We start from the raw sequence: 464,741 nt of genomic DNA on the forward strand, positions 1-464,741 counted from the left end.
GAACGTTTTAACCTTTTCGCCGCCACGTTAATGAAGTAATAGAGTGTCATCAACGCCATGTAAACAATTGCACGTAAACAAACCTGACCAAAACCACGACTCGATATGAAGTCCCGGCGTGTGGGGCACGAAATGTACCGACTTTATATCGAGTCAATGGCGGCGAAAAGGTTAAAGATTCGACGCGACCGACGCTACCGATTCACATTCGACCGGGCACGTCTATCAGATACATCGTCCGTCATTAAAAAGGTCACAGAATATATTTATAGGGCAGTCTCTGGAAGATCAGCCGTCGCGCGAACGGTGCGGGTGGTGCGGCTCGCCGAGCAGCCGCAGCGCCATCCACGCGGCCAGCGAGTGCGCGGCGGGCTGGACGGGGCAGCGCGGCGGGGTCGGCGGGCAGGCGGCGCGCGCGCGCAGGCGCTGCAGCAGCACGGCGGCCGCCAGCGCCGCGCCCGCCGCCGCGCCCGCCGCCGACGCGAACAGCGCGCCGAAGCTCACCGCGCCCATGCACACGCCGTACACCACCTAACACACAATGTGACCGATCAAATAACCGTCGGTCGCTAAACTAAATATATCTACACTTATCGTTGGTGTAGCTATATACAACGATGAGCTTTATCTACTCGCAATTTACTACTCAATTTTTACCTCTCATTTGACCTTAAATAATCATAAAATAATATAAATTAATTCTTTTAAAACATAATATTAAGTCATTTAAATAATCCAGAACAAATGTCAGTTCAGTCAGTTTAAGATTTTTGGTTATAAATAATGGTCTGAATGCGTATATTGTGGAATCGCTTACCTACCGGTACGGTAAACATGGAAATATATCGACGAGATTTGAACTCGCGACTCCATATTCCCACTTTAATTTCATCGTTGTTATATGTTAGATATTAGTATTGGAAAAAATCTACTGACATCTACCGTGAAATTATTATAGGTGGTTTTTAAAGACTATGGAAGTCCCAAGTCATGTTGAGCATTTACCGGTAACAATGCGCTAAATCATACTAATGTTCTAAATAAAGCAGACTGCTAACTAAATCAGAATGTATTATGTATGAAATAAATAAAATGCAGAAAAAAAACACAGGACAATATTAAAGTAGGTAGGCAAAGGATTCAAGATTTTCAAGAAGCATGCTATATCTATATTCCTATTTTTTTGTTAATGTCTCTACTTTTTTAACTTTTTAAGGCTGTCTTTAGTACACAATTACTTTTTCGTCAAGCATTGCCTTATCTTTTAACTTCTTTTATATCATAATCCACTTACTTCTTCTCTAATCCTGCCACTAAACACCGTGACTGATTCTCTTGTCGGACCAAACGCTAAGTCAGCCTCTGAAACCACTTCGTAGATGCCCGAAACGCCAACATCGGCGGAGCGTCCCTCCCGAACAGTCCTTCTCTTGCGGAGAGACCTGGGGCCGGCCACGGCGGGCCCTGGAGGCTTGGCGGGGACCACTGCGTCGGAGACTGGCTTGTCGGAGCCGAAGGTCCGCGGCCCGTGGGGGAAACGTTCGCGCTCGTCGAGATCGCTGGGACGATCCTGGAAAGTGAGGGATGTAGGTTTTATCGACTAAGTATTACTTTTTTAATGCAGTTACTCAAAAAGTGCTATTTCACGTGGCTGTTCAGCGTTCCTAAAGTTCGTTTTTGCGTTTTAATCTTGCTTTTTTTTCTTTTTTTTACCGTCATCACACAAAAGAGATTGGATGTTCAAAAACTTTAGATATACAAATTCACCTTTTCACCAAAATGTTTATTTGTCATTAAATAAATAAAATATTATAATGAATATTTAGCACAATATTTCACTAATAAGTTTTTACGAAAGCGACTGCCATCTGACCTTTCAACCCAAATGGTAAAATACACCTTATTGGGATTACTCCGGTTTCGTCACGATGTTTTCCTTCACGGAAAGCGGTTAGTAAATAAGTAAATATTTGCCTTTTGTATCCTTCAAAGCTTATTTTGTCCAAGCAGCATGCATGAGTACCACGCGCTTATCGACTATATCCGGCTACCAGTCAGTATCAAACATTTAAATTATAATTATGCTGTTAGTTAGTAATTACTAATTATGTTTAATTTCCTCGCATAATGCACACAACTAATTGTGTACAGGTAACTGAATACAGGTTAGTGAAAGTAATTCCCAGCTCGGTGCTACCTCTTCACCGAACGTCCACCGTGACAGCTACTTACAGTGAATGGTCTAGCCAGAGCTTCGACCAGCTCCTCGACGGCAGACATGTGGTCAGAGTCTTCGACCACGGGCGCGGGCGCGCGTTGCGGCAGCGGCGCCGGCGCTGGCACCGCGTCGCCCGATACCTCGTCCCCGAAAGCTTCTTCTAATGGTAAACGAGTTTCTTCTATCATGCTCGATTCTGCTACTTCTTCGGCTGATGAATCACTGAAAAGTGACAAGCTTTTGTTAGGTTACTTTGAATGGCCCTCGTACCGTGATGAAAATTGAGCTAGATCGATTTATGCTAAATTTTTAACGCTCGTCATGTACAGTCGCACTCAGATATATCTGAGCGGCCGAGGTGGTCGATAATCTGAACGCGCACTTTAACGCCTTGACAATAAAGGCGTGGTCAGATATTTGTGAGCGCTTGGCTGGTCCTAATATATACCTGATGACGGCTGTACCTATTCCTAATTTAAAAATCATAACTCTCCTGACACTATTTCAATAAGTTCCACGCATGTTCTAGAAAAAGGATGCTTATATTCTTACTTGATTTCATTGTGGTCCCGATGAGTCCGATCATCCTTCCTGTCCAGAGCCCCGTGTCTCTGAGGAGCCACACCGGCTAGCTGACAGTGGTCCAAGCAGCCGTGCCTGCAGATCTCCACTTTGCATCGAATATGCACGCTCAGGGCATCAGGGAACTTGAAGGCGTGGAAAAAGGCGTACGTGATCACCGTTGCTCGCTCATCTGCTGCCTTAGCTTTTAAAAATCTGAAATTACAATAATGTGAATTAGATAAAGCGGGGTAGGTACTCGTATAGGCATTCGATTTCAGCGCATTCAGCGCGTGAAGGACTTAACGGTATGAAATCAGCCGCAGGTACTCGCGTCGCACGTATGTACCTACCTACGGCACGCATGCCAGCAGTCACTAATAGGAGCAGAAGGGGCTCCTGGGTTCATTAACAGGGAACAGATAATTATTAATTAGTATCGTATACCAAGCATTATAATCGGGATCCCACCTGGATATCATCTTCGGGCGCAAAACGCAGCCGTATTCATCTGAAAGCTGTATAATGTGTCCGGAGCCATCAGACGCTGCACACGATTTCACTCGCATATCGAATTCACCTGTAAACAAAAGTTATCCACGTAAAGATACGGTCTTGAACGTTTATTTCTTAACACATCGTTTCCCGGTATGTAGTGCAAATGCTTCGTAGAGGCAAAACGTGTCGTGATTAGCGCTGAATGGGTTAATACTGTATAAACGGAACACAGCATAAAATCATTTATTTTAAGAGAAAGAGTAGGAATTTAATTGTGGGTACTAAAATGGCAGGATGTGTGATGTGTTTTTTGATGTGACTAAGAAATGTGATTAAGTTTCTGTCTATAATAAAATTGTGAAAGTCACATTCCTCCTATTTAGAAGTCGGGTTATTATTTTTTGCTGTTATCTTAATGAAATTTGTTGCCAAAATGGTTTTGAAATGGATCATTTACAGATAATTAATTTGAGAAATTGGTAGGTACTGTACAAGTGTGTTAATATTAGGTCATTACCTATGAAATTGGCGTTTTGTTCGGAGAATTTCAACGAAACACGAATTTCCATACAATTAATTTTGCGGATATTTTTTTGATGGCTAATTCAAACCAAACAAAATTTTTCCAGTAATTTTTGACACCTTTAAGGTATGTTTTCAATATCTCCATTTCTTGAAAATTGGTACCATTAGAAAAATATAAGTAATTTTAATACTCGAACCGACAGCACATGAAAAGACCTATTTTCAAGGCTTAATTCTGAACACTTAACAATAAAAAATAACAATTAATTGCTGTCAAGCAGTTTGGCGAAATCATATTGTAGTTTTATTGTAATTGTGTATGTACTTTTGTAAAAAAAAAAAAACTAGGATCAGACTTATATCTATGAACAAAAACGCCAATTTCATAGGTAAGGACCTAATACATAGGTACGAATTATTATTTTTATACAAATATTAAAATCTGGTCTTGCTTTTAGTAACTTACAAAATTGTTCTTCTTTTAGTAACTTACAAAATTGTTCTTATTATCATAGGTCTAAGGTATATATTAATGTTTCCAAAACGCACTAGCTACACTAATGCCACACTTAGCAGTTTCAACGAGAGTGCTTCTTAACTAACCCATCCATCCAAGTTAAGTGAAAAGTGATTAAACTGTTTACCGAAACCACAAAAGGCTAAAGTATGGCCAAACATGCAAAGGCGGAAACACGTAAACAAATATGCCATTAAACAAAGTAAACAAGAAGAAAGCTGTCGCAATACAAAGTTGACAACTTGACACGGCGGCGGCGACCGGCAAGTGGGCTTAAATGTAGTACGGTCAAGCCACAAATTTTATATTCATGCAATTTTGAATCTTATTTCAGGGACATCGCATATATACCTCCCGACGATCCTACGTACATTTTTTTTATTTCTATAGAGACAAGTGCTTCTTAAAAGTATCACATGGACATTATTATATAGGTAAGTTTTTTTCAGATTAGTCTAGAATAAGTATTTATTGTACTGTACATTGTAATACTCGTACATTATGTACAGTCACCTGCAATAATATGTTACTCTTCGAAGGCCGCAAAAATATGTGACACGCTCTTATGGCTCTAGAAATAAGATCGTGTCAGATATTTTTGCGGCCTTCGAAGAGTAACATATTATTGCAGGTGACTGTACCTACTCAATATGGCTTCATTTGTTAAAATTGTTTCTTTTTCCAACTTGATACTTGATGGCGGTTAAAAGTGGTGTGGATTTATTATGGGTATCTTTGACAAAAAATCACAACTTTATACATATTTTTGGACCATCTCGCTCCATGCCTGTCCTGGTAAAAAGGTCACTATCTACACGTCGGCGGCGTGACATGACTAAATTTTATAACAGCACTTTGAGAGTGATTCTCAAGAAAATGGCATCGACAGGTTAAAGTTAATAAAAACATTTTTTGAATTTTTTTTTTACTTTTAAGAATGAAAAATATGTTTTACTACTTCAAGTACCCCAAATTTTCAAAAGGGAACGGAAAATGAAGAAGTTATTTTCAAGACTTACAATAACCTATACATTGAACACAGGTTAAAGTTAAGTAGGTTACAGTGAAAAATACATTCATTTTTATTTTTTCCCTTGAACGGATAATAATACGAATGTCTCACTTTCAGCATAGATGAATATACCCTCATACAATATTAAAATGATATTATTACATAAGGCCCCATTCTTAAAATAATCCAGACAAGTTAAAGTTAACATTCCGTTACAAAACCCCAGATGTCTGCCTTTAACCACTTGTCTCTACGAAACTACGAAACTTGGGTCATGATGGTACCCTACGGTGGTTAGCTTGATACTTACCTAATATTTTGCCATAGTTATGAATCATAACTTATGATCTAAATAATTTTTTCTGTGTATGAGTCAGATGCAATACCGCGCATGTACAGGTTGGTACAGGTTAACAGTGAAAATATCCTTGGACAAACTTCGTGCGTGAATATTGTTGTAAAATATATATATATATATATATATAAGGCCTGTGCAAAGTACATTTTAAAAGGTATTGTTTATGTTATTATATAGCATGATACTTTATTTACATAAATTGATGCTTATAAAATCTAAAGAACTAAAACTGGAAGAGCGATGCTTTTGGACAAGACAGGTTCCAGTGAAAAGTGCGACTCTTTATTTTTTATAAATATAAGTATTACATTTAAATAAAAATAATGACTTGGCCTCAATAAACATTGTTTTAGTTTATCTAGATACATTTTTGTTTCATATGAAAAACAGCAAATAAAGATACAGTCAATTCAAAAACTCGATGACAGGTTAAGATGCCACTATTTTGAGAATCACTCTTGAACTAACGTCATAAAAATTTAAGCAAATAGGAGCATAATATTTACGTTAGTGACTTGACTTTTTTTGCGCATAGTTTTCTTCCATTATTAGATTTTGGAAATACCTACTCAGTTCACTTTAAAATATTTAGAGACGTACTAAGGGGCTGTCCATAAATTACGTCATCGATTTTTGACGATTTTTGACCCCCCCCCCCCCTATAATCATCCAAAAATCATGCTTCAAAAGCCCCCATTTCCTCCTACTTCATGCTACCGTCATCCGATGTCCAGACCCCCCCCCCCCCCCTAATTTGAAATGACGTAATTTATGAATAGCCCCTAAGAGGTATATCATTAAAATAAATAGATCAATGTATTGTAGGTATATAGTACCTAACCAATTAAACATGATCAACCAATTATTTAATCGACCCCAACACCAAACGATTCATATCTCAAAATGTTTTGCTATCTACTTTACTACAATGTTTAAATCTGCTCTAACTTTGCAATATCGGAGAACATCACATTAACAATCAGAGGGCTTAAAGATAATGAGGTGGTCGACGCACGATTGAACATGGTACTCGCCATCAATTAAATCAAACCATAATTTATCTTAATTAAGATAATAACTAATCTCCTTTATCTAACATCTTGTTCACATCTTTATATCTGATGCGAATGTTCTCACACCGATATTTTCACGTTTTACATGAATTAATTTCTTTTTTTTCTGTAGAACTAGGCGTGTATAAGCTTTTTTTTAATAAAGTTTCGCATCTAAATTTTGCAACATTTATCCGAAGTATTATATTTTATTATTTTTACGTTATGCTTATTGGTTTCATGTTTATTTAGGCATAAGCTTAAATAATATTACAATATTGATAACTTAGATGCTTAAGTTTTTTTTTATGACTGAGCCCATTATCGCAACCCACCACTGGTAACGAGACCATCATGCCGTTAAACAAACGTATTCGAGCGTATTTGTCTAGTATACTTTTTACCATACTATATACCGTTAACGGCGATATTTGCTCGTCATTATTGCCCTGTTAGACTCACATTATGCGATTACGAGCTGTCTTTGAAGCTTCTTTTGCTTGCTATTCACATGTTCATATGAATTGAAACAGTTTCCGTAAGGTTAGGGTGACTAATGTAACTACTATTGACTTATAAAATTGATATGTTTGATATTAACGCAAAATAAATATTTTTAAATTAAAAGAAAACAGGGAAAGTTCACATCGTTGAAAGAGATTTGAACTCGCTAGTTGTTTTGATCCTTCAGCATTTTCCCAGCACCCGTCCCGACATTTTGCGTAACTTTACAAAAACAACTACCATCTGAATTTCCAATCCAAAGGCTAGGCCTTATTGGGAATATTCCGGTGTCCTCGATTTATTGAAAAGCAAGGGGCAACATGTAAAATGTCATTTCGTATAAAATCCCGAGAAACTCTATTTATTATGTTTTTTTGTGACTTATAAGAATAGCATATGTTTTCTAAGAACTAGTGGTATGGTAATCTAGTTACTCGTACTACCAAAGCGCGCGTTGGTAGTGACTATTGTTTTTTTTTACTCAGTTTTTACCACTGGGAATCGTTTGTAGGTACATAAAAATAGAAGTAGGGATAAGACGTCGATGATTATTTCTTTTACGAGAACTTTCCTAATTTGGAAGCATATTTCCATGAAATGAGCTATCGAGTACTTTTTAAGGTGATTGGATTATTTTCAAATTCTGCGTCGAACAAATTAGTAAGTTGTGAACTAAGGCCAAGTACCAGTTTGTAACTTGTAAGATATAATGATAATTGTTTCGAACGCGCTCATAATGAGTGTTCGCGAGCAGCATCATTAACATCGGGCATCAAACAACATTACATTCATAACTGTTCGCTTATATCTCGAGTTGACATCACACCTCGGCTGTCAGCGAGACTCATATCAATGAATCTGTAACTGACATACGTGGGTGTTAATGCCTATTCCCTGCTTACGTTTTAAATACCGACTTGATTTACTTGTTACATAGACTATAAAATGAATAATTGGTTTTTCCTATAACATCAATGCTTTTCTTGTCTTTTGTTTTTTTTTTTCGTATGGCTTTTTGTGTTACTCTGACTACTACTACTTCAGAGATTTACAGTTTTTAAGTACTGTACCGCTTTTGTGGTTAACACGTTCGCGGACGCTCAGTCACACCAGTTGGACACCTAAATTTTGTATGGAAATATTGGGACTGTTATAGCATTCCTGTCACTACAAATATATCTTTTAGGTTTGTATATGACGCGTAATGCTATGCAAGGCGAATGCTATGCAATCCGCGTCAATATGAAGTATATTTTTTATACGCTATGTGACAACAAATGCTATACAATTCGGATGCATAAGCATGTCTGTCACATGACGTAGTCAAGATGGGATATTATAGGACATCGCATGTTATAGCATTCATACATCGTGCTCAATGGACTTGATGGCTGAGACTTCTGACTTCCTAAAGGCGCGATTTTTGCTCTAAAGACTCATTTGCTGACCTCTTCAAACAATTTTCTTCTTCTGTTTTGTTCCCTCTTTGCTTATCATTGTAATATTGAGTCCATCTCATACATGCCCCATCCCAAGCACGTTCGCTGTTCATTCGACTTCAAATTATGTGATACTACCTACAAATTATGCGTTGGAGACCGGCTCTAATCTAAAGGCCCAGTCATGGGTCTCATAGCATGTTGTAGAGAGCCGAGTGGCAATGTTAAGCTCTCTTAAAATGAGAGGTTTGTTCTTCTAGCTGTCCAAGGTATACGCAGCATTTTACGCCAACACTACTTCTCAAAAGTGTCAATATGTACCGCATTACACTTTTTGAGTTCCCTGTAACGCACCGCCGCGTTAAGTTCTGGACGTAAAGCGTCCATCACTTTTCCTGCCAAGCGATGATTCACCCAACTTTATATTCTGTTTCGGATGCATCTGCACCAAATACAAGGCGTGAAATATACACAGAATGATACCACAAATGCATGTCATAAGGTGCTTACCTTGTGGGAGGTGATCATCGAGCGCCAACAGGCTATAATTCACAATTATATGACCAAAACTATGACTAGTAACGTAATTATTTCAATAATAGGTATACACATTCATGCCTCACTTTTTCACATTAACCGTTACCAAAATTTTACTGTAGTGTAATTAACAGCAAGTAAACACGTTTGTTTATTAAAACACAATGAAAAACTTAAAGAAATTGTAAGAAAAACATTAATTACGATTTTATAAAAATACGCCAAAATCGCTATCGCGCACGAAATTCACCCGAATTACATGTGTCCACTCCCAGACGCACCTGCCGGGCTACTAAGGGAACTGCCATACAAAGACGAATGCTATAGCATCTGCGTCACAGAAAGGGGGGCCAATTTGGAGACGTCACAGGATATTGTTTAAGGGTACACTACATAATTCCGAAATATTTTATGCCGAATTTTAAAATATCGAATTTTATTATTCCGATTTTTAAATGCTCGACCCATCAAAATTCCGATTGTCGTAATTACCGAACGATGAAAATCACGAAGTTTTATATTTCCGAATAGTAAAACCGACGATTTTTTAAATTCCGAACCACATAATTCCGAATATAACAATTCCGATAGGGAGAAACACGGAATTTAACATTTACGATTTTTGATATCACGAATTCCGAATTGTCATAATTCCGAAATTTTGAATTCCGATTTGACGTGATTCCTATTTTTTTAATTCCGAATAACGATATTCCGAATTTGTTGTTATTAAATAAAGGTACCTACGTTTCTACGGGGGGTAGCAGTTCTAACGTAACCTAAACCTACTTTTTTAAAAACAGTTATTTACTGTAGGGGTCGCAGTTCTAACCTAACCTATACCTACTTTTCTGTAAGCAGTAAGTTTCTAGGGGAGGGAGGGTCGCAGTTCTAACCTAACCTAACCCACTTTTCTGGTAGCAGTTGGTTTCTGTGAAGGTCGCAGTTCTAACCTAACCTAACCCATTTTTCTAGTAGGAGTTGGTTTCTGTGAAGGTCGCAGTTCTAACCTAACTTAACTCACTTTTCTAGTAGCAGTTGGTTTCCGTAAAGGTCGCAGTTCTAACTTAAGCCACTTTTCTAGTAGCAGTTGGATTCTATGAAGGTCGCAGTTCTAACCTAACCTAACCCACTTTTCTAGTAGCAGTTGGTTTCTGTAAAGGTCGCAGTTCTAACCTAACCTAACGCACTTTTCTAGTAGCAGTTGGTTTCTGTGAAGGTCGCAGTTCTAACCTCACCTAACCTACTTTTCTAGTCGCAGTTGGCTTCTGTGAAGGTCGCAGTTCTAACCTAGCCTAACTCACTTTTCTAGTAGCAGTTGGTTTCTGTAAAGGACGCAGTTCTAACCTAACCTAACCCACTTTTCTGGTAGCAGTTGGTTTCTGTGAAGGTCGCAGTCCTAACCTAAGCTAACCCATTTTTCTAGTAGGAGTTGGTTTCTGTGAAGGTCGCAGTTCTAACCTAACTTAACCCACTTTTCTATAGTTCGTTTTTTTTAGCATTAGAAAGAACTTGAGAGAAGGTAAGCGATCTTGACATGTCTTTTATTTGAAAAACGCTTTTTAAAAATCAGTAACTATTACTTATGAAAGCAGAAGAATATAAATGATCGTATTAGATTCATAATTGTTACATATTTGCCGTAACTTATTTTTAAAATGTGTTTTTCAATTAAAAGACACATCAATATTGTTTACCTTATTTCTAATGCTAAAAAAAACGAACTATAGTAGCAGTTGGTTTCCGTAAAGGTCGCAGTTCTAACCTAAGCCACTTTTCTAGTAGCAGTTGGCTTCTGTGAAGGTTGCAGTTCTATCCTAACCCACTTTTCTAGTAGCAGTTGGTTTCTGTAAAGGTAGCAGTTCTAGCATGTCCAAATGATTTAAATGCATTTTTTTTGCAGATCAATTTAAAAAACGGCTGACCATTTAATTACTTCCCTTTTGAAAATCACGAATTTCATTATTCCGAGTTTACAAAAGATCGAATTTCTGAATTCCGAATTATTTTATTTCCGATCGGTCAATGATTATTCGGAATAGACAAATTCGGAAAAAAAAATTCGGATTTTTAAAAATCGGAACTTTAAGCTTTCGTTCATATGACAATTGGATTTTAAGTATTCGGAAATAGCGCAGTCGTGATTTTCTTCTTTCGTGGTTTTCAAAGTCGTGATTTCGATATTTCGGACGAATAAAAAATCGTGATTATGAAAATCGAGGTTATGAAAGTCGGAAAAACATATTTCGGAATATTTGGGTGTTCCCATTTTTTAACTTCGATAAAACTATGTAATATGGCAGTACGCATTATTTGACTCTGGTGACTGGTAGAGGAAAAGTTGGTGAATAATATTATACTGTGGTTAAGCGGATTGATAAGCATTTCAACGAAGAAATTTAAAAAGAATAACGGATGCAATAGCAGGCGCGTCACCAGGAGGAGTACAAAAACGGATGCTATGCAATCCGCGTCCGCGAACGTGTTAAGGTGGTAAAATCCTCCACTTGCCCATGGTATTTGTTTAGAGGACAGTCAAAAACCGTGTGGTGTACGGTCTGCTCGGCTGCTCCACACCGACATACTGATGATTCGCACCAGTTCCATTTGTTTCCATTTGTGCCACAAATAAGGACAGTTTCGAACTCCCGTCCTTATTCGATTCAGCATGCACCAAACGCGTCGGGGCTCCTCAAAGCCATATGGCTGGTATTAGGCTTGAAGACGTCACCGGGGAGAAATCTTGATTCCCATTCAGATTCCCAGGAGTCCCGTAGGTTACACATTGGTGCTGGATCATGGAATCTCAGCACTGGAGGATGGCGAGACTTAAGTCTTGTCTTTTTAAAATCATGAAGGTCTTCATGGACAGGTAAGTTTGGGGATGCCCGGATCTTTTGTATTTCGAGGCCAAGGCATTTTCTCTCCGCATATGAGGTGGCAGTATGTGGGATAGGACTGGTAGCAGTGGTAGCCAATAGATCGGTGTGGACTTGAGGCATCCAGAGATGAGACGCATCGTGTGATGGAGTTGGACGTCAACCAGGGAAGTGTGAGCGCTGTTAAGCCAGACGGCAGAGCTGTATTCGGCTGTCGAACATACCAGCGACAGTGCTGAGGTCCGGAGTGTAGCTGCATTAGCACCCCAGGTAGTTCCGGTTAGCTTTTGGATGATGCTGTTCCGGGTTTTCAGCTTTTCAGACAATTTCCCAAGATGCTGTTTGAAGTTCAGGCTTCTGTCAAGAGTGACTCCCAGGTATTTGGGGTAGAAATTATGTTTCAGAGTAGTGTCCCTAAACATCACTTTGAGCTCTTTTTTAGCCATTTTGTTGTTTAAGCGAAAGCAAGCTATTTCCGTTTTCGAAGGGTTAGGACACAGGCGCCAGTTCGTGAAGAAGTTGTCCATGGTAGAGAGATCCCTTGTTAGCGTTAGTTCGGCAGCCTGCATGTTTGAGTCTAGTGTGACCAAGGCCAGATTGTCCGCGTATCCAAACTTCCGACTGGTTGTTTCGGGCATGTCGTGGACGTATAAATTGAAGAGCAGTGGTGCGAGGACCGACCCTTGGGGAAGGCAATTATTTAGGACTCTTACTTGGCTAGCACACTCACCATGGTGTACGCGGTACGGCCTGTTACTAAACCTGTTGTCTTTTGTAAACTGCATGTATTGAAAGTTCGGTATAAACCACGTTACATCGGGCAATTCACCTTTTAAAATCTGCAACAAAATAGCTAACAAACTTCGAAAGCGGGACAAATATGTATAAAACCAGAAGTACTTCATACCTTAGCAACTACTGCAACTCCTACCAAGATAATATCTTGTTTACTGTTGCTACAGAAAGCACTTCTAGTTTAGTAGGTATGTATGTGCCATTTTCAAAATCATCCCGCTTTCGAAATTACTCCAACGCACCTTATATGAATCCATAAACCATACTCTTAGGAGTAGTTTATTATACCTACACATGGAGGGAGTCAATAAAATTGGCTGTTTGACCCAAAGGTTAACTGGTAAAGAATGCCTTCTGGCATTAACACGTTCGCGGACGCGGATTGCATAGCATCCGTTTTTGTACTCCTCCTGGTGACGCGCCTGCTATTGCATCCGTTATTCTTTTTAAATTTATTCGTTAAAATGCTTATCAATCCGCTTAACCACAGTATAATATTATTCACCAACTTTTCCTCTACCATTCACCAGAGTGAAATAATGCGTACGTACTGCCATATTACATAGTTTTATCGAAGTTAAAAATTATCCTGTGACGTCTCCAAATTGGCCCCCCTTTCTGTGACGCAGATGCTATAGCATTCGTCTTTGTATGGCAGCTCCCTTAGTAGCCCGGCAGGTGCGTCTGGGAGTGGACACATGTAATTTGGGTTAATTTCGTGCGCGATAGCGATTTTGACGTATTTTTATAAAATCGTAATTAATGTTTTTCTTACAATTTCTTTAAGTTTTTCCTTGTGTTTTAATAAACAAACGTGTTTACTTGCTGTTAATTACACTACAGTAAAATTTTGATAACGGTTAATGTGAAAAAGTGAGGCATGAATGTGTATACCTATTATTGAAATAATTACGTTACTAGTCATAGTTTTGGTCATATAATTGTGAATTATAGCCTGTTGGCGCTCGATGATCACCTCCCACAAGGTAAGCACCTTATGACACGCATTTGTGGTATCATTCTGTGTATATTTCACGCCTTGTATTTGGTGCAGATGCATCCGAAAAAGAATATAAAGTTGGGTGAATCATCGCTTGGCAGGAAAAGTGGTGGACGCTTTAGGTCCAGAACTTAACGCGGCGGTGCGTTACAGGGAACTCAAAAAGTGTAATGCGGTACATATTGACACTTTTGAGAAGTAGTGTTGGCGTAAAATGCTGCGTATACCTTGGATAGCTAGAAGAACAAACCTCTCATTTTAAGAGAGCTCAACATTGCCACTCGGCTCTCTACAACATGCTATGAGACCCATGTCTGGGCCTTTAGATTAGAGCCGGTCACCAACGCATAATTTGTAGGTAGTATCACATAATTTGAGGTCGAATGAACAGCGAACGTGCTTGGGATGGGGCATGTATGAGATGGACTCAATATTACAATGATTAGCAAAGAGGGAACAAAACAGAAGAAGAAAATTGTTTGAAGAGGTCAGCAAATGAGTCTTTAGAACAAAAATCGCGCCTTTAGGAAGTCAGAAGTCTCAGCCATCAAGTCCATCGAGCACGATTAGAGATGGGTCGCGGGTATTTACCCAATTTACCCACCCAGGTAAATACCCGGTAAATACCCATCTACCCGGTATTTACCCGTATCTACCCAAATGGACGGGTAGATTCAATTTTTGTTGCACATGTCGATTTGTGTTAAAGTGGAGATATAAACCGAGTTAATGGTTGTAATTATTGTGTGTCATTTAAAATGAAATGGTTTAGCAGCTAAACCTTAAACCTGCAGTTGTAACTAAGGAATTTTTAGTGCAATTTTGATAAATATAAAAAAAAGGCCGTCATAAGAGTATTTTTTTTAGATTTGAGTAAATTATCGTACTTATACGTTGATAATACACATTCCATCTTCGGTCGGCGGGGGGTGTGGTTGGGGGGAGGGGGGTAAAAGTGAACTTTTTCATATTTCTTGGATTCTGTCATTAATATCGAAAAGTGTTGTATGTACAAACTAAAGTAGACATAATTTTATACAAAAAAGGTTATATACATTTTTCTCCTAAAACTAACTGTATTTGACTTATGAGCTTCCCAAGTTGTGATACTGCACAATTTTTTTTATTATCATTTATAAGTAGTCTTTATTTTCATCTTTCTAATGTATATTAAAAGCGTTTTAAAACATTTCCGGAAGCCGGGGAATGATTTTACACGATTTTCATAATTGTACTGATATGTTAAAATCGAACTTCACCTCATAGCAACCTTTCCGTAATTAGTTTGAACATACATTTTATGTAACATTATAAAAAAATACTTAAATTAATCTTATTTATACTCACATACCATTAAACACATCAAATTTAGAAGAAAAACGAAAATACCCGCGTATTTACCCGCGGGTAGGTAAATATCGGGTATTTACCGGGTAAATACCCGCTCTCGGGTATTTACCCGGGTAGTTACCCATCTCTAAGCACGATGTATGAATACTATAACATGCGATGTCATATAAGATCCCATCTTGACTACGTCATGTGACAGACATGCTTATGCATCCGAATTGTATAGCATTTGTTGTCACATAGCGTATAAAAAATATACTTCATATTGACGCGGATTGCATAGCAATCGCCTTGCATAGCATTACGCGTCATATACAAACCTAAAACAAATATTTGTAGTGACAGGAATGCTATAACAGTCCCAATATTTCCATACAAAATTTAGGCGTCCAACTGGTGTGACTGAGCGTCGGCGAACGTGTTAAGTTACCAGTTAACCTGTGCAATAAAGTTTTAATAAATAAATAAAATTTACCAAATGCAAGTCGTATTCAAACCATGAGGATTCCATAGTGTCAAGTAGTTTTAACCCCCTTATTTTTTATTATTATTTGTTGTTATAGCAGCAATAGAAAATCACACTATGAGAAATATTCAATTTTAATTGTTGTAAATGATAACGTAAGAATGAAACAGTTCAAGTTTGTGTTTCTTATTAAGGCGGGATTTCACCAGTCTGCGACACTGTACGGCACGAGCATTTTTGTACTGAATATACTAGTGCCGCACAGTACCACACTGGTGGAATCCCTCCTTTAGGTTTCAATATTGTTCTAGAGCGTGCAAGGCTCACTATAACATACATAATTGCCAGTAAACACGGCCACCATCTGATGTGCGCTATGTGCATTAAGTCATAAAATAACACACTTTGTCTCTTTGATGGTTATCAACGGCAAATTTTATAGTTGAACTGTAACTTCATCGAGCACCGATGTATGTACAGCAGGTACCTACTTATGAAATAATAAACCTTAGGTCGTGCTTTTCAATCGAGCTTCAAGAATCGAACGGGTATCAAACGGCTCGATCGGCAGCGGTGCACGGTGATTCATCATTGCATTAAACAGGCCTGATTAACGATTATTTTCTTTTTGGCTGTCCGTAGCGCATTTTTACAAGGTAAAAAGTTAAAAACATTTTAAAATCATTAACATTGGTGAAGAATTGGCCCTTGGGGCTTTTAAGATACCGCTGTGTTAATTTTGGACCATTTAGATTACGAACCGACAAGGTATGCCGTATCCTGCAAAAGCAAAACGGACAATTTAAAGCCTATATTTTTATGCATATTTATCAACCACGTTAGCTGTTAATGGTTAGGTACTTTTAATGACAGTTGTTTTACCAAGCATTTGTGGCCTAGCGGTTCTTAATATAGGTACGAAATATCATTTGATATTTACCAATCGCTTTTCGGTGAAGGATAGGTAATATTATCGTGAGGAAACCAGACCAATCCCAATAAGGCCTAGTTTACCCTCTGGGTTGGAAAATTAGATGGCAGTTGTGTTTAAGATACAACTGGAAGAAAGTTAAGTTGAGGAGGAGGACTTTTACTTTGTACAATCACGAAGACTATAATTGAAATATTATGACGGACTAATAAATGATGCTTTTGTTTAGGTACATAAATAATTTAATTAGTGCGAATAATATATCCGTTAAGCTCAAATGTTACCTCATATCTCATTATCTACAATTCTACATCGATGTCATTCAACCACGTGGCCAGGGAGATAGAATGACAAAAACTCGATTAGGTATTAGCAGGTATTAGGTAGGGGTTTAAAATCGATGGGTATATTTACGCTGACAGGTGTCATTTCAACACAATTTCGCTAGATTTGGCATGTTTCGATTATAAATTATATGGAGATGACACCTGTCACTCTACCCATCATCGAGTTTGAAAAATACTTTGTTTCCGCTGATACCAATATGACTACTGATTTCATCAATCTCTCCCACAATTTGACCATAACTTTAAATTGCGAAAACAAAATATATTAATACAGGCACGCTAATAGAAATAACAAACTGCCCGATTCGAACTTTAAGGTACGTCAATTAATAGATCTAGAAACGATATGGATTAGATGTGTCAGTGTCAAAAGTGATGTTATTGTTTGAAGAAACGTCACATTTGAAACTGACATATCTAATCCATATCGATTCTAGATCTATTAACTGACGTATCTTAAAGTTCAAATCGGGCCGAGAATCACAATAATGACTATTTTTGTGCCAGACTTTTATATTTTGTTTATTGCCGCAATCCTAACGGGTCATGCAACAATACTTTATAATTCACATAACGACGGACACCAATCGGTGGAATCGATGAACATTTTTTAAACGTCTACGTTTATGAATGGGTTATAAAACTAAACGAACGTTTTATAGTGGAATCCGGTTTATAAAATAGTATTGTAAATCGACAAGCATTGAAATATATAATCGTAAGAACGGCGGAACAATGTTAATTGAGAATGACTGTATAATAATTACTCCCAGTCAATGTAACCATTGTTAATTGATTAAGGACTGATTGGATATTTTCGCATGACATTTGGGAAATTCAAAATATGTTTAATTCAATAAAATTAGCGAACCAAGAGAGGCAGTACAGTGATCCCCACACTAGGCTCAGCCTGTAACGTGGGGATCTTAGAGGAATACAGAATAGCGACAATGAATGTTAATATAAAATATAAAGCGGCCAAGTGCCAGTCGGACTCGCCCATGAAGGGTTCCGTAGCAGCTGGTAGCAGCAAGTAACATAATAAAATTGTGGTTTACGATTTATGACGTATTAAAAAAAAACTACTTACTAGATCTCGTTCAAACCAATTTTCGGTGGAAGTTTGCATGGTAATGTAGATCATATATTTTTTTAGGTTTATCATTCTCTTATTTAAGAAATTACAGGCGGGGGGGCCACACATTGGAAGTGTCTCTCGCGCAAACTATTCAGTTTAGAAAAAAAATATATTAGAAACCTCAATATCATTTTTGAAGACCTATCCATAGATACCCCATATAGGTTTGATGAAAAAGTATGGGGCACCCCCAAAATTTATTGTTTTTTTTTTCTATTTTTGTGTGAAAATCTTAATGCGGTTCACAGAATACATCTACTTACCAAGTTTCAACAGTATAGTTCTTATAGTTTCGGAAAAAAGTGGCTGTGACATACGGACGGACAGACAGACAGACAGACAGACATGACGAATCCATAAGGGTTCCGTTTTTTGCCATTTGGCTACGGAACCCTAAAAATAGCTGTAAAGTTGCTATAGGAACCGATGCACCAACCATACTTACTTACCAATCATATTTACTTGTAAGAAAAATATAACTGTCTACTACAAGGTAGGTACAGTCAGTGCCATTTTACGAAACAAAACGAATATTATAGAACGAATAATAGGAACTCATTATGCTTGTGTTAACCGCTGATAAGTATTGGTCAAGTTACAGAATAAATAACTTTTTGTAAGTTGCTTCCATCCCCTACTCCTCCTCCTACTATTCTGCTATTAATAACATTAAGTTAAAAAAGTTTTAAGTTGAACGGTTTTATTTTAATCAGAAAGTGTACCAAAAACTAGAAAATAACGGTTCAGGCGGAGTATGTCACTTTCTTAGGACGTCACATTCTGAGGACGTCACATTCTGAGTTCGTCACTTTCTGAGTACGTCACTTTATGAGAACGCCACTTTCTGAGGACGTCACTTTCTGAGTTCGTCACTTTCTGAGTATGTCACTTTCTGAGAACGCCACTTTCTGAGTACGTCACTTTCTGAGGACGTCACTTTCTGAGTTCGTCACTTTCTGAGAACGCCACTTTCTGAGTACGTCACTTTCTGAGTACGTCACTTTCTGAGGACGTCACTTTCTGAGTTCGTCACTTTCTGAGTACGTCACTTTCTGAGAACGCCACTTTCTGAGTACGTCACTTTCTGAGGACGTCACTTTCTGAGAAAGCCACTTTCTGAGAAAGCCACTTTCTGAGGACGTCACTTTCTGAGTACGTCACGTTTTTTAGCATAGGTACGATTTAACAGTATAATATACCTGCACGAAAAATGTATACTGCCAGCAACCAGATAAGCTGTTCGACAATACGGTCGCTTTTATATCCTACATACCAATACCAATCTCTGTTTGCCTTACGCCTGACTGGTAGAGAATTCCATTGGGCAGAGCAGAACGTCATATGTTTCGTGTAATAAAGTGAAAATAGAGAAATAAATAATAAAAAAACAATCTAATTATGTTTAAATCAGATTATTTAATTCAGAATACTTAGAAACTACAAGCACCAAAACATTTAGCCACAGATTGGAGGTTAGGCCGGCAACAGCTTTGATTCAATACACATAAATGTTTCTCACAGTAGGAACCATGATTTTATCATTCGCCGCTGTGATTAGCTGGTGAAGGTATCACGGCAAGCTCGCTGACACCAGTAGAAGGACATTCCCACATATTTACATTTAAACGGACTGCCGCTCCTTTCGTGACAACATATTCTTCAGCATACCGCGTCTTCTGTCATGTCTCCATAAACTCAAACGTCTTTTTTTCTGATGATAGTGTAAAATTTGGATATCTGCGTATAAAATCAGCTCTTGCAGTTTGTTTCAGACAATATTTCTTCTCGTGTCACCTGTGGAGAAATAGGCGTCAAAGGATTCTTTCTTTGCGTTGTCGAATTTCATAGTTCTCATGTTCTGCATATAATAATGTAATTTATTTGTTTGTTTTCTTCCTATATAGGTTAATATTTGGTTGATGACTATATTGCGATTTGACTTTTTGTCATAATCTACATAAAATAGAATCAGAATTTGAAAGCAGAACGTCACACCGTCATAAGTCATAACACCGTCATTTACAATGTCATTTACTACTTCTGGCTGAAATTATATAGAGTGGTAATAATAGACACATATTTTTTTTGTAGGTAAGTATATTATTGTATACAGGGTGTTTGGTACATCGCATCGTTTGCTAAATTAAAACGGCTTATTATTAACCGGGCAACTAAAATATTAAACAGGAACTTTCATTGGGCATATAATAATATAATTTTGACGACCGGTCTGGCCTAGTGGGTAGTGAGCCTGCCTATGAAGCCGATGGTCCCGGGTTCGAATCCTGGTAAGGGCATTTATTTGTATGATGATACAGATATTTGTTCCTGAGTCATGGTTGTTTTCTATGTATATAAGTATTTATATATTATGGATAGTAAAAATTTATTTTACGAATGCAAAATTGAACAACTAACCAAGACTCAAAAAATGATATCAAAATTTTTACTTTTATCATTTGGATTATTGGCGTCTTTGTCTTGAAGTTGAAAATCGTGTCTTTTCACCCCGTTTTACGGTACTTGAAAGTCACATATTTTAATATGAATTTAAATATTTACCTACTAGTTATGGTGGTATTAACTACTCTGTACAGGGTGGTACAAACCTCGATGTCCAAAATTTATTTTTAGTTCCTTCACTACTTGGGCTATCAGATTACTTATTTGGGAACTTTCCACCTCGATTCCTTTGACCGGCGACTCTGTCAAATTATGACTATTGTCACTTTTTTTTACCTTTAAAAAAACTTAGGGACTAGCAGTTTCTAAAATAACCAAAAGTCCTTGAACTCGCTTTTTTTTTATTAGGTAAAATCTAAACTTAACCTGCTTGAACGTAAAACTTTGACTTTTTAACCAACTTCAATTTCATAGAAGGAGGAGGTTCTGTATTCGGTTGTGGCTATGTTTTTTTTATGTCTTTCTTTTCAACTTGCAGCCAAGTGAGGATGCTGATTTTTTTTAGCAACTGCGTCGTTTGTAAAGGATTATGTTACAAAAAAAAACATTCAAAAAAGTTCAATAGTTTCTTTAAATAAATTAATCGGTTCACCCCGGAATTTCTTAACAAACGTTAAAAGTTAAAAAATTCATAACTCGAAAACTACGAAAAATCGGCTAACATACATAGGGTATATTCTAATAGCCAGCTAATAGCCCACGGATAGGGGAGCAGAATAGGGGATATTACTGCAATGTTCTGCCGCCAGAGTGCAGTACTCTAGTAAATTCATAGACTAACTTATACATACTCTGTGCCTTAAACTGTTTTTTGACAAGTTTTCACAGACAATAAAATATGACATTGATGCATCAAGGCGGTTTGTTAACAAGGGCCTACCGGTAAACACGAATATCGAAATGTAGTTATCTGCCTCTTTATCGTTCAAATATGCAAGAGTGATAGAGAGGCAGAAATCGAACTTTCGATTGTCGTGTTTCACGGTAGGTCATGTGATTGACGTAGTGACGCATGATGTGTCATTGATGTTTGTTTACTGTATGTGCTAGTTGTGCCACCTACTCAGAGCTTTGCCTAATATTGCCTATTGAGGAATCTAAAAAAATTTTTGGACATCGTGGTTTAGACCTCCCTGTTTAGTTTGAGTGTTGGATTGCAACTAAATCAGTACGACGCTGTCATTTTCTATTACGCGATTACGTCCGATTTTACCCGAAAAACGAAGTTCATTCTGAGTGTTAACGGACTGTAAGTATAGTTGGTCAAACCAATTTGTCATTAAATAAGAACAATAAAAACTACACTCATCCTTTTCTTTTGGGTGCTAGTACTAGTGTAAGACAAGGATAGTATATTTATCTCTGTCTATGTTTGAAATGAGACAGTCCTTTGACAAACTATAATAATATAACCTTTTTGTAGTTTCGCATTTGAAATAGAAAAAAAATCAGCGATGTCAAATCGGTGACGTGATAGATTTTTATTGTCAGGCTAAAAGTACAATGTAATATTAATTTAAAAATTCATCGTGTAACCTTTATAGGAAAAAAGAAAAAAATAAATTACATTAAATATACGCAGAACATGAGAACTATGAGAGTATGGATTACTCCATACGCAGAAGTGATTGATGGCTGAACATATTCTGAAATTCTCGGCAAGGCTATGAAGAAAAAATCCTTTGACGCCTATTCTCCACAGGTGACACGAGAAGAAATATTGTCTGAAACAAAACTGCAAGAGCTGATTTTATACGCAGATATCCAAAATTTACACTATCGTCAGAAAAAAAGACGTTTGAGTTTATGGAGACATGACAGAAGACGCGGTATGCCGAAGAATATGTTGTCACGAAAGGAGCGGCAGTCCGTTTAAATGTAAATATGTGGGAATGACCTTCTACTGGGGTCAGCGAGCTTGCCGTGATACCTTCACCAGCTAATCACAGCGGCGAATGATAAAATCATGGTTCCTACTGTGCGAAACATTTATGTGTATTGAATCGAAGCTGTTGCCGGCCGAACTCCAATCTGTGGCTAACATGTTTTGGTGCTTGTAGTTTCTAAGTATTCTGAATTAAATAATCTGATTGAAACATAATTAGATTGTTTTTTTATTATTTATTTCTTTATTTTCACTTTATTGCACGAAACATAGGACGTTTTGCCAAATGGAATTCTCTAGGCGTAAGGCAAACAGAGATTGGTATTGGTATGTAGGATATAAAAGCGACCGTAATTAGTATGTCGAACAGCTTATCTGGTTGCTGGCAGTATACATTTTTCGTGCAGGTATATTATACTGTTAAATCGTACCTATGCTAAAAAACGTGACGTACTCAGAAAGTGACGTCCTCAGAAAGTGGCTTTCTCAGAAAGTGACGTCCTCAGAAAGTGACGTACTCAGAAAGTGGCGTTCTCAGAAAGTGACGTACTCAGAAAGTGACGAACTCAGAAAGTGACGTCCTCAGAAAGTGACGTACTCAGAAAGTGGCGTTCTCAGAAAGTGACGTACTCAGAAAATGACGAACTCAGAAAGTGACGTCCTCAGAAAGTGGCGTTCTCATAAAGTTACGTACTCAGAAAGTGACGAACTCAGAATGTGACGTCCTCAGAATGTGACGTCCTAAGAAAGTGACATACTCCGCCTAAACCAAAATAACAATTATTATACTAATCGGAGTCCTACATACTTCCTATGCTCTTTTCTGGACAGTAATCATGCAAGACGGGTGTAGCAATGTAGTCTTCTCGAGTCTAATCTAAGTCGATTCTAAACGCCACTTTTCGACACTATGTCAGTAATTTAAGTATTAATCGAATTTATTTCTCAGACTAAAATAAAAAAGTTTTAAGTTTTTAGTAGCATTACGAGTTAATAAACATATTAGATTGCGCATCCGCTGCAAGATGACAATAGTTAATTTATCTTACTAGGGGGCAAATTCCGATTATTTACAGTTAGTATTTTCAGTGCTCAACACACAGAACAATGGTACAAGTGTCTTTATTGCGAAGGCCGAAGGCCGAGCTCCGCGTAGGGCCGAAGGCCCGAAGCGTCCGGGAGGTTATTACTCAAACACAGAACTAAAATATAAGTGTCTAAATGCGAAGGCCGAAGGCCGAGCTCCGCGTAGGGCCGAAAGCCCGAAGCGTCCGGGAGGTTAGTGCTCAAACAAAGAACAATAGTACAACTGTCTTAATTGCGAAAACCGAAGGCGACTTCCGCGTAGAGTCGAAGGCCCGAAGCGTCCGGAAGATTAGTGCTCAAAGAACAATGGTACAAGTATCTTAATTGTAAAAACCGAAGGCCGACCTCCGCGTAGGGCCGAAGGCCCGAAGCGTCCGGAAGGTAAGTGCTCAAAAAAACAATGGTACAAGTGTCTTTATTGCGAAGACCGAAGGCCGACCTCCGCGTAGGGCCGAAGCGTCCGGAGGGTTAGTGCTCAAACACAGAACAATGGCACAAGTGTCTTTATTGCGAAGGCCGAAGGCCGAACTCCGCGTAGGGCCTAAGGCCCGAAGCGTCCGGAAGGTTGGAGCTCAAACACAGAACAATAGTACTAGTGTCTTTATTGCGAAGGCCGAAGGCCGAGCTCCGCGTAGGGCCGAAGGCCCGAAGCGTCCAGGAGGTTATTACTCAAACACAGAACTAAAGTATAAGTGTCTAAATGCGAAGGCCGAAAGCCCGAAGCGTCCGGAAGGTTAGTGCTCAAAGAACAATGGTACAAGTGTCTTTATTGCGAAGACCGAAGGCCGACCTCCGCGTAGGGCCGAAGCGTCCGGAGGGTTAGTGCTCAAACACAGAACAATGGCACAAGTATCTTTATTGCGAAGGCCGAAGGCCGAACTCCGCGTAGGGCCTAAGGCCCGAAGCGTCCGGAAGGTTGGAGCTCAAACACAGAACAATAGTACAAGTGTCTTTATTGCGAAGGCCGAAGGCCGAGCTCCGCGTAGGGCCGAAGGCCCGAAGCGTCCAGGAGGTTATTATTCAAACACAGAACTAAAGTATAAGTGTCTAAATGCGAAGGCCGAAGGCCCGAAGCGTCCGGAAGGTTAGTGCTCAAACAAAGAACAATGGTACAAGTGTCTTAATTGCGGAGGCCGAAGGCCGAGCTCCGCGTAGGGCCGAAGGCCCGAAGCGTCCGGGAGGTTAGTGCTCAAACAAAGAACAATGGTTCAAGTGCCTTAATTGCGAAGGCCGAAGGCCGACCTCCGCGTAGGGCCGAAGGCCCGAAGAGTCCGGAAGGTTAGTGCTCAAAGAACAATGGTACAAGTGTCTTTATTGCGAAGGCCGAAGGCGTAGGGCCGCTACCGCGTAGGGGCGTTGGAGGTCATTAGGAAACGTAAATGCCTCTACCTAAAACTTACACAATCACCAACCGGTCAATTATGGTCGGCAGTTACCTTGCATCATCACGACTGAGGAGTTGAAAGTAAATATTAAATGCAAATGCCCCTGCTCAATACTTTAAATCCTATTTTGAAATCAGAACATTATCTATCCTGGGGTTTAAGGCAGGCAGTAACTCTGCAGCATCAGAACTGATAGTTGGGAGGTCAATATGAAACGTTAATGCCTCTACCTAAAATTAACGCACTACATACTTTAAAATTGACACATTCACCAACCTGTCGGTTATGGCAGGCAGTAATCTTGCATCATCACGACTGAGGAGCTGGAGGTCATTATTAAATGCAAATGCCCCTGTTCAATACTTTAAATCCTTTATCAATCGTGGCGGTTAAGGCAGGCAGTAAACTTGCAGCATCAGAACTGAAGAGTACGAGGTCAGTATTAAGTCACTAAGGATTTAGTGATTAAGAACAATAATATAGTTAAATTAGCAAGTCTGTACGACTCTCGGGTAATGTAGGCAGTGTCTCTGCAGCATCAGGATTTGAAGATCCAAGGTTGAAAATATTATAAAAAGTCATTGTCACAGGGACTTGATACGCATACCAAATTTCAACTAAATCGGTTCAGCGGTTATTGATTCCTCATACAAAGTTCTACCCCCCTTTTCACCCCCTTGGGGTTAAAAATTTCAAGTTTTTGAATTTTTTTGTTGTTTGTGTACTAAGACTATCTTACATACCAGATTTCAGCTTCCTAGTACTTCAGGAAGTAGCCTTAAGGTTTTGATGATCAACAGTGAGTGGGTGAGTGAGTGAGTCAGTGACGAAATCGGGGTTTTTTAGACATGAATAAAATCTAAAGTATAAGCTATGCAATTGAATTTTCTTGTGCTTAATAAGTCCACTATTGACATCATATCCCGAGAATTTTGTTTATCTGGTATAATCAAAACCTAAGTTATGAGGGTTCAAAAAAACGACGAAGCGCTTCGAGAAAAGGTAGGTAGTGCCCTTGCGCTTCGCTTTGCTCGTCTTGGCGGGGGCACTACCGTGCCCCCAGATTCTTTCACATCTGGACGTTCTTGGGCTCATTCTACTCAGAATCGACAGCATTCTCCATCCCACCATTAAAACAGATGTCCTAAAATGTCCATTTCATTACTTCACGTTTTAGTATGAAAAAAAAAATCACTTGTATGTGCGTGACGTAGTGGAATGTACAATTTTCATACACATTTTTGGGACATTTTTATTTATCATCAGAATTTAATATGCTAGTGATTCTGAGTTGAAAGAACCCAAAAACACCGGGATCTGTGAGAATCGGGTTTTCGATATTTATTTCTGAAAACGCCCAGGTATATGTAGGTATAATACTTATTTAATCAACAAACCGTTCAAAGTTGTAATAAAAAATATCACCTCGGTAGTCGTTGATGGCGACCACAAGCGTCAGTGTGGACCCCAAAGGTACGATGCCGGACACTGGCGGCGCCCACGGGCCCTTGCCTGCTTGGATCTCCATCCAGCAGTCCACATTATCTCCTGCAATATTATTTACAAGTTATTTAAGTCTGAAAAAAAATACCCAAAATATTTTTATTAGTCCGACAAAACGTTGGTGATTTCTGGCTACTTGTTTAGCGTCAATTTGGTAATTAGCTAAATGTTTTGGGAACTACAGGTATATACCTAGTATAAGAATAAAATATTAGACCAAGCGGTCTACCATAAGTTGCGTTCTCGTGCGCGAGTCCATTCTTGAAGTCGCGCTTGATGTATGGAGTCGCGCGCGAGAACACAACTCATGCTAGACCGCCAGGCGATTCGGCCAGATGAGGTTCAAGAACAACAAAAAAATATGTTTTCCTATTTGTTTTGATGCTGTTAAGATTTAAAAGACAACATTTGTCTGTGGCTGATGTTACAAGAGACCACAAGTAAAGTTACCTCTGAAGTCCAGTTGTACAACATCCAGATCGGCGATGACCATGGGCGGTTTGGAGGCGGTCTTCTCGTAATCGTTGAACCACTCGCAGCGCAGCCTCTTGGCTTCATCCCACACCTCCAGGAGATCCTTATCGTATTGGACTACAACTGTATTTTCGTAGAACTGACCGTGGAGATCTGAAATACGATTTTTATGTTTGTTACTGGAATCATAATTGACTGATATCGTTTTAGAAATTAATCATCTACTTATAGTTACGTGAAAATGTAGGTACGGAGATTTTAAATAAAGTCGTAATAGAAAAATTATAAATAAAACATTTAATTTTAAAGCCTTATTGCTAGGGCTGAACATGCGGATGAACTCGCGCAAAAAGTTGAAGTCGCCCGAAGAACGCGGATCGAACCAGTGGCCTCTTGATCGACAACGCGCAAGCAAAACTGAGCTTTGAAAGTTCCAGCTCAACTCCCTTTCAGAACCATCAGCTATTAGGATACTAATCTACCAACTTCAATCGAACTTATACGTTCAGTCTTTGTTTCATAAGCTTTAAAATCGAGTTTGCACTGTCCGATCAGCTTATAATATAATTCGTCTTGCTGGTTTTACACTTAAGGTCGCAAATAGTTTGATGCCGAGGGAAGGGAATACGCTAGTACGCAGAGCAAGTATTGCTTTGAGGGATGGCATCGTATCAAGGGAGAATGGTCCTTATGTGGCGCTATGTGGTCCGGTGGGTAGCGATTCTGAGAAACAATGCGCGCACAACATTCGCAGAAGGAGCGGGACGCATGCGTCGTCCGTTATACACCACAGTAGCCATAATGGATACAACTAGGAATCGGAACGAGAAAAACTCTCTTACTTTGTTGAAATGGGACCGACATGCCATAAAACTTGGCCTGCAACGATTTATTGCGAAATTGTTACGAATTACCGCAGTTACCAAGAAGTTTATACATACAGCGTTTAAACGGATATGCATTTAATCTAGATTCATAACTATCGCGCTTTTTAATATTGGAGCATTTTCTTTTACATTGCATTTTTAAACATAGTTTATGCTTATACATAAGTCAGCAAGTTCTTGGTTTGGCTCGAAACGTTCGGAGTAAGTAACATACATACTTATATCTACTTTTACTTGACGTCCTTCGGCGGTTGTCCTCAGGACGACGAACTAAGTACATAATAGAGGTGTACCTAACTCTTTACATTACTCTTTACAATAAAGAAGAGTATGTGTAATTGCTCGTATAACATTAAAAATATTTGATATAGGTACATTCTTAAAACATAATTATTAGGTTACTGTTATACTTAAGTGTAATAATATTACCCTTATTCAACATTATTCGGTAACATGTATCTAATTTTTTAGTGAATTACTAAGCTTTTTTAAGTTGATATTTTCACTTTAAATTTAATGTCGAATTGCAGTTTGGCAGTAATGTTGTAGTTAATAACGATAATATCGTCAATGTACAAAACGTTTTCGAATTTGCCGCAGTATAGCCGCATAGCGTACCTCTATGGACGAAAACGGTGCTCCTAAGAAAACGCCGCTTTACCTTGTTGCTATTTCTATTCATTTGTCACATAAATTATCCCGCGGAACGACTGAAAGACTCAGTCTTGGCGTCCGGACCTCAGGCGATTCTTCTTCTTAGTATATGTATACGTACATACATTTAGACTTATGGGTAGGTTGACATTGCAATCTTAGGCTGCGGTCTGCTTGAATAGACGCCGTCCGCGGTGGGCGGCCGCCAGCCGCCCGCGAGCAATGACGTGCGATTGTACTCCAGTAAAGATACGCTTACGTTAAACATTAATTAGTAATAGGCAATTTTTTTTTTATTCCTGTTCTTTAGATCATTTTAAGATACTTTATTTTCGAATCCAAAAAACTTTCTGTCCGGAAGTAGGTAAAAAAAAATAGTAAAAAAAAAGAGCCGTTCTTGTTTGTTAAAAATAGTAATAGTATTTTTAGTTCGTAAACGTGACGAAAATAATATTTATAATGAGTCGACAATGGAATCAGTCAAAATATTAACACGGAAAATAACTCATTCAATAAATGGCGGGGCCTCACGGATATACGTCGTGACTTGATATAAAAAAAAAATAATAATTAGGTCTTTGATTGAATTACCATAAAACTACCTCATTAAGCTATTTATCCGAGAATCCGACATCAATATTATTTGTATCACTTGTATATATATTTACGCCTTAAACATGCTAGAAAAAATGGTTATAGATATAATTTCTTGCAGACTTTGTTCTGATAACGTTCAAAGTGATATTCAATACATAATCACACAAAAATATGGTCAATGTAATAAATATGTGCATTTTATCAAATTCGCTAAATGAAACTACCAAATTTGAACTCTTTGCGCTAATGCTAAGGATTACATTTCCTTGCGGCGCGCGGGGACAGTTTCAATGCGGGCGGTGGCGGGAGTTCGTGCCAAGGACGCGTGGATAGTATGTAGGTAAGTATGTACTTACCTACAAGTTGCTACAAGTGACAGGCCAATTCGAACGTGCGCGGGCGGCTCGCTCGCACCAAATATTTGTGCGGCCAAGTCTGAGCAAAATGAACGCGCGCGTGAATGATAGCTGATTAAAAATAACTGATATCATATCCAATATTATTGGTTGATGTTCAAATTATATTCGTAATTATATACGTCAATTATGACCCACTACAAAAATAAAAATTGCGCATGACTATCTATCGTTCTTATTTAATTTCAGAATGGCATAGTGTGGAGTGGCATTATAAAAGGAATACTTATTATCGTAGTCATTTGACAGTTTTGGTGACACTTTCACATTCTGTCACAGCGAAGTGTGTAGGCCCACTCTTTAATTTGATATTAACGTCTATCCAACAACTTTGTCAGTAGAAAAAGGCGCGAAATTCAAATTTTCTATGAGACAATAACCCTTCGCGCCTAAGCGTCTGTAGACTTTTTTTTTCAACAAACGTATTATATTGACTATTTCGTGCTCTTTCAATTCATAGTTTACGTTCCATAATAAGTATAACATAGTAAGTTCCATAATAAGTATAACATAGTATAATAAGAGTCGACGTGAAATATATGTTTACACTTTTGCACCTTACTCCTTTGCAATAAGGCGAAAAGTACGGATATTCGGAACCTAAGAATAAATAATATTGAGAGTGGCAACACTGTCGTAGGGGGCTATTCATAAATTTAAGTCATTTCAAATTTGGGGGGGGGGGGGGTCTGGACATCGGATGATGGTAGCATGACGCAGGTGGAAACGGTGTCATTCGAAGCATGATTTTTTGATGATTTTATGGGGGGGGGGGGGGGGCGACAAAAATCGTCAAAAATAGATGACGTCATGTATGGACAGCCCCTAGGTCGTATTGTCTTTTTCTAGCATATACCTCCCTCTCTACCCCACACTCCTACCACACAGGCAGGTTGCTTTGTCAGTTATACAAGACAAATTTTCAAGTCATTGTCTCAATATTATACATATTTGCACCATGCAGGATTAAAAATTTAGGTTCCGAATAGAGATGCACCGGATATTCGGTTACTATCCGGTATCCTATCTCACCCTTATTTTAATATCCGGACGGATATCGGATACTAAAATAAGGGTACTAAATAACTATGCTTGATATCGGAATATAATCGTACTCGATTATTATTTTAAAACAATTTAAACGTTCCATTCACTAGCTCGCGCATTAATTTCGTACCTAGTGATAGACCTATATACCGCGCGAAAGTTCATTACGAAAAAGGCCAAAACTTCCACAATGCGCACCTGAAAAACCTGAATATTTCCGCCGGCCGAATATTCGGCGGCTGAATACTGAATATTCGGCCTATGGTCAGGCCGTACCTCCCGTATCCTGTATGCGGCCAAACAACTATCCGTTGCATCTGTAGTTCCGAATATGATAAGTTATTTAATTAGCGTTTTATTTTTGTGTAAATGCTGTCATTAAACAGCTGTACCGATATTCGGAACCTAAGAATAATATTGAAACATGTTTGTTATCGCCTGGTGGTGGGAAGACGCCAAACCAATGTGATTATACATATCCTATGATATACTTATTATGTGTATGTAATATAATTATATTATGAGTGTTTAATTAATAATGTAGTACGTCCACCCTTTATTGTAACACCTGTGAGGAGAGAGATATTTAGTAAAGTATACAATTTGATAGGTACATTTTGTAAAATTAACATTTATTGTATTTATTTATTAATTCAAATAACAAATTGCACCTTACAGCTAATGCCAAAGCAGCACAATTTGGAACACATTAACAACATAAAGCATTTTTAACATTATTTATAACAATACAATATACAGCTAAGACACTTGTATTCATTATGGTATGCTACTCTTAGGCATCTCTCTTTCTAATATCCTCTTGCACTTTCACATCACTATTCCGGATCGTTTTTATTTGCTAGATAATTTAACGGACAACTATAGTACATTGTAGGAGAGGACGGAAAACCGCTAAAAGATGGACGAGTGAGTTTGAGGGCCGACACGTTGGTGGAGGCCCTCGAATAATACGACTCCATCTTTAGCGTTTCCGGCCGAGGCATTACATAGTGCTTTTCACGACTACTGCGAGGAAATAAGGAAACATTTGGATAACTATAAGTACTAGCCCGCGATTTCTCTGGTAGCAAATTACTAGCCACTGCCTGTGCTGTCTCTTGAATTTCGGTAGGCGTCAGCATAAGAATATCATTTTCTTCACTAGAAGAACTCATTTTTATAGCGAGCGTAGATACGTGTTTCTTATATTTTATAGTACTATCCAATTCAGTGAGAATTTTCCGATCCCGCCTTTTTTCTTTTTTATCACATTTAAGAGGCGTTTTTATGTTGTTTGCTTCAAACGGACTCTAAACTTATAAGCGTTTTTGCTAAAAAAAACCACAAACAGCTACAAAAGTAAAAAACGCCTTAAGCGTGAATCGAATGAACTGACTGAATGAATGAATAGTTTGACATTTCGTTTTTTTTTAAACAAGAAATTGGTCCTATAAATAACCTAAATTTATTTTTGAAGGAAAAAGTTGCGCCAAAAAAGACCTTTTATTGATTTTTATGTTTTAAATTATACTCATTGCTGTAGCGAACTGTCACCAATGACAGATGATGATAATAATGAAACATTGTACACTCGCGTGCAAAAGTATTGCATCACTTTGCATTTTTTCGTCCGCATCCAATATATTTGTAAACTGGTTAATTTCTCTAAATTATTTTAATGTAATCATGTTCCTTGAAGTTTTAGCTTTACGAAAAGTAAAAAAACATGGAAATCGGCCCAGTATTTTTCAAATTATCGGCATTTTCCCGATTTGTGAGCGGTTTCACGTTATCACGCGCACGAGTTGCGTTACCCTTGACCCTTATAAAACGGGGGTAGAGAAGGGGTTGTTATCAGTCACTTATCAGAAGTCGATCGTTACATATCTCCGCGTATTTTCCCGTGAAAAAGACCTGGAAAAATGGAAACCACTGAAGCTGAAGTCCGCCAAATCATCCAGCCCCTGCAAGCGGGGCGTAGCCAACGTTCAGTAGCTGCCGAGCTGAATTTAAGCCAATCTGCAGTTTGCAGAGTTTACCAGAGGTTCCAGGGGACTGGATCCTTTACTTCAAGACCAAGAAGCGGCCGCAGAGAGTGTACATCAGAGAGGGACGACCGCTTCTTTGTCACAACATCTCTCCGAGATCGACACCAGACCAGCATTGCCATCCAGCAGCGTCTGCGTGAGGTACGAGGAGTGGCTGCCAGTGAGTAGACAATAAGAAGAAGACTTAAGAAAGCGAACTTGACACCCAGGAGGCCCGCAGCGGTGCCCAGATTGCTGGCGCGACACCGTACAGCCTAAAGAGAGTTTACTGAAAATCACAAGGACTGGACCATTGAGCAATGAACCCCAGTTCTCTTCTTGAAAGAGTGCAGAATGTGTTTGAATGGATGTGACCGAAAAGGAAGAGTCTACAGAAGGCCAGAAGAACAGTTCGCTCAATGTTTCTTCTCCGAAAGGGTCGCCTATGGCGGTGGATCCGTAATGTTCTTTTATTTCTATGTTCGAAATGAGTAGGTACCTACGCGTGCAAGTGAGTGGATGTTTAAATTGTTTTGAAATAATAAACGAGTAATGTACAATATGACCGTGACTGTTTCTTAAATCCAATTTGTTTACTCTGAAATCAAGCAAAGTTACTATCCGGTATCCGGCCGGGTATATTATTCTGAGGTTCCAAATATCGGTACAGTTGTTTAATTGTTGCTTAATTTGGAGATTGACCCCAATTTCATTTCTGATCAAATCGGTCGATTTGATCATCCCGTCTGGACTTCACTTAACAGCCGTAACACATTACCGCGCCGTTCAGGGTCACGGTGCGCCAAACCATAGCCTGATGTCATGTAGGTATGTATAATGTACTTAGTCCAAAATTATGTTATTTACTAATTATGTTATTTACTAATTATGTTATTTATATGCATTAACCGTTAAATCTGAACCAATTCGATTACTATTCTATAGTGAAACACATTCAGCTTGACTAGAAAAAGCGCGGCAAATTTAAAACATGTATAGCGTTAGGTTTCAATAGCGCTCAGAGACCTGACTTTTATCTCGATATCGTAATTTTCTAGCGACAAATCCATTATCTATACAAAACGCGCAATGTATTTTTATGTCATAAATAATGTATTTATTTAATGTTAATTTAGTATTAATTATAGTATGTATATTGTTTTATCCACAAATATGAATAATTGTAGTTAATTTACCAATAAAACATAATTTATACGGCCACAAATAAAATATTAAATGCTTCTAAAGTCTGTTTGGTTATTTCTACATGGAAACGAAGTCATTTCAAATTATAAAAACATTAACTGAACACCTTATTGCCGCCTGCAGTCACCGCTCGCCGCTCAGCTATCCGCTGTCGTTAATACCACGGCCTTACGTTTTATGACACTGAGTCGCGTCAGGGGAGCGACACGGTTCGGTGCGCTTGCGTTCAGTCGAGTTTTGGAATATTACTGCAAATTTTTGTTGTTTGTTAATTTGTTGGTTATTGTTGTTTGTTAATTTGTTGGTTGTGGTGTCGACTTTTATTGCCCTAGTCGCCAAATGATGTTACTAGTGAAATTTTAACCGACACCACACGGTAAAAATAAGTTTAACAATAATTACTTAATTAAAAATCGAATAAAAACGGTATTTCTAATGCATAACTTATATTTTTTGCTATTCAATTAAAGAGTACTAACAAAATCCTAACTCAATTAATTAGTGCAAATATTTTAAGGTTTGCGATTCCTGCTCGGCCTTGCGTCGCAAGGTGCCCGGTACCACTGTATTGCAGCATTAACTAGCGATGTTACGATTCGACTTCACAAATCGGTTCAAACCGATTTAGGTCTGAAGTCGACTAAATCGACTTGAGTGTTCTGTAAATCGACTTAAGATACGATCACCCGCTCTAAGCGCACCCTTTCCGATTTGTTGCTGCGTCACTTTCGTCGGACATATTGAGGCATAAAATGTACACGAATCGACTTCAAACCACGAAGAAAAATGTTGGCATGCACTTTGCCGTCATTATTGAGTCGAGTCAAGTCAAAACTTGGTATCTACAGATAAAGTAAAATGAAACTTATGGTTCAAGTAGTAAGGTTCAATTTCGCATAGGCTTAAAGAGATCAATTTGGCGGTTTACTTGGATCGGTTTGCCAGTTTTGCGCCGCGTCGATTTGCTAACTGAACGAATTCGCGGCAATGACTCACGGAATCGCACGAGACCGCACGCTCTTTCCAGCTTGCTCGTATAGTGCTTTCCCGTTTTATCTTTAGCAATTAATGACATTTTGATCTACCGCGCAACGGAAAGTAAAAAAATATTACAAAAGTTTTAAGTCAAAAGTTTTTGCTGTCGTGTTATTCTAAGAATTCTAAGGATCGAACAAACCGTAAAATATACAATTCGATTTCTTCAACTCAAAACCAAGCGACTACGGAGCGGTTTGAACTACTGATAATTAAAAAATAGAAGTTAAATCGACTTGGCCAAATCGGTTTGCAAACCGATTTGGGTTTAAATCGGAGTCGACTTATTCGGTTTGAAAATTTTTCGATTTGACCCATCACTAGCATTAACTAGAAATGCTTACTTTGGGGAACATTAGCAACTGTCGTTTTTGATAATTACATTTTAGTGGTGAGGGGTGGTACTTAAATGACCGCTATTGAAACCTAAAGTTTAAACTTATAGGCGCGAAGATTTGATTTCCCTAAGAAAATTTTATTTTCGCGTCTTTTTCTGCTATCAAATTGGGTGTGTGTCAGTATAATAGCCCTATATAATTGGCCTATTATTGTATTAAATTTAACGCGCACGCAAAGACGGAAAGCCTGCAATTACGTAAAATTTACTTTCTTATTTACAGCACTCTTGCCCAGATTAAAGCTGATAATTAGTTCGAATCTAGTCTCCCATATTTTTTACGTTCACTGGTACATATGTTTTGACCGAGTAAATAGTAAATATACTAAATACTTTTTTAAATATTCGCGCTCGGGGCGATGGAAGTTTCATCGTTCCGTCGCCCCGCTCCATGCAACGACCAATCGCGTTAGCTCGCTGGCTCGTGCGCGGCAACTTTAAAGCAACGATAACGTTTTTGATGGTTTTTTGTGTTACGAATCATATTTCAAGCCGATTTTTACAGTATTCGATGAAGGAGAACTCATAATAAAAATCCCATATGATATTGATCTATTACCATTTTTAACCAGGCAATTAATGCACAACCCCATAAAACCTCCCATACGGTATTATTTAGTGTACGATTAAATTGCAACGCTTGTACTTATTGTAATTTGGAAATAATGAGAGAAAAAATAGCCTATTACCATTTTTGAGGACGGAAATATACTGAATTTAATAATAACCGTAGGTTACTTACTTTAAATGTAGGATACAGAATTATTTTTTGTGTGATTCATGCTTAATGTCATAAAGCAAATATTTCTCTATGAGTATAAATTTAAAAAATGTTATTAATATTTTTTACAAACTTTCTGTGATTTTTTATATTTTTAAATTTTTTTTTAAATACCTAAATGTAATATATTTATTTGGATTATGTGTCGACGTAATCACTAGATTTATTATCTGTCCCATACACCGAAAATTTCAGCTATTACTAATTATTTCCATTCCGCCATACTAGCCGAGCGTACCTTTCTTGGCCTATTGTTACTTTTGTAATTGTATGTGCATGGTCTTGTTCACCCGTCACACTCGACGTCCACTTATGCCGCGAACGGCGGCCGTTAATACGGCGTCCACCTGCCGCGGCGTCTTTTATAAATAATAGAGATGATTTTCAAAGAAAAGCTATGCTACTGAGTTTAGTACTTACATTCTAAAAGCTACCCCTAGTTTTTGAGCGTTGGCGTCTAGTCAGCGCTATGGTAAATGACGTCGCTGCGCAGTTGCGCCACCGTTGCGGATAGCAGCAGCCATAGAGTTGACTAGACGCCGTCGCTCGCGAGACGCTAGTGTGGGGTGGCCCTATTACTGTTTTGTACTACGATACATAGCAGTCGTCCCCCGTGTGCGACGGCGTGTGGTCAAACAGACCAGTCAGTCACCTGTCGTAACGTCACGGCACGCTGTCCGGAGCGGGTGGCGTTTTAAGCAGACCATAGCCTTATCGCGCTGTCACATCATGTTGACGCGGGTAGGTTTACTCAATGGAAAAATCCATTTTAAATTTAAGAAAATACCTTCCCAGAATAAATATGGGTATATTAATACCCATATGAGGTATAAATGATAGAAATATAATTATTAAAAAATATATTTACTGTTTACAAAAAAATCCTCTAGTAGGTAACAACCCGTATTTAATGCACTTCCTATGTTTTTTTCATATAAGTATTCTAAAATTTAACGCCATTAGATGTGCAGGAAGAGAAGAGTCGCGGAATATAGGTAATATAAGGAAACCAATGCATTCTGTGACTCTACTCCTTCCGCACAAATTATTACATTAATTTAAACTTTAAAGCAAACATAACAGCTATTAAAAATTATAAGTCCCCACGACATCGACAATACACTGGGATTGTCTGGGATGCAATTATAACTGTTCTGTATCTATGTTGACAGTGTCCACTTACCACATTGGCGCACGAGTGAAAAAACCGACCATTCCGAGCAGGGTAGCGTGCCGGACCGTAACTAGTTCTAACGTAGAAACTAAAAGGATGTACGTCTTGGGACATGTTTATCGGAAAGAGACGTATCTTGCAAAACAGTTGCCCCCCTTATTCATAAAACTTTACGGGCCTGATTTAGTTAAATTATGTTTTATCCCTTTCTTACAAATACATAAGTCAAAATGACGGATACGGACAAACGATTATTAGCTAATTGAGGTTTATAGCGCGTTTATGAATAAGGCGGTTAGTTAGTACACACCTGTGTATTTGGAGTTATCAATAAAATAATAATTAATAATGAACGCAGGTATAAAAACCTTTCATATAAACGTTTCATAAATTCTGTCTGATTGCGAGTCTTCTAGGTTAAAATTAATTAATTTTAAATTACCTATAAATTATTTTATTACCATCTAGTGAAACCTACCAATGAGATGATGATTGTGTCCAGCGGTGGGATGCGCAAACTTTTTAAAATAGATATCTCAAGTGAATATTAGAAAGGTTGTAGATATGTAAGAGTATACAAGTAATTAAAAATATATTTATTATTTATCATTAGTTTAAGTCATAAAGAAAAGGCTGATAATTAACCACTATTTTATTCCAAACATTGCTCATATATGATCGTTAGGAAAAACATTAATCGTGAGCCATATGGCTACTCGTTAATATTTTTAAAACGTCGTTTAACAGAAAGTTACAATTTAAATTTAATAAAATTAATGAAAACCCGCAATATATTTGTGAAAACTACGAGCAATGTGTTAATGTTAACGGAAAAGTTTATAAACATAATAATAACGGTAATGTAGTGAGTAAAATTTGTCACATTAACCGAAATATTTGTGTCAAATGTACGTATACCGCAGCACAAGAACATTAAAGTTCTTATTGCACCGTAATGTTGCAGCACGCTAAGAAAATAAGTACCTACGTAACTAAAATTTAATGAAACCTATTAGGACCAAAACGTAAGCTTTATTTTTATTCATTTTGGGAGGTTTCTCCTAAGTATCGTTTATTAACTGGTATACATTATATGACTACACTATCCGGAGAGGAAAACGGGGACTACGTTTTTTTGGAAAAACGGCCGTCCCCTTTCCTCTTAAGATTGATTAATAATAATAATTACACCTAAAGGAGTAGGTATGGTTCGAACTTAGGAGGTTATGTCAATGCGGTACTCTTACGAAATTAATTTATTTAGGACTCACCTGGTTTTGTTCCGCACTTTGCGTATGCGATCCTAAAGGAAAAGTATGTTTGCCCTGTCGATGGCGGTACGTAGACACAGCGAGGGTCCCCGTGCTGACCTGTTGCCAAAACAAAAGGATGATTATCACTTATTATCACCATCAGCTTCAACACTAGGTATTCCACGTGACCCACTTCTGAATACATATAAGTACATCTAGGTACCTAAATACTAAATTCTAGAAATAAGTAAATATCAAATAATATCCCTGTTTCGTAGGCAGAGTCAATGCCAATCAGGTCTCGTAAGCCGTTAAATAATAAAAATACAGCTGAGGAGACCTAATTGGCTTTAGACCTCAGAATAAGTATATAATATATATAGGTAGAAGGTATTAGATACCTACTATTATTCACAAAATGTACAACAATCAAGTAAATTGCGAACGTATTGCTATTTAATGTGTAATTGTTTCAAAAACTGATGGGGTACCCACCCTACCAGGGTAGATTACGTTTGTATGGAAAAAATTCAAACTCTAGCCAGAAGATATGGCGCCCCCTTATTTCGTAACACTTTTTATGTTGATAAAAGACACCAAGTTTTGTAACTTTATCTCGACTAATTACAAAGAAGCGCTCCACTTTGAAGTTTTTTATGTCGTATGAAACACAAAAAAATAAATTCAATATTTTTAGATTATTATTTAATTTATTTAACTTAACATTGATTTCACACTATACCCGGTGTAACATGAGGAAACCGAATAATTTTAACAGCGTATTCCTGACCATATTTGAAGTTAAAAATGTCGTAAAATGTTTGCTGGGTTCGGTTTTGTTTTTGAGATTCGGTTTCCTCATGTACACCGTGTATATATGTTTAGGTTAAATATCACTACTTTTAGTAGATTTGATAAAATCGGTTAAATTGAAAAAGTCATATGAAAATTAAACCCAATGTATAAGTAATCATTCGTTTCCGAGAAATAAAAATAAATCTAACTGGTTCTGCTTTAACATTCTGTGATACCAATAGAAATTTCAAAGCACGTTCTTGCGTTTTCGATAAAATACTTTCATTCATTAATATTTATAGAGGAATGTTTCATTTCACTCAGCGGTTACGATTTCGACAGTCTTCGCACTCGCGTGACAAAACGGCTTCACGGGATTAACGCGGCGGCTGCCGTATACTATGCCAGACGTGAATTTACATCATACAAGAAAATATGGTGGCATAATCAACCATAAAGCCACTTTCAATTGATGGTTTTCTTTAAAGTTATGAAGCTAAGCTATGCATATCCACAAAAAAAAACAGTAGTGTACAAAATACAATTTAAAAATCATTAAAGATGCTTATTTTCGGCACTAATTATCAATGATCGTACACTTTCCAGCATTTTTGGTGCAGCGGAGTGGTGTTAACGGAATTGGTATAAATAATTTCAACCCCAACGATTAATTAGCGTTAATTACGTTAATATTAACCCTAATTTACCATTTCAGTTGAAATTATCTATACCAATTCCGTTAACGGGTCAAACAGATCACTGTGTTATGTCTTTCCTGTAGACATACACAAGAGTTAAGGGCTATAGAGGTTAATGTTCTTATTTAACCCTTATCCACGTGAAAAGGTCCTCCTTTTATTTAGAGAACTATGATAAAATCATTGCTTACACGCCCACAAGCTGTTAACTATAGCCCACAGGAGAGAAAAATGTGCTGTTCGCGATAACACACTAGTTTTCTCTCCTGTGGGCAATAGTTAACAGCTTGTGGGCATGTAAGCAATGATTTTATCATAGTTCTCTAAATAAAAGGAGGACCTTTTCACGTGGATAAGGGTTAAATAAGATAATTAACCTTTATAGCCCTTAACTCTTGTGTATGTCTACAGGAAAGACATAACACAGTGATCTGTTTGACCCTAACACCACTCTGCTGCACCAAAAATGCTGGAAAATGTACGATGTCTGCTAATTATACTCGCATTTTATATCTACTTTGGCAGCGTCAGCAGCTAGGTGTTCAATATGATTTAAACACACCTCTATTGTAGGGGTAAAAGCATGTAATAATTTTAAACACCTCACCCGCTTTGCAATATATATTATTAATTATACAAGAGTATAACTATTAGCGCTGTAAATATACATTTTAGCATGTAAATACTCAGCAGTAAAACACGTGTTATCTTCTTTCAACTATCATTTACAAGGGCTATATCCCGGTAACTGACACATTTGTTCACTAAAGCCTGAAACTGGGGCATGTATTAATAATTCAGCATGTATCCGTCATAATTGCAAGTGAAACTGGGCAATTACAAATAACAATTAGTGGCGGTCTACATACTGTGGGGTATGGTGAGACTTAACTACTATGTGTAGTTGAAAGGTGCTTCAACTTATATATGATGGGCAGAGAGTGGGATTTCTAGCCCAAATTAGATTCTATTACGTTAGTAAAAATTAAATAAATATGACTCTAGGGTAGATGGGCAATTAATTAGCTGATGAAATAGCTATGATAGTGGGTAGCAAAACTAGTAGTAACTTTATGTCTAAAAATAGTAAGAAACATAAATTGGTTCACCATGTACTTAATGTTATAATTAAAATGTTAAATTAATTCGACTTGTTAGAGTGTTAGCTGTTACGTGGCTTATATTACATTTGTGAATACCTATCCGTCGCCCTGTCATTTGAATAGGCCCTCAACCATTAAAACAGTTTTTTGAAATGTTTTACATGTTGTATAATAGCATACCTAAAAACCTATCTACCTGCAACTGCTTACATAATTATACTCGTATGTTCAACTTACCTTTTGACGAAACGATCCCTTCAAAAGGATGTGAGAACGTGAGGTGTACGTCCATATGATCCTTCCCGCACATAACTTCTAGTGACTGTATGACTGGCATGCCGTCTGGCCTGTCGACGGGCCATAGCTCGCCCGCCCGTACCCGTGTCTGTCAACAAACATAATACATCACATTAATACGGACACTGACACACAAATGTATGTTACTACACATCTAGAAGAAGGTCGTGAGAACAATTTAGGAACTGTCTAATTTTTAGCAATACTTTTGTACTACGTTAATACTAGTTATTCTGGCTCACGAAGTACAGATACAGTTTTAAGTACAGATGTAGTGCATACTTGTTTTCCATCATATTTTCTCGGAAACGTTCGTATTTGTCATGCAACTTCAGTCAATCTCAGTACTTATTGTACCGAGACTGACTGAAATAGCAAGACACGTTCGTAATAAGTTTCCGTGAAAATACGATGGAAAATGATTATGCACTACATATGTACTTAAATGAGGTCGTGATACAGTTTTCATAAAAAAAAACGGTTGGAGCAAATTTACCCAGTGGGGAGTAAAGCAGGGTTATGGTATTAATTTACCTACTGGCTAGTTTAATGGCAACATATAAATGGCGATTTACTTTACACGGTTATTTGCCGAAGTACATCACAACTGGTTTTCCGAAGAGTGTAAACTAAACAAGGACCGCATAATTTCTGAAATAACCTCTTTCATTAAAATTGGATGATTGGTTAAACGATGAGCGGTCTTGTACTGCAAAGAATATTTTGGCTGCAGAAGTGCTACAAAACAGTTGGCTTTAGTATAAAATGGTCAATTACATTTTTAGTGTAGAAACTTATACCTAACGAAATACACGAAGGTCATAAATTTACAAAAAATAAATCTGTGTATCGTATTCCGCTATCACAGGCCTGTGAGCCCCACTGCAGAGAAATCTTTTGAAACCGGCAGGTGTTTTGGCTTAAGTACCTATACATATAGTGGGCCATGCTAGCCCACAACGGTGCACACATTTGCTATGTTCTCTTTACAGAAGTATACAGGTTCCTCGCGATGTTGTATTTCACAAAAAACTGCAGGTAAATATAAATATCAAATGCTACCTAGGAACCTACATAAGTTTTGACAAACTCATCTGACGTGATCCTGGGTCCTCATTCCTCAAATAGCACGTCCACCGGTTCGGTAGCTTCATGCTTTACCATTCGGTTACCACAGTCCATCATTTAGCTATTAATCAGATTAAATAGGAACTTAACTTACAAGTAGGTACCTAAACTGCGATTCCTCGGGTTAACTTTAATGGGAATAGGTACCTACATAATTAATGCTTTTATTTTCAAATAATCATTTTATATAGTTATTTTAGCCAGGGCGGGTGCCCTGGCTTAGCACGGGTTAACAAATTAACACCTAAATCTTCCTCAAGAATCACTCTATTGATAGGTGAAAACCGCATGAAAATCCGTTCAGTAGTTTTTGAGTTTATCGCGAACAAACATACAAACACACAAACAGACAGACGCGGCGGGGGACTTTGTTTTATAAGGTGTTGATTTGATTAGGTTAAAAATCTTAAGAGCGTCATTTATCAAAATTGTGCTTCATGAAACACACATCTCTAAAGTACCAATAAGTGTATGAAACTACTAAATATTTCCGATTCGCTCCGCAGCATCTGCTTAAGTTTAGTGATCTTTGCGAGCGATTTGATGAAGGGCCGAGGCACGTTCCTGGAACGTCGCTCGCGCCGTTCCCACGAGGAATTTGCGACTCGGCGATGTGTGAGTGAGTAGGTACCGTGCATTTTTGTACAAGGATGCACCAAAAACTGCGCAACTGAACGGGTTTACCACTTCAAGTATGCGTGGTACCCGTATATATTATTAGTGCATAATATTATAATGTATAAATCTAGAGGAATTGATATCCTACTGGCGAAGGGACAAAAAGTGTTTTTACTAAATTTTGAAAAAATTGTAGTAGTAAAAGTCATATTAGCATTTTAAGTGCATGCAAAAGTTCAACCCATCCTGGTCATTCAATTCTTATCTGTACCGGTGTGGTGGATATCAGTGTTATTTTTAAAGAAAGGTAATAATAATAATAAATAATTGCCCGCAGGGCAGCTTGTGGCGAGCTGTTGGGGAGTAACGACCCCACGGACCCGAGTGCTCCCGAGAGTCGGTCAGGGTCTCCGTCTCCGGCGTGTCTTCGTCGGTCGGAGTGGACCCCAAGGGGACCCGCAGGACTCTCAGCTCTGGCTTGCCTTCATTGGCCGTCCAGAGAGGAGTCGCTTGAGCTATATGCCGTCCATCGAACCTATGGGGGCAGTCACCATCAGCCCCGATGACGTAAGTTGTGCCATTCGCACGGCCCAGAACTGGAAAAGTCCTGGGCCGGATGGATTGCACAACTTCTGGCTAAAATGGTTCCGATGCTCACACTCCTGCTTGGCAGCACAATTTCAACAAGCCCTCGAGCTTGGTTCTCCCCCACCTTCCTTAACAACTGGTGTCACCTTCCTGCTCTATAAGTCCGGTAGTACCACGGAAGCGAAGAACTACAGACCCATCACATGCTTGCCTACACTCTACAAGCTCCTTACATCCATTTTGAGAGCAAAAATCAACGCGCACATTGTCGCAAACAATATTTTGGCCTCTGCTCAAAATGGATGTAGGGTTGGGTCCCGTGGTACTAAAGAGCTCCTCCTCATAGACATGACCATCTGACAACAAATCCGGCGGAACAGGGGGGCCCTCTCAGCAGCCTGGATTGACTACAAGAAGGCCTATGATTCGGTGCCTCACTCATGGCTGGAGAGGGTCTTAGAGCTGTATAAAGTTGATACAGCTTTAAGAGCCTTTCTAAGCGCGTGTATGAGGCAATGGACCACAGTCCTTCGTCAACCAGGAGGCGGGGATGAGAGCCCTGGCCCGCAGGATTTTATAAGGATTGAGCGAGGAATATTTCAGGGTGATAGTCTGAGTCCTCTGTGGTTCTGCCTAGCTCTGAATCCTCTCAGTACCTTGCTGAAGGATTTAGAACTAGGTTGCCGGCTTCGGAGAGGGGGTGAAGTCATTTCTCACCTTCTGTACATGGATGATCTCAAATTATTTGCACCAAATAGCCAAGACTTGGTGGAGCTACTGAAAACTACCGAAGTCTTCAGTAATGCCATCAACATGGAGTTTGGTGTCGATAAATGTGCGGTTATGCATGTACAGCGGGGGAAAGTTGTAAATTCAACAAATCTACAACTTTCTGAGACAATGTCTTTCAGATCCATCTCTGAATCAGAAACCTATAAATACCTTGGTATGTCACAGTCGTTGGGTATTGAGGAAGAAGGTATTAGACGGTCGGTGAAGGAGCGCTTTTTCAGTCGGCTCACAAAAGTACTCAACAGTCTTTTGTCAGGAGGCAACAAAGTGCGCGCCTTCAACGCCTGGGTAATGCCTCTTCTCACATACTCCTTTGGCATACTAAGGTGGACTCAGACCGAGCTGGACGCCCTGGATCGGAGGGTCCGATCACTGCTCACCACACATCGCATGCTACACCCACGCTCGTCAGTTATGAGATTGTACATCCCACGGAAGTGTGGAGGCCGAGGCTTCCTAAACGCCAAGGATCTCCACAACCGCGAGGTGTACAATCTCAGGAATTATTTCCTTAACAACGAGTGTGGGATGCATCGTGATGTGGTGGCAGTAGACAGGAACCTCACGCCGCTCTCCTTGGCAAACGAGAACTGGCGCAAACCTGTGGTACTAAGTACTGCGGATCGCAAAGCGGCATGGGACAGTAAGGTGCTACACGGGCGGTTCTATAAGGCCCTCACGGGACCCGATGTGGACCTGCTCGCGTCGGTGAACTGGTTACGATTCGGGGACCTCTTCGGAGAGACCGAGGGTTTTGCCTGTGCAATTGCGGACGAAGTGATGATAACGAACAACTATCGGAAATATATCCTGAAGAACGGTACGGTCGACATTTGTCGGGCATGCCGCCGTCCCGGAGAGTCACTCAGGCATATCATTTCCGGTTGTTCTCATCTTGCTAACGGCGAGTACTTGCACAGACATAATCTCGAAGCCAGGATTATTCACCAGCAACTTGCTCTTCTATATGGCCTTGTGGACCGCGAAGTACCGTACTACAAGTACTTACCTGCGCCTGTTTTCGAGAATGGTCGTGCCACGCTCTATTGGGATCGATCTATCATCACTGACAAGACTATTGTAGCTAATAAGCCTGATATTGTGATAATAGATCGATCGCAACGCCGGGCCGTGCTCGTTGACATCACCATCCCCCATGATTAGAATCTCGTGAAGGCCGAGAAGGACAAGTCCAGTAAGTACCTAGACTTGGCTCACGAGATAACCGCCATGTGGGATGTTGATTCGACGATCATTGTCCCGATAGTCGTTTCAGTGAACGGTCTAATAGCGAAGAGTCTCGACCAACATCTTCAGAGACTCTCGCTAGGTGGTTGGATCAAGGGGCGGATGCAGAAGGCGGTGATTTTGGACACGGCGCGGATAGTACGTCGGTTCCTCTCTCTGCGGCCCTGACCACCGGTAGCTTGGGCCTTGCCCCGGTGCTGGCGGCACCCTAGGTTAGGTTTTTTATAATGTGTTTATATGTATTTTTTATTGTTTTGTAAGTGTTTTTATATTTTACTTTTATATTCATATTATAAAAACCCTAGCCTAAGAAGGATGATGAATAAAGAGAATAATAATAATAATTTCAACCTATAAACGTCCCACTGCTGGGCACAGGCCTCAAAGAAAGGTACCTACATATTTAAAACATTAATCACATGACACGGGTAGCTTATGAGTATGAATCAGAGTATTCTGTATGGCAGTGAAATATTACTGAACGCTTAATCATATTTGGGTTAACTGACTCGAACGAACACTGAAATGATTTGGGTAATAAATGATTTAAAAAAAAATCGGAGTTGTGATTGATGGTTTATGAGATTAAAATTTAGACAAATTGTTTAAAGACATTTTGTTGAACTATAGTATATCAATGTTTATTACATTTAAATATACATATTTTTATTTTTAGAGCAGACAAATTACCTGAAGTGCGTTGTCGGCCTTTGCGAGACCAAGTGTAAATGTTTTACGAAAGCTTAGAAGTGGGTAAGTATCTAAGTTTATTTTGTTATGTTAAAAACATTGTTCTTAAATGGAAATATAATATTCCTTAAGAAATAGATAATTACACATCGATTATAATCTGTTTTATCACCATGTGGGAAATTACAAAGAGTCAATTAACCAAGCATTTAACATTTTTTTTATGTAAATTTCAATGCGCCGTCAAAGGTAGATTTATTCACATTAATCCACTAAGTGAAGCATTCAGTAAATAATTGCTCTGCTTAACAAAAACCAGACGCTATCTCCCCTTTATGCCCAAGGATATAATCATAGTTATATTAAGTATGTAGCTAGATCCCTATTATTTCCTGTGTGAAGCAGTCCGTCCAGATTCCCGGAGCATACTTGAGGAGAAAGTTCGTTTTAAACATCCAGTATAAGCAGATACTCTCACTCAATAGTTACCGCCGTTTATTCTCAAATTGTCTCTTTAGTTTTCTATTCATTATTCTATAATGTATCCATATACGCTGCAACTAACTGATTGTATGTTACTTAGGTCCTTATATTATTTATATTCATAATTCCTTTGTCAGCGGCTAATGCAATTGCCGTAAGATTAGTAACAAAACAATATAATATCACGATAGACACAGTCGTTGAATATTTTAGTATCCACTTTGGTGTTATAACGCATAAAATACCACAGCATGTTGAATATGTCAATTAAAAAGATATAGTGCTGAAGTTTCCAGTGGTTTTGACGCCAACCTTCTAATGTTACGAAAAAACTTACATGAGAGAGATATTTTTTCAAGAAACATTATAATTATTTTTATGGTCAGATCGACGAAATTATTTAAATTGAAAACCCAAGGTAGCTTCGTTATCGTTAACAGGGAGATAATGATCAGTTTTGATTATCATAACAATCGGCAAAGTTCAATAGGCAATATCATTAATAAAACAATAGGAAATCGTTATTGAATGTATTTGATGATTATTGACAACTGATGTGACAGTCATGCTCATGCGGTTATGAGTGTTAGCACCATCAGAGTTGAGGTCACGCGTATAACATTTTATGAAACGACAGCGGGGTTTTGAAAATAACGTGCGTTGGGTTAAGATGGAATGGTTTTTTGATGAGATGAGCAATGTTGCATAATATGAAGGCACATTTGGTTTAAAGGGTAAATAAGTAACATACCTACTAGTAAATACTTTTTCATCAAAAAAGGACTGGGTTGGAATGCTGACCGAATAAGATCGATATAAATATGAAGTTCCTAAACCCGTGTATATGAATACTGTACGTTATTGATCATCGGAATATCGGAAACGTTAAAACACTCAACACTGACTCTTATGTGAACCTTCCACAAATAAAAAAGATTTGGCTAAATCCTTATATCTTTTACTCTAACCCCATCGGAGTATTCATAAAAAGATATGAAAAACCACATTCGTAGTAGGTATAGTGCACAAACAAAAGGTTACAATCAAATTACAACCAAAGTTTCCGCGTAGGTAATTAGTACGAGTTTGAACTAGATGTTCATCTTATCCCGTGAAAGTTTTCTGGGCAGACGTACCTAGACGTGTTGTAAATTTAGAAATAATTCGTTATTATTCGGTTTTAACACTGAACTCTCATGCCAACACCTATACATTATTTGAAGATTCACCATGTTCAAAATAATAGACTCACGTTTCAAGTACGTGATAAATATCGAGTACACAAGTTTTAATAATATCATTATGTTATTACGAAGTAACCGCAATGTGTTTCTGTGCAAGTGCTGGAATTATAGAGACCGATCGAACTAATCGCAAGTAATTTTGCTACTCTCTAAGAATATTAACGCACTTGATGTACTCGCAAGTTGCCGTAAGTACGGCTCGTAAGTACGGACAACAGTTTTCTCTAGCATCTTCCTTGAAAATGATGAGTACCTACTAAGATTTTTACAAATGTTTGTCTATTACATTTATTAATTGAATATTATTAATTGTATTTGGATTATTGGTAAGTATATAAAATTGGCATCCATATCAACGGCGAATACAACACTCACCTTCGGTTTGCCGACGATGTCATGGCAAAGTCGATGGAGGAACTCAGCATGATGCTCGATGACCTCAACCGAGTTTCACAACGGGTGGTCTTGAAAATGAACATGGACAAGACGAAACTTATGTCAAATGCCAATGTTGTGCCCATCCCAGTCTGTCCGTCCGTCCCGAAACGTGGTCTTTCACTATCGGCCTCATCTCAAAACTCAAAGTCGCTCAACGAGCTATGGAGAGGGCTATGCTCGGAGTTTCTCCGCGTGATCGAATCAGAAATGAGGAGATCCGTAGACGAACTAAAGTCACCGACATAGCCCACCGGATTAGCAAGCTGAAGTGGCAATGGGCGGGCCACATTGCACGCAGAGAAGATGGCCGATGGGGTCGAAAAGTGCTCGAGTGGAGACCACGGACTAGCAAGCGCAGCGTAGGATGTCCACCCACAAGATGGACAGACGACCTTGTTAAGGTCACCGGAGGACGCTGGATGCGGGTCGCTTCCAACCGGTACGAATGGAGGTCCAAGGGGGAGGCCTATGTTCAGCAGTGGACGTCTTATGGCTGAGATGATGATGATGATATAAAATTAGTCAAGAAAACGTTTAAGGAGAAGTCCCGAATATAATCTTCCCTACATAGCGATTGGTACCTGTTTAAATAACTAAGCTTCTGCCCGCGACTTCGTCTGCGTGGAATAATCATGATGATTGTCAAAAACTATCCTGTGTCCTTTCCCGAGCCTCAAGATATCTCCTTACCAAATTTCATCTAAATCGATTGTGCGGTTTAAGCGTGTAACAGGGACAGACAGCCAGACAGCCAGACAGCCAGACAGACAGACAGACAGACAGACAGACAGACAGACAGACAGACAGACAGACAGACAGACAGACAGACAGAGTTACTTGCGCATTTATAATATTAGTATCAAAACAAATTCCACGTCTCTAAGAACAGCTGTGTGGGAATATTAAGATATTTATTACCTATCGATGAAGTGGGCATGTAGAGAAATTATATTTGCTATGTAGCTTTGGTCTGCAATCCATGCCGCTGAGACTAGAGAAACTGACGCATTTTCTGCGGCAATTACATTACTGATGAATCAGTTATTTAGCAGTATTAGCACTAACGACTTGCTGCTTGCTGGAGCGTTTTTCGCATTAGCTTATCGAGCGCCGGTGAGCCTATAACACCCAAGCGAACCATATAAGTGTAGCTGCCATTACAAATAATGTTTGCCGATGTCCAGGTTACATATTACCGGTTTGCTGTGCCAATTGTTGGTTGCTCGGTGAGCAATGGGAACAAAAGTCTAGTGTACGTCATTACTGTCATGACTAGCTAATATAGAAAATACTACACCTTAGAAAGAGTAGCAACTTATGAACATAGAACCTATAGACTTATGTGACACTTTTCTAATAAAGTTGCGACGTCACATGCGACGTACAGTAATAGTGCGACATCTGCCTTTCTATGTCAGTTATAATGTCGTATAAAACCAGGTAGTTATTGACTTTGAAATTATATAGGAATTAACACATTTTACTCCAGCCAATACAATTTTAGGCAAAATTATGGATTATATTTGATAGATAAAAATGTAACAAATGTGTAATTTTATTAAAAAAGCGTATACTGTAAACAGGCTAGGTATGACCAAGCCAATTTCTAATTATATCGACCAGACATGTAAACTAGCGTCTACAGTTTCAGATAGATAAAATCTCGTGGTAGCTTTTGTACAAGTCCCATAACGCGGTTTTCTCGAGGGATTAAATAGAAGTATCGGCGATGTACATGTATAACCTCGAGTGTCGCTAAGTATTCATAGGTTATGGAGACTGCGTACAATCAGGCGGACAGTAAGTTTGTTTGCATACAAAACTGTTAACTTACGTATCTACTATATTAAAAATTCTTACGATAATAAATACTTACAAGTAATTCCAGTTATCTCAATCTGTTATATATATGTACCTACCACTTCAAATCCCTGAACAACTTTAAGGGAAATAATTGAGATAGCTTACAAGCTGATTATGAATTAAGTGGATGGAACTCGCGTTAGCGCTGCGCATGATTAATGATGAAACTGGAGCGGAGAAATTTATCGATGAGAATTATAACGTTTGCTTTCGATATTAGCACTGCTGCACTAAGCTTAAAGAAGAAGAGGAAGACCGAGAAATCCGAGAATAAATTATTTCAACCAAATAAAAGGAGAGGTTCAGGTCGTGTCATACCAGTAGGTTAAGGAGTTGACAAAGAAACGGACGATTTCGATATTGCTCCACCGACAAGAGCAAAGCTCTTAAATATAAAGAAGAAGAAGAAGCACTAAGCTTAGCTGCCGCATAGTCCGCATACCTATGCATCTAAAAACTCATTTCTTCCATAAATCTTTTTAATGTCACAAATCAGCACACTGATTGAGAATTTGCTACATAAATATTGTACCAAAGAAACTATTTTTTAAACTTGTATAGGTTTATAGGTCTTGTAATTACGCCGTATATTCTAACGTAGGTGACTAATCGCTGGACTGGTAAGAACAAACACTTTCACCATTACGTAGATTCATTCATAGCCCATGGGTATTACTCATACGCCAGCTTTGTACCTACAGACGGAAGTCCATTTGGAAATATGACGAGCCTTAAAATATTAAAACCCTACTATTTAGTAGCATTTATGCTATGGTTGTTAAAAACAGATAATAACTGAATTAAAGGAAATCGTACTGTTTGACATCCTATTTCTAATAAACATCCTTATATTCTTGAATGTGACTTAATTTGCTAGAAATTAAGAAAGTTTCGGATTATTTGAAAACTGTGAGAGAATATTACATAAAAATATCTCAGAACAGCATAAAGAGGAGCATAGCGTAGTATGAAAGGGTTGGACCTTGAAAGAAAGAGATACTATTGAAGGTGGACAGAAGCCCAATAAAGGTAATAAGAAAATTAAAACGAATATTGTTTTTAAACATCTTATGTGGACACGAGGGCAAGCGACGAATGGGTTGACCATTGATACGACTGATACGCAAGACAAATAAAAGATATACCTACCTAATAGGGTAGTACATCAAGGAAGCGGTTCTAGGCTCGTTCATGTAGAAAGTGTTGTAAGCTTCGTCACGTGCTGATCAAGAGGCAAGTCTCAAATTTACGACGGTTACGCACTATACAAGAATGTCAGAGGCGCGGAGACGAAAGTTCACCTAAACCAAGAATAATAATTTTAGTTCAAATATTAGATTTCTTCTATACCTGGTGTTCATTTCATAATTTTAGCGCTAACTAAATATATTTAGAAAAAAATTTTGAAAGAAAAATCTAACGAGCTATTTTAATTAACCGACAAATTTATGGCATAGTAATTAATATCATCTATTTCCTTTTTTTAACAACAGGTTTTTCACGTTATCTTCGAAGTTCAAACATAATAAGAAAAGATTAATGTTAAAGATAAGATAAAAAATGTATAACTACCTATTTGTATGATCGTTTATATTTTATAATATCTATTGTATAAATTTGCGTAGATATGTCCTGTCTATATGTCTGTACATCTATCTGACAATAATAAAAAGAGAGCCCTAACATAACAATTTATTGTTTTAGCTTATCAATATTTACTGATATACCGGGTGTGGCCTGTAACATGAGCAAAAAATTAAACTGTAGGCTGTACTCCTCATACTGACCAACATTTGTTCAGCTACTTTTAAAAATAACTTGGGGTTTGATTTTTAATACACTTTAAAGTTTATTCTAAGACGCAATGTATTGCGAATTTTGTTATGTTTAAGGCGTGACAAGCAACGTCAATCACAATGATATGGCGTGGCGATGGCGTCCATTGAAAATAATATTTATTTTGTATGAAAAATAGGGACTCTAAATACTTCATAATTTTTAAAAGTTGTAGAACAAAAGTGTCACCGTTTGAGGAGTACAATCTATGTTTTAATTATTTGCTCGTGTTACAGGCTACACCGTGTATAACCAAAATAATCAAAATATACATATTTTAGCATAATATGTACATTGAGAATCACGTATCAATTATAGGTGTGTGTTTTGACTTGAGTCACAATAAAAAATACTATATACTATATACCTTAAGAGCTAGACGTAACGTAATATAAAACAATCATTACAATATTTTTTTTCCGTTTCCTTAATTGAATTAGATTAGCACTGTTGTATAAAAGTACAACATTTAGTTGAATTTACCGCTAGTTTTGTGTCTCACTCGTTTATTTATTTAGTTACGTGGTACTTGGTGCTAATTTTATGTACATATCGCTGACCAATATTACAGGGTTCTATGTTACATTTACAAGTTAGTTGAAATTCGACTTAATGTCACTATGACAATGTTCAAATTTCAGTTCGATAAAACATAGAACCCTGTAATATTTGGGCCAGCGATATAGTATGTATGCTTATAAGCAAATTCTTATTTCTCATTTGTAATTGTTTGGGGAAACAGGCCGGCGTTTGAGGGAGAGAGGTGGTGATCCTCGCTCTGGGTCGTACTTGGTTCAACAGGTCTCCATAGCAGTTCAGCGGAGGAATGCTGCAGGCATTATGGGGACCTTTGAGCCAGGTACGATGCAGGGTGGGTTATTTTAAGCTTAGTGTAGGTTAAGTTTTATTTGAATTATTTTTAGGTTTTTCTATTTTTATGTATATTTTAAGGATTCAATGTTTTAGGTTATTCTTATTTTATATTTTTAAATGTTAATAAATATATTAAAAAAATAGGTAAATTAAATAGTATTATTTTACAACAAAAAAAATCAGAACAATGAATTCCATAAACAAAAATAAAATTAGCAAAAGTAAATTAAATAGTTTGCCTATAGACTTAAAGTCGAATTTTGGTGTCTAGGATTCTATTGATGGACGCTACGTTTAACGTTAAACGTTGTACCTAAATGTAAATACCTACTTATGTACAAATTTCATTATAACAATGACGCAATCCTGTAAGTCAGCCTCCCACCATTAGAAACCACGCCTCTTAGTCGGTAGCATTACATCGGTAGGTACTTATATGCTTCAAGTTTTTTGGCATAGTGTCGTCGTACTAACCGACTTAGTGGAAGGTCAATGCCACCTCGCCAGGTGGTGTGAATCGTGAAATTAGCAGATATGGAAGAGGCGTGACGTCAATGTAGGCAACTACGTTGATGGCTGGTGAGCGTAGTTTCTGTTCCAGCGCAGTATTATAACAACGTAAATTATTGGGATGTATTACATAATATAGTAATGTTGGAAGGTCAGATGGAAGTCGCTTTTGTAAAAACTAGTGCCTACGCCTATTCTGGGGATTAAGGACGACTCACGTTAGACCGGGCCGTGTCCGGGCCGGAGCTTCCGGCGCTTACTTTTCTATGAAATGACAGGCGATCACGTGATGCTTTCCATAGAAAACGTTGCGCCGGAAGCTCCGGTCCGGACACGGCCCGGTCTAACGTGAGTCATCCTTTAGTTGTTAAGCGGACCCCAGGCTCCCATGAGCCGTGGCAAAATGCCGGGACAACGCGAGGAGGATGAAGATGAAGATGTTTTTGTATCTTCATAATTTTCTTCGTGGTTTCTAAGTACAAAAACTATTTCTTATAGTTTTTGATTATGCTCATTTAGATTAATAAATATGTATGGTATAAATAGTTTGTAGTGATTAAATGTCTCCGTTTAGATAAAACTTACATAGAAGTAATTGCGGCGGTGGTTTTTGATATTCCTATTACATTTGTCTTCTTGTAGCATTTTGCTGCAATATTGTGTCTAGTAACTGAACATTTTACAAGTTTAATAGTTTCATCTAGAACATAAATATCCGCGCTCCGATCATAATGGTAATGATAGCTTAGAGCCGCCGACGGCCTCACCCGATAGACATGTCATTTTCTCACCGCGTTAATTGAATACAAGATAGATATTTTACTGTTAAACGAGAAATAATCATGCAGTAACATACTCGTAGTGTCAAACTCATGAAAAACTTAAATAGCAAATAATTATCATATTCCAAAGCAATCCGAATCTCAGTTTTACTTTGAAACCTGATAACAAGTTTTGATAGGTAACAACAGCAATACGCTTAACTGGCCATTTGCAAACGTAAAAAAGGTTTCACAATAGGAAACTAGGTTACTTTAGTAGCAGGCCACTGACGAGCCTTCCAAATGGATGCCGTTACAAACTTCGAGCAACACCGGCTTCCGACACATCGGAAGGGAGGGGCCCAAGCGATATCTCACCGTACAAATCTTTCTGCCATTTTTCGCGGGGGGAAAGGTGCACACAGTCGCACTTCTCACACACTTACATACAAAATCCAATCTGTAATGACGACACAAATACATAGAAAATGACACACGTAAAAGACAAATCTTGCAAACCTCGATCTCTTTTTGTGTACGGACGAGTGACAAGTGTCACAACACGCACACTAACACATTTTCGTTGAAGTATGTCATTGTATTCTGAGAGATGAGAAGTCGGATTTGTCGCTCGACCGATCCGCAGTTTGTACTGAGCGAGCAAAATCGATAAATCCAACAATTACATGAGACTAAAATATAATAATTGTGTTTGAATGTAATTAAACGAATGATATGTAAAAAAAAATATTACATGTGAAATGTGACACGTTCTTTTTGTAAATTTGATGTCCCTGACCTCTTTTTATAACAAAAAACCGAGCAAACAGGCATTTGTATGCAGCAGTGTTCACGCGCGCGTCTGGACTCGGTCTAGTGAAAAATCCAAGTGCAACTAGTTTTATTACCCGCGCTAGATTAGATTGACGCGCTAATCTTGTACCTCGGCAGAGGGGAAATAGTGCGAATGCCGCCTCCCTTCCGTGTTGCTCGAAGGTTACAAAGGATTCAGACGGCATCCTAATATTAAACATTGTACGTTTTTGACATTCACGGACCGATTTTGGATTGCAGCCACGCTATTTGGACTGTTGGAAGGCTCGTCAGTGGCCACCTGAGTAGTGACAGCTAGAACTTGGTCGAAATACTCAATATCCATTGAATGGGTTTATTCTCTATTCGTATGTATAATCTCGACCTACGAAAAATGTCCATAAGGCCTATATAACTGAACTAACGATATTAAGTAATTTGCTTGTTATTGAATGAGGATTAAGGATTTCATCGGCGCATTAAAACGCACTTGTTTGGACCTACCTTAACACGTTCAATTGTTTAACTCAGTATGAAAACTGGAAAGATGTACCTAAAACTATGGTTTTGTAAAATAAATTAATTGTATGTTTTACTAATTATATTATTTTCAGTTCCCTTATAAGTATTATGTGTAATTATTGGTAGGCATTCAAAGACAGCAAATGATAGCTGGCAAAGAGCGGTGCCTAACTATACATAAATATATGTAAGGCTAGTTTAATTAGGATGAGTTTACCAGATTTCTTTTGGCTTCTTTTATAGATATTTGGGAATGATAGTACCATATTTATGTTACTACATTACTCGTATAGATATTTTCCTGAAAAAACTCAGTCACATTGTAATTGTCTACGTAGGTTATGGTTAACCGAATACAATATTAGGTTATCTGTTAAAATAATAAATAGGTAGCTCAAAAATTTTACGAATGTTATTTTCGTGTCGCAGGTGTCTGTGGTTAGCCTTACCTTAACCATAACATTCTGCGGTCGTCATTCGACTTTTCTGTAGTGGTCGTGTGGCTGGTCAGTGTTCGTGCTGTAAATTCTGTATAGTTAGTGCTATAAATGCCATAGTTTAAACACTTTAAACCTACATAAATATTGCACGATGTACGTAAGTCAACATCAAAAGTAACCTATTTATGTGTCATAAGTATCTATCATTTTCTAATAGGTTAACAAAAATAGATATTGTGTCTGTATCTGTATGTAGAACAACTAAGACTGTGGCGGATACTTTTGAACGCGAATTCTAGATAATATCACTATTTGGAACAGTATTCGAGGGGTTTTTTTTTTCGATGTGGCGCGCGCACAGCTCTTGTGAGCAAGGACCCCGCTAAAAGGATACGGGCGAGCCTTGCTCATATGCATATCTGTCGCCAGTTTTCCCTTAGTCGCCTTATACGACACCCACGGGACGAGATGGGGTGGTGCTATTCTTTTCTGATGCCGGCACCACACGGCACAGTATTCGAGTGTTGCAGATACTTTTGGCGCGATGGCTCATCCGCTCTGGCTGTATAATAAACCTGATCCTGGATATTTATAAACTTGGATATATATACAGAAAACTGCGTCCAGAAAATGATTTTTTTTAGAATTTAAGTTTTTATTAGGGTTCCGTACCCAAAGGGTAAAACGGGACCCTATTACTAAGACTTCGCTGTCCGTCCGTCCGTCCGTCCGTCCGTCCGTCCGTCTGTCACCAGGCTGTATCTCACGAACCGTGATAGCTAGACAGTTGAAATTTTCACAGATGATGTATTTCTGTTGCCGCTATAACAACAAATACTAAAAACAGAATAAAATAAAGATTTAAATGGGGCTCCCATACAACAAACGTGATTTTTGACCAAAGTTAAGCAACGTCGGGAGTGGTCAGTACTTGGATGGGTGACCGTTTTTTTTTTGCTTTTTTTTCGTTTTTTTTTTGCATTATGATACGGAACCCTTCGTGCGCGAGTCCGACTCGCACTTGCCCGGTTTTTTATTGTATATATGTATGTTAGTTTTTAAGGTATGTATATATGGGCCCTAGTTGCCTGAAAATAAACGCTTTGATTTGATTTGAATTGATATATAAGTTTAGTAATAATGAGGCTAACCTTGATGGACTTACGTCTGAAATAAACTTTTTTTTTATATGTGTAGTTACATACCTACATAAATTTATAAGTTTTTCATATGAAAAACCGCACCGTAACTTGATTGACATTTGAGGTTAATTTTAAATTATCCATTGTTAAAATTTAATTGATGTCACTGACTCGTCAAACTCAAAAGCAGACAAAATGATTGGATCATTGTAAACCGTTACAATTATGAGGTACGATTCTATTCTGGGAGCAGCTATTTTCCACATCGTAAATATTATAATTGTATTAGTAACGTAACGTTGAAAGTGCTTACGATTTTTTGCAAAGGATTTGAATTTAATAAGAAGTTTTACAAAAGTAGGTATACCCAGGTGCGTACTTGATCATTTTGTCGTGCATTCACCATATTATAGGTATACCTACCAACTACTACCACCTACTAAGCTTTACCATACCATATGGAGCTTTTGAGCTGAGCTGTATTCTGACTTTACCCTTAAAAAATGTTGTAATGTTTTTATTCCCGTTTCAAGTGTACCAAGTTAGCCCTATTTTTACTTAGTAAATACCTACTCGTAAAAAGTCTTACGTTTGAATGAACTGTTCAAGAACGGAGTTCCGACATAACTAGTAAATAAAGTAGTATAACAACATTAACAACAAATAGCCTTCAATATACAAGCCACGAAATAAAGAAACCACATCAAAGCATACAAAATCGGTCAAACTCTTACGAATCTCTCTAACCTAATAATGCATTCTGTTTCTATTGATCTCTAAAGGCGTTTACTTCCACGCTTAAGAATCATACTGAATGTTCAATTTATGGGGATCGCGGCATCGACATGCCCTTAGCATGTAATTTGGTGATTATCATTCTATTTCTCGTATTTATGCGGCTGACACAGTATCGCGGGCAAATTACACGTTAGCGTGGTCTGAACAGCTGTTTATCGTTATATTGGTTGGATAATCACATAGGGCCCCCAAGTTAATGTTATGGAGTTTCGTTGCTATTTTTTGTACTGTTTCGTTATTTTCACGGCTACCACGTGAAAAAGATCTGCTTTTATTACTTTACTATTGATCATTATGCAATAAAGGTACATTACATACCTACGTTTTTAAACTCAATTTATATTTTTTAACTTACATACTGCCCGATTCGAACTTTAAGATACGTCAATTAATAAGATCTAGAAACGATATGGATTAGATGTGTCAGTGTCAAAAGTGACGTTAGTTCTTCATTCGGTGATCGGGCCGTTAGTTCTTTCCTTAAAAATGGAACATATCGATCTGTATTGGGGCCGAAGGTATGTATATATACGTACCTATACGTTTCTTTAGAGTCAATTTATTGAAGCCACGGCCTACTTCAGTCAAAGTACTTAATAATTAATCAAAATCTTCAATTAAAACGTTATTGCAGAGTATTGAGAGCGAACAAAAAACGTATAGTTCAAAAATAATAAGAACAGTAAGTACAGCCCACGCGATCCCATTAAAACTAATTAAACACGTTAAGATACCACATATAAATTACAGCCAGAAAATTAAATAAATAAATGTACTGTTCGCTTCTGGCACAGTATATTCATAGACAGTAGAGTAGGCGTGCGAGACACGCACTACGCTTTGCTCACAGCGAAAGTGCCTACGGCATTTTGCTGCCTCGTTATTACAAAGTTCTACATATATTGTAACTAATTAATAATTATCATAGGACGAAGAACCTCGTATAGGCGAGCCCGTAGTTTATTGGGTGTATTTATTGGTACCTGCCTGTGTAAGTATGATCGTGTAACGACTGTCAGTCTGTCAACGAACCCACTGCTGTCTACTTGAACTAGATAGCGTCTAGTTTAAATGTAAGAGATGTACTTGTACATACGGTATTTTAAATATATGCCCAGTATCGGACCAAGCTAACTCTGCATGCATTTGCAATAACAAAGTTGGCATCATTAATATACAAATTATATGATAATGTGACGTTCGTAACGACACTACCTCACTTTGGTTTGTTCAAGTCGGTGCAGGAGATTAGCTTAGACTTAGACGGACTAATAGTCTTGTTTGTCGTATGTACCTACATAAATATTTAAAACGTCATACATAAAAATAAAACCGGGCAAGTGCGAGTCGGACTCGCGCACGAAGGGTTCCGTACCATAATGCAAAAAAAAAAAAAAGCAAAAAAAAAACGGTCACCCATCCAAATACTGACCACTCCCGACGTTGCTTAACTTTGGTCAAAAATCACGTTTGTTGTATGGGAGCCCCATTTAAATCTTTATTTTATTCTGTTGTTAGTATTTGTTGTTATAGCGGCAACAGAAATACATAATCTGTGAAAATTTCAACTGTCTAGCTATCACGGTTCGTGAGATACAGCCTGGTGACAGACGGACGGACGGACGGACGGACGGACGGACGGACAGCGAAGTCTTAGTAATAGGGTCCCGTTTTACCCTTTGGGTACGGAACCCTAAAAATCATAAATGAGGCAGCTTAGATTTACCCATTGCAGTACTGCAGTCGAGTGTAATTTCCTTTTACCTACCTAAATATTAGTAATGACCTAATGACATGGGTACGCTATACAAATGCATTGAGGACAGGACCCCAAAATACTATAATGCCTCTTAATAAATCAGTATTTAATTTAAAAAGGATTTATTGAAGAATTTGTTGGTTCAGTTCTACGTAGGTACTCTATGGTAGTTTAAACTTAAAATACTACTACCAAAACTACGACCTAAAGAAAATTGATTAAGGTCACCCAGTTGCTTGGTAGTGGTCACTAATTGGTCAGGAGTTAGCCGCGTAAGCTGTAAGCTGATGAAGACGCCGGTTGGATTCCGGCCTCGACCACCGGAGGTTTGGTCACTTTTTCTTTAGTAAGTATATGAAAGGTTTTATTTCAGTTACAAGTACCTAGTTCATCTAATAAATATAACAACAGAATAAGGTGGTGGTACTGGTGCTCAACACGGTCCCAGTACATATGATCTTGAAACTTAAGTCATTATCACAATAGAGGTGACAGCAGGATATCATCTATTGGGCACTCGGAGTAATTAACAATGGAGCCGCCATTAACAGGCGTTCCCCTCTGTCGAAAATAGGCGGCCAATGGTCAACCATATGTCAACCATATGTATGGACTGACGTTTATCTGACATGACGTACCTATACATTTGATATGCCCCTCCTCCGCAAAAAACGGCGGACTATTTTGTACCGAAAATTTTAGACATGGCGTCTCCGTTGGTTATATCCTCTAAGATTGGGCATTAGCATGTCGAGCACAAGTAACACCACTTTATCTGTAATAAAAGCACCAAACTCAATTTGTAAGTTAATTGACCATTTTTATAAGTGAATACGGAAACAAACTACCATTAACAGTGTTATGCAACGTGAATAGTAATTAAAACGATTTTAAGTCGTGTGACCACAACATAAAATGCCATTTAATGAACTTTCTTTTAAGATACATGATAAGAGCTAGTCAAACAAAAATAGAATTTACTTGTATCATGCCAAGGTCCACGTTTTTTTATTAAGGCGAATATGTTTAGGCCGGTTTATGGTAGGTACCTATTTCAGATTAAATTGAACTTTATTTAATTGTGTAGGTAATGTTGCTAATCCGAAATTCAACCTAGGTAGTACCTAACATAATATATTTATATTAACTTTAATTTGTATGCGTTCAAATGAATCCAAGAAACTTGAAAACTTGTTTAATCCGAATAAGTTTAATTATTCCAAACTATCTTACCAAGTTGTTATCTATTAATGTAATTCAATATAGAAGTTGTATAAACTACCCATACAACCATTTCCAGTCGCCGTTACGACGCGGTGTTGACACATCTTGTGTCGACACCGTCTGTTTCGGTCACAATTCCAGTCGCAGAGTCGTCGCCGTGTCGACACAGTTACCAGAAATGGGGAAGGGTCGACACATGACACAAAGTGACATAAAGTGTGGTCGCCGTGTGCACACATTGTTTCGGGTTTGCGACTACTTTATGCCAAAATCATTCGTTCATTCGTTCATTTTGTTCCTGTCAAATGGAAACTGTCAGATGGAAAAATACTTAAATAAAAATAAGTGACATTAATACGCCATCTCTAAAACGGATTACAAGACGTAATTATATATTGTATGCATTTATATTACAATAGGACTTAAATTATTATGGGGAATTAAACTGCTCGAGTGATTTGATAAACTAAGTGTAATATAATCAACGCGCCACCACATTGTTTTAGTTTAGCCGGAAATGAAATTGTTTACTTCTCAGTGCCTGTGTTCATAACTATATTATTTGAAGCATTTTTAGTACTTCGATGCGTATACTATACTTAAATAACAGAAATAACGCTTTACATACTACGAAACTTGTTAATTATGATGTATAAATATGGTTTAAGGCTGAGAAATATTGCAGTCACAAAGTAGTTGCAATGTTTCGACTTTGTGTCGACTCTGTGTTGACACATGACACGCGCTGTCAAAAGTAATAACAAAGTTACTGGTATGTTACTGGATTTGCAAAATGGCTCCTTGTGTTGATTTGTTTTCAGATATTCTCAAAGTGTAAAAATGCCGTGGTCAGAGATGGGCATTAATCGATTAACTGTTTATTCGACTAATTAATGGAATAAAAAAAGTTAATACTCAAATTTTAATCGCGATTAGTTTAGTCGACCTAACATAGATTGAAATTGAATTAATCTGAATATTAATCGAATAAATTATCGATTAAATCTCGATTGAAAGTTGACAGGGGGCCATTTTTGTACGTAAAAATAATAGAAATGTCTTGCATGCAGATGGTAGCAAAACACTTTGTCATAAAAGTCGAGATGGGTGTCGATATATAGGTTTTAGGGAGTGCCGATTTCGAAAATAATGACCATTTTGGAATCCGAAATGGCGGCCATGCACTGTGTCATAAAAGTCGTCATGGATGTCGTTTTATACGTTTTAGGGGGCCCCAATTTTGAAAATGATGACCATTTTGGAATCCAAAATGGCGGCCATGCACTATGCCATAAAAGTCGTCATGGGTGTCGTTTTATAGGTTTTAGGGGGCGCAGATTTCGAAAATGATGACCATTTTGGATTCCAAGATGGCGGCCATGCACTATGTCATAAAAGTCGTCATGGATGTCGTTTTATAGGTTTTAGGGGGCCCCGATTTAGAAAATGATGACCATTTTGAAATCCAAAATGGCGGCCATGCACTATGTCATAAAAGTCGTCATGGGTGTCGTTTTATAGGTTTTGGGGGGCGCAGATTTAGAAAATGATAACCATTTTGGATTCCAAAATGGCGGCCATGCACTATGTCATAAAAGTCGTCATGGGTGTCGTTTTATAGGTTTTGGGGGGCGCACATTTCGAAAATGATAACATTTTCAATTTAAAAATGGCGGCAATGCACTATGTCATAAAAGTCGTCATGGATATCGTTTTATAGGTTTTAGGGGGCGCAGATTTCGAAAATGATGACTATTTTGGATTCCAAGATGGCGGCCATGCACTATGTCATAAAAGTCGTCATGGATGTCGTTTTATAGGTTTTAGGGGGCGCAGATTTCGAAAATGATAACATTTTCAATTTCAAAATGGCGGCAATGCACTATGTCATAAAAGTCGTCATGGATATCGTTTTATAGGTTTTAGGGGGCGCAGATTTCGAAAATTATGATTATTTTGGATTCCACTTTTATGACAAAATACGTAGCCGCCATCTTGGATTATAAAATGATCATCGTTTTCGAATTCTGCACTCCCTAAAACCTATAAATCGACATCCGTGACGACGCAAGTTATCTTTATTTTCAGATCTAACAAATTGCTACAGAATACAAAGGACAAAAAAGAAGCGAGGAGGTAATGAAACAAGCAAAAATACAGATGATTCCTCGACGCAATTGGGTGATTCTTAAATTGTGTCCAGATTTTTTTTGTCATAAAAGTTTTTATTTTTCACATATTACTCTCACAAGTTCCGTGACATTTCGACCTTGTAATTTTTTAAGTAAATGTTTTTGTTTATCTATGAGGATCTCACTAGAATAGTATAATCAAGGTATGTTTATATTTGATGAATGAAATAGTAACGCAAAAAAAAAAAAATTGTGTCTTATATTCCTGCCGAAGACTTTTATTTTACCTTTTCCTTCTACACAAGTTTGGCCAAGTAATAAGAATTTAGGGCTCTCAATTTTATTTTGTCTTCTACAACAGTAAAGCTACGAGGCCATGTTTGGTATCGTTTTCGTATAAATTCGCAGTACCAAATTTAGTTAAGGTATCACATTGACACCATTCCGAAGTAAAAACATATAAACTTATTAAAATACTTTCTTTTTAAATCCTCTTCACGCTTAAACTGCTGAACAGTTTTAATTTAAATTTGGTACACATATATTTTGAGTCCCGAGACAGGATATAATAAGTTATCTCAAAAATCATCCTTTAAAGGTGTGAAATGAGGTGTAGGGGGGAATTCAGAATTGACTTCTTGAAGTTAATACTGTTTAAGTTTAGGTTTGAAGTTATGTTTTTTCATAATTTTTAACTAAATCAAAGATGTAGACCATCCCAAATTTCATATAAATCGGTTCAGCGGTTATTGATTTCCCGTACAAATTTCCACGCCACTTTTCACACCTTCAAAAGATGATTTTGGTTATAAGATCTATCCTATGTCCTGTTCCGGGACGCAAACTATTTCTATACCAAATTTCAACGAAATCGGTTCAGCGGTTAAGCGTCAAGAAGAGTTTCAAAAAAACCGGCAAAGTGCGAGTCGGACTCGCGTATTAAGGGTTCCGTACATTAAGTCCGACTCGCGTTTGACTGCACATTTCTAATAGGTTTTCCTGTCATCTATAGGTAAAGAACTATTTTGTGTATTCAGACGGACATACATACAGACGCACGAGTGATCCTATAAGGGTTCCGTTTTTTCCTTTTGAGGTACGGAACCCTAAAAAGATTTATTTTTATTTTGTGGAATGGTGTCAATGTGATATCTTAAATGGATTCAGCACCCCAGATTTATACGAAAACGATACCAAACACGGCCTAGCACCTTCACTGATATAGATATATCAAGATAAAATTGAGAGCCCTAAATAAACTTTCAAGAGCGGATATCTCAAAAACTATTCAACATATCGAAAAAATTGATCGAATAAACTTGTAACAAATTAAATTAACTTTCATTTTGTATAAGTGGCCATGTCGCTGAGATGCATAGTTTCCGAGATATAATCGAAAAAAACGGGAAAATGGGACCTTCAAAGCCCCCTCTCTCCCCCCCGCTCAAGGGCTACGGCCGGTGACGTTTGATATGTTCACCTCCTAACTTGTCAAACCGAGTTACGGAGTCAAAAATTGTGTTCCGAGCATTTCCCTCTACAACTTTTGGAGCATTCGTTGCCTGACCTAAGTAGCTTATTGAATTTCTTTAAAAACTTTTCTGTAAAAGGTTGACGGGTGTTGGGTGTTTATATGGTTTCGGTCGATTATTATCATTTGCATTGCCCATGATGACTTACTAGAATTACGAGCACACGAGACACTATAGTAGTTTGACAAACCTTGGTTTTCAAGAGGTATTTTATATTGACATTTGCTGTCACAAATTTGCTGTCAGATTTAGTCGCAAACCGCACGCAAAGTGCACACAAATGTGTCGACACCTTGTTACGGAAAAGTGTAGACACGGCGACGACACTTTGTTTCGAAACAATTCTAGACACATTGTGTGGACTCTGTTACGACACATCTGACATTTAGTTACCACTTTGTGATTCTGCGACTGGAATGGTTATATGGGTAAGCAGAAGATGCAAGCGACGTTTGATAATATCGCCGACGAAGGGAAGCATAAACAAGTGAGAGAAACGAAATAAATTGCTACCTATAGTATCAATGTTAGCTATGATAACGAACAGCTTCTACTTATAAGATTTAATGTTTTGCTGTTAGTATGTGCATTAAAATATTGTAATTAACTAATAATACTAGTAATATATAAGCAACGCAAGATGGCTTAAAAACTGTAGAGCTATAGGTACATATATAGGTACCAATGAGAAGCTTACATCATAAAATGAGCCGTGTACCCTCGGAAACGATATATTCTATTATATTCTATTCAACCCGCATAATTACACGTTCAGTGAAGCTTCGTAAATTCGGACATTTTTTTTTATCTTAGATTGCGTATTTTTCTTTTGCTCGTAAAATGTTACAAATTCTATTATCGCCTACTAGATAAAGTCGACAAAGGTGTTTAAGCCAATGCGGTAGTTTTACGGCTAATTTAAGGGAATGGTACAGCCGTACAATGGTTTGATTAATATCACTATAACTAGGATTATACGTAGGGTTATGTACTATCTAACTCATCTTTCATTAAACTCTGTGTAATAAATAGTTCTATGTTTTTCGGACTTATATAGTTTTCAATTGTATTATTGTATACAATCGTGATATAATAGAGAGCTTTTCAGTCGAGTTCCTACCGTGTTTAAGCCACGAAGCTTTCTGAGTTTTTGTTTGGTTCATAGGTTTCAAGTCGCCTATACTGTGTTATATGGCAGAGTAACATTACTCGTCAAAATGTTTTCGCAACCCATACTTTGGAAACTATGAGTCCTAGCAACATACCAAAAAGTTAATATGTGATCTGATGCAAATAATTTGATACAAGCTGGATCGCTATCACTTTCATTAGCTGAAACCGAACCGATGTATCGAGAGATTTCATTGTAAATGTAACTACCGTTAACATTCCACGACGAGGCGTCATCCGAATGTGCATATTCAACAGTATCCGTGGATACGCGATTTGGCGACCGTTACTGATCCCTCATTCTCCTCACGTAAATAGGCACTAGATAGTGCTTGTTGAGATAGTGATTGTTGCTTAGAACAACTTCTTATACATTATTCATGGGAAATGCACCGCAAATTACCGAGTCCTGTTGCATTTGCAACCTATAAACTAGTGACCTCTGAGAGGAATGTACTAACAATCTTAGTAATTGTAAAGACGTAAAGAGCACTCAGAGAAAGCTAGATCGCGTGTCACATGCTAATCGGAATTTCAAAGGAATAACGCGAACTTCTCGAGGAGTTTAGCAGATGCAAATTATTAGTCGACACTATAGGTAGCATTCTGCAGACACATAATGTATATTTAGTAACAGATAACCGTACCTGGCGATTAAAATGGCCATTTGTGTAGGCATGTTGAATTGTTGACATTTCCTTAAGCCGGCACCAATTTAATGAGTGACTTCGTATCCATAGTTTACGCGTAGAATTTATGAATCGTTGGTTTGCATACTTTTGCTAAATCGGGACCAAGCTAGCGCAACATACTGAAATGTGACTGGATTTGTATAGATCAATACCAACAGAATGCAGGCCCAGTACCGCGCCAACGTAATTAACGCATTTGAAAAGCAAACCGTGGAAAAGATTTGAATACGTCATTTATATCACCAATTGAACTCCTCCAATAATTACTCTCAACACCTTTCGCTGGGAATAATCATAATTCCCATGACCACAATACAAACAGTGCATTAACTGAGCAAACCTCGTCAATTTGCCACAATTTGTTGAAGGAAACCACGAGTAGATCTAATGTAGGTTGGTGGGTAATTAGCCACAGGTAATTGAGTCGATCGTACGTGACAACCACAATGGCTCCCATGCATTCGGGTTCACACGGCTTTCACAGCCATTACATGTGGCAGGACGTGTATTGTCCGACAGCGGCGTGACAGTAGCCGCAGGGCTGACGAGTAAACATGCTTGGAATCTTTAGCGGTAACATCCTTGTGTTTTCCACAAACATCTTTAACTTAAATATAAAAAAGAAAAAAAAACAACGGGTTGCACTCCGGGAGTGCCGACAGAAGTGAAAACACAATGACTAGTCCAAAATGTCTGCAGCACTATGTATAATTGACCGATCCTCCTTTCTACTGAAAAACTTTAGTTCCGAAATTGCTGGCCAGTGAGCTTAAATTTGTAGCGTTAATTGTTTAAAATTCGAATAGAAATTGTAAAGTTACCTTGCAGACCTCGCGTCTAAATATATTCGGTCATGATATTTTGAGTTTTATTCACCGTACTAGAGTTCACTTTTATTAGCGATTTCATCAAGATGTAGCTTTATTGAATTATATTGGAGTGATATAAAGTTAGAATGAAACTGTAAGATCCTCGTATTTCAGCCCGTACAAGATTAGAACATTGAGCTTCTAGCTTAATATAAAAGTCCAGTTTTAAATAATTGACCTGATTATGATACGTTATGACCAAAGAATATAATACTCACTAGGAGGTTATGACTAAAGTTCTTTGGTGAATAACATTGTCCGTCACACATAACATAACGTTACGCAAGCGCCCTGCGCCGCCTACATAAAACAGCAGGCTCAGGCATACATTTTCGCCGTGCGGTAGAAAGAGAGGAGAGACGCCTTACGCGTTACGCCTTACGCTGTCTCGAGTTTAATAACTGACAGACCTTTTGTTTTAGAGATTACTGTATGCCTGACACAATGTTAACTAGGTATTCATTATATTATGGACGCCCAAACCTACCTATCACAGATCGTTGTGAAAGTCACCATGCTCATAAATAATAAACAGGCTCACAAAATAAGATACCCAGAATCGAGTAGTTTAGGGTACTCGTTAGTAGGAAAGCAGAGCTTCGGCAGAATCTGGTATAATAGAAAAATATACAGAGTGGCCAAAAAATAAGTGCATTCCAACGGGAATAACAACCAACGCCACGCAACAACCAGGCAACGGCCAGGGAGGTTTTGGGATTATACTGAGCAACTTTTACTATGGGACCAACCCTGAAATCGCGAAAAAAAAATTTGGCTGTTTCATACATGGGAGGGTAATATTTTTTCGCTAGGTATTTCGGGGTTGCTCCCATAGTAAAAGTTGCTCAGTATAATCTCAAACCCTTCCTGGCAACGGGAATACACTTATTTTTTGGCCACCCTGTAATAGAGGAAGTAAAATCGATAAGACAGAGTCCAAGCAGCAGCCCTATCAGAATAACCATGTGGCTCGTTGCGGATGCAATTTCGCGGTTAGCTTACATCAATCGTGTGTGTCATTGACTTTTCTTTGACGTTTATTGTCAGTGATGACTGAATTGACTGATGCGATGATTAAACGCATTGAGACAGTTTTTTTTTCTTCCTTTTCAAATTACATGATTACTTTAGAAATTGTCTATGGGCTGTAAAGTTGAGCCAAGATAAGTCTGCAACGATTTTGATAGCATACGCAGTGCAAGTGTTATTTTAAACGTCAAACTGGTATAAAATAATGACGTAGAAATAGCAATTGCACTGCGTGTGCTGCAACGATTGCAGGCTTTTCTTGATCTAACTCTATGAACGAGCGCAAATTTAACTCGTTTATTTTTTAAGGATGAAAGATGCTTAGCATATCAACAATAATAATATTTTTCACGTAGCTTCGTACGGGACTGCTGTCATCTCAATACAATTTATGCGTTTTAAGGTTGCCACCATTAGAACATACAACTTGCTACCGTACCTAGGGAATGTGAAAAGTACTATAATATTCAGCATTGTCATTCTATACTGTTAAAAATCTAGATGAGCATCTAAAGCCTAAGTACACTCGTCTCACATGAGTTCGCGCACGCGCTAAAACTAAGCAAGTACTTTTCAATAATTCATTGAATTGTACTGTAAAGTCAGGCGGGACCCGTTACGTAACGACAGCAGAGACGATTCGACAAGGAGATTGAAAAGAAGTTACCTATTAGTTAACGATATAAAGTAGTACGTAGTACCTAAAAGAAGATGTTTATTTTATTTTCAGTTTGCTTCATAGTTTGGTTGAAACATCTTGACATCATATTTAGAAATAGATTTTGTCAAGACGCGCTGTCAAGTGTATTTTGCCTAATAAATCCAAAACACAAAGGCCATATAATGATTAATATTATTTACATCTTCGAAATCTATTCAATAAGATTAGATTGAGCATTATATGATATACAAAAAAATATGTACACAAGTTCATGAACACAAGTTCAAGTTTCACTTCCTGTTTAAAAATCAAGTACAACTAAGAAGTCAACACTGCTAACCGTACAGCATCCATCCGTTTGTTTTTTCCCCTCGCGGTCCAGTTGCAGGCGTGCGATATGTACGCTATGTGTGTTAGCGGACGTTCGCAGCCACCAGCTCAAATGGAACGGACGCTGCGCGACAACCGACCAAACGAGCAAGACCTCAATTCAAAGCACCTAAGCTTTGAACCGACAGCTTTTCACATCGGTGGAGTTGCCAACCCGGCCTCCCCAAGGACGGAACGGAGATTCGTTTCTGCTTACTCAACACACTTACACTATTCTAAGACGGGTTTTTGTATGATACGGAGCCTAGCGGAATGCAATTTTGAGATTCAGAATTAATACGGAGGAATTTGACGTTTTCTAACACGGATCCGGTTTGTGACCCGCTTGGTTAAATGTTTAGTCATCGTTTAAGTGGGCTCATTGAATATGTTTCGCATTAACTGCATTAACTAAGATGTTTATAAATTAACAAGTGAAATTTATATGCAGAATGTTATGCATGCAACAAGTTATGTGGAAAATCTAATATGTATATACCAAAACTGCGCCGAAACAGATACTGTTCTCAAAATCATCACTTTTTAGGGTTCTGTACCCAAAGGGTAAAAACGGGACCCTTTTACTAAGACTCCACTGTCCGTCTGTCTGTCACCAGGCTGTATTCTCATTAACAGTTGAAATTTTCACAGATCATGTATTTCTGTTATATTTAATTACACAAACGGGTCTACCGCGATATAATTTCATTTCAATCGCCTCTCTCACGATCCGAACGTGTGGAAGTGCGTACATTGGCCAAACTAAGCGCAGCGTTCAAGAGAGGGTGAAGGAACACATAGCAGCTGTTAAAAATCGCCATGTAAACAAATCCGCAATAGCTGAGCACTTGCTGACAACGGGAACGAATCACTGGATTGAGCTACATAAACCCAAAGTCCTCTCCAACGAGCGACACTATTATCCGCGGATCGTGAGAGAGGCGATTGAAATTAAAAAACACCCTAAAAATTTCAATCGTGAGGACGGGTACAAATTATCGTCTACTTGGGGACCAGTGATTCAAATGTTGAAACCAGCGGATATATCTTCGGACCAGTGTACGGATACTGTGAGTGTTGCGTGTCGTGCCGTGGACAATAAACATTAAACTTTAACGGGTAGCTGCAATTTCTTTGTCTACCCCGAACATTTTATAAACTAATTTCGGGTAGTTTAGTGGTGTTTTATTAATATCTCCGTTGACATTTGTTGGGACGTCAGTCTTTCCGTGACCACAGCTGGTGCAACTCAGCTGAAACGTCGGAATTAAAGGTAAAAACAATGAAATTATATCGCGGTAGACCCGTTTGTGTAATTAAATATGTGTACAAAACGCGAGAGTTTAAAGTGTTATATGTATTTCTGTTGCCGCTATAACAACAAATACTAAAAAGTACGGAATTTTCAGTGGGCGAGTCCGACTCGCACTTTTCCGGCTTTTTTAAATTTGTCGCTTTTTTCTACCGACGGAAATGGCTTGACAGATTTTATATTAAATACCTATAGGGCCCATAGTGCAGTAAATTTTTATGAGGTACAACGAATGGTGAAATATAATTTGTATTTTAATTTCATTTGACGACTCTACCCTACTTAAGAAGAAGAAATACATTTATTTTAATGCCACAACATAGTACATGAAAAAACGAAAAGCATGCAGACATAAAACACATTTGGACGCTAAAATAGGAATACTTCATAAACAGTAAGATAATAAAACAAGTGCGAGTCGGACTCCATATAATCCAATATTTTTAGGGTTCCGTACCCAAAGGGTAAAAACGGCACCCTATTACTAAGACTCCGCTGTCCGTCCGTATGTCTGTCACCAGGCTGTAAATCATGAACCGTAATAGCTAGACAGTTGAAATTTTCACAAATGTACTTCTGTTGCCGTTGTTAACAACAAATTCTAAAAACGAAATAAAATAAATATTTTAGTGGGGCTCCCATACAACAAACGTGATTTTTATTGCCGTTTTTTTGCGTAATGGCACGGAACCCTTCGTGCGCGAGTCCGACTCGCACTTGGAGGGTTTTTATACTTAACTTCATTAACATACCGAGGTACCTACTAGTACGAAACTCATCAGTCATATATGTTACCATACCACATGTGTAGGCATCACTATGCTGATTATGATTATTAGTTTTTGCGGGGCGATAACCGATTGATAGTTCCATGATGTTACTCGTACAATAGGTAGCTGTTTAGTATCCATTAGTACAGTTAGTAAACGTAGATGATAGTAAACCGATAGTTCTTAATTATAAAAAAACCGACCAAGTGTGAGTAGGACTCTCGCACAAAGGGTTCCGTACCATTACGGAAAAAAACGGCACTTAATTATTTATTTTATTCTGTTTTTAGTATTTTTTGTTATAGTAGCGGCAACAGAAATACATCATCTGTGAAATTTTTAACAGTCTAGCTATCAGCCTATCACGGTTTATGAGATACAGCCTGGTAACAAACAGACAGATGGACGGACAGAGGGACAGTGGAGTTATAGTAATAGGGTCACGTTTTTACCCTTTGGGTACGGAACCCTAAAAATAGGTTTTGTGTTTGTTACAGTTTCATACTTCCTGTCTCGACGCGTGCTATACAATTTGAAAGGCAAATGTTAGGTAAGTACAAAAAATAATTTAATAAGTACCTAATTAAATTCTACTCTTGCCTTCAAATTGCATTATAGGTATTCAAGGCTTGTAGGGTTTATTAATGATATAGGTATAAGGATTTTACGTATTAGATAGACTACGAGTTTAAATTATTAGACTCATTACATACTCACATTAACCAATGTAAAAATTAACCAAACAAATGTCGTCCTCGGTATATGAGACGCAACATCTGATGCCATTCTGGACCTGAAACAAAAAAATATTACTATGAATTATTGTTATTGTTGAATATAAGGTCCTAAAATGATGTAGAACATTAATATGATTATATATGTAAGTAGTTTATTTATTTATTTTAATATTGAACGTAGATAATTATTTTATTCGAACACTTACACTAAAACAAACAAAATTTATGTTAAGTACTTTACCTAAAATTATGTTAGAATATAATAAATAATTTGATTAAACTTAATGTAAAACTCTTCTGTCGCTTCCAACTCTTGTGTTTGTATACATACTCCAATTACAGAAGGTCGGTAGAGCAGAGCGAAGCTCTTCCTTTCTTACTGACAGGGCAATTTGAACGTACAATGACATCAGATTGATATCATTTAGCTATCGTGTATGATCCTGATAGACTAGAAATAACGACTATGACGGGCAAAGTTGAGGGCCAGAGGACTCGCGGCAGACCACCCGCTAGATGGAGCGCACAAGTTACTACACCGTTGCATCTACATCTGCAGGAAGCCGCACATATGGCGGGTGACAGAAGGCTATGGAAGAGACTGGTCAGCAACATTAGGACATGATGTCACGATCCTCAGCATTGAGGGAACGACTGATGATGACGATGATTTCTGGTAATAGGAGTTCAAAGCATGGAGTATAGAGTAACAGGAGCGAAATCTCTTATGGCAGAATAATTGTAAAAGTGTCCAGCAGTCAGCTGTAAATAATAGTTCCAAATATCTCCAGAGGAGCGCTAGAGTAGCGAAGGATGTAGGCGTTATTGACGAAGTCAATTGCGCTGTCAATGATTTGATTTTTTAAATCAAATATTCTAGGTGTTGTAACGCCACGCCACCTATTTAAAGTTTTTTGACGGACACTTTTTGATACATGGAGATTGTTTTCCATGGTTCAAAGGAGTTGTTAACTCGTCAGATTTACATAAGTGAAAATGTTATGAATAAATGCAAACAATCATAGGAAGCCAGTTTGGACCGATGCCTATAATTAATAAAGCTTTCACACGATAGTACATTGTAGGAGAGGACAGAAAACCGCTAAAAGATGGACGAGTGAGTTCAAATAATACGAGTCCATCTTTAGCGTTTCCGGCCGAGGCATTACATAGTGCTTTTCACGACTACTGCGAGGAAATAAGAAAACATTTGCATTAACTTCTTAAATCTAAAAATACCTTCGGTTTATAGAAACTTTTTTTTTACCTTCCGCACTTGTTCCTTTTTAAATATAACAAACATAATAAATCACCTGTTAATAAAAGTTCAGACGATAGGTACTTTAATTAAGTATTTATGTATATTTTAGTGCACTAGGCCACGTAGTGTGCTTTTGTAACCAAAATATTAGGATTGAAACCAAACAATAAAAGAAATATATTTATCTAAGTAATTCATTCCCAGATAGTTTTTTGCACATACAACCACGAAAATACTGTGCAGCGCTATGTGGTTTTGCTCACAATAAAATTTAGTAAATCGTATAGTATTGTACAAGTGGAAATCTGTACAAAGAGCAGTGTAATGAAGCGTGCAGGCGCGTGCGTCGCTGCACGATCACGTACTTTCGTTTCGTGTAAAAACAATGCATTTTTTTCGCTTGAACGGCTAAGGCATTTGGAATCTTATCAAGATGATAATGTGATGCTAGGTTATTTTATTTCAATTATAATTTACGAGCCCTAAAGCACATGTATCTTTATAACTAATAGAATTGCACGGTAACATTATTATTGATAAAAAAAAATAAAAAAATATTAGGACATTCTTACACAAATTTACTATACACCCACAGTGAGCTCAATAAATAATCACAATACCACGTACATAAATAATTAACCGTAAGAATGGTCATATTTTAAACTTGTATGATTACGTATTACAAAAAAAATCTAATACCTAATGCATCAAAACTGCGAATATTATGTTAATAATTAAGCAATCTGATCTGAAATTTTAATTGCATTTAATAAAGTGATATATGAATAAGTATATGCATATTAGTCTCAAATATTTGTGAAACTCTACGACCTAGTGTGGAACCGGTAAAGCGTTGCGTGCCCGGCGATATGCGACACCCGATACTTATGGTAATGGCGTTTACTTATGTCGCGGAAATACGAAGAAAATGGCTATTATTTACTGGACCTTGGCTATACAGACAGGACACATGTGGCCAGCCGTCTTAGGATTTTTTTTTCTCTTAGCTGGTTCTGGTGAGCAGCCAGACACAATTTAATACACGAGAGAAAGACGGATTTAAACGACAATGGCTATATGGATATTACAATACACCAAACTTAAAACATCAATGCATTATTTTTTGTTACACACAACTACAACCTACAATACAAAATAATGTTCTTTTTTGCAAGGTGTGCAAATAAAACATAAAATAAAAATATACAGCATAAAAAAAATACAATAAGCATATTTGTAATAGTAATTAATACCAGTGTTTCCTGTAGTGATGATTCAGCCAAGACTCTCAGGAAGCGGCCATACCTACCGAAATAATACCTTACAATACGACGTTAAAACTATGTAAACTCAAACTTCATTACCAAGTGCGAATGGCGGTAACGGCATGTATTATAATTTTTGCAACGTAGATATATTTATGACCTTGCATAAATAAGTTAAGCTTAGGAACAGTACCTATTAATGAAACTAGGCATTAGTTTGATTAAATATTTATACGAGTAGTAACCACTGGCCATATTAAAGTTTGCCACTAAGATAATGAAATAGCATGTCGTACACAATGTTAACAAAGAAAGCTTATTGCAAATCAGTTGCACCGTGTTGTGACTGCTAGGAATTCAGCTCTTCGGACGTTACACGCTCCACCGCGGAATTCTCCCATAATCACGTATGAAGACATTACTTGCTGTGTGTCTGCGGACCGTCATTTCATTCGAGTAATATTAGTGTCACTACAAGTCCTAGGCCATTAAAGCCTAGTTAGAAAGCTGGTTAGTTAGTTAATTTGCATAGCTTGAGTTTGTTTCTAACTTACATTGTAGGTTAATGGAAATATTGTCTGCATTTTATAAAAAAAATACTCAAGGGTTTTTATAATTATAATAAACTCTTGAATCTAATTGGGATTTCTATTCTAGTCAGCCTCAGGTTTGTATATGTCGGTAAAACTTATATGAAGTATAAGAGATATACAAATGTACTTAAATAGTAATAAAATATTTTTTTTAGAAATGAAGTTATTATAATATTTTAATGGTTCAATGCCGGATATTATGCCGAAACCAAAAATATATCAGCCAGTTGACAATATCATTTAATTATACCGGGTGTGGCCTGTAACACGAGCATATAATTAAAACATAGATTGTACTCCTCAAACGATGACACTTTTGTTCAACAACTTTTAAAAATTATGAAGTATTTAGAGTCCCTATTTTTCATACAAACTAAATATTATCTTCAATGGACGCCATCGCCACGCCATATCATTGTGAATGACGTTGCTTGTCACGCATAACAAAATTCGCAATACATTGCGTCTTAGAATAAACTTTAGAGCGTATTAAAAATCAAACAACAAGTTATTTTTAAAAGTTGCTGAACAAATGTTGGTCAGTATGAGGAGTACAGCCTACAGTTTAATTATTTGCTCATGTTACAGGCCACACCCGGTATACGAGTATAGTGGTTAAGCTAATTGTTAAGATTCTCAGATTTCTAATAAAGGTTTATAAATCCCTTTAATTTAATTATCAGGTATCAATTAGTTAAAATGTAAGATTTTAATAGTTAGTAATATACTTAGGTATTCAATATTTGTTGACGTAGCCGGCCCGATATTAAATGGTCATTAAAACTAAAACTAATCCTACATTTAATTGCCTACATTAAGTTTTAACACGTGTAATTTTCTTTTATGGCAAATGCGTTTTCCGATTTTAGTAAAATTACAGTACATGTAGCTAAGTTAAGTTCTAGGTTTAATTATCAGCTAAATATAGAAGCAAATGCAAGTTTAACATAAGAACAAAATACTTACATTACAATGAAGTACCTAATTGACAACGCATGTTTAGTAGTTACAACACAGACATAAGAAATAATGCATTTTGTGGAGACTCTGAGGTAATAAACGCCTCTCAAGCAACATTATCTCCGGCTACAGATAGCATTAAATAATGAAACGTTACGATGAACAGGAGGTCATTTCAAACATTGAAAATCTTATCATAATGGGTTATATTAAATAAACAAAAACCAACATAATAAAACTTAATACTAAATACTTAACCTACCTACCTACAGGTAAAAAATTTGGCCTAAATCGCCGTCAACGGGCAGGGTGCCCAGAAGGCTGGCCGCATTTCCTCGCTGTACATATAGCTAAGCTAATGCACTGTGCGAAATACTGGGTTATTAGTTATTAATATTGTTATTGATATATAATGCGAGATACTCACACCATTATAAAAGATCGGGTGCACTGATATCAATAATATCAACGACCGGTTACGATCAGATTTTAAAAGTTTGAACAGACCTCCTATTGTGAAACAGGATGACTGCCTAGCCGCAAAATAGGATATCATATTGATTACAGGCCGAGAAAAATTAACATTAAATACCTAATAATATATGTTTATGCAGATGCCAAGCTACTAATCAACCTGTCTCAATTAAATTTATTGATCATAAATTACTTCATACTGAATGGAACCTCTTTGCCTTATCGTTAATAATTACATTAAAACGAATAAGTATATTAGGTGCTTGGGTAAGGGGTAATAAATAATAATTTACGGATAATATACGGACAGTACCTACGTGTTAAGTACCTCAAACGAATCCTACACGATTAACTTTTAGCAAATCAACTTTATATAAGTTAGTATGTTATTTTTGCAACTGACCGATTTTGTAATTTGTCATTATCGTTTATTAGCAAAACAAAAGAATAATCCCGGTTCTGTTCTGATCGGTAAGTACAATATGGTCAATATGCTTTCACATTCGTGTATCTTAAGATTATGAGGGCAGGGAGCCCCGCCCTATCGATGTGAGAAAAGTGTCTTTGATGCACCGCGCGCAATTGATTCCTAACTTAATTTCACTAAGACGTAAAATTCCTATAGTTTACAGTTCATGCTTAATAATATGTTTTATTATTATTGGTAATAAATGAATGAATAAAAATCGATGTTAATTAATTATTTAAAGCGAAACACCGACGCATGAGTTTCCGTACTGAACAAGTACTCGTAATCTTAAGAATTTGGAAGAATGTCTGGCCGAAGATTCAGTTTCGGAAGAAACTAGAGCAAAACTGAAAGACGTACAAAGCGCTGCGAAGGTACTCCCTTATGCTTGTAATGTACATGATGCTTACTAATAGCCCCTGTTTGGCCTGTTCTGACAGAATGGAAACTACGAATCCCTATACTGAGCATAGCCCGACATGCTCTTGGCCGATTTTTAACTGTTCCTGGAAGCATCGAGCGGCATGTGGGCCATGTTCATCAATCAATTGAACCTGCGCCGGGTCTGATTTGCAGTTGAATTTGAACACAGGTGTCGGTAGTAAGGGGAATACTTACATAATTGCATTTTCATTACCTACTTATGTAATTAAAGATTTTAAGATAAGAGCATCCTATTCCAAGATATATCATTGTTGTAGTTTGTCTAAAGCATTACGTCTCATATATCTGTATGTTGTTATCTTAGTCGTGAATCAAGACATTCAAAATCACATATCCTTATAAAGCTTTTATTCTAATAAAACTAATAATAATAATGGAGCACTAACTGATATAATTTAAGCATGAACTTTGAAAAATATTTTTCAATCCACATGTCACATTAAAAAAAAAACATCCTGTACTTATAGATAGTCTTACTGCAGCAGTTTATCCAGCTTGGGTAAACAGTTTTGGTTGCAGTAATTTAGTATATGTATTTTTGCTATACAAACTTAACGATTTTGATAAAGAACAACGATGTAAGTATCGACAACACTTATTATCAGTAATGAAAACGGGTACCTAGCTTTTTACTAGTCATTTTCATTGCTCTGGGGTATACTAAGCTTAATAATAACTAGCCATAACAATGCCAATTTATTCCTGGTTGGTAAGTACTTGGCCGGCCTGTGACACGAACAGTGAAATTACTACGCTATTTCGTGATAGATAAGCAAGCCAGCGGGCGGCCCGTGGTTAAACACAGGGCAATGAAGTCGACGAAGAAGCATCAGCATCAGCACTACATATATGTCTCGAAGGCGAATTAGCTACGTCTTCAGCAGCAGAATTTGCAATTGAATACAAGCCAAGAACAACGATTTCGTTTTTTTACAATACAAAATTTAGAATTTGAATAGTTCGCTATAATTGCTTGCTGATTCTTGTAAATTATATAATTATATCCATAATATACACTTCATTTACAAGAATATTAGAGATGTAAATATTTTGGATAAGTATAGATATAGGTATAATCCTCCAGGACCACTAAGTTGAATTCCTAAAATGTTGGATTTGCAAAAAGTTGAATTTGCAGCATGTATAGGTATCGCTATCAAAAATCAATGTATCAAATCAAATCAGCATTTTGAAATTCTATTATATTCATATAGGTACATTAGGTATTAATCATATAAATTTTGGATATTAAAGGAATATAATCATTATAAACTTAACTAATGATCATAAAAATGTCAAATATTTAAGAATTTACTTCTAAGTAAAAACTATATCATACCACATGTAATTCTACAAAAAGAAATCTCAACTGTCGAGGTTCCTATTAATTCCGCTAATTCTACTTTACTTAACTCTCATTTAATTTTTTTACAATTCCGGGATAGCAACAGTAGCAACATATTTCCATTTACTTAATTAATTTATATCAATTTACTACAAATACGACTATTAGCTATGTAAGTACTAATACATTTCCAACGAGAGGTATCCTCCTGCGAGATCTCTGCTCCGCGGACGTATGCAATAACGCATGATGAAGATACATGGACGGCCTCTGCGCACATAGGCAACTGCGCCGATGCCCCGCGGAGCAGAGTTAGGAATAGGACACATCTTTAGCAAAAACACCATCATCGTGATACGCTGTGTAATTTGCATTTGCAACGTGAATAACCCGTGCAAGTTTCTTGGGCTAGGTACCCATTATTAGACTAAAATAAATACTTTTTGTAATATACCATTATAATCAGTCGAAAACGTCTTTACACAAATGACGTCAAACACGTATTCATTGCCTGCATGTAAACATTGTTGATGTACCTTTTTTGTAGTTAGAGTTATCAGTGACAGTAACTTGGCGAAATAGGATATAAGGTTTTTATAACCCTGCATCTTGTGCCTTTTATAATATTGTACATAATAATTTTATTTATCCAACTGTCAACCTGACCGCTAAGTAGGTACTCAAAAAAAAGATCTTTGCCCCTCACACAACCGTAGTAAATACCAAAAATAACTTTTGATATACGTAACATATGAAACTAAAGCTTTCCTTAAAAATACTATAGTGTTATATTAATCTATCAAATGATTAATTTACTTAAGTGTCAACGCAGCTTTACCCGTGATGCCGAGTAAAGTTGATGGAACTGTCTAGTTACCGGCAGGTCCTTTAAACTAAGGATAATCTACTCGTATGTGTAGGTTGTAATGAAAACTTATTAATTGAATCAGGCGTCACTTTGCGGAATGCAGTATCAGAAATAAGTATCTACCTCATACCATACATATTATAATGCTTTTCGAACAGTAGAGGCGGATTTAAAACTTCAGTCTGCATTTGAATAATGAAGTGTAAGTATATAATATCTTGTACCTAGTATCTACCTTATTTTATTAAATATGAATACATTTTGAAACTTTTTAACTTGAAATTATTCATTAACCTAAATTGCAAGCGTTTATTACATCTTTTAAATGTTACTAGTGGTATTCAAAACTTACCAGCCACTTATTTTCCGACGACTAGGGTTCTTCGTTCGCCAAACAATCATTGTTCACAACACAGCACTGACATGAGCAGCACGACTGTCACCTTCTGTTCTTGGCCACTAGAATAGTTTTGGCACTGAACATAATCCTTTGTGTCACTGCACTGCACTTGCTCGTCCCAATGATTTTATATTTGTTATCTGTAACAAAGGACACGATATATTAATACATTTTGTTATTAATCACTTTAAACCGCATGAAAATCCTTTCAGTAGTTCTTGAGTTTATCGCGAACAAACAAACAGACAGACGCGGCGAGGAAGTTTGTTTTATAAGGTGTAGCGATAGGCGACGTTGTCATAAGGCATTTTAATGATGACACCGAGATGAGACTCAAAATTAAATTGGTAATACCAAAGACATATGTACCTAACTTCGTATAAGATGAATAAAGTCTAAGGAAAAAACGTGCCTCGGAAATCAAGAAAAAGTCATTCTCGGATAGATGGCGCACACACCTTTAGGCTATACTCGGCTAGATGGCGTAACGACACCGTTTCATATTTAACAATTTTAACACATATGTAGATATCAGTGAATGAACATGGGTCAAAATGATATAAAAATAATAAAATCATTTATCCATATATATTTTTTTTTTGATAATTTTATACGTTTTTATTTTGAGTTTTAGTCGTGTGTCGATAGATGGCAGTAAATTTACTGTGACTACAAAATTTACTATGACAGGACCCCTCTATACTATCTATTCTATACACATAATAGCATGCAATCATAATTAAGATGAAATCCTGTAAGTTTACATAAAAACTACTAAGGTGCATTTTAGTAGGGACAAAACATGTAATTATCTCATTGTTAAATATTTTTATCCTAATAAAATTATGAAATACAAAGTATTTTCAAAGTACAAAAAGGCTTAATCCTGAAATTATCGGACTGAAGCGCGTGGAGGGTATTTCATTTTCGGTCCGAACATGTTTGTAAAGTATGCCACGCCACAAGTAACGGACTTTGTAGCAACATTCTTAATTTGTAACAAAAAATAAACGCAATTCATTGATGTTCTGTTCAGAGTACAAATGTAGGCCATGTTTTGTTGTGATATCACGATTGGGTCTAGTTCTACTGAATGTACTGGAGCCACATTCAAAATTTTAGAATTTAATTTGATATTCGATCTGACATTATTCAGTGCTATTTCTTTTCTTGTACTTAATAATTAAAACAGGTACTGGTGCGCAAAAGATTAGTTTTATCTATTATTTTTTTATATTTTCATTGCAACTCTTAATTCGACAACGTCCATAATAGGTAGGTACTGGACATAAACCTTTGAGCCTTAGATTTTTTTCCTAATTAGAATCATCGACGTCCTTGTTTTGTATTAAATTAAGGGTTAATGCAATAGGTTGAGCCGACAAATTCATATTAATATATTTAAAATATTCGTACTGTAGGGGAGATTTCTCCGAGAGGTGGGGCGTGCGGGATGAAGGCGAAATTAAAGGCGTTTTTACGATGGCAGGAGTCTATTCCAGTCGGCGCTAATTACAATTACACTAATAATAACTAAACTAACGTATCTCCTAAGGCCGAACAGCGTCCAATAAGTACAACTGCCGAACACTAAGGAAACGCGGGATACTCTAATTAGGTTTTACTACTAATAGTCAAGAAGGCCCACTAAGGTCCAAAAGGTACGCAGAGTGTTCGCAGTCTCGACTCCTAACTAATTCTCAACATTTACAATATTCGGTGCATCGGGTCCTTATTCTAGGAAAAATCTTAACACCGCCATGTAGGGTTAGTATGCGCGCTGTACAGTGACATCTAGTGACAAATTGGTAAACAGTTAAATTGTACGAACATGCGCGTTGTTTTTATGTATGTTAAACTATTTAGGTTCATTCGATATATTTTTAGGAACATGTTACATGATGTTCTGTATTTTTACAGGTTTCAGAAACGAGTTGTGATAGGCCTACTAACACCATCTTTGTGCATATAGAAGAACTATACATGTATGAGTGTTCAGGATTACGTTAATCTAAATCTATACATTTGCTATGTTTTACTAAAAATACAAGTGTTATGAAATGCTTGAAATCATAATTTTAAGTCTCCAGGAACATTGGGTTTAAGAACAAAACATTGGGTACTAGTAGAGCCATCTTGTGAGGCGTAAGGAACTAAAAGTTGCCTAGGAACTGGAAGCTATCCAATTTACATTAATCTTAGTTTGCACATTCGTTATGTTTACATAAAAATCTAGGCAACACATAACACAAGTTACGCAAGGTTTTGGATTTTTAAAACTACGGGAAAGATAAAATATTGCTAATGTTTACGTCGAAATCGAGGACTACTAGCGCCATCTAGTAGGCTCCATGAGAACTAAACATAGTTTATTGATATATTTGGGAAAGTTCGCGTTACAGTCTCCCCCTCTGGAACTGCAGACGACCCGGCGCGGTGACAGGAAAGTCTTCGTTGCGTTGAGGCCGTTGGGCGGACGTCCACTCGTGACTGCTGGTTCAAGGGTAGTCTTTAGGGGAACCCTCCCCCTCTTCGGTAAGACTGCACGTATTTATAGTCTGTTACCGGGTGAAACTTTGGGAGGCACCCATGCTTTACAAAGTACGGCTGGGTTCCGGGAACAACTCCCGTGAGTGTGGGGATAACTCGATCTCCGTCGTGGTGAGAGCCTTTTGTGCGTCTTTGTACATATCGTCCACAAACCTCGGTGAGTAGCCGTCAAATAGGGGGGCCACTATGTCTAGAGTGTCTAGTGGTTTCGCTCTCTTGCGCGTATGAGATACCACCGGCAGGTCATCAATGGCCAATGGGATCAGCCTGTATGGGACTGCAGCAGACTCCGAAGGTAGTTCGGCGTCGAATGGTAGGGCTCGTTGTAGCGCTGATCTATATTTCGGCACAGACGCGCTCGTCGACACTGCTGATGCCGCTATGCCGTAACTCAGACCAGGTTGTGCCACGTACGTCAATGATTGTTCCCTGTCATCTTCTTCTCCCAACTCATATATTTTCGTGGGGTTGTCGATGAAGTGCCACGTCATCTGTGGCACATTCACGATGATGCCGGCATCTTGGAGGAAGGGTACTCCCAAGAGGGTTCTCGTGTCCCGTTTGCCAGGGAACACAATGAATTTGGTGGGGACTGCGCGGTCGCACACGTTTACCACGCATTTTAGGTTCAGGACTTCCTGCAATCTCTCATCGCCGTCAGCTAGCTTTACCCTCGCAGACTCCACGCTGATTCTGTAACCACGCCTTTTTAGGCAGGTGTACAACTCATACGATGCCACGTTACTCTTGGCACACGTGTCTACGTAAGCTGTCCCTGACATTGCGTCTATCCCGATTCCAATTATGGGTCTCCTCCGGATATCCATGGAGAAGTCTTCAGCGATCCCAGTGGCACAGAAATCGACGCGTTCCACCTTAGTCGAACCTTTAGCTGCCGCACACTTCGGGCATTTGCTCCTGACTACGCCTGGCGTACCACACCCGTAGCACGCGAAGATGGGCTGTGACGGAGATGGTGCCTGCGTCGCCGTTGCTGCGGAGGTACTAGCTGTGGCTGGTGGCAGCGCTTCAACTTTCACCGCATCTCGGGCTGCAGCTTCTCTCGCTTTCTTTCGGCACACATCTTCAGTGTGACCCACCACTCGGCAGTAGTTACACCTGATACGCTCCTTCTTTGCTGGTAGCGGTGGCTGTAGAGGGGGTTCGTCATCCAACAGCATCTCGACCGATTGTGCTGCTTCTAGGAGGGCATCGAAGCTCAGGACAGATTCCCTAGGTACCTTCTCCTTTATCTTTCTGTGTAGGGTCCCGTACACCAAGTCGAGTTGCTGTGTCTCCAGGAGTTGCGGCTCCGGCATCTGAGCAAGTAAGTCTCTCTGCTTGGCGACAAAGGTCTCAGTAAGCTCCCGAGGACCCTGATCGTTTAGGACAATCTCCCTGTACAGCATATGCGCGGGTTTCTTTGGTGCAAACGCCCGACGCAATCTGCTGTCAAAGTCGTTCCAGGTCTTTACCGACTCACTTATGCCGTTCCACCAAACGGCTGCAGTATCTTTTAGTATTAGAGGTAAACTCTGCAGTGCGTCGCTGTCGTTAATGTTCCCGACGCGTTTGAAACACGTAGCCGCCGTCAGGAAAGTTTGCACGCAGGCTGGATCCCGTTTGCCGTCGTAGGAGAAAGTGGCCTTCGCGAAGGAACTATGTTTCACCGGAGACGGAGCAGGTCGTGCAGCACTGGTAATCGCTCCTAACAGCTGCTGGAACTGGCTGTCTGTCATACTGACCGCCATGCTATCTCTTTCCTGCAACAATTTCGCTCTTCGACGTGTTTCGACAGGCATAAACTCGTTGCGACGTCACGGCACGGCCCTCACGTTGTGCGCCAGATGTAGGGGAGATTTCTCCGAGAGGTGGGGCGTGCGGGATGAAGGCGAAATTAAAGGCGTTTTTACGATGGCAGGAGTCTATTCCAGTCGGCGCTAATTACAATTACACTAATAATAACTAAACTAACGTATCTCCTAAGGCCGAACAGCGTCCAATAAGTACAACTGCCGAACACTAAGGAAACGCGGGATACTCTAATTAGGTTTTACTACTAATAGTCAAGAAGGCCCACTAAGGTCCAAAAGGTACGCAGAGTGTTCGCAGTCTCGACTCCTAACTAATTCTCAACATTTACAATATTCGGTGCATCGGGTCCTTATTCTAGGAAAAATCTTAACACCGCCATGTAGGGTTAGTATGCGCGCTGTACAGTGACATCTAGTGACAAATTGGTAAACAGTTAAATTGTACGAACATGCGCGTTGTTTTTATGTATGTTAAACTATTTAGGTTCATTCGATATATTTTTAGGAACATGTTACATGATGTTCTGTATTTTTACAGGTTTCAGAAACGAGTTGTGATAGGCCTACTAACACCATCTTTGTGCATATAGAAGAACTATACATGTATGAGTGTTCAGGATTACGTTAATCTAAATCTATACATTTGCTATGTTTTACTAAAAATACAAGTGTTATGAAATGCTTGAAATCATAATTTTAAGTCTCCAGGAACATTGGGTTTAAGAACAAAACATTGGGTACTAGTAGAGCCATCTTGTGAGGCGTAAGGAACTAAAAGTTGCCTAGGAACTGGAAGCTATCCAATTTACATTAATCTTAGTTTGCACATTCGTTATGTTTACATAAAAAATCTAGGCAACACATAACACAAGTTACGCAAGGTTTTGGATTTTTAAAACTACGGGAAAGATAAAATATTGCTAATGTTTACGTCGAAATCGAGGACTACTAGCGCCATCTAGTAGGCTCCATGAGAACTAAACATAGTTTATTGATATATTTGGGAAAGTTCGCGTTACAGTACTGAATTATACATAAATATTTATATTTTTGTAGGTGCATAATTTATTTATTTTAAACAGTATAAGCATTTAATCCTTCCATAGGATCAAACTCTTCGTAAGCAGAGATCGTACTAGGAGTACTAGACGACGATACATGTCCCCACTTTGGATCAAAGAAACAATGTATTATCATTCCCTAGAAACGGATTTTATTATCGTCCTGTATTACATTATTGCGGCACGGCAATTTTTTTACTCATACTTTGTATAGTTGCACATAGAAATGTACTTAATGATTTAATGCATTCTCTACCAGTTAACCAATGAATCTAATGATCTATTACACAAACAACCTACAGAAACCCCTCTCTTTTCACGATAAAAGGACTGCTTCTACTTAAGAGTAATAGGTAGTACTTAAGAGTAGCTTTTTTTTGTCTCTGTCGCACTTTCGTACTACCCATAGACTTGACACAGACAAAAAAAAAGTTGCGGAGACAAATATGCTCGTGCGCGCCTACTCTTAGTTATGAATTGAGAGAATTTTGTTAAGTAATAAATTATAAATTAATACAGATCAGAGATTGAACTAGATTCCATACCCTCAATGAAAAACAAACGTGTCATGTTCATTATACGAGAACACGGCCACATTTAAAAAATAATTATATACCTACATAAGTGATATTTTTTTTTATTTTAAAACTTTGGATAGATTTGTATAAAATACACCATTATATACTGAATTTCTGCAACAGTACATCCGTAAGATTTTCTACAGTAGAACCAAAGGTGCCTGATACCTGTAAAGAGACACGCAAATGACGACATTTGCTGCGTGTAGTCCAATATTGTTATGCGATAAATTAGCTCATAATGTGGTTTTACTTAAATTAATAGAGAGGATCAACAAACAGTGATAAAACTGCTAAGCGAAATTCGAAAATTGAATACCGTTCGATGTGGAAATGAAAACGCAGAAACCGAGTGGCCGTCAGTCGGACGGTACCGCGATAACGGTAAGTGTTACGAGCTATCGAGTACGCACCTTACAACTTGATATCGCAAACGACACGCTATAATAAGCCTTACTGTCTAGAAATTTAGGCAGCATCTCATGTGGGGTCCTAACAAGTTGGGGATGTAAAATTTGTTAAAGTCTTGTAATACTGTCGGTACATTTGTACCACGAGATTCAGCATGCTGTTTTTAGTGAGTCGACGTGTTTAAATTGAGAATAGAGGTAATTTAAATTAATAAGAAACATTTAAATTAGTTTGGTAATTTTGCTTTTATTGTTATAATCACATACTATACAATCGGCGTATTGTATGATGTAGGTACCTACATGTTATTACTAAGTAACTATAGGTCAGTGATGATAATGATAACCTTCCGACTATACATATATAATTACTTGCAGTTTCCTTTCTTTCTCCTTTACATCCTTTCCTTATTTAAACTAATTTATTATTTTTCACCACACCAGCTCGGAAAGGCTTACTTTGCGCTTCAAAAACTGATAGCAAAGTTGCATTTTATTCACATGTGAGGCAAAGAAATCAAATGCAAATTTTGAGTTGTTTTCTTATGTTTGCTGGTAGAATTGACTTTTAAATGATGATTTTGGATGATAAATATTTAATAACATTCATTTGGATTAGATTTGATTTTGTTTGATATTTTACATTTAATATTTGCATCGGGTTGGTGTGGTGAAAAATTTTGTGTTTCACTCGGGGGCAAATTTTGTTTAACCCTCGTGCCTTGAAACCCTCGCAATGCTCAAGATTCCATTTTTCGAACCACTCGTTACGCTCGTGGTTCAATTTTGGAATCTTTCGCTTGCTCGGGTATCAATATTAGCACGAGCGGTTAAACAACAACTTTGCCCCCTTGTAAAACAAATAACTATTAGTGGAGCTTGACATGAAAGCTATTTATTACGATCTAGTTACGTTCAGACACTAAAACCTCAGATCCCTGATTCCGACATTAGCTCTCTTTAATGATTAATATAATACAGCCAGTCACAGTCGTCGGTAGTAGGCCAAAGGTATGGTGCAATCTTTTCGAGCAATGGCGCCATAACCTTTGGCCTACTGTCGAGTAGATGGCGTTAATTTCAATATTTAACAAATTAACACATATGTGTGAAATAATAAGGACCAAAGTCAGACAAATGGCGTTCTAACAGTTTAATGCTTCTATCGAAAGATGGCAGTAAATATGAAATGAAATGAAATGATTTACCATGACTGTAATTCTCTATACACTCTATTCTCTTTGGCCATTTAGACAATCAATAATTTGTTACCCAGCCATCACTGTACTATATAGTTTCCACCCACTCCGAACGACACGACATCGTTGCTAAGTAATTCCTACTTTCATCGGCTGTTAAATGTCTGCCAGTCATTGTTTGAAATGACGTGGTTGTCGGGTTTTTATCGAGGTGTCAGTTACGTAAATACGTAGTGTAAAGAATCTTTGAATAGGCTGGTTAACACTCGCCGTTTTATATCCTAAAACGATAGAAGGAGATTGGAAACCTAAAAACTAAAGATGTAAAACTATTAATTGAACAACTCTTCATTCGCGAATGAAGTACAAAGTACACTAACTAATGTTATTTCCTAATTGTGGCAAACATCTATAATTTTATGATAGGTAGTTTTCAAATAACTTCGCAAACCTATAATCATGTTGAACACCTGTATCAAATACGAGTATAATACTAATCATAATTATATATTTTTATTAGATCAAGTCGTTATGAATCTAAAAAATAAGACTATGATAAATTTATATATGATAAAAAATGCCAGATAACCAATGCTTCAATCGTGACTATTCATTAGAATAATTTGTATTTCATTTTATGTATTAGACCCCTTCCTATCAGCACGCCCGTGGCAGACGGTCTTGGCCTTTGCAGGTTAATAAGACAGCACTGTTGCTAGCCTGTGACCTAACATTGAATAATGCGATATTGCAGCCAAAGGTTCCTACTTGCGGCTGATCTAGCCGATCACGTTTGAAATTAAGCTAATATACTTAACTATAGCCGGCGCAATGTAAGAACCAATATTATAATTAGAAGGGTCAAATTATAACTGTCAAATATTGTATGCCTATTAGGTAATATTCACAAAATAAGCTGGTCCATGAATACGTCGATAAAGAACTGGTAGGTTTTTTTTTACCTTACGGCGAAGTCAAAAAATAGCTGTATTTAATTTGGCCTGAATATTTTCCCTATGTTCCCTTCTAACTAAAGGGTCTAGCAGGCTAAGCGAACAAGAAGTGCCCCCAACGACGGATTTGGTCATTCTTTCAGGTGGTGTACTGGCAGGTCCTAAGAACTCTCTATGCTTAATATCAGTCCTCGATCTTCTTTTGTTTTCGAGTTATTCAGGATAATGTAAAATCATCAGTGTATCATTGAAAGTGTCATATTTTGTAAACCGTTCAAGTTAGATTAACCAAACAAAATTATATTTTACAACAATAAAATAGACTACAAAATGAATATGTTTAACCTGCATCATGTCCTTATACTTCATTATAAAAAAAAACATTTTATTTTTCTTCTCATTATTTTTTATACTATTCGCGGAGGTACACCTACAAAAAAAATATGCATGAGTAGCCACTAATACCCACTATATACACATATAAAAATATTTGCATAAATCTTCGTGCGTCATGTCAAAAAAAAAACATTATTGAACAAGGATCTCGGAAACGGCTCTAAACATAAAAAAACTAAAAAATGCGCGTTTTCCCAGAGATAAGACCTAGCTAAATCAATTTATCGCCCCCGAAAACACCCATATAGCAAATTTCATCGAAATCGTTAGAGCCGTTTCCGAGATCCTTGTTCGATAATGTTTTTTTTTTGACATGACGCACGAAGATTTATGCAAATATTTTTATATGTGTATATAGTGGGTATTAGTGGCTACTAATGCATATTTTTTTTGTAGGTGTACCTCCGCGAATAGTATAAAAAATAATGAGGAGAAAAATAAAATGTTTTTTTTTTTTTATAATGAAGTATAAGGACATGATGCAGGTTAAACATATTCATTTTGTAGTCTATTTTATTGTTGTCAAATATAATTTTGTTTGGTTAATCTAACTTGAACGGTTTACAAAATATGACACTTTCAATGATACACTGATGATTTTACATTATCCTGAATAACTCGAAAACAAAAGAAGATCGAAGACAGATATTAAGCATAGAGAGTTCTTAGGACCTGCCAGTACACCACCTGAAAGAATGACCAAATCCGTCGTTGGGGGCACTTCTAGTTCGCTTAGCCTGCTAGACCCAAATGTCCTCGGCTCATGTACATATGACGGCGGTCACGTGGGATAATAGGGTCTAATGGAATGGAATACACCAAAAAATCCGTAGTTGGGTTTTACTGTATTTGTATAGTTGTTAAATAGATCATTTTTTTTGTTTTTTTTTTTTTTTCGTTAGCCTAGTTTAGTGTCCCACTGCTGGGCAAAGGCCTACCCTCCACTCCACTCCGTTAGTGGATAGAATAGATAATTAGTCGTATTTATATGAATTTCAATTTACAAAAAAAAAGTTTTTTGAAGTGTTTGTATGCAACTGATACAACATGCAAATAAACCAAGGAGTTCACCTATTTTTTTCATTGAAAAGAATTGCGAATTGGATTATTGTTAAAAATATACTACCTATTTTGATCTTTACTAATCCTAATATTCATAGAAGTTTACTATAAATAATTAAAGGGCCTTTGTAAATAATGAGGTTCGTATAAGTATATTGGAATCAAACATCTACCGAGCCTATCAATAATCTACGACGCCGACGGCTCGATTCGAGTTAAATTCGCATCTTTCGTACGTAATTGGACGTCGTTTCCGGTACTTTAAAGCCGTTGAGTCGATACTATCGATTGACGTTTTGTTTTTATTTGCATTAATGATGTGAGAAAATCTTTCAGTGTAGTAGAAGAGCAGTTAAAACGGGTCGATTGGTATGGAAATGTCCCTTAAAAGTGACCCATGTTCATCGTATATTGAGTGGACTCCGTTTACGACTTTTGGTAATCATGACATGAAACTTGAGGTTTTATTTACAGGTATTAACACCAGATCAGACAAAAGTTTTGACATTAATAAAAATAACAACTATTTAATCAACGGTAAGGGACACCACTCCAATATAACGGCGGGGTACCTACCTAATACCTTACTCAAAGCATAGCAAATCTCACGAATCCTTTCTCGGACGTTTTTACTGCTGGTCATTATTTTTTTCTACATAACCAAATGCCGCTCCTGTGTGGGTGTGTTGAATTTGAAATTACTATCCGAACATGTAATCATCTGCTATTACCAGTTGTCGTGACCCCTGCCCCTTCGTCTAGCCCCAGCGTCTTATAAACTCTAGTCGGAAAAGAGAGTTCTGTTAAAGCTGGGCGATATGTTTGAACACCTAGGGGCATCCTTAATGTTAAAAGTTGAACCGCGAGCTTGTCTGTTTAAAGGCTAATGGTCTGTAATGGATGAATTATTAATCAGATTTTAACGACGACATCGATCGGATGAGTTCATATGGTATGATCATATTATGTTCTATTTAATTATGTTTCTGTTTGACAACATTTAACAATAAAAAACCGGCCTATTAGAGTGCATCATATTCCTGCTCCGAGGGTTCCTTGCTAAGTATTATGCGATTTTTAGGAAGCTTTTAATTTTTTTCCCTCGATACCACACTCTTGTGAAATGTGGTTTTAATGATTTTGTTCTGTCGTTATGCGGCTTTTTTTTCTTTTTCATAGTTTCTACATTGAAGCCTATAAGCGTAACGGAAACGAACATGTACAGAATAAGATCATTTTTTCTTGCATGGTAGTTCTCTTTTTTAGAGTTTCGTTGCCAAAATGAACGGAACCCTGATAGTTTCGTCATGTCCATCCATCTGTATGTCATAGCCATTTTACTCGGAAACTATAAGATATATTTTAATGAGATTTGGAACGTAGGTGTATTTTGTGAGCCGCTAAGTAGCGGCTCACAAAACTGCACACTTTTTAAAATTGTTAAATTCTAACAAAGAGTATATTCATTTCCATTTAATTTGCCTGATAGGCTGCAGACTGTTAAGGTAGTCAAAACAGAAGCCCTTTACATTATGGTCGCCGCGCGCCGCACTGCCTGGATGAATGAATGAAATTTGAATAGCTCTAGCCTCCTTATACGTGACACAAAGAAGAACGTCAACATTCAGAATGATGGTGGCATTAGTAATATAAATGACCAATTGAATTCGTAAAACTTTTGATAAGCTGCCACTAAACCGCTATCAATTACGATTTTGAATGTGTCTACTACTTTTCTGTCAGTAGCTCTGGCCTTATAAGAATGGTACCTACGCTTTCTATGTATCATATAAATCATACTGTTTCTTATGGCGTCTTCCTAAGGCTGCTTTTATAACATTTGTATGAACAAGAACAGTAAGATATATGGAAGAACATTGTAGCTATTTATTACAATGAGGTGGGTGGCAAAGCTGTAAGGTCTTGTTTAATGAGCGACGTCATTTTTGTTATTCATTTAACTAATGTTTTATCATTCTCATCATTCACTAGTCACTTTGTTCGTTGTAATCACATTACGCATAGTTTGTTCTTATCTAGCTGAATATTTTAAAATAACATTTGACATCATATAATAACTTTAATGCCTGATTTTCTTGCTGCCTTCTACTAGGTACTTAAAGCTGTAAGATTAAAGCCTAAGTAAATCGTATACTCTTATTTTGTCCATGTTGATCGATTGAGACTTAAAATATGTTCATGTCTAAATATAATTCTGCACGTGAATAAATAATATGTATCTACTTATGCCACCAAAAACATTGTCATATTCTTTACAGTTAGCCCAATCGTTGCATTATTCATCTGCTCTCGAAAAATCTCGCTTCGGTATCCTGGCCATGGCGAATTTCTGGTTACTGTCCATCAAAGACCCGCAGATTGTATCTACCTACAAACAGCAACACCTAACTGTACATAGGTGGACCTTATTACCAAAGGCATAAGGTCCACCGATGTACAGTTAACAGTGTGGGCGATGTTACAATGTAATATAATTGATAATTGACTTACTTGTTCGCTACCTACAGATGTAGTGCATAGTTACCTAATTATTTTCCTTAGTATTTTCTCGGAAATACGAAGTGTTTATAGTGTTTATTGTATGAAAAGTATATGTATAGAGAACTAAAACTCATAATATATTATACTTGAGTGTAATGTAACGTGCTGCAGGTAAGCGTACGTGCTTGTGAGTCGTTTATGTTCCAGCACTTATCGGGCCTCCTCTACTTGATAATGAGAGCGAAGTTGCATTAATTTCTGAGGAAAATCGGAACAATTGTTTATAAGAGATCGCGCATCCGTTATATTTTTAATTTCAAATGTCGCGGTCCGCTGCGAGTCGCCGCGAAAGTCTCGCAGAATTGGCAGTGAGGAAGTTAATACTTTAGAAATTAAGTAACATTATTTGATATTATACCGCATGCGAAAAGTGGATGGATATCTTTTTAAATATACTTTTAAGTTTTGACTTTATAACATTTCATCCTCAAATTACCTACTCCTTGACTTGAAATTTCAACGGATATCATCATGCGTTACTTTTGATACTTAAGGTGTGGCGCCGATTCACATATGTAGTCTAGTTAGCGACAGATCAAAACAGACGAATGGAGTATTAATTACCATATTATTATGTTTTATTAATAACCAATATTTATATAGGTTTGGCGCATATGAGGAATACGTAGGTATATTTATCAAATAATAAATAAAATACTTAAACATCCGATCATTGAATTACAATTATGTGATATCAGTAGGTATATTATGGAACCACTACCCTTCAAGGAAGGTTAAAGAGCACACAAATTTTAAATTTACGTTTAGATTATCTCATACAAGTTTAATACTGTCAACTAGAAGGCCCTATACAAGTTAGCCAGAGATCAGACCGTTCAAACAACTCGAAAAAAGTCGTTTCACAAACCTGACATCTCGGTTCTCGCTATTAAGACGTAGCAAGCTTCTATATTCGGCGCTAACCGCCAGTGCCGGGTCTGCGCGTTCCCAAGTTATGGCATCGTACGGTACATCGCGTTTGCGTGTGCGAGAGATCACACTTTGCCGCACGAAATTCATTTGCCGCAAGAATTCTTAGGAAAATTGACAATTTTGGTGACATTTAAATGAGGTGGTTGAACACAGTCTTTGACGCATTACCCTATTTAGCAAGATGGTTCTTGAAATTGCTTATTATGTTTACCTTATTATGGATAAAAATTAAACAGTTTTAATATAGCAAGGTGTTATTAATTCACCCAGAAAATGTTGTCAACAGGTAACATATCTATGATTGATTGCAAGAGTGCCGTGTTTACAACTTTTAGGATAGTCTCATGCGGGCGTCTTCAGAGATATTAGATACCTATCGCGAAAACGCACAAAACGAAAAAGATAACAAAGGAAACATTTATGTAAACATATATTTGTGATTTTAATGACTGTACATATATAATGTAAGTGGACCTGTTTAAGTTGTCATAGCTTGTGTTTTCCATTAGTAATAACCAAGCTGCTGCTACTAGGTATAGGAAAAACAGCTTCATATGCAGGGCAGGCATGAGTTTAAATAAAGTTCTTACAAATTGTGATATTGACATATATAGTCATAGCATACCAGTAATAAAAAATAAATTAATTAGATACTTCATGGGTGACAATTATTCTGGCGCAGGTCAGGGCTCGGTACATTATTAAATGTGTACTATCCGTAAAAGGTTTTCTTCTCTTTATTTATTTTTGTAAACATAGATCATATACATATAGATCATCTGTTCTTGTGCTTTGTGAACTTGTATGTGTAACTAAGTTAGGCAAAAACTTTCTATAATTTATTATATTTCTATAAGTGAGAAACTATAATTGGCTCTGTGATTCTATTGTAATTTCTGGATATATATAGCGCTGTTGGTTTTCCATGTACTAAAATAAATAAAATAAAAAAAATTAAAAAGTTAATATACAATACGCATTATGGCCATTATGTATGTTAAGGAGGATTCTCGTTAACGATAATGTAGGTTTGTAGACACGCTTGTTTGTCACGGGAATTGAGTAACTAACTACCTTTCTCTGTTGTCGAGTTAGCGCTAAGTGGTTGATCTCGCTAACAAATCGTATCGACCATTAAATTTACGCCACACTTACTTAACGATTCATAATGTAACAATGAACATGAACAAGTTCGATTTAGTATCTAGTTAAGTCTAGTAATTGGATCGCAGAAACACAAACTTGACTTTGACACTGACTTTACAGTACCTACCCTTTGCTCCTTCCCGGAGCTGAATGGCATACGATACGACTTAAAGTATATTGGCTAAAATCCCATCCTAGAATCTATCAAGGTCTCATGCCACTTTCATTTTATAATCATTTATAATAAACCACATAACTGCTTTTTGATAACAAAAATAAAGTACATACTTAAGACATTGGTCGATTACTGTCGATTAATGGAATACTAACTTCTATGACATAGGTACTTTATGTAAAAAACGAACCTTGCGAGAGATATCCAATAGGTAATAAATTTAGTTTAAAAGTAATAATTGTAATTAGGAATATTTTTTGCAAGTGGACAAATGGGAAATGGTGAAAACTAAGGAACAAAATTGTATTGAACAATTGAGGAGAAGTCTGAATCAATAAAAACGATCACCCATCGCGTATGTCAGAATCATAAGCACGTCTAACCGTAGTTAATCCATCACGTAGTGGCGTTATCCGGCGGGGATGCTGCGCGCAACCGACCGTGCGGAGAGAGCGTATAAATTAATAAATTAATAATGATTCTATGGAATTCCGCTATCTTGCGGTAGAGTGAGAGTTGGGTTTAAGGATGTGGGTTTTAAAGGAAACTGGTGTCGGGTCAAAGTTTTAACATTAAGTTGTGATTTTGGAGTCAAATAACAAATAGGTATGTCTCAGATAACTAGTAGGGACTTTCATTGCTAAGTACCGGATGATCTCGTCCTTTAATCTATCGAAGGACGAGAACGTCATGCATGCCTAAATTCTGCAAAAGAATTTAACTATATTTTATATTTAAAATTAAATTATAAATCTAACACAAGTAATTATTGTTAAATTTCAAAACTTTCATATCTCGGAAAAGTTCGGCTACATTAGGTAGGAACATGAACAAGACATACATTACTTAATTTTTATCATTAATAATTTTGATGATGATTGATTGGCTATCAGGACTATGGTATTCCTATTTAAAAATCGGTTATTTACTTAATTATAATACGAGTATAACCCCTAACTGAAATATAAGAACATAGCTTCTCATTAGCTCGAAGCCCGAATTCGACACGTTTAATAATTTAATAGCGAGTGATTTATAGGAAGGAACCAGGAGATATAATAATTCATTTAGATAAATTAAATTTATTGATGTAAGAGTGTGGGACTAGCCGCATGCCGTGGGGAGTGGGTCAAGCAGAGCGAGCCAGCATTAATGTCCAATGCCTACTTACATTGTACGAGTTTCCTGTAATTGGGCGATAATCATACAAAATTTTATATTCAATACGATAAATAATAGTTATAATAATTTTAAGGTTAAGGAGATGGCGGGACGACTTGGACGCATTCTACCCCAAATGGTGGGAAAATGCCGATGACAGGGTCGAGTGGAGAAAACGAGGGGAGGCCTTTGCCCAGCAGTGGGACACCAAAGTAGGCTAAAAAAAAAACAAAAATAATAATAATAATTTTGCTAGTTTGTGCGGAAAGAGAAGAGTCGTAGAATGTATTGGATTCCAGGTACTACCCTCGCATTCAATTTTGTTTATACGGAAATTTTCAGTAATCAAAGGCCAACTTTCGCCATTCATTCACAGATCTATTTGTCCACCAGACATCTGAACAGTTAAGGGGCCGGTATATGACGTTTTCGATTTAGACCTCACTTTGAAACCATAATTTGTTCAATAAATGTTTGATGATTGCATTAAATTACACGTAAATTTATTCACGAAGAAACCGTGTACCGACTCTTTATGCCATTATATTTTTAATTTGCTGTTATTCTCTACAAATCGACACTAAAAGTATCAAAAAATCAAAATATGGAGTTCCGTTTGAGACAGAAGCAAAACAATTTTGTCTTTGACAGTAATTGAATTATTGTATGATTTTGGAAGCTAGATAATTCAGCTACCAATTTATTATCGATTTATATTTTTACTCACAAAGACAACACAGAAATTCAATCTCAAATGTAAACTTTCGAACAATTTCCATACATTGACGACATCACTCAAAATTCTTCTTCAAGTCAGATGCCCGTTGGGGCTACACCGGAGCACACGTGTACTTCTTCAAATGAAAATGACAGCTTGATTTTCTTGCTTTTGACAATTATATTGACATTAAATCATATACGCACACGAGAAAGCATACCAGTAGATAAAATGTATTTCAAAAAATAGGGTACATAAATATCAGCTCGCGTCTCATTTAAATTTCATTTGCTGTTATTTACGGGTCATTATTGTTGAAAACCGCAGTAAACTATCTTAAAATAATACGATTACAGTCGAATTTAAGTATTATCTTCCTTCAAAACTCGCTTAAAATGAAAAAAGTTTAAAGACTCATCTTTACTGATTGGGATCAATTTATATTATGCTGGTATCATTTTGCGTCATTTTAAAAACGTATTTGACTTCTGTATGTCAATGAATTTTGATGACAACTGTAATCTTGTATTATATTATAGAACTTTTATATTAAAATATTGCCTATTAACAGTCTTGTAACTAGATCTGTAATACCATGGATTGCGACGAATAAATTATTATGATTATGCCGTTCGTTCCGTCTATATGTATAATGCGTGTACGTGCTGTTCTCTGAAAATCTTCAAGAAAAAATAAAGGCTAGACCAGCACTAAGTACTAGCAAGTTTTTGCGGCTTTGGAGACCGAGATGAAGCTTACAGGCCAATAGCGTTGTGGCCTGGTTATGAAAAATGAAAAAAATGAAAAATGTTTATTGTGTTAAACAGTACAATTTGTATACAATTAGACTTGAGTCCTCCTTGTAAGTATATGTATACCTGTATCAGGAGAACCCGCGCTTTATTAATGTATGTACATAATTTTAATTCAGCTTAGGTATGCTATATTTTTATTAGTTATTAAATATATTTATTGTTGTTTAATATTAACTATACGATAGTGTGTGTGTGTGCGTGTGTGTGTGTGTTTGTGTGTGTGTGTGTGCGTGCGTTTCAGTTTATAAGTAATTCAGTTTCATTATAATTAAGGGATTCTAACCATCTTTTTACAGTAATTTTACATTTAGATAGCGGCAAGTGATAAATTGATAGTTTATTGTTTATAGTATTATACAAGTGAGCAGATTGTGCCGTGTTTTGTCTTTTGGCAAACAAAGAACTTATTGTTATGTATACCTATGTATCGAATGTTTTATAAATTTACTATAAAAAGCAATGTTTTATTTCGATTAGGTCTACATTTTGTGCATATTGCATATCTGAAGTATTTTCGTACTAAATTTGAAACTTTCGTTGAAACTAAATAAAATAATTATTCCAAATGTACAGTCACCTGCAATTTATGTTACACAACGAAGGCCGCAAAAATATCTGACACGATCTTATTTGTAGAACCATAAGAGCATGTCACATATTTTTGCGACCTTCGAAGAGTAGGTACCGTCATTACTCATTATCATCAACTTTGCCCGCTTTTTTTTTTAAACACGAATTTCTCAAAAAATATCACATCATATGACTTTTTTTTGCTCAGCACGTCCATTGTGATCAAACGCATAAACTGTTATGTGAAGAAAACATTTTTTTATCGTGTTTTTACCCATTTTTTTGCGTTTTAGAGGGCGGGCAATTAAAAAAATATCCGGGGTTTTCGCCAACATTGCCCACGTCAATTTGGTATTCAAATACAGCTCGTATATATGATGATGATGTCTAAGGATCACTTAAAGGTTTTGGGCAATCCTACCATTCCCTGTTAATAACTTAGCGATAAGTGTAAAAACTTTTAAATAAATTTGCTGGGCAATGTTGCCTACCCGTTTTTGCCCATTTCCAAATAAGGCTCGCCTAAGCATTTTACAAAGGCTAGGGTTGTCACTTTTGAGAAAATCTGTTATAATAGTTAAATGACCAAAAATATGATTTTTGTTGTGTTTTCATTCGTTAACGGGATAAAACATCTAAATAAAGGATAATAAGACAAATTAAATACAGTATATATTTATAAACTTATTTTAGTGTACAAACATAACCTTCTTTTACTTGCGAAGTTGGGTAAATTAGATGAAAGTGACAACCCTAATCCGTTTTTGGTGGTGGGCAATGTTGGTATGGATGCCAAATTACCGGATTACTTTGCCCACCACTAAAACTTTTGTGTATTTAGGCCTTATTAGTTTAAATCTCAATAGACATAATCTATGCTTCATGTGTTATAACTGAAACCCGGAAATATTTGTCAAAGGGTTCTCAATTTTTAGGGTTCCGTACCCAAAGGGTAAAACGGGACCCTATTACTAAGACTTCGCTGTCCGTCCGTCCGTCCGTCCGTCCGTCCGTCTGTCTGTCACCAGGCTGTATCTCACGAACCGTGATAGCTAGACAGTTGAAATTTTCACAGATGATGTATTTCTGTTGCCGCTATAACAACAAATACTAAAAACAGAATCAAATAAAGATTTAAATGGGGCTCCCATACAACAAACGTGATTTTTGACCAAAGTTAAGCAACGTCGGGAGTGGTCAGTACTTGGATGGGTGACCGTTTTTTTTTTTGCTTTTTTTTTTTGCATTATGGTACGGAACCCTTCGTGCGCGAGTACGACTCGCACTTGCCCGGTTTTTTCTACTTGCATTCATTATTTATCAATTTTTTGCCCGCCGAAATATACCCTATATTAGACTCGCTCAAACTCAAAATTCCCAAGTCAAGTTATGCACAAGTTTGGCATATACTTTGTCAGAAATATAACCAATTTTCTACTAAAAACAGCAGGGTGGCCATAACTATTATCAATTTTTCTACATTAACGAACTTGTTTAAAATTGTCGTTTTGGGCAAAGTTTCCCTGGAGGCAAAGTTGGCGCTAATGACGTAACATATTATTGCAGGTGACTGTACATAAATGTTTCGGTGATTTTGAGATTATTTTCCAGGTTAGTTTACTAACAATCAAGTTATGCAGATACCGATTTCGTGAACGTATAAGTAGTAAGGTACCGCTATTGTTTAGCGATACCGATTATTTTTGAAGGTAAAACTATACCGGTTGAAATATAAAGATATTAAAATTACAGCAGGGAAAATCATTTTTTTATAGGTGTACCTAAACCATCATTGGCCGAGCGTTAGCAAAGGTCTCCGTTTCAGCTTGGGCAAAAATGCTTTTGTATGTTCTCCTTTGCAGATCACATTTCTCAACTGATTCTCGTGAAAATTTGTAAGCAGGTTCGATAGAACTATTCTGTTTCGCTTTATCCGCTAAAATGGAATTGCCACCCTGCTAAAACTTTATTTAATTAAATTCCTATTGAATGGATTTTGCACCTTATGAAAAACCGTATAGAGTAGTAAATAACATTTTACATCTGACTTAATGACATCTTGTTTTATTCGCTTTAATTGTACAAAACGCGTATCTCGACAAAGCAATAGTAGGTAGTAAAACAGTCAACAATCAAATGAATTAAATAGGTACGTCACGTGTGACATGAACAGACAAGGAAAGCAAGATTAAATGCATTGTTTCTCTTTCATCTTTAAATGGAATGCTTTTACCCTCAAAGGAGGCTAGTGGTCAATACTAAACTAAAAGTCCAATCTTAAAAAAACATGATGGGTCACTGACCTGTCCCAGTAAAGTGAGGTAGTGTGCGTGAAGTGCGCTTGTGTGTGAAATGGGGTAAATTGACAGAATCTGATATTTTACCCACCGCTACCGTCGCCTTAATAGCTATCCCTAGATTTGGCGCCGAGGTCCACAAGAAAGGGTAAAGGGGAGGTCGGCGCGCCCCGATGGCTACGGTAAGCATCAGTCCTTGGTATCCTCTAAGGGATTGCGTACCTGTGCAGTGTCAAGAACGTAACGACGTCGTTAATAACGAGAACTGGGTAAGGAACCGGGTAGCGTTTACGTTATAACCTTATGAGTTCGTATAAATTAACGTTATAAAATCAGAAGATTTATTTAATATTACGAAACTAAAATAAAATATTATTTAATAAGCCATAATTGGGCTCATTAGAAGAAAATATTCCAATATAAAAAGGAGAAAGTTATACAACACTTGTCGTCCGCAAAATTATCTTAAGCTAAATCTTTACTGCGCATTACTCTACAGCGGTTATAAACTATATAGTGATAAAGCCGTTCATATAGCAAACGTGAAAAGTTGTGTGTACCTACGCAATAGGGTATTTTCCTCCTAGTCAAATCAGTTACTCTTTTAGAACTGTCATAACGATTTGTTAATATGGAATTTATATGAAACATTACATCGTGACGTCACGGTCAACTCACCTACTTTTTATATTTCTATCCGATTTATTAAATAGAACTTGTGTTTAAAAATAACTCATATCTGTGTTTTTCTAATAATTATCTGGTGCTTTATTTCATGCATGGTGTAAAATAATTTATTTTAAATACAGTATAATACCCTATTTGTGGTAAGCAATTACTGTCGCCCGAGGTATTTCCGGACCGATAAGACCTTCAAGAAAAGAGCTTACTCCCATCTTACGGCGCGATTCGGGAAATGAATTAGAGATATAGATTTCATATCTAGTGAATCTCTAATTCATTTCCCGAACCGCGGCGCCAGCCGCCATAAGGTACCTTTTGCCGTGGAACGTCACATATCTTTACTATATCGTATCTAGTTAATCTCTAATTCATTTCCCGAATCGAGCTGTTAAATGCCTGCAACCCAGTTGTAACCCCTCTGTAACATCTGTCGTACCCATAATTTGTTCCTATTCGTTTGGCGTTTGTCAATGTACCATTGTCATCTTGGCTAGACCCATCATTTATACAGTGGACCATCATAGCCTTACTGGTGTTGTAGGTGACCATGAGCGTATCTGCTCGTATGCCTCCTATATTATAAAAAAAAACGTGGTGATAATCAAATCTCTCTTAGTAATTAGATCTGACATCGAAGCATTAGTTCTTACGTTAATCTTTTATAATGAACGATTCTACTAGATAAATACAATCTTGAACCACATTTTTAACATAATAAGGTAGGTTTTAGCGTATAGCCACGTTAAAAGTGCGTCGTCCACAGATGTTCACTCCGCGTGAACGATACATGGAGAAATAAAGCCAATTATATTTTCGCGTACGAGTAACCCAGTTCTACTCGAACACTGACATCGCGGCTTTACTCGTTGCCACTTTCTTCTGATTGCCCGTATAACGCGAGTGTTATAATAAGAAAATTAGTGCCAACCCCATTTTCCAATGGAAAACTCGCGGCGCTGCTGGTGATTCTGTCACCTTAGCGACGTGCATTACTTACGTTTGTAATATTGTTTGTAACTTTTATAAAATAAAATGTTTCTCTTACACTACGCTTTTTCGTAATTCAGATAGGTTCCTAGAGTACGAAAAAAAATTACTGCCACTTAATCCCCTCGTAGTCACCGTCACAGAATAAATAATAGTACTAGGTACAGAAGACTCACTCTCTAACAAAACGCGTCTGTTACGATCAGCACAGATATGGCCGCTAGGTGACGACAGCGCCACGCGCGGCTTATGGCAAACCCCAAAATTGGGGCCGAACGGATGTACTTTTAGCTACCTGTAGCAAAGCGACGAAATCGCGGAGTGAGACACGCCTGTCACCGTTTTCCTTTTTCCAAAAAGCCATTTTTGATATAAAATGTAAAAAATATACTCTGTAATAATGATCATTAAACGCGTTATTCAGTTTTATTTCATACATTACTTACATAGTATCAACAAAAACTCCCCTTCAAGTATGCTCCCTTCAACTAGGTATGCCTATTGTGATGGATGGGCAACCACAGAACTCTACACTGGTCATGGCACGACATAATCATTACCGGTTCTATTACATATTCGTAAATTTATTTTATAAGTCAATGTTCGTAATAGATATTTGCTAGGAGGTGGGGATCTAAATCGAGACATTTGAATTGGGCAATTTTTGCATTTTTATCGATAAAATTATAAACTTAGGAAAACAATTCTGGTAAACATAGATTTAACGGCATCAGATTAGTCATCCAGAGGGGAAAAAGGGGACTAGCTTTATCTGGATTGCTTTTAAGACCTATTTTATGTTGCTATTGAAACCTATTTATGCATTTCGCTTAGGTACTGCAACTGTCTTACAAATGCCTTAAATATTACGATGTTAACTTTACAATCCAAAACTTTCATTTAAGATAGATCCAAAAGAGTAACTGAATAAATGAGCAGTTTATTAATATCATAATAAAAGCAATTAAGGGTCATAAAATGTGATTAAAATTCACGATCAAGTCGTCGATACAGTCGGTGATGACGCACCCGCTAGGTGTGGCCACATATGATGTTGGAACAGACCTAACCAAGACAGTCCAATTCCATAAAGGATTTATCCCCTTGGTCATACACAACTACATAATATACACTACCGCTGAAGCCCCCGGCCATCGTGTTTTTAACTTTTTATTCTATCCTTAACTAACAGTTTTGTCCATAACGCCCTTATTGGCTCAATGCTTTTACTATTATTACCTTATTACTATGTAAAGTTTTAAGACCTATAACGATCGCGTTATAACACCCTATATATTAACTCCAAGAGCTTTACTGCCTACAACAAAGTTATAGAATATAGCCGTTAAAACAATAATCGCTATGAATTTAACTACACAATGTATTTGACGTATCGACACGTTAATTAATTTATCAGTTTCTTCCGATGATAGATGCCATAGTCTAATAAAACATGGTCTTCTCTTCCCAGAGTGACACAAGCCTACGTCACAATAACATTGCCACTTTGTATAGCGCTATTGCATACTATTATATAGCGCTGTCGCATGATGACGTAGGCTTGTGTCAGTCACGTGGTCGGAAGAGAGTACCAGGCGGTATATTATTATACCATGATAGATCTATACTAAATAACTATTTAGACAATATTTTAAGTAGGTAGGTAGGTACCTACGTGTTAAAGTTAATCGAGTCTTATGTGTTACGTCCAACTAGACGTGCGCGCCGGTCGAAAAAAACTCGGCGGCGGCGCGCCTCGAAAAAATCTACGGCGGCGGCGTAACGCCGGCGGCGTGGGATTTTTCAACTTTTCAATAATAAGACGTATAATGAAATTCATGAAACACCACGCTTAACCCTCAAATCGACAAGGGATAAAAAAATCTGTGTAGTATCGTTTTTTTGTGTTATGTGGTTGTTTATTGTAGAAAAATCATGAAAAAATATATTTATAATAGTTTTGAAAAAAAAACGTAGGTATGTTAAGTATGATGGACTTTGCCAGGTACGGTGTAAATAAAAAGATACGCCCCGTATGAAAAGACGTCCAGTATTATGGTCACTGCCGAGTACCTATAGGTACAGTACTTTATGTGCATGAGGTTTTTTAGTCCAATTCATGTTTTTTTGTAATAATTATAGAATAATTGCATTTTTTAATTAGAAATACACTTACTGATAATGCCAACTTATGTAATGAATTTAAGTAAAACCAATTCTTTTTATATTTTTGCAATAACTTTATAGCTCGTAGGTGGTAAAATATTACCAGTCATTGACGTCGTTTATTAAACATTAAATCAAACTTAGCTGGGTATCGTAGGATGCAGTAGTATTAATATCTGAGCAATGGTTTTTACAATATGTATGCACTTTTATCAACATTTGTGTAAGAAATTTCACAAATAAAATCGGGTCCGTCTCTTGATGAAAATAAATCCACATTAATCTATTTGGTTCATTAAGTTGTAATACTTGCCGTTTGCCGTATTACAACTTAATGAACCAAATAGATTAAAATACGGAACGGATTTTTCCTGTGGATGTGGTGTGTGTGTGTGTTTGTTTCCTGTTTCTGTGTGGATTTGTTTACATCCGAAAACAAATCCATCCATCCGAATCCGTCCGAGTTGTAATACGGCAAGTATACTTGCCTTGTATTACAACTTAATGAACCAAATAGATTAAAATACGGAACTATTGTTTTCCTGTGGATGTGACCTCTATTTAATTTATTTACGACAAAAACTGCCAGAGAAATTAATAATTCTACTCTTCGCATACTTGGCAACGTCCAACATACTGGAATTAGCAAAAGTGCCGTGTAATCGATAGCGACCAAAATACTGGACATTACACTTTTTACACGTGTTTTATCCATAAATACAACACATTTTTAAGTAAATCATACTGCTATATAAGAAACAGTAATCTATTATTATGTTTTAATGCTGCATAAATATGGTAAAAATATCAGTCTGTCGGATGCTTCCTTGCAAGTTCTGCGTTCTGTAGGACTTTGGCAAAAAGATTATGTTCATATTGGTTCCTAACTTCCCAATTTTTAATTAATTTTAAGTAGTTTCCTGGTAATGAAAGTACGCTATCAGGAAATTATCGCTATATTTGGTGCAGATTTTCTTGGGATGTCCAGTATAGTGGACGTTATCGATTTACGGGTTAAAATAAACCAAGCAATGAATTAAAAAAACGAAACAGTCTAAACGCAAAAGCTAGGCACGTTGCACGCGCTTTATGTCCATTGATTTTAAATTTGTACTCCCTTGCGGGTTTTGTCTCGGCGCGAATTTTAAACTACCGGCGGCGGCGGCGGCGCGCTGACTCCTAATGGCGGCGGCGCGCCGCGGCGGCGCGCACGTCTACGTCCAACCCCGTAACAACGTTATGAGAATAATGTTTTATTTAAAGTAGGCCAATTAGATCTTTTTATTGAAATTACCGGGTTTAGCTTAAGTTTTGTTAAAATCACGTTAGTTCTTTGATCAATCTTATGGCAACATTATACAATAATTTTGTTACGGTAGCATTTGTTATAGATAGAGCAATTTAACATCAGAGTGTGTCTGTACACATCTGTATGTAGTACATTATCTTTTTCCATCGCAGTTTCACGAAAACGTATATTCTCTCCCGGCCAGAGGGCCTACCGCGAACCACGTTCGACGTGCTGCCTCTCTGTCGCACTTGTGAATTCGTACGTAAGTGTGACAGGAAGGCAACACGTCGAACGTGGTTCGCGGTAGGCCCTCAGTTACGACCACGGCGACTGCTTCAACTCCGCTGCTGAAGACGCTCATGGAACGTACTTAACCCGTGGAGCGCCCTAAACAGACACGTGTGCTGGTAACTAGTATAGGAGTTCCATACTACGGTAATTCTGGGGCGCTCCAGGGGTTAAGTATGCATGACAAATACGAACGTATCCGAGAAAGTACGATGGAAAAAGACAATGCTCTACATCTGTAGCTTCAGTACTGATTCAATATGCACAATGCAACTGAGCATTTTTAACTCATTACTTAAGTTACGAAAAACGCTATACGTTTTGTCACAAAACGGAGCCTATGTACCTAAGGTCGATAGCTAAAGCCAAGTTTACAAGTACACGTTAAAATTAAAAGGTCTATGCAACGTCTAGTGATCAACCAGATCAGTCAGCTCTCGTTTTGGCTGACTGGCTTCCATAAACATAGACAGTGTCTGGTACCGAGGCTAACTTTATGGGTAGCTGTAGGTACAGGTACCTATAATGGCAGCTGTGTTCGTTTCAGTAAGATGAGTGCAATTCAATCCTTTACAATGACATGTGTCAGGATGACGACGCATTAATAATTTGCACATGATTTAGTCAATGTCAGGGGATCCAGGGGAAAATGTACTAATTTAAACTTTCACGATTTTTACTTATTATTATTTACAACGACGCTATTTAATTTTACGCGATTAAGTCCCGTCGTTGGTCGTGAATAATAAATGTACCTACTAATAATACCTAATACCAGGCGTGTCTCACTCCGCGATTTCGTCGCTTTGCTACAGGTAGCTAAAAGTACATACGTTCGGCCCCAATTTTGGGGTTGGCCATAAGCCGCGCGTGGCGCTGTCGCCACCTAGCGGCCATATCTGTGTTGATCGTAACAGACGCGTTTTGTTAGAGAGTGAGTCTTCTGTACTTAGTACTATTATTTATTCTGTGCTAATACCTGGGAGACCGAGCTTTGCTCTGAAAACATATAAAAACTTAAAAATGCGCGTTTTCCTAGAGATAAGACCTAGCTCGATCGATTTATCGTCCCCGAGAACCCCCATATAGCAAATTTCATCGAAATCGTCAGAGCGTTCCCGACATCCCCGAAATACTTCTTCTTCTTCCTGGCGTTATCCCGGCATTTTGCCACGGCTCATGGGAGCTTGGGGTCCGCTTGACAACTAATCCCATGATTTGACGTAGGCACTAGTTTTTACGAAAGCGACTGCCATCTGACCTTCCAACCCAGAGGGGAAACTAGGCCTTATTGGGATTACTCCGGTTTCCTCACGATGTTTTCCTTCACCGAAAAGCGACTGGCAAATATCAAATGACATTTCGTACATAAGTTCCGAAAAACTCATTGGTACGAGCCGGGGTTCTAACCCGCGATCTCCGGATTGAAAGTCGCACGCTCTTACCGCTAGGCCACCAGCGCTTCCACATCCCCGAAATACATATTACCTATATAAATACTGAAACAAGTATTGCTCGTTTAAAGGTATTGGATTAATTTCATATCAGCGTGTCGCACTCATACACATGTTAGACATTTCTATCCGAATTCTAACAAAGAAAAAAAGACAGTGGTCATAGGTATCCTAATATTTATCACGGAAATGTCACTAATAGTTGAGTGTGCTCAGAGCATAAAAAGGTCAACCACGGCGTTGCATGAACAAGAGATTTGCTTTGGCAGGATTGGTCCTTAGGACCCAAGGATGGGTTTAAGAAGTGGAGCCACCCAGATTTTTGATGCAGGTGGGGGGTGGGGGGTTTTTACCTTTCATTTATAAGGGATTTTTTTTGGAATAAAAACTATCCTATGTTCTTCCCCGGGACTCAAACTATCTCTATACCAAATTTTATCTAAATCGGTTCAGCGGTTATTGAATCCCCATACAAATTTCCACCTCCCTTTTTACACCCTTTAGGGATTATTTTTGACATTATAAGTATCCTATGTTCTTCCCTGGGACTCAAACCATCTCTATACCAAATTTCAACTAAATTGGTTCAGCAGTTTAAGCGTGAAGAGGAATAAAAAAAAAGTATTTTTTTCATATTTTATGTGTTTTTACTTCGGAATGGTGCCGGAATGATATCATAAATGAATTCGGCATCCCCGATTTATACGAAAACGATACCAAAATTGGCCTAGTAACTAAAATGATATAGATATCAAGATAAAGTTGAGGAACGGTAGAAAAGGCTCAGCCTCTGAAAGGCAGGTTTCTGTGTCATTTGCAGATAAATGCTAGTTTTTCTTGTTCCTTAATAGGTATGACGCTAACGGTACGTTACACGTTTACCTGTCATGGATAGGATAGTCGCTGAAAATCGCAGTTTATGGCTGTATGGGGACATTTTGAAATAAATATATAAATGTATTCGTAACGCTAAGAAATGTTAAGGGAGCGTTTTAAAAATGTGAATATGTTAATTATATTGCAATAATATACTGTCGTTATGGTTAATATGCTATTCGAATGCAAATAGACATTCATTTCCAAGTCAAGTCACAGTTTCTTATATGTCATTTGCAGGTAGGTATAGGTACCTATCAGGATATACCTAACTCTTAATTGAAAGTCATTCATTAAAGAAAGTAACTGTCTACTTTTATCCGATCACCAATCAAATAAAGATTTTAAAAGTCAAACTTGATACCACTGACACAAAAGTCCAGCACGAAGCGCGTTGATGTCTTTTGTAAAGAGCTTTTATATTATCGTACGAATCTGTTTGTACAATCAATGTTATCTCGTAACCACATCTCGAACCGATTACAAACAAAACGCATTTTTTGAGCTTTAGAAAACATTTGTACAACTGGCACACTTAACCATATTATAGCTGAATTCTTTCACAAACAAGTTGTGACATAAAAAGCTCTTACCTTGAAACAAAAGAGTCGATTAAAATCCGCGAGCACTGCACTGTTCTATTTTAGTAAAATTCGAAATTAGAACGAATAGGGTTGCGCGCACGTGTGTTCTCTCGATTGTCGATGATCGCGACGTGTGGTCGCGGCGGCGGGCGCGGGAGACTGGCGCGCCGCCGCGTCTCGAGGCACCTGCCCCGGACCGGACCCCGCGGCTAGGGACAGGTGCATGTCGATATATCGATATTATATTACCAAAATCTTCATGGTACCAGCGAAGACGTGTACTGCAATTCATCATCATCATCATCATGAAGTTATTCTCTTGTCGGTGGAGTATCTTGCAGATTTTCCTATCTTGCGCCTTTGCTGCCTTTAAATACGACACAACTCCTACTTTTTCTTTCAATTGATCCAAGTAACTGCGTCTGGGCTTTCCTCTACCTCGCTTGTGTCCTATCCGCCCCTCCAGGATAGTTTTAAAGAAATGGACGTGTCGTATTAAATGTTCAATTATTTTGCCGCGTCTATTTTCAATATACTTATTCTGCAATCTGCACTTATTTGTGTATTCGATAAATAAAGTTTCAAAATGTATAAAGAAAACTAAAATACATATATGTACCTATCACATGTATCCTATATTATACTTATTTTCACAAAATGATTGATGTTAGAGTGTTTTTGTAAGGAGCTTTTGGCTAAAGGTACTTACATTAGATCCGTTTCGAATAGGTAAGTAGTTATTATGAAAAAATATATAACTCTTTACAATATATTATAGTAAAGCGTGTATTTTATAATATATTTTTATCGTTTTTTTTTTCATTTATAACATATCAACATATCATCTCATAATAGTAGGTATATTTAATAAAATCATGTTTTCTAGGAGTCGCTCGCATTAATACAACAGAGATAACTGTGATCAGGATGCAAAATTAGCTGACACACTTTCCATTTATCGACAAATTGAAATCAGAGCAGCATCCCTCCTTAGCCACATGGTTACAACGTACACCGACTGATCAAATTAATTACCGCCTCATCTCAACGCCGAGCCACGCTCGTTGAAAAAACTATCGGCCCTCCCTCTCTATCGCGTGATAAAAACTCTCACAATCGTGCATCTTTCTCGTTCTGGCGTCATAAAAAAATGCTTGAAATCTTTGGCGGTAGCGCGTGCCGAATGTGAAACGAAGGTTTCACCTGTACCACCTACCAAGTTATTTGAGTACATTAGATCTAACAATTATAGTCTGTTTGTCAATGAGGTAAGAGCTTTGATATGACGTGGATAAGTTGGTGAGCGGGATAGTGTTGTGTTGTGAATGAGTGGTCGCGGTACCGTTTGATGTCAGAACACCGTTGATGTCTGATAAGGAAATGGGCCGAGGACTTGCATTAGCATCTTAATAGACTACAATGAATGACTGTGTCATTAATTTTGGCAATTCATTATGTCCCACGCTAAAGCTTTTAGGTAATATAAGAGGGTTATAATTGTCATAAAAGTTATAAGCGGACTATATTAATTGACACCCATTCGATTTAGTGTGGTAAGGGTAAGACGAATGTAACATAAGTACTTATTTATTACATAACGCGAACTAAATGAGCGAATTATGACTACACATCGGTAACTCGTGGCACTTGACAGTTTCTAACAGACTAGTGATGTGACAATGTTCTTCCTATACGAGTCGAGAAAAATAAACCACTAAAAAAAGGAATTAACTAGTAGTTCGCCCCGAACTGAGAACTCGCGGTTAACCAAAAATTATATAGCGATTGACTTTGTTGCACCTACTTATGTACTCGTATAGTGCGACACTATAGGCGGCAATGGATCAAAGATCGCGTGGATTTATTGCAAGGTCTGTGGAGCCCTTAACTGATAGATTTAAGCAAAGAGTAGTATGAATAATATAGTTGCCAAGCAGATCTTGTCAGTATAGAAAAAATATAGGCGCGAAGGGATATGGTCTCATAGTTTCGCGCCTTTTTCTACTGACAAGATTTGCTTTTTTGCATCAATTTTGAAGCGCCATTTACAAGTTTAGCGTTAAGTAATATAGATGGCGCTATTTTTTCGAATAAAGGGCTTCGTATACGGCTGTCTCTCCCCTGGATTTAAGTCACCACCATACAGATTAAAATAAACTGTATCTGTGCTAAGCCGAAATATTTCCTGTCAAATGTCAAATACATATATTATGTTTATTCTATTTTATTTTTATCTTGCTAATTATTTCAAAATGGTAAATTTAAAAACGATATTATAAAAGTGAAAGTCGAGCACTTTCATTTGATACTAAACTCGACCATGTTTCTTGCAAAAAAATGACCAGAATAGCAAGACCTCTCACAAACAGTTTTTTGGCCTTCTAAGCTCTTCTAGCTCAATAACCCCTTGATCGGGCCTCCTCATAATTTAATGACTTAAATATAATGCCCTCGACTACACGTTTACCCACTTTCATTTAAATTAGAACAAATTTACTTAAGTTATTGAGTATCAAACTATCTTCTGACAGTTCAGCTTAAAAACATCGAAATGCCGGGACGTGCCGCTAGCCAGCCGCGTGTTCAAAGTCGAATGTAAGAACTTCGCTTCGCTTCGATCGATTAAACTAATCTTTTAAGTGCTACCTAAATGCCACGATTTACCGATGTGTAATTATGACATAGGTATTGACAGGTACCTATTACCTATATAAAAGCCCACTGTGACATTGACTTCGCATTGGCATTAAATAAGGGTGGTATTCAACCTGTCCAATTTCTTTGTTCAATGTGCATGGCGTCTCACTCTCTCATCTCTCATTAAGCAACATGTGAGACGCAAACATACATTGAACCAAAATATCAACTGGACAGATGGAATACCATCCTGATAGAATTTGGATAGCATGTCGCTGCCCCAATATTACAGGGTTCTATGTTACATTTTCAAGATAGTTGAAATTCGACTTAATGTCACTATGACAATGTTCAAATTTCAGTTCGATAAAAGTGAAACATAGAACCCTGTAATATTGGGGCAGCGAACTGTGTCGCCGTGGGAAGGCCGTTATTATAAGTTCCTTGGCCACGAATAGTTATTTACGATACAAGTGCGGAAAGAGGAAAAAAATTAAAACGACACGAGTTGCGAATTACCTATTCGCACGTGTATAGTACAACATTTTACAGTACATATGACACGGGACAAGTAACTAATAACACTTTCACACGTACATTGAACGACGTTTTTTAATACATTTGCGAAAAAATCACAGTAAAACAAATATTGGTAACATGAGTATTACACTTACATTTACGAATTTTCTCTTGAACTTGAATGTTATTGTATATTATATATTATTCATCACTATAAACTACGTTCAGCGTTGATTTACATTGCCTCAATTAATCACATTAACTCGTTTAATACAAAAACACTTTCACACTTGCAATTTAAGATAATTATTTTGAATCAAGTAAATTTCAAGTGAAAATGGCGGGCGCCGGCTTTACTTTTTAATTTTTAATTTTTTCTGTTAACGACAGCCAACGTGGCAATGATAGTTCCATTCAGCCATATAATAAAAAAAATTTTTAGTGAAATATCGTATTTTATAACGTTTTATTTATATAATAACAAATAAATATTTACTTTATATCGTGTAATGTAACAATACTTTTACGTACGTAAGAAATGTCCAATGGCAAAATAAAAACATATTAAGTTTTTGAACATCCAAACTCCTTGGTGTGGACGTAGGTATCAAATACGGTCAGAATAAAATTTAAAAAAGCTGGAAAGTAAAAAGCACTAGTTCGCGAAAAACAACTTTGCGAACGCTAAACAGCTACGTAAAGTAGCACTTTTTGAGCAACTGTATTAAAAAATAACTTTGAGAGTGAATTCACTGATAACCTCACTCACTCACCGATCATCAATTTGCAAAGTTATTTCTAGCAGACACGCGCGAGTTTCAAATACCTACCTAATAAAATGTTTAGCGTGTAAAGCAAATACAAAATTTAAAGCATTGCAATTTCTGCTCCGGTTTCTACTTAGTACTTCTTATAAAAATCCTCATCATCATCATTCATTTAAGAGTTATTCTCTTGTCGGTGGAGTATCTTCCAGCTTTCCCTATCTTGCGCCAGCTCTTTGACTTTTTGATACGACACGACCCCTACTTTTTCTTTCACTTGCTCCAAAAAGCTGCGTCTGGGTTTTCCTCTTCCCCGCTTGCGTCTTATCCGCCCCTCCAGGATAGTTTTAAAGAAGTGGTCGTGTCGTATTAAGTGTCCAATCATTTTTCCGCGTCTATTTGCAATGGTGTTCAGGATAGCTCTCCTTTCATTCACTCTTCTTAGCACCTCCTCATTCGTTATCTTGTCTCTCCAACTAATGCCTTCCATACGCCTCCAGCAGCTCCAGCAGCAGCAGCAGCACTGATGATATAAATATGTGAATGCGTGTTTGAACTATTTGAACATTTGAATGTTACTTTATCACGCGACAACTACTAACTAGTGATCCAAAGGACTCGAACCTTTTAGCTCTTTTTTTAGGGCTCGCCTCATTTCTTGACGCCTAAAAGGCTAAAAGCCTATTTAGCTCTTTAGCCCCCGAGCCTAGTTCTATTTAAAATCCTAGACTCTTGGGGCTAATAACCTTATTAAGGCTTGGGGCTAAAGAGCTAAATAGGCTTTTGTTTAGGGGCTTAATAAGGTTATTAGCCCCAAGAGTCTATGCTCTTAAATAGAACTAGGCTCGGGGGCTAAAGAGCTAAATAGGCTTTTAGCCTTTTAGGCGTCAACAGATGAGGCGAGCCCTAAAAAATAGAGCTCCAAAGGCTCGAGTCTTTTGGATCACTACTACTAACTAAACACTTTCATTTACTTTTACCACAATCTTTGAAATCCATACATGTGATTGCTTAAAAATGCATACCTACGTTTGAAAATAATACGTTCACAATATAACTTCGGAAAACATAAGTAGATACGCAGTCAAAAGTAACAAATAAAATCCGTACCTGAGCGTTTCTTTTATTTTTTGCCATTTTATAGACGGGCCCGCAGCTCCGCTCGCGTAAATGAAATAAAGAGTTCGTCTTATGTTTAGTTAAATACCGACATTATTATGTATTCAACCCTGCCATGGTTTAAAACTGTGATAGGGATTTCTTATTTGTAGCCGTTATTTGGATAACTCAATTCGCAAATTTGTCAAAAAATGATGTGATTTGATAAAAGGCAAGATCGTATTTTTTCATCTACACGTATTTATTTAAAACTTGTTGCAAGATAAAATTATTATTTGTTCTTATAAGCCTAGTTGCAAAAACGTTCATTAGATTAATTTTCGCCTTAAGACGAATATGGACGACCACCGCCCTTAAATCGCCTTTTCATACAAACATAGGTAGTCTAGTCCTCTCGGTCTTGCGATAGCTCTCGCCAGTCGCCATGGCCGAGGTTGAGCAGGTCTTGAGCAACTACGTCGTTTCAGCGGTACCTAGGACGTCCACTCGGGCGTCTCCCATTTTGTTGTCCGAAGTACCTGCGCTCTCTTCACGGCACGATCCTCTCCCATTCTCTCTAAGTGTCCGAGCCACCACTGAATTTAGCCGCTTTTGTCTCTCAATATTTCGCCACTATATCGGACCACATCCTTATTTCTATGGCAACAAAATTATATTACGATATTTGGCTGACTGCTGACTGTACATTTGCTTATTTTTATCAGGTCGCTCAATATTATCTGAACATGCACTTTAATCTAATAACAAAATACAAATTGATAATAATAATATAGTAATTACTTTGATTGATAAGAATGATAAGTCATATATGACATACATCACTCGTATGGGCTCTATAGACTAAGGTTGAGGTTGACAGCACTTTTTATTTTACTTCGTGTAAAAAAACTCAGAAATACCTGTATACCAACATGACAAACATAATTTAGTTTACTTTAACTTACTGATTATTTGGTCTAATCTGCAGCACCGCCAAACGAAAGCAACCGAGAGTTGCCGAGAAATGGCCGATGTCGTAAAATGAAGATTATTATGAAAATTTATTTTCCTTATTGTAAATTAAATACGCATCGGAAGCGATAGTTTTTATGCTCTAGTTCTATTCCCATATGTAGATAATTGATTTGAACAGGTTTTTCTTATCATACGTGCGTCGTATTCGAGAAACGTGTCAAAAACTTTTTTAGAAATTTGTAAGGCGCCATCTCGCTTCTTCCCTCGTTTTTTATCCCGTTCTGGTTTTTCAATTTTATATATATGATTGTGACCTTTTTTGCCACTTTTGTGTTATTTCTAGTCAGGATCGCGAGCCCTTTTCATCCTATATTTAATTACACAAACGGGTCTACCGCGATATAATTTCATTGTTTTTACCTTTAATTCCGACGTTTCAGCTGAGTTGCACCAGTTGTGGTCACGGAAAGACCACAGATCCTTATAGGAGAAAAAAAGTGTCCTAAAATTTCCATACATTTTACATACCTACTTACTTTCCTTTTTGTTACCGCCATACAAAGTATATGGGGAAATGGTAACACAATAGGAAAAAAAGTCTGGGACATTTTTTTATCCCATTAGGATCGAAAGAGCTCGTGATTCTGAGTAGAAATAACACAAAAGTGGCAAACAAATTCACAATACATATTTAAAAATGGCAAAAAATAAAAGAAACGCTCACCTACGTTTGATTTTCATAATGGTCGAAATAACCAGGAAATAACCTACTGTCGTCGTATGGAAGCAAACTAGCCACCAGACCAGCTAGCATGACTTGCGTTCTCGCGCAGTACCTACTTAATTGAAGTCGCGCTATATGGAGTCGCGCGCGAGAATGTAAATCATGCTAGCCGGTCAGACATTAGAAGCGACGCGAGGAGCGTATTAGGTTTAAGGCCTGTGCACACTGGCTTGCGTGTGCGTGACGTGCACGTGCGCGTGCGCTAAAATGTTGGAGCCGCACACGCACACGTCACGCAAGCGGTGTGCCGTCTCCCATAAGGATCTGTATACTACAACGCCGCACGCGCACGTACACGTCACGCACACGAACCCAGTGTGCACAGGCCTTTAGCTCTAACCACAAGACGAGACGTCAAACCTAATTTAAATCATATTTGATTATTTAAAAAAGCTAGGTACCTACTTAGTTCTAATCCATTTCATGATTTGTAACTAAGGACCAAGATAGCAAATAAATGAATTAGAGGGAATATTAACTTAAGGATACCTACTGCACTATCTTAGGGTAAAATCAGGGTAGTGCCCTATTACATCCGTCACACTCACTCACTCACTCACCCACTCATTCATTCACTCACTCATTCACTGCCGTGATGTATTTGACAGCAGTGGTACCTAGTTTGTATGGCCTGCCGGTAAATTAGAGCGAGAGGCTCTCGCCTGATTAGGATGTAAAGCTAGTAACGTAAATAGGGAATATTTATAAAATATAAATCATATAAAATGTCCTATAATATTTTGAAATGTCTTATAATTAAATAGTAACCCATTGCAATCTGAAGCGCCCTTTAGGAATTTTCAGTTTCCTTGTATCTGAAAAAAAAAGTTTTTATTTTAATCATCTGCTGTAAGTACAAGCAACTACCTGTGGATAACAATAAAATGTTTACCGCCTTCAAAATATTCACATTGCATAGCATCCCTTTTTATATATATACTGATGAATGATGATGTTAGGGCTTAAAGATGCAGGCTAAGGCCTAAAACTAAAAAACTAAAATAAAAATTACTAAACATTGCACACCAGTTCTAAGAAATTTTAGTGAAAGCCATTTGCCTCCCACACCCTATGTTAATTTAGTGGTGTGGTGCACACCCTCCCACTTTTTTAAATAAATAAATATTAGGGGACATCTTACACAGAGCAACCTAGCCCCAAACTAAGCAAAGTTTGTACTATGGCTGCTAGGTGACAATATACATACTTAAAATTTAAATACATAGAAAACACCCATGACTCAGGAACAAATATTCGTCTTCATCACACAAATAAATGCCCTTACTGGGATTCGAAACCAGGACCATCGGCTTTACAGGCAGGGTCACTACCCACTAGGCCAGACCGGTCGTCAAGACCGTTTTTTAAATTAAAAATGTGTGTTGCAATAAACAAAAACTTACTTGCAACTTGTACAGGTGTAAAACACAGTCTGTCCTTCATCCGCAGACCTCAACTGGAGAGTAGCATATGACATTCTGTCATTGCCGCACTTGGGACATTTTCTCTCAACAACTGGACCCTCGGGGTTGTCCATATTCAAAATATTTTCAGTGGGCAATGTTGACACTGCATTAAAGTGTATTGTGTATTTGAATTTTATATTGTTGAAGTCTGAAAAGAGATAGGATGATAAGTACATACATAAAAACAAAGACTGGATTGACATCAACATCCTCATATAAGTACCCTGAAAATTTAAACAACTAAAGATTAAAATGACTATTTTTTAAATTCATAACTTAAAGTTTTACATAGAGAATGTAAAGGGACCCACTGATTAAAGGCTGGCGTCCACTAGACTCGCCGAGGCGAATCGAATCGCATTAATTCGCCTCCTATATTTTCTATGCAACTGCGTCCATTGACGAAGACCCGCGGCGCGCCGATTCGAATCTACCGCGCGCATTGCTCCTCAGGCGAATTTCTGCGGCTACGCGTTTCGACTCGACTCGGCGCGCCTCAGTGGACGCAGGGTAGCGGATGAGTGATGACGGGTGGTTTCGTTTTCGAGTTTAGTATTTTCGGATCTAGGTTCAAAATGAACGAAGAATTATTAATATCTCTTGTCCAAAAATATCGTGAACTGTACGACCATAAAGATAGTCCGCTTCTTGTTTATATCGTGTACCCAGTGTTTGTGCACTCGTCGCTTTCTTGTTCTCTCGCACTCTTCTTCTTCAAAAAGAATTTGAAACAATAGCATTTCTTCGTCCGAACTATCCATCATCCACAAACTGTACAAGCACAACCTCAGCACAGGCTCCCGTGACTTCGACTCGCTTCGATTTGTCTGTGATGAATGCACACGGAGAAAATGTGACTCGATTCAACGTGGCTCGATTCGACGCGATTCGACTTTAATGGATGCCAGCCTTAACAGTCCGCCGGACGGTATCGTCCTGTCAGTTAGAACAACATTTTGACAGTTCCAAACAACAGCCAGGCCGATACCGTCCGGCGGACTGTTAATCAGTGGGCCCCTTAAGAAAAGGTGCAAAGAACTTGGACAATGTTTTGGTTTCCATAAAAGCAATGATCCATCATTCCGGAGAAATTCAGCTGCATAAGCTATTTTTTTAAACGCAATATCTGTGCTGAATGTTTGTCTAAAACAATGAAAATTTAAAACAAGAAATTACCATTATAATAACACCGATTATACTTGGTAAGATATGTTACTTTACTTACTTTCAGCGCCATACACCGATTTGCAAGCATAGCATTTTACAGAACCAAATTCCTGCAATAGGGGAAGAATGGAGCCGCACCTGGCGCAAAAACCCGTTGTGCTCTGGAATGGAACTCGACTCGCCATAGCCTGATGTGCAAAAAATTAGATTTTAACTCTTCTCTATTACTTTAAACAAAATTTTCTTCTCTATAATGTACATAATTGTTTAGCTATAAAATACCTTAAAAATAAACTAACCTCTAATTAAGCGGGTATTAATAATAAAAAAAAACAATTTGAAAATGTTAAATTATTATTTTACTTATTTATTTTAGCTACTACTTAATGAACTTATAGGTTATGACCTCAGTTATTATTTTATTAAGCATGTCAGACGTGACATTGACAATTGACTGATGATTAATCTAGGTGGTCGTTCGATTTGTCATGACGAATTTTAAAAACGGTCACTTTTTAATAATTTAATTCTGGAAATGTGCAAAAAAGTTTAAAGGTAATATTTTGAAAGTAATTGACGGTTTAAATTGCTGGCTGCTAGCTAAGAGCTGTTTTCCATAACGTCCAGTTTTTTTTTGCGGGTACCTACGGTTTTGTGCAGGATCCAGTTTTCTGTAGTACCTATGCATGCAGGATCCCGCAAATAGAATCCTCGTGTGAAAGTTACTATATTAGCACCTATACCACTAAAACGGGATCCTGCAAGAAACTGGACGTCAGTGGGAAACAGCTCTAACTAGGAACAACGACTTCAATCGATCAATCAAAGCTGCAATGTATCGCAAATCGCATTTTCGCATTATTTGTTTTGGAACGCCTCCTTCAATCATAGACTTATAATATATAGAGACGGTGTCTCAGCGAGCTGTCACTGTTGCCACTTTTGTTTAGTGTACGATTAACAATGAGGCCCACCTGCTGTAGCCATGTCGATAAAGTCATATCGATAAACTATCGACATTTCTTGCAATTTTAATTTTACTTCAAAGGGTTAACGATACCTAAAATGACCAAAAACGCTTTTATTCTTTATTGTGGTTATCAGATCACAATTTTATAGTCACGCCCCAGCAGGGAACCAAGGGAAAGTTCCGATATTTAATTAAAATACATAAATACTTACCTCCTAAAATAGGTGTTCCGCAATAATTGAATTATATGATTATATTATAATATATTCATTATCAATTAGCATTTCAATTATGTTTATGTTTAACGAAGATATTGAAGCTTCAATTAATCGCTATTTCGTTCCGCTGTGTAGTGTTTATCGATATATAACATGATTAAAATCGACTTTTCACATCCCTAAAAGAGCACACATATACGCTTTTACGCACCCATACACAGCCTGGGCGCATCAAGAAAGGCAACACTTGATTTGAAGTCCACCTTGTCAACAGTATGGTTGTCCTTTTTTGACAAACGGCATTTTTAAAAGAGCGAGGAGAGAGAAATTATACTAGTTGCTGCGCCGTGAAAGAGAACAGAAAACGTTGGGCCCTTGCCTTCAATGGTATCAAGTTGCCAGTACGAATATAATAATGTGAGTATAATCTGTCAAGCCATTTCCGTCAGTAGAAAAAAGCGGCAAATTTAAAAAATGTAGACACGAAGGGTAATCGTCCCATAGAAACCTAGAATTTCGCGCGAATTTCTTCTACTGACAAAGTTAACGTCTGTATTATAAATTATTTGGTTATGCTGCACATAATTTATATGCAACGCTTGAATTAAAACAATGTTAATTTTAACAAGCATGTTAATTATAAGATGTAATAATGTTTTGAAAAGATTTTGTTGCGCGCATTGTAATATGCCTACTTGAATAAATATATTTTTTATCTTTATCTTAATAAAAAAACGTAAATACATAATACTTACTATTTTTTTTGCGATTATGTGATATCAATTAGAGTCTGGCTACTGAAATTTTACCCAAATGTTTGGCGGGAAATTCAAAAAATCTTGGGCTGGTCACACTTTGTGTAGTAGGAATTATAGTTTTGATACTAGAAAATATTTTTGATTTTCTGTGCACACGTAAGGTACCTAAGGATATAACATAGACCTAGGATTCGCTTGCGCTTGACAGACAGCTGAAGTGTGCGAAAGGGAAGCCATCACGTATATGAACATCCCATGAGTGCGAAAGAGTCAGACTACCAAAGAGAAAACGTAACCACTTTTGAGTTTGACGACGGCCGCGGACGGCCAAGAGCTTATCACGGTAATTTTCAAATTGAAAAATATACACGAATTAGGACGAAAAGTATTAAATAAAGTAATTCAGTGAAGATGGTGTCTTGTAGTGTGCCGGATTGCAGTGTCACAGAGCCAAATAGTCCAAGCAAATACTAATTTCAGAGGATTTATGATATTCCGAGCGAAATTTTCATAACGATATTTTGTCAAATTAACAGCGTAAAAAGTGTAAGAAGCCGGTTTATACAGTTCATTATAAGTTTTTCTTCCTTTGTGTGTTAATATTTTATCATACTAGTCTATAATTTAAAATATTTTGTGTAAAAACATAATCTGTTACTTTACGCTAGGGCTTGACAAAATGTTCACATGACAGTATCGATAACTTGTCGGTATATTAATAGCTATGTAATTATTTCTTCACAAGACATCATTAAGATATTAGCTTTTATAACCGACTTCAAATAATAACGATTATTATACCTTTTTGAAGGTGTTCATGTATAGCAGTAAACTTAAACTTCACTTTCCAACACAGAAAGAGTTACATTAAGATAAGTCTGCAACGATTTTGATGGCAAACGCAGTGCAAGTGTTATTTATACGTCATAATGTCGTAGAATTTTAACGTTTAAAATAACACATTTGAAAAAGTAGTCGATAAAGCAATCAAACATCGACAGATTATTAATATGTTGTAACATGACATCACTATTTTTGATCTCACATAGACAATTTACGCAGACACTTGCATTTCATTTTTGGTCACACTTTCGAAGATTGACAGTTGTTCTTTGTCATATAATTCTTTGGGATATAAGTTAAATATACGTTGACGTGCACTCAAAGCCGGCTCACATAATTTCTACCACTATGTGAAGTACAGTCAACGATAAACACATATGTTAACACTTTCTCACCATATACCATTGTAACAAGGCGAAAAATGAAATGTAGTGTAAATAAGACCTAGCTCGATCATACCGTAATATTAATGCATCACCAAAAAAATACACAAGTACTATGCCAAATATGCTAAATGCTAAGTATCAAAATATTTATAGAGCACCAACCTTCTAATTTGTTTACATTTGCTTAGGAGTTGTAAACATTGCAGTTTTTCGTTATATAACGCTACACGTCGACTTCGCACATTGTCGTAATTATTTACGAGCTTAAATAATAGTTTGCGAACCTCACTCAGTATAGACATTATTAATATTACTTAAAATAAACCCCTTATAAACCGCAAACAATTTGAATGAATGACATAAATTGTCAACTGACTTTTAGCTTTTAGATCAAATCATAGACAATTGGTGATACAACAACGAAATATCTGTCAACAATTTTTGGCTAGCCAGACTCTATCCAAGGCCCCAACGCTGTCTGTTCTCTTTGACGGCGCAGCAACTAGTATCATTTCTCTCTCCTTGCTCTTTTAAAAATGCCGTTTGTCAAAAAAGGACAACCATACTGTTGACCAGATGGACTTCTAATCCAGGTGTCCCCTTTTTAGGTAGACCCAGGTTGTGTATGTGTGCGTAAAAACGTATATGTGTGCTCTTTTAGGGATGTGAAAAGTCGATTTTAATCATGTTATATATCGATAAACGCTACACAGCGGAACGCAATAGCGATTAATTGAAGCTTCAATATCTTCGTTAAACATAAACATAATGGATAATGAATATATTATAATATAATAAAATAATTCAGTTATTGCGGAATACCTATTTTAGTAGGTATTTATGTATTTTAATTAAATATCTGAACTTTCCCTTGGTTCCCTGCTGGGGCGTGACTATAAAATTGTGATCTGATAACCACAATAAAGAATAAAAGCGTTTTTGTTCATTTTAGGTATCGTTAAACCTTTGAAGTAAAATTAAAATTGCAAGAAATGTCGATAGTTTATCGATATGACTATATCGACATGGCTACAGCAAGGTGGGCCACATTGTTAATCGTACACTAAACAAAAGTGGTCCCAGTGATAGCTCGCTTGGAAGGTATCTCTGTATATTATTATATCTATGCAATTATCATTGATAAGCTCGGTTGATAAGATCAAGAGTTTGTCAAAGGACTGTCTCATTTCCAACATATACAGAGAAAATCATACTATCTTTGTCTTACATTAGTACTAGCACCCAAAAGAAAAGGATGAGTATAGTTTTTGGTTCTTATTTACTGACAAATTTGGTTTGACCAACTATGTTTGAGTGACTGATTTTCAATAAATACGAATATATTTTTTCGTTGGTAACATTCATAATGTTATGTCAAAATATGTGAAGCGCGTTCGCGTTTGCGACTTGCGTTGTGTTTGTTGATTTATTGATTCTTGTGTATTATTAGCCTCTTTATTAAATGTAATATCAATTTAGTTTTTTACAAAGGATATAATCTATTAACAGGTATGTCATATTCATTTTGACCATTCCGTAATTATGAGGATTTCTTGATGACTTCAATATTTATATTAACAAGTTTTTTAGGGATGGAGGAAGCTATCGAGTCGCTCTCTGAGAGCAATATGCAAGCTGGAGTTGATTTAAACTTCCAGCCTAATCAAGAACCGGTACAACCAATGGAAACGAATCAAGTTCCACCAGGACAACCCGGCACACTAGGCCCGAGTGGTAAACATGAAGAGTTTTCTGTTGAAAAAGTCTTGGACCGGCGTGTGAAGAACGGAAAAGTTGAATACTTACTTAAGTGGAAGGGATATTCTCAGTAAGTTCTGAATTAATTCTGTGGAACTTAATACCTACCTACAGTAGATTCTGGTTATAACGACGGTGGAGGGACCACTTTAATGTCGTCGCTATATCTGGATGTCGCTATATCAAAAATTGCAAAAAGTCATGTATAGGTATTGAAATTTTTCAGCCATACTTACAATACAAGTTTACGAAACACTGTTCACACACTGGAAATTGCTATGTAAGTGATTCTTGTTCAACTTTGTACACATGCTAAGTAGTCCTAGTGTAATGTAACATATAAATGTTTCGAAGTTACATAATAGGTAGCACCTACCTATAAATAAAGCATGTAAACATTGGTCATTGTGAAACAAAAACTAAGAAAGCTCAACAGTTTTATGAATGTGTATCTGTGCCAACTTATTCAAAATATCCACATGGGATTTCTAGGAATCTATCACAAATGGTTCATAACAACGAATCGCTATACCCGAAATTCAGGCTTTATTCGAAGTCACAATTCCGGAATTAATTTCCTAAGAATGTACAGTTTAAATTAAAGGGGCGTAAGTTTGATGTCACTATAATCGAAAAGTTATTACAACCGAGGTTGTTACTAATGAAATCTACTGTATTTGGCTTGCTTTAACAAGATTGATTGATAATCCTGAAATCCTGTTTAATTCTGAGTTCAATTTAAGAACTGGCCGTGTGACATAACATTATTCATGTGAAATTAGTGTAGGTACATAACATTCTTTCATTACAGCGAGGATGACACCTGGGAGCCTGAGGACAACCTTGACTGTCCAGAGCTTATATCAGCATATGAAGAAGCTCGCCTTAAGCGGGAACGTGAAGCTGTAGAGGCTGAAGCAGCAACAGCCGAAACTGCTGCTGCAGTGGAAGTAGCGGCAGCCGCTGCGGCCGCTGCAGCAGCTGCTGCCGCGGCTCCCACTGCCGTAACTCCTACGCCTCCTCCAGAAACCGTGGAGGAAACATATAGCACTAGGAAACGCGGCCGTCGAGGTGCTGAAAAGAAGAAAAAGATTGAAGTAAGGTTTGTTTTATTCACTGTGCATGACGGTATGCACTGTGTAGCCCTGGCAGTTATGTGAAACGTGTCAGTCGCTTCTACTGTACAGAACAATAATGTAGGGGGCCTAAATTAATGTGATGTTTCTGTATGTTGTAACTTCACAGTAAAATGTGCTGTGGATATGGATATTTAATAAAAGTATGCGGTTAACATTTGTCAAGTAACATGAAAATGTTTTCCCATTGAACTTGTATTTTTTCCCACATCATACAATATTGTCGCTTGCATTTCTCATGTGATCCTGGGGTCCGTTTTGCAAGTAATCCCATGAGGTGCTAGGCACTAGCTTTTGTAAGCGACTACTGTCTGCCATGTGTGTTATAATAATGGTTATTTTTTTATGGTAAAATAATCTGCTTTACAGGAAATTGAAAAACCCAGAGGCTTGGCTCGTGGTTTACAACCAGAGAAGATTCTTGCTGCACAGTTATTCCATGGGGTTCTCTATTTTCTTGTTAAATGGTAAGCTATAATGTTTGTTTTTTAATTATTTCATCCTTTATATTTATATCATAATACCAGTATTTCCATATTCAATATAAATTGACATTAAACATATGACTCATGACTCTAATATTATCAATTCGAAAGGTGCTCTTTCTGTCTGTTACCTCTGCACGCCGCTGAATGAAATCTGTATAAAATTATATTGACACATAATTAAGTTAGATAGATAGATAGATAGATAAATCATTTATTTGACAGCTGCAATGACACACAATATAAATTTAAACATATCATAACAGAAAAAAAAAACAATAATTATTACACTAACAAAGAAAATTGAGTTACAAAGAAAATAACATAGAAATGAGTAGGTACAAAAGTAAAATTTTATAAAAGTAGGTAGGTACAAACTGTGTGCGTTGCAGCAGGACAAAAGGGTCACGGCTCAGTGATATGCTTCGCTCTTTCGAGCAAAGCACTGATTTTCTGCCGGAACCCAGGTCACAACAAATATTATATTTATGTAGAAGTATTTACGTACGTCGAAAACAATCGTACAGTGTAAGTGTGATATGTGCATGTGGTGAGATAATTTTTTGATGAAATACTTAGATAGTAGGTAAAATTGACCCGTGTGTACTGTGTGACGTCTCCCAGTTGTGTGACACCAGCCTCACCATGTTATATCCTAAAATCTGCAACCAAATAGCCGAATGGAATCCCAGCGGTTTGTTTTTCAAGAAGAAGTTTTTTAAAGTGGGTTTTAAACGTTTTTTTGGATTTAAGTTGTCTTAAAGGCGGAGGGATATCATTCCAGCATTTGGTCGCGAGATAACGGAAACAACCGGTAAAGGCAATCGTCCTATGAGGGTGTACTTCTAAAATGCAACGTCGAGTAGATCTTGTGGCGTGTCGGTTGTGAAAAGAAGAAATATTTATTTTAGAGAATAGATATTCGGGTGACTTGCAATTTATAACGCCAAAGAGAAGACAAGCAAGATGTAAATGTCTACGTGATGCCATATTCAGAGTCGAAGATTTGTTCAAAAACGGTGTGATATGGCTCCTTGGAGGAACTTTGTAGCAATATCGATAACACGCGTTTTGAACTCGTTGTATTAGTCGACGAGTCTTTTGTTGCAGACGAGGCCCGTACACCAGATCGCCGTAGTTCAACTTAGACAATACGAGCGATTCGCATAATGTCAAGCGAACTTTTTCATCTAGAAGGTTTCTTACTTGATACAATACTTTCAATCTAAAGAAACATGATTTGGCTAGCTCCGCTATGTGCTTTTCAAACCTTAACTGGTTGTCTATTATTATACCCAGGTTTCTGGCCTCCTCTACTCGCTCTATTAATGAGCCTCTAATATTTAGTTGAGGGCTACCATCTAAGATTCGAGAAATTTGAGTTTTACTACCCAAAATCATAAACTTTGACTTAATAGGGTTTAGCAACAGACTGTTTTGTTCAGCCCAAGCGGAGATACTTTCGAGGTGTGATTCCCAAGCAAGGACATAAGATAGTTATTATCAGGAAAATAATATTTCCACGTGGTTGAAGACGAGGGTAGCAGCTAGTAACTAACTAAAATGATCTGTTGATACCTAAGTAGCTGTGTGTTATCTTCTCACCTCACCTTAATTCTTACGTAAAAGCCAAGAACTATGTAGAAGTTTACAAAAGCTAACATACTTACCCGCGTGTCAATATATTTCCAGGGAAGACTGCCTAGAATTCGACGTAGTGCCAGGCCATGAGTTCGGTGAGGCGTATCCCGACTTCATGATCGCCTACTACGAGCACTGCGTACCCTTTAGCGTTAGACACAAGGTGGGCAAGGTGCCCAGGATGGCTCCCGAGGTAACTTGATAAAAATGTTGTTGAGTCCAATGGACTCAGTCCATTCATCCATAGACAGTAACTAACCCAATAACCCTGCCTATGGCTGGTTTTAGTGTCACGCGGACTGTCCGTGCGGATCGCTCCGCACCGGACCAATATGTATTAAGTTCAGGGAGCGTTTTAGAGTAAAGTGGACAGCTTTCTCATACAATTTGGCGGTGTGGAGCGATCCGCACGGACGATCAGTGTGACACAAAAACCACCCTATATGATCGCCTAATACTTATGCGAGATGAGCGCCATTAAGCTTCAGATCCACATACACAGGGCCCATAGGTTGTTGCGGCTGCTTAACATCAGGTGCACGCTTCGTTGCCACGGTCGTGATATTAAAAATTATTGAGTAGGCAAAGGGCGGCTCTTGTATTAAAAACTATACCTTCCACAGCTAAAGATTAATTTTTGTAGGTAATACTAGTTACTAAATTGGAAGGTCAAAAGGCTGTTTTTGCTACCTGGGGTAAAAAGTAGCGGAGGTCCCGAGATTGTTAACAATGGGTTAACAATCTCGGGACCTCCGCTACTTTTTTTTAATTTCACAAAGAGCCTGAAAAACGGCATTAGTAGAAGTTCCATCAGGGAGATAAGCTGATCTAAACACGCCAGTGATCAGTGCGCAATCGCTAATCCAGGATTCGATAACCGCTTTCCCCTAAATCGGGCAGCACGCTAGTTTTTTCATAGTTTTATTTCTGATGACGTAGTATAAATTGAGTAATAATAGTAGTTTGTGTTACAAGGGATCAAAATGATATATTTCCGTCAAGGGCGTACATTGAATCCTGAATGAAGCGATGGATTCTAAAGTAGAATCCTGAGCGTAATGAGGGATTCAAGTGTTAACGCCCAAGACGAAATAATTTTGATACCGTGTGACACATACTGCTTTTCTCATCAACTATGAGGAAATTGTTATGTTCCAAAATATGTATTCGTCGTCGTAAATTTAAGAGTTAGACTCTTGTCGGTGTAGCTCTCTCCATTTGACTCCAAATATGTATTATTCGACCAAAAAAAAAAGTATACAAGAAAGAAAAAATCGTGTACTAGAACAGAAAAGTACAACTTTGATCCCTCCTAGCAGGGAAGAAAAGTGCCACTTTGATCCCTCTAGCGGGGAAGAAAAAGCCCTTTTTCGAATAGGTGATGTGAAAAACAATTTGCCTTTATTTCAGCTGCCGCCAAGCCCCCAGCCCTCGCCTCCGCAGACCAGCGAAGATGGGGCTAATGAATCCATGGATACCTCAGCACCCAATCTAGAGACGGGCCCCTCTCTATCTGCGGCAGGTAAGGATATATTGACGTGTTTATAATTTAACCCCCTTATTCATAAACGTTTTACTAAAGTTAACAAGCCGATAATAATCGTTTGTCCCTTTCCATCATACCAATACGTCAGAAAGGGACAAACGATTATTATCGGCTTGTCAACTTTAGTAAACGTTTATGAATAAGGGGGTAAGTATATAAGCAAAAAGGAATCAGTTCTCCGTCTTCTGGAAAGGTTTGTTGTTATTTAATTCATTTGTCATGAAATTAACTGATATTAATAATTTTTTACGTGACTAAGCTTAACTAGTAAAAAGTTATTACCTCTACACTTGATATCAAAAGGTGATGTTTTGTTTTGCGTACCTAATGGCGAATGCTGCTAAAGTGGTTCTTGTTTATCAGGAATGTACAATAGAACATCATTATCACGAATCTCTTAATCCAGTCAAATGAAGGGTTTCACCTCGGAATGTTAGAGACGTAAGCCGGAAACTCGTTCTAAAAGTTCCCGCATCATGTTTCGTTTGACTCCAGTTAACAATTTTGCCAATACCTCACTTATTGCACAATACATATACATTTATCAATTGTTTCATGCAATCCAGCTAGCTGCGCAATTGGCTACTTTCCTACTAGTCAAATCAGCTTCTGTGCCTTCTGTTTTAGAACCTCGGAGGTTATATCCTCTAAGTTTAGAACTGTCAAAAAGATTTGCTAATATGGAATTTATATGAAAACGTGTACATAGTGACGTCACGATCAACTCGCCAACTTTTTTTATTTCAATAGAAATTGGTTAAAAATAACTGCTATCTATGTTTTTCTAATAATTATCTGGTGTTTTATTTCGTGCATAGTGTGAAATAATTTATTTTAAGTAGACGAAAGTACCCAATTGTTTCGTTATGAGTGTGCTCAGTCCTTAATACTTACTTAAGGTGTCTGGGCATTCTGAAGGTGCAGGCAAGCCCTTGTATTATGGACCAACTATCTATAACTATATTTTTATTTTATTTAGGTCCTGAAGACTCTGCTGCTATGGACGTCGCCCCTCCCGTCCAGATGCCGGAAGAAACTGCTCCAAGTATTGAAGTCAATTAATATGATATTCAACCCATGCTTGTTTATGATATAACTTATATCATATAAGTCTTAGTAATAGGTGTATGTAGTTCAATTATGGTAAGCTTTTATTTTAACTACCTATGTCCAGTTCAAACTCCAAAAAAGCATGACAATGTTGACAAGTCTTGTATATTTTCTATATTAACCCTTTTTCAGGACGAACTAATCTACAAGGTTTTCCCAAAAAATCCAAATATAGTCCCAAAATCCACATTTCCCGAAAGTGCAACCTAATATGAATGTTAAAGTTGAAATTCTATTGTCGCGTATGTGGTCGATAATTCGTACTATGCCTGGAAATGGGTTAGAGTCAGACCAAGCTAAGTTCGCAGCGATTTTGATAGTCCAGGTTCAGACGGTGTAAGTTTGAGTAAACTAAGTAATTTCATAGTTTGACGTTTATAGTAACACTTGCACCGTCAGGGCTATCAAAATCGCTGCCAACTTAGCTTGGTCTGACTAACAATTTTTACCAACCCCATTTGCCGATCGAAAATGTGTGCAATTGTTATCTATCCGTTCCCGGCCCACGATAGCAGGGGTTTCATTTTTGTAAATGTTTTACAATTTTTATTAATTTTTTATGAAATTATATTTTATTCAGCACGATATTATATCTGTCCCACCTCGCTAAACAATCGCGCTAATTATTACCTACACGAGAGTAAGATGCACAATTTAATAAATTTCCCAATGTACAGTCACCTGCAATAATATGTTACTCTTCGAAGGCCGCAAAAATAAGTGACACGCTCTTATGGCTCTACAAATAAGATCGTGTCAGATATTTTTGCGGCCTTCGTTGTGTAACATACCGTAAAACGGGGTCAACAGAAATCACGGGGTGAATAGAGAAATTTTGAACTTTTTCTTTCAAGTTGTTACATTTAAGTACGTATAACTCTAAACTTAGAGTTTTTAGAATACGTATATAGTAGACTATTTAAGCTCTACTTTTATAGCAAAAGAACTAATTCAAACTGCCTAAAAGTTAGATTTTTTTTAACTTTAAAGTAAGGCTTCGCCGAGGTAAGAAATGAAGCCTGTCTGAACTTTGGTCTAGCGCTAAATGTACTGACATTAACAAAGTAAAAATGAGCTAACCTGGTAATATAGTATCTGTAGTACCTAAATAATAAATAATATCACCAATTTTCTCTATAATGAAGCATTTTCTTACAAAAAACTATCAACAAGCAATTTTACATGATAAAGGGGTCAGTGGACACGCATATGGGGTGATTAGTTACGCCATAGGGGGTGATTAGATACCACAAAGGGGGTGATTAGATACCACAAAGGGGTGAAATAACACGCCTTGGGGGTTAAAAGACACGAAAAAACAATTTTGTTTCAAATAACTGTTTAACAGATATATTTACTATTTGCCAATAAAGTATCAACATAATAATGACCAAATTCGATGCCTATGACAACTAAAACTTAATTTTTCTATCTTGCTGCCTCACTCACCCCTTTCTTGTGTCTATCGACCCCGTTTTAAGGATATGGCGAAAATAGGTAGTTTTCTTTGATTTTCTCTAAATTGGGTGGGTAAAAACTGATTTCACAAATGCAAAATTGAAGAACTAACCAAGACTCAAAAAATGATATCAAAATTTTTAATTTTATCATTTGATTTATTGGCGAAAGTCGTCCTTGAAGTTGAAAATCGTGTCTTTTCACCCCGTTTTACGGTATTATTGCAGGTCGCTGTAACATGTGGTTGTCGATGCGGTGTAGGGCAGATCTGGAGTAAAAATTGTTGTACTGAGTGCGCTTTACAGTTAAGACCTTATGACTTTATACGTAATAAAATATTTATGTCAATAAATCTGTCTTACAAAATACAATGAAATAAATAAAACTATTTTAGAATATTCATTGTTTATTATGTCCCTGTATAAAAATTAAAAATAAGTGTATAGCTACCGATAAAAATAGTATCCTTAGTTAATAATTAAGTACTAATGAGTATAGCTAATACTTTGGCTTCGTCGGTTATCTTCAATTCGTTCATCGTCGGTTCGTCGAGTGCACGACAAGCACATGAGTTGTCAGTTGACAAATTTTCTCGGTTTCGGATAATGGATTATATGTGGAAATGTGTGAAAGGGGCAGTAAGTGCTCACGCAACCACTAAGCCCTTTTTCTTGGGGATGAATAAATTTCTTTCTTCCAACATTTTCCACTCAAAAAAAATGGAAAATCCGGTGAAGTTAGTGCCCTCCAAACTTTCATCGTCAAAAAGTGATTTTAAAGGTTGTTGCAGGATTACAGGCAGTAATCTCCCATTAGGGAGTAATTTAAATACCGGTTTTGAGCACTTTGAGGTCCGCGTAATTTTCTGCGTTACATTTAATTGGACTTTTTTAAATACTCTTGTTCGCGTAAAAAAGTAATGTTTGTTTGCCCCCTAGCCCTTCAATTCATTATACACAGAGAGAGAGAAATCCAAGTTAGGCCAGTTTGAAACTATAAAGATACAACATATCCGCTTCATAGATTAGAATAGGTAGTTAAACAGCATTGTAAATATTGGCACAATCGATTTAAAAAAATGTGAACAATAGTTATTTCTTTTACAAGGAAGCAGTTGTTTAATTGCATTGTCACTGAAATTAATTACATAGTTTCAAATTGTATATTGTACCTATACCTACCGAACTGACCTAACTTGCGTAACTAGTAGGTACAGGATTAATTTCTCCTATTGCTACCGGCAAGATACTTAGCTAGTGAAGTTGAAAAATATTAGAAATCTACACTCAACAGCCCATTCTTCAGTGTCCAAAATTATCCGTCTTATATCGTACACTCGACCAAAAGATTCCAATCACGTTAAAATTTGTTGACAATAAAAGGCGATATGGAAGCGAAGTTCTCGCACTCAGGGATGACTTTGCCTCTGAGCTTGATGCACGTCTCTGCACAGAGCGGGCCCTGGAACCAGTCACCGAGCATCTTTTTGCACTGCGCGCAGTTTTCTATGCACACTTCTAGGGGGTCGAAACCGGACGCTGAAATAGTAAAAATATATGGTATAATATATTAATGTTCTGACAGGGTTACCATTCTTGGGGCCTGTGTTATATAAACCTTCGTAATACAAGTGGAATGCACGCAAAAAGAGGGGTGTTATATGTTTGACGCCAATGTCTGTCTGTCTATGGCATCGTAGCATTCGTAGATCTCTAACGGATGGGCCGATTTCGATGGTGTTTTTAAAACGCGAAAGCGAGTTTTCTTGCGGTCGTTCTTAGCTATGTTTCATAGAAATCGATCGAGCGTTTGAAGAGTGTTAGCTCTTTTCCAAAATGATGTAAGGCATTTTTGGCATAAAATGGATTTTGTTGGCATGTAGCGTAGGGAGTTTTTTAAACTTTTAATTTAATAGTTATTTAATAAATTTAGTTACATAGAGGCTTTGGCTTAATTATATTAACTTTCCTGAAACGGGCCCTTGAAATAAGAAATTTACGATATAACACATATCACTTATTGCCTCATGTGATTAGTCCAGTTTAGAGTTGTGGCGTTCTTGAGAACGTTCTCTCTTTTGTATGGAAAATGTTTTGTATGGAGATTTGGAGGAGCTATTAGCTTAGGTAAACCTATTCATAGCGTCTTTTGTGGGAATTCTTCATTATTTATACTAGTATCTGTAGAGTGCGCACCCTCCTTCACCAATCTTTTGTCCAATTTGAAAAACAAAATCACTCCATCCCTCTGGAAAGGACACTTCAGTTTCTATTTAGGCGACTGCTGAAATGTTCATGCAAAGCAATTTACCTATTCTATTCGAGTCTTTGGAACTTTCGAACTTACTAAGCTCTTTGACTTTTCGTAAAGCTGCTTTTACTATAGCCTCGTCCGGGCAGGTCACCATATTCAGTTTAAACCAAATTATTGGGAAAATAAACTTGAATTTCCTATTGAATTCGATTTAAGTAAAAACAAAGAAATTTCAGTGTAATTTCAACCTATTCAGGTTCTTTATTCATAACTTGCTGAAAATGGAATATGTCCTTTAAAAAAAAACAACGGGTTGCACTCCGGGAGTGCCGACAGAAGTGAAAACTCAATGACTAGTCCAAAATGTCTGCAGCACTATGTATAATTGACCCATCCTCCTTTCTATTGAAAAACTTTAGTTCCGAAATTGCTGGTCAGTGAGCTTGTTTAAAATTCGAAATTCAAATTTTTAGCGTTAATTGTTTAAAATTCGAATAGAAATTGTAAAGTTACCTTGCAGACCTCGCATCTAATAGTAGATTGTACAACAAGGGCATAAAGTGACCTATTTTTACCCGAGGCAATTTTTTGGTCTGAGCGAAGCGAAGACCAAAATAGTAGATGAGGGTAAAAATGGACATTTATGCCCTTGTTGTACACTCTGCTTTTCACTTCGATTGCGAGGAAAATATACAAAAAATCTAATATTTTAGGTTATTTTAACGTATTTATTCAAGACTAAAGAAAATTGTTCTTGGGCCGGTGGGAGGCGCGGGGCACGCCGATCGGGAGAGCGCCGGTCGGGGGCGCGCCGGCAGGGCTGGCAGTTTGTATGGCAGAATTTGGACTTTATTGCTAAGTCAATAAGGGACGTAATAGATGATTTTACTTTATGCTCTAGAGCATAAAATGCGATTTTATGTCGTCTACGCACGACATAAAGGTGCACTTTCTGAGCATGAGAGGTGAAAATATATTTTCACTTCTTTCGATCGGCGTGCCCCGCGCCTCCGACCGGCCCAAGAACAATTTTCTTTAGTCTTGAATAAATACGTTAAAATAACCTAAAATATTTGATTTTTTGTATATTTTCCTCGCAATCGAAGTGAAAAGCAGAGTGTACAACAAGGGCATAAATGTCCATTTTTACCCTCGTCTACTATAAAATATATTTTCACTTCTCATGCTCAAAAAGTGCACCTTTATGTCGTGCGTAGACGACATAAAATCGCATTTTATGCTCTAGAGCATAAAGTAAAATCGTCTATTACGACCCTTATATATTGACTTAGCAATAAAGTCCAAATTCTGCCATACAAACTGCCAGCCCTGTCGGGCCTGCCGGCGCGCCCCCGACCGGCGCTCTCCCGATCGGCGTGCCCCGCGCCTGCGACCGGCCCAAGAACAATTTTCTTCAGTCTTGAATAAATACGTTAAAATAACCTAAAATATTTGATTTTTTGTATATTTTCCTCGCAATCGAAGTGAAAAGCAGAGTGTACAACAAGGGCATAAATGTCCATTTTTACCCTCGTCTACTATTTTGGTCTTCGCTTCGCTCAGACCAAAAAATTGCCTCGGGTAAAAATAGGTCACTTTATGCCCTTGTTGTACAATCTACTATTGGTCATGATCATACGTCGGACTCCAGCGGGCATTTTCGTGGCATGTCAGAATGATAGGTAAGGTTCGCAAATCAATCAATTCACTTTCGAGTATTTGTACTTAGTATTTGGTACCTAGTATTTATAATGTGAAATTCCAACAAATATAAGTATGAACAACATTCATAATGACACATGTCAGCTATTTATTTGTTTTTTAAGTGGCCACTTCAGTGGGCTATCAGTCATCACTTCAAAGAGTATTTACACATTAAAGATGAATAAATGTTAACGGGTAACTAATTTAATTAACTATGTTACAAATACTAGGTACATTATAACACTCGTAAGTTAAGATTTTTTTGTAAACCTTACCTTGCCCTCAAACTGCCCCCTATAGTCCGACGTTTGGTCATGATATTTTGAGTTTTATTCACCAGTACTAGAGTTCACTTTTATTAGCGAATTCATCAAGATGTAGCTTTTTTGAATTATATTTGAGCGATATAAAGTTAGAAATGTAACTGTGAGATCCTCGTATTTCAACCCGTACAAGATTAGAACCTTTTTCATGTAATGTCATTGAGTTTTTCTTTATTGATTTAAATGCCATCTAAATGAGTGGCCATCTAAACCTTACGGTCACGTGATCGCCTTACGCTGTCTCGAGTTTATCATTTTTTCCCCACCTCAAAAAGTGCCCAGTGCCGCTAAAGAAGTTTTCACTTCAATAATATTGTCTGAAGGCGAATCGAAATAACAATAAATATCTAAGCTTATTTTTAGAGTTTTCTTATAAGGTTAATGTAGTTAATTGTTTGGGCCCGACAAGCCGAGGACATGTCAGGGCCCACATTTGCCAGATTATCTTGAGCTCGTCGTTTGTAACTCGAACTGTCTTCACGAGGTCAAGTGTAAGCGGCTAAGGTGAAATTGCGTAACAAAACATACGGCGAAAGCAAACCGGTCAAATGTGCCGATTGGGGTCATTGCCTCGGTTCGCACGCGACTCTTCTATGACTGCTTTCCATCTGTTTACGTGACATCCTTTAATGCCTTTTTGTGAAATCTGACACATTCGTCCCCATGTCGCGGTTTGTGCAATTTTGTTTCTAACTAAACCAGTGTCACAATTGGTCAGTTTGATATGCAGTGAAGTGCTTTTACAGTTCAGATTTTCCTTTTCTTTAAAGGAGGGTAAGGTGGGTAATTTATAACAGTTGCGTGATCAAATCGATAACATAAGCTCAAAACAAATTGGGACCTACCGCCTAGGGAGACGCATTCGAATTTACAAATACACATGAATTTAATCTCTTTTTGACATCACTCGCCCGTGCATCTCGCTACGAAGAAAACCGAAGTGATCCCATAAGTGTTCCGTGAACAAAGTTTTGCACGGAACAATAAAATCTAAATTTAATTAAAGTGTCAGTGGCTTCATCAACATATCTACTCGTAAACGTTGCATATTCAAATAAATCGGTAATCGTTATTTTCTTGTTGGTAACTATAAGAACACATTATTATCATTTTGCTTTATCTACCCACTAACACCTACCTTTATTGTGACAATTAATGTAAGTTGTATACAATGTATACCTACCTAATTAATATTACTGTGGGTCCCGACGTCCGGACGTAGAGTCTGACCAGCTAGTCGTGCCACAAGCTATTTTTTAGAATTCTTTATATTGCAACTTTTTTTCCTATCAAATAAGCTGTCAGTTTCAAGCTGTCATTTAATTTCATAGTAATTTTATTGCCAGGTGCGGTTTTAATTGAATTTCCTGCGTTTTTTTTTGTGCCACGACTCGCTGGTCAGACTCTACATCACTACACCTTATAAAACAAAGTCCCCCGCCGCGTCTGTCTGTTTGTGTGTATGTATGATAAACTTCTTCGTCTTCGTACCAATACGAAGAAGACCGTAATATTAGCGCAAGGGTACACTTTCTAACCATCCATCCTCCTGGAGACTGTAATTCGCCTTAGAGGTGGTCGCCAAGTTCTGTTACTTAGGGTCCACCGTGTCGAGCAACCTTTCCATCGACAGTGAGGTCGACCTTCGCATCGGCAGGGCGGCCACGACGTTCGGCAGGCTGCGTACAAGAGTGTGGAATAACAAACATCTTACTATCAGCACCAAGATGATTGTTTATCAAACTTGCGTCTTGAGCACGCTCTTGTACGGAGCCGAAACCTGGACGTCGTACGCTAATCTGGAACGTCGACTTAACACCTTTCACACGCGCTGTCTTCGGAGTATCCTCAACATCACTTGGAAGGACAGGGTCACTAACGAGAGAGTCCTGGAAATTGCACAGCTTCCTATCATCACCGCCCTGCTGAAACAGAGGCGCTTGCGGTGGCTTGGGCATGTGCAACGTATGGATAGCACTCGTTTGCCTAGGCAGATTATGTTGAGCCAGGTAGCATTTCAAAAGCGCCGCATTGGACGTCCCTTGCTGCGTTTTAAGGACTGCGCGAAACGCGACATGGTCGCTTTTGATATCGATAGGGACACTTGGGAGAAGCTCGCGTCAGATCGCGATGGATGGAGGGGTCCATCGCGAAAGGTCGCGAAATCCACGACAACGCATGGTTCCAAGACCTTGCCTGGAAACGCGCAAAGAGGCACAATCCACCTGATGATGCCGACTTGGCTCCTTGCTTCAGCTGCCAGAAATGCGGTCGCAAATGCCGGTCCCGCATTGGCTTATACAGCCACGAGAGACGTTGTTCCTCGCTTACAGACGCTGCATAAATCATCTGTCAAGATGTTAAAGGCCTGAATATATATGATAAACTCAAAAACTACTGAACGGATTATCTTGTGATTTTCACCTACAAATAGAGTGATTCTTGAGGAAGGTTTAGGTATAATTTGTTAAGTTTTTGTGTAACCCGTGCGAAGCCGGGGCGGGTCGCTAGTATTTATATATTTTTATACTGTCCTGACACAATTATCGGTTTAAAAACTCTTTTGGCATTTCTGCAGATGGATGTAGTTGTAATCTATCTCTCTATATCTTATGTAGGTGCCTACATAAAGATTTGTAAACGCTATAACAATGACGTGTATTTGGACTTAAAAACGGTTACCATCTTTACTTATGAAAATTATGACTTCGGACATGATAATTGTTATAATAAATTTCCCATAAAGGCTTAGTCACAATAGGTCAGGTAGGTATGTATGTGCACGTAGTACAATAATTAGCCAATTAAATATTGCACCATAAATATTTAATGTAGCCTGACTGGCTAATAGAGAATAGTAGGTACCTACTTAACTATCTATACATAAAACACTTGTGGTATTAAGATGAAAATTACTCATTTCGCAAAACCTCCGTTAATTATATACAATACATCATCACACAGGAAATATATTTTTTGCTGAATTGCGATAGCAACAGACAAAAAGTTGCGGCAAACCAAATTCAGACTCAGACTACTTCGTGAGTCATCTCTTTATGGCATAAATAACAACAACTGATAGGTATTTACTTACATAGTTACTTAGCTACCAACAGATGGGTAACTACCTCCTAAGCTCCGACACAGGATTGCGAGGGTAGACCAGCGGTATTCACAGGTAAAAGATGGTAACCGTTTTTACTTTATTTGTCTCGGAATTTTACTCCTAGATAAACACAATAAACTTTTTTTGGCTCAGACAAAATTACTTAAGCTACCCCAGAAGACAAACGGTTAGATCAACTTAGATCTCATATATCAAACTAGAGAAAATTAAACAGCTAGGTAAATAAAATATCTCATTTCCACTCTATGAGGCCGATTCGGTAAAAACCCTTCTCCCCGGTACTTTATTGGCTAAATAGCGCAATATGTTTTCCCCGACTATCTATGTTAGTTTGTTACCCTCTCGTCGATTGCATTGTTTTAATATTTTGACAGATGAGGAATAACAATTTTTGTGTAATGCGAATAGATGTTTTATCGGAATAAGTAATACCTAAAATTGGCAGTAATGAAATAATTTTAAAGCGTTTTGTTTGGTCCTCTAATATTTTTTCCAACAACATGGAAAACATCAAATCTCGGAGCACTTCTGACTCTGGCAATGAGTCTCTTTTTATTTACTCTGGGAGACCGAGCTTTGCTCGGAAAACATACAAAAACTCAAAAATGCGCGTTTTCCCAGAGATAAGACCTAGCTATAGATCGTTGTTTCGCCCCCCAAAACCCATATATAGCAAAATTCATCGAAATCGTTAGAGCAGTTTCCGAGATCCCCGAAAAAAATAAATAAATATATAAGAATTGCTCGTTTAAAGGTATAAGACTAGATTGGCTGACTGGCTAAATTTCTGAAACCAGCTTTGCGACTATACCCGATATGATGAATCTATTCTAAGAAACAAATCAATGTGGTTAATCTGATTAACGCGCTCTACCATTAATTTGATTTTAGCGCCAGACACTAAAGGAGGAAGCTTATTACGTCACACGATAGGAATAGGTAGTATATCAACCTATTCGGTTCACCCCCCCCCATTCGGAATTCGGTTCACCCCCGTTTATTTTCTACGCAGCAAAGTGTGTTCTACTAAAGGTGTGTCATTCTATTGAGGCGATGTTGGTTGCTGAGGGCTATGTTCCATTGACTGTTCCAAAGGCAGTGTAAAACGAAGAAAAAATATATATTTGGGTCGCATAGAGTCGATTAGAGGCCGCGATCTATAAAGCTCTGAAGTGTAAGCTTAAGAGAAACCATTTAATACAGATACACAATCTGTGAAAGGGCCTGATGACGTCATCAGATTTAAATCCTTGTGTGTAGGTACCTAATTGGCAGTATCAACCCGTTTTGATAAGACGTTTGGTTGTGACGAAATATATATGCTTAGGTCTTAATGTGGAAGGCCTGAAAATCTGGAGGAGAATATAATTATATGTGTGGACCTATAACTACCAACTAATAATAAATAAATTAGAAATACTTAGGTACTTAGAAGAACTTTCCTCACACGGTTTCTCTTGCTCCGAGAAAAATAAAGTAGGTACCTATGTTTCTCTAACCCACCTGACCTTATATGATAGGTATCAATCACTGTGAATACCGCTGGTCTACCCTCGCAATCCTGTGTCGGAGCTTAGGAGGTAGTTACTCATCTGTTGGTAGCTAAGTAACTATGTAAGTAAATACCTATCAGTTGTTGTTATTTATGCCATAAAGAGATGACTCACGAAGTTAGTCTGGGTCTGAATTTGGTTTGCCGCAACTTTTTGTCTGTTGCTATCGCAATTCAGCAAAAAAGATATTTCCTGTGTGATGATGTATTGTATATAATTAATGGAGGTTTTGCGAAATGAGTCATTTTCATCTTAATACCACACGTGATTTATGTATAGGTAGTTAAGTAGGTACCTACTATTCTCTATTAGCCAGTCAGGCTACATTAAGTATTTATGGTGCAATATTTAATTGGCTAATTATTGTACTACGTGCACATACATACATACCTACCTGACCTATTGTGACTAAGCTTTTATGGGAAATTTATTATAACAATTATCATGTCTGAAGTCATAATTTTCCGCGATAACATTTTCAGTCATAGATGACGACGTAGTGCCTCTTTTTAATTCTTGAGTCCTCTCCACGTGTTATTACTTAGTATAGGTAAGGTACCTATACTGTACTGGTAACGGTATAACGGCTATGGTTATATTATGGTAGGTACCTATAAACCATAGCCGTTATACCGTGACCAGTTGGAAAACTATTTCGGTAAAAAATATCGGATAAGTATTTTGCAAGTTCTTACATTGATTTCAGATGTCTTTCTAGCTTCGTTTCTGTGTGTCCCGGCTTATTGCCACGGCTCATGGGCCTGGGGTCCGCTTAGCAACTAATTCCAAGAAATGGCGTAAGCACTGAAAGCGACTGCCATCTGTCCTTCCAACTAGGCCTTGTTGGGTTATAATACCTAACAAAACATCTAGGGAAAACATCGTGAGAAACCGGATTAATGTCGTAGTTTCCTCGCGATGTTTTCCTTCACCGAAAAGCGACTGTATCAAATGATATATCGTACATTAGTTTCGAAAACCTCGTTGCTACGAGAAGCCGGGGTTTGAACCCGCGACCGCCGGATTGAAAGCCGCACGTTATATTGTGAATGAATAATCGGTTATATATATTAATATCAGCTACGTAAATAATAAAAGGATACGAAAATAATAAAACTAATACCAGATAGGTAGGTACATATACAGGATACGAAAATAATAAAACTAATACCAGATAGGTAGGTACATATCTGGTATTAGTTTTATTATTTTCGTATCCTGGGGCCCTACATCTATTATGCTCGGTGAATTTATGATGCTTATAACACTACAGTCATATTTCATATACCAGGCTTCGTACCTGTTGTAGGTGTGTTTTACTTGAACAATATGTGTCGAAGTCTAGTCAAAGGTCCCACTTTATCGCTTACCATATAAGGACGAGATTTGCTTGTATCTTTGTAGGTACAAATAACCCGAAGTGGACTTTTTGCTCGGAAACAACTCATCTATGGTACATTTCGTACTCTACCTATAGTCAAAAAAAGTACTTAGGTCGATGTAGTGGAACATAATGCTAGGCGCTAGCTAGACGACTATGCAATGATTGTATTAAAGTTCAAACAGAAGACACTTAATTCCTTCCTCCCATCCCATCCAACTAACAATCAACTTAGCTAATGAACTTACCGATAGCAGGACTGCAGTTGATGATGCCGAGGCTCACTACCAAGACGGCGAAGAGCAGGGCTGCTGAGAACTTTCCGGACATTGTCAGCTAGTCTGTAATTATGAGTTAGTTCAATTTTAGATAAAGCGATGTGTTTTTTTTTCATAATTAAATCATCCTTAGGAGTGAGGGTAATATCTATAAGACCCATGGCATAGTTATGCCAATGCTTAGTAAACTGTGAAAGTACAAAAAAAAAATCTAATTCTAAAGTACAATATCATAATGTTGTATTATGATGTTGTTAAAAGATATTTTATTGCTGTATAAAATCTACCGCGGATGGAGTTCCGAGACAAACTAAACTGGTTTAACGATACGTTTGTAATTAAGTTTAGAATAAATAAGGTTCACTATGTTTAGTATTATTTTATTATGTAAGTATATCGGTAAGTACGTAAATACTCGTAATGGTTGAACAGATTGCACTTAATAATACCTCTAAAATGAGGAAAACTCTCGGGGGAATTCCGTAATAAGCATTCTGACACGACTGCTTTAATATGCCACTGTACAGTTATCAAGATATATCCGAGTATACTTACGAAAGAAGAGTTCAAAAGAGTAGGTTGCCCAGCGGACCTAAAGTTCCCCAAATGATTGACTCGTGGCAAAAATACCGGGACAACAATGCTTTAGTACCTATTTTTCAAATAGCTTGGGTACGGTGACAGCAGTACCTACTCTCAATACATATTTTTGATTTAAGGTTATAAATTGTCTGGAGATGACAGCTGTCACTGTACCCAATCTATTTGAAAAATACTACAGTAAGATGATGATGCAATTATTTTACGATGGGTCATTAGTGCTTAGGTAATGTCGATATTTTGTATATAATAATATATATTCTAGGTTTTACTCATTTATATATATTGGGAATAAATAGGTCACCGATTTGTTTGAAAAAGATCAAGAAGACCCATGGTCTATTTTCATAAGTACCGACCCGTAAGGTAATTTAATTCAATAGTAACCCTTATGTTAAAACAAGCAACTAGCGATTCCAAGAGGGTCAACATTCTGTCACTGCTCTATGAATATTTCATTTCGCACGACCTTAACAACCGAGGAAAATAAACGGCTTTTACTTTCCATGAAAAAAATATGGATTCTGAGCATGTATTACGTATTTACCTAGTTATTTTACCCACTCAGAAAATACATCCATTTTCCCAGGAAGAAATTGGCAACGTAAATTAATCTTCTGTTAGATTAATGCTTTAGCTTTAAATATACGTACCTACACCAGGTTAAATCTGTAGCACTTATTCCCTACACATATATTCTTATAAGGACAAATATATTATTTAAATATTTACGGATAGAAAATAGGTACTTATCTACATAACCGGGTTCGGGTAATGTTTTCATTTAAAATCATTTTTCGGATGAATAATATTTTTACAGCTAGCACATAAAAAGTGAAAAATGAAAATTTGATAACTTGAAGGGCAAATCAACACTTACTTCGATGTACATGGAGTTAGATTTTAGAGATATCATCCACGAAAACAATCCACACAATATCCGAAACTGATTGTAATCACTGACAAGTCAACGAAACAAATCTTTGGTCTTGACTCATAGTCGTCCACGAGGTGAAAATGGTTTTATACACCTGTGTGTAGGGGGAAGGGGGGGGGGGGGGGGTAAATTCTTTTCGTGATGATAAATATTACTAAAGAGAGGAACAAAAAAAACTTAACATAATTTATCCTTACCATATTGACGTACTACCCGTCTATACTATACCTACCATTAAAAATGGTTATTACCACATATGTATTTACTCGTCTTTTTATAAGCCTTAGCCATACTTACTCTGCAACTTAATAACGACCAACCACGGAATCGAACTGCGTAAGCGTTGATAAAGTTAACATTATGCATAGGTATGTGCTTTTCATTTTCCTCTGCTTCAAATTACTTCTCACCACTGCTATGTTCAAAGTGATTCACCAGAAGACTTGGTTAAATTTTCAGTGATCTCAAATACCTCATGAATAAATAAACCCGACAGTTAGAATGTTGCCGGAAAACCGTTAATGATCATGCTCACTGTTACGCTACGGTTAACGTTTTACTTTATTTAACTATGTCAAAAGGACATAAAAAACTCATTGTAGCGTTCCGTAGTTTGCTGATCCGTTAAAACAGGCGGAATTAAAAACGGATCTTTTGGGATTTCTATTTGACATAATACGCAGAAGGAAGTCTCTACGCGGTGCTTACGTGCTTTTATTGTTATAAGGATGACTCTTTTTGAGAAATTTTAAAACTGGCTAAACCGAGCGGTTATCTACCTACTTCCGAAAATATTCAGGTTATCAAAAAACGCTTTTCAGAACTGCTATTACTTTTTACTTAGATATCTAATGATGTCTCTACTGCCTACGATAGGGACTAAATGTTTAAAAAAATCACCGCACCTTACACACGAACGTAACATTTCTACTATTTCTAGTGTGCGATCGGTGAGCTATAAGGGTTCTTGGTTGACTACGGAACCCTAAAGCTAGTGGAAGGCGCGATTCTACAGCAGCAGACTCTATACGAGTTACAATTGCGCGCCCCGGTGGCGCCAGGATCCGTCAGTGTATATGATTCTAAAATCATGTTTTAGGCCGGCTGTCGGTCAAGTTGGTTATTTTAGATTATTAGTGGTCCAAAATTGAGGTTGGTATAAAGCATGTCGAGCAAAATAATGTCGTGGGAACTAGAATTCCCGAGCATGTCGCGTTTTGTCATGGCAATACAGCCTTAATGACCTATAGCGACGGTACCACGGCTCGATACCCCAGGAAATGGGTCTGCGAATGTACGAGTAGGTACCGCATCGGCGAAAGCCCAAAATTTCTAAGTAGGAAGTGGTGACATTTTGTACTTGTTCGCTTTGCGTGGATAAGATTAGTATTAACTATTTATAATTTTTCATACTATCAGCAACGTTAATAGTTTTGAACCCTTTTTCTTCGTTGACAAAATGCAATTAAAAATTCAGAGCCCGCGCGCACACAGAGCAGTTTGGACTTGGAGTTCCGCGTTCTACTGATCGCTAACCGCTTGATAAACGAAAGTTTTCTATCGCACACAGAGTGGCGTGCCTAAATCCTGCGTTTCTTTTTTAACCGACTTCAAAAAAGGAGGAAGATTCTTAGCTGACGGTTAAACTGAAATAAATCCTGCAGCTTTTTGCTAAAGTTAGCGGATTTCCGAGACTATTTGTTTTGCACATAATAGAATTATAGTAGATTTGCAGTTGAGGGCTTGATAAAATCTACTTAGGTAGGTACATACTTTAGGTAGGAAATCTACGTATTTTTGTGAATCACTGCAGCCCTCCCACTGAGAGTAACAAGAAGACAAAACAATCCTTAATCAGGACATAGTTTTCCCATACGACGAATGACATGCTGGACTGCAATCGTTGACGTAAGCAGGTAGTTCTTTTTTTAATTCAAACTAGATGCAACGTAATTTGAATGTATTCATAATATTATTGTGTTTATGACAACGAAATGTTAATTTGACCGGTTTGTACTGGTTGGTAATTTTTCTAACATTTGTAGTAAAGTAACATGATGATTAATAAGTATTAATAAAATAAAAAGCCACAAAAGTTTTTCCTGGTATCACAAAAATATTTGGTTTCGCAAAAATCCTAATGTTAAACTGCCAAGTAGGTATAAGGCATATTTTGATTACCTACAAACATATTTTCATCTTAAAAAGTTTTAACAGAATTCTTTAGTTAATATTTATGTAGGTACATATGACCTTTTGGATTTAGCACGCATAATATAAACTTAGTAGTTATTATATTAGTCTAATTCTAATACAGTTAATAGTAATAGTAAAGCCACAAAGTAAGTAAAGTTGTTACAACAGTCGTGGGGCACTTGTCCACTCAATACTTTCGCGCTTAAGCCAGCCGGCCTTCAGTGCCTCGGGCGCCTGAATACTTGTTCGGATGATACTCCCGGGGCTATTCCATAACATTTACACCTTCAAATAATCGCTACTATGAATTCAGCTACGAGTAATCAACGAAAATTGACAAGGTGAAAATTAAGGTACGCATTTCAATGTCGGCGAACGTAATTTTAACGGCACGGTCCTGGCGGCTTCATCGTTTTATAGAGCTGCTTGAAGTAAAGAAAGAAGTTGATTTCAACTTTGTGCCGTTACTGCCGTTGCTTTATGTTTATTAACAGAATGGCCCTTCATTTCGACAGAAGTAATTTAACTTCCGCGTTGACAGGCAAAAAGTCAAATGTAAATAACCTGCAGCTACGCAGTAATACAATGAGCTTTCGAGCAGCCAACGTTTTCACATTCATTGCTCTGCGACTGCTTACGATCTATGCATGTTACAGCAATAAGAGTATTGTATAGAAAATAGATCAAAATAAACTTGCGTCATTTAGGAAGCGGATCTACTTAATCGTTCGATCGTTCACATATCGAGCTTAATACCTACATGGTAAGAACACTTCCTAAATTAAAATGATAAATTCGAAATAATGCCGGAATTCATGACGAGTTTATGATTGATTCTTCATGTGTTTTTTTGAGGTTTCCGCATTAAACCATTAAACACTATTAATGTAATTTCTATCTAAAATTACTCTATTTTATTTGTGCCTGCAGTGCGATTTCCTAAAAGTGTATGGAAAGTTTACGGATATAATGTATGTAGATAAATGCATGTGGTAAAGGCAGGTGTATATGTATGTAGATGTATGGGTATGTTTACTTCGTGCGTTCCACGTTCCACCGTAGCGTTAAATTAGTGGTGGTGTCATTTTCGTTTTTTTTGATACGCGTGACATAGGGACATAGGCCACATTTTTATCGACTTTAAAAGAGATATTTTTTACTTACAAAAAACCGTAGTCGGGTCAATGTTATTTAAAGGTATTGCTCGTTTATGCACCTGAAAATCCATTTTAATACGTAGTTTCGGAGTTAAAGGATGAATGATAATTTTTCTAAAAAATCAAAGACTCGTAACGAATTTTATATGTCACTGTTTACCATATACAATTATACATATATCTACAAACTGGAAAAAAAACTCTAAGGGGCCCCACTGATTAACAGTCCGCCGGACGGTATCGGCCTGTCAGTTAGAACAAAATTTTGACAGTTCCGAACAACTGACAGGCCGATACCGTCCGGCGGACTGTTAATCAGTGGGCCCCTTAACAAGCGTCTTACTGCTGAAGGAAAAGGGAGTGATACGTAAACTTAACTTGAGGTAAATATGCAACTTACTTACAGGAACTTCTGAAGTGCAGTGACGAAGACGAAGGCTGAATGTGGAGATCTGTCGACAGATTCGGATTATATACTTCTTTTTTTCCAATGAACCATAGCTGAAAGCACAGCAGGGGGCGTAGTACCAAGTTATGGTTTGCAGTTGCACAGACTCGACCGTCTATAGACAGAAAAACTATTCTTATGGTAAGTACATGAAAATACAAAATTGTTGTGCTAGGATTGAACCTTACTGATAAGTAATTAAATTACATTTAAGTGGATTGATAGACTCAGATGAATCATTAATATGTAATAAGAATTGGATAAGGGTTTTAGGGTTTCGTAGGAAAAATAACAAAGACGGAACCTTTAGGTATAGGTAATAAGAATACTGTAATCATCCCACTGATAATAATTTATTTTAAAGGTAGTTCAATTAGATTGGGTTTTATTTAAAGTTTATTTATACTCGGATTTAGTGCTTACGTAAGTATTGTTTTTGATTTATTTATCACTACACCTGATAAAACAAAGTCCTCCGCCGCGTCTGTCAGTTTGTGTGTTTGTTTGTATGTTCGCGATAAACTCAAAAACTACTGAACGGATTTACATGTCATGAGGTTTTCACCTATCAATAGAGTGATTCTTGAGGAAGGTTTAGGTGTAGGTATAATTCGGTAACCCGTGCGAAGCCGGGGCGGGTCACTAGTAATTGTATGTTTGTATTTTAAACTAGTAGTTCGCCCCGAACTGAGAACTCGCGGTTTGCCAAAAATTATATAGAGCGATTGACTTTGTTGCACCTACTTACTCGTATAGTTCGACATAAAATAGTAGAAAATAATTTTCAAGAAAAAAAAAACGATTCTATGGGGGCCGGTGAAAGATTATTGTACATAGATGGTGCACTATGTAGAAAAGGAGGTGAAACCACCCACTTTTCTAGTAGGTAGCATTCCGTTTCTGTAAGGGTCGCAGTTTTAGCCTCACGAACCCACTTCTCTGATAGCATTTCGGTTCTGTGAGGATTGCAGTTCGAACCTAACCAAAACCACTTTTCTAGTAGCATTTCGTTTCTGTAAGGCTCGCAATTCTAACCTAATCTAACCCACTTTTTTCGGTTCTGTGAGGATCGCAGTACAAACCGAACCTAACCCACTTAACGGCGCGTGCGGTGCGGTGTACGGGGGTTTGAGCGGGAGGGGCTAGTAAGTTTGGCATCATTATACTTTATACCTACATTTTATGATAGGTAATCATAGTGGTTTATTTAGCTTAAGTATCAGTGGTTTTCCAGGTCAAGGTCCGAGTCCGGGTCCGGATCCAGTTCCGGGTCCAGGACCAGGACCAGGTCGAGGTCCAGGTCTAGGACTTGGTCCAGGTCCAAGTCCAGGTCCAAGTCCGGGTCCAAGTCCGGGTTCAGGTCCAGATAAGAGCCCGGATCCGGGTCAGGTCTGGCTCCAGGGCCAGCTCCGTCAAAATCGAAATTCGAAATTGCCAAAAGTGTAGTCATTGAAGAGTTCTGTTCTGATCATCATCAGCAGTTCCACTTCATCAAATGCGACAGTTTATAATGTAAATTCTTGATTTTCTGATGAAAATACACAAATCTCTATACGCATGCCTTTAAGATTTGAGGAGTTCCCTCGATTCCTCATGGATACCATCATCAGACCTCGAGCTTGACAAAAATGTGGCTTAAAAACTTAACTTGCTTAACAAACAACGAAGAGGACAAATCGCCAAACGTGAACTATGCGTCGTTGAAGAGTTCCGTTCTGATCATCATCAGCAGTTCCACTTCATCAAATGCGACAGTTTTTAATGAAAATGCTTGATTTTCTGATGAAAATACAAAAATCTCTATACGCATGCCCTTAAGATTTGAGGAGTTCTCTCGATTCCTCGTGGATCCCATCATCAGAACTCGAGCTTGACAAAAATGTGGCTTAAAAACTTAACTTGCTTAACAAACATAACGAAGAGGACAAATCGCCAAACGTGAACTATGCTTCGTTGAAGAGTTCCGTTCTGATCATCATCAGCAGTTCCACTTCATCAAATGCGACAGTTTTTAATGAAAATGCTTGATTTTCTGATGAAAATACAAAAATCTCTATACGCATGCCCTTAAGATTTGAGGAGTTCTCTCGATTCCTCGTGGATCCCATCATCAGAACTCGAGCTTGACAAAAATGTGGCTTAAAAACTTAACTTGCTTAACAAACATAACGAAGAGGACAAATCGCCAAACGTGAACTATGCTTCGTTGAAGAGTTCCGTTCTGATCATCATCAGCAGTTCCACTTCATCAAATGTCACTTTTTTGAATGTATATGCTTGATTTGTTGATAAAACACATAAATAACTATATGTATGCCTTTAAGGTTTGAGGAGTTCCCTTGATTCCTCATATATCCCATCATCAGAACTGAGTTTTGACAAAAACGGGATCAATCTGTATGCATATACATACAATCAAAAAAATAATTTTCAAAATCGGTCCAGTAATGACGGAGATATGGAGTAACAAGCATAAAAAAAAATCACAATCGAATCTCCTCCTTTTGAGATTTGGAAGTCGGTTAATAAAGGCATTAAAGTAGCAAGCAAAATGAAACGTTTCTTATGCTCAATAGATAAATCACACAATGATCCGAGTCTCCTTACTTATAAAAATTGCTACATAAGAGTGTTCAATAGAGTTTTAAGAAAAGCAAAAATGTTAGCAGTACAGAGAGAAATAAGTCAGGCTAAAAATTCCACCAAGGGTATTTGGACAATTGTCAATAAACGCACCAACAAAAAAAAAGTTGACAGTAAGGAAAAGTTAATGCTTAAAGTGGGTGGAACTCCGGTTCGCGACATTTCTGTAGTTGCAAATATATTTTCGAACAAATTCAATTCGGTAAACACTCAAGTAGTAGGTGATATACAAATAGCAATGAATCTCCTCAAGACAAACACTAATCGAATCGAATGTAATATAGAATCTTTGAAAACCACACCATCTGAAATTAAGAAAATTGTAGACAACATGGAAAAAAAGTCATTATGTGGTTATGATGACATTCCTATAACTGTAATAAAGACTTGTATATCTGAGTTAGCAAAACCACTGTCGCATTTTTGCAATCAATGCTTTGACTGTGGGATTTTTCCTGACCAACTGAAAATCGCGAAAGTTTTACCACTACACAAGAAGGGTCAGAAATCAGATGCCAGTAACTACAGGCCAATTTCTTTGTTGCCAGTAATCTCAAAGATTTTAGAGAAAGTTATAAAAAACAGACTTTCTAAGTATCTTATGTGCAATAGGATTTTGAATAACAGGCAATTCGCATACCGAGTTGACGTTGGAACATCTGAAGCTTTGGACACTCTTATTGATGATATAACAAGTAAATTGTACCAAAAATTGAAAGTAGCAGGTGTCTTTCTTGATTTAAAAGCTGCTTTTGACACTATTGATCACGAAATATTGATTCAAAAGCTAGAATTTTACGGAGTCAGGGGACAAGTTTTAAACTTATGTAAGTCTTATTTGTCTAATAGGAGACAGTTCGTGGAAATAAAAGAAATAGATGACAGTTCTACAGAGGTGGTACACAGATCTAGTTACACTAAGATAACGAAAGGAGTCCCGCAAGGTTCAATTCTTGGCCCCGTATTCTTTAATGTTTATGTAAATGATTTAATATTATATTTGCAAAACGAAATCCCTGACGCAAAATTGGTTTTATTTGCCGATGACAGTAGCGTAGTAACTTCTGGTAAAAACCTTGACGACTTAAACGAGAAAGTAACATTTGTTATCGAGGCATGCTGTCGCTGGTTCACGGCTAACAGTTTGGTTCTAAACAGCAACAAAACCTACGCGATGCTGTTCAAGACTACTTCTAGGAATAATGAGAGGCTAGACATAAGAATGATGGATCAAATAATAAACTCTGTTGACAATATAAAGATACTTGGAGTGTACATCGATAATTTATTAAATTGGAAAGAGGAATTAAAATCTGTTTAAGACTCAATCGCTTCGGGTTGTTTTGCTTTGCGTAGTCTTAGGAATGAATTGACTATGGAACAGTTAAAATTAGTATATTTTGCTCTCATAGAGTCCAAACTTCGATATAGCATAAGGATCTGGGGTAATAGCTATAAATACAATATGGATCGCGCTTTTATTGCACAAAAAAAAGCTATTCGCGCCATGGTGCGTATCCCGCAACGGGAATCTTGCCGCGAACACTTTAAAGAATTAAAGATTTTGACAGCTCCGTCTCTTTATATTTTAGTTCTCTTGACAAGCGTCGTGAAGCATCGGGATTGTTATGAGTCACAGTCTGAAATGGAATTGAGACTACAGGTCGAGAACAAAAAACTTTCCTGTAACTGCAGCCTCGCGACTAGCGGTGGTCTCGCACACTGCCAGAGTTCAAGCAGTGAAGTTGTTTAATAAGTTGCCCGTCGAGTTCAAATCTATAACATGTCATAAGAAATTCAAATCGAAGCTAAAAGTATATTTGTTGGAAATAAATTACTATAGTGTTGATCAGTTTTAAGTAAATATTATTATTTAATGTTAATAATTATGGACAAATTTTATTGGTTTTTGACATATTGTAATTTAATCGTTCTATATGTATTTTAATTAGTTTTAATAATAGGCTCAATTATGTATTATGACTTTAGGTATTATTGTAAAATTGTAAATGAATATTTGTAAATTGTAAATAGGCATGATTTATTTAGATAATAATGTAACATTCAGACACAATTGTATTATTGTTTATGAATAAATGAAATGAAATGAAATGAAATAATAAATGAGGGCGCCACTTTCTACGTAGCTGTCACATTTTTGACGTAAAATCCTTACACATGGCAACAATTTATAGTCTGTCAAGCCATTTCCGTCAGTAGAAAAAAGCGACTAAAAAATGTAGGCGCGAAGGGTTATCGTCCCATAGAAAATTTGAATATCGCGCCTTTTTCTACTGACAAACTTGTTTGACCGACTATAGTATGGAAATTTTAGAGTTCCATTTTATTTAATTTCTACTATTTTATGTCCCACTATAGGCGGCAATGTATCAAAAATCGCGTGGATATATTACAAGGTCTGCAGCCCTTAACTGATACTGTATCTGTGGTAAGCCGAAATATTTCCGGTCAAATGTCAAATACGTACTTGGGAGCCAACTACGACTTTGTGCCCGTTGCCGTCGAGACAGCCGGGCCCTGGGGACGGGAGGCGCGTGAGCTATTTAGAGAGATCGGCAAGCGCCTAAGGGAAAAGGGGAATGACCCCCGTTCTGAGTCATGGCTTGTCCAACAGGTCTCCATCGCCATACAGCGGGGTAACGCTGCAAGTGTGATGGGGACCTTTGGACCCGGCATGGCTCAGAACGGGTTTTAGTTCTTAAGTTTTGTATGTATTTGTTTTATATTATCAAATAATACGTACTTATATTGTGTTTATTTTTATCTTGCTAATTATTACAAAATTGTAAATTTAAAAACGATATTATAAAAGTGCAAGCCGAACACTTTCATTTGATACCAAACTCGACTATACTTTCTTGCAAAAAATTGACCAGAATAGCAAGACCCCTCACAAATAGCTTTTTGGCCTTCTAAGCTCTTCTAGCTCAATAACCCCTTGATCGAGCCTACTCATAATTTAATGACTAAAATATAATGCCCTTAACTACACGTTTACCCAATTTCATTTAAATTAGAACAAATTTACTTAAGTTCTTGAGTATCAAACTATCCTCTGATAGTTCAGCTTAAAAACATCGAAATGCCGGGACGTGCCTCTAGCCAGCCGCGTGTCCCAAGTCGAATGTAAGAACTTCGTTCGCTTCGCTCGCTCGTTCGATAAGTAAAGGTTTTAAAGGTCGTTTTGTCCATACATCCATCCTGGGCTCAACCTTATTTTATAAATTAAAACAAGTGCAACATTTTCGTTCATTGTTTTTGTATTTTGATAAGAAACAAAAACAAATACCTATTTATCTTTCTATACGTACTTAATAATTTATTAGTGCGTAATATAGCACAATAGGCAACATTAATAATTTCCACAAAATACGGTACCTAGATTGACAAAAGAAAAAGTTAAATGGGCAATTTCGTAACTTTTGAAAGATCTCGAGACATGTTCCAGGCGGCGACCGAGAAAATTGCCTCGAGGCGGAAATCAATATCAAATTACTGCCAAATTATTGCAAGAAAGGGGAAAAAATCTTAAATCAAAATGTAACTTTCAGGCAACAACTTGTAATTTTTTAGTATAAACTCGAGTCATCAAGGTGATCAAAAAGTTTTGTAAATACCTAGTGATGTTAACGCGAGATCGAGAAAAAAATTCTTTTTGGTTTTTTAGAACCTAATTACTTACCTACTTACTAAATATTTTATCATAATATGTATTTCTATAAAAAAAGTACTTTTGCTGCCATTACTATTTTGCGATTTTGCCGTCACGTCACGGGTGCGTGATCTGCTGATATCAAAATATGTAAAAAAATAATCCAAAATTGTGTTCCAGGTGAATCTTTGATCAACTTGTTAAACTTCCATTTTGGGAACTTCATCAGCCATGCTGGCGAGAACCAGGTTCTTGTCGGTGCCAGTTGGTTTCTTGGGTTCCAGGGCCGCCCTCATTTCCAGGGCGCGGGTGTCTGTCTCCAAAGACTGATTTTTGTCAGCCAGATCCATGGCAATTTTGATAGACGTTGCCTCGAGAGCGTTGTACGTTGCCCTAAAATTGAAGGTTACGGTTAGGTAGGTAAATATTAATTTGATATATTATATACCTACTTTTACGGTAAAAGAAACGTAGTAGCAGTGGACTGTTACTTTAGTTATTTTTCTATGTACCGTCATCAGCGAGCTCCAAATGTAGAGAATAAAGATATTTTTCATATGTGGCAGAGAAACAAATACAATCTGGATGTTAAGCTGATTAGTTTGTGTTGAAAAATAGGTCATAATATATTTTTGGAACTAAACTAACACTAATAATATAATTACAATAATTCAGTCTATATACGTCTCGCTGCTGGGCACAGGCGTCCTCCCATGCGCGAGAGGGCTTGGGCTATTGTCCCCGCGCTAGCCCAATCCGGATTGGGTACTTCACATAAGCCTTTTGAATTTCTTCGCAGAAGTATGCAAGTTTCCTCACGATGTTTTCCTTCACCGAAAAGCTAGTGGTAAATATCAAATGATATACCGTACACAAGTTCCGAAAAACTCATTAGTACGAGCCAGGATTTGAACCCGCAACCTCCGGAAAGAAATATAATCATATCCACTCGGCCACCACCGCTTCTTACTACCAAAGAGAATAGATAGTATAGAGGGGTCCTGTCATAGTAAATTTTGTAATCACAAGTAAATTTACTGCCATCTATCGACACACGACTAAAACTCAAAATGAAAACGTATAAAATTACCAAAAAATGTATATATATGGATAAATGATTTTATTATTTTTATATCATTTTCACCCATGTTCATTCACTGATATTTATGTGTTACAATTGTTAAATATGAAACGGTGTCGTCACGCCATCTAGCCGAGCATAGGCTAAAGGTGTGTGCGCCATCTATCCGAGAATGACTTTTTCTTGATTTCCGAGGCACGTTTATTCCTTAGACTTTATTCAATATTCATCTTATACGAAGTTACATATGTCTTTTTTACTACTAAACTGAAACTTAAATATGTAGCTATTTTTCATTTCTTACGGTTGATTATTAGCAGTAACTTAAAGAAGTAAAAACCTTCGCCAAAATCAACAACGCCATCTGGTTTGATCAAAACTACCTAAGATCCATTGTTTGTGTACCCACACCGTTAACTGTACATCGGTGGGCCTGGGTAATAAGGTCCACCGATGTAAGTACAGTTAGGACGTGCTGCTGTATTACAAATCGTTTACAGAAAACCTCAATTAATAGCAGGAGATCTAAGGTCCCGTTTTCTAAGGGGACCTTGCATTTTGGAGACAAAGCAAACCGCTTGGAACAGGTGTTCCTGGGGGTGACCTGAGCTGATTAAGCCCGGTTGCCAAGAGGTTCCCCCCAGTAGGTGGGCAGGGGAGGGGGGGTAAAAGTGCCTCCGGCTCGCCTCACTCTAAGCTTTATATCTGCATACATCTCGCAACTATATCAAGTTTGGTGTCATTTTCGTATAATTCGAGGAGGAAGAATTCATTTCTGTGACTACATTTTCACTCACCCATACAAAAAATTGGAAAAATTCAAAATTAAATTCGAAAATCCTCTACAAAATGTATACTATAAGGATTTGCTCTAGAAAAAAAATACCTGTGAATAGCCCAGTTCTCCTACTATACAGAATAGTAAACTTTTCAAACATTTTTTTTCATAACTCTGTTAAAAAAAATGTTTTGTGTCGCGTGGCGTACCTGCATTGTAAGAGTGGTATGCAACGTTTAGGATTTTTAAGTATGTTTAGATGATTTCTGATAAGTTGTTATTCTTCTGGTGGTAGATTACATTAAAAAATTACTTCTGGACGTGATATATATACAAATATAAATTAAATATATAAATAAAGATGTTGGGAAAACTTTCGCTAATAGAGTTAAGTATTATAAATGTGATAAAATTAACATAGGAGATGTTTGACAAAAATTGCGGGTTAAAATAAGATATATATTGTTCGTAATTGCCATTACATGTCCATGGGACTGTGCATTTTAGGTTTTTTTTAACGCAGTTGCACCTCCCTGCGCATTTCGTTTTGCAGCGGCAACGAATAAGCTCTAAACAAGCAGCAGCCGCCGCAGGTAGGCTTGTCCATATGGGCTCCCAATAACAATGTTGTTTGGACCAGCCCCAGTTAGCAGGGTATGGTGGCTGTTGCTGAGGGGCTATAATCTGTCCCCAAACATAGACCAAATCCTACACCGGAACATGCGACACAACTGAAAACCGCCGTGTCGCCGAAATAATTTTCAACCAGGTTGATAAGGTGCAGAAAACCCTAGAGGAAAAGCAAACCGCTCTATGTGCGTTCCTTGATGTTGAAGGTGCTTTCGACAATACGCCCACAGAGACCATACTCAATGGTATGAAATCAAAGGGAGTAGACGAAACCACCAGATGGGTACATAGCATGCTCTCGTACAGAGTAGCTACTCTGACCATCAATACTATATATAGAGCATGAGTTTTATACCACTAAAGGGTGCCTACAAGGAGGCGTTTTATCCCCAATATTATGGACCCTAGCAGTGGACCAACTTCTTGCAATCATGTCAGGCCAAGACTTTGATACACAAGGATATGCCGACGACCTTGTAGTCATCGTCAAAGGCCCTTGCCTCAACACAATATCCAACCTAATGCAAGGAGCTCTAAACATAATATTCAAATGGTGTAGAGAAAATGACTTGTCCATTAATCCGAGCAAGACTGTAATAGCCATTTAACCATTCACAAAGAAACGGAAGCTCGATAAACTCACAAAACCAAGACTTAATGGACAAATAATACCGTTCTCGGCAGAGGTCAAGTATCTAGGGGTCACCTTTGACCAAAAGTTAACTTGGAACCCTCACCTGAGAAACATTATACAAAAAGCGAAAATGGCCATGTGGTCATGCTGTCGAATGGCAGGAGCAAGATGGGGCTTAAGATCCAAATTGCTATGTGGTTATACACAGCGGTAGTGAGGCCAATTGTCACCTACGCCTCCACAGTCTGGTGTAACAAAACCAGCCAAAAGACAGCAATAGACACTCTAAACAGCCTGCAACGCACGGCTTGTTTAACAGTAACAGGCGCCTACTCCTCGACACCGGGAGCGGCCCTAGATGCACTGCTGGACATCATACCACTCCACTTGCAGGTGCAAAAGGAGGCCGAGCAGTGCGTCTACAGAATATGCACGCTAAACAGGCCAAAATGGCGCTCTCAGGCATTAAAGCCTAAAGCCTAAAGGCCTGGGTTTTTGCGAATAGAGCCCTTAGGATGCCCACTGATGACACGCACACCGAATGTCATCTCACCAAACTGTACACAGTAGAAATACCTCCTAGAGACAAATAGATCAACAACCAAATGTACGTCGAAGAGGGAAGCCACATCTGGTATACAGATGCTTCCAAGAAAGGCAATGATGTAGGATGTGGGATCTATGGTGAGAGATCTAAGCTCAGAGCTAGCGTCAGCATGGGCACACTGGCCTCAATCTTCCAGGCAGAAGTCTTCGCCATCAACAAATGTGCGGAGATCAACCTGGATAGAAACCTAAGACACCAGCTTATCTACATCAACTCAGACAGCCAGGCTGCTCCGCTGGCACTAGAATCCCTTGAGTCAAACTCAAAACTAATCCAGAACTGTAAAACAAACCTAAATGCACTGGTTTACTCCAACAAAGTTACACTTAGATGGGTACCAGGGCACTCCGATATTAACGGAAACGAAGAAGCGGACGCAGACACATTCTGGTCGGCCCAGAACCCTTCTGTGGAAGCTCCAAACGAGAGACTGCTCAGCAACTTAGAAAAAGCGAGAGCAATCGATTGGTGGAAGTTCGTTAAGGGACAAGAACACTCGAAAGCTCTGATCAAAGGGTTCAACAGCAAAACTGCTAAGGAGTTTTTAAGACTCAAAAGGCACAAAACCTGCACGGTGACCAGAATACTGACTGCACACTGCAAGTTGAACAAACATATGTTTCAAATTGGCAAGAAACAAGATGCGACATGCAGGTTCTGTCAGGAGTCAGAGGAGACTGCAATGCACATTCTCTGTTCTTGTGGACTACTAATGTCAAAAAGAAGTACCTACCTAGGGCGACACGTAGTGCAACACTATGAGGTACAAAACATTACGGCCCAAAGAATCTGGAACTTTCTGGATGCAACGGGCATTAGTAATGAACTTAAAGGGCCGTCACAATAGATCAATGCTGGTCAATTCGACACTCAAAGGCCCAAAACATCACAATAATAATAATAATGTCCCGCGGGGGCAGCTTGTGGCGAGCTGACGGTGAGTGACGACACCGCGGACCCCTATTCCAGAGGGCCCTGTCATCTGGCCCTCGCCTCTTTGCTTGCCTTGATTGGCCGGCCAGAATGGAGTCGCAAGAGCGGGACCTATGCTCCAGGCTGGAAGTATAAAATACCATAACGCCGGCGGCCTGCTGAACGGATTACCGGGATCTAGCTACCGCAGATTCACCTCTCGACAACCTCACAGCCACTCCAAAGTGTTGCCCTGTTGTCGCACTGTGCGTGCGGCCATTGCGGGGCCCAGTCAATGAGTTGGCGAGTCACCACCTGTCATTTACAATTTTGAGACTGATTGTCACGGCAGGTGTCCTCTAGTCTCTCCCATAGCCCATTATCCAGTCCATCCAACTTTCAAATCTATAGCCCATGACCTTAGTTCCCATCGCAGCACAAAAGTGCTGCACTGCAATAGTCTTTGCACCTGGCGGGGACCATCTCCGGATGTATCATATTGTGCGTTCGGGGATAGTATCCACCACATGTATCCCTTGCTTTTAGATTAACGTGCCTTAAAGGGCCTCTGCGCTGTTGGCTTCGTCCCCACGTACGCCTCCCAAAGGTCCGGGACCCCATGGTCCCGAGATATGGAAAAGACATACAAATAATAATGTTAATTTTATCACATTTATAATACTTAACTCTGTTGGCGAAAGTTTTCCCAACATCTTTATTTATATATTTATTATATATTTGTTTATATATCACGTCCAGAAGTAATTTATTAATGTAATCTACAACCAGAAGAATAACAACTTATCAGAAATCATCTAAACATACTTAAAAATCCTAAACGCTGCATACCGCTCTTACAATGCAGGTACGCCGCGCGACACAAAACATTTTTTTTTAACAGAGTTATGTAAAAAAATTTTTGACAAGTTTACTATTATGTATAGTAGGATAACTGGGCTATTCACAGGTATTTTTTTTCTAGAGCAAATCCTCATAGTATAATTTTTAGGGTTCCGTACCCAAAGGGTAAAACGGGACCCTATTACTAAGACTTCGCTGTCCGTCCGTCCGTCCGTCCGTCCGTCCGTCCGTCCGTCCGTCCGTCTGTCACCAGGCTGTATCTCACGAACCGTGATAGCTAGACAGTTGAAATTTTCACAGATGATGTATTTCTGTTGCCGCTATAACAACAAATACTAAAAACAGAATAAAATAAAGATTTAAATGGGGCTCCCATACAACAAACGTGATTTTTGACCAAAGTTAAGCAACGTCGGGAGTGGTCAGTATTTGGATGGGTGACCGTTTTTTTTTTGCTTTTTTTGTTTTTTTTTTTTTTGCATTATGGTACGGAACCCTTCGTGCGCGAGTCCGACTCGCACTTGCCCGGTTTTTTTTTAGAGGATTTACGAAAAAAAAAATAAAAAGATTTTTTTTTATTTTGAATTTCTTGATTTTTTTGTATGGGTGAGTGAAAATTTAGTCACAGAAATGAATTCTTCATCCTCGAATTACACGAAAAAGACACCAAACTTGATATACTTGCGAGATGTATGCAGATATAAAGCTTAGAGTGAGGCGCGCCGGAGGCACTTTTACCCCCCCTCCCCTGCCCACCTGCTGGGGGGAACCTCTTGGCAACCGGGCTTAATCAGCTCAAATCACCCCAAGGAACACCTGTTCCAAGCGGTTTGCTTTGTCTCCAAAATGCAAGGTGGTGGACCTTAGATCTCCTACTATAAATGGGTCGATTTGTTTTGGAGATAATCGTAAATATATCGTACCTTAATAAAAATACACAAACACCCTTTCACCATAAACACATATTAAATTTTATCGTCTCCGTTTCGTCAGGGGTTTTTCAACGTGCTGCATAACGTCCCGTGACTGGGGATCTTAATGAGGGTTTCCGCGATCGAGATTTTCACTAGATGGCAGCACCGTGACTAGAGGTCTTTTTGACAGATGCTGTCAAAATCCACCAATAAAAACCGGGCAAGTGCGAGTCGGACTCGCGCACGAAGGGTTCCGTACCATAATGCAAAAAAAAAACAAAATAAAATAAATAAATAAATAAATAAAATAAAATGCATTTATTTCAGACAAACAATCCATATTTTGTTAGTAAGTACATTTTACATTTTACACCGCTCGCGTGACCACTCCCGACGTTGCTTAACTTTGGTCAAAAATCACGTTTGTTGTATGGGAGCCCCATTTAAATCTTTATTTTATTCTGTTTTTAGTATTTGTTGTTATAGCGGCAACAGAAATACATCATCTGTGAAAATTTCAACTGTCTAGCTATCACGGTTCGTGAGATACAGCCTGGTGACAGACGGACGGACGGACGGACGGACGGACGGACGGACGGACAGCGAAGTCTTAGTAATAGGGTCCCGTTTTACCCTTTGGGTACGGAACCCTAAAAAACATGGTTAAACATGATTGGTGGATTATGACACCTAGACCTCTCGCCACGGTGCTGTCATGTAGTGAAAAACTCGATCATAAATGAACTGTAATTTTTAGGGTTCTGTACCCAAAGGGTAAAACGGGACCCTATTACTAAGACTTCACTGTCCGTCCGTCCGTCCGTCCGTCTGTCACCAGGCTGTATCTCACGAACCGTGATAGCTAGACAGTTGAAATTTTCACAGATGATGTATTTCTGTTGCCGCTATAACAACAAATACTAAAAACAGAATAAAATAAAGATTTAAATGGGGCTCCCATACAACAAACGTGAGTTTTGACCAAAGTTAAGCAACGTCGGGAGTGGTCAGTACTTGGATGGGTGACCGTTTTTTTTTTTGCTTTTTTTTGTTTTTTTTTTTTATATGGTACGGAACCCTTCGTGCGCGAGTCCGACTCGCACTTGCCCGGTTTTTTAAAGTAACATTTTTTAGTCTGCCGTAGCCTTATGACTGTAAAGAACTACGATAAAGTACTAAAATTGTACAGCGACTTCCGAGAGTGGCTGAACCTACCCTGCATCATGGTATAATAATATACTCCGCCTGGTACTCCTACACGACACAAGCCTACGTCATCATGCGACAGCGCTATATGATAATATGGGATAGCGCTATATATAGCGGCCATGTTATTGTGACGTAGGCCTGTGTCACTCTGGGAATAGAAGACCATGTTTTATTAGACCATGCCCTGCATGATAAGAATAATTTATTAGGCATCACATTAGAACCCCGCAAGCGAGAATAAGTAAAATTAGGCGCGTTGGTTCATAATAATTCATAATGCTGTTCGTGTAAATTGAAGCTTAATATGTAGTTCAAAAAAATATTAGGTAATATACTGAAGCTCACTAGTTCTAAAAATCTATTAATATAGCTAATTGTTTTATAATAAAACAATGTTCTTTATTTGTTTCTAAAACGGGTAAGGTCAATACGAAAAAGTGTGCTAAGTGGGGTAAGTGTAACTGGAATTCATACCGGGGCCTGTTTACTTATTGATTATAAGTACGTAGTGTTTAGTGCGAGTTCATATATTGGCTGTAAAAGTAAGTACATAGCCAGTGTAGGAAATGTATGTATTCGCAATAAACACACATAACCAACTATTTCATCGACAACGGTTCATTGGATATTTTAAGCATTAATTTCAATTTATCTCACATTTAAGGAAAACTGTTCATCGTGTATTAATAATGGATTCAAGGGTAAACCCAAAAACCAATATATAGAAACGGCATCAATAGTTCCCAGTTTAGAAATTATAAAAACCGCAGTCCCTCCCCATGGGACTTTACATTTTACAGCATAATTCTGTCAGCGATGTAGGTAAAACACGCTTTCCGCGCACCGTTATTTTGTGCTCAAACCTAGTTATGGTGCATCCAATAGCCCTGGGCTTAGTTAATGCATGAAATCGATAGGTAACGATGTTCGACCACGGCCGATAATGAGAAACGATGGTGCCTATCGAAGGCACATGGTTGTTTTATTGGGAAAACGCTGGTATTAGTATATTTAAAACATTTTATTCTATACAAGTCATTCCACTAGATCTTTTACTAAGCATTCCTGATTCTTGTTTACTTACTGTTTACGTATTAAATAGTAGTACCAAAGAGTTATTAATAGTGGAAGATGGATAAAGTCATCGCTATCAGATATATCGGAGCGACCAATGTGTTCACAAATAGGTACCAGAGCAACGCCTCTATTATCAAGATGATAAAGCGCATGTTCTGATTTTTTTGAGCACCTTGGTTAGTCAGATATATCGAAAGTAACACACACAGTAACATTTTATTGCACGGAAGAGAGGATACAGGTACATCTACATAATGTCGACTACAAAGCTCTTGGTTCTAGAGCCTGGATCCACTATTTTTTGCATGTCTGGGCGTACTGTGAGCTGTGAGCAAGTGGTAGTTTGCATTAGCTAACTCATATACGACTTAGTCACGATAAAAATTGGGAACGCGATGTTTATATTTCTGACATCACTTTTATTTCCTCAACCACGCACTTCGCTTCGCAAAATCAACAACGCCATCTGGTTTGATTAAAACTACCTAAGAACCATTGTTTGTGCACACCCCTTGTGCCCACACTGTTAACTGTACATCGGTGGACCTTATGCCTTTTGTAATAACGTGTGTTGCTTTTGTACCAGAGATGTTGCGGATACAGATTTTTTCACATCTGCGTATGCGGATGCGGATGCGGATATTTAAAGGCTCACATCCGCGGATGCGGATGTCAAGATTAGGTACTTAAAAAACATCAAATATTACATTTTTAGTAATTTTTATTAAGCAAAAACCAAAACGGTTAGTATTTCAGCATGAATATAGGTCCGTTATATTAAATAAACAGTAACTTAGCCGACTTTTCTGGATCTAGACGATTTCGTTATAGGTAATGACGAAATTACCTAGCACCAATGACCTTTTATTACACGACTGCCCAAACAAAAAGAGTGTATTGTTTTTTATGTAGACGTGTGACGTTCATAGTTGACAAAATTAAAAATTGATCCAACGATTTTGACAGCTTGACAGGTTGGCGTCACCCATACGCCTAACTAAATATAGGTTCCGGAACCTATATTTAATGGCTCACAATCGTGCGCCTGGTACCATATCTACCTCAATTTACTTACATCTATGCCTAGCACTTACGCCGCCGCTAAGACGTTCCTGTACCTGCGGGCTCAGCACGGTTCCATTTTTATCGACTATCACTATGCGCGTCCCTTTCGCACTTACATACTTGTTAGAACGTGACAGGCATGGTGACAAGGGATAAAAACGCGACCGTGCTAAGCCGCCAGTTCTACATCCGCATCCGCATAAGCTCTGCATCGATTTTATACGGATGCGGATGCAGATGCGGATGTTCAAAATAATGCGGAAGTTCTGCGGATGCGGATGCGAATATTCGCAACAACCCTGGTTTGTACTAGTCGGACTTAACTCTGAACTTACTTGCCACAGTCGAGTTTTTCCTGCAACTGCCTGATGGTTTCCCTTAGATTGCGTACTTCCTCTTTCAACCCGATATCGGCCTCGTCTGCAGCCAGCTCGGAGCCTGGTCGGTACCCTCGAGTCTCCAGGCGGGTCTCGGCCACTTTCAACGCGTTTACCTTATCGGTAAATTGCTCCCCCATTACTTTTAGCTCTGTGGCTAGTTTCTCCATATTTTCTTCCATCTGGAAAGTAGACAAACTTTTATTTTTTATCCCCGCCGGATACAAATAGGAATAAGTGCATTCCCATTTGTGCCCGCCCCCCGGCCAGGCTGTGGGTACAGATGGGAATACACCGCATTGGCTGTTGTATTTATAAATGTTGCTATGTATTTTTCATGTCACTATATGATGTTACTGTAAATGTTGTATAAATAAATTTTAGAATCTTGGATTCTAACTGCGCGATATGTTTTTTGGAAGTGCCAAAACGATTAGCTACCATCAAATTTATACGCAACACAGAACCAGTGACGTCATAGCATAGAGAAAATTAAACAAAGAAAGTGGTAACTCCATACATCAGTTTTCTTACCAAAACGCGAGTTATTTCGTAGTCGACATATAACGTCAAATAGTGGAATTAATTATTATTAATGAATTATTATAGAACTTGTGTCAAAAATAACTGCTGTCTACGTTTTTTAAATAGTATTCTGGTGATTTATTTCGTACATGGTGTGAGATAAGTAGTTTATTTTAAACAGACATAATTTTTTAGGGTTCCGTACCCAAAGGGTAAAAAAACGGGACCCTATTACTAAGACTTCGCTGTCCGTCCGTCCGTCCGTCCGTCCGTCCGTCCGTCCGTCCGTCCGTCCGTCTGTCACCAGGCTGTATCTCACGAACCGTGATAGCTAGACAGTTGAAATTTTCACAGATGATGTATTTCTGTTGCCGCTATAACAACAAATACTAAAAACAGAATAAAATAAAGATTTAAATGGGGCTCCCATACAACAAACGTGATTTTTGACCAAAGTTAAGCAACGTCGGGAGTGGTCAGTACTTGGATGGGTGACCGTTTTTTTTTTTGCTTTTTTTTTTGTTTTTTTTTTATATATGGTACGGAACCCTTCGTGCGCGAGTCCGACTCGCACTTGCCCGATTTTTTATACTTACAGTACGACGAGTATCAATTTAAACTGATAGATACTTTCATATAAATATAAATTGATACGGAAAATGGAACTAAAAAAAGATATTACCTTTAGTTTCTGCCATTCTAATTCATTCCTAGCCCTTTGCGTATCATACACACGCCTACGCATCATGTAATTAGTGGCGTCCTTTTGAGCTTGCAGGAGGTTCCTAGCGCGGCCTCTAGCTACGAAGAGCGACTCTCGGAGGCTTAAAGTTTCTTGAAGTTCATCTACTGCCATTTTTTTAGTGGCTTCGCATCGGTCTAGCCATTGTTCGCCGGTTATCATTCTGAAATATGTTTTTTATCGGGATCATGATCATAATTAAGGTTTCAGTAGTATTAGCTTGAAATCAAATGCAATATCTATTTATTTAAAGAATCTATTCTGTTCCAGCCACTTAGCAAATTATTACAAATTGAATCAGTTGACAATAATACTTCAAGTACCTACTCGCAAACAAACCTATGCGACTTTTACAAGTTACTTGAACGAGGAAGTCCCGGAAGTTAAATAAAAACCGGGCAAGTGCGAGTCGGACTCGCGCACGAAGGGTTCCGTATCATAATGCAAAAAAAAAAAACAAAAAAAAAGCAAAAAAAAAACGGTCACCCATCCAAATACTGACCACTCCCGACGTTGCTTAACTTTGGTCAAAAATCACGTTTGTTGTATGGGAGCCCCATTTAAATCTTTATTTTATTCTGTTTTTAGTATTTGTTGTTATAGCGGCAACAGAAATACATCATCTGTGAAAATTTCAACTGTCTAGACGTCGGACGGACGGACGGACAGCGAAGTCTTAGTAATAGGGTCCCGTTTTACCCTTTGGGTACGGAACCCTAAAAAGCAACCTTTGAGTTAACCTTTGAGTGAGCAAACAACCGTTGAATTCTGAGTTCTTAACATTTTAACCCGTCGAACATTCACCATACAACAAATTGATGCAAAGCAATTTGTCCCATATTGAACTGTAGTAATACACGTCTGATACTGAGTTGTTACGACCCAAATTGAGTTAGTGTCACACGTGTGATTCTAGGGCGCTCCACGGGTTAACCGTTTAGAAGGGTAATTACGGAACCTTAGACTGATCATGGCCCCCCATGCGCTTGGCCGTGTTTTTAAATTTCTTTTGAATTTGTGGGCTACAACTACAGAAGACACAAACCTCTTTGGGGTTTTTAGAGAATCCGTCTTATACGTAATGTTAGCGCAATCTTTATCCAGACTGAGCATGTCCTTGTCAATTTGGAGGGCTTCGTTCTTATCGTTGAGATCCAGCTGGAGCTTAAACTTTACAACCTCTAGTTTGTTAATTTTCTCCCAAGCTGACTGACACCGATCGATCAGCATCTTCTTATTGCTCTCTGTTACACACAGCTCCTGTGGACGGTGATTCGTTTAAAGTGGTAGGGTAATTCGTCAATACCTGGCCACCCTAAACTAAAAATGAATTTTATTCACGTATAAACATAATTCATTTTAGTATAAGGTGGCTAGTTATTGAAGGGTGGCCAGTTATTCTGCCGTATTCGAATTTCAAGATATTCACAAGAGACGACACGTACTAGATCCATTCTAGATACGTTATAGTTTAGAATCAACTACATAGTTCTCTTTTGCAGCGCAATTTGGGCAACCAATGTCACTTTTACGTTAGATAGAGTAAGATATCTATTAGATGTGAATTGGATCTCTAAGTCATATCCTGTGGAAATCGTTCAAGAGTATCTCCAGAATCGCGCAAATGTCAAATATGACAGGTTAGGTCTTAAACATATCGTTATCGTATCTTGGTGATGTCTAAAAGATATCTAATAAATGTCTATTTCAAAATCCGAATCGGGCCCATTGTTGGGTGACCAGTTATTGAAACCTTATACTAAAATGAATTCTGCTTATATGTGAATTTTTAGTTTAGGGTGGCCAGTTATTAGCCGGTGCCCATTGACGATTTACCCTAATAGATTATGGTTGATTATGATTCTAAAGTAGGTTGTCAAATTTCCACCGCTTTGGGCGAACTGCTATGATGTTTACCATAGATAACCATAATTATGCGATTACTAGTAAAGCGGTTGCTAAATGGTCAACCATATATTTATTACGCTACCTTCTTTAATTCAGTGTCAGCAAGATCATAAGTTAACTCCGTGCTTCTTCTGCCATCTCTGTTGGAAAGACATTCGGAACAAACTAAAAGGGGCAAGTTTAACTGTTCCAACTCTCTTTCCGTAGATGCCTTTTCCTCTTTCAGCGCATTCATCTCTCTGTCTATACGATCTAGAAGTTCTTGAAGAGTTGATCGCCATTGTTCTATCTCGTATACCCTGGAAGGAGTAAATTATTTAGTACTAGCGTCTGTCTACGGCTTTTAGAGAATAAAACTAAAACAGAACTCATCATATTTACCCTTATATTATATGCGCTATACCTCGTTTACTCCTTTCTCAATAAGAAACACGTCAAAATCGTGTAGTCTTTTTTGAATGCTAAAGAAAGGTATAGCAGCTGATGTACGTTTCACTCGGCAGCAAAGTTTGTTAAGCCCTCGTGCCATGAAACCCTCGCAACGCTCAAGTTTCTACTTTACGAACCACTCGCTACGCTCGCTCAACTTGGGAATCTTTCGCTTGCTCGGTTATCAATATTAGAAATATTAAAACAACTTTGCCCCTTATAAAACAAATAATTATTGTTCGTCAAAGAATGCATGTACTACTACTAGTACTACTAGTGGGTAAATCCCACTAGTTTGGGATCCTAAAATTCGTTTTGACGATACCAATCCTTTGGGAGTGGAAAGTATGAACAGCAATAAAAGCTTGTAGAAAAAATGGCAACTTTTTTACGAGATTTGATAAATCGTTTTTGTGAAAAAGGAATGAAATATATGAACTTTCATATCGAGCGCTCAAAAGTTACAAATTAACCCGTAAATACGGTGATGACGACCGGTCTGGCCTAGTGGGTAGTGACCCTGCCTGTGAAGTCGATGGTCCTGGGTTCGAATCCTAGTAAGGGCATTTATTTGTGTGATCACACAGATATTTGTTCCTAAGTCATGGTTGTTTTCTATGTATTTAAGTATTTATATATTATATATATCGTTGTCTGAGTACCCACAACACAAGCCTTCTTGAACTTACTGTGGGACTTAGTCAATCTGTGTAAGAATGTCCTATAATATTTATTTATTTATTTAAATATCAAGTTCTGTCCCTTTTAATCTTACTAACGTCGAATAAGTGGTAATGCCACACCACACTGAATTCAGCAAGCAAAATTCGACCGTAATATATTATTTTAATTCCTCTGATGTACAAAATTTCATTTTCGTTCATGAAACAACTCAGAGCATGAAAAGCCTGTGATATCCAAGCGGCCTAACTTGAAGAGCGTCGTTTGAGAATCTAAGTTATGTAAATTGTCTACTGTACCTAAGGGTATACATTCATACTTTAAAATAAAATACCAACTTGATATCAAACCTAGAACGCGTCCCACACGCACTATTATTTAGTAGGAGCGAGACAGCAAGATTAATATCATGTAGGTACCATATTACATTTGAATACGCCCCCCGGCTAGTCTACTTTATTTATAACCAACACGCAAATAGACTAAAAATTGTCTAGGATTATCTGGATTATACACTTATTATAATAAATTAATATGAGACTATAATATATATAAAATAATTCAGCCTAAGATATACGTCCCACTGTCCCACTGCTGGGCACAGGCCTCCTCTCATGCGCGAGAGGGCTTGGGCTATAGTCCCCACGCTAGCCCAATGCGGATTGGGGACTTCACATACACCTTTGAGTCTCTTCGCAGATGTATGCAGGTTTCCTCACGATGTTTTCCTTCACCGAAAAGCTAGTGGTAAATATCAAATGATATTTCGTACATAAGTTCCGAAAAACTCATTGGTACGAGCCAGGATTTGAACCCGCGATCTCCGGACTGAAAGTCGGACGTCATATCCACTCGGCCACCACCGCTTGTTTGATATGAGACTAGATTCGATTAAATCAAATTGCTGTGACGGTTACCTGGCTCTAAGACGGTTATTATTATGATAGCTGTCCCAATCAGTCTTGATCCTGGTCTCATTCCTAAGCTGGTGGGCGCTGTGACGAAAATCGAAAGCGTCTGCTCTTCGGGTATCGGATGTCACCTGCAGGGGGAAAAAGCATTACATAAATTATATTGTTACCGAAGGAAGGCTTGAAAGATATTTTCTGACGAGGTACCTAGTTGTCAGGGCAAGGCTTGGCAAAAGTTCCGGTTTCCACTGAGGTATACTCGCAAAGTCATAGTGCTTTTTATAAACATGTGAGGAAATACAACAAAAATACATTAATTGTATCAAAATATTCTGGTTTCACTATACTAAACTACAGAAGGTCTTCTCACCTGAATTTGACGTCTAGCTACTTAATAAAATGATCGTGTTATTATTGTAGATGCGTTTACACGTTTATTGCCAATGATTGACAGATAATAAACAATACAATAAAGTTAATTAAATATCGTGATCGTGACAGCAAAGCGTGTGTGAGCGAGACATCGCTATGCACGTATATAGCGATGTCCCGCTCGCACACCGGAGCGGCGTGCGGATCCGTATCCGATGTAAAAAACAAATGCCCGGTTCACACGAAACCAGTGCTGGACCGGATCATAATGTCGTTTACATGAATTCCAGTAATTTAAGAGTCGTTGAAGCGGTAACATGGATTGGCGAGTTGGAATCAAAAAGTAGACCGTCAATCTAGTCACTAGACTGGAATGCTCACTAGAATGAGTATATTCCTGTGCCGGTTCACATTACTCCAGTGGCATTCCAGTGCTGGTCTCTATCACTGGACTGGAAAGCTACTGGAATAGATGTGAATCGGGCATAAGGTGGAAGCTTGTTGAAACGATGATAATATAGATTTTAAAGTAATTTCTTAAGCAGTTTCTACTATTCGAGCCTTTCAAACTTATTAAAATATACTTCTAAGAAACCAATCAAATTATTTTTAATAAATATTTTGATTTGTGTTTTTATAAGTAGTCATATCATCACTACACCTTATAAAACAAAGTCCCCCGCCACGTCTGTCTGGGGAACACCCAAATATTCCGAAATATGTTTTTCCGACTTTCATAACCTCGATTTTCATAATCACGATTTTTTATACGTCCGAAATATCGAAATCACGACTTTGAAAACCACGAAAGAAGAAAATCACGACTGCGCTATTTCCGAATACTTACTTAAAATCCGATTGTCATATGAACGAAAGCTTAAAGTTCCGATTTTAAAAATTCAGAAATTTTTTTTTCCGAATTTGTCTATTCCGAAAAATCATTGACCGATCGGAAATAAAATAATTAGGAATTCAGAAATTCGATCTTTTGTAAACTCGGAATAATGAAATTCGTGATTTTCAAAAGGGAAGTAATTAAATGGTCAGCCGTTTTTAAAATTGTTCTGCAAAAAAAATGCATTTAAATCGTTTGGACATGCTCTAACTGCTACCTTTACAGAAACCGACTGCTACTAGAAAAGTGGGTTAGGATAGAACTGCAACCTTCACAGAAGCCAACTGCTACTAGAAAAGTGGCTTAGGTTAGAACTGCGACCTTTACGGAAACCAACTGCTACTAGAAAAGTGGGTTAAGTTAGGTTAGAACTGCAACCTTCACAGAAACCAACTGCTACCAGAAAAGTGGGTTAGCTTAGGGTTAGAACTGCGTCCTTTACAGAAACCAACTGCTACTAGAAAAGTGAGTTAGGTTAGAACTGCGACCTTCACAGAAACCAACTGCTACTAGAAAAGTGGGTTAGGTTAGAACTGCGACCTTCACAGAAACCAACTGCTACTAGAAAAGTGGGTTAGGTTAGGTTAGAATTGCGACCTTTACAGAAACCAACTGCTACTAGAAAAGTAGGTATAGGTTAGGTTAGAACTGCGACCCCTACAGTAAATAACTGTTTTTAAAAAAGTAGGTTTAGGTTACGTTAGAACTGCTAACCCCCGTAGAAACGTAGGTACCTTTATTTATTAACAAGAAATTCGGAATATCGTTATTCGGAATTTAAAAAATAGGAATCACGTCAAATCGGAATTCAAAATTTCGGAATTATGACAATTCGGAATTCGTGATATCAAAAATCGTAAATGTTAAATTCGGTGTTTCTCCCTATCGGAATTGTTATATTCGGAATTATATGGTTCGGAGTTTAAAAAATCGTCGGTTTTACTATTCGGAAATATAAAACTTCGTGATTTTCATCGTTCGGTAATTACGACAATCGGAATTTTAATGGGTCGAGCATTTAAAAATCGGAATAATAAAATTCGATATTTTAAAATTCGGCATAAAATATTTCGGAATTATGTAGTGTACCCGTCTGTCTGTCCGTGTGTTTATATGTTCGCGATAAATTCAAAAACTACGGAACGGATTTTCATGCGGTTTTCACCTATCAACATGATTCTTGAGGATGGTTCAGGTGTATAATTTGTTAATCCGTGCGAAGCCGGGACGGGTCGCTAGTATTATTATAAACCGAAACCTTTATTTCTTGTGAAAATTTCTTAATTTTCGGAAAGCTTATCCAATTTTTTGGAAACTTTCCGCCACTTGCACATGTGTAGATAATAGATATCATCAGTCATCAGGTCATCACTAAAGAAAAAGTGACCAAACTCTCCAGTGGCCGAGACCGGAATCGAACGCAGTCTTCAGCTTACGCGACTTTGCATACTATTTTAGTTAGTGCTGGTAAGTCTTTTGAGTCTATGTTTTGAAGAATTCGATTCGTTTTTACAAGCCTCAAGGTTTAAAAAGCTGGGCTTGGTGACTATTTCTTTAATATATGACAAAATATTAACTATTGTCAAATTTAACTGTTATTGATCAATAGTATGGACTAAATCAGTTAAATTGCGCATGTATAATCGCCATCAGATAATCTCTATATATCTATAAATATCTATCAGTTTTTGAAGAATAAAGAGAGCCTTTACGAGCTAGTAGTTTACTAGCTATATAATACATATAATAGATTTCTATATTAAGATTGAAGTAAGTATATAAAGGCTACGCTTTTAGCAATAATTATATAGACTCGTTTGTGCCGTAACGTAACTCAATTCACCAGTAGATACCTAATATATTAGACATTTATTTTTTAGAGATTACTTAATTCATTTTTACTCTACTATTTGCTGAAATATAGACAACTTGTCTTATGTTTACGACTACTTGTCAATGGCAAGCTTGAACTTTAATTAATAAAATATACAAAAAACTTAAAAAACTGAAATGAAATTAAATTTGATATTAAATTTTTACTCGCTATTAAAAGTTACCTTTTTGTTTTTTGTATTTGGTAACAAAGTTCCAGACGTTGCGAAAAAAAGTTACATAATTTTAATAGTTACGTACCTTTACACAACTAGATATATATAAATTACTCCGTGCTTACGTCTTATTTATTAACATACCATTTATTTATAAATGTATACCACGCCAGCCGACTTGTTGCCTTTTGTTTGAAAATACTTTAACAAATTAGATTTTCCTCGAACAATGTTTTCAATTAATTATATTTACTCAATTTGGCTGAATACGAGTATATACTACACAATACCTCTGTCGATTTAGCGTCAAAGGTAAATAGATACACTCAATGTCGAGGGGGCTTTTCGATTCCTGTTTGCAAGGCAATTTCACTGACATGGCTTGGGACAAGGAAAACTTTTCTAATTTTGAAGCCGAAATCAGGACGACCTCAAAACGATTGGGACGGCGGGCCTATCGAGCGAGACAATGATTTATCATTTCACAAACATGCTCGAGGCTATATGAAGTTTCATGGGAAACGTTCAAGTTCTATAGCGGTACTCGTTAAATTTAGGTTATTAGCAGAGGTCGGTTGGGGGTGAGCTATTTGCCTTATAATATGACGTAAGACATGTCAAATTATAAGGTAAATAGCTCACCCCCGCCGACCTTTGGTTATTAGACAGAAAAGTGCCTATAAACAGACAAAGCGATATTCGATTAAGTATATAGAGTGTGCCTCTAATGTTAGTAAAAATTACCTAAAATATCATCTTTCTCGCGTTGTCCTACACTGCAGATCATAGATGTAAGTAAATTGAGGTAGATATGGTACCAGGCGCACGATCGTGAGCCATTAAATATAGGTTCCGGAACCTATATTTAGTTAGCCGTATAGGTGACGCCAACCTGTCAAGTTGTCAAAATCCTTGGATCAAATTTTAGTTTTGTCAACTATGAACGTCACACGTCTACATAAATAAAAGGTCATTGCTGCAGATACTTTTATTTAAACAAAAAATATTTTATTTACCTTTAGCCCGTAGAGACGAGCATCCCAATCCGGTAAGCTTAAATGAGGTAATGGTTTTTCGAAGGTCACAACCGACTGCATTGTCCAATTATTATTTTAATCTACAAATAAGTAAGTATATAAAAATAGATGTATTAAAAACGCAAAAACTTTCAGTCATACAATTTTTGAAGTGTGGCAAAAGAGTAATTTTTCGAACACTTTTTTTTACGTATGGCCAGTGCAGTCTTATTGTGTAAAAAGTTTATCAAATACCTAGGAAACTACGTCACGGTACTCTCACGGTAGCATTAAAATATATAGCTGGTCAAGCAAATCTTGTCACTAAAAAAAGGCGCGAAATTCAAATTTTCTATGGGACGATATCCCTTCGCGCCTACATTTTTCAAATTTGCCGCCTTTTTCTACTGACAAGATCTGCTTGACCAGCTATATATTTTAAACGATATAAATATTCCAGTTGATATTTTATGACTGTTACGAGATACACTCGTATCACAATTATTACGGTTGGCAGCACACGTCAGGTTGTCGCGCCAGGTTTCCGGATACGGTTGCCCAATTAGAGGGCAATAGAACCTGGCGCCTATCTGATATGACACCTGACAATTTTCTTTACATTTCCGGGCGATAAGTAAATAAATACGTAGAATCAATACATTGGTATGCATTGGTAACTTATGATAGTGATGATGGAGGGTAGAGGTCTCTCTACCTCTCCTTCCCACCTTCTTCCATTAGGTTTGTTGTTTGACATTTGACGTTCGCTGTTGACATTTAAAATATAACGGATATTTTCATGTACTCTCTAAACTTTACAATATATAAATTAGACCAAAATACTACGTATATATTAATACGTATGTAATAATATTGTGTAATTTTACGCAAGTTAAAAATGGCTCGCGACAAATTCGTGCCTACGCACTATAACACAGTTATGAACTCTTATATATTTGATTACGCAAAAATGGGAAGGTAAGAGTATTTTGTTTACTAGAGTCTGTGCGGAAAGAGAAGAGTCGTAGAATGTATTGAATTTATACATTTCACGACTCTTCTCTTTCCGCACAGACACTATTTTTTTTTAAAAGAAACCCATCTTAACGCTTTCCTGACATATGTTAAAAAGATCCAGGGTTCAGTTGCAGTGGTCGTATCATAAGTCATAAGCATAACTGTTACAAAATTTGAAATCAGGATACCGATCAAGTTTGGTTGTGCAGAAGTCTATCTGCAAGTTAATTTGATATGTAACGGAAAATGACTCTAGTAGTAGGGCTTACGGCGATATTTACATCGAAAGCTGCATTTTTGGCAGAAAGCAAGCCGCTTTGCCCAGTGATACTAGGGACCAATCTGAATGATTTCATCCGAGGAAACACAAATTTCATTCACTAGAATTCAAGACGGCGGACCTTTTCCAAAATGGCGGCTGCAATATTTAAAAAAATTATAGACACAAAACGGCTGCACCGATTTTAGTGATTGATATATCGATCAATTCGTATTGACACTTGTAATCGAATAAAAAATATGGCATTCAAGAAATTAAAGATGGCGGCCGAATATTAAGAAAATTGTGTTTTTTTTCTTTAATTTTTTTCCCTCTAATGAAAATAACAACTAAATATTCTATAATATGATCACATATTCTTTCATTTAAATGAAACCTGATAATATTATCTGCAAAATAACAAAACAATCTTAACAATCCCTTGAGTAGTTTTTGAACTATACGCATTTCAAAAAGCGCGTAACTGCCGTCCGAAACGGCCCGCTCGCGCGGCTCGCGTCAAAAGTGAGAATTTTGATGATTTAAAGGTAAAAAAGGAACTGAAAACATATTTACTTTATTTATTGAGCTATAAATAAATAAATAAATAAATTGTATTTCCGCTTATTATTTGTGACCATCACGGGAAAAGTTATGGCGGCTGGCGCTTACGTCGCTTAGCACCGCTAATAAAGTAAATATGTTTTCAGTTCCTTTTTTACCTTTAAATCATCAAAATTCTCACTTTTGACGTGAGCCGCGCGAGCGGGCCGTTTCGGACGGCAGTTACGCGCTTTTTGAAATGCGTATAGTTCAAAAACTACTCAAGGGATTATTAAGATTGTTTTTTTATTTTGCAGATAATATTATCAAGTTTCATTTAAATGAAAGAATATGTGATCATATTATAGAATATTTAGTTGTTATTTTCATTAGAAAGAAAAAAATTTAAGAAAAAAAACACAATTTTCTTAATATAAGGCCGCCATCTTTAATTTCTTGAATGCCATATTTTTTATTCGATTACAGGTGTCAATACGAATTGATCGATATATCAATCACTAAAATCGGTGCAGCCGTTTTGTGTCTATAATTTTTTTAAATATTGCAGCCGCCATTTTGGAAAAGGTCCGCCATCTTGAATTCTAGTGAATGAAATTTGTGTTTCCTCGGATGAAATCATTCAGATTGGTCCCTAGTATCACTGGGCAAAGCGGCTTGCTTTCTGCCAAAAATGCAGTTTCTTTTCGCTAAGCTCTATCACTATCGTAGCAAAAGCACGTAATAATATCTCCCTTGCGCATAAAACGGTTAAATACATTAGTACCTACCTTTTATTATACTCAAGGGCTCATAGAAGTAACAATAAATACTTAAAATATAATTTCAAAATTTAGTTCATTACAATTATTTCTTGTTTTCCAGACCCAGTTGTAAGCGTGTAGGGGGCTATTCATAAATTACGTCATTTTAAATTAGGGGGGGGGGGTCTGGACATCGGATGACGGTAGCATGAAGTAGGAGGAAATGGGGTCATTTGAAGCATGATTTTTGGATGATTATAGGGGGGGGGGGGGTCCAAAATCGTCAAAAATCGATGACGTAATTTATGGACAGCCCCTAGCGCAGCTTTGAAGTTGAATCAGATAAGTCCAATTTTCTTACAAAACTACTAAACGTGAGTACCTTCTTGCATTCCTTTCTAACTCTAACTCTTTTATGTTTATTCCTTAATGCACTTTGCATATTAGTTGTATGTACACGGCCACGAGCGCTTTAAACAAACACTCCTAGGTTAATGTATTGGTTTTAAAGTTTAAAGACTAAGTATAAAGGATATCCCACTAAATATTTGTGAATTTCAGCCCAATCTTCTCAATCCAGGCCCTTTTTAAGTACACTTGGACACTAATTGTTGTGATCCCAAATAGGCGACGTACCGTAAAGTCATAAGGTTTTTTGGCAAAAAATTAATTTTTAGTACAAGCTTTTATCGCTGACTTTACTTTTCTTACCACAGGCAACTAGTACTCATCGAGAAAATTCTAAAAACCACAAACACATCACAGAGTTCCTATACATATATGGCTACCTTCTGTCTCCATAATCAGATCAGCTCGCCATACTATTGCATTGTCATCCGACTTACATATATGTATGCCAATTTTTAGCTTAATCGGAAATCGGGAAGTGGGTCAAATATTGATTCCAAGATTTGACCCACACTATTGCTTAACAAATCAACATACTTACACACTAACAGGGCAAGACAAATAAAAGGTTGTAAAAATGTTAGTTTTGGTAAAACTTTTTCACACAAAAAGCTCACTGATGTCCATTAGAAGCTCCACCATAAATAAAATGGCCTGAAACAATGTCTAATTTCCCTCCACTCGTTAACAGTTTCATTTCTTTTTTATATTCACTGTTGCTATTTGCAAAAATGAATGGCCCACCCAGTATTTGAATAACAGTCTTAGTTTTGTTTTAGCCTTAAGAAAACAACACAATTTTTAGAGTGACGAAGTATCTCTAGCTAGTATTCATGCCATACTATCCTTATTAGTGGACCTGAGTCACCTATTTATCCGTGGTGGCCAGAATGGCAAGCCAGCAAAAGATGTTAAAATCGTGGTTTAGAAAATTACTTCAGAACTTATGACTCCTTCCCGCTACAAAATGTTCGCCATTATAACTAAGGATACTATGTACTCGTACATAATCTGGTATTTATATTAGAGCGAGCGTTCCAATACTTTAATACAGATGTGTAACGTAGGCCTTCAATAAATGACACTTTTGCATACAATGTGTTACATTACGGCAAGGAAAACATCAGGCGCACCATAAAAATAAGCCTCAAATTCCCGGCCACCAGTTTACAATCTTTTATATTATTGAAGTGAATGAGATGCACCGATATAAGTATAAAAATTATGAATAAATCGAAATTTATTAACATAGGTATATTTATGTCACGATTCCTTTATTTTCTTAGTCGCTACTACATATTTAAAAATAGGGGAACACTTCGTGGGCACTTCGTAGGCATAAATAATTAAATGACAATAGTTTTTTTTCGAGTAAAATGGTCATGCCTTACCTGTTCGTAGGTAAGGGGACAGACAGGGGGAAATAACCTAATTGTTACATTCATTTTTCTACAGAATTGTAGAAAGATTTATTCAAATTGAAAAACTTAGTTTCTGCTTTGATGCTGCTTCTTTTTCGTGCGATTAAATTTACGCGGTAATATTTTAGAACACGCGTGAGGCATAAGTAGGTACCTAGAGAAATAATAATAGGATTATATATTTACAGGCAATATATTTTTTTTAACTTACGAACTTAACTTTAAAAAAGTTAAAATATTTCAATAGGGCCACTAATTGCTTTCTATAGAAGAAAATACACAAACTTGAGATTTTGCATTTCGTTGATAAAAAATGGACCTTTTACTTTACTACCTACTATTTTATTTTTATCCTAAGTTTATAATTGTTATCTTATGGGCTCATTGAAAATAAAAAATAATACCTAAAATTCATAAACACTCGGTTCGGGCGAGGGTAAGTTTCTCACCACATAATTAAAAAAATGGCTTAGAGCATGCCATGGCCATGCTCAATTTAGCCCTGTTACTCGTCCGTCACAAAAGGTTGCCTTAGCGGGTATCATGTAAAGCCTGACCAGGAATATAATTATGATGACGCGCCATGCTGCGGAATTACACTGGGACTATTTTTTTCATACTATACTGAAGTGTCACCCTATACATGAGAATAATAGCGCCCTCTTGACAATGATCATATATTACTGGTCAGGCTTTACATATGTAAATAACAAGTAAACCTTCGCAGCACCTTTTACTAAGAAGGGAAAACTTTTTGCAAAAAACTCAAAAAAAGTCTTGACCGATCATGTACGCTATAGTTTTTATTGAAAGTTCTTGAGTCTTTGCAAAAAGTCTTCCCTTCTTTTTCAAAATTTGTTTAAATCTCGTGCCTTGAAATCCTCGCAACTCTCGAGATTCAATTTTTCGAAACACTACGCTCGTGGTTCAATTTTGGTATCTTTCGCTTGCTCGGGGATCAATATTAGCACGAGAGGTTAAACAACAACTTTGCACCTTTGTAAAACAAATCATCATCTTCCTCGCGTTGTCCCGGCATTTTGCCACGGTTCATGGGAGCGTGGGGTCCGCTTGACAACTAATTCCCAGAATTGGCGTAGGTTCTAGTTTTTACGAAAGAGACTGCCATCTGACCTTCCAACCCAGAGGGTGAACTAAGCCCTATTGGGATTAGTTCGGTTTCCTCACTATGTTTTCTTTCACCGAAAAGCGACTGGTAAAATAAATGATATTTCGTACATACGTTCCGAAAAACTCATTGCTACGAGCCGACGTTTGAACCCGTGACCAACGGATTGATTCCCTCCCGCCCATGTAAAACAAATAACTATTATAATTATTAAAATAAATGCTTGTTTAACAATATGTCTAGGAAATAATGTTTCACAATAACAGATCATTCCGAATGGTGTTGTTTAGTGAGATGGCTATTGACAACAAGTAGGTACTGAAGTGGTATTGTGGCCCTGTAAAATAAAGCTTGGACGAACAATAACCTTGGCCACACACCTCAGAGCCACTTCCTCACGGAACGAGCCTGAACCACTATAATTCGTGTTCGTCTGGGACGAAAGTAATTAATTCTCGACCGGTATCGCGTCCGACGCCAGTGGAGGCGCGGAACAGTTCTTCCTGAGCGTAAGTGAAAAGTACTGAGCACGGCAGTCTCTGAGATACCAAAGCTTCTATGACTGATTCCGTTTGCGCTACCCACGTAGAGGCCTGTGTCTACTATTATGTGTGTAAGCTAGCTAGCATTTCGTATGGAGGGTTAGCAGGTGCACAGGTGCACTATGTGATGTCGGATTTATTTGGTGTTAAGCGGTATACCTTTAGTATTACTTGGGAGTGGCCACTAAGCTAACCCTCGGCGCCTCGTATAAGGTAGACACAGGTTGCTCTACACAAGTCGTATAACCTCGATGTGTACTAGTAATTAATCTAGTCCCTAGACCTGCGGTCACAATGGTAACGGCTTATTCCCCGTAATTTAATAGCAAATAAACCCTTGATCAAAACGAGTGACAGAAATTAGATATATATATATATATATATATTTTTTTTTTTTTTTTTTTTTTTTGAAATGCTAGCTAGCTTACACACATAATAGTAGACACAGGCCTCTACGTGGGTAGCGCAAACGGAATCAGTCATAGAAGCTTTGGTATCTCAGAGACTGCCGTGCTCAGTACCGACGCGATACCGGTCGAGAATTAATTACTTTCGTCCCAGACGAACACGAATTATAGTGGTTCAGGCTCGTTCCGTGAGGAAGTGGCTCTGAGGTGTGTGGCCAAGGTTATTGTTCGTCCAAGCTTTATTTTACAGGGCCACAATACCACTTCAGTACGATAATCAGACTGACAACCTGAAACAAGGTAATATACATAGAACCGAAAAAACATTATAATAGTATTTTTCCCTTTTCCAAGATATATACCTTAACCATGGCAAACAAAAACATTATTCCTACCCACACGTAGCTGGGGTAATGAAATGCCAACTCGGCTTGTTTATTTCTCTTTGAAGAGAGATGAAAGGTGCTACGCGAATAAGAGAATATGGGTAGATTGCCATTGTATTCAAATGCGGGAATGGAGGCGTATTGATATTAAAAATGACGTGTTCATTTACATAGACATTGAAATATTTGTATTCTGTAATTTCCCCACTACCTGAAGATGGGTAATTTTTTGGGAAAAGGTTTTTTTATTTCTGATACAGGTAAGATCTGGTTAAGATTTCCGATTGTTGGAAGTATATACTTTTAATTAACAATCCCTTAAAGATCCCATAAAGGGATAAGTTCTCCTTTGTACTAATGACGAATGTTCTTTTTCGTTTTTTTTTTTTTATTTTTGTACAATAAAGTGTTTTACTACTACTACTACTTAACATTCAGAAAACAACAATCTAACTACAGATGTAGTGCATAATTGTTTTCAATCGGTTTTTCTCGGAAACGTTCGTATTTGTCATGCTACTTCAGTCAACCTCATTACTTTTTGTACCGAGACTGACTGAAATAGCAACACTTTCGTACGTTTCCGTGAAAATACGATGGAAAATAATTATGCTCTACATCTGTACGAGTATGTGGCAAACTTGCGCCGTAGTATAAGTGCCTACCTAGGTACTATCTAGATATAGAGCGCAACAAGCGGTTCGGCATTACCTACACTAGAGAGGAAGTTGTAACATCGTTAACTATTCAATTCCCATTCGCGCACTAGTTTTAATTACATTGAGTACCTATACCTGAATTTACTTCGCATATTTCGGCTGTTCATAGCACGTTACCCGTTTTCTACTTTATACATTAATTATGTAAGTACTTTATTGTACAAAATAGATGAAGTACGAGTACTTATAAGCAGACACTGCAATTCCGTTTGATTCCAATCTTCCAAACCGCACTTTTTTCCGTCGGAGAAGCTTAGTCTGATAAGTAGGTAACGGTTGTAATTGTATGGCGCGGGTCTTTTTCACTGAATAAATTGATCATTTGCAATGTGTCGTGTATTAACAAACCAGATACTTGAAGTGCGCTAGATGTATGGAGTCGCGCGAGAACGCAACTTATGCCAGCCGATCAGTTAATAGAAGAAACAAACGGTGAAGATGGTCCGCATATAAATTTAAAATTATTATTCGAAGATAAACTTGGCCTATTTCAGGACCTATTGTTTAATATTAAATGTCTGAGGTCGAATAGAGCAAATAATGAAACATTGGAACGAGGAAAGTTTGATTAGGTACCTACCTATTATTTGTTAATAATTATTTAGTATGTTACCCAGAGAGGCATTATCATTGACATAGTGAACTGACCATTTGTAAACCTGCAATAAGATCTACCAATGGTCAATTAAGGGCCAGTTGCACCAACCACAACTAACAGACTGATCAACGCCAAGCAGCAGAGAACTATGAAACTTTCCATACAATCAAATTTAGCGAACGCAAAATCGGTGACAGACGGATTGGTGCAACCGACCCTAAATGTGTTTAGTATATTGCTGTTAGTACCTACATAATACGTTTCACAGTTCTAGCCAGACTAGACCATGTTGATTTGGAATCCTAGATAATTACCTAAACATGCAATTTAAAAAGACACATCAACTTGTTGGTATGTACGAGTAAGAACATGTGTAGAAACGTATGGTGAAGGAAGCTTAAAGAAATAGTCACAATTTATTGAAAATAAGGATTGGAAAAAGTTTGTACCACATAACTTCACCTGAACTAATATTTAATCAGAATTCTAATATAATGTAAGTGCCAACATGTCTGATTTAAAATAAGTTTGAGTCAAAATTTGTTATTAATCTTTTGTGAGCAGGCTGTAAGGGCATAAAAGCGAAGTTAGGATGTTTGAAGGTTTATTTTGAACAATTGATTGCTTGCTCCATTGAAAACGGGGTTATTTACCCCGGGTTATAAGATTTCGGGCCCGATTCGGATTTTGAAATAGACATCTATTAGACATCTTTTAGACATCACCAAGATAAGATAACGTCCATTCATTCATTCATTCTTTTAAAATTATGGCTTCAGCCCATTGGGGCTATTTCGCCAGTGTCAAGGTCGTAGTAGCAGGGTCATCATCATCATCATCATCATCATCATCATCTCAGCCTATATACGTCCCACTGCTGGGCACAGGCCTCCTCTCATGCGCGAGAGGGCTTGGGCTATAGTCCCCACGCTAGCCCAATGCGGATTGGGGACTTCACATACACCTTTGAATTTCTTCGCAGATGTATGCAGGTTTCCTCACGATGTTTTCCTTCACCGAAAAGCTAGTGGTAAATATCAAATGATATTTCGTACATAAGTTTCGAAAAACTCATTGGTACGAGCCAGGATTTGAACCCGCGACCTCCAGATTGAAAGTCAGACGTCATATCCACTCGGCCACCACTGCTTCAAACAGCAGCAGCAGCACCAGCAGCAGCAGCAGCAGCAGCAGGGTAAAACGATTGAAATTGTACGGTTAGTACAAGACAGTGTACGGTGATTTAGCTCTTGTAAAGCGATAGCGGGCTTTACAAGAAACACGTGGACAACCGGCCGTTGACTCCAAAATGATGGTTAAACGTGCTTCAAGATAAATTCTCCATTCACTGCACACTACCACATTAGTTTACTGTACCTATAATAGGCTATCGATATTATACTTTAAACAATATTAATGAGCAAAAAACAAAGCAATTGATCCCGACGCGTGCCATCAAGATCAAGACATTCAGAATCTGACATTTGCGCGATTCTGGAGATACTGTTGAACGATTTCCACAGGATATGACTTAGAGATCCAATTCACATCTAATAGAATTAACTTACTCTATCTAACGTAAAAGTGACATTGGTTGCCCGAATTGCGCTGCAAAAGAGAACTAGTTGATATCTAAACTATAACGTATCTCTTATGAATATCTTGAAGTTCGAATACGGCAATTCGACTGGATTGTATTGTCGCCTGTGCTGTGGCCGCACTGAGCTTTTAGTTCGTACATGATCAAACAGCATGAATAGTCTTCTGTTTACTAATTTTATTCCTTCTATGTTTTTGTTATAATATGTAATTTGTCTCGTTTGTGTTTACGAATAAAATTATTCTACTCTACTCTATTCTATTCTACTCAATTTGTACGAAGCTAATGTCCTCTTATGTAACTTATAGCCGCAATATATTAATTTTGGCCTAGGTCGTAATAAACTATGAAGGCTAGATTGATCCAGACTAAACAAATGTATCTTAATTTGTCTGGGAAGTACCGGTTTTGCCTAGGATGCATTAGCTTGGTGTAAAATATGGGTTATCCGATAACTTTTACAAGACATAGTGAAGTAGTTATAACAAATAATTTTTAAATATGTGACTAAAATACTTGAGGAAAGTAGAAATGGGCCATTTTATTTAAAGTTAGTACACCACGCTTTAATGACTTTTTTATATTATTTCTACTCAGAATAACGAGCTATTTCGATCCTAAATCCTAATAGGGAAAGAAAAGCGTTTAAAATTTGGAAAAAATGTAGGTACATAAAATGGGCCAAAGCCCTGATACACATTTATCCAGCATTGTACCTATTTACTTATACACTGCTATTATTTACATATAACAATACGCATCGTATGGCTACGCCATTTTGTATTTATGCCGATTTGATAGTTCAATCCTTACGGAATGAAATGATGGCTTAACAATTACCTACCTACTGTAGGTACTACCCAAACGGAATAAATTCCACGGCACGAGTATTGTTCTAGTTAATCCGCAGACGCTCGTACAATGATACAGAAATAATTGATCCCTCTCTTAATATCTTTGGGACCGTCTGGCAATTTGTAGAGAGTTACGTTCCACTCACTTTTCTAGACAGCTGCAAATTATTTCAGCTCTTGTGTAATGTTTTATACTTAACTAAGCCTGTGGTGTTTTTATTTTTGAGGCGTCTGCGCTTAAATGTTGGCTTTTTAAAACGTTTTTGTGCTGCCAGTTGCTGATTTGGCTGTTTGGTTATTCAGAAATAGTTATTTGTTTTACAAGGGGGCAAAGTTGTTGTTTAACCGCTCGTGCTAATATTGATAGCCGAGCAAGCGAAAGATTCCAAAATTGTACCACGAGCGTAGCGAGTGGTTCGAAAAATGGAATCTTGAGCGTTGCGAGGGTTTCAAAGCACGAGGGTTAAACAAAATTTGCCGCCGAGTGAAACACAAAATTTTTCACCAAACCAACCCGAAGCAAATATTAAATGTAAAATATCAAACAAAATCAACGCAAATCAAATCCAAATGAATGTTATTAAATATTTATCATCCAAAATCATAATTTAAAGTCAATTCTACCAGCAAACATAAGAAAACAACTCGAAAATTGCATTTGATTACTTTGCCTCACATGTGAATAAAATGCAACTTTGCTATCAGTTTTTGAAGTGCAAAGTAAGCCTTTCCGAGCTGGTGTGGTGAAAAATATATTAAAGCTCTGTTATATGTTACATACTAGCGACCCGCTCCGGCTTCGCACGGGTTAACAAATTATACACCTAAACCTTCCTCAAGAATCATTGTATTGATAGGTGAAAACAGCATGAAAATCCGTTCAGAAATTTTAGAGTTTATCGCGAACAAACATACAAACACACAAAAACACCAACAGACAGACGCGGCGGGGTTTTCTTTTATAAGGTGTAGTGATACCTAACCTCCCAAAGTCCAACAACGAAGAATTAATAATTGTAGTTATTGAGTAGTTTAAGTACGGTTCCTTTTTCGATAATCGTGATATTAAGATATTGCATTATTGACGAAAATACTTAATGTCAACAGACGTACCGAACCGGGGGCTTATTCTCTCGAAAATTGAGCTTAAATATTGTTCGATGTTTACCTGACGAAGAAAAAAGTCCTTTATTAATTATCATTTACAATAACAATTATAAATAAGCTAACAGATATGAGTATAAGACCGTAAATGGATCGCAAGATCATATTACGAGGCCGCGCACTGTATATGACATACTAATATCCCTCCTCGTATTGTTCTCGCCTAAGCCTTTGTTGTTTTGTAGAACGGCCAATATTCAATTCCTAGGTATAAGTACCGTAGTTTTCACAAAACCAGCTGGTAAAAGCTCTCTAACAGACGAGAAAGTTGCATTTTATCCACATGTAATGGGGCAAAGTAATCAAATGCAAATTTTGCGTTCTTTTGTTTCCTTATGTTGGCTGGTAGAATTGACTTTTAAATTATGATTTTGAATGATCAACATTTTACAACATTTATTTGCTTTGATTTCGTTTGATATTTTACATATTTTCCTTGTTGAAAAATTTTGTGTTTCACTCGGTGGCAAAATTTGTTTAACCCTCGTGCCTTGAAACCCTTGCAGTGCTCAACTTTCCATTTTTCGAAATCAATTTTAAAATCTTTCGCTTGCTCGGTTATCAATATTAGCACTAGAGGTTAAATAAAAACTTTGTCCCCTTGTAAAACAAATAACTATTGTCTTGTCTGAATTAATCCTACTTTACTTATTTTATTACTGACTTTACTTGCCGGGTGACCTCAATTAATTTGGTTGGGATTAGTTGAAGTCTATTATCGTTTTTTAAACTGGAATTAGTACTGGAATCGTACGAATAAATGACTTGAAAAACAAAAGTACGTTTTTACACTTAAAATGTTCTAACTGTAAAAACCGTTGCAGCATAAGGAAGAAAATTAGGTTTCTGTAACTAAAGCTTGGTTAAAAAGCTGTGTGTTTTTTTAACTTTCAGCTCCCTACTTCGGGAAATAATCTCGAAATTGGGGTAACAAACAATATATATACAGTGGTACTACTAAACGAAATTAATAACTAGCTTAAATCTAAAATATGTACATCAGGATACAGCGAGGAAATGCTGGCGGCATTTCCTCGCTGTATCGCAATGCTGATACGTTGTGCGAGGTAGCCGCCAGCTCTTCGGTCACCAGTTACGTCAACCAGACGCTTCGCGATTTCTGCGAACAACTTATGCGCGCTGGGACCCCATGGACCTAGAGTTTCAACTCCAAATGGTACAAAATGGTACTCTCTACCGAGGCTCTTATATTTGTTACGTTTTAGAATTTCGGCGCTTGGTACATTATATATTATTTGTTCCAAACTTTAAACCTCTAGAATAATTTACTATTGATTTACACATTTTTACTGCTGGCTACAGGTACTTCATCTCCTTTGCACGTCTTTCAATACCTCCTCGAGACCTTTGTATAAAATTGGTAGTTAGCTTGTTTATTATTTTTCCATTTACTTAATTTAACAATGCATTATCCATTTACTATTGATAAGTTTAAGACGAAAATGTTGAAAACATTACTAAGAAATCTGCTTTTAGTTTTCATTTTATAAAATATAATCTCAGAAATAACGCAAAAATAATATCTTGCAGAACACAATGGTCTTCAATGTATACCTACCACTTGAGTGAATATTAAATCAAGTTGACGAGAACTTAATATAAGCTTGCTTTAGACATCTATAAATACATATAAAACTATAACGAGCTGTCTAAAAAGGGGTCCCTTTGTTTCCCATAAAGTTTTAAGTCATAATGTATTGTTTGTCATATTATCGTTAGTCATACTCATAAAACTGAAACCGTTAACTTTTCAGGATTTTCGTAAGGTTATTCTATAGATAGGTTAGGTTAGGTTAGGTTTGTTTTATGGCAATCCTGAAAAGTTACGCGTTTCTGAGAAAAACCAATTATGACTAACGAAAATTCGGACAAACAATATATTATGACTTAAAACTATTTGGGAAATAAATAGAGACCCGTCTAAAAACATGCACGTACGAGTATGTAGTACCGGTAGAACCCATTGTAGGTACAACCTCTAGCCGCCCCGAGGCCTATAAAAAGGTCTCCCGTTCCTTTCTAATTAGAATCGTTATTTTGACAAATCAAAATTGCATTTGTATTGGCAAGTTTTGACGCGTGGGCGGCTAGATAATCGCGCAATTATATCTGACAAAATCTTAAGTGCCTAGTTAGCATTTTGCCTTCTTCGTTGTAAGGAGATATATTATTAATGTAAATATTACTTTACATAGGTATATATGTGACGTCCCACGGTCAAAGGTACCTTATGGCGGGTATGGAGTTATGCATACCCCAGTAATCTACAATAGATAAGCTATCGATAACACAAAAGATCAACCTTCTAGGTTGCGTAGTTACAGAGATATGATTTTTTGAAAATAATGTTGTGAAATGAGCAACTTTACGATAGAGAAGTTTTAAGTTTAGCCGCCTAAAAAACTATGTTCCTGAAGTAAGTTACATAGTTGACTACAAATAATAATACCTTATATATCTGAGATTTAAAAAATATTGCGACTTGTTCTGTAATGCAAATAGAAACTTTTGATATCGACTGATTTATGTGTATACTAACCAATCTCTTGAAAATAAAGTTTTATTTCATTTTCACGATTGATTGCAATGAGCTCTCAAGATTTAAATTTTATCTATTAGAAAACGACACTGACAGACAGTTTAAGCAAAAAACAATACCGATTTAGAGGTGAAAATGTATTTTCTGACTTTTTCATATAAAATCACAAAATTGAATATTTTTACTTTTAATGTGACACACAATCAATTTTTCTGAGCACATATGAAAGAAATTCTGTCATTCAAATGAAATAAATCCTAAAACCCCAACTAAATACTATATTTAACCCCTTATGCCACTTTAAACTTACATAACAATAACAGTATTTGCTCCATACATTTACGAAAAGGTACCTTATGGAAATAAATCTAATAATACATCACTACAAAATATCAATCATATTACAGTTTATCTTTTATGAATAGAAAATATTAATTTACATTAAACTGCCCCAAATTTAATTAGTTCTTCGTCATAATAATCTTAAAAAAGACCAATAATTTGTATGTAATGAAAAGGTACCTTGTGATTAAGTTACATGATGAGGCATGATGATGATGAACAGTTAGGATAAACTAATAATATTTTGGGGTTAACCTGGTATAAATCGTCTATTTCTTATCAATAATATATTTCGGTTGCTATTGAAGATAAGCGGCATTGAGGTTCAATGACCTCAGATATTCCATAAGGTAATGCGTCGGGTATTGGCATTTTTCAGCAAACCAATGGCTGATTTACTGCATGCGACCAAACCAAATGAAGATTATTCTAGTTAAGAAAGACTTGACGAGAGTAACTTTGGTATAATAGCAGGCTACTTGGATTTGTGATGTCGGTCGATGTACGGTTATAATATTTGCGAGGCGCCCCAACCAGAACTGAAATTATCAAATTAGTTTTGCAGAATGCTAATACAGTTCTCTACCAAACTTCTTTTCCCGTATTGACTAGTTTTTTTGGGAATTTTCAATCTTTTTTCCATAAGGTACCTTTTCTACTAAACTCTGAGACGACATTACTAGGCTTATAACTAACTTATAACAAAAATAAAAACAGGTAAACAAAGGTTACGCATTAAGGTTTCAGATCACACAATAAAAAAAAATTGAGCATTTTTTCACCTCTTTACAAAACATTTCATATCTCCGAAACTAGAAACCCTCATAAGGTACCTTTTCCCGTGGAACGTCACATATAATCATTGATCATGATTATTAAAAGATAATGGTGAAGAAGATCATTGTAAGAAAACCTTTTGAATTCCAATAAGACCTAGTTTCCCCTGTGGGTTGTAGATCAGATGGCAGGCGCATTAAAAACTAGTGCCGCCGCCAATTGTTGAGATATGGTTACGATAGCCAACCAACTAGACTGCAACCAAGTAAGTAGCATTTAAGTAACGTAAGGTGCAGGGGGGTCCTTTCGACTGCGGGTTAATTTCAACTAATCGAAATATCTTTCATGTTTTACATTATTAACTGGAGACCCATATACGAGTATGTCTAGATAGCGAAATATATACTGCGTTGTGTGTGACTCTAGTTAACAATGTAACACATGGAAGATATTTCGATTAGTTGAAATTACCCCGCAGTCGAAATTCTCCCCCCTGCATCTTGTTTTTGAGCAAAGTAGGTAAGCATCACACAATTCGACTAATTGGATCGCATCGCACCCATCACATATCTTCGCAGACGTTTACGTGTTGACGTGATGGATTGCTGCTGCTTCGTAGGTTTGATTATTGATCAGTAAATTACTGCACTATATTATTAATGCTCTCGAATTCACCCAGAAGTGTATTTACACGACCAAGAGCAGCAGCAACCGGTACGTTAATAAATTTATGTACAAAATGTACCTGTTTCCATCATCATCATGTTGGTCGTAGTAAATCGAGCCAAGTTTTAAGTGACCCCCAATTACTAAATCATTCAAATTGGTATCTTAAATTAACCTATATTTTCAGAAACAAAAATAAAAATGGGGGTCTAAAAACTAAAAAACTTAACAAACTTAACAATCCTAATTAAACAACAATATTTTTATGTTGATGTTAGAAGTAGGCAGTCGCTATGTTACTCTGCCTACTCTGCGTAATTTATGGGTGACATAGCGACTGCATATTTCTAATATCAACATAATATATTTTTTATGTCTAGACAATTTACGACACGAGCGTCGCATCAAAGCTAACTAATCGCCGTCCGGAGAGCTCATAAATCCGCTCCTGATTGTGCAGCATACTTAGGCGGAATACGAGCCATTTTATAATGTAGAGCATAACACGAAGTCGTTACTTCACGTAACGCATCCCTGGAGAAAAATACGTTCAAGCTGGCTAATTATGTACCTAAGGGGCTATTCATAAATTACGTCATTTCAAATTAGGGGGGGGGGGTCTGGACATCGGATGACGGTAGCATGAAGTAGGAGGAAATGGGGTCATTTGAAGCATGATTTTTGGATGATTATAGGGGGGGGGGGGTCAAAAATCGCCAAAAATCGATGACGTAATTTATGGACAGCCCCTAAGTATTGCAAGTTCTTGGGAGGACTTACCGCGGATCTTGACGATTTATACTTGTCGTGACCTAATTTGCGCTCCTTGGAAATTTCATGTTTCCCAGATTTAACAATATTCGTTATTCGTAGTTATTTGTGCAGTTTACTATGCTTTATGAGATGTAGTTACTTTTTACATAAGTACCTATTCATCTATAAACTAAGCATATTATGTTATATACCTATTAAGATAATTACTAGGTTGAGAGTTAATAGATAAAACAACGTTTTATAGTTTATTTGCTTACCAAAAAGATAAAGTACAAATGGATCGAAAAGACGACGCAAATAATAATTACATTGAATAAAGTCAAACAAATTATTTAACACAAATAAATATGGAAAACTCGCACTTGCAAAAATACACAAGCTACGTGGTTAAAAAGAACACTCTTCAAAAACGATATTCTAAAGTATTTCACATTGTACCTATACGAAAATCAGTTCTCGAAAATGACTCCCACGCAAGCAATCGATCTATCTACATAGAAGTTTACGAGTATGTATCATTCCTAGGAAACATCAGGTTCATAGTTTTCACTTACTTGCAAAAGGAAAAATCCTATTAATTTTTTCGAGAAATGAAATGTCATTCCATCAAGGGCAAAGGAATTACTCGTAGTTATTCTTGTTTCGTATTATCGTATCGTGTTCAATAAAAGCACGCAATAAAACTCCAGGGTAAAATCATTAAAATTATAGACAAAGAGCTAAACCTCGAAAATGGTACATATAATCATGTGAGCACCGAAACCGCTCCAGTTACTTTGCTGTACTATTGATATTATAGGTAATAGATACAGGAAACCGGGAGCTTTTCATTGGTAGCAGGACAGCAAAAAGGTTACAAAATAAATGAAGACTAACAGTTTTTCGAGATCTTAAGTAACTGGAATTGTTGATAGGTATAACATTGATATTAAATTGAGCGTTTCTGAATAAACTTACAAGATGCCTTTAGAATACAGTTATTACATTTATGAGAAGACGGTAGTTTAACGTGTAGGTAAGTACGTGTACACGTTTACTAAATAATGAAGAATGTGCGAGTAAAAAGGTCCGTTGTGTCGGAAAATGGTTATAATTTTCTGCTGTAATTTCGTGCGTCTACGTACGTTAAGTTAATTAAACGTATTGATTTTGCGCGGTAGAAATCTCAACGTTATTGCCTAATATTTTTAAAGATTATTATTACTTATGCATACATTTCCCGGTGATTTAACGCTTAGGTAACAGTGGAAATTTGACTTCGTTAATAAGTTTAATGCGGTTCAGATAGGATAAGTAGGTACCTAATAATTACATTACTATTAATAGGTAGTGCTTTTTGATTCAATAAATGACTAAAATTATTCCCGTTATTCTAAATGATAGTATTTGGTTTTCACATCATTAATTTGGCATGCTTATAATAAATAACCGGGCAAGTGCGAGTCGGACTCGCGCACAAAGGGTTCCGTATCATAATGCAAAAAAAGGCAAAAAAAGACGGTCACCCATCCAAGTACTGACCCCGCCCGACGTTGCTTAACTTCGGTCAAAAATCACGTTTGTTGTATGGGAGCCCCACTTAAATCTTTATTTTATTCTGTTTTTAGTATTTGTTGTTATAGCGGCAACAGAAATACATCATCTGTGAAAATTTCAACTGTCTAGTTATCACGGTTCGTGAGATACAGCCTGGTGACAGACAGACGGACGGACGGACGGACAGCAGAGTCTTAGTAATAGGGTCCCGTTTTACCCTTTGGGTACGGAACCTTAAAAACATCACTTATCTTTGAAGACACCGCATACCTATCTACCTCGGTGTTTCCTTTTCGGTATGTGTTGGTAGACGACGTAGGTACTACCAAACAATATCATTATGGTGGCGTACAACCAACTTTTGAGTTTGACCGGCATTCTAGTAACTGCAACACTAAGAAGGTAATTAACGCATTCACTGCCAGGGGGCCTGGCCTAGGAACAAACTTGTATGACGGTGGACGCACATGTGCGTCGGGGGCAGTGAATGTGTTAATATACCTAAATAACGTTCATAAGTCACCAGCACCAACCGTTAACGACTAGACTTTCGTAATTCATTATTAATAATGTTGGTACATAGTCAAAAGTAGGTATAAATTTTCTAGCAACGCACCAATATTTAATACTTGCAAGTTCTAAATAGAGCAAAATCTTGAAGTTATGACAGTAGATGTGAAAGTTGTTTAATAATGATTATCGGGGTTCATATCACGTTGCCAAAAAAGTTAGTATTAAAAAAGTTGTTGTTTGGTGTGGATTCTGCTATTGAAAGTCCTTCAATATTTAATTACTGGTCCAAGCCAAGCCACTCAAGTGAAACTAGGGAAGTTGAGTAGGTATACAAGCCATACCTACAAGGAATTTTTTAATTCAAATATGAAATGGGAGTTTACATTTATTTCCTAATGTAAACAGAGTAAGCATTTTTGTATTTCATATATTTTATACAATGTGGGAGATAATGTCAATCAAATGTTTTCAGAATTTCAACATTTATTATTGGCAGCTTTATAATAGAACCTATCCATGCCAAGTTTCGTTAAGGGAGTTCAGAATGTAATACAAGACCGGCCGAAAGCATGTCGGATCACATTTTGTTTGACATTCAGAGCTATTAGAGCCCTATTCTTTCTAAAAGACCTATCAAAGCACACCACTTTACGTGTACGAGAGATATATAACATACTGTAAAAAAATGTGTAGTTTTTTACCACTCTACCATACCACCATTTTATACCTACTCATACCGATGCCAAATTGTTACGTACTAACGATCACTGACGGACAGGCAGACGGGCATAGCGAAAATTTATGTAATACAGTCGACTCTCGTTAATTGGAAACTCAAGGGACTTTTAAAATATTACGAATTATCGAGAGTTTGAAATATCAAATGGTTCGAAATGTTTGAGAGAAAAAATATGAAAGTTCGAATTATTGAGTAATAATCAATTATGATTTATTAACTGCTAATTTTTTAACAATATCAAAAGGTTAGAGGTACATTATTACATGCACATACATACTCGTAATGTGAATTAATTATTAGTCTTTCGGAAGAAGTGTATAATATTAGTTTGCTTCAAAGTACATTGCTGAGACTGATCAATAACTTTGTTTTATTAGAAATACCTAGTGCACGAAATGCTTTTACAATAACAAATGCTCGTGCGACGATGAACTTGAACTTGTCTCAAAATGTAGGGTATGTACCTTTACAATCTGATAACTTTGAATTGTCGAGTGTTTGACGCCTATGAGTTCCAATTAACGCGTCGTTTTCTTACGTAGCGATGATTTTTTTGTTCGAATTACCAAGAGCTTAAAATGTATTGTTTTTTTTCGAAATACAAAGAGATTTTCTAGGGAACTCGTGATAACTTCGAATTATAGAGAGGTTCGAATTATCACGGGTTTGAATTAACGAGAGTCGACTGTACCTACATAGTTTTATAATCTACTACGAAATAACGAAACTATATAAAAAGAGTTCTGTGTAATATAATGTAGTTGAGGATACTTATTATTAGCTACTGCCACTTCGCGGTTCTTGCACCATTCCACTAACCCGGGGTTAACCGGTTAAACCTGGAGTTACCATGGTTACCAGTACAATTTGACACTGGCTTAACGGTTTAACCGCTTAACCCCGGGTTTGTGGGATGGTGAAAGTGGCCCTTAGAGGGGTATAAAAGTGCGGAAAGTAATTAAACTTGTCTATTAAGATGACGGTCCTGCTACTCTTTGAATATATTTTCTTGAGTTATAGATGTACTTTCGTGAGTTAAATATGTATATAATGGATACCTATATACCTATTATACACAAGCCTTTATTAAGATTACTGTGGACTAGGTTGATCTGTGCGAGATTGTCCTGAAATATTTGTTTCATTATTTACAATGCGTTATTAAAAGAATATGTAAAAACAATAATATTAATATTTGTTGATAAAGCTCATACTCCCAATGACTCGCACGTTACGCACGAGGCCCCACCGCCGCAGTCAAACACGCATAGTGTCTGCACTGCGGTCAACACGCCGCGTGACCACACGCGCTGTGCAGGATGGACCCACTTCCTTATATGGGGCTGTCCATAAATTACGTCATCGATTTTTGACGATTTTTGACCCCCCCCCCCCCCTATAATCATCAAAAAATCATGCTTCAAATGACCCCATTTCCTCCTACTTCATGCTACCGTCATCCGATGTCCAGACCCCCCCCCCCCTAATTTGAAATGACGTAATTTATGAATAGCCCCTATGCACAATTGCACACCTAAAACGTACGGGTTTTCTGGTAAGACTGATACGCTAGTTGTTGCTACGGGTTACCGAATACGTGTAAATATGAAGTAATTTTTTATACCTTCTACGATGGCAGTAAATATTCACAGCAGTCAAGCAAGCTTCGATAAAGCCGCTTACTGCTCCTACACTAGGTACTTTAGATTAGTTAGAACATTATTATTAGGTAAATTATTTTTTGTGCAAGACTGTATGTTGCCTAAATATTATTTTTTTAATTTAAGTCTCTAAATAGGTAATTATTATTATACATACCTACTAGTAACTTAAACATGTTATCTTTGCATATTTAAGATCTAAATTAAAAATATACGAGAATATGAAGAGATGACAAATAAAAATATACCTACTTCGTGTAACAGCTCGTATACGGTTCGAAATTGCTATATTTAAACCCGTTTAAAGGCATTATTCAGGTAATTCAAATTAAACTCTCATACTCATTACTGTTACTTAATGAACTACCGTTAATAAACGAAATTGAGCATTAAAAGTGAAACACTTTTGATAATTATGTTGATCCTTTGTATAAGGTGTTTTGATTTTTATGTTGATAAGGTATTATAGGTAAGATATTAATAATTTGAAAAGTATCTAGTCGGTTTAACAAACCAAAACAAAACAAAAATCACTAGACCTTATAAAACAAAGTCCCTCGCCGCGTCTGTCTGTTTGTGTGTTTGTATGTTTGTTCGCGATAAACTCAAAAACTACTGAACGGATTTTCATGCGGTTTTCACCTATTAATAGAGTGATTCTTGAGGAAGGTTTAGATGTATAATTTGTTAACCACTGCGAAGCCGGGGTGGGTCGCTGTAAGTAAATAAAACACTTTAAACTCTCGCGTTTTGTACACATACTTATTTAATTATACAAACGGGTCTACCGCGATATAATTTCATTTACCTTAAATTCCGACGTTTCGGTTCGACGTCGGAAGTTAAGGTAAAAACAATGAATTTATATCGCGGTAGACCCGTTTGTGTAATTGAATATGAAAATAAAAGTTATAAATAGGCTAGATGACAAATTTTCATTTGTGGTACCTATCAATCGATCAGGTTAATTTGTTTTTAGGATCAAACGTATATAAGGGACCGATTGCATTAAAAGCAATACAAAAGTCAGAAATGATAGTCAAAGTCCGACAGTCGTACTTCACTCGCGAAATGCTCTTAACAAAACGATAAGTGAACGTGACGTCAAGGTCACTGAGGGTCCATCTTGAAGTAAGGACCTATGGACAAAACAAGAAAATTGCGTTTTTGTCGGTGAAATATTGCGTTTATGTAGGTATATACCTAGTTGCTATACAATCTTTTTTTTCATAAATAGTAAGGAATCGAATGGTATTATCCTTACTTATTTCCTTTTTGGAAGTTAAAAATAAAACTTTAATTTTGAAACTTTCAGGTCCTGTATTTTTGTATTCTTTATTATTCTAATATCAACATTATTATTTTTTTTTATTGTTCAGAACACATACAGTCATACATAAAAATACAGATATAACTTACAAAAATATATAAAACAGACCTGGAGGTTCATAATGTAAACATGTAAACATCAAAAGATACAAAAGCGTTTTGCGATGAGAAAATAAGTAAAACATAACTGATAACTACTACTAATTATAGTGATAATTTATTTTTGATACTCGTTTGAAAAAAGTATGTCTAGAATAATTATTATTGTGATAAATTGCTCATTTGCTATCTATTTTGTTATAAAATTCAAGATGTGTCATCATCCCTATTGTAAGTTTATACAGATGTCAATCACAGTGAAAAAAATCAACGATGAAAAATAAAAAAGGAAAAAATGTTTACGTTTAAAATATTTACATTCGAAATAAAAGTTGTGTAACGAATAATCGTTACTTTATTTACAATGACTTTGTATCTGGGCAAAAAAGTTGCCATATACCTACTGTTACCAATCCCTCCTAAACAAACAAGGTCCTAATATTACTATAAATATGGATAAATAATCTATTCAAAATTAGTGTTGACACTACACTAGGACATCTACAGTCGGACAATTCTCAATACCTACCAGTATTGAAATCCGATATCGGTATTCGATACCGGAATTCCTACATGAATACCGGTACCGGATATTGACAATTTAATAGTCTTTTTTTCCGTTCAAGTAGGTACCTATATATCATATTATTATTTGTTGAGAAAAGAATGGTTTTAGATCGTTTACAACAATCGCAGTTTTAGAAGTTATTTTTTTTAATAAAACGAAACTAAAACAATCCAATACCGGAATATTGCTATTTCGATATTGGTCTCATTGGTTTGAAATTTCGATAATAAACAAAGAATATATATAAAAGCTTTAGTTTACGACTGTCTTGTCTGGACTGTGTCATTCAAGACAGAGAAGTAAAGCAAAATGCTATTCATGCAAAAATAAAACGCAAATGAAGCGATTTCGCTTAGCCAGCAGAAGTTAACGACATTATAAAGTTTGCTTATGAGCTTTTAACGGATAACGGAACGGGTGGTTTAATTACTCTTACATTTTTACTGAAATTACCACCAGTATTTGACGCACTTTTAAACATTTGGTGCAAGATTTCGAGTTAAAAATACGGTGACGGTTTGAATACTGATTTTCTACCTAGGGGCTATTCATAAATTACTTCATTTCAAATTAGGGGGGGGGGGGGGGTCTGGACATCGGATGACGGTAGCATGAAGTAGGAGGAAATGGGGTCATTTGAAGCATGATTTTTTGATGATTATAGGGGGGGGGGGGTCAAAAATAGTCAAAAATCGATGACGTAATTTATGGACAGTCCCCTATTAGCACAAGAACATTTGCACGTAAATTCTCACACTTCTATCTTCTGTAGGCTATGCCTGCGGATGCATACTTGCATAGACAAAAACACTATCTAAATGTATACAAAAATACTTAAGTACTTATAACTAAAATCTGACATATAAACGCCAACAAATATCACCAGCACCTCTAGCACAACTGGCCGCGACAGGCGCGAGAAGAGACAGATCGGCGCGACTTGGCGGCTTGTCGCGTGTTGGCAGCACAACTCACGCGCGAGAGCCGCGACAAACTCGCGATCAGGTGTCACTGTCAGAAAATGACAACGATCGCGACTTTGAACTAAAATCCGTAGCACAACTGCCTATTTTGAGACAAAATATTCTCTCGGCTTTATGTCAATCCGCGAGTCGAAGTCTACGCGACTTTATAACGCGACTCGCTCTCGCGGGTGGTTTGCTTGTACTTTTTTAACTGAACTCATGATAATTATAACTTAAAAACAAGTTTCATATATTATGTAATAATATAATTTGTATAATTACTTATTGCCCTAAAGGATAAGGAAGTATGGAACAATCACTAAATGCGCTTTACGCACTCTTATATCGATTATGCACGGTGATACCAACAAGTACCACAACACACCCATCATGTTTACAACTTTAATTTCAAACAGCTAGCTTGTAGGTACTAAATTAAGTAAATAGGTACATATGTAGGATTTTATAAATTTCAATTCAGGTTCGTAAGTTTGTAAAAGTATAATCCTAAGACTTCCTTACACAAAACTTTCATCAACCTAACAACTAACAACTGAGCCCGCTTGCTTGTACATAAACGAAGCCGATGAGGTGGGTAGGTACAAATGTTCAAAACAAACTATCCAACTTATTAAGTAATTTAGTAGTAAGTAGTTAACTTATTATTATTAAGTAAGCCTGAGTAGTAGTATTTAGGATCACGGTTAGATGTCTAATTTCAACAATCTCTTACTACATATTTAGGTACCGTTTGGAACCTTCCTCGACTTCAACAAAACATACCTACATGTGGCCTCTGCCCGCTGCATCGTACTGTAACAGAATGATGTAATACGTGGCTGTAACAGGATCATGTCCGGCTCAAAATCATGCTTTGTATGAAATATTATCAGTCATCACCCACTAAACCATTCCGTCCCCTGCCAACACCATACCGTGACGTGACTGGACCGACCCGACCAACAATATTTTGAAGGAGTCGTTACGCTCATGTCATAGTCTGCGTAGCATAGGTACGGTTATCATATGGTCTACTCTACCATATTGAAACTCCTCTAGATCATACCCGCGTTCTAGATGTTTCACTTCATGTTTGACAGGGTCTGATACGATCATGCTATGATACGTTGCTGTCAGCATTAAGTATGAAGTGGGCCTTGGGGAGCTAATCATGGCTTCTAGGAGTTGTAGGTACCTACCTACTTTATTTTTGTTTCATTTCAGGTAAAAAATACAGGAGTGAAAAAAAAACAATTTTTAAATTAATAATATATTGCTTTGCCTTATATATTCTTGCAATATTCGACTTCTTATTATTAAACCTAATATATTATTAACATCTAGAACCACAATAGAGAAATTGTAAGAATCTTCTTTATTACCCTTGAAAAGTATTTTCTATCTTCCATTTTCTTCGACATGCGGCGTAGGACAATTAAATATCACCCTGGAAAGAAAATTGGTTTGTAAACAAAAAAATAAAATATGGTCGTGACTTCATCGAGGACTATCAAATAAGCTTTTCATATCAATTTGTCAAATCATAAACAGTTACACAGTACACATACACACAAATGCCATCCATTATTGGCACAATATTTGCTTATGAAAGCAGAAAAATATAAATGATCGTATTAGATTCATAATTGTTACATATTTGCCGTAACTTATTTTTAAAATGTGTTTTTCAATTAAAAGACACATCAAGATTGTTTACCTATTTCTAATGCTAAAAAAACGAACTATAGATAGGTACGCCATAATCATTATGGTTATTATAATAGTTCACTTCCTTGGTGGTTTTCTTAAAGCTAAAGCGCTTCTCACATCTTAGTGACTTTAGAAACGGGGACAGCTCCGCGTTTGAAACCTAAAAGCTTGCCTAGTGTGTTTCTTTTCCTGACTCTCCACTTCGGGGCCCGTTGGCACGTTCCTGTTAACAATATTTTCCTTTGGGTGCTGGGATATCAATCGTGTCTAGGATAATGCTGGACTTATTCTGAAAAAAAAAACACAATTTACAACAGGAATATGAGAACTAAAACCAATAATAGCAATTCCATTAATTATAGTTATTTACAAAAATATTTTATTTAAAAGGTTTATTAAACAGAAATTAAAAAACAATATATCTTTTAAGGAATATTATCAAAATTTAGTATATAAGGCTCTATTACTTACATTTTTTTCATATTTTTTCTCGTAATTAAATGTTGACAAAATTTGAAAGTTCCTTGACTTTGACAGGAAAAACTTAACCATCGACAGTAAACTAGATTTTTTACCACCAAAGAACGAATGAAATAGCGCAACCCTGTTTCCGATTCAGTGTTGTCACATGTAAATAGCATTTATGTTTAGACTTTGATTCTATCGGGGAACACTGATGAGTCGCGCCGCGACTTTGAGTTCTCTACGCGGCTGTTGCAGTCGCGGGTACAAGTTGTGCTACGGAAATCGACAGATTTGACAGCCGCGGGAATGTCGACTCGAGTCGCGGTCTAAGTCGCGGATGCAAGATGTGCTAGAGGTGCTGGAAACCATACACAAATTGACAATATTTTACATAAAGTTCCTTGTCAATATTTTTTGCCTTGAACATTTTTACGTTGGACTGTTCAAATGGTTTCCTAAAGAGGGTCTCACTGTTCTTGTGGCTTCTATATGACTTGGAAATAAAGTCTCCGGGATTGCCCGACACCGCAGTGTCAGTGGATGTTGAATAATTTGAACTTATTCAGCACAGACGACAACACAATAGAGAATGATCGTCCCCAGTAGACGGCAAGGGTGTAAAACGCAATACTTTCTTGTTGAAACACTACTGTCCTTTTTTTCGTTCCATACCTACTGTTATTTTAGAAGTGAAATTTAAACATTTTTAAAATAACATATTAAGCTATCTTGCGTCACTTTGGTGGTCAATTTATTAAGTATTTTTTCTTTTTTGATAATGCAACCGAACCTAAAATTTTACTGTAATTTGACTATGGGGCCAAACCCCGGCGGGTTTACAAATGGGTGAATACTTGGTGGGTACCGAATTACGAACACGTCTTTAAAAAATCTCTTTATTAAACCGTGACTACACCTTTACAAACTCCACACTGTCCAACGGTTAAGGTACAACTAAAATTAGTTTGGGCCAATCAGTTCCTGGTGTACTATCTTGTAAGACAAACGACATTCCACCGAAATGTTCTTCATTTATACAACACGCATCCCTCATAAGCTCTTAACGTATTCACTGCCAGCGACCCGCTAGACGGGTTTCCTGTTCGTAGTCACTTTTCGCTATGTACGGGTTTTTCCATGTGGTCGGCTACGATCGTAGCGCGTAGGTGGCCACTGACGAGCCTTCCAGCAGTCCAAATAGCGTGGCTGCAATCCAAAATCGGTCCGTGAATGTCAAAAACCTACAACGTTTAATATTAGGATGCCGTCCATTTGGATCAATCCATTGTAACGGCATCCTTTTGGAAGGCTCGTCAGTGGCCTGCTTAAGGTGCAGTAGGTTCAGAGAACGGAGTTTAAAAAAAAGTCCTAGCGCTTTTTTGGTTCACAATACGGCTGCCATAAATTTAATAAGCAATCTTGTGGCCTTTCTCGAGAGATTATATCGATTTCGAATCCTGAGTTTGGAATTTTCGCTCGATACAAAAAAAAATACGAACATAGGTCTAAAACTCACATAACACAAATGCTAAAAATATGAAAATTGCGTATAAAATTCGGCAATATCATGTTTGTGGGTTTCCTCAAACATGATATTACGTTCGTATCGAATCCTTTTTATATTTACACGTACAAAAAATTAAATTAAAAACAAAATATGATATCCGCGCTCTCGGCTTCTGGGCCTCAAAACTATAAATGAAAAAAATAAAATGAAATGAAAAACTTTTTACATAAACAAAACAGAATTCAAAACGGATAACATAAAAATGACCTATCCTATTTAAGTATGCGTTACCAACTTTTATTCAAATTTATCGGACAGTAAATTCAAGGATATTTTGCTCCGGAAAAACGTAAAAACGGCTCTCCGGAGAAATGCTTTATTATTTTATTATAGTAGAACTGGTATTGAGCGTGTCGAAGCGAAACCTAAAGATTAAATGAAAAAAGCAATACGTAATAATATATTATTAAGGCTGTAGAAACCGATTACCTACTTGCTACGGTAACACCACAGAGTAGATAATAGTACCTAATACCTACCTATGGAGTTCTCACTGTCACGTCATGAATCGTGTTGTCTCTCCCTAGGCAGCCCTATAAATATATAGGACTGACTTTATTTTCTCGATAACAATCCCGGTAGTTCGAAACACAGTTATAAAATTACGAAAGATCTCTCCGACCCTTGTTCATCGATTCGTAGATTGCTTCCCACTGACCTGAGGGCCTACCGCGAACCGACGACGTGACGTGTTGCCTCCCTGTCACACGAATTTACAAGTGCGACAGAGAGGCAACACGTCGAATGTAGTTCGCGGTAGGCCCTCTGAATCTCGGGGGTTGTTATTTAAGAACGGCCGATGGTTTTGTCCGTCACGCCGTTACTATGTCACAACGGCCCATCTAAACTTATATGGCGCATTTACATATATCACTAGTCACACTGTTACGTAATATTTAATTAAAATATTACAGTCATCCTTATGCAGCGGTTTAGTAACATCGAGTTCGCTAACAACCACAAACTACATTCTAGTACCATAATTTGACGTACGTGATCGTTTTTCGCCAGCAAAATGTAAAATATTAAAGTTAGATTTTAGCGCTATGTTTATTGCACCTAGCCATGTTTCGGGCGGATTCGTAATTTTGGCTAAAATTTTTATAAATTAAAGTTGATTTAAGTTATAGCTTTTTATTTAAATAGATGTTTTATTTCATTGCATTATCTCTAAGTGGCTCATTATACGAACTTTCAGTATTGCCTACGTATATTATGTATTGTTTTTATATACCTACATTATTACAAATACTAGGGGCATCTACTTTAAAATACCTACCTCAAAATATACATCATTAAAATTAATCTTCAGGGAAAAACAAATTTATAATAAATGTAACTAAATGTCTAATTACGTTTAAAATTTATTACGATAAGTCATATATTTAGTTATATTAACATATTTTCAGGAACGCGTTAATACTTTTAATATACTCGTATTTTTAATTATGATTTCAAAAGAAAAGAAGATGTAGACGCAATAAAGATTCTTATTATTCTAGCCATTTGTTATATAAGCTACCTTAAGGGGCAATAAATAGTGTGCGCTAGACGCATTTATTTGGATCGGTAGCAAGATATGACTGTATAGGGGCATCATTTACATTAGATTGTGGCAAGCAATTATAAGAAACTAGCGACCCGCCCCGGCTTCGCACGGGTTAACAAACGGGCGAACATATAAACAAACACACAGACAGACGCGGCACGGGACTTTGTTTTATAAGGTGTAGTAAAGACGCGGCGGGAGCCTTTATTTTATAAGGTGTAGTAATTTGACAATGACAATAAAACTTTGATTTCGTATAGTTTTCTTTATCTATTTCATTGTATTTGAGAAAAGCACTATACATACATCGGCGTGAAAAGGGGTTGTCGGCCTCATAACTATCCGTCTATATGCATTCGGCCGGCAACCCCTTACTTCCCAGCCTCTGTAGTAATGTACTATTATTAAAAGTGTTGGTTCCTTCATTATCTATTTGCAAGCCTCTTTCATTTATTCATATCGCAACTGTAAATATCCGCTATCTGACTCTGACTCTAGGCATTCTGAGAATTATTAATATTACATGAAATATTTTTTTTATATAAACTAGTTTTTACTACTATAAATGGGTATTTGAACAATTAGTCAAAACTATTTTTTACTAAGGCAATTTGCGAAAATTAGTTTTGACTAAAAAAACCAGTGAGACAACGTTATCACTGAAGCGATACGGAAATCGAGTTTTAACTAGGGAAAACGCGTTTTCACTAAAAACGGTTTTAAATACGGTAACGGTACGGTAACATAATTATTTTTCAAATTAGTGCGAAAATAATTATAAATAAAGTAGGGGTACTTTTTTACCAAATAATATGAACGAATAAATAAATAAATATCAGGGGACATCTTACACAGATCAACCTAGCCCCAAAGCTTGTACTAACGCAGCAAAATTACCTTTTACTGCGTTACTCGACAGTGTAAACGTTTTATATGAAGGGCTCCTATATAAATCGTCTTTTAGCACTGACCCTCGGAATAAATTGAATGTTAACAGATCTATTTGTTGCAGAGGCTTGAGTTATTAGGAGATAAATACCCAGGTTCTTTTTATAAATATACCAATAAATGAATTAAATTTACGATTATTTTGAAATTTACTTTTGCCATTTCTGTCTTAATTGTCTGAAATAATATGTTGATAACGTTATTATTAGCAGATAGGCAGCAACTAAATCTTTTTAGAAGAAATGTAGGTAAAGTCTAACCGCGTTATTCATAAACGCGGTACAAGCCACTATATGTCTTAATCTGTCATTTTGACTAATGTATTTTTAAGGAAGGGATAAAACATTAATTAACTAATTGAGGCTCGTAAAGTTTAATGAGTTAGAGGGCAAGGAAATAAACGTACTTACCTCTTAAATAGTTTGACCACAGTAAAAAATGACGTTGTATAGCTGTAAAGAGCCATACTAACACAGCTAATTAAGTACTATAACCTAAGCTCTCTGAAACATGTCGCGCGAGTGTAAGCGCGAGATAATTAGCTTGACGTTATATATGTTTGTTTTGTGGTTACTGGATTGTCAAACCTCAACTATTGACAACCACAGTTACCAAACTACGTAACATTACGCTGTACTCATGGATACGTATAGTATATATATTATGTACTTACAGGCACTATGTGTCTTAGAGGGACATGCATGTTTGAGAAAAGCAAATATTTGCTTCAGCGTGAAAAGGGCTTGCCAGCCTCATATTCCTAAATATTTGGCTACGCTCAGCCGTCTATACCTATTCGGCCGGGAAGCCCTACTTTCTCGGCCTGTGCAGTAATGTATAGGTACTATTGCTCTTAGTACTTACGAGTATAAACTTATTACACGTTAATTATTCACGTAGCTATAAATGCATAAATCAGAAGCATAACATGCTTCTGATTTATGCATTTTCGAGAGCAGTCAATTTCAGGTACGTCGTATTTTAGTAAATTAATGGTTTACATTTGACTACATAATTATATGATCGTGTGTGCTCGCAAGTTTCAAAGGTTTTGAAACTTGATACCCGAACTTTGGTATACTGGCTCTACGATATCTCTGCATATTTTATGTTACAAATAGATACGTCAATATTTGCTTAATACCGGCTATATTTATGTTACCGACTCATTATTAATTAATCACTTATTTCTAAAAATGTAAAATATTTTTTTAAATAATTTCTGGTGAGTTATACAATATATTCTTTGGGATTTTAATAAAATATTAATCATTGATTGCGTCGGTACCTACCAAAATTTCCAACAATAAGTTGCATCCCCTGAACTTTGACTCCGCTTCCATACTCCAATTTATAATAACCACGCAGATCCGTCAAAGTCAAAAGCTAATGTGGATACGTTGTCAGCTACACAAACACGTTGTTAACAAACTCATTCGAGTGACTAATGGTTAATCTAATAACTATGCCGAGTAAGCAGTTTTTACTACGTGTTTTCGTAAGTTTGTTTTCCAGTTTACCATTAAACCTAAATCAAACTAAACGAAAGCACACGACAAATTTAATGATTTTAATATTTTCTTTACATTAGGCTAATGTCAGACCATGTTACTCAATGTTTAATACCACACTAAATAAACTGTAATATATCGAGTTATTCCTGGGTCAAAAAGTTTAGAAAAACGGGCGTCGGTGAACAATATATACCTAAGTTATCGATTTGGGTACATTTTACTAAGGATTTATTTTAAAAAGTTGAAGGTTTCAACATACCTACTTTTATGGATTTGGCAAGAAAATTAATTGCGTGACTTGCGTGCCTGTGTTTATTCATGATGTCCACAGGAGAAACGAATATTTATCCAAAATCAAAAAAATCAAAATCAAAATATACTTTATTCATGTAGGCCTAGCAACAAGCTCTTATGAATCGTAATTAATCTTAATCTAATTATCAGAGCAATTTATTGATGTTAATATTATTCCATAATAAAATTGGATTATTATACATATCAAATTTAACACTAAAAATTTCACAAAAGGATCGTCAAACATTAAAAAGATTGTATAAAAAAATACTAGTCTAGAATTTCTAGAATAAAATCTAAATGTCAAAAAAAAAGCATAAGTAACAAAAGAAGTAGATAGTATTACATCGGAATATCCATTTCCTCATCATTAATCAAATATACCTAATAAATAAATAATCATTTCGAATAACAATTAATCCCACGTTGTAATATCATTCATGTAGTCTTGTGTGGTATAATAAGCTTTAGAAATAAGTTTACGCTTTACATAATTCTTAAATTTATTAATAGATAATTCAGTAATATGGTTTGGAAGTTTATTATAAAATCTTACACAATTACCCATGAACGATTTTTTAATTTTATGGAGCCGAGTGAAGGGCACTGCGAGCTTATGTTTATTTCTAGTATTAATATTATGAATTTCACAATTTTTCCTAAAATTTACAATATTTTTATGTACATACAGAATATTCTCATAAATGTATTGACAGTGCACTGTCATTATGTCAATTTCCTTAAATTTATCTCTAAGTGAGTCTCTATGGTTCATTTTGTATATTGCTCGAATAGCCCTCTTCTGCAGAACAAAAATGGTATTTATCTCTGAAGCACCGCCCCACAGTAAAATACCATATGCCATAATGCTATGGAAGTAACTAAAATATACTAATCGAGCTGTTTTCACGTCAGTTAACTGACGGATTTTGCTCACTGCAAAAGCTGCAGAGCTCAGTCTATTCGAAAGAGTAGCAATATGGGGACCCCACTGGAGTTTAGAATCTAAAGTTATACCAAGAAAAACTGTACTATCAACTAATTCCAATTCCTCATCCTTCACAATGACACTTGTTTGCACATGCCTTACGTTACTACTAGTGACAAACTTAATACATTTAGTCTTTTTCTCATTTAACAATAAATTATTAACATTGAACCAATTTACTACTTTTGAAATGGCATTGTTTACATCATTGTAAGCTTGTTGCTGTCGTTTGACTTTGAAAATAAGTGAGGTGTCGTCTGCAAACAATACTACATCATGGTGGGTCTTAACAAGGAATGGCAAGTCATTTATGTAGATAAGGAACAGGAAAGGCCCCAATATTGACCCCTGTGGTACACCCATAGAGACCAATGACCCAGGTGATCGCTGTCCATTCACATCGACCCTTTGTATTCTACCATTTAAGTAGGACTTAAGTAAATTCAGTGCCGATCCTCTAACTCCGTAATAATGAAGTTTCCTGATTAATGTTTCATGACAAACACAGTCGAAGGCCTTAGATAAATCACAGAAGACACCTAAAGCATCTCGTGACTCCTCCCAGGCATCGAAAATATGCTTAATTAGCTCAACACCGGCATCGGTTGTTGAGCGACCCCGTGTAAAACCAAACTGCTTATTATGCATCAAATTATTAACGTTAAAATGTCGTACTAATTGAGAAAGAACTAATTTTTCAAAAATCTTGCTAAATGTTGGTAGCACAGATATCGGTCTAAAGTTAGTGGGGTCAGAGCTGCTACCAGATTTAAATAAAGGAATTACTTTACTATGTTTCATTAGATCAGGAAACTCGCCGCAATCAACACTGTTGTTAAATATAACTACCAAGTCAGGCGCTACAATTTCTACTAAGGATTTGACAGCATGGACAGAGACTCCCCAGAGGTCATTAGTTTTTTTGACATTAATTGATTTAAACGCCTTTATTACATCTGAGGTACAAACATGTTCAAAATGAAGGTCTCCACAACACTCTGGAGCGTTATGTTTTAATAATGTAACAGCAGATGAGGGTGATGAATTTAAATCCTTAGTTGTGGATACTGGTACCTCGGTGAAAAATTTTTCAAATTCTGTAGCTACTTCTAAATTGGAATCTATAATTTTGTTATCAATGTTTAGTTTAAGCTCTTTAATTGTGTGTTTAGAGCGACCAGTCTCCACATTTATAACTTTCCAGGTTGCTTTAACAATGTCGGAACTACTTTTTATTTTCTGACTTAGATAATTTCGCTTAGCTATATGACAATCTACTTTAAACTTCTTCGAATACTCCTTCACATGTTCTTTAAATTCATCACTCTGATTAAACCGCCGTTCCTCATATAAGGCATACAGTTCACGTCTTCTTTGATGTAAGTCCGCAGTAGCCCACTCACTAAAAACTGATGCACCACTAACTACGACCGATTTTGAGGTGAATATCGCATTATAATGATCCATAAAAGTGTGAAAGAATGAATTATACATACTATTAGGACTCATATCGGAAGACAAAAAGGGTAGCGCCTGAACTAAACTTAGCTTCATTCTTTCCACGCGGTCCGAGGTTACTGGTACAAAAGTTATTTGTTTTCTCATGGTATTTTTCCTTAATGCCTCAAATACCATTAATTGACCTAAGTGGTCTGATTCTAAATTGCTGATAACTTTTTTAGCAATAGGAAAAATATCTGTGAAAATATTATCTATACAGGTTGCACTAGTAGCAGTCACTCTAGTGGGCTCCATAAACATGTGGTTGAGATTACAAGATTTAAAAAGATTCAATAATCTACAAGACATTGTTGAATTTTCCATAATATTTACATTAAAGTCGCCGCATATAAGCAATTTCTTACTAGAAGATGATATTTTAAGTAGGGCAGATTCCATTATGTTTTCAAATAATTCAAAATTACTTAATGGCGGCCTATACACACAGACAACAATAAATTGCTCTAATTCTACTGCACTTAGTTCTATAGTCCGTTCAACAGACATGGATACAATGTCCTTACGTTCCTTAAATTTTAACTGACTATTTAATATAATTAAAAGATATTTTCAAAGCTACTGTGAGGCAGACAATTGCTGATTGTACTAAGTCCCTTTAGGTAAAAGCTTAAAAATGAGCTCATATTGCTTCCAATTTCATCAGAATACATAATAACATTAGGTTTAGGTGTGCTTTGTTGTGTAGTGTGGAAGGAGCTATTATCATTTACATGCTGTTGTGGTAAACCGTCACACAGGCTTAGGTCGAGTAAACTGGTCGACGAATGTTCAGTCACTTGCTTACAAGTACATGACTGGGCATTGGTCAGTGACTCAAACCGTTCTGAATTAAGCTTAATCTGGGATATTAAATCATCCATGGCCAAAGAATATTCATTAATCACCTTTTTAGAACTCTCATTTATTTTTTCTAAGGATTCTATGGAATCCTCCAAACTCTGAATTTTTAATTTTAAAGTCTGTGTGTCGGTTTCATATTGCAATTGACTATTTTCTAACTGGGCAGAATATAAATCTAACTTATCCACTAAATTAACATTAATTTTACAAAATCTCAATTTTTTAAAAAACAATTTATTTATTTTTGACAAGTTTTGGTTTTTTTTTTATTAGTCTATTTAATTTAATATATTTCTTTAGTTTGTTCCCGCTGCAATTTACTAACCTTGATGTGGTAGTATCATAGGCTAAATCTGTAGGGGCCACAAGGTTTTCAATTGGTGCGGCAACCAACTGAGAGTCGGGCCGGACCAGTTCTTCGAACAAGCTCTGAGAGTGTGCCACTGCTGCATTGTGTTGGGCCTCCTGTAGCTCATAGATTTGTTCGTGGGCGTCGTGCAGTGCTCTCTCCAATGAGTTGATGTCCTTCAGGGCCTGCTCATACGCAGCACTACACTCAGTGAACCTGTCAACCGTGTCCTGAAGCCGGGCCCGCTCTGAATTTACATTATTGTAGTCAGCTTCTAATGAGCAAAGTTCCTTTTTAAGCTTATCATTGCTATTAAGTACTAATAATAGTTCCTTCTCACTGTCTTCCCTTTCACTGAGCAATTGAGCACAAGATTCCTTGGATATTTTCAACTCCAGCAAGGTAAGTTGGAGTTTATCAGTCTCCTGCTGGCGAGCCGCTGCGGCTGCTCTGCGGGTAAGCATTGTAGACAGTTTTGCAATTGAAATTAAACCCAAAAATAAACAAGGAATCGCTCACTCAAGCTAAGTGATATTTAGGTACGTACTTACGTGAAATAGTGACGATTGACTGTATCTACACTGCGTTCTAACCCTGTACAATGATCATCGCTTTATTATAAACACACTTAGTAAATATTAGTGATAAAAAAAAACCCAGAAAGGAATCCAAGGCGAAAGCAGGTTTCAAATTTATAACCTGTAACGGCTACAAATCTGAGATATTACAAGACACTAGTAAACGTCACTAAAGCACTTCACTTATTATGTATACATAAAACTTAATGTTAAAACTATTTGATTCACACTTTTAATGCTTAATATTACATGAAATATCATTAAAATTAAAATAATTACAAGGGACCTAGCAAAATCAGCTGCTTATCGTTTGACAGCCGGGGTTGCCATCTTTGACAGCCGGGGTTGCCATCTTTGACAGCCGGGGTTGCCATTAACCTTAACTCAAACTAAAATAGTCACTTTCGCATTGAACGTTATATTTGTTAGAACGTGACAGGCATGGTGACAAATGATAAAGAGCCGACCATGTTAGCCCTACTGCACAGGCTAACTGCATAAAATGAAATACAATATGTTTTGGCCTTTATCGCCACGATGTGCCTGTTACACAATTTTATTAAACGATCTACAGTTTTTCGCGTAAGCCGATCAATTTCGACACCACTACTCGCTCTGTGTTTTTATAAAATTTGCATTTAAATCGATTCCCCAGTTCCAGTTACTGTAAAGTCAGAGAAGAAACATGCAGATTGGCATGGGTTGATGAATTAAATGTTTCCCTTATTTATTTTTTTAAATAAATATGACGGAAAAGAGGACAAATTAAAAATAACCTATTTATTACTGACTGATTTCAATTTGATACTTTTTGCCTATTCGTTGTTGAAATAAAACAAAATTTTTAAAGCAATTTACTTACGTTAAATATTTTGTAGATTTTACGCTACAACAGCTACTGCGAGGTTGGTTCACAGTTTTCTACGTGGACAAAATTTGTACTTGTAATGCTTCTAAGCAAATTAATGTTTGAGCTAGCGAGTCCAGTACCTCTTCGAGAAAGACTCCGAAGAAAGCACTCATTTTCATATTTCCTTTAAAGTAATTGGTCCTATAATTATACTTGTCATGTTTAGTATGAAACCTCTGTAAAACTAAAAGTTATGATAACCCATTATGGAATGGCGCTGATATTGGCCACCGAGTCTTCAAAAACAACAACAAATTGTATATTCACACAGTCACAGTAAGGAACTGTTTAACTAAAAACCCAATAATAGTGTTACGAAAGACACAATTCAAATGAAGATATTAAATAAGAACAAGATATTTTTTTTCGTAATTTACACATGATCTCCGTGCTTACATTTTTTAGCAATATTTATATATGCAATATCATATAACTACATAATACTCGTACATACTAGTACTAATATTATAAATAATAATAATAATTTAGCCTACATACGTCCCACTGCTGGGCACAGGCCTCCTTTCATGCGCGAGAGGCCTTGGGCTATAGTCCCCATGCTAGCCCAATGCGGATTGGGGACTTCACATACACCATTGAATTTCTTCGCAGATGTATGCAGATTTCCTCACGATACCTAATATTATACCGCTAGAAATTATGTATGCCATATACACCGTGTTTTTTTTGATTTCCGTTAATTTCAAGGGTGCATTCCTCAGCTTAAATCAAGTAACTTTCTCAAAGACACCGATGTTCTAATTAAGTCCATTTCGGAGATAATCCATAATTTATTTTTTTCCTATAAGGCCTCTACAAGCGTGTACACTTGCCTTAGGGCCGGCTTACATATTGATTAGTGTTTAGAATGAGTTCATACATTTGCTACTAAACTTAAGTACAATCTCGGTCGATTGATGTACGAAATGACATTGATATGTCACAGATTTCAATTGTTTGGTTGAGTTAAATGTAATGCCCGTGTTACAACAACGCTATATGCTACATTTAATTACTTTTTAAACAAAAAAAAACAAAAAAGAAAACAAAAAAAATTTTTTTTTTGAAAATTAACTATGCCATTTAGTTCTTATAAACGTACTTAACTATACCCCGAAGTTAACGGAATTCAATAAAAACACGGTGTATAACTTATATTGGGTAATTGTTAATTGCATGTATTTTATATCTACCCTTAATTATACCTATTATATATAATTGTTCCTCTTTTTGGTAAATATATTTTTGATTATATTACTTTAGTGATATATCCTTCAAAATTAGGTATACAATATTTTGGCGATTCGTCTTTTCCTTTGCCTCCTATATGATAATATAACCGGACAAGTGCGAGTCGGACTCGCCCACCGAGGGTTCCGTACTTTTTAGTATTTGTTGTTATAGCGGCAACAGAAATACATGATCTGTGAAAATTTCAACTGTCTAGCTATCACGGTTCGTGAGATACAGCCTGGTGACAGACAGATGGACGGACGGACGGACGGATGGACGGACGGACGGACGGACAGCGGAGTCTCAGTAATAGGGTCCCGTTTTACTCTTTGGGTACGGAACCCTAAAAATATCTAAAATTACCTTAGCATATACCTGTACCTGTCCATTGGTTGGAAAGATTTGATTAACGAGGCTTGGGCAGACTTGATACCGCCGGAATCCAGCTTAATTACAAAGCGTTAAGTTCCTCATTTGTTATCACTTTTTTGGGAATAAAATACTCTTTTACTTGAGGCGAGGTCGTTAAAAGATAGGTAATGAATGATAAAAGAGAAGGGTTGATGTCTTTTGACTTTGAGTATATTTTATTGCTACTTACCTACCTTACTTTACCTTTGCTTACCTTACCTTTGCTTACTTTTGTTTAACGTAGGTACAGGCCGCAGCAGCTGAAGTCCAGGTGTTACTAAATGTTCACCACATCCCCCGCTGATACCTAATTTTGTTGATGACAATTCGCTGTGCGAACGGCTAGAGTTAGACCAAGAAATGTCTGCAACGATTTTGATAGCACACACAGTGCAAGTATCATTTATACGTCATAATTTCATAGAAGTTAGACGTTTAAAATAACACTTGCACTGCCTAAGCTATCAAAATCATTGCAGACTTTTCTTGGTCTAACTCTACTTACGACGACTTACAAAAACTTTAGACGCTTTTTTCGTTCAAAGGGTTAAATTCAAGATGTCATATATATTGCGACCGTGTTACTGTTGCAGCCTTGTCCATGAATCCCCTTGATAAGTTGAGTCACTGACTGAACATTCTAATCGCGATAGCAAGGTAGGAACTGCAAACTTCACGCTGTAACAGCAACGCTGCTGCAATCTTTATCCAAATGTCAACTAAATTGTGCCCCGAATAAACAATAAACGTTCTACCTCATTATAAAAAAGGGTAAGCTATATTAATGTCGAACCCCTCCAATTCTTTAAACTTATGGTAATTCTTTAATAAATGGGGGCCAATGAGATGACAGTACTTTAAAGGGCCAATCTACCCTATATAGAAGTGCACCATGACAATGTCTTAAGGTTGACTGGTAGATAATTCTTCAAGACATTAAGTCCATTTACTCTATGATTTTATTTTGGGAAATAAAGGTTAAATAAATACCTACCCATAAATATCATATTTATTTAATATTAAAGTCTAATACAAAAAACTAAATTAACTTCCTAAGACGGAAAGACACAGCATCATCCAAGCCAATTTTAAGAGCTAGGGTAGTTAATTAAACTTGGGACAGATTTCCTCGTGAAAAATTATCCTTCTCAGCCGGACTACTCTTAATCGTGAGATGAGGGTAATTAAACTAGTATAGTCTGAAGTACCTAGTTATACATTATTTCTAAAAGGCCAGCTGGCAAGGTAGGCTGAAAGCTAAACTACATTATTGGGTCAAACAGATCACTGTGTTATGTCTTTCCTGTAGACATACACAAGAGTTAAGGGCTATAAAGGTTAATTTTCTTATTTAACCCTTATCCACGTGAAAAGGTCCTCCTTTTATTTAGAGAACTATGATAACATCATTGCTTACACGCCCACAAGCTGTTAACTATAGCCCACAGGAGAGAAAACTAGTGTGTTATCGCGAACAGCACGTTTTTCTCTCCTGTGGGCTATAGTTAACAGCTTGTGGGCGTGTAAGCAATGATGTTATCATAGTTCTCTAAATAAAAGGAGGACCTTTTCACGTGGATAAGGGTTAAATAAGAAAATTAACCTTTATAGCCCTTAACTCTTGTGTATGTCTACAGGAAAGACATAACACAGTGATCTGTTTGACCCTATTACGTTTGACTCAAGAAGTTTTTATCTTAATCATGAATATTTCTTATTTAATAACTTTAGTTTTAACAGCAAAAGTCAACAGTTGTATGAACTATTTTTCTCATTTATTATTTACTTTGTCTAAGTAAAGTCTTTGCGGATTAAGTTATATTAAGGTCAAGCGTATTTCCACCAGTTAGGGGTAAATGCTCTTTTTAAGCAGAGGTGCTTGGTTTCCACCCTCAACATGCTGTTGCTGCTGCCATGATCCGCGATCTATGTATTTCTAATATTTTAACATATTCAAATAAATTTTATGAATTGCGATATGTACTTATCTTCTTCAACTCTACTTCAACCAATAAAATTCTCAGGAAGGACCGGAGAATTTTAATAACAAAACATCCGTGAGGCAGACATTTTAAATTTATTAAAAACGGTTCACTCATGTGTTTTAAGTCGAAAATCGCCCTATGATGCTCCCTGGTTACGGGGTGAAACATGTTGAGCGATTTTACCAATCTTTCGTACATATTATTTGCAGTCCTTGTGTAATCTCTATTCACGAAAACTGAATAATTTTTTAGCATTTTCCCATTTCTTTCTACAAAGTAAAGTTACTTGAGATTAATTAAAGAAAATAAGTAAATTGTCTGTCTCAGCAAAATGTATCTTAGTATAACAATCATGTCCTGTTAAACATATCTGCATTTTAAAACTAAACTTACTATTATTTTGGTCATTAATTTGTACTGTTAATGGTTAAAGTAAGAACGGAGACCGTAAATCATTTTTATCGAACGATCTCCTCCTTAAAGAGTTTCAAATTAATTCCCATAGTCCTAAATCAATAACGGTAAACGCTTACCTTTAGGCGAACCCTATTAATGTTTTGTTATGGTAATTAAGTTCATTAAATATAGTCTCTAGTAATAAGTTGAGGATATTATCCAAACATTGTTCCAAACAGCCAGTGGCAACTTGATTCATTTTTAGAGGGCTTACGTACTTAACACATACATAGTAGATATATTTTAAAGCTATAGGTATTAAGAACCTTTTAGTTTATTTAATTACCTCAACAGTCTGAATGGGCTAGGGGGGGGGGGGGGGCAGTTGGTATGGCCGATGGCCCTGGGGACGCAGACGGAAGGGGCATACATATAGTTACACATTTTATTCTCTAGGGGTGGGCTGCTGGGCTCCCCCTCCCCGCTTGCACCCCCTTGGCGACGCACAGATACAATCATGTTTATTCACTATTGCTCTCTTATTTTTAGGTAAGTAGGTATTTATATGAAATTATAAGACCAATTCCAAGTTTACGATATTTATTTTATCGTAATTTGTAATTGATATGTGCACAATACATTTCGCTTGCACTTAGATTAACGTATGTATATGATATGCACATATATTTCAATAACAAATTAAGATATTGAATAGGGATGTATTTGTAGTATTGATTGATAAACTCAGTTAAACGGAAACTAGATTAGGAATAGGCATATATTATATTTATATAATGAATATGTATGAACGTGTGGTATTCGCAGTTGACGTGGTTCAGATATATTCATGTGCCTTTAGGGGCATATACGTCCAGAGTCACCCTTGCTCTTGATTTCCTTGCTACACTCAAAAATCTAAGTATGGAATTTTTTGCTCGCATGGGACTCAAAATGTGACGTTCCACGGCAAAAGGTACCTTATGGCGGCTGGCGCTCACGTCGCATAGCGCCGCAATAATATTGGAGCGGCGTTAATAATAGCGTAAGCGCCAACAGCCATAAGGTACCTTTACCCGTGGGACGTCACAAATAAGCATTCTAAGAAATCTTCTTCCTCGCGTTATCCCGGCATTTTGCCACGGCTCACGAGAGCCTGGGGTCCGCTTGACAACTAATCCCATGATTTGACATTCTAAGAAATATTGAACTCTCTTCTTCTCTGTCGTATCGCTCTTGACAGAGCGGTCGTGGTCACGTTGAGGCGTCCGCATTGGTAGTAGAGGCGGACACAGCTCTTCGCACGATCTCCCGCCATCTCTCCCTGTTGGCAGACTGTCTGGCACAGTCAGATACGCGGTTTCCCACTGCGGATTTTATTTGGTCAGTCCAGCGCATAGGTGATCTGCCGCGCGATCTGGTTCCCTCCACTCTTCCTTGTACGACCAGTCGCTCTATGGAGTCGTTACCTCGCCTAGAGACATGGCCAAAGTACTGCAGTATGCGCGACTGTAGGTACTACGGTCGATAAACGCTGTGTGATGCCGAGCTCCTGGAGTATGGACACGTTGGTGCGGAAATCCGTCCACGATATCCCAAGCATTTTCCTCCAGCACCACATCTCCAGGGCATCTATCTTCCCCTTTTCCAACTCGCGCACTGTCCACGTCTCTGCGGCGTAAAGAAAAATGGGAAATACGAGTGTTCGCACGAGCCTGACCTTAGTGGTTTTGGTAATATTGAACTATATTGATTTAAACTAACACGATTTTCACTCATACTTTTATAACTAACACGGGACTTAATCGCGTTAAACTTACGTTTATTTATGGCCTGACGTTTCGAACGTGACGTTACGTTCATGGTCACAGTCAGACACCACCTCCCTGCCTGCCTGCCTGCCTGTGGCCAGGAACGTAACGTCACGTTCGAAATGTCAGGCCAGAAATAAACGTAAGTTTAGCGCGATTAAGTCCCGTGTTCGTTATAAAGGTATGAAATATTGAACTTTTCTCTCTTGTTGAAATAATTAACAATTTTTGAATGGTTAAGGTAGACAGTTTTCTCTTTATTATTTATTTCATACTACGAGTTATTACTTTTCGGTGAAGGAAAACATCGTGAGGAAACCTGCATAGGTACATCTGCGAAAAAATTCTAAGGTGTATGTGAAGTCCCCAATCCGCATTGGGCTAGCGTGGGGACTATAGCCCAAGCCCTCTCGCGCATGAGACGAGTCCTGTGCCCAGAAGTGGGACGTATATAGACTGTTTTTTTTTTACTAAGAGTATAAAGTCGATCACAACTCGACAGTGACGTCTGTTAACCTTACGGGCACACCCTGTCTTCTTAATAGGTAAAAGATTCCCATGCCTTGTAAAAGATTCTTAAGCCACAAGAAAATCCTGAATGTGCTTATATAGGTAAGTATTTCCTTCTCATGCTCGTACAAGTACCATATCGCCAAACCTACTTGGCTCCGTCCCAACATTCGACCATTGGACTCCCAAACAGCTAGTTGTGATGAGTTCACCCCTCATTTTGTTTTTGTAGTCGTAAATTTTCATAGAAATTGAGGTAAGTTTACTTTTATTGGATAACCGTAAATCTAAAAATGTCTCTCGGGGAGCCATTTTCGGTATTACGTATAACTTCGTAATAATAAAGTGCTTACAAACTATTTTATGGGTAAAAGAAAGGCTTTCCTGTATGTTTTAAACATTTATTATTTCCTTTGCACATTTTACTTTATAATTTAAAGTATAAATCAATGTAATATAATCTGTCGTTTTGTCGTTTACTTAAATAATGTTATACAAGGTGTCCTTAGGTTTTCTACAAAGCCCTAAATCTCATCCCACGTATGGTTATTGTTGAGGAACGCTCTAATGTTTTTTTTTTTTAATTAGAACAAAAGAAAAAATCGTTTTTCTAACAAAACTGAATCCCAATAAACGCCAATAAATAGTAACATCCTGTTTCTTATTCATCCTGTCCATTTGCCAATGAATTTGACACTATTAATGACACACAATTGACATAACACATAATGAAAAACGACGCGATGTTTGTGTGGAGGCATCTGATAGGGTATTTGACTGTATTTAAAATAAATTATTTTACACAATGCATGAAATAAAGCACCAGAAGATGAATAGAGAAACGTATAGACAGCAGTTATTTTTAGACACAATTTCTATTTTAAACCCCGTATAAAACTATAAAGAGTAGGTAATTTGATTGTGACGTTACATACATGCATGAAACACTAGTTTCATACAAAATTCCATACTAGCAAAATCGTTTTAACAGTTCGAAAAAAGAAACTGATTATCTAGTAGTCAAATGCCCTATTACACATAGGAAGACACGTGCATGCATCTAAGCACTAGTAATACAGATTTTTGAAATTATAAGAAAACATTACGCATAGTAATCTTTTAACATTACCTAAGATAAATCAATCGTTAGAAAGGAGGTTTTAAGATTATTAATGAGGAATGAGGATATATGTATTACCTCAGCTGGGCTAGCACATGATTGGCGCAATAGATATCGCCCACGAGATATAGGTACTACCCGTCCCTCTTTAATATATAACTATAAAAAGACGGGTAGTCTATCTTACGGGCGAGATGCTGTCGCGCGCCTCCTGTGCTAGGCCTACAGCAATACTTACAGGCGGCACCAAAAAAAAATCATAATTTTTTAAATCTCTTTCGCTACTGTGTCGATATTTGTGATAATTTGATTATTTTGATGGTTCGAAATACCCTTATCGATATGTACGTTTCGGCTTTGTTCAAAGGCTAAGGTCACCCTGTATACCCCCTCTGTTTGGTTTAAAGTTATATTTATACGCGAAGATAATAAACGAGCGTATTAAATGAAGGCCGATTCAGATTAAACATTTGTTAAGGTTTCGATATTGCTAACTAGCTACCTAAATCTTAATTGACCTCCTTGAGGCCCATTCAAAGAGTATTTTTTTGTTATCAGACGGTTATGGATATGATCTGTTAGCTCGACAGTGACATTTCTGTTTGAAGGAATAAGTTTGATAACAAGGAATTACTAAGCTTAGAATAAATTTAAAAGTGGAAAAAAGACTTGAACTCACGGCCTCTGGATGAAAAGCCTCTGCCTCTGGTTCAAGTCTCACCCATGACAGTAATTTTTCCACTGTTAAATTTATTCTAAGCTTAATAGCATCGTTCGCAGACGTTTCTGCTTGTTAAAAATTAAAATAAGAAATTACTATTTGGATATGCCTGATCTTAACAGAAAAAAAAAACAATAAAGCAACTAGACATGCTTAATATATTTAAAATTAACCAATAAAATTTGTTTTTTTAAAGCTAACTCATTTGATACATTTCATACAAATAGAAATATGGTAACTGTTTGAATTGATTCAGCGTTGAAATTTTTTTTAACAAATATTTCTTTTACAAATTGGTCTGACGTATATTTTATGTCTCAGAAATTTCGTGAAATATGAGCCCGAAGGTAATTTTTTATTACAAATTTATTTCTAAATTTTATTATACTACACAGAGTACTCATTAGAAATTGAGACGCTTAAGGCACAGCGAAATTACACTTAACTATTATGTACAAATTATTATATAGACACTCTTGGTAACATTTAGACTATTTTTGCAAAATGTGATATGTACAAAAATATATACTTTATTTCATTTTACTAATTAGTTAGACATCATACTTTCATATTTATTACTATACGTTTACTTCATTAAAGTTTAAACAAGGCTTAATGCATTAATCAAAGGAATTAAATAATTACCTAACGAGCTGTTGAAGCTCAATTTTAATTATTGCAAAATATAATTTCAGACGCGAGTTGCAACTATGATTGTAGACAAGCAATATTTTGAGCATTACATGTTATTTGGTGTACTGGCGCAACTAAGCGCGTTTAATTTTGGAAGGTAATTAACTAATTATACACATAGTAAATATTGTATTACTTTTACAAAGAATAAAATGCAGCATTTTTCAATTTATATCATAATTCATAATTAAACAGCACCTATCAATATTCGTTTGATAATAATATTGTTGATAAATAAACGTTGTGAATACAAAGCAAATAACTTAATTGGTAATTACTTCTAAAGCACAATAAATAGAATATTTTTACTCGCACACATATACTCTGTAACTCAACACACACATAAAATTATTCGCATTGGCACACATTACTAAAATTAGTATAAGTATACAGATATAATATCGGTTCCTCATCTAGAACCGATACTCCTCAAATCAGGCATGCGTATTTTCTCTTCTTTGTCTATCAAGCTGTTTTCGATGGTTCTGCCGTTTTCTTGCAATTATTGCTATCAATAATACTATAATGGCTACTGCAACAGCTATGCCAATCCACCAGTAGACGTTATATGAAGCTTCTTTGACATTTGTATTTTTCTGCTCCTGGTCCCCAGATACAACAGGGTTTTTTATTTCTAACACACCCACAGTCGAAGTTTCAGCGCCAAACTTCATGTTATTTTCATCTCCTGTATCAATTTCGTTCTCTTGAATGTTCTCATGAGTCTCACTATTTTCGGGTAGTTGAAATTCGGTGGGAATTTCGTTTTCTATAATTTCTGGCTCAGAAGGCTCGACATAATCATCTAATTCATTAACTCCTAGCTGAGGGTCTAGTTGGTTGTCTAAATATTCATCTAGAAGTCTGTAGTAGTCAGTCAGGCCTGTGTATTCGAGCGCGTTCTCTCGTTTAGCTAATAAATCGCTAACCATTTCAGGCCATTTGATTCCCAAACCTTGAGACATTGTACTCCTAAAAAAATAGAAATGTGCCATGTTTATACAGAAACAATCAACAATAATGATGTAATGACAAAGTTTTACTTACACTAAACGATCGTTGTTCTCAGAAATATGTTTTATAAGGTCAGACTCATCCGATATAAGTTCTTCGGCAAAGGATTGATAAATTTGATATTTGAGAATAAGGCCCATGAATTTTCTGCAACAAAAAATGATAATTTTATGACTGTTTTTATCAAGACGTTAAATTAAAGTGCATGTTCAGATATTTTTGACCATTTTGGCCGCTCCGATATATCTGATGGCGACTGTACATTTCATCTTTAAACTTACGTCATTAGCAATAAAGGTGACAACCAGGAGTCATCTAACAAGGAATTAACTTTTCACGCATTGGGACGTTTACGTTAATATTTCAATGAAAACTTACCCAATAAATGGCTTGTTGTGAAGCACGTAAGGGTTACCAAGGATATCTACGTTAGAAGTTTCCAACCAAGAGAAATCTCTTCTAAAATCAGACCAGCTCTCATTTTTTGTTGAAGAAGTTTTTGTTTCTTTAAGATATTTTAGTCTCCATTCATCGGCGGCTATATAGAAATTCAATCTAAAATGAAACAAAATATGAATATATTAATAAGTTTAACATAAAATTGATACCGTATTTATGAAAAAAAAATCTACTTTGGCTATAATTTAAAGCTTAGGTTAGATTACATACAGACAACAGAATTAATCTATATAAAAACCAAACACCAAAAATAAAACATTGGTGGAGTTGCACCAATAAATACAATGTTTTCCCGATATTATTGATTACTTCACTACTCACTTCGGTAGGTCTCGCAAAGCAGTTATTAATTGTAGAACCAGACGATGATAGTTCGGATTGAAATTAAACTTCTCTATAGAGTATAATCCAGCTCGACTCAAGGCATGAGGATTTACCGACAGAAGTGATGAGAATTCAGGTATAGCTTCGTAAACAGCTGCAATAAAAAATTGTTATGTTATGTTAATATTAATTATACCGAAACTTGACTTGCATCGTATTTGTAATATTTTGCTTCGTGAAAATATAATTGTACTAGCCTGAAATCGGTGCGTAATTTGTTTACTTACATGTCAATCATTCAATTTACAACTAAAAATAACCGGCTTAGATATTGTAGTTACACAGAATACATTGTTTTATGTTAACTCTCTATTCAACTTAGTCAATTAAGTAAATTGCGGAGCTGCAAAGGCATGGTATATAATATATATTGATTGAAATAATATGGCTAAATTAAAAACAACATCCAAGATTCTTTAAATCTGGGGATTAATCTGAAAGTTTTAAAGACTTGATTAGACAATGATGTGAAGAGAGTCGATATAAACATTATTGGTAGTATCTTTGCAACGTTATGTTGTATAAGCTCCCGTGAAAAGTTTTAAGTGAAAACGCGTTTTCCCTAAATCAAACATTAAGCAGAAAGTATACAACGTATTTAATTTAATTTAATTTATTACCTGAATAGCGGTTAGCATTTCTCAGTGTGTAAGTATTGTTGCTATGCAAAGCGACAGTATCTTTATACTTTATTCGCATGACAGCCTCGTGAGCATCCATGTAATTTCCGATAGACACGTCGCTGCATGAGATTACCCTTAGCTTATTGGGCTTACACCAATCCACCAGCACGGGTGGACAGCTGCTATTGAATATTGATTTGTCCCAAGTGTATGGCTCAATTTGAGGCATATTTATCTCGGTTAGCAATTTTGTAGCCTCTTTAAATGCATTTACACCACCAAAATTCTAAAAAAAAAACAATTAAATAAATTACATAAAGTATTACGAGTATATTATAACATAACCTCTCTAATGCCGGAACGCGGATCCACGTTAGTAGGTATTGAACTCTAATTATTAATTAATTGGAATTCAATACTCACTGCGCGGATTCACGTTACATTCGAGAGGTTATTATTATTAAATGTTCTATGACTACAAACCTTTAACTGTAGATTAGCGTACAATTTTTGATAAATATCTGCATGCTTGGGTAGTAGGTTTTCTATAACATTCGACCAATCATCTCCAGCTAGTGATCCTAAAACAGAATTTTGATGTTATTGTCTTCATGATAATAATTTTAGCATTCGGTATTAACGTAAGTGCTGTATCCGAATCCGGAATAAATTTCCTCTTTTGGCATCTTGCCTGTTTGTTCGTTACACAATTTGGAGCTCAGTGGGTCGCATCCGAGTTGCGTTATCTATTTAATTTATTTTTAAATGGTTTTTAATTTATTCCTAAGGATAGGATGTAATTAAGATAAGGGTTTATGATTAATTTTAAAATGGTACCTACCTACTGAAAACCTTTAACTAGTATAGTACTGAGAAATAATGTTAAAATATAAGAGAAGAATTTCGAAAACATTAGGCAGCATTTTTAAGATATAATCTGGATATTTGGGTTTCTCAATATTTTTATTTCATTCGTCACAAGTAGGTAGCTTCATGTAAGTATCTCCTCTACTGAGGAATCCTATACTGAGCGTGGCCCGCATGCTCTAGGCCGGTTTTTTGTATAATACCACTCGCTGGCCAAACAGTAGTTATACACTGAAACTATTTGTTACAGTCTAATAGGCTGTCTGATTTACTAGTATCACAAAGTCTGCATGTATACAATCATTCTTATTTATGTAAGTATACTTTAGTACAACTCAAACTAGAATTATAAAAAAGCACAAATAATTACTCTCAACATCTTTTGAATTGTAGTTATACCCGTTTCAACTTGACGGTACGTATTTACCTGTTCAATTCATTGCGTATCTAACCTAAAAACATTTTAACCAAATTCCAAATAATCAAGTACCTATTGAAAACATTATATTAACCCATCGTTCCGTATCTTCATGAGAAAATGTCACAACAAACCATCACAAGTGCAACTTTTTAAGTTATTCTCGAATTTTAAATATCACTGCAAATACCTATACGATATTTTTTACAAAAAAAAAACTCATGCGCTTCAACACACGTGCTACTCGTGCTAGAAAGTAGGTATACAAAATAATGGCTGCCGAAATCTGTCGTTATTTTAGTTTTAGCCATGGTTATCACTCATCAATGTTGTTAATAACCAAAAGAATATTTCGTTGAGTATTTTCCTTCAGAAATTTTAAAGTTCATTATAGTGTCAGTTTCATAACGCGTCCGTTTCATTGCGTACTCCCCCTACAGTTAATGCTACTTACTAATATTATTCCGATTAGTAAATCTTTTTCGATTTAAAGTAGTTAAAATGATTTCTATCGCCGCAATTGTTATACTCACTTAACAAATAAACTGGCAGTGGCTTCCCGACAGCCTCGGTGCCTTTCAGCCTGAGAGCGACATATTTGTGCAACTTCTCGTAAAGTGGCCTGATGCGGTCCCACAATTCTCGAGCCTTCAGTATTGCGCCTTCGTACTCAGCGAGTGAGTCCCAGTAATCTTCGACTGTGTTAAATTCTGTCAAGTCACAAATTTGGATATATTAATATAACAAGAACAACGAACTAATCTGAAATTATAAATATGTAAAATTGCGTTTTAAAAATGCAGGTTAGGGCTTTACTGTTTAAACGGTAAAAGTCTAAGCTAGCGTTCAGAACGGAATAATAAAATTACACTGCATTTGATAAATTAGAATATTTTTATTCCAATGCAAATAATCCAGTCAGTGCCATATTGGAGTTTTCACTACAATATGTACCTACGTATAAGTAACAGATGGCGCACCGTGTGGCAAAAAGTTAACTAACATGGTAGTTTTATAAATTAGGTTTTTAATACGCTGTTTAATGTAATCACATGTCATTGTCAGAACAAAACTTTATTAAAATATCTGACTCAACAAAATGTTTACATTTTTTAAAACCTTTACTTTTAAAGATAAAGGTTTTAAACGATAACGAAACCTTTTACAAAATGTATTAAATTTTTATCAGCGTTTTGTAATTTGTCTAGATATAATTGATCCCTCTATAAACAAGTTTATATGCAGGAAGACCAGTTATCTCTGCAGCTTACTGTACATATAGTAACTTACCATTTTCTTTGGACGTGTTCTTCAGCAACGGTAATATTGTCTCAAGGTATTCGTTTAGATCCGGAAGCTTCTTCTCCCATGACTCCTTCATGTGGCGCAGTGTTTCTTCATCGTGCTGCTTAGCCAGGCTGTTGTGTAGTTCTGTTTTAGGCATAAACAAGATTGTGTGATTGTACTTACTTGGATTATAGAGTTAGTTCAATGTGCTTTCTATTAGTTTTATGTTATTTATATGATGGGTGACCGCTATAGTTATTAGCTACTACATAGTAATTTTAATTTTTAACAAGCAGAAACGTCTGCGAACGATGCCATTACATAGTAATAGGTATTTCCTAACAAATCAGAAAGAAACAAGCCAAAAAAGTTTTATTGTTAAGAGTGGCCAATAACTATAGCAGTCACCCTACGAGTATTTGGGTCGTCGCCTATATTGTCACTTGAAATCTTATCAAAAGAGATAATTGTAATGGTTTCTTATATTGGGGCAAAAGCATCAAAGTCTATTTATTTTTGATCCAAAATCAAATTATTCACCAAAAATAATTAGGTACCTACATAATAACCTCGAGCTAAAGTTTAATATTGTGAAAATATAAAATTGTATTACTGTGGTACGGTCACCACTGCGAGACAAAAGCGTGCAAATTTACCAAAAGTAACTAAGGTGCCAACTGAATGAAGCATTCGCACAAAACTTTTCATAACAAGAGGTGTTTATTACCTCTGCGTGTGTTTATGAGCTCACAACTCATTCCAACGAGGTTAATAAGAGTCACAAGAAGAGCTCTTTATTTTTATACTTAACGTGCGGGTGTATTAATACTTTTCGTTTAATCTAGGGCGACAAAAAAAGGCACTTGTTGAAGTTTTGCATTTGGAGATTCAAAACTGTAGACAGGTACAAATGATCTAACTAAACAATGCCTCTTTTTTTGTACATTATTTTCATGCAGCGTGTGGGAAAGTAGGGGGTTGGAAACACTTCCGTTTCAACGCTTGAAAATGATACAAGATTTTCACAAATCAATAGTTTGGTTATTTAATTATAAGAAAATAATTGCTTAAAAAAAGGATAGGTATATATTATTTGGACGAAGGCAAAAACAAAGAAAACAATAATGTAAACATAATAGGCAAGCTGATTTTTTTTATCAATGGTATGTATCAGTGGATCAGGTTTGTTTTGAGGATCAAATGTCTATATGGGACCCTTTGCGTTAAAGCAATTCAAAAGTCCCAATTGGGCGGCACGAAGGTATTTTTTTTTAAGTTTAGTTTGCCATAATTATTTGATGAGTTCATAATTATCCCGTATATTTGCTCCCGTACTCTTCTTTGTAACCCTACCCCGTAAATCCGTTACGGTTACCGCTAACTTTTCCGTAACGTTATTAGCTTTCGGAATCAGCGTCGTTCTGGCCGCTGTAATGGGTTGTAAGAGCGGGCGTCGAAAATTAGAGCTGCGCAATATCATTCATAAAAGATCCGACCCGCATTATGCCTAGCCCTATTTTGTTGGCAGATGGATTAGGATCTCTTGTGAGTTATGTTGCCTATGAATTATGGAGTAGTGTTATGGAAAACGGAATAGTATTGCTGCGTTATAGTACAGTCAACTGTAAAAATATGGGTGTAGTCAACTTATTCAAAAATATGTCTCATAGCTATGGGACATATTTTTGAGATGATTTGTGCACCCATATTTTTACAGTTGACTGTACCTACGGCATTTAAAACCGACACGTATGTACATCCCTGGAAACTCCAGTTTTTATTAAATTTCACACTAGAGCATAATTAATTTTGTACATATTTAAATGCTACATCATTATGTACATTAATGACTCCACCAACTCTTTAGCTGAAACTATAAATAAATGTTTAAAACTCAAATCGAAGCTTTATTAAAATTAATGAAACGGTATTATATTTAACAAGAGGAACTTCGATACGATGGGAAAATAAACTGAATTTATGACGACTAACAATGTTCAACAAGGCTTGGTTCGTAGACATCTTGACAATATTCTTGAACGCGATAAAACATCTGGCGACATTTTCTTGAAGAGTTCGGCCATTGAAAACTTATCTTAAACGAGTAAGAACACTTACATCCTGAAGCGTTTTACATTTTTTATAGCCGGCATAAATCTTCAGTGGGTATTTTTTAAAAGAACAAAATTGCTCTTACGAGCGATGAGAAATTAACTTTTTACGCGGCCATTCATCACGAGCACGAAGTTGTTAAAAGTTTCGTGAAATTTAGATAATCTTAACAATTATCTTCTATGATTAGGTAATGGATAATATTTAAATAATCATTTCGCCTATGACATATATATTTTGTTTTGTATTTTATTTTATCGACATTTAATTGCCGTAAGACTTTCTGTGGGTATTTATTTAAATCTTTATTTAACACCAGGCTTAGATTGCTTCAATGAACCAAAAATCGTTACTTAAACTAAACTGAATTGCAACCGGACCTAATACTCGTATGTTTTATGCGTAAGGTAGTTTATTTTTTTCAGATAAGAAAACACAACCTGAAATTACAAGGGCGCACAGTTTTATGTAATTAATCATTAAATCTGCCAAGGTTAATTACATTAAAATATTAATAGTTTATATTCTAAGGTTAGGTACACCCACAAAACGTTTAAACTTACTTTTTTCCTTAGGGTTTATAACGTTTTGTAGATATTTGTGTGCATGGTTATGAAAATTCTTACCTCTCAGTGTACAATTCATAGTTGTTCCACATTCGTAGTCAGTTGCAAATCGTAGAACGTTCTCTGAGGTGTCTGCAAATGTGACCAGCTGAAAGGACAGACATTTTATAAAAATCAACATATAGGTATATATTATGATAGCGATAATGTTGTTAATATCATTTACCGATACATAACATTAACTGGGTTTAATACTCCTATAATTTTTTTTAATAATTAACAGCAATAATTAACAGCAACGGGTCTCTTAGCATGCGTGTACTATACATATACAAAGTAATTCACTTTCTTTGCTTTTGAGTAGAAGAAGAAAAAAACCATGACTCAGGAAGAAATATGTGTGCTCATCACACAAATAAACGGTCATTATTCGAGCGATTCGTTCAGTTCATTACCGTGCCCGCATGATAGATTTATTTGTTCGACTCGAACATCATTTTTGGATATCTATAAAAAAAGGTGTCTAGACAGTATTTTAAACCGCCTGTTGTTATCTCTATTATGCTTTGACGGATTAAGAAACAAGTGCGTTCACGGGAATTGAGTAATAAAATATTACCTACCTACTATAAATAAAATTCCACAGAACCGTACAGGCGTATAATATAATTAGTCTTATCTAACTGAGGTCTGTGATTCGGCATTTCTTTATGTCTCGTTTCTTGTTTACATAAAAAATACCTTAAAATACTTTACATACAAAGCATTTTGGAGCTTAATTAAATGATTACAGCACGTTTAGACTACAAGAGAGCGAGTCCTATAATTTTCACAACTGTACGAAAACAGCTGGGTTACTTTAGTTAACATAATTCATTATTATCATCCATTACAGTCAGTTCGGAAAGAGAAGAGTCGTGGAATGTATCGGGCCCCATACATTCCACGACTCTTCTCTTTCCGAACTGACTCTAACTTTTAAGTGGATTTTCGTAATTGACCGTGCGTTTTTAATTTCTACATTTTATTTATATTTACATACAGAATCACTGTAAATCACTGTTCGTTCAGATTAACGAGATGTGGTTATATCTGACCATAAATATTGTGAGAGGCTAACCTCTTGTCTGTGTATGATAAGGATCGTGACCGAATTTTTGTCATCTTTTTGCATTATTTTCGAGAAGGATCTTTTCAGTTCTATACAGCGTACCCGAGATTTGACCCCGCGATTTTTGAATCCCGGTAAAGGCATTTATTTGTGTACAGATATTTGTACCCGAGTCATGGATATTTTCTATGTACCTATTTAACTATTTATTTATGGCACGTATTTAACTGGTCAACTAATTAATCGAATTTGGGTAGTTTAAAATAATAGAAATGGGTACTAAAATTAATAGTTTGGCAACAAAAACGGAGCCTTAAAATATATCAATATGAGTTGTATTTTAATGCCGTTGGGTGGATTTCAAAATCCAGCGAAAACTTATGGTTCGGACTTTATAAAAAAAACGAATAGGATGTGCGAGTTGCAACTTTTTTATATGTTTTTAAGAACTATTATCTTCATGTTCCTTCAATTACCATCTCCAATAACTTAATAGTTTTTTTATATAAAATATTTTATGTGTCTAAAATCATCACCGTCTACCGGAAAAATCTGAACTTTTTTGTTTGCAGTGAAAATTATAGCATACCTATCGTACGATTGCGATTTTTCTTTTACGTTTATATTTTCCATGTTGTTGTTTAACACATGAAAAAATATGCAATAATTCCTTCACCGAGAAAGTACATCTAAATTTTTTTTAAATTTTGTCACGAATATTCGTCAACACCGTCATGGTAATGTCAATGTGAGCTTATCTCTGTGTAGGACCAACGAAATACCGCTAAAGGTCCTTGTCCTATTTTTCACTTTAGTATAAAATGCAAAAAATGATTTCACTATAAAGTCACATCATTGAATCGTGACAAATATTACGAACAAATTTGTAAAACGTAGTTTGTCACAACAGAGCATCATCACCGTTATGCTTTGGTTTAAAAAAGTTACAAATGATATATTAAAAATAATTACTGAAATGAATGGCAAAATACATGAAGTTTATTGTATAGCATAGACATTAACTACTATTATTCGTATTCTAGAAATAAAAACAAGAAACTCTCAAATCGCCAACACCATACCCATCATCACCGGGAAAAAATGACGACCGGTGATAATTTCATGTGTATGGTGATGACGGTTCTCAGAAACTTTTCTAGTTATTTTGCTATAATTCATTACGAAATTAAGCTGTATGTTTGAAAAACGTTCTCTATGTCTTCTAACACTATATAATGTCTACCTTATAAATGTAGAAGAAGATATGACTATTTATTTCACACTAGAGTATGGTTAGGTTTTAAATAACATTTTGACTGAAGTAGGCAAAATTTAGGTCACTTAGAACTTAAATCATACAAATGTTTTTTTTTAATAATCTAATAATGTAAATCGTGCAACTTAGAGTCTGTAATTGCATGTTAGTCGTGTTAAAACAAAGTGTTTAAACAAGCAACATATATTAAGTTTTAAGCGACCATGGGCTACGGTACTGGCTCACTATCGTAATGGCCTTATGTTTTTTGATAATATTATATTAATTGACGTATATAATTACAGCAATTAATAATTATACCATTGGGTAGTCACCGGACCCAATACCTAACATTTTGTAACTTATGACATGCATTACAAGTAGGGGTCTTGCAACTTATAAAACAATAAAAATACAAACTTATGCAATGAAACAAATTATCAAAAAAAAGTAATATATCATAAAAATTAAGCTCATTGGTAAGCCAGCAATTTTATAATATGATATAAATACCAAGTTATGCAGTAGATAAAAGAAGATGCGAATTTAAACTGATAATAAGAGTACAATATTGTTAATATGATTTAACATTGTAAAAACTCAAAAATATAATTGAATACATAAATTGCCTATTTCGGAATATAAATTATTTAAAATTATAGAAAAAAAAAATACTTGTTATATAAAGATGGTCAAGCAAATCTTGTCAGTAGAAAAAGGCGCGAAATTCAAATTTTCTATGGGAAGATATCCTTTCGCGCCTACATTTTTCAAATTTGCCGCCTTTTTCTACTGACAAGATCTGCTTGACCCAGTATATTTATTTATATGAGTAAATGTATTTTTTATAATTTTCTAAAAATAATTTTTGTAGCTAGTCTTATGTTCAAAAATATGTTATTTGTAATGTTTATTAAAGTTCTAAAGCCTTACAATTAAAAAAGTTGTTGTTTTTTAATACGTTTTTAATACATATATAAATTAGTTCGCAAATCGTCATTACCGTACATGCAGTATCATCACCGTCCATAAAAGAGTCATTACCATACCATGGTTGTCATCACCATCTTGCGTTTTTATTTTCCGAAAGCGATAACTTCAAATATTAGGTCATTACCTATGAAATTGGCGTTTTGTTCGGAGAATTTCAACGAAACACGAATTTCCATACAATTAATTTTGCGGATATTTTTTTGATGGCTAATTCAAACCAAACAAAATTTTTCCAGTAATTTTTGACACCTTTAAGGTATGTTTTCAATATCTCCATTTCTTGAAAATTGGTACCATTAGAAAAATATAAGTAATTTTAATACTCGAACCGACAGCACATGAAAAGACCTATTTTCAAGGCTTAATTCTGAACACTTAACAATAAAAAATAACAATTAATTGCTGTCAAGCAGTTTGGCGAAATCATATTGTAGTTTTATTGTAATTGTGTATGTACTTTTGTAAAAAAAAAAAAAACTAGGATCAGATTTATATCTATGAACAAAAACGCCAATTTCATAGGTAAGGACCTAATATAAGCCACAAATGATTGTATAAATACCATAAATATCCTCAATATACAGCCCCCTATTACTTTACCCAGCTAGAATCGTGTTAAATTAAACATTAAAAAAATATATTTTTTTGTATGGTGAAATTTTTTGTGATGAAATCCACCCCGTTACAGCTTTTGTTTATTTTTAGGCAGGTACCAAATATTTATTTGGCAACTGAATTTTTATATTGGACACTATTTATGAAGTACATTTTAAAAAGAAAACGGCTATCTATTAATTTAAAAATGATGTTCTTTTAAAATATTTTGTTTGGTCACTACACGGTCAACCTAACACGCTCCTCCTCGCTTCGCTCGTTGTCGCACCTATCTTTTGACTCTGGCAGAACACAGTGGTAACTATTGAAATTAGTAATTAAAAATTTAAAGACCTAATGGTATAATGGCCATTAGGTGTTTAGAAGTATAGTAATATAGGGTATTATTGGTACTTAAATAAATTTGTGGTGTTTTGTGGATTAGGAAATTTGACAATTTAAAGTACTAGGTATATGCATATGTTTAAATTTAAATTATTTATAAATTGAGTATTTAAAGGTTATGTATATAGGTATCTTAGGTATTCTGTATATGTACAAAATATATAAATACCAAATTTTATGATCGCTTTACAATATTAGTTGCCAATTTATTATTTTAGGCCTATCAATTCAAGTTCCCTATATTTTTTTTGGGTGGCTTGATTTTGCTGCCAGTTTTTTAATAATATGATGCTTAAATTTGAGGCTAATATAAATTTATAGGTGCTAAAATATGAATGCACAGCCTAATTATATTATTATATGCCCAGTGAAAGTTCCTGTTTAATATTTTAGTTGCCCGGTTAATAATAAGCCTTTATTTATCGTGGGGCTTAGTCGATTTGTGTAAGAATGTTTATTTAATGTATGAAACAGCTCATTTTTATCGCAAACAAAAGGGGCCCACAGATTACCAGTTCGCCGGACGATATCAGTTTGTCAGTTAAACGCAAAAGGTGACAGTTCCGAACAATGGACAGGCTGATATCGTCCGGCGAACTGGTAATATGTGGGCCCCTTAAGAAGAGACATATTGAAACAGCTTACCCGGATCCACTGTTCGGTGGGCAGCAGCAAGTCACCCGGTTGCAGCAGCAGCTTCACCTTACGCTTGAGCAGCTCATCGTCGCTGAGCGCATGCGCCTTGAGCGCTATGCGTACGTCGGTGGTCTGAGCGCGGGCGAAGATCCCGTAGCTTTTGTCGCGTCCCAGCTGTAGAACGTAAAATTCATCGTGTTATATTCTGTCGTTATCAATTGCTGCATTAGAATTGATGAACTTTAGTGTTGAAAATTATTAGTGTTAATTTAAATTCCTGGCTTCAGAACACAAATTAGTTATATTCTCCTGTTTCTTTTGAGAAATTAACTGTTCGTAATTAAAGCTGCCCGTCTTAAATACTTCAACTAAAGTCTATAACTAAATCTATATTTTAAGTAGAGGACTTGTCTTCACAGTATAACTTTCACTTGGTATTGTCAACTGGTTGGATTCCGGGAAAATATTTTCGTTGTCGGAATACTTGGAATAGACAGTGGCATCGGTTGAAATAATCCTAGCACGATAACAACTTTATGGCCTCAGGCTTAATAAAATTAAAACTGGCCAAGAGCATGTCCAACAATGCTCAGTGTAGGGTTCCGTACCGTTCTGTCACCTACTCGTACCTATTATGTACATTACAGCAATTCTGCAGCGCTTTGTACGTCTTTTTACTAATGGAAGACTTTTTGCGATAACTCAAAAACGGCTTAACCGACCATGTTCACTAGTTTTCTTTTGATAAGATAAGACCTATGCAACCCAACGACACACACATAGAAATAAAACGAAAAAGAAAACAATAATAAAAAATTGTGGAAAAAAAAACCCTAAAATCTTTTTTGATTTTTTTTTATTTTACCATTTTGTCGCCATGATTGATTTATGTATCCATGTCAAGTTGCAGCTTTTTAGCACTAACGATCACGGAGCAAAGCTGCGGACGGACAGACACACGGATATGGCAAAACTATAAGGGTTGACAGTTGATAGTTGAGTTCGGAACCCTAAAAATGGTCAATAAATTTGACATAGCTATCAAAAAGTAAAATTACTCGCCTCCCTTTTCACCTGGCACATAAAAAAATATCGCTGATACCTATGTTAAAAGGCTTCTGTAAAAAAAAATAACACCCCATAAATTTATTTTGGCATAGGTACGTTTCCCATACCTTTAAAAGGCTTTTTCTCATTTCTAGGTAAGCATTATAAATTTATAAGCTCTGGAAAGATTAGCAATTCGGGACGCAATTTTCCTGCCTTTACTTTTACGCAATTCCTGTTTATAATTAATAATTATCATGCCCAAATTATCAAGCCTATTTAATTCATAAAGAAAGGCCTTGGGTTGATAATCGTTGGTATACATTAATCCCAAGCGTGTTTGCTTTAATTTGAATAACTTCTTTTTTTTTATGCTTACTGTGCACATGTTAGGATTTCATACTAGGGTATGTTTCTGTGGGCGTACTGCTTAGCTTCAGATTATTGGTCTACCTACAACCTATAATATGTACTATATGTTTTTCCGAAAAAAAATCTCATACTATATATAGCTGTCTAAACACATTGTATATTACCTAATGTTCCTTGAAACACAAAGTTGATAGAAAAATATCGCATCGACTATAGATAACTGAAACTATTCAAAGCTCGTTTAATCGCTGTCGACTGTAGTAACGTACCTAAGATACCTATAGTAGGGGAGCCCAAGAGGGGATTTTTGTAGTTACTCGAGCGCGTCAGATTAAGATATGATCTTGCTACCCCGTGTTGAGCCATTGGTTGGTGGGGGGTTCAACAAATTGTTAAGCAGATTGTGGATTTGGTCATATTAGTCCAAATTAACGCTATAATTGTGCTATTACTAAATCTGATAATTATTTGTACGCATTTCCTTAATCTGACGGTTACAATGTAAAAATTAGGTGTCAAACTTGTGTTCGTCAGAATGAGAAAATCCCTACAAATAAGTTATAGAAAAAATATAGCATTATATTGGACAAAAACGACCAAATCTACAAACTGCTTAACGATTTTTTAGTTAAAAAAAAATTGTAGACGCTTTCCGGCTCGCAAAAAAAAATCTTTATATAACATTTTTTTCTTTTTATCATTTAATATTTCGATTCCAATAGGTCTGTACGACGCTCGAGTAACTACACATTTAGCATCGTCGGCTCCCCTACTACTAGGTAAAGAACTAAAGAAAATACAAAAATCCAGGAACCCTTACCTTTTGAGCTAGTCCTTTCGGGGATCCTACAAGCTCATTCCAAGAAGCCGTGGCCCTCTGGTCGCAGTGGTCTTCGTAGTCCATCTCCACCAGGGCAATGAGCGACGAAAGCCAACGGCGGTCATCGTCGTCTGAAGTGTTGCCGCTGGACAGGAGCGCGTAGAAGTACACGCAAAGAAGTGTGAATGTTGCTTTCATGTTTTATCTGTGGACAATTATAAATAAATCTTTATTAAAAATACTTGGTAAACTTGATGCTAGATATATAGATGCAAAGGGTGAAGGGTGGATGTATAGGGGCACGGTAGAGCCTTGGACGAGTGACAGCCACAACCTTCTATTGTACATGCCTATTCTACAAATAAAAAATGTAAACGCACCATATCCCTCTTAAACAGGCATATTACGCTGAAGCTATACACAAATATCATAGAGAATTATGGAGAATCCTACCCAACACCCAAACGTACTTATTCGTTAAAAACACGATAAAGGGACCTAAAGATATATATATATATATATAATTCACATCACAATGGAAGGCGTATTAAAAATATCATACAACGCATGACTTTGAAAGACACCTACTCTCCAGCTAAATGCCAGAGATATACCTACAGTTAACAGGATGGAAAGAGATTAATATTAAACCAACCGACGAAATTTTACCGATACAATTCATATTCTCATCTAATATGCATTATTATAATAATCTTTATAATGAGAAGGGTCTCCAACTGCGTAAATTGACGAATCGAGCGCAAAATAAAAGCTTTTGCCTTTTTATTACCACTGGGCATTCCGTATTTGAATAAAAGAAAATAACAAAGAAGAAAATGAAAGATTCATTCATAGGCGATTGTTGCTTTTATCGTCGTTCGGAGATGCTGAAAGATCTACTCCTCGCGAGATTAAAAATAGATCAAGTGGAAGACTTAAACTAGGTTTTGTTTATTTATATTAATATTTCGAACGCAACGTTCATTAATATCATAAATGAGCGTTTTCCAAAAAAAATTTGTACATTTCATCCATGTCTTCAAAATATTGACTTCTTGGGCTCATTTTACTCAGAATCATTTGTACATTCACGCCTCATACATGAAAAAAATGTGTCCCAAAATTTAGTACGAAAAAATATTTTTCCAGTGCATCACGTTCATAAAAACAATAAAACTTTTCATACAAAAATGTGACGATCTGGAAAGGAAATCTTGGGACACATTTTTTCATGTATGAGGCGTGAATGTACAAATGATTCTGAGTAAAATGAGCCCAAGAAGTCAATATTTTAAGACATAAATGAAATGTAATTTTTTTTTGGAAAAAGCTCAAATAATATTAAAAAATATGTTAACAGGACACTCTCATAGGTATTAACAGCCAGACTGTAATGTCGGGTAGCGGTGCTTCTACATAATACCATAGTAACTCGGACAAAATTTACAATATTTTTGATTTCACTCTCAAAAAGATTTTCTTAACTTAGTTTTTTGTAAAACATCGGTTGACATCCACATTTCGTTCACATATACCAAATATAGAACACAAAGTTTCATAGGAAGAATCCAGAAGGCCAATCACGTTCGTAGTTCAATTACTTATTTACGAACAACTAAGCACGGCTCAGAAACTTGCAGCGAACCAACCGCCAATAACGCAAACATAATTAGAGTTGGTAACATTCAATGTAACTACACCTTTATAATATTTTCTAATGTCATTATTTTATTATAAATGTAATTTTCGTTCAAGTCCTTTTTGACATTAGGGTGGCATGTCCAAATTAGTATTTAACGATAGCAGTTATTTTATGCACTTAGAATAATTTTATTATCATTGAGTAATTTCTAATACATTACCAAGTACATGTGTACAGTATGTACACCCATGAAATAAAAATGTTTTTCGATTAATTTTAAAATTTGTATGTGATTTCTGAAGACTAACTTATGCAAAATTAACGTTAAATGTTTATTTAGGAGAAACATAAAACATAAAGTAGAATGGTTTTTATTTTTATTTAGTAACAATTAAGTACCTATGTGATTTATCGTAGCTAAATAATAACCCCCTTATTCATAAACGCGCTAAAAACCTCAATTAGCTAATACTCGTTTGTCTATATCTGTCATTTTGACGTAAGAAAGGGATAAAACATAATTTAATTAAATCAGGCCCGTAAAGTTTTATGAATAAGGGGGTAAGTAATTACTGAATCACTAAAATATCACAAATAACAGTTGACAACTAAACTGCTGAATAAAATGTGATTAATTAAGGTCTCCGTACAACTACAACTCCCAGTAGCCAAAGTGGAAAGCGAATTTTCCTAACGTTCAGTACCACACTCGTGTTAAATTTGCATCTCGTTAACAATGGCCCGTTAGGTACCACGTAAATATTGTGCACTCGGTGAGGGTATTGTTACTGTCGTAGGCATGTGGTTGCCTCGCGCAGTAGAATGATCGATCGACCAGAAATCCCTCAGTCGATTGTTTTAAGTTTTGTAAGTGTCATATGATATGAGTATGTTCTCAGCATGGTACCTGCGCCAAAGAGGGCCCGGTTATTATGCTTGTGGCTACTTTCAATCGCATACTTTTATAAGTGTGAATGGGTGAATGGGTTTAATGGGAATGGGCGTTAAGACGAAAGTGGAGGACCCGCGCGAAATCGCCTTTTCATATAAAGGTAGTCAGCATTTTCCTCTCTGAATATTAACCTTATTGAAAATATTTTGACACCATTTATATATCATTACCTTTTAGAAATAATATTAGGTACTATTGATATAGTATAGTTATTGGGATGCAATGAAACAAAGAAAAGAAATTACAATTTAATAAAAAATCCACTGTCTGGACCGCATATTTCATTGTTTTAAAATTCGGCTGGAAAAACAATTTGACGTTTTACGTTAACTTTAATAATGAATGGAATCAGGCATTACTTTAAACCAAAATATTACTTTGCTAATAGCTAATTTAGCGAAAAGATAACGTGCTAGTCAAATAGTGTTTTTTATTTTATTTTTTTAGTTAAGTTAAGATAAAAACACCTATCAAGTTTTGTAATCATCTAGATATTTCTACAAAAGGCTAATTAATGCAAACACCCTTAGGTAGTTCAAACGTTAAATCAAATTAGCATTTCGTTTTCTATCTTCAAAGTACAATGACCCACCCCTCCCCCACCTTACATTTATACCTTATTTTACTTAATTTGCTGGCTTAAGAATAGTTTGTTCTACCTCTGACATTGCAGCCATAAACGCTTAGAGGCACTATTGTGCTGTCTGCTGAGTTCATTTAACTCTAAGAACACTACCTAAAGTCTGGGATAGAGGAAAATACTTACCTACTTTATAGGTACTAGGCAAACTTGTCGCGTGGTAGGCGGATAAAAATATCGAAAATATTTTATTTACTTATACTAAATAAGAACTGAAAATCGATTCAATCTGTAAGAGTAATTTTAAGTAATTAACTGTGTTACGTTATTGCACGTAACGTAGATACACTTAGGGAAAGGAGACTCTTTGAATTTCTTCGTAAATATATGTATACCGGGTGTGGCCTGTAACATGAGCAAAAAATTAAACTGTAGGCTGTACTCCTCATATTGACCAACATTTGTTCAGCGACTTTTAAAAATAACTTGTGGTTTGATTTTTATTACACTTTAAAGTTTATTCTAAGACGCAATGTATTGCGAATTTTGTTATGTTTAAGGCGTGACAAGCAACGTCAATCACAATAATATGGCGTGGCGATGGCGTCCATTGAAGATAATATTTATTTTGTATGAAAAATAGGGAGTCTAAATACTTCATAATTTTTAAAAGTTGTTGAATAAAAGCGTCACCGTTTGAGGAGTACAATCTATGTTTTAATTCTTTGCTCGTGTTACAGGCCACACCGTGTATAGTTTTCTTACGATGGTTTTATTTCACCGAAAAGCTAGTGGTAAATATCAAATGATATTTTGTACATAAGTAAGTTAAAAACTCATTGGTACGATTTGATTTGGTTGCTAGGATTTGAACCTGCAACCTCGGGATCGAAAGTCGTACTCCAGATGTATTCGGCCACCACCGCTTTACCATGGAATATACCTACATACCAACTAATCAAAGTACATGTCTATGTCAGACTATGACAAGTAGAGTAAGCAAGTAAAACTTTGAACATTATTTAAGCCTCTGGAGTGACGGGGAAAGCCAACGAGCCAACGTTCCTGTGGAAACAGTAGGCCCATCCAACGTCGGCATAACAATAAGGGGTATGTTGTTCCGGAAAACACGAGGAGAAATAAAGTTAATACAAAATTACCTTGCGCAAACATTCTCGGTAATTTGTGGTCTACCACTTGACTAAGCATACTAAATCTTTCATTGTTTCTACATACAGACTAGTCAGGGCCAGATAAATTTTCAGAAAGACTCAATGATTTAGATTGACACTTGAGACTCGGTTGTTGATTTAAATGTTAGGTAAGTACTTCTATTACCTATAGTATAGTAATGCTTTTAAAATTAAAATTGAATTGTTATTATCTTATTATAAATATGAACAAAAATTACATACACTATAAAATTCAAATACAATTTTATTATATTATTTAAACGACCTTATACCGTTAAACGACCAATTCTTGTACTAATATTTATTTATTTATATATATATTTCGGGGATCTCGGAAACGGCTCTAACAATTTCGATAAAATTTGCTATATGGGGGGTTTCGGGTACGATAAATCGAACTAGCTAGGTCTTATCTCTGGGAAAATGCTCAATTTTTGAGTTTTTATATGTTGTCTGAGCAAAGCGCGGTCTCCCAGATATTATGTATTTGAAATATTTAGCAGTATAATTGAATATGATAATCAATTTTCCTGCTAAATTGAAATAGTACATCCTGTTGCTAACATTGACATTAATAAATTACTGATAGTGATAAAATTTTGGGTTTTTTGAAAATACATAACATATTTTCTAAGTGAATTGTTGCTGCACTGCCCCATTAATTTAATATTCTGTGAACTGCTTCTTTAAAATTATTTAAATGCGCTTTAAGTTTAGTGTCCCTACAGATAATTTTATTCAGGCTAGAATTTATATCAGAAAATGTTTGTATAAATTTATATATCTACCTAATATTTTCAAAAACCATTTTCTCTTAGTGATGTATTGTTATAATTTATCTTTATGAATATGCTTGTGAATAAACAATATTAGGGTAGACCGGGGTCAATTGAACCACTTTTTGAATAATGGCTCCAAGTTCAGAATTTAAAGGTGCTAAACCTAAACTGTAGGTACGTACAATGACTAGAGATGGGTAGGGGTGAGTAAATACTGAGTATTTACTCGGTATTTACTCAAAGCACCCGATAAATACCCGTATTTACTCATTTAGGTGGGTAAAAACGATTGCATATAAAATATTCAAAAAGTAAGATTTAAGAACAAAATTGTCTTTTATTGAAGAGTGCTAACGTGTATTAACAATATCTATAAAATAAAAAGCATATAGGACGCTTAATTTAGGAAAAAAAGGTAATTATTAATGAGAGGCAAATTGTGATAATGCATAGTTAACAATTTTGTTTTAAATAAGAAGGTATTTACTTTTAAAATATTCATCATTCAGTCAATGATTCCTTGTGCTACAATTGACCCTTAGTAGTCAATAGTACCTACCAAGAATTCGAATGTCAATAAAACCCCATAGTATGTTTATTATATAAAGGTTCATTATTTTAGACTTTAACCTTAATCAATCTTTTCAGTTACAGCAGTTTTAAGAAGGAGAATGAAATCTTGGTTGTATGAAGTTTTAATATAATGATATTTTAAGTTCATTTCGAGAAGCGTGAACACATACTCAGAGAAAATGGTTAATATTTTTAAAATATGATAAGTACCTATGTGTAAATATAGCTTTTAAATAGCTATTGAATATACATATAGGTATATTATTAACAATTTTCTACTTACTTATTGCGATAAATTTTATACTCTCAGTTTATAATTAATTCGTTGGATTTCAATCGTAAGGAGTGTGTAAACAATACTCCAACAAGCATAAACGTTCTATTTATAAATAAAAGTTGGGGTTTTATGAATAGTACATTGTAGGAGAGGACGGAAAACCGCTAAAAGATGGACGAGTGCGTTCAAATAATACGAGTCCATCTTTAGCGTTTCCGACCGAGGCATTACATAGTCCTTTTCACGACTACTGCGAGGAAATAAGAAAACATTTGCATAACTATAAGTACTAGCCCGCGATTTCTCTGGTAGCAAATTACTAAGCCACTGCCTGTGCTGTCTCTTGAATTTCGGTAGGCGTCAGCATAAGAATATCATTTTCTTCACTAGAAGAACTCATTTTTATAGCGAGCGTAGATACGTGTTTTTTGTATTTTTAGTCAAACACAATTTACACTATCCAATTCAGTAAGTATTTTCAATTTTTCTGTTATTTGCTTCAAACCGACTCTAAACTTAGAAGCGTTTTTGCTAAAATCAAACACAAACAGCTCCAAAAGTAAAAAACGCCTTAAGCGTGAACTGAATGGATAATTGTAAAAAAAAATAACTGAATGGTTTTGACATTTCTTTTTTTTTAAACAAGAAATTGGTCCTATAAATATACTAATTTTATTTTTGAAAGAAAAAGTTGCGCCAAAAAAGACCTTTTATTTATTTTTATGTTTTAAATGATACTCATTGCTGTAGCGAACCGTCACCAATGACAAATGATGATAACAATGAAACATTGTAGTAGTGGTGGTTCAGGTGCTACAGCTATTACCTACTTTCCAGCTTAGTTTTAGACCATCTATTGCCACATTTCCGAACAGTGGCGTGGAAATAATTTGAATATATCGGTAAGTAGGTACTAATCAGGAAGTAAACATTTTGTTGTTTTTTATTTGATAATGTCTGTTGGAAAGTAAAAAAAGCAAATGCCCCGTTCGTTCAGCGACAAAAGAATTTCGAAGAGGATTAAATAAATTGGAATGTTCTTCAAAGAAACAGCAACGCGGTTCCGATGAAGGAATATTTTTTCTCACATTAAGGAAAGCCTTCGCTCGTTCGTTCATCCGAGCTTGGTTTCCGTGTCGAAACCTCGCAAATTACAGACATCTTGACTAAACAATTTCACATTTGAGGAAAATTGAAGTTTACTTTTAAAATTCAAAAGTTAAAATTGCAAAGTCAAGAAACGATGACGAGGGAGATTCTACTCAAACGCTGTGAAATAATATCATATAGCGAAGTTGTTTAGAGACATTTTATAAAATATCATCGAGGTAAAATGTTTTAGCAGTTAATATAAAATGCGGTTATTGACCTCTTTTGGAAAGCTCTGAAGTTGTAGCCGTTGTAGGTAAATAATCTCACCTGTCTATGCTATCATAGAGTTTGGCATACTTGTATGTTAAGAATAGAAAGAAAATAAATAATTACTTATTTTATAACATCGTTTCAATTCGGTTTCTAAATTTACTTTTAGAGCAGCGTTTGTCCACTTCAACAATTTCAACGTTGTATTACAATTGATAAAACTATCGAGATATGGTTTATAGTGTAGGCGACGGAACGTACAAACCTTTTTACAGCGCGCGTGCTGGCCGGTACGGATGCCGCGGCCAGCGCGCGTCTTTTGTTTATATGGATAGTTTTCTCTGTCAATGAGCCACAAATGTTTATTTTGTCACATCTGTTGTAATTTTATGTGTACATTTGTATTTACTGTACAGCATAAGTTTTTCGCATTTTCATTCACCATCGACAGCCCGCAGCGTACATTTGGTCACTTCGAACCGGGTTTGAACCACGCATGCTGCTATGGTGAATACGCAATGTGCTACGCGTAAAAAACGAATAAAGTGCAGTATATAGCATATCAACGTCTACACTGCAGTCTCAGGTACAGATAATGACTTTAGAAGTTATCATTAGCGGTCGGGCGGAACGATTGCCGACGTCTCATCGTGCGAGCGACGTTACTCCGCCGCCGTTACCACCACACTGTTCGAGTAACTCTAAATCATCATCTGTACTAGCCAGACGAAGACGGCTGCAATTGGAGGCAGCTAAGGAAAAGGCAAGAATACAAATAGCGCTTATTGACAAACAGCTAGAGGTGGATTTAGCTGAACTAAATGCGAAATACAGTCCACTCAAGTCACGCGCGCGCTCTACTAGCCAGCCGCAGCGGGAACAACTGGAGGTGCAGTCAGACTACGATACTGGTAACAAAACGGTCGGGCTGCGCCAATCGGCGGCTGCCACCGTCACTCCCGCCGCCGGCACTGATGTGTCGTTATTGAACGCGTGTAACATATTAGGCACCGCCTCTACACAGACCAACGAGAACCATTCTGACCGCGACTGCATTAATACGGCGAAGGTGGAATATTGGCCAACTACCGCCGACTCGCCCGCCGGCGCTGATGGGTCGCGCTTAAGCACGTTCAGCGCGCCGGGTGCTGTCTCTACGAACTGCGACGAGGAACAGTTTGGTCACGAATGTCATTACACGGCCAGACTGTATCAGTCGCCGGCTGCTATGCCTGCTACACTTTACATTGACGACGAATCTGTCTCCGAGGTATCGCTCGTGAACTGCGAGCTCGCCGACCACGCCGAGATGTGTAGCCGCGCGGACAGCGTGCAGGTTCGAGATGCCCGTACTACTAGCCAACAAATGTGTGACACTACAGTGACTAATGTAAATATGTTAAGTGTATATAATGAAACTTCAAGTGTACATAATAAGTCATGTAGTGCCAGCGAACTGAATTTGCCAGTGACAAATATACTTATTGTAAATTGTGACGAAAACTCTCCTGTCGGACAACTCGCACACAAATGTGATTCGTCAGTGCATTCAGGAGGACGTTTGGCTACATCTTGTGAACATTCGGCTACTCATACGCTTCAGGACTGGTGTATGCACAGCGTGATGACCGCTTCGCATGGCCGAGAGGACCTACCCATGTCGTACTCGACACTACTCGAGTTTGACGCACCTGAATACTGTCCACAGAAGAAGCGGGTTCCACCCGACAGACCACCTTGTGATTAAAGCCCTATGGCACTTTTGGTACTCGGCGACGCATACGGTGCTATGTCGAGGGTTAACCCAGTGAAAAGTATGCTGCGAATTTGTAACGCACACCGTTTGCCGTAATATCTCTTTGGTTTTGAGTGCTGTACCAGCACTAGGGTGGGGAATGTAGGCGACGGAACGTACAAACCTTTTTACAGCGCGCGTGCTGGCCGGTACGGATGCCGCGGCCAGCGCGCGTCTTTTGTTTATATGGATAGTTTTCTCTGTCAATGAGCCACAAATGTTTATTTTGTCACATCTGTTGTAATTTTATGTGTACATTTGTATTTATTCTCTGTTATTTTCCGTGCGATTGTGTAATTATTGTATTATATACTGTATAGCATAAGTTTTTCGCATTTTCATTCACCATCGACAGCCCGCAGCGTACATATAGTAAAGGTAAAACTTATGCTTTTTCCAATAGGGAATATTACACAAAACTCTGCGTAGAGGGCGTCACAAGCGCTATCACAGGGCCTACCGCGAAAGACGAAAATCGAAAGTTCGGTTTCTGCCTCTCTATCACTTTTGCCTATTCGATCGATAGAGATGCAGATAACGAAATTTCGATTTTCGCGTTTCGCGGTAGGCGTGTAAACAAACCGCCTTGATGCATCAATGTCATTGTGAAAAGTTGTCAAAAAACTGTTTAGGGCCGAGTATGTATTAAGTTACTCTATGATTTATTAAACAACATAGTGCTGCACTCTGGCGGCAGAACATTGCAGTAATACTCCCTATTATATAACGCTAAGGTTAGGTTGATGAGGTATAGGACAAAGGTGGAAATTTCGAGGACAGTCGTAAAATTTGGTATGTACCTATGTAAATTAGAGGTCCAGTTTTCATGTTCAGCTCATTTTATGTCTGGGGACCTCAAGAAATCGCCACCGTCTTGGAAAATGTGTTTCATTGGACTTCCGGAGTTATCATTATCAAGAAATAACTGTACAGGATCCCTAATTTTGAGAAATACAAAATCAATCATAACGATATCATTATCATTTAACTCACAGGTAAACGGGGATACGTAGTCCTAGTAACTGCATTTATCATGGCTTGTACCGTGTATGGACACCAGATATGCCAACATAAATCTCGAACTGTGCGCTGGTGGCCACCGTTTAATACTCGTAAATTCTAGACGTTTGCTATCCCATCGCACTGTGTTTACCAACGAAACCAAGTTTTATGTTTGGGAAAACTTGTTGCTCTTTTTATCGTCAGTTTACCTCCAAAATCATTTTAGACGGACTTAAGACGAAAAGAGACGACCGCTTTTCCATAAAAACGTAGTCCTAATTTTCTTTCTGGATATTAACATTAAATATTTTTTTTTTCGTGATTTATTTTGATGTACATTAACCATAGCCTCTAGCCGCCTAGGCATCAAAACTTGCCAATACAAATGCAATTTTGATTTGTCAAAATAAAGATTCAAATTAGAATGGAATGGGAGAGCTTTTTATAGACCTCCGAGCGGCCTTGTTCGCTCCTTAGGTACCTACTTAAAAATTAAATGACCTGAAATAATCAAAAAATACAAAATGTCTAACGAAGCTATAGTCAATACACAATAAATTTGATATGTACAAATATTTTCCTTATAGTCAATATACGGGAAGGAAAATGTGGACTATACCAATTCCAAAGAAATTCGATTTTGGAAAATATTAAAACCTTGATTTTTTTTTAATTACAAACCACTTGAAAACTCTAATATATGAACGGTTATAGAACGTTCACTGACGGGGTAGGGCCGGTTGCACCAAGCATCTCTAATTAATTGCTCCTATCTGATCATTCTGGAAAAATTGCCATTTCCAGGAATAAAGTAACATTAACTATTCCATTAGATGCAATTAATACAATTCGCCTACCGTGCCACATACACGGCTTTTGTATTGTATTTCAGAAAGTGAAAATCTTAGTTGTTTTATTCTCAATGTTGTTCCTCATTAACTACATTGTTCAAAAATATAGATGGGTATATTATGATATTGTTTATTAATTTAGGGCTGTGCTAGACAGATTTACTAGTAAAAATATACTCGTAAGTTCTATTGCTTCAACTATTTCTACAATACATGCACCGATGTGCTTTGCAAGTTTTGCAACGCCATAGTTAAGTAAGAATATTAAAATAAAATAGTGACAGGAGCATGCCTACTATCCGTATCCTCGTATCGTCTCCTCGTAGGGGGCTTATATAGGTATCAAATATAAAGCTTCACTGAACTTTAAGGAACGATGTTGAACGAAATTTACAGTTCGAGTCTTCCCAAGTTATATCAGATGCACCAATCGTGAATGGAAATAGGTGCACCGCTCGGGGAGTGTCATGCATATTTCATAGTAGCACAAACTGCCCCTGACTTACCAATACGATACTAGGTACAAACAGGTGTAGGTAAAGTTACTTTTTTTTAGCTTTTGTGAATGTAAGAAATGAAGAATCGTTAGATTCAAATTAAGTCGCTGTCAAATTTTTCTTATAATTTTGTCTATTTTGTATTACTACGTAAATTGGCATTGGTACTTATATAGCTAAATATCTCGGTACAATATTACATTTAATACGATTTTAGTATAGTAATGGGTGGCACCAATAATGGTTTAAGAGAAAATTCGGAGTATGTTCAACATTTCGCTGATGTCTTTAAAATTTCTACCGCTTTGCACGTTACAGGTTGAATGCCCTATTCCTCTTTTATGTATTCCACGTGTTTAATGAAAGAAGATTGCAGGAGCAATTGGTTTCAGCATAATTAAAAAGTATAGGTATATAACTATGTTTTTTACTCTAGTCATAGACAGTATGGCATTATTTCTTTTAAGACAGACATAATAATGAAACGTCAAACTTAAGCAGTTCTATGACTCTAGTTGATGGTATAATGTGTATATTTAAATCTGACGTTAAACACTTACTAGTATTTTAGAGGATTTGTGGTTTACGTCCCAAATAAAATTATTCGTCAACACATTTTTCGTGTGTTCGTGATCAGATTACAAAAGCACGGCTCAGCCTAAGCTTTTCTTACATAATTAAACGGAGCCATTTTCCAAGAGTAATCTGATTCCCGGCTTTTAGAAAACAAAGCTATAATAATTATTTAGGGTAAGATAAGCTGATATAAAATAAAAATAAGTTGAACTTCTACTTTTAACCTGTTGCTATAATATAGTTTCAAACGAACTCATTTTGTTGCCGTAATACCTAAATGGGACATTAAAACGAATTTATATTTGTGAAAGTGGTTTGATAGGACGTCATCTGCTCGAACTGTGGTTGTGCCTTCCTCATATAGTATGCGAATTATAGTCTGCGGAGAAGGTGCATTAGGTGCTTAGGAGTTCAATGTTTCCCAGAGCATTGACCATTTGACTGAGTCGAACGCCTTAGAGAAGTCCACAACTCATTAACGAACATCCGAAGAACCGAAAATTTGCTATCTGGTTCTTTTTATTTAACAAATCCAGCCTGTTCTGGCACAATGTCTTTGCTTAAGTAGACTTTTAGGCGTTCGTTCAGTAATATTTTGCTTGCATGAGAGATAGGGCAATCAATCCGTAGTTACTGCCTTGTGCAAGTGGGCAAAGATAATAATATGCGATCATATCCCATTGCCCTGTTTGCGAAATCTTATTGCATAAGGTTTGGGATATTTGGACATCATATTGGCTTTATTAGGCTATGTAGGTATATAATAAATTATATATTTTTTTATATGGATGTAGAACAATTATTATATTCTTTTGTTAATCTGTTAGAGACTGGTTGATACTGACGCGTAGTCAGTAGTATCATCTGCTACATTGAAGATTTTTATATACGAGTACCTACCACCTAAAATACAAGTTCAACTATTTCCCGCAAATAAGGTTACACGTTGCCATCGTTGGAGCTTTGCCAACAATACATAAGTTTTACTTACTTGTTTACATTCTCACGGGATAGTCCTTGATAGGTACCCTTTTTATGTTTTCGTGGCACGCAACTAACTGACGTGTTAAAGGGATGGTTCCATTAGCTAGCATATTAGCTGGGTTTAAAAATAACGCCAGGTCACGTAAGGCGACGATGGAAAGCTACTTATAATGAGGTTATTATTCTTTTTTGTTATTTTTCATGCCCATCCATCACACCTCGGCAAGTGAACCAAAATGACGTGGAGTAGGTACGGTTTATGATTGTTAAAGCTTCCTTCTGTTGTTTATTATACCTACTCCGAAAATGGAATGTTTCCGAAATAAACAGTACGTCGTCGCCTGCAGCAGTTTAAAGTATTTAGTTTATTGAATAAGTATACAGTCGAATTTTATATATACCTATGTGTGACAGTAAAATTGTTTTTCCCTTTTTTCAGTTCAGTAAATTTTTTTAACCCGTTTTTCAGTTTTTACACAAAAAAAATATTTCAGACATTTTAGTGTTAGTTCCATATATTTTTGAAATGATCTATTTACTAGCTTTCATTTGATACCCATGTTGCTATGGTTAGAAATCATTTCCGGGCGCCATTTTCAAAATTTATATAAGCCTAATGTCACTACCACAATTCTGACGAATTCAACGACATCTCATCGAACGAGCGAGCGAAGCGAACGAAGTTCTTACATTCGACTTGGGACACGCGGCTGGCTAGTGGCACGTCCCGGCATTTCGATGTTTTTAAGCTGAAATATCAGAGGATAGTTTGATACTCAAAAACTTAAGTAAATTTGTTCTAATTTAAATGAAATTGGGTAAACGTATAGTTGAGGGCATTATATTTTAATCATTAAATTAGGAGCAGGCTCGATCAAGGGGTTATTGAGCTAAAAGAGCTTAGAAAGCTAAAAAGCTATTTGTGAGGGGTCTTGCTATTCTGGTCATCTATTTGCAAGAAAGTATGGTCGAGTTTGGTATCAAATGAAAGTGCTTGGCTTGCACTTTTATAATATCGTTTTTAAACTTACCATTTTGAAATAATTAGCAAGATAAAAATAAACATAATATAGGTATTTGACATTTGACAGGAAATATTTCGGCTTACCACAGATACAGTGGGCTCCACAGACCTTATAATATATCCACGCGATTTTTGATCCATTGCCGCCTATAGTGGGACATAAAATAGTAGAAATAAAATAAAATGGAACTCTAAAATTTCCATACTATAGTCGGTCAAACAAGTTTGTCAGTAGAAAAAGGCGCGATATTCAAATTTTCTATGGGACGATAGCCCTCGCGCCTACATTTTTAGCCGCTTTTTTCTACTGACGGAAATGGCTTGACAGACTATAAATTGTTGCCATTAAGCATTTTACGTCAAAAATGTGACAGCTACGTAGAAAGTGCCGCCCTCATTTATTAACCGACTTCCAAATCTCAAAAGGAGGAGATCTCCGTCATTACTGGACCGATTTTGAAAATGATTTTTTTGATTGTATGTATATGCATACAGATTGGTCCCGTTTTTGTCAAAACCCAGTTCAGATGATGGGATCGAGGGAACTCCTCAAATCTTAAAGGCAGACCTCAGACCTGACCCGGATCCGGGCTCTTATCTGGACCTGAACCCGGACCTGGACCCGGACTTCGACCTGGACCAAGACCTGGACCTCGACCTGGACCTGGTCCTGGACCCGGAACTGGACCCGGACCCGGACTCGGACCTAGACCCGGAAAACCACTGATACCTAAGCTAAATAAACCACTATGATTACCTACCATAAAATGTAGGTATAAAGTATAATGATGCCAAACTTACTAGCCCCTCCCGCTCAAACCCCCGTGCACCGCACCGCACGCGCCGTTAAGTAAGTGGGTTAGGTTAGGTTTGAACTACGATCCTCACAGAACCGAAAAAAAGTGGGTTAGGTTAGGTTAGAACTGCGAGCCTTACAGAAACGAAATGCTACTAGAAAAGTGGTTTTGGTTAGGTTCGCACTGCAATCCTCACAGAACTGAACTGCTATCAGAGAAGTGGGTTCATGAGGCTAAAACTGCGACCCTTAGAAAAACGAAATGCTACCTACTAGAAAAGTGGGTTGGTTTTACCTCCTTTTCTACATAGTGCACCATCTATGTACAATAATCTTTCACCGGCCCCCATAGAAGTCGGTTTTTTTTTCTTGATAATTATTTTCTACTATTTATGTCGAACTATACGAGTAAGTAGGTTCAACAAAGTCAATCGCTCTGTATATAATTTTTGGCAAACCGCGAGTTCTCAGTTCGGGGCGAACTACTAGTCTACTAAATATGTCAAAACCCGTCCACCTTTTGGGCTGTAGGGCGACATACATACATACATACAATCAAAAACATTACCCTCCTTCTGACGCAGTCGGGAAAAAATCAAATTTGTTATGATACTAAATACTACGATTCACTATAGCTCCTGTGGTAGTACGACGTACTAGTGGACGTGCGACGTAGTGACGATATACAAAGCTTTGTATTCTAACATTATAAAACAAACAGTTATAAAGTCGGTTAGTTCTGGCGCTCGCCGGCATCGGCATCTGCCGCGGGACGCTCGGTTCGCTCGTTCGGCTTCGCACGCTATTTGCTCACGGTTAGCCTACAACGCTCCTCCTAGCTACGCTCGTCGTTGCACCTAAATATCTTTTAACTCTGGCAGAATACCGTGAAAACTCAGTGTTAAAGTTGGAATTTGAAATGATTATTTTAAATGTCAAGAGCCATGGTCGCTTAAAATTACCAAGTGTATCATTTCACATCTGATTACCAGATACTTGACCACTTGACCACTTTGACCAGCCATAATTTAAAATACCAACGACATAAATAATCATTTTACCTGTGTAATGCAGAAAATAATTTTATAATTCATGTTTATCTTTAACAAGGTATGCCATTATAGTCGATTTGTGGTATTTTTGATCCGATTACGATGTGGTTTCGGTTACAGAAAGCTTGTTTGTTAAAATATATCGAAATTGAAATAAACTCATAGCCTGGGACTATTTCGCTTTGAAAAAATTGGGCTGTGTTGAAGGCACGCGGTCCAAAAATCGTATCATATACAAAATGTTTGTTTCGGAAATGAAATAATAACAGTATTACATTTATGCTGGCCCCCATAATAGGCATAGCCTGTCTTGTGGTGGACGTAATACGCTTTACAAGTAAAAACAGTATTGGTTTTACTTGTAAACAATGAGTTTTCATAAAATAAATATTTTTTTGTGTTAACAATAAAATTAAAAATAAGCGGTCGAGAACGGGAGTTACATATACAACAAACATAAATTATTTATTCAATTACTAACAAAAAAATATTCTTCTTGAAATAATATTTAAAATATAATAACACGAGAAGAAACATGTGTGTGTGTAAGTGTGTGTATGTGAGATGTTTGCGTGCGTGGAGAGTGAGTGTGTTGGGTATTGTGAGTAAGTTTATTTAATATGCCTAAATGTTAATTACATTACCGCCCTAGTGCGGTAACTACTAGCACTATAATACGTGCGTATAGTTTGTCAAAGGAATGTCTCATTTCAATCATAGACAGAGAGAATCATACTATCTTTGTCTTACACTAGCACTAGCACCCAAAAGAAAAGGATGAGTAAAGTTTTCCTGGTTCTTACTGACTGACAAATTGGTTTGACCAACTATAATGTCAAACATTCTAAGGGCTCATATTTATAAATCATGTACTGTAAAACGTTGTACAACACACGTGCAAAAAGGTTATTCGCAATTCGTGTCGATTTAAAATACTCCCTTAGGTCGTGTTTTCATTTATAGCCACTCGTGGCGAATTTCCTAATTTTTGCACTTGAATCGTAATGTACCTATTACTTCAGCACTAAATAAATTATTATACATGTAGGTATGCCTTTACAAACCTGTAACAAGGAAAAGGAGGCTAAGAATGCTATCTACTCCAATTAGTAAAAGGAATTCTCCCTACGCAATAAAGCTTGCTTTGATGTTCTGCAAATATTATATCCTTGCGATACAGTATCAAAGGACAGTTTGTTCACCGCGATTATTGATTGTAATATATTACATTACTAGCATCTTCCCACGACTTCCTTTGCGCAGAAAGATAATTTACGTGAGAAAAACTATCTTAAAGTTCATCGTCTTAACCGGTTCAGCGGTTTTTTTAAACGTAACGATGCAGCAGAGAGCGTTTACTATCGCATTTATAGGGATCTTTTTATGTTTAATTATTTTTAGCTTTTATTTAAAGATGTAGGTTAGGTACCTAGGCTACAAGTCCAACTAAATATAGCAAGAATAAAATGTGGCATAGTTTAGATATGTACAAACCAGACTATTATGACAATATGTGCTGAAATTAGGTACTTACTCGTACATACAATGTTTTTTTTATTATAAGGTACCTCTAACTTAGCAGAATCATATGCAGAGTGGTTTAGCTCCGTTGGTAGAATAGCGGGCTGCTCCATCAGCGTCGTGAGTACTACTACTACTAGTATCGCACGAGTCTGTGCATTTTTTCCACTGGTCGTTTACCCAGCATATTAAACATTATCATATCAATCAATCAGTTAACATATCAGGCGAATAGTTACCGTAAAGAAACGAGACTATTTAATCGTAATAAGACTAATAAGGGCTGGAGTCATAAAATGATGTCATTTTATTATCATTCGCCCGTGCGTCTTGCTTGCACCAATATATTTACGACCAAGTACAAGCAAAATGCACGCTTAAAATGATAGCAAAAGGTATCAATTAGGCATCAAAATGTACGTTCGGATTGGCCTCATGGTTCCCTTTGAGTTGAAAGGTGGCGGTTGCATTCGCAAAAACAGGGCCTTTATCAACTCTTAAGATCGGGAAATCGTTAAGATGAAAAATTGGTTAGCAAACATTCTGTATAATTAGTTCAACGACCCCTCGCACAGAAGACAGAAGTACAGAAAGTATGTACACATAATGTCAAAGATTAAGAGCAAAAACCATTCCATTCAATTTAAAAATAATGTTAGCTCTTAAGTTATGGTATTATAAATAACAAGCACAAGTTAAGGACCGGATAAATTATCTAATTTACTTTATTTGAATATATTTATCATACATCTTGTTTCTATAAGCCACGTTCCATGTATTCATCTTATACTTACAGCAAAACTTTTCCAGGAAATTTTGCCACAGCATTTCAAAAGTTCTTTAACGTTTCCCTGTGACAAAGCTGCATATTCTGTTAAAATAATAAAAGCAGTAACTTAGAATTTACATAACAAATTTTATCATAAAATAAACGTCAAATATTCTCTGAGTAGACAGAAAACGCAAATGGATGTTATATTTTGTTTCATATTAATGAAAGTCACGTAGTAACGTCACAGTATGTAAGGTTTTGTAAACTTATGTTAGGTACTGAGTTATTTGTGCTTGTCATGGAAATTTTCTGTGATCTCATATTTTCCTACGACTATTAGAATTAGTTTTCAGATATATAATAATTATAGGAACAATATGTATTATATTTATTACTCATGTTTAGAAGTAATAAGATTAATTCGATAACGCCTGGAAGAGCTTCTGGTCCATGATGAAGGCGCTATTGAAGGGCGCTTTGTCTCAAGCGCAAACTCATCGACATGTGTATCCTGCCTATCCTAACCTATGGTGCTCAGACATGGTCATTGACTGAGGCTTTAAAGTCCAAACTCAAGGCTTGCCAGCGAGCGATGGAGCGCAGTATACTGGGTGTTCGCAGGACTGATAGAATCAGAAACACGGAACTGCGCACCAGAACTAGAGTTGTAGATGTAGGTGTCAAGACCGCTAAGCTTAAGTGGGACTGGGCTGGACATGTCTGCCAAAATGGTTACGGAGTGGGACCCACGGAACACCATAGATGGTGGTGCTAGCCGGAGTGCAGGCAGACCGAAAAGGAGATGGCGGGACGACTTGGACGCATTTTATCCGGATTGGCGGGAAACTACAAAAGACAGGGTTGAATGGAGGAAGCGAGGGGAGGCCTTTGCCCAGCAGTGGGACACTTAACTAGGCTAATAAAAAAAAAAAGATTAATCTGCTGCTTTACAGTTAAATAAAAATATACCTATTTATAATTAATAATAACTCCACGGCCGATTTGGCCACGGCGACTGCTATCAACTCCGTTGCTGTCTTTGTATTTACAATTATAGAATCTTAGATAAGTGAATAAAAACTTGCTCCACATGATATCAAATAAGATTGTGACACGTTAGCTGCCAGTAACACTGAGCTGATGTGACATAACACCAGGACTTCGCTAGTATGTTTTAGCATTTAATCAGCAGGAAATTATTGTGTGATATGACATTTAACATGAAAACTGATAACAATACCTACCGAGGTACTACTAAACTCTGGGCCATGTCATGTCATGAAAAGTATAAAGACAAGAAATCAGTGAAACGTTAGGACTTCGCGTTTTATAAATAAGTACTACGCCTGTCAGCAGCACTTATTATGTCACAGGATGACAAAGTTACAATGAATTTCAGCATTCTTCTGATATCTGAACAGCATTACGACATAATAAAAATAAGTCGTTCATGATTTTTTAAGGACTATAACAATTCATGAACGACTTATTTTTCTTTTGTCGTAACGCTGTTCAAATTTTTCCGAACAATAATATTGATCTCAACCCATCGTCAATATCATGTATTTTAAACAAAAAAATAAAAACCAGTTATAGGTAAATATGTACATGATAGAACTACAGAAATTCAAACTATCGGTTTGAGAAATTTATAAAATACGCCTGAAAACAATACTACAAACCAATCTCAAGTATCACGAACGTTTTAAAGCACACTGCTCATGTAAACGGAGTCTTGATATTTCAATGTCCAAGCTCGTTTATTTCAAGACCTTCCTTTGAAGCGAATAGCGCTTCCAAAGGCTACTCTTTCATACGGCGGTCCTGTTCAAAGGGTTGTAGAAGCATTATTACACCAGCTTTGCAACCCTGATTTAAAATAACATTACGCTGTCCCAATATTACAGGGTTCTATGTTTCACTTTTATCGAACTGGAATTTGAACATTGTCATAGTGACATTAAGTCAAATTTCAACTATCTTGAAAATGTAATATAGAACCCTGTAATATTGGACCAGCGATTAGCTATTACTTATTCTGTGCTATTGTACGATAGCTCATTGGCAACATAAAAGCTTGTCAAGCAATACCGTCTCATTTACATACAATAGTGTTTAATTCTGTGGCTCTGGCGAAAAGGGGTACAAGTTTTCGATAGAACTTGTATGAACATTTTATATTTTTTCACCAGAGCTGTACGAGTCTTTTACCATTTTTCACTAGTCACATAATTTTTATATAAATAAATTGCAGGTTTGTTTTTATTTTCAACTACGTGGGCCATACTGAAAGTTTCTGGATTCTGATATATGAGACGACTTATTTTTTCTAAGTGGCCAGTCCAGGAATTTTCAGTATGCCCTAAGTACCAATACCTGAACCAAAACTTATTTAATAGCTAGTATGTTTATATTTCTGTACCGTTAGGTACCTACATAATACTGGTGTGGTATAAATATGTACCAACATATTATATTTATTGTACATATACTTCTCAACATAATTTAAAAACATAAAAACGATTTGTACATAATGCGTCTTAAAGGTTAGCGGCGGTACGGAATTGTTGCTCATATTACAAAGCATTACGGACAAGTAGTATTTTTTGTCACAAGCCTGTTTCCTGCTTTTTCTGATAACGAGAACTTAACAAAACGTACACTGTTTTGGTTTTAGTAAAAAAGGAATTCCTCCAATTTTCCCAATTTAGGTACGTGCCGCGAACATACGTCACTAAATGAATACTTAATCGTACATAGTTATCGAAGTTCCAGGCAGGTTTTATTCGTACCTTCTAAGAGGCTTTACTTGTACAATTAAAATGGGTCGCGCAAACTTTCGTTAGGTATAGGTAAGATCATCTTACATGGCGACGACGGACGGAACGGCGAGAACTCACCACAAAGGAAAATATTAGTGGGATGGCTTTTGCGGAAATTTCTTTTAACGATCGGTTCTGCTCAGTAAGAACAAAGTCGTTAAAACCCTTGTTATAAAGCGTTTTTGCAGGCTAAATTATAGTAGCGAATTATTAACCTTAAATTCTATTTAATTTGTATATGTAACCATAGTATTTAGTTTTAAGTTTATGAAATTTATATGAATGTTAGTTTGTAAGGTATGTATTTATAGGCCATGGGCCTTTGTTGCCTGATAAACGAGTTTTGATTTTGAAAACCCGTTTTTAGTGAATACGCGTTTTCCCTGTTAAAACTAGTTTTTCGTATAGCCTCAGTGAAAACGAGTTTTCATTAGGTGAGCGTCAGGATGGCGGGTGGACCTCAGCGAATTTGTACGAAATATTTATAAAAATTATAAACATATTGTACCTTCGGTGTACTTTTAATAGAATTCAGTGTACTTCTCCCGGAAATGAGATATTTAACAAAAAAGGTCCACCCGCCATTCTGACGTCAGGATGGCGGGTGGACCTGTGAAATCTTGGATTATACCGCACTCCAAGTATGTAGTTATAGTGTACTTTCAGTGTACTTGCGTAAACTATGAATAGAAATCAGTGTACTTCTTCCAGAAACGAGATATTTAACGAAAATGGTCCACCCGCCATTCTGACGTCAGGATGGCGGGTGGTCCTGTGATATCTTGCATTATTTCACGCAAAATGTATGTATTTATATTGTACCTACAGTGTACTTGCGTAAACTATTAATAGAAATCAGTGTACTTCTTCCGGAAACGAGATATTTAACGAAAAAGGTCCACTCGCCATTCTGACGTCAGGATGGCGGGTGGACCTGTGAAATCTTGGATTATATCGCACTCCAAGTATGTGGTTATAGTGTACCTTCAGTGTACTTGCGTAAACTATGAATAGACATCAGTGTACTTCTTCCAAAAACGAGATATTTAACGAAAAAGGTCGCCACCGCCTGTACTATAAATATTCTGTGGTTAAATAAAATATTATTTGTAAATAATTTCTATTTATTTTTATTATATTAATGTTCACTTCCTTGTTCCCAAATCATCTGGAAGTAAAGTATGTCGATATCTGAATCTTCTCCTAATGAAGTTTTAGGGCTGTAGAAGAGTTAATACAATAGGGAATATTAGGCAAAGCTCTGCGTAGGTTGCACCACTAGCACATACAGTAAACAAACCTCATTGACATCATAATGACACATGCGTCACTAGGTCAATCACATGGCCTACCGTGAAACACGACAATCGAAAGTTCGGTTTCTGCCTCTCTATCACTCTTTGCTTATTCGATCGATAGAGAGGCAGATAAATAAATTTCCATTTTCGCATTTTGCGGCAGGCCACCTGTAAAACAAACCGCCTTGGTGCATCAATGTCATAGTGAAAACTTGTCAAAAAACTGTTTAAGGCCTAGTATGTATAAGTTACTCTATGGCTTACTAAACAAACAGGTGCTGCACTCTGGCGGCAGAACATTGCAGTAATACTCCCTATTGGTAAATTATTTCGATTACTACTAGAGAAGGTAGTACAGATTTTATAGGTCCACCCGCCAACCTGACGTTAGCGGGCGCAGCGTGGTTCCATTTTTATCGTCTGTCACTATGATAGGCGATAAAAATACGAGCGTGCTACCGCCGCAGGTTGGCAGGTGGACTTTAGTTTGGGCATAGCTCGTTTTAGGGACGAGAAATCTGATTTCTATTAAAGGTTTACAGAAGTACACTGAAGGTACACTATAACTACATACTTGGAGTGCGGTATAATCCAAGATTTCACAGGTCCACCCACCATCCTGACGTGAGAATGGCGGGTGGACCTTTTTCGTTAAATATCTCGTTTCCGGAAGAAGTGCACTGATTTCTATTAATAGTTTACGCAAGTACACTGAAAGTATAGTATAACTACATACTTGGAGTACGGTATAATCCAAGATTTCACAGGTCCACCCGCTATCCTGACGTGAGAATGGCGGGTGGACCTTTTTCGTTAAATATCTCGTTTCCGGAAGAAGTACACTGATTTCTATTAATAGTTTACGCAAGTACACTGAAAGTACACTATAACTACATACTTGGAGTACGGTATAATCCAAGATTTCACAGGTCCACCCGCTATCCTGACGTCAGAATGGCGGGTGGACCTTTTTCGTTAAATATCTCGTTTCCGGAAGAAGTACACTGATTTCTATTCATAGTTTACGCAAGTACACTGAAAGTATAGTATAACTACATACTTGGAGTGCGGTATAATCCAAGATTTCACAGGTCCACCCACCATCCTGACGTGAGAATGGCGGGTGGACCTTTTTCGTTAAATATCTCGTTTCCGGAAGAAGTACACTGTGACGTCCAGGCTCCGTTGTGTACTGGGTGATCAAATGAAACAACTGTTATTGTTCGTGCACTCCGCCAGCCACCCGCCGCCATCACACTTCCCCACGGAGTGAAGCTAGCGGGTAGTTGCGTCGTACTGTTTATTGTGTAATCGTCACATCTCTCCCTTTTTATAATGATTTATTTATTTTACTTTATATATTTATCATGCAACAATAGTTCAGTTTATCGTATTATCTTATACTCGCTAGGTTAATTTATTTTTCCAATCTAGGTATACTACCACCGGTTCGGAAAGGTTAACCTCAGACCCGAGAAGAACCGGCGTAAGAAACTCGGCGAGGTGTGGATGTATTCATTTTACAACAGTTAAATAATAAATATTTTCCAACACTAGCAAGCCTTTAAATCTGTAAAACTATTATTTTACTTTTACAATTTCTTCTTAGGTGTCAGTCCCTCTCCTTCTCCTATTTGCAGTTTTGAGTTTTTTATTCAATTGCTTATAACTCAAAGATTTACTTTAAACGCCTTAATTACTACATTTTCCTTTTGATGCTTACACATTTTCAGGTATTTCCATTAGCATACAATATAATATTTTACTAATTAATACCTATTTCATGATTTAGGTACAATAACATTGTTAGGTTGCCAAGCGCCTTGGACATTAGTTACTTATTGGCAATAACTGATTGACTCTGTTTTACTTGTCTTGTATGATGTTAATATATATAATGCAATTTAAAATACTTGTAGATAATCCAAGGTCAAATAAAGTAGGAATGTTACATTCGTTGTAGAGGTACCACGTCAAGTACCTATGATTAGTTTTACTTGTGAATAGGTTAAGCAAACAATAATCTATATAAATAGATTTATATATTATTAATTTGTTAGGTACCTACTAAGATTTACCTGCCTATTTGACCATTATTATTATTAATTGCATTGCATACATATCTAATTATCGTTCTTTAATTATAATACTTGAATAATATAATCTTGACATCAATTAATCCAAATATTTATTTTATTCATTTTATTGCTCAAAAAGTAACACAGCAAATATAATATCGAATGTAATATTAACTAGCAACTTACTTATGCGAAGAATCATAATTACAATTTATGTTATGAAAATAACGTAACACTTTACTAATTGAAAGCTGATTTTTCAATTGAATTGTGACCAGTAAGTATTGTATTATTATTTCCACAATAATTACTGTCAGACTGTCACATAAATATTATTATTTGTACTTATACACTTTTTCATCGGTTTATTTCAATTACTTGCAACATATTTTATAAACCTGAAACATAGGTATACATCTTGTAAGTATGTCTGCTTCCTATATCCTGCCATTGGTAAGTATGTCATTTAATTTCAATAACATCTCCCAACGAACCAATGGAATTCCATTATTCTAACCATGATCCCATGAAATACTGAGTACACCAGAGTACAGTTCGAATGTTTAGGTACTTTACCATTTTATCGTTACGTTTAACGTTTCTAAATGATAAGACCTAGGTTTTTGGTCTTTTGAGTCTTAGTGCTCAATTAGTACAATAAATGTGTACTCTTGGGTAGATCAATGAAGTGGTTCAAGCTACAACTTTAATCTACTAGTTTTACTTAATTTGTTAGCCTCAACAAATTAAACATCAGGCAAACTGTCATTGAGAGCGATCAAAATCACGGTTAATTCGAATACTTATTGTTTTTATTTTATAATGTGTAGGAATGTGTACCGACACACAGTATTTAGTTATTTGTTTCTGTTTTGATTTAATGTATCGGTTCTGAGACTATGTATAATTTCTAATGTATGTATTGTCTCAACCGCATACCTAAGCGTTTTGGCATCCTTAATTATTGTAAGTTTATGCATGTGACTGAAATAAGGAAATATATTTTCCGGTAAAGTGCCTTTTTAATTACACTTAATTATAATTAGTCATCACATCACACACATCACTCATCTTCATCTGAGTAGGTGTACCTACTACCTAGGTAGTTAAAAAGGGACTTCGTCATCTACACTGTTAACCGACAAAAGTCGTATGTCTATTTACAAGACATTAGGTTAACTGCTGGTCACTAGAGTTTTTCTGTTAGTACCTTAACACCTTAGTCATGGTTGCCTTGGGTATAGTTTCGTAGTTTAGTAAGCAGTGCTTCCTCACCGTGTAAGGCTCCCCGCATCGCCACTTCAGTTTTTACAGCATTGACTTTAGGTACTACATGACATGATGTATTATGACAGGCCCAGCGTCTATTTACGTACCTGTTGTACTTGGGTTTGTAATTGAGCTTTGCCCTGATTATTATTCTATAGAATCATGTATTCCGGCTCTAAAATAGATTGGAATTGGGATTTATTATATGAAATCTGGGTCATATACGATTTTGAAGAATTGTATATCCTCATCTATTTATAGGTTTTATTTGGGCAGTTTAGGCATGCCTCTGTGTTCCACAATTTCCACGGCTACTTACGCAGAATGCATTATTACTCTTATCCTGGTCACCTGCTTGTTTCTCTTAAACTATAATTTAACCTGTCTTCTAACTGTTCCAACAGGATTGCTACAACAATCTTTAACCGGAATACCGTCAAAGTCGTCGTATAATATATTTTTATATATACTTTGTTCGTTTTTATTTAAACTGATACATTAAGTTCTTACCCATACGAACATCTGCAAAATGCAGTAAATTTATGATACGGGTACTTATAGGTTAGAAGAAGGTTAAATTGTAATACTTTACAGGAAATGTTTTCCAACTGGCGTATTTTTTTTTGTATACTTAATTGAAATCTATCCTGAATCTACATTAGTAGATATGCCTATTCCCGAGGCCATCCATCTATACCTACGCCTTAAGTTAACTGGAACAGTAGGCAGAGGCACTTAACTGCTTATTATATAATTTCGAATTCAATAAATACATTACATAATAGGAGGTCACTCTATACTAACATAATGTCAGTTAATGACTATTTTGCCTCCCTATTAAGTTTTGGTCGGCTAAAGAATCCATCTAATGGTGGTATCTAGGACATTTTGGATGACCTAAAACAAGATACTATCGTTAGTACCAACCAACACTATATCGCGTCAGTTTACTTTTAAGTACTATGTTGTACTAATTTGGACGACCTATAACAAAAGGTCCTATCGTTAGTACCAACCACCACTATCGCGTCTACTAGACTAGTTACTAGGTACATTTGACTCTTTTGGTTTGTTAGTACCAGTTGAACATTCAACTTACTAATTATTCTCTGTTTGTATCGTAGGTAAGTGTTATGATTTCGCTTATCATTTCTTTTGTTTTGCTAGTACTAGTTGAACATTCAACCTACTACTTATTTATTTTGCTAGTACCAGTTGAAAGTTCCAACCTACTAATTATTTATTTTGCTAGTACCAGTTGAAAGTTCCAACCCACTAATTATTTGTTTTTCTAGTACCAGTTGAAAGTTCCAACCTACTAATTATTTGTTTTGCTAGTACCAGTTGAAAGTTCCAACCTACTTATTATTTGTTTTGCTAGTACCAGTTGAAAGTTCCAACCTACTAATTATTTGTTTTGCTAGTACCAGTTGAACAATCAACCTACTAATTATTTGTTTTGCTAGTACCAGTTGAACGTTTCAACCTACTAATTATTTGTTTTGTTAGTACCGGTTGAAAGATTCAAACTACTACTTATTTGTTTTGCTAGTACCAGTTGAACGTTTCAACGTACTCATTATTTGTTTTGCTAGTACCAGTTGAACGTTTCAACCTACTAATTATTTGTTTTGCTAGTACCGGTTGAAAGATTCAACCTACTAATTATTTGTTTTGCTAGTACCAGACTACCAGTTGAACATTTCGACCTACTAATTATTTGTTTTGCTAGTACCGGTTGAAAGTTTCAACCTACTAATTATTTGTTTTGCTAGTACCGGTTGAAAGTTTCAACCTACTAACTATTTGTTTTGCTAGTACCAGTTGAACATTTCAACCTACTAATTATTCGTTTTGCTAGTACCAGTTGAACATTTCAACCTACTACTTATTTGTTTTGCTAGTACCAGTTGAAAGTTTCAACCTACTAATTATTTGTTTTGCTAGTACCAGTTGAACGTTTCAACCTACTAATTATTTGTTTTGCTAGTACCAGTTGAACGTTTCAACATACTAATTATTTGTTTTGCTAGTACCGGTTGAAAGTTTCAACCTACTAATTATTTGTTATGCTAGTACCGGTTGAAAGTTTCAACCTACTAATTATTAGTTTTGCTAGTACCGGTTGAAAGTTTGAACCTACTAATTATTCGTTTTGCTAGTACCAGTTGAACATTTCAACCTAGGTACTACTTATTTGTTTTGCTAGTACCAGTTGAAAGTTTCAACCTACTAATTATTTGTTTTACTAGTACCAGTTGAACGTTTCAACCTACTAATTATTTGTTTTGCTAGTACCAGTTGAACGTTTCAACCTACTAATTATTTGTTTTGCTAGTACCGGTTGAAAGTTTCAACCTACTAATTATTTGTTTTGCTAGTACCGGTTGAAAGTTTCAACCTACTAATTATTTGTTTTGCTAGTACCGGTTGAAAGTTTCAACCTACTAATTATTTGTTTTGCTAGTACCAGTTGAACGTTTCAACCTACTAATTATTATTTATACCAACTGTAGCATAGATGTGATGTACAGTTTACTTCTTGCAATTTATTTTTCTTGTTAGTCCGACTCCGACTTACTACCTCAATTCATTTGATGCTGAGTTTACGTGTCTACTCCTACAGTAAAACAATAACAAAGCCCTCGGCATTCATCAGTCTAAGTACGCTATCTATGTTCTTGACTCACTTGACATCGTAACGATCCTTGATAATTTAACTGGTCCGTTACCTGCTAGCATTGTTTATTATCATAAACAGCACATACCTATGTATATATAAATACATGTTAAGTCGACACTAAGTTAACATCGATTCATACCATATCGTGCTATAAATAGCATTTCAATTGATTATAACTGGTTATTTTAACTGAACAATATTTCTTTTAGGACATAAGGTCCATAAAATGTATACAACTATACCGACTTAATATGCAGGTTTCTCTATACGTTCCCTCATGTAAAAATATCTTAGTATTTGATTACACGACTAAGTAGGTCGGTATATTTTAAGTATGAACGGTAAATACACAACTCATAATAATTATGATTTCCGCGAAGGTAGTTTGATTATTTACCCTTTATATCATATGAATTCTAATATACGATTTTGAGTCAGAAAATAAACCATGTACCATCTGTATTTGTAACACGCAAACCATCAGCATATTCGTTTCTGTCATTTCATGGAAATATTCATGGCTAATACGTCGGTGCCACATCATAGGAATAATGTAACATGAGTACATTATTTTTTGTAGTGACCCCAATTATTGATCTATCTTGCATTGATTACACTTTTGGATTTACATTTGGTAACTAGGCTCACGCACAGTAGCCATTGTCAAAGAGTTAGTGTAATAAGCACGCGTATATTTCTTCTTTGCTTAGTAAACATTCCTCCCGAGCTACGTACCATCAATTATTTACTCAATAATAGTTGTAAAGTTAACCACTGTTCTTATGTAAACAGTCAACAAATTTTCGCATTATGTACAACCGTACGTCACTCGTTACACTGAATATCACCTCGCCCAAAATTTTGTATTACCTGAATACAATCGGCAGCTCGGGAGGAAATGGACAAATACGGTAGCTATTAGGTTAGGATTTCCATACCTTAGGTTTGTTTTTTTTTCCGCCACCGTTACCTTTCCTTTCCGTATTTTTTTTGTAATATTTTACCCTCGTCGCCATCTGTGACGTCCAGGCTCCGTTGTGTACTGGGTGATCAAATGAAACAACTGTTATTGTTCGTGCACTCCGCCAGCCACCCGCCGCCATCACACTTCCCCACGGAGTGAAGCTAGCGGGTAGTTGCGTCGTACTGTTTATTGTGTAATCGTCACATACACTGATTTCTATTAATAGTTTACGCAAGTACACTGAAAGTACACTATAACTACATACTTGGAGTACGGTATAATCCAAGATTTCACAGGTCCACCCGCTATCCTGACGTCAGAATGGCGGGTGGACCTTTTTCGTTAAATATCTCGTTTCCGGAAGAAGTACACTGATTTCTATTCATAGTTTACGCAAGTACACTGAAAGTATAGTATAACTACATACTTGGAGTGCGGTATAATCCAAGATTTCACAGGTCCACCCACCATCCTGACGTGAGAATGGCGGGTGGACCTTTTTCGTTAAATATCTCGTTTCCGGAAGAAGTACACTGATTTCTATTAATAGTTTACGCAAGTACACTGAAAGTACACTATAACTACATACTTGGAGTACGGTATAATCCAAGATTTCACAGGTCCACCCGCTATCCTGACGTCAGAATGGCGGGTGGACCTTTTTCGTTAAATATCTCGTTTCCGGAAGAAGTACACTGATTTCTATTAATAGTTTACGCAAGTACACTGAAAGTACACTATAACTACATACTTGGAGTACGGTATAATCCAAGATTTCACAGGTCCACCCGCTATCCTGACGTCAGAATGGCGGGTGGACCTTTTTCGTTAAATATCTCGTTTCCGGAAGAAGTACACTGATTTCTATTCATAGTTTACGCAAGTACACTGAAAGTATAGTATAACTACATACTTGGAGTACGGTATAATCCAAGATTTCACAGGTCCACCCGCTATCCTGACGTCAGAATGGCGGGTGGACCTTTTTCGTTAAACATCTCGTTTCCGGAAGAAGTACACTGATTTCTATTCATAGTTTACGCAAGTACACTGAAAGTATAGTATAACTACATACTTGGAGTCCACCCGCCATCCTGACGTCAGAATGGCGGGTGGACCTTTTTTGTTAAATATCTCGTTTCCGGGAGAAGTACACTGAATTCTATTAAAAGTACACTAAAGTACACCGAAGGTAATATGTTTATAAATATTTCGTTCAAATTCGCTGAGGTATGAGATAGGATGGCGGGTGGCATCCTGACGCTCACTTTCATTAGTTATAAGTGTTAAAACTATAGTTTTCCGTAAAGCTTTTGTGAAAATTAGTGCTGACTAAGTGTTCAAATATTTATTTCAGTGTCAACTAGTTTTGACTAGACATAACACAAAAACCGGTCAAGTGCGAGTCGGACTCGCACACCGAGGGTTCCGTACTTTTTAGTATTTGTTGTTATAGCGGCAACAGAAATACATCATCTGTGAAAATTTCAATTGCCTAGCCATCACGGTTCATGAGATATAGCCTGGTGACAGACGGACGGACGGACGGACGGACAGCGAAGTCTTAGTAATAGGGTCCCGTTTTTACCCTTTGGGTACGGAACCCTAAAAATAGTTTTTGTAGGTTGACATTATTGTATACCAAAAAACGCCAAGCGAAAATTGAATACGTTATGTATATCTCGTATAAACGTTTAACAAAAAAAACATAGGATTTACCGTTCTTTAAGAATATTCAAAAATGCTTTACCAAAAACGCTAAGGAGTCTAGTCACGTATCTGGTCATAATTGGAGACAGAAAAACGGCCAGCTTTCATTAAAACAATTTGCTAGTCTAAGTACATCCTGTTTGATGAAATTATCCGACTGAGCGAAGGGCAGGGTATAATGGTTTTAGAGTGAACCTATTTGTAATAATACAAGTAAATATTGTAAAGGCAAACGGAACTGCTTAACGGTGACTTTTAGTTATCTAAATCTAGTCGGGCATACTAAAATGTCGCTGAAAAGCGTGGAAAACTCTTCACGGGAATAAAGTTACTAGTCATAATATTAATTAAGTACAATAATAATGAACTGCTAGCACAGTATCTTATTTAATGTCAGTTTAGCACTATTACTTTGCGTTGCGTATCATTGGTTCCGGAATTGACAATGATTAAAAATTGCATAAAATCTATTTAGTATTTACTATTTATTTATTGAGAACCTAACCTACATGGATATCTTAAGAACTAAGCATAGTCTCACAAAACTCAAGAACGATGTAAGCTCTAATGAGATCAACAGTCTCTAGTAAAAAAAAAACCATAGTCGATTGATCATAAATAACTTGAAGAAACATATTTATAATTACCTACTTTGAACCCAAAAGAATGATTCTATTAACTATATATAATTGTTCCTTATTCCTTAAGCAAAGGAATAATTTATTCCTTAATAACCCACTATAAAAAAACGATTTGTGAGAATGTTAGTATGTGTTAGTTTTAAGTCAAAAAAATCATTTTTGATACAAGGTTTTATCGCTGGCCGTACTTTTCTTTCAACAGGCGACTATTGAAACAATTCTAACAAACACAAACTCAATTAGGTTACGTTGTTTTATCACAAGGTTCCTATGGCCACCTTCTGTGGTCATCATTAGATCAGCGCAATAACCATAATATTGCCTTATCACACAAATTACTTACGTATGTGAAGTTTCAGCTCAATCAAATAATGAGGAGTCGGTCTCATTTAGCTTGCGTTATTTGACTCGAACAAACATAATTACATATAATAGTTTAACATCTTTATGAAAACATTCTCTCAAATTGTATACCAATTACCATGGTTATCAATTTATCAATGTATTACCAATCATTTAAATATGTCTATTTTGGCTAAAGATTTAATATTATCTTTAAATACGAGCACCTGTCTAGTGTTACTTTAATTAGATTAATTGCATTTCACTAATTGAAGTATACTCAACCTTAATTTAAAAGACAAAGTAATCATTACATCTAAGGTGACTACAGATCCAGCCTCCTAACGCTACGGACTGAGATATTAGATAAATTGCCTGATACGCACCACTCGGTATTGGAATTGAAAATGAAAACTGATAGGAATCATGCCATTAGGGATATTAATAACTAGCTGTGCCCGCGACTCCGCCCGAGTGGAATTCGGTCTGTGTCAGTAAGCGGCTAATTTCTAATCCTAATTTCTCTCCCTCTCCCCTGGAGGCGGAACTTGAAGTAAAGTTGACAGATGGATATGCTAGAGGCCTAGAGGACTGTAGTCCAGATAACATATTTTACAATTAGGTACCACTAAATAAAACTACACTCCAAAATCAATAGTTTTTTTCGCCCTTATTAAAATTTTACACGTGATTTAAACGACAGAGTAGTAGAGGTATATCGGACGATTCAGTAAGGTATACGCGCGCGAGCGAAAGCGAAGCGGCCTGCCTGGCTAGAGCGCCACTCACCATGGTCTTCTTCAGACTCCTAAGGAAGACCACGTGCCCCTTGTAACCTCAATGCGTTGCCAGACTTTCGCGAATGATTCGATTTTTTTCGGGAAGGCATGGTAGTTAATGCGTATAAAATGCGAGTCCCGAATCGTTTGACTCCGCAAACGACCAGTGCCGGATTAAGATATTTTGGAGTGATTCTCAAAATAGTGGCATCTTAACCTGTCATCGAGTTTTTGAATTGAATGTATGTTTATTTGCTCTTTTTCATATGAAACAAAAATGTATCTAGATAAACTAAAACAATGTTTATCGAGGCCAAGTCATTATTTTTATTTAAATTGAATACTTATATTTATAAAAAATAAAGAGTAGCACTTTTTACTGTAACCTGTCTTGTCCAAAAGCATCGCTCTTCCAGTTTTAGTTCTTTAGATTTTATAAGCACCAATTTATGTAAATAAAATATCATGCTATATAATAACATAAACAATACCTTTTAAAATGTACTTTGCACAGGCCTTATAATTATATATATTATTTACAACAATATTCACGCACGAAGTTTGTCCAAGGATATTTTCACTGTTAACCTGTACCAACCTGTACATGCGCGGTATTGCGGCATCTGACTCATACACAGAAAAAAATATTTAGATCATAACTATGGCAAAATATTAGGTAAGTATCAAGCTAACCACCGTAGGGTACCAATATGACCCAAGTGTCGTAGTTTCGTAGAGAAGTGTCGTAGTTTCGTAGAGACAAGTCGTTAAAGGCAGAAATCTGGGGTTTTGTAACGGAATGTTAACTTTAACTTGTCTCTATTATTTTACGAATTTGGTATGGGGCCTAAATGTAATAATATCATTTTAATATTGTATGAAGGTTTATTCATCTATGCTAAAAGTGAGACATTCGTATTATTATCCGTTCAAGGAAAAAAATAAACATGAATGTATTTTTCACTGTAACCTGCGTAACTTTAACCTGTGTTCAATGTATAGGTTATCGTATATCTTGAAAATAACTTCTTCATTTTCCGTTCCCTTTTGAAAATTTGGGGTACTTGAAGTGGTAAAACATATTTTTCATTCTTAAAAGTAAGGGGTCATCCATTAATTACGTCACACGAATTTCTAGGTTTTTTGACCCCTCCCCCCCCCTTGTCACATTTGGTCACATTTGGCAAACCCCTCCCCCCTAGTGTGACGTCACATTTTTTCTACGAAATCGCCAAATCGAATTAAGAGCGCTATTACATTTCGGCGTTGAGCGAGTTTAGGTAATTTACGCGCTGCGGCAGGCCGTGCGAGCTCAGTATGCCGATCCCTTCTACCACACTCGCACTACAATGATGGATTAAACATTCTTGATCCTTCGCGAAGCATATTGAAATCAACCATAACAACACTAACTGTACTTAACTTTTAAAGTTCTAAAACTGTTATTTGGTAAGTACGAAAATACTAAATGCAGTGCAAATGTACATAGGGGCTGTTCATAAATTATGTCATCTATTTTTGACCCCCCCCCCCCACCCCTCAAATCATCCAAAAATCAAGCTTCGGATGAATCTGTTTCCTCCTACGTCATGTTACCATCATCCGATGTCCAAACCCCCCCCCCCCCCACTCCTCACATTTGAAACGACGTAATTTATGAATAGCCCCATACTCGTACTTATGAAGGTATATTACTCGAAAGAAATTATAGGTACCTACTCGCTTATTTACATGTTTCGTCATTGCATTTGGTACCTATAGGTTGTAAAGTTTGTATCAACGAGGGTTTAAAAACGAACTGGTACTGAGGATCTGATGATGATTAAGGTGGTCACGGATACCAATCAACCATGTAGTAACATGATTAGGCTCGTTTGATTCGTCTCAACAAGATATTTGACACTGAAGATACACAGGGTCTGATGATGGAGCTGGAAGGTGGCCACGGGTACCAGTCTATCATGTAACTAAACAACTTCGTGTTTGGGCTCGTTTGATTCGTCTCAACAAGATCTTTGGCACAAGATAATACTCAGGGTCTGATGATGGAGCCGGAAGGTGGTCACCGGTACCAATCAACCATGCAACTAAACCACTTCGTGTTTAGGCTCGTTTGATTCGTCTCAACAAGATCTTTGACACAAGATAGTACTCAGGGTTTGATGATGGAGCCGGCAGGTGGTCACCGGTACCAATCAACCATGCCACTAAACCACTTCGTGTTTAGGCTCGTTTTATTCGTTTCTATAAGATCTTTGACACAAGATAGTACTCAGGGTCTAATGTTGGAGCCGGAAGGTGGTCACCGGTACCAATCAACCATGCAACTAAACCACTTCGTGTTTAGGCACGTTTTATTCATCTCAACAAGATCTTTGACACAAGGTAGTACTCAGGGTCTGATGATGGAGCGCGAAGGTGGCGACGGGTACCTGTCTATCATCATCAGCTCCATCATCAGACCCTGAGTAGTATCTTGTGTCAAACATCTTATTGCGACGAATCAAACGAGCCCAAACACGAAGTGGTTCAGTTACATGGTAGACTGGTACCCGTGGCCACAGTCCAGCTCCATCATCAGACCCTGAGTACTAACTTGTGTCAAAGATCTTGTTGCGACGAATCGAACGAAGCCAAACACGAAGTGGTGTAGTTGCATGGTTGATTGGTACCGGTGACCACCTTCCGGATCCATCATCATACCCTCAGTACTACCTTGTGTCAAAGATCTTGTTGCGACAAATCAAACGAGCCCAAACACGAAGTGGTTCAGTTACATGGTAGACTGGTACCCGTGGCCACATTCCAGCTCCATCATCAGACCCTGAGTACTAACTTGTGTCAAAGATCTTGTTGCGACGAATCGAACGAAGCCAAACACGAAGTGGTTTAGTTGCATGGTTGATTGGTACCGGTCACCACCTTCCGGATCCATCATCAGACCCTCAGTACTACCTTGTGTCAAAGATCTTGTTGCGCCAAATCAAACGAGCCCAAACACGAAGTGGTTCAGTTACATGGTAGACTGGTACCCGTGGCCACCTTCCAGCTCCATCATCAGATCCTGAGTACTATCTTGTGTCAAAGATCTTATAGAAACGAATAAAACGAGCCTAAACACGAAGTGGTTTAGTGGAATGGTTGATTGGTACCGGTGACCACCTGCCGGCTCCATCATCAGACCCTGAGTACTATCTTGTGTCAAAGATCTTGTTGCGACGAATCAAACGAGCCTAAACACGAAGTGGTTTAGTTGCATGGTTGATTGGTACCGGTGACCACCTTCCGGCTCCATCATCAGACCCAGAGTATTATCTTGTGCCAAAGATCTTGTTGAGACGAATCAAACGAGCCCAAACACGAAGTGGTTTAGTTGCATGGTTGATTGGTACCGGTGACCACCTTCCGGCTCCATCATCAGACCCTGAGTACTATCATAAGTCAAAGATCTTGTTGAGACGAATAAAACGAGCCTAAACACGAAGTGGTTTAGTTGCATTGTTGATTGGTACTGGTGACCACCTTCCGGCTCCATCATCAGACCCTGAGTACTATCTTAAGTCAAAGATCTTGTTGAGCCGAATCAAACGAGCCCAAACACGAAGTGGTTTAGTTGCATGGTTGATTGGTACCGGTGACCACCTTCCGGCTCCATCATCAGACCCTGAGTACTATCTTGTGTCAAAGATCTTGTTGAGATGAATAAAACGAGCCTAAACACGAAGTGGTTTAGTTGCATGGTTGATTGGTACCGGTGACCACCTTCCGGCTCCATCATCAGACCCTGAGTACTATCTTGAGTCAAATAAATACATATAGAATGTCAGGTCGTTTCAAATATTTTTAATCCTGTCCGGTAGTTTATTAAACTGTACCATTATAAATTATAATACTATAAAAACAGTGCTAGGATCAAAGTCTCTCGTTGCGGTTTACACGCACACAGTATAGCGTTTTACACGGCGCCCGCCGCACACAATGATAAAAAACCTCGTCGTCGCCGTTGAAAATGTGCGGAGCCGACCGACACACGTCCTGCCTCTACAAGCTCTGCCGCGGCACTGAGCTGGCGCAGCGCGCGTCATCGGTAATATAGAGTAGTTTTCAAAAAATTGCCAAAAAATTATAGTAGAATTTCATAAACACTAATGTATACCAACAGCATAAGCAAACGTTGCAGATTGCTTGAGTATGAAAATGACTTCGATATTAAGTAGATTTTCGTAGGAATTGACACTTGTTTCGGAGAGAAAATCGAGTTCGTTTTACTTTGATTTTCTCTTTCTCAAAGGTATGTAGGAAAAATATAGTTTGATATGCCTAAAGTACAGGGTATTAGTAACACAAAATAGCCAGGTTTAGCAGAGTAAAATTCTCAACATTTCCAAATAAGAGCTCGCCATTCAGTGCTTCACGGGGTTTTTCGGAAACGACCATCAGAAAAAAAATCATTACTAATTTAATAAGTCCTTTTTCTAATATTTACAACGATATTTATAAAGATAAGAAGACGCTTTTACTGGAACAAGTACTCATTGTTTCTAATAATGAGCGCAAAGTCCTGAATTTCGTCGACTAGTATCATCAATTTTGCATTATTTCGACTTTTCTTGTAAGAGCGCTCTTAAGTTAGTACCTAAGTATTATTAATATTTTATCAAAATATTTTTGACGATATAAATATTAGTAATTTTATAACCCAATACTGCTTAGGAAAGAAAATTAAGAATAAAAACGATTATCGTTTTAAAAACTTGTTATTTAAATGTACAGCGAATAAAATAATTTAAAAAAAAAATTCGGTTACTGATGAAGTTAAAGTGACGTCACAAAGTTTGTGTCTCCCCCCTCCCCCATGTCACAATATGTCACATTTTCTTGACCCCCTCCCTCCCCCTAAACGTGTGACGTAATTAATGGATGACCCCTAAAAAAAATACAAATTTTTTTTTTTCATTAACACCTGTCGATGCCACTTTCTTGAGAATCACTCTTTGATGCCCTAAGCATTTCTAGACCATGGTGCCCCCTCTCCCTAGGATCATCGAGATTACATTGATTTTGTTTGGTAAGTTGAGTGACGTTCATTGCCGCATTACAGCTGAGAATGGAAATCAGTCACATCGTTTTATCACGAAAATTGATAGTGCTGCAGCAGTAACGTTGCAACAGAGTAATGCTGCTGCAGTCGCCATATCTCAGAAAGTTATTGAAAACGCGAGCGAAGCGAGCGCGAAAAATTTTCGATATAAAAACGCAATTTGATAGAAAGTTGTACATTTTTACTTTTAGTATGGAAATCAGTCACATAATTTTATCACGAAAATTGACAGTGTTGCAGCAGTAACGTTGCAACAGAGTAATGCTGCTGCAGTCGCCATATCTTAGAAAGTTATTGAAAACGCGATCGAAGTGAGCGCGATAATTTTTCGATATGAAAACGCAATTTGATAGACAGTTGTACATTTTTACTTTTAGTGTGGAAATCAGTCACATCATTTTATCACGAAAATTGACAGTGCTGCAGCAGTAACGTTACAACAGAGTAATGCTGCTGCAGTCGCCACCCAAATGTCACCTTTATCATATCATATAATGTTATTGTAAACGCGAGCGAAGCGAGCGCGAAAATTGTTCGATATAAAAATCGCAATTTGATAGACAGTTGTACATTTTTACTTTTAGTCCCAACCAGGCGCGAATCCAAGATTTCATACACAGAAGGGATGGGACAGTTTTCTATCAGCCTAGCTTCGCATAGGGCTCGATATTTAAGGGTCTCAGCGAGGTTGTTTTCATACAGAAAAGATGCAAGAAAGCAGAGCTTGGAATTGACCAAGTGAATGTGAAGTGCGAGCAAGGCAGAAGGCCCAGCTGCGAAAGAGGAAAGCTTCTATGCATGTAATCACGACTCTTCTGCTCTCTTCTTCTTCGACTGCTCGCTCTTTGGCTTCGCTCGAAAGCGCTACTTGATAGGATGCTTTTAGTTTTCGGCTTTCACGGGGCCCCTTATAACACTTTTACAGTTAGGTCTCAGGATCGCGGCTAAGGAGCAACTCGGCTTGGCCGACAAATGTTGCGTGCAAGAAAGCAAAATTCGCTATAAAATCGGTAAACTATGTCGAAAAAATCGGCTGGCCGCAAGCCCGAAAGCAAGATTTTTTTCCATGACTTTAACGGCCTCCGCGTAAGGTCAAATCGAAAGCCTACGTTGGAGATGTTCTTACGTACCCTCACTCTTTTACTTGATCCCTACGACCCTTCGTTATTAGATGGGTACTTGTACACGTATAAAAGTTTCATGTAGGTACCTACTCCACGACGACTGCAATGCTGATGCAGCCTGCGCGTTTTTTTTGCCTACGGTTTTGGTGCCCCCTAGACGTGGTGCCCTAAGCAAGTGCTTATTTTGCTTAAAAGGGTTAATCCGGCACTGCAAATGACAGAGGGCAATGCTTTTTTTTTTCAAAGTACCCACCTTCGTTGCCATTATTAAGTGCTTAAAGGCGGCGATACCTACGTATGAATATGGATTTGATATGGGTGCGATATAATTATGATTATGTATAATTCATGATGGAGAAAATTTATAATTTTAAATAATTATGCAATTATACGCATGTTGATATGTGTGTTTATTTTACCACAACGTAACTATGTAAACTCATTTTTAGTTTTCTCGATTACTTAATGTTTACTCATTCCCCAAAAGATGGCACTGTGCAATGAGGGGCAATTAATTTACTGTCGTTTAATTTTGTTGTATTATTAATTTATTAAATCAACATAATTATTCAATTATGTTTGTTGATATCCTTACCCCCTCTAGAGTTAATTTGGCAAAATCTTTTTTCGGTGGCTTATTCATGTCACAAAGTATTAAATTCAGCGCCATCTGTTAGTTTACCAGGGTACTCAATAGTGGTAACACATATTTGAAAAAAGTTTGCCCCTCCTTCCTAAGTAGCGCCATAAGATTCAGGGGCAAACTTAAGTCAATAGAGTGTTGTGGCTACCCCCCCTTTTAGGGGTTGAATTTTTATAGCCTATAACCTGGCCGGGGATTTTCTCGACAGATTAGTAAAGTCTTCATCAAAATCCGTTCAGCTGTTTTCACGCGATGCGCGTTCAAATAAACAGACAAACAGATAAACAGACAAAAATTCTAAAAACTTTTGGAACGTGTTCTGTTATCGATTCTAAGTATCCCCAGCCAGCTTTTTTTCAAATATCTTCCATGTACAGACTTTCGACCGTCTTCAGCTTTATTATATGTATATATAAGACAGATTACTGACATTCTTATAGAATTGGCTATTGATTCGGTTAAGTTGTGTTCTAATGTATGGGGAAGACAAACAAATTATAGCCTGCCTTTTATGAATGTAGTATGATACCTTTGGGTATGGTGCTATACCCACGCTAGCGTCCCCTTCCCTCCCCCTGCCCCAACCCCCCTCTTTTTGCATGAAATATGTCCCGGTTGACGGTTTTTATTAATTTTTGAGAAAAGTATTAGAATTAGGAATAAAGTGTCAAGGTAAGAAATAATCCTTAATAAATTCTTAACAAAAAAGGTTATATGCAACTTTTTGGTAAGACTCACCATATTCATGTATTAACTTGTTGAATTTCAATATAACATAGTACGTGATAGTACTGAAAGAAATCTTAAACGGAGAATAAGCTTGCAAGGTTATTCTCCGTGTAGGATTTCTTTCAGTACTATTACGTACTATGTTATATTGAACTTCAACAAGTTTTTCAACGGTTAAATTTTGTCGAAGTTCATCTAGCCATAACATGAATATGGTGCGTCATATAAAAAAAATGAATATAACCTGTTTTGTTAAGAATTTAATAGGGATTATTTCTTTCATTGACACTTATTCCTATATTGTATACTTTCCCCAAAAAATGAAAATACTGTGAACCGGGACATATTTCATGCAAAAAGGGGGGGTCGCGGCAGGGGGAGGAAAGGGGATGCTAGCGTGCGTTAAGCACCATACCCAAAGGTATCATACTACATTCATAAAAGGCTGGCTATAATTAGTTTTTCAAAAAACACAATTTGACCGAATCATATGTAGGTACTTATAACGCAAGGTGCGAGCCGTGTGCGATATTTACGCTAGCAACACAGGTTACTCCTCCTCCTGTCAACTGTAGCTCCAATCAGATGTTATGTCGTTATGATGTCGTGTTTATTCCGTTATTTATTTCTAAAATTCCGTTGTATTTCGTTTGAAGATGAAGTTTATGTTCAAAACAATTAACCGTTTGCTTCACGGTTAATGCAGATTTCTCACCGTGTATTTTAGCCTCCAGTGTGCTCCATTTGGATAAATGGTGTGATGATTCCAACGTAAGTACTTCGGTACACTTGTTTAAAACCAATTCATCTTCAAAAACAATACTTTGCTAATAATTATTTTAAAAGAGTGCCGGAGCTCTTGCTAACAGTGTTTACTTGGCGAGAGTTGCCAGAATATGTTGAATAGTTTTCAAATATACGTTATATACAGCCTTAGTTTTAGCCAGAGTTTCGTCTCCAGTGCAAAGCCTCGCGTAAGGAGATCTAGCGGATTTTTCTCAGCTCGAAAACTAGCTAAGTTTAGGAATTTTAGGATACACACTAGGTATGTACGGGGCACTTTGCAACTAACTTAGACATTGAAAGTTCTGCATAGCGGTATGTGATAATAGAATTGTGATATTTGTTTAAACTATAAGTATGAATTTATATTTTATAAGAAAATTAATCGTCATTGTGACTTCAAAATAGTGATTTTATATCTACATTTTGTTACAAATTTCTTGTACCAAACTAATACTTAGGTAGGTACTATGTACTATGATCATATCTTTTAATCCTAGCCTCTTCTGTAACTCGATGTCAAACTATTCAAATAATACAACTTTCAACATTGTAACATCAAGGTATAGCTGCTCTCAAAACCATATTTTAATATGCGCTGGTAAAGCGATAATAAAATAGGTAATGGTCTGATTGTATCCTCGACCGTTTCATCAGTGCCAATTTCAACTGAGATTCGAAAGCTGGTTTAATTCTTCCGAGTATCAAAGGCGCAATTTCTGTTACTATTACTTAAATATGCGTAAGTTATAATTTAAGATTAATTATTTAATTTAAGTGTCTTGTTACGTTTTTACCCATTTGTTTTTCGTTATAATATACTATACCTACATATAAGATCGTCGAATTATAAGAAAAAAAAAATTTCCTTGTTGGCAAAAAATCCTTTTTAATAAAATAGATTCCTAACATACATCAATAACTCGACATGGTTTCCACGTTAAGCATAAACAGACCACAACGCCATATTATACAGGGTGCAATCTTTTACGTGATACAAAATTAGTGTTTCATATACTTCTTCCCACAACTAAGAGGTCTTACAAAGGTCTCGATTGCTAACTTGCTTTATTCAGTTTTAATTTCAGTTGCAAGATATCCTCTTTTTTTTCCATATGAATGGTCATCCTACTTCTTTACAAATGAACAAAAAGTTTAGTATCAGTTTTACAGTAAATACTCTAGAGTGATAGGTACCATAATAATTTAAAACAAGTAATTTCGACAACTGTCGACGTGACATGACTTGTCAAAATAATCATCTAACTCAAAAAATGTACCAAGTTTTAAAAATGCCTCCTCCCTATCCTTTTACGCATATTGAGCGTTCGGATATGGTGTCGGTTTATTTTACGACCCATAGTACGGTGCAAACTCAGATATTGTTCCATGAAAAATATCCGGAACTTCCAATCCCGACACGTCGTCTTATAAACAGTACTGTCCATAATTTAAGGACTTATGGCCAGTTTACGGTCCCAGAACATGCCCGAGGCAGAGGACGACGAGCACGTTACGCGGAACCGTTCCGTACTCGAGTACTGGAGTACTTTCACCGCCACCCACAAGCCAGCACAAGGCAAGCCGCGGCTCGATTTGGAACATCCCATTTTTTATGTGGAAACTGTTGAATTCCCAAGGGAAACATCCCTTCCACTTTCAGCGTGTACAGGATATTGTTCTCGCGGATTACGGCAAAAGGACACAGTTTTGCCAATGGCTACTAGGTCACTTACATCTCAACATCTTGTGGTCAGATGAAGCGACCTTTACAAGAATAGGATTGTTCAACGTCCACAATGAACACTGGTGGAGTGATGTAAACCCACGTGTCACACGCAGAGATGCATTCCAAACTCGCTTTTCGCTTAATGTGTGGGCAGGCATTCTAAATAACTGCGTAATAGGGCCGCATTTTATTGAAGGTACACTAAATGGGCCTAAATACGAGGATCAGCTAAGAAACGTTTTACCAAGATTATTGATGGGAGTTCCTGATGAAAACATATTTAATTACACAAACTAAAGTGTTAAGTGTGTGTTTAAAGTGTTATCCTGATGAAAATCTAGAAAACTTACACTTTCAGCAAGACTCCTGCACACTTTTCACTACGGGTTCGAAACTACTTAAATCAGGAGTTCCCCGACCGATGGATTGGACGCAATGGCCCCATCGCTTGGCCACCTCGTAGCCCTGATCGCACCCCACTAGACTTCTTTTTATGGGGTGAGATTAAAAGGCAAGTTTACGAGCGAGAATCGCATACTGTCGCAGAGCTTCGCCAAAAAATTATACAGGCGTTTGATGTTGGTGGTTGATGAGAGCCAAGGAGTATGTACTTCGCAAACTTAGAGACAATTTAAGACGGCGTGCGGAGTTATGCCAGCAGGAAGGTGGTGGACATTTTGAACAGTTATTAAAATACGTTTGAAGTAAACTAGTTTTCGTTTTGTAAATAAATTTTGTCTACTTACTTCGTTTATTATTAACAGTCTTTATGTAGAAGTACAATCACCACACGGTAATGTAGAGCCACTCGCAAATGTTGATAACTTGGCCGTGTAATGCAATCAGGCATTATCGGTAACTTTTGTGTGTAATCGAGAACGACCGATGGTCCCATGATGTGAAATTTTGACGCTGAAAAACTGATTTACGTAAAAAAATGTCTTTCTCTACGTGAATCTCTAGGTGACAGATTTGTTTGTTAAACGCTAGATGTCGCTGTCCCCAGCGGAAACTGGGTAACGCTAGTCCCTCCAAGATTTCTTAAGAGAAAATTATTCAAATTGATAAGGCTTTCTTCGAATCGGTAATTAGGTACGGAACTTATCAATCATCAATAACAGTGATAAGATAATTGATAAAACTCGTGAAGTGTCATTGTCATAGAATGTAGGGTGTCCATACTTTGAGTTTGTGATTAAATTATTTGTTAGAAAAATATGAAGTTTTAAATAAGACTAATTTAAACAATTGAATAAATGCATTATATTCTCCAGCATCAGCGGAACTAGATACACTATTTTTGTATCACGTAAAAGATTGCACCCTGTATATCACGTAAGATGATACAGTTCGGTGAAAATTATGTTGCGGCCTCGCTTGTCACGGGAAGGGTTTACAATGCCGCGGTCCGGGTAACTAGGGTGATGCATGTGAAAGAGGATTATCTGTGAGTGTCGGCTAGTTGACAGGCACTATTTACTATTCACAATATATAGTAAAATTATTTTAAAAAGTACCCTGTCAATAGTTATTTACCTGATCGTAGCATGAATGAAAAAGTATGAACGATAAATCTGAGTGGGCCTTATGAAGCGAATTATGGTGGGTTTAAAAAAAGTTTAATTGGGCTTAGTTTTTCAATATTCTCATTATAATGGTAATACATAATATAGGTATATACTTTTTTCTTCAATGCCACTAGACAATTGCATGAAATATCAGAATGCTTTTTAGCTTTCATACGGCGGTATAAAAATGATTTTCATACGAGTATGATTTAGTTATGTTGTCTCTATTTGAAAATATATTACTGGGTAATTTACATACTTTGCAAATACAATAAAAACACACCTTACAAACAAACATTTAATAGAATAGAAAATATTTATTCAGGCAACACATCATTCCATTACAATATGCATAACAAAAAAAAATACAATGTGAAACAAGAAGTATACAGAACACAAAGAGACATATTAAAGCTAAAGCATTTGGTGGTTACTACAATATTAAGTTAAGACAAAATTGAACGACGCCTTTCCATACAGACAAACAACTTTTTCTCCTCTGGATATATTAACCGACTGGATGATCCGTTTTGTCGACTAAAATATAGTGTTTAGTTTTAAGTTTATAAAATACATATGTATGTTAGTCTGTAAGGTATTTGTAATATGGGCCTTGTTGCCTGAATTAAATTTCTAAATAAATTAACATTTTAGAAATTAATTATACACAATTTGCTGTAGGTATTTTGATTCTGATTTGAATTTCATTTTCATAAGAAATTTAGGAGGTAACTAAGAGTTTATAATTATCACAAAAATATGAAAAATTACAATGTTATTTTACCTACTAATGTGCAATTTATAAAACGAAATCCTATCCTAATACAATTTATATTTTTTTATGCTAAAAATATATCTACACAACTACACATATCTGTCTTTGCAACCAAATTTAAAATTGCCGGTGTATATGAGTTTCCCTATCTTTTAAATACAGATCTGAACCAGCGGCTTCAACTTTAGGGAAGAGTGGGATCATGTCTACTGTCCCGAGCCGAAAGCTGAAGATGCATGTAATTTAATACAAGCTCAACAAAGATCGATGATATTGCGAAACTTGCAACGGAAGGAAGCAAACTAGATGCTCAGTCGTTTAAAAGTGCAATTCGATACAGTTGTTCTAAAGAATTAGTTTTGACCGAAATTGTGCTATTATGATTTAACTTTTGAAAATAAATTATAATTAGGACAATGCCGCTTTAGTTATTATAAGCTGAGGCTTGTAATAAAAGTCTTCCCGGGAGATATTTTCATAATATATTTTAGACATGAATACTTGGAAATTTAATGAAAAATATTTCCAGTAGGCCTCATGGAAGCCATATATCCATAGGACAGGTATGTAATACTGTGTACCCATAATGTTTCATAAAATTTTAAGAATTTTTAGAAACGTAATAAATATAACATAAAATTTAAAACATTTTAGCTAGAAATCCAGTGCCGTGGCAAAATAAAAGAATGTAGGTACAATATTTACCATATCCATTCCCGGACTTGTTCACAACCCAATAACAAACGCTACATTTTAATTGTGATTTGATCAATTATTCATAGTGCAATAAAATTATGCTGTATTAAAAATAATTATGAAAAAAAAATCACGAAAAAGACATGAAATATATAGCGGGCCGTAATTTCAGGTTTTAGGTTAGGTTTCGTTCATGTCGTCTCGGATATGGGTGAATATGATATCGATGCATTCAGTGTAATGACCTGAACACAAATATATGAGATGACAAGCGCGAAAGTGGTGTGGGTAGTTGCTGTGGCGTCATAAAGTCTGCAGTACAAACTTTTTTTTTAGTTTCTTTCAAAGATACCATGTGGGATACCAAATGAAAGGGCTTTGTGAGTAGATCACAAATATATAACATACTGTAACATTTTCAATACTTGGTCTAACAAATTATTAGAAAACGTGCAAAAATTTCACAATCCACTGTTGACTTTCAAGTGCTCTAAATTGAAAATGGCTGAATGGATTAGTCTAAAATACATACCAAATGACTGTGAATATTCTGTCTATAATGTTAAAAAATAATTAACCAGATATATCAAAAAATAAGAAAAGTACATCAAGTTGAAAAAGTATAATTACAACAACAAACAACCCGACTGTTTACATATATTTTTGAAATGGTCTTTTCACTAGCTTTTATTTGGTACCCATATTGCTATAGTAAGAAAAAAAACACAATATCCCCCTCCATTTTTTTATTTAGCCGGCGCCATTTTTGACATATGAGGTATGGTTGAATTCGTCAGAATTGTGGTAGTGACATAGGCTACATACATTTTTAGAATGGCGCCCGCTAATATAAAAATGGAGGGGGGGGGGATTGTTTTTTCCTTACTATAGCAATATGGGTACCAAATGAAAGCTAGTAAAAATACCATTTCAAAAATATATGTCAAACTGTCGGGTCTTTTGTTTGTTTTAATAATAGTTGCAGTTTAATGTAACAGAAAATTATACTTTTTTCAACTTGATGTACTTTTCTTATTTTTTGATATATCTGGTTAATTATTTTTTAACATTATATAGAAGATATTCACAGTCACTTGGTATGTATTTTGGACGAATCCATTCTGCCATTTTCAATTTAGAGCAGTTAGAAGTCAACTGTGGATTGTGAAATTTTTGAACGTTTTCTAATAATTAGTTGAACCAAGTATTGTTAATATTATAGTATGTTATATATTTGTGATCTACTCACAAACCCCTTTCATTGGGTACCCCACATGGTATGTTTAAAAGAAAATAAAAAAACGTTTGTACTGCCGACTTTATGACGTCACAGCAACTACCCCCACCACTTTCGCGCTTGTCATCTCATATATTTGTATTCAGGGTATTACACTGAATGCGTCGATACCATATTCATCCATATCCGAGACGACATGAGCGAAAATCGATTTCTAGAAGACTTTTCTTTCGTTGGCCGGGCCACTAATAGGTAAAAGTAACTAATTATTATTAAATGCAAGGGCAAGGTGCTTAGGAGGTCAAAAAATGCAATGCCCCCGCTAGGCCTTCAGCGACATCAATATTATCCCTAGTCCATCGGCTAAAGCGAATACAGCAAATGTTATTCAATAGATACAAGACGCTTTCAAATTTGAAATGGACAAATTACTCTTGTACTCAAACTTTGTCCGTCTTGTAAACTCTGCAAACTCGAACAGCACTTAAGATTGTGCCTAGGAATTTGGAGAAGTTCTGGTGCCTTGTAAAGCCATGCAGTGTGGTTGTCTACAACCTCGACCGTTCATTTACTGGCGTAATAATCTTTTAGATTGGCTTGGCATGGCAGAAATATAACTTAAGGTCTCTGCCCACTACACCGTATCATACCATGACCGTGCTATGAACGTGTCAGGCAAAAAAATATTCTTTGTATTAAAAAGTATGAGACTAACTAGCCCGTTCCGTCACCGACCATACCCGTCGCGTGCCATGCACGGACCGCCAAAAATAGTCGGTGAGGATATTTTGCCGGTGCCGAAACGCTCCGTGCATGGCACGCAATGTTGCCAGAACGGTGCGTGCAGGCGGCGAAACGGTGAGCATACGGGTTATAACCGCGTATGGTGACCGTTCTAAGCCCGTTATAAACGCGTTGCTATATTTCTTGCTCGCTCTTACCAGTCTGATAACTATTCGCTCGCTCTTTCTGACGAGTCATGCTCTCGCGGATAAAACGCGGGTACTAAGGGGATGAAACACGGATGCTACGGGGATTATAGGCGGATGCTATGGGGATGATGCACGGTTACTACGGGCACTAAACCCGTTATGTACGGATATGAAACAATGTGGACACGGTGAAGTGGGCATAGTAGTCCGTATCGCGTTACATTCCATGCCTGATACTTTCACAGCACGGTCATGGTATGATACTGTGTAGTGGGCCTTTATGATGAAAACTTGATTATAAAGCGAACTCTCAATGGAATAAACTAAGTAGATAAGTTAGATATATAATAATTTGGTATTTTAATGAAATTTAATATAAATGTCTTGATAAATTATGACGTCATCTGCAGTAATGCACTCAGCAAAATGAAGCTTGATGGCCGGATTTTGACATTTGCGGCAGCAATATACTCGACAGCAATGTAGCGCCGCTATACAGCAGCAGTAGGTACGTAACGCTAGTTCAGTCTGAATACGAACTATAACTTTAACCTGTGCCAGTGAGCCGTTGAGTTTATTCTAGTGTCAATTCTTTTTTCTGAATTCTCAGCCAAAGTTGCACAAATGTAATCACAACCATCTTATTAAGTATATCTATCAGATTGTCCATATGTATATCGTAGCAATTTTACTTTGAATCTAGAAAGTACTAATATGTATATTTGAATGCAATTTTAATAATAGGATGTATTTTGTAAGCCGCTAAATAATGTTGTAATTGAATCACTAAAAAACGAAATTGAAATTAAGGCAAAGTCTATTTATCAGGACACGAGCTGTTTCGTGTTAATTTTATTTATTTAAGGCTCGACTAGACAACGACTATATATGCTGTTCCGTTATCCACCCTAGAAGATCAGTATTATGCCAATTGGAATTCTGCCAAATATCATTCTACGGATATAAAAATATAAAGACGGCCGGGTAAGGAAGGAATGTTATATTAAAACTATTTTTTGACAGTGCGGCTTTTGTTGACATTAAGCCAAGTTCTCACGTACGGAAGTAATCTGATAAAAATGATAGTATTTATGCCGTTCTATAATTTTGTTAATGATTTAGAATAGGCTACCTTCACACACTTTGTTAAATAAAATAATTTATGAAGTCCTAACAAACATTAGATAAATATAAAAGTACCTATAGGAAATATTTTGGGAAAAAAGTATTCTTTCACTATAAAAATGATTGGGTCAGTACCTCGACAAAAGAATCTCTGAACCTTTTAAACATGCAACCAAGATAAAACTTGTATAATATAACGAACGATTTAAAACAAAACTTGTCATGCAACAGGCTGAAACACGGTTGCAATTATGAAATAGGTAAGACAAATATAGTGTACGAATTTCGAACTGTAAATGTTACATTTGCGGCACACAAAAGAGCGAGCTAATAAGAATCCGCATTGTTCACGCAGCGTTTGTAGCCCACTTGTTGGGATTACTGCGTCGGCTCTTAATTAGAACTTTAATTACTTAGTATGAAAGGTATATACAATACGATATATGTATATACGCCGGCGTGTACGCCATTTAGTTGTTTGGCTGTTTGTGTTATTAGAATGAGAATTATTAGTTGGCAATTATTATTGTATTGTAGTCATGTTACTATTCATTAATACAATACTTTTAATGGTTACGAGCGTGATGGGCACCTTTGCGTCCGGAAAGGCGCGGGACGAGTTGATGTTATCATATTGAGTTCATCATATTGACTAAGTGCTTTTTGTGGCTTTGTTTAATTTAGTAGGTATTCATGTAGTTTAATTTTAATGTAATTGTTATAAAAACATGAGATTTATTTTTAGTTAAAGGTAGGTAGGTATAGTATTTTTTTTTACATTTTAAAGATGATTATTAAAGTATAATGTTTTAATTTGCTTAGTTAAATTAAATTAGGTCATGTAACAGATGTCAAATCAACATTGTGTTTTCAACATAATGTCAACAAAGGAATTATACATGATAAGGGGTTGTGCACAAATCACGCGAGGGGTTTTCGGCTACTTTTTGACACCCCCTCCCCTTGGTGATATTTGGTGAGGTTTTTGGCTACCTCCTCTCCCCCCACACAACCTCACGTGTATTATTTGAATTTTTTTCATTCGACCTAATTTTAAGATAAATAGTATTGTATATAGAAAATCTTGTTTATTTTTCTATTTTCGTTAAATAGACTCGCTATTTTGAAGTGCAGAGTGAAGATTTATGTTTAACGAAACCGAGAAAAAGTTTCTACTCATGTGGTAGGTTTTTTTTTCTTACTTTCGTTCACTGTAGAAAAATACACGTGAGGTTTCCTTATAGCCTCTCCCCCAACGTGATCTATCGTGATTTTTTCGTGAACCCCCCTCCCCCTATCGAACCTCGCGTGATTTGTGCACAAGCCCTAAGCTATATCTATGTATAATATACTATAGGTAAATAAGATTATGAATCTATGTGACTGCGGATGAAGTTAGTGGAAAGGGTAAAAACAATTGCCGTTGCTAAATATGGCAGATCTCCTCATATAAATACGAGTATCTTACCCACATATTGCGCCGACAAACCCGTTTCTACTCAGTGTTAAGTTAACCCTTCAAGTTCTTAATTAAACAGCTAAGCACAGTTCTGTTGGAAAATCACGCTAACTCCGAGTGAACATCAGTCGAAGCGCGTACTTGTGTGGCGAACGTGTGTAGTCATGACATACTAACCGCTTGTTTGTCAAACAACGTTGACTGATATACGCATCACCGAGCCTGTAAACTATTTAGCTGATCCGACCAGTACCAGTTTTTGTCAACTTATACATGAACATACCCTGGGGTTATGGTTGCGGGAATATTTGGTAGATAAGTACTTGAATGGTGTCATCAATCATTATAATTTACGAGAAGTTTTTGTGCGAGGAACTTACTGTCCTGTGAGCTCTCAGTACAGTTGTACACGCTATCCAATTAGGGATAATTCTGATTTATTTCTCTAAGGGCCACTTGCACCATTCACTAACCCGGGGTTGGCAAGCTAAAGCTGGAGTTACCATGGTTACCAGTGCAATTTGACACTGGCTTAACGGTTTAACCGGTTAAGCCCGGGTTAGTGGGATGGTGCAAGTGGCTCTAAATCGGCTTTATTACGTTGGCCATAGGGACTTCATTTAAACGATAAATTACAACAGTATTTTTGTGATAAAACGATACTCGTCAAAAACATGTAACTAATTAAAAAAATATGATATCTCGCACGCTATAATACCAACTTATGATATACCGTAAAGACAATTCTGTCATATTTAAGTATACGTATACCTAACTGAAACCCCAATTATAAAAAAAAAACCAACCAAATCATAACAGAGCACTAAATATTGTTACTTACAATGCAATGCTCTTTATTGCACACCTCAACAACGCAAACCTCAATAATGCAAACGATTTAAGTAATGGTGACAGTCCATTTCCAACGACAGCAGCACTACCATTCATTTTACCAAAGATAATAGATAGTATAGAGGGGTCCTGTCATAGTAAATTTTGTAGTCACAGTAAATTTACTGCCATCTATCGACATACGACCAAAACTCAAAATGAAAACGTATAAAACTATCAAAAAATAAATATATATGGATAAATGATTTTATTATTTTTATATCATTTTGACCCATGTTGATTCACTGATACCTATGTGTTAAAATTGTTAAATATGAAACGGTGTCGTCACCGCCATCTAGCCGAGGATAGGCCAAAGGTGTATGCGCCATCTGTCCGAGAATGACTTTTTCTTGACTTCCGAGGCACGTTTTTTCCTTAGACTTTATTCATCTTATACGGAGTTACATATGTCTTTGATTTTACTATGGAAATTGACAATAACACCGACGCGTTCGTACTAGTAGTGCAGCTGCGGTCAGAAACGGAATGTTACCCTTATAATCTTAAAAGTAGAGGAAACACAATCGGCGATCTTACCGCCTTATTTGTTATTATTTACTTACTTATTTATATATTTTTATTTTTAGATGTGTGAATTCAAAAATTATGTAGTGTTTCTTTCTGTACACAAATATTTATGTCAACTTTGTAAAATTAGGATTTCAATCATATAAAATGACAGATTGGCTTTGCACGGGTTCTCATAAGTTTTTACGTTGAAAAATTGCGTGCGAGGCTTGACGTATCTGTTTACATTATATGTTTTTGATGGGATCTCATTCCTTTTTCGGGTAGTTCTCCTTTTATCCTCCCTCCGCTTTTAAATGTTGATAGCCGGAAAGATACGTCAGTTTGCGGATGTTACATATGGTTCTATCAGTTTTGTAGTACTTGGGATGTACAAGTGACAATCATAAATACTACCAACCTTAACCTACTGGCTTTAAAAAGGGGTCGATGGCGTTAATTAAAGAATGACGTTTTTAACAAGCTTTTATTAGGTCGACCTGTATGTAACTATGTAATGGAATCTTGCAAGTTAAATTTGATCCACTTCCCGGTTTCCGATTGAGCTGAAATTTTGCATGCATGTATAAATCGGATGACAATGCAATATTATGGTACCATCGAGCTGATCTGATGATGGAGACAGGAGGTGGCCTTAACAAGCTTTTATTAGGTCGACCTGTATGTAACTATGTAATGGAATCTTGCAAGTTAAATTTGATCCACTTCCCGGTTTCCGATTGAGCTGAAATTTTGCATGCATGTATATAAATCGGATGACAACGCAATATTATGGTACCGTCGAGCTGATCTGATGATGGAGACAGGACGTGTCCATAGGAACTCTGTGATGAAACAACGCAACCAAATTGTGTTAGGGGTTTTTAGAATTGTCTCGATGAGTATTAGTTGTCTGTCGTAAGAAAAGTACAGTCAGCGATAAAAGCTTGTACCAAAAATGAAATTTTTGCCAAAAACTTATTATAATCATTAACCTGGTTACCAAGGAAAATACCTAGGTACAGAGACATATAAGAAAAATATGGCCATCATAGACTAAATTTCGTAACTAACGTAAATGACAAATGCCAACTCGTGGTAGCCGTGAAGGCAGGTAATGTTAATTTCACTGTGTCACATGTTAGGAGGTAGTCTTTTTGAAGCAAAAAAAAAGATATTCGTCCATTTAAGGGTTGAATTGTTAATTTAAAGTTAAGGGGCCCAAAGATTACCAGTTCGCCGGACGATATCGGCCTGTCTGTTGTTCGGAGCTGTCAAATTTTGCCTTTAACTGACAGGCCGATATCGTCCGGTGGACTGGTAATCTGTGGGCTCCTTTGAGAGTCTAGTCGGTAGCGGCTTTTCTGATGTTAAACGAATTGATCATCAATGATCACTAAATGTAGCGTCTATAAAAGTATGTATATTACTTTAATTTACAATCTGCACAAGATGTTTGTATTATATCATCGATGATACTCGTATTAGCTGGGCAGTAAACAATAATATTGCATTGAAATTACGTCAACACAGACTGAACTAACAATCTGATTGATTCGTCAGCATGTACGTACAGTCAGCAAAACTATTAGCTTAGCACCCCTGCACATGCAGCTTGTATGCAGAGATTCTAAGCTAATAACTTTGCTGACTGTACATCCGAATATGTTAATTTAAACGCTATTGTAATACGCATTCGCGAGCTAAATTACTCATGTACCTACGAATTAATATTCCAAATTATTCCGAATAAAATCCAAAATTGAACCACGAACCCAGGCGAGTGGATCGTAAAGTGGAATCTTGAGCGTTGCGACACATCGCTGGCCTGATATTACAGGGTTCTCTGTTTCACTTTTATCGAACTGAAATTTGAACATTGTCATAGTTACATTAAGTCGAATTTGAATTTTGAAAATGTAACATAGAACCCTGTAATATTGGGCCAGCGATATGTGTAGTACACAGATTTAGGTATACCACAAAACCCGCATTATGATAGGTAAAAAGCATTTATTAAGTTACTCACTCGAATAAAGTATTTCAATCAGAATTATAAATTAATTTTCGGCTTTTGATAAAACTAATCATCTGGTGTCATAACCAAATTTGAATGAACAAACGAGACAATTAATTTATCTGTATAGGTATAGCTAAAATGAGCATCTGAAAATTAAATTTTGCGGTTGTAATTATCTCACCGTTTAATGAACAAGCACGCTCGCTTTAGGTATGATCTCCAATTAAAACTTTGCCATTGTTGAAACTGTCAACCCAATTTACTTACACGGGACATAGAAGAAAAAGCAGAAACGTTTGTGATATTAAAGTTATCGTAGGTAAATGCCGAAATTAAAGGCTCGTTATGGTTTGGCTAAAAGACAGTATTTCGGTAAAGAATTGGTTCCGTTTGGTTTATAGCTCAATTAATCAGAGAAAGTACCCAAAACGCGGCCTTACGAGGTAAATGGAATAATAGTTATTTGTACAACAAGAGATAAAAGTTTGATATTTCTTCGAGTGCTTATTTTGAGTCCCGTGCAAGCGAAAGATTCTATAATAGATTCACGAGCGTAGCGAGTGAATCTAATTCAGAATCTTGAGCGTAGTAAGGGATTCAAAAGCGCACGAGATGTAAATAACTTTGATCTCGTGTAGTACACAAAATTTTTCACCCTAAGCAGTGAGAACATACCTAGAGGGACAGAGATAATAGAACCCAAGTATATCGAACTTGTATTAGACCCCGCATGTTGAAATGACATTTGACTATAAAGGTCACTCGAATGTCATTTTGTCTCATCAGTGAGCAAAATGCGATTTTGCTCACTGAGTCATTTTGTCTCACTCAGTGAGCAAAATCGCATTTTGCTCACTGTTTTTAAGAAGCAAAGTACCCTTGTTCGAGCTGCTGAGGTGAAAAAAATATTGACGGCTTAGACATGAAAGATGAAAGCGTGTTCTAAAAATCTGCGTATATTGTTGGGTAATAAATAATAATTGTATAAAAAAGTATATGATTTTTAGAAGCATTGATTATTATGTTATACCTACCTGCTACAAATAGAATTATTAGCAATGATCGTACATTTTCCAACATTTTTGGTGCAGCAGAGTAATGTTAACGGAATTGGTATAGATAATTTCCCCACCAAAAATGCTGGAAAATGTACGATCACTAATTATTAGGCATTTAAGTTAAAATGATCATCAAGAGGCCACCACTGTGTTGATTTTTTTATTTTTTTAGAATACTGCTAGCCAGCAATGCGTGTTATCGACACTATCGACAGTACCTATTATCCAGGCATGATCTAATTTGAACGTAGCAGGGTACAAACGGCAGCTGCTCTCTTTTGATGCTCCTATTATATCGGAAATGGTGACATAAGCGGCAAACTTCCAGCGACTTTAAATCAATATTACTAAAGTCTTTTTAAGGGTTTCATAGCCAAATTGGCAAAAATCTTCTCATAATATATCTCTATATGTCCGTCCTTGTGCCCTGTTAGTTTTTATTTAAGTCAAAAATAAAATAGTTTTTAGAATTACGCCATCAGAAAAAGTTTTCTTGAAACAGTTCATCTATGAATACTAATGGTACATCAAATAATATAGCCAATTACTAAACAGTGTTCCTTAAACATTTCCCGATAATACCTACAATAAATTGTGAAATAAAATATGCAAGAGAAGCAAATAATAAGTAAGGAAATAATAATAAAGTAAATCGGACTTTTTGCGGCTCCATGCCTTATCACTTTGTTTTATATAGGTATACGAGCCCCGATGCAAATTATTTCGTTTAGTTCCACGCAACAATTTTGTTTATTCTAATAAATTTTACACATGAACATTAAATGACCCAGTAATGGGAACCATAATAGTAATGTTTAATGTAGTTTATTTTGATCGTATCATAAAATTGCATGAGACTTTTATTGCAGAAAAAACGTACTTTTCAAAAACGTTGTCCAAATCGTATTGTCCTCTCCTACAGCACTGCTGCATGCATGGGCTCGAAACAAAATTGTCAGTACATTGGCAGAGCCCTGTTGCTTTCCCTAGTAATAGCCCTTTTCACATATGTTGCAATCCTACCCGTCAATAAAAAAATAAAAAATCGTTATTTTTTTTCTTTCAGAACAAACGGTATTTCTTGTATTTGGATTTAGTTATTGCAGAGTATTACCATATAAAATTAAATTACATTAGTATAAGCATTAAATATTAGTAATTTTAAAACTAAAACATTATTTTTGAACAAACGCGAGAACCTCAAAAAATGGTCTCACTAGACGAAAACATGTGCATCGGGGCTCGTACATAGGTACATAAGAAAGGGTCCTAATAATCTGTGACCTGAGACATGTTGCTTACATTTAATTCCGAAAAACTTCAGAAACAAAATAAAAAGATATTACACAAGCTATTGACCGTCTCAAGCCAAGATTGCAATCTGAAGAACTTACTAAGTCGTTTAATAGTAACAATAATTGCCCGCGCGAATGTTGCCGTTGGCTTCAAAAGTGTCTTCATTTCAAAATATTTCTAATCCATTTTAATAATACCAAAGGTGGAATTTTACGGCGTACGAATGTTACTTAAGACCCCTTCCTACAATAATTTGTGTAAGTTATTGCTACTATTATAATTAAGTTAATACAATCTTTCATATAAGGACTGAATAATTCTTAAAAAAATATTTAGGCTGATAATCAGGTAAACCATTTCCGACATCTGATAATTGTATAAGGAAATTCAAAGCTAAATCAAAAAAGCTTTAACATAATATTATACTATATTTAAAGAAAAACTAAATTTGCATCATTTTATTAATTTTTATACTGGATTTAAGTGACATGATAGAGTTAGACCAAGAAAAGTCTGCAGCGATTTTGATAGCCCACGCAGTGCAAGTGTCATTTATACGTCATAATTTTATAGAAGTTTGACATTTAAAATAACACTTGCACTGCATGGGCTATCAAAATTGCTGCAGACTTTTCTTGGTCTAACTCTATGAAGTTAATATTTTAATACACATACATAAGTATAAAAAAAACTGTAGGTATAGCGCGATTTAGGATTCTGTAGCCAAAATGGCAAAAAGGGAGCCTTAGTTTCGACATGTCCGTCTGTCTGTCGTGCGGTCCGTCTGTTCGTGTATGTCACAGCCATTTTACTCGAAAACTATTAAGTTATATTTTAATGAAATTCGGAACACAGGAGTGTGTGCGTACATATATATTATATAGTTAAATAATTAAAATTGATTGTATTTTCCTCCATATGTATGTCTCAGTGTAAATCAAGATTATTCTCCAATCATAATTTTCCCGCTGTGAAAGAAGGAAATGCCAATCTCCATTTAAATGATAAACCTGCCGTATTTTTGAATCATCCTCGTTCACTGAATTTCGTTAAAAGCAAAACATTATTATCTGCGCGGCCCGTGAGACTCATCTCCTGAGAGATTCTGATAAGTATTTTATAAAAAATTCAAAACAAACGAAGAGCATTTTTTCTACGATGATTACGTATTTGAGAGTATGCCAAATAGGTCAATGACACAGTTAATCCCATTCCGGGAGTGGGCAGTCAACGTGGAAAAATGTTCAAACGCTGGAAAGTGCAGGGGTCAAAATGTCCATACGGAACCGGCTGTCTATGTAACTAGACGTAACTAGACGGAGCCCCGCTTCGCGGGGCTCCTATTTCTGGGCGGTTTATCCTTCGGGCATCTGAAGCTACCTAACGAACCTAACCTACCTACTTATTGCCACATAGACAGCCGGTTCCGTATGGACATTTTGACCCCTGCACTTTCCAGCGTTTGAATATTTTTTCACGTTGACTGCCCACTCCCGGAACGCCGGACAGAAGCAGACATCAAGGGCAAAGCGTTTTAACAGAACAGCGTTCTGTAGATGGTTGAAGGACTTTAACACAGAAAATATACTCACCAATTTTATACCAGTACCGTATATTTATGTGATGAATTTACGCTAATAATTAAGTATGTTTTTATATTAACTAGCAACCCTTGCACGGGTTACACAAAACCTTAACAAATTATACACCTAAACCTTCCTTGATATTCACTCTATTGATAGGATTGATACATCCAAGATCCACAGTGACACAATGTGTATACGTTTGTAAATGTTATTTTTGTAGTGAGTTGGATGATTAGTCCTTTAAAGATAAAAATAAACTTATAAATTCTAATACATTTCTTTACTAAGGTAAGTATATATAAGTAGGTATATTTTATACTTAGCACATTTGCTGCATTGCATTAAACATAGTTTGAATTTCTTTCGAGTAAGTATATAGTTTCTTTAAGCTAAAAAAGGATGAACACACGAAGAGTTTCAAATAAAGTGCAGCTCATGTTAGAATTTATTTAAAGTTTCCCCGTTTCCGCTTGTGTGTTAACAGAACTTTATAACAAGTACAAACACTAATGATTCAGTCTTTATTTATTTTATTTCTTACTAAACTCTGTATGTTTAGGACTTATTTTTAACATGCGTTATAATTTTTATTTTATACTTTTTGCGAGCTTCATGTGCGCACTTAGGCCGCGAAGCCGACGCCTGTGGCCTGATGGAGGATTAAAAGCTCATAGCTGCTTCTACTAGTAATTTTTTGTCATTCCTAGCACAACCTATGCCTATCTACACCCTAATAATTTGAATCCGTACAATTGTATTGCAATAAAATCTTATTATTGCTATATATAATTTAATACCAACCTTTTGATGCTTTATATTAGGTATATACAACTGGAATTAGATACAGTTACGTTAATGCCATTTTGCGGTGTCGTGATCTAAACAAGAATAGGTACACCCTCAACAACGCAGATTGAAAGAACTAATATGGTTTCTCGACGCGTCACGCGCAGAATTTCATATAACCACGAAGGAAAGGGGACGGTAATGAGACACCCATTTGTCTTCTTTAAGGCTTCACCAAAATATTCCTGAAGTAACGACGTCTTTTCTCATAGCTGACGCGATTTAAAAGCTACCATAAAAATATCAATCTGTTTAGAGGTTTTTCTACGTCAACCAACGTGTGGCCGGCTGGTTCTTGAATATTTGCGTAGACGTGTCGGTTAAAGCACCACAAATATATGACTGAAGAGTACCACCTGTGGCAGAGAGGTGTCAAAAAATAACGCATGACAAAACGGAATTAGTATTTCTCTGGAACCATATAAACATAAATTTAGTGTAGTTAAATTAACTAAAGACACCTATGTTTATTAAGTCAGATTACAAAAAGCATTAGCTTTATGAACTAAACTAAAAACTTGCACATAATTTTAGGTTTCATTAAGCGTACGAATATTGTATTAAGATACACATATAGTTGAATTATCGAGAAGATGGAATTGCATTTGTAGTGGTTGTATGCTGATAGTACAAGAAAATAGAAAATTCAAATATAGAATGCCTGTAAACAAACAATACTACTACATATGCAATTCCACGCTCTCGATGATTCAACTATACCAAATGTGTACTTATCTTTTTACAATGGCACTCATCGTGTTGATAAATTTACGACTGTTAGAACTCACCACCATGGCATCCCAATCGTTAGTGATTCCCATAAATTTCCGCCCAGATCGTGTAAGTAGGTACCTTTCCACATCGATAGCGAATACCGCTATAAGGAAACCTCAATCTTTATTATTTATAACCAGAAGGAAACATAAAACTGAATGTTTACATTGTACCAATATGAGCATAAAGGGGCGTCCTAGAAAAACTATCATAAAACGCATTACCCTCCTTCTGGGACCGCCGTGATGGGATAATCGTCGATGACGCCGTATAAATATTAAGGGCTTATAGATAATATACATACGATCGATGTAACATAATTGTACTTACGTAATTTGTTTATTAATAATTTTCATAAAATGAAATAACGAAGTACAGTCACAAGCAGTAATATGTTACACAACGAAGGCCGCAAAAATATCTGACACGATCTTATTTGTAGTGCAATAAGAGCACGTCATATATTTTTGCGGCCTTCATTGTGTAACATATTATTGCTGTACACCATTAATCCAAACTCGGGGTTCATTTAAAACCCACTTCATTGTGTTTTGATATTTCTTCGAAACACTTGTTTTCCGCATATAATTGTATTTCTTCTTAAAATAAATAAATCTTAATGATATGTTATTTGGTCAGTTTTCTGTCTAAAAGTGCAAATTAATTCATTTATTTATTTATCATAATATCCTTCTTTTCTTTTAATATTTGTTAAATTTTATTTATTAATAGCTTAAGTCTAAATTTTTTACTACTGTACCTATATTGTATGTCCTAAGATACTAACTAAAATAAGCTGTGGTTAATTATAATTGGACAAACATCTACCCTTATGTTATGTAAGCTACAGATTATATTTCAATATGTATTGTGTTGTTTGTCTAAATAAATAAAATAAAAAAACGTTGTTTCAATATTGAAGTTACGGTGTGGTAGGGCAAGGTCGATTCGAAAAATATTCTAGGTAGTTCACTTTCTATCGAGCAAACTTAACCATATTATTTCTCTACTGCGCATAGCAACCATAAGTGACATTATATGTCATTCAATAGTTTAGGTATTATATAATAAATTACAAAATAAATTACAATTTCAAACGATTTTTTAAAGTGCGCATGTAATTTAATGTAGAGAAAAGAGTTTAAGTTCATAATTAGTGACATGGCTCTCGTACTAGTATAAGATCATAATTAATGACATCGCTCGCTTACTAGTTTTGCCTAACCAAGCCTAACCTAATATAAAATTAGTATGAGAACTAAAACAACCGTGGTCCGTGAGTTGGATGATTAGTCTTTTAAAGAAAAATAAAACCTGCCAAGTGCGAGTCGGACTCGCACACGAAGGGTTCCGTTTCCGTACCATTATCTATAAAAACGGTCACCCATGCAAGTACTGACCCCGCCCGACGTTGCTTAACTTCGGTCAAAAATCACGTTTGTTGTGGGAACCACACTTAAATCTTTATTTTATTCTGTTTTTAGTATTTATTGTTATAGCGGCAACAGAAATACATCATCTGTGAAAATTTCAACTGTCTAGCTATCACGGTTCGTGAGATACAGCCTGGTGACTGACGGACGGACGGACGGACAGCGGAGTCTTAGTAATAGGGTAAAAACCCTTTGGGTACGGAACCCTAAAAATACCACTTTATCCATTATCCCTTTATCTAATTTTGAGTTTTCAAAGAGTGATCTGTGTTTTCGTCCTCATTAACATTGCGTGTCGCTAATATTATACAACGTTGAAACTTAAAAGCTTAATATAAGCTTCTTACACCTGAGGTATACCTACGTGCGAAAATTCACATACTGGCTGCAACCAGCTCTAAGCTACAGATATTTACATACTTAATATGATATGACCACGTCTGGTAGGATGGGTTACTTTGATTAACAATTTAACCATATGTTAAGCTTAGTAATACCTACCTACACACTACACACATTAATAAAAAAGTTCATAGGTACTTACACAAGTAATCACTTAAAAATAATATGATTAGGATTACAATCATTAAAGCAAAAGCTGATGCACAATAATTATTTACGAATTACGATACAAGTGCCAACAATAGGAAATTCGCAATGAGTGATAATTAGCGATAGTTAGCAGATTACGTGACTATGTCGAAAATTTAAAGGCCATAACGTACTGTAAAACGTTGTACGATACATGTGCGAATTTCCTATTTTTCGCACTTGTATCGTGATATACTATTATACGCCAAAACGAGATTTTGTTTAATTCATTTTCAAAATTTACGTTTTCATCAAAGAAGTGTTGACCAAGAACCGCAACTTCCGCCCAGAAAAATGTAAGAAAGATGCCAGAAATGCAAATATTTTTCCCCTGGCAAATTTTCTTAAAAAGGATTTATTTTGTTTGATGTTTGTAATGTACAAAAGGGATTAATTCAGGTCTGTATTCTGTTGACGAAGTTCACTTCTGCCCACCAAATAAACCCAACCCGTGGATAAGGTAACTGACTCCAAAATAAAATACAATAGAGAATAAATAAGGCTACCAGAAAGGGTTTTTATTTGTGTACTTACTTATACAATCGCCTCTGTGTGCTCGTACGAGTATCTGCGGACAAATAAAGATAAATTTGAAAAAGAGGATTTCAATGACTATGTACTTATGCGACAAAAATATTCTAACTATACGACTTTTTGTGACATAAAGGTACTGGATAAAGTAAGGACTATACTTACTCAAATAAAAGTAAATTCCTTTGTTACAAATCTCATTTTAAAGAACCTGATAGGAGTGATAGGTAACACGTAATTTAATCTTAGATATCAGTTTAACATGTCAGTGAGTTATTGTTGCGAGTCAGAGACCATAAGTGAAAATAACTTTAAAACAGGTACTTTATTACATTTCAACTTTTATTCCTATTTCACTAATTTAAATTAATTATATTTTTGCTGATAGTATCTATCGGTGTGAAACACACCTAAATTAAATGTCAATTCGATAGTGCAAAAACGCCTTTTTATAGCATAAACGCCTCCTGTGTGTGGCAACACTGATCGTCTCTTCTCTATCTGCTCTCGTACCGTAAACATTGTAAAAATGTAAGACCTCTTCTTAAATAAAATCTAGTAAAAGTGCAGTTCAAGTAAATTCAAGTCTCTCCAACCACCTCCATTTTCTACATTTATATAATAAAACGCGATAGCAACTTTAATTTTATTTTTTGTTCTACAGTTAAATTTATGATTACCTATATAAATATACTTACAGCGTCCGCAAGTTCAGCAATTACATATTACTCGCAATAAATCCATCTCGCTTGCAACAATATAGAAGCATGAGAAAAATGAATGGGCAAATATTGACAAAAGGAGATCAAATATTTAACGTTTATTTATATGTTTGAATTGCCTGCGTTACCACCGAAAGGACTCCTCCTTCCGATAGTTAACGCAGGCGATGTCATTTTTTAGGTATAGCCTTGGAGGTTTCAACTGTTACTTTACTAGAAAATTGTGTTCCTTCATTAGTTATTTACCGTATTTGTATCTTTCAGTGATTATAATTTTAGTAACTAAATAGTTAATTTAATAACTAAATAATTTTAATTTTGAATAATTTTACGGTTTAGACTGTAAGCATTGTTTTGAGTCGATTTACAAGAACATACAAATAATGGGTAGTTGTGAACAAATTAAGTAAAATTACCTTCGTTTTATTGAATATTTTATCGGGTAGATGTAAATTAAGCAATGTGATTCTACCTTCCTTTAGTATTATTTTCTATCGGTCACCGGGGTATAAATACAGCCAGTCATTCTGAAGGAGGCACTTCTAGTTCGGAGTTCAACGAGTTAACAAGGTAACTCTGTTATCGTATTTTGTAATTAAATATATTTGTTATTCTCAGTTGTTGAAAATAAAAGGTAATTATGTTAAATTGAGTATGATTTATTTCCTATTCTTGAATATATGATTTTAGTTCAGAAATGGGGATTTACAAGCCCACATACCATTCGGTCACAGTTTTAATGTAATTTAAAATTATTTAATAACATTTTTAATAGTGTGTAGACTAATCTAGTATTTTTAAAAGTCATTGTTTTAACTGATAAATATAAAAATAACATAAAAAAGTGTTAAGGTTATTTTTAGCTAATGGATGGTTTGTTTGAAACAGGAAGGATTATGTCGGAGGAACATGCCGATGACGATATGAGCGAGGGTTCAGTTGTCCTGGGCGTGACAGCACGGCGCCGTGAGGAGCTGCCGGAACGAGGACGACATGTCACGCGGCAACGGAGTGAACGACGCAGCAGGACCCGGTCCCGGCCGCGAGGCAAGCGACCATCGAGGCTGCGTTCACGGTCGCCAAGGGAGCGTTCACGGACGCTTAGAAAGCGTTCACGGACACCGTTCAAGCGCTCTCGGGCGCTAAGGGAACGGTCACCTTCATCCTGTGAACGTGCACGATCGTCGAGGAAGCGTTTGCGTTCGCCGGGCAGCAGCGAGCGGACCAGGCGCCGCCGATACAACACGCCGTCTACAAGTCGACGGGAAAGACGACGCGAGTACCGGTCAACCGTGAGTGCTTCCAGTTCTTGTACAGACGATATGATTAGGAGTTGCCGAAGTAGTAGTAGTAAACATAGTTTAAATAGGAACGCTAATACATTTACCTTGCAAGATGTCATGGATCTGATGAAATCGTTGCCCTCATCTACATCTCAGCATCAGAATCATTTTTCAATGAATACCAACGCGGTCCCGGAATTTGATCCGGCCAGCAAAGAGCAAACAATAGACGCGTGGATTAGGAAAGTAGAGGAGTGTTCGACTTTGTACAAATGGACGGAAACTCAATTGATTCATTATGCCTTGCCTAAATTGGGTGGTGTTGCAAAAGTCTGGTACTACCAAGGGTTAACTTCACTTAACTACACTTGGCCAGAATGGGAAGAAAAGTTAACAAAAACATTTCCCACCGTTCAAAATTACGCGCAACTTTTACATGAAATGTTGGACAGAAAAGTAAGGCATAATGAATCACTTGAGCAATACTTTTATCATAAAATTAATTTACTTAATAGATGTGGAATAACTGACAAACGAGCTGTAGATTGTATCATATACGGGTTAGACGATAAAGGTATTAGGTTAGGAGCCCAGGCTGGTAAATTTAATGAACCAGAAGAGTTGTTAGCATACCTAAAGTCTATAAAAATTGAGGATTCAAAGGATAGGCGTTTCCCGTTCATCAAGAAATCGAGTGAACCACAAAAAGATAATGCGCGATCTAGTACTATTAAATGTTTTAATTGCAATGAGGTTGGTCACCCGAGTTTTAAATGTTCAAAACCCTTGATAACGTGTACTATATGCAAACGATTAGGACATCAGAGTATTAATTGCAGGCGGTTAGCCAAGACAAACAACGATAGCAATAAAAATAGTCAGGCAGAACAGTCGGTGTTAGAAGTTAAATTTGCCGGAGAAGTAGACAAGAAGTTTGTTCTTCCTATATTAGTTAACGACAAACCGAAGACGTGCTATGTAGATTTAGGGTGTCAACCTACCTTGATTAGACATAGTGATTTTCTAGAATTGGAAGTCATTCCACGGACAATTTGAAGTTTTTAAAAGGATTTGGCGATGGCTATATAAAGCCTATAGGTAAATGCACTTTACAATTGCAAGTACAGTCGGTTAAAGACTCGATTGAAGTATTGATAGTGTCAGATCATTTGTTAAAGCATCCTATATTACTCGGACATACTTTTACGGAGCGAGATGGTTTAATACTCATCAAAACGCATGAAAATTTAATTTTACAACAATTACCTTCGATGAAACAAGATATTGAAGAAATTAAATTGAAATTAAATGTAAGCTCTGAAGTAATTATTAAGTGTATGGATATGGTACCTATCGAGGCTGAGTCTGATCTTACTTGCAAGGTGTATGTGAACGAATCTATAAGAAATATTGGCACGAATAAATATTGTATTTTACCTGGTCTCTATTCTTTGGTAAATGGAAAGGGGTGTGTAATGGTGGTGAATTTAAACTCTTTACCGGTTGCTTTTTGTAAAGGGCAGTTATTGACGAGAGCTTATGTTTTTCAAGAAAATAATTGCGCTGAAGTTAATAAAATAGATGTAGAGGAAAATAAAAATATAACAGATACTTTGCAGACAGAATTAAATTTGGAAAATCACAATAAATTAGAGCTGTTATTGCAAAAATACAAGGATTGTTTTTCATTCAGTTTGAAGGATTTAGGTTTGACTAATTTAAATGAAATGACAATTACGCTTAAAGATAATACTCCTGTGGTTTATAGACCTTATAGATTAGCATATTCAGAAAAAGACAAAGTAAAACAAATGATCAAAGAAATGTTGGATTGTGGCATCATAACTGAATCCACTTCATTTTATGCTAGTCCTATATTATTAGTACAAAAGAAAACAGGTGACCAGCGACTTTGTGTAGATTATAGAGCCTTAAATTCAAAAACCATTAAAGAACACTACCCTTTGCCAAGAATAGAGGACCAGATAGATCAGTTAGGAGGATATGAATATTTTATTACCCTCGATCTTGCATCAGGGTATTACCAAATACCAATCGCTCCAGGCTCACAGGATAAGACTTCGTTTGTCACCCCTGACGGTCAGTACCAATTTACGCGTATGCCGTTTGGGTTGGCAAATGCGCCGTCAGTGTTCCAAAAAACTATAAATACTATGCTCAAGGACCTCAAAAATAAAGAAGCTTTTGCATTTATGGACGACATAATTATTCCAGCTCATAGTGTAGAACAGGGAATGGAGCGATTGGAAATGGTTTTGAAATTGATTAGAGAGGCGGGCTTAGTTATTAAAGTTATCAAAATGTAAGTTCTTCTGTAGGACGATTGATTACTTAGGATTTGAGATAAACAAAGAAGGTGTACGGCCAGGATTAAGAAAAACTGATGCTGTACAGAATTTCAAGCGACCAGTAAATCAACATGAAGTTCGACAATTCATAGGCTTGGCGAGCTTTTTCCGCCGTTTCGTTAAGAACTTTGCCATAATTGCCAACCCCTTAACTAGTTTATTAAAAAAAGATAGCAAATGGGAGTGGGGTACGGAGCAAGAAAATGCGTTTAATTCACTGAAGACAGAACTAATTAAAAGACCTATCCTTGCTCTTTACAATCCTAAAGCTAATACTCAAATTCACACTGATGCTTGTAAGACTGGTATCGCAGGGATTTTGTTGCAACAGGACGACCAAGGTAGATGGCGTGCAGTGTCGTATTATAGTAGACAAACTACCCCAGAAGAACAGAAATATCATTCTTTCGAATTAGAGACCCTGGCAGTGATCGCATCTTTGAATAGGTTTAGAGTATATGTGTTAGGTATTCAATTTACCATAGTAACGGACTGTAGTGCATTGCGCACTACCTTATCGAAGAGAGATATGATACCTCGTATTAGCAGATGGTGGTTACAGTTACAGGAATACGACTGTACTATCGAATACAGGCCAGGGAATCGCATGAGTCATGTTGACGCATTAAGTCGCAATGCTGTTCCAATGTTAGAAGAGCCCGAGCCTGTGTTCGATGTACTATTAGTAGAGACTGAAGATTGGTTGACCACAATGCAAGGAACTGACGAGGAAGTTAAGCGAATTAAGCGCACTTTAGAAGACCCTGAATCTCCCAAAGTGGTAGACATTCATAAGAACTATCAAATAAAAAATGGAAAGGTGTATAGAGTCATAGACGGTCAATTGAAATGGTTAGTCCCTAAAGGGGTTAGGTGGCAATTACTTAAGAAAAACCATGACGAACTTGGTCATTTTGGAGTTGAAAAGACTCTAGATAAGATAAAAGCTCTATACTGGTTTCCCAAAATGAACAAGTTCGTCAAAAAGTATGTACAGTCATGTCTAGAGTGCTCTTATTACAAAACCCCAGCAGGCAAGCGACAGGGAATGCTTCACCCAATACCAAAAGTAGATCAGCCCTTTCACACGGTACACTTAGATCACCTGGGACCATTTATTAAAAGCAAGTCTAAAAACGCTTATCTCTTAGTTTTGGTTGATGCTTATACTAAATATTCATGTTTATATGCGGTAAGGAATACCAAAACGCGAACGACCATAAAGGTTCTTAATCATTTTATGAGCTATTTTGGTATACCTAGCCGTTTGATTAGTGACAGGGGAACTTCATTCACAAGCAAAGGGTTCAAGCAGTTCGTATCATCATTAGGTATAAGACATGTTTTGAATGCAGTGGCTACACCGAGAGCGAACGGTCAAGTTGAAAGGTACAACCGAACCATATTGGCGTCTCTCTCGGTAAAGAACCACTATCATAACGAGAATGAATGGGATAAGCATCTAGAAGAAATACAGCTAGGACTTAATACCACATTAAATAAGGCAATAGGCAAAAGTCCGGCTGAGGTACTTTTTGGAACTAGACTGAGAACAAAGGGTGATGGATTAGTAGCTTCATTAATTGATCAAGAGAATTCGAGCCAACGTTCAATCGATGATGTGCGGTGCGAGGTTAACATGAAAATTCAAGAAGAGCAACAAAAGAATAAGGAAAGATTTGACAGGGTTAGAAAAATAGCAAAAAAATATGAGGTAGGGGATCTTGTTAGAATAGAAAGAGATATTAATAGCAATAACGGCAAATCAAGAAAACTCCTACCTAAATTGCAAGGACCTTATAAAATAGCTAAAGTGTTAGATATGGATAGATATTTAGTAGAAGACACGCCAATAACCCGAAAGCGGAATCGAAAGTACGAAGCAGTTATTGCAGTTGATAAAATACACCCATGGTTAACATTTACGCAAGATGTTATTGATTCAGGTAGCGAGAGCAGTGATACTGATGTAGACATGAGGGGAGTAGGAGATGACATTGCAAATGAATCACAGGGCGAGGATAATTTGGAATAAATATGAGTTATATGATGATTGTGATGTTGATTATGACTATGAATACCTTAACAATGATATGATCATGACGATATAATGAGTAGGATTTTGATTCCGAATTGACACACATATGAGTCGTAAGACATTTGGGAGTGTGATCAGTTTGACATGTAGACTTCTTGGGTTGACACACAAAGGAGTCTTAAGGACAATTTGGAGTGTGTTCAATCCAAGACAATGAAGGCAGGAATTGACACACAAATGAGTCGTAAGACAATTGGGAGTGTGCTCAATTCTTCCCTATGAAAATAGCTCAAGAAAGGCTTTAAGTTATATAGCTGTAGCTTAAATGTTATTGGTCATATATTTCCCACAAGTATTCTAATGGTCGAGGGTAATAGGTACTTGACATAATACTTGTATAGTACGAAATTTCCATATTGTAATCGAAAGAGACTTGTGAAAAATATATTAGTGTTTAGGGCTGATTTTTAAGTCTTAAATATCTTTTGAATATTTACTATTGTGCGTATAAATAATTCAATTAATTAGTAAAATAAAATAAGAAATATTTAAACTTACGATTTTACCTAAAAGTCTGCCCTAATGATTGTAAATATTGTACGTAATTGATGGAACAATTACTTTGGTAAGATGGCCGAAAGAATTAGAAAAAAAAAATTAAATTATATATTTTATTTTACTTTTCATAATTTTGTTTTCTAGAAATGTATGTTGGTATCAGACATAATATGTATTAGTGTTTTTGTAAGTCTAGACACAAATATGAATTTATTTGTTAATTAATGGAGTCGAATTATAAGCTTGATATCTTGTAATAATGCTATAACGAGAGGACTTCGTTTTTTTCAGAATGGCCGACTGTAAGCATTGTTTTGAGTCGATTTACAAGAACATACAAATAATGGGTAGTTGTGAACAAATTAAGTAAAATTACCTTCGTTTTATTGAATATTTTATCGGGTAGATGTAAATTAAGCAATGTGATTCTACCTTCCTTTAGTATTATTTTCTATCGGTCACCGGGGTATAAATACAGCCAGTCATTCTGAAGGAGGCACTTCTAGTTCGGAGTTCAACGAGTTAACAAGGTAACTCTGTTATCGTATTTTGTAATTAAATATATTTGTTATTCTCAGTTGTTGAAAATAAAAGGTAATTATGTTAAATTGAGTATGATTTATTTCCTATTCTTGAATATATGCTTTTAAGACTCACTTGTTTTTAGTCACTCGCGCGACATGTTTCAAAAACAAGTGAGTCTAAACCGTAAAATTATTCAATGTTAGTATGTTTAAATTCGAATAATTTTAATAACTAAACTACTAAATTACACAAAATAGAACAAGTAGATATATAAATAATTAAATTAAAAGGGCAGGATAATGCTTAGCTCCCAACTTGAATTCACGGTATCGTCTTGGGTCGTCCCATTCGTTTTTCGTCAAGTTCTTAAATTAATCCTATTCTGCTTTCGTCACTCATTCTACATTGAAACCCACCGACGATTGTGACGAATGTTGAATGAGTGACGAAAGCAGAATAGGACTAATTTAAGAACTTGACGAAAAACTAATGGGACGACCCAAGACGATACCGAATTCATACAGGCCATCAGTTGGATCTCACAACTTCGTTACTAGTTACGTCATTACGTTGTTTAAATCCTACCTTATTAATTACTCATTAAGCAAGGTATTTCGCCCGATACAGGGGACCGGAAGCAAATTCGAACGTACATTTCGATATTTACATGATAATATAACGAAATCATCTTGATATCAACATGTACGTTCCAAATGGCCTCCCGATCTTAAATTTAACTGTAGGACTGTTCAATTACGGGTTGCAGTATTAGCGGATTCTAAAGTTAAATTAGTTACTTCAAACATTTAATTTGCAACGTTATTTAGTTACGAATATGAGAGTAGGTACATTTAATACCAAATAATAATAACGTTATTGCAATATTGAAATGCATACTTAATAAAATTAATAAATAACAAAAAGTGCCAATGTAGGTGTTTTTACGAGATTAATAGGTACCTAGTAACAATAATGATTTATAAATACATTTTAGTTTACGAATGAAATTTGATATTGGAAATTTATAAGGAGGTGTGTATACAGGATGAAACATAAGTCGTAAACATAATTTTTTTTGTTTCTATCGCAGTATTTTAAGGCAAATTCATTCCCTTATCTCTAGAAGCAAACAATTAAACATTATTGAGAATAATTTAGCAAAAACACCTACCTTATGGTCACCCTATTCGACAAGACTTCGTCTGTAGCTTAAAGTACCACTTTTAGTTAAACAATAAACAGGTATTCCATTATCGGCCTTCCTCTCGCCTGTACATGAGCTGGAACAGTAAACTGTCCTGGAGATCTTGCACCATGCTACAAATCAGGTTGTGTGTCGGAACTGATGAGTTGTAGTAAAGTTCTCGAAATGCTTCTCGTGTTTGCTCTGTACCTACTATTTGTTCGAGCGTACAAACTTACCACATCGAAACGTTCAACAAAAGTGTAAGGATATGCAGCCGGCATTTGAAATGCGAATTGATATTATTTTTCAATTTAAGTAAATACGTAGCGTAATGTTATGACTTTTGATCATTGTCTTTTCAATTTATTCTTTTTTCATCGTTCTTACCAGCAAATACAAAAAGGTTGAACGATTAATCGTAGTAACATGTTGTGGGTCTATGACAGTTTAACGTAGCAATTAGGGTGACCATGAGTAAATTAAATTAAAAAATTATAAGCTCTAACTGTATAAATCCAATATCTTGGTCAAACAGTACGGCTTGGCCGTTTCGTTGCTGTCATATGGACAATCCCGTAATGACACATTCAGAATATGAAAGACCTGTGTTAGTACTTTGTACAACAATTCCACCGAGGGAGTGTTTATGTGACTGCAACGAAACGGCCAAGCCGTACTGTTTGACCAAGATATTGGATTTATACAGTTAGAGCTTATAAAGTTAGGACTCACAGAGTAAAAGTCTTGGTACCTACTACGGGATCTGATAACTTTTAAGTGTAAAAGCTTGATGCGCCTAGTCTTGGCAACACTTTACATGAAATGATAAATTAAAAAAAAATATTAACGAATTAACAAACAACGTTTACATATTTTTGCCTGTTCTCACGTCCACATGTTTAAGCTAAAGTTAAACAGTAAAAAACACATATTTCTATTCATGACTTATGATTCACCCTGTATAATAATAATGCTCTGCTCGTTAATAACAGCATAAAATTTAATATTTTCTCACTAGTATAATTATTTATCTCGCTAAAGGTAAAAAGTGCTCCTATTTAGTTTATATGCATTCGTAGTTGCATTATGTGATTAAAATTATTATTTTTCGGTTTTTTTTCGGCAAGGCTTTATAGAATGTATAAAATTATAGAACTTACTTTAAAAAAATAAAATACCGGTGTGCTATACTAACGTAAAGTGTCATTAATACCTAATCATTTTAATTGTTTACCAAACATTCCCCTAAGCCAACAAGAGATGTTTTGATTCTACAATTAGTTATTACAATTTCGGCATTTTCACAAAATATATCACTGAAAGTTATGCCTTTGATGAAAGAATTTGATGGAGACATGTAATTACACCTTAGAGCATTTAGTAACTGGAGACGTCATGGCTGTTATTTTCTGTACGAAACAGTCTGCCGATTTTTGCGGGGGAGGGGACTTTAAATGTATTGCTATTTCTACATGATTTGTACGTAACGTACAAATAGCCATGTCAGTCCATACAAAAGTTTGCACAATTGTGCAAGTTTTTCGGCAGAGGGGTAAGCTCTTAAAGGCGACTCCAGTTATTAAATGCTCTAAGAATTACACACATGTAACATGTAGGTAAATTTCTTTGTAATTTTACATGTTGGAAAATGTATAATAATTGGTGAAATAAAGAATACTTACTTACTTAAGTACTTAATTCAATGTAAAATAAATAAATCTAATATGCGAAAGAATGCGATGTCCGTCCATCATGTGATTACCTCTTGACAGCTTGTAAATAACCTTTCAAGGTGAAGCGTTGTTTGAGGCACTAATTAAAGGGCAATTATCCTTTACGAGAGTTCCTGTTATTCGTAATTGTACTCAGTGATAGGTTATATGATAGGCCCTTGAAATGAGATTGCTGAACATTGGAATGTCAACAATAAAGGGCAAATCAATCTGATTCAGTAGATAGGTAGGAGGCAGGGAGGTAGTAGTACTCCTCTGAGTTTTTAGGACTCACATTTCCTGGCTCTATTTTAAATCTAGTTCCACTCTAATCCTTTCATTCATTCATCCTGCTTTCTGATTTGAGTTCCTCAGCCCGATTATTCTGATTTCCATGGATCAATAAAATTACTGTCGTCTTCCTCGCGTTATCCCGGCATTTTGCCACGGCTCATGGGAGCCTGGGGTCCGCTTGACAACTAATCCCATGATTTGACGTAGGCACTAGTTTTTACGAAAGCGACTGCCATCTGACCTTCCAACCCAGAGGGGAAACTAGGCCTTATTGGGAATTAGTCCGGTTTCCTCACGATGTTTTCCTTCACCGAAAAGCGACTGGCAAATATCAAATGATATTTCGTACATAAGTTCCGAAAAACTCATTGGTACGAGCCGGGGTTTGAACCCGCGACCTCCGGATTGAAAGTCGCACGCTCTTACCGCTAGGCCACCAGCACTTCACAATCAATAAAATTACTGTACTAAATAATAAGTAACTCGGTACCAAATATCAAACTATACTCTGCGCGATTCGGGAAATGAATTAGAGTTTCACTAGATATGAAGATAAGATAATATATCTTTACTATTTCATATCTAGTGAATCTCTAATTCATTTCCCGAATCGCGCCGACTGTGGTTTTATCTGTTAGGTAGTTTGTGCTTTGGAATAATTTTATGAACCCATTAGAGCGAAATTACTATTTTGAAAGTTTTCCCATAAAATCGGAATATTATTCCAAATAGTTATATTTCGGTGATTAATTTGAAGAAAATACACATTTCCCGTAGGTCCAATCTAATTTGAACCTTAAATCGCTGCAGTTGCTATTTTCATTGACACATAGGTATGTGGTTGATAATCGTATAATGCCTGGATAAGGGTTAGGGCACCGGTAACCGGTACGAATGGAGGTCCAAGGGGGAGGCCTATGTTCAGCAGTGGACGTCTTATGGCTGAGATGATGATGATGATGATGATGATGAAGGGTTAGGGTGGAAGTATGTAGTCTGTAAACAAAAAGTTGGTACAGTCATCAATCATCATACAGTCATTGCATTAAAGACATTCAGTAGGTACGAGTTTCCTTTATCTCGTGTATTAACAAATCTTAGATGGTGATTAGGTAAGACAATACAAAATGTAAACAGTATTATTGTTTGACATAACTCTTGGTTACGGTATCGCATCGTAAAATATGGCAGAAGCTCACTGAACCCGCATTTCTGGCTGAATTCCAAAGATTACGTACTAGTATTGAAAGCGTGGCTTTACGTAACCTCATAATTTTTCTTCATAACCAGATAGTGAATACCTGCATTGTTTGCAGCAAATATTCAGTAGTACTTGATATACGACCAAATTGTTTGTTGGGTATGTAGTGCATACCGTATAATAAATTTTAATATGTGGGAGACCGAGTTTTGCTCGGAAAACATTTATAAAAACTCAAAAATGGGCATTTTCCCAGAGATAAGACCTAGCTAAATCGATTTATCGCCCCCGAAAACCCCCTTATAGCAAGTTTCATCAAAATCGTTTCCCAGATCCCCGAAATATTTCTGAATATAATAATTATGTTAACACGAATTGTTGGTTTAAAGGTATCGGCTCGCACCGGACTCTGGCGGCGCGAGACGGGCTCCTGCTGGAGACGGCTCGCACCGGACTCTGGCGGCGCGAGGCGGGTTCCAGCAGGAGCTGTTATTGTAAGGTGTTGTTATTTTACAAGATATGTGTGTTTATATACTTTTCAAAATTAACACCATGCATCTTTTTCCCCGCATTGTCCCGGTTTTACGAAAGCGGTTACCATCTGACCTTCCAACAGAGGAGAAACTAGGCCTTATTGAAATTAGTCCGGATTATTTACGATGCCATGCACCGAAAAGCGACTGGTAAATATCAAATGACAGTCATATCGTACATAAGTTCCGAAAAACTCATTATTACGAACCGGGGTTTGAACCTGTGGCCTTCAGATTGAAAGACGTACCGCCGCTCTTACTGCTCCATGTATTAATAACTCTCTCTCTTTTTGCTATGCCGTACTCGGGTAATTAATAACTTAGAGTTTAACATGCTCCTCCATCTATGCTTTACAAATACGCACTAACAAACAAAAATATTTTTGCTTACAAGCAGTATAAATATAGATCTCGCAACATTCAAATTACAACTTGCGATATTCAAATGATACGATCCCTTATAAGATCTTATATTCTGCTCTAACATTATACATTACTTCTTTTGACTTTTGGCTGCCTTTGTGTTTATGCGCATTTTTTTAAGCATTGACTGGGACGTTTTTTAGGGCTCCGCAGTCTACTAGAAATCCATAAAGTTGTTATACACCGGTTCGGATCGGATCAGCCGTTTTCGAGATTCTGCAAAAAATCGTCCCTACTTAGTAAAAGGACGTAAGTTCCGAGAAAAACTCCCGTTTTCTGTTGTGTATAAAGTTAATATTGAAGAGACGTTTACAAAAACAATAACTACACCCCGACTTGCTCATTGATATGATTTTATATTTTTACGAGCTTTTTTTTAAGGGACCGGCCCGCTATCCCTTATAAAGGGTTTCGTATGGGTTTTTACAAGGCTTAACTCACCATATACGATTACCTAATGACACATTCCGACAACTTCAATTACCTTCAAAAGTTCATTGCTGCGGTATACTATTTAATTTTCAGTGGGTACTGCATCTAGAGTAGGTAGGTATAATGTACTATACATTACGTCGAGTGATGCCCAGGCTATCATGATAGTCCCTAATAACAGATTGTGACATCATACATTGAACTACATAGGTATCGGTTGTTGTATAAGCTGAAAATGATATTAACTAAGTAACTGTTTTGGTTCAGCGATCCAAAGAGAATCGGAGGCCTCCGAAACGAGAGCGTGCCACCTGTTCCGATACTGCACAACTATATATACCGGTGTGTTATGATATTCCTGTTTCAAATTACATCGCCTCGAAAGTTTAAATTGGCAATGTGTCCTAGTTTGTGCAAACTTACTATCGCAATAATAATTAAATTTAACGTTATAATATTAACTACGGCGTAACTATTACAGAACTTTTGATTAAAGATGCTTTTCTTAATAAAGAACCACAAAGTCACGTACGACTATTATGTAACGTATCAGACTTACAAAGGGCCGATAGATTTTATTGTTCTCGATTAATTGCTTGCGATACTCGTTAGCGAGCAAGTCATTTTGTTATCAGCATCGTTCTTAGAACATTTATTAAGAACAATGTTTCAGATACTTATTAGTGGACTGTTTTGTTCTACCTTAATAAATTTTTGACATCTGCACGTGTAAATTTCATTCGATAGCGTGACGTGATGTACGAGTTTGCGTTACATGTCATTTTGTATGGGATTTTGAGTTTCCAAAACGTCCCGCTTGGCGCGCTGTTCAAAATCCCATATACAATAATAGACATTACGCAAATGCGAACGTTCGTCACGCGCTCGAATGAAAACACTCGGGGTTCTGTAGTTTATAGTCTGTATCTTTAAGTATTTAAAAAAGAGTAAACAAAATCTACCCTCAAATGGCTTCTTAAGCCAGTTGAGGGTAGATGAAAACATAACATCAAATAATGTAAGTTAAGGCGTGCTTTTCCCGTAGGAGCTAAGCGAACCAGTTTTTTGAATCCATCGGAAATATAAGAAACAATGTTTTAAAATTGTCAAAAAAATATATCTTATACTTAAGGATCTGGCAGATATGTTTTGGATCTCAAAAACATGATTAGATAAACTTGGCTCGATAGAAAAAAATTCCAAAGTTACGCCTTTTTTTAACAATGAATCAATCTCAGAGCTACAATACAAACTTTTTTGACTTGTTTTTTACATAAATGTATAGGTAATAAGATAATCTAGATGATTTGGATCACTTTGTCTCGGTAACATCATTAAAATAATTTCTATGTTTCAATACCTACTAAATCCGCAACCGCCATCACTCGCGAACGCACTTACGCCCTCTTCAGTCGCGCGGCAGCGCTTGTAGAGGACGGACCTGCGTCAGTGTGTTCCGCGCGGTCACATGATTTTACCATTTACAAACAATGGGAAACAAAGCATATGAACGTAAGAAAAAGTCACTAAGTGCTATAAAAACACACTTTCTGATAACAGAAGCATGTAATACTTTGCGAGGTGCTTGAAAGCGCCTAGCTTTCCTACATCAACAGTTAAAATATTTCAGTATTTTCACTAGGTCAGCAACCAATTTCAATTTAGGTAAATAATATTATATTCCTAGATAATATAATTGTGAGTATGTAAGTATGATATTTACAGTATTTCACCTTTACTGATATACCTACGTCCGATCTGCAAAATGATTATATTCCTTCGTGCTCTTTGACTCCTTTTAAAATCAGAAATTATTTATTTGGATTGATACAGTATGGGGATGTTACAATATATGTATAGTGTTACGCTTTTAGTATGAGGGTGCCGAAGGCGCCCGGCTTTGGATCGCATGCAACGCGCCACGCCCGTCAAGCGTGCAAATTCATCATCATAATCATAAATTTAAATAAATATAAAATGTCAAATTGAAATAATTCAAAAAATTACCCTAATAGGCATATCGCAATACAATTATTTAAGAACTAAATACATATCACTAATTTTAATATTTGACCACGGTCGATATGAATTAAATATAATTGAGAGTTCAAGGTGCCTACAGGCAGTTCATCTTGCGCTTGGTTGTATTAGTCTTGTTCGAGAAACTGAACACGGTGAAAAATACAGATAATACTCTTAAAAATACGTGTGATCTCATTAGATTCGTCATAATGCCTACAAAAATGTATTCGAAGCGTGTAGTAGCACACAAAATATCAAAATTTATAAGCAAAAAAAGGGGGAAAAGTAGAGATCTTTAATTTCCCCAATATCTCAAAAAGTATTCATATTACGGTGCGAGATAGGTGGGGGGTGCTCGACCAAATGTCATAGAGGGCCCCAAGACAAAACAAACTGCATTTAAAAAATTCCAAACATGCCGACTTTTTTTTTTAATTTTTTTCAAGTTGGTCCGAGCGCGCTGAGATTTGACATGCGGCGAGCTTGGGGGCCCAAGATTACCATGTGAAAAAAAATTGGAAAAATCCAAAATGGCGGGGGACACGGGCCAAATTCAAATTTCCAAGTAGGTTAGGCGAGCCCGAAGGGCGAGCTTCAGGCTGGGAGGCCGAAGGCCGACCCCGCGGAGGGCCGTCAGGCCCGGAGCTTTATCTCGAATGTCCAAGCATGCTCCACCCCCAGTAATTTTGGGCGAGGCCGAAGGCCGAGCTGCGGGAATGACGAACAAAGCAAAATCCTATACAAAAAGTGTGTTAAGCGAGCCCGAAGGGCGAGCTTCAGGCCGGGAGGCCAAAGGCCGACCCCAGTGGATGGCCGAAGGCCCGGAGCCTCCACCCCGACTCCCAAAACGCGAGGCCGAAGGCCGAGCTGCGTGAATGCAGTTCCTCCAAACGTTCTACAAAGTCAACTTTCTTGATAAGCGGAGCCGGCGGGCCAAAGGCCCGACGGCGAAGCGTCAAGGCTCGCGAACGCCGAAGCTGAAACACGACCCAATAGGAAAAGTTACGATTTCCCAAGCACGCGAGGCCGAAGGCCGAGCTGCGGGAATGAAGTCCTCGCATGCGGATCTTTTCTTTCTATCAAAAGTACAACTTTATTTATTTCTCCCTTTGGAAAACAAACTACTACACAACAATAACAACAGCAGGAATGGACTGCTACCAACAATGTGGGTTAGGTAAGGTTAGAATTGCGACCCTCACAGGAACAGACTGCTACCAGAAAATTGGGTTAGGTTAGGTTAGAAATGCGACCCTCACAGAAACGGACTGCTACCAGAAAAGTGGGTTAAGTTAGGTTAGAACTGCGACCCTCACAGGAACGGACTGCTACCAGAAAAGTGGGTTAGGTTAGGTTAGAACTGCGAACCCCACAGAAACGGACTGCTACCAGAAAAGTGGGTTAGGTTAGGTTAGAACTGCGACCCTCACAGAAACGGACTGCTACCAGAAAAGTGGGTTAGGTTAGGTTAGAACTGCGACCCTCACATAACCGGACTGCTACCGAGCTACAGGAATGAAGTGCTCGCACGCGGATCTGTTTGTCCTAGCAAAAGTACAACTTTGTTTCTTTTTCCCTTTGGAAAACAAGCTACTACGTAATTACAACAGCACAAACAACAGCAACAACGACACGTCAATAACAACACCAACAGCAAACAACACTATATTACACTAACACTAAACACACTAACACTATATTATATATATATATATATATATGTGTATATATATTATATATATTATATATATTATATATATATATATGGGCAGGCCACATTGCGCGCAGATAAGATGGCCGATGGGGTCGAAAAGTGCTCGAGTGGAGACCACGGACTAGCAAGCGCAGCGTAGGACGTCCACCCACAAGATGGACAGACGACCTTGTTAAGGCCGTCGGAAGACGCTGGATGCGGGTCGCTTCCGACCGGAATGGAGATCCAAGGGAAGGCCTATGTTCAGCGGTGGACGTCTTATGGCTGAGATGATGATGATGAGTCAGTTACAACTTAATTTAAAAAAATATATATATAATGTACTTAATAAAATGTAGGTACCATCGGTGCGCGAGTTTGACTCGCACTTAATTGAATTATTTTCTTGAAAACATTGTTTCGTTAAAATTGTGTGATCATTAAAGTAGTATTGTAAACAATAATTTATTAAGTTAGGCAACAAAAGTATTGGAAATTGTGATAATGAGACCCACCAAAAACATTTTCATGTAAAATGTTGCCAAGACGAAACCATAAGGCTTGCACTGACAAAAAGTTATCAGAAATTTACTTTGAAGCTGTTTTTTTTTTGTTTTTAGAGCTTATAAATAAGTACTACTGATCAGTAACAACGTTTTAATTTCACGGCAGCGTTATTGAGTTAAAGGAATCTGTAAAGTAAAATTATTGATTAAGGTTAATAACCTTTATAAATAGAACCCTTAATAGACCGTCTCCTTTAAAATTGTTACTTTCCTTTAGGTACTTTAACTCGAACACGCTGCCATGAAATTAAAACGTTCTTACTGATAAATAATAAGTACACATGTCTATATAGAAATAATAATTCTATATGAAATGATCAGAAATACGTAATGCAAAAAATACATACGTACATATACAATAAAAACTCTAAAACGTGACCATTTCCCGGTCTAGTTTAAATACTGCCATCATAAGATCATTATACTGTGACCCGTCTGCTATGTTTACCGTGCGCGGCGCGCGCTCGCGAGCTCGGCGAGCGGGTCGCGGGACGCGCGGGCGGGGCTTCACGGTTTGCCGCGCACCTCACCCCCTCAGATTCGTTGATGAGTCGAATCATATCGCCTTAAAGTCAGGTCGTTCAGTGACAGACCCAGGTAGTTTTGTATTTGGTTGGATAACTACCCGAAAATGTACAAATTATTTGTTTACTTACTTTTATTTAAGTACCTAAAGATACAGAGTATAATTGTTAGCTTTGCCGGCATTAATGTCATCTAACTAAATGCCAAGCGGGTGCCGAAGCTGTGAACCCGCGTAGGACTTAGGTATATACCTACCGGCGGATCACAATCACTCTGTCTGGGGAGAATGCCAAAAAATGTTTGCGCCTGGATAAAATCTAGCAGGTTTAATGTATGTTTTTATGTAGTAGGTAGAAAGATATATAGATTGAATAGGTACTCATTAATTTACGACTCAATAAAAGGAACAATACAGAAAAAATATTGCCATCGGGTGTAATAAAAAATAGGAAGTCTAAAGAAGTGTTCAGCCACAACTGTTGGCTAGATAGTTTGTGGAGTACAACCTACAGTTTAATTTATTGCTCGTGGAATAGGCCACACCCGGTACAGCGGAAGGTCTCAGAAGCGTTCTAAAGATCATTATAATGTACCTACCACCAGATTCATAACAGGGGGCCTAGCCAAGATGACAATCGTATATCGACAAACGTCAAACTAATAACTAAAACTAACTAAGTATAAGACAAAAATATCGGGATGACAGATGCTACGAAAAGTCCCGTGACTATTTCCATACATTATTTAGGTTTCGATTGGCGTTTTGTATCAACGATTGTGACACCATGGCGAACAAAATTTTTTTTAATAACGTCAATCGAATGTACACATACATATGGAATTAGCATTTCATATTACCAAAAAGAATAGATAGTATAGAGGGGTCCTGTCATTGTAAATTTTGTAGTCACTGTAAATTTACTGCCATCTATCGACACACGACTAAAACTCAAAATGAAAACGTATAAAGTTATCAAAAAATGTATATATATGGATAAATGATTTTATTATTTTTATATCATTTTGATGCATGTTCATTCACTGATATCTATGTGTTAAAATTGTTAAATATGAAACGGTGTCGTCACGCCATCTAGCCGAGGATAGGCTAAAGGTGTGTGCATCTATTCGAGAATGACTTTTACTTAAATTCCGAGGCACGTTTTTTCCTTAGACTTTATTCGTCTTATACGAAGTTACATATGTCTTTGATATTACTTAGCCTACTACGCCACGCGAGTATACGGGAGGCTTAGAGCATACATAATTATTAATTATTATCCATTTATGTACCTACGCTCTAAGACGGGAGGGAACGAAATGGAGTTTCCGATTATTTTATCTTTGTGACTACCTTAGAAAGGCTTTTGTTGAAGAGAACGATGAAGTTCGTGTTTTTACTTTTTACTGATAGACTAAAATTTATTGATTCGCTTATTCGTAAATTATATTCAAACGATAATATTCAGTTGGTATCTAAATAAAAATATCCTATATAGACTATATAGTACAGTATTTTCTTTGTTAAACAATGTTTTAACTACTCAACCCTTTAAAAAAACCCAGTAGATACTGTTTTATCAATGTTAAATCGTTCAACATTGTTAATTGAGAAGAAGAGCTCGAGTTTGAACGATTAAAATTTAAAATACAGCCACAGCTTTTCTGAGTACGAGTAGGTAAAATAGGTTACAACGCAATAATAACGTACGCAATCAATCTCAGATCAACTACTAAGAACAACATCGGCATCTGTTAATCATTATCTCTACCTAATAAAAGTGCTTCAAAGAGTGCCGCGTAAGGCGGAGATCATACGAATTATAAATAGATATAGTGATTCACTACGACTACAAGTATGTACGAATTGTACGATTCAACAAATAACGAGTACAACTACGAGTACACATCTCGCGTAGTTTGTTAATTCCCGCTTGGTGGGACGTTGCTAATTGCTTTCGTAACTGTTTTTCATGTATAAATTTACAAATTCTGGCGTGAATATGCAGAAAATATTTAATGCAGTTTATAGTTTCTGTTACTATGATCAGAGTTGCGCTACTTTTGGACGGAACAAAATAAGTAATTTGTGATTTGCTTTGATGATAGCAGCCGCTTTAAAGAAAAGGCAGATATGAACGTTTGCTTGCAATCACTTACTTTGTAATCTTTCAACACATCCATAGGTATAGGTTTGTAAATACAAGATTCTCCGGTGACAAGAGGCGAAAACAAATTACACAGCGTAGTTATCTTAAGCCGACATCACTTGACCGGTAATTTAATTATCCCGAGCCATCTTAATTTGGACGTCGGCGGCATACTTAAGCAACTTAGAAGTTTTAAGATATTGTCAGTGTCACCCAATATTTCGTTCTCTTAGGGTCAGTTGCACCAACCACAGTTGACGGACTTATATTACGTCACTCAGCAGTCAACTATGAGACTTCCCATACAATAAAATTTAGCGAACTCTTTAACGGTGACAGACGGTTTGGTGCAACCGATCCTTAGGTCAGAATGTTATTAGACATATATTTTGTTTGTTTGATTATTCATAGTATTTGTATTAAGTTAATCTTTATTTATCATAAACTAATAACGATTCGATGAAGGTAACGTTTGAACCATGGGTCCAAAAAATATGAAAAAAATCGTGAAAACATAGCTTAGTAAAGACTTTCAAGGAAAAATATTGCGAACCTAATCGGTCTAGCAGTTTTTGAGTTTTTGCAAATAGTCTATTTTGACGGACGAGTAACTACGGAACCCTACACTGAGCAGGCCCGACATGCCCTTGGCCGGTTTTTTTATATTTTATCAGCAGGTCGCTTAACTTGCTTATTCTAAACTAAATTTTTTATTTCTGATGAACAATTACGTCAAAACGACGTTTTCTTAAACCGTCTATTTTTTATCTCTTATTTAACTTTAATAGCCTGTAGCTCCTAAAGTATTGATCGCAGAGTAAAAATAAACATAACCAAATTTGTAGGAAATTTAGTGTAAAAACTTTTATCCGAAGTAATTATAATGCTATTCGTACAGATATTCGAGGTATGAGCAAGTATGAGTAAAAATTTGACGTGGCTATATCGACATAAATAACTAGTGGAATAAAATAATGGACGTGCGTTTATAAATGACTAAATTTTTCTCACACTCCTATCGTATAATCCCTCTAACGTTTTAGCATTAACCTATATTAAAATTTCTTTAAAATTAAGCTTTTAAATCCATCTGGAGTAAACCGTGATTTCCCCGTGGAATCCATTTTATACGTTCTGGCAGAAAAATATTATGTTTGTTTTACCTATTTTCTAATACGTATTACGTTATTTTTGGAAATACAGGAAATTGACTTTCGCTCACAAAGAACATACAGATAGTTATTCTATGGTAAGAGTAAATTACTTTTTCTTTCAAAGAAGCTTGGCCAGTCTACCATTAAGAAAATCAAATAACTTTCACCTTATATGTGTCTTGGGCTAATCTGCCCGTAAATATCTACTTGACACGACGGAATTCGTACTCTTGTAACTATTAAATATATGTGTGTGTGTGTCTACCCTCTACCGTCCGCTTCGGTCACTAGCATTAGGTTATGTGTGTTGTGATCTAATTTCCGTGCCAACTGCTGTTTGGTTAAAAGGTTATAAGTGTATTATTTTATATCAAATTTATCCCATTTTGTAGGGAGGCACCAGAGGCAATAGGAAAAGGCCTTCTTTTTCCTCATCTAACTGCCTACGGCCCGGGCGCGTAAAGGACACTTAAACGTAATCTAAACGTAAACGGGTAACGTAAATTGACTTCACTTTTTTGAAATGATTTTGTAAGATCTTTGTTTGTCCGATTCCAGTGTCTAAGTATTTATGATCTAAGTACAGAGCTCAAGCTAAGTGTTGCGTGTAACTAACAATGAGTTTAATAGTTAGAAAAAATATTTGGTGCTTTATACCATCACTATATTTTATACAATGTATTTTTTTTCTTCAAGGTCGACTCATGTTTATTATTTGTTCAGTTATGCAATATATTGTTCTTTATTATTATAAACACCAAAAACCTAATTCCGTTTGTTACCTTTCCAGTACGGAACTCTAACATATAACGTATTTTATTCTTATTTTATTTTAGAAGACATCATACCATTTAATTTTAAGGAAATAAACAAAATATACATTGTCGAGGGAACTGTAAACTCTATAAATCACCCTCAAGAACATTTAACTTCCCTTTGAACCATAAAATCTTCAAAACTCCTAACTCTACAGGTTACGTAGCACCTAGTAGTTACTATTGGAGTAATGGGCTGAAATGGAAGCCTCTTATCATTTTACACATCCTCCCCTCATCTCGTCGTAAATAGGTGGTTAGTGTTACTTGGCGGAACTTTAGACTATTATTGAGGTAATCCGATCCGCGTTACGGCTGTAATAAATTCATTGTCAACCCTTGAAAAGACTTTAAGTTGACAGGAATACTTAACATAAGGTGCAGGGGGCCAATTTAGATTGTGGGGTCATTTAAATTAATCGAAATATCTTCCATGTTTTACATTATTAACTTATTTATATCTATTTCAGTTTGTTCATCCAGTTTTTATTGGTTTACGACTGATAATAATCATACTCTTCAGAACATGCCACTATGTGAAGCAATGGGATTTATGGAATAAGGACGATGAGCGTATGTTGAATTTATTTCATTTGTTCTCTTTACCTGTATAACCTATATTAGTTTTACTAGTGTTATCCATAATGGTAATAAAAACATGTTAACAATATTCATAAATAACGAGGGGTTATGTCAAAAAACCCTTTCTGACCCGTCTAATTTAACTGTACAGTACGGATATGATGGTTTTTCTTGTCTACGTGACAGCGTGATAAAACGGTGTCCGTCACTTTCTATCCCACCGTGTTCAAAAGTGACAGTTATTTTATCACGTGGATAAAGATGGATAAAGCCATCCATAATACGCCGGCTGGTTGATTAAGGAAAAACTTCTAGTTTCTCCGCGACCACGACCGACCACCGACCAGTGAAAACGTCAGAAATAAAGGTAACAAAATAAATTCGCGAAAAACCCGGTTTAAACATGTTTTAACTTTTTAGTGTTTAACAGTGTAATTTTAATAGTTGACAGTCTATTTATCGCTTCTATTGCTAGGACTAAAATTGAAGGCAGCAACCTACCTATGTACATCTTAGTGTAAATTTTACCTCATATTTATATCCAAAAGTGCAAAAGTTCTATAATTAATGTTCAATATTAATATTGTGCTACGACTTGTCTACGTATTGTTTCTATTTGATTTGTACAAAGTGTTACAAAATATTTTATAATATTTAAGCATTACTTATAACAAATTGACAATTCCTTGCTCCGTGCGGTGTGTAGAAAAACCGGCCAAGTGCGAGTCGGACGAAGGGTTCCGTACCATTACGCAAAAAACGGCAAACAAATCACGTTTGTTGTATGGGAGCCCCACTTAAATATTTATTTTATTCTATTTTTAGTATTTGTTGTTGTAGCGGCAGCAAAAATACAGCCTGGTGACAGACAGACTGACAGACAGGCACGCGGACAATGGAGTCTCAGTAATAGGGTCCCGGTTTTACCCTTTGGGTACGGAACCCTAAAAACCGTGTACCTAAACTGACGACGTGGTTCATTAGACTTCTACGGTCGATAACTTAAATAGAACGTGACTTAGGTACAAAAATATTTAACAACGACTCGCAATCTACTGAGGATATACCTGCTGTTAATATACTATGTATTCATCACTACACCTTATAAACGCCCCGTCTGTCCATTTGTGTGTTTGTTCGCGATAAACTCAAAAACTTCATGCAGTTCTCACCTATCAATAGAGTGATTCTTGAGGAAGGTTTAAACACAACTTGAATTACCCATGACAAGACCGCGGTAGGGTACGCATACAACTCGTACCTACGAGCTGTATGAGTTACTTTATAAACTTATGTGTTTTTGTTTGATGTTTCATTATTTCAGCAAACTTTATGAATCCACCACTAGGCTTCAATCATTTACTAGGCTTTGATTCATACAATAAACATGTTTGAGACAAAAAAATGTCTATGTAACTACTTAAAAGAAAACGTTATCTTATTTACCTACTACGGACAACATTACCTTTGCGAGGATAAGTAATTTGTTTTGATGTAAGTTAAGTGGGTTACTTTGGTGTACCTAAGTCATTACTTAAGTTATTCTATAAGTAATTCATATGGTAAAATTTATTTAAGGCCGCGTGTGTTTACTCCACAAAAGGTCACTGAATCTATATTTTGCGTACGATAGGGAGATAGTTTTTTGCGTAGTATACTATTTGGCTCGTTGCCAATAACTTGAGAAGGAGAAAATTACAGCAGACGATGGGACTGTTTGGCACAACGATAACTACTCAGTTTATAAATCACACCGTTTTATCGAATGCTGCCGACAATTTATATTAATTAGTTTATTTGGCACAGGATTTGTCCTATTCAGTTAAATACGCCATTTGTATGTCTTGGACTCTTACTTCATACGTAAGTACCTATTATTTTTGTTACAATAAAACTAAAATAAAGCAAGTTGAACAAGATTAAGAACTAAGAAATCATATTTAGCTATGGCGAATGGTAAGTATAGGACTGTTTGGTCCCAGGTTCGGATCTATTTGGACATTTGTACTATCTTTAGCGAATTAAAACTAGTTTTTACGTATTTATTTAGTTATGTATTTTTTTTTTTTCGTTTATTATATCGTTGTCTAGCATTCACAACACAAGCCTTATTCAGCTTACGTCGAGACTTCGAGACGTGGAAACTTAAAATTCAGATTTTAATTTGTTAAATTCTTATTGTTATGTTACCTAATTCGCACTATTTTTTCGTGCAATGCACTCAATTATCAATCACGCAATGCTCGTCTACGTAACATTGTAGGCAATGCTATATCTAGGTATAAGTAGCGAGTATTATAAGATTTATAAGTCACGAGTATTTTTTAGGCTCATTATACGACCCGATATAATTCGTTTTAATTGTTTTAAAGCATGAATAACTTTCGCGGCGACAGAATACCATATTAAGCGTTGAAAATAATGTCATCCAACTTGGCATCCCTTCTGTGTTTTCTCCGGCCTTAGAAACGCTCAATAGAGAAGACGCCCGTCGACAAAGGGAGTCGTCAAGCCGTTAAGCTCGAGGTTACAACGCACTAGCTTTGTTTTCGTGGACTTAACGGTCTATTTCCTTATTTCCTATCTGGACCTATTAAAATGAAAGAATAACAAGTAAATGGACATGTTTGGGTCAGGCAGCGGCAAAATATATTGAAATGTTTTTAAATTACAGTTTGTTGCCTGCAAAAATGCTGTTTGTCGATGAAAAATAACAGTCAACCAAGAAGCAGTTAATTTACATTTAAACATTATTTTAAAGTAGGTAACTTGTTTAGACATGGGCGTAAGGCAAAATACTTAAAACTGGAAGAAGATTGTCTTCAGTTCTTTTCAGGAATTATGTTCTTATAATTTTGTAATATGCATAATAAAAACTCAACTGCATCGTCTAATCACTCTAATAGGTAAATAACATGTAAAATAATTAGAAACGATTTAGTATTGTTAAAAAAACATGTACAAATCAATAACCTTGAATACCTATTCACCTGTTTCTTCCTGATGCGAATAAACTACAAATCACGAAAAGAACTCATTGGCAAGTTCCGGAAGAACCTTGGTGTTTGTATTGTTATTTTTTTAGCAACTTCTTCAATATCAGACAAGTTAAGTATCTAGTTATAGTATATATTGCGTTTATAGATTTTCATTAAATGGGTCTAGCATGAATAAAGCGGCAAGACTTGACCAGCCCATTGATGATAATATATCGATGAAGTTTTTTTTAACCTGTCGACATCTAAGTAGTTATTTACAACATAAAATCTTGGAATGCTTACTTGGTCGCTTGTCTAAATAAATAATGGTTTTCGAATGGAAAACCATGGGTATGGTTTTTATTTAAGTAAGTTTTTAATGTTGCTTTCGTCAAACAAGACATGTACGAAGCTCAAAAATCTTCGGCTACGGTCTGTTTATAAGGGCAGCCGCGTTAGTCAATGTGCCGGAAGTTACGGCAGGCGAGTCACACATTGCCGAGGGTGATGCCTAGGGGCCTAGCTTAGATGACAAACATTTGCAAAAAACAAAACGAATCGCTACAATTTCCATACATCATTTACGTTTATCTTAGCGTTTCGTTTCGTTTTCCGTAAACGATTATAATCTTGACTACGCCTTCTGCGGTGGACGAGAGCCACGTATGTCAGTATTAGATTGTACTAAATTATTAAGTACCCATTTTTTGTTTCGTGTCGTTTTGTTTCGTCGTAGTGATCTCTTTTATTTACAGTGTGGATGACCTTCGTCTGCTTCATATGGACATCGCGTGTGGTGGATGAGCCAGACCACGCTCATACTTTGTTTACAAACATAGCATACCGACGTCGTCGGTGGCGGGTGGCTGACAGTCAACCAGACCGCAGCCTTACGATACAACGATAGGCGCCGTTATTTAATTGTCAAAATGGTAATGAAGGAATTTTAAATTAAGTCTTCTATTGTTTTATGGACAACACTCTAAGAAGATATATTTTACCAAAACACAATGTATTTCGATTTAACTAACTTGGTGGTGGTAAGAGTATGGTTTTCAGACATAAACGAAGCGGATACAAAAACACCCCTTTCGTTTTAGTTTTATAATTTATGTAATTTAAATGAGATATCATAGGTAAATAGTTACCTACCAGAGATATTTATTAATGTCGTTTGATGTTATAAATACGACCAACTCAAATCAACCTTGGAGGTTAATTCCTTCAAAGTAAACTTGAACAAAAAAACTTGTACCATACAGAAATCGTCTTAAGTATTAAATTGGATCACCACCTCCAGTGTATTAACACCAAGTTACGATCAAGTGTTAGAAGACGCTTGTAAAAAAGTGTCTTATTTCGTCCGTCTTACAGTTCAAAATGTTTGTGTTATTTTTTAATGATTAAGTACTAGAAGCAACAGTTTGCTTACAAAGCTACTTGTAATCCACGTAAGAACAGAGTTTATCACGCTGACGGAAGCCCCACTCAAACAATCTTCATAAAATATAGAGTAGTAAATTCCCGCAATACATGCCAACGGTTCGTTCCACTTGTATTAATCTCGGTTTAGGTTACGATTTATTCTACTTACATCTTTGGTTTATTGTTGGAGTATGTATTTCTTTTAGTATAGAATAAACTGTAGGTAATTAATTAAGGCAGTCAATCTTTATTACAATGCGTTTTTAAACTGTTTTGACCATTTGACCAACCGTGTAATTTTTCTATTGACTGAGCACACAATGAAACTCGCATAAATTCACTAATCACGTGGTAACTAAAATTTGTTGGGTGCTAGAACGTGGACTTGGAAAAGCCGCTTTGCCGCTAGTAGAATGAAATGGATTTATAGCCTATGATTTATTTTACCAACAGTTACATAATGATAAATATTTAATCATTAAATTTAAACAAATTAAGCAATGAGTATACAAAGTATTAAATCTATAATTAAATTTAGTGTCCCAGAGTTACATGATAAAAGGGAACGAGTTACGGTTTAACGTCGCAACACAGGTGTATTTTGGGGCCTGGTATAACTTTCAGAGAAGTGAAACGCGAACGTTATACTTGCCTTAGTTAATGGAAACAACACATTAACCGTTACAAGTATTTGCAAAGAGGCTCTAAACTTTCTTTGGGAACGTGAAAGTTTAAGTTATACAAATTCTTTGGTTATACTTAATCACGTTAAAATAAATAATTAAATAAATATTTGTCGACACTGAACGACCTAGCCCCAAACTAAGCAATGCTTGAAGGTTATGGGTACTAGGCCACGATATACATACTTATATGGATAAAAACTCACAAATACACAAATAAATGCCCTTACCGGGATGTCCGGGATTCGAACCCGGGATCTCCTGCTTCGTAGGCTAGCAGGACGTATGTTATGTAAACAGTCATTTCCTTCTATATATATACAAACTGTGTGTGCATCTTCCAATATTTGGATCTGTGTTTCTGAAATGCAACCAAAAATAAATTATACCTATAATCTTAAGCATATTGCTTAAAAAGTATCTGTAATTTCCATAAGTTTACTGGTTCATTTCGTAGATATTCTATTACGAACTAATTAATTATATAAACAAACAATTTCCAAAATGCTAAAGATTTTAAGTGCTACGTAAATATATTCTCATCTCTGCTTATATTTACCAGCAAACTTAATTATGTTCGAGTGGTTTAGGTACACTGTAACACTATATGTACGGTCCGATTTACTATTATCAAGGCCGAATCTATGCATACGGATTACACATTTACCACAAAAGTTTACATAATGAACCGTCTTACCATAGACTTACCAAATGAATCATTTATCAAGCCTTTATGGCCGCATCTTGAAGGCTTACAGCTGGCAGACCCCGAGTTCAATGTCAGCAACCCCATTGACATTTTATTGGGCGCAGGTGTTTACGCAAGAATCATTTTGGGCTCTGTCCTCAGGGTAGATGACGTAACCCCCATAGCCCTGGACTCTCATCTTGGGTGGCTTCTCTGCGGTGACATGAAGTCTTATCATTGCAATATGGTTTTAAACAACATTGAAGATAGCAGCAAAAATATTGGATCAAGATTTCTACATGGACGACCTTCTAAGTGGCACGCACGATATCATATCAGCAAAGAAATTGCAAACGGATCTTATCAACCTCCTTAGAGCGGGGGGTTTCAACTTACGGAAATGGTCATCGAATAACCCCAGATTGCTAGAAGGTGTGGACACCACAAAACAACAATCATTCGATTTCAAACATCAAGAGTCGCAAAAAACCTTGGGGCTGCGATGGAACCCTCAAGACGACGAATTTACATTCCAACTTAAAATACAACCGTCGCCGACTGGTAAAACCACGAAACGCTCACTATTATCAGACATTTCGAAGATCTTCGACCCTCTAGGGTGGTTGTGCCCTACAACAACAAAACTGAAGCTATTATTTCAATCGGTCTGGAAAGAAGAAGATTTGAAATGGGACGATCAAGTATCAGAAACAATTGAAAACGAGTGGAAAAGTATCAAGCAAGACCTATATCAAATCAATCATATGAAAATCCCTAGATGGTTACAAAACGAAGGAAAGGACACGATCGAATTGCACGCCTTTTGTGATTCCTCAGAACGTGCGTATGCGTGCGTCATTTACAGTGTTATTCGAAGCGACTGTACCGGATCAAGCTCAACGCCCCCAAAGATAACCATAGTGGCTGCCAAATCTAAGCTCGTGCCAGCCAAGAAAGCTGTGTCCTTGCCCAGGCTGGAACTGAGCTCAGCGTTGCTACTTTCCAAATTATTGAAAAACGTCATGGAAAGTTTATCAAAAAATAATATCAAGCTTTTCTGTTGGACGGATTCAACCGCCGTTTTAGGGTGGTTACAAGGTGATATCAACCGATGGAAGCCGTTTGTATCAAATAGAGTACAAATTATCAAAGAAATGGCGCCTTCGGATTGCTGGCGTTACGTCACATCTGCCGATAATCCGGCAGACTGCGCGAGTCGCGGAATCAGCGCTACGCAGTTAAAAGAACATCCCTTGTGGTGGACAGGACCTTCCTGGCTATCTACATTTGAAGAAAACCCCCAAGAAGAGAAATATACAACCGATGAAGATATCAAAGTATCAAAACAAACAAACGTCACGACGCTACAAGGCAATAACGTCGTAGGTGACTTAATTATCAAGCACAGCAATATCAACCGTATGACGCGAGTATTAGCATGGATACTACGCGCCGTATCAACATGCAAGCCTACAGTACCTTATCTTACGGTGGCGGAATTACGAAAAGCAAGAAATATGATTATCAAACATGTGCAACAAGAATCATTTGGCGAGGATATTCACAACTTGTCTCGACATGGGCAAGTGAAATCGAGAAGTACCATTTTATCATTAAATCCCTTTTTGGACGACAATGGGCTGCTCAGAGTACGAGGAAGAATAGGAAAGGCAAATATTGACCCAAACATGAAATATCCACTTGTCATCCCTCACAAAGGTCACGTAACCGATCTTCTCATAGAAAATGCTCACAAACTGACCCTTCACGGTGGAGCTCGTCTGACCTTGAGGCAGCTCAGATATCAATTTTGGATCATAGGAGGGAATCGAGCAGTTAAAAAACATATCAACAATTGTGTCACTTGTATTCGCCATAGAGCTATGAAGCAAGAACAAATCATGGGAGACTTGCCGGCGGCGCGGTGTAACCCGACACGCCCGTTTTATCACACCGGCGTTGATTATACCGGCTTTATTGACGTTAAATCAAATAAAGGCCGAGGTATAAAGACAACGAAAGGATATGTAGCAGTATTTGTGTGTATGGCGACGAAGGCCATACACCTCGAACTTGTATCAGACCTCAGCAGCTCAGCATTTTTATCAGCTCTTCGCCGAATGGCAGCGCGTCGAGGAACTCCACGGCACATTTACAGTGACCAGGGGACAAATTTTATTGGAGCAAACAAGCGACTACACGAGGAAATTATAGACTTGAAAAACACCTTGGACGCAGAGTTCTTCACGACTATATCAGAGATGGAAATTGAATGGCATTTTAATGCCCCATCATGGCCCAGTGCAGGAGGTTTGTGGGAGGCTTCAGTAAAAAGCCTCAAGCATCATCTTCGCAGAGTCATGGGTGAACAGAAACTGACCTATGAAGAATTATCAACTCTGTTATCCCAGGTGGAAGCATGTCTTAACAGCAGACCATTGTGTGCTATCTCTGAAGACCCGGACGACTTGGATTTTCTGACGCCGTCTCACTTCTTATCAAGTGGTCCAAATTTGACAATATACGAAACCGAAAGAGACGAGCGGACGAGATGGCAACTTGTGCAAAAAATATTCTCAGACGTATGGAAGAGATGGAAATCAGAATATTTGTGTGAATTATCAAAACGAAGCAAGTGGCAAAAACCAAAAGAGAACTTAAAGGTCGGAGACATAGTTATCATTCACGATGCCAACTTGCCAGCCGGAAAGTGGGCACTTGGCAAGGTTGTGACCGTTCATCAAGGTCACGACGGATATGTACGTGTAGTATCAATCAAAACAAAGAATGGATTGCTCAAGAGACCCATTACCAAATTATCAAAACTGCCTGTTAATCAAGAAACGAAAGAAGAGTTGAAATCCGACCCCGAACCGAAAAAAGCAGAGCCCGATGTTAAAAAACGACGTCCTAAGAGAACGCGAAACTTACTGACACTTGCGCTCATGCTATTATTCGCAATAATATCACCCGTCCAGTGTGAGCACAGCCTTACGAACATAAATAAACATCAAGGAATTTATTTCGACAAGATATCAAATATGCACCTTATTCGCGACGAATGGAAGCTTATTGCTTATTACAACATGGGACCTTATTGGCAAGGACAAAAATTATTAAAAGAATATCTTCACTCATTAGAAAACATGTGTATCAAGGCAGACAAGCAATCAAAATGCGACGTTATTCTCATACAACTAAGGCACGGATTCGCGGAATTAGAGTACTACAACAGCATAATGCTAGCTCAGCAGCTCACACGCCCGGCTCGCCGCCGGCGCGGCCTTGCCAACGGAGTCGGATATGTCGCGAACACTTTGTTTGGAATACTGGACGAACGTTTCGCTCAACAATACGCAAAGGATATCAAACTTATCAGAGATAATGAGAAACACCTGGCGTTGCTGTGGAAAAATCAGACTTCAGTGGTTGAGGCTGAATATAATTTACTAAAAAGAGTGGAAGAGGCCATGGACAAGCAACATAAAATCCTTAACCGCAACTTTATCAATCTTGAAAAAGCAACCAATGTTTTGGCCAAGGAAGTTGTCGCTGTCGAAAACACAAGTGAATTTATGTTATCATCGATTATCACTAACTCAATATTGGTGAATCTAAAAAGCATTCAAGAAACATTATTAGATACTATCACCGACGTTCACCATGGACAGTTTAATTTTCACTTATTGACTCCAGCTCAGCTAAGGAAAGAGTTAAGCATAATTTCCGGCCAGTTATCAAAGGACTTAACTATTCCAATTGAAAATATACAAACAGATCTACAAGACATCTATCAATTGCTCAAGGTCAAGACAAGGATGACGACCAAGTACCTCATATTTGAAATCAAGATTCCGTTAGCCAGCCGGGACGACTACGAAATCTACCACCTGATACCTGTTCCTCAACAGCAAAGTGAAGCAATGATCAGTATTATACCTATTTCCGAGTATGTTGCCATGAACATACAAAAGGACTCTTTCATCCCGCTCTCAGAGAAAGAAGCCGATGAGTGTAAACAATATGATATATCAAATCACATATGCCCTTTACAAAGGCCAATATATCACATGAACGAAGACGACAACTTGTGTATCAAGGATAAAAATGAGTCAAAATGCAGGAGTATTAAGCTACCTTGCATGGACAAATGGGAAAGGTTGAATAAACAAAACAATTATCTATTCTTCACCTGCGGTCATCGAACCATAAGAATCATATGTGCATCTCAAGTTACCGCCGAGCAAATAAGCGGAGCAGGCATTATTTCCCTAGGAGATGGCTGTGTCATTAAAAGCGAATCTCTCACAATATTCGCCCATAAATATCACACGAACAAGCTTAACATCCAGCCAGATTTAGTGAAGATAGTAATGCCTCCTATTAATAATATCATAAACTTATCAATACCTATACATGAAGACAACGTTTCTAATTCGTCTATTAGCAAGGATTTCAAGAAACAGTTTATGGATATCGATCGACAAGTCGAACAAATGAAGGCTAGTGAAGCTGATATCTTAGCCACCCGATTATCAACCCATGACGTCCACCAGTACGTCCTTGTATACTTACTACTAGGCGCCGCCATAGTAGTATTCAGCGTGTATCTATGGAAACGCTTGCGTCCTCGCTGTTCGGCGCGGATACCTCCTGTGCCCCCCAGCGACGCATCTGCGAATATCAGAATTCAGTACGTTGCCAGAGATGACAACCGAGAGGAAGCCAACCCGCACCACACGCCTAAGATCAACGCGCACCCCACAACCAACTCGAGAACTTACCTTTCAAGAGCACGGGGACTCGACAAGGCCACGTCACCCATCGTTGGAGGACGCTTCGCTGCGAGTGAATGATTTAATATTGTGTTTATTTTATAAGTTTTATCATTTTATTGCATACTTTTGTAAGTCTAATATTTTTTGTAATTTTTTATCTTAATTTCATCTCGCGCCCGGGAGCATGTACGGTCCGTACAAAGGTTAACATTTCGCCCGTCAGCACTTTCCGTCACATAGCATATACTTATTACCTATTTTAAGACAGTACATGCCCGACCGCCGCGGAGTGTATTCATTAAGCCGCTTATTGTATCAATTTATCATATTATCAATAAATCGTTATTTCGGTGGAAACTGCAGTGTTATCATTATCAACTATCATCTCAAGACTGTACGAGGCGCATCCCGTACACTATAAGTACTAGCACTTAGGCTTCTGCTTAAGTCTGAAAAGCTGCTTAAGTGCAAAATCAATGGAAAATACACTTACTGAAGTGTACTTACTTAGATATAATAAAGTAAGATTATTGAACAATCGTACTTTGAAATTATTTTGAAGAAGATTCAATTATCAATTAATCATGGGTAGTTTAAGTTAAGTCTGTAGGTACTATGTCTAAAAGCATATGTAAAGATTGTCAAGCAATATCAAAATGGAATCTCGCATTTTTCTGTTGAAGCCCCTGCACATGACGTGTGGTTTACTGTAGCGTGCTGGCGGGCTTTGAAATTATGTAGGTAGGTACCTACTACCAAAACTATAAAATTGAATGGCCTTTGTCTCAGCTAGCAACAAATATTTAGGTAAGTACCGTCAAACTCTTACTCGTATCTTTTTTACCAAAAGATTTTTTTTTGCATATTAGTTTATATGTATAAAAAGTATTCATTTAAGTCCTGTCTTTTTTTATGTACTTTTCTTTAATAGTGTACAATAAAGAATTTTATTATTATTATTAAGTATAGTAAGTACTTAGTAGGTAGGTATGAAAATTGAAAAGGCGATTTCGCGCGGGTCCCACTTTCGTCTTAAAACAATCAAGGGCGCATGAAGTCAGAAGAACCTGTAACTGAGGTAGGTAGCCGGGAGGGTGAGCGCCGCGTTCTGCGAGCTGTACGAATTTTGTCAAAATATAATAAATAAGCAGAGCACCTACTTATTATAGTTTATACGAGTAATTATTATTCATCAACCATTGATTGATGTATTACCTGCACAGGTTTACAATAAAATACCATTATTAACATTTTATTTGTTCTGTAACACGTTTTACGATTGTTTTTGACAAGCAATATAAGCCACGTGCTACCTTATAGCAATTAAAAATGGCGGCTCGTTATGATGGGCTTCCATCTGGATTATACACAGACATTAAATTATAGTATAAATATTACGGTTTATACTTTTGGTGAGGATTTTATTTTTAAAGAACTGTTTGTTCAGTTGAAGAATAATTTAAACGAAGATGAGGGAAGTTTAGATGTACGCGAACAACAACCATATTCATAAAGAAATAAAAAAACGATTACTTGAATGTATATTTAACTAAGGCAATCTAGACAAACGGTGATCTAATTATCAAAACCTAGCTTGCCTAACCATATTCAAACATCTGTAGGTACCTTTGTAAAATACTTAATTAAAATTCACTTTTTTTATTTATTCTGAATGTTAAATAAAAATGATGTAGCTTATTAGATTATATATAATTATTAAAGGTTCATCATCTTGGCCCCCCTCCCTAAACGCGCCACGTATTACGAGGGTTGGTCCGAAAGTTGTTAGCTGCTGCGGCTCTCCTCATGCAAATGGAATGTTATTTATACCGTTTTTTAACAGTACTTATTAAAAAAAAAATTAGGTGCTGCTAATCGCGAGTCTGGACCGTTCGTTATCTATAAATCATTTTGATTCAGTAAATATACCTAATACGATATTCGTTAAATTGTGACAATATGAAGATTATTCGCATTAATGGCCATAATTAGCAATGACATATTTTATTTATCCTCACAATGGTATAAATAATATTGCAATCGCATGATTAGAGCCGGAGCAGGTAACAACTTTCGGACCATACCTCGATATGAACGCCTCTAGGAATAATATTATGGAACTAGACAAAACTGGTCACATTGCAGAAAACTTGTTTTGTCTTGAAAGTATCATTCATTAAATTTAAAACCGAGATGGAGAAAACCCACGTGACGTTAAGTATTGTATAAAATATTCCTTGAAACAATTTAAGTGTTAAACGCATGAGTTATAAATAGCTCTACTTACTATACAATAAAATGAAATGAATGAACACACACAGCGGTTCGTTGCACACACTCAAAAACGTTAATCATTTACACCCACTAAATGAAAAGCTTTATTGGTTGGATAATTTAAATGCCCACACCGGTTGTTGCATTACCTACCTACTAACATGATTTGTTACTTACTATGGGGATTTGTTGAATTGAATTATTACTATACCTATATGGATTGCCTACTTAATGCACCTTGCTTTGCTTGCCATCAATATCGGCTTTAACAGTCGTGGTTATATATATATTTTTTATTTAATATATTTATTTCGGATAACAAGATCCATACATTTTACATTACACATATAAAAAAATATATGTGGAAAAAATGCATTCAGGTAATAATCTTTACTAGCGACTCGCCCCGGCTTTGCAGCTGTTAACAAATTTAACAATTAAAACTTCCTGAAGATTCACTCTATAGATACCTATGTGAAACCGTATGACAATCCGTTCTGTAGCTTTTGAGTTTATAGCAAACATACAGATACCAGACAGACTTTGTTTTATAGGGTGGAGTGAAATAGCCTTAAGTAATGGTATTTTAGCGCATGGCGTTTATGTGATGTAATTCTGCTGTCTACCGTTTAACTGAGGAGGTTAGTAAGAAGTTATTATAGTTAACTACGGATTAGTTGAAGGCTTAGCCGTACGAAGCTGATTTGTATTATGTTAAGTAAAAATGCAATAGGTATAAATAAAAAACAAGTTTAAGTCCCAAAGCTCAGCTACTTGCTACTAGAAAATTACCGCGCAACTTCTTTATCAACTACCTGATGTACCTACATAAGTGGTAGTACATTATAATAGTGTTTTATTCGCACATCGTGATTTTGACGAACGGAAATCATTGGATACTATTAAAACAGGATCTCATGTTTCCACGACAGAGAGTATTCTTAAATAAGTACACACAAGTGAGATTGGACGGCGAGCGAATGCGAAACGTGTATTCCATTTGATGTAGTCAATAGCTCAGTGTTGTGTAAGTAATGGAATCTTTTCAGACCGCAACAATGTGAAACACATGTTGGAATACTGCATTTATTGGTGAAAGCACAGTTTTGTTGCAACGTGGGTACAATTATGTAGCCCGTTTTAACAAAAAAAATGTGTAAATGTGACATATAATCAAAGAGAACAGTTTTTAATTTCGAAATACCGACATAATAAAATTATATTCTTACTTTGAAATAAGTATAATATTTCAATGATATCGTGTAAGGAAATTTAATGAAAGCACAGGCAGAAAATTGATCTAGGGCAGTTTTTTTCTGGGGACCCAAGCATTTATAAGTTAACATATATAAAGAGTGTTGCTGTTGGCCTAAGGACTACATCCTCTATAATATTCTAAAAGTTTGTCCGTTATATTTCATGACGTACCCACTGTGGCATCATTACCTGCTTCAATAGTTGACATTCTGTATTCATCGAAATCATTTCAATCAAACCGTTCCAATTATGTCGTTGTTGTAACCAAAAAGTGGTCGAATGTGTAAAATATTGCCAGTATTTAAAATATGAATAAAAAATAAGAATCTGGGAACGATGTTCAGAACTAAATATTGAATTATCACAAGCTAAGATAAATAAGCCTCTCGCATATTGGAGAGGCTCTAAATATTAAGCAAACACAAATTCATTTATTCTGCGAGCGTTGAACTCATAAAGCTAGAATGTTAATGCCTTAATGCACAGATACAAAATAATCGTGAAACTGAATGGAGCGGTTTTAGAAAATATTTATATTAGATGGTATAACCTATAGTTCGTTTTTTTAGCATTAGAAAAAACTACGCGATCTTGAAGTGTCTTTTAATTGAAAAACGCTTTTTAAGAATCAGTAACATTCATAATGTTACATAATAATATTTGCCGTGACTTATTTTTCAAAAGTGTTTTTCAATATACAGACACTTCAAGATTGTTTACCTTTTTTCTAATGCTAAAAAACTAAGTATAAATAAGTTCGATATTATATTGTTATGTTTTATCATTCATCATTAAAGATTATCGTTTTTTTTAAATATTCCTATTTTTAAGAACAACCAGACGGCATTACTTACTTCTACGTTAGACATTTATTATCAGTCAAGTCAGCTCAGCGTGTATTCTACAGCGAGAATCTAATTTTGTAGATAGTACCAGTAGAGTCTAAATTCAATGTGATTATCAGTGTGCTCGGTCGCATATGCATATTGTGGTTGTGGTCTAGCGCGATCATAATACCTTTTCATATTCGAGAAATACCGTATTGAGACTGTTTCTAATTCTATACTTCAAGCTGTATTTAGGTAACAGTAAGTATGTACTTGGATTTATTATACAAGTAGGTATGTATTTCTGTACACGGGGTTATTTATTTGGATACACTTACGTAGGTTACAATTTATAGAAACGGCATAACAATTGCATTATAAAGCCTTTCACGATCTAAAATAAGGGTCACCTCAGGTTAAAATAAAGGCAAACTAATAACCACAATATAACGACAGGTACTCAATTTTATAATTTTAGGTAGGTATGTACACTTGTCACATCCGGATAGGTGGGCTAGTATAGCCACCAAGTGGATGCCGCAAAATAAGCGCGGACGTGGCAGGCCCAGACGGAGATGGCGTGGCGGGACGATTTAGACACCTTCATTAATAACTGGCCGCAAAAAACTCAAGAACGGGAGTCGTGGAAATCAAGGGGAGAGGCCTTTGCCCAGCAGTGGGGCACTATAAGACTATAACAGGCTATTAAAAAAAATGTACACTTGTACAAGTGTACACCTACCTAATTATAAATACAAAATTATGATCCAAACTCGAGCACGAATCCGTTTACATGGTACTTACTTAAACCCAGCAATACAGAAATGAGATCAAAAAGGGATAAACAGAAGGGCCCCTCTTCTGCCGCTATTGCTTAAATACTTTTCAAAAGGCCTTATAATAGACTCTTCGATGGTGATATGATAAAACAACGTTTGATTAGTTGAGAGCTTTATGCTATATTTTACAGGCTCTAAACTTGTCAATTAAGCCTTTCTATTTGCACGGTTTCCACTCAACACTAAAAACAAAGTCAATCCCTCCGCGTTGGTTTTAGACGTGTTTAACGATCATTAACAGTGCACTGAGCTACATTGTGTTGATATTTTCGTCCTAAATGCGGCAGTTCAGTGTATTTTAACCGCGTTTATATTTTACCTTAGGTACATAAAGGGTATAAAGTTGAGTTATATTATCATAAATACTGTAGGTAAATATACATACATACTGTTTATTAATATACCTACGAAACCCATTCGATATGTCATTTTGTTTCTGTGTGACACAATCTACTTTTATTTTCTATTAATGTAGTTTTCTAAAATCGGTTTCTTTGAACAAAAGCTATCTCTTAAAGTATTTCATTTTATCAGACTGCGTTATTAACTAAGTAACTTTCATATCACGGATTTATTACTTTTTCTAAAAGGTGATACTTTTTAAAAGTATTATTAATTAAATATCCCTAGCTAAACTCGAATTACAATTAAAATAAGGTAAACAGATACTGTGATACTGTTTTCTAGAGGTATATTCTTAAATGAAGAAACTTGTTTTTTTAGCTAGAATAGAAGCTTCTTCGCAAAGAGCCTTAATCCCTCACGATCCGTACATATTTACTTTTGGTTAGTTCACACTTATGAATGTTATTAGGGCCCAAACACATTTCGTAGAAAACTAATTAAGGCTCCTAAAATATCTTTATTATTTGTTTTCCTGGGATATTTATATTGAAGTGGCTTGATTACTACGAACGATGAACCCTATAAGTTATAAAAAACACAAACAAAGTCGAATTTATCAAACTATTACAGTACAATTTGCACGAGCGAATCGATAAGCAGAATCAAGACATCTCGAATTACTGGGAACGTCAATCAAATAATTTAAACACGGCCATTAATTAAGCCAAAACAAATGCAATTAATCAGCGTTATCTTACCAAATGGATCCAGTCAATGTGATAGGCCCATAAATCCGATGTGCATCACAAGTGATCAGATATTCTAGAGATTGTTTACGTATTTTTATAAGCTTAGGTATGTTTCTTCGATACAATTTTTATCTATCGGTTTGTATGTAATGAAATTTTACAAGTTACTCATCACTTTTTAATTACTTAACTGAAACTAGTACACCTGCGTAACTACCTACCAATAAACTAAACAAAGTAATTGTAAGCAATTAATGTCATGTTTATTTCAAGAAATTTTATACAGAAGGAAGCTTATTAGGATAACTGATTTCATAAATGTCAGGACTTAGCGCGAGACTAAAGGACGCTTAATTTATGTTAAACAAAGTGACAGCTGTTATTCCAACATCCTTCGGAGCTAAGTTATGAATACAGTGAATAGTGTATTCATAACTTGAATGTATTTATTTCAGTTAATTATTCAAAATGACTTGTACATAGTGGGTGATTTGTGCCTACAATATCATTTGTAAATGCTAATACTTAGTAAGTCGTTTTGAAATCTAGCTTTCGGGTTCTGATAGTGTCAGTTTAGATTACTTACTCCTTATTAAAAATATAAAATCAGTTATACGCACAATTTCAATTCAATTTCAAATTACACAAAGGCAAACTTTTCTCAAACAGCATTTTTTTTACATAAATCTTTGAGAAAATTTCTGATTTCTGATGTTTATAAGTAATTATAATTATGCATGTTATGAATTTGGCCAAAATATATTATGCGTAGGTACCTACACAATATTATTTTATAAAACACTGACTTCGAACAATTCATCAAAATAAAATTGAGGTTTTTATAGGATGAATACATGCAGCTCGAAATAAGTGCTGTGAAGGGGTCAGATTCATAAAGGCGGTAAAATGATTATCGGATTTCTGCCTCGGAAAGTAAAATGCCTTTTCCTGCTTTCGTTTCTCTATCCTTTGGTTAGAATGAGTGTTATCGGATAAAATTTCTTACGTAGCTATTTCCAGATCAGTACAAGTAGCATGATCCGATACAATTTTATTCCATTTCTGATATCATCAGTAATCGACTACGAAATAAAATCTTTGCTTAGCAATCAGGAATATGATAGCGAACCCTTTTGTCTGCTCCTCATATCAGCGAAGCTAAACGATTAAACTAGCCAGCAATTTAATATAATTTTATAAGCAACGCTTACGATTACATAGGCATGTATATTTAGGAAATAAGTGATTCTTTTTTTAGCAAGGAACAATCTGCGTTTTGAATTTACAGATAAGTCCAAATTTTATTATATAACAAGCAGAAACGTCTGCGTACGATGCTATTAAGATGTTATTAGAGGCCGTGAGTTCAAGTCTCACCCAAGACTGTAATTTACAAGACAAGTAAGTTTTCAAATTTATTCTAAGCTTAGTCCAAATTTGTACGTAAAGTTAGTAAAGTATTGACTCACCAATAAATTATTACTGGCACTCTGCACAGTCCTCGAACGCCTAGAGCGGTATTCAGATTTTAAATTTCGACTACAATCGTTCGGGCTTATTGATACAGTCAGCAGCAAAAGTTGCTAAGCGGGCGATGTGTGTAAATTACCTTGACACGCTATTATTCTCTTAACAATAAAGTCGCGGCAATATCATTTTGAACACCTGGCCCGCTTCGCAACTTCTGCTGCTGATTGTACGTGCGAGATGTACCTACTGCCAGTCGTATCATTAGTAGTATTAGTACACTGGTGCACGTGATTGTCAAGGTCGTCTGTATCATATCAATAAGAAATCAATTTGCGATTCAAAAATATGAATATCGCTCTATATTTATACACTAATTCGGCCTTGTAATGTTTACAACATACGTGTTCAAATCCATTGTTATGATTGTTATATACGAGTTCACACTTTATTTAATATTAGCGTCATAGAGGGTTTATACGTCTGTAGAAAAATTTACTTAGGTACTTTAATATTTTACAGATTCTGAAATTCACTGTTCGTAATTATAGGTAATTTCCAGTATCTGTTCCGTTAATAAAATAAAATTAATGCGCAAATGTAGCTTCAGCTGACCTGGTCTTACTCTTTCCTTAAATATTTACATACTTTGAAGTAGACATACAATAGCTATTGTCACACCACCAGTTACTTTGACGCGTCGTTTTTTGTTTTAAAAAGGAAAAAATACAAATAATATTTTTTATAAGTTATCCTTCCGAAGCCAGTGACCTTGATTCAAATTGTACTACACTCTTTATACGAGTACTTACGAGTACAAACTGTCTATACAATTAATAAATTGCCGGGTGTAATGTCCCCCGGTCGTTAGACACGAGCGATTACCACACGGTTATTAGGTCCCAACTAAGCAAGAAGAATCGGTCGGCTACATCAAAGCTATTAACCCCGCGAACCTTCATATTAGTTGACATGTATCTCCCTTGGTTATTCTCATTGTGACTATCGCGAGGCGGCAGAATAACAGTAAATACGAGTACTTATTTATTCAAATTTTCTACATCCTATTGAGACCGGTGTAGGTTGACAGTGCGCCAAGGACGTGAGAATAAGTTGGTTATGGTCGATTCGTTACGGATAAAGGCCAGAGCACACCGGCTGCGTATGCTTGACGTGCGCGTGTGCGTGTGCCAAAACACGCACACGTCGCGCAAGCGGTGTGCCGTCTCTCATAAGGATCTGTATATTCTGTATACTACAAAGCGCACGTGCACGTCTACGCACAAGCATCCGGTGTGCACAGGCCTTAATTGAAATTGGTTATTTCTAATCATTTGACTTTGAAGTTCTCTTTTCTTCATACCTTTACTGTAGAGTCATCAATGTGGATACGATCAGTTAAAAATGCACGAATGGTAGTACCTACAATAAAAACGTTCAAAATGATATAGCTTTGCTGCTTCTGGCTTATTGACCCTACATGGAATGGATTTACCTACTCTACGTCCTCTACGTACTCTATGAAGGGTCATATATACCCGAATGAGGCCTAAATACCTACCTGTTGATGATCTTTCCAAGTTTTGAAAGGAGATTCTGTAAGTACGAGCTGGTATTACGTGCAAAAGTGTCAGGGGTCCTGGCCCGACCACGACAATATACTTAATGAGATGCAATGGTTGCTAAAAAATTACATACATTTTAGGTGCTATTTATTCAGTGCCATTACAAACATTAATATTGGAAGTTAATTAGATATTAAATAGATAACCAAAAGCATAGCGACGGAGTATCATAGGTCGTAGTATTACTTAATTAAATTAGACTATTAAAATAATTACACTTGAACAAATACCTTCAAAGTTATAAAGGATTTAAAGCAGACAGCATAATTAGACAGGTCATATTACGGGATGAAAGCAAAAAAAAAAGGTCAAATTTGAATATTGTAAGACTCACTGGTGAATATTTTATGAAAGAAATGATTGCTAATAACATCTTTGGCTACCTATTTAAAGTTATGATAATAAAATTGTTTTTGAATACTGTTTGTAAACAAGTATTGTTTAGTTACCCGTCGGATTTTGCACCCTCGTCAAGTGAAATAATACGATTATGAACGGTACATTTATTTTAAACTGCTAAAGATTTTTAGAACAACATAGACAAATAAATATAACTAAGATGTTACGAAGTTAGATCGAGTTAGATCGTGAAGTCATTAATAACGCGAAACCTCAAGGAAAATTATTAAGTTATACAATTCTCAAAATGTATTGCATTTAAAAAATGAAAATGATTTTTAAGTATTTAAGTTTTTTATAATAAAGTTAATTCTCAAATTTTAATCGCGATTAGTTTAGTCGACCTAACATAGATTAAAATTGAATGGTATTTATCTTAATTTATTCTGAAATGCATTTATAAGGGTCGAGAAAAATAATACAGTATAATGAGTAACATAAAAATATTAAAAACTAAATTTAAAAACTAAAATTAAAAACTACCTAAAATTAAAAACTAACTAAAATTAAAAACTACCTAAAATTAAAAACTAAACTAATCTAAACTAAAGTAAATCTAAAAAAGGCCCCCGCGGCATTGTGCCAAAGATGCTGGCAGCATTCCCTCGCTGAATGGCAATACTAATGCGTTGCGAGAGAAAGCTGCCAGCTCTCTGGTCACCGGTGGTATCGGCCAGCTTTTTCGACAGTTCTTCTTATAATTGTATATATATGTTAGTTTGTAAGGTATGTATCTATGGGCCTTAGTAGCCTGAAAATAAATGCTTTGATTGATTGATTAAACCACAAACAAGATACAATACACACGTATAATATAGTATAAATAAATGTCTTCTTTTACATGGGTCATGATCATGACTTTACCTACCACTAATAAAATTATTACTATTTTAATTAAATTAGTCACACGGTATTTGCAGAAATGTCATTCATGTTAAAAACATAATTTGTAATTCTTAGAAGAATAGAATGTAATGCCTAAATACAACGTGTCCCAAAATTCAACGATAAGCTGTCACCAGAAGATGACTCATGACTACTCAAGGAAAAAAAAATATATATGTCTCAATTTATTATGGAATTACAAAAAAAATTAAAATCGACAAAACTACATGTATTCTGGTATTTTATGGGTTGTGGTGGATAGCAGTGCTACTTAGGTTGCCGATACAAAAAAAAACAGTAATATTTGAAAAATTGTAGACATGGTCGTTAAAAATACCATATCGATTTTGATTTTTTTTGTAATTCCATAATAAATTGAGATCTTTTTTTATTTTTTTTCCTCGAGTAGTCATGAGCAGGTCCATCTTCTGGTGCCAGCTTATCGTTGAATTTTGGGACACGTTCTATATGTAGATGATTTTATTGAATATTATAATTCAAATATAGTTCAAATTCATGGGAAGAATACAGTTATTCCTTAGTCAGAACCTTGACACAACCAATAATGACCAATATGTAAATAATGTATTATATTATATTCATTATATTAAATACCTAAATGTCAGGTGGACTGAGGGCGCTTTTGTAAAATTTTCGATTCGACTTAATAGAAATTAAGAGAACTTTAAGTATAGGTACCTATCTATAAGTATAGCAATATCTTCAGAATTTAAACGAGTGACATTCCTACATCGATTACATATCTATATGTAGTGTTTGCTCGATCTATTTTGTTTACTTCTGATTTTAAAGTAGGTACTTACCGTAAGTTCGTTTTATCTCCTTAAGGGGCCCCACTGATTAACAGTCCGCCGGATGGTATCTGCCTGTCAGTTGTTCGGATCTGTCAATTTTTTGTTCCAACTGACAGGCCGATTCCGTCCGGCGGATAGTTAATCAGTGGGCCACTTAATGAATAGTGTTGGATATAGCGTAATTTTAGATGTATAATATACATAATAGTACATTATTATACAAGTGTGCTACGTTGGCCATTAGACACGAGGCGATATAGTGCACGCGAGCTGGAAGCGAGCCCGGAATAAGAAAGCCGATGTGTGTAATGACCAGTGATCGTACATTTTCCAGCATTTTTGGTGCAGCAGAGTGCTGGTGTTAACGGAATTGGTATAGATAATTTCAACTGAAATGGTAAATTAAGGTTAATATTAACGTAATAATCAAAATTAAACATTAGGGTTGAAATTATTTATACCAATTCCGTTAACACCACTCCGCTGCACCAAAAATGCTGGAAAATGTACGATCACTGGTAATGACCAAAGCAAACGTGTTTCATACGACATTTTTCAACACACTTGCGAGTATAAAAAAAAAACTTATAATATTTATCAAATAATTGTTAAACAGTAATATTCAATAAATAAAGTGTATGCTACATTACCGCACTAGTTTAAGAATTATAGCATTACAGCACGAGTTCTATAATTTTATTAGTACTACATTACGAGCAAGTGTGTTAGATTAAAGAATAACTAAGTTAGACCAAATTAAGGATTTACTCAATTTGAACTACCCATGTCTCCTGTACTTACTATAAATTAAGTGTATGATCCTTGTTATTATTATTTTGTTAAGTTCCGCTATCTAACCCAAGTAACACAAAAGTAGCTGAATATTGTTTGAATAATAGAGCATTCCGTACTGTATGCTGAATAAGGTAGCTGTATAACGTCTGTATAAGCGCTTATAAAGACGTTATACAGAAGGTTTGGGCGCAAAGTGGGCTAGCCCACGCCGCTTAGGGGCTGTCCATAAATTACGTCATCGTTTTTGACGATTTTTGACCCCCCCCCCCCCCAAATCATCCAAAAATCATGCTTCAAATGACCCCGTTTCCTCCTACCGTCATCCGATGTCCAGACCCCCCCCCCCCTAATTTGAAATGACGTAATTTACGAATAGCCCCTTATTACTGAATAACAGTAATGTAATAGCTGTATAAGTGTGTGCCCACACATTGAATCGCTGAATAACACTTGTATAGAGGCTGTCAAAAGCTTCTATACCGCTTTTAAACCAAAGTTATCCAGCTTTGTATAGAATGACTCAGTTAGTCACACGTTATGCAGCTTTTGTTTCAAAAGTGCATTGTTACAGAAAATATATTCAGCTATTTGTGTATGATTTGTCTTCCATTTTAATTTGTGAACTCGTGTCAAAGTGTAGTGTCTGAAGTGAATACAAAATAAGGAGGACATTACCCATATATTGATTTGATGTTTACATAACATCAATTTCATTGCGCATGCGACTTTACTGTTAATATATATATATATACATTTTATTTAAAATTTTAAAGCGCCGCGTAAAGTATGGACTGTTTAGAAAGTAAATATAGAAAATGTAGTACTCCACTTTTAAATTTGTAATTTTTTTGCGGTGTTTAGATGTTTTAGTAATAGAAAATGTACTTTAACAAGTTATGCTACGATAAAACTAGTTTTATAAATGAATATAAATGGGTTTTTCAGTTCATTTTAAATTCCTATTTAATTTTAGAGGTTAGAATATAAGCAACCGTAATGGCGTCCGACTGTGCTGAATATAAGCTGCTGCCACAGCTATTATGTGCTAAATTTCTGAATAGGCATTCACATAATTCGCGTTACTAAGCTACATGTTAGATAATAATGGTTTTAGAACAACAAGTTTTGAATAACATCAGTATAATAGTAATTGTTTTCGCAATCTTAAAGCATATTAGGGTTCTATACACAAATGGTAATAACCACATAGATCCTCACTAGTTTAATGAGAAACATTATAGGTATGTAACACGGGCAATATTCAATCCTACTTCCTACTAATATTATAAACGCGATATAATATTTAAGTTATATGATATATCTGGGGGCACGGCAGACTACACAGTTATTTTTTCCGTTATCAGTTCCGACAAATATGTAGTAGGTAAAGGTATACACAAAGATGTACGAAGTGAGTACGAAGATGTGTATAGTATGAGTATGGTGTGGTTACGAGTATGGTATGAATATGAATATGGTATAGGTGCGAAGGTGCGGGTATATTAGTAGCGGGTATCACGGGTATGAGTACAAGTATAGTTTGGTATGGGCAGTATTGTTTAGGTATGAGTACGAGTATAGTGTGGGATGGGTATGAGTAGACCCACTTGAAACCTAAAAACAGTCCGTTCAAAATCGACAGGAGAACCGATTTCGCTATATTTTAATGGGGGTGATTATTTTATTTTTCACATACCCAGTCCAGTCTACAAGTTTTTAATGCAACAATATCAATAACTAGCATTTGCCACCTTGTTTGCAAACTAGCAACAACCTTAAATGGCCATTGGTAAACTTTATCTCGTTGCAGTAAGGTATGCAAATGGTCAGTTAACAGTGTTTACGATGGTAGTTAGCAATTGTTTTACGTCGTTAAAACAACAATGCATCTTGTGTAAAATAACCAATCGAAGAGAATTGTTAAGAAAACTAAACCTCGATTTTTTAAATAATGGTTGGATTAAAGAATAAATACGCAAGATGCGTTCAAAATAAAATAAAAACACGCTCAAGCTCAAAGCAAACAGGCTCAAGTAGCACTGTTGACCGTGTATAAACTTATAAAGCTACGGAACCCTCTCCACCGCGCATTTGTTGATACTAAGCAGTAGTTTGAATAGCGCTGCTCATTGCGTTCATTTTGCAGCTTTTAGCAAGATCACATTTTTCTTAATATTGTCTGCTTAATATCTCACGACACAAAATATATACAGCTAATTGCTGCTAATGCTGCTATTATGCAGCTTTTAGTAACCACAAATGCTTTAAGCTGAATAATGTCTGACTAACTGTGTAAGAAATAAGTATTATTCAGCTTTAATATGCAAAACCGATACTTTGCAAAATTTATTCAGCATGTAGGCCCCACTAGGCCCACATATTTTCTTATTTCGAATTTAGTAATTTCCACCGCTTATACACAAAATTTATGCAATCTTAATTTGAATAAGATGATAATTTTACTCTGTTATCCTGCTTGTGTGTTACTTGGGAAGTACTTAGGTAAAGAGGCAAATATAATGTACCTTAAGGTTAAGATGCCTAGATTATAGATGCCTACGGGAGAGCAAAGCGGTATTGAAATAGCAGCCCCACAATTTCCAGCCCGCCATTCATAAATACCAACACGTTCTCTCTTAATGACGCCTTCAGCTCCGATGGTACGTCGAACATTCCTTCCCAAGAATGATTTAAGGTAAGCACGAGGTGTATTGTAAAACCAAGTCTAGAGTAGGCATGGAAATTGGTACCTACTTAGAATTTTAGTGTATTTCAATTTCAATATCCTTAATGTCAAAAACACATGTTAAAATATACAATATAAAATAAAATATAAATTAAAAATATATAATTATCGTAACTTACACAAAATTAAAATTAATATGTACAAATGTCAAAGGAATATTTACAAACGTCAAAATAATAACATGTACAAATGTCAATAAAACCATCAGAAAACGAAAAATACAAATGTCTTGAATATTAAGGAATCATTTTACATTAAACTTACTATAAAAAAACCGGCCAAGTGCGAGTCGGACTCGCAAACGAAGGGTTCCGTACCATTATCTATAAAAACGGTCACCCATCCAAGTACTGACCCCGCCCGACGTTGCTTAACTTCGGTCAAAAATCACGTTTGTTGTTTGGGAGCCCCACTTAAATCTTTATTTTATTCTGTTTTTAGTATTTGTTGTTATAGCGGCAACAGAAATACATCATCTGTGAAAATTTCAACTGTCTAGCTATCACGGTTCGTGAGATACAGCCTGGTGACAGACGGACGGACAGCGGAGTCGCCGGAGTCTTAGTAATAGGGTCCCGTTTTACCCTTTGGGTACGGAACCCTAAAAAATACTGTATAGAATGCTTGGTCAATTAAAAACGCTTTATAACTTTGTAACAAATAGCTCATAAGAAGCCGCCTCTTTTACTTGACGGCTTAGGCTGTTATACCTTTTAATACCACCCCGAATGAGTTGGACAATTAATTTTACGAGCTTGACAAATACTAAATAACTCGTTTTTAGTAAAAACGCGTTTTCCCTAGTTGGAACTGATTTTTACGGTAGTATAATGTACTAGATAGTAGTCAATTCACAACAAATAAAAAAATTTAAAATGAAAGAAAGGAAAATAAATAAACTGCAGAAAAAAAGGTTAGTCTAATGAACAAAAATAGGACATTTCCTTTGTAAATATAAACGGGGTTGGAATTCAAACGATCTTTTAGTGAATCGCGCAAGTAAACAAGACTTTACCTTGTTTAAATCGCTGCGGAACCCGTTTGAGAAAATGAGGTCTTGGTTTGCATAAGCTATTGTGGCATAATGATTTGTTTCTAAGGCATTATTAGTCTGCGCTCAAGTACCTGTGTACATATTACCTATTATACAAATATAGACGATGCAAGATGAATCACATCTTATGCTGGCTATGTAAGTAAGTACCAAACATGCAAACTTTGCAGAACAGAAACTAGATACGCATATTAATTATCAACCGACTTTGCAGTTTACTCTTTACTCAATCATTATCATTTCAATTACGTTGAGGCACCAGCGAACAGTTGAAATATAAATTGCAATATTGTTGGCATGGGACGAAAGACAAAATGAGTAAAATAATAAAACATTTAAAATCAATTCGTGTTGCAATTTTATTCATTTTACCACTTACTTTATGCAGTCTGCTGTGCAAAGAGATCCATGAACCGGAACACAGACACTGAAAAAAAAGAAGTTCCTATTATTTGTATACAATTGATATACCTAAGTAGGTAACAATACATAAATTTATAGGAAGCTTCACGTAATATGGGACTAACAGGCCAAGTATATTACGCTATATATACTAACTCTGACGCAACGTTAAGAACGCTGGATATAGAAACTACTTTCGTATGTTTACAATATTATTATGACGCCACTTTGTAGTTTAGTAAACATTATGGATTCATAGATGAGACCACCGAAGCACAAGCATTTTATACCTATAAAATACTATTTATGCAAAAATGTTTACTTTAAAACTAACATTTCGTCGGCTGAGAATACGTTTGTGCCATATCCATTTTTGAGAAAATCGTTTTTTAATGATTCCTAAAATACCAAAAAATATGCTGTAATTGACACTAATCGGTTTAAAAAAAAAAACATTTTTGAAAAATGTTGTGCCATATCCGCAATTTACTATAGGATAATTACACTCTGTCAACAGAAAATTATCACAAAAGTGTGACATATCCACAACTTTTGTGTCATGTCATACATTATACGTTTAACATTTACTCATCAAAACGGATATGGCAAAAATAAAAATGCTTTTATTTCATGATTACCACTGTATTCACAATATTTGTTTGGTACTATAAATAGTTAACATATATGCCTAAATGATATACCTATACGTTCAATATTTCCTAAATGTAAAACTTTCCGAAAAACATGTTTTTTTGCTTCTTTTCGCTCTCCTGCAAACCATGTAAGTGGCGTATGGCACAAACGTATTCTCACCCGACGATTTATTACGCTAGTTATAATGTATGTAACTATAAACTTCAAGGCAGAAATAGTTATTTGTTTTACAAGGGGGCAAAGTTGTTGTTTAACCGCTCGTGCTAATATTGATACCCGAGCAAGCGAAAGAGTGGTTCGAAAAATAGAATCTTGAGCGTAGCGAGGGTTTCAAAGCACGAGGGTTAAACAAAATTTGCCCCCGAGTGAAACACAAAATTTTTCACCACACCAACCCGAAGCAAATATTAAATGTAAAACATCAAACAAAATCAAACCAAATCAAATCCAAATGAATGTTATTAAATATTTATCATCCAAAATCATCATTTAAAAAAGTCAATTCTACCAGCAAACATAAGAAAACAACTCAAAATTTGCATTTAATTACTTTGCCTCACATTTGAATAAAATGCAACTTTGCTACCAATTTTTGAAGTGCAAAGTAAGCCTTTCCGAGCTGGTGTGGTGAAAAATTATTTTTACTAGGTTAGAAGAAATAAGTACAAGTTTTCCGTCTTAACTATTCATTACGTTAAGGGGCCCACTGATTAACAGTCCGCCGGACGGTATCGGCCTGTCAGTTGTTCGGAACTGTCAAAATTTTGTTCTAACTGACAGGCCGATACCGTCCGGCGGACTGTTAATCAGGTATTTGTTTTACTAATTCGGAAAATTGGAATGTGACTAGTATGTACCTAGGTACATTTCTAGTGTGCTTAGCGTGGTGAGGTTGACCTCAATGTTTCTCTATTATTTTCAGTCTAAACCATCTGGTACATTTTGATTAAAAAAGCTAACAGCCGACCGTTTATCATTTTTATTTACTCCAGCAACAGAGAGCCTGCATGGATATATTTCACAATTAAAACAACTAGGTAGTTAGAATGAAAACGGTAAATGCTCATCATGTTAAAAAAGTCAAATAGGAATTTCTGCATGTGGTTATTTTCAAGCGCAACGACGATAGCGTGTACCTTCGAGCAACACGGAAGGGAGTCGGCATTCGCACTATTTCCTTTCTGCCGAGGTACAAGATCAACTGTGCATGCACACAACTAGCGCGGTGCGTGTTGTAACTCATCCGTATACAATAAAGAGATCGAGGTGTGCAAAATTTGTCTTTGACGTGTGTCATTTTCTGTGTGTGAGAAGTATGACTGTCTGCACGTTTCCCCCCACAAAAAATGGCAGAAGGGGTCATCCATTAATTACGTCACACGTTTAGGGGGGGGGAGGGGGTCAAGAAAATGTGACATATTGTGACATGGGGGAGGGGGGAGACACAAACTTTGTGACGTCACTTTAACTTCATCAGTAACCGAAATTTTTTTTTTAATTATTTTATTCGCTGTACATTTAAATAACAAGTTTTTAAAACGATAATCGTTTTTATTCTTTTAATTTTCTTTCCTAAGCAGTTTTGGGTTATAAAATTTCTAATATTTATATCGTCAAAAATATTTTGATAAAATATTAATAATACTTAGGTACTTACTTAATTCGATTTGGCGATTTCGTAGAAAAAATGTGACGTCACACTAGGGGGGAGGGGTTTTGCCAAATGTGACCAAATGTGACAAGGGGGGGGGAGGGGTCAAAAAACCTAGAAATTCGTGTGACGTAATTAATGGATGACCCCGAACGATTTGTACGGTACTTGAGCTCCTCCCTTCCGACGTGTCGGAAGCCGATGTTGCTCGAAGGCGTGTACACATTCGTCGGGTGACAGCCAAAACTAACCATGCACTCGTAAAGCCTGACAACAGTTTATTTGACCCTCGCCATTTTGCGGATTTTCAATGGTACTAATTTCTTTTACTGGCAACAAGTACTCTTTGACAACGAACGTTGGATGTCATCGAATGTCACCGATGTAAACAAACGGAAAATATCTACGAATATATTCAAATATAAACGGTTTTATTACAAAAATGCCAAAAAAAAATACCAAAGATGCGAAAAAATTGTAGTGAATGCAATCAAATACTTACAGCTTAAAAAAGACGAAGGATTACATAGCATTCCAATAAACAATGTTTTGAAGTTGGTTGTTGACATGACCGGTATTGACATTTTATAGTGCGGTTTTATTGAACTGGTTAGTTGTTTGGTTTAAATTTTAATATGGGGCATTACCTATGAAAAGGGACCTTATTGTCGATGGCGCTTACGCCGCACAGCGTCGCGCGGCATTGAATTTATATCGGAGCATCGTTCATAATGGCGTAAGCGCCATCGACAATAAAATCCCTTTTCATAGATAACGTCACATATTTCATTTAAGGTTTATGTAGATCGACGATAAAAATCCTAATAATCGAATTGGAGACTGAACGTTTTATAATCGAGGTTGGTGGTCCTGTAAGCGACACAACATCTGATGAAAATCAGACTTCGTCGAGTCAGAAAACGAAGAATATATTAATATTGAATATTTAGAATCAGATTTTGAGGAATAGGTAAATTGAAAGAACCGAATTCTCTGTAAGCAATGTTTCTGACATTATACGAGTATCAACATGAAGCCAATGCTCACTACCCCGACTATACATGACGTACGCACATTATTGCCATACGTAAGCTGTTTGCAGCGACACTATCTCAGGGTTAAATAAACTGTTGTCAGGCTTTAACAAATAATTACACTGCTAATATCTAAGGTTTTCATATTTAATATGCATTATTATTTATTTATACATTAACATCAATATAAACCAAATGTTTTCCACTTCTTCTTGCTTAACAAATTACCTACCTACGCCACCACACTCATATATTTTATGAAATGGTTAAGTAACAAAAAGTGGATAATGTTAAAACAATACCAAAATTATAACCTCCTTCTTAGTACATGCAATGTTGTACATACGTACGAAAATGTGAATTCCGCAATAAATTCTTTCCGTGATACGAATCTGACAATCCTTCGCTTTCAAGGATTTTCCATGATAAATTACGAAATATACACACTTAAAGGATTTTAAATTCTTAACCTCACGTAAAATAATGTAAAGCATACTTACATTTCTTTTAATCATAAGTTTCAGGTTTTAAAGAGTATGAAATATAATTGTGTGTGTTTTTTTGTAAAGTTTTGTATCTAGTTTTAAGGTAATCTATGTGACTGCTACATAATGAAAAGTATTAAATTACGAGCTGAAGCAAGTTTTATCAAAACATCACACGTGACATGAGTATTTTAATGCCTATTAATTATGTACAATTACATACACTGCTTTTTCTACAATATACACACATAATATAAGCTTTCTATGATGCGTTCAAAAACCGCATATTACGTCCGCCATTGCGGCATTTCATTATATACTCAATAAAGCCTCATCTCGACTGATACTAGAAGTGAGGTCAAACAAAATTGTTTGTTTTTCAGAAAAGGTCGTAGAATTTTGCGTAAAACAGTTTTCGTAAGCTCGCCACAAACTGCAATGTTCCCGAAAGGAAACGGATAAATTAGGTAGGTAACTAGTCTATCCCCAGACCCGCTGGGTTATACTAGAAACGGGTTAGTAGCATGGGGTCTAAAACGCAACTCGCCTAAGGAGCAGCTCGTCTAAGTCGCAGAAGGTCTACTTCGCATCTCGTCTAAATAGCAGTTTGTCTAAAACGCAACTCGTCTAAAGAGCTGATCGTCTAAGTCGCAGGTGGTCTGAATCGCATTTCGTCTAAATAGCGGTTTGTCTAAAACGCAACTGGTCTACAATTTTTCTTGAGTCGCAACTCGTCTAAATAGCAAGTGGTCTATTTCGCAAGTATTAAGGACGTGGGAATTGACAATATTTCATAGATGAGTAGAATTGGCTACCTTGAGTTTTTTGAAGGTGTCAATATTATATTTTTTACCGATAGTAAACCTTATTACATGTAATTGTATTATTTTTATAACATGCCGTTTTTTCAAAATATTTTTTTGAATATTCATTGTGACATTTTAGTCGTTTGGTGTGGTGTATCGTGTGATGGCCTTTGCCTATCGCGAATAATGGCGTTATTAAAAAATATTATGACCTTGACGTTTGAATTGATATGACAGGTAACTAGGGGTCTATCACTTGACTGCCACAATAATCGAAAATCGGCTTTTCGCTATTAGTGTCCCTTTCATTTCACTCTAGTACACTATGTAAGATAGAGAAGACGAGACGATAACACTTCGTTTTTCGGATGTTGAGAATAGAACTCCATTCTAAGACCTGTCAAAAAATTAGCATAGACAATGGAAACTTAACGTGTATACTTAACTGAAAATATGAAAAAAAGTTTGGTCCACAGAAATTAGTAAATTTCTATCGAAAATTGAGATTCATCCTTTAACGTTTAACGAAGTTAAGATTTTAAGTAACGGATTAACGATTAACGTTATAAGTTAATCATTTGATTAACGGTGCCCAGCTATGTCTGTTAGTATCTTTCTACGTCGCATAGCTGGGCACCGTTAATCAAATGATTAACTTATAACGTTAATCGTTAATCTGTTACTTAAAATCTTAACTTCGTTAAACGTTAAAGGGTGAATCTCAATTTTCGATAGAAATTTACTAATTTCTGTGGACCAAACTTTTTTTCATATTTTCAGTTAAGTATACACGTTAAGTTTCCATTGTCTATGCTAATTTTTTGACAGGTCTTAGAATGGAGTTCTATTCTCAACATCCGAAAAACGAAGTGTTATCGTCTCGTCTTCTCTATCTTACATAGTATACTAGAGTGAAATGAAAGGGACACTAATAGCGAAAAGCCGATTTTCGATTATTGTGGCAGTCGAGTGATAGACCCCTAGTTAGCTGTCATATCAATTCAAACGTCAAGGTCATAATATTTTTTAATAACGCCATTATTCGCGATAGGCAAAGGCCATCACACGATACACCACACCAAACGACTAAAATGTCACAATGAATATTCAAAAAAATATTTTGAAAAAACGGCATGTTATAAAAATAATACAATTACATGTAATAAGGTTTACTATCGGTAAAAAATATAATATTGACACCTTCAAAAAACTCAAGGTAGCCAATTCTACTCATCTATGAAATATTGTCAATTCCCACGTCCTTAATACTTGCGAAGTAGACCACTTGCTATTTAGACGAGTTGCGACTCAAGAAAAATTGTAGACCAGTTGCGTTTTAGACAAACCGCTATTTAGACGAAATGCTATTCAGACCACCTGCGACTTAGACGATCAGCTCTTTAGACGAGTTGCGTTTTAGACAAACTGCTATTTAGACGAGATGCGAAGTAGACCTTCTGCGACTTAGACGAGCTGCTCCTTAGGCGAGTTTCGTTTTAGACCCCATGCTACTAACCCCTAGAAACAGAGGCTATAACTATACTTAAGTTCTTTAAACGTATTATGTATTATTTTGACTCAAAATTTTTGTAAGGTTCGTGCATATGTTGTATTGCGTATATTGCTGCATTTCAAAAGCTATTGTTTTATTGCAGACTACTTGAATCTGTATAATGAAGGTGCTATCTTTATTGCTTCTCTGGTTATTAGAAATTTATTTATTAAAATAAAAATATTTTAATAAGGCAAGTGCAGTGAACGGGAATTAAGTATTCAATCACGAAGAAGAGTATGTAAGTTTTATTTACTTAAATAATAGCGCATTCAGAAGAGTTAATACTGTTAATTATCGATAAATACCTACTTGGCACCATTATTTTAATAAAGCGCAAAATGAAATCTGAAACGTTATAAATATAAGCTCACGCCCTTACTAACAAACACAATATTGAATTTAATATTGTACTTTATTTAACGCTTCGCGTTTCATTTAGAAAACGTTCCCAACTCTCGGGATTAAATAAATCAACAAGATATCGTGAGATATTTCTAAATGAATTACAATCGACAGAGCAAACCTTCCTGGACAAAATTCTTAATTTCTGTAGACTTTGATTTATATAGAACATAATTGAATTTGTTTGGGCTGCGATCAGGTTTTATTTATTGAACGAACATCCTGTCAATAACCATCAAATTTGATATACTGTGTTTTGCAAATCTGCGTAAAATGTTTAGTTATTTAGCTCTCAATTCTTATCCGAATCTAACATGCATCTGCGTATATATCCCGTGGCATCTTTTAATGTTTGCTCTCAAATGAGGTAAGATGTTTATAGTACTTATCTAACCGTGTTAATAATGATTACCTACAGCGTGAAGCTATGCACTGTAAAATTACTTCATCAGACATTAAAGTGTCAACAAGACGTAAAGGCTTACTGCGTTTTTATGTTGCTGTACGTTACGATGTTACTTCATTTTTAACTTGATGTACCGTAATGTCTACTTTTTATGATTTTTTTAAACCCTTAAAATATAAAGGAAGTGTGAAAGAACAAAAATAAACAGGTAGAATTATAAAACCTATTACAAATAAATTGACTAACTTTTCATCTTCTTCTTCCTCGCGTTATCCCGGCATTTTTTCCACGGCTTATGGGAGTCTGGGGTCCGTTTGACAACTAATCCCATGATTTGACGTAGGCAATATAGTTTTTACGAAAGCGACTGCCATCTGATCTGACCTACTATTCATAATTAATTAATTCTATTGAGTATAATTGACTAACTTTTCATAAGGACGATAAATAATAACACTTTTAGGGATCCGTTGTCATCAACTATTATGGTTTCGTCAGTCTGCTTGTATCCCTATATGTATATGTCGGCCGCCGATCGTTAAGTCCGCCAGAATATGAACGTCCTAAGCATATCATGAAACGCCGCCATTTCATGATCTAACTAGCAACCACCAGCCATATCGTTCAAATCTCATCGTTTGACGATTTGGCCATTGCCTTCGAGTTGCTTTTCAGTGTTTCCATCGGGATGCAGTCATTTCTGGGAGCCTTTCTACTCTTCTAGCTTTTCTAGGAGATTTCATCGACATCTAAAGGGTGATTTTTATACTTACCTATGACTTCCGCTGTGTCAACTGGTTTTCCCTCTTCAAGTTCATAACACCGAATACGGAATATTCCAAAAAATGCTCGTGCCACACACACTTTTGCTCTTCAAGCGCTACAAGCATCTTTCCAGCGTTATCTGCTGTGGGTCGTTCCCCAACGTTTCTATTGTAAAACTCTCTACCGGCACGGTAAAGTTCTCTAGTGTTCCTAGTATGCGCTGCCAATTCCACTATTCGGGCAATTAATAGACGCTCTCCTACGCTGGTTCCTTTATAATTAATTATATACGCGATATAATCATAAGTTAAGAGATATTTTAAGAAGCTATACACTTAAAATGGGGCAATAATTAAGCTCTGTCCAAGTCCATAAAAAGGTCGAAAATGAACTTTCTGTATTTGTCTATTTTGTGCTATTTGTTTCAACGTTCAAAAGGAACACCAGAAACATGGTCAGAAATAAAAGAGAGATCACGTGTCTACTGCAATTCAGTCATTCCCAGCGGCAAATAAAAACAAAACTAGCCGGAGAACTACGTATCGATTTCAAATGCGGCTATTTGACACGTTTCGCGCTGCACAAAGCGAACATTCAGCAGATTTGTATGAGAATAGATTCGGAAAACCCGTCGAAAAAGTACTTGTAACATTTGTTAGGTAAGTAGTTGAAATGTTTTAACAAATGTAAAATTTTACAAAGGACAAATAATACTTCTGTGATTTTGCATAAGTACCTATTTGGGAATTAATTAAGAAGAAGAGATTATTTTATATTGAAATCAGTTAAATTTTTTTGAAATATTTATAATTACGCTATTGATGTCTAGTTAAATAGGGCTCAAAATAACTTTTCTTTCATATTTTTATTTAATACATAGTAGTGGGTAAAGTGCAGTGGGACAATTTCGACTGCGGGGTAATTCAACTAATCGAAATATCTTCCATGTTTTATACTTATTATTAACTAGAGTCACACACAACACATCTTTTTTGGCTATCTGGACATATATGGCACTCTAGTTAATAATGTAAACAATGGAAGATATTTCGATTACTTGATATCATCCCGCAGTCGAAACCCTGCACCTTAGTGAATAATAAAATTGAATTATGTTGACCCGAATAATTAATCTGCCTATAGTCGCAAAAATGACTTCATTCGCCCACCAGCCAATTTGGTACACCACCTAGTTAAGCATGAAAATTCAGTTTTAAATACATACTTACTTGTCATGTTAAGTGTTGGCTTGGATGGAGTGAATAAAATACGAATATATAAAAGGAATGACAGATTAACAATAGCTGTTCCATTTATCACACTTGTGCTTGGCTATCAGTTTTCATTTCTTTGCTTAAGTAAAATCACCCACCCAATAGTTGCATTAATTTCCATATACACATATAAGTAAATTATTTACAGTGATCATTGCTTAAACAAGAATTTTGATCTAATGAAGATTTGATTTGATTTTGAAAAAAAATATTTTAATTTATCCAAATCATTATTTTATTGCAGACCTCGTTTGTTTTTAAATCTTAAATTGAATATAAACATTTTATGATCAACCTTTATCCATTTGGCCTCTAGCCCAAGACACCAATTAGTCTGGATAACACAACTCATGTCAAGTGTCAAGTTTAAACAAATGGTATAGTTACGGGTGATAATTTACTGCGCATCGACCCCTGTAACCTTAGAACGGAGTGGTCATTAACAGGCGTTCCCCTCTGTCGAAAATAGGCGGCCAATGGTCAACGACATGTCAACCACATGTATGGACTGACGTTTATCTGACATGGCTATGTTTACGTTACGTATACATTTGACGTGCCCCTCCCCCGCAAAAAACGGCAGACTATTTTGTACCGAAAATTATAGACATGGCGTCTCCGTTGGTTATATCCTCTAAGCCTGTAACTGTATCCGTATCAATCTGCCACTAAGGCAGTGGTTCCTAACCTGGGGGTAATTACACCCGTGGGGGTAAAACTGGTATTTTACGGGGGTAATAAGCTAACCTAATGTAACAATACAAAAAACGTACACGTTTTATTTTTTATTACCATTGGAAAGAGGGGTAAATTCAGGTTTCCTAGTTAGTCATAGGGGTGACCGGACTGAAAAGGTTAGGAACCACTGCACTAAGGTAAACGTACTGGTGCTCGACGCGGTCCCAGTACATGTCATCTTGAAACTTAAGTCATTATTGTCAATAGAGGTGACAGCAAGGTGTCATCTATTGGGCATTAGCATGTCGAGCACTAGTACGTTTACCTTATCTTAGCTCGAAGGAAGCGGTCGAGTTTGACTCTATTTGTTATCCTCCTAATATTGTTAGGCCGAAAGTAACTCTGTCTGTCCGTTACCTCATTACGCTTAAACCGCTAAACCGATTTATATAAAATTTCGTATGGAGATAGTTTGAAGCCCGAGTAAGGACAAAGGATAGTTTTTATCAATCATCATCATCATCCCACGCTACGAAACAACACGATACGATGCGATATAGGTCACGAAACCAAACCACGCCCTGTCACGAAACCAAAACGTATCGAAATATTAAAATTTCGTTATGTCGTTAATGTAATAAATGTTAATAATGTAAATGTCGTTATGTCCTAATAAATAAATATATGGGGTATTATCTACGAAAAGGGACCTTATTGTCGATGGCGCTTACGCCGCACAGCGTCGCGTGAGATTGGATTTATATCGGAGCATCGTTAATAATGGCGTAAGCGCCACCGACAATAAGGTCCCTTTTCATAGATAACGTCACATATCATTTTAATCATAATTATGTTATACAAAGTGAGTAGGTAAATAAAATCGGGCTACTATAATTTAATGTTACAAAATCGGATATAGGTACCATGCATACCCAATTATTCGTGATATAATTGGCACAACTAATGACAGTGTGCTTACTCGTTATATTTTTTGGAATAATAATTAAAAGAGTTTACTTAAATAAATAATTTTACAATAAATTTATTTTTGCCTGATTTGCAAACATAAATATTGTAACATAACACCACTTCCAATACGGAAAGTTTACCCAATTAATCGGTAGATGGCGCTAGCGTCGAGATAGATCGCGCAAGCATTAGTCTATCACAGTTTCATGGCATGTATTCGACATTAGTATGCAAACCGCTCACTAGATGGCGGTGGCGTCGAGATAGAACGCGCAAGCGTTTGTCTTTCGTAGAATAGTTAAGTTCTCCGTTTGATTTTTGTTTATTTGATAGAAATTCGATAGGTGACAAATAACCAGGGACCGTTACCGGTATTCTGACTACAGGTTATTATTGAGGTATAACCGGTGTAATTTAAATTTGGGTATTTATATCACTTAAGCTCCGAATAGAGGTATTCGAATACCGGTATTCAATAGTGTTATCGGTTTAGCCAATTGACAACAAATACCACTATTTGATAGTTTACTCCTAAAGCTATTACCGGTAATAAGTAAGTGCCAATACCGGTTGTAGTAGTACCACGATTCGTTCCTTCGCTACTCGTCAAGGACGTTGTCCGGCCCGCTTGTAAAGTTGTAAATACTTAAGATCCGGATCTTAGAATGCCCGTTTTCATGTTGGCTGGTAAAATTAGCTGTTAGGTGATGATTTTCAATGATAAATATTTAATAGCGTTCATTTGATTCATTTAATTGTTTTTTTTTGTTGATTTAATTGTATTTTATTACGTATGTAGTTTATAATCTCAAATATATGAGCGCCGATTAGACGTGCGCGCCGCCGCCATAAGGAGTCCGCGCGCCGCCGCCGCCGCCGGTAGATTAAAATGCGCGCCGAATATTTTTTATAAGACAGTATTATGCAGCGTTAAAATATGTAATAGGTTATAGTCCGATAAGAAATAGTTGAAATAGGCGCCACTTCCTACGTAACTCTCACATTTTTGACGTAAAATACTTACTTAAACATGGCAATAATTACGTACCTACTTACGGAAATTTTTTGGTCATATAATTTAATTTCTACTATTTTATGTCGCACCAACACCATACTAACTATTTATTATGTGGCAGTACGATTTACATAAAAATGTGTTGTATGTACCATGTACCTATGGGTAAAACACATTTACAAAGTATAATGTCCAGTGTTTTAACCGTTGTCGATTACAGGGCACTAGTGCCAAGTATGCGAAGAGTAAAATTATCACGTTTTCTGGTAGTTTTTATGAATATGAATCTGAATTAAACAGAGGGATTTTAGGTGTTTCAAAACCTTTTAAAAAGTCATTACTTGTCGTATTGCAACGTAATGAACCAAATAGATAAAAAAATATTATTACGGTTTTTTTTCCTGTGCGTTCATCAAGACATCAAGAGACAGACCCGATTTCATTTGAGAAATTTCTTACGAAAATATTGAAAAAATTGCATGCATTGTTGTATACCATTGCTCAGATGTTGCTGCATCCTACGATACCCCGCTAAGTTTGATTTAATGTTAATAAAATGACGCCAATGACTGGTAAAATTTTACCACCTACGAGCTATAAAGCTATTGGAAAAATATAAAAATAATAGGTTTTACTTTAGTTCATAACATAAGTTGACATTATCAGTAAGTGTATTTGTAATTAAAAATGCAATTATTCTATATTTATTAAAAAAAAAACATGAATTTGACAAAAAAACCTTATGCATATAAAGTACTGTATACTAACTAGGCAACGTCCAAAATACTAGACGTCTTTTCATTATGCGGCGTATCTTTTTATTTACACCGACTGGCAACATCCAACATATTTGACATACCTATGTTTTTTTCGAAACTATTACAAATAGATTTTTTTCATGATTTTTCTACAATAAACAACCACATAATAAGATAATAACACCAAAAAAATGATACTAACACAGTTTTTTGAGATTTTTTTCCCTTGTCGATTTAAGGGTTAAGCATGGCTTTTCATTATACGTCTTAATATTGAAAAGTTGAAAAATTCCACGCCGCCGCCGTGGATTTTTTTCTGGCGCGCCGCCACCCAATTTTTTTCGACCGGCGCGCACGTCTAGCGCCGCCCAATAGGCATTTAGCCGGCGGCGGTTCGCCGGTCAAAATTGGTTGGCGGTGGCGGCGAATCGGCGGCGTAGCCTTGAAAACTTGGTTTATGCGAAGAGAATTCAAACCTTAATTCATTTAATTTCATTTCATTTAATTTATTTAATTATGGTAGGAAAAAAGTTATTCATGGCATTAACTGTAGATAAGCAGCATAATGAACATCTCTTTATATTGTGAGGTTACTGTTAATTGAATCTATCACTAATTCACTACACTTTATAAAACAAAGTCCCCCGCCGCGTCTGTCTGTAACTATATGAATGTATGTTCACGATGAACTCAAATCAAAACCTACTCAACTGATTTTCATGCGGATTTCAGCTATCAATAGAAAGATTTTTGAGGAAGCTTTAGTTTAGGTGTACAATTTATTAAGGTTTTGTGTAATCCGTGCGAAGTCAGTGCGGGTAGCTATAGTCAAATATAATAGTTATTATATGTACGTATCGCCAGGAGAGGTGAATGATTACACACACTGCTCGCACAGACCACCTACTAATCGCAAAAATAGTATGAATGAATCAATGAGTGAATGTGACTTAAATGTACGATATTAAAAGCCTATAAAAACCCCTTCAAGAAACTTTTTTGCAGTTGATATCAACTTGATATTGGTACGAAATACGGAACCCTAAAAAGAATATTAATTTCAAAAATGTCTCAAAAATTGTATTGAACAACTATTTACAACTAATATTGCTCAAAGGTTAACTGGAAGAGATCCCTTAAAGGCATAAGTTCGCCTTTGTACTAATGACGAATGTTATTTTTCCTGTTTTGTTTTGATTTTTGTACAATAAAGTGTTTTACTACTACTACTAATATATTAAAGCAGAAGGAGTTGAAAATAAAGTTCCAGTTAATCCTTGTTTAATATTCGCTGAAAGTTGTTGAGCATTAGACTTTTCTGAGTGAGCACTCTATGTATTTTTTTCTTTATGTGGTTAAATGCACGTAATGATTATTTTTAGATATAATTTTAATTTATATTTTTGTTCGGTAAATAAAACAAAAATATGATATGAAAAGTTTTCTTGATTTCTATTTAAAGTTAATTGTTTTTATATAAAGTACCATCTCTTAAAATATCGGTACCTAATTTATTAGCACGTTATATAAAAGCAATAAATTTCCGATCAAACTAATCTGCATAGCATTTGCAACGACAACGTGTGTAAATATCATCGTTAATGTCAAAGTTCTATGAAAATATGACGTTTATATTATAATAACACTCCCTCACTTTGTTCTGTTCAAATCGGTGCAAAGTTAGCTTAGACAGACTCTAGTATCTAACAAGGTCACGCCGATGCCACACCGATAGCGCAGAATTTTGGCGGCGGCGGCGGCGCGAAAATTTTGGCGGCGCGGCGCTCATATTTCATATGGAAATGTTTTCTGGGATTAATTATTTTCATTAATTCATTCATTAACCTCGTGCCTTGAAACGGTCGCAACGCTCAATTTTACAGATTTCGAACCACTTGCTACGCTCGTGGTTAAATCATGAAATCTTTCGCTTGTACAGCGATCAATATAAGCATGAGCAAAAAGAATAGATATTAAGTTACATATGTCTTTGGCATGAGGACTTAACAACAACTTTAACCTCTTGTCGCAAAGTTTTTGGTTACTCTTTGATCAAGTGCAATGAATACCGGTATTAAATACGAAAACCATTACCGGTATACTGAATACCTGTTATTATTGAGGTATTAATGAATACCGGTATTTCATTATGTCAATTAGTGTACAAATAGCGATAAAGACAAAAACGGAATGACAGCAATACCTCTAATGCGAATATAGGTATAACATTTTAACCGGTATTCGTTTGACAGTTTTTATACAGGTATTTAATAAAACCGGTTATACGGTCCCTGCAAATAACACAGTTATTTATGCGAAGTATCAGCTACTTTGTGTTCTTTCTTTCTGTCTAGCTAGTGTCTAGAGATGCTCGGAGACTGATTAAGTACCCAGTAATTGAAACCGATGGTTAAGTTCGTGCTGAGGGTGTTAGCTCCTGTATACTCTTGTGGGTCTACACCTACTACAGTGTTACATTTTTTGTGCACTGATGCAAACTGTATAAATTCGTTAAAGAAATAAAATAATAGTCGTCAAAATACTGCCTTTTGCTGATTGGAACGCCCCATCGATCCCGCCACTTACAATATTACAATAATACAATTTATGTATATTCAAACTTGTGCAATAAATAAAAGGTTCGTTGGTGTGATTTAGATGACTAACAAGAAAATAATAATATTATATAAAACCCATTTTATTAGCACAGAATAACTAACCCCTTATGAAGTAGTAGTAGTACATTTTCCTCATACTTATATGAGGAAAATGTAGTTCAATTATGTAATATGCGGTTACTGTGTTTGTATGCCGCTCTAGGCAGCGCGCAGCTTAACTTCTCTGAGTTATATGATGAAAGGAAATAGATGCAAAACAGTAATTAATTGAAGCTATCACGGAAACATAAATATGACAATACCTTTTCTCAGAATATGTGTACTTATTTTAGTTTACGACGCTGAAAAGAAATAAATTCGCCAGAGGATGTTATATTTTGATTCTCAAAATCCCTAGTGAGCACTTTTATTATACTCGGCGAGTCATCAAATATTTAAGCACAAGCTCCGAGGAAAATGAACAAGAGATTTCTCCCTTATATGTTTTACTTGTATTTCATCACCATTAATATTTTTGTAAGCATTCGAAGTTCGATGTTAGATAGGTTCTAGGAAGTGCGTTGGGAAATTTCAAAAACAGTTTTAATGATAATACCTAATATTAATAATATAAATACATATATGGATGAAGCATATGTAGGTATGTACTACATTTCGGAGTCACCAATCAAAGGTGCTCCAAAAACAATTTAATATGATAGCCGGACCGCTTATTTCAGTGCCTCCACTTTTACGACCTTCTACTCATATGTAGATATTAAAAATATTGCTAAAATTGAGTCTAAGCTAAAAACACAGGCTGTTATAGTCGAAAAAAGTAAGACGCAACTTAATAGTGCTACTAAACTTATATCGCACATATATTATTGCACAAGAAAAACTGCACCCTACTACACTCTTCGTAAATGCTTCATAAACCCAATACCTCCCGTTCAGAGCGGCAGGGCCCAGGGGCAAGAACTACACGATTATTTTTAATCGGTGATCATGAACATTTTTTTCTAACTCAGTAATTGAAGTAGATCACGTTGAAATCGTAATAACATGGAAACAAACCTGTTTTTTGTTAATCATAATTTTAATTTTAAGACCATTTTTATCCTAAAATCCTTGTCACTCTAATAATCGGTATCTACGAGATAAAGCCTCTTTACAAACTTAATGTTGATAGTTTATGAGTAATAACTTGTCATTGTCATATGCATAAACAAAGTCATAGATCCGTCAAATTTCCCGCCATATCGATGGCACTTGACGTATCGTAGTTACTTCATGTAGGATATGTACATGTATTTAGTGGTTATTAGTTTTAATTATGTTTTAACTTTTAATTAATTAAACAATGAGATAATTGCTAGCCTAATAAGTTAATTTGGGCTAGATATTAATATTTTTCTACTCCTGATCACCGATTAAAAATCATCGTGTATATAGATCTAGAATGATGGTAATGATTTTGAAATTAAATTAGTTATCCACCAACTCCTATCCTTACAAACCACATGAAATACGAGTTATGTAACGATTATGTAACACATACGTTATGGGGATTCTGATTTATGCTGCATGACTGGCACATTTGAAAAGAAACCATCAGGCAGTATGCTCGAAGAGTTTTTTGACGGAACGAACTCTTTTGCCCTCGTACCAATTTGAATAAAACAACAAAGTTTCAGAATAACATAGTCTTCTGAAAGGATTGTGTCGTATAATTCAGCCACCATTCGTCATAAAAGTAGAGGTTTAAGAAATTTTTATGAACCTAATGTGGAACAACGAAATTTCAGTCTTAAGATAAATCCGTTGTGATTTATTTATTCTCATATTTCACACGCAGTAGTAATGTTGGGTAGGTTGTATTATTGCGTCTGTAAATCTAGTATAATACCTATGTTGATACACTGAAACCTTCCACAATTTGTAAGCGAATTGACGTCAAACTAAGTTAAGCAGGTACGAATATTATATATTACGTATTCCTTGGCAACGTCACAAATTTTTTTTCTAGAAAAACTGATATATTTTGAGAAGCATTGCTTTCTATCGATATTAGTTGAAAGCTTTTGGTTTTCAATAAAATAATTTAATTAAGTGTGTTATAAAACTAAAATGACTTTTAGTCATTAGTGCCTGTTGCTAAACATATTTTATTTCATGCTTAAATTTTATTTAGTGTATTTTTGGTGTCGAATAAAGTATATTCATTTTGTTTTGTTTTGTGAACAAATAAAATCATTGTATGAAATGTCACCAATTGAAACAATGCGATGGCGGTTCTTAGTATCTAGGTAATAAAAATGGACCTGTAATAAATCAAACGAAACATAGTAGGTAACAAATAAATTAATTTCCAGGAGTGACCGATATCAGTATTCACGAGAGGACAGAGACAAATCGTGTATACTCGTAAGGACCAGTCTACTATGTATAGGTAAGCTGAGTGCATTTTGCCATTCAATTTAAATTAAGATATAAGAGCCGACCGGCCAAGTAAATTACGCGTACAATAAAATATGCAGATATTCATGAGTCATGAAAATGATGAAGGACCTCTTTATTATCATCAATTGCCTTGTTAGTTCCATATTTGCTCGAAACATGATTGTAATTAATTGATATTTGGTAAAACTAGATTTATTTAAGGCGTTCGAATGTTAGAAACAAATTAAAAATATTCCGAGTTCTTTAGTAACTAGTTTTGTGTTGGAGGTAAATTATGATGTAAGAACATAACAAGAATATTTTGTATTTTCAGTTATTTATAAATATATTGAGACTTATTATCGAATTACCTACTTTACAAATTAAGCGTCTAAGATGTAATTAATATGTTACCCGAAATATATGAAACCTAGGAAATGTATACAATTCCGAAGGAAAAATCCTATTTAGGAAATGTACGAGTGTAAAATATTGTTACAAAGATTTTTTAATATTATTGAAATGTTCATCATTGGCAACAGCATCTGTTCTAGATGTTTGTTGTGGTGCTTGTGGGTTATTTACGGGGACCCGCATCGCCGTTGATGGCTATAGAGTCCTATAGCAGTGCGGCATTTCTTCCCACGTCGATTTATAATATTTATTACAAAGGAATTGTATAAAATTCCGATATTGTACTAGGAAATATATAAAACGAATACTTTCTGTGAATGAATCTGATACAGTACCGATTACTATTTAGGAAATGTATAGATTTCCTAGGAAATGTGTCTAATATAGTTTTTATGACACATTTCCAAGCGATTTTAGAAATTATATACATTTTCAGGGAATTATACAGAATGTTTGGTACATCGTTTGCCAAATTAAAACGTCAGTGACGGCAAATAGGTTGAGTCATTTGCTATCTTCTCATGCCTAGAAAAAAAATGGCCATGGTTTTTTTTACTACAGCGGAAGTAAAAATTTGAATTTACGAAAAACTGGCATAGAGCTGAAAAAAAAAGGTCTCAAAATTAAAAATTTCTAGGCCTGGGAAGATAGCAAATGACTCAACCTATCTGCCGTTTTAATTTGGCAAACGATGTACCAAACACCCTGTATACAATGTGGGAATTGGATACGGAGACAATACATACATTTCCATTAACATACACAATAATTATGTAAATATAAATATCCATTGAATTGAATACTTAACATACTACGCAAGTACAGTAACCGCGCGACAGAAATAGTCTCTATTTATTTATAGATCAGCAGTTTGTGGAAGGTCATTTTAACAATTGGTATTTAAATTTTCTTTCATGCGTTTACTCGTACGAATATGTCGAATATACCTATAACTTTCGTTCAAAACTATGCTTTTATATGCTACTAATTGATAACATTGGACCCTTATTAAAATAACTCACCTATCAATTATTGTAAATTTGTAGCATTGGACCTTAATAAAAATGATTCATTAAATACTGTAACATATAAAGGTCTCACAAAATTGATTATGATCATTAATGGATTTCACCTTGTAATAGTTTCATAAAGGTGACAAACCCTATGGCGTAAATCATCAATTTAGTTCCACGTTGCGTTACTTTGCGTTTGTTTGGGTTGTTTAGATAAACATTAACAAAAAAATTGTAAACGAATAGGTAGGTAATAAAATAACTACATGAAAATTTGGTTATGTAGAAGGATTGATATTTCTTGGGACTCCCTCTGGTCGCATAACAACTTTTGTCATATTTTTAATTGTCATAACACTTTATTCATAAAATTGTAAGTCATAAAAATCTTTAGTCAGAATTATTCCTGAGCATAACTGGATTTTTGTCATAAATGAGTTATGACATATTTTTTATTGTCATTAATTTAATTCGCATAACATTTCAAGTCATCTGCTTGATATCCATAATTGTTTTTCGTTCGAAGTATTGCAGTGCATAGTATTAATATAGACATAAAAAAATAAGTCATATTTGTAGTGGTCATAATGTTTTTTTCATAAATGTTACAAAGCATGAATAATAAATATGTACCTATGGTTGTGACCCACCTATGAAGCAAATATTACTTTAGTCATAATCATAACCACAGAACGACCATATAAAAGAGGAGATCCAAGGAGAGGAGCCCCCTCCTCCTCCCTAGGAGAAACGGTTTCATAAAAGAAATTAATCATAGATATGAGATTTATTCAAATAGTAGGTAGGTTAGGTTCGTTAGGTTTCTTTAGATGCCCGAAGGGCAAACTACGCAGAAATAGGAGCCCCGCGTGAGCGGGGCCCCGTCGAATTGTTTTTGGACGGAGATTAGGGCTATGAATAACTTCTTCTTCTTGGTCGCATCCATCATGCCTGATGATCGTGGTTGGTGGGTTTTGTTCGGGCACGAACACACTCTCGCCATCGATTCCGGTCCATCGCTTTCCTCACCACGTCATAGAATTTCTGAGATGGTTCCTCGCCTTTGAGTTGGTCAGTCCATCGTGCTGGTGAACGGCCCCGTGACCTTTTGCCATCAGTATTACCAACAACGATTAACCTTTCCAAACTTTCGTCTCCCCTTCTCATTATATGGCCAAAGTAACTTAGGAAGCGTTGTTCACAGATTGTGGACAATCGCACTTTCACGTCGAGTTCCAACAGTATGGAGTGATTCGTGCGCTTAGCTGTCCATGGTATACGCCTCCAACACCACATCTCAAAGGCATCGATCCGTTGTTTCTCTCTGCTTTTGATTGTCCACGTTTCGGCTCCATACATAAATATTGGAAATACAAGGGCTCGTACAAGTCTTATTTTAGTGTTTCTGGATATTCCCCGATTACGCCATATTTTCTGAAGCCGCGTCATGGCATCTTTAGCCATTCCTATGCGCCTTTTGATCTCCGGAACACAGCTGCCATCATTACATATCTTTGACCCCAGATATACGAACTCATCAACAGTGTCTATACCCTGGATTGTAGGAGCTGCAGACAGGCGGCCGGCGCGATCCACAATCATCAGCTTGGTTTTGCTTCGGTTGATTGCAAGACCTAACTTCCCGCTCTCGACCTCCAGTCTGTTGACAAGTTCTTGCATGTCAGATATTGAAGATGCCAAAAGTACAGTGTCATCAGCATATCTCAGGTTATTAATTCTCTTCCCACCAACAGCAAACCCTTTGTGCCATCCTTCAAAAGATTTACGGACAATATACTCGCCATAAATGTTAAACAACATTGGTGATAGTATGCATCCCTGTCGGACTCCTTTTTTGGTCTGGAACATTTTGGAACATTCTGATCCAATTCTAATGTAGCTTCTGTTGTCAGTATACAAGTTACGAATTAATCCTATGAGATGCTCCGGTGCTCCCATCTCTGTCAGTACAGACCATAGTTCCCCCCACTGAACGCAGTCAAATGCCTTTGTGTAGTCAATGAAACAGAGAACAACTGGATTGTTGAAATCTCGACTTTTTTCAATAATCTGTCTTATGTTAAGCATTTGCTCGCGAGTGCCCTTCCCCTTCACGAATCCCGCTTGCTCTTCAGGAACCTGTCTATCAAGAAAGTGTTTCAGGCGCTGGTTAATTATGTGAAGGAGAATTTTGCTTCCATGTGGGATCAGTGCAATGGTCCGGTAGTTGCCACACTCCTTTGTCGTATCAATAACTAAGTATGCCTTAAACCGGCGGTCGGCAACTTGAAACTGTCACTTGCGGCCTGCGAGCCTCTCTGGCTATGTAATATTGAGAAACGACAATGTCTGATAAAGTCATAAATATTAACAAAGTGCGGCCGCGTCAACTTACTCATAAACTACGCTACTAAAACTACGCAAAAAAAGGTTGCCGACCGCTGCTTTAAACCATTATGGTTGAAAATTATTATGCAACAAAACATTATACGTAAAAACATTATTAAGTATCGATAAATATGCTTTTAGCTGGTATGACATCTGATTCATTATAATTAAAACTATATGCACAAAAAATATATGACAACTGCTGAGTATGTCATCAAATATTATGGCTAAAAATGTATGACACAATATAATATGACTTTTCATTTGTATGCGCAATGATGATTATGACACAAGTTGTTATGTGCAACAAAGATATGACTTAAAATTGTATGCAACCCAATATGGACCCATATTTCTTCATTATATCAATATTGTTCTAACAACGTTACTACAAGGGGTTATTTGCTTGTACCTACCTACAACTTTTTTAGGGTTCCGTACCCAAAGGGTAAAACGGGACCCTATTACTAAGACTTCGCTGTCCGTCCGTCCGTCCGTCCGTCCGTCCGTCCGTCTGTCACCAGGCTGTATCTCACGAACCGTGATAGCTAGACAGTTGAAATTTTCACAGATGATGTATTTCTGTTGCCGCTATAACAACAAATACTAAAAACAGAATAAAATAAAGATTTAAGTGGGGCTCCCATACAACAAACGTGATTTTTGACCAAAGTTAAGCAACGTCGGGAGTGGTCAGTACTTGGATGGGTGACCGTTTTTTTTTTTGCTTTTTTTTTCGTTTTTTTTTTTTGCATTATGGTACGGAACCCTTCGTGCGCGAGTCCGACTCGCACTTGCCCGGTTTTTTATGTTCATACACGATATAACACTTATGTTTACAAGCTACAGTCTGTTCCTCAAAGTTTTGTAATAAAAATACGGTTTACCTACGGTCATAAAAACAAAGCTTTGTTTTCCCTAAATGTTAAATTGCACACAATTTATTTCGCTGGGTTGTCTGTTTGAAATTGTTTTCGTTTAAACCAATATCTTCAACCAATCCACCTTAGATATTCTTGTTGATTTATATTGGCAAAGGCGAATTACAAATAACACCATACCCTTACAATTAGTAAGGAATAAAGCAATGGAACCCTTTGTGATATGCGGTTCGATGTTACTAACGAATCTGATGGCCGGGAGTTTCTTTAAACTTATTAAACCTTTGCATCTTCCAAGGATTTTGTGATAAAATTACTAAAGTAAGGAAAAACTCAAAATATGATTAGATTTCATATTTTCAGAATGAATTCTGCCATTTCCGCAATCTAGTTGTACCTATTTGTGATGGAGCTCTGCACCGCTTCTTTTGGCAGCCTAACTCTAACCAAATACCTATTACTTGCGAAAAATATAGTCAAGTACCTATAAGTACCAAGAATCCAAACTGCGTACCATTGTGGACATTGTGGTTGACAAGCTCGATAGCTCCCGTAGGTAGGTACTATATTGAGTGTGAAGCCAATACGCTCAACGTACTCGTATTCCCTAATTGAGATGAAGAAGCCCAATACCGTAATAGGTTTTTTGTGATTGCTAAGCGAAAACGGCCATGTGGTGTGATTTGGGTCAGATTCGTGAAAAGGGATCATTAAAAGAACGATTTTAGCTTCAATTTATACCCGTATTTTAAAATATTTTCTCATTCCGTAATGGTGGGCAGAACACTCCTGGGCGTAATAAAATCATGTAATCCGTAAAATAATATTTTTATTACAACATGCAAGATAGGTGTATGTATGTATGTTGAGCAATTTCGTCACACCATCCATGCATCCGGATCAAGTAACATCTTATCTGGCCTTATCACATGCGCACAAACAGACGTTAGCGCAAACAAGACGCCTGGTGTAACTTGTAAAATATGTATCCATTATCCTCGAGGGTTTGTAATCTTGTCGAGGTCAACTCTGGGGCGTAAGACAGTGCGGTTCGTAGCTTTTCCTGTGAGCTACCTAAAGGGTGAGTGCAAATTATTAAGTAAGATTGAATGCGCTGTTTAAAACGCTGGGAGAAAAAGAATGGGTGGGTAAACTTAGTTGAGACTTGTTTATGTAGCTATGAAATCGGGTCTGCATTTTTGTGGCAAAGCAATGAGTTTCCAAATCTTTTTGCTATTTGTTTAATGTTCTCGATAGAAGTTAAACTTGTTATGCAACTTTTTGTTTGAAGTCATGAATTTAAGACGAAAGGGGACGACCGTTTCTAAATAAAAACATATTCCTCGTTTAAAGGGTTCCGCAGTCAAATACCCTCTTACATTTCCACCATGTCGGTCTGTCTGTCTCTCTGTCTCTCCGTCCGCGGCTTTGTTCCATAATCATTAATGTTATAGAAAGCTGAAATTTGGCATGGATATATTGGATATAGAAATCCATCATGCCGACTAAGTAGTAAAATATAAACTAGAGGAAATATTATTTGGGTACCACACGTACTTAAAGTGGGGATAATTTTTTTTTCAACATGATGACGGTGTCGGAACGGTTTTCATTAAACTATTCTTTCATAAAGTGAATATTTTAGGAAATTATCACACGTAAAAAGTCCTTAAGACAAGAAGCCTGAAAAAAAGACTACATAACATGTCGGCACATTCACGATCTGTTATTATATCCAGTCGTGTAAATCCTCCTCCTTGCTTCGTTCTCCTCAGTGCTGAGGGTCGTGACCTCCTAGTGTAGCACATGATTCCGGATCACAGATTTCCAGCCTATCCGATCCCTTCTGCCGTATTCGAACTTCAAGATATTCACAAGAGACGACACGTACTAGATCAATTCTAGATACGTTATAGTTTAGATATCAACTAGTTCTCTTTTGCAGTGCAATTCGGGCAACCAATGTCACTTTTCGTTCAACAGTATCTCCAGAATCGCGCAAATGTCAAATTTGACAGGTTAGATCTTAAACATATCGTTATCGTATCTTGGTGATGTCTAAAAGATGTCTAATAGATGTCTATTTCAAAATCCGAATCGGGCCCCTTGTCTCGAGTCGTGTAATCATAACATAAAAAATGTGTCGACTTAGAGCGTTTCAGTAGTGAATAGAATCAGGCGTTACTTTGCGGAAATCCATATTAATTAAAACCAAAATATTACTTTGCTAATCCGCGAAAAGATAACGTGCTAGTCAATCAGTGCTAACCCGTTATACTTACTTGCGTATTTTTTACATGCAAATAATGTTCCCACCCTCCCAAAAATAAATACGCAAATAAATATAACAAACCACCACCAAAAGAATAATACTACCTGTTTCGCCTCTCTACGAGGCATCCTCAGGAGTTGTTGACGGTCTGACGCCCGGCAACGGAATTCAACGTGTGTGTGTGTGTGTGTGTGTGTGTTGAACGTGTTTCAGTAATTAGAGATTTAGAAATGGTGAAATTAAATCAAGACGCGTCTTACGTTAATTGAATATCGACAACGTTCAGAAAACGCTCTCGTGTTCTGTATGACTTATTTAACCCATCAATTGATCAATTTTATCAGATGATCGGTGCGTTACGCTGGCACAGTCAGCAGCAGAAGTTGCTAAGCGGGCCAGGTGTTCAAAATGATCTTGATGCAACTTTATTGTTAAGAGAATAAGAGCGTGTCAAGGTAATTTTGAACACCTCGCGCGCTTAGTAACTTCTGCTGCTGACTGTCATACCTACACGATTGATTTCGTGTTATAACACTTTAAACTCTCGCGTTTTGTACACATATATTATTTAATTACACAAACGGTAAATTAAATATGTTTGTGTAATGAATACTAATTAAATATGTGATTTCGTGTTATCGGAAGCGGGTGCTCCCGCATCAATCCGATGTATGAATCTTGTTCTATTAATTATTTTTTTGTTCAAGAATCATCCTCCTGGTGATCACTTGATCATTTGATTGAGTCAGTTTTCAAATGAAATTACTATTTGTTACGTATGTCGGGTATAAGAGTGATTCTCAAGAAAGTGGCATCGACAGGTTAAAGTTAATGAAAAAAGTTTTTTTGTATTTTTTTACTTTTAAGAATGAAAAATATGTTTTACCACTTCAAGTACCCCAAATTTTCAAAAGGGAACGGAAAATGAAGAAGTTATTTTCAAGACAAACAATAACCAATACATTGAACACAGGTTAAAGTTAAGCAGGTTACAGTGAAAAATACATTCATTTTTATTTTTTCCCTTGAACGGATAATATGTCTCATTTTTAGCATAGATGAATAAAACTTCATACAATATTAAAACGATATTATTACATTAGGCTCCATACCAAATTCGTAAAATAATCGCGACAAGTTAAAGTTAACATTCCGTTACAAAACCCCAGATTCCTGCCTTTAACCACTTGTCTCTACGAAACTACGACACAAGGGTCATAATGGTGCCCTACGGTGGTTAGCTTGATACTTACCTAATATTTTGCCATAGTTATGATCTAAATATTTTTTTCTGTGTATGAGTCAGATGCATGTACAGGTTGGTACAGGTTAACAGTGAAAATATCCTTGGACAAACTTCGGGCGTGAATATTGTTGTAAAAATATATATATATAAGGCCTGTGCAAAGTACATTTTAAAAGTTTTATGTTATTATATAGCATGATATTTTATTTACATAAATTGGTGCTTATAAAATCTAAAGAATTAAAACTGGAAGAGCGATGCTTTTGGACAAGACAGGTTACAGTGAAAAGTGCTACTCTTTATTTTTTATAAGTATTAAATTTAAATAAAAATAATGACTTGGCCTCGATAAACATTGTTTTAGTTTATCTAGATACATTTTTGTTTCATACGAAAACGAGCAAATAAACATACATTCAATTCAAAAACTCGATGACAGGTTAAGATGCCACTATTTTGAGAATCACTCATAAACTTGTGTTGAAAAGGTACACAATCTTCCGTCCTAGAGCGAGGTTAAATACAATTAAAAAAAAAATTCAAACGCTTATGGTAACAAAAGTGCTTATAGTCATGTACGGTTATAAAATCAGATTTCTTTTGCAACATACAGATGATTCGGAAAAAAATGCATTTAAGTATTAAAAACCATAGCAGCAAACAGAACGGGGTCAAGCTAAAAGGTCCGCTTTTTTTAAAATAACAATAAATTATTGCTGAAGTGAGAAAATGTTTATCGAACGAGCGAGCGAAGCGAAGCCAAGTTCTTACATTCGACTTGGATCACGCGGCTGGCTAGCGGCACGTCCCGGCATTTCGATGTTTTTAAGCTGAACTGTCAGAAGATAGTTTGATACTCAAGAACTTAAGTAAATTTGTTCTAATTTAAATGAAATGGGGTAAACGTGTAGTTGATGGCATTATATTTTAGTCATTAAATTATGAGCAGGCTCGATCAAGGGATTATTGAGGTAGAAGAGCTTAGAAGGCCAAAAAGCTGTTTGTGAGAGGTCTTGCTATTCTGGTCATTTTATTTGCAAAAAACATGGTCGAATTTAGTACCAAATGAAAGTGCTCGGTTTGCACTTTTATGATATCGTTTTTAAATTTACCATTTTGAATTAATTAGCAAGATAAAAATAAAATAATATAAAATAATATAGGTAGAGTCTGGCTAGCCAAAAAATGTTGACTGATATTTCGTTGTTGTATCACCAATAGTCTATGATTAAAAAAAAAGCTAAAAGTCAGTTGTCAATTTATGTCATTCATTCAAATTGTTTGCGGTTTATAAGGGGTTTATTTAAAATAATATTCATAATATCTATACTGAGTGAGGTTTGTAAACTATTATTTAAGCTCGTAAATAATTACGACCATCTGCGAAGTCGACGTGTAGCCTTGTATAACGAAAAACTGCAATGTTTACAACTCCTAACCATTTAACCAAATGTAAACAAATTTAGTCCATGGGCCAGCTGGTCAAATTTTTGAAAATGGTATAAATTGGGGGTACCAAGTTTCCTTTTCACAGCAGTTAGATAGGCTTATTATGATGTTAAAAAACCATGATTGCCATCTCAAAATGGTAGCTAACAAAAATGGCCGCCAATCCAAGATGGCGGATATTGAGTTTAAAAAATCAGCCGTAACTCGAGAAGTATTCGTCCGATTTCATTGCAATTTTTTTTAAACAAAAGCTCTATATGTGAGCTTAAAATTATGTTTACATATTATATCGATAAAGTCGACCGTGAATTAGTAATTAAAGAAATATTGTAAATTTTCTTATTTTTTTGTGATACTTTTTTTTTAATTCAGTTTTTACGAAGTATCTCGTACATTACAAAAAAGTTTTAAATGAGACAAAATAGTGTGTTAAATTAGCTTTAATTTGACGTATTATTTGTATGGAACTGAAGACTGAAAACACATGGAAACATGAATTAAATTTACTTCTGTTGAAATTCATCGTTGACTAAATAACTGCGTACAGAACAAAAAGCTTCAGATAGAAGTTGTAGAGTACAAAAAACATGTTTTTAGTATAGTTTAATAATAATAGTAAAATGATAGTAATAATGATTTTATTTTTTACAAGTAAAAACTACTTTAAACTCTCGCGTTTTGTATACTTAATTAAATTCATTAATGTTACTAACGGGTCAAACGGGATTAAATTTAATTATTCGCTGAAACGTCGGAAAAAAGGTAAAATAATGAAATTATATCGCGTTAGACCCGTTATTGACATTAATTAGGTAATAACTAGTATTCGATTGAAATAGTAATTTCTTCAGTGAACTGCGTACAGAACAAAAAGCGTCAGATAGAAGTTGTAGAGTACAAAAATGATATTTATAGTATAATTTAATAATTTATAATAATAGTAGCAGGGCTCGGAAACCGTTTTATTTTTCAAACCGGTTTCGTTCATAAACCCGGGAACGAAAAGGATTTCGTTTCGGTTACCAGTTAAAGAACTGTTCTATTGAGATACCGTTGAGATGCGTTCGCCTTTCGTTTTTGTGGAACTAAATTAACCGATTAAATTGAAAATGTCGAATTGATCCAAGTAAAAACTGGTATTCGGTATAAATAGAAATGTCTTCAGTGAAAATGTGTTCGGCTACAAATAAAGTGAACTATATATGTGTATAATATGTGGCGAGATAGGCCCTAAAAGACGGACAATCGTGGGCATTGTTATTTAATGCAGCATTAATAAGGAGTTTTGAGGCTATTAGTAACCGACGTGACATACCGGATGAATTTTTAGGTATATAGGTACTGTGAAATATCACTGCCAATATAGAGTCCATTTCACCAATATCACGTCTTTAATAAAATTACAGACAAAAAGACTCCCTACGCTCGTGGTTCGAAAAATGGAATCTTGAGCGTAGCGAGGTTTTAACTACACCAACACGAGGAAAATACTAACTGTAAAATATCAAACAAAATCAAAGCGAATCGATTCAAAATGAATGTTATTAAATGTTAATATTCAAAATCATCATTTAAAAGCCAATTCTACCAGCAAACATAAGAAAACAACTCAAAATTTGCATTTGATTACTTTGCCTCACATGTGAATAAAATGCAACTATCTTATCAGCTTGGAACAATCAAGAGAGCCTTTATCCGCTGGTGTGGTGAAATGATATTGTAACTGCAGAAGCATGTTATCATAAACCCAAGAGTAAAATCTCAAAATTCTCTATTTACTTGCGAAACTTATTTCTTACTTAGACGACCGGTCTGGCCTAGTGGATAGTGACCCTGTCTGCTAAGCCGATGGTCCTGGGTTCGAATCCCAGTAAGGGCATTTATTTGTGTGATGAACACTAATATTTGTTCCTGAGTCATGGTTGTTTTCTATGTATATAAGTATGTATTTATCTATACAAGTATGTATATCGTCGCCTAGTACCCATAGTACAAGCTTTGCTTAGTTTGGGGCTAGGTTTGATCTGTGTAAGATGTCCCCTAATATTTATATTTATTTACTTAATAGAGGATGTCGTCAGCGTAACAGATTCTTCAAATAATTTTTCTTAAATATAACTTAAGTAAAGAGTTTTTATCCGGTACCTATGTCACGTCGTTTAGTAATAGACTCTAGTGGACTCTAGACTGGTATACAATGGCGTCCAAGCTCTGAACCAGCTTGGAAGGCAAAACAGAGTGCAACTGGTATGTATCCCAGGGCACGAGGGATTCATAGGCAATGAAAATGCAGATGAACTTGCCAGAGCTGGATCTTTAGGTAACCTTATAGGTCCGGAACGATTCGTGGGGCTCTCACAGGGAACCATCATAACGGCTATTAAAGACCATACTAAGATCAAACATCAGGAAGAATGGGACAGTCTGACGGGTCTAAAGCACGCAAAGCTCTTTATGCAAGGAGTAGACTCCGGTTGGAGCAAAAAGCTTTGGAAACTTAGCAAAAGACAACTCCAAATCATAACAAGGTGTTTACTGGACATTACGGGGTCAAAGGAATTCTGGCCAAGATGGGACACTCTGACAACACCGATTGTCGTATGTGTGGCGAAGAGAGACAGTAAAACACCTAATTTGTGAATGTCACGCCCTCGCCAGAAAAATAATTAAGGACTTTGGAGCAGGATATCTTGAACCAAAGGACTTTAAAACGCTAACCATGAGCTCTATCATCCGGCACAGGGATATATGGTGGGAAAAGCTCTTGAGTAGTTGACGGATCTTTTCTAGGGGGTAATTGCGCAAAAGATCCCTATGGATCGAAGTGTATCCAAGCAAGGGCCCCCGAAAACAATAAGATAAGAATAGACTCAAAATTCCTTATTAATGCTGCATTAAAATTGAATAATACTGCCTACTGTCCATCTTTTGGGGGGGGTACTTTACAAAATGGTCTTATTTCGCTACATATTATACAAATATCTAGTTCACTTTGCATCATCTTGATTTGTAGCCGAAAAGATTTTCACTGAATAACTAGTTTTTAGCTAATTAATGTTACTAACGGGTCAAACGCGATTAAATTTCATTTTTAACCTTTTTTCCGACGTTTCAATGAATAATGAAATTTAATCGCGTTAGATCTGTTAGTAACATTAATTATGTATACAAAACGCAAGATTTTAAAGTAGTTTTTACTTGTAACAAATAAAACTAATAATACTATCGTTCTAATATTATTATGATCAATTTCTAAAGTTATTAAAATATACTAAAAACATGATTTTTGTACTCTACAACATCTATCCGAAGCTTTTTGTTCTGTATGCAGTGATTTAGTCAACAGTGAATTTCAACGGAAGTAAAACCAAATTCATGTTTCCATGTGTTTTCAGTCATCAGTCCCATACAAATTGTACGTCAAATTAAAGTTAATTTAATACACCATATTGCCTCATTTAAAACTTTTTTGTAATGTACGAGATATTTTGTAAAAACTTAATTTAGAAAAAAGTATCACAAAAAAATGAGAAGATTTTCAATATTTCTTTAATTACTAATTAATGGTTGACTTTATCGATATAATATATAAACATAATTTTAAGCTCACTTATAGAGCTTTGGTTAAAAAAAAACAGCAACGAAATCGGACGTATATTTCTCGAATTATGGTTGATTTCTTAAAACTCAATATCCGCCATCTTGGATTGGCGGCCATTTTTGTTAGCTACCATTTTGAGATGGCAATCATGGTTTTTTAACATCATAATAAGCATATCTAACTGCTGTGAAAAGGAAACTTGGTACCCCCAAATTATACCGAAATCTTGCCTGGCCCATGGACTAATTAGGAGGTTGGTGCTCTATAAATATTTTGATACTTAGCATTTAGCATATTTGACATAGTACTTATGTATTATTTTGGTGATGTATTAATATTACGGTATTATCGAGCTAGGTCTTATTTACACTACATTTCATTTTTCGCCTTGTTACAATGGTATATGGTGAGAAAGTGTTAACATATGTGTTTATCGTTGACTGTACTTAACATAGTGGTAGAAATTATGTGAGCTGACTTTGAGTGCACGTCAACGCATATTTAACTTATATCCTTAGGTACCTTAAGTGTGCACAGAAACTCAAAAATATTTTCTAGTATCAAAACTATAATTCCTACTGCACAAAGTGTGACCAGCCCAAGATTTTTTGAATTTCCCGCCAAACATTTGTGTAATATTTCAGTAGCCAGACTCTATTTGACATTTGACAGGAAATATTGCGGCTTAGCACAGATACTGTTTATTTTAATCTCTATTATTTCTATGATGACTTAAATCCAGGGGAGGGAGAGTCGTATATAAAGCACTTTATTCGAAAAAATAGCGACATCTATATTACTTAACGCTAAACTTTTTTTTTAATATGGCTACACATTATTTCGTCAGAACGTCTAAAAGTCTTGTATCCAGGGCATGGATCAAACAAAGAAATTTCTGTTAGAACAGATTATTTATGGCCATCGTTGCCATGGAGGCGATTGTCACAAAAAACAACTTCGTCAAATAAAACTCAAAATATTATAACACCCCATTTATTGTCTGTACTACGACATAATTCAGATAAATAAAAATACTTTCAGTTTTACAATGTTAAAAGAAACAAAGTTTTCAAACGCCATCACAGTTGCTGAGAACTTTATTACCAAAAAATTTAGAAAAATGATGGCGGGTAGATTGACAACCTGCTGCGTGTAATTGTGTTTCGTGGTCAATTGTGTGTTATTCCAGCCGTGTATGATAGGTAATTTATTTAAGTACATCAACAGTCAAGTTAAAAGTAAGTACTTAGTACTTAATACACGAAAACAGTCTGTTTTCGTGTATTAATAAATATCCTGAAGTCTTTCTTCAAAGTCAAAGTTTTTTACGTTCGCAACAAACTTAGACGCTATTTATGCCCCTCCCCCGTGATATTGACGTTGATATTTCTGGTTAAGAATTACAGATGGCGCTTCAAAATGCATGCAAAAAAGGTTCCACGCGAGGGCTCTCTTTGTCCTCTATTATACATAATACATACAACTCTTTGCTTAAATCTATCAGTGAAGGGCTCGACAGAACTTGCAATAAATCTAGGCGATTTTTGATCCATTGCCGCCTATAGTGCGACATAAAAAAGTAGAAATTAAATAAAATGGAACTCAAAAATGTCCATACTAAATTGTTGCCATGTGTTAGCATTTTACGTCAAAAATGTGACAGTTACGTAGGAAGTGGTATTTTATGTCGCACTATACGAGTACCTAATTAAGTAGGCACAACAAAGTCAATCGCTCTATAATAATTTTTGGTTAACTGCGAGTTCTTAGTTCGGGGCGAACTACTAGTTATTAAGTTCAAGATAGCTATTAAAAATCAAAACCCTTAACTCTTGCTACTTAAGAATAATTACAATTGGATGCGTAAGCCTAAAATATCTAAAGGGCATATCGACGCGATTGTATGCAAACCAATTTATCTACCCAATGAAACTATTACAGTTCACCGAAGTACCTAAGCCCAAACATACCTCGTTGCCGGTCCCTTATCTTTACTCGAATTAATTACCTCACATTACACAATAGGTAACTATACAGCGGCCAACCAACCGCCAATTGAGTAAATTGAACCGACCTCCGATCGAACATCGACCGTCACACTTGAAATGCTAATAAGCGAGTTATCGTACACGAATCAACCAACTGCATTGATAATTTACACACGAGTTGTTTCTCAGTGCGTGGAAAAGCCTGTTAAAACTTCATTCAATTGTTCACTTAGGCATTCAAAAGCGAAGGACCGTGACGCGATACAACATCAGTCATAATGAATGAATTAATTTTCCCAGAGGGCTGACTGACTAGCCTTTCACCAATTCTGCGGATGTGTCTGTACTTACATAGATGTAGCAGTGCGCTTCTTACACACGGCGCAACCCAGGGGGTCGGGATTGCCCTGTCCGATCTGTGGTGGCAACAGACCGCACCAGGCTCCAATTTCACCACGGTGACAGGTGCGACAATTGTAAAACATCACTGTTGCTGACGTCACAGGCATCCATGGGCTACGGTTACCGCTTACCATCGGGCGGGCCGTATTCCTGTTTGCCACCATCATTGTATTATTAAAAAAAACCTTATTATATCGAAAAAAAAACAGATATTTCTCTTGCTAAGTTTATGACAATTGTCACAAGAAACACTACAGTTGTCACGAAATTCCGACATATAACTCATTTCCTGTCAAGATTCACCGACAATTCTACAAATATGTCTACTAGAAAAAATAATTCTTGTTTCACAACATAATTGTAATACATACAATTGTAGCAAAATGCCTGTCTTGTTTGTAAGTATTTCTATAGAAAATATTTTATAAAATTGTAATATGTCACCTGTCGCTTGACAATTTGTCGCGCGACATATGTCACTGACAATTGTAACCGTGGTGAAATTGGGGCCGGAGATGATCTAGTCCACCCAAGGGTCCAAGACGGGACTTATTAGTTAATTAATTATTTTAAATGATCATAAAAAAATCGAATGAAGGTACATGTCTACATATAAACTACATTATCTTAGTGTCCCGCTATTATGCATATAGGTACAGTCAGCATTAAAAGTAGCGTATCCGACTACGTGTCATAAGTAGTAGGTACATATCTACCATCCTCTGATAGCTTAACGAAAAATAAATCTCTCTAAGTATACATAGAACAATTAAACTGTTGCAGATACTTTTATATGCAAAAGTATTCGGCAGTGTCAGATACTTTTGTGTGTTCACACGCTACTATCGATGCTGACTGTATCTGTTCTGATAATATTTAAAACTTTCGCGTTTTGAACACATATTAACTCACATTTATAGACGGGTCTATTTATAAATTTGCGATACACCCGTCTATAAATGTGAGTTAATATGTATCTGTTCTGTCACATAAATACGTCATGTTTTCAGAATTAATTCTCTATATATCTGATCGTATTAATGAGTTACACCAAGTTAAATATAAATACAACTGTAACCTTATCGGCAATGTAATTATTGGGAAGTTTTCCAGGAAGGGATAATATCCAGAGCCGAAATTCATTTTATTTAATTTGTTATTACTCGCAGAGCTTGTACATGGGCGAATATTTAATGAGAGAATCAGGTGAAATTATTGACATCATTTTATATTTTGAGTTAGTATCCTACTACCGTAACTATTGTGTTAATACCGAAGTTCATAAATTGCGGGCATCTTTCTCTGTCACTCTAATTACTTACTAGTTGGAATAAAAGAGAAAGATGCCCGCAATTTGCGAACGTCAGTGTTTTCGCGGTAGGCCCCAAGAAATTTAAGCTACAATGTTGTAAATTTGATTCTTTAGAGTATCTGGAAAGTAGTTAATTATATTTTATATTTAGGTATATCTTCTTATAAAGTTGCATTTTTGTGTTTTTAAATCAGTGTTATGTTGTAGGTGCTTAATCTTATCATTATTAATCTTTCAATCACCCTCGAAATAGGTCATAATCATAATATTATCAAACACAGCATAATTATTGTAGAATTAGGCAATAGCCCCCAATTTCTTAACCCATCATATTATATCCATTTTTTGAAATAATAATCACATTAATACTGTCTAAATTGTAGTAATAATCTTGTTACCTATCTTAGAAATGTAACGAATTTTAATAAGCAAATGTCTTGATAACATTATCAACAAAGATAAAAAATCTGCCGTTCATTCTCATACGTTTTGTTTTATTTTGTTAATAGGGTGACTGCTATAGTTATTAGCCCGTTCATAGTAATTGCCCACTCTTAACACATTAGAAAGAAACAAGGCCATAGGAGTCTATTGTTAAGAATAGCCAATTACTATGGAGTGGCCAATAACTATAACAATCACCCTAACTCATATTTTTAGATGTAGTACATACATACTTGTGTAAGTCAATTAAGGAAACTATTAAATGTGCATCGGTATACAGAACTATTAGCCCACTGACCTAGCATTGATATTATTTCACACTGATAAGCTAATGGATGCTACGATTATAGAAGTAATGATAACCAGAAGTGCGCTGTATGTGTCTTGCCTAACCGAGTTCGATAAATATAAGCCGATTGTAATACTTATACAAATTCTTTGCACATTGCCATCAAATGAGTAAAACGTTCGGGGTGTAATTATTTTATTAAACATTTATACAAGATTTCTGCCTCCAGTAGTTAAGTAGGGAGAAAATTTATATTTAAACTAAAACGTCTGCTGTACCTGTATAAAATATTTAGTAAAAAGTATTAAAAAGATACTTACTATACATATATTAAGCATAAAAAATCATGATTCATGCTTATAAATGTAAAATTTAAGCGTTTCGCATTTACATCTGAGTAAAAAAGGAAAAAAGCAGTAAGTGACTAATAACAATTGACAATTTAACGTCTTTTTTACTTGATTATTATGAAATTTATAATTAATGATAAGTCGGAATAACCCCTGGAGATACAGGTGTGACCGTGACTAAGGTGACCGCTTACCATCAGGTGGGCCGTATGATAATGTGTGTAGTGATAATTTAAAAAAGTTCCTTTTTTATGACAATCTTTCTTTCTTTCAGGCAACTTTTGGCTCAATAGATACCTAATTAAGGTCACTGTGGGTAAGTCCGTCTACAAGGCAAGTCCGTCAACACGTTATAACTTTTGAATTTCAAGGTGTATGCGACTTTGGAGTCCAGTCGATTAACCAGTTTTTCGCGCTAGTTCCGTCTCTGTAAAACAGATGGTGCTGTGACAACCAACTTCAGAGCAATCCGCCTCAATAAGTCATTTCGCGTTTTGAACTCGAAGTCATAGTGCGACAGACGTTCGAAAAAAAATTGTTAAAAATAGTTTCTGAAAAGATTGTGCATTAGAAAGTTACTACATAGGTAGCATAAGAACCAGCTGTCTTTATTCTATTTTTAAAATATTAGAAATTAGCTTAGTTTTGTAATTATACGTTCCACAATTTATCATATTAAAATTTGACTAAGTTGGAAAGTCCGTCTATTATGTTCAAGGCAAGTCCGTCATATGCCGGAATTTCGTTAAATCAGAGATTACCAACGGTTTTTGCGATTTTAATATTATAACGATTTGATAAGGTATCAAAAAATCCTCCAGACTGTGCGCATGATGTTACTTTATTAAATTTTGATCTCAGTATATTAAAAGAAACGATTAAAATTCATTTTAAAATTACTATTGATCTTTTATTTCGGAAATAAAAAAAAATAAATATGTTTAATTATTTGCACCCCATTTTGGTAGTATATTGCCTTTGTTTTAGAAAAATGGTGTTTATTTCGAATCTGAACCGTATATTAACAAGTTTAAAATACACTTTTCATTGTCTTGATCCGTTCTTTTTAGGAATTTGACTACGAACATATACGCACCCATATATTGGCTGATATCATAACTAGACGGACTTCCCTTAAACTGCACGGGAAGTCCGTCTACTCGCCGAATTTTAAAAAATGCCATTGTTTTTGCTTAATTTGTGCTTGACATGATCTGTCACTAAGGCTAAACTATTAATTATTAAATTCTTCATCGTATGCGATTACAAGCAGTGACATAGGTGAATAATTAACACAACTAGATCACTCCAAAGTAAAAAAAAAATAAAGTATGCCGGACTTCGCCACATTGACCTTACCTTAAAACTAGCATAGGTACATATTATTATAAAATATATATTTTAAAACTAAAAACACACAATTATCGATGCGATGCAGTTCGCAACCCCGCAGTGTCAGGGAGCCGCACTTAATTTGCATATCGAAATTATTATTGAACCAATAAACTTGTCTCAGGGTTTTCGAGAACTCAATTAATTAAAATCATTTAAACCGTGTCAAGCCGGTCACTGAGATAAATGTTTGATAACAAAAACTGATTCTCATAATTCTCTAACTGTTAAGGGGCCCACAGATTACCAGTTCGCCGGACGATATCAGCCTATCAGTTAAACGCAAAAGTTGACAGTTTCGTACACCTGACAGGCTGATATCGTCCGGCGAACTGGTAATCTGTGGGCCCCTTTACCTACATATTCAACTGAACGGTTGGGTAACGTCACATTTTTGAATATCTGAATGATGTTATCGTATCTGAATTGATCAACAGGTAAGGCATGGTAAGTAAGGTACATAATAATATTATACTAATTAACATGGGATAAATTTTTTGAATAAGAAAATTGTAAAAATTAGATTGTCAGTAAAATGTATTAGTTCCCTGTAAAAACTATTATGTTGTGTTTATAAATCAAAAAATTCATTTAGAAAATAAGAGTGGACACATAACATATAAAAATAAGTAAGTATGTAGGATAGATAATCCACAAATTATCCAGTAAAATACGTCTAGCAACTTTTGCTCAAAAGAAATGTTAGGTATAAAAAGAAGATACCAATGTTTCTAAAATTTTACCCTGAAATTACCACTAAAATTAAGTTTTCGGCAAAAATTTCATTTTTGGTACAAGCTTTTATCGCCGACTGTACTTTTCTTAAGCCAGACAACTAATACTCATCGAGACAATTTTAAAAACCTCTAACACAATTAGGTTGCGCTGTTTCATCACAGAGTTCCTATGGCCACCTCCTGTCTCCATCATCAGATCAGCTCGATGGTATCATAATATTGCATTGTCATCCGATTTATACATGCATGCAAAATTTCAGCTCAATCGGAAACCGGGAAGTGGATCAAATTTAACTTGCAAGATTTGATTACAGACAGACAACGCTTTTATTTACTTTCACCTGACAGGTGAAAGTAAATAAAAGCTTGTAATGAAGAGCACTGGTTGCGAAGCATTAGCCTTATTGCAATTGCAACTGAGTAACATTGATAAAACCTGTTCCTAGGGACTGTAGTTCGAACCACTAACTAAAAGATAAGAGTTCAATTCATTCGCATTTTTCACAAGCTACGTGTCTTGCTGCAACGAAAATAAGTCGTTTATTCAAAAAATGGCAAAAAACTGACGTTATCCTAAATTTGCATGGTTTTTCCGATTTCACGCGATGTTAAACGCACGCGAATAATACGAGTAGGTACATTCATATTGCGACCTAACATAACAATTACGAAATAGCGCTCATAGCGACTCGCGTGACTTAGCTATTCTCGCAAACGACATTCTTTTGCCCCGCGATCTTTTGTTTGTGCCGCGATCTTTTGTTTGTGCCGCGATCTTTTAAGCCACTAGCCACTTCAACACATTATCTTTAAAGTAAACGGCGTTGCGACAACAATGCTAATATTAGTGCAGCGGGCAGACCCAACGGAACTGCCTGTGTATTCTATGTGTAAACTAACGCTAATAAAGTAATTATTTTTAGTGTCTTTGTATTTATTTAACTTTTATGTATGTACGTGTTTGTTTTAGATTTCAAATGTCACATCATACGATGTATAAAATTAAACAGAAATACATAAGTATGGATAAAATAAAAAAAAAGTCAAACTATCCACCTAACGAAAAACAAACCCTATGTTAAAAAAACAATCTTTAAACCTAAAAAAAAATATTCTACACTTAGCCTCATATTTTTTTTAGTTAAGTACCTACATATTCTTAAATTGTATCCAGAAAGTTTTTTCTAAATAGGTAATTTTTTTTATTTTTCACATATTGTTACATATATCAAAAGTACATACAAAAAGCAATTTTTTATGCATATGGTGAAGCTTAAAACCCTCCGTTTTTTTCGTCGGTTAAAAATATATAGGAATAATAAAAAAATAAAAAACCTCAAAGTTAATGTTTATTTAACTTCCAAAACAAATAAAAACGGTACCATTCGATTCCTCACATTTGACCAAAAATAGATTGCATTGCAACCATACACATAAACGGAGTATTTCACCGTCCAAATAGCAATTTTCTGGTTTTCCATACTAAATAGGTACATACTTATACTTTAAGACGGCTTCAACTTTAACTCGAGCGTAACGGAACGACCTACTGTTTAGTAAAGGGAGTTTCGTTCGTTGACTACGTTAACCAGTAGTTAATAAAATTTTATTGCACTTGAATAACCGCAGTTAGTCACAAAAGTAGATTCTAAGTAATTATAATCATAAATTTATACAGCACACACTAGAAACCAACACTCAGCCCCACAGTAAGTTTAATAAGGCTTGTTTTTTGGGTAGATAGTTACAATTACAATAGTTATTCAAAACGTTTGTTTTAGTTACACAAAATTTTTGTGCTTACCAACTAAGCTACTCAGTTCGTCAAGGTCTTTCGTAATTATTCTAACCTAATCAACACCTGCTAATAACTGAGCAGTCAAGTAATAAGAGGCAAGTCTTGTTAATTAATTGGTTGCTTAATAGTTCACAGGTTGTCAGCTGAGCTGGCATAAGGGCATAACCCAGTAGATAGTGTTGATAAGGCTGCCTCAAATTTCACTCTTAGATAAACAAGCAGGATCCCTATCCGTGGTAGGTACATTTAAAAAAAAATCGATATCTTATGAATTTGTGATAAATTTAGATCATAAATATCACAGAGAATATTCCACAATTACTCGAGAATGAATAGGTATTGTAACAAAAAGAAAAATTGTCTCCAAAAATTCCTTTTTTTTTCATTTCATGCATCATTTAAAAAAAACAAGATGATTGACCTGTACATTTTTATTCATTAAAACGAACGACTGGTTTAATCTGAGTTTATTGATTATTTATTTTTTTCCAAAACATTACTACCCAAATAAATTACAATAATCCTAGGAAAGTCGCAGTATAGAAATATTGCCGCCATATGATCAAACTAATCGATGTTTATTTAGCATTGACGAGTATCGCTCTAACAGAGCGTAATATAAATAACATTATGTAATCCTCAATGGTCACGGTAAGGTCGATAGCACCGTGTGCGCTGCCACACCAGTAGTTTCAAGGTTGATTGTAATAGCTCTATTATTATTGAGTATCTGCAAACCAGCTCTAAGTATTAATTTTAAGCGTAACTAAGGTTTTTTTTAATAATAATCCTTTTTTTTATTGATTTAGGTGTAGTATTGGTTTTCTTTAGTTTGGTATGATTTACTTTTATTACAAGATTTTATAACCGAGTTGAAAATTTATATCTATGTTCCTACATAGGGGGAAGCGGGGCAGCTTGGAACACCTTTTTTTGAAATCGATTTTAGGCCTCAAAATGAACTCTAAATATATATTTTTTGTACTTAGTAGATAACAAATTTACTAAGGTATACAAAATATATCTTTTTTTGTTAAATTTATGGCCAGTAAAAGAGATATATGGATTTTAACAAAAAATGGGATTTGTTCAATTGTGCCCCACCTGCAGGGCACTTTGATACATTACATGGGACACTTTGATACATCGTTTTGGGGTACTTTGGCACGTGAATCAAAGTGCCCCGTAAGTGTTTCAAACTGCCCCGCAGAGCACACTTTACAGATCAGCTCAGTTAGCTGACCAGTAATAAACTTTTTAAACATTACAAAACGTCTATTCAGTGCGGTGCTATTAGAACATACTTCAGTTATTAAGCAGGTGCACTAAAACTACAAAAAAAACTTTTAATGAAATCGGTGTCAGTTTTTCACAAAAAGCTACTTTGGTTGTTTTAACTTTTCTTTGACAATTTTTTTTCTCTTTGTACGTTCGCACTATTCAGTAAAAAACAATTTCACAACAAAAAAACTGGCAGGGGCACTTAGATACACTAGAGGGGCACTTTGACATGTTCAAAACTGCCCCAATCTTTATTGTACCAAAGTACCCCAATGGTCAAATAAATGAAAAATAATTTATTAAAAATATACTATTAAGTATTACTTTAAAATAATAAGCTTACTCTATTACTGAATAAACGTACTAAGCGCTCATTATGATGTTCATCCGGTAAAGTCTAAAATTTCGCACCACAACTCGATAAAAAAATCATAATTTATTTACTATGCGACCGCGGAGACACGTTTTCACGCACGAAGTTGCAACGGCTGGCAGGAGAGATGTGCCGAAGCTGGTACCTCACTCACACATACAAAGCCAGTTTTAGTGTTGCAGAAGGTGAACATAAGTTTTTAGTTAAGGAATTAGTGTGGGTGTTCAAAACTGCCCCTTGTGCCTATCTGCCCCGCTTCCCCCTACTACTACATTAAACATTCCGCAATTACATACATAGGATAAACATTAATTTCACTTAAGAACTAAGAAATAAATTATCAGTAACCTCTAAAACCATAAATTACAACTAAACCTAAACTAACCTATAAACACTAATCAAATAACCAACCCCGCATCGCCCCCGGCGCAAAGGTGCCCATCACACTTGCTGCGTTACCGCGTTGAACCGCGATGGACAACCTCTGCGCTAGGAACGACCCGGAGCGGGGTCGAGACCCCTCTGCTGCAGGCGACGCCCCAGCTCCTCGAGAAAAGTTTAATATTTATAAAGAATGCTTCCACATCAGTCGCTGAAAGCTAGGTAAAATACCGCGAGAAGTAATAATTCTCAAACGTAAAATATATGTGTTGGTGTGATACCAGGTATCTATTAGCTTAATGGGTTGCATTTCCAAGATTTAAAGGCCAAATCCAGCCAGCTAGGAATCATACAGGACCAATAATCGGACGTACAATGAAATCAAACTGACATCCAAATAATGTCATTTAGTTCTCTTGCATCACGCTTGTACTTGTCCTTTCATGTATTGCCACGAGCGATACGCCAGATGTGTACTATTATAAATGACATATCATTCTGTGTCAGTGTACCTACGTTCGAATTGGCCTCATATAAAATTAGAGAAATTGAATGTGCAAGGTAACACGTAAAAAAGGAATCTCGAAATATATAAAGTTATGATATGTAATGTATGACAGTCAGCTCCCTACTTCATTTTTACCAAGGGATCATTTATATGACTACTTGGTCAATTATTTTTAAATAAATATAGTGACATAAAGCCGTATAACGTCATATAAATGATCCCTTGGTAAAAATGAAGTAGGGAGCTGTACTTCATTTTTACCAAGGGATCATTTATATGACTACTTGGTCAATTATTTTTAAATAAATATAGTGACATAAAGCCGTAGCACGGTAACTTAATCACATTACATTTAATATTCTGCTATTTCAATTACTTACTCCTAATGCATATAATTTGTTTGCATAGAAATAGCATGCATGTACTGTTTTGTGCAATTTGCAAATTAGCAGGGACTGTAATGTTATCATTAAGATAGATGTAATTAGATGATCACATTAATTACATTTGAAGTATAATATGGTTACGTGTCGTTAAAAACGGTAATACATTTTTACGATGTTGCGTTATTTTATTAGATTTGTATAGAAAACGTATGAAAAAAACAAACACCCTGGTATGTTTGGTTACTACCGGTTAAGTCACAGGTTTTATACCTAAGGTAATTGTTAATTCTATCGTGTTATACCGCACCAAATAAATAGAAATTCGGGTTTTGATCCGTGGAATTACTAATTCTCGCGAACACGATTTGAAAGGGCAGAATTAAAAGTAATAATTAATGTACCCATTGTGAACCTTACGTAAGTAACTCAAAACGGATGATGAAAAAATAGGTGTCATTAAAATAAAAACCAGACTTGAAATGAAGTCGTTAAGAGAACAAAAAATACAGTTTCAAGAGATCAAATCTGCGCAAACTAAAATGGATGGACGAAGCACTTACACTTAAGCCTCCTTCAACTTGAAGCGGCGTATAGCTTTCCATAGCAATGAGTGACTTAGACACAATGTTCCTTTACATTTTGTTCAAATATATTGCAGATGTAAAATAATTTTCATAATTAATTTAGTCTCAGGTAAAGATTATTTCGTGTGTGAAATAGAAATATATTTCAGATTTATTTTTTATTTTTTGTTAACAGTAAGTTTGTTTAAGGGTATTTAAGGTAAAAAACGATGATAACATTTCATTTCTAAATGTCGGAACATGTTAAATAAAAATTGGCACTTTAATTACTTTTGCCTTGATAGAAGTAAGATCTAATAATAAAAAAAATATGCTAATAATAGATAACACATCTAACAATCACGATATCCCGTGTCGATAAGCCAGTTTCTTCGGTCGGCATACAGGCTTCTGACCTTTTCACAGAGTTCGCCCAACACTTTAAGTCGTCAACACAACCCTTTCTGCTATAAAACGCAATCACAAAACACAGTGGGTTTAACTGGTATACGACTGTACCACGCCTGCTAAGTGAGTTAGTGTAGAGATTCCGTCGTCGCTTGCCATACAAACGATGTAATACTGTGGGAATAATGGCTCAGGCTAATCTAGGTTTAGACTTATGATCATTTGTTTAATCTCTGTTTTAATAAATACATCACCATAAAAAATACTTTGTGAAAGTCAAGGTTTAATACTGTTATTAAATTATTACGTATTACGCACAGTTTTATCTAGAATGAAAACATTTAACTCGAATTAACATTCAGCAGCAAAAAAGTTAAGCGGGAAAACTACTCAAAAATAGTCTAATGATGATCGATTCTTTAAAAATTACTACTTAATTGAATAATAATATTAATAATAAACGAGCATGTGCAGATATTTTGGAAACCGGAACCAGCTCAGCCACTTCTAACTGAAGGTATCGTATATCTGTATCTATAACTGTAACTGTTATATTTAGGACAATTTGAGGATTTTACTTAAGCATTATTTTATAATCTCAATAACGATTACACTGTAAACAGGAAAACCAATATTTGTAGGTGAATTAATTGCAAATAGTTTAACTAGGTAATAACATAAGTATCTTAATTTAAAAACTGCTGGCTTTGTTGAAAGCATTGAAAATATCTGAATCGAAGACTCAAACAATAACACACTCTCTTTTATTACTATTAGCTTTCGTTATTTGATGCTTTTTTTGCCTAGGCGTATGCCTAGGCAGTGAAAACAAAAGAAATGTAGAACAAGAGAGCATTACGAATGGCTTATTAAAGGGTCTCCGATGAAAGAGATGAGACAATTTAGCTTGATCATCCGCCGGAAGGAGCCTTTTCTTTGTCGAGTCATACCTAATAATTATTTTGCATATTATACGTGCATATTACCAATTTACATGCAATAGGCTATTGGTTTTATTTCACATTTTCTAATCTTCCTTCGATATTGACATTTATTTTATGCTGTGGTCGGATATTATATTATTCAGCAACAGTAGCAATTACAATTTCTAAGCCGGATATAAGCTGGTTTTGGTTCTCAGTAACAATAGTTCTTATTTTGGTCATAATCCAAATATTTTTTTTATATTATTTTACATTCAATTATATTTTCCTACACTAATACAGGTATTCTTCAACATTATGTTAACACGTTAACAGTTCAAATAGCACTTTTAGTTTAGCCACATACATATACGGTTGGCCAAAAAATAACTGCATTCCCGTTGCCAGGGAGGTTTTGTTTCATACATTTTGGCCGGTCCATTTTCTATGGGAGGGTAATTTTTTTTTCTCGATTTGGGGTTGGTCCCGTAGTAAAAGTTGCTCAATATAAACCCAACATTTCCCTGGCAACGGGAATGCAGTTATATTTTAGCCATCGTGTATACTTTGGTAAAATTTGTTTTGATTGAAACATCCTAAGTTATCGAGTGAAAACGCGTTTTTACTGAGACGATACCTACGGAAAACTGGTTTTTACGGTAACTTAAATACGGAAAAGTAATCCTAATGTTTTACGTCACGTTAGGTTACCTACGTTCCATTTAACGTTAAAAAGAGGTTGGAAATTATTACGAAACATGTCATAGCTTCCCAACCTCACCATTCGTATGGTAACCGCATGACTTATCCCCAAGTGAGCGAATTCATTCATTAAAAGGCGCCACGCTTTCAAGGCACAAATTGCACATTCCATACGGAGCCGTCGTAACGCCACGTTTATTATTTATAAACTTCGTGATGTTATTTACGCTTTTCATTAAGTACCTACAACCCATGAATAATTTCAGCATTCCCATAACAATAACTGAGCGAAGTTCTTCCTTTCCAATCCAATTTACGAAAATCAAGCTGTTTTGATTCTGCGTCCAAATCGTTTTTTGATTCAAAGGCGAGAATGAATTACCCGTGGAAGCTTTAGGGAAAATTATGAGAAAAAAGGTTTTCACGCCTACGTTTAGGATATGGTCTCGTATATGGTTTTGATTTGGGTCGATTGATCTAAAAATAGCGTGCGAAGGTAATTAGCCAAAAGCTTATTATATCAGTAAGTTTATAAATCATATTATAATATATCAGTAAGTTAAAATTATAACTTAAAACGGAACTTGTTAGTCACAAACCTGCCTTGGTGCTCGTTAGCTTCACCGGAAACTAGAATTACATTTTATGATGCAGATATTCTGGCCTCGGCAAGCAGAGATGCACCCTGGTGACTGAGACCTCATCAGAAAACCAGCTCTTTCATACCAGAGATCGGCAGTACACTTAAGTACGAGCTATTCAATATACGAGTAGGTATATAAAAATACGGCCCAGTTAAAAAAATACTTATAAGATGTAACAGCGCTACGATACCGATCTGTCACTGTCAAAAGTGACATTTCTTCAACCAAAAACGTCACTTTTGACACTGACAGATAGGTATCGTATCGCTGAGACATCTTATAAGCAATGTTCGAATTGTGTCGTATGTACGAAAATAAGACTGATAGAGTAGCTGCAGCCACTCTATGCTCTCAACAAGATGTAAAAGAAAACTTGTAAGTAATAAGTATAAACATAAAACATGAAAGAAAGCCAATCCATTGAATTTAAAAGTACAAAGTGAATTATTGATGCCTCGGAGATGAAAAAACATCTTTATCCTTATAGGGTATTGGGATCATTTGTAACAAATATAATATTTAATAAATTTAATGAAAAAAATCAAATATTTCGTCGTTCGAGTTTAGGGTTCGTTTAATGTTACACAATTTAACTCCGACCCCACCTCTCTAAACATGACCCTGTACCCTAAATACGTAAAAAAATACCTACCTCGTCACGGAATTAACTGCAGACTTTTACAACGTTATAAAAAAAAGGATATTATAAGGTACTTTTTGTATTTGAAATTCCGATCAAAACGTATCGTTATTCCTTTATAACGTTCATTATTATTTGTAATGGATATAATAACGGTATGAAAGATGCAGAGATAAATGAACCCCCCTGCAAAGAAATTTGCTTGAAAATAACTATGTCTATAAGTCGATTACTTTATTTCCAGTCGCCATCAGATATATCGGAGCGGCCAAGGTGTTCACAATATCTGAACACGCGCTCTAACGCCCTGACAATAGAGGCGTGTTCCGATATTTGTGAGCACCTTGGCCGCTCCGATATATCTGATGGCGACTGTACTTAATTCAAGCATGATGTTTTTTTTTAAGCAAATAAGGTCACTGTGGCGAAGTCCGGCCTACTATAATACTTTATTTTTTTTTGACTTTGGATTGATCTAGTTCCGTTAATTATTCACCTATGTTACTGCTTGTAATCGCATACGATGAAGAATTTAATAATTAATAGTTTAGCCTTAGTGACAGATCATTTCAAGCACAAATTAAGCAAAACCAATGGCATTTTTTAAAATTCGGCGAGTAGACGGACTTCCCGTGCAGTTTAAGGGAAGTCCGTCTAGTTATGATATCAGCCAATCTATGGGTGCGTATGTGTTCGTAGTCAAATTCCTAAAAAGAACGGATCAAGACAATGAAAAGTGTATTTTAAACTTGTTAATATACGGTTCAGATTCGAAATAAACACCATTTTTCTAAAACAAAGGCAAGTCCGGCATATACTACCAAAATGGGGTGGTAAACCTTTTTTGGCAAATAATTAAATTCCGAAATAAAAGATCAATAGTAATTTTAAAATGAATTTTAATCGTTTCTTTTAATTTACTGAGATCAAAATTTAATAAAGTAACATCATGCGCAAAGTCAGGAGGATTTTTTGATACCTTATCAAATCGTTATAACATTAAAGTCGCAAAAACAGTTGGTAATCTCTGATTTAACGAAAGTCTGATTTAAAGAAATATGACGGACTTGCCTTGAACATAATAGACGGACTTTCCAACTTATTCAAATTTTAATATGATAAATTGTGGAACGTATAATTACAAAACTAAGCTAATTTCTGATATTTTAAAAATAGAATAAAGACAACTGGTTCTTATGCTACCTACGTAGTTACTTTCTGATGCGCAATCTTTTCAAAAAGTATTTTTAACAAATTTCTTTCGAACGGCTGTCGCACTATGACTTCGAGTTCAAAACACGAAATGACTTGTTGAGGCGGATTGCTCTGAAGTTGGTTGTCACAGCGCCATCTGTTTTACAGTGACGGAACTAGCGCGAAAAACTGGTTAATCGACTGGACTCCAAAGTCGCATACGCCTTCAAATTCAAAAGTTATAACGTGTTGACGGACTTGCCTTATAGACGGACTTGCCCACAGTGACCTTATTCCTTTTTTTAAAGAATATAAAAATATGAATAATAATGGAAAGATAGGTAAGTAGTTATAGAACAATTTTCTGTCTATCAGTATGTGTTCTAGAATATGGATGTCGGTAACATTTAGGGCCACACCACAAGCATCGTTTGATCGTCGGCGTCTAGTCAGCGCTATGGAAAGTGGCGTCGCTGTGCAGTTGCGTCGAGCAGCGGCCATAGAGTTGACTAGACGCCGACACTCGGGAAACGCTAATTATTTATAATCTCCTATAGTGATATTAAGTTTTTAATTTCTAGAGTATGAATTAAAAGGGACTTACAACACTTAGGGCCACCTCACAGTAGCGTGATAGCGTCTCCCGGGTGTCGGCGTTTAATCAACTCTACGGCTGCTGCTCGACGCAACGTTCAAGCAACTGCGCAGCAACGCCATTATTCATAGCGCCCGCTGACTAGACGCCGACGCTCAAAAGACGCTAGTGTGGGGTGTCCTTTATTCGTATTTATTTGTGTGTGTAGGAATAGGAACAGACGTATGTACACACGGCCTGCCGACGAAGATGGAGTAGAGGTGGGTAATGGAAACAGAACGAGTATTCATTAGACATATCGACCGGGATATGGACCATGATTACCTTTTGTATTGTTTTCGAGCTCCCGATATTAATAAAATATTATTAAGTCTTGTGAAACTAACCGTGAATCATTCAAAACTGTTACAGTCCTATTTATCTGTGCTTTGACTGGAGACAACACATGCAAATAAAAAATTAAAAACACAGTTTATTGTTTACAGAAAAAAAAAAATTCGAATTTATTGACTGTCTTTATTCGAATCAAAATAAAATTATTTACCTTTCAAAAAGGTTTTTTTTTTCAATGTACCTATAGTTATGTAAGCAACTTCTTCTCCCCTGATGTAAAGCTCCAATCTAACTTTATACCAAGGTACCTCAAGGGATTTTTTCGATTAAGCTAATAGAAGCAAGAAATACGTGTTGTATTAACCATTAATTAGCCAATCCATCTAAAGAAGCTCCTGCGTTGGGAATGAAACGAAAATCTGATGTTATTTATAAATACCAACCTACTCATTTATTATTACTATCTTTAAAAAAAATCGGTTGCTATTTAGAGTAATTATGACGTGGTTTATTGCATTAGCGGTATTAACAATAACATGTTTTTTTACGAAGAAAAAGTAATTTAATATGTATCTTTTTCAGACATATTTTAATTATAACTAATGTTTTACGTGTCTGAGCAAACTAAATTAGTAACACTGTATTAGGGATTTGTGTAAATATTGGTTATGTATCTAATCATTAATAATGATTCATTATATCTATGCATATGTTTTATCAATATTAATAAATATAGGGGAGAGTGAGGGAAATTGAAAACGATGAGTAATTATTAAAAACATTGAAATTTGTGTAAGATTGTCCTATAATATTTATTTATTTATTTAAATGTAAAGTACTTATATCTAATAATGTTGTTAGGTTCACATAAATGTTAATGTGCGCAAATGACAGCCGGATTCGGAAGCTGCGCTCACGATTACTTTAACACAATATTTTCGATAGTTCTTTTTTTTACTTTCGTAAAATAAAATTATTTTTCGAACTAAAACCTTCTGATTTGCTATTTGATATAATATCGTTGATTTTTGACTACTTTGGATGATTAGGATCGAAGAAAATTCCTACATTCTTAATCACCTTGCGTTCTTAATTATTTCTATTACATACTCAGTTGAACGTGTAATAGTAGTAATTTGTTTTACATGGGGGCAAAGTTGTTGTTTGACCGCTCTTGCTATTGATACCCGAGTAAGCGAAAGATTCCAAACTTGAACGTTGTGGAACGAAAAGTGGAATCTTGAACGTTGCGGGGTTTCAAAGCACGAGGCTTAAACAAAATTTGCCCCCGAATGACACACATTTTTTTTTACCACACCAACCCGAAGACAATATTAACTGTAAGATATCAAACAAAATATTTATCATTCAAAATCATAATTTTAAAATCTACCAGCTAACATAAGGGAACAACTCAAAATTTTGCATCTGATTACTTTGCCCCACATGTGGATAAAATGCAACTTTCTCGTCAGTTATCAAAAAATCAAGAGAGCCTTTACCAGCTGGTGTGGTGAGCAAATCTTTATCACTACCCGTGCCGTCAGCGTTTGAGCGTACTCGTAAAGATTAGATCGCATTAAAATACTGTTAAGCCTTGTCATAATTTAGGATTTAGTAATTCTGCGTATTAGATCAAAATATTACCAATTACCCCCGCTCCCTATTACTCCATAGCATTCGAATAAACGGCAATGCTTTGTGTTTGCCTTAATATTGCATTTAATGGTTTATTTAACAAATTGTTTATGTTTCCATTAACTATTATATATTAGATAATATTATATAATTTAAAAGCGTAGGAACCTTCCTCCTAATACTACGCATATCGTCCATAGCTCTTTCGACTATCATAAATTCCAATGATTTATTCATTCCGATAAAATATACATGAGTAACGTTCTACTTACCATAAGTCGAGATAGATTTTGACTTAGATTTTGCAAGTTGTCAGTCGTCTTGTGAAATCGTGACGTCTTGAATAATTGTCGCAAAAAATAAATGTTCTTCACCACTGAATAACATTGAGCAGGGGGAAAATCGAATAGTGCTTCTGATATTTTAAAAGAAACAATTGAACTTTACTACGTTTTGTAAAGGATTAGGGACCTTGACAAGGGTACTCGCTTCGGGTAGATGTTACATTTTAATATAGATATTTTATCCTCGAAAACGAATGAAGGGTTCAAGGGAATTTTAGCCTGAAACGAAATAATTGTAACTCGATATAGAATTAGATGACAGACGCAGGATTACCAAATCCTAAATTATGACAAAGCTTAACAGTATTGTAATGCATGTTAAACTACAGATATATATTTACATAGGTACAGCACAGACCACCTCAACTATTAGACGGATCACATAAGTCAATCGAGGTCACCACACGTATACTCTCCCGTACAAATTTAGTATGGCAGAGCGACCGCTTATTTCAGTTGCGCCCACAACTAGGACCACTACTCGGAGTACTCGGGTATTTTAAAAATATCCATAATTATTAAGCTTTAGCGGTATTCTTGGGTTATTATAGTATAAAATAGCGCACAATACAACTCTATTTTACAAGTAAAATTGTACATATGTGTGGTGACCTCGTGCTCTTTGTACGAATAAACGCTTCATAATGCGGTGGCTGTGTAGTCTGTGAGGTACAGAGATCCACGCTAAACGAACGGTGTGATCCCGAAAACATGTAGGTACCTACTAAGGCCACTTAAGTATTCCGCGGTGCGCCTACGTTCGGAAGTCAGATTACATTGAGTTGGGATGTAGGCACAAAGACTTCATATTACATGCGTGACCTCCCGTTACCTGCGAGCGGGGACCCGCCCTTCGGCCACGATAATATGCTATTGGGAGCTTGATCTGCATAACCCTTCATGTCAACCACACCGATTACTTCGTAAAATTGCGTAATATAACCAAATATCGGGGCACCCGATTTTATAAAAACATCTTTATTCACAATATTAGGTACCTATGTCACTTTTACAGACATACACAAATGGATGATATATATGTAGGTACTATTATGTTATACATAGGCAATGTCAAACAAATATTCTCCAAGGAAATCTCTAATACTGAATATGAAGAATACAAATAGTTTGTATGTAGGTACAAATGCACTCCCTATAAACAATATAGAATTTCCAAAACCAATTATTTTTCTATGAATTGCTATCTCTACAACATTTCATAGCATTACATCTGACTATACAATCAACAGTAACCGCTTCAATGTTGATATTTTGTCAGGACAGCCCTACAAGAAAGATCTGCTTTTTACGATCTCATAAAACCTTTTTATCCTCCCGAACGAAATAATCTGGAATTTTTTCGTTGCCAGTTTTTCGCTACAAGGAGATTTGCCACCGATTTGTGTAAATTTATAAATTTTCCCATGAGTGTCTTAGAGTCTGACTGTGATATTGTACTGAAAGTATAACTTGTATGAAAAAATACATTTTGAGTACCTAACTACCTGAACTAGGTACCTGATTAAGGCGCCATTCATTTATTACTTAAGACGATTTAGGGGATAAAGATAAAGATAAAGATAAAAATAGTTTATTCAAGTAGGCATATTACAATGCGCTTATGAACGTCAAATAAAGCTATACCGGCTCCAACCGTACGCCTCTGCCTCGAGAAGATTTAAATCCCCCCTCAATTGGAGGAGGGTATCCCAATACGGGACCGGCAACAAACACGGCGGGACACATCTTTTCAAAACATTATTACATCTTATAATTAACATGCATTACGAGTAAATAAGAAAAATACAATTTAAATTACTATAGAATTCATGCAATTATACTCAGTAAGTATATAACTTTATAGAAATATGAAAGGGTGTCAACCATGTCTTTTTCTACAAGGGGGTGGGATGAGGCTAAAAATTGCACAAACGGCCGGATTCGAACTTTAAGATACGTCAATTAATAGATCTAGAAACTATATGGATTAGATATGTCAGTATCAAATGTGACGTTTCTTCAAACAAAAACTTCACTTTTGACACTGACACATCTAATCCATATCGTTTCTAGATCTATTAACTAACGTAAGTATCTTAAAGTTCGAATCGGGCAGAAAGTTAAAAAAAGCGATTACTATACTTTGAAGCGCGCTTCTAAGCGCGCGCTAGGTTGTAGGTAGGTATATAGTAAACGACTATTATGGCAACAAAAGTTGATTATTATTAAAAAAAATAGTGCAATACAGAACAGACGAAAAATCGATTCATAAAAACAAAATTAAATAAAACAAACGTGCAACTTTCATTATTTTACTTTAGACGCTTACCTAATGAATATTGAAACAGGGGGAGAGAAGGTTGATTCTTAATTTTTTCTTACACAGGGGGAGGGGGTCAAAAACTGCCTAAAATCGTCTTACATTTTATTAAGCCTAATGGTGTTCATTGAAAGAAAATTTGATAAGAATGATAAGCAATATCGAAATTTAGAAAAATATAAGTATACATTTTATACGGTACGTAGGTACGTCCTAGGATCATGAAATTCATGAATAAAAAAAGAGCCTTGTGTTAAAGTACAAAATAAAATTCCTTCTCATAGATATTATACCGGGTGTGGCCTGTAACACGAGAAAAGAATTAAAACATTTTAACAAACACAATTTTTAAAAATTATGAAGTATTTAGACTCCCTATTTTTCATACAAAATAAATATTATCTTCAATGGACGCCATCGCCACGCCATATCATTGTGATTGACGTTGCTTGTCACGCCTTAAACATAACAAAATTCGCAATACATTGCGTCTTAGAATAAACTTTAAAGTGTATTAAAAATCAAACCACAGGTTATTTTTAAAAGTCGCTGAACAAATGTTGGTCAGTATGAGGAGTACAGCCTACTGTTTAATTTTTTGCTCATGTTACAGGCCACACCCGGTATTTGTTTTTGTAAACACAACTGCATTCTGCTAGAGGCAAACAAGTATTAATCTTTTTTACTGTAACATATTTTGTTGGTTAATTGGAGCTAGCGGCCCGTTTCCAACTTTTAGATACATCATATATTCGGTTTATATACGATATGGATCGGATATGTCAGTAATTAAAAACAAAATATTACTTTAAAATAGTGCTAGTCAATCAGTGCTAACCCGTTATACTTACTTGCGTATTTTTTACAAGGGTAACCAATGCAATGCAATTCATGTTCCCTTCCTGCCACCGCAAAAATAAATACAAATGAAAACGTCACTTTTAACACTGACATATCTAATCCATATCGTATCTAGACGTAATATTTGACGTATCTTAAAGTTCGAATCGAGCCGTAGGTTTTGTGTTTAAACCTGCAGTTCGTTTACAGGTACACCTTTTTGCGTAACTACTTTGTTCTCCATAACAATAAAACGCCAAGGCCAAACGGCTGTTGAAAGCAGATCAGAGGGCCTACCGCGAACCATGGTCGACGTGTTGCCTCCCTGTCACACTTACGTACGAATTTACAAGTGCGACAGAGATGCAACACGTCGAACGTGGTTCGCGGTAGGCCCTCAGTAATTCCCCTCCCATTTATTTTGACTTTGTTTGCCTTCTTTTGCCTCGTCCTTAATATGTAATTTATTATACCTGTGGTGTGGGCTTGAGCAGATGGACCAATTATTGGCAGAATCAAAAGAAAAAAATAACCGGATAAGTACGAATAGGACTCGCGCACGAAGGGTTCCGTACCATTTAAGTACGCAAAAAACGGCCAAAAAATCACGTTTATTGTATGAGAGCCCCACTTAAATATTTATTATATTGTTTTGTTTTTAGTATTTGTTGTTACAGCGGCAACATAAATACATCATCTGTGAAAATTTCAACTGTCTAGCTATCACGGTTCATGAGATACAGCCTGGTGACAGACGAACAGACAGACGGACAGCGGAGTCTTAGTAATAGGGTCCGTTTTTACCCTTTGGGTACGGAACCCTAAAAAGACGCAGAAAAGGTGATTAGATACGTAACTATAGGTTCTTACGTTATTTTTTACAAGTAATAACTTATTAGGTACCTACTTTGGTTGGTTTTTGCACTTTTCCATACAAATTGCATGTATACAGCATTTGCAAAAGTGTTTGGGTTGTCAATTTTGAGACAATCTGTTACAATAGTTTAATAGCCTATTATGATTTTTACTGTACTTTTCATACATTCAAGGGATAAAACATCTAAACCAAGGATAACGAGAAATATTATAAGTAGTATAAGTACAGTATATATTTATAAAGGTGTACAAACATTACCCTCTTTTACTTACGCAGTTGGGTAGATGATTTCAAATAACAACCCTAAGCCGTTTTTGGTGATGGGCAATGTTGTCATTCATAGGTCTGTAAAAATTACCCACCGTCGCAACTTTTGAGTTATAAGGCCTTTTTCGTTTAAACCATAATATAAATAATATTCGCTCCATGTTTTATAACTGAAACTCGGAAATATTTATCAAAGATTTCGCCATTTTTTATATTTGCATCCATTTTTCAACAATTTTTTACTTGCAAAAATATACCCTACTATTTGACAACTTCCTGAAAATAATTCCCGAGTTATAGATCGTTTTTTTAGCATTAGAAAGAACTTGAAAGAAGATAAGCGATCTTGACATGTCTTTTAATTAAAAACGCTTTTTAAAAATCAGTAACTATTATTTATGAAAGCAGAAGAATATAAATGATCATATTAGATTCATAATGGTTACATATTTGCCGTAACTTATTTTTAAAATGTGTTTTTCAATTAAAAGACACATCAAGATTATTTACCTTATTTCTAATGATAAAAAAACGAACTATAAGTTAAGCATAATATCTTGTCAAAGATACCTAGGTACCTACCTATATTCGACAAAAAATATCAGTGTTACTATACTTAACTGATAAGTTATAAACGAAGTCGTTTAAAAATGTGATTTTGTAAAGTTGTCTAGTTTGACGGTTTTATTTCATTCTACAAATTTATCTTTCTGTAGGTAAACATATTTAAAACATATTTTCTTCTTCTTCTTCCTCGCGTTATCCCGGCATTTTGCCACGGCTCATGGGAGCCTGGGGTCCGCTTTGACAACTAATCCCATGATTTGACGTAGGCACTAGTTTTTACGAAAGCGACTGCCATCTGACCTTCCAACTCAGAGGGGAAACTAGGCCTTATTGGGATTAGTCCGGTTTCCTCACGATGTTTTCCTTCACCGAAAAGCGACTGGCAAATATCAAATGACATTTCGTACATAAGTTCCGAAAAACTCATTGGTACGAGCCGGGGTTCGAACCCGCGACCCCCGGATTGAAAGTCGCACGCTCTTACCGCTAGGCCACCAGCGCTTCAAACATATTTTGTTTTTAAGAAAGTATCGGAATAAATGGTAAGTAGGTACCGTAGGTACGAAAAACCCATTTTGTACATAGTCTAATAAAACATGGTCTTCCATTCCCAGAGTGACACGGGCCTACGTCACAACAACATGGCCGCTATATATAGCGCTATCGCATATTATCATATAGCGCTGTCGCATGATGACGTAGGCCCGTGTCAGTTAGGTGACCTAGAAAAGACGGGAATGGAGTACCAGGCGGAGTATATTATTATACCATGATTTTGTACTTTGTCACACTTGTACTTTGTTACTTTGTGACAAATATAGTAGTATGAGGTCTCAAGCGACTTTCATATTGATTGCCTCTGTTACTGATTATCGCAAAGTACTGAAGTACTGTACTTCATTCTACATTGAAAGCCACCGACGATTGTGACGAATGTAGAATGAGTGACGAAAGCAAAATAGGACTAATTTATGAACTTGACGAAAAACGAATGGGACGACCCAAGACGATACCAAGGAGGGAACTAGCTGTAACAGAGTTATCAGCTAAATCAAGTAATCTTACTCATTGACTCACTTTATCAACATAGTTCCGCGTTAACTTGCAAATGCAAAATGCGATAATCCTATGGACTTACTACCGGATCCATTGATAATCGATATTGATATCGTACAATGTACTTACCTACGAAGTAGAACAATTTAGTGAATTTAGTAACAAGTAGGTAGGTACTAGGTAGGTTGAACCTAATTATTTGTTTTGTTATACATGAAGATGTTGTAGGTTCTACCGGAATTAGAATACAAATTAACATCTTAGATATAATTTAGATAGGTCTTATTATAATATAGTTTATGTGTCGTTTTCAAGCAAAAGGTCATTGTCATTGTCGCTTGCCAGTTGCCATAATGACGCTCTGACAGGTTTTCGTACTTTAAGATACAAGCAAATTTTCTCCTTAAGGTATGCGACAATGTGGTAGGTAATAGGTAGGTACCTTTTGCTTGAAAATCATATAGCATATTTTATTAAAATTTTACAAAGATTTCATTCAAATTCAAGTACTATATCTTTACTATTTCATATCTAGTGAATCTCTAATTCATTTCCCGAATCGCGGCGCCAGCCACCATAAGGCACCTTTTGGCGTGGAACGTCACATATCTTTACTATTTCACACTAGTGAATCTCTAATTCATTTCTGGAATCGAGCCGTAGGTCTTTCAATATTAATTTCTTAGAAATCACTTACCTACCTAAGCATCTAGCTGGTTGGTTTCAAAACTTATGAATCCAAGATTGATTGATAAATTAAAATTTTCTACACACTACTAGGGTCACCAGACTTACTCGTACTATAATGTATAGTAAGTATTTTACTATATTTTAGCCTCCGTATACTTTATGAAATACGAACCATATAAAGTATGTAGGTACCAAAAAAATCTGGCAACCCTACACACTACAAAGTAGTTCAGAGTTCATTCGTACTTAGATTATTTATTTAAATAGGTGGGTAGGTACTTCATTACGTTAAAATTGTACTAAGTACTACTATCATAATCATTCCAAAGGTAAGTAAGTCATATTATGTCACCTAGTATTTTAATTTAAGTCACAGGTTAACAACCTATTTTGAATAACGAGCAAGACACGTAGGTAAGGAGTTAACGCGTAATGTTTTTATAATACTCACAACAAAAAGCCGGCTCAGATTAAAATCCACCAAGCACTTGCACAAAATAAGGTTTAAACTAGAACCAACTCATTCTAACATTAGGAGTTCACACACAATCCCATTGTCACACACAACACTACAGAAAAGTTTAAAGAATTTTCAGCAGCCGCGATGTATAGGAATAAAGTGACGTAGGTGAAGTGCGACCTCCGCGCTCGACAGACGCGGCTAGACTGATGTAGTGAACATTTTATGGCAAGATTGGTAGGAGTAGGGAGTGGACCGGAACTTGATTCCAAAGATCGGTCAAAGGTTATAGCGATACGGCCCCCGCAAGGGTAGAGTTTTGTTAAAACCGACAAGTAAGCTCAAAGTACAGTCGCAACCGGAAGCAAGCATACCTATAATTTGGCATGCGTTTAGCTTGTTTATGTAAGATAATCGGCCAAGAGCATGTCGGGCCATGCTCAGTGTAGGATTTCGTAGTTACCATTCTGTCAAAATAGGCCAAACGGGGGCTATTAGTAAGTATCATAAGGCGTTCCACCTTTGCAGCGCTTTGTAATTTCATGTCTTTTTACTAAGAAAAGAAGATTTTTGCAATAACTCAAAAAGGACTAAGCCGATCATGTTTGCTATCGTTTTCGTTGAAAGTATTTATTAAGCTCTTGTTTTACGATTTTTTTCATATTTTTGGACCCGTGGTTCAAAAGTTAGAGGGGGGGAAACATATTTTTTTTCTTTCGGCGCGCATATTTCCGAAAATATTAACTATATCAAAAATGATTTTAGGAGACCCTTATTCGTTTTGAAAGACCTATCCAACGATACCCCACACTATTGGGACAAAGCAAAAAAAAAATTAAAAAAAAAAAAGGTTTTTGTATGGGTGATACCATAATTTTTTTTATACTTTTTATTTTACCGCTTTCTAACACTAACGATCACGGAGCAAGGACAGACAGACAGGCGGACATGGCGAAACTATAAGGGTTCCTAGTTGACTACGGAACCATAAAAAAGAGTTTTATTGGGCAGATTAGATTCCTGATGTTTGCGGTAGCTTCTCTGGAAAAGCGGGATACGTGAAAACTTTGCTTAGGTTGTCGGTGATGAATTTATAGGTAGTACAAAAAACTTTGTTTAAATAAAACTGTATGAATTTAGGGGCATGTTAAAAGCAATGTAATATGTTGTTGTGTAAATTGCGCCATATTCGATCATAGTACTTTTAGTCTGTGGCCGCATCGCTGTATCATTTTGGCTACGTATTAAACACCGCTGTGGCCATGCTGTGCCGTTAATGGTGAATAAAGTATTCATGATTATTCTTACATTACTTATTATAGGTATATTCAGATGCAGAAAAAACTTTTACTGCGATATGTAGTTAAATAAAACGTTCATACTTTTTCATATCTCACGCTCTGAAAGTGGGTCGTTGTTGTTCTAAAAGGTGCGCAGAAAGTGATACGTTTATGCTCTAGCGCAGAAAAGTGGTGTGCTCCTCTGCGTCCCCGTCCCACGAACAACAAAAATGGAAAAATAGTGTCTTTATTTCCTCGCCTGGAACAATTGGTAATTGTTTAATTTTACTAATCCCACGTTGATCCTTTTTTTTATAAAAAATGATGTAAGTAAATTGTTAAAAACAAATTATTCTTGATTTCTTTCGTTGAATTCTATTTACTCGATTTCATAAGGCGGGAACCAAAAAGGAATAAGTACACCAAAAATATTTTTTTAAACCTTACCCTTGCGTAAATGAGCAAAGGCAGAATCGTATACAGCCACAGTTAAACGTTTGTACGTTATTAAATGGGTTTTTAAAGTTATTTACCACTATATTCATGAAAATAAAATAAAGTACAAGATAAAAATGTCTTATATTATTATTTATTATTTAAAATACTTTTATTATGTTATTACGTGGTGCGGCGCACCAAGGTCGCGGTGCGGTCCGGTAGTCTGTTGCGGCTTTTAGAACGAAAAAGTATAAAATTAAAAAGTAAGAGGCAATCCCGCTGATTTTCATACTATAATGAACAAATAATTTTAAAATTACTGCAGTTTGTTAAAAAATGTGTTTTCGTAAATATTGCAATCTAAATGATTTTCGCTAGGGGTTATTAATCTTCACACATGTAAAGTCTCCGATTGCAAGTAAGTCCTAAGGAAAAAATCATGGCCGTAGGTCTATTAGGTAAGTACTTCAATTACTGATTTTGCGAAATTGCCTTGTCTTGTTTGGTTTCCTCGCATTCGATATGAAAAGTAGAGTGTTTAACTCGGGTGAAAGGCACCATTTCCGTCTCGGACTATTGGCGCTCTCACTGCGTTCGAGCGCCAAACTACCTCGACAGAAATGGGTGCCTTTCAACCCTTGGTTAACAATCTACTATTTATGCATTTATGGCAGCTATCTATAGCAGTGAAATTTTACTTGTCATGAGGTACAAAGTAACACTCCACTGGCAAAATAGTAGGATTTTGGTAAGTAAAAAGCTTCATTTTCTGTTCTCTTAACTAATCTTAAGGATAACTGTGCACACCGTACAATTCACAAGGAGATAAAGAGACCGTTTAATCTCAATATTTGTAGAAACGGAGATAAATAACGCCTATTTTATGCTGCAATTATTTTCTGTAACTTGGAGGAGAGCAAAACTCAGGGTAGCCTTCGATATGCCTGCTGGATATAAATTATTTTACAAAATCTATTCTATACAAATTCTAATTTCACTGGCAGTATTACTGGCATGTAGATGCAATGCACGGATATTAGGTACGTCTTGGATGCTGTTTGCAGTCTAATGCAGCGACGCGAGGATCCGACGTGCAACATTGCAGGGGGTGGTATTTACTGAATTTATGAGCAGCTCTTTATAAGTCTGAGGGTTTTAAGGGGCAAACAGTGCTGGCTTTATGAACACCGTAAAGTGGTTTAGACTTTTTATATTTAAATTAAAAAGTTAGTCAAGAGAGTTTATGCAGAATCAACATGTAGTTGCCTTTACTAACTAATGTAACTACATATTAGTTTATGTGAGCATATAGTAAATGAAGGCGAATGAGAGAGGTTAGAGGACTTTGAAGCCTACCAAATTCCATTCATTGATAACCATCAAACCAGTTTTCAGACAAATCTGATTAAAATTTTGTAGGTTTTGTTCTCTCGGCCCTTATTTTGTATGGGCATATTCGATTTGCATTTAAACTTTAAATTAAAAAAAAATATTCACGTAACATAAGTTATGTTAGCACGGTTCAGCAAAAACATATAACATCAATGATTTTCCCGAAGCCATAAATTATGGATACATGGGAATCAAAGCTCTTAAGGTCCATTTATTATCATTGGCCTTCGTTTGATCTACCTACACTGAAAGCGGCACCGTATAGTCCGTATATATTAGACATAATATATTATATCCAGATGTAAAAATAGCAATAAAACTGAATTGGGTTTCAGAAATTAGCTTTTAGGAGATACTGTCGTTTCTTTCTAGTGCATCGCCTATCGAGCACAGCATCGCAGGCGAGACAGATTACTCATAAATGTGTACAAAAAATTGTAATAATCAATATCACTTTCCAAATGTGCTGGTCATATTTTAGGCTTCTATAGTTGTCAATTATTAAACAAGTACAAACAGCAACACTCTTATCTGTCCATCGGTGTCTTTTGTAATAAGGTTTACCAATGGACAGTTAACAGTGTGGGCGATTGTGCTTTTCCATCATCCAACAGCACAAACATAGATAAAATAGACTGATTGATGGCATAAGTTCCAACACAATAGGTCTGTAGGGAGATCGAAGCCATTTATACATCAAGGACTACGCAAGGACTATGCGACCTTAGTATTCTTCAAGAACTATTATAAAATTTTAGCGAGGTTTCTTTTTTACCACGTGTAGCATATGTATCGCGTTTTCCGATATAATAATATTGTATTACGAGTAAATAACAGGTGTTTAATCTTAGGGATATGATAAAATTAATGCATACAATTACGAAATGAATGATGAAAGTCCCCATGTCCTTACCCGGGCCTCAAGTTATGTCCATACCAAATTTAATTTAAATTGGTTCAGCGGTTTAAATATGAAGAGGTGACCGACAGACAGGCAGACGGGCAGAGTTTCTTTCGCATCTTCTATACATATAATAAAGCTGAAGAGGGTCGAAAGTCTGTACATGGAAGATATTCGAAAAAAAGTTGGCTGGGGATACTAAGAATCGATAACAGAACACGTTCCAACAGTTTTTAGAATTTTTGTCTGTTTGTCTGTTTATCTGTTTATCTGTTTATCTGTTTATCTGTAACCTCGCTGAGACCCTTAAATATCGAGCCCTATGCGAAGCTAGGCTGATAGAAAACTGTCCCATCCCTTCTCTGTATGAAATCCTGGATTCGCGCCTGGCCTAAAAGTAAAAATGTACAACTGTCTATCAAATTGCGTTTTTTATATCGAAAATTTTTCGCGCCTGCTTCGCTGGCGTTTTCAATAACTTTCTAAGATATGATAAAGGTGACATTTGGGACTCTGTTGCAACGTTACTGCATGGCTGCAGCACTGTCAATTTTCGTGATAAAATTATGTGACTGATTTCCATACTAAAAGTAAAAATGTACAACTGTCTATCAAATTGCGTTTTTATATCGAAAAATGTTCGCGCTCGCTTCGCTCGCGTTTTCAATAACATTCTAAGATATGATAAAGGTGACATTCGGGTGGCGACTGCAGCAGCATTAGGTACTCTGTTGCAACGTTACTGCTGCGGGCACTATCAATTTTCGTGAAAAATGATGTGACTGATTTCCATTCTCAGCTGTAATGCATCAATTAACGTCACTCAATTTACCAAAAAAAATCAATGTAATCTTGATGACCCTAGGGAGAGGGGGCACCATGGTCTAGAAATGCTTAGGGCATCAAAATATCTAAATCCGGCACTGGTCGTTTGCGGAGTCAAACGATTTGGGACTCGCATTTTATACGCATTACCATGCCTTCCCGAAAGTCTCGCAACGCATTGAGGTTACAAGGGGCACGTGGTCTTCCTCAGGCTTCCGAAGAAGACCACGCTCTAGCCAGGCAGGCCGCTTCGCTTTCGCTCGCGCGCGTATACCTTACTGTATCGTCCGATATACACCTACTATTCTGTCGTTTAAATCACGTGTAAAATTTGAATAAGGGCGAAAAAAACTAAAGATTTTAGAGTGTAGTTTTATTTAGTGGTACCTAATTGTTAAATATTTATCTGGACTACAGTCCTCTAGCATATCCATCTGTCAACTTTACTTTAAGTTCCACCTCCAGGGGAGAGCAGACCGAATTCCACGCGGGCGGAGCCGCGGGCACAGCTAGTTTATAATATTATAGTAGGGATTCTTATCGACGTTTCAAAGTATCTACTCACTACAAACATAAACAAAATTTCAAAAATTACTGTCATTTAAGTACCTATACGGCCATTCATGTAGATGTAGCTACCATAAGTCTATTCGGGCCTGTATTCTGTTAGGACAATCGCTATCCTATTACGATCGAACCTAATCAGATTATCAACATATATACCTCTTATTTACCCCGACCCGTAAATAAAAGGAAACATTTCCCTTGAGCTATTTATTGGCTGAAACCTATTTATTAGTTCTTTTATTACATAAGACCAATTATTTTAGGTTAGTGTGTGAATTCTAAACTCTAAAAGCGCTGGCAATATTTTTGACGGAGGCAATGCATACAATATTGTACGCAAAGAGGCATATTGCAATCGTTTTGGATATTTCTATTTTTTTATTTACAAATGTGACGAAGTTGAGTGAAAAGTCCAATTTTGTCGATTCTGATTTCCGAGTTAGATTAGGTACGGGCAGTTTAGTGACAACTGTCAAAACTTACCAAAAATCGGATTTGATAATAACTGATACAACATGCTATAAATAATAATAATGAAAATGAGTACGTCGGTTCCTCACTCTGCGATGACCACCAGCAGCTTGGGCCCTGTCCCGCTGCTGGCGGCACCCTAGGTTAGGTTTTTTATAACGTGTTTATATGTATTTTTTATTTTTTTTATGTGCTTTTGTATTTTAATTTTATATTCATTATTCATGTTATAAACAACCTAACTTAAGAAGAAAAATAAATAATGATCAAAATTAACATAAAAATGCTTTCCTCATAGGTGATGTGAAAAGCAGTACCTATGTGTCACATGGTAGCAAAATCATTTCCACTTTGGGCGTTAACACTTGAATCCCTCACCACACTTGGGATTCTAGTTTAGAATCCTTCGCTTCGTTCAGGATCTAATGTACGCCCTCGCCGTAAATATGTCATTTTGTACCTTGTGACATTAGGTATCTACTATTGTTTTGCAATGGGGAAAATTTGTTGTTTAATCCCTCGTGCTAATATTGATCCCCGACAAAGCGAAAGGTTCAAAAAGTGAAATCTTGAGCGTTGCGAGGGTTTCAAGGTTGAACAAACTTTGCTACCAACTGAAAAATCAAAAATTTTCACCAAACCAACACAAAGAAAATACTAACATAAATACATTACAAATTAAATCGCTATTAAATAAAATCAAATCGCTATTAAATACATATTTATCATTTAAAATCACCATTGAAAAGTCAGTTCTACCAGGTAACATGAGTAAACAACTCAATATTACCAAAGAGAATAGATATTATAGAAGGGTCCTGTCCTGTCATAGTAAATTTTGTAGTCACAGTAAATTTACTGCCATCTATCGACACACGACTAAAACTCAAAATGAAAACGTATAAAATTATCAAAAATATGTATATATATGGATAAATGGTTTTATTATTTTTATATCATTTTGACCCATGTTCATTCACTGATATCTATGTGTTAAAATTGTTAAATATGAAACGGTGTCGTCACGCCATCTAGCCGACCATAGGCCAAAGGTGTGTGCGCCATATATCCGAGAATGACTTTTTTTTGATTTCCTAGGCACGTTTTTTCCTTACACTTTAGTCATCTTATACGAAGTTACATATGTCTTTGATATTAGTATGGAATTACTTTGCCACTCTTGTAGATAAAAAGCTACTTTCTCATCAGTTTTTGAAGTATAAAGAGAGCCTTGTATATTGTATAGCTGGTGCGGAGAAAAAGTATTTGTAGTCAAGACCCATTTATTAGACAGTGTTTCTGAATTTATGAATTATTACTACTTTGTTCATAAGTCCGTTCGGGTGCGTAATCGCCAAGTCAAACAAAACCGAAAACAAACACCAACTAACCAGCTTCTTGTTAACTGTGTTTATCAGACATAGAGCTTTTAGCATTGGGAATAAGGTTGTAAATCATGTGAAGCCGCTTATTTACAAACTGTTTCGTTGTTCTGTTTGTTTGAAAATGTCACCTATAAGGATAATTAGGGACAATAACTTTTGCATTTGTTTGTGGGAACGAGACTCGTAGAACTGAAGAAACAATTATTAATAATGCCCGCTCATTAACTTTTAATGAATAGTAGGTACCTACTTTATAGATTATACATTATTACAAAAATTTCTATAAGATAAAAATATATATTGAATTACAATGCAAAATTGTACAACTGTTATATTTTTATCAATTTTCTAAGAAAAACTGGCAAAACTCAAATAACCTTAGTACCCTTCTAAGTTTTAATTTTTTTTGTTGCCCCGATTGGTGAGGCCAATAAGCAAAGCAATTTAGTAATACCTTCATTAAGGTTACATACAGGTTGTAATCAAAATCGTTATTTAAAAAAGTTAACTAAGCGATAACTTTTTTCTGTCGTAGTACAATTATTTCAGGATAGGTACCTACCTACTTACTCTTCGAATTTCAAGATCAACTTTTTATATTTCCTTATTTGGCGACACCTTAATATTATATTCTCTTTAGCATTTTCCACTGACGTGTTTCTCTTAGATTATCTTGAGTAATGACACCTATACCCACCTTTGCAAAATCACGAAAAATAAGACCCTAAATTTACTTATTTATAAAATATTGACCAAATTATATCTATCCTACTATACTAGAATGATTTTTGGTGGTTATTTATCAGATTACAGAAAAAACACGCACGGAAAAATGAGAAAAGTTAAAACATGATGTGTTTATGACATTGACATACAATAGGATACAATTTCATCTGGCCCACGGGAAAGGTTTATTGCTATGTACTAAAATAGCCCATAATGTTATTTGAGCTATGTAATTCAATAACAAATCTCAGGCTTGTTTTAGACGAGCTATTTTTATATCGTCGATCATTCGATAGCGCGCGTTTTCATTGGATAAAAACATTTTTCGTGTTAGGGTCAGGTGGGCTAAATATACGATAGGTACGGCGGTAAACATTCTTAAGACTAAGTTTCAACACTCAAAAACTTATTCTACTTTATTCCTATTCCATTTAAAAAGAAGCCTTGTGTGTAGACTTCTTTTTAAATAGAATAGGAATGAAATATAGGTAGGTACTTTATAATAAGTTTTGGAGTGTTATAAACTTATAAACTTAGTCTTATATTTACCACACCTGACCCTATTTTAAGTTCATATTAAGCGTTAATTTAATTTAGTGCTTTATAAAGAAGGCGGTATATGTGACGTTCCACGGAAAAAGTTACCTTATTGCGGCAGGCGCTGACGCTGTTATTCACGACGCTCCTATACGAATACGCTGCTACGCGTCGTAAGCGCCAACCGCCATAAGGTACCTTTACCGTGGGACGTCACATATTTTTTTAATAATTGGTACGGCTCTTGTCTTCCCTTATTAAACTATCTTATGCTTAGTTCGGTACAGGTTTGTAGGTCACATGAATCAATAAATTAGTTAATGAAAAAAAAAATCCGCTTAGACCTTATTGGACTAGTTCATCTGAATCAGGGAACTAATTTTGAAATCCATCGTAACGCAACGTTATGGGAGGAAGTTTCGTTGTTTATGAGTTTGTTTGTTAGTGGAGACGTGACGCCGCCTGGCTATTTCTCGAGGAGTTGTCTGTTTTTTATTCCTCCTGTAAAAATTCTTCCGAGTATATTAATCGACTCCATATCTCTCCATATCGTAATCGTAACCAAAATATGTAGGACTTTTAGCCTTAAACTTCGACAAACCGATATGTTACATTATAATAACCAGCTAGTTTAGATCGGCTACCTAAGTTTACCTAAGTAGGTTTGAAAATGTTACGTTAAATAGGTAATTAATTAGTCGGGATAAATCATTCCATTAATGATAATATTATTTAACAACTTCTCAGTGGTTAGATTATTCTTTATGGTCTCACAACTGTTTACGCCTTACTGCGTAGGTACTTATTAATCTTATTATACTCGTATAACTTCTAATATGTATGTGAAATAAATGAAAGGATGAAATTGTGTTTTTTTTTATAAATACTTAAATTAAAAATATGATTATGCCTTTGTATACTAGCTAACCACCCATAGTTGTGGAATGTGCAGTGGTGAATATGAGAGCGCTGCACTTCTCAAAGGTATGATCCACAATGCCAGTAAATTGCACTCGGAGTAGAAGGGGGACACCTCTCTCCTTATCAAATGCATTTGCACCGTGACCGATGCTTTGTAAAGTAGGTACTCAAGGGCAGCTATTCTCTCAATCTCTCACTTATATTTCATATTATCGTATCTACTACCTATGGCTTCAGCTACGCGTACGGGCACAAAAACTCGCGCAATTGGATGATGTTCGGTTTGTTTTACTATAGCTAGTTTTTCTCCAAGACGGTGGGCGCATCGAGAGCGAGACGCCCAAAACATGCTAATTATATACAAGCTTATTCAATGTATTACTAAGTTACATTATTATTTATCATTTTTAAAACGATTTTTCCATGTGTAATAATTGACCCGCTGATTGATCTGGTTTGTTTACGAATGACCGCGATGTTGTTGCAAACCAAAGTTTGTACGCTCCCACTCATACCAGATAAGGTAAATGTTTACAATTTTGTTAAAGCAAGGATGCGTGCGGAATGCTAAATATATAAGGTTAGTTTGGTTTGTTTTGGTTGTACCTAGTAGACCCATGTATCGTCGGACGTAGTTGACAAAAGCATCTACCTGGAGATTTCATCAAGTATTCTTATCTAACACCTTTCATTAATACTTGAGGACAGGCGTGCTCACGAAATGTCACTGTTAACAGCTGACAGAACATTATCCACAACAGTTTCAGAACAAGAAAAAAATAATCGGGCTCCAGGTCTTGAATGAATATTAGAAGTATTACGACTAGATAAGATATGGATTAGATAGGTATGTCAGTGTCAAAAGTGACGTTTCTTCAAACAAAATCGTCAGTTTTGACACTGACAGCATTATATATCGTATGACAATCTATATCGTATCTAGTCGTAATATTTGACGTATCTTAAAGTTCGAATCGGGCCAAAAGTAAGCATAGGTAGTTTCATTCGGATCGTACTGTTTAGACATTCGGCTACGACGTAGCGCTACAATCGTAGTTTTTCTAAAGAAACAGACAGAACATAATTATTTTGTAACGTCCTTCAAGGTCTTACTTCCCATCCTTAAATTTTTGTTCTACGCAAAATCAAGCACTAGACAAAAAAGATTTTTTCTCTTTTATATTTTTGATAACTGATACTTCATTTATTTGTATTGTATTATTACAATTTATGTTGTAGAGTCAGACCAAGGAAAGTCTGCAGCGCTAAATAAAAGTAGTTTTTAGAAATCAGTAGGTATGTGACAACACCACAGAATATGGATTAAATATTTGTTATTTATTATTTATTATTAATTTACACAACATATTCCACATTATCATACAAAGCTGGTTCCTACACTAGGGCTTGCCTGTGTCGTAGGTAACCAATACAAGAGAAAAAATTACACATAATGCGCGAAAACGTAAATTACCCTAAAAGGTTACATAAACGATAGAACAGAATAAAACTAAAAATTGAAGCTAAAAATAAGAATACAAAAATACAATTAATAAAACACTTATTTAACAATCTAACACTAATTATAATACAAGGAAAACGAAGTGAATGTCCATGCAGGGTATATGTAAATGTGTGTATGCGTGTGTGTGTGTGTAAGAGTTATGTGTTTTTATTGAGTTACACTCAGTAAGCTCTCAATATCCTCGTAATAAAGGGTTTTGAGTCAGGCTTGCAATTTAACTTTTGCTTCTCTTCCCGAATATTCTTGCAGGGAAATTTTCTTACAGATTTGGTTGTATATGAAGGGGTGTAGAAAGGGGCCGAAACGTTTTGCGTATACTGTTTGAGTAGCGGGCACAGGAATTGTATTGTATTGTATTGTAGTTCGGGCGATTTTCCGCAACTCGACGTCTTGCGCCTATTTTGCGTGATAGGGGGTGGACTAGTCTTGCCAGCCCAGCTCCTCGAGGAATCCTATCAGACCTTTGATGTTGAGTAGGACCTCGGGGAGGTCACTCGGGGATCCGAGATGTTTTGCCCTGTATGGGGCCAATCCGCTGCATTCCAACACCACGTGAGAGGCTGTTTCTTCTTCCTCCATGCATCCACGGCATAGGGGACTGTCTGTGACACCTGTTATAAAAAGATGTTTGTTAAAAAGTCCATGACCTGTTATGACACTGGTTACCATACTCAGTCGAACCTTTCCTAGTTGAAGGAGCGCCCTTGTGAGCTTACCGTTCATGCTCGGCATGGCTTGCTTGGCCTGTCTGCATCCAGTTTGGTTTAGCCAGTGTTCTGTGTGTAGTTTCCCTGTACGTGCCAGCAGCATTGAGCGTACCTTACTAGACGGTATCGGGAGGATCGGTTCCGGGCCAATCGCCCCCGCACCCGATCCTTGTCTGGCGAGCTCGTCCGCGGCGTCGTTACCTCGGGATCCACTGTGTCCTTTGATCCATTGTAAGGTGATCTTATTGTTCTGACATACCTCCATTAGTCGTTCGTGGCATTCGTGTATAAGTTTGGATGTGACTATATGGCTTTTTAGGGCCATTAAGACTGCTCTACTGTCGGAGAGTATGCGGATGGAGGATCCTACTACCTTCCTTGCAGTGATGGCAGCCGCCGCGTTAATGATGCCCATGCACTCAGCCTGGAATACCGAGTTATGGGCTCCTAGCGGAGTGGTGATTGACATGTTCAGGTCTTCTGAAAAGGTTCCAGAGCCTGATCCGCTGTCTGTTTTGGACCCATCACTGAAGATTCTCAGCTCCCGGGGATTGAGTCCTTCGTAGTTGTCGTCCTCAAATAATTGTATTTTGTACCTTTTGTCAAAGATGGCTTGTTTGTGAATTCGATCCGTGCCCGCCATGAGCACTGGAAATTCGCTGTATACTTTTTCCAGGCATGCTGTGTGAAGAGCTCCTGTGGTGTTAGACCATATATTGAGGGTTCGTAACCTTACCGCTGAGAGACTGGCCTCTTGTTGTATGTGTAGGTGCAGCGGTGAAAGGTTTAGCATGACCTCCATGGCTGCAGTCGGAGTGGACCTCGTGCAGCCAGTGGTGGCCGAGCATGCGAGCCTCTGGAGTCTTTGTAGCTTGTCTCGTACGTTGCCTAGGTTTGTTCTTGGCCACCAAACCAGAGCACCGTAACAGAGTAGGGGGCGGATTATAGTCTTATAGAGCCAAAGGGTAATTTTCGGGTTGAGTCCCCACCTCCTACCAATCATCCTTCTGCACTGCCAGAAGACTACTCCCGCCTTGTCTATGCGTTTGTTGATGTGATTGTTCCAGTTGAGTTTACTGTCGAGCGTTAGCCCTAAGTACTTAACTTCATCGGTCAGCTGTAGCTCAGTCTGGAAAAGTGTTGGTCTGGTAAAGTTGCCAAGTGCCCTTTTATTGGTGAACATTACCATTTCTGTTTTGGTGGGGTTAGGGCACAGGAATTTTGAAGATACGTTTTTGTGAAAGGCTTACATAATTAGGTGAGTTCAATATCCCAGAGTGCACCTTCGACACGATATGCAGAACAAAGAGTCCACGAACACTGAGTACGTCCATGTTCTTATATACTAGAACAGTTGGATACGGTGAATGTTCTCTAAGGATAACCTTTAGAACTGCCCGTTGTGCTCTCTCCAGCAGGAGCATATGTGATTTTGCTGCCCCTCCCCACACGGTTATACAATAAGTTATGACTGACTGACAAATAGATATGTAAACCATTCTAAGTAACCGTTTGTCCGCGGAGTTGCGCAGATTCTTAAATATATATATAAGTTTGCGAACCCGATTTGCCATTACTTGGATATGTTTCTTAAAGTCGAGGTTTTCGTCGATCATAATGCCGAGGTACCTTACTGAGGAAGCTCTGTTAATTTTCGCACATGTACAAGTTGAAAATGTCTATTGCGATTGAGGAGTACAAGTGTGTAAGGCAATGTTAGATAAAGCAGTCGGCGCTGATGCCTTGGTTTTATAGAAACAAAGGAATTTGGTCTTAGTGATATTCAAGGTTAGTAAATTGTGTTTGAGCCATTTCGCTACTGTGCTCATACCTAGTTCTACTGTTTTTTCCAATTCGGCCCAAGAGTAAGTAAATAGTCTTGATACTTGTGAAATTTCTACCATATTAACCGTCTATAAAAAATTTAGGCCCCATTCACATAAGAGCTTTTTCAACGCGCGTTAAAAAAGCGTTTGAATGACACAAATGGATACATGTGCATTTATTCACACGATATGGCGGTGGCGCTTTTTATCAAGCGTTGTTGGATTTTCGAATTTAAGCGTTGGTCGTTAAATCGAATTTAGCGTGTGGACTGATTCAAGCGCTTTATTAACGCGCGTTGAAAAAGCTCTCGTGTGAATGGGGCTTTAAGCTGTGCATTATGGTTAAATAAATTAAATTCCAACAATAGATGTCACTATTAATATGTATACATATACTAATGTTGATAAATAATATTGGGAGAATGTGACATTTGGATTCATCAAAATTATTGAGCTTTTGTAATATCCGCGACGGCCTAGCGGTAAATAGGTACAGAAGGGCCTACCGCAAACACCGAAGTTCGCAAATTGCGGGTATCTTTCTCTTTTACTCCCATTAAGGTGTAATTATGTTGACAGATAAATTACCCGTAATTTGTGAACTTCGGTTTTCGGAAAAACCATTAAACCATTAAAACAATAAACATACATTCAAAATAAATTTAAGCTTCAACTAGTAGATACCCATGCCGCTCGTACCAATGAGTTTCTCGAAATGTTAGAGAAAGTTCATACGGTAAGCATGCCTATACCTATTAGGTGTGTTCAATTTGCTGTGAAACCTTAGTCTAAACCAATATTATATTATCTACATATGGTGCAAGTATTAAGATGATTCATTCCACTTACCCGTCATCAACTCCAAATTTTGTAAACATTGTCGTTTTTGAGCTTGAATCGCCTCGTGCTGATTTTTTACTAGTGTAAAATTATTCGTCATGCGGAAAAATAACTCCCGCACGTCGGTTTTGTAAGGTTTCACCATGTTTTTCCCGTTCATCACAAAACACAACTAATATTTCAACGATTTTGACAAACACATACCATAGTGAATGACGTTTACTGACTGCTAAAAAACATTGCCATATATAGTTTTTTAATTCGCTGTCAAATTATTGCGCTGCAAAGTTTCTTTGGTCCGACTCTAAAATTTGAATTAGTAGTCAAGAAGTACTACGGTTGGTCCGAATATCTGCTCCAGCTCTACTCATGCGATTAGAATATTATTTATACTATTGTGAGGAATCTTTCAGCACTTGTTGAGGTGGTGTAACATATTTTTTTTAGAACAAGAAATTTCGGCGCGTCAAGTCTAACTAAGTAACAGTCATGTGGTGATCAGTTATTGAGACAAAATGTGCACTATCTTTTTATGAACAGTATTTGTGAAAAAAACGTATATGAGATTTTTAGCTGTAAATTTGGAATGATTTTAAGTCTAAATCGGTTTATTAAGTAATTATGGGTGGGCGGTAAAACCCGATAAGTCGTGGAAATGGGTTTTTGAAATTAGAACTTTAAGTGACGGGCGTAGAATTCTTATTTAACTGACAAAATATCTCGGTTTATCGGATTTGACCGCCCAACCCTCGTATAGTTATCGACAATAATTGAGATATTCAAAAAATGTGTCTTAATATACCTAATATAAAATCACTATTCTATAGGTAATGTACCTATAAGAAATAGCAGAAGAAACCGAATAGTTAAACCTAGGTAATTTTAAGTTCGATTTGTTTAATTGTGTCAGAAATGTCTAGTTTTCAGTCTTTAGAAGTTTTTGGTTACAATATATATAATAATAAACAAAAAATTCACAGATTTCGTGCCTCTCACGACCTGCGGGTACATTGAAAATGTATTAAAGCTTGACCAGGAATATATGATCATTGTGAAGTGGGCGCTATTATTCTCATTTATATGGCAACAGTTCAGTATAGTCTGAACAATGTGGATTGGCAACTCGTTATTTTGACTTACATACTTTTATTCACTCTAATCATATTCAGAATCCAAATATTCGGTGTTCACATTTTTTTACTCTCGGTTTTTACCGTATAAAATTCATGTATTTTCTTACGCGTCACACATAGGTCAAAATTAGGTACCTTACATAGGGTCTGCTACATTGTCATGAACAAAAATGTTCGTCTCCAAAGCCCATAGCAAAGAGAATAGAGTGTATAGAGAGTTATTGTCACAGTAAATTTTGTAGTCATTGTAAATTTATTGCCATCTATCAACACAAGATTAAAACTAAAAATGAAAATGTATGTTATGTATATCTTTGCCCATAGTAAATATTGTAAATTTTTTTTTTATTTTTTTTTTTTATAATTTTATTGTATTACAAATTAAAACATTACACCAATATTACATTAATTATAAAATACATCACATAATTACATTACATTTACACAAGTTACATAACACCAAAAAGAAACACAAGTCAAAAACAAAGCAGTACTGACTGACTGACTACTGAGTCAGTCAAATATCCCACCCCGCGTCATCCCCGGCGCAAAGGTGCCCAAAACGCTCGCCGCATTACCGCGCTGAATCGCGATGGACAACCTCTGCACCAGGAATGACCCGGAGCGGGGATCCAGGCCTCTATCTCGCAAACGGTTCCCAACCTCCTTAAAAAACTCTCTAGCCTCTGAGCACCAACAACCAGCCGTTTCGACCGCCAGAGGCACAAACAAATAGCCGTCCAATTCCGCGTACTTCTCCCGTTTTCTCAGCGCCGCCACCTCAGCAGCTGCCCCTGCTGCCCTCACGGTGCGGCCAATGTGCGATGCAGCAAAAGTGCTGACGCATGTAGCGTCCCAAAGCAAGCACTTTCCTCTCTGCCAAGGCACCAGCGTCAAACCGTCAGGCCTCTTACCATCCGACCGGCTAAGGCCTGGGGGCTCAAGCATGCATGGAACATTCGCGGAAACAAGCGCCCTCCGGACCAGATCGTTAAGAGCGTGATGGCGTGGGAATCTCCCTGCACATCGACCACAACTCAAAGCGTGGTGGCCGTTGCTCTCCACCATAGTACCGCAGATGCATAGGTGAGGAACACACACATCGCAGCCCAGGCGAAGAGCCACCGCCACCCGCATCGAATCGTTGTCAAGGAGGGTGCCCAAATGCGGAGATGGAAGCGCTTGCAACCACGCCCCCGATTCTGGTGCGGACCCCGCCAGCAGCCTCGCCCTATCCGCCCCCACTGCGTTCTCTATCAGACCCTCGACAATCCTCTTGACTCCAACATCGTCCCATAGCCGTTGTACGTCCGGCTTCTCGGGTCGGGGCGCGTTCGGATTGAGAGCCATCCAAGCCGCCAAAGCATCAGCAGCGTAAGGTATGGATACCCTGTTACCATTAGGAGATAAAATTCGAGTAACAAGATCCACGACCCCACTCGCCGATGCCAAGAATGCCGGTAGACTCACATCCCGCACGCGCCGCACCCCCAGACCACCACTCCGAATGGGCAAGGATGCCAGGTCCCATTGTTCTGGATTTAGAGCCACATTAAGCAAGGACTCAACAGACTCCCTCAAATCACAGTCAAAGGAGTCCATTTGCACAGGGTGAAGCCAAGTCGGTACTGTGCGCAAAAAGTACATGAGCTTGGGAACAGCAAAGCAGACCCGCAACAGCACGAGAGCAACATGCGCTGACAGTTTCTCTAATCTCTCCCTTGCCATCAAGAGAAGCTGTCTTCTAACCTCGAAGGCCTCCGGGACCGCTTCTGCGAAAATAGGGGAGCCCAAAAGGTTAAAATTTTGACCGGACACCTCCTTAAGACCAGGAAGGATATCATAAAAGGAGGGAAAGGAAGAACGGGCCCCGGCGCTACAGGGGAAGAACTCGCACTTGGCAGAGTTAACCTCTAGCCCCAATTCTCGAAGGCGAGGAAGAAGCGTGAGCAGATCCCGTTCCACCTCTTCTGGTTTACCTCCTATGGTGCCATCATCCAGATACCAGATGTTTAACGGGGACTGAATTTCGGAAATCGCCTTTTGTATCCCGAGACTGAATACCAGAGGACCAAACGGATCACCCTGCTGCGCGCCGACTTGAGACAAAATCTGGGTACCGCTGTAAAAGAGGAAAGATGGAAGCGAGTATACCTGGAAGAGAAACGGATAAAGGGAAGGCACCTTCTCTCTGACTTCAGCTAGAAGTATATCGCGTTCGATGGAATTAAAGGCATTTTTCAGGTCGATTTTTATTATAACACAATCCGCGTTGTTGGGGTCCACTGAAAAAGACCGTGTGGCGTGAATAGCGGCCTCGCACCCCAATTTAGTGCCAAAACCTAACTGTGAAGGTTGAAGGTACGAAGCCATCTCCTCGCGCACAGCACGACACCCAAGTTTAGCCGCCAACCGTCTAAAAGTGCTACCAATAGCAATGGGCCGTATACCCCCGTCCTTCTTCGAAAGTGCGCATAAAGATGCTCCATAGATATAAGGACAAACTTCCAGATTTACCTGACCACTAAGCAAAAAGTTGCATAATTTTGTCAGGCTTTCCAGCAGCCGCAGACCGTTTTCCCCCGCAGATCCAGATGTAAGCTCCTTTAAATGCGCTGGTCTGATACCGTCCAAGCCGGCCGCCGAACTGCTGCTAAAGGAGCCCAGTGCCTGAGCTACCTCTTCTGGTCTCACAGAATATGCAGGAAAAGAGTTGTCAGGATCCTGCGGAAACGTAAGCCGCCTGGAAGGGGCAGGATGTTTCGACTGTAAAGCGGCAAGTGTCTCCGGACACAAAGGCGCCACGCCGTCGGCCGACATTAGCACCCGCACTGCACCCCTGAGGTCACCCTCAAAAACCTTAGACTCAACAGTCTTAGTAAGCGAAGGCCGATTCGTAATCCCTGCCTCTGCCCCCCAATCTTCCGCAGAAGTAAAGGCATGAGCTGAGTCAATGTTTCGTTTGACTTTGGTTGTCAGATTGCCCGGGTCAGCAGCTTCTGGCGTTTTAAGGGCAGAATAGGCGAATGACAACAAAGCAAACCACTCACCCGTACCGTTTGTGTCCAAGCACCTATCAATGAGGTCGCTCATTTTACCAGCAGCTAGATTCCGTGCACCCTTAGGAATATGCCGCAACACCTTCACTGACTGTTTCAGAATAGCCAGGTCACCTAATCCCAAAACACTGGGTTCGGCTGTTTGCGCCGCTGGTTGTGGCCCAGAGAGAGTGTCACGCTGCAACACCGAAGGAGGTTGAGGCGAAACCGGGCGGCTCACATCTTTACGCTTGTGCCCTATATGGACTTTGAGCCCATGCGGAGAAAATTTTTTTGATGAGTTAGGGCAGTAAGGACACACAGATAACAAAGACGCGTCAGCCATATTAAACATACAATGTCCCAATGTAAAATACAATTATATAAAAAAAATGGCCTCTGAGCCACTAAATTACATTAAACACATTAAAATTCTGCTCTAAAAGTCTAAAACTTTACTTGAAAAATTATGATAAATCTATAATTGCTTTTAAATAACATTACCTTCTTATTTAAATAAAGAAAAAATTATATAATTATAATATCCTACTTATATTATAACTAACTCATAATTTAAACACATCCAAAAAAAATACAATACTCAGATTACAAAAAAGAAGTTAATTTATAAAAAAATATAATAAATAACATTAACCGACCCTATTTTCATTAATTATTACCAAATTAAAATTTGACAGATTGAAATGAAAAGCATTACAGAAAATTAAAACAAAAAAAGATCAAACATTACAAAAAAAAAACACAATACATAAAATAAAATTCAATGAACACTATAAACTACAATCACGTCCAGCTATTCTCCCACCAGCAATGGCGCTAAGCTAACAATCGCCGGCAGAATCCGCAAAATGTTCCAAAAAAATACAAAAAGACGCACAGTTGCTGGGACTCGAACGCAGGACTATCGCCGACCTCGAGCCAAAAAAGCACCGTCAATACCCCAGCGCCACGAAGCCCACATTCAAATCGTCGAATTTTAGGTTCTGATGAGTGTGTGTACTTTTTCCTTAAGATTCCGGTGTGGTATGTTCACCTTGTGGTTTACCCTCATCAAGAAAAACAAAGTACCCAGAATTTTATTAAACAATAACTCAGAAATACAGTCTTTCTACACTAACTTGTTCTAACACTTCCGCGTTCGTTGTCTGTATATTCGTTGTTGTTGTTATCGTAATTCATAGCCTTTGGAACTTTCTTATCCGTCACTTTAAGACCACTGTCACACTTCGGTTTCATTTCGTATTTATGATTTCTTATGCGGGATTACAGCCCGAAATAACGATATCACTAGTTTTTTGGAAACAGCTGAACAGATTTTATCACTTTTTACTTGATAATAAGTCGATTTATATTTATAAACAATAAAAATTCTAGGAGCCGAAGTGTACTAGTTGACAGCAGCGCCATCTCTATATTGTAAATAGTAAATATCTTTGTTACTGTACTTAAGTATTTCCTTGCTTATATAACATAACACTACCATAACCAAGTCGTAATAACCAGACTATAAGGGTAATTCTTATTCTTATGCATTTTTTGTGTAACACGTAAGAATAGCAAGTAAACTCTATATCAATATACTTAGAAATTTACCTCTAGTTTTAGGTCAACCTAAATGTATTATCCTAAGAGTATTAGAAACATATAAAAAAAAAGATTACAAGTGCGAAATGTCACGGACCGTGTAGTGTGACTTCCCCAGATTTTGTAATATTTGATTTTTTTTTGGAAAAGTATGAAGTGATTTTGCAATAATTTATATCAAATATAAAACACTAATCCTTGTTCTACAACACTGTTTAAAAATTGTATGGATTTATAACGATTTTATATAATTTTAAACAACATACATTTTGTGATTAGTTTTCTCGTCACGACCGCGCGTGGTAATATAAACATGCGGTACTCGGTAGAAAATAATCTTTACTACTGGCAGCCTTATTAAAGTTTTTTAGAACAGCAACACTGTGTTGTTGTCAGGTTTACAAATGGCTGAAGGGAGAAGTTTTGTCGAAAATTATTTATTTGTGTTCATTTGAAAAAACGGTCAACCTTAACGCGTCACCGCCGTGTTAGAGTTTTAAAAGTAAGTTGCAGTTTCACGTTATTGTTTGTAACATAAGATATACCTCATACATTGCAGATTAAGCTAATTATTTAACATTTGCAAAATCAAAGGAAATGTTTATGTAATATCGAACATGTTCCAAATTATCACGACCGTGGCTCAAAAATCTGTCACCGCCACGGACTTTTGAGTCCACGTTCGTGACATATAGACACGTGGTCGTGTCATTCTTAATTCGTTTGGTTAATTTAGAGGCACATGCACTTTTCAGAAATGCATTTTAATTAGCTACAGATCATTTGCTATTATTGCCCGACTGCCAAAGCAAAAAAAATGTTTTTCGCTTGTATGTATGTATGATGTGTATCGAATTCTTTGTTACGCTCTACAGCCTTTATAGTTTGACGGATTTCAACATCTGAGCTGTCATTAGGTTTGTCGTAGTCATAGGAGTGACTTAGGCTATGTTAAAATAACTATATAAATCAAAATAGCCGAGTTGGCAATCAAAATGCCGAAATGTCACAACTGAGGGACACTTTGTCACAACCGTGTTTATGTACTCATTTTATTTACCTTTCCTGAGGGTATTAAGCTTGACCATATGAATCAAAAATTTGCTTTTTGTATGTACTTTTGATATATGTAATAATATGTGAAAAATAAAAACTTTTATAAAAAAAAAACAATTTTTTTGGACACAATTTAAGAATCACCCATATAATGACATTTTGATTTGTTTACCTGTCAGCTCTGATGTTAATTTGATGTTTATTTACATTACTTACAATGTTTCGCTCTTGATGATGTATAGTTTTGGCCATTTTTTGTCATTTATTATTTCATATTCAACACTTAAGTATTATTCAAGTAAACCGCCACAATGACGCTGACAACAGTGACAACCTGTCATTAAAATTATTGCCAGTGTAAGAAACTAGTTCCAATGAAATTCCGCAACATGGCGCATGATCATATATTCCTGGTCACGCTTTAAAATAAATCAGTTTTTCACATTTTTATTTCTTAAAAATCCTTAACAATTAAAATTATACGATACTCGAAAAGAAAAATAGTAAAGAAGTAGTTACCCCGCATGCGCTCCTAAATGACACAAGAAAAATAGTAAAGAAATTATACGTTGCACTATAAGTGTACAAATTATTTTAGATAGTAGATTGTATAGATATAATAAAAAACAAAAAACTGAGCCACACGAATGAAACAAAACTACCACCGTGGGCTCCTAAATGACACACTTATACTTAGTTATATTTTTATTCGAAATCACTTATTTGTTTATCGAAAAATCTTTACAATTAAAATTATACGATACTCAAAAAAAGAAAAGAAATATACTATGCACTTTAAAGTGTACAAATTATTTGAGTTTAAACAATAGTTATTTGTACAACAGGAGATCAAAGTTTGATATTTGTTCGAGTTCTTATTTTGAGTCCCGTGCAACCGAAAGATTCTATAGTGTAATTTAGAATCATAATTGCATAGAAGTTAAAATAACACGTGGGCTATCAAATCCGCTGCAGACTTTTCTTGGTCCGACTCTATGCAGAGTCGAGAGAGTTATGTTTAAACTGAGTTTTACAGAGTAAAGTAACGCAAGTCTTACCGTTTGTTTACATTAGGGAATATTTTGTTGTTATAGTCGGGCAAGAATTCTTATCACTGGGGTTTCAAGTTGCAGTTATCAATGACTGTTGTTGTATTTCGAGGTAACTTAAAGTGCTTCATTCATACTCACTTATAAGGCTGTGGGCGGTGTGAATATGAAAAGTAATAACAATAACGCGAGTAATTTTTTTTTAATTTGGCTGTATAAGATTGAATGTTGAAAGACTTTAGATTTGAAACAAATTTTACCGGATTATATCGCGTATAGTATTTAGGTTGTCCACGTATGAATTCTGAGCTGTTGCAATTATTATTAGCGCGTTACCGATGCTCGTTTTATGTTGACGCAAATTGCAATGCACACCACTAGCATTTTGAGAGTGCATTGGAATCTAAGAATGACTGTCCTTTTGAGCGATCTTTCGAAGTGATTCGACGTAGTGTGGTCAAGTGGTTATGGCTTGCACGTGTAGGGGCGCTCGGTCTGCGCTTTTTTTTCCCTTGCCTGCCCGACAACAAAAAATCAGTGTTCCTGTGTGTTACACCAACAATGCTGAGTCAAATAAACTTACAACTTAATTACAGAAGCTATCGTAGATTCGTAGATGATTGTTGTTAGTTATCTTTGATTTCGAACATCACTACATTTTAATACTTCCATCAATTGCGAACGGGAATGTTCCTTCCTTCTTTTCTAAGGCGAACCCTCTTGACGTCTGACGTATATTCGAATTTTCTCGACGTATGCACCTATAAACTAAATTGTTTTCGACTCTAGTCCCACTAAACAGATCTCACACAGAATCGAATCACTCTCCAACACCACTAATCAGCTAATCACTGATCAGTGGTCACCAACACAGTAAACAAATGCTGAAATCACACACAGTAATTATGTGTATTCACGAGCAGACTTAGATATTAAACCATCTAAATAATTTTGGAAAGAAATAAAAGTTTTGGAAATTATTTATAAAAATCACCATTTGTATTTATTTCAATAACATATCAAGCTTTAACTATACAATAATCAACAAACTTCAATCATACATTATACTACTATAGGTATCCCGCGCCGCGCACGCCTCATGCGGTATCCTGACATTTCGCTATATAAAGGATAAGCCACAGCCTAGGCCGTAAGAGATAGAGAGGTCCAGTTTTTTTCTGAATGTAGCCTAACTCAATACCCCTAGAGTTTTTTTTTTTTTCATTTTTTCGATATCGCTTTTCTTTCTCCATAAATTGTCGATTTAGTGCGAAAAGACACCGAAAAAAATGCGTCATTTTTCTACATTTTTGGAGTTTTCCGAAAAAAGTTTTTGACTTTTTCAAAATATTTTTTCACCATATTGTAGCCCTTGTTAAGACAAATCGTTTGAGAGCTGGACCATTCATGTAGCCCTAAAACTCACGAGACCAGGGCGATGTCTCACTCTGGCTGAAATTGCAGGGCTATACTGATGCGATCGAAAAAACATTTTCAATGTTAAAATTCAGCCTATATACGTCCCACTGCTGGGCACAGGCCTCCTCTCATGCGCGAGAGGGCTTGGGCTATAGTCCCCACGCTAGCCCAATGCGGATTGGGGACTTCACATACACGTTTGAATTTCTTCGCCTGCATACATATGCAGGCATGTTTTCCTTCACCGAAAAGCTAGTGGTAAATATCAAATGATATTTCGTACATAAGTTCCAAAAAACTCATTGGTACAAGCCAGGATTTGAACCCGCGACCTCCGGATTGAAACCGTCGGACGCCGCCGCGCCGGCGCCGGATTCGGACGTCATATCCACTCGGCCTCCACCGTGCACCGCTTAAAAATATATACCTACTGAAAAAAAATATTTCCATTACTTTAAATATTTTTCATGGCCATAATTACAACTGAATTATAGAATAAATAATATTGAATTCACATGAGTAGAATTAACCAGAGCAGCTAACAACTTTCGGACCAGCCCTCTTAAATATTGTGTAGATATAGCTATGATACTATACGTCACAAATTAAAATTCCATTACGGACCCTTATGCCTACTCCCAGCCTATACAAGTAGGTAAACGTAACGTGTGGAACGTAACGTGAATATTTCCTTAAGAGGAAAGTGGAGGACCGGACGAAATCGCCTTTTCATACAAACGTAGTCCTCATTTTCCTCTCTGGATATTAACATTAGGTATTGAAAATATTTCGACACAGTTTGTTGCATATCAGTCACAGCTGCTATGCCCCTACGTTTGATTTTTTTCGATTTTTAATTATTAAAAGAGTTAGGAGCATTTAAAAAATTGTACCTATGAAAACTTTTTTTCGCTCCTAATTTTTACAATTATCAAAAAATAGCTATGGTTAAAAAACATCAAATTAAGTAAGCCTGTTGCGGATTTTATCGCTGTAGTTTTTTGTCACGATTGTAAATTTGGGTTCACCTGACGAAGCCCGCGTTGTGGATATAAAAGTATGGTCCCTGAATAAATTAGAAATTACGTAAACATATTTTTCATAATGTCAATATCCAGAGAGGAAAATGGGGACTAGGTGTGTATGGTGAAGCGGCCGTCCGCTTTCCTCTTAAATCATTCAGAAAAATATGTTATCTACGTTTTGCTCTTTCTTTCCTACACAACCCTAATCGGCCAAAAATCCGCCTCAATTTTTCCACTGAAATACGTTTAGCGGTCCATTAAATCCGTTTTGTATTCACTGTTCACAAGGTCCTGCCGCGAAAATCTAAATATATAATTTTCGCCATTTATATTCCAGCAATAAAGCGGCAGATAATGTTATTTCTAATTTCGATTTTCGCGGTAGGCCCCCTGTCTTATACGTAAAGGCGTATTTTCATCGAATACCTACTTTCATGAATTGGTAGACTTTAAAATATTCAGTCGAGTTATAAATTCATAAGTCTGTGAATGAACCCGGGTTTATAGAATACGCAGAATTTCTGGTTGTTATATTAATAAAAGTTACTTTCAAATACTTGTAATTAATAATCAACGTAGAACTTCAATTGGTCGAATGACGAATCTGCCAAGACGAGCAAAGCGAAGCGCAAAAGGCACTACCTACCTTTTCTTGAAGCGCTTCGTCGTTTTTTGAACCCTATGAGTACCTACTTGGGTTTGGATTATACCAGATAAAAAACTCTCGGGATATGATGTCAATAGTGAACTTGTTAAGCGTAATAAAATTCAATTGCACAGCTCTTATACTTTAGATTTTATTCATATCTAAAAAACCCCGATTTTGTCACTGACTCACTCACTCACTCACTCTCTGTTGATCATCAAATCCTTTAGGGTGCTTATAGTAAAAAAGCTGAAATGTACGCGTATGACCAACTGCTTGATATACCTAAACATTGTTAAAGAAAAACAATCAACTGGTAAACACAAGTACCTATTATATAGTGCTATAACCAACAGTAAGTAGGTAAGAAAAATACAGGTGAGTATACATTTATGACGGTGGCTAAACATATAATTTAAAGTTAGTATTTTAGGAAGTTGCGGCAGTATAAATGTCACCCAGGATGAAGAGATTGTTATGACAAATGGGCTTCAGGAACGGAAGCACACTCGGACTCGGGGCTTATGAAACAAAATCAGCAACTTGATAAAAAGGACAATTTTACAGACTGTGACATGGCAAATATAACTATTATGAATCTGTATACGGTCCGTAGCTCTTTTAGATTGACAGTCGTTTAGATTGACAAAGCCTGTCGTGGATTACATAGTATGTAACCATGTGATGTATGTGTGTGTGATGTGTGTGTATGTAGTATGTGTCTTAACGCATAATGTAGACTAATTATTAGTCTACATTATGCATTAGGTACATTTGTTAGTAGGTGACGAAGCCTGTAGCTGATTTCTGTTTGTGCTTACTTTGACGAAGCCTGAGTCGCTGATCACAAACAACGTAATAATGTAGGGATCTAAGAAAATCTAACGATATTCAAGTCAGTTATCTTCAAGGTTAGGTTCGGACGTTCAGGTCACACTCACCATGATTCCATAAAAATAAAACAGTGTAAAACTTAATCCATCATATTTTTCAAATTGTGATTTCTTCTTGTTTTCAGTACTTAAATATAATAAATTGCGCATTTTTGAAGTAATTTACATAATTTTAGCTTTTTTGTATAATCCTTTAAAACATTTTAAAGTGCGTTTTAGACCTATGTTCGTGATTTTTTTCTAGGTATCGAGCTAAAGTCATAAAATCAGGATTCAAATCGATGAAGTCACTAGAGAAAATCCTCAAAATTGTTAATTATTTTATTGGTACCGTATTAGCTCTAGTCTGCTCTCTAACCTACGGCACCTTAACGTTATCAATATTCAAAAGTAAAAAAAGTGTCAGGCCAGTTATAGGGTTAAAATATTTAAATAACAAATGTTGATAATTTTGGCTTTTATAACTGTTGGTTTTATTGTTCTACTTGTTAATTCTTCAATTTTCTTATGACACAATGATCAGAGAAGGGAATTTACATAAATGTGATTGACAGTTTTAAAATAATTTAATTCAAGTTACTTAAGATCTGTATAGAATTGGGTTATCAAGAGGCCCCTTTTATTTGAGTGTAATCAGAAATCCGCTACCTACGCGCTAGATTAAGTGCCTGATTCTAACAACAAAAGTTAATATTCTGGCTAGGTACATTTGGCCACTGCTTTGAGAATCCTTTTCTTATAAAGTATCAAAACTACACTTTAAGGGGCCGGTATATGACGTTTTCGATTTAGACCTCACTTTGTAACCATAATTTGTTCAATAAATGTTTGATAATTGCATTAAATTACACGTAAATTTATTCACGAAGAAACCGTGTACCGACTCTTTATGCCATTATATTTTTAATTTGCTGTTATTCTCTACAAATCGACACTAAAAGTATCAAAAAATCAAAATATGGAGTTCCGTTTGAGACAGAAGCAAAACAATTTTGTCTTTGACAGTAATTGAATTATTGTATGATTTTGGAAGCTAGATAATTCAGCTACCAATTTATTATCGATTTATATTTTTACTCACAAATACAACACAGAAATTCAATCTCAAATGTAAACTTTCGAACAATTTCCATACATTGACGACATCACTCAAAATTCTTCTTCAAGTCAGATGCCCGTTGGGGCTACACCGGAGCACACGTGACACGTGTACTTCTTCAAATGAAAATGACAGCTTGATTTTCTTGCTTTTGACAATTATATTGACATTAAATCATATACGCACACGAGAAAGCATACCAGTAGATAAAATGTATTTCAAAAAATAGGGTACATAAATATCAGCTCGCGTCTCATTTAAATTTCATTTGCTGTTATTTACGGGTCATTATTGTTGAAAACCGCAGTAAACTATCTTAAAATAATACGATTACAGTCGAATTTAAGTATTATCTTCCTTCAAAACTCGCTTAAAATGAAAAAAGTTTTAAGACTCATCTTTACTGATTGGGATCAATTTTTATTATGCTGGTATCATTTTGCGTCATTTTAAAAACGTATTTGATTTCTGTATGTCAATGAATTTTGATGACAACTGTAATCTTGTATTATATTATAGAACTTTTATATTAAAATATTGCCTATTAACAAGAAGAGTTATGTAATTCGTATAAGTAATACCTGAAAGTCTTGTAACTAGATCTGTAATACCAGGGATTGCGACGAATAAATTATTATGATTATGCCGTTCGTTCCGTCTATATGTATAATGCGTGTACGTGCTGTTCTCTGAAAATCTTCAAGAAAAAATAAAGGCTAGACCAGCACTAAGTACTAGCAAGTTTTTGCGGCTTTGGAGACCGAGATGAAGCTTACAGGCCAATAGCGTTGTGGCCTGGTTATTGTTATGTATGCCTATGTATCGAATGTTTTATAAATTTACTATAAAAAGCAATGTTTTATTTCGATTAGGTCTACATTTTGTGCATATTGCATATCTGAAGTATTTTCGTACTAAACTTGAAACTTTCGTTGACACTAAATAAAATAATTATTCCAAATGTACAGTCACCTGCACTTTATGTTACACAACGAAGGCCGCAAAAATATCTGACACGATCTTATTTGTAGAACCATAAGAGCATGTCACATATTTTTGCGACCTTCGAAGAGTAGGTACCGTCATTACTCATTATCATCAACTTTGCCCGCTTTTTTTTTTAAACACGAATTTCTCAAAAAATATCACATCATATGACTTTTTTTTGCTCAGCACGTCCATTGTGATCAAACGCATCAGTTTATGTGAAGAAAACATTTTTTTATCGTGTTTTTACCCATTTTTTTGCGTTTTAGAGGGCGGGCAAATAAAAAAATATCCGGGGTTTTCGCCAACATTGCCCACGTCAATTTGGTATTCAAATACAGCTCGTATATATGATGATGATGTCTAAGGATCACTTAAAGGTTTTGGGCAATCCTACCATTCCCTGTTAATAACTTAGCGATAAGTGTAAAAACTTTTAAATAAATTTGCTGGGCAATGTTGCCTACCCGTTTTTGCCCATTTCCAAATAAGGCTCGCCTAAGCATTTTACAAAGGCTAGGGTTGTCACTTTTGAGAAAATCTGTTACAATAGTTTAATGACCAAAAATATGATTTTTGTTGTGTTTTCATTCGTTAACGGGATAAAACATCTAAATAAAGGATAATAAGACAAATTAAATACAGTATATATTGATAAACTTATTTTAGTGTCCAAATATAACCTTCTTTTACTTGCGAAGTTGGGTAAATTAGATGAAAGTGACAACCCTAATCCGTTTTTGGTGGTGGGCAATGTTGGTATGGATGCCAAATTACCGGATTACTTTGCCCACCGCTAAAACTTTTGTGTATTTAGGCCTTATTAGTTTAAATCTCAATAGACATAATCTATGCTTCATGTGTTATAACTGAAACCCGGAAATATTTGTGAAAGGGTTCTCAATTTTTTCTACTTCCATTCATTATTTATAAATTTTTTGCCCGCCAAAATATACCCTATATTAGACAACTCGCTTAAACACAAAATTCCCAAGTCAAGTTATGCACAAGTTTGGCATATACTTTGTCAGAAATATAACCAATTTTCTACTAAAAACAGCAGGGTGGCCATAACTATTATCAATTTTTCTACATTAACGAATTTGTTTAAAATTGTCGTTTTGGGTAAAGTTTCCCTGGAGGCAAAGTTGGCGCTAATGACGTAACATATTATTGCAGATGACTGTACATAAATGTTTCGGTGATTTTGAGATTATTTTCCAGGTTAGTTTACTAACAATCAAGTTATGCAGATACCGATTTCGTGAACGTATAAGTAGTAAGGTACCGCTATTGTTTAGCGATACCGATTATTTTTGAAGGTAAAACTATACCGGTTGAAATATAAAGATATTAAAATTACAGCAGGGACAATCATTTTTTATAGGTGTACCTAAACCATCATTGGCCGAGCGTTAGCAAAGGTCTCCGTTTCAGCTTGGGCAAAAATGCTTTTGTATGTTCTCCTTTGCAGATCACATTTCTCAACTGATTCTCGTGAAAATTTGTAAGCAGGTTCGATAGAACTATTCTGTTTCGCTTTATCCGCCAAAATGGAATTGCCACCCTGCTGAAACTTTATTTATTTAAATTCCTATTGAATGGATTTTGCACCTTATGAAAAACCGTATAGAGTAGTAAATAACATTTTACATCTGACTTAATGACATCTTGTTTTATTCGCTTTAATTGTACAAAACGCGTATCTCGACAAAGCAATAGTAGGTAGTAAAACAGTCAACAATCAAATGAATTAAATAGGTACGTCACGTGTGACATGAACAGACAAGGAAAGCAAGATTAAATGCATTGTTTCTCTTTCATCTTTAAATGGAATGCTTTTACCCTCAAAGGAGGCTAGTGGTCAATACTAAACTAAAAGTCCAATCTTAAAAAAACATGATGGGTCACTGACCTGTCCCAGTAAAGTGAGGTAGTGTGCGTGAAGTGCGCTTGTGTGTGAAATGGGGTAAATTGACAGAATCTGATATTTTACCCACCGCTACCGTCGCCTTAAAATAGAACATTAATTAATGTACTGGCACAATAAAAGTAAAAAATAATATAATAGAAATGGCAATTCTAAATCATAAGCAGTATCTAAATTTAGATAAATATTAAAGTCTTTTGGTTAACTTTGAGCTATGATTTATTAAGGGCTTATTACACGTCTCGTCTGGCATTTATCTCGAGTTTATGGACACTTTATCTGAAGTATCGTAGCAGCACGCCATTTTACCCGAGTAAGTACAAGTTAACGGCCATACACGGGTTAGGTTAGGAGTCCTGAAATCCTTAAGAGGGGGTGTAAAGCCAGGAAATTAGAAAGATACAAAAGTTATGACGCAATGTCCGAAAACTTGCCACGGAAGATAATTATGACCATAGCGCGGGATTTTACCTTTTATCTCAATTTCTCTGAAAATATACTTCTATTTAAAATTACCAATGAAACTTAGACATGTTTTCGTGATTTTTTTCTATCGAGTTAACTTTAACCATTTAAGGTCTTGGAGTCTGCCGTTGCAAATATACTAGTATGTACTGGAGGTAGTCTAGTTTCCGTGCATGGGTTTTTCTCTTTATTAAAATGTGTAATAATTCAATATTAAAACTACAATGTTGCGTTAGCCCCCTCTTAACTCTCACTGTTATTTTAACCCATAACAAAGTATTAATGATGAATTTTATGATCCATGACAATTTTGCGACTCCACTGACTGCGCCCAGTTGGAAAAACTTATCGGCGTTTTCCTAATAAAACCTTAAAATTGTAAAACTAACAAACTGCCACGGATACGCAAACTTTGTATACTTATTCAGTTCATACTCATTATTACTAGTAGTTCGCCCCGAACAGAGAACTCGCGGTTTGCCAAAAATTATATAGAGCGATTGACTTTGTTGCACCTACTTACTCGTATCGTTCGACATAAAATAGTAGAAAATAATTTTCAAGAAAAAAAAACCGACTTCTATGGGCGCCGGTGAAAGATTATTGTACATAGATGGTGCACTATGTAGAAAAGGAGGTAAAACCACCCACTTTTCTAGTAGGTTTCGTTCCTGTAAGGGTCGCAGTTTTAGCCTCACGAACCCACTTCTCTGATAGCAGTTCGGTTCTGTGAGGATTGCAGTTCGAACCTAACCAAAACCACTTTTCTAGTAGCATTTCGTTTCTGTAAGGCTCGCAGTTCTAACCTAACCTAACCCACTTATTTTCGGTTCTGTGAGGATCGCAGTTCAAACCTAACCTAACCCACTTAACGGCGCGTGCGGTGCGGTGTACGAGGTTTTGAGCGGGAGGGGCTAGTAAGTTTGGCATCATTATACTTTATACCTACATTTTATGGTAGGTTATCAACTACGAGGGTACATCAAAAAGTCTTTAGAATTGATATCAGCTAAACACATAATGATACGTTTTGATTATTGGTCATGATACAACACTTTTTGGTAATAAATTGCATAAGTAAAGACATAAATAAATTAATTACTTTTTATGTTATCGATAAACAAAGACAATGACAAATTCAGGCAAGTTTTTGTGATCATTCAGGAACGATTTTCTCAAAATTTTTGGTGAAGAAGTCATAAAAATTGGTACTTAAATTAAAACTTGGGTTTTTAAGAATGAATGAATATTTAATAATATGCTTGTAAATTTTAATTTTCAGGCTAGGATGACTTTTCAATGTTAAAGGTAGTAATTTTAGGTCTTCACATTTATTTGTTCAATTCAGAAAAAATAATGGAAACATACCACAAAAATAAATATGAAAATACAAAATAAGGCCTATCAAACATTGTTCAATAAAAATCAGAAGAATATTTTTAAGAAAAACGCAATTAAATAAAATACCTAATTTTAAGATGATTTTGGGCCTCTGACCATGCAGTTTCCCAAGAATGCTGCGTAGAATCTTGTGCTTGAATTAAAGAGTTGCGTATTGCGTAATCAAGAGTATGTCTTTTGCAATTACTTCACATTCTTTGATTCTTGAAAATCTCCTATAAATTGGCTGTACTAGCGATAAACTAAAAAAAAAAGGAAAATTAGTACCTAAAATTGTGATTCTTTTTTTTATGGACGAAGATGCCAGATTTTTTAATACTGAATATGCAGATAAACTAATAAAGAGGTTGCCTAAAAGTAAAAAATAACAGGTTACCTGTAATTCCATGATATCGTAGCGTTTGTAATTTCTTTTTGATACCCCCTCGTAATCATAGTGGTTTATTTAGCTTAGGTATCAGTGGTTTTCCGGGTCAAGGTCCGAGTCCGGGTCCGGGTCCTGTTCCGGGTCCAGGACCAGGTCCAGGTCGAGGTCCATGTCTAGGTCTTGGTCCAGCTCCAAGTCCAGGTCCAAGTCCGGGTCCAGGTCCGGGTTCAGGTCCAGATAAGAGCCCGGATCCGGGTCAGGTCTGGCTCCAGGGCCAGCTCCGTCAAAATCGAAATTCGAAATCGCCAAACGTGTAATCATTGAAGAGTTCTGTTCTGATCATTATCAAAATCAAATCAAAATCAAAATCAAAAATATACTTTATTCATGTAGGCCTAGCAACAAGCTCTTATGAATCGTAATTAATCTTAATCTAATTATCAGAGCAATTTATTGATGTTAATATTATTCCATAATAAAATTGGATTATTATACATATCAAATTTAACACTAAGAATTTCACAAAAGGATCGTCAAACATTAAAAAGATTGTAAAAAAAATACTAGTCTAGAATTTCTAGAATAATATCTAAATGTCAAAAAAAAAGCATAAGTAACAAAAGAAGTAGATAGTATTACATCGGAATATCCATTTCCTCATCAATAATCAAATATACCTAATAAATAAATAATCATTTCGAATAACAATTAATCCCACGTTGTAATATCATTCATGTAGTCTTGTGTGGTATAATAAGCTTTAGAAATAAGTTTACGCTTTACATAATTCTTAAATTTATTAATAGATAATTCAGTAATATGGTTTGGAAGTTTATTATAAAATCTTACACAATTACCCATGAATGATTTTTTAATTTTATAGAGCCGAGTGAAGGGCACTGCGAGCTTATGTTTATTTCTAGTATTAATATTATGAATTTCACAATATTTCCTAAAATTTACAATATTTTTATGTACATACAGAATATTCTCATAAATGTATTGACAGTGCACTGTCATTATGTCAATTTCCTTAAATTTATCTCTAAGTGAGTCTCTATGGTTCATTTTGTATATTGCTCGAATAGCCCTCTTCTGCAGAACAAAAATGGTATTTATCTCTGAAGCACCGCCCCACAGTAAAATACCATATGCCATAATGCTATGGAAGTAACTAAAATATACTAATCGAGCTGTTTTCACGTCAGTTAACTGACGGATTTTGCTCACTGCAAAAGCTGCAGAGCTCAGTCTATTCGAAAGAGTAGCAATATGGGGACCCCACTGGAGTTTAGAATCTAAAGTTATACCAAGAAAAACTGTACTATCAACTAATTCCAATTCCTCATCCTTCACAATGACACTTGTTTGCACATGCCTTACGTTACTACTAGTGACAAACTTAATACATTTAGTCTTTTTCTCATTTAACAGTAAATTATTAACATTGAACCAATTTACTACTTTTGAAATGGCATTGTTTACATCATTGTAAGCTTGTTATCAGCAGTTCCACTTCATCAAATGCGACAGTTTTTAATGTAAATTCTTGATTTTCTGATGAAAATACACAAATCTCTATACGTATGCCTTTAAGATTTGAGGAGTTCCCTCGATTCCTCATGGATACCATCATCAGACCTCGAGCTTGACAAAAAGTGTGGCTTGAAAACTTAACTTGCTTAACAAACATAACGAAGCGGACAAATCGCCAAACGTGAAGTATGCGCCGTTGAAGAGTTCCGTTCTGATCATCATCAGCAGTTCCACTTACTCAAATGCGACAGTTTTGAATAAAAATGCTTGATTTTCTGATGAAAATACAAAAATCTCTATACGCATGCCTTTAAGATTTGAGGAGCTCCCTCGATTCCTCGTGGATCCCATCATCAGAACTCGATCTTGACAAAAATGTGGCTTAAAAACTTAACTCGCTTAACAAACATAACGAATGGAACAAATCGCCAAACGTGAACTATGCTTCGTTGAAGAGTTCCGTTCTGATCATCATCAGCAGTTCCACATCATCAAATGTCACTATTATATGCTTGATTTGTTGATAAAACACATATATCACTATTGTATGCCTTTATGATTTGATGAGTTCCCTCGATTCCTCATGGATCCCATCATCAGAACTGGGTTTTGACAAAAACGGGACCAATCTGTATGCATATACATACATTCAAAAAAATAATTTTCAAAATCGGTTCAGTAATGACGGAGATCTCCTCCTTTTGAGATTTGGAAGTCGGTTAATAAATGAGGGCGCCACTTTCTACGTAGCTGTCACATTTTTGACGTAAAATGCTTACAACATGGCAACAATTTATAGTCTGTCAAGCCATTTGCGTCAGTAGAAAAAAGCGGCTAAAAAATGTAGGCGCGATGTATTATGTTTATTTTGATCTTGCTAATTATTTCAAAATGGTAAATTTAAAAACGATATTATAAAAGTGCAAGCCGAGCACTTTCATTTGATACCAAACTCAACCATACTTTCTTGCAAAAAGATGACCAGAATAGCAAGACCCCTCACAAATAACTTTTTAGCCTTCTAAGCTCTTCTAGCTCAATAACCCCTTGATCGAACCTGCTCATAATTTAATGACTAAAATATAATGCCCTCAACTACACGTTTACCTAATTTCATTTAAATTAGAACAAATTTACTTAAGTTCTTGAGTATCAAACTATCCTCTGATAGTTCAGCTTAGAAACATCGAAATGCCGGGACGTGCCCCTAGCCAGCCGCGTGTCCCAAGTCGAATGTAAAAACTTCGTTCGCTTCGCTCGCTCGTTCGATTAACGCTGTATTGGACTAGTTGCAGTTCTCTATATTTATATTCGATACTCGTACTTTTCTTGTAACCGTTCATTTCTGCGAGGGTTACACTGCCGCCTTAAGAAAAAAAACCATAACTGACAAAAAGTAAGTTTCGAGAAAAAGCCAAAAAACTTTGCACTCCTGTTCAAATAGGTTAAATTCAAAGTACAAAGTTGAAACTTTTGTTAATGAACAAAGTAATAGTGTAGAATTTTTATGCGTTGTAAATTATTCGATTATCTATTTATTTAAATAAGTTATTTAGAAAAAATAGTTACTGCCTCGTGATATAAATAAAATAAAAATATCTTTACTAACATTAAATGTCATAAGTGTGTACTTATGATTTTTGTGTTAGTTTTGCACTACGATGTCTAAGAAATAAAAACACAAGTACACAGTTGTGCTCATGTTACTGACCGATCTCGAAGCTGAAAAAGCACAATTATGTACTTTATGTTTTTTTTGCTTAGTTAACGTTATCAAATTATGATTTATCTCGTCAAAGGAATTTATAAAAATACAACGAAGATTCAGGATTATTTATTAAAAGAAAACAAATGAGATATTTTTAGATATATTTGATTAATAATGTTGTATAAAACTAAAAAATTGCACAATTAGATTGCACCAGGGACCGTTACCGGTATTCTGACTACAGGTTATTATTGAGGTATAACCGGTGTAATTTGAATTTGGGTATTTATATCACTTAAGCTCCGAATAGAGGAATTCGAATACCGGTATTCAATAGTGTTATCGGTTTAGCCAATTGACAACAAATACCACTATTTGATAGTTTACTCCTAAAGCTATTACCGGTAATAAGTAAGTGCCAATACCGGTTGTAGTAGTACCACGATTCGTTCCTTCGCTACTCGTCAAGGACGTTGTCCGGCCCGCTTGTAAAGTTGTAAATACTTAAGATCCGGATCTTAGAATGCCCGTTTTCATGTTGGCTGGTAAAATTAGCTGTTAGGTGATGATTTTGAATGATAAATATTTAATAGCGTTCATTTGATTCATTTCATTGTTTTTTTTGTTGATTTAATTGTATTTTATTATGTATGTAGTTTATAATCTCAAATATATGAGCGCCGATTAGACGTGCGCGCCGCCGCTATAAGGAGTCCGCGCGCCGCCGCCGCCGCCGGTAGATTAAAATTCGCGCCGAATATTTTTTATAAGACAGTATTATGCAGCGTTAAAATATGTAATAGGTAGTCCGATAAGAAATAGTTGAAATAGGCGCCACTTCCTACGTAACTCTCACATTTGTGACGTAAAATACTTACTTAAACATGGCAATAATTACGTACTTACGGAAATTTTTTGGTCATATAATTTAATTTCTACTATTTTATGTCGCACCAACACCATACTAACTATTTATTATGTGACAGTACGATTTACATAAAAATGTGTTGTATGTACCATGTACCTATGCCTATGGGTAAAACAAATTTACAAAGTATAATGTCCAGTGTTTTAACCGTTGTCAATTACAGGGCACTTGTGCCAAGTATGCGAAGAGTAAAATTATCACGTTTTCTGGTAGTTTTTATGAATATGAATTAAACAGAGGGATTTTAGGTGTTTCAAAACCTTTTAAAAAGTCATTACTTGTCGTATTGCAACGTAATGAACCAAATAGATAAAAAAATATTATTACGGTTTTTTTTCCTGTGCGTTCATCAAGACATCAAGAGACAGACCCGATTTCATTTGAGAAATTTCTTACGAAAATATTGATAAAATTGCATGCATTGTTGTATACCATTGCTCAGATGTTGCTGCATCCTACGATACCCCGCTAAGTTTGATTTAATGTTAATAAAATGACGCCAATGACTGGTAAAATTTTACCACCTACGAGCTATAAAGCTTTTGGAAAAATATAAAAATAATAGGTTTTACTTTAGTTCATAACATAAGTTGACATTATCAGTAAGTGTATTTGTAATTAAAAATGCAATGATGTCATCGTCGTATAAAATTTATAATTAACATATATAACATATAATTTGATAATATAAAACAAATACATACAAAACTTAAGAACTAAAACCCGTTCTGAGCCATGCCGGGTCCAAAGGTCCCCATCACACTTGCAGCGTTACCCCGCTGTATGGCGATGGAGACCTGTTGGACAAGCCATGACTCAGAACGGGGGTCATTCCCCTTTTCCCTTAGGCGCTTGCCGATCTCTCTAAATAGCTCACGCGCCTCCCGTCCCCAGGGCCCGGCTGTCTCGACGGCAACGGGCACAAAGTCGTAGTTGGCTCCCAAGGCAAAGTATTTTTGGTGCTTGTTTTTGGCGGCAGTCTCTGCCGCTGAGCCTGCCGACTTAGCGGTGTGTCCTACATGGGACGCAGCAAATGTACTCACACAAGTTGCGTCCCATATAAGACACCGCCCTCTCTGCCAGGGAACCAAGGTCAGCCCGTCGGGTCGTTTGCCGTCTGTTCGAGACAGCCCTGGTGGTTCAAGGAGGCACGGAACACCCACCGACAGCATGGCTCGACGTACGATTTCATTTAGAGAATGGTGCCTGGGGAAACGACCGGCGCATCTCTGGCAGCTGAGCCCATGGTGGCCGTTCTCTTCCACCATCACTCCGCAGATGCAGCGGTGCGGGTTGCACACCTTGCACCCCAACCTTAAGGCCACTGCGATCCTAAGGGAATCATTGTCCAGCAGTGTGCCTAATTGAGGGGATGGCAAGGCGTGCAGCCACGCACCCGACTCAGGCTTGGAGGCGGCCTTGAGACGCGCCAGATCAGTTCCCGAGGCACCAGCCTGTAAATTTGCGTGGCGTAGCCTACAGAGGATGTCATCCCAGCCCCTCTGAACGGCCGGGCTATCCGGATGTTCGTTGGATGGACATAATGTGGCCCATTTTGCTAAGGCATCGGATGCGAAAGGTATGCAGATATTTGTGCTCTCTATTGCAAGTATGCGACCAACTAGATCAGCTGAACCGTGTATCGAGGCTAAAAACGCCACCAAGCCGATATCCTGGACTCGACGGATACCGAGGCCGCCATAGCGAACAGGTAAGGACGCCTGACGCCACTGATCTACGCTCAAACTTACGTTCAGTACTGTTTCTAGGATGAGTTTTAATGTGTCGTCAAGGGTTTGTAGGTCCTGTTCGAAAAGCCAAGTCGGAGATGTTCGTAGGGTGTACACGGTACGAGGTAGTGCGAAACAGTTCCGCAGAAGAATGAGGGAGACGTGCCCAGACAGATTAACCAGGTGCTCCCGTACTCCCGAGAGTGCCTGCCTTTTGCTTTGTAGTACAAAGCTGACACCCTCGGAGAATATGGGAGCACCTAGGAGTTGGAAGGAGGATTTAACAATCTGCCTCATTCCCGGCAGAACCGTTTCGAGATCTGTGAGTGTTTCAAAAGTTATATCGCCGCAAGTAAAGAATTCGCACTTTGAAGGGTTAATCTCTAGTCCTATTGTTTTTAATGCTGGTATTAAGGTCTTTAAATTTTCTATGACAACATCGGGGCTACCTCCAATGACACCATCATCAAGATACCATACGTTTAATGGTGCTTTAACTGCAGAAATCATTTTATGTATGGCCAGACAGAATAAAAGGGGCCCTAGGGGGTCGCCCTGTTGAGCGCCGACTTGAGACTGGATGCGTTCACCCGAGTAAAAGAGATTACTCGGGGAAGCATAGCATTGATAGATAAAGGGGTAAAGGCGTGGAATTTTGTCAAGAACTTCATTTAGGATGACGTCTCTTTCTACACTATTGAAAGCATTTTTAATGTCTATCTTGATGATGATGTCATTCGTTGTATGGTGTTCCGTTGCGAAGTGACGAGTGGCATGTATTGCCGCTTCACAGCCCAGAATTGAGCCAAAACCCAACTGTCTGGGCTGCAAATAGCCAGACATTGTTTCTCTTACTGCTCGGCAACAGAGTTTAGCCGTGAGGCGCCGGAAAATACTGCCTACTGCAATCGGTCTGATGCCACCGTCTTTTTTAGATAAGGCGCAAAGAGAGGCCCCATAAAGAAATGGTCTCACCTCCATGTTTAGCATGCAATTATTCTATATTTATTTAAAAAAAAAAACATGAATTTGACAAAAAAAACCTTATGCATATAAAGTACTGTATACTAACTAGGCAACGTCCAAAATACTAGACGTCTTTTCATTATGCGGCGTATCTTTTTATTTACACCGAACCTGGCAACATCCAACATATTTGACATACCTATGTTTTTTTCGAAACTATTATAAATAGATTTTTTTCATGATTTTTCTACAATAAACAACCACATAATAAGATAATAACACCAAAAAAATGATACTAACACAGTTTTTTGAGATTTTTTTCCCTTGTCGATTTAAGGGTTATGCATGGCTTTTCATTATACGTCTTAATATTGAAAAGTTGAAAAATTCCACGCCGCCGCCGTGGATTTTTTTGTGGCGCGCCGCCACCCAATTTTTTTCGACCGGCGCGCACGTCTAGCGCCGCCCAATAGGCATTTAGCCGGCGGCGGTTCGCCGGTCAAAATTGGTAGCCTTGAAAACTTGGTTTATGCGAAGAGAATTCAAACCTTAATTAATTTAATTTCATTTCATTTCATTTATTGAATTATGGTAGGAAAAAAGTTTTTCATGGCATTAACTGTAGATAAGCAGCATAATGAACATCTCTTTATATTGTGAGGTTACTGTTAATTGAATCTATCACTAATTCACTACACTTTATAAAACAAAGTCCCCCGCCGCGTCTGTCTGTAACTATATGAATGTATGTTCACGATGAACTCAAATCAAAACCTACTCAACTGATTTTCATGCGGATTTCAGCTATCAATAGAAAGATTTTTGAGGAAGCTTTAGTTTAGGTGTACAATTTGTTAAGGTTTTGTGTAATCCGTGCGAAGTCAGTACGGGTAGCTATAGTCAAATATAATAGTTATTATATGTACGTATCGCCAGGAGAGGTGAATGATTACACACACTGCTCGCACAGACCACCTACTAATCGCAAAAATAGTATGAATGAATCAATGAGTGAATGTGACTTAAATGTACGATATTAAAAGCCTATAAAAACCCCTTCAAGAAACTTTTTTGCAGTTGATATCAACTTGATATTGGTACGAAATACGGAAACCTAAAAAGAATATTAATTTCAAAAATGTCTCAAAAATTGTATTGAACAACTATTTACAACTAATATTGCTCAAAGGTTAACTGGAAGAGATCCCTTAAAGGGATAAGTTCGCCTTTGTACTAATGACGCATGTTATTTTTCCTGTTTTGTTTTGATTTTTGTACAATAAAGTGTTTTACTACTACTACTATATTAAAGCAGAAGGAGTTGAAAATAAAGTTCCAGTTAATCCTTGTTTAATATTCGCTGAAAGTTGTTGAGCATTAGACTTTTCTGAGTGAGCACTCTATGTATTTTTTTCTTTATGTGGTTAAATGCACGTAATGATTATTTTTAGATATAATTTTAATTTATATTTTTGTTCGGTAAATAAAACAAACATATGATAAGAAAAGTTTTCTTGATTTCTATTTAAAGTTAATTGTTTTTATATAAAGTACCATCTCTTAAAATATCGGTACCTAATTTGATAGCACGTTATATAAAAGCAATAAATTCCCGATCAAACTAATCTGCATAGCATTTGCAACGACAACGTGTGTAAATATCATCGTTAATGTCAAAGTTCTATGAAAATATGACGTTTATATTATAATAACACTCCCTCACTTTGTTCTGTTCAAATCGGTGCAAAGTTAGCTTAGACAGACTCTAGTATCTAACAAGGTCACGCCGATGCCACACCGATAGCGCAGAATTTTGGCGGCGGCGGCGGCGCGAAAATTTTGGCGGCGCGGCGCTCATATTTCATATGGAAATGTTTTCTGGGATTAATTATTTTCATTAATTCATTCATTAACCTCGTGCCTTGAAACGGTCGCAACGCTCAATTTTACATCTAGTAGAAGTGGTTACTTGCTACGCTCGTGGTTAAATCATGAAATCTTTCGCTTGTACAGCGATCAATTTATAAGCATGAGCAAAAAGAATAGATAGTAAGTTACATATGTCTTTGGCATGAGGACTTAACAACAACTTTAACCTCTTGTCGCAAAGTTTTTGGTTACTCTTTGATCAAGTGCAATGAATACCGGTATTAAATACGAAAACCATTACCGGTATACTGAATACCTGTTATTATTGAGGTATTCATGAATACCGGTATTTCATTATGTCAATTAGTGTACAAATAGCGATAAAGGCAAAAACGGAATGACAGCAATACCTCTAATGCGAATATAGGTATAACATTTTAACCGGTATTCGTTTGACAGTTTTTATACAGGTATTTAATAAAACCGGTTATACGGTCCCTGGATTGCACTACCTAAGTACAAATGCTATTAGAGACCTTTAAAATGTCATAATGTAATACAAAACTGAAATGAGGTACAAGTAGATTGTACTAATAATTACTAGTCCTTCATTTATTGAGATGCTGCTGATGTTTGTGGGTCGACATTATTTTCTTGAATTTCACCTCTGGCCATAAGAAGCAACCGTCTGCTCCTACACGACTGCCGCATCATTACTAATCTGATAACCAAAACACAGCCAAGAAGCAAGCGCAAACAGCCTTTGAATTTTAGAATAAAATATGGTTAGAATTAGAATATTAGATACAGCTCAAACACTCAGACAACTATCATGAACATGAACAAGCATGACTTTGGGCGGTGTATCCTGTACTAAATTAAGCCATGTGCCAATGTAAAACTGTACGTGTTTATACATAGGACCGAAACTTGAAGCCACGTTATTTTAAACCATTGTACCTTAAATTCGTCGTTAGGTTATGTTATAATATGTAGGTAGTTATTCAACAGCAGTCCCAATAGAAAAGTTACTTAACACCAATATAAATAAATAGATAATGTTAATTCCAGATATGCATAGGTATACTTACATTTGAATACGCGTCAAAATCTGGAATACGCGACAAGGTGAGAAACGTAACATGGATATAAATATAAGTATCCTTACGAATAATTTTTCACACTTATTACAATCACGTTTACACATTAAAACTTTCTAATATTTTAATTTTTAACAAGCAGAAACGTCTGCTAACGATGCTACTAAGCTTAGAATAAATTTAAAAGTGGATCCAGAGGCCGTGAGTTCAAGTCTCACCCAAGACAGTATTTTTTCCACTTTTAAATTTACTTCATATATTTTTTGAAGTAGGCACAGGAGTAATTAAGAGCGCTCTTACAAGAAAAGTCGAAATAATGCAAAATTGATGATACTAGTCGACGAAATTCAGGACTTTGCGCTCATTATTAGAAACAATGAGTGCTTGTTCCAGTAAAAGCGTCTTCTTATCTTTATAAATATCGTTGTAAATATTAGAAAAAGGACTTATTAAATTAGTAATGATTTTTTTTCTGATGGTCGTTTCCGAAAAACCCCGTGAAGCACTGAATGGCGAGCTCTTATTTGGAAATGTTGAGAATTTTACTCTGCTAAACCTGGCTATTTTGTATTACTAATACCCTGTACTTTAGGCATATCAAACTATATTTTTCCTACATACCTTTGAGAAAGAGAAAATCAAAGTAAAACGAACTCGATTTTCTCTCCGAAACAAGTGTCAATTCCTACGAAAATCGAAGTCATTTTCATACTCAAGCAATCTGCAACGTTTGCTTATACTGTTGGTATACATTAGTGTTTATGAAATTCTACTATAATTTTTTGGCAATTTTTTGAAAACTACTCTATATTACCGTTGACGCGCGCTGCGCCAGCTCAGTGCCGCGGCAGAGCTTGTAGAGGCAGGACGTGTGTCGGTCGGCTCCGCACATTTTCAACGGCGACGACGAGGTTTTTTATCATTGTGTGCGGCGGGCGCCGTGTAAAACGCTATACTGTGTGCGTGTAAACTGCAACGAGAGACTTTGATCCTAGCACTGTTTTTATAGTATTATAATTTATAATGGTACAGTTTAATAAACTACCGGACAGGATTAAAAATATTTGAAACGACCTGACATTCTATATGTATTTATTTGACTCAAGATAGTACTCAGGGTCTGATGATGGAGCCGGAAGGTGGTCACCGGTACCAATCAACCATGCAACTAAACCACTTCGTGTTTAGGCTCGTTTTATTCATCTCAACAAGATCTTTGACACAAGATAGTACTCAGGGTCTGATGATGGAGCCGGAAGGTGGTCACCGGTACCAATCAACCATGCAACTAAACCACTTCGTGTTTGGGCTCGTTTGATTCGGCTCAACAAGATCTTTGACTTAAGATAGTACTCAGGGTCTGATGATGGAGCCGGAAGGTGGTCACCAGTACCAATCAACAATGCAACTAAACCACTTCGTGTTTAGGCTCGTTTTATTCGTCTCAACAAGATCTTTGACTTAAGATAGTACTCAGGGTCTGATGATGGAGCCGGAAGGTGGTCACCGGTACCAATCAACCATGCAACTAAACCACTTCGTGTTTGGGCTCGTTTGATTAGTCTCAACAAGATCTTTGGCACAAGATAATACTCAGGGTCTGATGATGGAGCCGGAAGGTGGTCACCGGTACCAATCAACCATGCAACTAAACCACTTCGTGTTTAGGCTCGTTTGATTCATCTCAACAAGATCTTTGACACAAGATAGTACTCAGGGTCTGATGATGGAGCCGGAAGGTGGTCACCGGTACCAATCAACCATGCAACTAAACCACTTCGTGTTTGGGCTCGTTTGATTCGGCTCAACAAGATCTTTGACTTAAGATAGTACTCAGGGTCTGATGATGGAGCCGGAAGGTGGTCACCAGTACCAATCAACAATGCAACTAAACCACTTCGTGTTTAGGCTCGTTTTATTCGTCTCAACAAGATCTTTGACTTAAGATAGTACTCAGGGTCTGATGATGGAGCCGGAAGGTGGTCACCGGTGCCAATCAACCATGCAACTAAACCACTTCGTGTTTGGGCTCGTTTGATTCGTCTCAACAAGATCTTTGGCACAAGATAATACTCAGGGTCTGATGATGGAGCCGGAAGGTGGTCACCGGTACCAATCAACCATGCAACTAAACCACTTCGTGTTTAGGCTCGTTTGATTCGTCTCAACAAGATCTTTGACACAAGATAGTACTCAGGGTCTGATGATGGAGCCGGCAGGTGGTCACCGGTACCAATCAACCATGCCACTAAACGACTTCGTGTTTAGGCTCGTTTTATTCGTTTCTATAAGATCTTTGACACAAGATAGTACTCAGGGTCTGATGTTGGAGCCGGAAGGTGGTCACCGGTACCAATCAACCATGCAACTAAACCACTTCGTGTTTAGGCTCGTTTGATTCGTCTCAACAAGACCTTGGACACAAGATAGTACTCAGGATCTGATGATGGAGCTGGAAGGTGGCCACGGGTACCAGTCTACCATGTAACTGAACCACTTCGTGTTTGGGCTCGTTTGATTTGTCGCAACAAGATCTTTGACACAAGGTAGTACTGAGGGTCTGATAATGGATCCGGAAGGTGGTGACCGGTACCAATCAACCATGCAACTAAACCACTTCGTGTTTGGCTTCGTTCGATTCGTCGCAACAAGATCTTTGACACAAGTTAGTACTCAGGGTCTGACGATGGAGCTGGACTGTGGCCACGGGTACCAGTCTACCATGTAACTGAACCACTTCGTGTTTGGGCTCGTTTTATTCGTCGCAACAAGATCTTTGACTTAAGATAGTACTGAGGGTCTGATGATGGAGCCGGAAGGTGGTCACCGGTACCAATCAACCATGCAACTAAACCACTTCGTGTTTGGGCTCGTTTGATTAGTCTCAACAAGATCTTTGGCACAAGATAATACTCAGGGTCTGATGATGGAGCCGGAAGGTGGTCACCGGTACCAATCAACCATGCAACTAAACCACTTCGTGTTTAGGCTCGTTTGATTCATCTCAACAAGATCTTTGACACAAGATAGTACTCAGGGTCTGATGATGGAGCCGGAAGGTGGTCACCGGTACCAATCAACCATGCAACTAAACCACTTCGTGTTTGGGCTCGTTTGATTCGGCTCAACAAGATCTTTGACTTAAGATAGTACTCAGGGTCTGATGATGGAGCCGGAAGGTGGTCACCAGTACCAATCAACAATGCAACTAAACCACTTCGTGTTTAGGCTCGTTTTATTCGTCTCAACAAGATCTTTGACTTAAGATAGTACTCAGGGTCTGATGATGGAGCCGGAAGGTGGTCACCGGTGCCAATCAACCATGCAACTAAACCACTTCGTGTTTGGGCTCGTTTGATTCGTCTCAACAAGATCTTTGGCACAAGATAATACTCAGGGTCTGATGATGGAGCCGGAAGGTGGTCACCGGTACCAATCAACCATGCAACTAAACCACTTCGTGTTTAGGCTCGTTTGATTCGTCTCAACAAGATCTTTGACACAAGATAGTACTCAGGGTCTGATGATGGAGCCGGCAGGTGGTCACCGGTACCAATCAACCATGCCACTAAACGACTTCGTGTTTAGGCTCGTTTTATTCGTTTCTATAAGATCTTTGACACAAGATAGTACTCAGGGTCTGATGTTGGAGCCGGAAGGTGGTCACCGGTACCAATCAACCATGCAACTAAACCACTTCGTGTTTAGGCTCGTTTGATTCGTCTCAACAAGACCTTGGACACAAGATAGTACTCAGGATCTGATGATGGAGCTGGAAGGTGGCCACGGGTACCAGTCTACCATGTAACTGAACCACTTCGTGTTTGGGCTCGTTTGATTTGTCGCAACAAGATCTTTGACACAAGGTAGTACTGAGGGTCTGATAATGGATCCGGAAGGTGGTGACCGGTACCAATCAACCATGCAACTAAACCACTTCGTGTTTGGCTTCGTTCGATTCGTCGCAACAAGATCTTTGACACAAGTTAGTACTCAGGGTCTGATGATGGAGCTGGACTGTGGCCACGGGTACCAGTCTACCATGTAACTGAACCACTTCGTGTTTGGGCTCGTTTGATTTGTCGCAACAAGATCTTTGACACAAGGTAGTACTGAGGGTCTGATGATGGATCCGGAAGGTGGTCACCGGTACCAATCAACCATGAAACTAAACCACTTCGTGTTTGGCTTCGTTCGATTCGTCGCAACAAGATCTTTGACACAAGTTAGTACTCAGGGTCTGATGATGGAGCTGGACTGTGGCCACGGGTACCAGTCTACCATGTAACTGAACCACTTCGTGTTTGGGCTCGTTTGATTCGTCGCAATAAGATGTTTGACACAAGATACTACTCAGGGTCTGATGATGGAGCTGATGATGATAGACAGGTACCCGTCGCCACCTTCGCGCTCCATCGTCAGACCCTGAGTACTATCTTGTGTCAAAGATCTTGTTGAAACGAATAAAACGAGCCTAAACACGAAGTGGTTTAGTTGCATGGTTGATTGGTACCGGTGACCACCTTCCAGCTCCATCATCAGACTCTGAGTATCACCTAGTGTCAAAGATCTTGTTGAGACGAATCAAACGATCCTAAACACGATGTGGTTTAGTTGCATGGTTGATTGGTAATGGTACCTTCCAGCTCCATCATCAGACCCTGAGTACTGTCTTGTGTCAAAGATCTTGTTGAGACGAATCAAACGAGCCCAAACACGAAGTTGTTTAGTTACATGATAGACTGGTACCCGTGGCCACCTTCCAGCTCCATCATCAGACCCTGTGTATCTTCAGTGTCAAAGATCTTGTTGAGACGAATCAAACGAGCCTAATCATGTTACTACATGGTTGATTGGTATCCGTGACCACCTTAATCATCATCAGATCCTCAGTACCAGTTCGTTTTTAAACCCTCGTTGATACAAACTTTACAACCTATAGGTACCAAATGCAATGACGAAACATGTAAATAAGCGAGTAGGTACCTATAATTTCTTTCGAGTAATATACCTTCATAAGTACGAGTATGGGGCTATTCATAAATTACGTCGTTTCAAATGGGAGGAGTGGGGGGGGGGGGGGTCTGGACATCGGATGATGGTAACATGACGTAGGAGGAAACAGATTCATCCGAAGCTTGATTTTTGGATGATTTGAGGGGTGGGGGGGGTCAAAAATCATCAAAAATAGATGACGTAATTTATGAACAGCCCCTATGTACATTTGCACTGCATTTAGTATTTTCGTACTTACCAAATAACAGTTTTAGAACTTTAAAAGTTAAGTACAGTTAGTGTTGTTATGGTTGATTTCAATATGCTTCGCGAAGGATCAAGAATGTTTAATCCATCATTGTAGTGCGAGTGTGGTAGAAGGGATCGGCATACTGAGCTCGCACGGCCTGCCGCAGCGCGTAAAATACCTAAACTCGCTCAACGCCGAAATGTAATAGCGCTCTTAATACGTGCGTCGTACGCGCAACCTCTTCCGAAGTAAAGTAACCAGGAGTGACGGCCGAAATCTGTCCTTTAGGGGACCGGAGTGGGACTGCCTACTAGCCTGATAAAGCATAACTGACCACAACGTTTAATAAATAAAGCACAAGTTTACATTTTTGAAACCGACACCAAGCAGAAAAAGCATAAGGAAGAGTCATACGAGATAGAAAAAACATAACGTGCAACTTATGTTTTTCAGATTCCGAGGGATATGACTAATCATTATTTTATATTAACAAGAATGAACACTTCTGTCAACTTATGGTTTTTTTACATAGAAATTTTATAAAATACCAATATATGGTTTTTCTTCTAGTGAAATAATAGTTGGGCTCAAATTCAAGACAAAGGAAAAAAACACAAGTCGTCAATTTAGTACTTTTCTGTCTATGAATATATACTTATGCTTTTTCTTTCTCAAAAAGGCAGTAATTTTACCAAAATAGCGTGTAGTTATGCTCGTCTAAATCGAGACCTGTTAGAGATACAGAAATAACTGCTAGATAGAAAAATCACATTTTTCTTCCTGATTTCGAGGGTGTCAATAACTCAATTTCGCAACAATTGTCACTTATGGTTTTTTTTCTTAAGGCGGCAGGTAACAGTTCTAACCTAACTAACCTAACCCACTTTTCTGGTTAAGTACAGTTCATTTCTGTAACAATTGCAGTTCTAACCTTACATAAACTAAACCCCTTTTCTGTTAGCAGTTCGTTTCTGTGTGAGATGCAGTTCTTACCTACCCTACCCTTACCCACTTTTTTGGTAGCAGTTCGATTTTATAAGATTTAGTAATAACATGTAAGTAGATACTGAATCATAGGTAGAGTTAGACCAAGAAAAGTTTGCAGCGATTTTAATAGCCATGCAATGCGTGTTATTTTAAACGTCAAACTTCTATGAGATTATGACGTATAAATAACACTTACATTGCGTGGGCTATCAAAATCGCTGCAGACTTTTCTTGGTCTAGGTATACCTACTGCTCGCAATTGTTATGTTGGAAAAGTATAATTAAAAACATAGGTATATATTTAGTATTACAAAATATATTTATATAAAATTACAGTATGAATAGCAATGCTTCGGTGTTACGATTATTATTGACTATTAATAATTATGATATAAAATTGTAAAGGCAACATTTTCACACATAAAATAATTGCGTTTTTAATGAACGTTGGCGCAACCCTTTAATACTTGATTTAGAATTGGGACTAAACCGAATATTCAATACAAATAAAATAGTTTTATCGAAAATTCTGTAATGCACGTATCAGTAACGTTCGTCCTCCATTTTAATTCCTTCTGAATAACAGTCTGAAATGGAGGCCACATCACGAAAATAATTAAATCGATTCATGTTTACCTTCAAACGTAATTGAGTTCAGTCTTGCGCAGCAGTTGACTGGAAACTGGGGGCAAATTCAATTCTTAGGAATTATTGCTTTAATTAATTATTTAATGTTTAAATAACTTTTTCTCAAACATGCAATGAAATATTGATGTTATGTTCCTTATAATAGGCTGCGAAGTATGACGTTTCAGGTGCGGCTAGGACAAAAGGTCGTTAATGGAATTTCATACACATCTTGCAGGCCTAGGCCGGCAAAGTCCTCTTTTTTAATTTTCATTTCACAGATATTTGTGACACAGCATCGTGGCATTCATCCATTAAAAAAAACTAGAGGCAGTATCTGCTTTATGGTTCGTAATGACACTCTGCCACTACGCCTATAAAAAAAAACAAAAAACAATGTTTGCTATAATTTGCAGTTTTATTTGTATAAAATCAACATGAACTTAATAAATAATACATTCTATAATTTTATAATTTTAAATTATAAATTTAACTACACAAATAAAAACATTTAAAATATTTCATCTAAACGTTAGCGGTAAAAAGGTCTACTCAAACACGCGTAGTTATATTTTTTAAATTGTTATGGAGGTAAAGTTGAAAAATATTCATTCTGTTTTATTGGATTTATGGTGCGTTGTAAATTTTTTGACTTTAATATGAGTTCCGACGAAATAATGAAATTAATATTAATTGTAATCGTAGGCGTTGGAATTGGCAGCGTAAGCAGAATTGATTTTAATAACTTGCTGCCTCTGCCGCCAAGTCAAAGACGAAGTATGTATATGGTTGCTTATGGCAATTTTATTATTTGAGAAACTAAGAAAAATGGTTTACAGTTTATTAGAAACAGTTTTGTGGCATATTTTAAATGAATGTAACTACAAATTCGTCAACACTGTGGAAATTATACTTATTTACTCCGTGCATAAAGCAACGATGTATGTGAAACATGATATCAACATGAAAGACTATGTAAACTTATGTGACGAAAACGACAGTCAGACGGATACAAGGCGAAAAAATCAAATATACTTACATGAAAATATAGGGGTAGTAAAAATACACGACTCGTGTAAAACATACGCGTGATAATGATATAGGTACGTGTTGGTTATATTTTGGGTGTACTTTACTTTTAGTTTTTTCTATAAATAAAACTTGGGTTTCGTGGATTTTTTATTTTATTTATTTCATTGCATGTTTGAGAAAAGCACTATACATACCTCGGCGGGAAATGGGGTTGCCCGCGCTCAGACCTATCCGGCCTCGCTTCGCTCGGCCGTCTATATGTCTTCGGCCGGCAACCCCTTTCGTCCCGGCCTCTGTAGTAATGTACTATTTCTCAAACATGCAATGAAATGTCGTCACTCCGGGCGTTATATCAGACTTCGAAGTATCACGTTTAGGGCGGAGCAACTCCAGAGAACTGTAAAGGAATTTCATACAAAATTTAAGGCCTAGGCCGGGAAGTATTTTTTTTTTAAATTTCCATTTCACAGATATGTGTGACACACCATCGTGGCATTCAGCCATTAAAGTGATAACACACTATCGCACCGCTTTAAAAAAAAACTATAGGCAGTTTATGCTTTATGGTTTATGGTAAGATTTCTTTTTTTTTTATCTTTATAGGGCTGTATCTCCTAAACCGTGCGTCGCAGCGCAAAAATAATAAAATGTTCGTTCCTCTGTAAGAAACCCTTAATTAATATTTAAAAAAAACACAAAAAAAAATAACAAAAAAAAACTTTATAATGCTGTATCTCCTAAACCGTACGTCGTAGCGCAAAAATAATCAAATTTTCGTTCCCCTTTCGGAAACCCCTCAATATTTAAAAAAACACAAGAAAAGAAAAAAAACAAAAAAAAAATATAGAGCTGTATCTCCTAAACCATGCGTCGTAGCGCAAAAATAATAAAACGTTCCTCTGTAAGAAACCCCTAATTAATATTAAAAAAAAACTAAAAAAAAAAGATAAAAAAAACTAAAAATACTTTATAATGCTCTTAAACCGTGCGTCGTAGCGCAAAAATAATAAAATTTTCGTTCCCCTTATGAACCCCACGCACTGAATAACCTATCACATTAGGACATGAAACAATCATCATCATCAATTTTTATTATTATTTCATTGCATGTTTAAGAACCACCTATTTACCACTAGCTTTTCGGTGAAGGAAAACATCGTGAGGAAACCTGCATACATCTGCGAAGAAACTCAAAGGTGTATGTGAAGTCCCCAATCCGCATTGGGCTAGCGTGGGGACTATAGCCCAAGCCCTCTCGCGTATGAGAGGAGGCCTGTGCCCAGCAGTGGGACGTATATAGGCTGAAATGATGATGATGATGATGTTTAAGAAAAGCACTATACATACCTCGGCGTGAAAAGGGGTTGTCGGCCTCATAACTATCCGGCCTCACTATGTTCGGCCGTCTATATGCATTCGGCCGGCAACCCCTTACTTCCCAGCCTCTGTAGTAATGTACTATTGTATATAACCTCTTGAATACATGGCATGCTTTTAGAGGAATTATAATTACTTATTCATCTTCTGACGTTATTGAAGCAGTAGAAGTCATCCTTGGTTTGGGGCTCGCTGAAGCGATGAAGTTTTCAAAACTGGCCATAGGTACGCGAGACAAAAAGGGTTTTCATTTCGTCCGTTCTCTTTTTGCAGTTGTGATAGTAAAATCATGATGGGTACTTACTGAGAGTTTTGTAGGTAGAGTCTCAAAAGTATTTTTTTGATTATATTCTCCCTCCTTATAGTGATGCAAATTAGGGCAATGCCGGTTTTCGGGGCGTTTTTTTTTTTAATTTTATTATGTACAAAATGGCAGTCTTTTTGTTTCATATTGAAGTTCGATAACTATTCTGTCGAAAGAGGTAAGTGCTTATTATGGGACGCCACGTGCGTCAGTACTTTCGCCGCCTCGCATCTTAGCCGCACAATACGGTCGGCAGGAGCGGCTGCTGAGCACGCGGCGTCCCTTAAAAAAGCTAAATACTCGGCGCTAAGCGGGTACTTATTCGTCCCCCTCGCTGTCGAGACCTCAGGCTGCTGGTGCGCTGAGGGTATGTCCTTCCTCCGGGAGCTGGGTCGTCGCCTGCTAGAAAGAGGCCTTGACCCCCGCTCCGGGTTTTTCCTGATGCAAAGGCTGTCCATCGCAGTCCAACGCGGCAACGCAGCGAGCGTGATGGGCACCTTTGCGTCGGGGGCAGCCCGGGACGGGCTTCAGTAGGCAATTTTTTTATACTTATTTAGTTTATATTTAAGTTTAGTTTTTAATTAGTTTTATGTTTAGTTTATGTATTATTTTAATTATGAAATAAATATATTTTTTTCTGTCGAATAATTAAATTCGTTTGTAAAACAAATAAATACTAAAACCCTCTCCGTTAGCTTACCCGCTTTATGCTTCCTTCCCCTATATTATCACCATAGCAAAAAATCATCTTCAGTGCGGCGTATTTGTTTTAATTGTATATCCCATATTTACCAAACCAAAAGTAAGTAAGACGTTAGCCGGCCTTCCGTCTCGCGCTCCACAATAGAGTTATTTTATAAGCTAGGTATATCAAATTTAATTATCTATCACTCGGTCCAATGTCAGACTAAATCAGTTTCGTGTTTTCCGCTATTTTCATCATCATCGTTATGAGACTTGACGCCTTTGTAACCGCACATTAACTAAATATCAAAACTTTGCTTTTGACTTATTTACAAACTTTTACATCGTTCCGATGAACATTCATTATAACATCAAAGCTATATTCTTCGTAATTGATGTTTGATTAAAAGTTCGCAATTCGGTCACCGTTAAATGAATTATGATATCACGCAATGTCAGAAGATCATGACATCATTTCGAGCTATTTACAACTATATAAATGAGTATAATGTATAGCAGACCCTGGCGCTAGGCCGGGAAAACGCTAGAAGAAGAACATATATGCCCAGCATATTAAAAATTATGTGATATATCGCTCTTTCATATTCGAGCGATAGAGATGCAGATAACGTTTTTCGATTTTTGCGGTAGGCCCTCCTAGTGGCAGGGATTGACTAAGTTTATCTGATAATAGAACCCACATGTGAATAGTAGCACTTTTCAAAAGCACAAAAAGCTAGGTACAAACTAGTTCATAAAATTTAGTGAAATGGTTTTACTTGTAAATCTCTCATTTTGATGATTCCAATAATTTGGCGGCGTAAAATAAGTTTGGTAATATAAGTTTTTGACATAAGTACTTAAACTTAAACTTCAGTTAAGATTAGTTTTCGATTTTAATAAATATCAGATACAAATAATAAACGAGGTAAATTCGATGAATTTAATCCCATATGATTTCAATAATTAGCAAATCTCAATTTCTCGATTGCAAAGAGTTAATTTATTTTAATTAACATTTGATTCATTATAATAATTTGTATATAAATTACATTGTACTGTATCGTAACATCCACAATGGCGGTAACGTTTTAAATTAATAGTCCCGAACAACCGCCGGCAGTCAAAGTTCAACAAAGTAATAAAAGGCACGGTTTGGTTACACGGGTCGAGTGCTCACGCCAGTACTGTACTCGTAATAAGTAACATTCAAACAAGTCAATGGTTTTGTTTTTTACAACCATTCGTAAAAAAACTGTTTAGATACAATAAACTATTTCATAAAATTGAGTGCAATGGATTTTCTAAACTGCGACCCTCATACGAAGTAACTGCTATCAGAAAAGTAGGTAAGGGTTGAACTGTGACCCCCCCACACAAAGAAACGGCTACCAATAAGTGGGTTAGGTTAGGTTCAAACTGTGAACTCCTGCAGATACAATCTGTTACCAGAAAATTAGGTTTTAGAACTCTACGTAAAAGTGATCTCGACGGCGCTTGCATTATATGTAACTTTATACTTATTAATATTTATCGTAAACGACTTTACATCTGAAATTCATTATAATTATATACTTAGTACCTACATGTAATTATAAATTTTGTTACTATGCATTTTGCATGTCATACTTTTACTTTTAGGTACGGTTTATTCAAACGTAATTTATATACCTATTCTGAGTTTTCTTTATTAGTTACTTACCTAAACCATGGCACCCTAAACGAGGCAGCGACCGAGGTCACAATCGTATGCGGACTTCTCCTTTCAGGAAGAAAGGCAGGATTATGCCATTGTCGCTGCTACCCCACCTGGAAAATTGCACTTACACTGTTATTAAGAAAATGCCCGGCCCAGTTTTGTACAATGTATAGGGTTTTTAGCGGTCCGGTGGCACGTTTTCGCTGTAATACGGCTTGGTTTGGTCTGGTAATGCGGCCTTTTAGATTATTAAAAATTAACCAGTCAGCGTTTCACAGTTCTTTTTTAGGGTTCCGTACCCAAAGGGTAAAACGGGACCCTATTACTAAGACTTCGCTGTCCGTCCGTCTGTCCGTCCGTCCGTCCGTCTGTCACCAGGCTGTATCTCACGAACCGTGATAGCTAGACAGTTGAAATTTTCACAGATGATGTATTTCTGTTGCCGCTAAAAAGTTAAGCAACGTCGGGCGGGGTCAGTACTTGGATAGGTGACCGTTTTTTTTTATGCCGTTTTTTGCATTATGGTACGGAACCCTTCGTGCGCGAGTCCCACTCGCACTTGCCCGGTTTTTTTTACGTTTTAAGGGGTGAACCATGGTCTAGAATATGCATTTAAATGGTAGAAGAGCTCTTATTCAATTATTTAGGCAGTAAATTGGTAGTGAATTTAATCAGTACATATTGCTCCCAATAAAACGATGCTAATAGCTCCATATTATAAGTTTACAATATGCATTTGAAACATTATTTACATTGAATGCCACTAATATCAAGGAAATTGACAGTAAACATTGCCCGCGTCTGCCCGCATTAAGGCCTCAGCAGTAATTTCGCAATAGTAATGCAGCTGCAGTTACGCTTCGAACATCACCTTTAGACAATATACATGCCGTCACAGACTTGTCAAATTAAATCGTCACTCATGGTAGGTATCCAACTATCCATGGTACCGAGGTCTACAAAACGGTTTTTTCAACTTGCTCGTTGTAAACAAAAAAGGCTTAAGATGAGAATTACCTCTCACAAATACATTGGTTCAAATTTGCATTCTGGAAGTAGAATTAGGCCGCTTAGTGAAACTTTCCAGCAAAAATCCTGCACACATTGCTTATTCCGTATTCTATTACAAAGTTTGTTGAATAAGTTCAGCAAAAATCCATTTGGTTGAAATTTTTCCCGTTTTCATCTTATAAATATTTACATCATATTTTTCCTGGAGGCAAGCACTTCGCAGCGAAGTGTTCAGGACTTCAACGCACCTGGTACAACTATTTATTAAGAGGATTACTGAGTTTTTTGTTGCCTCCAAGGAGGCTTGAGAGATGTCTCGCGTCGAGATATATTAAAACATGCAAAAAGAGTTTTAAGTGGCTTTGCATAATTATTATTCTTTACAGACCGTCGTTGTCGGAGAGCTCACAAGGAATTTCGGTAAAATATCAGTATTAAGGTAAGCTAGATAGTCTTTAACTTTAGGATATTAGACAATTCATTTTGATTCGTGCAGAATACCTTATTATACCTTATTATAAAAAGGTAGGTAATTCATAATAAGCATTAAAAAATCTTCAGTTGGTTCAGTCTGTTTCCATCACTAACTTCAGGATTCTGTATCATAATATTCATAATCCTTTATTTGATTCAGGAAGATATTGTGACTTTGTTGATAATTGAAGATCGTCTAGGATCATCTTCAGCAAGAAAGCCCTTGCTTTCAGGGTGTCAATATCTGTCAATATTTCACAATTGACTTTGTAAGTGTTCGTAAGTCTACTTATGTAACTAAAAACTAGGGAAAGGTAATGTGTGGTTGGCATATGCTTTAAGACCCAAAAATCTGAATTATTTTTAACGTGCAAGTTGTCGTTTAGGTTTGATTTACTTTCATGATAAGTACTTTACTTTCAGGAGTGACATTGACCGTATTATTTCTTAATTTAATTTTAATTTTGCTAATTTATACATTTATACTACAAACCTTAACAATATTTTCATAAATAGGAACTTTATTGAAATTATGAGAGCAATCATAACCAGATAGAAGAGCTTAATGAATGCAATCACTTGCAGACAGACGCGTTTACTTACATTCTTCACGCTGAACTCTCTCTTGAATAATAATTCTGAATAACTTTATCCCCTTATATACCTTAAGTTTGGTATTTTTACGTAAGTCACGCTGTACACTGCTAGTTTGGTATTTAATATAAACCTTTATTCATTTAATATCTTGGGTTAGGTTATTTATAATATGAATATAAAAGTAAAATATAAAAACACTTACAAAATATTACAAAATACATATAAACACATTATAAAAAACCTAACCTAGGGTGTCGCCAGCAGCGGGGCAAGCCCCAAGCTGCCGGTGGTCAGGGCTGCAGAGAGAGGAACCGGCTTACTATCCGCGCCGTGTCCAAGATCACCGCCTTCTGCGTCTGACGCTTGCTACAACTAAACCACCTAGTGAGAGTCTCTCAAGATGTTGGTCGAGACTCTTCGCTATTAGACCGTTCACTAAAACGACTATCGTAAACCTTTATTATTATTATACAAATAAGTACGAGTATGTACATTCGTTATTATTACTATTAAGATAGGAAAAAAAAATGCAAGAATGTCAAATGGTTGGAGCTTATAGTCCAACAAGAAATTGTAATAAAATATTGAGGGCGCCACATCCTATTTTTGACTATTCCATAACTATCATATTTTTGACGTAAAATGCTTAAACATGGCAATAATTTAGTATGGATTTTTTTAAATTCCAGTTTATTTAACCCTTCGAGTGGCATTGTCCTCCTCGAGATCTCTACGGTAAGTGGCGGTGGCCGCGAGACGGACAGACATAACAAGCCGTTTGAGTGGCGCAGCCATTTTGGAAAAATATACGTCAAGTGGCGGGGCCTCAACGGGTGATCATCGCGAATTTGGCGCGTGTTAGAAATATGACCCTTTCCCAAAAAATATGTATGAATGATATATATAAACTATATATCACTGAATTCAGCATAAAATGGGTTATTTGATTGTATACCAATGAATTCCATTATATTTATGTGAATTTTGCTAGACTTGTTCTAATCTCATATTACCAATTTTTTTCTACTTTCATGTAAAAATACGTATAATTACGAAATAAAACAATTGATTGTAGAAAAAGCAGTCTTTATGACAAAACAATACATTTAACACGATTCACACAGTTTATTTCACTTTTTATCAGTGCGTATTCCGTTTGAATGTTCGCGGCTCGACGACGGTCGGCGCGTAATGGGCGAGGTGGGGTAGGAACATCACGTCATTTCTAACAAACTTTGTTTTACGCGGGAATTCGACCGTTAGGGAATACCATCCTTGTTTATTGACGAATGCATCTTGCAAGAGTGAGCAAGCAAGGCATAGGTTTAACGGTTTTATTTTAGGCGCAAAATGCAGCGTCGCACAGATGCTGCGAGACGATCTCTGCCAATTACGGGCTTGTTATGACCCATGGTCTAATAAAACATGGTCTTCCATTCCCAGAGTGACACGCGATTACGTCACAATAACATTGCCACTTTATTTCAACATAACATGTTACATGGGTACATTATACCTATGGTTAATAAGTTAAAATATTTCTTTATAATTTTATAATTTTCATTTATATGTATTTTAGCATAAATTTTACAATAACACGTCATTTTTAATTACTCGTTAGCAATATCTTCCGATTCACGAAAGAAATTTCAGACTTTCGGGTAATTCTGTTTATACTACTGGCAACACAGGATAGCGCTGGGCACATTTGACAATTCGGATCTAGATAACTTCATGCCCTGACCGTCATCCTTGTCGAACGCGTGTTAATTGTTATTTCCTTCTCGCTCAGTGTCAGCAGTCGCAGTGTTTTCCAAACTTTTCACGTCGTAAGCTTGGTAATTAATGTGTAACTGTGAATTAGTTTTTTAAACGTTTGTCTTGTATAGATAAATAAAGTTTAATTTAATACATTAGATTTGTTTTATTTTACTATGTTTCTACATGAATAACTTAAAATTAATGCCGTTAAAATAATTTTCACCGTTGGTTAAAATTCTCCCACATTTCAAAGTTTGAGAACCTGTAAACAGCATGATGACGTAGGCGCGTGTCAGTTAGGTCATACGCGAATCTCGGAATGGAGTACCAGGCGGAGTATATTATTATACCATGTTATGACCGAACCTTCTCGCGGCCTCTGCCACGCAAAGGCATATTTAGTTGGCCGCGCCATTTCTCCTACCGTTCAACCGGAGGTGCTGCCACCCGAAGGGTTAATTAAAATAAAAACATTTTATGAAAACACGGTTTCGTTTCCTTAAGTGTACCTACTTAGCTATACCTACCTAATATAAGGCTCTTTTTGCTGGACTTTTCCGCGATGAACTTTTCTTATTTATGAGAAAATTATAGACCTTAACTTGTCCACAAGCGTTAACTTTAAGTACTTACGTTTCATTCACTAAAGTCATTATTAAAACGACTTCACGAAGTACTTCATCATAAACAGTTAGTATTAATTCGCTTGAGTTTTACTGCCAAATTCATAAATTTAAAACTCATTAAGTGACAACTGCAATATTGCAAAAAGTCATGACTGAGTTCATTTTTAGGGTTCCGTACCCAAAGGGTAAAACGGGACCCTATTACTAAGACTTCGCTGTCCGTCCGTCCGTCCGTCCGTCCGTCCGTCCGTCCGTCCGTCCGTCCGTCCGTCCGTCCGTCCGTCCGTCTGTCACCAGGCTGTATCTCACGAACCGTGATAGCTAGACAGTTGAAATTTTCACAGATGATGTATTTCTGTTGCCGCTATAACAACAAATACTAAAAACAGAATAAAATAAAGATTTAAATGGGGCTCCCATACAACAAACGTGATTTTTGACCAAAGTTAAGCAACGTCGGGAGTGGTCAGTATTTGGATGGGTGACCGTTTTTTTTTTGCTTTTTTTTTGTTTTTTTTTTTGCATTATGGTACGGAACCCTTCGTGCGCGAGTCCGACTCGCACTTGTTTGTAAACAATTTTAAAATTTGATGTAAGCTTGGCAACTTACTTATTTATATCGTACCTATTTTCCTAAACATTCGAGTACATATTCAGAACTTCAGAAGCTTGCTAGGTTTAAGTTAAATTCACTTACATACGGCCTGTTTTTACACAAGAACCGAGAACGCTCGAAACAATTTTAATTACATGCTTTCCCAGCATTTCTATGTTCTATTTAGGTATTTATTAACTGTAGATAGGTATTCTAAACGTGCAAAAATATGTATTACTGACCAAGTGATAATTTAAAAATAATAGATGTTGAACCATTATAAACGCATAAAATAAAGCAATTATTGTGAAACTCAAACCAACAGAACAGCATGACTATATAGTGACGAAGGAGTAAGTTAAAACAAGTTTCCCCTAATTTATATTTCAAAAGCTTATGCTCTGCGAAGGTTCATTCATAAAACTCGAGGAACTGATAAACCCTTCACATTGTCACTCAAAAGAGCGAGTATTATGTCGTATAAAATAGGGATGACACCGCGATGGAAGTTATTTTACGAATGCCCGTTCAAAGTACCGCTTTTAATCGATACGTGTTTTTATACAAAAGAGCACGATTGTCTTATTTAATTGATTGTCAGCGAGTTATTACATTTCTGGGCACGATGAAGTCCGCCGACCTTTATTATTTTATTAGTTATTCCAGTTCACATTCACTGATTCGGGAAAATAAACAGCCAATGAGAAAGGGTAAGGCCAAGAAATCACATTTCTATTGAGGATCAAAAGATATGACCATATACTGATGAACACTTGAACAGAGTGTACAGTATGAAATACACTCGCATTATATTAAATAATTTAGTTTTCCTATTAGAAATCCTTTCAATGCATTTCCTAGAGAAGGCAATAAATATAAAATTGAAACCTCAGAAAAAGTTCTCAGACGTAGGTATGTGCTTTGAAGAAGTCAGTTAAAAATGTACAGATGTCATTCTATAGAACTTGATAACTATGTAAACAAACCGCCATATTGAAATTGTCTCTGAATGATGAATTTACTAGTGACTTTTGTTTACATAGTTAGCAAGTTCCCTAGAATTACACTTTAGTGCGTAATTATTTTCCATCGTTTTTCATGGAGTCGTACGTACGTGTCTTGCTATTTCAGTAAGTCTCGGTACAAAAAGTACTGAGGTTGACTGAAGTAGCATTACAAATACGAATGTTTCCTAGAAAATACGATGGAAAACAATTATGCACGACATCTATAGCTTTGTCACTTGAACTTGAACGACACCCCAGTCGTTGATATAGGTACGTAGGCTTAGTAAGTTGACGTTACAGTAAACCACGTGACACAGATTTAAACATATTATACATACCAAGACAGGAATCATCATAGCACATCGTATCTGACGTAGTTAAGTAAAAAATAAGTAAATAACACAAGTGAGAAAAAGAGTGTGTACCGGATTTTGTGTTTCCGTGCGCTTTTCTTCCCTGAGTAACGAGAGGCTTTGCATCATTCCCGTAAAATAATAAGTTGATCTTGGTGCTAATGACTGGATTTTCCGCCGCTTTTGTTCAACCGGCTTTATTTTGACGACACAGGATTAAAGTCGGCTAAGAATTGTGACTCATTATTACTGTAACTAATTCAGGCTTTGCAATTAGAATTTAATGTTGGCTCTACTTAATAGTTTAATCTTAAATATTTAGAGCGGTATAAG

The 464,741-nt window shown here is 36.5% G+C and overlaps 6 protein-coding genes across 7 annotated transcripts; 1 reads left to right on the forward strand and 5 right to left on the reverse strand.

Annotated features, from left to right (window-relative positions):
* Window positions 1–219: 219 nt before the first annotated feature.
* Window positions 220–109,377, reverse strand: LOC134805052 (cuticlin-1). Its single transcript, XM_063778341.1, has 12 exons — window positions 109,152–109,377; window positions 80,365–80,552; window positions 72,314–72,389; window positions 41,231–41,378; window positions 38,416–38,514; window positions 26,900–27,076; window positions 26,372–26,494; window positions 3,251–3,359; window positions 2,771–2,995; window positions 2,233–2,440; window positions 1,295–1,570; window positions 220–531 (listed from the first exon to the last, which is right to left on the reverse strand). Exons 2-12 carry the CDS (start codon window positions 80,412–80,414, stop codon window positions 289–291), a joined length of 1,734 nt encoding a protein of 577 aa, XP_063634411.1. The 5' UTR covers window positions 80,415–80,552; window positions 109,152–109,377; the 3' UTR covers window positions 220–288.
* A 7,280-nt stretch (window positions 109,378–116,657) lies between these two features.
* LOC134799427 (DNA-directed RNA polymerase I subunit RPA12) lies at window positions 116,658–118,960 on the reverse strand. The gene is made up of 4 exons (XM_063771831.1): window positions 118,852–118,960; window positions 118,611–118,740; window positions 117,323–117,533; window positions 116,658–116,734 (listed from the first exon to the last, which is right to left on the reverse strand). The coding sequence occupies exons 2-4, from the start codon at window positions 118,735–118,737 to the stop codon at window positions 116,710–116,712; spliced, it is 363 nt and encodes a 120-aa protein (XP_063627901.1). The 5' UTR covers window positions 118,738–118,740; window positions 118,852–118,960; the 3' UTR covers window positions 116,658–116,709.
* A 4,150-nt stretch (window positions 118,961–123,110) lies between these two features.
* On the forward strand, window positions 123,111–329,290 carry LOC134805292 (chromobox protein homolog 1-like). 2 transcript variants are annotated; one of them, XM_063778611.1, is made up of 7 exons: window positions 123,111–123,236; window positions 123,318–123,555; window positions 124,297–124,582; window positions 124,991–125,088; window positions 126,799–126,940; window positions 128,158–128,269; window positions 129,273–129,784. In XM_063778611.1, the coding sequence occupies exons 2-7, from the start codon at window positions 123,320–123,322 to the stop codon at window positions 129,353–129,355; spliced, it is 957 nt and encodes a 318-aa protein (XP_063634681.1). In that variant the 5' UTR covers window positions 123,111–123,236; window positions 123,318–123,319; the 3' UTR covers window positions 129,356–129,784. The 2 variants fall into 2 exon arrangements, with proteins under 2 accessions (XP_063634681.1, XP_063634687.1); XM_063778617.1 differs by lacking the exons at window positions 123,111–123,236; window positions 128,158–128,269; window positions 129,273–129,784 and adding an exon at window positions 329,258–329,290 and having other exon boundaries at window positions 123,313–123,555.
* LOC134805440 (eclosion hormone) lies at window positions 131,253–143,187 on the reverse strand. The gene is made up of 3 exons (XM_063778748.1): window positions 142,961–143,187; window positions 141,451–141,543; window positions 131,253–132,399 (listed from the first exon to the last, which is right to left on the reverse strand). Exons 2-3 carry the CDS (start codon window positions 141,530–141,532, stop codon window positions 132,221–132,223), a joined length of 261 nt encoding a protein of 86 aa, XP_063634818.1. The 5' UTR covers window positions 141,533–141,543; window positions 142,961–143,187; the 3' UTR covers window positions 131,253–132,220.
* LOC134804689 (tektin-B1-like) lies at window positions 152,734–172,990 on the reverse strand. Its single transcript, XM_063777810.1, has 7 exons — window positions 172,807–172,990; window positions 168,482–168,606; window positions 166,537–166,753; window positions 165,592–165,806; window positions 164,487–164,709; window positions 163,238–163,461; window positions 152,734–153,527 (listed from the first exon to the last, which is right to left on the reverse strand). Exons 1-7 carry the CDS (start codon window positions 172,885–172,887, stop codon window positions 153,335–153,337), a joined length of 1,278 nt encoding a protein of 425 aa, XP_063633880.1. The 5' UTR covers window positions 172,888–172,990; the 3' UTR covers window positions 152,734–153,334.
* Window positions 219,457–234,421, reverse strand: LOC134804986 (inactive angiotensin-converting enzyme-related protein-like). The gene is made up of 11 exons (XM_063778279.1): window positions 234,217–234,421; window positions 231,987–232,151; window positions 227,044–227,131; window positions 224,309–224,449; window positions 223,552–223,728; window positions 222,217–222,314; window positions 221,731–222,019; window positions 221,048–221,204; window positions 220,646–220,822; window positions 220,301–220,414; window positions 219,457–220,225 (listed from the first exon to the last, which is right to left on the reverse strand). Exons 1-11 carry the CDS (start codon window positions 234,412–234,414, stop codon window positions 219,688–219,690), a joined length of 2,142 nt encoding a protein of 713 aa, XP_063634349.1. The 5' UTR covers window positions 234,415–234,421; the 3' UTR covers window positions 219,457–219,687.
* Window positions 329,291–464,741: the final 135,451 nt, after the last annotated feature.

This window comes from Cydia splendana, chromosome 2 (genome assembly GCF_910591565.1).
Source record: "Cydia splendana chromosome 2, ilCydSple1.2, whole genome shotgun sequence".
Lineage (NCBI taxonomy): Eukaryota > Metazoa > Arthropoda > Insecta > Lepidoptera > Tortricidae > Cydia > Cydia splendana.

Coding starts and splice junctions, on each gene's coding strand:
- LOC134805292 (XM_063778611.1), top strand. CDS start 123,320: ATGGAGGAAGCTATCGAGTCGCTCTCTGAGAGCAATATGCAAGCTGGA. Junction 126,941..128,157: donor TGCCCAGGATGGCTCCCGAG/GTAACTTGATAA, acceptor CCTTTATTTCAG/CTGCCGCCAAGCCCCCAGCC. Junction 128,270..129,272: donor CCCCTCTCTATCTGCGGCAG/GTAAGGATATAT, acceptor TATTTTATTTAG/GTCCTGAAGACTCTGCTGCT.
- LOC134799427 (XM_063771831.1), bottom strand. CDS start 118,737: ATGGCGAGTCGAGTTCCATTCCAGAGCACAACGGGTTTTTGCGCCAGG. Junction 117,534..118,610: donor ATCGGTGTATGGCGCTGAAA/GTAAGTAAAGTA, acceptor ATCTCTTTTCAG/ACTTCAACAATATAAAATTC. Junction 116,735..117,322: donor TACACCTGTACAAGTTGCAA/GTAAGTTTTTGT, acceptor TTTTTTTTTCAG/ATACAAGGAAACTGAAAATT.
- LOC134804689 (XM_063777810.1), bottom strand. CDS start 172,887: ATGCAGTCGGTTGTGACCTTCGAAAAACCATTACCTCATTTAAGCTTA. Junction 166,754..168,481: donor AATAACCGTCTTAGAGCCAG/GTAACCGTCACA, acceptor TACTCCTTCCAG/GGTATACGAGATAGAACAAT. Junction 163,462..164,486: donor TAGAATGGCAGAAACTAAAG/GTAATATCTTTT, acceptor TCTACTTTCCAG/ATGGAAGAAAATATGGAGAA.
- LOC134805440 (XM_063778748.1), bottom strand. CDS start 141,532: ATGTCCGGAAAGTTCTCAGCAGCCCTGCTCTTCGCCGTCTTGGTAGTG. Junction 132,400..141,450: donor CAACTGCAGTCCTGCTATCG/GTAAGTTCATTA, acceptor TTACTATTTCAG/CGTCCGGTTTCGACCCCCTA.
- LOC134805052 (XM_063778341.1), bottom strand. CDS start 80,414: ATGATTGTTTGGCGAACGAAGAACCCTAGTCGTCGGAAAATAAGTGGC. Junction 2,441..2,770: donor CGGGACCACAATGAAATCAA/GTAAGAATATAA, acceptor GTCACTTTTCAG/TGATTCATCAGCCGAAGAAG. Junction 1,571..2,232: donor CTCTGGCTAGACCATTCACT/GTAAGTAGCTGT, acceptor CTCACTTTCCAG/GATCGTCCCAGCGATCTCGA.
- LOC134804986 (XM_063778279.1), bottom strand. CDS start 234,414: ATGAAAGCAACATTCACACTTCTTTGCGTGTACTTCTACGCGCTCCTG. Junction 224,450..227,043: donor TATGAATTGTACACTGAGAG/GTAAGAATTTTC, acceptor TGCCTAAAACAG/AACTACACAACAGCCTGGCT. Junction 223,729..224,308: donor GAACACGTCCAAAGAAAATG/GTAAGTTACTAT, acceptor GTGACTTGACAG/AATTTAACACAGTCGAAGAT.